This window comes from Callospermophilus lateralis, chromosome 3 (genome assembly GCF_048772815.1).
Source record: "Callospermophilus lateralis isolate mCalLat2 chromosome 3, mCalLat2.hap1, whole genome shotgun sequence".
Lineage (NCBI taxonomy): Eukaryota > Metazoa > Chordata > Mammalia > Rodentia > Sciuridae > Callospermophilus > Callospermophilus lateralis.
The window spans coordinates 118273088-118849803 of record NC_135307.1 but is presented as its reverse complement, the minus strand read 5'-3'; the positions used below and the strand labels follow the sequence as shown (position 1 = coordinate 118849803).

The 576716-nt window shown below is 41.5% G+C and overlaps 4 protein-coding genes, 1 long non-coding RNA gene, 1 other non-coding gene and 1 pseudogene across 16 annotated transcripts; 4 read left to right on the top strand and 3 right to left on the bottom strand.

Moving 5' to 3' along the window:
- Window positions 1-18042: 18042 nt before the first annotated feature.
- On the top strand, window positions 18043-18362 carry LOC143394793 (small ribosomal subunit protein eS27 pseudogene; annotated as a pseudogene).
- Window positions 18363-24914: 6552 nt separating this feature from the next.
- On the top strand, window positions 24915-66126 carry Pstpip1 (proline-serine-threonine phosphatase interacting protein 1). Of its 6 annotated transcripts, XM_076848706.1 has the most exons (16): window positions 25309-25350; window positions 50443-50475; window positions 51449-51549; window positions 51865-51939; window positions 56728-56762; window positions 56968-57074; window positions 59042-59104; window positions 59575-59673; window positions 60517-60562; window positions 61522-61601; window positions 62033-62131; window positions 63118-63214; window positions 63664-63754; window positions 64571-64626; window positions 64863-64987; window positions 65740-66126. In XM_076848706.1, exons 3-16 carry the CDS (start codon window positions 51515-51517, stop codon window positions 65869-65871), a joined length of 1140 nt encoding a protein of 379 aa, XP_076704821.1. In that variant the 5' UTR covers window positions 25309-25350; window positions 50443-50475; window positions 51449-51514; the 3' UTR covers window positions 65872-66126. The 6 variants fall into 6 exon arrangements, with proteins under 6 accessions (XP_076704818.1, XP_076704819.1, XP_076704821.1 ...); XM_076848703.2 differs by lacking the exon at window positions 50443-50475 and having other exon boundaries at window positions 24915-25350; XM_076848705.2 differs by lacking the exons at window positions 25309-25350; window positions 50443-50475 and adding an exon at window positions 34581-34708.
- A 7715-nt stretch (window positions 66127-73841) lies between these two features.
- Window positions 73842-101221, bottom strand: Tspan3 (tetraspanin 3). The gene is made up of 7 exons (XM_076851152.1): window positions 100975-101221; window positions 87754-87945; window positions 87456-87530; window positions 85632-85733; window positions 81767-81919; window positions 81387-81470; window positions 73842-74753 (listed from the first exon to the last, which is right to left on the bottom strand). Exons 1-7 carry the CDS (start codon window positions 101035-101037, stop codon window positions 74661-74663), a joined length of 762 nt encoding a protein of 253 aa, XP_076707267.1. The 5' UTR covers window positions 101038-101221; the 3' UTR covers window positions 73842-74660.
- Window positions 101222-139549: 38328 nt separating this feature from the next.
- Window positions 139550-387757, bottom strand: Peak1 (pseudopodium enriched atypical kinase 1). 5 transcript variants are annotated; one of them, XM_076851148.2, is made up of 8 exons: window positions 387549-387757; window positions 346891-346953; window positions 337347-337427; window positions 277535-277675; window positions 198780-202037; window positions 180235-180428; window positions 164244-164989; window positions 139550-146353 (listed from the first exon to the last, which is right to left on the bottom strand). In XM_076851148.2, exons 5-8 carry the CDS (start codon window positions 201920-201922, stop codon window positions 145190-145192), a joined length of 5247 nt encoding a protein of 1748 aa, XP_076707263.1. In that variant the 5' UTR covers window positions 201923-202037; window positions 277535-277675; window positions 337347-337427; window positions 346891-346953; window positions 387549-387757; the 3' UTR covers window positions 139550-145189. The 5 variants fall into 5 exon arrangements, with proteins under 5 accessions (XP_076707263.1, XP_076707264.1, XP_076707262.1 ...); XM_076851149.2 differs by lacking the exon at window positions 337347-337427 and adding an exon at window positions 221955-222040; XM_076851147.2 differs by lacking the exon at window positions 337347-337427.
- On the top strand, window positions 316616-316686 carry Trnaa-ggc (transfer RNA alanine (anticodon GGC)). The gene has a single exon. It is a non-coding gene; the product is annotated as a tRNA-Ala (tRNA).
- Window positions 387758-388223: 466 nt separating the features above from the next.
- Hmg20a (high mobility group 20A) lies at window positions 388224-468345 on the top strand. 2 transcript variants are annotated; one of them, XM_076851146.2, is made up of 10 exons: window positions 388224-388529; window positions 437929-438017; window positions 444956-445103; window positions 448212-448424; window positions 452144-452276; window positions 453625-453656; window positions 460533-460608; window positions 461315-461530; window positions 462236-462378; window positions 465952-468345. In XM_076851146.2, exons 2-9 carry the CDS (start codon window positions 437929-437931, stop codon window positions 462370-462372), a joined length of 1044 nt encoding a protein of 347 aa, XP_076707261.1. In that variant the 5' UTR covers window positions 388224-388529; the 3' UTR covers window positions 462373-462378; window positions 465952-468345. The 2 variants fall into 2 exon arrangements, with proteins under 2 accessions (XP_076707261.1, XP_076707260.1); XM_076851145.2 differs by having other exon boundaries at window positions 437925-438017.
- A 37450-nt stretch (window positions 468346-505795) lies between these two features.
- On the bottom strand, window positions 505796-510732 carry LOC143394157 (uncharacterized). Its single transcript, XR_013090668.2, has 3 exons — window positions 510571-510732; window positions 507464-507499; window positions 505796-506615 (listed from the first exon to the last, which is right to left on the bottom strand). It is a non-coding gene; the product is annotated as an uncharacterized LOC143394157 (long non-coding RNA).
- Window positions 510733-576716: the final 65984 nt, after the last annotated feature.

Sequence of the window (576716 nt, the reverse complement as noted above, 5' to 3'; positions counted from 1 at the left end):
CCTCTACCTCAGTAAGTTTCCTGTGCATGCTCCCCCACGCCCCAACGTCCCAGGGGACAAACTACAAGGAAGGCAAGACATTGTTTTCATTCCTGAGTTACATAACCAATTTCAGTGTGGAATATGATTTAAACAGACAGGAAGAAACACTGCCTTTTTATGAGAGGAACTTAAAGTGGAGATGATGGATTTAACAATTTAGCTTTGAAAGGCAAAAAATGTCTGTAGGAATTTTTTTAAAATAATCTTTTAGTTGTAGATGGACACAATATCTTTATTTTTATGTGGTGCTGAGGATCGAACCCAGGGCCTCACACATGTGAGGCTGGCTCTACCACTGGGCTACAGCCCCAGTCCCAGTCTGTAGGAATTTTTAAATGTGGCTGTTATTTTTAAAAATTATAATGTTACTCTTAAATAAACTTAAATGAACCATTTCCATTTGGGGGTAGGTGATTTCATATGGATCTGTGATAAACCAAAGAAATTCCTACCCTTTCTGCCTGCCTTCCTTCCTTCTCTCCTTTCACCCTCTTTCCCTCCTTCCTTCCTCATTTATTGAGCTCTTCATGGGTGAAACATGACAGGGCAGCCACAGCACCCACGGGCTTCAACGTGAATGGAGCCCCCGGGAGTTGGGCAAATGACAGCCCTACCCTGGGATTCAAAGAGGACCGAGACACACTTGCCCTGTAAGAGTTAGTCAAATCAGAGAGAAAACCCTGCATAAAACTACCTGTAAAGAACACTTTGAAAGTGGATCAAGGACTTGGGCACGAGGACACAGACCCTTTGTCTAACAGAAGGAAAAGCAGGCCCAAATCTCCACCATGTCGGCTTAGGACCTGGCTTCATTAACAAGACTCCTGAAGTGCAAGAAATAAAATCAAGAATCAATAAATGGGATGGATTCAAACTAAAAAGCTTCTTTACAGCAAAAGAAACAATCAAGAGTGTGAAGAGAAAGCCTACAGAATGGGAGAAAACCTTTACCACATGCAACTTAGAGCTTTAATCTCCAGGATATATAAAGAACTCAAAAACATTAACACCAAAACTCAAGCAGTAGCCCACTCGCCTGGCACGCGTGCGGCCCGGGTTTGATCCTCAGCACCACAAAGTTGTATGTGGTGCTGAGGATCAAACCCGGGCCGCACGCATGCGAAAACTAAAGTCCGCCGAAAACTAAAAAAAAAAAAAAATATTAAAAAAAATTTTAAAAAAAAGAACAAAAACAAAAACAAAAATATCCAATCAATAAATGGGCTAAGGAACTGAACAGACACTTCACAGAAAAAGAAATACAATCAATCAACAAATATAGGAAAAACTGTTCAACATCTCTAGCAGAGAAATGCAAATCAAAACTACACTGAGATTCCATTTCACTTCAGTCAGAATGGCAATGATCAAAAATACAAGCAACAATAAATGTTGGTGAGGATGTGGGAAAAGGATAAGATACACTCATACATTGTGAGTGGGACTACAAATTGGTGCAACCACTATGGAAAGTGGTATGGAGATTCCTCAGAAAACTTGGAATGGAACCATTTTTGACCCAGTCATCCCATTCCTAGGTTTATACCCAAAGAACTTAAAATCAGCATAGTACAGTGATGCAGCCACATCAATGTTTTTAGCAGCTCAATTCACAATAGCTAAACTATGCAACCAACATAGGTACCTTTCAACAGATAAATGGATAAAGAAATTGTGGTATATATACACAGTGGAATATTACTCAGCCTTAAAGAAGAATGAAATAATATTTTTTTCTGGTAATGGATGGAACTAGAGAATTCACTACTAAGCAAAATAAGTCAATTCCCAAAACCAAAGGCCATATGTTTTCTCTGATATGCAGATACAAAATCACAATAAGGCGGTAGGAAGAATAGAAGTACTTTGGATTAGATAGAGGGAGTGAATGGAGGGGAGAGGGTTTGGGGGAAGGAATGATAGTAGAATGAATCGGACATCTTTACCCTTTGTGCATATATGAGTACATGACCTGTGTAACTCTACATCGTGTACAATCAGAAGGATGAGAAGTTATTCTACTGTCATGTATAACTAATTAGAACAGATTAAAAAAAAAAAAAAACCAAACACTTTGAACTCTTAAGACGACCTCAGTGAGCCTTATTTTCCCAATAAAAAACCTTCAGTACTTATGCTATGGTTGGGTTAGTGTCCCCCAAAGGCCTGAATATTAAAGGTCTCCAGCCTGCGGCACATTGGGAGGTGGTATGATCCTTAAGAGGTGGGGCCTAGTTGGCAATCTTCCAGTCATATGAGGGCACACCTTTGAAGGGACGTGGTCACTCTGCCCCTGCTCTCTCTCTTTCGCTTTCCAGCTGCCATGAGGTGAGCAGCTTGCTCTTTCATGTGTTCCTGCCATTAAGTGGCGTGACACCAAAGGCCCAAAGCCAGGGGACCAACTGGTCATGGATTGAAACCTTCAAAACCACGAGTCAATATCCCAACCCACCTGCCATTTTTCAGTTCTGGGATTTAACCCTGGGGCATTCTACCACTGAGCTACAGCCCCAGTGCATTTTTATTTTTTATTTTGAGACAGGGTCTGGCTATGTTGCTGAGGCTGGCCTCAAACTTGTGATCTTCTTGGTCAGCCTCCTGAGTAGCTGGGATTACAGGCATGTACAGCCTCACCCACTGACCTTTCCTCTTTTAATTGGATATATCTCAGGTATTTGGAATAGTAATGGAAAACTAGCTAACATGCTTGGACTCCTCTCTTTCCCTCCATTTCCCAAGCCATGTCTCACCTCCTACAAAGCTACTCCCTGGGTCATTGCCTGCACTAATGTAATTGCCTCTTCTGACCTTCCACCCCCTTCTCTATTAACTCTTCTATGCAGGATTCCAGAGAATATAACACTTTCCTCTCTTCACTGTGTCACTCGGGGTAGAAGCCAAAGTCCTTGCAACAACTACATCCCCCTAAGTCACTCTTCTCCCTCCACACTGGACACCATTATAGTTCTTCAAACACCCCAGGCATGTCCCCACCTCAGGAGTTTCACACTAGCTGCTCCCTTTCCCAGCTGTGCTTACTCCCCAGGGAGCCGCAGCGAAATTCCTTCACATTCTTCTGCGATAAAAAGTCACTTGTGTAATGCAGACACCCTTGCCCCACTAATACTGTAACCTTCACCTGCATACTGACTCCCAATTCTTAACCCTGTGCAATTCTTTCTAAATTACTTAGCACTTTCAAATATACTACCAAATTGATTTGCAATATCTGTTCTCCTTCATCCATTTCCCTCCACTAGAAGGGCAGCCTTCTCCATTTTCTTCTTTCATGGTTTTTAAGCATCTAGAACAGTGGCTGGAACATAATAGGTGCTCTAAAAACTCTTGTTGAATGAGTGAATGAAGGAATGGTGGAAGCCTCCTGGCCTCCTCCTCCACTTTCTCACCCACCGCAGCACTTAATCACTTGTCTTCCCGTAAACTGTGAAGCCTGACCCTGGGCAAGCAGCTGGGCTTCAGAGTCTTTGTTTTACTACTGCTAAATGCGGCTGGTGGATTACTGTATTTAGCTGTGGGGATTAAGTGAATTCTTACCTTGAGAACAGTGCGTGGCCCATAGAGTCCTCAATCCATGTTAGCTGCTATTGTGATTAAGACCATCTCTCAGAATTAGGGAGCTTACTGTGTGTGGAATGAACACTTGATGGAATGGCTCCTGGCTGTTTGACTAGCAAGCCAAGGCTGGGAGGTCCAAGGGCACAGGGAGGGATAGCAGGTCAGACCCTCAACTGGGAGACTGGGTCAGGTGAGGCTGGAGCGGGAGCCGCCATCAAGCAGGGACAGAGGCTCTGCGGTGCCCCCATGAGGAAGAGTCTGAAGCTGAATCTATGGGATAGAGGAGCAGAACTGGGGAGTGGGTCTGTTTGGGGAAGGTGTGTGGAGAATGAATTATTACGAGGATCAGAAGGGAAAGAGGAGGTTGGGGATCAGTTGGGAGGATGTAGACTCATTTGGGAAGGCATAATGAACCTAGGGTAGGGTAACTTCAGTGGGAACAGATGGTGGGAACATTTTGGCAGCAGAATCATCAACAGGATTAATCTGACTTTTATCATTAAAAAGCAAACTTTGTATCAACTCTTTCAAAGCAAGCTCAGGAAGATGATCTACCTCCTTTTAATGCTCCACCAGGTAACAAAAACATGAATTATATTAATTCTTCCATACTCGTAACTTCTAAGTGGACTTTAAATTTTCTTAACAGGCTCTTCAACTTCTGATTCAATAGAGAAGTGGACTGTTTTTCTCCTGGGAGAATGTTTAGACTAGAAAAAAAAATAAGAGGAAATTCTTTCCTTGCTAGGTAATAAAAGAGAGATGAAGCAAGCATGGCCAAAATACAAGGTGAAGGAAATTCTGGAACATTCTGTCATACAAGCGTTCCCGTCAAACCTCAGCAGGCACAGCAGCAGTTTCTCTTAAAGGTTATAGTGGAAATACACACGTTCTCATTAAAGCCCATCTAAGTTCTGATAGGAGATGATGGTGGTTTGAAAACGTTGGCATTTCCAGATGGCAATAAAGCAACTTTCTAAGCAACAAAAGGGCAAGCCTTTGATAAGGCTGCAAGGCCAGATGAATTCGGCAGCTGGAGTTAAGACACCAAAGATGAAGGCTCCTTTCCTACCTATATTGGCCACCAATTGACGGCTCCCACCCCTTAAACTAAATTGCCTTCCCTCTTGATCCAGGAAATTTCACAATTGGTTGTCAGTCTTTGATGCTTAGGTGGTGTCAAATATTTTAAAACCAACAAAATTCCCCAAATTCTAACACCTCTTTGCCCCTAATGATGGCCCAGCTCCCTCCCCTGGTTCCCTGCCGGCTTCTCTTCCTTACTAGCCTGCTCCAGGAGCACCAGTCAGGTGGTTGTTCATGTTATTTTAAAATAGTTTTCATCTCTTAGAGGCCACATCTCCAGGAAATCATATTTCTTGGAATTTTGCAGGGCTGGAGATGTAGCTCAGTGGTGGAGCATGGCGTAGCACATGTGAGACTCTGGGTTTGATCCCCAGCACCACAAATAATAATGATAATAATAAAATATTTTTTGCAATTTCCCTTTTTAGGGTCCCTAGGACAGGTCTGAGGTCCATAGAAGCACACAGGTGTTTCAAATGCATAAACAGTCTCCATTCTCTGACTACTTCCACCTCTGAGATGCAATGGCTATTATTCTGTCAATTCTTTCTTATTATCAATGTCAGATCCTGAGAAGTTGCCTTTGCTCTCTGAGGTGAAATGTCAGCAGGGCCACTCTAGATGTATCTGATATTTCACTTCTACCCCAGAAAAGCCATGGTGGGAGATGCTGTGGGTGGGAGTGTTCCTTGGAAACATTTGTATTCTTTGACACCTTGCTTTCCTTGGGGGTGTTTGCCTATAGTCACTAATTCGGTAGTTCTCAAAGTGTAGTACTGAGACAAGTGACATCAGCACCAGCAACACTGGCACAGGACAAACATGCAGATTCTCAGTCCCCACCCCAGATCTCCTGAATCACAACCTGGCGGGGGAGGGGGAGCCCAGAAATCTGTTTAAACAAGTCATCCAGGTAATTCTCATACACAGGCAGGAACACCGATGTAAACATCTGCTTCGCCCGGTGTGGTCCATCAGCTCAGCCTCACCTGGAGTTCAGTCTTTTGTCTTTGCTTCCCAATTCTGCCACATGAAGTCGCCGCCTCACTGTCAGGCTGCTGTGACCCTGACTGCGGACAGCTCTGTGACAGGCAGGGAGGATGGAGGAGAGAGTGCTGCAGAAGTCTGGGGAGGAAATCTCAAACCTGATGGGGCCTGCCTGAATCCTCACACCTTTAAAAAGTGTGAGAACTTGAAACTGGGGGTGGGGGAGCAAACAAACCCAACACCATTTAAAGAACAAAACCCTGCTATTTTGAAGGAACAGCACAGCAAATTGAGGTGACAGTCATAAACCATTTTCACCTCTGACAAAGAGAATCCTTTAGAGCAGGTAATGGTGTGTTAAATATCAAAGGAGCAGACCAGGGCCCCAGGGACATTTCATATGAAGAAGAGTTGAGGCGGGAGAGGGAAAGGATGTCATGAGGAGGATGATCAGGAGTAGAACCAAGGCAGGGAACCAGGAAGAGGCATTTGTATAATCAGAGCTGCCCAACAATGGGTGGCAACTGAGAGGTAAAGGGGAGCCTCCTGGCACTGGGAGTATGGAAATCCATTCTGCCCACGACAGAAATGCCACACTGGAGGCAATTCCAGTTTTTTTTTTTTTGTTGTTGTTGTTGTTTGTTTGTTTTTTTGGTACCAGGGATTGAACTCAGGGACACTTGACCACTGAGCCACATCCCCAGTCCTATTTTGCATTTTATTTAGAGACAGGGTCTCACTGAGTTGCTTAGGGCCTCACTAAGTTGCTGAGGCTGGCTTTGAACTTGTGAACCTCCTGCCTCAGCCTCCAGAGCTGCTGGGATTACAGGCGTGCAAAAATTTAAGCAGAACTCTTTCTTCAAGTGAGATAATACACTAAAGTCCCTCAATTTATACAACAGATAAAAGAGGGGGCTCTTTGGTGATCCCTGGGATAGGGTTCCTGGAGCTCACCCATGCGGTCTCTCCCTTATCCTCAGGATACCTCTTGGGACTCTCTGAGGTGAGCACCATGGTCCCTTCCAAGGACAGCTTCTGATTCTATGGTTCTTTGATGACTTTTCAAACCAGACTCTACTTTTCTCTTCCCAGGCTTCGGAGCTGTTTTCTCTTACAACTAGCCCTGAAATTAATTACCTTTTGTATAATATATTAATATGTTCTTTTGTCCCTTATTTGGATGCAAATCCTAGGCCTTGCATCATTTCATGGTCTTCATCAACTGCAAGGTAGCCATGACTCTTCCCTGCTTAAAGCCCATTGGAGATGCTGGCCACCCTCTTTGGTTGTGATGTCACCAAGATGACACTGTTTCAGGGGAGTGAAAAACCCCTGATTCTGTGCTGGACAGCCACCTCATGCCCATCAGGCTCCTTTCCAGGAAGGCACACAGTGAGGGCTTTCCATGCTGAGGAGGGGCTGCAGAGAGCCGAGGCTGTGATTTGAGCTTTGCCAGAAAGATGTGACAGCCAGCTTTGGTGTAGTCAGGGCAAAAGCAAGCAGGCCTGAAGCCTGGGCATGGGTAGAGGGTTTGGCCATACCATGGGAAACCCATCCGGCAGGTAGCCCAAAGGCTGCCTGAGCCTGTCCTTGTGGGGTTGCAGAAGTGAAAGGCCCCAATTCCGAAGGGGCCAAAGGTGAGATGGCCCTTGGACCTGTGGTGGGGGGCATCCGGCCAGGGCTCCCCCTTCTCTGCCAACATTTGCTGGCTCTGAGTCTGTTTTTTTTTTTTTTCCAACAGAACCAGAATTTTGTCATAAAATTCTTGGGCTACTTGAGTTTCTGGATTATAAAGTCTTCTTCTTTTTTTTTTTTCTTCCCATAGTGATGATAGCTGTAAGTATCTAACAGGCAGAAAATGTGTTCCCATCAGAAGGGTAACAAGAATAGGACCACGGATGTTTCATTACAGTGCAGTGGCTTCTGTGCTTGGCAAGAGCGTGGCGGTGACCCCAAGCAGTTTTTATTTACTGAAAAGATAAGACAAGAATTCATTTATTCATAAATATTTCCTGGGCACAAACAACACGGGGGATCTTCAGTTGGCCACAACTCTGAAGGCACCTTCCATCGAGGGGAAGACGGACATATGAAAAATCCCAGTCCAGGCATCCTGCGTTGGTTCACTCAGGCTGCTACATCGTCTGCCTGGTGAAGACAAGAAGGACAAAAAGCCTTCCAAGCAGAATAGAGCATGTGCTGGTAGCAGAGTCAGGGAAGTGTGGCGCTGTCTCCTGAAAGGCGAGGGGCATGGGAGGTGCCAGGGAGAGGGCCCCAGAAGGTGGCCTGATGGGTGGGATGGGGCAGGACTTGGGAGGGCACCATCTGCTGAGCCTAGGACTGACTTACTGCAAGTAATCAGGAGCCCCCGATGGACTTTAAGCAGGGAAGAGTCATGGCTATCTTGCGTTGAGGAAGACTATGAAATGATGCAAGGCCTAGGATTTGCATCCAAATAAGGGACAAAAGAATATATTAAAACATTATATAAAAGGTAATTGATTTCAGGGCTAGTTGTAAGAGAAAACAGCTCAAATGTGTGTCAATAAACCATGGTACAACCATGCAGAAAAAGTACTAGGCAGCGCTAAAAAAAAAAAAACCCAAAACAACAACAACAACAAAAAAAACTATCTCCATATATGGCATGTTATTGGGTAAAAAAAAAAAAAAATGCGTGTAGAATATTGATCTAAGGAAAGGAAGGATACAAATCTATAAATGCATCTGCTTACGTTAAACATAGACAAGCAATGGAAGTGGTTAGGTAGGAAGGAGAGGGATTAGAGTGAAAGAGATAGAAAAAGAATCTGGGTTTATTAGAATATACCTAGTTTTGTATATTTGAGTTTGGAACCAAGAAAATATTTCATGTAAGTAACAAACAAAATTAAATTAAAAACCAATTCCTAAAATGAAAAAAGAAATAAATGAACAAAAATGTGTATCTGGCTGGTAGAGGAAGCACACAGAGGAACTGTTCTAGTCATGGTCATTTGACAGTCCAGCCCTGTTGGGATAGAACTACAGACAAAAAGAACTGCAAACACAAAATGAGCAAACAAAACCCTGAAACTGTTTCCAGCAATCACTTGACTGGTAGGAGAATAGGCGTTGGTGTTCTGAGACCGTTGTGTGTATAATGTGGGATGCAGTAAATAGAACATTATACGAAATTCTAATTCCAGAATCCCTGGTGTCTATGAGAAGTAAGATTTGTGACATGGGAGAAAAGAAATGCAGGTGGAAGAATAAAAGATTGTACAAAATCCCTGTAGCCATGAATTTGGATTAAAAGTATCAGTATGAATTTACGATGTATTTTATCTTTAATGCCAAGAAAAAAGCATTTGCCCTGCTCTGACCTCTGAAAAGACCTAAGAACAATTACTAATCTAGCAGCAATGAGCAGGATCCATATTATTGTTGAAATACCATTCTCCCCTCCCCCCCCCAAAAAAAACTAGTATTCCTTGAAAAAATGGTTCATTCCCAGGTCTAGGACAGGAAATAGACAAGACGGGCCTGGGACATTGGTCGTATCAGAAAGCAAAGAAGTTCTCCAAGACAACTAGGAGAGCATCCAAAAGACTCAGGGGTTAACTTGAAGAGGCCCGCTTTGGCCAAAGATGGGACAATATTTTGGCATCAATAAAAGTGATACTACAATGAGCTGAATATCTTTAAACTCCATGAATTCAAATCTAATGGGTCACCTCTGCAATATTCAGTGTTTTTAAAAACAGATAAAAAGAAATAGCTAATATTTATCCCACCTTTCCTTTAAGAGCAACCAAACAGCAAACAAGAAGTTTCACTTTACAGAAGTCATTCAGCTCCTAAATCAAGAAGGAATGATAGAATTGGAATGGCACCAGTTGGCAACTGGGAGGGGCATTGCTGAGAAATGTCTGCTGATATCACAAATAGAGAAAACCAGACATCACAGGTCTCTTATGAAAGTATTCTTGCCAAAAAATTCAACCAGAATCAAGATTTAAATGGCTGTTTACAGGAAATATAAGGGACAAAAGAACATATTAACAGATATCACGGGGATGTCAGTCAAATCTACACTATGGGGACCTCTATAGGATAAATTACCTAGTTTCTTAAATAAATCAATTGCAAAAAACAGATAGGGAACTGATAGTTAAATAAATATTAAGAGAGGACTGGGGATATAGCTCAGTTGGTAGAGTGCTTGTCTCGCATGTGCAAGGCCCTGGGTTCAATCCCCAGCACCACCAGAAATAAGAAGACAACGAAGAGAAATTACCACCAATTACAATGTGTGAGCTTATTTAGATGGAGATTTGAACGATCCAAACAAGGTAAAAAAAAAAAATTAAAATATTTGCAACATAAGACCATTGGAAATTCTAAAATTCACTTGATATTTGGTGAATTAAAATTATTGTTTTTAGACATTCCAGGAGTCTGGGAAGGAGGAGAAACAGCAGTACTTCTCCAAATACTCTTCAAAATCATTCTCCTTTTTCAATCTCCTCTCTGGTTAGAATAAACCTGTTATTCCAAACCCAGAGCCAAGGGAACATGAAGCTGAAAAATTATTTGGAGGGGCAAAATACATTGTGAACAGCACATCCTTACATTCTCACTGAGGTCTACCATTTCTCAGTCAAATTCTAGAATTTTCAAGCACAGTTAAAAAGAGTACTGAATTGAGGATGGTCCTGTAGCTCCATGGTAGAGCACTTGCCTCACATGTGTGAGTCACTGGATTTGAGCCTCAGCACCACATAAAGATAAATAAATAAAATTAAGATATTGTGTTCATCTACAACTTTAAAAAAGTACTGAATTATTGAAAACACCACAGAAATACCTTCCATCCATGGAAATATTCAAATGGTGCAAATTTAAAAATACTTAACCTAAGTGTGATGATGTTATACAATCACATTGGTCTATGAAGCTAGAGTCCAGATTTTAGATTAAAATGTTTTCTAAGTAGCCTAAAAAATGAGCAAAGCATTTTAAGTCTTACAAGCAGGTGCCAGGGAGTCACCAGAGGCAATAACACGATGCTAAAAGTAAGCATGCATCTATGGATGGGTGTTTAACGTGTGGAAATGGTATCGTTACAGAATCTCTTCGGGTTGCCCACTTTTTTCACTAAGCACTTTGATTTTCAGATGCATGCATGTCACTGCATGTGGTGTAGCACCTTGTTTCTATCAGTTTACTCATTCACTCCCAGCTGAGGGGTTCGGGCTGACTCTCACACGGGCCCTGAGACTCCATCTTCTGCCAATCATAGACACAGGAACAGAATTTCTGGGTCATAAGACTGATATGGAGGTTTTCGTTTGGAAACTTGCAAACAAGGAAGAGGCCAAAACTCCTTCCCTGGGACTGAAAGGAGTTTGCCCATTCTGCACATCTGCACATCTGCACATCTCAGGGTTGGGGAGCAACTACATCTTCCTCCAAGACTGAGGATGGTTCGAGTGTGGCAGGTGGAAGACAAGAGCAGGGACATCTTGGGATCAGGTTGTGCCTCCTGATTTCTGCAACTTCCCGGGCCTAGGGCATGTCTGTGGGGAGAGGCTTCACTACCTGTTGAACTGAAGCCACCACAGGAGCTCTGGCTTCTTGCACTATATAAAGCTCGGAAGTGTTCAGATTGGCTCTGGCACCAGGCTCTTCACATCCAGAGACTGGGTCTCGGGCTCTTGCTGATTTCCCAATCGCACCTCACTGGTCTCCAGGGGGCGCTGTTCCTCCAACATCTGAGGGCCTGAGCCTGAGCCCTGTGTATGCAGCTCCTAGGTGAAGGGTGCCGCTCAATGTTGGGTGCCAGGGATGAAGAAGACCTCTCAAATAAAGGCTTGGGGAGAACAAAGGAAAATTAGCTCAGGCAGAACCCCAACTGGACAACTCCTTGGGAGCATAGCTTGTCCGTCTCCTGCTCCGGTAGCGCCCACCTCCTCCCCTGGTGCACATGCAGGTCAAGAGTTACTGAGCTCTCCTGACTCCATGACAGTGACAGGCCCTGAGACTCCATCTTCTGCTTCCTCTCCTCCCTAACAAGGGACCAAGATGGACTTACAACAAGTAGACACAACCACGACTTCTGTGTATGTAAAACAAGTGGAGGATGCGTGGGCGGGGGGTTTTCTTTCCCCTGCACCTTTGTCCCACGGGCGCGGCTCTGATGGCCCACTCCTGTACATGGCCCTCTCAATCTGACTGATGAACAGCGCCTTCATCCCCGGGAAGCTCCCTGGGCAGGGCTGGCACCGTACCACTCTCCGGAGGCCTCTTTAACCCCAGTACTAACTCCTGCCTGATACCTTGTCCTTCCCCTACTCCACGGAACCGTAAACTCTTCAAGGGACAAGGCTGCTGTCTTGCTCTTTCCACAGCCCCTATGGCAAGAGTCAGTGAATGTGTCACACAAGCAGGACAAATGCAGGCACCGGGAGGAAAACGCTAACTCCTGGCTTGGGAGGCTAGGACTTAGTCCCATCTCTGACACTTCATTGCTGAGTGGTTTATGGAGAGTTGCTTGTCTGGGCCTCAGGATTCCCACCTGTAAAATGGACTGTCATTCTTGATCTTGTCCTGGCTACCTTACTGGGCTAAGGCAGGTGGAAGACTATGCAGGGTGGGTTGTTACTGTGTTGGTTTCCCACAGAGGTGAGACCACTGAGTTTCTTGGTGCCTCTTGGGTGTAAAAGTTGAGCAAAGCCTATACGTGGCCCCCTGCACAACCCCCAGAGGCCAGCCTATGGGGTTAGTCAACAGCAGAGGTGGGATGTGATGGCTAGTGACCTGGTGCATATGTGCCCATGTGTGAGGTGTGGGTGAGATACTCATGTCCCTGGGCTTCTTGCCAGTATCAAGAAAGGACAAGAGTTCTCCAGCTGGTGGCCACCTGCAGGGGGTCAGGGGGACATGGCCTCACTTGGCTGGCTTTCAGTCCCACAATCCCCAGGGTTCCACATTTCCTCTAGTGAGTCAGGGAGATGTTGGGAGGTAAGAGTTGGGATGTCCTCATCATTATGGACTATCTGAGTGGAAAGAGATAGCTGAGCCCTCTGAGAACCAGCAGCCTCATTTCCCAGAAGGAAAACAAAGACTTATCAGGAGAAGGACTTATCCAAGTTCATCTCTGCGATCTTTTTTTTTTTTTTTTTAATATCTTTTAGTTGTCAATGGACCTTTTTTTTTTTTAGAGAGAGAGAGAGAGAGAGAGAGAGAGAGAGAGAGAGAAGTTTTTAAAATATTTATTTATTTATTTATTTTTAAATTTTCGGCGGACACATCATCTTTGTTTGTATGTGGTGCTGAGGATCGAACCCGTGCTGCACGCATGCCGGGCGAGCACGCTACTGCTTGAGCCACATCCCCAGCCCCTCAATGGACCTTTATTTAATTTATTTTTATGCGGTGCTGAGAATTGAATCCAGTATCTCACACATACTAGGAAAGTACCCTACCACTGGGCCACCACCCCAGCGCCCCCATCTCTGCAGTCTTTAAGACAAAAATATGGTTTGGAGACAGAGAATTTTGAATCCCAGCTCTGTCCGTAGGAGCAAATTACATTCCGAATCCCTTAGTTTCTGAAAATGTTAATGGAGGATTCAGGTCAAATGTTTTATTGCCATGAGGATTACAGGAAATGATGCGCATAAAGCCTCCGTTCCTGAGTGGCTGGAGATGGTTCTTCAAGGCAGCCCGACTCCTCAGAAGAAATTCCCTCCATGTTGCTCAAGTGACAAAGCTGCCAAAGGCTTTGGGAGATAATGGGAGGTGGGGAGAAAGGACTAGGGTGGGAGGTGGGAGGGGGCAAGCTCTAGGATCTAAGTCAGGAGGCTCTGTTCCACCCTTTCCTCTCTCTTCTTTTAATTAACTTGCTCATTCAGTCCACAGAGCTGGATTGAGCAACCATTCAGGGCACGTTCTGTCCTGGGTGAGGTTCAGAGAGGACTAAAACCCAATAGTCAGCTGGGTGCAGGGGCACATGCCTGCAATCCTGGCAGCTCAGGAAGCTGAGGCAGGAGGATCACAAGTTCAAAGCCAGCCTCAGCAACTTAAGGAGGGTCTGTCTCTAAATAAAATATAAAAGACAGGTTGGGATGTGGCTTGGTGGTTAAGCACCCCTGTACCAAAATAAGTAAGTGAATACATAAATACAACCCAATTGCCCCCGCCTCCATGCTCACAATTCAGTGAGCAGATTTGCAAAGCAAAGGTTACCATCAGAGTGAAAATTGCGGTAGGAGCTGTGTGCATGAAGCGGGTGAGACCCTGAGGAAGTGGGCCGCTGAAGACTCATGCTTTTTTATTTTTTTAATTGCAGAGTATGTTTTTATGGCTGAGACCCACTGCATCATTCATAACCTACTATTTTTATTTGACAGTATGTCATAAACATTTGCCCCATGTTATTATAAAACTCCATAAACCTTTTCACTGGCTATAATGTGTTTTCAGTAGAGTAATGTCATAATTTAATGGGGCTTGGATATTTGGGTTCTTTTCAAGTTTTTTCTATGATAAATACTAATACTGTTATGAACATCTTTGTATTTAAAATTGTTTCCCATTTTTCTTGTTGTTTCCTAGACTTCTAGTCATGGAATTCCATACAGTTTATCAACATTTAAAAATCTCTTAATAGGCTGGGGATATGGTTCAGTGGCAGAGTGTGTGTGCCCTGTGTGTACAAGGCCCTAAGTTTGATCCCCAGCACTCCAAAAAATAAAAATAAATAAATAAAATTAAAATCTCTCAATAATCCAGCAATTATTGCCCCAGGAGCTTTCTGAGATGGTTTTCGTGTGTGCCCTGTAGTAGCTGTGGCATTGTCGATCCTTCACTTACTGATCATACAGCAGTGGCCACATCAGCTCTCTCCTGAGACCCTTCTCCCCCGGTTTGTGACACAGTGATGATACTGTCCCCATTCAACTTTGTGAGGAGCAAAGAGAGTGAATGTAAAGTACATAACTCAGTGCCTGGCACACAGTAGGAGCATAACTGTTTACAACCCCTTCTTTGGGACCAATTTAGTATGAGGACTCCCAGGTTGGGATTGTGTAAATCCATGCCCTCTGGCGATGCTGCAGGGTGAGGTCTCAGTGGTCCCACCAATCCAGTCATAAATGACTCTACAATGACTCAGCCTTGGTCCCCATGGAGCCCTAAAGACTGGAGCAGAAGGCCAAGGTCAATGAGAAGGTAAACAAAAGTCTCTGGGGGCAGACCAGAGTGGGAGAAGTGATTATCAGGTTGCGTGGGAGAAAAAGAAAGAAGAACAAGAAGGAGAGGGGAAGAGAAAGCTGGGGGATCCAAAAGGAAGGTCAAGACCAGGAGCTGAGCCAGGCACAGTGGCACACCCCTATAATCTCAGCAACTTGGGAGGCTGAGGCAGGAAGATTGCAAACTCAAGTTGAGGCTTGGCAACTTAGTGAGACCCTGTTTCAGAATAATTTTTAAAGGGTCTGGGATGTAGCTCGGTGACAGAGTACTTACTTGCTCAGCGTGTGCAAGGCCCTGGGTTCAGTTTCTAATACTACAAGGTGAATCCAGATACCAAGTGTCTGAAGGCTGGCTGGAGGGCACAAGTGGGCACTAGGAGGCTCTGACAAGCTGCCTAACACTTGGTTCTCTGACTAGCTCACTGTGCAATGTCAGGCAAGGGCCTTGCCCTTTTAAAGCATGGATCTACCCATCTGCAGAAGTGCCTGGCTGTCCCTCCATCATGGACATTGGCGGGCCTGGTAATGCCCTGGAGAAATGAATGATCCCTCCTGTCAGATCAGGCTGGGCAGGCAGCAACCAAAGGAGGCAGATTTAAAAGGGCGGCTGAACAGGCTTTATTGAGATATCACTCCCGGGCAGAACTGGATCAGACCCACAGAGGGGACAAGGGAAGGGTCTGAGGAGAAACCGCATGGAAGCTCGACTGGACTGGACTTTTATGGGGCTTACAGCAGGAAGGGAAAGGCTTGGGATAGGAAAAGGTGTCTCTAGGGTCCCTTGCCCCCTTGGAGTTGGTCAGGGGAGTTGGCTGAACTCCAGGATTGGCCAGGGGGTCCTGCTGATTGACAGGCGTTAGTCAGGAGATCTGGCTGATTGACAGGCGTTTCCGCCGGCATCTGATTGATGTTCAAAGCAGTGCTGGCTGCTTTGTTCTAAGTTGCCACTAAGTTGCCACCAAGTCGCTGCCACCGACCTAACACCTCCAATCTTATTTAAGATTAAATATCCACCTAGATAGTTTCTCTGCTGAACAAGGAGACAAATCTGCCCTGGGTTTCTTGAACAATGGGAAGACTTTTCTGGGGGAATACTGGAACAAAGTATTCAGAGGGAAGGAGCTTAATTAAAGAGAGTGACCACAGCTGGACCTAGAAGGGCATAGGTGGGGAGTGCCCAGTGGGGAGCCCCAAGACAGGCAGGGAGAGCATGGGGCGGCAGCTCACACTGTACCTTAGGAAAGATTACAGAATGGGCCTGCTTTGGCCAGTGAAGGCCCAAGTTCACACCACTGAGCTGGAGGAATAAGGCTCTGCAGGAGACCCTGAAATAGAGTTTGGAGCACATGGTGTCTATTAGGGATCCTCATCTGTGAAAGGAAGTGGGAGAAAGCAGGCTGGGGCGGGAGAAAGTCCACCTGCTCTGCAGCTCCACCAGGCCTCGGCAAATCAGCAGAAGGAGAAGAGCTCATTGGGGTGGTCCAGCACCCAGTTAATGTCTGCACCTTTATACCCCTGCCTTATTTGGTCACCAGATGTGGGCTGTTCAGGAAGGACATGAGGGCATGAGGAGGAGGCAGCTCTCTATAGCTGAGGCAAGCTTTGAAGGATGAACCGCTGAGACTGCTGACACCCTCCCCGCAGCCGGTCCTTCCTGGACCATGCACTCAGTGTCCATCATACCCGGTGCTCCACCTGCACAGAGCAGACTGTGGAAGAGAAACTAGAGTCTTCAAACCTGTGACTTGTCCAGATGCTTTGAAAAATGTGAATAGGGAAAAGAAAATCAAATACTGGGTCATTGTGTTTATAACCAAAGGAGTTCTGCTCGGGAGAGGCAGATCCTGTGAGCCTGCTGGTTCCTGATTTTCTGGCATGGCAGTTTTGAAATGTCCCGGTCGTCATAGCTCACACTTCCCCCTCCACCTGTGCTAGTTCCTGGGTCTGTTAATAGGCTCTTTTTTTTTTTTCTGGATGAAAGGGTCACATCATTCTTTAGTTCTATTTAAAGCAGAGAGAATCCTTTCTCTTCTTTCTCTATTTCTGTGTGAGTTGGCCTTGAAGTCAGGGAGAGGGAAGGCAGCCTTAAAAAGAGACACAACCTGAGTTGTCAAGGGAAGGGACCCTCTGGCTCCAGGGCCTCCAATGCCCTGCTCATGCCCCGAGCTTGAAGTCTAAACCCAGCGGGCATGATGCCTGCGTGAGCTGGCTCTGCTTCTCCCAGCCTGGCACAGAGGGGGGACTCAGTGCTTTTCAGTGAATGAATGGAAATGTTTATTATCATCATAATGACAATAGCAATAAAAGGACTCATGTTTCCTTAAACTACTGCAAACCATGAGCGCTCAAAAGGGCTCAGCATCAGCAATAACCTAAAATTTCCTGGCTTATCTGCTCATACAAAACATTGCCTGTCTCCTCAGAGTCCACTCCAGATGATTTCAGGGACACAAGAGGTAAATAAGAATGGATTAAGAGCAGAATTTCTTGACTCACCACGGAAAGTAACCAGGGATCCTTGGAGAAATGCTGATCCCTGCACTGGGGCTGGGTGATTTATAAGATGAACAGTAAACATCCTGAATCAGAAAGTTAGGATGTGCTCAGTAAGTAACGGGACCAGAGCAGGAAGAAACAGAAGACCCCGAGGGGCTCATCCTGGCCAAACCTGGGACAGTTTGTGCATGATAACCAGTGGATGGGCCAGCAGCAGCAGCATTGCCAGGTCCAAGGTGCCCCTATCACTGTGGGTTCCAACCTACTGGGACGGGACGTGGGCTAGGTGCCTTTTCATGTTGTCAAACACTGAGGCTTGATGTGTTATATACTTCTTTTTTTATTTTTTTGAAATAGGGATTAACCCAGGGGTGCTTACCCACTGAGTCACATTCCCAGCCCTTTTTTATATTTTGTTTAGAGACAGGGTCTCACTGAGTTGCTTAGGGCCTTGCTAAGTTGCTGAGGCTGGCTTTGAACCTGAGATCCTCCTGCCTCAGCCTCCCCAGCCATTGGGATTACAGGCCTGCATCTGGTTTATATACTTCTAATATAAGCTTTGAAGCATCACTTTTAAAATATGTGGACTTTCTAGCAGTGATGACCTCTCCACATGAATATGCCTCTTGCAAAAGATCTTCTTTATCCCTCTCCAGAAAAGGAGAAGAGGAAACACAAGAAGAAGCGCCTGGTGCAGAGCCCCAATTCCTATTTCATGAATGTGAAATGCCCAGGACGCTCTAATGTCACCACAGTCTTTAGCCAGGCACGAAGGGTAGTTTTGTGTGTTGGCTGCTCACTGTCCTCTGCCAGCCTATGGGAGGAAAAGCAGGGCTTACAGAAGGGTGTTCCTTTGGGAAGAAGCCCAACACTAAGAGCAACCTGAATCGAAATGAGTGGGAAAACGTCTCGATAGACAAATTTTGGATAATAAAATAAAATGAGTGAACTCATCATCCCTGTTTTCCACCTGAAGAAACTGAACCTCAGCAAGATGAGGCTGGAGCTCTTTGACCCCTAGTGTCCTCATTCCCTTTCCCCCTCCTTACCTCCAGTTCCCTGGACAGGCCCAGGACTTCCCTGTTTAGGGCCTGAGCACAGGCTGTTCTGCTGCCTGCCCTGGGGGCGCCTCCTCCTGTCTCCCCCTATCGAATTTCTGGAGCCAAGATGGAAATCAAGGTCTCTTGCTCTGAATCCCTGGTCCTCTCAGTGACAACTGGGCTGGAACATTTTCTACCTAAATTAAAATCAATCTGAAGAAAGGATGCTGAGAAACTGTTTAGAGGTTCTTTTGAAAGAGAGTTTTCCAGAGAGTGGAGGAAAGGACAAAGCAAACAGGGTGGCTGGGGGTGGTGACAAAGCAGGCAGGGGGCCTGGGAAGGTGACAAAGCAGGCTGGGTGCTGGGGTGGTGCGTGCTTTCTTCCCTGTGTCTAGGCGGTCCTTCTGTCTCCATCTGGGGCCGGTTTCTCCATCTGTGAAATGAGGCGGTAAGGCAATAGCAGGAGTTCAGGTCCAAGGGTGCAGGCCTGAACCCTAAAAACCGTGCAGACTCCCGACCCCACCTCATCAGTAGGTCTGGTTGGGACCTGGTCCTCTGGTTGGTTGGCTTGTTGTTTTGTTTACAATGTCCACCAAAAGACTGTTTGTCCAAAGGTCTTCTGCCTCTTGAGAGCCTCTCTGTGGTCTCTGCTGGCTCTTGCTGTCGCTGCAGGTCTCTGCTCTCCAACCAGAGCTGGTGACTAGGGGTGGGTGAGGCCGAGGAGGCTTGGGACTCCCTGGAGGTGTCCCTCCTCCACATCTGCTGGGCTTTGGTTCCAATCACCAATTGGCCTCTTTGAACCTCTTCGATGTCTTTCAAGAATCCCGACTTGCGTCTGGCTGCTGAAGCCTGATAGTGCTTGGAAACTCAGAGTCACACTCTTGCGGCTGCAGATGAGTAAACCTGAAAGCTTCTGGTCCACTTGGCCTGGCGGGTGAGCAGGAAGAGGCCTTTATTTTTGCAGCTGCTTAGGTGGGGAGGCAAATCAAAAAACAGAATCTGTATCACATCCTGAGGATCCAGGTCACACCCTCTACCCCCACTGGGGACAAGGACATTTCCTAGCATCAGGGGAGGAGCAGAGCCCTCACCTAAGAGCCCCACCCCACCCCCAGCATGGTCCCTGGCCTCCACACTTCCTCCTCAGTGGGGACTTCTTTCTTTCCCCTTCCTCTTCATTCTGCTTCTGCTCCACACCTCTAGTCCCACACTCTGGGGAGAAGAGACCTTACTTAGGGATGAGACTCCCAGTGTACCCACAGACCTCTCTGGGCCTCCGTTTCTCTATCTGTTGAATCAGCCATGATGCCTCACAGGCTGTTGGGAGGATTAAATGAGACCCAGGGCACAGGTAGTGCTCAGCTCAGGGCCTGACGCAGTCAGAACCCCCGGGGCTCGTACTGCTGCTGTGCAGCTCCCCTCCTGTGGGAGACGACCTGGCCTGGCTCCTTCACAGGACTTCTGTGTCCTTGTGCACGCTGCTGTGACTCCGCACAGCTGCTACTACTCCCGTCCCCAGACAGGAAGGCTGGGTTAACACTGGTAGGGGCCCTTCAGTGGGCTTGTTCCACTCTGCATCAGAGCAAATGGGGTTCACAGTGGGCGCCCCAGCACAGAGGATGCGCCTCTGGTCACCATGTGGGAACACATAGGTCTTTCTCCCAGGAACAGTGGGCCACCAAGGCCAGGTACTGAAACATCCCAGTTCAGCCCTGGGGTGGGTGGGCAACCCGAGAACCCTGGGTAGCATCATGGCAGTGTACTCAGCCGAAATCTGAGTGCCAACTGAGCCATGCCCTTCTGGCTACAGTCTGTTGGCATAGCAGATGTTACTCCTCCAGAGAGAGGTTTCCTTCCAGAAGGAGATGCCTGTGTCACCTGGCATTCCCAGAGAGAGGCAGATATTAGTAAGACAGCACATAAACAACAAAAGGGACAAAACAAATGTGCCTTGGATAAGTGGCAGTGCCATTATAAAGTGAAATTTATGGAAAGGGTCTCCTGGCTCCTTGGAGCTTTCAGACCCTTTCTCTCCAGTCCCCTTTCTTGAGAAGTCTCCACGCTCTTGCTTCTGATTCTTCCTGGATTTTAAGTGAGGATTCCAGGCCCCCAGCCCTGTCCTCCAGCCTGGCCTACCTCTAAGGGCTGTTCCTCTGAAAACATTTTCTCTGGCAGCCTTTGAGAACTTGGCAAACTTCCCCCACAGTGGTGTCTATTTGCTTTCAATCTTGTTTGAAGTTTATCCATCAGTCCATCCATCTGATGGTCAGGGAAAGTTTTCCTGAAGAGGTGACACTTGATAAGAGAGTGGAGGGATGAGGAGTATTTAGCTGGGCCAAGGCAGGGACTGGGATGGGACAGGAAGAATCTTTTAGGCAGAGGAGAGAGCATGTGCCAAGGACCTGGAGTAGAAGAGAATAAGGCAAGAGAGAGAACTGAAAGAAGGCCCAGGAAGCAGTACCAGAAGCTGAGGGAGGAGTATTATGAGTTGAAATTTTGAAGAATAGGCTGAGGCTAGGTCATGCAGGGTCTTTAGGCTATACCAAGACAGTGACTAATGAGAACAATGGGAAATCAAAGCAAGGTGCCAGGAAGAAGGTGACATGACCATATTTGGGTCTGAGGACATCACTCTGCAATGTGGAAAGCAGACAGTAAGCCGGGCTGGCTTCATAGATGTGTATCAAGAGCAGTCACACAGTGTCCTGTTGCTCAGCAGGGTGCTGCACTCAGACCTTAATGCTCTGAGATGGAAATTCTCAATGGCATTATCTTTGAATTTGTGTTTTTTAAATGCAGTCTGGCCAGACCATGAAGTGTGCTTCAAGGGCTTGGTTCAAGTGTGATCTCACCTCCCCGGGACGGGTCCTCAGCCTTTCCCTCTCCACTCCTGCCTAGCAACCACCACTATCTTCTGCCTGCAGCAGGGACCTGAGGGCAGGTGTCGGGAGATTCAGGGTCCAGAGCATCTCAGGATAGGGCATGGCAGTCCCACGGCTCTCCTCTGACCTGGGTACTTGGTGCATCCTGACCTGGCAGCTGCAACACTCTTGGGGATTGCCATCCCCTGTGAGTGGGGGAGGAAGATCCTTGGAACATGGAGATGCCTGGCTCAACTTCCCCATCAATCTTGTGGCTGGCAGAGAAACGCAGCAGTTGGTGGGTTTAATGTACCATCAAATCAAGAGGTAGAGTCAGGGGTGGGGGGGTGGTTGTTCCACAAATATTCCCATGCTCAAGGGAGTGCAGCATGAAAGAGCTAATTAAAGAAACACCCCAGATATGAACATTCCCTCATTCGTGGCTAGGACCTTTGTTTTTGTCACTTATGATGGCTCCAAAGGATGGCTGGAGTGGATCCAGGTGCCTGGCTGTGGCAATCAATCCTCAAACAACTGATTTTGCAATTTATTCTCAATCCTTGGACCTGCTACTTCTTGAATTCTTCAAACAGACGTGTTCAAATATTATGCAAAACAGGATGGGGCTCAGCCTGGGTGGGGTTCTCCCCCACAGCTTGGCCTGGGGCTCAGCTGCCGGGACCTCAAGGCAAATTGTGTTTTGAAGCAGTAGGCATGGTTGCTAAAAAGTTGTGATTTTTCAGGACTCATTCCCCTCCCTGAGGGCTGGGCCTGGGGTGGGGCGGCTGGTGAGGGAGGGGCCTCGAACCATACAGCTCCTTCATTTCTGCACCTCTCTGATGTCCCACCCATTTGCCCCCATTGACCCATCCAGGCCTCACCCCCCCCTCAGAATCATTACAATGCCCTCTTCTGGTTTCACCCTCCAAGCCACGCCCCATGGAGAGGGATCTTCTTAGAACCTCTCTTCCTATATGTCAGCCCCTCAAGGCAGAAACCAAGTCTGCCTCCCCTGGGCCCCAGTTCCAGCAGCATTTGCCGGGTGGGCTAAGGAGAAGGTTGTGGAGGTCTCTCTGATTGGCTCCCATCATCCTTTACAGCCCTGCCAAGGGATCCCGTTCCCATGGCCTTTTGGTGAAGTGTGAGCATGTGAGCACTTCTGGCCAATGAGACACCAGGGGAGGGTTCCCAGAGGGCTGGGGGTTGGGGCAGGACTTAGGAGAAAATGACACACCAGGACTGGTGTTCCTTTTCTTTCTTTGAGTCATAGACTAGAGCCACTGCCGCTCCTTGGCTCCCAAGAAGGAAGATCACCAGTGGAAGAGAAACTCCAGAGAAACCGAACTGAGGCCCTAATTGCCACACCTGGAAAACACCCCGCTCCTGAGGGTGAAATACACTTCCTTCCTCTTAGACCCTCTGATGCTTGTTCCTTGCAACCCAGAGCATCCCCAGCATGGCCCAGTGAACACAGCAGAGCACATGCCAATGCTGGATTCTCAACCCAGCAGCACTGTCAGCTCCAACAGCCTCTGTGGGCTGTTTTCCACCCATGATCGGGGTTCTGAGGGGAGAACCGTAGAAAGCAGGGGGCTGCACTCAGAACTTAATGCTCTGAGGTGGAAATTCTCAATGGCATTATCTTTGAATAAGGATGAACCCCTTTTTGATAGAGGACTGTTGGTAGAAGACAGCTGTGGAGACTAAGAGCATGTGCTTTGATATCACACAGAACTGGAACCACGCCAGCCCTCCACTTATTGGCTGTGAGACCTCACGTGAGTTGCATGAACTAATCACTAGTTTTTTCATCTGTAAAGGATGAACACAGGCTGGGTGAGGATTAAGTAAGATGGGCATGAAAGAAGCTTACCAGTGCACTTGGCACTTAGTTAATGCTCCCCAACCAAATTGGCTGTTGGGTTTACCCAGTCCTAGGAGCTGAAAAAGTGGTGGGGGCTGGGGGCTGGGGGCGGGGAGAAGACCTTTTTCTAGCAGAGAACTTCAAATGTTCCTTCCATTATTTCCCTCCTCAATTGCTCCAGTCCCACAATCAGCATGGCCACCCAGACCAGTGCCTTGACTGGACCAATGCAATTGGGAAACAAAGGCCTTGTGGTTGGCAGCCTTGAGAGTGACCTTGAGGGATGGAGAGATTTGCCCAGGGGAGGAAGATCTAGGAAGGCATGCCAGAGAGGATGCTGGTCAGAGAAAAGCAAAAGTGTGGAGGTAGGAGTGTGAAGGGCGCCTCTGGGGAAAGGGAAGAGGCCTGTTTGCAGCAGATGTTTGTGGGAGGTAATGGAAAGAACACCTGGGGAGGCAGGGAAGGGAACCAGCTGTGAAGATTTCTGCCAATGAAAGGGAGCCTTCTAGTAACCGAGGGTTTCTAGTCTGTCTCCAGAACCAGGGGCATCACACCATCTGATAGAGGAGAGGTGCAGCCTCAGCATATGGCTTTCGGGATTCAAGGTGACTTTACACCACTGGATTAGCAGCTGCAAGTAACAGAAAACCAGACAGGTTGCCATAGTGCTAAAGAGGTTTATTATTAGCTCAAGTTCAAGGAGGCTGGAGGTTAGGGCCTTCCAGGGGCAGTCCCACTGCTCTGTAATTCTCCCTGATGTGTTCCCTCTTGGGTGGCTATTCTAGAAGCGTGGGTGTGCCCCCATCTAAACCCTGGCCTGTGAAACTGGCACTTGAGAGCTTAGCTATTTCTCCTGTAGCAGCTCTCATCTATCTTACCACCCCAGTCAATTGCAAGGCAGACACTGGTGAGGGTGGTGATTTGTGGACAGTCCCTGACTCATCCTTTTCACCAGCCCACCCTAGGCTCAGGATGCCCTGCCAGCATCTTGTGCTGAGTGGGCAGGCCTGGCTCCTCAGAGCAGGGCCCCCAGCACCTGTCCCACCAAACTGGAACTTCCAGAAGTGTTCTTGCCACTGTCTCTTTTGCAATGACTAGAGGTAACAGGTGGGGGAGACTGAGTCTCAGAGCATTAGAGGGTCAATTGGAACCCCTCAAAAAAAAAAAAAAAACTGGGCCCCTACCTGGGTTTCTAAACTCCCATCTCTGTGCCCTTATAATTCTGTCTCTAATCTGGATATTTGTGTGGGAAGGGGCAGTGCCCATGGGGCCTCAGGCTGTTCTCCCTGGGCTTCCTCCCCATCCTACCTCTGTGCTTCCACAGCCACCCAGAGCACAGCGGTGTCTGCCCTAGACTGAGCTCTTGGAAGTCAGGCATGCAGGGCTGGGTGAATGGTTGCTGTGTCCTGGGACGCCCAGAGAATCTAGCTTCTTTGACCCTGGCTTGGAGAGCATCTGAGCTGGGGACAGCCCCAGGAGTTCCTGGACCCCTCCTTTGCCCACACAGTCTGGGGCTGCAGACTCCCTAAGTTTATGGCTCAGAGAATAAACTGGTCCAGGGCTGAGAAGGGGCAAGCAGAGGCAGGCAGCAGGATGGCAGGTGGCAGGCGGGGCTGCACAGGGAGCAGAGCAGCTCCACTTCCTGTGGGCTAGGGCCCTGGTGCCTGCCCTGGGGGAAGGTTGCACAAACCTTCCTGCACAGGCCTCAGACTGCCTCCCCGCCTGGCCTGTGCACAGCCCGCCTCTCCCCCTCATCCCTGCCACCCTCCGCTCACCAGGGCCGGCATCCCGGCTCCCTGCCCTGGGTCCCAGCCTGTTTCCTCCACTACTGGGGCTGGCTAGGGGCTGGGCTGGACACCGCAGCCCGCCTATCCATCACTGGGCACGGCTTCTTCCTCATTTTGCTGCCGATTCTAACCCCAAACAAAACAGGTTGAGCCCCTTTTCTGCCTTCTGCAGTTGTCTCTGGCTTGTGGCTGCCTTCTCAGTGCTGCAGACGGCGCCGGTCAGGGAGGGAGGGCCTGGGCCAGCTCTGCTGGGACTGGGACGGTGCTCCTGGCTCCTGGCCCACAGTCAACCCTGCCTGAGGCAGGAGCACAGGCTTCACAGCAGCAGACGCCTGGAGGATGATGCCCCAGCTGCAGTTTCGAGATGCCTTTTGGGTGAGTGAGGGAACAGACCTCAAGCAAGTGGAATGGGTTCAGCCGGTCTGAATTGTCCCCAGGCAGTTGATGCCGTGGTGGTTCTAACCGGGAAGTTTTCTCTTGAAAACCGGGGTGGTTTTGGTCTTAATTGTTGTGGAGATGGCCTGGGCCACTGATATTCCTTCTGAGTTGGAAGGCCAAGGGGGTCTTTAGGGGTGGGTTATTGATTTCGTGGCAAATGTCACCCCTGTGGACAGGGCATCTCCTCTGGCCCCACAGGGCTGATCCTCTCCTGGGAGAGCCCTCACCCCACAGCAGGAGCTTCCCAGGAGAGTCACATGGGTGGGGACTTGAGGAGGCCACCCTGGTGGGGCAAAGAAGAGGCCAGACAAACTCGGGTCCCCGTCCTAGCTTTGTTACTTACCGGCTGGGTGAGTCATTGTCTTTCTCTGCGCCTCTGTTTCTCCGTCCGTATAATGGAGATAAATACAAATAAACATACCAGCTGAAGGTGATCGAATGCCCTAAAGCTCCCAGCACCTTGCGGGGACACCTTCCCTCACTCAGGCCTCACCCCGTCTTCAGGGGTCTTGAGGAGGCAGCTGGGCCGGGCAGTTCCTTGCTACCTTGCTTAAATTCAGCATAACCATAAATCTAATCCTTTTGCCCATGAAATAAGGGCACCTGGCCAGTGGTGGAGGTCAAGTGCCTTGGCCCAGGCCACGTGGCTGCAAGCCCAGCTCGAACTCCGACTCCCCGCTGGTTTTTCCACTTGTCCTTCAGTCCTTCCTTTGGTCCTTAAGTTCTGGCTGTCCCCAGTGGCTTTTGGGAACAAGTTGAGACCTCTCTGGTTAGAGCTGGTGAATGTGGCTGTCCCTGAGGACACTCCCTCCAGCCCCACAGTGGACTCTTTGGCCCTTTGCTCAGCCCCAGCCACAGTCTGGCCCTCCCTGGGCCCTTTCCTGGGGCTGCAGCCAGGAGGATGAGAGCTAATGAGCCAGGCCTTCCCTCCCTTCTGGGCCAGCATGTGAGTGGCCTGCTTCCCTGCACAGAGAGCAGAGGGCCTTGCCTGGGGAGGGCACCCTGTGTCTTGCTGGGCCTCCGTTCCTCCCTTTCACAAAAGAGGGTCTAGGACCAGCCCAGAGCTGATGGAGGCCGATGTGGCTTGACCCAGGCAGATCACCAGGGTGCTTGTGGCCCAGGCTGGCAACCACAGCCCCAGGAGGTGGTCTGGGGGTGAGTCACCACATCACTGCTCTGATTTGGAGTGCAAAGTTGGGAAAGAGGTAGGACCTGGAAATCTAGGCTGCTTTGAAACCCAGGCAGGTCAGGAGACCCTGACCGTTTTACCCTCAAGGACCTCTGTCCCCATCCCAAGCCCTGGGCCCACCTTCCCTAGAGAGCTGGGGCAAGGAGCAGCCCCCGTGGCAGGGTCTGGGCGGAGGGGATGGTATGTAAGGAGCAGGGTGTGGTGGCTTCCTTGAGCGGCACCCCCCACCCCATTCCCTGCACTGTCCCACTTCTGGGCTGCTGCAGGTGTCCTGGTCTCCAGGTGCCTCCCCTCCTCTGTGGCTGCTCTCTGGGCCTGGGATGAGGAAGGTCAGAGCAGGGAGAGGGAGAGAAGTGTCCAGTGGAACCTTCACACTAAGCCAGCGCAGAGGCTCCATGTCACTGTCAGCATCACCTGCTCCCAGGTAGATTCTTATGCTTCGCTCCAGGGCTCGCCTCACCCAGCACAAAAACGACTAACGCTTACTAGCACTAAAAATGTGCCAGATGCTATTCTCAGAGTTGTGTGTCTATCCACTCAATCCCTACGACAACTAATAAAGTAGAGGTTGTTGTTTTCCCTGTTATTCAGATGAGGAAATTGAGGCATAGGGACTTCAGGACTTGCCTAACACCACACAGCAGGGATCAAACCCCAGCAGGCGGGTTGCAATGCCTGCATCTTCCGGGGTGTTTGGCTATTCCTCTGTCCACCTGGCATATCACTGGATCTCTGGGTCTCAGGGTCCACATCGAGAAAATTTCTCTTACCTCCTACAGGGGTCATATTTCAGCTGAGCATGAATACAACAGTTTTTTGAAGCTCAACTTACAGAAAAGACAAGTGTCTTTTCTTACAATGGGCATGTGAGGGACAGAGCCCGACCCACTTGGACTCTCTTCCCAGCTTTCCCTAACCCAGGCCCAAGGCTTGGCCTCTACACCCTGCAGCCTGGCAGTACAGTGAAAATGACCTGTCTTTAAATAGTGGAAGGAGAGCCAGGTGCAATGGTGCCCACCTACAATCCCAGTGATTCAGGAGGCTGAGGGAGGAGGAGCTCCAATTCAAGACCAGTCTCCACAACTTAGTGAGACCCCGTCTCAAAACACAAAATAAAAAAGACTGGGGATGTAGCTCAGTGATAGAATGCTTGCCTAGCATGCATGAGGCCCCAGATTCAACCCCTTGTTCTGCAAAAGGGAAAAAGAGGAAAAAGAAAAAAGAAATAATGAAAGAAACCCCTAAAGGAGACGGATTACTTTTGATCCTACAGTAGTTCAGTTGTCTCGAAACGTCATCGATCCAGATCACAGGCGAGAGCCAGCCCTGTTTCTGGCATTAGCTCATATAATAAGGAGGGAAGCAAAAGCGGTTGAAGGAGTTGAAGATGATGTCACTAAGAACATTCACTAAAGCTCATACAGTTTACTCATAGGAGATGCCTATGGCTTGCAGTCAGGGCCTGTGATCTCTAATTTTACTCACAGTTTGAACATGAAGGTCTTAGTCCTGGGGGGGTCTTTGAACAATAAATTAGTAGAGGTCAAAACCTGGTATACACTTGGTGATGGATAAATATTGGTGGCCCTGAGCTGTTGGGGGCAGTCTCACACATCACTAATATCTGGTAGCAAAGAAGGAAACAGAAAAATGATAAAAAGCAGATATGGTGGTTCAAAAGTGGTAGGAACATTTAGTGTGGGTATAGACCCAGTCCTGTCCCTCATTAGGCCTATATTTGCAATCTTGTAGTGTGGGCACATTGCATTTTTATATAGCTTGATTTTAGCTATGGCAGAGCATTCAGATGCAGGCTTCTGTGGGAGTGAGCCAACCCAGTAGGAGGGAAGGGATAATTTGATTTCTGCTACACACACACACACACACACACACACACACACACACACACGATAAAGAGCATCATTGCTCTGCAGGAAGTTTGTGGCTGTCAGTGAGACAAGACCAAGGCTGAGAAAACCAGGCATCCCAGCTGAGAGGCCCTTAGATCTCATATAGGTTGCCCTAGTACCGAGTCAAAAGGACAAGAAAACCTAGAGAAGGCTAAGTCTAGCCTCACCCCAACCCCAGCTAGCTGATGGCTCTGCTCCCAGTGGGCAGCTGAACTATACTGCATGAACATCTGTTTGCATCCTCATCAATATCACTGGTGAATGGGGTGCATGCTAAGTAAATATTTACAGAGTCAATGAAGAGACAGTGACTAACCCCATGGTCCACCTGCCTGCCTGAACCCATTTTCTCCTTTCTTTCATTTTGTTATAGCCTACAAATATTTTTTGAGTACGGTTCTCTGCTAGATGGTCAGAGCTGGACCCCTGAGAAGCTTCACCCTCACATCTGATCAAATGAATAAGATTTTCTTAACTTCAAGGATGTCCCAGCTCAGTGCTGGAGTTGGAGGTACCCGGCCAGGAGTGCTCTGGGAAGTATCCAAGCGGTTCCTCCCCTGCAACCTGTATGCCAACGGCCTTTGCAAAGGCATGGTTGGATGCTGTTTTAAGAGGGGAAATCTAGTTCTGGACCAGATTTGATTGAGATCCACATCCTGTTCCTTTGGGGATAATTAAAAGGAAAAGCAAGGGCTGAAGGAGACTGGGCCACATATGCTGCAGTGACCCCTCCCCTACATTTGGTGGGCATCACCCGGTAGGTAAGTGGGGAGCAGGTCCGAACTTTTTCCTTTGGCATGTGATCATATCTCTGCCTTAGGGGCTGGGCTCTAGCATCATCTGGAAACCTCTGTGCCACACTGAGGGGACCCAAGCTTCCCAAGCCCTCTGAGCAGGGAGGACACCACTGCTGAGTGGGGAGTGACTCACCAGGGACACACAGTGAACTGCAGCTGGGCCGGGCCCACCCCTTTCCTGTGGGTCCCCTCAGCTGCTAGAACTTCTTCCCCTTCCCCTTCCCAGTCCTGGGACTCTGAGGTTCCCTATTTCAGAAACTACAGAGAAGAGGACTGGGGGGCCTCACTTTGGTCTGTTCTACAGCTGCCTTCCCTGCCCCAGGACACCCTGATGGACATACCATAGCCTCAAGGCATTGGGGGAGGCCGACATTTCCTGGGCACCTGTTCTGTCCTGGGCTGTTAAAGCTACGTGTATACCTTCTAAAGAAACAAAACCAAATATAAGACCCTAAAAGGAAGCCGGATGTGGTGGTGCAGGCCTATAATCTCAGTGGCCCCAGAGGCTGAGGCAGGAGGATTGCGAGTTCAAAGCCAGCCTCAGCAAAAGTGAGGCACTAAGCAATGCAGTGGCACCTGGTCTTTAAATAAAATACAAAACAGGGCTGGAGATGTGGCTCAGTGTTCGAGTGCCACTGAGTTCAATCCCTGGTACCTACCCCTGCAAAAGACCCTAAAAGGAAAGTGAAAAAATGAAGAAAAAATAGTTTAAAAAATAAACCCATCCTTAGTGTCACCACACAGAGGCAGGTGGTAATGTGTGTGTGTGTGTGTGTGTGTGTATTTTTTACATATATATGATTTTTTGTTTGTGTTTCCATAGATTATTTTACACAAGCAGAAGTGCACTGTGTACATAATTTTGTATTCTCCCTCCTTTTATTCCTAGTATTTAAATTTTCATTTTAAATTTTGGTAAAATACACATAACATAAAATGGATCAATTGAATAAGTTGTCTCTCAGACGTACTCAATTGAAGAATTCAGCTCTGAATATTTGTTCTAAAATATACTGCATCCAAAAGTTACACTTTCATATTAGTCAACAGGAAATTGTCCTGGTACATACAGTAACAAGGAATTGAAAGCATTATTTCCAAACCCACTGCCCTCATCATGCAGCCGAACACGAAGCCAGCGCATTGCGACAAGCTCCTCGCTGGGCTCACACTTTACATTTGCTCCAGAAGGACTTGGCGTTTGCGTTGTGGGTGTCAAGAGGTGACATGTGGTGGCACACCTGTAATCCCACCTACTTGGGAGGATGAGGCTCATGAGTTCAAGGCCAGATTGGGCAACAGAGTGAGATCCCATCTCAAAAAACCAAACCAGAGGGGACATGAAGCTGAGGCTGGGGTCACAATGGGTAACCTGAGCCTGTTGGAAACCGAAGAGGGGCTGAGTATCACCACCGCAGCCCATGCATCCAAGTGAAGGGCAGAGCCAGACTGATCCGTGCATTGCAAAATAAGTAGTGCCAAAGTCTGGACAGAATGGCTACCAACCATGTCCAAATAACCAACAGCTGATTGACAGGTAGTATCTATGATACCAAAGCCCATATTTGCCTCTAAGAATTTGACTGTCAGGGCAGAGCTAAACTAATCCACAAGATTTACCATCTTAACCATTTTTAAGGGTCCAGTTCAGGAGTGTTAAGTATATTCACACTGTTGTGTGACACTCCTATATTTAGTGAATGCTTGTGGGTATGAATGCAGGTTCTTCATCTTCAACTGCACCGTGGTTAATGGCTGCACGATTCTTCAGCTTTTGGATTTGATAGACATGTTATGATTTATGTGTCTTGTTCCCTATAGTTGATCACTGAGGTTACTGCCAATTACTTTTTTATTCTGGGCAGTGTCATAAGGGGTAGATTTTTAAAATATAAAGGGTTTTCACTTGAGGATTACTTCCTGGGGTAGACTCCTAGGAGGGGAGGCATTCAGAGTGAAGGAACAGGAGTTCTCTAGTTCTGGGTGGGAACAGCTGCTTTGGAACCTCTCCTAACCCTCTGCCTGGGCAGGAGCCTTTTTATGTGGAAAGGAAGGACCAGAGTGACCTGGAAGAGGCTGGGCCTGGCCAGGAACCGAGCTTGCTCAGGTTTTGAGGGAGAACATGCTGCAGGGTAGGCCCCGCGGCCTCAAAGGCTGAGGAGGCCAGTGGCTCTTTGTGGCCAGTGGCTGAGGAGCAACAGGGGCTTGTAGGTGGTGCAGGCAGTGGGAGCAGGAGCCTCTGGCTGTCCTGCTTTGCTGCTACCAGCTGCCTTCCCCGTCTCTTTCTGGCTGTGGCTCAGTAGGAATGAGGATGGACGCTCTCCAAATGTGGGTAAGATGTGTTGTTATATGTAAAACAAAATCAACCCTCGGAACCAAATCGTGGGTCTTACAGGCAACCTGTTGAGAAAAGTGGGAGGAATCAGCACTGATCCTGGCGCAGCCTCCTCCTCACAGGCAGAATCTCTCAAGGCTACATAGGGGACTAAATAAAGTGCTTCGCTGCTGGGAGAATGAGAGAAAAGAGAGAGATGAGGGACAGGGCTGGGCGGCTGTGAGAATTTGCATGATATGTATTTATACACTGTTTGATTTTTGAGCCATGTAAATGTACTACTTGTTCAAAAAATTAAATAAAAATGGAAAAGAGGACTTGTATTTTAAGTTCCATTGAAGATGTTATCTTCTGAGTTCCAGGTTCTTAAATCATCCCCAGGGGAGCAACAGAGGTGCCTGTGTGTCTGGTGTCTGTGACATGCCAGGTACAGCAACAACCACTCCACAAGTCCAGCCCCCAAGGATGAAGTGTCAGTGTCTTCCTGTCTCGATGGCGGGTCAAGAGCCACATCAAGGTCACATGTACAGGGTAGAGCAGTGACTCCAACCTAGATCTGTCCTTGACCCTTTTCTCCTTGGTTCTAGAGATTGACTAGTTGTTCTTGGTTCAGTTATGATTCGAGTAGGATGAAAGGGAGGCCTCCTGCATGTTACCATTGGCTCCTGTGGATTTGGAAGAGGCTGATTCCTGCCCCCAATTTTCTGCAAGTAAATACGAATTAAGTGTGTCATTAGAAAGAAAGCATTTAAAAACAAAGCAATTTCTGCTTTCAAGGTCAAGAAGGTATTTTTAGGCCAAGTTCATGGTTTGGTACTTTTGCCTCTTCCACGTGCTCTGTGCACACCTTGTGGTACATGGACCCCTGGGGACCAAGTACTTGGTTCTACTGTGCCCATTTCACAGAATGTAGCCAGTCATCTGAAGGTGCTGGAAGTTGGCAGAGGTTTGTGGTCATGTCCACTCTGCTTCTGCCCGCCTGTGGCCACCTTTGGGATTCACTGGCTGCAGTGTTCTATGTTAGGAACTCCGCTCCACCTTCAATTTTTTTCTTTTCTTTCTTTTTGGTCCCTAGGATTGAACTCGGGCACCGTACCACTGAGCCACATCCCAGCCCTATTTTGTACTTAGAGACAGGGTCTCACTGAGTTGCTTAGTGCCTCACTTTTGCGGAGGCTGGCTTTGAACTTGTGATCCTCCTGCCTCAGCCTACTGAGCTGCTGGGATGACAGGCGTGTGCCATCACGCCCAACTCCACCTTTAATCTTATTGCTTGTGGAAAATAAAATGTGCATCTTTAATGACTGACTTGGTGTTCCAGGCCCCAGGAGCTTGAGCTCAGCTGGGGCAGCCCCTGGGATAGGGCAGCCCCCTGGGATGGAGCAGGAGGGCCTTGCTTGGGCTTTAGAAGGTGGGTGAGAGTTGGGGAGATGGCTGGAGAGTCGACGGCACTCCAGGTGGAAAGTCCAGCAGGGGCAGAGCTGTGGGAGGCACGGAGGGCACCATGGGCATTGTGCAAAGTGACTGGCAGGAAGGGACAGCCCCAGCTGGATTGTGAAAGGCACCTCTGACCTAAATGGTGGCAGAGACACTTTCTTCTGCCTTTTTGTACCTTTCTGGTGGCGTTTATTTCCTCTTGTGCAAAAAGGCCCGACAGCTGCAGGTTATGACCAGAATGTCCTCCCTCCTTGCTGGAGCCCGCTGATGCTGCAAACCACAGGATGACAGGAACTTGGGGTGGAAACTGAAACTGCCTTGCCTTGGTGCTGGAGGCAGTGGCACCCCTTGCCCTGCGCTGCCCACACCGGGGATCCCCTCTGTCGGCTCTGGAAGGTCCCTCCCTCAGAGGCCAAGCAGCTCCCCATCCCCCAAGTTCTGAAGGAAATGAGCTTTTTTGAAACTTCACTTGCCCCGCCCCTCACTTACTGGGTGACTTCGGAGAGAGTCATTTCCCTTTCTGAACCTCAGTTTCCTCATCCATGGGACGTTGGGGCAATAAGAACTGTGCTTACCTACGATAAGGGCTTTGCGGGCGAGGTGGCTCAGGGCCGTGCTAAGGGGTCACCTCCTGCTCACCACAGTGAGCTGGACCAGGAACCAGCTTGAGGGTCCCAGATTAATAATTGGATGTGTGCCTGCATGTTGAGCCTTGGATGTGGATCTTTCCAGAATGCCTCCTTAACCGTCCACCATCACCTATTCTATTCTACCTTGAGACAGAAATTCCTTTGGTTTCAAATAACAAGATGCTCTATTCATCTCATTTAATTCCAGTAGTAATCCTGGGAGATTGGTGTTTTTTTGTTTTGCTTTGTTTTTTAATAAGAGTGTACTTTTAAAAAATTTATTCTTAATTGATAGACAATAACATAGACTTGGACATATTACTGGGGTACCAATTCAAGTGTACATTGCTGTTCAAATTAGGCCAAACATTCATCTCCTCAAACCTCTGCTATTTTTTTTTTTTTTATAGTGAAACTTTCAAAATTCTTTCTTCTAGCTTTTTGGAACCTCGCACATTGTTATCTTTATGAGGCTCATTTTCTTAGTCCTGCTTTACAGAGGAAACTGGCTTAGGCAAGGGCCAGGGGCCAGGGACTGCCCCATACATAGGCTTTGGGGCTGGCTGGGGCCAGCTGCGGCCTTCCCAGGCCTGGGTCAGAGCCTTTTGAGTAACTGGGACAGTGGTTTACTCAGGCCTGGCACCCTGAGCAGTGCGTGACAGAAAGTAGGCGGGTGACAGCTCCTTCCATCCTATATTGGGCAACAGGAAGTAGCCACAGAGACTTGCTGCCAGTATGGAGATGGGTGGGCCTCCCAGTGGTGACCACAGGAACAGGAAACTGAGCCACTGCTGGAGAGGAAGAGAAGAGGTGGCGATGAGGCATGCTTGAGGTGTTCGAGGGACAACAGGGAGGCCTGCGTGGCTGGAGAAGCAAGCGGAGGCAGAGAGCAGGTGGAGATAGGTCAGAGGGGAGAGCCAGCCAGGTCTTCTCGACTGTAGCTCTCAAAAAGCCCAAGGCTCAGAGCAGGCTCCGGATCAACTACATCTACATTTCTGGTAGGGGGCCTGGGTATCTGGGTATTTCAAAGTTCTCCAGTGCCTCAGACATGTAACCAGGCTTGAGAACCGCTGGTGTAGGTGATTATGGTGATTCATCACTGTTGCTGACCATGAGCATATGTCTGGCTCTTCCTATTTGTGTGACTTCATTTGACTCACCAGAGAATGAATAGAGTTTGGAGGTTTTGGTTTTGGGGGAGATTATCTATCTATCTATCTATCTATCTATCAATCATCTTTTTTTTTTGGTACTGGGGATTGAACCCGGGAGTCTTAACCACTGAGCCACATCTCTAGCCCTTTTTATTTTGAGACAGGGTCTTATTAAGTTGGTTAGGGCCTCGATAAGTTGCTGAGGCTAGCTTTGAACTTGCAATCCTCCTGCTTCAGCCTCCCTCCTGGGATTACAGGAATGTTCCACTGCACCTAGTCTGGTAAATATATTTTAAACATTTTTAAGTATGCAATCCAGTGTACAGTCCAGTGGTGTTAAGAGCATTTACTATTTTCAGAACTTCTCTTCATTCTCAACAGTAAATTCCCCACACAGTCTGTGTTAGTCAGTTTTCCTTCACTGTGACATACACACACACACACACACACACACACACACACACACAAAGGCTATAAGGAAGAAAGGTTTATTATTTTGGCTTTTGGTTTCAGAGATTTCAGTCCACGGTTCCTTGGCTCTGCCACTGTGGCATGTGGTGAGGAGCTTAGGGCAGCTGGAAAGCAAAGAGAGAAAGGAGAGGCCACTGCTCAGAATGTACTTCAAGGACATACCCAGTGACCTAGCTTCCTTCCGCGTGACCAGCCCCTCTCCTAAAGATCCTACTCCTTCCCAGTGGCATTATAGACTGGAAACTAAGCTTTCAACGCATGGCCTTTGGGGACATTGAAGATCCCAAACATAACATTCCCCATTCCCCATTCCGTCTCTACTTTCTGTCTCTGTGAACCTGACTATTCTAGGTACCTCATAAAAGCATGATCATATTGTCCTTTTGTGTATGGCTTATATGATTTGTTGCAGTGTCTTCAAGGCTCATCCATGCTGCGGCATCTGTCAGAATTCCCCCCTTTTATGGCAAAATAATATTCATATATATATCTTTTTCTTTGTCTATGCATTCATCCATTCATGGATGTCTGGGCTGTGACCTCTTTGCGGCTATTGTGAAGAATGCAGCTATGAACATTGGTGTACAAGGCTCTGAATTTCTGGTTTTGGGAACGTATCTAGGAGTGGAATTGCTGGATCAGATGGTGATAACATGCTTAACTGTTCATTTACAGATGTGTTCATGTATTCATTTTTGCAGTACTAGGGATGGAACCCAGAGCCTCATGCATGCTAGGCAAGTGTTCTACCGCTGGGCCTGACACCCAGCCCCACACATTTAATTTTTTGAGTAAATACCAAACTTTTTTAGAGTAAATGTGCCATTTTACATTCCCGTCAGCAATGCAAAAGAGTTTCACTTTTTCCATATCTTTGCTAACACTTGTTAATTTCTTTCTTTTTAAAAAATCATATAGCCAACCTAGAAGGCAGGAAGTGATATCTCATTGCGGTTTGGATTTGCATTTCCCTACTAAGGATGTTGGGCATATTTTCATGTGCTTATTGGCCATTTGTTTAACTTCTTTGGATAATGGCTATTCAAGGCCTTTGCCTATTTTTTGACTGAATCACTTGTCATTTGTTGTTGAATTGTAGGAGTTCTTTATATATTTTGGATACTCATCCTTTACCAGCTATATGATTTGCAAACATTTGCTTCCATTCTGTGAATTGTCTTCACTCTCCTGATGTTGTCTTTTCATGTACAAAAGCCTCATTTTATTGAAGTCCAATTTATCTGATTTTTAATTTTGTGGCCTGTGTTTTAATATCGTATTCAAGAAATCATGACTGAACGCAATGTTGTAAAACTATTCCTTTATGTTTTCGTTTTAGAGTTATATCACTTTAGGTGTTATGTATAGGTGATTGATCCACTTTCAGTTAATTTTTGTGTGTGGTGTGAGTGCATATTCACTTTTTTTGCAAGTGCATATTCACTTTTCCCAGCACTGTTTGTTGAAAAGACTGTCTTTTGCTCATTGAATGGTCTTTTTTTCTTTCTTTTTAATTGATTTTACTTTTTAAAAATACATGACAGCAGAATGCATTACAAATCTTATTACACATATAGAGCACAATTTTTTTATATCCTTGTATATAAAGTATGTTCATGTCAGTTCAAGTTTTTATACATGTACTTTGATTATTTTTGCATTACAATTCTTATTACACATATATACCACAATTATTCATATCTGTTTGTATATAAAGTATTTTGACACCCAATTCATATCTTCATGCATGTACTTTAGATAATGATGTCTATCACATTCCACCATCCTTGCTAATCCCCTGCCCCCTCCCTTTCCCTCCCACCCCTCTGCCCTATCTAGAATTAATCTAATCCTCCCATGTTCCCCCTTCCTACCCCACTATGAGTCACCCCCTTTATATCAGAGAAAACATTCGGCATTTGGTTTTTGGGGATTGGCTAACTTCATTTAGCATTATCTTCTCTAACATCATCCATTTACCTGCAAATGCCATGATTCTGTTCTTTTATTGCTGAGCAATATTCCATGGTGTATAAATGCCACATTTTTTTTTATCCATTCATCCACTGAAGGGCATCTAGGTTGGCTCCACAGTTTAGCTATTGTGAATTGTGCTGCTATAAACATTGATGTGGCTGTGTCCCTGTAGTATGCTGTTTTTAAGTCCTTTGGGTATAGGCCGAGGAGAGGGATAGCTGGGTCAAATGGTGGTTCCATTCCCAGATTTCCAAGGAGTCTTCATTGAATGGTCTTGTCACCCTTGTCAAACATGTATTGACCATGTGTCTGAGGGTTTATTTCTGACTTTTTATTCTATTCCTTTGGTCTGCAAGCCTGTCTTTATGCTGGTACCATACTATTTTGATTACTGTAGCTTTGTACTAAGCTTAGGAATTAGAAGTGTGTCTTTGTCATGGTTTGGATCTGGAATATCCCCCAGAGGCTCAAGTGTTAAAGGCATATTCTTCAGTGCGACAACATTCAGGCATGGGGATTTGAAGAAGTGACTGGATTACAAGGGCTTTGGCCTAATCCGTGAATTAGTCACAGCTGAATGAATTTTTGGGCTGGTGGTGAAAACTTTATACGGTAGGTCTAGCTGGAGGAAGTGTGTCCTGATTGGGGGCATGCCTTTGGGGGGCTATATCTTGTCTCTGGCCCCTTTTTTTTTCTCTTTCCAGGCTACCATAAGGTGAGGAGCTTTTCTTTACCACAGCCTCTGCCATGATGTTCTGCTTTTGCCATAGGCCCAAAGAAATGGAGCCAGCTTTCCATGGACTGAACCCTCTGAAACCAAAATAAATATTTTCTTCTTTAAGTTGTTTTTCTTAGCTATTTTGTCACAGCAACACAAAACTGACTAACACGATCCTCAAACTTTTTTCTTCTCTAAGATTGTTTTGGTTATTTGGGGTCCTGAGTAGAGGTGCTTTTGTTGTTCCCATATTATAGGTGAAGAAACTGAAGCTTGGGACTTTCTGACAAACCTTCTTTACTCCCTGAACCTGGGCACACTTAGGAGTCACCCTACCTTAGAGAGGTCTCTGATGTTGTCTTTTCCTGCACAAAAGTCTCATTTTATTGAAGTCCAATTTATCTGATTTTTATTTTGTTTCCTGTGTTTTAATGTCATATTCAAGAAATCATGGCCAAACGCAGTGTTATGGAGTGGTTGACTCCTTCCTGGGATTACTGTACCTTCTGGCTTCCTGAGTAGGCTCATGACTTCCCTGAGGCCCCACCAGCTCTCACTCTTCTTTAAGGAGGATCTGGAGGGAAGACTGGCAGCCCAGGTCACTGATCATGGTGGGCCCTGCATGAAACCGATGTCCTACCTGGACTTGAGAGGACTGTGAAAATCGGGACTTCCACTCCTTTACTTTGAGGACCACAGCCTCTGAAGCAAAAAGAGGCTCCCTTCTTGGTGTCTTCTGAACATGTGTCCTTTGCCGTGGACCAGCTCTGAGCCCATGCTCCCAGGCACAGAGATACTGGACTATGGGTGGTAGGAATGCCCAGAAAGTCAGGGAGAATGGTTCAGGCCAGCAGAGGTGGGAAGCTGGGTAGGAGAATCAGCATGGAGGTGCGGACTGGTGTCCCCAGAGCTGTCACGAGTACTAAATGCTTGGCATAGGCCATGGGGCTCTGCATAGCACAGGGCAGCAGAGGGAGCAGCTGCTGTGTTGGTAGTATCTGTGAGGATTTTCACTTAGAGGCAGAATAGGGTGGAAGTTGACCCTGGAAACAAATATGTAGGACTGATGGCGGGCCCAGGGAAAGACCAGGGACGGAGCCTAGGCTTCAGGTCAGGGCAAGGGTAACCATGAGGCTGCTGGAACTTTATCCAAGTTCTCAGATAACTCCTAACCCTAGAGAAAAGGATCTTGTACACAGGGTCCAACAGTCTGTCCTTCCCACGTGGAAGCTGAGAATGAAATGTTAAATGGCGAATGGTTCCGGGGGCACAGGGCTCCTTCGGGCAGCACCAACCCCAGGGACAAAGGGGCAGCATCTTGTTCTGTTTAGAGATGTACTTTCCCACAGTGTGGTTCTACACAACATGCTGGAGCAAAGCAATTTCCCAGATCTAACGCAGAGCTCCTTCCTTGGAGGGCGCCATCTTTGCTTCCTACTTTGACTTTAGAACCCAGTGAATGCCCTGCTACACTCACTGGTGGCCCTCCGCTTTCTGAGCCTCTGGTCCTTGTCGGTAAACACTGTAGTATGAATTGGCTTCTATGATTAGAAGCCTGAGACTCAGAAATGTGCATGTTAATGGTCAAGCAAGGGCCAGGAGCCCCATGGACAACCCCCAGCCCCACAGGTGTGAGAACCCATCTAACCCCAGGATCAGAGGCATCTCAGTAAGAGTCCAGGGTTGTTCTGAGGCACAGAACCTACTGAGACTGGCAGAGAAGTCTGAGGGGCCTTCTCTGGAAGGTTCATAGGTCTGTCCCTACTTTCAGGGCAGAAGATGAGGATAGGTGTGGGGCTTCCTGCAGCTCCAAGGGCCCATCTCTGTTTCTTGAGAAAGCTCCAACTCCAGGGGAGGTTGCCAGTCCTTACTTACACCAACAGCATTCATTTATTCATTTTCTTTCGGTACTGGGGATTAAACCCAGGGGCACTTAACCACTGAGCCACATCCCCATCCTATTTTATATTTTTTTTTTTTAAGAAAGAGAGAGAGAGAGAGAACCTTTAATATTTTGTTTTTTAGTTTTCGGCGGACACAACATCTTTGTTTGTATGTGGTGCTGAGGATCGAACCCGGGCCGCATGCATGCCAGGCGAGCGCACTACCACTTGAGCCACATCCCCAGCCCCTATATTTTTTCTTTAGATATAGGATCTCACTGAGTTGCTTAGTACCTCGCGGTTACTGAGGATGGCTTTGAACTCAGAATCCTCCTGTCTCAGCCTCCTGAGTCGCTGGTTTGACAGGCGTGTACCATTGCGCCCGGCTCGTCCCCAGCCCTTTTCAGTTTTTATTTCGAGACAGGGTCTCACTAAGTTTCCTAAGTTGCTTAGGGCCTTGCTAAATTGTTGAAGCTGGCTTTGAGCTTGCGACCCTCCTGCCTCAGCCTCCTGAGAGGCTGGAATTACGGGTTGTACCACAATGTCCAGCACCCACAGCATTTCTTAGCAACAGAGCAGGGTGCCCCACAACAGACCCATAAGGGTACAATGTACACGTGTTCATGCCAGTTTACAGATGGAAAAGCTGAGGCCCACAGACTGGGAACAACTAATCCAGAGAAGTGTCACAGCAAAGATACAACCCCACTTCTACTTCTCATTTTTATTTCCTTTTTTTTTTTTTTTTTTTTTACTTTTAGTTGCTATGTACTAATATCCATGGCCACTGTTTTCCAGGAGCTCATTAGGTGTTGGTGCCCTTTGCTGGACTCTTCTGTGCATTATTTCACTTAGTCCCTGCTCTATTTTTCAGAGCAGGGAACCTGTGATCAGGAGGTTAAGTGACTCGCCCAAGATCTCCCAATCTTTGCACATAGAACTGATCAGAACCAGGGCTCAATGCCTGAGTTCTTCCCATGCCCCACTCCCCAAAGTTGGGCCAGTGCTCTCATGGGAGGTCCTTGGCGGGTGTAGATGGCATGGGAGGGGTGTTGCCTGCAAATGGGAACATGCAGGGACAATGCCTGGACCACTGGTGCCTGGATCCAGTCCCTCTGTGGTCACTCACAGGCTGCAGCCTCTGCAGCAAGGAGCCCTACGTGGGTCATCACAGGCAGGCCCTGGTGGTGGCTATCCTTCCTGTGAAGACAGCCTGGGACCCTCCTGACTTGCTCTAAGGGTCATTGTCCCCTCCAGAGGGCTCAGGGTCTGGGCAGTTCAGTTTCCTCCTTCCCTGCATTGACCACCCTGGTCCCACCGCCTCCCTCCTACACCTGCCCCACCCTTGGCCTCTGCTGGACCTAGGGAGTCCTGGACTGCCATGTCAGCCTGGCAGGGGCACTAGAGCGGCTGAGAGGGCAGGCCACTGAGCTTGTGGGGCCTCAGTTCCTTGTGTCATTCAGGGCGTGACAGTGCGGATGGCCCCAGGGCTCTCAGAGGGCTAGAGGGGATGCTGGACCAAAAGGATGGCTCTGTGCCCGGCTGAGCCCACCAGGCCCCACGGCTCCTTTCCCCTGAATTTTGACCTGCCTCTGGTCCCTCGTGCCCCCTGGGCAGGTCCACTCCCCTCAGGGCCTCCCGCTGCCTGGGTGGCACCACACCTCCAGCTCCTTGTCCCACCTCTGGGCTTTGGCACTGGTGCTGCCCGGTGTCCTCTCCCGCCCTGCCCCTTGTCTCTGGCTTTTCTGCACATTAGGAATTCATAAAGCAGGAGGAAGGGCCGGGACTGAGGCTGGGCGTGATGGAGGATTGAGCCTTGGGCAGCTGGGACCCCACAGAGGAGCCGGAAGCCCTTCCGTCCTCCCAGGGGAAGGAGCCGTTGTCAAAGAACAAAGCTGTCAAGCCAGGCCTTGGTCACCAGCCAGGTGTGCCCACAGGGCCAGAGGAACCTGTCCTCCAGGCCTTCCTCGTCCTTGTCACCCGCAGTAGCTGCCCAGCATGACTGGGATGAGACGTCAAGCTGGTGCACAGTGGTCCTCCTCAGGGCTCTTGTGGTCCTGCAGGGGGTTTCCCGAAGGCTCCCAGGCTGTCTCTGAGGGAGGCCCACGGAGGCAGGGGGCTGACTGGTCAGCTACAGGCCTGTGGCTCCCCAGCATTCTGGAGCCTGGTGTGGGTCCAGACACCTCAGGACCTGTCCTGCTGGCTGCCCAGCTGCGTAGCGGGGAGGCCCTGCAAGGCCTGGGTAGCGGCCATCAGACTAAGACTTGGTGGAAGGCCGGGGAATTCTGGAAACCCACGTCTGACCTCAGGCTCCTGTGGCCCAGCTGGCTCCAGAGTAGCTCACTGGCCCATTCATGTGCTGGGCTCTAAACAGTAAAGGTCAGCCTTGGCCCTCTTGGCCCTCTTCCTAACGCCTGGCCTGGACCATCTCAGGAAAGCTATAAGGCATCCCCCATCCACGTGCTTGTCCAGGGGCCCTCCAATGCTTGGTCAGGAGACACCTAGACACAAACCCCCTAGTTTGACACTGGAACCTAGTGTTCCTAGTCTGAGACTGGAACCCCCTCCCAGGACCCTCTGACCTGCTTATGAACCATGAGTGGTTGGCACTAGTGACACAGCTTGCCCTGTGTTCTGAATCTGGGGCCACTTGGCTCTTGGAAGGCCCTTTTTTGTACTGATCTGGGGGTGGCTTCCCAGTCTCCACCACCAGGAGATTTGACCTCTGGGGACACCAGCCACCAATGTTCCTTTTGCTCCTGGTGGCTCCACAGAGACCTGTAGGTGAGACAGCTTTCCTCCAGGACTTCGGCTTGACACCCTCTTCTTACTCACCCCTCCTCCCAGATCCTCCCAGCCAGCAACTGGCCTGCTGTGGCCACCCACTCATCCCTCCTAATCATACCTGCATGTCGGGTGCTCTGCCTTCCTCGATTTGCCAACCAATATGGAAGTGAGCACCATTCTAGGGCAGTACCTGGGGCAGGGGAAAGAGCCTGCCTGCCGCCCGTGGACGTCTCTTCCTTCAGCCTCAGTTTCCTCACCTCTACAATGGGAATAATTAGACCAACTTCAGAGGACAGTGGTCAAAAGTAGAGGGGACAAGTCTGTCTGGCTTATTTAAAGGGACTGGGAAATGAGTCATTGAATCCATAAGCAAGTGTTCTGGTCCCCTTGGGGGCACCTCAGGAACCAGCAGTCACAAAGCCACATCCTGTGGAGGGCCTCCCTTGGTGCTTATCCAGCCCTTCATTTGGCGTGCTGCTGAGCATTGCCTGTGCAGGCGCTGGCCACCAGGTCCTGCGGGAACCAGACAGAAGCGCCCTCCACTTCTTGGAGCGCGCCTTCTCCCCAGCAGCCGCTGCTCACTGCCTCACTTCTCCAACAGACCTCAGTCTGCGGGAGAAAAGCATCAGGGAAGTCTGCGGTGAAGGGGCAATGGCAGGCGCGGGCTGTCCCTGCTGGAAAGCCCTGTGAGCAGGAGGGACAAAAGCAGCCAGCGCCACGCTGCTTCTTGGCAGGGTGCAGAAATGCAGGTGGCAGCTTCTGGAGGAGAGAGGCCGTCCTCCTGCCCTGTCCTGTCTCTGCCCCCACCAGAAAAAGATAGTTTCTTAGTGCGCATGAACCTGGGAACAGCGGGTTCCCTTGTGGCACACACGAATGGTCACGTTCACCCCTCCGCCTTTCCCCACCCCCTTCATCTTTAATGTCTCCCTTCTCCTTTCATGTCATTTCCACCCCCTCCTAGATTTCACATATGATAGAAAACACGTGGTACTTGTCGTTCCTGGATCTGGCTTAGTTTGCTTAACGTGATGATCTCCAGTTCCATCCATTTTCCTGCAAATGACAGGATTTCATTCCTCTTTAGGGCTGAATAATTTTCCATCGTGTGTATATATCACATTTTCCTTATCTACTTATCCATTGGCACATAGACTTATTCCACAACTTGGCTACTAAGAGTTGTGTCAGGGGCCGTGGATATGGCTCAGTGGTTGAGCCTAGAATGCAGGAGGCCCTGGGTTCAATCCCCGGCACCACATAAAAACAAACAAATAAATTGAAGGTATTGTGTCCATCTACAACTAAAAATATATTTTAAAAATAGTTGTATCAGGATGTGTAGGTATCTCTATAGTATGCTGTCCTTAATTCCTTTGGGTTTATACCCAGGAGTCATAAAGCTGGATCATATGATAATTCTATTTTTAGTTTTTTGAGGAACCTGCATATTGATTTCCATAATGGCCACACAGATTTACATTCCAACCATTAGTGTCTCCAAGTTCCCTCTTCCCACATCCTCACAAATATTTGTTGCATTTTGTACTCTTTTTTATGGTGCTGGGAATTGAACCCAGAGCCTTGGTACATGAAAGGCAAGTACTCTACCAACTGAGCTATATCCCCAACCCCATTTTGTACTTTTTTTAAAAATATTTTTAGTTATAGATGGACTTTGTTTAGGTTTTTTTTTTTTTTTTTTTTTTTTGTGGTGCTGGGGATCAAACCCAGTGCCTCACATGTGCTAGGCAAGCGCTCTACCACAGAACCACAACCCAATCCTATTTTGTACTCTTGATAGCCATACTGACCAGGGTGAGATGGATTCTCAATGTGTTTTTTTAAAAAAATATTTTTTAGTTGTCAATGGATCTTTTATTTATTTATTTACCTGTGGTGCTGACGATGGAACCCTCGCATATGCCAGGCGAGCGCTCTACCACTGAGCCCCAGCCCCAGCCCTCAAGGTGGTTTTGATTTGCATTTCCTTGATGGCTATAGATGTTGAACATTTTTTTCACACGATCTTTGGTCATTTGTACTTATTTTAAGAAGTTTCTGCTCAGTTCATTTGCCCATTTATTGGTTGGGTTACTTGGGGGTATTTTTAGTGCTAAGTTTATAAAAGGTGATTTTTAAAAGGGGTTTTAGTTCACGAAGGACCCAAGAGCATGTTAGACACTGGACACGTTTTCAACAAGAATTCTTAGCCTTTTACAAAATAGGATCTGGACTTGGTAGGGTGTAAGCAGGAAACTTGATTTTTCTTCCACATTCCAGATCTTGCTCCTTCACCCCTTGGGCACGTGTTAGGTTTTTCCAGTCATTTCCAGACATATTCCAGGCCAGTCCAACCTAATACTGCAATCTCGTTCAATTTAAGTCTCCCAACTTGGAACAGGAAAGGAAGCCTTTGATGCAGAAGGAGGAAAGGGGCTGTTTCTTCTCTGGCTGTGTTGTCCCCACGCTGCACCGACAGCCACTTCTGATGTCCCATGGACTGGAGTCCTGTAGGCCAGCGCCAGGGACAGGACTCAGCTTTCTGATGCTGTTGTGGCTGGTGATGGTGCCCCCAAGTGGCAGGTTCCCTGAACCACCTCTTTCCTCCTGGATCCACAGCAGATCTTCCCCCACCCCCATCCCAGGACCCACTGTCCTTACCTGTGTCTGTCCACCTTCCTGGGATGCCCACCCAATGGTCCACTCCATGCAGCTGCTTCTCTCTCTCTCTCTGCAGTACTGGGGGTGGAACCCAGGGGTGCTTTACCCTTGAGCCTCATCCCATCCTTTTTTATTTTGAGACAGGGTCTCACTAAGTTGTGAGGCTGGCCTGGAACTTTCAGTCCTCCTGCCTTGGCCTCCCCAGTCTTGGGTTACAGATGTGCTGCTTTTTGAGGCTCCTTTCTCCCTGTCAGAGCTCTCCTGGACCGAGAGTTAGCAGGCAGCTCTTTACCTTCCACAGCCCCCACCTTGTCCCCAGGTAAAATTTCAGGGCTAGTTCTTGGATGTGCTGTGCACTCCTACCCCAGGCCCCCCGCTTCCCTCCACCCCAGAAGCAGCTGCTGTGCCAGACTCCCTGCTGAGTCCAGACTCCCAGGTGAGAGGCAGCCACCAGTCCCCATGGCTCCCGAGGTCTCCCCGAGGACGTACATCTGTCCCTTGCTGGAGAGTGTCCTCTTCTCTCTGTGCCCCTTCAATAGTCAGAAAGACTCACAATGGACAAGTGACTGACCAAGGCTGCCCACCTTATTCCTGACAGGTGAAAACTGTGACCGAGTCCCAGGCCTTTCCCTCCAGGGTCAGAGGCTGAGTTGTCCTCTAATATGCTTTATGTTCTAGAATTCCACACAAGGGACCTTTGAAAAAGTTTCTGCTTCCCTTTAAATGGACCTGGGAATGGGGGAAGTTGTCGAATGGTTCATTTTTTCCTGCAGGGGACTCAGCTGGGAGAAGAGTCTGCCTGGTGGTGTGAGTGGGTAGCAGGCCAGGAAGCAGGAGGCAGGACGTGGGACTAGCACTGGTCCTGTGTGACCAGCCTTGAGGTTGGGGTTTTGCAGAGAGGTGAAGTAATGGAGGCTAAGTACCTGGGCAATCTAGGTTCAAGTCCTGACTGTGACCTGCAGGTCCCTGGGCAGGTTAGGGAACCTCTCTGTGTTCCATTTTCCTCATCTGTAAACAGGAGTCGTGGTGCTGAGCCTGGTACCTGTTTGGGGGTAAGCTCAGATCCGAGTTTGCTGTTCTCACAGGGTCATATTATTTCATGTGCTTCTCAGGTCAATTCTTCGTGGTAAGAACCATTAGGCCCATTTTCACAGGGAAGGGAATTGAAGCTGAGTATGCCAGGGTCACAGAGCAGGGTTCGAACCTCGTCTGATCAACTCCTGCCAGTCTCTCAAACAAGGCCAGATGCCCCCTCTGACCTATAACATGCTCAAAGGGGGCTGGGCCCTAGAGAGGTGGGCTGACAAGGCCAGGAGGGGTCAGCCTCCTGCCCCCACCACTTTTCCGATGAAGAAACCAGGTTCCAAGGAGGGAAGTGGCTTGCTTGGGGCCTTGATCTCTGTGGCCAGCCCCTGCAGCCACCAGAGTGATTGGGGGGCTGGGGTTGTGGCTCAGTGGTCAAGCACTTGCCTAGCATGTGTGAGGTCCTGGATTTGTTTCTCAGCCCCACATATAAATACATGAATAAAATAAAGGTCTGTCAACATCTAAAAATATGTGTGTATGTGTGTGTGTGTGTGTGTGTGTGTGTGTGTGTATGTGTGTGTGTGTGTGTGTGGCCATAGGGGCAGGAAAAGGAGGAAGTGGTGGTGGATATGGAGGCTGCTTCTCTACCCAGCCACTGGGGAACACTAGGCCCAGGCAGGCTCACAGGCCTAATATGGCACACCCCAGGCCCACCCTGAGAAGGGGGCTGGGGGGCTGTTCAGGCAGCACAGGGCCTTAGCCACTGCCCCTCCAGGCTGTGTGGGAGCATGCTCCTCCCACCCTAAGCACATCCTCGGGACAGACCTTGGGAGGTGTCCTGGAGCCCAGGGTGGCCACATGACGGGATGACAAGGCCAGCGTCACATCTGGCTCTAGTGGGCCTCCCTGAGGAGCGGACTGTGGCTGCTCGTCACCTGGCACCCCTAGCCTGAGGCACGTCCCCCACCCCACCCCATGCCACATGGCTGGGTGTGGCTTCTGGCTGCCCATTGTCCCCCTGCTCCAGGCAGTGCTTCCCTGCCCCAGCCTGGCACAGAGATGGCCCATAGCCCATGGTGACTAAATTATAGTCTGAAATACAAACTTACTCTGAGGTAACTGAGTAATCGTTGTCAAAAGTTATCTTCTTAAAATAACTTGTTTCATGTTTCAAAGTGAGAAACTGTTCCTGAGCTGTCTACTGAATGACTGACATAGGGATGGGGCTTTGGGACAGGCGGACCTGGGTTCAAATCCCATATTCTGCCCTTCACCCGTGGAATGGCCTTGAGGGTGGGGGTCACATCCCTGTTACCATCTTTATGTCCCGGGTCTTTGACTTTTCAGTAAGGTGGTGGCTGGGATGGTCTCAGTATGTGGCAGATGGACTCAATCAGTGGACACTGTGTTACTGAACCAGGCCACTTTTACCCGGCGCATAGTATGATGATCACCAAGATGACAAGTTTTGCAAAAGAAAAGTTTATTCTCAGTGACTGAGCATGGCGATGGAGACACAGGTCTCAAATTCTCCTCCTCAAGGATAGGGCTTGGGGATATTCATGGGGTAAAGAAGTAGAGTGATTTTAAGGCATGGGGAAGGTGACCGGAAGAGAAGTTGTGGTATGTCACCAAACCTTATGGTTTTTCATGGGGACCTGGTTTCAGAAAATAGCAGCATCAGCCTGATATGAGGTTGGAGTTTGGGGCCTCTTGATGTTTAAAGGTCACCTCATCAGACATCTGCACAGGCCCAAGTGAAGAATTGGTGGTTTGGACAGAAATGGCTTTCAAGTTTTTGACAAGTAGCCCAGTCACCTGTAACCACTGTCAGAGGTGTTCTCTAAGCAAAGCTGGCAGGATGCTAATGACAGTGCTCAGCTGCAAGACCTCCAGAATTCATAATCTAAAAAAAAAACAAAAAACAATCAGATAACTAAGGGGGAGCAGGGGGACCCCTTGGAGAGGTACAAATGCTAAGTGCTGATTGGTGTGGGGAGGTGGCTGTGGGCTGGCCGTGTCTGCTGGGGTAGGTATCAAAGTAAGATCGCGGCCTCCCATGGGCCCCAGAGACTGGGGTCTTTTGAAGGTTTCATTCCTGAGAACGGCCCTCAGGTCCTTGAGGACCTGCTGAGCTGCACAAGTATACACTGGCACTGGAAGCCTCTCTGTGGGGAAACGCCCAGCAGATGACTGTGGCCCATCCAGCCACAATTTTGATTTCATGAAGGGCAAGGCCATGGGTAGGGCTCAGGTGACAGATGCTAAGGGTGAGCAGGAGGAAGTAAGGGGAGGTGAGAGGAGGTGAGAGGAGGTGAGAGGAGGGCGAGGAGGCCGGGGGCAGCCTCTGACTGGTGCTGGGCCTTGCACAGTGGACCTGCCAACCCAGTTTAGATAAGACTTCTCAGTTCCTTTTTCCCTCAACAGCATCCTGAGCCTTCTCTCCCAGCTCTTAGCAATGAGTCAGAGCCATCCCCTTGAGGAGGTGGCTGGGGTGGGGTGGAGGAGGAGGGTGCGGGCTGGTGGAAGGGGGCAGGGCTGGGAGGCATTGTGGCATTGTGAGTAGCCCCAGTGTGTGGGGGGGGACAGGCACTTCCTCAGAACAGCCTCACCACTTGTGACCATGGCTCACTCACGACACTCCCCCCAGCCCCTGCACTGTGCTCTGCACAGGGGCTGGATACAGTTCTCCAGCCTGGACACTGTGGGGACCTGAGCTCCTGAAGGCCAGACTTCAGGGCCCTTGCCGCCCTCCACCGCCTCCAGAATGGCCAACGTAGGTCTGCTTCGGCTTCTCTTTCCACTCTGGGAGCCTCAGTAAGGACAGAGAAGGGCCCCCCTGGACTCAGGGCCAGGTGCAGTCGGGCGGGAGCAGCAGCACAGCCCGCTCTAAGCCGGACTCCAGCTTGCCTGAGTGCTCAGTCCCCACATCTTCCCCAGGGGTAAGAGAGGCCCCCGAGAGTCCAGAAGATTCTTGTCCTAACTCTGGCCTCAGGCAAGCCTTTCCCTTCTCCAGGCTCAGTTTCCCAAGGACAGAGGGGCGCTAGAAAGATGCTTCTAAGTTCTGGGTGTCTGTGATCTTGTGACCTGAACACTGGTGTCCAGCTCGGAATGACCCCTCACAAGGAGGGCAGGAGGCCGGAGCTCCCGATTTGTTTTCTCTCCCTGCTGCCACAGGTTTCTGACTTGGGGGTCCAGAGGGAGGGCAGAAGCTGAGGGGCGGGAAGCGTGGTCTGCCGGCTTTTAGTGGTCAGGTTTATGCCCACCAAGGCCGTGGGAATGGAAGCCTGGCCTGTGTGGCTAAGTGGTGCCAGGCTGGACCCGAGGACCCGAGGGCTAACGCCGTGCCCAGGACAGGCTGCAGCACACTGGGGGACAACTTCGTCTTGGTGGGGTTCTGGTGGCAGCCAAGGCCCATACACTCAGCTTGCACCCTGTGGGCCACTGAGCCTGGGTCAGGCCCTCCACAGGAATTTCTAGGGTTGCTTATGGAGGAGGGTGAGTTTGGGGTTCTAAGTGTCTGTATCCCACAGGCCCACAGATTGACTGCTCTGAGTTGGCTGAGGTGGGCTAGGCCTAGGTGAGGCCGTTGGTGCCATCTGTCTTGAGCCCCACGTCTGATTCTTTTTAGACCTTGAAGAATGCAACATCTTCTTCCCTGGCTCATATGCCTCTTCCTGCAGGATGCTCTCCTTGATTTGACTCCACCCAGTCTTCCCCCACATACCCATAATTCGAGGAGAGGCATTGGGCAAGGGGAAGGAGTGCCAGGCTTTGTCTGCAAAACAGGTTAGGGGTGTGTGACTTGGGAGAGCCCCATAGACCTCTGAGCTCTGATGTATGAGGACGTGACATTTATTGTCAGGGAAACTAGGGCTCCTTTTCCCAGTCTCAGGATTTGGGAGGGTCTGAGGGGGCAGAAAAGCAGACAGAGGAGGTGCTGAATCTCAGGCTGCCCTGGTTTGCAGTTGCCTGGCCAAGTACCTAAGGATTGGCAGAGATTAGTGAGGGGCAGACCCCCCTGCCTCCCACCAGAATTTATCCTCTTCTTCTAGGGTCAGCCACATGTGTGAGCCAGGAGCACTGGGGTAAGCAGCCTGGTGCTGGGACCCGTTCCCTAGGCCTGGGATGCTGTAGGAACTTCTATCCTCTCATGTCCTCGCATGCTACCTCCCCACCCCAGCTTCCCATGCCAGCAGCTCAGACGGACCTAGAGTCCACACCCAAGGGCAGAGGCGGGGCAGGTTGGTCAGGACCACCAGGACTGGCTGGGCAAGTGCCAGGTGCAGGAGCAGCCCCTGCAGCCCCTCCTTGGGGATTCTCCAAGGTGATCTTCCCATAGCCCAGCTGAGAGGTGACCCAGGGCTGAGGGTATAACTCAGTGGCAGAGCACTTGCATAGTACCCACTGAGTTTGATCCCCAGCATCACAAAAAATAAAACAGAGGTGACGCAAGGTGTTCTAGGTGTGCTCTGGTTGTCCTGAAGCCACCCTCAAAACCCACCTTCCCAGACTGGTGCAAGAAGATGAGCTGAGCCCACAGAGGGACCAGCCTGCCCCTGGGTACAGAGCTGAGTCTCAAAGATTTGCCTGGGTCCCGGCCAGCGGCAGAGGCTGGGTAGCGCAGGGGTGCAGAATTTAACTCCAACTGCGTTCAGTGCCAGGTCATCACTTGGTAGCTGTCACCCCTCCGTGCCTGCTTTCTTGATTAGCTGAGTGACAGGGTATGGGGGTGGGCAGCATGAGTAGTGCCAGGCACCCCTGAGGGACTAAATTTGGGGGCTGTCATCATGGTGCTTCAGTGGTGGCCTCTCCCATCAACTGTCCCTAGGTGGCATTGAGGGGTCCCGGACTGAGAACTCTGATGTCAGGCAGGCAGCCCCTGACCACTTGGGCACCTGTCACCCCCACAGCTGTGTGGGCACCTCCTGTGTGAGGACAGGGCCTGAACCCAAGGGCTGGACTGTGATGGGGACATGGAGACAAGGGAGGGTCTCCTCCTGGGGTGTCCAGGGGTCCCTGCTGGGCTGTGCTCAGGGACCCGCCTGCCCTGCGTTCTAGTGCAGGGACTTCACGGCCCACACGGGCTACGAGGTGCTGCTGCAGCGGCTGCTGGACGGCAGGAAGATGTGCAAGGACGTGGAGGAGCTGCTGAGGCAGAGGTGAGCGGATGGCCAGGGGCGGGCAGGGCGGCCGGGGGAGGGGGCTGCTGCAGAGAGAGCGCCCTCCGCAGGAAGCCAGGCGACTCCCCTCACCCCGACCTGCCCCATGGGCGCCGCTGGCTGTCCCCCAGGGGGGCCTCTGTCCCCTCAGGTGGCCTCGTGGGCCAGCACGTACTCCCAGGAGGGGCTGTGCCTTGACTCTGCCACAGGGTCCTGCTGCCCCTGAGGCGGTTGGGTGGGCCTCCGGGTCTGCAGTGGGCACGTCCCGGGCCGCTGCTGGCAGCCCCGGGGACACAGCCCGCCGTGTCCTTGCAGGGCCCAGGCGGAGGAGCGCTACGGGAAGGAGCTGGTGCAGATCGCGCGGAAGGCGGGCGGGCAGACGGAGATCAAGTAAGAGCTGCGCTGGGCCCGCGACCCCCGCGGCCTCCGCTGGGCCTCACACAGGGGAAGCCTCCTGTGGGGGGAGCTGGGTGGCCAGGGAGGGTCTGCACTGCACGGAGCAGGCGTCGGTTGGCCCTTGTCTGGGGCCTGGTGGGCCGGGGGCCAGGTTCCGGGTGACTGAGAGCGGGGAAGGGCAGGCTGGGGCGGCGGGAGCCACCTGCCCACAGGTGCTTTCAGCCCAGTGGCCTCCATCAGAGCCCAAGGGGCAGGGCACAGGCCCATCTGCTGCCTGTCGAGCCCCCCACAGCGTTGTCTGGGCTTCAAGGACCTCGACGTGAGTGAGTCCATACCTGGTTCTGGCAGCAGCTCCTCCCACGGTGGGCCCTGCGTCTCTGTCCCACTGGCAGTGAAGGGACAGATGTGCAGCCTTCCTCCCAGGATGAAGTGGGTTCAGGGGCTCAGCACAGGCCTGAGTCAGGGGAGGTCATCTTGGAGTGTGGGGGCTGCTGCTGCCCCCTCTGGAGTCTGCTAGGAAGGCTAGCAGAGCAGGCCCAGGGCAGACAGCCCTGGACTCCAGGGTCTGAAAGCCTCTACCCCCACAGGGCCCTGAGGCAGCAGGGGCTACCACGGTAATCCCTTTCCCTGGCCTGCGATGTGCCTGGCTCTGCCCCGGGGGAGCACATGAATATGACATTCTCTAGGTCTTACAAACACATAGGGCACCCTGGAAGTTCCCGCTTCCAACCAGGAACTCAAACAAACAACAACAAAAACAAACAAACAAACAACAACAACAACAACAAAAAATGTGGGAAGGGTTAGAGAAAGATTTAAAAGTAATGTGAACCAGGGGAGGTTAATGTCCAGATCAACATGTTAGACTAGAGGATGTGCATGTGGTCCTGAGAGTGAGAACATATACACTCTAGTGGCTGCTTGGCCTTTGTGAGCTGTGTGACTATGGACAAGTCACTTAGCCTCTCTGAGTTTGTTTCTCATCTGCCCCCTCTAATGGGCTATAGTACAGATAAACAGGAGCCTGGTCAGAGGGCCTCTCTAGGGCAGGGCTGGCTGCTGGCTGCAGGCTGGGCAGAGAGGAAGGCTCTGAACAGGGTAAGAAATGAACAGGTGTCTGTTGGAACCTCTTTGTATCTCTGGGAAGGGGGCCCAGGTGGTGGCGCTGGGGGAGACAGCCAGGAGGGCGGTGCAGCCCCGGAGCTGGGGAGCACAACCCAGGGACCCTGCCTGCCCCTGGCCTCCCACACCAACGGAAAATGAGAATTTCCTGGAAGTAGCAGGGCCACTGCAGCCGTGGGACAGGAAAGGAGTCCAGGCGGGCACCCAAGGGAGCCGAGGTGGTGGATGGGTGAGGCATGCTCAGGGGGCCGTGAGTCACATGGGACTGAGTGCAGGGATGCCCCTGGCAGAGAATGAAATGCAGTGGTGAGCTGAGTGGGCCACGGGAAGAGGGAAGTCCACAGATTCTTGCCCCACTCAGTGGCCCTGGTTCCCTGCATGGTCGTGGAAGGCTGAGTATGGGACAGGGCCTGCCCTGGCTTATTTCCTGGTGACCCCAGGAGGGCCACTGCCCCTTTCTGAGACTCGGGCCCTCCCTGTGATAGGGGATGGTCACCCTGAGAGGTGCCCGAGTCTTGCCCTGCAGACCGTCAGTGACAAATTGGAGCCATCTGCTTCACTTGGGACCAAGCGGCCTGACTGTGAGCTGAGGCCTTTTCCTTTGGGACCCAGGCCCTGCCCTGGCCCAGTGCCAAGGTCCCTTGGAAAACCACTCAGGGGGCTGAGGCTGCCTTAATCCAGACAGGGAGCCTGGAGGGGGAACTGGACCAAAGCAGCTGCAAAAAAGGTAGAAACAAACCCACAAGGGCCAGAAAAAAGGTTCGCAGAGTGGGTCAGTGGCCGTGGGAGAAGCCAGCACTGCACAAGGTCACAGCAGACCAGGCCCCGGGAGCAGGGCGGAGGTGTGTGGCAGTCGGGGGGTGCCTCCTGGAGGGGAGGGCATTTCTGCCAGGGACCTATGGACAAAGGCTCAGAGGTGGAAAAGGACAGGACACTTGGGAGCCAGTGGGTGATGTGGCCAGAGCTGCACCAGCTGGCCTGCTGCAGGAAGGTGGGCAGGAAGGACAAAGGACAAGGGGTTAGTGACCCCTTCAGAAGCTCACAGCACACCAAGAGAGCAGGGAGTTGGCTTGCCCCACCTCTGCTGCCCGGAGACTTGGCGGCATCATTCCTTGACCTTGAGCAAGCAGGAGCCTCACCCAGGCCTGCAGCTCAGGCCACATCTTAGGATGATTTTTGGCAGGGACCTCTTTTGCATGTTGTTAACTCAGCCAACATCTGTGGGGTGGCAGCAAGGGAGGACACACAAAGAGGACTGGGCCGCCAGCCCCCCGGGGTCCCCACAAGCCTTCCAATGCATGTTCAAGACAGCATTAGGCTTTTGCAGGGGGCTTATCAAGACCCCTGACATCCCACGTCCAGCCCTGCAGAAGGTTGGCCTTGACTCTCCAGCCCGGCCCTCCCTTTCCTCTGCTAGGTCCTCCCTGCCTTAAAGTTCTGCCTGAAACGCCTCCTGCCCCTGAAAACTGTTGCCTCTGCCGCCTCCGCCTCCTCGCTTTCTTCCCCAGGGAGGGTGCTGTGTGCTCCCAGGAGCTGCAAGGGGCAGCAAGGCCGGGCCCGCTTCCTGTGAACCCCAGTGGTTACCCGTGAGCATGGACAGAACCCCCAAAAGGGGCACGAGCTTGAACCCTCGTGTCCTGCCTCCCCTGCCCTTGTTATAAACCTGAAGCGCTGGGGGTTTCCTGCCCCAGGAGTTGGCTTGTTTCATTCTCTTTTTTCCTCTGGGCTCACTGGGGCTGCTGGTGGACTCCATTCTCCCTGATCCTCTGGGGTGCACTGTGGCCACAGAGGTCCTCCAGCGCAGGGAGGAGAGGGGGCCTGCTCTTGTCAGCTGGGAGGCACAAAGGACCCGCCAAACTTGCCTCCTCTGACAGTGCCTCTGCCCTACCTGCCCAGCCCAGGGTGTCACAAGGTAGGTGTCGTGTGGCCACATGGCCACCAGGGGGCAGGCGAGCTGCTCCACAGAAAGGCAGGAAGAGGCTTGGTGGCCGGCTGCAGCAGGATGCGCTGGGACAGGGCCACTGCCACTGCCTCTGCGTGGCCCCAGTCAGCCTGGCCATACTCTGGCTTCAGTTCCCCTGCGTGCCTCGATTGGCTCCTTGGTGTCCTGGGGAGGAGGGTGCCACTGTGTGTTTCAGTGTCTTAGTTAAAGGAGCCTTGTTCCCAGGCCCAGCTGCAACCAGTGCCCTTGGTGACTTGGCACCACTGGCCAGGCTGGGGACACCGCAGGCAGAGGCATCCCTCACATGCTGCCCAGCATGGGCTGCTCCTCACCCTCCCTGCTGAGGGTGGGAAGGGAGTCCCCTACCTGAAGACGAAGTCCAGTATGGGGTTTTGGTAAGAGCAGGTGCTGGTAAGCTCTTAGGTAGAGCAGGTTGGGGGTCAGATCAGACAGGCCTAGGGGTCCCCAGGGCTGGCTGGGATCTGCAGATGTGTCCAGGAGGGTTGCACAATAGTGACAACCTTTGTAAAACTCCTCCATTGCTCCAGGTCCTAGGAGAGGCACTTTGTACATGTCAACTCACGTAACCCTCACAGCCTTCCTTTTGTTTTGTTATCCTCATTTTACAGAGGGGGCAAACTAAGACAGAGAGGTGAAGTAACTTGTCTAAGGTCACACAACAAATAAATTGTAGTATCTGGATTGAATCCAGGCCATCTGGCTTCAGGATCTGCTTCTAAAGCACATGGGAGTCCAGAGCAGGGAGAAGCTACTGAATGAAGGTCCTGCTGGTTTCCTGGGTGGGCTTCCTACACGGCCTCCCTCCTCCCCGGGATGGGGAATTCACCCCTCCAAGAAACCCCTGCTCCTGAGAGCTTGTGGTCTAGAGAGAGGTGTTCTCCCACAACGTTCCTGTTTCTGCCAGGGACCCTCTGCCTTGTGGTGCTCCATCACCTACAGTAGACAGGACGGGGTCCTGGGGTGGGGGCACAAGTACCTTGGCTCAGACTCAGCTGTCAATGGCTCTGGGGTGAGCCCCCAGTTGGGCTGCCAGATACAATACAGGACACTGGATTCCACCGACTTCCAGCTCCCAGGGGTGCTCTTTAGATGGGAGTGTGTCCACTCATCACCCAGGGCAGACTTATGCTTGTTGTTGAACTGAGAGTCAAGCGAGCTGAGCATCTGCTCAATCTGGCACCCCTACTGCTCGGGCCTCATCCCTGCCTCGCATACCCAGTGCCAGCCTCTCCCCTCCCTCTGGCTCTGGTGCCCACCGGTCCCCTCCCTAGAGCAGACAGCACCTGCAACTCTCCCCTCCCGCTGCCTCCTGCCCAGTACCTCCAGTCTCATCCATCTTCCTCCAGCCTTCCCACGACACTAGGAGCCAGGTGTGGACGCTCCCTCTCCTGATTCCGTCATCCTGGAGCACTGGCTACTTGGAAAGGACAGGGGTTTCAGGGAGGGAAGGACCATCCTGAACACAGCCCCTTCTTCTCTAGGAACTCAGACAAGAGCAGAGGGGGGCCCGGGTCCTCCCTGTTCTGCTGCAGTGGGAAGGTTGAATTTCCGAGAGCTTTGTCTTCCACAAATCCCAGTTTGGGGTCCAAGGAGTTGGTCCCCATCTCCCCCCAGAATAACATAGGCCCTCAGGCCAGCCGGGACTTGGGGTTCACACAGTGCCATCTTCCGGCTGACCTGGCCCTCCTGTTTTGCAGCTCCCTGAGGGCCTCCTTTGATTCCCTGAAGCAGCGTAAGTCCCACCTGTCCCTGTTCCGGGCTGCAGGGTGGCGGGATCTCTGGGAAACCCAGGTCCCTCAGAGGAGGCCGGGGCCCAGCTTTGTTTGCATCGGGGCTGCGGGGCTGGTGGAGGATCTGGGGGTGGGTGAAGGTGAGGGAGGTACGGGCTGGCCCAGGCAGGGCGAGCTGTGGTGCCTGAGGCCATCCTCTGACCCTAGAAATGGAGAATGTGGGCAGCGCACACATCCAGCTGGCCCTGACCCTGCGTGAGGAGCTGCGCAGCCTGGAGGAGTTCCGCGAGAGGCAAAAGGAGCAGAGGAAGAAGGTGAGGGGGTCACTGCGTGGGGACACGTGCCCTCCTGGTGCAGCCAGTGAGGAGCAGGGGCAGTGCTTGGGCCCTGGGATCAGTGCCTTGAAGGAGGAAGGGAGGCCAGGTAAGGCCTGAGCGGCCCCCTGAGGTTCCTGCCTGAGCTGCCTGTGCCAAGGAAGCAGGGAGCACACTGGTCTCTGTGACCACCTCACTACACCGCAGAGGGTCGGGGCAACTTGGGGCACTCAGAGCAGCCAGTCTGAGTTGAGTGGCCCCTGGACACTGGTCCTGATTGAGCCCAAGGATCAGGGTTGTTTATCCAAGAAAAAGTTGGAGCCAGTGGGAGGGGGGCGCTGCCCAAGGCCAAAGGGGCCAATAGACAGCAAGGGTGGGGTAGGGGCTTCAGGCTCAGCAGCATCCAGAGGGACTCCTCCCCAGGGGGCCATGGCTGCACCTAGACAGAGCTACCGATGGCAGGAAGGTGAGGCCTCCATGGGAGATGTACAGGTAGAGGCTGGCGGACCTGGCTGGGTGGTGGCTCCCCCGTCCACAGCTCAACTCCCACAGACTGAGCACCCTGGGAGGGCAGGCACGATGCAGGCTGGTGCTGGGAAGGGGGCTCAGGCACCCAGGGCTCCCTGCAGAGGGCGAGGCAACACAGGAAGGGTCATTATCAAGGGTCTGAGGAATGAAAATGGAAGAAAGATACCCTGAGCTGTGTAGGGGAGGAAAATGTGCCCTCCAGGCTGGGCCTGGGCGTCTGACGAAGCCGCTCCCCGCCCAGGCCTCGTCCCCCCTCGTAGGAGGGGTGCTCCCATCCACCCCCAAGGTTGGAAGTGCAGCCCAGAGGGGGCCCAGTCTCCACAGAAGGGCTGCGGCTCTGCTGGGTGGTTCTCCCGGCACATTCAGCACAGCTACCCGCCCTGCCTGCTCCTGGGCCAGTTGGGTCTCAGCCCTTCAGGAGTCTAAATTTGGCTTCCTGAGCAGACAGGGAGTTCCCAAAGCCATCCTCAGAAGCAGCCTGGCCTTGAGGTGCTGGAGCAGGTGACCTCTCTGAGCTGGGACTTGCTGCAGGCCTGCAGAGCACCTGGTGCCACAGGGAGGCCCTAGCCCAGCTCTTCTGAGCTCTCTGTGGCCAGAGGGGCTGTGACGTCTCCCAAAAGTATTTAGGACAGAGCACTGATCTCCCCAGAGCAGCCATGGCCACCGCGGGCAAGAAGTTGTGACGTAGCCTGGGAGCCTGTCTGGGCATGTGTGGGCACATGTGTGTGCCGGTGTGTTTGTGCCTGATCTTTGTGACTAGGCAACTTGCCAAGGTCTCCCAGCTGACCCGACCCTCCCCAGGCACAAACTGGCTCCAGTCTGATGCGGGGCCTTTCATCTCTAATCTCCTACCTCCTCCTGGCCTTGGTCCTGGCTGCTTCGCTAGCTCTGTCTGAACAGGAAGTCCAGGAGGCGAGCGTGGGGTACGGTGGCCATGATGTGCGTAGCCCTGAGCATGTGTAGACTGGCCTGTGGTTATGCATAGGTGAACGTGGAGTCTGTGATGTGTGCTGAGTGGTCTGTGGATATGCACAGGGAGGCCTGTGGGTGCAAGTGTGAGCAGCCAGGGGAGTGGGGCTGCTAGTCAGCACTTCCTAGTGTTCTTGTAGGGCTCCGTATGCACGTGTGTGCCAGTATGTGCTCACTGTGTGAGCAACTGGGATGTGCTCGGGGGCCTGCAAATGAAGAATGTGGGTGGGTACAAGTTCTCTGGCTAGAGTTGAGTCCCGGCTGGACTCTGCAGCCAGGCCACAGTGGCCTTGGCATTCCATTCTGAGGGTGACTGTGAAGGGGCAGCTCTGGGAGATGGAGGGCATCCCGTCAACGCCCTAGAGCCCCGAGAGGATGCTCCACCTCATCCTAGGGACAACCCCTCCTCTTGGCCTAGGGGAGCGTGCTGAGGCTGTGGCCCCCTGCTCAGAGCCTCGTGTCCCCTGCAGTACGAGGCCGTCATGGACCGTGTTCAGAAGAGCAAGCTGTCACTCTACAAGAAGGCCATGGAGGTGTGTGTGAGGCTGGGGCCTTGCCCCTGGGGGGGTTCAGGCTGAAGGCCAGAGGGGCGGTCCTGCAGTTGCTCACAGGGTAATCCACGGTCAGCTGAGGACCCCAGGAGAGCAGGGTGGAGGGATCCCTGAGCAGTGTCCAGAGGACACTGGGCAGGAAGGGGGAGAAGGGTACCCAAGAGGGCATCAGGTGAAAAGGTATAGTGTAGTGGCACAGGTCCCTTCGGGGACAAAAAGGCTGGGCCATGGGCAGGCAGGGCCACTGTCCCCAGTAAGCAGAGCCTGCAGCAATACTGCCAGCAGTCTCCTCCTCCGTCTCCATTGCCAACCCCAAGATCCCAGTCCCTGATGGGGACGTCCTGCTCTAGCCCCAGCCAGGGAAAAGGTGGGCTGGGGTCAGGGAGCCTCAATCTGGGGGACACAGAGAAGGACTGTGGGGCCCTGCAAGTCACACCTCTTCACAATCCTAGTCCAAGAGGACATACGAGCAGAAGTGTCGGGACGCAGACGATGCTGAGCAGGCCTTCGAGCGCATCAGTGCCACTGGCCACCAGAAGCAAGTAGAGAAGGTGCGTGGGGCCACTGGGGCTGTGTGGTGTCACCGGGCTGGGGCTACAGACATCCCCAGGCAAAGTCTGCATCCAGGACACACCAGCTGCCCACCCTTCTCTGACCCTAGTCTTGGCATCTATGTAATGGGTTTCCCAGAATCTCAGGTCATGGACAGACAGGTCATCTTGATCCCCTTTGCCATCTCCTGGCTGCACCCAAGGACCCATTCCTCAGAGCAGGCTCTCTGCAGCTCAGGCCCCAAGTTCACAGATGGGAAGAGCTACCCCTCAGACAATCCTTGGAGAGGGACTCCATAGTTCCCGGTCACACAGAGAAAACTGAGTTCCAGGATGGTGAGTGATTTGTCCAGATCTCAGAGCCAGGCTGCAGAGAAGGGATCCAAACCCAAGTTGTCCAGAGTTCAAGCTCTTGACTGGTCTAGCCTCTGGGTCGTGTCAGAGACACCAGGACCAAAATCACATCACCCAGATGTGCAGACGGGAGAGCTGAGGCCAGGGAGGGCAGGGTCTTGTAGGTGGTTGAGGACAGCAAGTCAAGGTCCAAAGCCTGAGTCCCCGCCTGTGGGTCCAGCAGAGGCCACATAGGGCTCTGCCTGACCTGACCTGCCTTCCCCCTGGTCTTGACTTCTGCTTTTCAGGAGTATCTTTATGGGCTGCAGGTTTCTGTTTTTAGTCATGGGAACCCTTTGACGGGGTGAGGCTGCCGGTGAAAGATGGAATTTGTCCCCAGTTCACTCCTGTCCCTAGATGGCCAGAGAAGGTGTGACAGTCACTTCTGAGTAGCCAGGGTAGTGTTGGAGCCCAAGGGCTGGGCTCATGCTGCTCTCCCTGTCTCCTCAGAGCCAGAACAAGGCCAAACAATGCAAGGACTCGGCCACCGAGGCAGGTATGTGCACCCTGGCCCCATCCTCAGGCTGGCGTGGTGACCTGGCCAATCCTCCTCACCAAACTTGTTTCTCATCTGAGGACGTGTGCTCCACCTGAGTGTGCTCCACCTGAGTGTGCTCCATGAGTCACATGGGTGCCACCCTGCACTTGTGCAGAGGCTGTTCCTGCCGCTTTGCACATTTAATCCTCACTCCACCTATGAGGTGGCTGTGGTTTGTCCCCTTTTTTAGCAGACAAGGAAACTGAAGCACAAAGAATTTAAGTAACTTGTCCAAGATCATCAGCCAGTAAATGGTGATGACTGCAAGGGAACAGAGACTGTCCGGCTCCAGAGCCTGGGACTTGCAGGGCCACGTCCCTAGGAGACAGGCCCCTCATTTCTCTCTCCTGAACGCATGCGCACACCCAGCCTGCCCTGGCCCTGGCCTCTCTATCCCCCTACTGCCCCTTGTCCCTGCTGAAAAACCTCCTAGGACAGAGCCACCTCCTCCCGCCCCAGGAAGGTGCTCTCCCTTCTGCATGGCCTCTCTAACACCTGGTAGGCCCTTGGTTGGGGGACCAGGTGACCCGAGGGATATGGGGGTGGGGGTTATGACCCAAGCCTGCGGGGTCCCCACCCCTCCAGCACCCGCCTGCCCTCTTCAAAACTGTTTCCTGGAAAGTGAGGGGGTGGGATTTGGGGAGGGCAAGCAGCTGGGACTCTGAACTTGTGTCCCTGGGGGTCCACTCCAGCACTCATAGAACAGTGGGGGAGCCGAGTCACCCTGAAAAGGGATATATGTGGGGGTGTCCCTGACAGGTGTTCAGATGAGCCCAGCAGCAGCCAGGCAGGCCCGAGGGACTGAAGGATGTGGGGGAGGGGGCTTTGTGGGAGCAAAGGTGTGGAGGAGCTCCTGTCCTGGGGACATGGGGGAGTCCAGGTCACTCAGTCTCCTTGAGGGTTGCCTGTGCTTCCAGAGCGAGTGTACAGGCAAAACATCGAGCAGCTGGAGAAGGTGCGGGGCGAGTGGGAGCAGGAGCACCGGACCACCTGTGAGGTGAGTGGCCTGGGCCTGCAGCCTGTGTCCCCCATTGCAAACGGAAGGGCACCCATCCCTGCTGTTTGAGGCTGCATGTTGGGGATAGTATTCATTCATTCACCCCCTCATCTGCTCACTCACTGGGCCCAGAGCTGGGTCTTTTCCTGGGGTGTTCACCGCCTGGCTTTGTGCCCAGGGCCCCGCTGATGGACCACATCCTGTGCGCCTCTTACTGCCCTTCCCCGGGACTTCATCCAGTGTGTGGTGGGGTCTGGAGGGAAGCTGCGGGCAGGAATCCCCGAGGCAGCTCAGCCTCCCTCAGGACTGCCACAGGGGTGGGGACCCACAGGAGGCCTTCCCAGCAGAGCTTGCCCACTGGTCAGCCTCAGCTGAGCTGAGTGGGGTCTGCCTGGCCCTGCAGCTCCTCCTCACTTCCTCCTTCTCCCCAGGCCTTCCAGCTGCAGGAATTTGACCGGCTGACCATTCTCCGCAACGCCCTGTGGGTGCACTGCAACCAGCTCTCCATGCAGTGCGTCAAGGACGATGAGGTGGGGTTTGAGGACACAGGGGTAGGGTGCGAGGAGTGGGTGAATGAATGAATACTATCCCCAACCTGTGGCCTCAAACAGCAGGGATGGGTGCCCTTCCGTTTGCAATGGGGGACATAGGCTGGAGGCCCAGGCCACTCACCTGCATGCCCAAGTCCATCTAAGCCAGTCAGCAGATACTTGGTCCTCTGTGAGCCAAGCTCTGGCCTGGAAGTCTCGGACTTCAGCCTCTGCTTCCTGCACAGCCCAGACAGGGCTGCAAGCCCCTGCTTTTGCGGTTATGCTGGCTTTTGCCATCTGCTCCCTGTCCCCATGCCCTCCAGAGTGCCTGGCTCTGCTCTTGCAGTTAGAGCACCCCCCTGCTCAGGGTGGGGAGTGTGGAGGCAGCTGGGGGTGGGGAGAGCAGGTGGACACAGTTCTTGGACGTTTGCAAAGGGTCTAGAGGACCCCATGGCTCCACTGCAGGCCTGGTGTTTGCAGAAGACCAGGTCCAGTCGCTCCTCTGCCCCACCCCTGCCCCTGTCTCCAGGAAGACCTGACTATATACCCCAGCAGAGTGCTGCCACTCTGTGAAAGGGGCCTGAGCCTCATGCTCTCTTGGGGCAGCCTGGAGGCCAACTGCTGTTCCTTGCCTGCCGAGATCAGAGCGAAGCAGGGTCCAGATCACTCTGATCTTGGCCTCCACACAGACCTTTGGGTGTTTGTTTTCTAAATGATAGGTACCCACCTGATGGCCTCTTCATGGCAGTGGAAGAAGTGTGAGCTCGACTCCCTCATCAAGAGCCAAAGCCTAGCTGCATTGCATTCTTGTGACATATCCCTTCTCAGTTTCCTCATCTATAAAATAGGGGAAATAGTGTCTGCCTCAGAGGGCAGGGTGAATTAAGTCCTTTGCCATCAGGCTCCCTGGCCAGAGTTCAGACCCACAAAGTGTGGGCACTGTGGTGAAGCCTGGCCGCACGGTCTCTGCTCTTTCCTGCCCCTAGCTCTATGAGGAAGTGCGGCTGACACTTGAGGGCTGCAGCGTGGACACCGATATCAATGGCTTCATCCAGGCCAAGAGCACAGGCACTGAGCCCCCAGGTAAGGCCCACTCCTAGGACAGCAAGGGTTTAGCCAAGGATCCCTTGAGCCAGGACAGTGCTGCGATGACTCACAGCTCCTTTGTGGGAGGAGGAGTTAAAGGAGGGGACGGTAATCTCCAGGCTGGGTCTCTGGCCTGCTGATTCCTCTGAGACAAAAGAAGACCAGAATTAAGGAGGGACCAGAGATCTTATAAGGGAGGTTAGGATGGTGAAGCTCTGTGAGTCTTCAGCCCAGCCCTTTTGGTCCCTAAATCATAGTTCAAAATATCCATGGCAATCTCAGTGGCACCAACAGTGGGGGACTCTCATGGGAGCAACATGATGAGCCAGGGCAAGAGTGGAAAAGTGGGGCCCTACTCTGGGTCTCTGAGGACAGGTTGGGGTGTCGAGCGACACAGGTTCTGCCTGCCTTTGCCATCGTGGGCCTCACAGGCTTGCTGTTTGCAGCTCCAGTGCCCTACCAGAACTACTATGACCGGGAGGTCACCCCATCATCTGGCAGCCCTGGCATACCACCGTCCTGTGGCATGATAAAGAGGTGAGGCACCAAATGGGTGTCAGTGGCTGGGATGCAGAGCAGGGGTAAGAGCAGTGGGCCAGGAGTGGGCTGGGCCTCTGTTGCCACCGGCAGCAGAGCACCCACTTTGCGTCTGGGGCTGCTCAGGTGCTGGGTGCCCTGTGGAGACACAACAGCCTCAATCCAGTCTTATGGAACCCTTGGCTCAAGGGAACCCAAGTATTAAACAATTAGTTACACCCCAATTACTCACTAGCGACTACATGCAAAGCCCTAGGCAGGCCTCATACTGGCTTCCTTGTCCCGTTGGCCACACTGTGAGCCTGGGTTGGTGCCCTAGGTGACTCTCTTCAGCAGGAGCCCAAAACCTGTGCACCTGGAGAATTCTCCTGGGTAGTGTCCTTTCCCTGGCCTAGCTGTCAGGTCCTGGTGCTATACCCCAATATACCATCTGGATCCAGTCACTATGGGGCCAAGAGGAAGTGGGCTGGCTTGGCCCAGGCTGGTGAAGATGCCAGCGTGGCATGTTTGGGTTGAACTTTGAAGGGCAGATCCTGCCACAGCAGGAAGGCCGGAGTGGAGTCCAGGGCTTGGCAGGTATGGAGACCTGAGCATTTTCTTAGAACTCTCACAGGGCCCTGCATGGAACAGGTGCTGAGATGATCTAGCACAGGGTTGTGGGAGTGTGTTGCTGGGAAGGAAGGGCCACGGTGAACACCCTTTGGGGATCCCTGGAGGCAGAGAACTCTCAGAGCTTTGCGAGTTCTTCCTTTAGTGGTGGGGCCTTAAGAATCAGACAAACGGGCCGGACTGATCCTCTTTCTTCCCTCCCCCAAGATTCTCCGGGCTGCTGCATGGAAGTCCCAAGACCACATCCCTGCAAGCTCCTGCGGGTAACTGAGGATGATGTGGGAGGTCCCCAGACACTGTGACCCCAGGGGAAAGGACTCCTATATGGCATAGCTGGGGCCACTGAGGCCCCCAAAGGGAGAAGGTATACCCTCCAACAGCAAAAGGGAGAGTCGAAAGGCAGGGCCAAGCCTAAACTCCATGCCAACGGGGCCTCCAGGGACCACAGTTCTTCTAAAGGAGCAGGGTTCAGGCCTCACTCTGATCTTGGCCTCCACAGAGACCCCGACACCTGCCCCTGAGCGGAGTGAAGTCGTCTACGCAGCCATTGCAGTGCAGGAGACCCTGGGAAACGCTGCCCCACCAGCCCAGGACTATAGGGCGCTCTATGACTACACAGCACAGGTGAGGCCCTTGCCTTCCTCCCCTGCTTAGGAGGGCACATGTGTATACCTGGGAATGTGCTGGGGTATGAACCCTTAGAACAGCATTCTCTACTTAAGAGGGCCTCAGCATACATTTGCTGAATATGGCAAATAGGTACAAGGGCTCATGTCTGCTCAAATCTGCACACATGTATACGAGTCGTCCATGCAGGCTGACAGAGCTGGGGTAGGAAATGGTTTTAGGGTCAGGGTGTGCACTCTTGAGTCAGGGCCTTGTTCTCTGCAGCATAGGTGCATATCAAGGCAAGGGTGCAGAACTGGAAACCAGAGCCGTCTCTCACAGCGAGGCAGGCCAAGTGTGGGTCGCACCCACTGAGGCCATTCAGGGACGCAGACTTCCAAAGTCTAGGCTTTGGCAAGGGCAGCCAGGAGAATGATAGGTGCTTGTATGAGGGGGCGGTGGGGATTCTCTGGGCTCAGCAGTGGTGAGCTTTGGAGTGAGTGTCCCCTTAGGTTTGGGGTAAGGCAAGCAGCTGACTCCTGATGTGCTCCAGTGGTTAGAGTAGAGTGGGAGAAGACCAGGCTGGGGTGCCTCTGGTGACAATTTGAAGAGGACAGTCCCCAAAGGGACTGCCCCAAGAGGCATGGGCATGTCTCAGGTGCAGTCCACCCTGGGAGCCTGGCTCACATTTCCTGCTGGGGCAGGGGATGCCAGACCAGAGCCCTCCCAGCAGCCCCTCCAGTCTCATGCTCATTCCATCTCTTGCCCAGAACTCCGATGAGCTGGACATGTCTGCAGGGGACATCCTGGCAGTCATCCTGGAAGGGGAGGATGGCTGGTGGACAGTGGAACGGAATGGGCAGCGTGGTTTTGTCCCTGGGTCCTACCTGGAGAAGCTCTAAGGAAGAACCAGCAGCTCCTCGCCAGGACCTGCCCTGCCAGGAGTGTCCCCTAAAACTGCCCTGGTCTTGTGGGGTCTGAATGGGCCTGCCCCTACTGGGGATTCGACGGAGATGGTGTCACATTCAAGAAGTCTTTCCAGGCTGGGGATGTGGCTCAAGCGGTAGTGCACTCACCTGGCACGTGTGAGGCACTGGGTTCGATCCTCAACACCACATAAAAATAAAAAAAATAAAGATATTGTGTCCACCTTAAAAAAAAAAAACAAAACTAAAAAATAAATTAAAAAAAAAGTCTCTCCTACAGGGAATAAAGGAATGCATTCTTTTTTTTTTTTTTTTTTGGTCTGCTGGGTCTCTTTTACTCCTGTGTCCAAATGCTCAATTCAGAGGAAAAGGAGTGAGGAGAAGAGTCTGGAGAACAGAGCTCTGCCACACCTGGACAGATCTTCAGCAGAAGTCACTGAGGGCCCCAGCCAGTCCCAGGTTCTGCTGGTCCCATCGCTGGAATGTGCCAGAGAGATAGTCACACCTTGCACAAATGGGATAATGGGGCAGGGTGGTGAGGAGCCTCAGGAGGGCTGGGAAGGGCGGACTAGGTTCCTGAGGGTAGAGAACCGGGCAACAGCAGAGCACACCCCCTGGGAGCTCACCCGGACCTGTGGCTTCCCCGCTGGCTCCTGGCATCCACCTGTCAACCAGCATACAGAGGTTTAGCTCATGTGCCAAGGAAAAGGTCAGGTGCCAGAGGCAAAAATTAGACCTTTACCAAGCTGTGCCCCAGGAAAAGGGTAAGGAGAGTGCCAGTAAAAGGGGACTACTTTGGTGTTTTAACACAAGACGCCCGTCATTATGCCCTCGTCTTCATCGCCAGGTTAAAAAGGCGGGTTAGTTATGCCTAGAGGAGGTGAAGGAGGGGATGGACTTTCTTCTTTGGAGCATGAAAGTGCCTTTAGGTCGTGGCCTCTCATCTGACTCAGGTGTGGCTACCTCGAAAGTCTCAGTGAAGTGAGAAGGCTATGGTGCTGGGCCAGGCAGAGGTGTGAGGGTTCCAGGCACCCCAGGGTGCAGGTGCAGGACCCTGGAAGCAGGCTCTGGGTCTGCTGGGTGTAACCCACTGCTGCTTTCTACCAGAGGGTGCGGGAGACAAGAGGGGAAAGGACCTTGGGCTTCTGATGTGTCGTACGTCCATCCTGAAATCATTTTCCTTCATCAAGCATATTGTGCTAGAGCGCTGAGCAAACACCACACCTGTCCCCAGCTCACACAAGCTCTGCAGATAAGGGTGTTTGAAGAGAATCAAAATCTGGAGCTTGATCTCCTCCTCCCCTGAAGAGAGCAGAGTCTGTGAATAAAGACTTACCTGACCAGGTGTGGTGGTGCACACCTGTAACCCTTGCAGCTCAGGAGGCTAAGACAGGAGGATTGCAAGTTCAAAGCCAGCCTCAGCAACTTAGCAAGACCCTGTCTCAAAAAATAAAAAGGGGAAGTGGCTCAGTGGTTAATAAGTTTCTTTGGGTTCAATCCCTGGTACCAAAATAAAGAAAGGCCTGACTGGCTTAGAAATACTGCCCAGGACACGCCTCAAGTCTTGTCAGACTCAGCCAGGTCCCAGGCCTATCAAGCAGCTCTAGAGTAATCCAACCAAGATATTCTTGTGACTCTTATATGATAATGGGGTGGGGTGGTGCTTGCTAAGATGAAGGATTGCCCTGAAAGGGCTCACTCTCCCAAAAGGGGAAGGCAGATGCTTCTGAGCCCTTATATCCAAGGCAGCCACTGAATATGGAAAGAGGGGGATTGGAGGCCAGGAGCAGGCTGTCCCAACACAAAGGATGGTAGATTGTTTGCAAAGTGGCAACTGGGCTGGAGAACAATTCTGAAAGAATGTAGGAGATAGGATGTCCTGGTAACTTATGGGATGTGAGATAGGAGCAGGAGGATTAGAAAGAGAGGACATGAATTCCAAGCTGAGCCTTAAAGATGGGCAGAAGCCTCTCCCAGGTGGAGCTGGAGTAGGAGTTGAGCAGGGACCAGAGCGAAGGCTCAGGAAAGGTGGGACAGCCAAGCTCACTGATGGACCCCAGGGCTCAGGTCATGTGTGGGCAGTGAATAGAAAGTTGGGTACAAGTGCTTTATTTATTCCCTGAAAATACCTTGCCATCTTGATTGAGCATCCCATTCCTCCACAAAGATTTTTTTAAAAACCTTTGGCCTAGATATTTATCATCATCTCTGACAGGTGCTGCAGTGTCTGTGGGCCCCAGTGGGTGATGGGTAAAGAGTGTTAGATAACAGAGCCTGTTTTCCAGTCATTTAGGCAGCCAGAGGAAAAAGACAAAAGCAACTCTGGGTCACAAGTCAGGGAATGACCCACAAATGATTCTAAGATTCATCAGCCCTGCAAGCTTTCTGCATTCTTCTGAGCACCAAGTCACAACTTTAGCTGCTGGGAATGAACGGGTCGGGGGATGGCCTTCCCAGAAGAGATAGTGCTTGATAAAGAGGGGATTGGTGTGAGAGTAATTGGGTGTATAAATAACTGCATCCTTTTCCTGACAGAGGGCCCCTCAGAGAGCATGGAGGAGGGAAAGTGGCCTCTTTAGGCAGAACAGAAGGTCTGAAGCCAGCTCCCCTCTCCTTGGGTGGTATGAAGCAAAACACAATTTCTCTGGGTCTCAGTTTTGTCGTCAATAAGATGGGTGCAATGTGTCTCTATCCAAGTCAATCTCTTCATACAGTCCAAATTAGATAATGGTCAAATGCTTATTAAAAAAAAAAGAGGTTGCCACTTTTTAAAAATTGTTTATTTTTCAGTTGTAGTTGGACACAATACCTTTATTTTGTTTATTTTTTATGTGGTGCTGAGGATCGAACCCAGGGCCTTGCACATGCTAGGTGAGCACTCTACCGCTGAGCCTTTTAACAAGGCCCACAACCTCTGAATATTGGCTATAATCAACAGCAGCTTTGGGAGTAGCAGACTCCACATCACTCAGTATGCCCTCTGGAATGGCTGTGGTGAAGTCAGTGAGTCCTTCCCAAGGGTGATGAGAAACAAAGCCTCACATGGCCAAACAACAGGTGTGCCACTGGTATCCGGCAGCTAATTTCGACTCCCTTCAGCTGAGCTACCTGAGCATAAGGGTTATCAGTTTGGCTTGATCTGGTTGAACGTGGATGTCTGCCTATTTCCCCATTTTGCCACATGAAGAGCTGCACAATCCCAGAACAGGGTCACCACAAGAAAGCAGGTCTGCCACGCTCAGCATCTTCACAGGATTATCAGGACCACGGGGATACAGATTTCAAACTATGTTCAGTACAGTGGATCTCAGCCCTGGCTGCTCAGTGGAATCAACTCGGAAGTTTTTACAAATGCTGATGTTTTGGTCCCACCTTAGACAAATGGGAACCAAATCTTTGCAGGCTGCATATAAACATTTCTAACATTCTCCTGTTGGTTTCCAATATGCAGCCAGGGTTGGGAACTTCCTGGTTAATGAGTTCTTCTGCTACAATTTTTTGGAAGTCTGAAAAACATATTCTTATGACACCACAGTGACTCACTTCAGACCCTGAGTGTTTACTATGTGCCAGATGCTGAGCATGTAAACATAAACAAGTTTCTTTTTTACCCCCATTGTAATGATCACATCTGTTTTACTTTGCTAGGTAAATTCAGGAGAGCAGGATCTGTATGAGTCAACTTCACAATAACAAGGCTCTCAACCCTGTCCAAAAGGATTCAGTGGGTAAACTTAGGTTTCTTCCGGGTCATTATATAACACTCCCAGGAGACCTCAGATATTGCAATAAAAAGCCACAAAGAACAAAAATAATTTTCAAGAATTCCAAGGATGCTGCAGACAAGACCAACACACTCAGAAAGTAAATGCTCCTACACACCACCTACAGATCACTAGGAAATTCATCAGGAAAATCATTTCACTCAACAGTAGCAGCAGCCTCCTATATCTTTTTAACAGTTTCTGTATCAAAAGGTCATGTCAGGTGATGGGCCACATGCTATCTAGCCTTGCAAAAGAACATTCTATGATGTTTGCATGACAAGATCAACTACTAACATGTTTCTTAGAATGGATTTCTCAGAATGTATTTCTGTAGTGAAGTGACATGTGACTATACAGAGGTGTTCACCACAGTGAAGCTGGAAGCAGCCTTACAATCCATCCATTGCACATTGTTTGATCATAGCATCAATATACCCATGCAGCTGGGGCTGGGGTTGTGGCTCAGTGGTAGAGCAGTCACCAGCACAGGTGAGGCCCTGGGTTCAATCCTCAGCACCCCATAAAAATAAACAAACAAAATAAAGATATGGTGTCCAACTAAAAATAAATAAATATTTTTAAAAAACATTTCCATGCAGCTACTAAAAAGGAATGAGAAATCCCGAAGTCCAACCTAGAAAGAGTACCATGCTATTTTGTGAAGAGGAAAAAAAAGGAGCCCATAGAATAAAATCCAAACAACTAAAACCAAAACCAAAACCCAACACCAAGTCTATTTCTGGATATGCAGTGAAGAGTCTGGAAAGACACACACCACTTATAAACTTACTTATCTGTGGAGACTTTGTTCTTTTTTTTTTTTAATGTTTATTTTTTAGTTTTAGGTGGACATAATATCTTTATTTTATTTTTATGTGGCACTGAGGATTGAACCCAGTGCCTCACATGTGCTAGGCAAACACTCTACCACTTGAGCCACAACCCCAGCCCAGGGACTTTGTTCTTTAGAGATGTCTGTATATTTATTTTTTAAAACACCACTTTTGTTGACAACAATTCTTTTTTAAAAGGATAGTTCTCTGTCAACTGAGTAGTAATGAGTACACCCAGAGCCAGGGACCAGGCAAACACATATTCCAGGGCTGAGTAATAAGTGGGTACAGGATGAGCCTGGAACATCTTAAACGTCAGAAATGACAAAAGGACTGCAACAAACGTGAAAACACAGGAAGGAACTGAAGGGGCTCCCACTGTCCAGGTCTGGGAGGATTTGAGGAAGCATGAGCGAGGGACTGGAAAAACATCCTTTGGCAATCATCATGGTAAAGGCTGAAGCAGGGGCTGGGATGAGGCTCAGCAGTCGAGTGAGTGCTTGATTACCAAGCATGAAACTTGAGAATCCCCAGCAAGGCACACACACACACACAAAAGAAATAGATTGCCAGCACTGTTTGCCAAACATGGGGAGAAGTCTGGTGAGGAGCAGAATATTTATATCACCTTGTAACCACGTCTCCAGAGATTGTCTATTAGTTGGAAGGGGGGAAATATAAACTATAACATGGAGAAGGTGAACAGTGCCTTGACCCAGTATACCAGGCATTACCTTATTGTGTCTTAGCTCACTTACCTTTTGTTGTCACACAGACGCTGGGACTTTGTAATCTACACTTCTCCTTTGCCACCTGGCCAACAGGAAGCACTGAAGGGATGGCGAGGCTGGAGGGAGATGGAAGACTTTTTCTTTGTTATCTCTGGTCTGGCATGGGTCCCAGCAGCATTCTCCATAGTGATGGTTCTCTGGTCCCATGGATCAGTGGTGGCACCTCCAGTGAAGAGGGCAGTTCTCTGCTCCCACAGATCAGTGGTGGCACCTCCAGTGAGGAGGGCAGTGTGTCTGTGGCAGCTGCTCCTCAGAGGTCTCAGCCTTGGGAGAACTTCTGAGTTTCTAGTTTCCCTCATCATCTTCCTTTCCCTCAGTCCTAGGGGTGGTTATAATAGTCTAGATACTTTTTGCTAGGCTATTTTCAAGCTCTTTTTGAAATTCCTTTTAGCAAATCACCTTTTACATAAACATTTATATTAAAAATTCCCTCATACTTAGACCAGGTGATCAAAATTAACATCACTGAGGAGGAAGGGGAGGGAGGCAGACCGACACCGTGGGCCTCCCAGGAGGAAGACACAGGCAGTGTTTCAGCCACTTGGAACACAAAACCTAATCTGTCTTAAAAGAAGGGAGTGTATTCTTCCAAAATGTCATTGTCACAAGAGAAAAACCTATGGAAATGCTACAGATTCAAGGAAAACAAAGAGACATATAACTAAACACAGTACCCAATCCTAGACTAGGTTCAGAACTGCAGAGGGGGAAATTCTCTCAGGGACATCATGAGGTCAACTAAATATGAATGGGAGATTATTTATCAGTGTTAAATGTCCTGAATTTAGTAACTGTATAGTGATTTTCAGAGATTATCTTTATTCTTAGGAAATTCCCACTGAACTACTAGGGTAATAGGCTACCATCTATGCAAAGAGAGAGAGCGAGCACATTTAAGAACACAAATGGGACAAAATGTCTCAAGTATATTTGGGTAAAGGGTATTTAGGCTTTATATAAACAATCCTTACTCTTGCAACTTTTCCTTGAGTTCCAAATAAAACTTAAGGAAATAGAATACAACAGTGGTTCTTAATCACAGCTACAACCTGAAATGACCGGGTTGGTCAGCAGCTTGGAACCCAAGTCCTAGTTTTCAAAAGTTCCCCAGGTTCCCACCTATAGTTGCCTGCAGTTCTCATCTGTCTGTAGGTCAACAGAAGGAAAAACACAGATGTACAGAACAGGTGAGAACACTGGCACTACAGGAGACCCTATTCTCTAAACTTCAGACATGAGTAGTTCTTTTGCCCTCTGAAGAGTAAGCACCATGGAACAGGGTCTCAAGGTCTTGATGGCAGAATACTCTCCAGACATCAAGCAGGCAATTGAATTTGTAAGGCACTGGCCAACATGGACAGATTTCCCCTCTAGTGGTTCCCAAATAAGGTAAAAAGGCTTACTTCCAGGACAACTGTGCCAGGAATTAAACACCATTTAAAGCTGGCAGGAGCTACAATGGTGTAACCGGCCCCAGAAGCACCCACCCCACTCCCATCTTTTTGGCTTTACTACCAATGTGGTTGATCTGGGTCCAACTGGCAGAATACACAGGAGGAAGCTGCTCTCTCAGCAGGTAAACAGCAGGCAATGGGCAAAGGGAGAATAGGTGAGATCTGTTTCTCAGGCAATCAAGGAATGGGCTACCTGGCTTTGTCCCAAAGCAATTTCGTAGAGTTCAGTCCTGTAGTACAAAATGAAGGCATCCAAAGTTACTTGGGACTCATGCTAGATTCCTCTCTTCCTTTCCCTTCTCTCTGTCCCACATCCAATCAATGTATATTTTGCCATTTCTTTTTCCCCTCTACTGCCTGAGTCCATCCCCTACCTCCTTCACCCACAGTACCTTACTTCACACTCTTAAACTATCTTCTGAACTATTACATCTACCTAACTATAGCCTGATCACATTCCCTTCAATCTACCCTTTAAACTGCATCCATGGGGACCATCTAGGACAGGTCTGCTTGCATTACCACCATGTGAGCCACCACTGCCTATAAGTCAAGTCTGACCTGCACAGGCTGTCTTGAAACCCCTAGAGGTGTGGGCTTTGTCCCATCTTCAAATTCTTTTCCAAGCTTTATATTTTAAGCTCTAGGAACAATGAACTACTTCCAGCTCTCTATACTCAATCACGTTTCATATCCTTATGTATCCTCCACAAATCCTATCCAGTCTCCAGGCTTGCGCATCTCCTCAGGAAGTGGCCTCTGATCTCAAGGGACCTCCCTTGGGCTTCCATTCTTTTATTACTAGCATCACTATATTATGTGAAAATTACCTGCTCCTGTACATGTCTCCCATACTAGGGCTCCAACTCATTAAGGACAAGGAAATCATCGCTGTTGTACTCCCTGTGCCTTGCACATACCAGATGCTCCACTATTTGTAGAACACATCAGACTGAAAAGCATCCGTGGTTTTTTGAATACCAAGGATTTGGCAACAGATATAATGAAAACGCATGCAAATCATGATGAACTGTAGAACACCATATTATTATACTGCTGCTCTGGAACTGAAATATCCCCAAAATAATTAAAAACTACATGTTGAGGGCTGATACAGAGTTTATTGAATTAGATTTTTCTATTTACAACTGAGATCACATCTACATACTATTCTGCTAGTCTACATGGGTACATTATCTCTAACAAGTTTAAGACTTAGGATGAATGGGCTCAATCATACAAAAACACACTCACACACTCATACTAATTGTTTTAAAACAGTAGTGCATACATTAAACTCCTCCTATAAAGCCAGCTTTGATTAAAAACCACTAGTTTCAAAGATCTGTCTCTGATTTTGAAGATGAACAAAGATACACACTGTATGATTCTAAAATCTATTTTAGCCATTTGTACAGATGCTAGCTTATCAGACTACATAGTATATGTTTTTTAAAAGGACACTGATGAGGGGCACCATCTGGTGTTAACTTTAACCAGACAGCTGGCTTCCTCCCCCTCCCCCCAAAAACCTTTGGCCAAGAGTTCTCCACTATAAAGATTGAAAGGACCTGGTGACACTACAACCATCAGTCCCATTACTGCCTGGAGGCAACAGAAGCAGGCCCACATCCTCCTTTAATTCTACCACACTATGCAACTTGTAAATGGTTCTGAAATTAGAACATTTACCACTGAACTTAAACACTTAGGGGCATGGAGAGTCAGCTGGAACAAGGGGAAAGTCATAGGTGGTTGGTAAACAGGTAGGAACATGAAAAGCCAAGCTGCTCTGTCCAACACCAGTGTATGTGTGTGCTTTAACTAGATGAACTCAGGAGGCCAACTGCAGCAGACCTGCTCAATTCACCTTCCAAATCAGAACAACAAGACTAAAAAAGCTCAGGCTTGAGTTGTCTATTATGCATAGGTTCCGCCAGTGATGAGGAGCTCATAAGCAGGATCTCTACTCCTTCTGCACAACACGATGCATGCACACAGCATGCCCAGCAGCTGTGGGAAGAAAACAATGGGGGAAAAGGCTGAAAATCCCTGTATGACAAGTATGTTCTTTATTGGCAATGGAGCTCTTTCAAATTTCAGTGATCAATCACCAAAAAAGCAATAATAGTGAAAGAAAAAATTTGTTATAAATACACTATTTTTAATTGTCTAAGAACTAAGCTTCTGCCTTATACCCAGGAACTTCGAGCTGGCCGAGAGTCAAGACTCTTTTACTGCATCCCCATTATCACATTCTAGAGTAGCACTGTCCAAAGAACTTTGTACAGTGATGGAAACATTTTTTTTAATATTTATTTTTTATTTTTTTAGGTGGACACAATATCTTTATTTTAATTTTATGTGGTGCTAAGGACTGAACCCAGTGCCCCACACATACTAGGTGAGCACTCTACCACTTGAGCCACAACCCCAGCCCAAGTGGTGGAAACCTTTTGTATGTTCTGTTAAATATGGCAGTCACTAGCCACATGTGCCTACTGAACACTTAAAATGTAGCTGGTACAAATTTTTATTTCAATTAACTTAGATCCTTGTATCAAGTGGCTTCTATACTAGACAACAAAATATCAGAGTGGAATGATCAAGACCACATGTGTTTGGGGCTGGGGTTGTGGCTCAGTGGTAGAGCGCTTGCCTAACGTGGGAGGCCCTGGGTTCAATCCTCAGCACCACATAAAAATAAATAAAGCTATTTAAAAAAAAAAAAAAAAAGGACCACACATGTTTAATGGTACCTTTTCAGGCATCTTTTTGGGAACAGGCTTTATAATAATCCACACAATTCAGTAGAATTCAGTACATGAATAGCCCTGTGGTAGAAAACCAATTCTGATGCCAAAAAACTAGTTTGGAAGTTTTCATTCCTTTCACATGTACTATTTTCAAAATCCAGGTTTGGGTCTGTGGTATTACATACACATTACTTTTTAAAGGTCATTCTTCCTTCACATTTTATTTTAATAAGTCTTAATCCTTATGTGGTAGCATATTGAAATAGTAATAAAGTTATGCCATGTTATTTTGGATAAGCAAGAGGATTAAACTGGATTAGAGAGAAAAAGACTTCTAAAATTTTTGACCCAGCTTCTTACAAAATATAAAGAGTAACCTAAGGGCTAAATAAAAGTTAATTTGCTGTTCTAACTCTTCATTGTCAACAAAAGGCCTAAGTTATTTGATTTTGAAAGGCAGCACTCTCTGTACATATGGGGGTCAATCTAATTTCAACAAAATGCACAAGGTCCATAAACAGACTATAAAAGTCTGAAGTGGAAGATTAGCTACTAATGAGACACACATATACAGAGAATAAGGATGTCCTCATTCTAAATTCTTGATAGTTTAAAGCCACACACTCTGATTATACCCTCACATTAGCCTCTATTCTGCCCATTCAGGATGTGTACTTGCTGTTCAAATCTATCAGTTCCATTACATCAATATCTGCTGAGTGCTTCTAGTACAAAGCACCTTAAAGACATTTTATAAGTGGATATTGTTGAAAGTTTACTATATATCTTAAGCCAATTCTAGACAATGTTTAGTGTCTAATTCCTAGAAAAATATATTGCTATTCATTGTATATAAAAACATTCTTAGAACAGCTATAAAATCAAACACAATTATGTTCCCAGGCAATGTTAAAATCAACAATAAAAATGTTAAACTCAGAAATTACTGATATGCTGGGGGTGGGGTAAGGGAATCTCTCTTCCCATCCCCACTTCCTCAAGTTCCTTTTAGATGGTTAATTTCTAGAGGAGTCAGCATTCTTGAAATGAAGTATGAAATAAGTTTCATTTCTTTCCTTTTATTTTAATGAAGTCAACTTGTATTGATTTAAAAACAAACTAAAAAGCATGATAAAACCCCACTCAAACTTGAGGAAGAATTTGTTTAAGAACATAAAGCTCTATACCATAACTTTTTTAAAAATATATTTTTAAATTGTAGATGGATACATTTTTAAAAAAATTTTTTTAAGTTATTGATGAATCTTTTATTTGTTTGTTTGTTTATTTATTTATTTGCAGTGCTGAGAATCGAATCCAGTACCTCACACATGCTAGGCAAGCACTCTACCACTGAGCTACTACTCCAGTCCCACCTTTATTTTATTTTTTAATTTATTCATATGCAGTGCTGAGAATCGAATCCAGTGCCTCATACATGCCAGGCGAGCACTCTACCACTGGGCCATAATCCCAGCCCCTGTAACTTCTCACCATTAAATATTATAGAACCATTTCCAAAGCTTTGCTATACCGAAATTTCATTGATTATTGAGATTTTCCAACAATAGATTTGGGAATATTTTGGCTCCAGTGTCATATCCTACAATGAAACTTTCTCTCTGATATACAAACGATCAGAACTAATCTACACCTCGCTTAAATACACCATCACCAACTGCAAGAAAATGATTACTAAATATAAACAAAAGTGCGATTAAAAAACCTGACTACCAAAGTAAAATGTTCTGTGATATTCTATGTAGTTAGTGGTATGGGAAACAGGAATTCTTATAGAAGAATTCTTTCACATCAGCAATATCCTTTTCTGAGAAAAATATGGAAATACCTATCAAACTTCATGCATATATTCCAATCTCTGAGTTTGAGAACTATAAATTTTTGCTATAGATATATGAACACATATCAAAGGATATTCACTACCGGCATTTTATAATAGCAAGACTTTTATATAAGTCCATTAGATAAAGTATACCCATAAAATGAAATACTACGCAACCATGAAATAAAGTAGATTTATATCCAAAAGATGCTATTTAAATTTTGTTTTAAATTGTAGTTGAACACAATGCCTTTATTTATTTTTATGTGGTGCTGAGATGGAACCCAGCACCTTGCATGTGTGAGGCAAGCGTTCTACCACTGAGCCACAATCTCAGCCCTAATTTTTTTTTTTTTTAAAGGAGCAAGGTACAAGCTATGATTCCATTTATATAACATTTTGAAATGATAAAATTTTAGAAATTGTGGTTGGTCTCATTACTGGATGTTAGGTTATGGGAGGAGGAAAGTGGTACAGTTATAAAAGGGTACCAGGAAGGAACCCTATGGTATTGAACCTGCTCAGTAACTTGATTGTACTGGAGGATACAGGAACCTACAGAGGTCATAAAATTGTATAGAGCTGAATACACACATGAGAAATGAGGAATCTTACTGAGTAAGACTGGTAGACTGTATCAAAACCAAAATATCCTGGTTGTAGTATTATACTATGGGTTTTGTAAAATGTTATCACTGATGGAAAATGGGCAAAACACACAAGGTTATCTTTCTATATTCTTTTTTACAACTGTATGTGAATCTTAATCTCAAAACAGAAAGCAAGGCACAAGACTGCATCCTATAAGCTATTTGCTTAAAAAATATTTATGAACTTGTATAAGTACAAACTATTTCTAGAAATCTATGTGGGAAACAGCAGTGGTTACCTCTATAGAGATGAACTCAAGAAGTCAGGTTAAAACTAAGAAGGCTTACCTTTGACCAAGTTTGTAGCATATCAAATGGGTATTTTTACTTTTAAAAAACTACCAAAATTTAAGACTGATTTCCCTCAACTGTGGTAATATATACATAATAGAATATTACTGAGTCATAAAAAGAACAAAATCCTTTCATCTATAGCAAAAATGGATGGAACTGGAGGACATAATGTTAGGTGAAATAAGCCAGGCACAGAAAAAGACAAGTACCACTTGTTCTCACTTGTATGTGGAAGTTACAAAAGTTGATCTCACGGAGGAAGAAAGCAGAAAAGTGATTGCTAGAAACAAGGAAAAGTGGGGGAGAGTAAAAAAGGATGGATACCTGATACCAAAATACAGTGAGGGTGATTCTAGTTTACAACTTATGTTTTATAAAGAACTAGAAGAGAGGAGTTCATAGGCTCCAAACACAAAGAAATGATAAACATTTGAGGGAAATGTTAATATTTTGATTGGATCTTACACACTGTATACATATACCAAATTATCAAACTGTATTCCATATATATGTACACTTCTTATGTGTCAAGTTAAAAAAAAAAAAAGATTGATTTTCCTCAACTTATAAAAAAACCATAACACTCAAATTAACTTCTCATGCTGTAAAATTTTAAAGGAAGAATGATATAGAATATTACTTTTTAAAAATATTTTTTAGTTATAGATGGACACAATATCTTTAGTTTGTTTATTTATTTTTATGTGGTGCTGAGGATTGAACCCAGTGCCTCACATGTGCGAGGCAGGCACTATTCCACTGAACCCCAGCCCAAGTCTCTAGAATATTATTTTTTTTAAAAATGTCAGAATTAAGCTACTTAATCTTAACTTCTATCCAGGGAGGTCTGACCCCAAGTGCCATTTACTTATGTATTTTACTCATTTTAATGAATAACTAACTGGTAATCAAAAAAGAGAAGGAAAGAACAGTCCCAACCTCCTTCACACTTGGCAGACAGACCAGAAAAAAGTCACATGGTTGCAAGAAATAGTCCTCTGTAAAAATATGCTCTTGATCACTCCATTTTGATCAACTGTCAGACTTCAAAGGCTGACAATTCCATTAATTATCAGGATTTATAACAATTTAGAAATTTGATCTTCTGAGAATTTTAATTCTTATATTTGTAACTGGACAGAGTATAAATGGAACCACAATTCAAGCTTTAGTTTGTCATTACCTGTGTGATGGTAATAGTAATAGATCATGTTATCCTTGCTTCCTCTAATTTTTATGGCAAAACAAAGGGGTCAAGGACTGTGGACTCTCTAAGTGCTTTTTCTTGCTGTACAATTCTATATAAAAAATTGGTGCCCAAGCATAAAAGCTGATATTTGAGTTTGTTCTGGTTTTCCAAACCCAGGATACCAACCTACACCAATTTTGAATACCAAAATATTAGAATATTTACAAGTACTCAAAAACAACCAACCAGCCTCTCTGTCTGCTCCCCCAAAACTAGAGAAAATTCTTTCAGTATTTCAAATGAATGTTTTTTTCCCCCTTAAAAAAAAAAAAAATCAAAGTTTTTGTCTGTGAAAGCTTTGAATCCCTGACTTAGAATCCCTGAGTTCAAAATAACAAACTATTACCAGGTATTACTTAAGTTAGTGTTATTTAAATATAAAACATATATGCTAGACATACTTAAATTTAGAAATGAGTTAAAATATTTGTTTCCACTGAAAAACACTTAATGAAGAAATATCTGCCTGGCTAATAAATTTAACTAGATGAGGGGTATGGATAAAGTGACATTTTTTATCCATTTTTTACATATATATTGCATATGGCACAAACATAAGCACCATATAGTTCCAAAGCTTTTTTTTCTAACAGCCTTACCAAACAGAAAATCATTAAGAATGCACAGACCAAAATTCCACTTGGGAAAAGGCACCTCCCACCTATGTCATTATTTTTATCTAAATTAATGTTTTGCATAGATAATCAAAATATCAAATATATTCTACTGATTACAATATTACTCCTATGCTGAGCCACAAAGTGAATGCTCAAAAGGCAGAGACCATAGTGAATACACAGCTAAGGTTTTTAATAAATTATTTCAGAGCTGCTGAATATAGCCAAGTAAACAATCACCCTTTTGCCATTTAAAAGATACTTTCCATTACATATACTAGCTAGCTTCTGTTCAAATACACAAAGGTAGGAAACCTAAGCTATTTGGCAATTACAATTAACTTAACAATAAAGAGATATCTACACTTTCTAAAAATATAGTCTCTGGACCCTAAAACTATTTCAAGAAATAAAAAATAGAACTCTGAGAACCAGATCTGATGTAAAGAATTTTTTTAATCCTGTTCAAATAGTTGGCTATTTTCAGTTGTAAGAATCTTCTAAGACATTCCTCTAAGGGAAACTATAAGATACACTGTATATTCTTAAGAAAACAGGAATGTTCTCTTTGTTTTTATGTGGAAGGGATAAGCATGTGGGGTTTTTTTTGGGGGGGGGGGTGGGAGCAGATAAAGTGAGAGGTGATCAAGCAATTACCAGCTACTTTGCCTAAACTATTATTTCACAGAAATTGGAAATTATGCCCCCTCAGCTATCAACAATGGAATAGCACACTTCTATATGTGCCAAGTGATACTACAAATTTCTGGATGGTTGTTAGTCTATAAAAACTAAGCCCTTGAAACTAAAACCTCAAGAATAGGAAAATAAAAACTAAAAGGAAAAATAGAATACAAAAGATTGAAATATAGCTTTCCATTTTCAAACTGAAATAAAACAATGATTTTTAAAAATTCTATGAAGTTCTATTAAATATTCCCCAGGAATACACTATAACAACTGTTTTTATCCTCAATAGATAACTCACTAATAAAGACAAGAAAATAGGGCAAAGTTCCTTTACATGTAATCCTTTGCCAACAGATCTCTGGTTTCTTTAGACCATTCTGGTCTTATGTCTAGAAATAAAAAAAGGTTGGAAACTTGTGGCTGGTACTGCAATCACTTCTAGGTTACCTACATACACAGATTCACTCTACTTAGGAATTAAAACCACATAGAGCCGACTTCAGAGAAGCAGCTAACCCTGGTAACAACTCATGTTCTCTCTGCTTACCTGAATTGCTGCAAAGGCCAGTGCTGCCCAGATAACATGCATCATGATTTCTTGTAGCTTCTTCACAACTAGAGCCTCACATCCCTGTAATATACACAGTCATTCTCATTAGGAATCTTTTTAAAAGGAGAGTTGCAGAGTCACAGATTACTACTGCTACTCACTGGCAGAAATGAAAGAAACTAAAGAGGGAAAAAAACATTACATGAATAGAGCAACTTATAAACACAAAATTAAAACAAAAGATAATACATTAAAAATGATTTACTATAAAACAAAACGATATTAAAGAAAGCAAAAAGGGGATAGAAAAGAAGTTTCAGGTAGTATAAGGCAGTAGAAAAGAGGTTTATCAGGCTGGACTCCAGTCCTGGACTCACCTCAGCATAGAGGTCGGAGGGATTGGCCAGGCTGCCATTGCAGCTACTAGCAGTCTCTCTGCAGCAGCTAAGAGGGACACTCTGGTTTTTGGTTTCTTTGAACCAATCTGTATTTTCCCAGTCTGAGTAGTTATGAATTCCACAACAGTGCAACTAGAAGAAAAGAGAATAGATAGTACTCCTTACAATACACATATACCAGGGTTGAGCTTTAAGACTTCCATGCGCTACAGAGCTTATTAAACTATTCTAGGCCATTGATGTCCAGGAGAATTTTTGCAACATGAGAAACGTTATGGCTGCATAGTCCAACATGGTTATATTAGCCACGAAGCTGAAAGCACTTAAAAATGTGGCTAGAGTGACTGAAGAACTAAAAACTATTTATTTATTTATTTTTTCATGCTGCTGGGGATCAAACCCTGGGCATTGAATATGCTAGGCAAGTGCTCTATCACTGAGCTATGTCCTCAGCCTCATGAACTCAATTTGGCATGCTAGTCACACATGGCTAGTAGCCCCAAAACCTCCACATGAAAAGCACATTATCTATAAAACGTAGTATCTAGCTAAGAAAAATTCTTCTTCTTACACGTTAAATATCTGGTTCTAAATATTATTTTCAAAAACAAAGTGTCCAAGAACAAGGTAGATCCTTCTATCTTCTAGGATCTTTTTTTTCTTTCTTTAGCATGTTGTAGTTTTCATTGTAGAGGTCTTTCACCTCTTTTGTTAAGTTTATTCCCAAGTATTTTATTTTATTTTTTTAAAAATATTTTTATTATATTTACTTATTTTTATGTGGTGCTGAGGATCGAACCTAGTGCCTCACGTGTGTGAGGCAAGCGCTCTGCCACTGAGCCACAACCCCAGGCCCCCAAGAATTTTATTTTTTGAGGCTATTGTAAATGGGGTGGTTTTCTTAGTTTCTCTTTTAGCGGATTTGTTATTGTTGTACAGAAATGCCTTTGATTTATGGGTGTTGATTTTATATCCAGCTACTTTGCTGAATTCATTTATTCTAGGAGATTTCAGGTGGAATGTTTTGGGTCTTCTAGTAATAGAATCAAATCGTCTGCAAATAGTGATAATTTGAGTTCTTCTTTTCCTATCCATATCCCTTTAATTTCTTTCTTCTGATTGCTCACCACTATATTAAGTAGAAGTGGTGACAGAGGGCATCCCTGTCTTGTTCCAGTTTTTAGAGGGAATACTTTCAATTTTTCTCCATTTAGGATGATGTTGGCCTGGGGCTTAGCATAGCCTTTACAATGTTGAGGTATGTTCCTGTTATCCCTAGATTTTCTAGTGTTTTGAACATGAAGGGATGTTGTAGTTTATCAAATGCTTTCTCAGCATCTATTGAGATGATCATATGATTTTTATCTTTGAGTGTAGAGATGTGATGAATTACATTTACTGATTTCTGTATGTTGGACCAACCTTGCATTCCTGGGATGAACCCTACTTGATTATGATGCACTATCTTTTTGATATGTTTTTGTATTTGATTTGCCAGAATTTTTGAGAATTCTGAGAATCGAGAATTTTTCAACTATATTCGTTAGAGATGTTGGTCTGAAATTTTTTTTTCTCTGATGTGTCTTTGTCTGGTTTGGGAATCAGGGTGATATTGAACTCATAAATATGTTTGGACGTGTTCCCTCTTTTTCTATTTCATAAACTAGTTTGAGAAGTATTGGTGTTAGTTCTTCTTTAAAGGACTGTGGAACTCAGTTGTATATCCATCTGGTCCTGGCATTTTCTTCGTTGGTAGGCTTCTGACGGCATCCTCTATTTCCTTGCTTGAAATTACTGTTTTTAAATTGTGTATATCATCCTGATTTAGTTTGGGCATATCATATGCCTCTAGAAAATTTGTCAATGCCTTCAATATTTTCTATTTTATTGGAGTACAAATTTTCAAAATAATTTCTAATTATCTTCTGTATTTCTGTAGTGTTCATCATAATATTTCCTTTTTCATCACAGATGTTAGTAATTTACGTTTTCTCTCTCCTTCTCTTCATTAGCATGGCTAATGATTTACCAATTTTATTTATTTTTTCAAAGAGCCAACTTTTTGTTTTGTCAATTTTTTTTAAATGTCTTTTTTTTTTTTTTTTTTTTTAAAGAGAGAGAGAGAGAGAGAAAGAGAATTTTTATTATTTATTCTTTAGTTTTCGGCGGACACAACATCTTTATTTGTATGTGGTGCTGAGGAAAGAACCCAGGCCGAACGCATGCCAGGCGAGCGCGCTACGTCTTGAGCCACATCTCCAGCCCTGTTTTGTCAATTTTTTCAATTGTTTCTTTTGTTTCAATTTCATGGATTTTAGCTGATTTTAATTATTTTCTGTCTCATACTGCTTTTGGGGTTGATTTGTTCTTCTCTTTCTAGGGCTTTGAGATGTAATGTTAGGTAATTTATTTGTTAACTTTTTCTTCTTTAAAGGAATGAACATGCAATGAACTTGCCTCTCAGAATTGCCTTCATAGTGTCCCAGAGATTTCGATATATTGTATCGGTGTATTTACCTCTGAGAATGTTTTAATCTCTTCCTTGATATCTTTTGCAACCCCTTGTTCATTCAATAGTATTAGTCTCCAGGTGTTGAAGTAGCTTTTATTTATTTTATTACTGATTTCTAATTTCATTCCATTGTGGTCTGATAGAATGCAGGGGAGTATCTCTACTATTTTAGAGAAGGATCCATGTGCTGCTTAGAAAAAAAGTGTATTCGCTCATTGATGGATAATACACCGTATATATCAGTTAAGTCTAAGTTATTGATTGTACTATTGAGTTCTATAGTTTCTTTGTTTAGCTTTGTTTGGAAGATCTATCTAGTGGTGAAAGAGGTGTAATAAAGTCACCCAGAATTATTGTGTTGTGATCTATTTGACTCTTGAACTTGAGAAGAGTTTGATGAACATAGATGCTCCACTGTTTGGGGCATATATATTTATAACTGTTTTGTCTTGTTGATGTATGGTTCCCTTAAGCAGTATGAAATGTCCATATTTATCCCTTTTGATTAACTTTGGCTTGAAGTCTACTTTATCTGATATGAGGATGGAAACCCCTGCTTGCTTACATAGATTATATGAGTAGTATATTTTATCCCAACCTTTCACCTTCAGTCTATGGGCATCTTTTTCTATGAGATGAATCTCTTGAAGGCAGCATATTGTTGGGTCTTTTTTAAAAATCCAATCTACCAGCCTATGTCTTTTGATTGGTGAGTTTAAGTCATTAACATTTAGGGTTATTATTGAGATATAATTTGTATTACTGGTTATTTTTGTTCTGAAATGTTGTGATTTAAGATAATAAAGCATAAAATATGTATAGATAAGACTGATTAAAAAGCTGATAATTTTTGAGGCAAGGTTATGGGTATTAAAATCTATTATGGGTGCAAAAATATATCTTTGTTTACATGTTAAATTACTATTTTATAGTTTTGTCTGTTATCTTTTTTTAATTTTTTTTTTTAGCTGTAGATGGACCTTAATTTTATTTATTTATACATGATACTGAGAATTGAACCCAGTGCCTCACACATACTAGGCAAGCACTCTACCACTGAGCCATAACCCCAGCCCTGTTATCTTTTCTGATCTTGTTTTCTTAAGACATACTTAGTCTTTCCATCTCCCTATGATATATACTTCTTTTCCATCATCACCTGTCTATTTTGGCAGGAGGGTGGAGGAAGTCAGATTACTAAAGAGTTTAAGATGCTGGTTAATCATGGGTGTGAAGACACAAGGCCAATTTACACAGTAGTTGCAGAAGTAGTTTAATGCTAACCCATTAGTGAGTGGTCCTCAAAAACAAATTTGCCTCAAGAAAGCTCACCTGTCTCTGTACATAATCAATAGCCCTGCTAGCAGCATCAGGATTGGTTCCATTGTAGGTTTTATAAACTTTCTGAATGCGGCGGTCAACCTCATTTTCCACCTGAATTAAAACAAAGAATTCAGTCCCTCAAAGATAATGTTAAAGGTACCATTAGTCAAGGTTTCACTAAAATACCTAAATGGCACATTTGTAAACTGTCACAGCTCTCCATAAATTTCTTGAAAGATTTTTCTCCTTCCTGCCTTCATATAGATTTTAATTGGAAGGAAAAGGTTCAAAAATATCACAGTTCATAGATTAAAAGCATTCAAAGACTGTGAAAGATGGCAAGCTAATAACTCTAACAGTCCGTTCAAGGAGAAAGTGATTGATTTTCTATAAATACATGCCTTCCTTTTTTTTAAATTTTGATGGTCCTAGGGATTGAACTCAGGACCTTATGCATGCTAGGCAAGCATTCTAGCCAAGTTATACCCCCAAATCAATGCAAAGGAGGCAAAACCAACTTTGAAGCCTCTGTAAGATATTTCTAGGACAAATACCAACATTATTTCTATTTTACTTACTCAATGTTCAGACCTGGCTGAGCCAAACGAGCATAAGTAATCAAGAAGTAAAAAAAAAAAAAAAAAAAAATTCAGTCTTCAGGAATGGTACTTTATGAAAAAGCTGCTTGCTGTCCAATGTATGTCAAAGAAGAGACGGGAAGCAAACTTCATAACTTATTGCTGACAATTACAACAGTGGCAGGTAATTGTCATTTAATAGTTTTTTGTACCAGAATTTCTTTACCCCTTTCTAAATTGTTTAGACCTATTTTGTAATTATAACTGTGATGTGAAAAGACTAGTAATTAGATTACAGGGACATGATTCATTGTGATTTTTTTTTCTTGTTACAGTTGCTTAGTACCTTCCTTAGGTATCAATGGTTTAAATATCAACTTGACATACCATGTCTTTGACTTAAAACTGTAAATGACAGTAAGAATGATTCTATTACACCATGGCTCTAAAATTATATCAAAATTAACTAAAGTAGCTTATGTAGTCTTAAGTGGTACTGTTAGTAGAAAGCAAAAACAGCAAAACAGGGGAAACAAAGGGAATGACTAAGAGAAGACAGGGGCAAGAAGGAATGCTGACAACAGCTGTCTTAAGTGTTCTAAAAGGCAAGACCCTGTGTTCTTCAGGAAGAGGGTAAAAGGTAGGACCACACTCAAAATATTTTCTATGTCCACACCCAAGGGATTCTTAAAAAGAGGCAATGAAAAATGAGATACTCAGAAAACAGAAAATGTATTACAACCCTGCCATTCAAAACACAGGGACTCTCTGGGCTAAGGAAATAGTAACAAACTTGTCAGCTGATCAACTATAATTTGTAGCTTGCTGTAAGATTTGTGTGTGTGTGTGTGTGTTGGGCCTTGAATCCAGGGGAACTCAGTACTACTGAGCTACATTCCACCCCTTTTCATATTTTGAGACAGGGTCTCGCTAAACTGCCCAAAATGGCCTTTGACCTCTCAAACTTGTGGATCCTTCTGCCTCAGCCTCCTGCACAGCTGGCATTACAGGTGTGCACCACCACTGCATCTTGCCGCATTAGGTGATAATTTAAAGAAAATTAAATGTAATAAAAAATTTATACTCTGTATATAGATATCATTATATAAAAATAATTTCTAATTAACTTTAGATATTTAAAGCATTACCTTACCTGAAATAAGGCAGAAGATGTTAATTCTGATAAAATGACTACTTTTTTGAAAAAAAAAAATTAAATTACCTTTTAAAGCATGAATCACAGCAGACAACATACCTTTGCTCTGTAAACATATCCCAAAACCACTACCACAACTTCTGTGACGAAAACCAAGAGCAGGATGATGACAAACTGTAAGGAGACATTGTCAAAAATTAAGCACAAAGTAGTTCTAAATAGTCTCTTGACAGAAAGCAATTATCAGAGACAACAGCTAGAAGTTTAAGACAAGTGCTAATTCTGTTCCAATTAGAAGAGTCAAGCTCAGTTTCAAGCTCAATTCGAGAGAGTTAACGGAGATGAAATACTCCTGCATGCTCTGATGACACATGTAGTTAGTGAAGTGTTAACTTACTGTGGCAAGTCCGCAACGACTTTCCCGGATTGTGGCACAGCAGCCAATTAGCCCAATGATGAAAAGCAGGGCTCCTACTGCTATGATCACTACAGCAGGTATGAGAGTGTACACATCTTCAAAGAAGTGGTCATAGTCGTCGTAAGTGATGAAGACATAGGCTCCCACATAGCATAAAATGCCTGCTGCCCCCTGTAGGAAACAAGGCCACAGCAATGGTCTGTAAGCCCTCCCAGTAAAATTTTTCTACTATTCCTTAGTAGGATATAATTTAATGAGAGTTCCCTTCACTCTTAAACTTATCTACTTGTAGACTTTTTTCAATGAAGCTGAAACATCTCTTATGATCCATTTTTAAAAAACATTTCTTTACTAGATAAAGATGTAAAATTTTCCAAACATCACCTAAATTTTTTTGAGAATGAGTGAGAGAGAGAGAGAGAGAGAGAGAGAGAGAGAGAGAGAATTTTTAATATTTATTTTTTTTAGTTTTCAGCGGACACAACATCTTTGTTTGTATGTGATGCTAAGGATAGAACCCGGGCTGCACGCATGCCAGGTGAGCGCGCTACCGCTTGAGCCACATCTCCAGCCCATCTAAATTTTTAACAATTGATGGTTCAGCTAGGACCAAGAATGCATGAAGCAAATAGCACTGATGACAAGTACACACATATGTGTATACCCAGCCACCCAAAGGTTTATCTGTACCTCGACTAAATGTCCAGTGGAGATAGATGAGGTGGTGGAGGTAATACACCTTTGTTCACCATAATTGCACTCCACAAATGGAAAGATTAGGCATAAATGACAGAGGTAGGATTTGAAAGCAGGCAAACTGACTCCAGAAATCTACACATCTGATCTCTCTATCCACCCTCTTGGGAAAAGAGAATACCAACCAGTAAGTACAATACCCACTTCCAATAAAACTTGCTGTTCTAAAGACTGAAATGATAAAAAGCCAGAGCACACAGTCGCTAAAGCACTTTAGAATGGTGTTTCTCAAACTTTAATGTGAATACGAATCACATGAGGACCTTATTAAACTGCAGATTCTGATTCAGGAGGTCTGGGGGTGGGCCTGCAGGTCTAGCAATTTCCCAGGTGCTGCTGCTGGGTCTAACACACTTGGAATAACAAAGTTACAGGATCCAAGGGGAAAGTGAGTGCCCAATGTGTTTTAGCTGTTACTCAGCTGCAGAGTTTTACACAAATCCCCCTCTATCACCATCAATTTTTCTATCACTGAGTACCAACTCTGTGCTGACACACCAATGTCACTTGCTTATACATGAAAGCAAATGCAGTGTCAGGCCAAGTGTTTATTCTAATAAGATCATTTGTTTAACTCTCAGAGGAACAGAATTATTTTATTATTTTTTAAAAATTAAATTATAAAATTTTAATATATAAACCATCTTCAAACTAAAAACGGCTCCCACAATTGTAGAGATACCATTCACTCCTCTGAACCTAAAATCTGTTCATTTCTTAAGTCTGTGGGACTCAGTAAGCCTGGGTATCATCAATACATTTTCTTATACTAGGCCGTTAGAATCACTGTTGCATCTGAAAAATATTCCATTTATGTAAAGTTGGGCAGGTAATCTGATGTATATATATGTTTTAAATGAGAAGAATGGAAGAAATTTTTGAAAAATTATTTGTCCTCCTCTGGCTTCCAAGGGGCCCCATTGTGGATTTTCTTCCTACTTCCCTAGCTGCTTACTTTCTCATTCTTTTCATGGACTTTTCTTTCCAGACTCTGAAATCTTAGGGAACTCCTGGATATTATCTTCTGCTGTCTTCTTCATACATTGGGGGGATGGGGAAGGTACTAGGGATCAAACCGAGAAGCACTCAGCTGCACCCCAGTCTTTTTTTTTTTTTTGAGTCAGGGTCTCACTAAGTTGCTCAGGCTGACCTTAAACTTGCTACCTCCTGCTTTAGCCTCCAGAGTGACTGGGATTACTGGCATGCACCGTGGTGTCCAGCTCTTCACTCATTCTCTAGCTCACGATGTAACCTATCATCTTGTACCTACACATTTCCATTTGGAAGTCCCATAGACAACTCACCTCAACCTGTCTCAAATCCTGTCTTCTTGCCTGTACCATTAATTTCTCCCTACATTCCTCACAGAGCAAAAGGCATCAAACACATTTTTTGTTTGAACACCTGACAGTTACCTTATACTCTGTTCTTGGCCCACCTCTATATCCCAGCAATCAAACTCCTTCAAGTTTACTCCTAACACATTACTTGAATATCTCAACTTTAACCACTGTGTATTTGTCTTAATGTGGGTCTTATCCCTGTTTACCTAAATCTTGACGACTCTCCTTCCCCATTAATAATATGTTCTTTGTATTACTACGGTTATTTTTGTTAAAATACAAACCAGATCAAGGTATAAATGTGATTAAAATAAGGATGAGGCAAATAAGTGAGATGACCTAAGTAGTCTGTCTGTTCTGGCATATATCCTTTCACTTCTTTACCTCTCCTGTTGTCTCTAGAATGCTCTCTTACTTATTAGGACGCAGCCTCAATTCACCTCTTTCTTGTGGAAGCCATTCTTGACAGTTTCAGGCTGAATTAAATGCCCTTCGTCCATTCAAGTATTGCCTTGTACACAGCTCTAACAAAGCATTTATTACAGCTGTTTCAATTATAGTTATACATGTTGCAACAAGTCTTCTGGGCACAAATTGTGTCTACCTGTCTTTAAGCCCTGTATTACCACTTATCAGCTAGAACAGCGCTTGGCACATAATAGGTATCAGTCAAAATTCACTGAGTTCACTGCATCTTATCTCTTCTTTTGAAATCACCATCCTATCTCTATAGTAAGCTTTGGTTTGTATGTGCTTTCTCTTCAGCCCAATGTTTGGTTTTAATTCACTATTTAAACATGATTTGGCAACTTCATCCAGCTTACTGAATACTAATGGCCATTACATCTGGCATACATTAGTTTATAAATGGTACTTATGGACTGTTCAAAGGTACTCAGTTCACTGACATATTTGCTCTTGTAGCATGGGATGAAGATGAGCACAGAAAGGGAAAAGAGAAGCAACAGTTCAACAGTTTGGGTACCTTTATTACAGAAGTATATGGACTCTGTAACAAATGCCCTTTTAATAAAATACTATATGTTTATGCTATACATTCACATATACACATATATACACATAACATTTTGGTGGAATAAATCAGCCCTCCTAAAAAGGAATTTATCAAACTCTACCCACTCTATTTTCACTAATCATCTATCCTTTAGATTCTTAGCTTTTCTTATTCAAAGGAAATATTTATTTCTTAAAAGGCTTAAAATTAAAATGAATTCCATTTCTGGGCTTCTAGTAAATGAAGTTTTTTTTTGTTTTGTTTTGTTTTTTGGTTTTTTTTGTTTTGAGACAAGGGTCTCTTGCTATGTTGCCCAGGTTGGTCTCAAACAATCTTCCTGCCTCAGCCTTCTGAGTAGCTGGGACTACAGGTGTGGGCCACTGCACCCGGATAGTAAACGAAGTTTTAACTTACATGAATCTGAATGAATATATATATATATATGAGAGAGAGAGAGAGAGAGATTACAATCAATATATATTGATTACATATATCCTCCAGTTTTATCCTCCATATATATTGATATGTTTTCCTAAACTGAAGGCAATCCACAAAATTACTAAGTTCCTTAATTTTCATCAAGCACAGTGAAACTTGCCATTGGAATATGGCAATATTAAAAAAAAGACTTGTTACAAGCTGAAAGATAAAATAGTTCTGTTGTCAAGTGTTAATGATTAATTTGAATCGTAGGACACTGAAGAACTGCAAGACTTATACTTAAGTGCTGCTTAGCCATGGATCAAGTGAAATGTTTCCTGTGCTGCTCCCTCTACCCAGAATGGGTCACTTGTTTGAAAATGAGACTACAAAGAGATAGGAAAAAAATTAACAACTGACAAAATCAGATTTATAACAAATGCATTGGAAGGCTAGTAGGAGGTACCATTTGTAAAGCTTTACCATTCTTGTGAAACCGACTCTAGAGCACTTTCTTTTCCCACACTGCAAACAAGTCAACATTCAATTTACATAGTAGAGATGAGAACATAACAGATTATTTTGGCAACATATAACAGGAAGCAATGTACCAGGTGCATATACCAAAATGGAAACTGTACTGATTGCTGATGAGAATCTATATATAAATGCAATAGAAGTTGAAAATAGAGGATATGTTTTCCTAAACTGAAGACAACTTCAAAATTTTCTTTTAATGATATCTGTGTATGGTTCTTGTATCTTCAGTTGTATAATATTCATGAAATATTTCTTATTTTTATAACACCAGTTATTTTGAAAATGCAGGGTAGGTGTCCCAACAGCTGAAGACTAAAACCAGCTATCAGCAATTGCCTTAAAGACATCCAACCACTTGTATGAAAAACATCCAAAAGAACAGGGGAAAAGCAATTTGTATCGTCAATGCAGGGGATGTTATAAATAATTCCTAACTACTGTGTACAAGGACTTTGTAGTCAGTCAGATTTTCAATGTAGGACTTGTGACATTAGAAAAGCGAGTAACAGGTGAGCTTGGTTAAATCCTCCTTTTGAAGGTCTGTGATGGGATTGGAATCTATCAAAGGATCTGGGCTCTGCCAACAAAAGCAGCTGCAAAGAAGAGAATGGGGGGAGGGCAATGCAATAGGAGATGAAATGTAGAACTTGGAAGCAGCTGAACTGCTTTAGTCACTGCTGAGAGAATCTGAGCCTATAAGGAGGATTTGTACAAGGACAGTATACTAAAAATATTCATGCTTTTCACAAAGAAGTGAAAAGAAATTTAAGGGAAAGGCTGCGGTCTGAAGTTATAGATGTAAAAAAAATCACTTTTTTTTTAACCTTTTAATATACCTATGCTTTAAGTCACAGTATTTTAAAACTTTAGGAGAGCCAGTGCTTTTCCATGACACCAAGCTGTTCCTCTTAAAAATAAAGCTATTGTGCTCGCTTTGGCTATTTTTATGAATTTCAAAAGTACCATACTTCATTTTATCCTTTTTCTACATATACACAAATGTAAAATCTCTTAAAGTAAGAACTTCCATTCTATATTAGACTGTTTTGATGTTTAGAGACTAGTTTTCTGGGGATTAATTCAAATCTTCTACAAAAACAAAAAACAAAAAAACAGATGAGCTGATGAAATGCTGCAAATCACAAAATTACTGAGTTCCTTAATTTTCATCAAGCACAGTGAAACTTGCCATTGGAATGTGGCAATATTAAAAAGAAATAGACTTGTTACAAGCTGAAAGATAAAATTGTTCCGTTGTCAAGTGTTATCTATATGGAAATTAAAAAATGTGAAGGTGGAAGCATATACAGAACATTTGGGTAAAGATGAAGCAAAGAAAAACAGAAGTGATTTTCTTGCAATGGTATGTAGGAGACTAGGATGATCACATTTAGAACCGGCAAAGATAAGGACAAGGTAAAGACCAGGAACCATTTGGACTTCACCTGAAAGCACAGTACCTGACAAGTTCTTGCCTGCCTGCGTGATCTGCTCCTTTGCAGGGATTTTGCCTCAAAACAATCAATTGTTAAAGCAGAAGTGATTCAAATTTGGGAGGGAAAAAAAATAGTTGAGATGAAGCAAAAACTGCTGTGTACTCTAGACTGTTATAAAAGCAGATTTTCAAGTGAGGACTCAACAAAAATCAAACATATATACACATCCTTAATTTTTAAAAATATATATTTTTTTAATGAGTATTGAATCCAGGTCACTACTGAGCTACATCCCCAGTCATTTTAAAACTTTAAATTTCACACAGGGTCTCGCAAATTTGCTGAACTTGCTATCCTCCTGCTTCAATATCCCAAGTGGCTTGGATTATAGGCATGCCACCACATGTGGCTCTCAGCTTTCTGAAATGAGTTTTCTGTATAGTCACATTAGTTTTTTTATATACCTCTCTTTTCCTCTCCAAGGAATTATCAGAAATTCTATGCAGTGCATTTACCCTCATGTTATTGTTACTCTTAAAGTATCATTTAAATCTTTTAATCTACTTTAATATTATAAAATATTAAATTAATTCAATATTGTCTAATCCAGTCTTATCTTGTTTCAACTCTGATTTAACTCTGATAAAATAACTCATGTCACTAAACACCATAACTCCTTTACTAAGTCCACTGCCTACATATCTCATTTATTCTCTTAATGACTTTTAAGAGGGGAAAAAAAAGACGATTCCAAAGACTTTTGGAAATTAAAGCTACTCTTACCAAGAGCTTCTGCAGTTATTAAAATCTTATTTTCTACTTAACAAATTGGTCATTAATAAAGCTTAGCAGTATTCAAAGACATTGTGAAGGTTATTTTGGGGGAAAATAACATATATCAGCCTCATACTGAGCATTTATACTTTTATACCTTCTAATTCCACTTCTAGAAATCATCCTTAAGTAAATAAGTCAGAAGGAATCAAAGATTTGTACATAGGTTTGTCATCAAAATATTAAAACAAAATTGTGTAATAGTTAAAAGAAAAAGTCCTAGTCAGAGGAATGCTTGCATTGTAGTTCTGAAGTATTTTATTAAGGCATAACTTCATAATGTTTATTGCAATTTAATGGAAAAACACATATATCACAAAGACATTTTATAAGCAAACCAAAATGTTAATTTGGTTGTCCTGAATGGTAGAATTATGTGGATATTGGTTTCTTAAAAAATACTTTTTAGCATCTTCCTAAATATATAGCTAACTTACATAATCAGAAAATTATCCTAAATTACGTTTGAAATTGATTTTTCCCCAAATAGATGAATTCCTAGATCTGTCCTTAATTACCAACATAAAATAGGCATCTCTTTGATTGCAAATATTTTAGGAACAATCTCTCCCAATTATCGCTTTTCTTAGGTTTGACTTTGACTTGTTTTATAGATGTTTTCTGATTATCTGACAATTCAGATTCTTTCAGTACAGTCTTTGTTTCATAAATATCACCATACACATTTTAAAAATCCTACTTTGAGTGTAAAGCTTTAATAAATCACTTCTGCCATCAACATAACTGTCATTATTACCAAGAGAGAACTCAACAAAAATCAATCATATATACACATCCTTAATTTTTTAAAATATATTTTTTAATGAGTATTGTAAGAAATATTTTAATCCTTTACGGTATTACTCTGATGATATTCCTAAGCCCATAAACCTCAATTCTACTCTGTTTTCACCTTTTCCTTATATAGTTTTTAAAAATTATTGTTTATCCAGATTAACAAGTTGTTCTATTTAATCCAATTTAAACCTATCCCATTCAGATAGCAATGAATTTGGAGATCAACCAATTGCCATAGTCAAATTATTGTTAACAGCAAGGAAACTGGCTATTTTCAGACTCATGGGGCTTCAAGGGTCATCTGAAAAGCATGGAATTAAAATATGAATTTTCTTTGAGACTCTCTGTTACCCCATTCTATTCTAAAAATTAGAGTCAGGTACTGTAGGAGCCTAGAGTGCCTAAGCTCTATAATAGTAGATTTCTGTCTATGTCTGGGTTATGTGTTTAATCAGTAGCAGCAACAATGTAAAATGCTGTATGTCAACATCTACTACTGACTCCTTTTAGATTAAAAAGAAACATATAAATGCAAATAATTTTTCTCATCTCTTGACTCTGCCAAGCCACAAAAAGAAAAGGGATGAAGAGGAGGAAGAAATGATAATATTTTTAAAGGAAGATCTGAGACTATCCATGGATATTTGGGGATGGGAGGAGGTATATCTAGAAATTATATTAATTAAGAGTCTTCTATTCCCATTAGCTGTCAGACATCAGGGATTGTGTCTTTTTACTCTCTGTATTTCTCATTAATGGGTACAGTAGATCTTCAGCAACCATTTATGAAGTGAATGATCATTAGGGTATACTCTATGAAATATTCTGCAACGTAAGATCCTAACTTGGATTGAATTTTATCGGATAAAATTCATTAAACTACCTTAAAGAATGATAAATTTCCTAGAAGGCTAATAAACATCCTGTTCCAGAGAGCTCTCCCACTGATTCCAAGTTCTAAATGATTACTCAGGGTTCACAAGGCAATTGGTCAGGAGACAGATGACTAAGAGTGTAGTAAGACTGGAAACATTAATTTTCTTTACTGTCAAAGACAAATTAAGAAATACATTTCCGGGCTGGGGTTGTGGCTCAGTGGTAGAGTGCTCACCTAGCATGCACAAGGTTTATAATAATAGGGTTTGTCATCAAAATATTATAACAAATTTGGGTTCAATCCTCAGAACCACATAAATGGAAAATACAGATATTGTGTCCACCTAAAACTAAAAAATAAATATTAAAAAAAAATACATTTCCTATATATACCATGACTTGCTTCCTGACAAAGTTAGCTTTTCTTCTACTGAACTGAAAAACAATTACTAAAAAAAATTGTTGGCTGAAGGTGTGTTCCAATGATACAATCTTTGTCAGAACAGTCATACAAAATAGGAGAAATACAGAAGACAGAAAAACAACTTCCAGGATGTAAGAATATCAGACTACCAACTTAAAAGTGTAGGAGATGCTAGAAAACAATGTATGTACAAGACTGGTGACAACACTTGGGGAAAAAAAATTTTATTATAATATTTTAAACAAAAGATGATGGCATGAGACTTCTCTTGGTAATCTGAATATCCTTGCCTTATGGCCTATAGCCTGTTCACTCAATCCTGAAACCTCCCCACCTCCTCCAATTTACCCCCCAACTGGCTCCTCCTTATATTCCAGATTAAATTTTATCTCCCAAGAGAAACCTTCTCTGCCAATTTAGAGCAGTCAATCAATCATTATCCCATTATCTCTCTTTGCATACCACATCACTATTTGCTATTTTTCTTTTTCATTTTTAATTGTCTTGCTCCACTTTAAAGTTCTATAGGAACAGGAATCTTTATTGTCTTTTTCACCATTACATCTACAACATAAGCACAAAGTAAGTGCTCAAATGTTTGTTTTATATTTGTTTAACAAAGCATTCTTCCTCAATTATATGTAGTCACAGAGGGAAGTTTGGTGAGTTATTTAAGGCAGAATAAATTTTAAAGGTTATACAGGACTTTCAAAAATGATTTGCACATATAGGGTGAACATTTCTCATGAGTAAAGGTTGATTAGTGAAGGTCCACATTCTGAAGTTGTTTCTTTCTGATGATACTGCTCCCCACTACATAGGTGTTTTGTATTACTATCATCTTTCATAATAGATGGAAACATCAGCCTAAATATTATAAATTCTACAAGCATGGAAAAGCTTTTTTTAACAGTCTGTCATGTCTATGATAAATATGTGCAAAATAAATATTATCCAACTGTTTTTTTTCTATTAGGGTAGAAAAAAAGGACTTGATTAAATACTTAAAAAATTAATTTACCAGAATAAAAACATGATATTAGAAAGCACTGATATAAACTTGTTTTAGCTGAGATTTCTTGGATTATATCACATGGCCTACCAAAATAAAAATCCTGGAAGATCTTAGTACAAAAGTGCCCATTATAGAAATAGACTAATGACTATTTGTTACACCTGTCTTCTAAATTTAGCTGTTTACTCCAAACGCTCCTAACCTCCTTTAATAAATGTTTACACGACCAGCACTGATACACTTATATTTAAAGCTATAATCCTTCCATAAAAGCAAAGATTCCTAGGTACTCAGGATGCTGAAGCAGGAGGGTTTCAAATCTGAGGCCAGTCTGAGCAATTTAGCAAGACCCTGTCTCAAAATAAAATTAAAAGGGTTGGGGGTATCTCAGTGATAGCTTGCCTAGGATATGAGAGGCACTGGGTTGAATTCATGGTATTACCAAAAAAAAAAAAAAGAGAGAGGGAGATTCAAGTTGGTATATTCTTTTAGTTGTTCAATTTCTTTCAAGCTACAAACTCTAATATTCTGGAATTTGGTGAGGAACTCTTTTTGTTAAGACAAAATTGTCAGAATTTTAGAAATGACTGTTTCCCCTTTTAGTTTGCACCTTTGCACAAGACCTTTCTTAAAAACTGTACCGTCCAAAACTATCTACACCAAATCAACATGAACAATTTTGTCAGTCAGAGCCTTAGTATTTTTGTACTTATCTACTTCATTGTACTTATCTAATATTCACTGTACTGCCAAGGGAACCAAGATACCAAACTATAAGGTTTAAGTAGCTGGGCGAGGTGATAATCCCAGTGGCTCAGGAGGCTGAAGAAGGAAGATGGTAAATTCAAAGCCAGCCTCAGAATTTAGGGAAGCCCTAAGCAACTCTGTGAGACCCATGTCTCAAAATAATGGGGGGGGGGGGGGAGTTGGATGTGGCTCAGTGGTTAAGCACTTCTGGCTTCAATCCCTGCTAGTAAATAAATATCTTTCCAAAGCCATTAAACTTAACACTTCACTACCACTGGTACCAAGGGAACCTAAACTTTTGATGTCCTCTATGGGGAATATTTATTCTTCCACTTATACAAATGGGGGGGAACTAAACAAGAATATACTTATTAGAACTGAAGAATGCATTACAAATATCCAGGAAGACCCAGTTAACATGTTTTGAATGTATTTCTTCATTCATAACATTTTTTAAATAAACAAGTTAAATTGTGTAGCTTAAATGCTGGTACAGTTTCTAAACAATGTTAAAATCAGTATATTTTAGAGAAAGTGCCTATAACATAGTCTAACAAGAGTCTTCCCTGTTCTAAATCTTTTTTTTTTAATTTTTTCAGTTGTAGGCGAACACAATACTTTTATTTTATTTGTATGTGGTGCTGAGGATAGAACCCAATACCATATATGTGTGAGGCGAATGCTCTAACACTTAGCTACTTAAATCTTTTGAAATCACACCTTGCTCTAACACAGCAGGTTCTAAAGTATGGGACAATCTGGGTTTTAATACTGACAAGCTCTATCACACCTTGGAGTAAATCTGAAAGTGCTCATCTGTAAAATAAGCATGCTAGTATTCCCTGCCAGATAATATTCCATGTAAAGTTAAGGGTAATTAGTATGTGGTAGGCACTCAAATATTAAATATTTTGACCAGTATCAGATTCCAACAGTTTGTCCATAAACTGATAATTTGTTAGGAGACACAACTAGTACCGTTCCCTCACTGGTTATGATGCACTATGCCACATTTTTTTCTTTGTATGTCTGCTTAACTTCTTTATCACAGCTCACAAAAAATCTTACTATCCTACTAACTCAAACAAAGGAAGTTCAATACTATAAACTTCTTCAGTGGAATAAATAATAGTACATATAACTTACATAATTTTCAAAGATTCATGAACAATCACTTGGAATTAACCGATATTATATTGTAACTAAAAATTTGATTAAAGGAAATGGTTCCTGTATTTCCAATGTTTTTTCACATTAACACTGCCAGTCTGAGAGCTTGAATAGTTTAGAATTTGCCTAAATACACATGCTTCAAAACCAAGGTTATGCCCATAAAATCACAAGCAACTGTAAAAAGGTACCAAGCCAAGTTTCTGCCTCTTAGTAAGTATCTTGTTATCCAACAAAGTGTTTCTCATTTGGGGAATCCCTGAAAATTAGGTTTCTTTTTTAAAAGGCCTTTAACTCAACAAACACTGCTCTAATTAGAGAAGAAGAAATCATGGAAATCCCAATGCCATGTGGGTGATTTTGAACAAGTACTATCTCCCAGTCAGGCCTCTTTTCCTCACTCTTTTCTTCCACAAATACCCCAAAAAGAAAGTGCCTTATTATCAGTAACTTTTTATGCTACTACAATTAGGATACGAAAGGTTTCATTCTTTGTTGGGGATAAAGAGTAAGGATTCTTTCCAGAACAGGTGTGCATATTGGTGGGAGGAAGTAGCTGACTGGGGACCAGTGGAGATGAAGAAAAGGACATTCAAAGCTATGGTTATGGGACTGGGGATGTGGCTCAATGGTAGAGCACTTGTCTAGCATGCAAAAAAAACTTCCAGGATTTGATCCCCAGCACTGCAAAAAAATTAAAAATAAAATAAAGCATGATTAGTGGGAATGTTCAAGTACTTTTCTGGGGACTGCAGACAGAGAAAACTGTCCAGGGCTAGTAAGTGTTTATAAGAAAGCTGAAAGGGAGGAAAGGGGATTTTGGACCACACTGAGAATTTCAATTTCAATACCAGACGAGAAACAGGCTGAACCTTATTCTACTGCTGAAGCTGTTGTGCGTTGCTTTTAAATAAAGCAATGTGATGGAAGGCAAGCTTAAAAGGATTTATCCGGGTACAAGGTCCAAGTGGACTAGTGGGTGGAGATTATTACAGAAGTGCCCGGTGAGATAAGGACCAGAACTAAGATGGGATAATTATAAATACCCCTTTCTCTGAGGGCAGGTCGAAGGAAATTCAAAGGGCACTTTTTATGAAAGTGAACTCATTGTTTTCAAAATCTTGTGACATCTGAATCATATTTAACCAAGGCTTATAACCTAAGGTTTTTCGACCCCATGACCAAAGCAAATACAAAGATTTTCATGGTCAAAGGAATATTTGACTTCTCAATTTGAACCCCCCCGATTCAAGACTCTGGGCTGGTGACCAGCCAAACAGTTCTCCATACACAAAGAGCTCCACATCAAAATTCACGGCCTGGGACTCGGTGGCGTCCCCGCATATCTGCACCCTTTGCTGGCCTGCCCCGGGACTGCCACCCTTTCTGCTGGGGGCCTGACAAAGGAAGTGGAACCTGACCCTTTGAGGAGTATCCTGTTTCGGGCCTGAGGTTTTGAAACACTCTGCAACTAGAGTCCCCCGTCCAGCAGGCTGCTCCAGAAGCTTGAGGGGGCGCTCGGCCCAGTCTCCCGACGCGGAGCCCTGGCACCAAGCCAGCAGGCCGGGGCCGCGGAGGCCGCTGGGTGGAGGCCGTGGGAAGCTCCCGAAAGCTTCCCTTCACCGCTCTCCTCGCGCGGGCCTTGGTCTGGCCGAGGAGCGACCTAGCGAAATGGCCCCGGAGACCGGGCCCTGCCCGCGCCTCGGCCGCAGCCTCGCCACGGCTCCTGTCCAGGCCCACCCCGGCCCCCGTCGGGCGCTTCCACCGAAGCCTCCCCCGCCGAGCCGCCAGCCCCGCGCCCTTCCCTGCCCGCCTGGCCCTCTCACCCAGAAGATGAGGTTGAGAAAGACCAGCACGGTCTTGGAGGAGGTGATGCCACACTGGCCCATGGTGCCGGAGGCCCGCGGAGGCCCGGCTCGGCGAGCGGGGCAGCGCTCACCGAGCGAGGGGGCAATGGCGGCGGCGCCTCCCCGCTGGGAACTGCTCGGCCTGCGCGGCTCTCCCCGCAGACCCCCGCGCCTTCGCGCAGCCCCGGCCCCAGAAAGCACCTCGCTAGTCCGCGCAGCCGCCGCAGTTCCCCAGGGGCATTCCCTGGCAACCGAGGCCCACCTCTCGAGTCCAAGGACAGTCGTCTCAGCCAATCATTCTCGCAGAAGCTGCAGCGAGGCCACGCCTCTTAAAGGAGCCGAAGCTTCAGCGCCTTTTCTTGGCCTCTGGCCGCCCTTGGATATAGATGGCTCTTTCAGGAGGTTCTGGTAGATGGAAGCCGTTCTCCTCTCATTGAGTCACGTTTACTCCACCAGCCTTATAAATGATTCCTAGCCCACGGAGCGCTGTCTTTTTAACCTAACCCAGTCTCCTCTAGGAAGGTTGGAGCCTAGCTTCTCCTACTCTACATAGAGAGTTCCTGACAGGTAATATCTAGGCAGCACTGTGTGGGAGAAGTACAGAACATCAACACAAATTGTACCAGGCGGTTGGCTGGCTCTCAGGAGAGTCACCAGAAAGAAGAAAAGACTGGTGATGGGGTTGGCAAGGAAGAGATGGGCAAGGTAACCTATCCAGGGTGGTACATTTTGGACCAAGATCAACAAATACAAAGTTTTTGTTTTTGTTTTTAAATACATTGCAGCTTTTCACACTTACTCCAGTCGTGGATAAATCAACACCGACTGAATGCTTACTGCATGCAGCCTCTGTTCATTCAACTGTCACCACAACCTTCCACGGATGGTACTATCGTTATCAGCCTCCTTTTACTGATGGGGTAATTGTGGTTGAGAAAGATTTAGAAGTTATCTGGAACCATACAGAGAATAGGTGATCTAAAATGCAGAAACTGCATTCTCAGTCACACTTGGAACTGCCCCTGTTCTCCATCTTTTCTGCCATCACAGTCCTGCTCTCTTTCCTCAATTAGACACCTGTTCATTTGTCCTTAATCATCTCACTCTCCTGCAGTCTCCCTGGCTTATGACCTTCTGCAGGCACTCAACAATACATATGCACCTAGGTGTCCTATTCACTTGCACCAAACAGAAATAGCAACAGCAGCAGCAACAGCAGTTATTTATTCACCCATGGAACTTGCTACAGGTGCCATCCCTGTGCCTCACTGTTCTAGGTGGAAGTATCACACAGTGGGCAAGACAAATTCTTGCTATCATTCTAGTAGAGGAGGCAGACAATAAACAAATAGGCCAATAGGTATATGATGTGATGGGTTGTGACAGAAAACAATTAGGAAGAAAGAAATGAGAAAGTGATAAAGGAAGAGTCACATCCCCAGCCCTATTTTTTTTTTTTTTTTTTTTTTTTTTTTTTTTTTTTTTTTAGAGACAGGGTCTCACTGAATTGCTTAGCACTTCACTTTTGCTGAGGCTGTGTTTGAACTCATGATCCTTTTGCCTCCCAAGCCATTGGGATTACAAGGGTGCACACTGGTGTCCGAGTAATGAAAGTCCTCTCTGAGGTGAGGGCATTGGAGGTGGCTGGAATGAATTGAGGAAGCAATCCAAATGATCATTTGAAGAAAGAACAGTCCAGAGACAAAAACAACCAGTGCAAAGGTCCTGAGGTAGGAACACAACCACTATATTGTAGGAAAAGGACCATCAAAGAACTTGGTATACTGGAGGTTATGGAGAGCAGAGAAGGAAATCAACAAGGCCAGATCACCAAAAGTCTACTAAGCATGTGTGATGGAGGAGAAGCCAGTAATGCCATATGATTTGTTTTGAAGTACCATTCTTGCTACACCAAACATATTCTAATTAAAAATTCAAAGAAAAGAACAACTATGACTTTCGGATGTCTCAAGTGTGATTCCCTTTGAGTATCTATATTCTTACTTTCTCTGCTTTACTCACTGCTTCTCCTCCTTCCCCCAAACAGCTCCTTTGTATTTCTTCAACCTCACTCCATCCCTTCCCATTTCCCTTAGGAGGCCTCCATCCATTCGTCATTCCTATACCTACACCTCCATCCTGTTCTCCTGTGCCTTCTTTTTGGTGGATTTCAGACACTCCCTCACATATTAAAATCACCTGGACCACACAAAGTTCATCAGGTTCTCTAGGGGTGAAATTCTGAGAATTGTTCATTTTTTTCAGAAACACCCCAGGTGGTTCTAACATGGCTTTGGGTTTGCAAAACACTATCATAAACTGATAGACCTGGTCACATTTCCCTCCTGAAATAAATAACTATTAACATGTCATTTTGCCTTCCCTCAGCCAAAGTTTCTGGAGGAATCCTCTTGTCCATGGGTCCTCTGACTTCACTGTACACACAAATCACCTGAGCATCAGTATCTTTAAAATGCAGCCCGACTGAGGTTCTGCTGGCTACCCATTCCCAGGTGACAAGGTTGCAGTGAAGAGGTTGGGCTTCTGGCCCTGACCCTTGTGCTTCCAGCTCATTTTTTTTTTCTCTCACTGCATTGTGGCCACTGAATTTTAGTGCCACCGAAATTGCTCTTGCCCATGTTACTAGTGACCTATCTGCCACCCTTTCTCTGATGCAGATTTGCTATGACTTGTCCCCACCAAAACCCATCTTGAAATTAGACTGCCATTGTGGTGGTGGTGGTAGGAGGGTCTTTAGAGGGGATTAGGTCATTAAGAGATATGAAATGCTTTTCTCTCAGGAGTGAGTTCTTGCTCTTGAGGGAGTGGATTGTTGGCAAGAGAGGCACTTGTTCTTCTGCTTCCTATGAGTTGGCACAGCGTGAGACTCTCACCAGATGGGGTCATCTGATGTTGGACTGCCCAGTCTCCAAAACCATGAGACAAAATAAACCCATTTCCTTTATAAACTACCCGGAGTTAGATATTGTTGTAGCATCAGAAATTGCTAATTAAGACACATATCCTGGTTGAGAGCACAGACCCTAACCTGAAAGCCTAGATTCAAAATGCAGCCCTAGCATTTAATAGCTGGCTGTGCTCCCTGTGCCTCAGTATTCTCATTTTAGGGAGAGGATGAGGATGTCTACATAGGCATGTTTATTGTAAGAATTAAGCAAGTTGATATTCTCAGAGCTGTCAGAAGAGGACCCGTTGCACCAAAATCAATGCTGCATACTCGGTGGTGTTTATCAACTTACAAGACATATCAGCTTTTGACGCCACTGACTTCTCCATTCACAAAACTCCTCTCAGCTTCTAGGACCCCATCCTCTGTTAGTTTTCTGCTTACCTCCCTAGTGCTCCTGGGATTCTGGGGTCTTTTAGCTTTCTCAGCCCACCTGGGCTATCTCACCCAGCACCCTTGGTCTGGGCAGAACTCTTTGAACTCAGAGCTGCTTCACAATTTCCCCTCAATTTCCTATCCCATAGTCAGCTGCCTTAGGCATTGCTTCCGGTGGGTTCATTTGCTCATCCAATGCTTATACGGGTAGTTACCTACTCCACCTGACCAAATGCCAGGCACTAGGGATATAGCAGTGAAGTGGTTAGACCTGGGTCACAGACCCAAGGAGCCTGTGATTCACAGCAGAGATTCAACACTAATTATGCAATGATTGATTTAATTACAATTGGGATAAGCAATACAAAGGAGACGTGCAGGCTTCTTTGAGAGTTTAGAGCAGGAACCATGACCTTGTGTGGGAATAACTTATGTGCTCCAGGTTTGGTGTGATCCTGTGTTCTTTAGCTCAGTGAAACCCACCCCTCCAGCTGGCTGAGATGGCATGCCTGTAATCCCAGTGGCTCTGCCCAGTGGCTCTGGAGACTGAGGCAGAAGATTGTAAGTTCAAAGCCAGCCTCAGCAACTTAGTGAGGCTCTAAGCAACTTTGTGAGACCCTGTCTCTAAATAAAGTACAAAGGGGCTAGGGATGTGGCTCAGTGGTTAAGTGCCCCTGGGTTCAATGCCCAGTAGCAAAAAAAAAAAAAAAAAAGGAAACCCATCCCTCCTTTACCCAGGCCATTTTGAGTATTGTGACCCTCCCTCCCTGTCACTGATTGCTTCTACCCACGGAGAGATTCCTCCTGGAAGATTCACCTGCTGTGGTAACTCCTGAAACTGTAAAGTCCTAGTGCACAGTGCCCAAGCAGTCTGATTTTACACCCCACTCCTGCCCCAGCAAACTTGATCCTGAAAGGAAAGAGAGCAACTGAGGAGGTGTGGCTCCTCCATCTCCCCAAACACAGGTCCATTGTGTGTCCCACTACATCTGACCATGGCACACCTGTTTGGGGGATGAGGGAATAGCAAGGCATGAGTGCCTGCTTCTACAACTCTTGGCTTAAAACTTGCCCCTATAAACTATATTAGTTTGGGAGCGGTTGTAGTACAGAGATTTGAACCCAGGACTTCATGCATGCTAGGCAAACACTATTCCACTGAGCTACCCCTCCAATGCTTCTATTTTATTTTGAGTCAGGATCTTGCTAAATTGTTGAGAATGGCCTCCAATCCTCCTGCCTCAGTCTCTCAAGTAACTGAGATTACAGGTGTGTTGTCCCACTATGCCCAACTAATAAAATATCTTTTTCAATCTATAGTGTGTGAAGTAAAATTCACTCTGATTGCTGTGTGACACAAAATGTCTTGTATCAAAAAATACAGAGGTTTGCCAGGCACGATGGTGCAGGCCTGTAATCCCAGTGGCTCGGGAGGCTGAAGCAGGAGGATTTCGAGTTCAAAGCCAGCTCAGCAATTTAGCAAGGCTCCAAGCAACTCAGTGAGACCCTGTCACTAATAAAATATTAGCTGGGGATGTGGCTCAGTGGTTGAGTGCCCCTGAGTTTAATCCCTGATACTCCCCCTCCCCCCCGAAAAAAAAACCAGAGGTTTATTCTCTTTCTCTATTTTTAAAGCAATGCCTCATCATGGCGATTAGTGTCTTTATTAGACCAGGTCTGGGACCTGATTTGGGATGCTGGGAAAAAAGTGTGTGTGTGTGTGTGTACGCATGTGTATGTAGTGCACATTTACTTTTTTTGAGCTATCTCACATCTGAACACCCTGTTTAGGAGGGTCCTTGTGTCCTCCTGGTAGAAGTTAGGGGGAAGCCCAGTGTAAGAGCCGAACATCCTTCTCCCTGCACTCAGGCAGCCAGAATAGGAGGGATGTCAGAGTCAATTGTTCTTCCTCAGAAATCTGGACCTTGAAAGGGTGACACAAAGACAGTAGGGATGTTTACAATGGGGTGTGGGCTCCAGACTAGTGACAGAATGTCTCTGTGTGCCCCTTGGCTGGGTCTTGCCACGTCTTTCTCAGCTTCCAGCCCTCTGCGGGAGGCTGCGACTACCCAACGTTCTTACAGAAAATCCTTCTCTGCTCAAGGTAGCTGCAGTCCATTTCTGCTATTTAGTTAAAAATCTTGTCTAATATGCCGATTGACATAGAAAATTAGAAAATTCCAAAAAATAGAGGGAAGAAAGAAATTCATTGCATTACACGGCGGGGGGGTGGGGACCTTAACAAATTCTTCCAGTCTTTTACGATGTATAGTTTAATGTGTATGATAATGTATAACATGTATATATAATAGCTATTATATATAGTTTGATATTATAATCATATGATTACAAAAAATACTATAAACTGATTTTATTTTTTGTTGTTGTTGCAGATGAACACACAGTATCTTTATTTTTATGTGGCACTGAGATTGAATCCAATGCCTCACACATGCAAGGCAAATGCTTTACCACTGAGCTATTGTCCCAGCCCCTGTAAACTGATTTTAAAATAGCTGCCCAATTTAAACAGTGGTATGTATTCATTATAGAAAACTTGGGACTGCAAAAGACCTACATCCCAGAGATAATGATTGTAATAATTTGGTGGATTTCCTTAAAACTCTTCAGTTTTACATAACTGAGACTAAACTGATGATCCCAAATTTTTATGGATAGTTAACTGAGAAACTTCAACAATTCCTAGAAAAGAAGATGCTATGAAGAGGGGCTAGGGGCTGGATAATATCTAGCATTTGCCTAGTACATTACTCTTTGCTAATTAAAAAGCCTTACTAGATCAAGGGCTTTAAAGATGCAAAAAGTCAGCCAGGCACACACCTGTAATCCCAGTGGCTTGGGAGGCTGAGACAGGAGGATCTCAAGTTCAAAGCTGTCCTCAGCAAAAGTGAGACACTAAGCAACTCTGTGAGACCCTGTCTCTAAATAAAATATAAAATAAGGCTGCGGAAATGGCTCAGTGGTTGAGTGGCCCTGAGTTCAATCCCCTGTGAACCCTCCCTCCAAAAGATGCAGAAAGTCATTATGCACGTTTTTTGGCTATGGAATGAGTACTGTGCTGCCCGTCACAATTCTGCTTCTCCTGACATAAATACAGAAGACTCTGTTCACCTATTTTCCTGGCACAGTGTTCCAAGCACTTTAAAAAGGCATCTCTTATTGGCAAGTGCTAAAACAACAGGCATCGTTAGTGTCATTTGTGTCATCAAACATGGCAAAGGGACCACGTGATCATAAATCATGCAGCTTGGGAAACACTGTTCCGAGAACTGGGAAAGGGATGGGACAGAGAGGAAAGGCTGACAAGCTGACTCAGTGCGCTGGCAAAGAACGTGAGTCCGGTGTCACCCTGCTCAGCTTGACTCAGGGTTCTCACCCCTCAGAGCTTCAGTGTCCTCTTCAGCAAAATGAGTAATAACATTTGCTTGTATTCAAAATGGGATGGTGATGAGACTGCTATTTGTTTCACACAGCACTGTTTAACCCGAGAGGATTCAATGAGTAAATAAAGTGCTGAGCTCTACCGCTGAGCAGCAGAAGCCAGACACGACAGAGTCCCTCGGGGCCACGGAGTCTGTCTTTCATCACATTTTTCTACTTCTGAAATTATTTTCTCATTAAAACTTTTGCTAAATTCAAACATACACTCAGAAAAGTACACAAACCATAAGTGCGTGGCTTGATAGTCACAGAGTGACACCGTGGTGAAACCACCACCCAGATCAAGAAAGGGATGGCCAGCACCCCAGAAATCTTCCCTCCGGCCCCTCTCCGTCATGAACCCCCAGCAAGAGCAAGAAGCTGCACTCTGGACACCATAGGTAAGTTTTTGCCTGTTTTTGAATTTTCGTGTAAATGAAATCTTACATGAATCATACTGACTCATACTCTTGCTTAGCTTCTTTGCCCCCACATTACAGAATTCATCCATGTTGCTGCATGTAGCTATGTGTTCATTGTTGTGAACATTCACACTCAATTGTATGATTATATCGCCATGATTCTATGGTTGGAGGACATTGGACTGCTTCCAGTTTTTAGGCTATCTAGATTGGCACTGCTCTAAATATTCTTGAATCTCCCAATCTACGAGCATGGTATATTCTTTCTTCCTTTATTTAGGTCTTCTTTCATATCTCAGTAATGCACCGTGTCGTTTTATAAATCTTTCCTTAGATTTATTCCAAGATATGTTTGCTTTTTGGATGTGTAGTAATAGTCTTGTTTTTAGAATTTTACTTTCTATTTCTTTGTATGTGGTTCTTTTAGTCAGCTTTTTCATTGCTGGGACCAAAAGATCTGACAAGAACAATTGGAAAAGTTTATTTGGGCGCTCATGGTTTCAGAGCTCTCAGTCCATAGACGGCTGACTCTATTGCTCTGGGCCCAAGGTGAGGCAGAACATCATGGCATAAGGGTATAGCAGAGGAAAGAGACTCAGGAGATTGTACCAGGAAGAGAGAGAGAGAGAGAGAGAGAGAGCGCGAGCGAGCACAAGACAGCACACTCCCCTCTCACCACCAGCAAAATATAAACCCAAGGGCATACCCCCATCAACCCACCTCCTACAACACACCCTATCTGCCTGCAGTTACCACCAAGTTAATCTCTACAAGGGGACTAATGCACTTACCAAGTTAAGACTGTCATAACCCAATCATATCACCTCTGAACTTCCTTGCATTGTCTCACACATGAGCTTTTGGGGGACACCTCATTTCTAAACCATAACAGTGGTTATAGGAATACTGTTGATATTTTTACATAGTCAGTATATCCACAGCCTTGCTGAATTTTATCGGTTCTACAGATGTAGCTGCTTTTTTTTTTCTATGAACATAATCATGTTGCCTATGCACAGTGATCACTTTCTTTCTAAAATGTTTCTTTTTCCTGCCCTATCACACTGGGGAAATCCAAGCACAAGTGAAAATTGAATGAAAGTAATGATATCAGGCCTTCTTAACTTAGTCCCAATCCCAGAGGAAAGTTTTCAGTATTTCACCACTAAGTATGGTGTTTGCTTAGGGCTCTGTAGATACCTTTATCACATGACTGAAAAAAAACTTTGTATTTCTAATTTTTTATTTTAAAATCATGAATGGGTATTGAATTTTATCAAATTTTCTTCATTTATGGAGGCAGTGTGATTTCTCTATTATGTTAGTTTGAGGAATTTATGTTGATTTTTCTAATGTTAAACTGTCTTTTATTCCTAGAATAAATCCAACTTGGCCGTGATGTATTTTCCTTTTAATAAATCAGTGCATCTAATTCACTAATATTTTCTTATATATTTTTACAGCTAAGTTCATGGGAAATATTAGCCTTCACTTTTCCTTCTTTTGAAGTTCTTGTAGGTTGGAATCAAGCATATGATGGCCACATAAAATGAGATGATGAGTGTTTCTTTTTTTCCATCACCTGGAAGAATTTTTGTAAGATTAATTAATTTCTTTCTTTGGTGTTAAGAAGAATTCACTGGTAACACTACAAAATGACCTCAGAATTTCTTTGAATGAAAAGAAATTTTAATTTAATGATAAATTAATTCCAACAATTATAGGATAATTCATATATTCTAGTGCTTTTGGTGTCAGCTTTTGGAATGTGTGTGTATGTTTTGGGGGGATACCAGGGATTGAACTCAGGGGCACTGATCCACCTCCCCAGCCTTGTTTTTAAAATTTTTTTTAAAGTTGTATATGGACACAATAACTTTTTATGTGGTGCTGAGGATTGAGCCCAGTGCTTCTCATGTGTGAGACAAGCACTTTACCACTGAGCTACAGTCCCAGCCCCCAGCTCTATTTTGTATTTTATTTAAAGACAGGGCCTCACTGAGTTGCTCTATGCCTTGCCATTGCTGAGGCTGGCTTTGAACTTGAAATCTTCCTGCCCTAGCCTCCCAAGTCGCTGGGATTACAGGCGTGTGCCACTGTGCCTGGCTCTGGTGTCAGTTTTGATAAATTATGTTTATAATGAGTTTTTCCATTTCATCTAAATTGTCAAATTTATTGGTATAAATTTTCCCACAATATCTCTTTATTTTCATTACTAGCTATAGGATACTTACAAATTTCTATTTTATTCCTCATATAGCTTTTGTGCTTCATCTCTGTTTTGGAAAGGCTTATCATTTTACTCATCGTCTCAGAATCTATGTTGGCTTTGTTGATTTTTCTCTATTTGTTTCCCAATTTCACTTATTTTTTTATTTCCTTCCTTCTATTTACTTGGGCTTAATTTGCTGTTCTTTTGCTAGCTTCTGTTCCCCCTGTTCCCATCCCTGAGGTGTCTGCTACTCTGTATCAATGGAGTTGGTGAAAACCTGGAACCCACTTGCCCATGGTTCCCAGACCCAGCTCCCTTCTCTGTTCCCAACTCTTCGCGTTACCTTGAGATCCTCCACCTTTCAGGACATTAAGTATCAGCCCCAATCTCCTCAATTTTCCCTCCTTTGGTCATTTTGAGATTGCAACCTCTCGAGATTGTGGAAAGGTGGATGCAGGGGCAGAAATTTAAGAACATTGTTCTGGTTAACTCAAAAAGCAGCACATCTGAAGCTAGCGGGCAGCTGTTCAAGTTTCTATTTGCTAGATATGTGGAGTCTCTGGATGGCAGGAGAATAAAATGTATTTCTCTCCCCCCACCCCCACCCCAGCAGTGGGCAGCTCTGTTTCCCTGTGGAAGCCCGGGCAGGTGGTGGTTATGCCTTTCGGATTGTAGTAATTGATTGTCAGTTTTGATTTTCAGAATTGTTTTGCATTTTTATTGTTTTTCTCGTGAGAAGTAAATAACAGTAGGGGCTGCTCTCCAGACACCATTTGTCCATTGAAAAATTATAGTTGTATATATTTATGGGGTAGAAAGTGACGTTATGATTTTGAATACAATATGGAATTATTAAATCACGTTAACATTCCATCCTCTCAAATATATAACATTTTTGTGATAAGAACATTTGGATTTTATTCTCTTAATGACTTTGAAATGTACAGTACTCAAGTACTGGCTATGTTCTCTGGGCTGTAAAATAGATCTAAAGAGAAAAAACTTATTCCTACATGTCCCCTTTGACCTCCCCCCTCTTCTACCTCCATCCATCCCCTGGCAACCACCATCCTACCATCTGCTTCTGTTTAGATTCCGTGTTGGGTTACCATGATAAAATCCCCAAGAAAATCAACTTAGAGGAGGGAGGATTTATTTTGGTTGATAGTTTCAGAGATTTCAGTGAAATCTGGCCGGCCATTTCCCTGTTTCTGGGCCTGTTGCGAGGCAGGACTTCATGGCAGAAGCCATGGCAGAACACAACTGTTCACTCCATGGCAGTCGGGAAGTAGAGACAGAGATGGACGGTGGGGGGACAGATAAACCCTCCCAGGGCACACCCCCGGCAACCTACTTCCTCCAAGTAGGCCTCACCTCCTAAGTTCCTACCACCTCCCAGAGCTGCTGTCCTGAGGTGAGAACCCTCGGGGTCTTATCACTCCCCAAGAGTCCCACCTCTGAACTGCTGCACTGGGAACCAAGTCGTCAACTCGCGAGCCTTTGAGGTGGTTCCAGATCCAACACGTAAGTGAGGACTTGCCATGTTTGTCTTTCTGTGTTTGACTTGCTTTGCTTATTTCATAATGTTTCCAATTCCATCCATGTTGTCACAAATAACAGAATTTCTTCTTTTTATAAGGCTTCCGTTGTGTGTATGCACTACATTTTCTCTATCCATTCTTCCACTTGTGGACACTGGGGTTGATTCCGTACCCTAGTCTCATACATGATGTTGCAGCCAACAAGGATTTCAAATCTGTTGGGTAAATACCCAGGAGTAGGATTGCTGAGTTAATATAGTGATTCTGTTTTTAGTCTTTGGAAGAACCTCTTTATTGTCTTTCATAGTGGCTGTGCCGATTTACATTCCCACCTTCAGAGTACAAGGATTCCCTTTTCTTCACATAAATAATCCTTTGTAACCAAGTTCCTGGCTGAGCCTCTGGCCATGATATTTTCAGTTCCTCAAAACTGCCATCCTGTCTTTCCTCTCCAGCCTTTGGCCTGGAAGGTCCCCTCTCATCTTCCTTATTTTGAAGGATTGCTCAGCCTTCAAGACTCAGTTCAAGCATCACCTCCAGGAAGCCCTCCTGATTTCCTCCTCAAGCGGCATTAGTCCTCTTCTCCAGGTTCCCACAGCCTCTGTGCATTCCTCACTCTCCATCTTGGCCTGTGATGCCTGTGGACACCTGTATGGAAAGGATCCTTTCTCCTGCCTCTCCTCGTGCTGTGCTCGTAAAGGTCGGGCAATGGGACAAGGAGGCTCCTTCCCGCTGGGAGCTCCCGCTGTACGTGCAGTAAGTACCCAGCCACACTGAGGCCTCCATGCCCGTGAACACGCAAGGATACCCCGTCATTCCCATGAGACCTGCGTCCCTGGCTAGCTGTGCCCTGTGTACTTTGTCCTACTTGCTTCTCATCCCTCACCCTGGGCAGGCAAATTGCTCTCTTCTACCCTCTGGGCCAACCTCGGTCCCAAACCTCCAGCCTATTGCCCTGAGGGTAGAGGAGGGTCAGGGTGAGGAACCACTGTGAAAGCTGCCCCTGCACATGTCAGAGCTGACAGAGGCCTGTTCCCATGAGTGGCAGCAGCCTGGTCTTGGCCACAGGTTCTCCTGGCTCTCTGCCTGCTGTGTGATATTATGCAGGTTACTCAACCTCTCTAGGCCTCAGTCTTCTCATATGTAAAGTGACCTGAATAATAAGTAACATGCAAGGTGGTTGTGAGAATTTAATGAGGTAACATAAGTGAAGCACTCGGTGTAATGCCTTGCACTTAATAGATGTACAAAAAAATGCTCAACAGTACTAAAAGGGGTTCAGTGTCACAAGAAAGGTGACCGATGGTCCCAAATTATTCTTGCTTATAACTTGTTCTCCACAGCACATTGGGGGGTCCTAGAGGGCAGTGATGATGGCTTGCTCTTGTGTGACTCTGTACAGGCTCAGAGTAACAGACAGAAGGCTGCAGGGAGAGTTCACTGAAGGGAGGAAGAGGAGAGGCGCTGTCCCCTGCTGAGCTGGGGAGGAAGGCAGCGCACATGTCCTCATGTAAAGCTGTGGCTGCCTTCAGGCATGTGGATCCATCGGCCACCATCTCAGCAGAACTGCCTAATTAAAGCAAAAATCTCTCTGTGAAAAGATGTCCTGGCCCTAATGGACGGTCCCATAACCTGGACAGCACATCTAAGACAGGAGAAAGCAGAGGAGGAGCAGGAGAAAAGAGAGACACTTGGAAGTTCCTTGAAAGAGGAGGGGACCCGTTGTGAAGTGTCGGGGAGATGCAGGAGCCAGGCTGTAGGTCAAGAAAAGGCCTCGAGCTGGATTCTGGAGGTGAGTTCTGGAGGTGAGTTCTGGAGGTGAGTTCTGGAGGAGGATACAACCACAAGAGCAGCAGGTGTGATTCCAGAGACAAGCCCAAGAAAGCCCCCCGATGGGCATGAATCCCCTGGTTCCTGGGGAGGGAGGGGGTGTGAGAGGACACAGCCCAGAGCCAGGGAAGCCTGAGGGTTTTAAGCCTCAGAGATAGAAGCAGGGGTAAAGGTGAAGATCTTCCCCATGGCCATTTGCTAACGATTGCTGCAGTTCTGGGGTGAAGGCAGGCTCCTTGACAGATGGTGTGTCCACGGAGGTGGGCCAGTGGACGTGGGCAGGGAAAGGGAAGCTGCCTGCTCCAGGCCCACAGCCCCCGGTGCTGTCCTGACTGGGGCCAAGGTGGTGCGGGAGGACCTCCCAGAGCAGGGGCGGCAGGGGGCCCAGCAGAGCTGGGGACAGGCAGGAATGGGGAGGTGCCGGGAGGCTGTGACAGCTCTCGCGTTTTCACAGCCACTGACTCAGTGAGTGGAGCAGTTTCTGGGCAGAGAACAAAAGGCAGTGTGATCTGAGCCGGACAGGAGACCTCTTTCTGAGCTTTGCGGGGCAGAGTGGGGCGGAGGCCGCAGGTCTAGCGGAAGGATCATGATGAGGAGGAGTTCCTTTCCCTGCCGTGGCCAAGCCCTGACTCTGACCCCAGAGCAAACCTCGCTCCTCTATGTTCTCCCCAAGCACAGAGTCTAGAGTCATCTCCTGACCTGTTCTTTCTTTCATCTTGCATGAAGTGACCCAGCCTCTGGGCTCAACTCACCCCTTGACAGGAGCCATGTGCTTCTGATGAATTGACTGGGAGCCTTTGACCTCTCCGGTTCCCCAAGAGACAGTCTTCTGCCTTAGCTGCTCCCTGCAGCTTACATGGGGTTTGCACAATGAAGGCCCTTCCCTTTCTCTGGAGTTTCAATTCTAACTCTGAGGGGGAGTAAGGCCCCTCACCTTGGATTTGGCCCTTACTGGAGCATAGGCCCAATCTCACCTCTCTCCTTCACCTTTCAGTCCTAGAAGAGTCCCCAGTTCGGCCCTGCACTCTGTGGCTCAGAGCAGGCTAGACTTCACACCTCCGGGCACGCTGTCAAGACAATGAGGAGACTTTTAGAAATTTGGAAACACTGAAATTTCCCAACAAAACCTGGCCGTAGTCTATAAAAAACTAGATTCCAAGGAGCCCAGAAAATCATGATTTAAGTGGAATTAAAAATGCATCACTCCACGATATGGAAAGATCTCCAAGATTGCTAAGTGAAAAGAGCATGCACGTCATGATGAACTCTTCCTTTGCAAAGAACACAAATATATGCCACCTTTGGGTGGGTAGGGGAGTAAGAATATTTTCATATATCTTCATCAAGAAATGCTGAAAAAGATATGCAAAGAATAAACAGAAATGGTTATCCACTGGGGACTAAGAAATAGGGTGTATGGAAGCCAGTTATGGTGACACGTGCCTATAATCCTAGCAACTCGGGAGGCTGAAGCAGGAGGATCCTGAGTTCAAAGTCAGCCTTAGAAACTTAGTGAGGCCCTAAGCAACTCAGTGAGACCGTGTCTCTAAATAAAGCATATTAAAGGGCTGGGATGTGGGTCATGGTAAAGCAGCCCTGGGTTCAATCTCTGGCACAAACAAACAGACAAACAGACAAAAAAAAAAAAACACAAATGGTTTATGGACCGCCCCCATGCTCTCCCCAAGAACATGAGAGTTTCTAATATATCTTCTTGTTTTGACTTGTGAACCATATGAATGGTTTTTAAGAATTCTACTATTCTAAATCACATGGCACAAGGACCCACCATGGTTCTCAATGTTAATGTGAAGACAGAAAAATATCAAGGACTCAGGTGCCACGAGGGCTCATGGGATTGGAAGACTACAGGACGGTTTCAGGACCGTGAGTCCCTCTGGGGGACTGGGCTCTCATCTATCCATCCACGCCTCTGCCAGGAGCTTTGTTTACACTCGCTTCTGTCTGGGCTTCTCTTGCACTGAAGACCCTTCTCTCCCCTCTTCACCAGGGGCTGAAGGGGGGAGAGCCAAAAAGAAAAAGAGTTTAGTCAGGAAGACAATACTTGGCTTGTTTAGCCAGGCTGTTGCTGGACTGGTCACTCAGAGGTCAGGCTACAATGGGGAGCCCTAACCGTGGAGGAGCAGATTGAAGGCTCTTGGGTGCCTGAAGAAGTAGAGGCGGTGGAGAGACACACTTGACAGTTGGGTCAGGAGTCTGTCCTGACTTGCTGTGGCACGTGCCTTCCATCTCAGTCTCCCATTTGTGGAGCACGGGGGTGGGGCCAGATGATACTCCGAGGCCACTTCTGTCCCTAAAGGGGGAAGAAGCAAAGTGCAGTGCAAAGAGCGTTGGGCTGTGATGTCAGAGACCTGGCTTCAAGTTCACTTCCTCCACCAGAAAATGAGGGTAACACTGCCTGCAGGTCACCCTGGAGGTGAACTAAACTCCTGAGTGTAAAAGAGCCCTGTGAACCCGTGGGTGTAGGCATGAGGGGACCACACAGGCCATGGCTCTATAAAATGCCCCCATGTCACGATGACTGGGGAAATGGCCTTGGTGTGGGACGAAGCCCCAGACTGCGACATTAGAGAGCCAGGCTCTGTCACTTGCCAACTGTGTAACCTACCAAGGGCCCTTCCTCTCTAGACTCCACTTTTCATCTGTGGGCTGGAAGGATAACATCTGCCTGACAAGGTTGTAGTACAAAATGAGAGGGTGAGTGTGCGGGTGGTCGTGTGAAAACTCAGTGTGCTTCCTGGTGAGAATTAATGGGACTGTCCCCTGGCTCCTCGGCTCCTCCTGGTTGTCCAAGCCAAAGGAGGAAATACTGAGCTGTTAATGAAGCTCACAGACAAAGGCCCTCCAGCACCCTGGGAGAGCTCCCAGCCATGTATTTACCTAGTCGTGATGATTCTGTAAAACTCACAAAAGTGAGACCACTTTCTCTTCCACTCCAACTTCTCTGTCCTGGTTTCACTTGTGTTTAATAGCCATGGGAATTTTGGGGATCTGGCTAGGGGCAAGGTGAGTTGAAGATATGCTTATTTGGCTTGGTGGGATATATTTATGTGGTTTTAGTCCCTTCTGTGTGGAGTTAAATTATTGCTAGCTGTTCTGATTTAGGAATGGCTTTCAGGAATAATGCTCCCATCCACCAATACCCACCATGCTCACCTGCCCCTTGCCATGACCTGGTGGCTCAGGCCAGAGGCCATATTAAAATATGAATGTATCAGAGTCCCACACTGGCAATTTGTGGAGAAAAAACTAGGTTTGAAATGTGCAGAGCCAGAGCTAGTCTGTGGAAAATTCTCCCACTATCAGGACATAGGACTCACCTCTCATGGGTGTCCTGTCAAAATGGAAGATCTCTCCTGAATGTACACAAGGCTGGGGGTGGTGGTGCATGCCAGTAACCCCAGCAGCTCTGGAGGCTCAGGCAGCAGGATCGCGAGTTCAAAGCCAGCCTCCGCAAAAAGTGAGATGCTAAGCAACTGAGTGAGACCCTGTCTCAAAATAGGGCTGGGGATATGGTTGAATGACCCTGAGTTCAATCCCTGGTTACCCCCCACCCTCCAAAAAAAAAAAAAAAAAAAGAATGTATGCAACAATGCATTATAGGCACATTTAAAAAAAAAATGGGATTCAGGTAAAATGAAATTCGTCAGAGTCGCAGTGACTGTAGGGCTTGAGTATTAGAACAGTCTTGCAGACAGGGAATACCTCTGTGTGTGTGAAGTTGGACCCTTTATGCATCCCAATATATGGAACCACATCTTGGTATCACTGATGCATCTTGCCCTGATGAGGTCTGGCAGTTCCGGATGAAATGGCACACGAAATTGCCACCACCACAGCGAGACAGCCTGGAGAAACAAGTGTTCTAGTGACAAAACTCCCACATGTTTTCATCAATAAGTACAGTGTATGTAACATAAGAGTAATTTTATTATACAATTATGTGGCTCAAAGCAATGTAGGAGCAATTTAGAAATGCATCTGAATTGCTCTGGTTAACGAGCGCCATCAATTCAGAGTATTTAAGATTGGTCCTTTACACAAGAAAACTTGAAACACCCTGAAACTTTACAGCTCATTTAGAAAAGAAATTTGTTAAAGGTTTTCCCCAAATTTGACAACAATCCTCAAAGTGTGACTTTACCAATAAGTCACTGTTATGGTCTGGATCTGGATGATCCCCAAAAGTTTATGTGTTGAAAGCATTGTTCCTGGTGTGGCAAGGTCCAGAGGTGAGGCTTTTAGAAAATGATCAGATCGTGAGAGCTGGAACCTCATCAGTGGATTAATCCACTTGATGGATTAATATTTGAATGGGACTACTGGGTGGTAACTATAGACAGGTGGGACATGGTTGGAGGGAGATCACTGGTGGCATGACCTTGGGGACTATATCTATCCCTGGCCACCTCCCCTCTTTCTCTCTGTTTCCTGGCTTCGATGAGCAGACTAGTTTTTCTCCACCATGCCCTTCCACCATGATGTTTCTTCAATGGAGTTGGCCAATCATGGACTGAGGCCTCTGAAACTCGTCTCTGAAACTGGACCCAAATAAACTTTTCCTCCTCTAAGTTGCTCTTATCAGGTATTTTGGTCATAGCAACTAAAAGCTAACTCATACAGTCATAACACTTAAAGAAGCTTTTCTAAACCATCATTAATAAAATAAGAAATGAGTTAACCATACATGGGAAGCAATGAATTATCTTTTTATGGAAATGGTGACACAAAAGTGCTGTCATAGAAAGAGGTGAGCAAAGGCTTGAATTTTAGCTCAGTGGTAGAGCACTTGCCTAGCACATGTGAGGCACTGGGTTTGATCCTCAGCACCAGATAAAAATGAATAAATAAAATAAGTGTATTGTGTCATCTACAACTCAAAAACTATTAAAAAAAAGAAGAGGTGACCCAAAGGTATATAGCCAGAATTAAGAGGCAAAACAAAAACAAAAACAAAACAAACAAACAAACAAACAAAAAACGGATTACAGGCTGTGATAGGCACTTGATAATGCTGACAATGGAATGAATTTGACATAACTTTCCTATGTTCATAAATGAATAAAATATCAGTAAAACTCCACATCATGCTCATCCCCAAGTAAAATACGTCAAAATATACTGTACTGTCTTGTTTATCTAAAGAGAACAAATAAAAAATATATATATAATGCTATTGGGGGGATTTTGCAATATTTATAGTATGGCAGATTTTCTTATTTGCGGATTGTTTTGATTTCTTTTCTCATCCTAAGTGTTTGTGTTGTACCTGATTTTGTATTTATGATTTTTATGACTTTCTTTACAGAAGGCTTCTGTAAAGAATCGTGCAAGCTTTGGGCCTCACAAAACTGGGGTGTGCTGCTGCCTTTGGGGTGGCTCTGACTCACAACTCTCAGAGACTCCTCTGGAGGCTGTGGCTGTGGCTCAGTGGTAGAGTGCTTGCCCAGCACATGTGAGGCCCTGGGTTTGATCCTCAGCACCACATAAAAATAAGTAAAATAAAGGTACTGTGTCCATCTACAACTAAAAGTAAAAATAAGAACAGAGCGACAACTCTGGCTCTGTTCTGCCTCTTGGGCCTCCTGAGGGTGAGACCCTGCATCCTTTGCCAGAGGGCACAGCTGGCACTGTGCACACCTGGGCCTGGTGGGGGGAAGCAGGCATCTCCTGAAAGGAATGAGCCTGGCCCTGTCACCATCCTCCACACAGACTTGCATTCAGGTTTCCCAGAGCACACCCCACTGCTCTCTCACCCCTGGCTGCTCAGCACTTTCAGAACAGGACAGTGTGGTGCTAAAGGCTGGTCTGGATCTGCTTTTATTTTACATTGAAATATGGGATTTAAAGAATTTCCTTTCAGGAGGCTAGGGATGTATGTAGCTTGGTGGCAGAGCCCCTGCCTGGCATGTGTGAGGCCCTGGGTTCAATCCCCAGCACCACCAAAATAAATAAATAAAATTCAAAAAAATTTCCTTTCAGAGTTAAAGCCAATAAATAGGAAAGCAGTTTTGTATTTGGTCACTACAATCTTTTAATGTTTTCTTGTTGATTCTCTAGAAATTTCTAGGAAGACTTCTTCCCCCTAAAGGGAAAGACATTTTGCCCAGGGAAGTTCTTTGCGTTTTCTCTGTGGTTGCTTTTGAGCGCTGTGCACTCTGCACCTGCAGACACAACGCCCCTTCTGCCAGGAGCATCTGCATGTGGCAATTTTGTTCCCTGCTCAGTTGATATTTCTTATATTCTAGATACATAGAACTTAGTTTGTGAAATTCAATATGAGCTCAACTTTTGTTACCTGTCTTTTAATAATGCAGATGCTGACAAGTCAAATAAAGGTCAGTGAATGTTCTTAAAAAAAAAAAAAAATGGACTGGGAATGTAGTCCAGTGTTAGAGCCCTTGTCTAGCATGCATGAGACCTTGGGTTTGATCCCCAGACCATCTTGACCCAGTATGTATGTAGTGCCTTCCTTCCTGTTGGCTATCCCCCCACAAACATACACACAAAAGGGAATTTCTAAGAAGAGAAGCATGTTATCAGCAAATAGCCTTTCGGTCCAGTCCTTTTTAATATTTACACTTTTGTACCAGCCAAGCCAAGAGGCTTTGTTTTGCAAACAACAGAAACCAACTCCACTTAAAGTAGCCTTAGAAGATGGTTGGGAGAGCTTCACTCCGGGTGGCCAAAGCAGTGAGAAGTCCTGACAGCTTAGCCTGCTCTCTGTGCTCACGGTGCCATGAAACAGTTGCAGCCTAATAACTGGAAATATTCCCACCTTGGTTACTCTATACTGACTGCAGGGGTTCTGGGTAAGGTCCATTCCTCTCTATTTCTGTCTCCATATTTTGCAAACAATATATGCCATTGCTGGCTAAAATGGAAAACAAGAGAAATTCATTAAAGTATATAACGATGTTCATGCACAGTAAAGAGAACATAGAGCTCCATGGCTTGGCTTGGCCAGGAGGCCTGGCCACCCTCCTCGCCATTCATTCCACATTCCCTTTGCCTTTGGCAGTCTCCTCGGCTGGCAGGGATTTTTTTTTTTTTTTAATTATTTGTTCTTTTTAGTTATACATGACAGTAAACTGTATTTTGGCATAATATACATACATGGCGTATAGCTTCCCATTCTTGTGGTTGTACATGATGTGGAGTTACACTGGACGTGTACTCATATATGAACATAGGAAAGTTATGACCGATTCATTCTACTGTCTTTCCCATTCCCATTCTACTGTCTTTCCCATTCTCTTCCCTCCATTACCCCCGTCACAATCTGTTGAACCTCCACTCCTCCCTCCCTTCCACCTATTGGGAGTCAACATCCACATATCAGAGAGAATATTCAGCCACTGGTTCTTTAGGATTGGCTTATTTCACTTAGCATGATCATCTTCACTTTCATCAATTTATCTGCAAATGCCATAATTTCGCTCTTTAGTTGAGTAATATTCCATTGTAATATATATCACATTTTCTTTTTCCATTCATCTATTGAAGGGCACCTGGGTTGATTCCATAGCTTATTGTGAATTGAGCTGCTATGAACATTGATGTGGCTACGTCACTATAGTATGCTGATTGTAAGTACTTTGGTTATGTGCTGAGGAGTGGGATAGTTAGGTCAAATGGTGTTTTCATTCCAAGTTTTCTAAGGCATCTCCATACTGGTTTCTAGAGTGGTTGCACCAATTTTCAGACCCACCAGCAATGACTGAGTGTGCCCTTTCCCCACATCCTCACCAATATTTATTGTTACTTGTATTCTTGAATATTGGCAGGGGTTCTTGACTGGTAGGTTGGCCTAAGCTACCATTCCCAAGGCATCTGAACCTAGGGGTCTTGTCCGAGTATTTGCAGTGCCTTCCTTCCTTGGGCCATTACACATAGCTGGACTAGCAGGCCAGGCAGAGGGTTCTTGGAAACCACCCTCATTTCTTTCTGCCCTGTTATAGTAGTGGCCTCTCCATTATCCTCTAAGGGTCTAACTCAGCACTGTCCAGTGGAGCTCTCTGCAGTGAGGGAAATGTTCCATATCTGTGTGGCCTAACACAGTAGCCAGTAGTAGCTTCCTGTGGGTATTGACCACAGAAATGTGGCTAGTGTGACAGAGGAACTGAACTTCTAATTCCATTTAATTTAAATTAACCCATTAAGGGCTGGGGTTGTGGTTCAGTGGTAGAGCACCTGCCTAGCACGGGGGAGGCGCTGGGTTCGATTCTTAGCACCACATAAATAATAAAATAAAGTAATTATGCCCATCTTCAACAAAATCATTTTTAAAAAACAAAAATAAATTAACCCATTAAGTTCCAAATCTTCAATTCTGTGACTATTTCCGCAACACAGGTGCATAGGATAGGTTAATATTTATTGCTCAACTAAAGTTTTTATAGGTGTCCACACCTGAGATGATGGGACAGAATGAGTTAAACAGCCACAGGGGCTGCAGCTGTGGCAGCACTGGTCCAGGTCAGCCGTTCCAGCCAACACCATGCCAGCCTTCGAACCTGCTCATCCCCTGGAACGAGAGCGCTCGACAGCAGGTTGGCTTATGAAAGTGCCATTCAGTGGAGCCACCTCTTGTCCCCTTCTTATTTTATCTACTTATTTATTTATTTTTCTGTGAACTGTGAACTCGGGGGCACTCAGCCACTGAGCCACATCCACAGCCCTATTTCATATTTTATTCAGAGACAGGGTCTCACTGAGTTGCTTAGTGCCTCACTAAATTGCTGAGGCTGGCTTTGAACTTGCAATCCTCCTGCCTCAGCTTCCGGCATTGCTAGGATTATAGGCATGTGCCACCATGCCCAATCCTAATTTGTTTTTTGGTATCGAGGATTGAACTCAGGGGCACTCAACCACTGAGCCACATCCCCAGCCCTATTTTGTATTTTATTTAGAGACAACTCACTGAGTTGCTTAGTGCCTTGCTTTCGCTGAAGATGGCTTTGAACTTGTGATCCTCCTGCCTCCGCCTCCAGAGCTGCTGGGATTACAGGCGTGCACTGCCTTTTTAAAGCTCTGCTTCCTGGGAGATGAGACCTCTAAAGCATCAGAGGAAGAGCTGTGGGAACAAAAAGTGCATTTTTTGAAAGCGGGTTATTTGATGTAAAGTGAAGGCATGGGCCGAGGGTGTGGCTCAGGGGCAGAATGCTGGCAAAATTCTCTTTCCATCTTTGTGTTCTGCACATTTTAAAATAAGATCATCAGTGCCTTGAGAGTTTGTCAGGTTTCACTTTTAAATCATTCAGGAATTCCTGTATTTGAGCAGTCTTCAATTTCTTCTGTGGTTATTGGACCACTCAAGTTTTCTACTTCCTAGTGAGTTGAATGAATAATTTACATTTCTAGAAATGTATTCATTTTATCCATGATACCTATTTTACCTAAGTTTCCAAAGTTCTCAACATTGTGTTATGTATATTATTTGCTTATCATATATTCCATTTACTCTGTCTCTGCCATTATTCATCCCTTTATCATTTCTACTGATATGCACTTATATTTTCTTGTTTTTCTTAGTCTTGGCAGAGTCTAATCACACCTACCACAAATAAATGAATGAATAGACGAAAGTCTATAGCCTCATTCTCCAAAGTAAGTTCCCTAGCAAACTAATTCCATGGGATGTTAAAATGGAGTACCAAAAAAAAAAGTGTAGTGGTTCAGTAGGTTTTGAGTTAAATCAAAGATGTCCAAGTTCTAGCAGAAATGACAGTATATGGAACAACAGAAACTCTTATACATTGCTAGGGGAAGTATATACTCAGACTTTGGAAAACAGTTTGGCAGTTTGTACACACCTACAAATGCCATTTGTAGGTATAACTGCTCAGGAAGAATGTGAAACATGTTCCCAAAAGATGAACACAAGTGTTCATAGCAAGCTTGTTCATAACCTAAATCGGGGAAACTTAAATATTTTCCAGCTGGGAAACAGATAAACTGTAATAAATGTACTATGACAATGGAATACTCTCCAATTTAAGAAAAATTATAATGATGGTACATGCCTGTAATCCCAGCAATTGGGAGGCTGAGGCAGGAAGATCACAAGTTCAAGGCCAGCCTCAGCATCTTAGGGAGGCCCTAAGCAACTTAGTGAGACCCTGTCTCAAAACAAAAAAGACAAAGGGCTGGGGATATAGTTCAGTGATAAATCGGCCCTGGATTAAGTCCCCAGTACCCTCCAAAAAATAACAATAATAAACTATTGACACATATCACAACACGAATGAATTTTCCAGATATTCTGGGAGCATAAGCCAGACATCAAGAGCACATACCATATGGGAAGCCATTTATATGAAGCTTTAGAACAGGCAAAACTATCCCATTGCTTTAGAAGTCATAATGTAGTTTCTCTAGGTGGGGTGAGTGGAAGGAGCTATGAGGGGACTTCCTGAGGTGATGAAAACGTTCTGCATCTTGATGCAGATGTGAGTTCTGAGCCTGTCATCTTTTGCCAAAATTTGTTCCACTGAACACTTTAGACCTGTAACTGCAGTGATTGTAAATTATACAGTAAAAATTACTGCAAGACTTCTGAGAGCCTTTACAAGCTAAGACGTATCCTGAATGTCAAAAAGAAGGCTGTGGGACCCAGGGTTTCCTGACCTGATTTGAGCCTGATTTGTGGGTGTGGGCAGGAGGTGTCCCCTTCCAAGGGCGTAAACTGGGAGCAATGACTGTGTGGGCAGCAGCTGCAGGACTCCTTGTTCAAACCCCAGATGACTTGGTGTACTGTCTGTTCCAAGAGACCTGGGGTGGGAGAGGCCCGTCTGCGGGCACTGCTCCAGCAGAGTCCAGGCCTGTCACCTGTTTTCCCATGCCTACTCCTCCAGCCCCTGCGGATAGACTTGAGCAGACTGTGTAGGTTGGGCTGGGAGAAGCAGCTGGGAGGGCAGGAGCTGCCCATGGATTCCAAGGCTCTCCTCTGCTCCCCTACTTGGGTCTTGAGGGATCCTGTGTGGCTGCCTTCACCCCTCACTGAATTGCAAGCAGCCTCAACCCAGTAAAGCCTGGGGACAAAGGCTAGCTGGCTCGGCCTCTCCAGGCCCTTTGCTCGGCCCTGCTGCAGATCTGGGGAGCTCCCTGGGCACTAGTAGGGCAACTGTTGGTGAGGGTTGCCTGGGAGGGTCATGGGCCATGCTGTCTGGATGGGCTTCTCGTTTTGCTTGCTCTCATCTGCTTTTCGGCTCCTAGGAAGCCCTCAAATGACTGCTGTCTCAAGGATATTCCTTTGTTGTCCAACACTGCTGAAGAGATGGTCTTATTTTTCTTTCTTCTGTCATTGTAATTGGGCACAGCAGGCAATTTATGAATAAATCAGGGTGAGCCAGTGTGTGTGAGAGAGAAAGGGAGAAAGAGCGAGGAGAGAGAGAGTGTGAAGCCTGAGCCCAGGAGAGGGGCAGGGGCTGGATGAGGGGCCCGGGGCAGGTAGGCGGCTAGGCAGGCAGTTGACAATCCTCCCCATGAAAGGTCCTTGCTGCATGCAGGAATGACATTGCCGTGTGGTGGGGCTGACAGATGCTTCGTGGGAGATTAGGAAATAAGTCTGCATCTCCCCTGGGCCCTGATACCATCAGTGGTTAAGAGGCCTGTCTGATTTCATTACAAATCTCCTGTTCCCAGGGCTTAGAGCTCAGCCTCCGGGCTCACAGGTGTGGGAGGACAGCGGGCCACAGCAAGGGCATTTTGCTTTTAATTGTGGCCATTAATCTGGCACCAACAGCTGGTCTATCCTGCAGTAGAACGGGTGGGGGTGGCAAGAAACCTATCAATTGGGGACTGGTTGATCCTGCTCTGTGCTCACCAGGAAGTGGGTGATGGAGGGGGCAGTTTGCTCCTGCTTTTCAAGATCTGCTTTGCTGGTCTCCTTGGAAGGTTCTAGTACTGCTTCTTCCCTGGATTTTATAGGAGTCTTCTGAAGCAGGCAGATAACCAGCACTCAGACCATGTAACTTTTGGTTTTCCAAGGTCAGGGTCATGGTGCTGTGTGGTGGTACCTTGTCTAGTGCCAGCTCTTGCCCCGAAGTCAGGGTATGTCCCACTGAGTAGGGCAGAGCAGAATTGCCCAGGAGCTGGGTGAGCTACTGGGACAGCACAGTGAGGGACAGGCCAGAGTGAGAAGAAGTCCCAGAGCTGGACAGGCACAGCCAGAAAGAAGGCCCACTGTAACCTCAAAATGGGGAGTGGAGCTGGGTATCAAGCGTCTATCTCTAACTACCCAATCCTCAGCATAGCTGTCTAGAGAAGGGTTCTGCCAGGCTGGGGGTAAGCCAGAGGCGGGTCAGCCCTGGGCACTCTCCAGCATCAGACAAGCACCCTGGGGCAGAGTGGGGGTAGGCACCCAGAGAAGGCACCCAGAGGCGGCACCCAGAGAACTGGTGGGGAGAAGTCCAGTGGGATGGGGAGGTGTGGGCTAGAGGAGGCCTGGAAGGATGGACAGGACACGCCAGGCTTTGGCAGGGTGGCCATGCTGATGAGGAAGGTGTGCGCCTCTGGGGTACTGACAAACCAGGGGTTTGTGGAGGGGAGAGGACCCACTGAAGAAAGGGGCTCTTCAAGCAGCGAGCTTGATTCCTAGGTGGCAGGTCCTGAGGCCAATTTCCGGGGCTAGTGGCTGTGTCCCCTGTGAGGACACTTTTCTGAGGGTGGCCCTGTGTCTTCAGAGTTTCTTGGCCTGGAGAGAGCCAGGAACAAGAGTAGGGCAGCCATCATGACAGCAGGCATCCACCGTGATGGGTCTGAAGCCCCACATGCGGCTCCTGGGACCCCACAGCAGCCTGGGAGGGGTTGATGCAGACATGATTGATTTCTGAGGCCTGGAGAGGAAAGAGGCTTGCCCAGGATGGCAGGGAGCGAGCGTGTTAGAGCAGGCAGATCTTGCTGTCCTGGGGGGCCTTTGGGACAGAAGGCAGCTGGGCTCCTCACCTCCTCCCTCTAGACAAGAGGGGCCCTGGTATGGGTGAGGATGGGGGCCCTTGACCTGGGCCCCCACTCTATGTTCAGTGCTAGGGAGGTTTTCTGATTTCTCGAGGGAGAGCCTGGACTCTTGTTACAGGTTACAAAGGATAACTGTGTGTGCAGTCAAGCCCCATTTGATGGGGAGCTCACATTTATTTGGGGTGGCCAGGGTCTGTGGGTCAGCCAGGAGAGCTCCCGCTGCCCACTTCTGAAGCTGAGCGAATTGGGGGAATCCTGGGGGCCTGCAGGCCTGGGTTTCCTCGCTGGTGAGCTGGGCAGAGGACCTTCGTCACAGGTGTGTCCTGAAGGTTCAATCTTGGCACAGGCCAAGCTCAAGTGAAGGTGTCTGTCGGATGGAAGCTACTCACTGTCGCTGCCACTGCAAGCCGGAGCGCCCCACAGCTGTGTGCAGGGAAGACAAGCCATTCAGCTGCAGAGGAGCTAAGAGCAGGCCTCCCCCTTCCCGTCCTCCTCACCTGCTGCCTCCAGAGGGCTCTCAGGGGTCTAACTTCTGGGAACCCAGGAAGTGTTGACTCTACCTCCTACATGTTTCCAGGATCTGCCCCGTTCCATCGCTGAGCTTAAGGAGGCTTCTCCATTTCTCGATGGCAACAGGCTGCGCTGAAGGGTCGGCCAGCCTTTCTTGCTGGTTCTCTTTGTCCCTTGATCTCCCCTCTGTACCCTCCTCTGCTGCTGCAGCCAGAAGGGTCCTTCCTCCAGTGCAAGCCCCAACACGCCCCCATCTGCTGAAAACCTCCCGTGGCCTGTACGCGTTCGCTAGGATGACCTTGGCTTTGTGTGAATGTTGCCTCAGTCTGGAAAATGCTTCTCCGCATTCTGTTCACCTGGGGAACTCCTATTTAACCTTCAAAACCCGGTGCAGACACACCTCCCCTCAGAAGGCTTCCCAGACTGCCCTTCGTCGGCCCACAGGTCCAAGGTAATGTGCCTGGCCCCTCATACTGCCTTCTGTATTGTGTGGGTCCCTCTGTTGTGACCTGGTTTACACAACCATCACTGTTACCGTCTGCCACCTTCTTGAGGACTGACCTTGGACTGACCTCTACCCTCACACCTAGCCCAGGGTCTTGATCCTGTCAGTGTGGGTTGACCCAACATGAATTACTAGTCAAAGACACTGCGGGGTGTAGGTGCTACTGCTCTAGAGCCATGCTGTGTGGTCTCGGGAGTGCCCATTCCCTCTCTGGGCTGCACTTCCCACATCTCTACAATGATGCCTGCCCCAGGGTGGCCAGAAAGCCTGAGAGCCTCTGCTGTCTTGCAGACTGCCTGTCTCAGGTCAGCTGAGCAGGTGGGAACCAGTGGCTTTGTCCCTAAAGCTAGCACACTTGGGAGACAAAGAGATGTTTGCGAACTTAGAATTTCTTTCTTTTCTCAAGAGAAATGGAGAAGCCTCATTAAGTTCGGGTGGGAGAACTGGGTCACGGCCGAGGAGGCCAAGCAGAAGCTCCATGTGGCTCTGTGAGTAAAGCAGTTATTAAATTTCAGACATAAGAAATAATCTCTCCCCGTTCACCTGATGAATTTATTAGATCCCATGACTAAAAGAAAGAAGTTCACACTCACCTCCTAATTAAACAGAGAAGCCAGCTAGATCCAAGGACACTCGACCCACTCAATTAATTAACATTTATTACAATCAGAAAACAATCTAATTCAATTAAAATATTTCCACAAAAGTAGTTTAATGACTTTCCCCAAAATAAAGCACATTGGACCGGAGCATTTGTTATGCCAAGGCAGTGTCCTGAGGAGCCACGCTGAGAGCACGGAGCAGGATGGGTGCTGTCCAGGCCAAGCCCCCTGCAGAGGAGGAACAGGATGCCTTGGGCCCCAGGGACCCTCTCATGAGCACCCAGGCCCAGGGCTGGAACACACAGGATTCCAATTGCAAACTCTCTTCCTCCCTTTACTCACCTTAACTGGGGATGGAGAGGATGGAGATCAACCAGGGAAGAAGGCCAGCTTGAGTTCAGGGGCCTGGTCCCGTTTCTACCTCTGATGTGCAGTGTCACCTTGGGAAGGTAGGAGGTGTTTAAAGCAAGGGCTGTTAATAGGGCTTTCTGAAATCCAGCCAGGGGGTACTTGAAAAGCTGGAGAAACTGCCATTCAAAAACTGAAGGCCGTTTTTCAAGTCTCCTGAGGTAGGGATTTGGAATCACAGGGCTTTTGTTCCATAAAAATCCCTCCAGGGGTGTTTAGTTATCAGCGCACCAAGCAAATGCCCACTCGGAGTTTGTCCTTTTGCACTAACAATATTTGAGCACTACTGTTTCCAGGCAGTCAGCGTTTGCTGGACTATGTCCTATCACCCTGACAATGACCCAGAGGAAGGAATTCCCATTAAGCCAGCATGCCTGAGGACCCCCGGTTAGCTACAGGTGGGCCTGGGTCCAAACCTGGGCAGCCTCCTGGGGCAGAGAGGCCCCTCAAGCTCAGGATAACTGGACCTGTGGAGAAGGGGCACTCTGAGTTTGGGGGCTTGGGTCATACCCCAGAGGTTCTCCTTTGTAGAAGCTAAAAAGCTCTCCACAGATCTGGCACTTTGACCTTGGAGATCTGAAATCCTTACAACCCATGGGTCCATGGGGTCAGCCCTTGCCTGGTGCCATAGCACAAGGGGGAATTAAGTCCCTTCCCATCCCACTCAGTTGTTCTGACATTGAATATACACTGTCGCAAGCACCGAGGAAAAACTTCACAAAGAGCTTTGTTTGATATGCAGGAAATGAGAAGCCAGCAATAGGCTCTTTATTAAAAAGGAACAGAATGCACAACATGCAGGATATAAAGGGCACGCTAGCGGCAGTCACCTCTGGAGGGTGACCCAGTGCATCAGTTTTTGTCTCCAGATTGTCTCCCATAAATAGACATTGCTTTTATAGCCAGAAAGAGCTATTAAAATGGTTTCTTAGCTGGGCACGGTGGCGCACGCCTATAATCCCAGTGGTTTGGGAGGCTGAGGAAGGATGATCACAAGTTCAAAGCAGCTTCAGCAACTTAGTGAGAGACCCTGTCTCAAAATTTAAAAAAATGATAATTTTATCAAAATGAATTCTACTGTCATGTATAACATCAAAGAACCAAAAAAAAAAAAAAAAATGTGGGTGGGGTGATGTGTGGCTTGGTGATTTAAGCATCCCTGGGTTCAATGCCCAGTACCAAAAAGAAAAAAAAAAAAAATGAAATAGTTTCCTAGATCTGCCATCTCAGTTTTTCATTTCTCTTATTTCTCAGAAGGTTAAACCTTCGAATCCTCCCTTGACTTGTCTCTTTTCTGTCTATTGGCGTCTTAGGCTCCTAATGATTTGTATAAGCTCTTCATAACTCAGGATTTTAACCCGTGTCTGTTTTATTTGTTGAAATAGTTTTCCTGGTTATTTACTTTTCAATTTGGTTCCTAATGTTTTCAGTGGACAAAGGTTTATCTTCAGTCAAACCTATTGATCTTTCCCTTTCAGATGGTTCCTGTTGCTTTTTAGCTTAGAAAATCCTTTCTTGACAAGAGATAAAACAGATATTGACTTGGCATTCTCTCTAGTTCTTAGCGTTTCTTTCCTTTTTTCCTTTCCTTTGTGGCATGTAACGCTTTTTTGATCTGTTTGAATTAATATTGGCTTACAGTAGGCAGAATAATTATTTTCCAAACAGCTGGCCTATATTGTAAGGAAGTCTCATCTAATAAAGCGTATATGGGTGCTTACTTATCCTCGATTCCATTTAGCTAGTATGAGTCTCAGTTTTAGGGGACCTATTCTGTTATACTGACTTGTTTATTCTTGTACCTGCATCACATTGTTTTATTAATCATAGTTTTTCCATATGCTTAAATATTCTCTCAATTTCATCAATTTCTGTGTTTCAACTGTTCATTCTTCCAGGAGACTTGAAGAACCCCTTTGTAGTTTCTCATCTTAGAAAAACATCCATTGATATTTTTGGTTCAAATTTCATTAAGATACTTGAGAAGACCATTTGAGGGTTCATCTATCCACGCATCTCCTTTTATAGCTCTCGAGAGGGTTTTGCAGTTCTTGATATTTCATTTCTTAGTCATCAGTCAGTGTGTGCCTGAAAGCTCAGAGAAGTAGAAATAAAATTTACATATGTGTTATATAATAGTATTATTTTTAGTGAGACAAGCTGTCTTTTAAGAAGTGCAATGTGGAGCTGTTCCTCCCGGTGGTCACATTGGGCCTCTCTGCTGCCAGTGTCCCACTCACCAGGCCCCCAGGCTGTCTTTCGGCTTTTGGGGGCGATGTGTGTGGGGTGAACAAGAGGCAGCTGTAGCCAGGAGTGGTGACACATGCCTGGGGATGTAGCTCCCAGGGTGGTAAGGTGGCCCTGGTTCAATCCCCAGTAATTCCCACCCACTCCAAACCAGAGGCAGCTGATTATCACATCCCATGTTTTGGAATGGTTGTGTCCTTGGCCCTGATGATCTGGAAGGGGATGATGGTAATATCTGGAGGCGAAAGTCAGCTGCAGTGGTGCTCAGTGGCCGCATGGAACCTCCCCTCCACAGAGGAGACCTTCTCTTTCGAACAAATCGAGTTGAAGATCCCATGCAAGTGGGATACAATGTTTTTAGGATAGAAGGAAGAGAGTCTTGAAAATTCATGGAAAGAAAAATGGGCAGGTAAAGTTTTTAAACAAAGGAGATAATCTGTTGAGGACCTAGGCCTCTTGGAACAAGGACAACACTGGGTATAGAAGAAAGACGTCGTGGGGAAAGTTCTAGTGGAATTGTGACAATCCTTGTGAATGACAGTCCTAGATTTAAGTATGCAGCACTTTTTTTCTTTATTAAATTTTTTTTAGTTGTAGATGGACACACAATGTCTTTATTTATTTTTATGTGGTGCTGAGGATCAAACCCAGTGCTTCACACATGCAAGGCAAGTACTTGGCCACTGAGCTATAGCCTCAGCCCATATCATATGCAGCACTTTTTTTTTTTTCTTGGTTTATTTGTGCTGATCCATCCTGAGTAAGAAGGCTGACTTGCTCTTCCTGAGAGCACGTGGTGTTTTTGTTACTGGAGTAGCTGCTGGTCCATGATCGGTGGGATGGAGAACACACGTGTTGCTGCTCGTTGGTGGCTCTGGTTCATTTCAGTTTGTGTTTCCACACCAGAATCAGGTGTGTGTGTGCACCTGAGTACACTTGAGGAGACTTCCGATTACAGAATTTTGTATGTTGTCATTATCACACTTTCACATTTTTGTACATCAGTGATTTTTTAATATTAAAAGATTGAGTATGTGGGGGCAAAGGCACACTCATACACTGATGGTGAGACTGCAAAATGGTGCAACCAATATGGAAAGCACTATGAAGATTCCTTGGAAAACTGGGAATGGAACCACCTTTTGACCCAGCTATCCCACTCCTCGGTCTATATCCAAAGGACTTAAAACAGCATACTACAGGGACTCAGCCACATCAATGTTTACTGCAGCACAATTCACAACAGCTAAACTGTGGAACCAAACTAGATGCCTTTTAGTAGATGAATGGATAAAGAAAATGTGGCATATATACACAATGGAATATTACTCAGCAATAAAAGAGAACCAAATCATGGCGTTTGCAGGTAAATGAATGAAGTTGGAAAATATAATGCTAAGTGAAGTAGCCAATCCAAAAAACTAAATGCCAAATGTTTTCTCTGATAGAAGGAGGCTGATTCGTAGTGGGGTAGGGAGGGGCAGCATGGGAGGATTAGGCAAACTGTAGATAGGGCAAAGGGGAATGAGAGAGAAGGAGGGGACAAGGGGGTAAAAAAAAGATGGTGGAATGAGATGGACATCACTACCCTAAGTACATGTATGAAAAAGACATAAATGGTGTGAATGTATTTTGTATACAAGCAGAGAGATGAAAAATTGTGCTCAACAAATGTAATATGAATTGTAATGCATTCTGCTGTCATGTATAACAAGTTAGAATAAAAACTTTTAAAAAATTATTATATGACCTATTAACAATTGCTACTATGTTTACAGCAAGAGAAATCTAATGATATCTGCTCATCATAGAATCTAGGCTTCTGGCTTTAATAAAATAAATCCATATGGATTTTTAAGTTAAGGATAATAATTTTCCCACTTTCATCAACACTCACAGCCACAGAGGACAAGGTGTATGGATGGAAAAGGTCAATGGACTCAAATTCTCTTGTTAGGTACTTCAATGTCAGAACATATCTAATGCTTAGTTGAACTGGAGGAGGAAGATCAGTCTTTTATGAAAAATATGATTCTACTGAAATGTCTTTTTAAAAAATATTTATTTTTTAGTTTTAGGTGGACACAATATCTTTATTTTACATTTATGTGGTGCTGAGGATCAAACCCAGTGCCTCGTGTATGCTAGGTGAGCGCTCTACCACTGAGCCACAACCCCAGTCCCTAAAATTTCTTAATGGTATTTTTTTCTCTTTTAAATTGACTTTATGAGTGCAAGAATAATAAATGCTTATTATAAAACTTTAAAAAAATATTTATTTTTTAGTTGTAATTGGACACAATACCTTTATTTCACTTATTTATTTTTATGTGATGCTGAGGATCAAACCCAGGGTCTTGCACATGCAAGGTGAGTGCTCTACCACTGAGCCACAACCCCAGGCCCAAAACTTTTAATAATTATAGATATTTATAATGGAGAGACTATCACCATGTAGTTTAGTATATATTTCTCCAATTTTTTGGCTGAATATCTAATATTTTTTAAATTATATGACATCAATTCAACATTTTGTAACTTAAGTTTTCAGTTAACTGTATATTTTAGACAATTTCCCTTGTAAAATGTCATGCTCTCTGTATCTGTTTCAATGATTTATAACATTCCTTCTTTGGTATACTATAGTTTGTTTAACCAATTATCTATTGACAAGTTATTTTGTTTATCAATTCTTTATGATTGTCAACATTGAATATACATGTTTGCCTTTGAGCACTTGTGCAATAAAAATGTCTAAAATGTTCACATATTTTGTAATAAACACACATTGTTCTTACATTAAAAAAAAAGTGAGATTGAGTGGAAGAAAAAATGCGACGTCCACGATGTATTGTTAAGTGAGAAAAGCGACCTGCAGAGTATGAAGCACACGGCTGTCACCATATTCGTGAGACAGTCACGGGGGTCTATTTGGTGTGTTTGCAAAAGCACAGAGCTACAAGTTGAGGGTCTTACAACCTTGATTGATCTCCCTGACAGGGTGTGTGTGTGTGGGTGGAGGGCAGATTAACCCTCCCCTCCAGAAAGGAAGGAGGAAGGAAGGAAGGAAGGAAAAAAAATTGGGGCTGCTGGCCACTGGGTTGCCTTTTGTACAGAAGTTGTTGCTGGAAGATGGAATCCAGCAGACACTGGCTGGCGTGTCTTGTTTGACAACGTTAGCCCCACCCCTTCTCTGGAGGTTGGGTGTGGCAGGTAAGTGTTCAGTGGCCTTTCCAGAGGGAATTTCCCTAAGCTGGCCAGTGCTGGTGCCCAGTGGCTGGCTGGCCTGCAGGAGCTCAGTGAAGTTGGACAGAGGGAACCATGGATCTCTGATGGGCCTGGTTGCCCCGCCTAGTCCAGCTCTCTCTTCCCATTTGTGCTCTCTGCCCATGTGGAGAAGCCTTCCTGGGTTCCATGGTCTGTCACCACAGGAGTGAATGCCCACCAGACCCAAGCCCATCCACTGGAACAAAGACAAGCTGAAGTCTTGTGAAATGGTGGGGAGCAGAATTGGCTCCCCAGGCAGCCAGGCCTAGGTTGGAATCTCAACCCTCTCACTTCCCAGCTGTGCAGCCTTGGGTCAATTCCTCACCCACTCGGAGTTTCAGTTTTCTCAGCTGTAAAAAGGGGGTCACTGGGAAGACCAAGAGATGATCAAGTGGGAGATCAAATAATCTCTCTTGGGTGGGAGAGCCCAGCCTAGAACCAGGCACAAAGGAGCAGCTGTGGCCAGTTCTTAAACTGTGAATTGGACATGGAGGAAAGCAGCTGAAGCCAGGGGCTCCCCGCGGCTCACAGAGAGGGGGGTGCACACCTATAAGCCTCAGGCCAGGAGCTGGGTCTGGGGAGCAAATTGGTGACTTCAGGTGGGTGAGGGAGCATTTCCATGGGGAGTTGCCCCAAAGCCTTCTCCCAAAAGCTTCTCAGCTGAACAGGCCCAAAGAACAGGGAGAAGAAAGACGGAGACCATGTGGAGAATCTCAAGGTGTCTCTGAGGGGGGAGGCACAGAGGCCGGCCTCTACTGTGGGCAACTGGTCGGCAGACAGCAGGACTCTGCAACTGGGTGTTCTTCACTGGGCACCTTGAAGCCACTGGCGATTTGGGGGTGACAGCAGGAGAGTGAGGGAGGATGGCTGGAGCGCTAGGTCTCTGGGAGGGAGAGTCAGACTGATGGAGGACAAACCCTACTTCCCTTACTAGTGACCTGGGCAGACAAAACCTCTCTGGCTTGTTTTCTCAGCAGTAAAATGCGCATAATTCTAGAAAATACCTCAGAGGGTTGTGGTGAGGATAAAATTAAGCAAGTGTGGTTAGCGCTCTGCAGCTACCTTCCTCAGACAAGCGCCTTCCAGGGGAGGGGTACCCCACACCCCCAGGCTCAGCACGGCCCCTCTACACCCTCTACTTGGGGTCCATTTTGACCTCCCTGTGGTTCCTCATTTAGACAGGCACCTGATGAGCCTGACCTTTGGACACACAGGTGTTCCAAGGAGGGACCCTTGCCTGCTCAGCAAGGCAGGATGAACTGGCCAGTGGTTGGCTGGAGCTCCAGAAAGCGGGCATTGCTGGGGTGGAGTCCCTTAAAGACTACCCTTTCCAGGTCACAGCTATTCCTGCAGAGGCCCCTCTTCCCTGACCAGTCAGGATTGGTACAACACCTCTCTCCTTCCTTGTCTCCTGCAGGCCTCAGATGGGCTCCACTTCCCACTTGAGACTGGCACATTTGCACAACCATTAACATGCTGAACAACCAATTTAAAAAACAAACAAACAACAACAAAAAAAAAACATGCCGATTCACTCTCCCAGAACCAGCCTAGGATGGGGCAGACAGGGCTCCTTCCACAGAGGAGGTGAGTGGAGTTCACAGAAGTCAGGACCTTTGCCCAAGATCTCTCCACACCAGGTTTCTGGTTTTGGAAGCAGGGAGGGTTTGGCTAGCCCAGTGTAGAACATGAAGGTGGGTCCTGAGAGGTCCTGCGAGGGAGGCTGGGGCCACCCCCGACGAGCCCATGTTCAGGGCTCCAGTACAAATCAGGCTTGGTAGCATCCCAGGGCTCAGAGTGGGCTTCCGGAGGGCCTTGCCTTTGTCTCCCAGGTAGATGTTTGGCCCATCAGACAGGCCTCTGGTTCTGGGAACAACAATTTATTCCATACCCTGGTCTCATTCCTCCAAATCTTTCCCCAGGCACACAGAAGTGGGCAGGAGCTTCTGTCCCTGGCTCCCATCCAGTGGGTACTCCCTCTGTCCTCCCTCCTGTCAGACTTGGGGTGTAGCTCCTGTACTCCTTGCCAACATCAGGCCCCTAGCACTTAATATGTGGAAGAACAGCAGCAGAAAAGGCCTGAGCTCCTGCGGGTCCCCATAACCTTCCCCGGAGTGCTCTTCCTGTTCTCCTCCCTCCTACTTTCCTCCTGCCTGCCTTGCCCTTGCTCTGTTGCACACAGATGGCAGAAATGGAGTGAAAGAAAGAGCAAAGCACTAGAAGTCACACACATGCAGATTCAAATCCTGACTTTTGGTTGGGCCTCATTTTCCTTATATGTAAAATAGGAAGAATGGGGCCATCACATAGGTGGCTGAATGAGGTCAGATTGTGGGAAGCACTTGCTTGGGGTTCCTTACTGTTAGCTTTCACTGTAGCTTTGGGGCTCTGGAGCAGCGCCCAGGCCAGGAGCACAGAGGTGCTTGGTTAAGGCCAGCTGTTCTGCCCTTCAGGAGACCAGAGAGCAAGAGGAGGCAGTGGAGGAAGCAGAGAGGCTCAGACCCTGGCTATGAGAGGGGAGGCCAGCTGAGTTTGATGCCTGGGGTGGGGCTCTGTCCTAAGTATCAGGTGGCATCAACAGGGCGCTGCCAAGAGGGCTGACAAGGAGTGGCCATGGAATCAGACTAGATCAAGATGGAGAGAGGCAGAGGCTGGGGCTGGGCAGGTTTCCCATGTACCCCACCTCTGTTGGAGAGTTAAGAGGCACTTGGGTGAGAGGCGGATGGAAATATGAACTGCAGGCATGAAGGTTTTCACTCTCCCCTTGATTCCAGCTGAAGCATGGACTAGTGAGTAACAGGTGGTGGTTAGGGACAGTACTTCAGAGAGCACTGCCCCTCAGGGCAGAGTCCTTCCACTCCCCTCTTGGCAGGCAAGTTCCTTCTGTAGAGGCCCCGGACACTCCTGCTAGTGGATTCCATAGAAGTCTGCCAGGCCTACCTGTATTACTATTATTATTATTATTAATTTTGCAGGAGTGGGAATTGATCCCAGGGCTTCACACACACTAAGCAAGCACTCTCCCCCTGAGCTACACCCCAGCACTCCTGCTTGGATTCCTAAACCTAGACTGGGGACCACTGCCACTCACTGGCTGCTTCTATGCAACTTCCAGAGGGCAGAGGAGCAGTCCTTGGAATGTGGGTCTGTTATCTGGGACCTCCAGGAAGTTGAGCTGTGCCCAAGCAGCCTTTTTCCTCTTAAGAGTTTGTGAATCTGAGAGAGTTGGGTCTTGGAGCCAACTCCCCACTGCTGCCCCCCGCCCTAGTATGAAATCAGTTTTTAAGTTTCAGCTGTAATTGCCTTGAACTGCTCTTAACGACAATTTGTGATCTGCCAACTGCAGTTCTTGGCTCCTAAGGCACTAATGAAGCTCCTTTACTAGTGGAGCACAGGCTTACTTGAAAGGAAGCATAATTTGATGGGCTTTGGAGAGCAGGCAAAAAGCTCCTGGAGCAGAGGGTGCACACTTAGAACCCCAGGTACTTGGGGAGCTCCCACTGCCAGTTTATTTGAGGTAGGAAAGAAATCAAGAATCTGTGTGGCCGGGTGTGGTGGTGCAGGCTTGTAATCCCAGGAGCTCCTGAAGCCAAGACACGAGGATCGATCTCAAGTTGAAGGCCAGCCTCAGCAACTTAGTGATGCCCTAAGCAACTTAGTGAGACCCTGTCTCAAAATTAAAAACAAAAAGGGCTGGGGATGTGGCTCAGTGGTAAAGTACCTCTGGGTTACATATCAAGTACCAAAAACAACAAAACAAACAATTAAAAAGAGAAAACAACAACAACAAAGCAAAAAGAATGCTTGTTGGGTTGAAAGCGGTCACTGTAGGCATGTGATGCCAAAGGCCATGCAGGTGTCAGTGTTCCATCATGAGTCAGGAGGGCGGTGGTGCTGGAGGGGAGAGGACTTCTCTTCAGGCTCTCTTCCCTTAAGACAAAGTGGTCTCACTGAAGAACAGGAGCTCAGGTTTCCTCTGGTCTGTTTTACCTCCCCTGGAGTCTGGCTAAGCCAACCCAAAACTGGTCCCACCATGCATTGGCCCACATCCTTTTAGGGCCTTGGGGTGGCCACTCATGAGGTAGCCATCCAACCTAGTGAAGACCACCCAATCTACCTCTTCAGCTCCTTACCCCAAGAAACCTGCATGTTGTGCAGGTCGTCCCCTAGGCTCTTCTCCACCAGCAGGAAGGGCCCATGTCCCCAGGCTTGTCTGGTTGGTTTTGTTGCTGACCCTTTCTCCTAGGCCCCGGGCAACACAATTTTTAGGTCCACACCAGTATGCGTTTTGCTCCTCAATAACACAAAACTTGAGCCTGGCAGTTACTCTTCTGGGATATGTCTTAAAAACAATGTCTGGAGGGGCTGGGGTTATGGCTCAATGGTAGAGCGCTTGCCTAATGTCTGTGAGATGCTGGGTTCGATCCTCAGCACCATATTAAAAAAATAAATATGTATTCCACTGCAACTAAAACAATATTGAAAAAACAAAAACAAAAACAAAACCCAATGTCTGCAAATTTCAGGGTGTTTGCTTGCCAGTGAAGATTAGCAGGAAACAGTGAGATGGAGGCGGCATCCACTATAGATTAGAACAGTGTTCTAAATTTAAAGTGTGCACACTTGCACTTTCATCCATGCTAATAATGTGACAGCTGTTGCTACCACTGCTGATGGCTGGCTCTTCCTGCTTAAGCCAGGTGGTCTCCTCTCTCTGCTCTGCAGTTTCCACCAATTAGCTTGTCTGCCTTTGTGAGGAACAGGCGTGTGACCGTGCACCTTACAGAACAGGTCAAAGGCGTGCGTGAATTCTGTAGATGATGCTGCACAGGCCCTGCCCCTGCTCATATGATCTGCACAGCTCTGTGATTTCCACTGGGAGAGTCAGCCAGATCTGGTGGTTAACCAAGCCTCTCACATGCAGCACAAACCCAGGAGGCCTACAGGTGACTGGTCAGCAGGGGGCAACCTCACACAGCAAACCTGCAGTCTTCTGAGGGCTGGGGGAAGCAGAAAGCCTCCACTTCCTCTTTGAAGCCCAGTTTTCTCAGATTGGAGAGGGACTGACTGAAGAGAAAATGCAGTCCATGTCAGAGGAGGGGAAGAAGCTCCAGAGGACAGAGGGCAACATTTCCTGTTTTAAGGACATGTGTCCATCCTGGGGGCAAGACAACAATGTGTGCAATCAAACTGTCACTAGCATGTCTGTGTGGCAGAGTTAAAAGACAAGTGCTCAAAGACTGGCTTTTAATGTATATTAAAATGAATTTATTTACACAGTAACATGATGCCACAGAGTACACAGCAAAGTACCACAGCAAACCAAAGGTCAGCGCCTGGCCAAGGGGACCTGTTATGATTAATACAACTCTAAAATATGAAAATAGGAAGATTAAGCTCTACAAAGAGTAAAAGAAACAAGATTTTCAAATATAGAGTGTGGGCAATGCCACGGAGAATTAAAGAGAGATCGGAATGAGGACCGTCATGATTCAAATCAGTGAGATGGATGACATCTTGCTTCTGCCTTCATCTCATGCCAAAATGCCCTGCATATCAACAACAGAAAATCCCAGCCCGGTGTATTCACACACAATCCTCTAGAGAACTGGTAGGGAAGGGATAACCAGGTAGTATCTGAGCAGGCTTCCTGGTGCAGTGTGGTTTCACCTTTCAGCAACACAACCCTGAAGCCACAGGGCTGGTCCAACATTCAAGTTATCCAGAGTGCGCACATGCGCTAGCACACACTAACGGCAAAGGGGATTTTCTGTACTACAATAATATTCATAGCAAAATATATAGCTCTGTAGTTCTGCTAGGTTAAAAAATTTTCTGACTTCTTTTGATTCCCTGAAACTTCCTTGATTAAAAAAATCCATGGGGGCGGGTGGGATGGGTGAGGTGAGCAGGAAGGGACTAGGAGGCTTTCAGCGCGGAAGTGTGGGAGGGCTGTTGGAATGCAGGTCTCTGCGGCCCACCTAGGCGGGCAAAGCTTCCAGCAGTGGAAGCAACATCTATTCTAATTTCAAACAGCTGCAGAGAGAGAGTGTGTAACAGCTGTATAGCACCTTGTACAGTCTGGGCACTTATAAATACTAAATGATGGTGATGCTGAATGGTAAACACCTCTGCAGGAAGGTTTATAAAAATGGTACAATATGTTAAGAAATTTCTCAAGAGTTCTTAAACCTATTGAAACTATACTCTCTTTAAACAAACAAACAACCCCCCACCCCAAACCCCTAAACGTCAGCTCTCAGCATTATATGAAGTTCCCACACTGAGGTCTGGACAACAGCCAAAGCCGTGCTACAGGGCTGAAAGAACTTCTCCCTAGATACCAGGGACTTCACTGTCTGCTCCAGGATTCTACCATCTTCATCATCATCTTCTTCTAATATACAAAATGGACTGCTTTAAAGTAGGTGCTTTTTAAACGATGGATTTATCAGCTGAATACCCTAACATGGAATGTGTGTGAATTTCCTTCCCCTGGCATCTTTCATACCTCAGCCTCCTCATTGGAGAAGCATTGGGATAAAAAAGCTTGATTTCTTTGGTATAATCTGTCTAGGATCTTGTATTGTGCCTCTTCTGACTTTCCCAGGGCATCGTTTTTGGTCCGTGTAGTCCCCACCTGCGATGTTGCTGTGAACACGGACAGCTGGACTTCAGTGCACTCTCCAGTAAGAGCAGCTCTTGGGTTTGTCTCAGCACAGAGCTTTGGGCCTTTGAGTATATGAGCTCCAACGAGGTAAATCCAATAACCAGTTTTGCAGGTAGCCATTCTGTTCACTGATTCGACTAGGCAGAATCTTCAATCCTTATCTACTAGTGAGGGGATGAAAAGCAATGCCAGTGTTGGCCCAGGGAGTCAAGTTCCTCTTGTCCCCTCTCCAAGTATGTTCGTGCTTATACATCTAAATAACTGGAAATACAGTGTGGGATCCTAAATCCATCCAAATTTCTGGGACTAGTCTGTATTTTTTTTTTCCAAATCACTGCTGATAAAGGGCAGGGGGAGAATCCAAATTGCATGTTACCGGCAAAATTAAATGTCAGGTTACTTCCCAATTCCAAAGTAGTTACAGCTCAACTTTGGAGAGCAGGGTGATAAATATTATCAAAAATATTTATGATAATGTTGGGCCCTACTATCTAGTGGGCCCCAAAGTTCTCTCATGAAAATTTTATAATATTAGAGAATTTAAAATACAATTTTTGGTAGTTCCCATAAATATCATTAACATTCCTCAGGTTGAGACTTCTTGGCTTAGAGATTTCTGTGTTCACAGATGTATTTATTGCATTTGGAAGTAGACGGGCCTAATCTGGCAATGGAGATGCTCTGACTCTAAACCCTGGTGTGTTTCTTTTCCGTCCATCAACATCAGTAGTTAGGTAGGAGGGATGTTTGTGCCCCTCCATTCACCCAGTCCACCTTCTGAGGGCAAATCCCGAAAATCACTGCTATGTCGCTGGCTTCCAGTCCTAACTCAGTCTTAGGGTTGGTGGACCTCATTTGTGATTCTCATATTGTTGATCTACAGGTCATAATTGCTCTTTTTCTCATCCTGCTGTCATTCTTCCTGATTAGCTTCTGTGTTTCACATTAGTGTGCACATATCAAAAGGACTCTCCTCCATGGGCACAGGAGGATTTCACAGTCCTCACTCTTTCTGTGGAACACCCTGGACCCTCATCCTTTCAAGACAAGGTTACCACTCCAGCAAGGCACTCTGAGATACATTCATTCTTGCTCTTGGTTGCTCTAGCCACTGGCCTCTCTCTCTAGCACCCAAATGTGTCAGAGATTGTTCATGCTCATGTGGCTTAAGGAAAAATTCCAATATGGGCTTAATTGTTCAAACTCTCAACATAAACAGAAGCATCTATACTGAAGACTTCAATAGAAAAGAAAAAGATTTCCAATCAATATTGAAGACAATAACTTGATGTTATTTGAGAAAACTTAAAGTGCTATACTAGTCACAATCCAAAAGTCATATATATATATAATATATATTATATGTTATATAATATGTAATATATTATATATATATTAAATGTGTGTGTAGTTGGTTCTACAGAGGGTAGGATTTCTTTTCAGTGGATGAATTAATTAAAAGTTACTACCACAATTAAAATGGAAATGTAAAATATTTATAATAATGTTAGAATGACTGAATTTAATTATTTCAGAAAAATATTCTGAGGACCATTTGCTGTACAGCTTACCTAGAAATGCAGTTCTTTTCTCTATTCTGTTCTGACCTATAACACCCTCTTTCCCTCCCCCTCACATTCTTTGGCCATCACCCAGAGAAAATTAATGTAGCCACCTGTCTCTGGGAAGCCTGAGGCCCTTCTCTGACTAGCTGGCATTCCTCTTTTGCCCTTCACAAACCTGGATGTAGAAATAGTACTAACTATGTGCAGTATGAAGAGGTGCTCAGTCACCAGTGCTCTAAGACCGTGGTAGTGAGGTGTCCGTGCTTGTTCTACTGTGGAATGAAAGAGAAGGCTGAACACAGTCATAACAGAGTGGTGGTGGTGGGGGAAGATACCCAGAGACGGAACAAACAGAGGGACCAGGGAACATTCTGCATTAAATATGTAACCTCATTAAATAGTCAACATTCAAATTTACATGGGCAAGGCACCAGGAGAGTGACATTGAGAAAGTATGTCTCAATTTGCAAACTGTTGAGGGGGGGGCGGGTTGCAGAAATGTGCTGGCTGACATGGCCAGTGGTCTGTGCTGCCAGTTCAGTGCATAATTAGGCAAGGAGTTATGTGCACATGGGCTATGCTAAGAAGAACCAAACACCAGCCTGCCAGGCAAGGTGCAGCCATGCCACAGGACACTGAGGGAGTGGACTGCTGGCCTGCAGCGGTATGCCCACTCCATGGCCAGTCCTAGGCAAGACTCTTCTGTGGGCCCACCAGCCTCTTTCCTGGGAGTCCTGTACTACTAGCTGGGAGGACAAGGACATCCTCATGTGGAGTCTCACATGTCATTCTCTTAAAAAAAAAGCACAATAAAATACATTCTTCTCCTTTCTTGATCCTCTTTGATACAGGTGAATCACTTGAAAGGCTATTACAAATGTTTAAAGTTTAGCAATTTCCAAGGCCACTAATATGCCATCTAAGTAATACTGCACAATCAGTCTCGGCTTTAAGAAAACTCTGTGCTGGTGGATAAGGGCCCCAGGCTTCCTTGCCACCTAGGTGCAGAGAACACTACTGTCAATCCTGCCGCACAGGCTGGCCTGTCTTCTATTTCCAGCATGTGTGCACACACACAGAAGCACACACTTGTACACACACTCATGCCGTTCGAGTGACTCTTGGGATTTCAAGGTTGAAGTAAACAAATACTCACAGTTCTGTATACAACAAGCACACACACACACACACACGCACACACACTCAGGTGAAAGGAACACTTGTCTTAGCGCAAATATGTGCTGAGGGAAGAAGGGGAAGGTTTCTGTAGATCTCGTTTCAGGTGAGGTTGCAACATAGACAATGTAATATACAGCTAAAAAATAGATACAAAGATTGCACATACATCCACGGGAGAGGAGCATGGCCGGCAGCCAGCCCAGCCGCTATCAGCCACAGCCTCAGCAGTCAGCCTTCATGTGAGCTGTCTTCCAGAGCCATGTGAGAGTTCTAGGAGCAATGTGCCACTTACACCAGAAGGAGGTCTCTCTGGTAGGGTCAGCATCTCATCAGTGGCCTTCTCCCTGTCCCCTGCCTTCTGGCTATCCAAGTAGCCAGCTTCACAGTGCCATCTAAGCAGATCTTAGAGCTAAGCTGACAGCCGTTTCATTCAGGGCTGTTGTCTACAGCATTTGGTCGACTAGTTAACACTGGCTACTGATAGAAGGAAGCTGGCCAATTACTGCTCGGGGGAAAACTCTGATCAGACACTGCCAGCCCTGGCAGCCAACGCTGACAGCTCTGACAGTAATCAAAGAATAGTACTTTAAACTCTGTTCCCTGGTGGCCCCTAGAGAATTGCACATGCAAGAAAATCATCTCCTCATGTCCTGCCAGCTATTTATAAGCTCTGAACTGTGCTCCACCCTGCTGAGGCACTGGTGACACCACCTTGGGTCAGCTCTGTAATGGGCTGCAAGTGGCTGATAAACACCAACTTCATCGACAAGTGGGGACTGAGCAGAGGTGAAGGAGAACCAGGCAGTGGCAGCAGAGGGGAGGCTATTAGAGCTGTCCTCCGTGCAGTGCACACACTTATTCATAATAGAAATGAAAATGGGTCTGTGACCTAAAGTGTAGGGATTGTTCTTTTTCTTTCTACTGTCTGCTGGAACAAAGATATAGTCCCTGGTAACCAAAACTGGACTCATGCTAAGGATGCAAGTCTGCCTGGCAAAGGCTCAGTTATTGATAACCTAAAGGAAGAAGGAGTCTGTTGTGAGATTTACGGGATGATGGCAGAGTTTGGTTACATCTGACTATTGCTAGTGAGAATAAATACTTGTTTATAGAAAGACAGGTGATCTTCAGAATTATGGAGGAGCTGGCCACAGTTCATTGAGTTCACACCACAGGAGTTGTCCCTTCAAAGAGGTGCATTTTCATTTTTTACCTGCATCTGGGGGACTACTAGGATGAAAGATGTTCCAAGGGAAGGAAACTGCATGTTTGTGCAGTTGAATTTTGCAAAGTGAAAACAGACCCCGCTTGTCACTTGATCTGGAGTTGTGATAGCCTTCTGATGGACCCATCTGTTTATGGACAGGGATGGAAGGTTTGTCTCTCTGTTTTCTTTGAACTGTATAATGGGGCAGCACAGGGGAAATCATGAAGAACACGGAAATGTAGTAAAAGCAGCATCCAGGCCACATTAACGGTGTTGCAGGATTTTCACAATACAGCTGAGGGAGTCTGTAGTGGCAAAGGCCAGATACTGAGCACAAAGCCAGTCCTCAAGGCTGATCCCTGCCTCCCTATCAAGGGCCTTCTCAGCAAACTTGATCATCAGCAGCGTTCGCTTGATGTCCAGCCAGTTTTGGAGCAGGGTGTTCCTCTGTGCTAGGCTTGGAGAGGCGGTGAATGTCTGGAAGAGATCTTCACGGGGGCCCCAGAGCAGACACTGGAGGATGCCTTTGGCGTCGGAAATGAGGATGCGCTCAGAAGGGTTGGGATTCAGGAGGCAGCTGGCCAGCTGCTGCAGGCCCCGGGAGTAGGGGGAGCGGAGAGGGATTTGAGGCAGGTCTGCGTGGGTGTACTCCCTCTCCTTCAGCTCTGGGTTCTCATCAAAGGGGTTAAGCAGGTGTAGCATCTCATAGATGAGGATGCCTGTCTGGAACTCATCACACTTTTTATACTGGGTGGCTGTTATAATCTCGGGGGCAAGGCGGGACTGGTCCCGGAGGATCTCAGGGTCCACCAGATGGCTCTTCTGCTTGGCCTGAGAGAAGTTGCTCACAATAAGCCTCATGGGACAAGATGAGGTGGGGCTGGGCTCTGCAGGTCCAAGGTTCTGGGTGGCTCCGCCAGGCTGGTGGTGGACAAGCAGCAGGTTCTCTAGGCGTAGGTCGCAGTGAGTGACATGGTAGGGCTTGAGGTGCTCAAGGCCAGAGCACAGCTGTAAGAGCAGCAGACACACTTGCCTCTCATACAAGTCAGGGCTTTTCCCATGATGGGCCAGAGAATCTCTCACAAAATCGGCCACAGTGAGATGGGGAACTTCTCTGGTGATGACCACAACATGGCTTCTCTGCTTCCTGCTTGTGACTCCCTGGCTGTCTTTCTGAGATGAATCTGTTTCAGAGCAGGCCTCTGGGTTTTTTCCATTAGTTTCTCGCTTCGCTTCTTCTTCACTGTCTTCCAATTCATCCTCTGTCTTTTCAGGGGCATCAGGATCCTCCCAGGGAAGCAGACGATTGGGGACTTCAGCAAGGAAATGCCCACAGTCCTGCTGGATGTTAAAATGAACAGCCAGACTCTGCCGGACAGCCAAGCTATGATAATACTGCTGAGATTCTTTAGCTTTGCTCTTACAGATCTGAAAAAAGCAAGCAAGCAAGATAATATGAGACCCATACTTTCACAACCAGACTTACAATGTACTGAAAAGGATTAACTTGGAAAGTTTAACTTGGTTAGGAACAAACAGTGGAGTCTTCAGAAAAGGTCTTAGAAGTTCCATGCTGAGTGACAGTAATAATGGTAGTAACACTTTCTCATGGCCGTCTACACACAAGACTGTGCTTTGCACTCTATGTACTATTTCTAGTCTTCACACTGACCCCTCAAAGTAGGCTGAGGGTCTCTTTCCTGATGCTGGGAAAATTGGATAACCACACGCAGAAAAATGAAACTAGACCCCTATTTCTCATCGGTTACAAAAATCAACTTAAGATGGATAAAAGACTTAAATGTAAGGCTTGAAACTACTAGAAGAAAACACAGGGGAAATTCTTCAGGATTTTGAAAGGGGCAACAAATATTTTGGAAAGATCCCCAAAGCATAGGCAACTAAAGCAACAACAGACAAATGGGATTATTTTAAACTAAAACACTTTCATACAGCAAAGGAAAAACAACAGTGAAGAGACAACCTACAGAATAGGAGATAATATTTGCAAATGATGTATCTGACAAGTGGCAAATATCCAGATTGTATAAGGAATGCAACAACTTAAGAGCAAAAATAAATAAAAATAAAACTTAAAAATAAACAACAAAAAACTCCACCAAGTAATCAAATTTAATAATGGGCAATCAACGTAAATAGGCATTTCTCAAAAGAAGATATATAAATGGCCAATAGGTATATGAAAAAATATTCAACATCACTAATCATTAGGGAAAGGCAAATCAAACCATAATATCACCTCACTGCAGTTAGAATGAATGACTATCAAAAAGACAAAAGATAAGTGCTGGTAAGAATATGGAAAAAAGAGAACCCAGCTGTTGCTGGGAATGTAAATGAGTACAACCATTATGGAAAACAGTATGAAGTGTCATCCAATATTTAAAAGTAGAACCATCACATAATTCAGCAATCCCATTCCAGGGTATGCATCCAATAGGTATACAGACAACTGAGATTATTTTAAATTAAAACACTTCCACACAGCAAAGGAAAAACAACAGTGAAGAGACAACCTACAGAATGGGAGAAAAATGAAATCAACAATGTTAAAGGAACATCTGTATTTCCATGTCCACTGTAGCACTATTCACAATAGCCAAGGAATGGAAACTTAAGTGTCCACCAACTGATGAATGAAAAGAAAATGTGGTGTAAATACATAAAAAAGAACAAAACTCTGTCATTTGTGACAACTTGGATGGAGCTGAGATCATCATTTAAGTGAAACAAGCCAGGCACAGAAAGACAACTGCATGATCTCACTCATATGTGGAATCTAAAAAGACTGATCTCACATAAGTTGAGAGAACAGTGGTTACCAGAAGCTAGGAAGAGTAGCGTAGAGGGAGGGAGGCATGGAGAAAAGTGGTCAAAGGGTCTTTCCATAGTGGTTTACAGCCCAGGTTTACCTACAGCCCAATGGTTTACCTACTTTCCATAGTGGTTTACAGCCCAGATTTACAAAGCAGGCCAAACATGGCTCTTAATGTAGGCCAGGATACCTTATTTCATAATCCATCATCCTTTATGTTAATTTTTTATTGATTAGGAGTGTGACATACGGTTGGCCCTGTAAGCCAGGCTCCCTTAACTTTTCAGTCACTGTCATGGTCACAACTCTGGCACTCACAGTTCATTGGCAGGGTAGGGGTAAACAGTCATGTGTCTGACCTTATCAGAACAAAACCAACTTTCAACGGTAGGATTCTGAGTTTTATACTTTCTCTAAACAGGTCTCATTTAATGCCCAATATTCAGGCAGAAGAGCTTTGAAAAAGAACTTTATCAAGTGGTTATGGATCAAGGCAGTTTTTGGATCAAAAACATCAGCCAAGAGTCCCATATACTGTAACAAGTATTTTTAGTCTCAAAGGCTAGAAAAGCAAAAAGTAAGTAAAATCACCAGCCAAATAGGTTTATCCTCATGAGATAGAGAGGCTGATTGTGGAAGACAGTCTCTCATGCCAGTGCACAGGCTATCATAGCCTGGTCAGGGGTCTCCTTATGACCCTGCTCACAGTGTATGCTATGTTCTTCCTCCTCAGCAGGACACCACCACATTTCAGATACCAAAGTCTCCCAGCAATAAGCACTCTCCATAGTGTGGACACTGCCTGTTTCTAAGAGTAATTCAGAAAGGAGCAAATTTTTTAAAAAAGGATTTTCTACTTATTTTTACTTAAAAAGAAAAATGTACATTTTCTTAGGATGATGCCGATGGGTCCCCAGTTCTGAGAAGCAGCATGCTCTGATTTCCATTCAAATAGATGTTAAAAAGAAAAGAAAGGGAAGTGAGTCTCAGGGGACAAGGGCATCTCCTTCTCATTTACTGGACTCATTATACTTAAGACTCGCTATCACTGAATAGTGCTATGGAAATAAGTATGTATGTATCTATCTACCTGATGAGTTTGAAAAATGCTTTACATGAAGCATTTCTTTCTTTCTTTTTTTTTAAAAAGCAAACTTCTGATCTTGAAATGGATGTCCCCAGGGGAGTTCAAGTTCAATCATATATCTTTCAGAAAATACTATCTTTAGAAAGCTCTCAAAGTCTTAGCACATGCAGTGTAATATATAATCCTATATATTCATCAATCACATGAATTCTTTCTATAATGTACTGTTGGCAATATTTCATGTTTATGTGTCACCAGGTATTTAAAAATTCTATACTAGCCATAATTTAGTTGTATAGGAGTTGGATCTGGCACATGGCGCCATTAACCTCTTGGCCAGTTTAAATAATTACTCAATATCACATTGCCTGCTAGACTGAAAGTTCAAGGGTTCCAACTCCTCAGTCTTTGAAAAGTCTATCAAATACCACTGAGTTAAGCTGAATGACACTGAAAGTTAAACTCCATCTATTGTGTTGTAGAAAGGACACTCATCAAGGACTTAGGTGGCCAGGGATACAGTCCTGCCACTAGCTGTGTAACCTTGGACATATTCACTTTGCTTCTCTGGGTCTCAATCTTCTTAATAAGGGAAACAATATAAAAAATACTAAAACTTACCTCACAGGGAAGTTGTGAAGATTACATAGGATCAAGTGTGTAGAATACATCTGTATACTATAAGTTGTACAAATTTAACACTTATAATGACAACTGGCAAATGTTAAAAGTGATGATATAGTTTTAAAAGACAGCAAGAGTCCTGAGAGTCACTTGCCATAGCAGGGGGGTTTGATAAAGGGCAGCCAATGAGCAACTGTTAAAGGTCAACACATCTGTGCCAGGGTCAGCCCTAATAAGTTCAAACCAGCAAATGTTCTATTCCAAGATAGGTCAACCTCAGATTAAGAGAATGAATGGTTTGATCAAGTGTATAGTTTTTATTATGCCAAATCACACTGAAAAGAACTCACGACCTGGTAATTTAACATTAGAAGCAGAGAAGATATTCCGATTGTGATATTCTAATTTTATTAGATACACACGGACACAGACACACGTTTTTATAAGGTCCTCCAGTGCTCTGGGTGTAGATAAGAACATGGATACTACAACCAGAATTTATGTTCAGCTTCACCGATCAACTTGAGATAAAGGATCAAAGTGATTTACGAAGAAGAAATGATAAATTGTTCCACCATGTTGGATGCTCTGAAGGAAAATGGTCTGCCTAGATAGCCAACCTGAGTAGGCGGCACTTCCTTATCTCTTCATTTTTACAATACACAGACAGGTTGAAGAATAATGGGTGGCTCTAGTTTAAGGGCAAAAGAAAATGGGACAAGACTGGAGTGTAAAAGAGAGGAAAATACTCGGGCTTTTAATTGGTTCATAACCACGAAACCAGTTATAACCCAAACACAGACTTATGGAGATTTCCATAATAGCATTTCACACAATGAGTATCTCATAAATCTTTATTATGGAGCCTGCAATGATGTTAATTTAGGTAGGAGAATTATATTATTCTATGCATCACATAGTAGCCATTTTTCAAATATTAATAACTTGACTCCTTTAGTTTAGCAAAAAAAAAAAAAAAAAAAAAAAAACACTCAAAATGACCTGACTTCAGATGATAAATTTCTAGTCCAAAAGTTATTTCAGAAAACAAGCCCACTCTTTCCAGAATAAATGGACAGGGTTCTTATTGCCAGTTTTTTTACTTTTCTTACCCAATATTTTCTCTACCAGGGATCAAAGTAACTTCTCTTGGCTTCTCATTTTCATTTATCTTTCTTGAAAGGAATTCACATTCTTTCCTTAGAAAGGGTAGATGGATTGAACCAGAGAAATCTCAAGAAAGAGACCACTTTCCAAACAGAATGATTTCCACAGGACTCCTAGGCTGTCTCCCCAGTTGGGTTTTTTTTTGTGGAGCGGGCGGGGGGGTAACCAGGGATTGAACTCAGGGGCATTCAACCACAGAGCCACATCCCCATCCCTATATTGTATTTTATTTAGAGACAGGTTCTCACTGAGCTGCTTAGTGCCTCACTCATTGCTGAAGCTGGCTTTGAACCTGCGATCCTCCTATCTCAGTCTCCTGAGCTGCTGGGATTACAGGCGTGTGCCACTGTGCCTGGCTTGCTCCACTTTTAAAAAAGGAATAAAATGGTCTCATATCATCATCTCCTCCTCCTCCTCCTCCTCCTTCTCCTCCTCCTCCTCCTCCTCCTCTTCCTCCTCCTCCTCCTCCTCCTCCTCCTCCTCCTCCTCCTCCTCCTCCTCCTCTTCTTCTTCTTCTTCTTCTTCTTCTTCTTCTTCTTCTTCTTCTTCTTCGTATGTGTGTGTGTGTGTATGTGTGTGTGTGTGTATGAGTTGCTGGGGAGCTGGGGCTTGAATCCAGGATCTCATGCATGCTAGGCAAGTGTTCTGCCACTAAGTTTCACCCCCCAGCTCAAGGTTCCCTTTTCTAATGGAAGAAAAATCACCTTCTATTTAACTATGTGTGGAAAAACCTACTTAAAATGCTGTGTGTTTTGGCAGATTCTGTCCCTGTCTACATTCTTTGAAAGGGAAGAAAAACACTATGAGAGCCTCAGCCACAGAGACACTAGAGGGAGCTGCAGTATCAACATCCAGGCCTCATTTACTTGTAAACCATGCATGGAAACAAAACTAGGCTCTGGTGAAGGGCAAACCTTCTTGTAAAATACACCACAGGCCTCCTTCTGGAAAAATGTTGGTTCTAAGAAGGTGATGATGGTAAATTAATGCAAAGGGTACACTGCACAAGAAGAGCATGAACAGGACAAGAAGCTCATCCTGGGCATGGTGACCTTACTGCTAGAGCCACTCCTCAGAGGAGTCAGAGGAACATCAAAAGGAACAGTTAGCAGTTGGTAGGTACATCCCTCCCCCCATGTGAATAATGTACTGTTGCAAAAATGGGGGCTCAAGGAGAAACTGGGCACTTGTTTGCATTAATAAAGATCAGTGAGGACACAGAAGAGAAAGGAGAAATACTGGTTCCTACCAAGTGAATGTTCACAAGTTCTGACTGCTCCTCAGTACTTCTACCTGTAAGGCATAGCATCCCGAAGCAATCTGATAAGATTGCCAAATACAGGGAAGGGGGCTCTTTAACTACCAATGATCATTTGTTGGGCAATGGAAAAACAAAACAGAATGAAAAACCATGTTTCCAAAATCAGAGCCAAATTAGTCTCTTCTGAGACCTTCTTAGATCCAAGTCAAAGCACATGACACACAAGCCTGATCTTAGCAGGGAAATGGAGCTTGATGATGGTTCCTTATACCCAGTCTAAAAAGTTTAATTTCAAACATGCATTTCAGTCCAGGGGATTATTTTCTATGTTGCTCATGGCAACTGTTCTGCATACCTTTGAGGCAAATTTGCCATTTTCAAGCATTTATGTTTGTAATAAGAACCTCAACTTAGCTAACTTTTTTAAAGACTCTGTAAAGCTGTGTTATAAGCAGCAGGGAAAGAAAAGACAGGATATGGTCTAATACTGCTGACCTTCCATCTCTAATTTACCCCATCATTTGCCTCAACTACTACAAAAGCTTTTCAATGGGTCTCCCTACCTCTCATGTGATTCTTCTCAAATATACCTTCCATGTGTTATCACTTGCCTATTTAAACTTCTTTCCATTATTTTCACAGGATAAAGCTCCTGGCCTCACATTCAGTCTCAGCCTTACTTCCCATCTCCTTTCCACTTGCATTTAACATTCTAAAGTATCTGCAGACAGCCCCTTACTCCTCCTCCTTCTCTTCACCTGAGAGATTCATCGGATTTTTCATTTACACTCTTCTCAGGTGTTATTTCTGTTAGAGAAAATGCTAAACCGTAGAGCCCCTTTCTGTGTTACTTCTAATCTCTATTATTACAGTTAGCACACTGTTATCTTAAGAGCAGACACTTGTATCTTTAGGTTCTAACACAGGACAAGGCACATGGTGCATGTTCAATATGCCTATACAAAATATTAAGAAAAGGATGCATCTAGTCCAGTGTGGCCATGTGGTTTATTTACTCAGAGCGGCTAGATTACATGAACAGTTTTTATGAAACAGATGGAAGTTGGCAAGGTAATAGGGCAGGGGCAATAGCAGACAATCTGAATAACAGACACTCACTCATGAACAACCTGACTATACAACTGAGTAAAACTCAATCAATGAAGGCTGTCTGCAGAGTCCAGGCTGCCCTAGAGGTTCACTGAGTTTGCACTGTACAAAAACTAAACAAAACGACATGACTCTTCATCATTCCATTCAATTTTCTCTCCTTTCCCCCAAAGAAAGCAATAATTACAAAATACAGGACTCTTCAAAATTGGTCTACATTAGCTTTTATTTTTCTATTATGGGCCCAGTGTGCCTTCAGCCTACTTCCACTTTATCAGCAGGGAACCTCATTTTCATCTCATACTGGGCATTTTACAGTACCTCAGTGAACCTTAAGAGGGATGGATATCATAGGGAATGAACTATAGAGAGATAAAAATGAGAAACACTGACGATCACGCACATTAGACCATCTGTGCTATTCTGCTGCATTATACAAAACCACAAATGCAAACAGGAGAGTGTGCAGAGTGAAAACCTTCTAAACTGATACCCAATATTTGATATTACCTCACTCTAGGAATATAGGCTGATTACCGAGTTGCATTCATTTCTTGATCTTCCTGGGAGGAGTACTGCTTTACTTGCAACTATACGGGGAAGACTCCTACAGTCAATGCTGTTGTAACTACATTCAAAAAGGATTAAATGTTGGTTATATAAAATGTGATCTGGGCTCAAATTATTCAGGATTCCATATCATGGGAAGCTGCCATAAGACCTATCAGGTAGGTCAGGTATTTTACAGCTTGAATTGCTGCAAAATGTTCACATACTCAAGAAACCCATTTTGGAGCCTAAGAAATTCAAGAAGGCAATTGTATAAAATTTTATCATTTTATTTGTGACTTGTATTCATCGAATCTTTTCACTCCCTCAGAATATGATCAAAAGAAAATCAAACTTGTATTCCTGAGCCAGTTATTTAGGCTGACAGAATGATGCCTTAGTATGTTCATACAGAAGAAACTGAGGCACAGAGCAGCTCACTAATCATCTCAGGGTCCAGAATAGGAATTCAATTAATTTGAATCAAAATTTGTAATTCCCAGTGTCCTTTTATCTCATTAATTAAAGGCATGGCTCCTTTTCCTATTAGACAATTCATTTTGATTCCAAGTTTACTGAGCACCCCAAACCTCTTCGTAATAAGCCATTTTCCAGCTGAGACTCTTTGGTACCTCTGTATGCACTGAGCCATGAAATGGAGTGGACACTAACCTAGGATGGCTATGCATATATGCAGTTGGATGCTGATCAATTGCTTTCTGTAAAGTTTCAATGTTGGGCATGTTTGTGCTGAATTATGAAAGAGGAAGTGGTTTCCCATCTAGTTTTTCCTTACCACTAAGCCAGTAATTAATTGCCTGTGTAGATAGTCTGAACTAGTTGTAAATTCTTACCAGTCAGTTATTCCTTTTAATGCTTTTTCATTTAGTGTCTTGCTTTCTCAGCATCCACCCAAATAAGATAAACAGAGACTCTGGAGTCAAAAATGCAATAAAGGATGCTGGTCTGCACAGTTCACTTCTACTTTATTACCGCTTTTAACAGATTTTGGTGTAGCCGGAAGAAAGCGAGTAGCCCCAATCTTGTAATAGGGAAGTACGTATCTTCACTGAGCTTTGTGTGCCCTATCCTTGAAAACAAAGACCTGGACTACTTTAAAATGACAAGATAGCTACTACTCCAATTTGGAACTGTTGGGGATTAAAAAACCAAAAACCAGAAAGTTATACTTTTTTACTTACATGAGACTTTTAGCATCTTCTTCAAAGTAATTTTATCTAAATTTATTATGTGGTCTCTCAAGGCAGCATTTGTTAAAAAATGATCTCATGAGAGAAGTGGGGGGAAAAAGTGTCCACCCTGCTTGCTGTCACTTATCCATCCAGGAACAACACTGAGGCACAGCAGGGTCAGTTTACTGACTACAGTGACTAATACGAAAGGTTCTACCAAGCAGTCAGGAGGCAGCCTGCCTTGAAGCTGCTGATCCTGTGCAAAAGTGCCTCTGGCCTCAGTTTCTTCTTGTGTAGAATGGTGAAGGCCCTTCTAAAGTTGACTTGTTTACTGTGGATTACGGGTTTGTCAGTGGCTAGTCAGATTTTTGAAAGGGAGAAACAAGCAAGGTAGATTTTATTTAGAGAGCAGGAAAGTTAAGTTCATGCTTAAGTTTATGTTCAGTTTTATTTAGAAAGCAGGGAAATTAAGGGCTGGAGGTCAGCCAGCATGCAGCCCACAGAGACAGTCTAATCTGCTGGGTGGTGGTTTGCCAAAGTGATGAGAGGATAAAAGAAGACATGGATGAGACAGAAACAGGAGTTGAAGGTAAAATAGTGTTTGGGAATCAATTTGGCCTTTCCTTCATGCTCCAGGCTCCATGGGAATCAATTTGGCCTTTCCTTCGTGCTCCCAGGCTCCCCATTCCCTTTTCCCTGTCTCTGCTTGGATATCCATCCTCACTATTATTGAGACAGTATTTTCTTGAGACTTACCAGAGATTGAACTCTTGACTTCTTCTGAGTCCTCTTTCTGTTCAAGTCCTCTATAACCATGGACATGGAGGCCTGTGGGACCCTGTTCTTTCCAACTGATTCTGCTTTGGGTCACTTAGATAGGTAGGGCTTTTTTTCCCACTTTATAGACTCTCCTACTACAATCTCATATATACTAAAGTTTGAACTAAATAAAGTTAGTTAGGACTAAGAAACCATATTTCTAGGCTTGCCCTCTCTTCTGAATACCATCTTCAAAGTTTTATCTGGCTATTGGGCTTCTCTCCACTTGGCTGACCCATTTCTATGCTCCATAGAGAGCTCTTCTTTCTGTATTTTTTTTTCCTGATTCATATTTTAGTTGGTGGCATCACCATTCTCTTACGGTTGTTCTACCTTGAAATTTTAGCAATGCTGTTCTCATTCCACATTCAGCATAATTCAAAGACTCCAATTCTGGTACAATCTTTTTTTTGGGGGGGCAGGGTATCGGGGATTGAACCCAGGGGCACTTTAATACTGAGCTACATCCCCAGCCCTTTTATTTTTTATTTATGGTACGGGGTTTTGAACCCAGGGGCGCTTGACTGCTGAGCCACATCCCTAGCCCTTTTTATTTTATTTTATTTATTTTTTAGTTTTCAGTGGACACAACATCTTTATTTTATTTTTATGTGGTGCTAAGGATCGAACCTAGCGCCTCGCGCATGCCAGGCGAGCGTGCTACTGCTTGAGCCACATCCCCAGCCCCCCTAGCCCTTTAAAAAAATATTTTATCCACTAATTTTCATCCATCTTTATATCTCTCTACATCACTCTGACCCTTCATTATGATCTTGTTTGAAAATCGTTTTTATCTTCCCACCAGGAGACAAAGCTCCTTGAGGGCAAGGTCTTTGACTTATTCAGGTATTTCTATAAACCCAGACAAATACCACAATATTTTTTATAGTTTATGTTTTTTGAAAGGTTAAGACATGTTTATCAAATGCCCATTATGTACATGATATTATATGCTAAGGACATAAGAATTAACAAGCCATGATCCTTATCATGGAGAAGGTCGAATGTGATAGTGGGGAGGAGAAGCATGTTCCTGAGATTGTATCATGGTAGTACTGTTGAATTGTACAACTTATTGTGACAGAACACGATAGAGAAGTCCACCAGGTACCTTGTGGGGATATAGGAAACAGCTATCAGCTATCACAGGTTACCACAACTGGATTGTTTAAGAACTGATAGAAACTTTCTAGGTACATGAGAAGAGAATGGAGGAAAAAATAACTGTTATTTACTGAATTCTTCACTTTGTGCCAAATGATGCTCTGAGCACTATATACACCATATCCACCACTATATTAACTTCTATAATTTTTTTTGTACAATGGCTCTGAGAAGAATGAAGTATTATTTTCCATTTTATAGATAAGACACTAGAATTACAAATGGCAAGTAAGCAGGCCAGAGTAACAGCTAATATATAGCTAAGCAACATATTTAAGCCCAGTTCTGTTTGACTTAAAAGACTAATTCTTGGGCTGGGTCTGTAGCTCAGTGATATAGCAGTTGCCTAGCATGTATGAGGCACTGGGTTCAATTCTCAGCACCACATGTAAATAAAATAAAGGTCCATCAACAATTTAAAACAAAACAAAAAGCCTAATTTTTAAACACTTTGTCAAAGTCCTTAGATTTTTCTATGTGGGAACCACCTGAGAGGGCTGCTCCAAACGCAGTTTCCCAGACTTCACTGCCCGTGATTCCAACTCTATAGGTACGGAAATGACACTTTTAATGAGGATCCCTCAGGTATTTCTGAAATAGGTCATCTGCAGCTCACAATGCATAAGTTCCTCATTGTATCAGACTGCCTCCCAGGAGTAGGGCAGTCCAGACAGAGGAGCCAGTGTGTGCAAAAGCCGAGGAGCATGAAATAGGAGCTATTTATAATTTATGCTAGAGGAGGTGACTATAGAGATGAGTAACTAAGGAAACCTGCACCTTCAAGAAATTCAATATCAAATGATCCAAAAATCTCTAATGCTTTTGTTTTCTTTCACTGAAATTATATCATAATTTTTTTTCTTTTTTTTTATGTGTATGTGTGTGTTGCTGGGGATTTAACCCAGGACCTTGTGAATGTTATAATTTTCAAACAAAATCAAAATCACCTATAATTACTACCACTCTAATATAGAAATTATTTGCATATTACCATTTTGTGGGTTAATTTTTTAAAGTTATGATCATATTATTTGGTGTTCTATGACATTTTACAACAAACATTTTTCATTTTATATAGTCTTCATAATTACCACTTTTAATGGATACAAACATTCCATTGGGCTGATGTGCTACAATTTATTAAATTGTTTCCTTAATATCAAATACTTAATTTGTTTCCAATTTTTGGCTGTACTGAAATCCTTGAGGCTGTTACATTTTGTAGTCTTTTCTCATAATTTTAAGAAGAAAAAATGTTTACATCTTTGAAGTAATGAGAAAGAAAATAAGTGTAGAACCTATATAAATATGCTTAGGCTAATGCCCAATATTAAAGAATAATAGTGAACTATAGAATGTGGAGCAGTAATTTTCCATTATTGTTAATAATAAGAATACATTATTATATTTTTACATGTACTTTAGCTTATAAAAGCAGTTTTACTACATAAACATGTGCATTATAACAGTCTTATTAGGTAGGTAGGACAGTCAGTTTCCACTGATGTGAAAATTCAGAGAAGTTACATAACCTGTGTTAAGAATATAGAAAGGGATTTAGAACTTGATCCTAGGTCAGATGACTCCAATGCTCTTTATTCTGTTCTTTAATGCCTTTGAGTTTAAGACCAATACAAATAACAAAGCTATTCCTGTCAAATAAAAACTAGAATAAACAGGAAAACTTTCAAATCTAGGAAAAGTCCTGAGTTAAAACCACTTCCTTTATAATGAATACAACACTTAATATGGATTGAACTGTTTTTCTCCTTGCCCTCATTCCTATATTGAAGTTCTAATCTCCAATATGACAGCATTTGGAGACAGGATCAGTAAGGAGGTAATTAAGGCTAAATAAGGTCAATGAGTGGAACCCTGATATGACAGGAATAGTGTTGGCGTAAGAAGAGACACCAGAGAGCTGCTTGCTGTCTCTGTAATGTCAGGATGCAATGAAAATGTGGCGTCTGTAAGCTAGGAAGGGAGTCCTCACCAGTAACTCATTTAGTCATAACTTTGATGATCTTGGGCTTTCCAGTCTCCAGAACATGAGGGGATACATTTGGGGTTTAAGTTATCCAGTGTACAGTACTTTTAAAAGGTAGCCTGAGCAGAATAAGACTGGGATTTTGATACTGAGAAAAATTAAAAAATGTAGAAGCAGCCTTGGTAGTGGTAAGAGCCTGGAAGAATTCTGAGATGCATGTTAAATAAAGCCTAGATAACTGTGAGCAGATAGTTGCTATAAATATGGATGTTAAAGCAATTCTGGTGAGGTCTCTGATGGAAATGAGGAACTGGAAAAAAGGTGATTGCTTTCATGAAGAGGGAAAGAACTTGGCCCAACTGTGGAACAGTGTTTTGTGAAAGACAGAACTTGTAAGAGACAAAACTGGATTTTTGGCTAAGGAGATTTCTAAGACAAGTGTTGAAGTAGTTTGATTCCTCCTGACAGCTTATAGTAAAATGGGAAAGAAGAAAGATGAATGGGAGAAGGAATTATTAAGAAAAAAAGAACCAGAACTTGAAGATGTATTATTCATTTATTTGTATGTGGTGCTGAGAATCGAACCCCGTGCCTCACATATGCTAGGCAAGCGCTCTACCACTGTGCCACAACCCCAGCTCTGAAAGCTCATTCTTTACAGAATACTAAAAGTGTGGCCAAATGACCATTTGATGTAAAGATCATGAGTGAGACTCACAGATTTAACCAGCCATTTCAGCAGAAGCCAGGAATAGGTATGGCATTATATTAGAAAAGACACTGCTAGTTTAAGCCAAGAGGAGAAAGTAGAATGGAATGAAAGAAGGCTGCCAGACTCCTTGAATTCTGTAGGATTGCACCATGGAGCTAGCTGCTTGGCTGTGAACATGTACTATTTTTCAGGGAAAGGGAAGAATGACCCAAAGGTGATAGAGACATCAGGTTGCTCTTCCCACCACAGGTCCAGTGGGCAAGGCTGTTCCCTCTTGGGCTTCAAAGGTGAGGCTGCTTCTCTAGATTTGGAGGGCCAGGATGATTGTGAGCAGCATCTCAGGGCTGGAGCCACCTTGCAGAGCCACAGGGCTGATGCTGCCACCACATTGGACCAAGAGTACAAACCAAGGAGGATTATTCTCCAGTCTTAAGGTTGAATGGAAATTGATTTGCTAGAGTTTTTGGGATCCACCACTCCTTCTTTCCATCCTCTGATTTTTCCCTTTTGGAATGCGAATGTCAACACCATGACTGGGATTTTAGAATTAATTCTGAAATAAGACTTTTGAGGTTGTTGGAATGTGTTCTGTATGTGAAAATATGTATTTGCATGAATTTGAGAGGGTAGAGGACAGAATGTGATGGACTATATTGTGTCCCCAACTCCAATTCATATGTTGAAGCTCTAAACCTCAACGTGACTGTACCTGGAGATAGGGCCTACAAAGTGGTAATTAAGGTTAAATGAGGTCCTAAGGTTAGGGCCTTGTTATGTTTTAGATATGAGGCGTCCTCCAAAAGCTCATGTGTGAGATAATGCAAGAAATTTAGAGGTAAAATGATTGGGTTATGAAAGCTATAGCCTAATCATTGCATCCAGCTCCTGATAGGTATTAGCTGGGTGGTAACTATAGGCAGGTAGGGTATAGCTGGAGGAGGTGGGTCACTGGGGTTGTGCCTTTGGGGTATATATTCTGTCCCTGAAGAGTGGAGTGCTCTCTCTCTCTCTCTCTGCTTCCTGGTGGCATGTCCCCAGCTGCTTTCCTCTGCCACTCTTCCACTATGATGTCTTGCCTTACTCCAGGCCCTAAGGAATGGAGTCAGCCATCTATGAATGGAGACTTCTGAAACCATGAACCCCAAAACAAACTTTTCTTCCTCTAATTGTTCTTGTCAGGTCTTTTAGTCACAACAGTGAAAAAAGTGACTAACATAGTCCTAGCTACAATAGAACTGGTGTCCTTAAAAGAAGAGATACAAGAGCAAGAACATTTGTTTCCTCTTGCTGTCTCCCAATCATGTGAAGACAGAGAGAAAGCGGCTATCTATAAGCCAGGAAGAGGCCTCACCCGAAACAAAATAAGTTGGAACCTTGATCTCAGACTTTTCAGCCTACAAAAATATGAGAAAATTCATTTCTTAAGCCATCCAGTTTATGGTACTGTTATGGCAGCCGGAGCAAAATAAGATAATGCACAAAATAAAGATTTCTGTACTCTGTGACTGCAGTGGATTGGTAGGGGTAGGGTAGTATCCTTTGACTTTCAGATTGCTAAATTCCAACACTGACTTCCTTTGCCAACATTTTAAGAGAGAGTCACACCTATTAGCCTATTCTAATTTCCAGTAATATGGGAAGGGATATTTTAAGAAGGTAACCAGGGGCTGGGGTTGTGGCTCAGCAGTGGAGCACTCGCCTCGCACGTGTGAGACCCTGGGTTCGATCCTCAGCACCACATAAAAATAAATAAACAAAATAAAGATATTGTGCCCATGTATAACTAAAAAAAAAAAAAACCTTAAAAAAAAAGAAGGCAATCAGGATAAACAGTTGTTTCATATGGGCTGATTGCTGGTCTCTTTTGCTTCTTATCCCTGCAAAAGAGGGTTCTCAGCATCCTCATAGTTTATTACTCTAAGACTGTACAGTAAATTGGGCACCTCTAGAAACACACAGAGGGTCTTCAAAGAGACATTTATATTCAGCATTTAGTGTAAAACATCCTTTCTCGAACCTGCCAACAACTCCCAGTATATAATCACTTGCCACCTGTTCTTTTGAGATTGCTTTTGCATCATTACAAGCAAAGAAATCAATACCAGACCATTGATTTAGGAAAGAGACAAGATTGCATGGCAATAATACATAAAGTTAGTCGAGCCCTACTTCTCAATTGTTTTGAAAGAACAGATAGTTCAGTGCCCCTTTCTGAAATAGGTACTCATTCTGCACTGGTGATCTTGTAGCAATAAAGACTCAAGCTAGATAAAGCACCATAACCCCAATTGATATAACAGCTCTTGAGTACTACACAGAATCTCAAAATGCCTTTTAGACTCAATAGTAATAAATTAACAGGAGCAAGATTCCTTCTCTGCAGTTTTCTCTATGGTTTAATTTTAAAAGTATAGGCTGGACCCCACAGGGTCACTGCTAGCACCACAAGATGGTCAATAGGTATAGATGCTGCAAGTGTGGAGAGCAGCCAACTGAGGATCTGGTCCAAATGTACGTTCTGTCTTGATAGATAGGTAAGGTCAATTGTTTACCTTATCCATTAATTTACCAAGATACCATCTGGACTTTCTAAGCCAAATTAACATGTAAAAGCCAGTTAGATGGCTTCGAACCAGTGAATAGAATCAATAAGAAGGAACTACGGGAATGGAGACTATTACCTTAATTTTACATAGAGCTTTGTGTTTTTCAAAACCTTTCACCTGCATTATCTCACTTGATCCTCAACCCCATAGGGATTATTATCATAAATATCTAAAAAAAAAAAAAAAGAGGAAATTGAGGACCAAAGACTGTTACTCTCTTGAAGTAGGGAAGAAGCTAATGGTAATGAAAGAAATGACTACTCATCAGGGACATTTTGTTCTCTTCTAACCAAACAATAGCTCCATATGATAGGTACTATTATTGACAAAGATACCAAATGGCAGAGCCAGGATCATAGGCCATGTCATGTTTATTATAGTGATAGTGACAAAACATGGCTTAGTGTTGTTACAGTGAATGTAACTGGGCAAGAATTCTTGATGTCAAGCATTCTGGACATCTTGAAGCAGTGGATTGTCTGAAAGATTGTAAGAAAGTAATAAGTGACACAATGGAAGAAGTACAGGCTATAAAGGCAAGAATATCTGTGTTTAAATTCCAGCTGTACTGGGGCTGTGGCTATAACTCAGTGGTAGAGCATTTGCTTAGTATGTGTGAAGCCCTAGGTTCGATCCTCAGCACCACATAAAAATAAAAAAAAAAATAAACTAAAGGTATAAAAAATACAATATCTTATTTATTTATTTTTTTTAAAAAAGAGCCTTTTGAAAAAGAAAAATTCGGGGTGGGGCTGTAGCTCAGTGGCAGAGCGCCTGCCTCGCATGTGTGAGGCACTGGGTTCTATCCTCAGCACCACATAAAAATAAATAAATAAAGATAAAGGGGGGAAAAAAGAGAAAAGAAAAATTCCACCACTCCTTGGTTTATACCAAAGGACTTAAAATCAGCATACTATAGTGATGCAGCCACATCAATGTTTATAGCAGCTCAATTCACAATAGCTAGACTATGAAACCAACCTAGGTGTCCCTCAATAGATGAATAGATAAAGAAAATGTGGTATATATGCTCAATGGAATATTATTCAGCTTTAAAGAAGAGTGAAATTATGGCATTTGCTAGTAAATGGTTGGAGTTGGAGAATATACTAAGCAAAATAAGCCAATCCCCACAAAACCAAAGACTAAATGTTTTCTCTAATATGTGGATGCTAATTCACAATAAGGCAGGATGGGGGTGGGGGCACCAGGGAAGAATAGCATTACCTTAGATTAGGTAGAAGAAGTGATAGGAGGGGAGGGGAGGGGATGTGGGGATAGGAAAGATAGTAGAATGAAATAGACTGTATGTATATATGTGACTGCATGACCAATATGATTCTGCAACATATACCCTCAGAAAAATGAGAAATTATATCCCATCTAGTATGATATATCAAAGAGCATAAATGCATTCTACTGTCACGTATAACTAATTATAACAAATAAAAAAATTTAAAAAATTTCCAGCTCTATTAGCTAGCTGTGTGACCTTAAGCAAGTTAGTTTACCTCTCTCAGCTCCATTTTCTTTGTGTATCAAATGGAAAAAAAGATCTTAACCTCATAAAGTTGATGTAAATATTATAAAACAAAGTTCACGAAACAGTAACAAATATCAGTTATCTTCCTCAATAAAAATGTTTCTCTGGCAAGTTGAGGAATTATAGAGCTGAGGTAGACAAAGGTCTCTTGGTAGGGAATAAAGACAGAAACATGGAGTAGAAGGCACACAGCAGACTTCATTTTTATAGGTAGCTACCTCAAGCAGTTACAGCTCAAGGACTCCTTCCTTTAGGAAGATTTCTCTGCCTTTGAGAGTCTGAGTCCTTCCAAGGTTCCCACAAAAATTCTTGTTTACCTCTAACTTAGCATGCAGTATCTCTTTACTTGTCTATTTTCTCTTCTAAATAATAAATAAGCCTCCCTGTGGGAGGGGAAAAGGAGGTACTGGGGATGAACCTGACCAAATTATATTGTTATATTGTGTGCATGTATAAATATTTAACAAATCTCACGGCTATGTATGATTATAAGGCACCAATAAAAAGTTAAAAAAAAAAAAAAAGAGCATCCTCTGTAAGACAGATGTGCAGTGACTTTTGTGGAAAAGAGGAATTAGAGGAAAGAAAGGGAAGAAGAATAGTTCCCTCCCAATAATAGTTTTGGCTAAGATTAAAATGAGATTTGTAATACTTTCTTACCTTAACTGCATAGTTACTAAGTGGATCTTTTGCATAGGAGGCAGTGTAGTAAACTGCATCACCTGCTTCACAACATGGCTTGTCACTGGTTAGTCTAAAGTCTGACCAGCTGTCCACCCCAAAACGGAGCTGGTCTTTCTGTCCAGCCATAAAGAGGTCTTCACATTTAATAGCCAGTTTCTTCAAGGCATCTGTATGAAGGCTTCGAATTTTACCCACTACTTCCTCCCGATTTTCAAGTCCTCGATAAAGTGCTTGTCTCTGTGGCTTCTGCATGCCTCGACTCTGTCTGCAAGAGGGACCACGTCGGCTGGACAGGGACTCCATGCTGTTGGAAAATCTGTCCTTAATACTGAGAGTGGTTAAGCTGGAAATGCTGTTTGCTGCGGAAGGGACAGGTCGCTCCTTGTGCAGAGGCCTCTCCAAGGAGTCATAAGACTCAATGTCCAGTCCTTTGAGTTCATAGCTGATGGAAGAACCAGCACTGCTAGCATCCCAGTTGGGGTCAATATCATAGGTGGGATTGGCCATGACACAAAGACTACTTTCCATGGATTTCTGGATGTCTTTGGAGATTGGCTCTGTATTAGCTCTTATGATCATTTTCTTTGGCAGTGGGGGTGGTGTGGGTTGGGAAGCATTTGATGCTTCTCGGTCTGTTTTCCCTCCAAAGGAAATGGCATCATCCAAAGCTCCCTTGGGCTGCCGAGGATGCTTAGGAGGTATCATGGCTGCTCTAGATTGCCCTGTGTTATTTCAAAAGAAAAAAGAAAAGAGAATAATTAAGCAAATTTTCCAGATTTGTTTCATAATTGAAACTTGAGTAGAAATGAGTGAGGTAGCCACAGGGGATGTAAGAATTATCCAATGCTTTCATTCAAAATGGAAAGCAACTGAAGAACACACACCTGAACATTGAAGGCATGAGTCTAAGACTTGGTGGGAGTAACAAGTATGAATGTCTCAACATTTCTCTGCTACAGAAACAGGGCAGTAGTTTGTGTGATGGGCTTTCTTTTCAAAAAATAATCTAGAGTTTGGGGTTGTGGCTCAGCAGTAGAGCGCTCACCTCGAATGTATGAGGCCCTGGGTTCGATCCTCAGCATCACTTAAAAATAAAATAAATAAATAAAGGTATTGTGTCCAACTACAACTAAAAAATGAATATTTAAAAAAATAATTCAGATTCTCTAGTCCTGCCCCCAAGAGTGCTATAATTCACTACTCCACAATATTAAAGAATCACAGACATTCAAAAACACTTGCATTGTGACAGAATAAAGATGATAGCATTTGTGGATCAAGAAAATACTTAGGAGCATTATTGAAAACAGAAATGAAATTAGCAATGGGACCACCAGACAGGGGCTCAAAAGATGCTATCCTGTTTTTTTTTTTTTTAAACATTGTTCCAATTTATAGTGTACGTAGTACTTACCATTATACATTGTATACATATATGTATACAACAGGTTATATGCATAGTATTTTCCAACACATGAATTTGATTGCATAAGCCTTATTATTTTATTTCACTGCAGAGATGGCTTTTGACATTGTTTAAACTGGTCTATATAAAGATTCCTATGATTGTGGTCAGGAGCAGCACAGGAGCAGTTACCTGCTATTTGAAATAGTCACAAACTTTTATGTGACTTTTTATTTTGGGGCATATACATTGTGATTTGAGAGATGCTGCTTTTGAAAATCTTTTATGAGCCCTAGTTATAGATCATCACACGGTGTTCATTCTGTTTTGTCTCTTGTGTTCACATGTTATTTATTTATTTTTCTCTTATGTGGACAACAGTTGGATCAGAGCCCACCCTAATAATCTTATCTTAACTTCATTACACCAACACTCTATTTCCAAATGAGATCATGTTTACAGGTACCAGGATTTAGGACCTAAACATAACCTTTTTTTTGTGGGGCAGGGGGCACATAATCCAATTCATATTATCTCTGCTTAATTTCCAACATAAGGATAAATCCCATGTGTGGGTTTAAAGATATCTTCAGGGCTTATTGTAAAATGTAAAGAGGACATTGTTTTTTAAAGACAGATACACCATGAAACTTCCATAAAAGCTCTTAAAAACTATAGTCATGTTATTAAAATGAGACCTGTACTCAAGATCTCAGAGTTAAAACATAATACTTTGCTATGGATTGAATTATGTATCCCCCAAAAGATATGTTGAGATTCTAATGCCTGATACATGTGAACCTAACCTTATTTAGAAAGAGAATCTTTGCCACCAGGTGTAGTGGTACACACCTGTTATCCCAGTGACTCAAGAAGCTGTGGCAGGAGGATCATAAGTTTGAGACCAGCCTTAGCAACTTAGCAAGGCTCTAAGCAACTTAATGAGACCCTGTTTCAAAAGAAAAAATAAAAAGGGCTGAAGATGTGACTCAGTGGTTAAAAACCCTGGGTTCAAAAGAAAAGGAAATAAAGTCTTTGCTAAGGTAACCATGTTAAAATAGGGCCATTAGGATGGGGTCTAATCCAATATGACTGATGTATACATAATAAGAACACCACATGTATTCAGAGAAAACAAAACAAAACAAAACAAAACAGAGAATACCGTGTGATGAGTGAGGCAGAAACTGGAGTGATGCAGCTGCCAGCAAAGGAATGCCTAGGATTGATGGCCACCATCAGATGCCAGGGTTCTACCCAGTGTCTCAGAGGGTGCACAGCCCTGCTGACAACACTTTGGTTTCAGATTATTAACCTCCATAATTGTAAGAGAATAAATTTCTGTTGTCTTAAGCAACCCATTTATGATACTTCATTATAGCAGCACTAGGAAGCTAATACATGCTTCTATTGATGATCACCAAGAGTAGAAGGCAATGGATAGTTCTACAGATGATGAAGAATAAGGGTAGTGGATTGTTTTGTTACAATCATGTCCTTGAAGAAATATCAAGGGTAAGTACTAATGTAAACTGTGATTGTAATAATAATAATAATAATATATTTCTCACACATTTGACAATTTTCAAGAATACTTAAAGAGTTTAAATAAGCTACCACAATACATGCAGCAAACCCAAGGATCTCCATTCTCTACCAATTGCATTTAGCAATATTTTTACAAGGAATAGAGTTACTTTAAATATAAATAAACAAAATATGTATATAGAGAAAACATGAGAGAAAGAATGAGAACTCAAACCTTCAGCAAATATAATACTCAATAAATATTTCATTTTAAATGATTAAAAAATATTTAGTGTGAAAAAGTAATTAAATTCTATATGTACATATAACAAGGAAAGAAAGTAAATTAATAATTTAAAACTTTTAGGCTGAAGATTTGGCTCAATAGTAGAATGCCTGCCTACCATGCAATGGTCCCTGGGTTCTACCCCAAGCACCACATAAATAATTAAGTAAACAAATAACTAAAATTAAAAATTCCCACAAAGAAAAACCCAGGACTAGATGGCTGATATATTCTATCATATATTTAAAGAGGTATTAACACCAATTCTTTGCAACCTCTTAAAAAAAACAAAACAAAACACTGCCTACCTCAAATTCTATGGGGCCAATACTACCCAGATAATCAAACCAGATAAAGACATAATGAAAAAAACTAGAGATTATAGCTCTTATGAATGCTGTTGGAAAAATCCTTACTTTATACTAGCAAACTGAATCTAGCAATGTTTTAAAAGGATCATATACCATGACAAGGTAGGATTTATTCAAGGAATGCAAGGTTGGTTAACATCTGAAAAATTAACCAATGTTCTACACAATGCTAACAGAATAATGGGAGGAAAGCCTCATGTGATCACCTTGAAAGATGCAGATATCAAGAGCTGACATCATATTTAATGACAAAAGACTGGATACTTCCCCCTAATATTAGGAATAAGGCAAGACTTCTGCTCTTACCATCTGTATTTAACATTGTACTTGAGCTTCTAACTGGGAAATTAGGAAAGAAAGAATTAAAAACATTGGATTGGAAAAATGGAAGTAAAACTGTATCTACTCACAGATCTTGAATACTGAAAGCCTAAGGAATTCACAAAACAAAATACACCAAACAAAATCTATTAGAATTAATATACCAGCTCAGGAATATTACAAAATCCAAGACTGATGTACAAAAATTAATTGCATTTCTATATACTAGCAATGAACAATCCAAAAATGAAATTAAGAAAACAATTCTATTTGCAGTATCATCAAAAAGAATACAGGTACAGTGGCACATGTCTGTAATCCCAGCAATTTGGGAGACTGAGGCAGGAGAATTGCCAGTTCAAAGCTAGCCCCAGCAACTTAGTGAGGCCCTAAGCAATTTAGCAAGAGCCGGTTGTCAAAATAAAAATATAAAAAGGGCCAGTGATGTGGCTCAGTTGTTAAGTGCTCTGGGTTCAATCCCTGGTACCAAACCAAACCAAACAAAAACACCCAGACTTTCAGAATAAGTTAACAAAACAAGACTATACACTGAAAACTATAAAACATTGTTGAAAAAAATGTAAAAAGAACTAAATAAAATTAATCATGTTATTAAAAATTAGTCACATTATTAAAATGACTAATTTTATACAGTTGATTTAAGTTCATGAACCAGAAACTTGATAACTTGATATTGTTAAGGTGGGAATACTTCCCAAATTTATCTACAGATTTAATGTAATAACTATTAGAATCTCAGCTGGGTTTCTTGCATAAATTGAGAGGCTTGTCCTAAAATTTGTGTGGAAATACAAGAGAGTTAAGAGTACCAAAAAATACCTTGAGAAAGATCAAAGTTGGAGAATTCATACTTTCTAATTTCAAAACTTATTACAAAACTATAGTGATCAAGACTATGCGGTGCTAACATAAGCACAGAAATATAGATGAGTGAAACAGATTTAAAAGGCCAGAAATAAACTCTTGTATTAATGGACAATTGATTTTTCACAAGGTTACCAAAACAATTCCATGGGGGAAAGAACAGTCTTTTCAATAAATGATCCTGGAATCCCAGGATGGCCACATGCAAAAGATTGAAATTGGACTCCTCTCTCACAGAATACACAAAATTTAAATCTAAATGTAGCAAAGATTTAAATATAAGTTTAAACAATAAAACTCTTTTATTATTATTATTTGCAGTGCTGGGGATTGAACCCAGGATCTTGTGCATGTTAGATGGACACTAGACCACAGAGCTATGTACCCAGCCCAATTAAACTCTTTAGACAAAACATAGGAATAAATCTTTGTGGCCCTGGGTTAGGCAGTGTTTTCTTAAATATGATGCCTAAAGCATAAGTGACAAAAGAAAAAAAATTGTAACAGTGAAAGTCATTAAAAATTCAAAATGTGTATTTTTAAAAGGATACCTTCAAGAAAGTGAAAAGACAATTCAAGGAACAGGAGAACTTATGTTCAAACTGTATATCTGATAAGGATTTGATCCAGAATATATAAAGTACTCTTACAAAAAGATAAATAGCCCAATTAAGAATGGTTAAAAAATTCACAGACATTGCTCCAAAGAAAATATGCAAATGGCCAATAAATGCATAGGAAGATGTTCAGTATCATACTCATTAAGTAAATGAAAAACATGATCACAATGACACCTCTTTCATCCACTAGGCTTGATATAATAAAAAATCCAGACAACCGTTGGTGAGGATATGGAAAAATTCAAAAGCTCATACATTGCTAGTAGGAATCTAAAATAGTATAGCTACTTTGGAAAACAGTCTGGTAGTGTCTCAAAAAGATAAACTGAATCAACATATGACCTAGCATTTCTACTTCTATGGATATATCTAAAATAAATGAAAATATGTCCATACAAAATTTGTATATGAATGTCTATAGCATCATTATTCACAATAATCCCAAACTGGACACAATCCTAATGTCCACTTTCTGTTGAATGAATAAACAAAATGTGGTATAACCATACCACTGAGTAGTATTCCACCATGAAGAGGAATGAAGTACTGATATAAGATAGGATGAACCTTGAAATAATTATGCTAACTGAAAGAAATCAGTCAGAAATGACTACATATTGTATGATTTCATTATAAAGCCATAGAGACAGAGACAAGGGTTACCAGAGAATGGGAGAAGGAGAAAATAGGGGAGTGACTGGTAATGGGTTTCTGTGTGGGGCAATGAAAATGTTCTGAAATTAGACAGTGGTGATAGTTATAAAATTCTAAGAATATACTACAACTCACTAAATTGTATCCTCCAAAAAGGTGAATTGTATGGCATGTAAATTACATCCCAATAAGGCAAATCAACAATTCCTTCTTAGAAACCACCATGAATTGACTTTTAATCATATCTTCCTATTCTTCCTATTCTTCTGTACCCTTAATATCATCCAGGAGGTGGGGGTGTGGCATTCACTGAACTCTTTTTCTGTGATGCAGAGGCCTCCTTCCTCTGCTAATGTGAGAAGTCAGACCATGGTTTATTTACAAGGTGATAGAAGTATGCTTTGTTACAAGTCCTCGTTTTTCAGTTGCTGATCTAGAACTTCCAGGGATAAAGTGCCATGAAGAAGGTTAGAAGCAGTAAATTACATCAGCTCAGGCCCTGATCATCCTTCCCTGAATATTGTGATAGTCTTCTATCGTCACTCTCCTGTTTTGCTTCTCTCACCTCTCTAGCTACTAGGAGATCTTTTTTTTAAATAGCAAAGCTGATCATGGCATTCCTCTGCTTAAAAAATCCTGCCCTCAAGATCAAATCCAAATCTTCAAGCACAGAAAGCAAGCCCTGCATGACCTGGCCCTGATGTACTTATTTCTCTTATAGCATTTCCTCTTGCATCCTAACTCAGCTTGTAGTTTTCCAGCACTCTTCACTACTTTATGCTTCCTTTACGCTTTGTGTCTTTGCTCATGCTGATCCTCTTCCAGGAATAGTTTCCTATTCTTCTTATTTTCTCCCTGGTGCTGGGGGAATTGAACCCAGGGCCTCATACATGGTAGGTAGGCATTCTATCACTGAGTTGCACCCCCAGCCCTCCTCTCATCTTCAAACATTTTGCTCTGGGGAGTGTTTCTTAACTCTACTCCTCCAAATTTGACTCTTCTTCCTGGGGACTTCAGACATGTCCTGTGAAGTGTTTGTTCTCTCTAAGCACTTATATCACTTGCTTTGAGTCCTTATCTGAATTCCCCACTGGGCTGTTCAACAAGGGCATGGACCGTGTCTCATTTATACAATCAGGACCAACAATTTAAGAATGGAATGGAGGGCTGGGGTTGTGGTTCAGTGGCAGAGCGCTTGCCTCAGCACCACATAAAAATAAATAAACAAAATAAAGATATTATGTCCATGTATAACTAAAAAAATATTAAAAAATAATGGAATGGAGTAAATAAATAAAAAACTAGAAACATAAACCTATTTCTGCCCATTCCAATGTGGGCCCTGGAAGAGGCTATATGGGTTGTCATTTTCTACTCATTTCTCTAAATTAGAGCAAACAAAAATAACTATAGACATGGGAAAACAGAAGATTCCAAATGTGCTTTTTTTCTTCCTTCTATTATCTCAGAACTGGCAAGAGAGATAAGGTCTGTCACATCAGCAGCTCTTTAGTGCTTATCAGTAGGGGTGGAAGAGAGCTGATTGTGCTATTTCCTACCACCTAGAGAATAAAGTTCAAACTCCTCAAGAAGTTGGTCAGGCTCTTTGTCTTATCCACCACTATTTTTTATTGACACTTCCATGTGAATCACTCATTTTCTGTTATTTTAATATGCTCCATGTTTTTTAAAAAATATTTTTGCCTTAGCAAAGGTGTCTATCTTTGGCCCACCTCAATGACTCTTTTCCACTGAAGCCTTCCATACTCTATACTTCCTGACCTCCAACTGGGAGCCATCACTTCTTCCCATGTTCTTTTAGCACTTTTTGATCTAATATAGCATTTGTTTTTTACATCCTCTCAGAACTTTGTGTGGTGTAAGGCTAGAAATGGATGCTGTACTGATGGATGGAGAGTCAACAGAACTAGTCATAATTCAAAATGCAAATGGGTAGTCAAGGTAGCAAGGAAAGAGAGAAAAGTAACATGGATTCTCTTCCCAAATTGCAGTACATGATCTCCTGGGAGCTAAGAGATTTCTACATGAGAATCAGAAACGTATGTGTTCCAAATGAAACCACAAACATTCCACACCCATTTTAGTAGACCAAGCCATTCTCCTAAGTCTAAAAGTGCTTTGTATCTTTCTTTCCTCCAAGAAAGATAGTTCTCCTGACTAAATTCCAATCATGTGGGTCAATGTTTTAAAAGTTTGGTATCTTAGCTGTTTTATTTTAAACTTTTAATCCTGTACATTCCTCTCAAACTTCTGGGACCAGACAAAAGTTCAGTTTTCAGTGGCCTGATATAACATTACATACTTCACATTTTTGTGGCATACCAGCTCTCTAAATAGAAAAAAATAGATTATGTTTTAAATCTTGTCTTGCTATATGCTAAAATAGCCCTTTAGGACAAATATGTTTGACTTGATCACACTCAAACCCTACATTCTTCTTTTCTGAGTTTCTATATTCTGCCTCTTTACTTTCCACTTAAAAATGTTTTCAGAAAGATAAAACCTTATATGAGATTTCAAAAAACAAATGATGAAAGATGGATGAAAGAATAATTTAATGACACTAATTCAAAATGGTGTTTAAAACACCTCCAGAAAGAGAATAATTGATATGGGGTTCTTATTATGTAAGGATTAGTATAATAAATACAAAAAATTTTTAAAAATCTATAAAATAAATTTTAAAGATGACTGCATGCTGAAAAACGCAATAAGTACCTCATTATAGCAATCTACAGAAAGGCAAATATGATACACCAAGAAAAATCAAAACAAATGCTTATGACCAAATAACACAATGGTCATAAAATCCTAGGGATGGAAGGCACTTAATGAAGACCTGTTTGGACAGGAATAGCCTCTGACCACAGTTAGCTCCTTATTCCAGCAAAATAAGAACAGCATGGTTTTCTGTTCAATCTTCTTGCCTCTAATCATTCCACAAGTAGCTCCCAGAAAGGATCTTTTAAAAATCCTGATTGTGCCTTTATTCAAAATTCTTCAGTGACTGCTTCCTATAGGTAAAAGATATACTATTTGTGACCCTTTCCCAGACTCCTCCAGAAGAAGCTTTCATTCAACTTTTAAATATATGGCAACTATTACAGGGACTCCTAAGAGTCCAGGCTATGTCTGTCCCTTCCAAAGATCAGGAATCCTCAAAGGCTGCACCAATATTCCCAGGATTTTGACTGGTGCTAGGGAGATGGCATTCAACAAATGTTTGCTAAATTAAAGTACTGAAATCCCAATAAATGGATTATATCTTCCTAAATTGTAATTTTAATCTTCACTTTCTTTTTTTCCCAGGACTTAAAGACAAGTACTATAGATAAGAATGGAAAAGGAAAGATCATTTTTGAACAGGGAAATATGCACCGCAGTTTATAGATACAAAAGTCATGTACTACCATTGTGTACCAGCCTTGTCAAATGAATTGGGCCTCTACTGGCTGAACCCAGCACTTGCTCTGTCATCCCCCAGCAGCAAGCATCAGAAGCTTAGGAAGAATGGTCTTAATTTATCTAGGCATTATTAGGGTGCTAGTAAACATAATCAATAATTGGCAAGCCGTGAGGGACATCAACCTCATACCAAACTAAAACAAAGCTGACCTCCAAAGATCACTTAGGAGGTAGCCTCACACAAATAGAAAGACCACTTTAAAGAATGTCAGTGGTGTAGCAGGTGAAAGACTCATGTTTGTATGGTCCCACTAGTAAAAATCTCTCCAAAAACAGAGATTATTTATTTGAGAGTAAGTTATTCATGTAATTTGAATATTGCACCTCTGCCAACTAATTCCAGGATATGGGAAACTATTTTTAAATGTGAATGCAGATAACTTAGACACATAGTCTATGATTTCTTTTAAAATAGAAATAATTGCAATTTTAGGAAGTACAACAAATGCTCAAACAAATGTTCAAAGATGTCAACCTCAGTTTTTTTTTAAACATACAGATAATCTAGAACTGTACAATTAGTTAATCTTTGGTTCAAATAATTAACTCCGTAGTGTGTGGAATAATGTCTGTTCGATAATTACTTGTTGAGTGAATGAATGGTAATATACTATTCAGAATGGTTTATAAAAAGCTGGCATTTATAATGACATTATTCTCTAATTATGACACCAAGGCCAGTAGTGTAATGACATTCTTTTAAGTATATGTGTGTGTGTGTGTGTGTGTGTGTGTGTGTATTCTGGAGACACAATGTTGTTAGGTGTTTTCTTTCAGAGTTAGAAGGGTGTGATGTTAAAGACATGCTCAAATAAGTACAATGAGAAATGTGGGTAGTTTCTTGTGGGGACATAATTCCCTAAGTAGGAAACTCACAGATTAAGTCCCTCATTAGGAAAAAAGTCAACTGATTAATGGAGCATATAAACTGTGACCTGAAATTTTCCTACATGAATTTTCCTGGGGAGTCAGATTTCCCTCATCTGGGAATCTTCAAAAAGTTAAATACAACAGTCATTTTTAGCTCATTCATTCAAACATATTCTTGGCACCTCCTATGTGTTTTAGATAATGCGCTAAGTTGTAGGGATACAGAAAGAGGAGCAAGACAAAAATCTGTCAAGTAGAGGGAGACTGGATAAATTATTTAAAAAAAACAATGTATAGAGAGTACTTAATGATGAAGTGAATGAAGGAGAGCTAAAGTCACCAACTTATTTCCAATAGAGTAGAACTCATTACATGCTCCTGATTTTAGCATGCTGATAAGGTAGGTCAGATATGCCACATAAAAACAATAAGTGATCTTTCTCCTAAACATTTTGAGATAGAAGAAACATGAGGAAATGTTGAAACTTTTGTCTTTGATAAAGACAAAAATATTCTATCATTTCTTTGGAAACTTATTTTGGATGACTGACACCCTCTAAAATCCAGTTTGGGGAGGACTAAGGTACTGCAGGTCAGAGTTTGTTCAGTGATCTCATATAACGACTACCCAGACTATAGTCATCCCTCTTTAAGAGGCAGCCTTCAAAACGAGTTGTCAAATTGCCTAAGGACCAATACGATTTTTATGTAACATGAAAGACCATCTAAGTCTTTCAAATCACTGATTTTTTTAAAGCAGTGCTGTCTGATAGAACTTTCTGGGACAGTGCAAATGAAATGTGTTTTATAGCTGCACAGTCCAAGTCCAGTACAGTAACTACTAGTCACATGTGGCTATTGGGCACTTAAATTTTGTCCGTGAGACTGAGGAACTGATTTTTATTTTTATTTTTAAAATATTTTCATGGTTGTAGAAGGACACAATACTTTTATTTATTTATTTTTATGTGGTGCTGAGGATTGAACCCAGTGCCTCATACATGTGAGGCAAGCACTCTACCATTGAAGCACAATGCCAGCCTTGGTTTAGATTTATTTTTTAATGAATTTATATTTAAATAGCCAGATGTGGCGAGCAGCTATTGTATTGGATAGTGCAGTTCTAAAACCTAATAATCAAATTATGAATAAAATAAACTCTGCTCTATTTATGTCAAGGAAAGGAAAAATGGCATTAAATTAGCTTTGGAGTACAACTCCTAAGGTCAAGACAAATTATGGTTGCCTAAGTCAGTAGCTTTCAGTGGGAATTGTTCAATCACAGCTCATGTTGCGCTACAGTGGCATAAAAAGACTGTTAAAGGTCTAATGGGAGATTCTGAAGGAGGGTCTTCAAGTCCTATTCCACTGAGTTTTTTTGTTTTGTTTTGTTTATTTGAACTTAGTTTTCAGAACTATACAAGAAATGCGGGAAGCACAAAACAAATCCAAACCATGTCCCTTTGTTTTGCTATGTCAGGTAGATATTGAGAGACTGGCTGCTATTTGTATGTTGCTGCTATTTGTCATCTCTTTTCTGGTCACCATTAGCCACTCTGGCAACCTGGAGCTTGTTCTGTGTTTCATACCTTCAGTCATCAGTTGTGTGGGCAGCCTACAATATTCTGGTTTTACATTTTTATTGTCCTATTAATTTGACACCATCTAGTAAACATTTTTAATCTCTTTCACTTCATTTTACATTTTCTGGTCAGCACATCCAACATATTTAAAGAAAAAAGGAGATTATATTTGGGGGGAGAAATAAAGAAGCTTCACAATTATTAAGAATATCTATATACCAAGTACTTTTACTATTAATCCTACAAAGCAGATGATACCATTCTTCATTTCAGATGAGGAAATTGAAGCTCAGGGATTTTAAAAGCTGGCCCACAATCATGCAGGTGGGTAGTGACACAACTATGATAGGAACTTGAATCTCTCTGACCCCTCCCAACCCACCTTTTTTCTTGCTATGTCACACTGTTTCTTAAGCCCATTTTACAGTGTAATTTTTCAGAAATAAACAGTCTTCGTTTCTTCCATATTTTTTCTAGCCATCTTCTACCTTATTAAAAAAAAAGGAGTAGAAAAGAAAGAAAGAAAGTGGCTTTTATGACACAATTCTGGAATATGTGAAAGGATTTTCAGCTATTACAATGAGAAGTTTTTGATTCCTTTCAGTTTTTAAACACATCAAAAAAAATTTTTTTTGGCTTCATGAAATGCTGTTTATTTTTCTCTTCATCTCAAGCCTGTTAATCAGGCTTTCAGACTCAATTGGTGTGGCAAAAGGTCTGCCATTGTGATGGTCCATGTGCAGAACGTGGGTGGGGACTTTCTCAGTGTTATAGTTTGAATGTGTGGTACACCCCAAAGGTCCTGTGTTAATGGAAGAATGAGCAGAGGTAAAATGACTGGATTATGAGACCTGCAACCTAATCAGTCCATCCTAGTTTGAATGAAATGGGTGGTTACTATAGGCAGGTGGGGTATGGCTGGAGGAGATGGGTCACTGGGGGTGTATCCTAGAGAGGCATCTCCGTGGTCCCTTCCTCCAAACACATACATTTTTTAAAAAGTTACTAGAGCTTTAAAATCATAAAAATGTACTCTAAAGGGGTGGTTTAAAACTGCATGCAAATGATTTGTTGAAAGTATTACAAAAGGCAAGTTCCAAATGCCATGGCTAGTACTTAGGAAAAACAACAATAAATTAAAAAACAAAAACCCCTTAGCTTGTAGAACTGAGGGAGTGAACCCTATCCATTGCCTTTTCTAAGAAGCAACTAACTATGTGTTAAAATATATAACTACTTAGGCACTTAACATTTTATGGGCATCACATAAAGTAAAACAACAGGTAGAAAGAAAACTACCTTTTTGGTAGGGTATCTATAACCTTATAATTTTGCACTCTAAGTAACCATAATTGTTTCTTTAAAAAATATTTTGTATTTTTTATTTTTGGTAAAAGGGATTGAACCCAGGGATGCTTAACCATTGAACTACATCCCCAGTCATTTTTTGTTTTTTATTTTGAGACAAGGTTTTCCTAAGTTGTGGAGGCTGGCTCTGAACTTGTGATCCTCTTGCCTCAGCCTCCCGAGCTGCTAGGATTACAGGTGTGTGCCACTGTGCCTGGCTGTTTCTTAAAATCTTAAATTTAGTGTCTGAAAGACGACTTTAAAAAAATAAACCCATCATAGCCCCTTCAGTCCTTTAGTCCTTTATGTGAATTTACTTATTAAGAGTATTTTAGGGCTGGGGCTATAGCTCAGCAGTAGAGTGCTTGCCTAGCATGTGTGAGGCCTTGGGTTTGGTCCCCAGCACCACATACAAATGAATAAATAGAACAAAGGTACTGTGAAAAAAAATTAAAAAAAAAGAGTATTATAGTCTAGTGGCTCTAACCAACGAGGTTCCAATCTTGGTTCAGTCTTTACTGGTTTTGTGACTTGAAGGTTCTATGCTTCATTATCTACTTCTGAAAGATGAGGACAATAATTCTAGGTAATTGTGAGGATTGAATGAGATAATATATATAAGGTACTGGAAATAATGCTCTATTTTTTCAACCTGTCTTTGTAATTGAAAAGACAATGAGATAAAATAATCATTTTAAACTAATTATGGTTAATGAAATTTAAATAAAGATGCTATAAAATATCTCACATTTAATAAGAAGTCTATATTTTCCTAAGAACATCATGAAAGAAGTTTTGGTATATTAAGAATATCTGGAATATAATTCCTAATATATTATGCTGAGGACATATAGTAAGAAAACAATAAAACTTTCATCTTATGTTTCATAAAATATAAAAGAATGGGAAAAGTTCAATAAGCTATTTGACTAAAATAATCTATTCAAACTGGAAAATGGTAACCAGAACAGTTGCTTGGGTAAACTGTAATATATTTCACCCTACTCTCAAATCATATAAGGTTTCTGGAACTTTATAATGGAAGTCTTTTCCTTACAGGATACGGGTTGGTATGACTGAGTTTCACAAAAGGAGATATTAGAATATTTATCCTACAATATTGGTTCAACATTTTGGCCTTCTTAAGGACTACCTTACTTCCAAGTACACCAGCTGATCTCCAAATGATTTTTCCTTCAAATAACTTGATGGAGGAAAAAGACAAAGAAGAAAAGAGATGAGAAACTTGGTAGAAGAATGCTTCAATGACATATGCCAGCTGTTTTCAAACAGGGTTTAATGATTAGTCAGTACTTCTTAAGAATCTTGCTAGTGCTCTGTATATAATAATCCATGCTACTCACCTCTCTTCTGAAAGAGCACAGTGCAATCCTTATCTTGCCCTGGGCTTTGTTTTTCAGAAGGAAGGGAATGGTGTGACACTCAAGGGAGACAGATCAGAACTCACTGGGCATTCAAGGAAGAAGAGTGAAGAGGATCAGAGAATTGCAGAATCTTTGCATTGGCAGGAACTCTGAATAATTGAGCTCAGCTCTCTTGTAGTACAGCATTCTCCTTCATAGCAACTCTGAGATTGCCCATCAGCCTCTGCCTGAATACCTTCAATGACAGGGATCTTACTTTCCTCCAGTCAGCTTGATTTAAGCCAGAAACCTTAGATACATCATACACTCTTCATATCATTCAACCTTTTATATATACATATGTACATATACATACATATATATATAATGTGTACGCACACACATATATATGTGTATGTATATGTGTGTGTATGTGTATGTATGTGTACATATATATATGTGACTGCTTAAGTATCCCTCAGGTCTGTTCATCATTCCTTTTGCAACTATCTCAGTTGAGGACTCCTTTTTTCATATCTTTCTGTGGTTCTGCAATAGTATCTCACTACCAGCTTTCCTGCTATCACAGAATACATTCACATAGAGCAGACTGCAGAGAAGATGTTTTAAAACACAAATCTAGTCATATTAGAACTCTGTTTAAAACCCTTTGATGGTTCACTATCACAAACAGCAAAACGTTAAAGGTTTTGGACAGGCATGATATTATCTAACTCTTCACCTCACATTTCAACAACACTAAATGGTTGTGGAACCCACAGGCACCCAACTATTTTGCATCTCCATGGTTTTGCTTATATAATTGCCTCTGGGTTGGAATATTTTCTTCCTTTAAATCAGTTCAAGAATTATCTCCAGGAAGGCATCTTTTGACACACTTCTCCATGTAATATAAAACATATCCTATATGTATCTCTATAATTGTATTTACCACATTATACCAAATTCATTAATAAGTTCACTTCTTTGTCCCATGTGAATGCCTCAAGGCAAGGACCATGTTAGTATCTTTAGCACATGGCACAGGATTCATGTTAGTGGGTGTACAAGACAAGCCTGGTAAATCCTAGAACTTTTTTTATTTTTTTATCAGATGTGAGTTAAAATTTATAACTCCAATGGTCCAACTTTTGCTCCATGGAGCAATAAAAATCATCTCTCCCTGAAAATAGAACATTTGTCTAGTACATAAAAAGGCAAAGTTTAAATTATGTGATTTGTACTTACCTAAGTTGCTGTATGTTGCACTACAGGGGTTCAGGTCCACAGGATCTGAAGTGTCTTCTTTTTCCTCTTCCCTTTCCAGGTCAGGGGTGGGCAGTGCTGGTGTGACTGAGATGCGGCCCCCAACATCTTGTTTGACAACAACAGTTCTTGGATCCCGTGGAGAAAATTCTTCTGTCACTTCATGGGTCACGTGACTGAAATAAATCAGACTACCTGTCAGACTGGTACTCAAAAGTTCTGTTAAGAGCTGGGGTGGGCTGGGGACATAGTTGGTAGAGTGCTTGCCCTGAATGCGCAAGGCCCTCGGTTCAATCCCCAGCACCACAAAAAAAAAAAAAAAAAAGAGCTGGGGTTGTGGCTCAGTGGTAGAGCATTTGCCTCGCATGTGTGAGGTACCAGGTTTGATCTTCAGCACCACATAAAAATTTTAAAAAGAATTGTATTTCTTCTAAAAAAAAAGTTGTTAAAATTTACATATACTTCCCATAAATGTAAATAACCAGTCCTACAGTCACAACAATGGGTCATAAGCTCCAATATACTTGTTTGAATACACCGAAAAGTGCTACATCCTATTATTTTATTTATCATGATTCATACATATTGAGAATCCAGTTTGGTAGAGAAGATATGGTAAACTCAGAGAAAACTCCATAATAACAATCAAGGAACAGAATAACTTTAAAAAAAACATCTATTTTTTAGTTGTAGTTGAACACAATACCTTTATTTTTATTTTATTCATTTATTTTTATGTGGTGCTGAGGGTCGAACCCAGGATCTTGCATGTGCGAGGTGAGCGCTCTACCACTGAGCCAAAATCCCAGCCCCAAGGAGTAGAATAATTCTTAAAGGCAGGAGGTAGCAATGGTGAGGCAGAACTTATTTGGTTAAAGAAAATTATACTGACATATGTAGTAAAACACTTAGCCTATTTACTATACTATATTTATTATCTATATGATAGTATGATAATACTATAGTAAATAACAAATACTTCATAATATTTTCTTTACTTAGGATATGGTATACACTAAAGTATTTACTCAAGTTCTTAATAAAGCACCAGGGATAAAGTTGAAATTAGACTATGCAAATAAGGAGTTGAAGCAACTGTTTTGGTAGGTAAACTGAAGCCAGGAAGGTCTTATTGTTAGGAGGATAGAAGCATTACCCTTTGCTTATATGCATGTAGCAGGAAAGGCAGACAGAAAAGAAAGTTCTGCATTCTAGATAAGCTCATTTATTAAAATGAATCTGAAGCATCTTCTGGCCACAAATCAGTATGACCAATCTTGTCTTATCATTGCTTGCTCATTTACTTATATAGCTACCTCTTCCCATTCTTCCCACTCTCCAAATGCCAGAACTGTGCCAGTTCCATTGCTATGAATACAAGAGGATCAAGCTGTCATGAAAAGCTGGTGCAGAAAACTGGTCCAGTTAAAATAGTCTCAATGGGCGGTCAATAAAATAAATTCAAAATCAGGCATCTTCAAAGGTTTCTGGGTTTCTGAAAATATATTCCTAGACTATTATACTCATTAGCTCTTATTCTTGTTTCTTTGTGAGCAAAGAGAAAGAAGGAAAAGAAACATCTTATGTATTAGTACATGTTACTTCTGTATTTTCCATTGGCAAGAGTGATGTTGACATTTATAAGTTTCTTTAAAAGAGGTACTTTGTTGACCATGTATCATCAGAACATAAATTACCTAAAGATTTAAGGGAGCAGATCTGAAGGACAAGGAGTACCTTCTTATCAATATTTCATTATGAAAATAATAATTATGCCTGAACAGAAAAATAAGCCTTGAAGTCTGCTGGATATATAACTTCAAAAGTCTTCTTTCAAAGCTGACAGAACCAGAGGTCTCTCTACACCAGCAGCAGGCAATGAACTGGAAGTTCCATTATGGAATCCAGCTCATAGGGAGAGTGGTGAGGTAGAAGCAATCACTCCACCATAGTCAAGGGTAGTCTGTGTAAAGGAGGCCTTACATGGGAAAGCATGCTGCGTCTTCTCAATGGGCTGCCTTAGGTCATGAACACAAAAAAGGGTTGGGATTGTGGCTCAGTGGTAGAGCGCTTGCCTAGCACGTGCGAGGCACTGGGTTCGATCCTCAGCACCACATAAAAAAATAAATAAATAAAGGTATTAAAAAAAAGACATTCTCAGGCATCACTTAGCATCAAGACTGTATATCATGAGTGGTTATCAGGATCTTCAGGAGAGAGTAAATGTTCTTTGCTGGGCAAGTCAATATTAAACCCATTCTAATTTCAAAGCAATAAATGTAAGTGATTTAAAAATACCAGCTCTCCTTTGAGAGGAAAAATGTTAAAGCTCCAGTGATTCTCTTCTAGTTTTAGTGTCAGCTTTAGAGATTTCCTAAAAAGCTGTTTTGGGGTTCCTAATTTTTGCAATCTTGCACTTACCATTTTTATTCTTTCCCCAACCTCCTGATTATTACTAAAAGAAAGCTCTCCTTTGGATTTGTCAAAAAGGTTGGTGAAATCTTCAGATGTCATGACTCCTTTCTCACATGTCTGTTTTCTTCCCAAGCAATAGGCTATTTGCAAGGAAGTTCAGTTATTGTGAAACTCCTGAAAGAGCAGCTGCTGTTAGCCTGTGAGGAATTCCCTGGGCCTGCTCCACATGTATGTAACACAGCTCTGTGCTCTGAAGGCCTTGGCAAAATACAAATGCTAAAAAGCATGAAATATAAAAGACTCACCCACTGTACTCACTCACACAATTCCCCATTAAAGAAAAATTTCACAGGGTCTTCTTGAATCTGTTAATCATGTTCTGAAACTTTGATGAACCAAAGAGTCCACAGTGTTCTGCAGAGCTACAAGTTGGGCAGGCTATAGGAAGAATTCTGCACCTTAACATCCACTGTACCTTGACCTTTACATTAGGGGTTTGGTCTGGGAAATGTGCCAAATTACTCTAGGGAGCTAAGCAAAGAGAAAGCTAGTTTTATTAACTCTTTGAGGATCAGGGTAACAGAGCCTACATTCTAGATGAAGATCAGTGTTTACACAAATATTTTAAATAAATGTACTGGGATATTAAGTCACCAATTAAGGTAACTGTCAACTACAAAGAACTATGCAAAAATTTGATAAAAATAAAATCATGTGATTTGCAATTGGATGGTAAAATGTTTAATCTGCATTTACAGTTACAGCAATGTCCAACTGGAGTACAAATTTTTAAAAAATGCATCATAATGATATGTCATGTCCTAATGCTTGAAGGAAGAACAGCTCTATGTACAATTAGAATAATACAGGAAAAGGGAGAGACAGGTTCTGAGAATTCATACTTAGGTATGGTAACATGTTAAGGCTATGAAATGAAAAAGCACTGAGAATAGCATCACAGAAGGTTGACTTAGTTCCCATGTATAAACACTGTAGATAGAGAAAAGAAAGTAAAGTCTTACTATTAAGTTATCATTAGGGATATTAATTTTATAAAGGAATTTAATTTTTGAACAATGACTTTGTTTTCTCTTCAGACATAAACCCAAAAAACCTAAATACTAAAATGATACTTAGCAGACACAGGCTTTATCTCTAAAAAAGTGTTACACCACAATTTCACTGGGAAATGTTAAATGTACTGGAGAAAATACCGAAAGCAGAAATGGAGAAATGGAGAACACATTTCATCCATGGGTCAGATTATAAAAAATTCTTTAAATGAAAATTATAAGAATTTCTTGTAGACTATATTTTAGCACGTCTTAAAATAATGACCAAAAGAACCATATTTATTTTCCTGGATAAGTACAATTTGATCCTCATTACTATAAAACAGATCTATTAAGTGATAAGTGGCCCACGAAGAGGAAGTTAAAGCTTTTATAGCTCTGCTATTTAAATTCAAGTTGAAGTCCTATAATGCAAGGTGGAAGGTCTGCAATCACTACAGTGTGTTGATATCTAGGTCCTTAATTTTCAGGTTGACTTAAACCCTAAATCCTAACTTAGCCTCCTCTTTGCCTGGCTCCTCAGCAATCATTCTGCTTTCATAATAAAAAACAAAATACATTTGACTGTACAGGAAGCCCTCTAAATCCCTGTGTTCCACATCTTCGAATTCAGCCAACCTCAGATTGAAAACATTAACAAAACAACATAATTTTATTTATACAGCATTTACATTGTATTAGATTATTATAAGTAATCTAGAGATGATTTAAAGTCTACAATAGGGTAAGGGGTAGGGTATATGTAAAATGCCACACTATTTTACATAAGGGACTCAAGCATCCAAGAATTTTGATATCCACGGGGGATTCTGGAACTGATTCCCAGCAGATACTGAGGGATGAATGTACTTTAAACTCTTCAACCAACTTTAATGACCAGTTTTTAATTGCAATTTGGTATGTCTGACCTGACACTTAAAAACCATGTAATAATCCCCACAAAGACAATACCTTTATTGAACATGTGGAAAGAATGTAAGGTGTTCAAAGGAAATAGTAACATTCTTACAGATTTGTCTGTTATGTAAATGAATCCCTTGGAAGGTTATATCTCATCAGTCTGCAATATTCATACATAATTCAAAGCTACAGAAGCAATCTCCTGTGGGAAGCTCACTTGGCTTACCCAGGTGGTAGGATTAATCATTGCACCATCAAATGAAATAATCCTTTTTTTTTTTCCTGGCAAATTTAAGACAGATTTTTATAAAAATTCTGTTAAATGTCTGCATGTACTTTTTAAAAAGGCAAGTCAAATTCCACGTTAGAACAGATTAAAAAGACTTTTATGCATCCAAATATTTCCACAATTTCAGTTCAACTTTATCTTCAAATTCAACCACCTTGATTGAGCTTCAGAAGGGACAAGTAAATAAAAGCAGATTTCTACACAGAATATCTGCCTCTTGGGGCAGTTTTTTTTTTTTTTTTTTTCTGGTACCCAGGGGTTCATTGAGCTACATCCCCATGTCTTTTTATTTTTTATTTTGAGAAAGGATCTTGCTAAATTGCTTAGACTGACTTTGATCTTGTGATCTTCCTGTCTCAGTCTCAGAGTGGTTGCAATTATAGTCACGTGCCACTGGGGATTACCATTTGCCAGCTCTCTTCAGCAGCTACACCTATCTATACATGCCCAAGACCATCAATAAGCAATTGTGACTTTTAAAACCTTCCATTCTCCCTAAAAATCAGACCAAAGTACATCAGAAACAAAATTTCATGATTTTGTTACTGGTCTCCTGAGCTGCATATTTCTGGGGTTGCGGAATGATGGACCTTTGTAGAAATGGGATCTACATCAATACACAAAGGGGAGAGCTCAAAGTTATCAAATCCCACATCGCCGGAAATCTACTGGAAGGGAGAAAAAAAAATAAAACCCATCTATCTCTTTTTGTCTGTCTCTCTACCTCTGGGACCCCCTGCCAATGTGACATTTCTTAATCCTATCTCAGTTTCCAGGTTATCAGCTTGGTTTTCCTAAACTTTCCAATCATTGGCATTCTCAGGTAGAAAAGTGTTGTGTCCACTGATCACTATCAAGCATCTCCAATTTTCTACTAAGCCTTCTGTAGTCTTTAAATGAAAACGTCAAACTTTTCATCCTGAACTGAGATTAACCTTTAACTGAGATCTGATGAGTTCCTGGTAATATGTCTAACATAGTCTAGAAAAACAAAGGTAGCCCTTCCTGATGTGAATGAAGTGGCTTGGTCTTCGCATGGGGATGACTGGCAGCCATGTGCAAGGTCTTTAATAGACTCTATTTTTCTAACACTGCTCAGATCCACTTTTTAAAAAAACAGACATCAATAGCAAATTTTTAAAAAGTCTTCATGGCACCAGAGTTCATGACAGTAAAGTAGATAAAAATATAGGCCACTGTAAATCACTGTCATACTTATAATACTAAGAAAAATTACAGTTTTAAAATCCCATGAAATATAAAGTCAGATAACATCTGTGCAAATTAACAGAAAAGATAAATTAATTTTAAAAAAGAGGTTGCCATTCTCAATCAGAGGGGTGTAGAAGTAGCTCCTCAGTATCCCATTTCAGCTTAGGCTCAGTCTGAAGAATGTGGTGAAATATCAATGTACATTTCTTGAAAAAGCAAAATCTTAGAAGAAAATAGCCACAGCCCTTACCAACGGGACTAATCTGGGGAGAAAAAGGAGTCCTGAACTTTTCCTATATGCCCCAAAGCACTGGAGAAGCAAGTCAGCACGCCTTTTCCCACTCTAGTTTTACCTTCCTCTATCCTTTGAGTCAGAAGCAGGGAGACGTGCAAGTATACTTACCTCTCCAAAACCATTTCAGGCTCCTTGAAGGAATGGATGTAGAAAGGGAATGGGACCTAAAATATTCAGAACATACTCCTACTCAATCCTGAACAAGTTGTGCATTTTTCCATTTAAAACACACACACACACACACACACACACACACACACACACAAACCACCTCAAGAAGTAGATGTAATTATTCTCATTTTACAGACGAGAAAGTGAGATTGAAAGAAGTTAAATAAATAGCCTAAGATCACCTGGAACTTAGATGATAGTGTAGAGATGTGACCTGATACTATCCAGTTCTAATGCCTGTTTTTTCTACAACATAGGTGTCATAAAGCAAGCTTCATACATTGTAGAGACTTAATAAATGCTTAATTATGAAGTCAAAGAAGTAAATGTCTTTGAAAAGAGTGTATCTGAGATTGAAATATGAGGTAATAATGATAATAGATGTGTTCTCCTTTGTAAAATCCCAAACCAACAAACTAAAAGTCATTATTTACATTGCAAGGCAAATTTTTTTAAAATAGAAAATGCTCCAGTTTTAAATGTTTGTAAATATTTGGCTTCCTAATAATAATCACCTCCACCACTACTCTACATTTACTGAGTGCTAGGCATTGTACTTACACATGTATCTTCTAACAATAACACCCTAAGGGAGGCTTGTTATTCCCATAATAGCGAGAGTAATATGTAAAAACTTACATAGTGCTTATTATGTGCCTGTTCTGTCATGTTTTTCAAAAGTGGTACTACAGACATTTTGGGCCAGATTATTCTTTGTTGTAGAGGGCTATACACATAGTGGGGCATTACCAGCATTTCTTGCCTTTATTCACTAGACACTGGAACCACTGGCTGTGTCCTCAGTCATGACAACCAAAAATGGCACTAGACATTGTCAAAGGTGCCCTGGGGGCAATCCTTTTCCTTTTTCTAAACTCTTTACATACATTCAGTTAAGTCTTATAACAACCTACTAGGCAGGTAATGATCTGTGTTTTACAAATGAAGAAATTATTATCTAGACTGGTTAGTCACTTGCCTTGGATAAAGCAGCAAATAGTTAGTGGAGCCAAGATGCAAATACTACAGATGAACAATGAAGTCTGACTTCTAAAGAGCTGTAGATTCTGCTTCTTAGTTTATAGATGAAGAAACCCATAAGCGGAGTTCAATTAACTCATTCAAAATGACGCAGCTAATAAGTGGCATAAGCAAGATTCAAACTCAGGTCTGGGTAACTTGAAAGTCTATATTTTAAATTATTATGACAATGGTTATCACAATTTAAGGAACCTGATAATTACCTGGGAAGCTCATTTAACATGGAGATTCTTAGCTCTCACCTCTAGGAATAGATTTAACAGCCCTGGAGCATGGCCAAGGAATACGAATTTGTCTGCCCCAGGAGCTTCTGATGTAGCTGGTCCCAGGACTACACACCAAAAAACTATTTTTCATTGCCTCCTTCTTCCACAGTGAAAAGGGCAATAAGTACAGAAGGAACAAGGTATGAAAAGTGAGCAGGAACATTTAAAGTAATGGAATATCATTCCTCAGAAGTGATATAAGCAGAAACAGGGAAATAAAATAATTTAAATAGGCTGATGGGAAATTCATAATGGGCAACAACAACAACAAAGAGGGAATAATGGAGTTAAGACTTTGGAACCATTCATAACCTTTTGATGTTTATTCTTAGAATAAGATTATACACACTCATAAAATGTTAGGAAATGAGGATTTGGCCTAGCATGACATTTGTGATTTTTGTTGTAAGTCCTGGCTGACTGAAGACCATTCTAAAAGTAAGAAACAACATCTGAGATACCAGCAGTAGGTATCCTAGCATGCAGTAATGTCTCAGTTATTCTATCAACAGAGGACAAAGGTGAGTATGAAGGACAGACCCCTGTGACTAAAAACTGCTATAAGAGGAACCATAGTGCCTATACCTTCTAACCACTCTGCCAAGGACCTTTTCCTGAAATGCCTCTTTTTCTCTGCTTTTCCTGTGTTCCACAGCATCCATAGATCTTCATGGCCACTCAGAAAGGTCTACAGGGGCCTCTCAATGGGACTACATAAATGTTTTCACCCTTTTTTCAAACCTTCCAGGACACAATCTTTCAGCATCAAGTAAGCCCATCTATTCCAAACTCAGTCTTCAAAGACTATTCCATTCTCTATTATCCATGACACTTTACTATTTGAGGGCTCTTCCTTTTTAGAACACCCACGTAGGGGACTGAGGACTATAGAAAACACCCAGTAAGGGGTGTTGGCTAAATCAAACTAGGTGGCATTTGGGAAAGCAAGCACTGGAGAAGGTCACCAAGATCTGTATCCACATTCCATTCAACAGAATTTTTGCCTGTACTACCATGGGAAAAAGGAATCAGAAGAGGTTCCAATGTGGAACAAGTGAGTGGGGCTGGGGAATTCTCTTTCCACAAGGAAGAGAGATGAACAGGACATCTTCCTAGATACAGAATGGAGCTTTAATCATGTACCAGATGCACAGAAAAGCCAGCTAGTTGATTCCTAAGGTTATTTCACCCTGTGAAAATTAGAGATGTTGGTAGAGAACTGATCAGTGTGCCATAGGTAATGTTATTTTGTTTTTTAGGTGAAACTTTTTCTGATATTATGAGATCATTGTTCTAGAGATACTACATGAGAATAAACTATTTGTCCTAAAATTAAGCTTTTAAATACCAACCGATGACTCTAATCAATACTCTATTGCAGTTATATTAAATGATCAATAACTGAGACCATGGCCTAGAGGTCTGAAGACATGCCCAGATATTAGAAACTCAAATTTAATTTCAGCTCTGCCACCAATGTTACTCTGTCCATGTCTCCCATTATTTTTCTGTAAACTGGGTATAGAGACATTTATAGGAATAGGTATTAATTAGGACATTCACACAAAGTGTTTTCAAGAGGGTGAATAATTGTGCCAGTGGTACTTGGAGACTACTTGACAGGTCAATGAATTAGTACACATCACCATGGCTCTTAGTGGTCACAGATGTGCCTTCCTATGCTCAGGATGACTTTAACAAAGGCCTGGAAGACACTAACAGACTCAATAATCCCCACCAATAGTGCAACAAAAACCACTTAGGGATCCTGACTGCCTCTGAAGTCATAATTTGGCTTTGTACCTACTTGCAGAGTGGCCCTGGGAGTATTAATGATCCTCTGTCTCTCTCAATTACCTATCTAATAGGAAGGATGCACTGTCAGATCTGTTAGGACAGCTCTGAAATACTAGGTGGGAAAGTGTAAGAATTACCCAAGTACTGCTATTTAACTTCGGATTCATTAGGGAGTGCGCATATAAAACTGACCCAAGTAGGGAATTTTCAGTTTGATTATTCAATTAGGAGACTCTAAGCAAGTCAGTTTACTTCTCTGTAGCTGTATCATCCCCCAGAGGAAAAGAAACATAAAGCTGTCTGAAGACCATACCCAACATGGCGCAAATACTCTTAACCATTCTGTATCACTCTGTAATCAGGATGAAGTAAGATAATTATCAGTTTCCTCTACAACAAGATTATTTAAAAATTCAATAGCAAAGATGTAATCTAACTCTAGGAAAAATATGTCCAACAAATGTAGGTATAATCTTTATACATGCTGATAGTCCAGAAGTTTCTTTAGAGCAAAAGAACATCTGCTCAGGAGAGCAAGTAGCCACTTGGAGGCTATTATCTGTTTCCCATTATTTTTCCTTTATGAGAAGGAGGAATTTGATCTTTAGGGGCCACATTTGTCCTAAATTTGAAGAGATGACTTTGATAGAATTCTCTTAGTAAGAAGTAGAAATAACACTATAATAAGCGGAGCATAATATTAAAACAAAACTTCCAATTGAATTTTCTAGAGAGAAAGAAAGCACATTTTACCATGGTCTAATGAGTGTTTAGATTTTTTTCCCATACTCTGTGTATATTATGTATATACACATGTGTATTATGAGACCCAGGCTCCAGTTACTTCAGTGAGTTCCAAATCTTTCTAGAGTTTGGCTGGAATGTCTATAGACTGCTAGCATAGCTGACAACCACAGACAAATCTGACATTAGAGCTTAGTCCAAGGGTCAGCAAACTTTTTCTGCAAAGGTAAACATTTTAGGCATTGTGGGATGTATGGCCTATATTGCAACTACTCTACCTTATCATTATAATGCAAAACAGTCACAAACAACATGTGAAAGATGAATGTGGTTATTTTCCAATACTTTATCATTCATAAAAACAGATATCAATTTGGATTTAGCCAACCAACTATAGTTAGCCAACTCTGGGTCTGTACCCTTGAACTCTGGAGTAAATTACAATGCTCCCAGGGCTGATTCCTGGATTACTGAGACACAGATTAGCCTTAAGTCTCTGAGAAGATCAAGAAGGCCTTGGAGGTGTAAAGGAAAGTTTATACAGTTATGCATTCCAAAGGGAGCAAAGGTATGCCAAATCCAACCTACCTGTTCAAATCAGAAACTGATTGGAATTTGGACAGAATTCCTGAGATGGTTCTGAGAATCTTAAAGGAATTTGATTTACATGGAATCCCAGAATACATGATAGTATGAGCATGATGTTCAGAGGAGGAAGAGTTAGAAAGGTCATCTGAAGACCAAGATGCCATTCAGGTGACAAATGGTATTCTCTACTTTGGTTGGAATGTTATTATCTTAATCACTAGATTAGATTTTTTTTTTCTCATCAGAAAAGAATTTTGTTTGAACTAAAATTTTAAGTATATGTATGTGTTTGGTAAAAGATTTTGCCTATTAATTGTGAAAACATTATTTCTATAAGGGTGAAACTAAGTGCCTAACCTGGGCAACTTGTGTTTCACAATATTCTAACATCCAACATCATAATTTGGACACAGAAATTATGTCTGAAAATTGAATTAATATGCAAATAAATAATTGTAATTACTGGAAGAAGGAAAGAAAAGAATGAAATGAAGAAGTAGTTTTGAAAATTATGAAAATGTGGATAAATCCAAAATAATATAAAGGATTATGTGACAGTGACAGGATGAGGGAGTTATTTTTAGATTGGACGGTCAGTGAATAATTTTCTGAGGAGGTGACATTTAAATTGAAGGCTGAATGACAAGGAACCAACCATTCAAAGATCTGAAGGAAACATTCCAAACAAAGAGAACAGCTTATAAAAATGGCCTAAAGAATGGTTATATTTGGCATGTCTGAGGAACAGAAAGCAAGCTAGTATTTTGAGAAATTCATGAGCAAGGAAGGAGCAGATAAGTTAAACTGGTAGGTAGACATCCTATTATATAGAGACTTCTTTCACAGTGGTGAAACAATGGGATTTGCTCAGTGGATATTCTAAAGAGATAAGGGGGCAAGAGATTAGGCAAAGGGATTAGGAAAATACTTTAGTAAACCAGGTAAAAGATGAAGCATGAACCAGGGTGATAGAAGCAGAGATGGAGAGAAGTAGACAGATGTGGGATATATTTTGGACATCCAATAAACAGGGCTTGATATTTTGGATGTTGGGAAGATGGGAAGAAAAGAATCAAGGATAACTCTTGATTTTCTAGCATGAGCAAAAGGATGGATCATGGGTCATTTGCCAAGAAGGGAAGACAGGATGGAACAGAGATGTAGAGAAGGATTAAGCTCTGTTTTAGACATGTTTCATTTGAAATGCTCATTTTAAGTACAGATATCAAGTGATAAGTTTCACATTTAAGTTGCAAAGAAGAGAATGAGGATGGAAATTTAAATTTAGGAGTCAAAATGTATAAGTATTTAAACTTTTGATACTCTATGGTGCTTAGCTAGAGGTTAGCCATTAAGATTTAAAGAACCCTTTTTAGTATATGGTTATGATTTTTTTTTGAAAAAGCTTATCTTTTAGAGCTACATACTGAAATATTTGCAAATGAAACAATGTCTGGAATTCACTTAAAAAAATGGGGAAAGTGGTTGGGGTACAGATAAAACAAGATTGCCCATAAATTGGTAAGTATTAAAGTATGATTCTTTTGTAAATGGTACTTTATATTCATCTATCTACTTTCGTAAATGTTTGAAATTTTCTATCACAAAATGTTTACAATAAACATAAAGTGATCCATTTTAAGATGATATGTATCAAAAGGTAACCTTATAACATTGATTCCAAGGTCAACACTATATAAAAGGCATATATAAGGCATTCAGAAGGAAAAGATGCCAGAATAACTGGAGGTTCATGAGCAAGAAGGTAAGATTAAACAGGCAGATGTCACATCTGTAGGGGTCTTCTACGGTGTGGAGGTATGACTGGATTTATACTTCAGAAAGAGCACGTGATGGTTTTCAGAATTGATCGTAGAGGGCAATACATTGAACAAGGATAATCTTAAATTCTGGTTCCTAAAGCATAATTTTGTAAAGAAGCCAACCCCTATTGCTAGATATTGTGCTAGATGCTTTATGGAAGTCAAGTTAAGTCAGCTACTCAGGGGTAAACTCAGAATTTAAATCTCTGACTCTAGTGCTTGCATTTTTTCCTACTGTGCAATATTATCCCCCATGTTATGGACACCAAAGAGTTGTAGAGATGGGAGGAAGGCATCATTCTAAAAATGATAGTTGAGAAATTCTCAGTTGGTCATAGACCAGAGTAACCATCAGATTAACTTCCCTTGATGCAAACTAGCTTGATAGAAATGATGCGTAAAGGGGAAAAAAAACAGAAACAAAGAAATGATGCATAAGGATATGTTCCTGAACCAAAAATTGAACAAAGGGACCCCACCCTCTAGTTTAGTACTACTGCTAAAAAAGAGTTTATTTAAAAAAAAAAAAGTACTTTCCTACCTAAAAACTGTTTCCTCCACAAAATCTAAAAGATAAAGGCCTAACATTTCAACATATCATGCAGGGCTCTAGACAGCCTGTCCTAGCAGTTATTAAACTTTTTGGTTTCAGGGTGCAAAGCTCTTAAAAATAAAGAACCATAAGTGCTAGTTTTTATGGGTTGTACCTATTGACGTTAATGAGAAATATAAATTGAGGAAATTTACAAAGTTAATTCATTAAAAAAAAAAAAAAAAAACAAAACCTTACTGGGACTGGGGATATAGCTCAGTCAGTAGAGTGCTTACCTTGCATGCACAAGGCTCTGGGTTCAATCCCCAGAATCACAGAAACAAAACTAAAACAAAACAAAACAAAATTAAAAAACCCTTTAAAACATGTTCAGATTTCTTTAACATCTGTGACTTAATAGAAGAAAGCCAAATTCTCATATTTGCTTCTGCATTTAATCTGCGATGATATATTGCTTCAATTAAAGAATATGCAAAAAAAAATAGGTGGGAAACGAGGAGTATTTTTAATATCCTTTTAGATAACTGTGGATATTCTTTGCTACTGCACCTGAGCTTGATGAGTGGTAATTTCTTAAAGGTTAGTTGCCATGTAGATCTGAAACCATATCAATGAACTTTTTGTATTTAGTTACATTAAAATCCACTGGCCTCGCTTTGCAGTCTGAATGGATCCTTACTCATGTATAATTTTGTATTATTATGTAGGGGGTCATTTGGAAATTATAGTTTACTGAGTTATGCATATCCTCCAAATATGGACACATGACATTAAATAATATTTTATATTAAATAATATTTAAAATAATTTTGCTAATTCCACCAAAAATTTTATGGGAAAAATACTCAAGTATTAGGAAGCTGTCATGGTCACAGTGTCAAATATAAGTTTTAAAAAGTTTTCATTTTTGTTTGAAAGTCTGAATATTATTATTGGCAACAAATATAGTCAGTTGTTTTCCTGGAAAGTAATAGGCTCACTATGTTCACTTTTAAGAAAATATCTGCCAGGACTCATTTGAATAATGAGTTGATCTGCTAGTTATTCCTTCAAGGTGGTCTATGAAAGAGAGTGCTAGTTAAGCTTCCTAACTCAACCTTTGCAATGACAACTATTTCACAAGTGATTTTTGTGTGTATGCAGCTGAAGTACTCTATATCTACTTCCTGTTTAATCATGAAGAATTTTAAAAAGATACTCAAAGGTTGAGATTTAATAAAATTTACTACTTCATCAAGGGCATTCTTAAATGAAACTCTTTTTTCCCCCTTCAACTCCTAATACAGTATCATGTGATGGCTTTGATTTATGCTAAGGTATAAGTCATTTTACCTACAACTGTTTTTGTACTATCAGTGCAAAGGTCAGCACAATGAAAAAGCAAAGGTCTTAATATTTGGGTTAATTAGCTTTTTGTCACTGTGACAAAATAACCTGAGATAATCTACTTACAAGGAGGAAAGGTTTCTTTTGGTCAGAAGTTTTCAGGCCATGGTCACTTGGCACCACTGCCTTTGGGCCTGTAGTGAGGGAGTACATTATGGCAGGTAGTAGGTAGCAAAGGAAACTTCTAACATGGTGGCCAGGAAGCAAAGAGAGAGGGGGGGGGGAGAGAGGGAGAAGGGTGCTGGGTCCTAATATTCCCTCCAAGGACACACCTTCAGTGACCTAACTTCCTTCTACTGGGCCCCACTTCCTGAGGTTTCCACCATCTCCCAACAGGACAACAGGCTGATAACTCAGCCTTTAACAAAATGGGCCTTTCAGTGACATTCAAGACCCCAACTTTGGCAGTATTATTATGAAATAGAGAATTTTGTATGGTCATTGTTTGACCTTACATGGACAATACTTTCAGAATCACTGGACTATTTTTTAAATGTTTTTTTTGATAAATAATAATTATATATACTTATAGATTGCAATGTTATATATATATATTTGCATTGTAGAAAGATTAAGCAAAACTGATTAGTATATCCATCACCTCATCATCTTATTCTTTTGTGGTGAAAAGGTTTAAAATAAATTCTTTCAGCAATTTTGAAGTATATATTACATTAACTATGGTTATCAAGTTGTGCAATATATCACTGAAACCTTGTACCCTCCTCCTTTTCCACCGTTCCCCAACCCCACACTGGCTCTCCTTTCATGAGTTTAGCTTGTTTTTGATCTTCTACATTATCCATTATGCTTTTCTAGTCACATGTTCTGTTTCTGTTTGCATTCTCATTGCTGTGACTTTGCATATACTGTTCCTTGTGCCTGTAATATCTTTCCCAACCAGCTGGCAAAATCCTATTTCAAATTCTTTTCTAAGAAGTCTGTTCTAAGCTGATTTAATCCCTTTGTATTATACCACTCTGTACATTTAACATTTCTTGCACAGAGGGCAGAGGAGCTGCTACTCTTAAAGCATCCAACATGTGCCAGACCTTGTGTTAAGCCTATTGTATGTGTTCTCATGAAATCTTCAAATTAATTCTATGTGCTAGATATCATCATAACCCTGTTTAGTGAAGGACCAGATAGATAGTTGAGGCTAAAGTCAAACCCAAATCCATTATTTCAGCAGTGTCATTTCCCCTATTTGTTCCAGGCACATACTCAATTTATATTTTTTGAACAGTCTAATAAATGAAATTAGAAATAATCTAATTCTTAATAAAAGGCTCTATGAAGTTTTTCATCTTTCAGAGGCTGGGGCTGGCCTTCAGCACAGTAGTTTTTCATTCTTCATTCCTTATGACAGTTTAGATTTGGAATCTTCATTTACTTATAGAAAAACCATATTTTCATTTCTTTCAGCAGTGTGTTCCCAGCCGTGGGATGGTAATTTAATGATCACATTGCCATCAAGCCAGAAACACAAATGTTGACATTTGATTGTAATGTTTTTCCTCTCAAAGTTGCTTCAAGTAAATACCAATGGCATATCCAAGCAAATGAGGTAATTATTTAAAAAGCAAATGATGTATGTTTTTCAATATGCATATCATGTATTAAGCTTTTCATAATGTTAAAAATAGCCTATTGAATACTTTTTTTTCTTCTTACTCTGGACATAATGAAATGAGAAATTTTCAGTGTGCCCCTAAGAACAGCTTAATATTTCAATCATGGCTTCACTTAAGACTACAGCAATGTTATCTTTAGATTGGTGGGGATACCAGTGGTAATAAAATGTGGCCCAAGGAAAGCAGCATCAGCCTTACCCAGGAACCTGTGGAAGTACAAAGTATCAGGACTCACTCCAGACCTCTGCCTCAGAAACTCTGGGGGTGGGGGCTCAGCAATCTGTCTCAGCCCTCCGGATTAATTATGGAACATGGTCAAATTTGAGCATCAAGAGGCAACTCAATTGTGCCATTTGGATCCATTATGTGAAGTATAAACAGCTGATAAATTTTGGAAGACATGACTGGTCAGTATATAACACAATCAGTGAAAACATAAGCTGTATAGTAAGGGGTCTGCCATGCCCAGAGTCTGGGCTGCCTTTAAGCCCACATATAGTGGAATGCAGACCAAGGAGAGATCACATCCTCACAAGAGAGGCCAATGTTCTATCATTCCTTGTTCTATCATTCCTCCCAAGGTGTGAACACATCCACAACAGCAGCACTTAATTAGCAGTAAAGCTGTTTATTGATCTGCAAGACCTATCTACCATTCCCCCCTAGGTAACTCTAACCAACTGCTTTTAAATTGCTTCTTTTCTAAACAAAACAGTAATCTGCAATACATGAATTTTATTGCTACTGGCTTAAAACATTCTATCACTAAGTATGTAAAAATTGAATACGATTTTCCACTAGTGATGACAAAATTATTCTTTTCAGGAATATACTACCACTATTCTAGTTACTTTGTTATTACATGGATTTAAGGAAAACAGAAACTTGCTACCATTTTGATAACTATTTGAAGGTATGTAAAAGGCTATTTTTAATGAAGAATACATATAAACACCCGAGCATTTTGTTAGGAAAAGTAAAGACATTAACTGTTCACTTCATTTTTATTTATGCTTTTCTAAAGAAAAACTGGTAAGAGAATTTGCCCCAATAATCAGAGGTTCACGTCTTTGCTAGAGAGAAGGTCGGGTCACGTAGAGAAAGTTTACTGTCTGTCTCTATGTAAGTAGGGAGAAGGACTCAGAAGAATGAAATACTCAGGGCATATCCCTATTTGTCAAAAACCTTGAATAAACCTCCTTTTTTATTGGCAGTTAATTAATTTTGTTTCTAATACAAATGAGAAAGAAAAACCTCCTGAATATAAATGTTTATGTGAATGATCACAAGCCCAAACAGGAAAATTTTGTTTGGTTTTGTGCATGTGTGTGGTGGTGGTGGTGTGCTGACAATGGAACCCAGGACTTCATGAAAGCTAGGCGATCACTCTACCACTGATCTATATCCTCAGCCCTTTATTTGATCTTGTGTTCATTAATAATGCAACGCTTTAGAAAGGATATAATCTTGAGAGTGACATAGATCAGGGTTTGAATTTCAGCTCTGACAAGTACTAGCTTTGCAACTCTGGCCAGTTCTTAACTTCTCTGATTTTTAGTTTCCTTATATGAAGAACCAGTTACAGGGTTCTTATAGAATCCTTATGGAATTTTATAAGAATTTGAGAAAAATATTTGGGATATGTCACACATAGAGTAGGAGATCAATGACAAATTATTAAGGTAATAAAATAAATTAGTGCCTAGAGATCTCATGAGCATACAATCTGCCTAGCTGAATTGAGGATCATACCATAAGGATCTCAACCTCGATAACCTACTCATGTTTCTCCTCCAAGTTAAATATCTATAAACTGCTCGTCCCTGTTGCCCATTTTTCCAAAACACTTGAAAGGAGGACAGAAAGAGGCAGCAATAAAAAACCCAAAGATTCCCTTAAAATAAAGTAATATGTATAGAGATAATGCCTTGGTGAAAGCCAAACTGAACTGCATATGCAGTTTTATTCCATTTACAGTGAGGGAAAGAGCATTCATTTGACTCTGTTTCTTCCTCACACCATCACAGCAATTCAGAACGATTTATTCTTTATTTCTGTTATGGTGCTGTGGGTTTGTTCTTTTCTGTTAAAGTCCCTCTGTATTCACTAGAATGCAGCAGGCTATTTTAGTTAGAGATCCAGGGCCATAAACCTTATTCAGTGCAATAAGATCACTTCAATAATATTCTAATCTTGGAATGCAGTTATAAAGATGCATGATGGCCTCAGAGTGCTACTTACAAACAAGAATGGCTCTTATGCAATCTTAAAAAATAAAAAACTTAACATCTGAAAATGTGTTAAAAAATTTCCCATATTCTGCCAGTCTATTTTACATACCTGTGAACTTTCTCAGGAATCTGTGATGGAGAAGAATGACTACTCTTCTTCTTTTCTGAGTCCCGCAGTAATGCATCCTCTGTTTTACCCTTTTCGGTGATTGCTGCCTGGTCAGCTCTGGCCTTACTCTGATCCACATTGAGCTGGTCCTGGGCAGGGTCACATCTATACATGAAGACAATGGCTGGCTTCTCACTGGACTCTCCTTTTGCCTCTGTGAACCAGTGATGGCGCTGAACTGGAGGAGGAGGCAGCATGTGGATGACTGTGCCATCCAGGCCCACCAGTTTCCCTTTCTCTCGTTCTTTCTCTTTGTCATCTTCCTCATCTGTTTTCCTACGGCGGAAGAAGCTTTTAAATGAGATCCAGCGTTTAGGCTTTGCATCAGCTGCCCGCCTGCTGCCTTCAGAGTGCAAAACTGATTCAGCTTCCGTTGATCTGGTGGGGCTGGTTGGTTTGGCCCAGTTGGTAAAATGCCTCTGTAAAAGGTTACTTGCATGGTAAGGGGAAGAAGTAGAGCGAGGAGGGGGAAAGGGAGGGGGTGGCTCACTTTGGGGGTTGCTCACTAATTTGGAAGGAGGGGAGGCAACTGGCTTTGAGAATGGGTCTTTCTGTACTTTATTGGTAGGACTTTCTGCGGTTGAAGGTGCTTCAGCCTCTCCACTAAGTTGAGATGTGAAGAGTGACTTGGGTCGGACTGGTGTACCCTTAGGTGGACTCTTCACAGCATCAGCATCTGGAGGAATGGCGTAAAGCTCTTCCACACTGCAAGCCTTAGGGCCAGACTGAGGTGTTTCTGGAGGAGACTGGGGGGGCTGGATAGCAGCCACAATCTGAGAAAGCACTATGCTTGCTTTCTCCCTGCTGCTGACACTGTTGTCCACCAGTTGAGGCTCCTGTGTGCCTTCTGTTTTGGCCACAGGCTCTTGAGTGGTTCTCTGGATTTTTGCTGGGGAGCTGTGACTGGAACTATAACTTCTCTGTGGGGAAGACTGACCTCTGTTGAGACAGTTGTTAAACTCCTGAACCTTCTGAGCCACGGAGCCCCTTTTACGCTCTGTGCTGTTTGAAAACCCTTTGGCTTGGGGACATTCAGTGGGTTTGCTAGTGGCATCAGACACTTTGTTTTCACTTTCTATTTCTTCATAAGTATGGCTTATTACACTTGTGGTTTTTTCCTTCACTGAGAGTTCTCCACTTGTTCCCAAAAAACTTTTGTAGATGGCTAGATTGTCATATGCATTTGGATTAATAACAATGGGAACTTTAATTGCATTTTTGGAACTCCGAGCATACGTTGGCTCATCATGAATGATAATTGGAAAAGGTGGCATACCAGCATTGTTGTAACTATTAAATTTTATTTCAGACAAATTAGGTGACTTAACAGGGATGGTTTTAGAGGAAATGTTTGTAGCTGTGGGTGAAGTAGGTGCGGATTTGTGACAATTTTTCCTTGGCAGGAAATTTGGTCCAGTTCCACCAGTAATTAATTCCACTTTAGGGATCTTTTGTCGTGGACTGGTGCTGGAAGTCCACACTTCCTGGTATCGGATTGCACTGGATTTTTGGAAATGGGCATTTATCTGTCCTGGTGTCAATGCAGGTGAAGATACTGGGGAGTTTGGAGTAGAAGATGAGATTTTTGTCTTGGGGCTATTAACAGGGCCCTCAAGGTGCTCACTGGCCATGGCTGCTGACACATCCACGACAGTATATGGCTTGCACAATGGCTGTTCCAGATTTACAACTCGGTAGGGCTTTGCTTGCTCCTCTACAGGGACGAGGTTTATGGTTACTGCTTGTCCAGCAATATCTGTAGAGGCTTTACTTTCTTGCTTCTCAGTTTGCACAGCAATCTTGCCATCCTTCTCTTCTAATCGGAGAGCAAGGACTGCTTTGTGTGTCTCTGGAACTTTAACAGAGCTTTTGGAAGCTTGTAATGATTCCTTCTCCAGATTATTACCAGGAAGGCTTTCATTATTGGGTTCAATTTCCTTCATGTCCTTAGACTCTCCTGGATTATTAGGAGATATCCCCCCATTACAAATCTTCTGGGATAAACTACTGGCTGTCTCAGAATGTGATTCTTCTGTTAAAGAAGAATCTGGTGATGTGGAGTCAGATGACACCATGCTCTGAATGCTTCTTTGTCCATAGGAGACCACAGAATTGTCCTCATAACCATTCAGGATTTCATCATAACTGTCATCATAGTCTACAGCACAGATTCTCTGGAGTGACTTATTTCGTAAGGGGATGGTATTCCATTTTTTGTCCACAAAGAATCGAACAGGAGACAAAGTGTTTGCTCTAAAGTTAGCAAAGCGAGGTTGACCCCTCATGCGAATCTCCATGGCCAGTAGCTCTTCATCGCTCTCATCCCAGCTCTCATGTTCTTCTTCCAAGTTACTGAAAAGTACATCTTCCTCACTCTCCTCACCACTAGAGAACTCTGGGTAGCAGAACCGTCCCCCTTCGTTACTGATTACTTCTGTGCTCCCACTCAAACTAACATGTTTGCTCTGAGTATCCTTGATGCCACCAATCATGCAACTTGGAGGAAGCTTTCTTTCCAATGATCGTTTGTAGCAATCATTTATTCTTCCTAAGAATGTTTCTTTGGAGTTTGTTTCATTTCCTCTTATCTGAGGGTTGGTGTCCAAACCTGCTATCTCTTTTAACACTTCCGTTAGCCCATTATTGTTATTTGATATCTTCTTTGCACTATCATTGTTGCCATAAGGCTTAGGAACATGGCTAAATCCTTCAATATCATCTTCATTATTATTGTTAAGTGGTTTCTGACTCAAGGCAGTCCTGTTTCGGTTCCACCCTACAATGACAGGTTTGTTCTCACAGTGTTCTTGGATGCTAAGCTCAGCACATACACTTTGCCCATCTGCCACCATCATAGTGGGCTTCACAGCTATAGTGGGTTTTTTAGCTACAGGAGGCCGGAAATTTCCGGTGTTCCTGACACGGTGGTTATTACTGTGATTGGCATTAGTTTTCACATTGCCATGGGTGGTGGATGCCTTCTCAGAGTCTGGAGGGAGTCGGTGTAAGCTTTTAGGTTTAAAGCAATTCTTGCATTCACCAGGCTTCCAAACGTGTTCAGTGAAGGTGTTACAAGCAGACATTTTTAAAAATAGAACTTCACAGACAATGCTTTTCTTTCAGTGCATGGCAAAACTTTCATCTGTTAGTTTTCACCTCCCCTATGTTATTACAGCAGCTCTTCTAAGTATGATCAATCTGTGGGGGGAAAAGGAAAAAATAATCTGAATGAAAAAGGCACTATAAGGCTTAACATTATGAATGACTTGAAAAAACTGGCTCCTTCTTAAACTTTTCCTTAAATTAAAAGATTAAGAGATGAGCTAATGTGGAAGCTTCATAATATCCCTTTAGCCAATCAGCAACTTAGAAAGTGAGCCTCTTAATTAGAACTATGCACTCTTTTTGGCTTGCTATCTCTGTGGCAATGATATGACCTTCCTCTCTTGGAAATTGTGTGTGTTTGTGTGTGTTATGTGTGTGTATTTGCATTGCTAGAGATCCAACCCGTGGCCTTGAATTTGCTAGGCCAAGTGGTCTACCAAATAGCTACATCTGCAACCACCTGGAAAATGACTTTGATATTGCTCATTCTGTTATCAACCAATCTCTCAAATATTTATTAGTTATTTATGAGTTCCTCTTATTCCAACACCCCTTGAAATTTTAGTTATTTCACAGACTCTTTGAATTCAAAGAATTCAAAATGAATCCTCCTCTGGCTACCCCATTTCTCAACTCCAAGTAACTTCTCTCCTCTACACAGTCCTCCTCCACATTCCAAGCCACCTCTCACCCTTTCTTTATCTTATATTACAGCTAATGTCATCACCATCCACCTAGACAGCTAAATGTCAACCTTCTGATCATCTTTGACATCTCTCCTCCTCCTACCAACTCCAATCCTTACTAAACTCCCTAAGTTAGTTGTATCAATTTTATCTTGTAATTTTTATTTTATTACATTTCATTGCAACCCATTCTTGCCATTATCGCATACTACTAGTAGTTCAGATACTCACTCTCTTTTGCCTGGATAAATGTGATAGGCTATTGACTAATCTCCATGATGTGTAGTCTCATTCACTCTAATATAGCCTCTGTTTCCTTTGCTACTTAAAATGTGGGTTTCAGGTAAGCAATACCAGCCTCACCTGGGAATTTGTTAGAAATGTGGTTACCTTAGACCCAACCCCAGATCTAATGAATCAGAATTTGCATTAAAATAATCTCAGATGATTCCATTTTACACTACTATCAGATTTAACTTTCTAAAATCTTACTACAATCATCATATTAACCAGTTTAAAAACTATTCTGTGAACCAATCTTATCTAACTTTCTAAAATGCTACTACAATCATCATATTAACCAGCTTAAAAACTATTCTGTGAACCAATTTTACCAAATGCATTGGCTCTTAAATGTCAGTGTGCATCCTGGGTGGTGCTAGCTCACTTAGGCAATCACGATAGATCTACTCAAGTCAATCTTTGGGGAAAAATCCAGGATTCTGAAATTTTAACAAGTTCTCCGGGTAATTTTAAGTGCAGTGAAGTGTTAGAACCTCTGAGTTACAGGATACAATGCAAGCCCCTTACCTTTCAAGATGCGGTCCCTGCCTCCCTTCTACCTGTGACTTGAAAATCAACTTATCATCTTATATTCTCAATTTCACCTGGTCTACTCATTTCTCTTTGGATTATTAAAGTCTTTTAGATATGCTTTTATGAACAAGTGCTTTCATTTTTAGTTGTTTCCCCATTAGTTTTTGAGCTCTGTAGGTCTAGCATAATGAATAAACACTAGTGATTAAATGTACTGTTTTTTTAGGTTTAGAACAATGAATCTTGTGGCTCTCTTTTGTTTTAGGCTCACAGCTGCTGTTATGGATTAGATAAAGTGTGTCCCATAAATTCATGTGTGAGACAATGCAAGAAAGTTTAGAGGTGAAATGTTTGGGTTATGAAAGTTTTAACCTATTCAGTGCATTAATACACTTGAATGGATTAACTGGGTGGTAACTGTAGGCAGGTAGGTTGTGGCTGGAGGAGGTGTGTCACTGGTGGCATGCCTTTGGGGTATATATTTTGTTCTTGGTGAGTAAACTCTATTTCCTGGTGGCCATGTCCTGAGCTGCTTTCTTTCACCACACAATTCTGCCATGTTGTTCTGCTTCCATCTCAGGCGCCATGGAATGAAGTCGGCCATCTATGGACTGAGACCTCTAAACTGTGAGTCCCAAATAAACTTTTCCTTCTCTAAATTATTCTTGTCAGATCGCTGAAAAAACTGACTAAAATAGCTGTAGACCTTTTCACAGAATACCACTACTATTCTGTTTTTCTACTTTGACTATTATAATAAAGTTGGTAATAGGCCTATAAAAACTATTTTAATAAACAGAAAGTTTAACTTCATCTGTGTATAATGACAGTGACAGGCTCCTTAGTTTGGTCAGAAAGCCATTTTTTTTGTGTGTGTGTGTGTGTGTGCCAAGTTTCAGTATGTTTCTAAGGAATGAAAATATGTTTTTTAAAGCTAATATTACAAAGCAAAGTCCCTTATAATCAATAATTATAAAGCATTCTGTCTTAGTAGAATTACAGACTTAAGGGGCAAAAGAAGTCCACACAGAAAGCCCAATGACCCAGTAAGATGAAAATACATTCTTCAATTTTTTTATTCGAACACATTTATTTACTCTTTTAGACATTCTAAAAATTATACCCCTTAGTAAATTAAATAAACAAACACAAAATCATTTCCTCCTAATCTGAGACCTGAACATTGTGAATGAGGGGGAGTAGCAAAAAGTTTGGCTAAACAAATAGAGAAGGGGCCAAGAGGTTTTAATCTTTAAAAGTTTTTAGCCTTTTAAGATTAAAGAATTTATCCTAAGAGCAGTGAGAAATCAATAACTAAAAGACAGCTCTGACCAAAACCATGAAATCCTTGAGTATAAATCTAACAAATATGTGTAAAATCTAAAACCCATATGGGAAAAACTATGAAACACTGATAAAAGAATCAAAGTGGACCTAAATGGAGAGATTTACTAAGTTCTTTAGATAGTGTTAAGATGTCAATTCTCCTCAGATTGGTTTTCAGAGGCAACATAATTCCAATCAAAATCAGAGCAACATTTCTGGTAGAAGACAATAAGCTAAAAATATATGGAAAGAAAGGTAAAAGAACTAGATTAGTTAAAACAATTTAGAAAAATAACAAGTTGGTAAACTCACACTATTTGATTTTAAGTCTTTGGATAAAATTATAGTAATCCTGACAGTGTGGTATTAGTGGAAGGATAGAAATTTGGGTGGGGAATAGGGAGGGATGAGGGGGTAATTATAGCCCATAGGCCAAAACTAGTTTGCCCTGGTTTTTGTGCCCTATGCTAAGAATGCTTCGATATTTTTAAATAGTTTAGAAAAAAAATCAAAAGAATAATATTTTATGACCAGTGGAAATTATATGAAATTCAAATTTCAGTGCTCACAAATAAAGCTCTATTAGAACATAATTACACTCATGTGTTTACGTATTGTCTCTGGCTGTTGTGCTACAATGGAGAATTGAACAGTTATGACAGTGACTGATTTGCAGTGCTGTTGCTACTCCACAAACTGCAGGGTTTCCACTGGTACCCATACAACTTATGGAAAAAGACATTTTTCAAAGCTAAAATATGAAATATTTCACTATAGATATGTACCAATAGATGAATATTTTAAAATCAATTTGGACAAGAGGAAACCCTAACTTTGAACCCTACTTAAGCAAAATGTTATTTATTTCACTCAAAAGAATCCCATTCTTCTTATCAGATTAGAATACTTCATTGTATTTTTTAATTTCATAGAGAATTGGTAGAAATTTGTATTCTCTTGTTACACAAGTACCTAGATAATATCTTTCACTGTGCCTTTTGGCCTACAAAATCTAAAATATTTATTATCTGGTCCTTTGCAGAAAAAGTTTGCTGCTGACCCCTAACATAGATCAGAAAAGAATAGAGTTCAGACATAGACCTACATAAGTATAGTCAACAAATTTTTGACAAAAGAGAAAAAGACAGTCTTTTTAACAAATGTAGTTGAATATTTAGATACTTACAGACAACAAAGTGAACCTTGATCTACACCTCACATCACACACAAAATTTAACTCCAAAAGAATAACAGACCTAAGTATAAAATATAAAGCTATAAAACTTACAAGAAAATGAAGGAGAAAATCATTGCAATCTTAAGTTAGGCAGAGTTTGAAGATACAACACATAAGTATGAAAGAACAAACCAATAATTTGAACTTCAAAATAAATGCTTGCTCTGCCAAAGACATCAACAGGAGAATGAAGACAGGCCACAGATGAGAAATTTTTTGTAAAATAAATTTTATTTGACAAAGGACTTGGTATCTAGAATATACAATGAATTTTAAAAACTCAACAAAAAAATCCTACCCAATAAAAACCTGTTAAAAGATTTGAGCACTTTACCAATAATGATGTACATATAAATAAATATATGAAAGATCTAAGAATCCTTAGTCACATGGAAATGCAAATCAAAACTACAATGAGCTACCACTATGCATTTATTGGAATGATTAAAATAAAATTAAAACAAAAGTAAAAACTGGGGGCTGGGGTTGTGGCTCAGTGGTAGAGCGCTTGTCTAGCATGTGCGAAGCCCTGGGTTCGATCCTCAGTACCACATAAAAGTAAATAAAAAATAAAATAAGGGTGTTGTGTCCAGCTACAACTAAAAAATAAATATATAAAAAAAATAAAAACTGACTCAGGCTAGTCAAAACATGCAACAATTGGAACTCTTCTACTGTATATTGCCAATGGGGATTCAAATGGTTCAAGGACTTTGAAAACAGTTTGGCAGTTTCTTAAAAGGTTAAACATAAACTTGTCTTGGAACCTAGCAATCCTATTCCTAGATATTTACCCAAGATAAATGGAAACTTCTGTTTACACTGAAACTGGTAGACAAAAACTGGAAACAATTTAAACATTGTATGGTGGTAGTCATATAACTGCACCCATTGACAAAACATATAGAATTATACAATAAAAAGTGAATTTTATTATATGTAAATTAATCTTCAGCAAAGCTAATTTAAAAAAAAAAACACTTTTACTGTAGGATAGAAAATGGACTTTGGAGAACGGGATGGATGGCAGGAGACTGTTGAAAGGGCTGATTTGGGCAAATAAAGTTTTGATGAGGATCTGGATTAGGGTATGGCATCAGGGAAGCCACAGAAAGGTGGATGAAGGAGTGAATGGATTTTGGAGCACATAAGTGTTGAAGTTTTGAGTTTATTCCAGTGATGTATGGGACTGTTTGCTAAGACAGAGAGCAATGGAGGATGTATGATTTTGAGGAAAGGGTCACACTTTGGAGCCTGCAGAGAATAAAACAGACAGGTGAATTCAGGAGTCCTGGAACATAGAAGAGAATTTTGTGGTTCTTGTCTATTTGAGAATTACTAGTAGAGAAATACCTAGGCCAAAAAAGAAGACTGATAAGGATCTGGAAATGTGTGTGAACCAGAAAGAAGAGGATAATTCCCTGCAAAACAGAAAAGTAACATTCAAGGTGTGAAGAGACGAAGCCAGAGGAGGAAATGTCATTAAGAGGGGGAAAAGGCAATTATTTCAATTGCTACTGAGAGGTAATGGAAAACAAAGACTTACAAGTCCCATTGGACATGGCAACATGAACTCATCAGTGACCTGAGGATGAACTGTACTTTCTGGTGCAGTGGTGGGATGGAGACCTGACTGCAGTGAGCTGAAGAGTGAGGTAACAGAGCAATGGTGGATAACTTTTTCGAATATTTAGGTGGAAAGCTGAAGAAAGAAAGAGCTGGGAGTATGGGGGTCCAGAAAGGATTTTCTCATTTTAAGATGGGAGAAACCAGATACTGTTGAATAATACTGGGGAAAGACATAGGAGATGGCTGAGGCTGACAAGACAGGAAAAAGAGGGGATAACACAAACCTCAGAACCCTAGCTCAATCCTTTTGTTTTATGGAAAGAGACCCAAAGTTCTGAAGAGAAAGTGACTTTCCTAAGTTCACACAGTGAATCAGAGATCTAGAACTGGGATATAAGGCTATAGCTACTTACAATACGTTTTGTTTTCAGATTATTTTTTCTTTTGTTAGATAGTTTTTTCTTATGTTATATGCTTACTGTGGAAATTAAAAAATACATAAACAAACCACATGTAATTCTATTACTCAGACATAACTTCTACTAGTAGTTTGAATCATTCCTATCAGTCATTAATAATTTTTTAAAAATATTGCCTGTATGGATTTAACACTATATGGCACTGAAGACAATATCTTGTTAATCAAGATAAACCTGCCCCTGATAAGAGAGGGCTAAGTTTTTTCTGTGAAGTAGTATATTTGTTTTCCCAAGAAATATGAAATATTAAAAATAATTCCTCACTTTGAGTATAAGTTAATTCAGTCAAAAGAATACTGTTGAGTTGACTAGCAGTGATCACATTATCAATAGAATTGCTAAATGAGATTTGCCAAGAACACAATTAACTTATGTCAGAGCTGTGTGAATTAGAAACTCATGTTGGAGTTGACATCCCTTTACAAGTTCTGTGTACATCTCATTCATGCTGCATGAAACCAAGAGATGAAACAAACCCCTTTAGCAAGCACCAGATGGAGCTGCTGTCTAAGCCACAAAGCCTGAACTTTAAGGGTTTCATTTTGCATGCTAATTATATTTGGAGACAAAGATATGCACTTGAAAACACTATCAAAACTATTTTAACTTATAACAGGCTTTTAGCAAGAGACGCTATACCCAATACAGGTTAGTCAAAAGAGCAATCCTCGGGCTTGCAGCCACTGTGGAATGACATCAGTGGCTATCAATAATAACTAGCAGCTTTTGCTGCTCAAAACTGACACTCTCCAAAGGGAAAACTCTAGTTACCAAAGTTATGCTTGTGAAATAAAAAAATGTCTCCTGAGGCACTTAAACAAGAAAATGTAACAGTCTGTGCTGGTGTCCTCCATTTATTTGACAGAACAGGTCTGATGTGGAGCACCCAAATGGAATGTTTGATAAGAAAAGCTCATTTGCTTCCATATTCTTTATAATCTTAAAGCAAATCCTCCAGATGAAATGGTCTAAGGAAGAGTTTAATGGCTAAAGCGCCCCTAGAAGCTAGCCAGGTCTCCATGATCTAAAATCCTATTTCATATTTGACAGTTTTCAGGACTAAAGCCCTTGAGGCTATAGATAAAGCTGTTCAAGAGTAGCCTATTTCACTTCAAGTTGTGACAACCTTTTAAGAACCTATTACTGTGTTTTACTCTGTCTGCTGCTATACAATGATAATAATTAGTTTGCTTCTAGTCCAACAGTTTCCGGCAGATTTGATATGAGACAACCAAATCGACACTGGATTTTGATCATGAAATAAACTGGCCAGCAGAAAGCTGGAGCTCCTCAAGCCAGAATTACAATTCCTGGCAGTGAAAAGGGGGTGTGCGGGTGGTCTATTAAACACCACAAAGACAGCATTCCCTGCAGGCACCCAAGGAGAACCTGTTAATAATAAAGGAGGACAGGGAATGGACTGCTAAGCTCCTTCTCCAATCCTGTAACTCCCAAAGTCCAATCTCTCTCTCCATAAAATCTGTCACATTACCACAGAAGCAGAGTCAAGGATCCTCACTGCTGTGCATGGGCTTTTAAGGACACTCATTGAGAAACTATCCCCCATATGTCATCCAACACATTAGTTCATCTCCAGGATGTTAGGGTAACATTTATAAGCCAAAGTTCTGATTAGGCTTTTGTAATGGAATGTGTGGGTCATTTATGTAAAAAAAAAAAAAAAAAAAAAGCAAAGGAAAATGTGACAATCCTCACGTCATTGTTCCCAACCTTTCCTTCTGTCACAGTGAAAAATGCTGACCTGACACCTCGACCAGTTGCCAAACCCTTCAGTATATGACTAAAAGGGTGGAGAGAGGAAGTGAAAGCAGAGCTGCAGGAAGAGGTTTTGCAGGAGATAAAATGCAGCTTTAATTTGGTACACAAATTCCATGGGTAGAAGGAAATGTCTTAATTTGAGATCTGACCAGGAAAAAAAAAATTACAATTCCTTGCTATCCTAAGACCAGACAAGATCTTAAGACATGACATTCTCTTGTCTAAAGAAACAAAAGAAAGACCTGCTTAATTTTGAAAACTTTAAAGCTCTTTTAAAAGGCTGAAGCCCATCCAATTCCAACTGCTCCAACCACAAGAGTTTTCTATAACAATTTACTGTTCCTGTCACATGGTAGTCACCTCGGGGTAAGAATTGTGCAATAGCAAAGGCACCATGGCACAGCAGTGCTGCTTAGTTCCCAGCTAATTTTCTGAGTTAAACTCTTTGATGCACCAGTTAAACAGTAAAAATACTACTCATTATTATTATACAGTTCGTAATAACTAGTTATAAGGTTATAAACTCAAAAATGTTCCCTAAACCCACCTCAGACCCCTACTTAAGGAGGTAAACATCAGAGAAAAGTTTAAAATGTTTTCTAATAACCAAGAATTCCATAGTTATTCACAGTTTTATTTTGTTTACAATGTTTTTCTCTTTTGGGAATGTGTTTCTTCTAATGCTGTTCCAGTTGGCAAAACTGTTTATCCTTCACAATCCAGTTCAAATTTTACCTCTGTGATAAAAGTTTTCCAGATTCCCTAAATACCTTTATTATAAGATCACCCTGCATTATAATTATGTAAGTTCTTAGAAGGCAGAGTGATATCTTTTTTATCCTTTTATTTCTTGGGCTGTTTGAAACATATTGGATACTAAATAAGCACTTGCTGAAAAATAATAATTCTAGTAAGTACTAGGCACTATTTGAAACAATTTATTCATAAAACCCTTAGTTTTATGAATAATATATATATATTATTTAAAATAATATATATATATTATTTTAAGTCTTACTTTACAGATGAAGAAACTGGGACTTGCTAAGGTCACTCAACTAGTAAATGACAGTCAGGATGACATTAATAGTAAAGCTCAGCTTTCCCTGTCATTTGAAGTCTTCTTTAGATATAAGCATGGCAGTCCCCAGAAGATGGTTCACTCAGTACGACCAGCACTGCTCACCAGAGTGTAATTCTACTATGAATGAAGAAAGTGTTAAAATGAGGAACAGCTTTCAATCAGGCAGTTCCACATGCTTAACTGCAGAACAAGCCAGGGGCAAACCAATATATTCACACTAGTCATGCTTTTTGTGCTTCAGAGTATTGAGGAAGTGAATAGTGTGGGGCAAATTAAGCACCAACTTTCATGCAATCCAACCTGAATCAAGCCACCATGACTTGGAGGGGCCACTGAAGTAAGTGGTTGAGAGGGCACAGTGAGATGCTGCTGGAAGTCATCTTGTGTTCCTCCTCTCCATGGCCCCCAACCTCAGAAGAAAGTTGTCAAGTGAGGAAAACTGGACTGAAGGCTACATTAAGGAGTCAGAGCTGATTGAGATGTAAATAAGGTCAGTGTAAGATTCAAATGGAAGAAAAGCGGGAGAAGAAAACTGGGAAGGAAAGAGAAATACAAAATAGTTGATGGTTCTGAGAAAAAAATTCCACTTGAATGTTTATAGCAATAAAGTCAAAGAGAAAAATTTCACTGTAAATCTCTGCATTTTCGGGTATTTCAGTGGGGTATTTCAGTGTGATTTGTACCTATGATAGGAGGTATTCTTTTTCCAATTAGCTACAGAAAAGAGTAAACAACAGTACTGTAAAACATTTATAATCTAGATTTTAAAAGGGAGAAAGTACTTCTAAATTAACGAATGTCTGAATTATACAATACTTTGAAGAAATTAGATTTATTTCTTCAAGGAAATGCCATAACCAACTTTCCTGGTAGAGGTATTTGGAGGACCTGTTCTAATAAATAGGTAAGAATTATTTTTATATTGGTTATAAATACATAATGGTTTTAAAATACATTAAAAGAGTATTTCTCAAACTGGAATCGAGAATATATTTTCACGGGCTTAAGAGTTCTCCAAAAGACCTTAATATTAAGCTGAAAGTAAAGTCTATATCTAAAATAAATTAATACAAGCATATGCTGGATCACTGGAAAGGTTACTTATTACCTAAGCATAGTAATATGATTTCCAGGTCCACATATACATTTATCTTTCTAGTCTAAGCTGGCATCAAGCACACTACTTTAACTATAAGGGATAGTGAGAAAAGAAAGAGGCTGACTTTATACGTAAACGATTCAGTCCCTCCAAGTGAAGACCCATATGATATCATGATGGAATCTCAGTGTACTGTACCAATCTTGGATTGTCAATGTCCTACAAAGAAATATGGCTTAAGAAGAAAGTCAATAGTAATGAAAGATGCAAAGTAAACTGTGGGGTGGCAGGCAGCTCCATATGCACATTGGGAGCAGCAATTTAGTTTTGGTAAAATATCATCTACCATGTTATATTACTGTAAATTTGCATTTCATTCATTTTACAGGGTTTTGGTTTTTTTTTGGTACTTAACTTTTATAATTGTTTAGATTTAGAAGTAAATGAAAAATATAAATATAAGGAATTCATATTTAATTTTACATTTGAATTTACATAAAATTAATGTATGTCAATACTAAGAAACCACAGTTGTTATTTTTTCTAATTAAAATAAAGGTATAAATTACTGAAGTTTGAAAAGTAGTGTTTAAAAACAATATTTTCTTATGTACGGGAAACATTTCTCTTGTGATCTTATTTACATTATTAATTTTCTAAGCATCCGTTGAACGAGTAAAATAATTATTTTACAGAGCTGTTATGAAAATAAATTCAGATAAAATGTATGAAATGCTTAACTCAGAGGCTGATTCAGAGAAAGCAGCTAATAAACAACAATTCTCTACACTGTTATTAAATTTCTATATCCTGTGGAGGACAGGAAGGGGAGTGATCTCTTCCAATCCATGCTATACATATCCATACCTCATCTTATATATATTAGTTGTTGATGGACCTTTATTTTATTCATTTAGTTATATGTGGTGCTAAGAATCGAACCCAGTTCCTCACACATGCACTCTACCACTGAGCCACAACCCCAGTCCCTCCTTACCCCATCTTGAATACCAATTGGGAATTTGGGAAGCTATTTTCTATTGGAAACACAGTTGACCATGCTGGTTAGGCTTTAGTGATATGGATGGTTTGATTTAAAGTGTCAGCTAGCTTGCAAACCTATTTACTATATGTTTCTACAGGGAAAATTGTACGCCAAGTTCTGAGCAACTGCCTTGCAAAGAAACTTTAGTATCCTATCTTGGACTTGTAATAGATGATATCAGGAGGGAGCTGCTGAGCAACAGGGTAATGTAATCCAACTGTGCTTTAAGAATTCAGGTGGAAATGGAAAGGATACACTGAGAGGAGGGAAGATGAGAATGTGGTTGGTTCCACAATTACAATACTAAACCAGACAAGGCCCAGAACTAAAGCAGTGGTAATAGGAATTAATTAACAGGCAGGGATTGATTTGAAAGGCCAAATGGATAAGGTTTATCAATCAGAGGGACACTGGGGAAGGACTGAAGATGACCCTGGGCATTTCTCTAGGTGAAAATCCAGGATGATTTTTCCAGAATCACACTGAAGCGTGCACAACCAAGTAAAGTAGCACCAACTGCACCAAGTTAACTATAGAGAATAATGGGAAAACAACAACAACTGATATCTGAATGGAAATAGCAAATATATTCTAAAACCAACTATGTATTAAAGATTCTTTTCCTTTAGACATATCAGTATCTTTAATCACTATCCTCTCATATAAACTTGACTTTCAACTTTGAGTGTAAATGGTTTGGTCAGATCCATATAAAAGACACAGAATGCTGACGTGGCTGGGGGAGAAAATGAAACAGGTAAAGTGACAATCTTCTATAGCTTTATTTTATTACAGAATAAAGACAGAAAAATAAATCTTGGGTTAAGAAATGGAAGTGATGGGACTAGTGATAGAGCACGAAGGATGGAAACTGTGGTCAAAGGATTCAAACACTTGAGATGGAAATGAACATGCCAACAGGTTTTCAGCCCTTTTTTGAGGGTGGTCTCAAGGAAGCAGCAGACGCTTGGACTGTGGGGAGTTAGTGGATATTAATATAAAAATAGACCACAATCTGATAGAGGAAAAGTTTAATTATCCCCAATTAAAGTATGTTAGGTCTTCATTTTCATTGGTGAAAATAGCTTCCCGTGTCTACATCACTGGTTTATATGACTAAGGACAGCCAAGGATTCTCAGAATGGAAAGTGACAGCTGGGATGCCAGCCATTCCTAAAAATACTGCCCTGGGCTCCTGGTCCTTGTGGCCAGTATAAGTGGCAATTCCATTCTATTGCAACAATCCACCAACAAGGACGCTCAGAGGCACAAGTGAATAACACTCAAGGCCATTACTAACCACATTTGTAAGTTTATGTACACTGCATATATAAGTTACTCAAACAGTCTAGGCTTTATGGTCCTATCTTCTTTTTTTTTCTCTTACTTATTTAGTTTTATTTATTTTTTTTAATTATTAGTTGTCCAAAACATTACAAAGCTCTTGACATATCATATTTCATACATTTGATTCAAGCAGATTATGAACTCCCATTTTTGCCTTATCTTTTTTTAAAATGAATAACTTAACTCTTCATATTATAAAAGCAAGCATTAAATAAAGATTTATAATACACAAACCCCCAAATCTTAGTATGTACCCTTTCTGGATCTTTTTCTGATATCCAGGTCAAGTGCTCCATACACAGATGTGTTTAGCTTAGTGCATGTGCTGTCTGGTAACATGAGCATCTATAAAGTCTTTCCAAAATTTGCAATCTACTTTAAACATTATATAAATGCAAATCTGGGTTGAAATACCATTTTGAATTAAATAAATTTAACAATGGAATAGATGAAATTGTAATGAGAGTCCTTTAATATCAAAAAATTAAAAATATTTCTAATATTAAGAAACAATTATTCTGTATGGAAACAGTTATCCAGCAAGATCACCTATTCAGGACACAGCTAAAAATTACATCAAGTAGGAAAGCACCTCTCTAGTTTCACTTATAGACTCTTACTCTTGTTTTACGCATAAATTTAATCAACTCAAGTTAGTTTTATTCCTGTTGTTCATACAGAACAAAGGTGAAAGCTCTACTTAAAATATGATAAGTTATAGTTCTCTCTCATGCCTTATTTGTACACCCCTATCCACTTTACTATGAACCCACAGAGAAAATAATATTGAGTGGAGTTACATGTGTTGGACTGCTTTTTCAAAAAGGTACCCAAATGTCCTTTCCATGATTACCCTTTTAAAAAGACTTTCTAACCATTCTCTTCTGTGGTCTTGCATATTCCCAAATATGCAAGGGTGGAGTAACTTTCAGGGTTACTTCTTGCTCCTTTCTTCTGAAGCTTTCAGACTTCTAGCTGCCTGCTAGACTTCTCCAAACAGAACTAATTATTTTTCCTCAAAATACATTCAACTTTCTCCTGGGTGCTGTAACATGAATGGTATTACAATGGTAGGCATTCAGGCTTGGTCAACTTTGACTCCTCTTGGTCTTTCTCATACTATGTCCATTCAATTTCCAGGTCCTATCTTCCTAATCTATCCTTCCTCTTTGACCTTTCAAACCAAATTTGAATTCTGGATTTCATTTTTGTTTAAAATATAGAGTGAATGAATTGTTATCTCCCAATTCCTCTAAAACAGAGCTCATTACTACTTTGCTCTTTATAAATCCATTAGTAGTTCTCAGTTGCCTATATAATATATTTGAACATCTTAGAATAAAATGTAATGCTCTTTGTGATTTGATACTGCCTTTCCATTTTTTTTAAAGCATCATCTCTTACATGTTCACTTATATAATTATTGTTCAAAATTCTATAGTTACAGGGCTGGTGGTGTAGCTCAGTGATAGTGTGCTTGCCTATTACGTGCAAGACCCTGGTTTCAATTCCCAGTACGACATACATACATAAAATCTATAGATCTTTTGCTACTCCAGTCAAATGTTAGTGTCTCTGTGAAGTCTCACATCCACCTCTTAGAATTAACTGCCTCTTTCCTCAAAATCCTATCACATGGCATTTATGGCTATTTGTACATTCCCTCCTTTTACTAGTCTTAGCTCCTCAAAGGCAGGACACATTTCTCATTCAGTATTGGCACTATATATTTCTTGAACAGATGAATAAATGATGCTTTGCTATCTTGTTTCATAGGCCAAAATAACTTAGAAGGAGACAGCAGCATTCAGACAAGAAGTGGCAAGTGACAAGTGACTCCCTGAAAGCAAAGGGGGAGAAAGACGACGACAAAAATCAAAGAACTCAAAAAGCATTTCATGTGGGAAAAACAGCCCTATATCCTTTAAGGGCATCATGGTATTCAAGAATAGCAACGTGTTTGATGTTGACACTAATTATAATAGCAAGATATCAACAAAATGTTAAATTACATTCTGTGTCCTGTATTTAGCAAGGGATGAAAACAACAAAAGTATGACATGTATTTTGGAAGTCTTTCCATAAAAATGGTTGTATTACTTAAAAACTATAAAATAAATATCCATTAGGTATTTAGAAAAAAGTAGACAGAAGGAGGATAAAACATCCTAAATTCAAGTCTGCATTAAAAAAAAATCAGGTTACATAAGCACCAAATGGTTATTTAATTGAAAATATTTTTTAAATATCTATATCTTTATTTTACACTTATATGGTGCAGAGGATCGAACCCAGTGCCTCGTGCATGCTAGGTGAGCGCTCTACCCCTGAGCCACAACCCCAGCCCCTAAAAATATTTTAATGCTTAAACATTTCAAGCCCCAAGTTATCCAGGAAATTTGGCCAACTAGAACTCATTCTCTTGAAAAACAGAGAGCGCTAAGATTTTACTCTTATCATTACATAATGTTATTCACCCAACTCTCTGGTCTTAATCTGTGACTGGAAAATAGTGGGTTGGGAGGAGATAAGGAAATGGGGAATAACAAAAAAGAATATAAAAAAATAGAGGGTGAGACTTAAAAAAATGGGGACTCACAATCAAAAGGTAAGAGGACAATCAAGAAAAGTAAGAGGGAAAATAGATAAACAGAGAAAGCCTAGTATGTGAACAGGCACATTCAGAGAAAGGACAGCTCTTCCTTCATTTTCCCTTTCTTGACTTCCTTTGTTATAATTGACTTCAGGGTGATGTGTGTACCCTTAGATGCATACTGAATTCCAATGAAGTCCTCCCACAAGTATACTTTATACCAACACAATCCAGTTAAAAGGATTTTAATTGGTGTGCACTATTCCCTGCAATTTCAACATTTTAAAAATGAATAGTCTCACTAAGTACCAGATGGTGACATGTACTAATTAATCAGGACTATTCAATGAATGAGCATATTAAAATGAATGCACCTATTAGATATGTGTTACTGACGCTCCATCCTGAGGAAGCCTCCCCTCAAACGTGTGTCCGTGGAAAGTGCAGATTTACTGTGCCGTACTCACAAGTGTCTCTCGCAATTATTTGCAACAGCAATACCATCGTTCTTATGTCTCCCTCTGGATCACTCGATATTTCATGCTAAACAGCCATAAGCTCTGCTATCCTCTATAATCTATTTAACCTTCGTAAGCAAGAGTCAGTTAAATATTGGGACTATAGTTTCTCTTCTAAAGAGAAGATCTTATAAACTCATCAAGGTTATTTGTTAAAGGGACAATAGGTGAGGAACAGATCAAATGGGGCCCTTGATCTGACTTCCTTCCTCAGCAATTTGTCTGTCAGGCAGTGAAAGCCTGAGCACTGCTAACTGAAGGAATAAAATAGTGCAAATGGGATCCTGCATGACAGGTTGCCAGGCTCTGATTTTCCTCAAATATTATTAGCATTGGAGAAAAAGGTATAACGTGTTGGTAGTTCTCAAAATATTACTAGTCAGTCATTTTGAAAGAAAAAGAAATCCTAGAAGTCATTTGTTTTCTCAGCTTCTCATACTCTTCTATTTTATATTATCTTGGATCACCACAATTTTGAACACATTCTAATAGTAGAAAACTACCCAAGTCTTGGTAGATTAATAGGAAACAATGATTTCTAATTTGTTGAAAGCACTGAAAATCGAGTGGTTGATTCAGTAGGGAGGCCATCAAGGCACAGACAAAACATGGAGAGCAGGGAAGGAAGGAGTGTCATGAGACAGCCATGTTATCTGGTACATGGCAAGCAGTGACGTATGTTGGTTTTCTCCTCCGGATAATAACAAATGGTAGTGAAATTTTCTATTTGCTTTTTCAAAAACCAACTCGAAGGGAAATCTAACAAGATAAGACTGAACATGATTACCTTTGGAGAATTTTCAGATTATGATAGAAAATGTGTTTTGGCAGCATACCTTTAAAATTTTAGACAATATACTTTACCCTCTAAAATAAGCCTAGAGGACAGAATTCTGAGAAATCTGTGCTCATGTATGATGTATGGCAATGGTTATTGCTTAAAATGAGAGTATTATCCAAAGAATCTTTAGGGGAAGGTAAACCAATAACAGAAACATCAAAATTTGTAGTTACAGACCAGAAAACCCTCTCTAGTGGCAAAGGAGATTTTTAAAAATTACTTTCCCTGGGCTCTAGCCTAAAAATGAGAGGTAGAATTTATGTACTATTCAAAAACAACTTAGATAATCTGGACATAATTAAAAGTTCAAAATAACTGAACAATTTCATCAAGAGGTTTCTGTGCAATGGTTGAATAATCTTTTAAAAATTTCTATTAGGGTTTGATATTTTGGGGTAGACTTCTATTATTTTTAAAAATTTGGTTCTATCCCCCTCCCTAAATAAAAAAAAATATTTTGGGGTAGAGTATTCAGCATATGAGTAGGTTTTAATAAGAGTTATATGTTCTGAGATAGCATAAAACCCCAAAAGACAAGATATCAAAACTAACCATAATGAGACCCTGGGTCCCAGCCCCAGAACCACAAAAGAAAACAACAGGGAAAAAAAAAAAAAAAAACTAACATAATTCTTAGCCCAAACACTTAAAAAGAATCCATCTGGGAAACTTAGAACCCTGACTAGCTGAGGGCAAAACGATGATTTATAACAACATAAGTAGACTAAGACAACTTTCAAACTACTCTGAAAAAATAATCTGTTGCTTATTTTTGAAAAGCACCATTGATCAATACCCCACACATTTAGACAAAAAAACCCAGAAAACACGATGCTTCTTGAACGCAGAGGTTGTGAACAGCTTAACGTGAATAGCTACATGAAAAAGAGCACAACACCCACTCTTAGATTATAGCAGCTCTAACCAGAAGACTGCATTAATATTAAAGCTTAGCCTGATTTGGAACAATATCAGAGTCAAAAATAAATACCAAATTTGACAAAAAGCAGATGAATTAGATGCACAAAGGGAACCAGTGTGGTCTAAGTATGACGTCTAGCAGTTAGAGCTAGGGATTCTACTTCTGCTTCTGTATTTAAGATACAATTCAGAATTAGTCATTTATGCCTTTGGCTAAATGTCAGGCTACTTCTAAGGTGCCTAAAATCCCTTGGAAGGGGGCCATGAATATATTAATATAAAACCAGATTCCGAATTAGCTTTTCCCTGATGATACACCAAAAAAATGATGAAAAGACAATATTTAGAATATGCTACATTTCATGCAGTACTTTCAACATTACAAAGAGCCTTGACTGATCAAAGGAAGGCAGAACTGATCATTTCTTTCAGGAAAAAAAAAAAGAGAGAGATGATGTATGGAAATGGGGAAGTGGTGGTGCTAAAACATGAAAGGTTTATCAATTTATACAATAAAATTTGGGGTTAATATATAGATCTTATGAAAGACAGTGATGAAATCTCTGTTTAAGAAGTTGTTTCCTGAAATCAGTAACAATAATCTTGAGTTGCTTGAATTAAACTTGTTATATTTACTGTTAGATATGGTAAATCTGAGAAGAAATACTAAATGTTTGTTAGCATCAACATAATTGTTAACAACAAAAGCTCATGTCACAATATAGGTATAGAGAGGAAATTTAATTTGATTTTTGAGGGTTGGGGACAAGGAAAAATACCAACATTTATTGACACAGTGTCACTGTGCCAAAAACTAAATATGTTACCCCATCTCATCCTTCTAACCACCCTACAGTGGAGTTAATATGAGAACCCAGGCCTGTCTGACTCCAAACCTTATGCTTCACACAATAATGGCATTTGTCAAATATGTTACTTCAAAGGTAAGTTGTAGGATTCTATTTGTAATAACTGTCTAAAGTTGGTCAAAAGGAAAAGTACAAAAAGAAAAGAAATTGAACCATTTCAGTACAAAGAAGGACATGAAACATATTAGACCCTACTGAAGCTCTTTCAAGCATGAAACAATCACCTGTTAACATTTAAGTTTCTATTGAGAATAAATTCAGTGTTACTATTTGTCTCTAAGTGTCTGACCAGAAGTCAGAAATGAGCAGATTCTTAAAATAAATGAATAAAGAAAAATCTTTCAGATGCTGAATGTGGTTTTCAAATTGTGAGGTGACTTTCAAATTATAAAAAAATGAAGCTACAATGTCAAATTCACGGTTATATAAAACTTGCTGTTTTTTAGTGGAGGGATTCTTAAACTTTAATATGCTTACAAAGTACCTGTGCATACTGTAAACATGTAGATTCTGTTTCAGTAGGTCTGAGGCCACAGATTGTACTTTGAGTAGAATTTTTTAAAATATACACAACAGTCATTTGTAAAAAGTTTTATTTTTCCTTTCTAATTGGGATGCTTTTTCTTTTTCTTGCTATAGATTTCCCAGTGCAATGTTGAATAGAAGTGATCTTTGCTTTGTTCCTGATCTTAGAAGAGAACCATTTGGTCTTTCTCCATCAAATATCTAACATTAATTTTTGATTTTTCATAAATGTCCTTATTTATTAAGTTGTGGGAATTAACTTCTAGTTTCAGATTTTCATATGAATGATGTATAATTAATGCATACTCATCAACATGATCATATGGATTTTCTTTTTATTTTGTTAAAATGATGAATTATACTAAGTTAATTTTGAATATTAAACTCATGGTATTTCTGGCATAAATCGCATTTGATCATGATAGTCCATTGTCCTTTTATATGTTCTATAAAATTGACCTACTATTTGGTTAAAGATTTTTGTTTCTAAGTTCTTCAATGAGATTGGTCTTAGTTTTCTCACTGCATTGTCTCGTCTTGGTATTAGAATAAAATTGGTCTCATAAAATGAAAATAAATTTAAAAATAAAATAAAATATACACAACAGCAACCACTCTGGAAAGCAGAGGACATTCCTCAGAAAATCTGGAATGGAACCACTAGTTGACCCAGTTATACTATTCCTTAGTATATACCCAAAGGAATTAAAATCAGCTACTACAGTGACACAGCCAGATCAATGTTTATAGCAACTCAGTATACAATAGCTAAGCTATGGTACCAACCTAGGTGCCCTTCAATAGATGAATGGATAAAGAAAATGTGATACACACACACACACACACACACACACACACTGGACTATTACTCAGCCATAAAGAAGAATGAAGTTAGGGCATTTGCAGATAAATGAATAGAATTGGAGCAATCCAAAAAGCCGGAAGGCAGATGCTAACACACACTAAGGAAGGGGAGTAGGAATAGAAGTTCACTGGATTAGATAAAGGCAAATGAAGGGAATGGAGAGGAGATGGCATAGGAAAGACAGTAGAATGAATCCGACATAATTTCACTATCCTTGTATTTGAATACACGCCCAGGGTAACTTTGCATTATGTACAATCACAAGAATTAGATCCTAATTAGAATATGTCAAAATATACTCTACTGTCACGTATATCTAAAAAGAACAAATAAAAAAATAAAATATACAGAACACATGGGGATGAAGGAAAGCTGGGAAACAGTAGCTATGAAAATTAAGAAATCACCAACCTCCCCTCCTCTTTTATTGGTGCTTGGGATATAGAGCACCACTTGCTTGCCGAGCTTGAATGTGGTGATGGGTTTGATCTCTAGCACTGGAAAAAAAAATCACTTATATTATTCCTTAGACATGTACCTAACACAGAATATAAGGGTTAAGTTTTATTCTTGTATTATAGAGCATAATCTATGGAATTAACAGGAACAAAATCAGAAGAACAAATGCAATTCTGAAGAACGAAATTGGAGAACTGACGTTAATCAGACATCAAGTTACTGTAAGATGGTAAAACAGTGCAGTATTGGCAAAACAACTGACAAACAGATCAATGGAAGACAATAGGGTCCAGAAATAGATTCATACAAATATAGTCAATTGATCTTTGACAAAGGGGCAAAGGTTATACAATGGAGAGAGTGCGCTCTATTCAATAATTATATTCACATTATAAACAAGAAACAAAAACCCCTCTAAACATAAACCTTAAAATCTTCAAAAAAATCAACACAAAATGAGTCAAAACCCCAAATGTACAGTGCAAATGTTACATCTAGAAGTTAACGCAGAAGAAAATCTACTTAACCTTGGATTTGGTGATGATTTATTAGATATGACACTAGAATAATCCATAAAAGAAAGAACTGATAGACTGAACTTCATTAAAGTTAAAAACTCCTGCTCAATGAAAGATACCGTGAGGAAAATTAGAATGTAAGCCACATATTGGTAGAAAATACTTACAAAGACTTATGTGATAAAGGACTATTATCCAAAATTTACAAAGAACTCTTAACTCTTAACACCAGAAAGCAATCAATTTAAAAATAAGCAAAAGATCTGGAGCAAAGGATAAAGAAGATGTACTGATGGCAAATAAGCATATGAAAAGATCTACATCATGTGTCATTAGGGTATTACAAATTAAAACAGTAAGTTAGCATTATACACCTATTAGAATGGCTAAAATCCAACACACTGACAAAGCCAAATGCTAAGCAAGGACGTGAAGCAACAGAAACTCTCATTCATCGCTGTTGCAAATGCAAAATGGTACAGTCACTTTGAAAGGCAGTTTATTAAAAAAAAATGAAACAATCTCTTAACATAAAATCCATCAATACTTGGTTTTGCCCATAGGAACTGAAAACATATGCCTAAGCAAAAGCTGCACACAAATGTTAATAGTAACTTTATTTATAATTGCCAAAATTTAAAGCAACTAAGATGTCCTTCAAAAGGTAAATGGATAAATAAACTGTGCTACAGTCATTGTCTCAGTCCATTTTCTATTGTTATAGCAGAACACCTAAGACTGGATAATTTAAAAAGGAAAGAGGTTTACTCAGCTTGAAGTTCTGGAGACAGGGAAGATTAGGACTGGGTGGCTGTGTTTGGTGAGAACTTCAAGCTATGTCATAACATGACAGACATAATGTGTGGCAGGAATGTGTGCAAGTGATAAGCAGGTACATATAGAGGAGAGGGATGGCACAAAGGAGCCAATCCACTTTATAACAATGTACTCTCACAAAACACTAATCTGAGCCAGGCACGATGTGGTACTAACTTGGGATACTGAGGCAGGAGGATTGCAAATTTGAGGCCAACCTCAGTAACTTAGTGGGGCCTTAAGCAATTTACTGAAATAAAATAGATAAATATATAAGGGCTGGGGATGTAGCTCAGTGGGAGAGAGACCCTGGATTCAATTCCCATTACCAAAAAACACAAAACAATCTGTTCTCTTGAGTTTGCTTTTTATAGATCCAACCTCTCAACACTACATTGACAACCAAATTTCAAAATGAATTTGGGTGGCGACAAACCCTATTCAAACCATAGCACCCATACAATGGGAATATTATTCATTGATAAAAAATTAAGTAATTAAGCAAAGAAAAGACATGGAATAACATTAAATGTACCTTATTAAGTGGAAGAAGCCTATCTGAAAGGACTATAGCTTGTGTGATTGAAACTACATGACATTCTAAAAATGCAAAATGGGGCTGGGGACGTGGCTCAAGCGGTAGAGCGCTCGCCTGGCATGCGTGCGGCCCAGGTTCGATCCTCAGCACCACATACAAAACATAGATGTTGTGTCTGCCGAAAAAATAACTAAAAAAATAAATATTAAATATTTTCTCTCCCTCCCTCCCTCCCTCCCTCCCTCCCTCCCTCTCTCTCTCTCTCTCTCTCTCTCTCTCTCTCTCTTTTAAAAAAATAAATAAAAAAAAAATAAAAATGCAAAATGATGGAGATAGTAGAAAGATCAGTGAGGGGACTAAAAAGGCAGAGCATAGGGCAATTTTAGAGCACGGAAAATATTCAGTATGATACTATTATAGCGAATACATGTCATTGTACATTTGTCAAAACCCATAGAATGTATAATAGAAAGACTGAGCTCTAATGTAAACTGTAGATTTCAGGTGATAACATGTCAATGTTGGTTCACTGGCAAAAAAACAAATGTTCCACATTAGTGTGGAGTGTTTGATAGTGGGGGAGGTTGTTTGTTTGGGGATGGGGTTAGGAGGTATATAGGAAAATTTGTACCTTCAATTTTACAGTGAATCGAAAACTGCTCTAAGAAATAAAGTCTGTGATTACAAAAATCAAAAGCACCCATTTATATGATGCTTATAGAAAAGGCTTACTGGTTAGCATGAAAAATTCTCATGGCTAAATTAGTAAAATAATTTGGGTCTATACAAAAAAGCACTTACATCTTTTGAATTTAGAAATTTTAAATGAGATTTTATTTCTAAATGGTTACTGAATGAGTGATTGACTAGGCAAAGGGGAGTCCTTTCTTCAACAATAGGGATACATAACAGGGATTCCCTGGGTAGTGGTATGGCTGTTAAAAGGGAACTTGCAGGGTTGATGGAGGGTTCCTAACAAAGAGGACTGTGTTTTCCATTTCCACTTGCGTTTTCAATTCTCCTTTTAGGACTCTCACATTGTTCCTCCTCAGCTCCAGGCTCAGTGTAGGCCTGGGACTAGGTTGAGCTAAAAATGGATCTATGCTCTTCTGATATAAGGTAGAAGGCTCTAAGTGTGCCTTTTCTCCCTGAGACTTTAATCAGAGTTGGGGAAAAAAATCCAATGTCAAACTCTTCTCTCCTTCTGGTCAACTGCTTTCATATACTGTGTTTCAATATGCTCACTTTAATATATTATATTGAAATATGTTGCCTTTTAACAAATGATGAAATGAGTGATTGAAGGTATTGAATTCAGGCTTGACTCACTAAAAAGTTCCACCAACTCTGTTAAATCGTGCTGCTTCTAAACTCTTTGGTAACCATCACATGCCTTTTTTGGTCTGATCGCAGAACATCCCATTCCACTCTGTACTTGGCTAGAGCTACCATTAGTTCTTTTTAGTTAAGATGCTTATATTAACTTTAGTAACTGTGATTTTTAGGCAATGTAGTTTAGGAAAAAATACTGTCCTTCACCACCAGGCAAAGCTAGGAAAATAATAAACCAATAAAATCCTCCTATTTGAAATAAAACAAAAAAAATATGATGAATTCTAAAACAATCTAATATGTGAAAACACCTGGTTTTGGGTAAATAGAAACATCTGACTATGAAGAACTAATTGGTGAAAAACTAAACAAATGGCCTTAGCAAAAGCGAGAAGTCATAAGCAATTGATAAATAATTGTACAAGTCTTTTATTGCCCTTAGTATGACTTTGTATAGCAGCTTTAAAACATACGTTATCTAAAGGGTTTGTTTTACTATTTATTCATTTTGAAGGACTATTTTCTTTCTATAGCTACCCTTTCTGACTATAAGAAAAGAGTTAAAGGTCTATAGACCAACAAGTAAATTTACAGTATAGATTCAGCTACTTACTGGCATAATGGAAAGGCAGGAAGTAAGTGTTGAGAAACTATAAAAGAAAAAGAAATTGAAAGTAGATCTAAAAAAATATCTGGTCTAAGATAACCCTTTTATGTATTTTTCATAGAAAATTAAAAAATTGGGTTTTAAAAAAATATTTATTTTTTAGTTGTAGTTGGACACAATACCTTTATTTCACTTATTTATTTTTATATGGTGCTGAGGATTGAACCCAGGGTCTAGCACATGTGAGGCGAGCGCTCTACTGCTGAGAGCCACAACCCCAGCTCCTAAAAATTGTTTGATGCATAAGATAGAATATATCTATATAAGCCCAAAATTTCCACAAACATTACACTATTGAGTTAAAACACTAGCAACAAGAGATTTTCAAAGTACTTGATTAAAGTTAAGACAGTGCATCCATTTTATCCTGAGCTTATTTCTTTATCCTTCAAGAAGAGATGTCTTTTATACCAGAAACTATCAAGCAAGCTAACAGATGGCAAGGGCATTGAATCAAGTTTAATTTGGGTTGAATTCAAGTTTGATTATCTGGAGACATGAAGGCAATATACCTATATTAGCATCAAATGCCTAATACTGATAAAAATGTTATGGAAGTATGATCTGGTATAAAGTTTTCTGGGACTTAAAAGATCCCCTTAGGCTAAACAGTTACAAAACTCTGGCAAAGTCACAGATTCTTTCTGCCTTAGGATCCTTTATCTGTACAATGGGATGACAATAACTAGTTCTTTCTTTAAGATGCTGAGAGGACAAAAATGGAATGTTAATTTTTTTTGTGTGTGTGTGTGTGTGTGGTGCTGGGTATTGAATCCAGGGCCTTGTACATTCGAGGCAAGCACTCTACCAACTGAGCTATGTCCCTATCCCCAATTTTTTTATTTTACTGGATGTGGTAGGCAGAATAATGATCCCCAAAGATGTCCACACCCTAAATCCCCAAACCTGTAAAATTATTATCTTGATTCTATCTTGAAATAAACCCCAACATTTCAGATTTCTGACCTTCAGAACTGTGAGATAATAATCTATGTTGTTTTAAACTATTAATCTGTGACAATTTTTTTTAGCAGCAACAGGAAATTAATACACTGGATTCAATCTCAGTTTTGATATTCTGCCTAATCCCCAGTACCACAATGTGTCATTGAGCCAATTATTTATCTCTCTGAATTTCAGTTTCCACCTATCATATGGGAATTAACAATAATAACAATCTCTGTTATAGGGATCATATAGCATAACCGAGTGCTACTGAGTAAATGATTAAAAAAACAGGACAAAAGGAATATTATGGTTTAATGTATCATAGAATATTAAAAATGGGTGAAATTCTGTGCAGTGTAGGTTCTAGGGCTCCACTAAGATATCATGGAGGTGAGTTCAATTTTGGCTAGATAATGTTGATTTAATAACAAAATTACTTAGCATGCAAATGTCAAGCAAAATAATGACTTACTATTGCTATAATCATTATTCAATAAAAACTACTGAAACATGTTTGAACATAATTCATACTGAAAACTGATTTTTAAAAATAATGTAAAGCTATGCTTCTTTCTCTAGAGTTTACACTAAACATTTATTCATTTTTATATATTTAGTTCCTCATTCTAAGCAGGATTATATTTTTTATAAGACATGTTTTTCTTATGACCAATGAATGGGAAAAACTAATAATTATTAGGTATGGAATTAAAATATATAACCATTGAATCTTGGCTTATTTTTGCAGAGCCTTGAATATGCTAGACAAGTACTCTACCACTGAATTATAATCCCAGTCCTGAATTTTTAAAATAAATGTATGAAAAAAGATTTCTCATTTCAATTTTTACAGATAAAGAAATAAACGTCTGAGAAGACAAAATATTCTCTCCAAGATTACATCATTAGAGTTATTGGGTGGCAGAGCTGACACTTCAGCTCTGGTTTTTCAGGCTCCAAGATTCTTTTCATTATTTTTCCTATTTTATAATGTCTTCAAATGCAATGACCTCTTTGTATATTTAGCACAGATACTTGCTGTCCTCAGTAAACCCTATACTTGTATGTAGATCAAACGTAAGCAACAAACCAGGGCAAGGCTATCTCAAAAATCCTGTGAAGCAGGGTATGGTAGTGTATGGCTATAATGGGAGTCTGAGGCAGGAGGAATACAAGTTGAAAGCCAGGCTGAACAATTTACCCAAACCTGACTCCAAAAATAAAATTATTTTGCCTATCCAAGGACAAGGTAGATCTTTCCATCTTCTAAGGTCTAATTTAATTTCTTTCTTTAGCATTCTGTAGCTTTCATTGTAGAGGTCTTTCACCTCTTTTTTTAAGTTTATTCCTAAGTATTTTATATTATTTTTTTTAAGGTTATTGTAAATGGGGTGGTTTTCCTCGTTTCCCTTTCAGAGGATTTGTCACTGATATACAGAAATGCCTTTAATTTATGGGTGTTGATTTCATATCTTGTGACTTTGATGAATTCATTTACTAGTTCTAGAAGTTTTCTGGTGGAATTGTTTTGGTCTTCTAGGTATAGAATCATATCGTTGGCAAATAGTGCTAATTTAAGTTCTTCTTTTCCTATCCATATCCTTTTAATTTCTTTCATCTGTCTAATTGCTTTGGCCAGTGTTTCAACAACTATGTTAAATAGAAGTGGTGAAAGGTCATCCCTGTCTTGCTCGAGTTTTTAGAGGGAATACTTTTAATTTTTCTCCATTTAGAATGATGTTGGCCTGGGGCTTAGCATTGCTGGTGGGACTGAAAATTGGTACAGTCAATATGGAAAGCAGTTTGCAGAATTCTTGGAAAACTGGAAATGGAACCACCTTTTGACCCAGCTATCCCACTCCTCGGTCAATACTCAAAGGACTTAAAACAGCATACTACAGAGACACAGCCACATCAATGATTATAGCAGCACAATTCACAATAGCTAAACTATGGAACCAATCTAGATGCCCTTTAGTAGATGAATGGATAAAGAAAATGTGGTATATATACACAATGGAATATTATGCTGCATTAAAAGAGAATAAAATCATGGCATTTGTAGGTAAATGGATGGAGTTAGAGAATATAATGCTAAGTGAAGTTAGCCAATCCAAAAAAACCAAATGCTGAATGTCTTCTCTGACATAAGGATGCTGACATATAATGGGGTGGAGAGGCATGGGAGAATCAGATGAACTCTAGATAGAGCAAAGGGGTAGGAGGGGAAGGAAGAGGGCATGGGAGTAGAAAAGATGGTGGAATGAGATAGACATCATTACCCTAAGTACATGTATAAAGACACGAATGGTGTGACTATAATTTGTGTATAACCAGAGATATGAAAAATTGTGCTCTATATGTGTAATGTGAATTGTAATGCATTCTGTTGTCATATATATTACAAATTAGAATTAAAAATTAAAAACAAAATAAAAGAAAATTTAAAAAAAGAAATTCTTGGGCTGGGGATGTGGCTCAAGTGGTAGCGTGCTCGCCTAGCATGCATGAGGCACTGGGTTCGATTCTCAGCACCACATAAAAAAATAAAATAAAAATATTGTGTCCACCTAAAATTAAAAAATAAATATTAAAAAAAGAAATTCTATGGAACATTAATCTTGTGAGATGGCCCATGTAATAAAGGTTTCCACATCAATTAAAAAAAAAAGAATTAACAAGGCACATTTGTTTAAAACAGACAAGCATGATATAGGAGTGTGTCTATTTCTGGGCACCCTTTTCTTTCTATTGGATCTATTTGTCTCTCTTAGTAGGGCACTTTTGATTACTATAGCCTTACAAATCAAGTGGTTTAAGTCCTCTATGTTGCCATTTTTCAAAGTTGTTTTGGATTTTCTAATCCTTTGGTATTTTAATACAAATTTTAGGATCTGCTTATCAATTAGACATTGATTTGAGAACTTTCTTCTTCTATAATACATTATCATACATATAAAACTACTCATTTCTCTCCAGGTACAACTTTTGCTGCATCCTACAAATCTCAATAATATTATCAGTTTAAGATATTTTACAATTCTCTTTTAATTTCTTCTGGTCCAATGATAATTTACAGGTATTTTTTTTTATTATCTTGTTGACTTAATTTCATTGTGGTCATAAAATAAATGCTATATGGTTCCAACCTTTTAAAATCTAAGGTTATATTGGGGGGGTGGGCAAACTATAGCACATTCTGCTAAATGTACCATGTGTACTTGAATGTGTGTTCTGCCATTATTTGTTGTAATATTCTATGAATATCAAGGCTAGGTCATTGGAAATGTTATTAGGATTATCTATGTATCTGTTGGATTGACAAAAGGATGGTGTTAAAATCAACTATGAACATTTTTTCATATATTTGTTGATCAAATGTATATCTTCTTCTGAGAAGTATCTGTTCAGCTCCTTAGCCCACTTATTGATTGGTTTGTTTGTTTCTTTGGTGTTAAGTTTTTTGAGTTCTTTATATATCCTGGAGATTAGTGTTCTATCTAACGTGTGTGGCAAAAATTTGCTCCAAAAATGTAGGCTCTCTGTTCACCTCATTGATTGTTTCTTTTGCTGAGAAGAAGCTTTTTAGTTTGAGTCCATCCCATTTATTAATTCTTGATTTTATTTCTTGCACTTTAGGAGTCCTCTTAAGGAAGTCGGGGCTTAATCTGACATAATGAAGATTTGGGACTACTTTTTCCTCTATTAGGTGAAGGGTCTCTGGACTAATTCCTAGGTCCTTGATCCACTGAGTTTTGTGCATGGTGAGAGACAGGGGTTTATTTTCATTTTGCTGCATATGGATTTCCAGTTCTCCCAGCACCATTTGTTGAAGAGGCTATCTTTTCTCCACTTTATGATTTTGGCGCCTTTGACTAGTATGATGTAACTGTATTTATGTGGGTTTGTCTCTATGTCTTCTATTCTGTACCACTGGTTTACATGTCTATTTTGGTGCCAACACCATGCTGTTTTTGTTACTATGGTTTTGTAGTATAATTAAGGTCTGGAATTGTGATGCCTCCTGTTTCACTTTTCTTGCTAAGGATTGATTTGGCTATTCTGGGTCTCTTATTTTTCCAAATGAATTTCATGATTGCTTTTTCTATTTCTATAAGAAATGATGTTGGGATTTTAATTGGAATCACATTGAATCTGTATAGCTCTTTGGGTAGTATGGCCATTTTGACAATATTAATTTTGTCTATCCAAGAGCATGGGTCTTCTTTAATTTCTTCCTTTAGTGTTCTGTAGTTTTCATTGTAGAGATCTTTCACCTCTAGTAATTAGAGAAATGCAAATCAAAACTACTCTAAGATTTCACCTCACGCCAGTCAGAATGGCAATTATCAAGAATACAGATAACAATAAATGTTGATGAGGATGTGGGGGAAAAGGCACACTCATAGATTGCTAGTGGGACTGCAAATTGGTGCAACCTATATTGAAATCAGTATAGAGACTCCTTAGAAAACTTGGAATGGAACTACCATTTGACCCAGTTATCCCACTCCTTGGTCTGTATCCAAAGAACTTAAAATCAGCATTCTATAGTAATGCAGCCACATCAATGTTCACAGCAGCTCAATTCACAATAGCTAAGCTGTGGAAGCAACCTAGAAGTCTTTCAGTAGATGAATGAATAAAAAAAACTGTGTTATATATACACAATGGAATATTACTCAGCATTAAAAGAGAATAAAATCATGGCATTTGTAGATAACTGGATGAAGTTGGAGAATATCATGCTAAGTGAAGTAAGCCAATCCCTCCAAACCAAAGGCTGAATGTTCTCTCTGATAAGCGGATGCTGATTCATAATGGGGATGGAGAAAGCGTGGGAAGAATGGAAGATACTTTGGGCAAAGGGTAGGGAGGGTAGGGAGGATGCATGGGGGCAGGAAAGATGGAGGAATGAGATGGACATCATTACCCTAGGTACATGTATGACTGCACATATGGTGTGATGCTACATCATGTAAAACCATAGAAACGTAAAGTTATGCTGCAGTTGTGTACAATGAATCAAAAATGCATTATGCTATCATAGATACCTAATTAAAATAACAAAATTAATTTAAAAATAAAATAAAATAAACTATGATTAAAAAACTGTTTTGCCCTTTAATTCTGTCAATTTTTACTTTGTGTATTTGAAGCACAAATATTAAACACACATTATGTTTGTTATATGTTCCTGTTGAATTTCTGTTTAATTTTCCTGTTAGATTTCTATAATATTTTGCATTTTTAAAATGATAATTACCTGATTCCAAAACCAGACAAAGACACATCAAGGAAAGAAAACTTCAGACCAATATCTCTAATGAAATAGATGCAAAAATTCTCAGTAAAATTCTGGAAAATCAAATACAAAAACATATCAAAAAAGGCATTGTTTCTTGATTTATTAAATAAGACTTATAAAGAAGTTTTAAACGGTGAAAAAAAAATGATAATTACCCCAGGGATTGATGGATATAAATACATATATATGTGTATATATACACTAAATATTAACTATATATATAGTTAATGATGGACTATTTCACATAAAATAAAGGCTTATAATTTCTTTGGCCCATATGCCTCCCTCTTCATACACACAGCATAAACCCTACAAGATAATGTTGTAATTTTGGTTTTAAGTGGTTATAGTCTATCAAGAAATTAAAAGAAAAAAGGTTAAAAGAGGAAAATTTTAAAAAGCCCTTGACTTCTACTCAGACAGCATTTCTGATGTTCTGCATTCTTCACTAAAGATTCATGTTCCCATCTAGAATTATTTATCTTCAGTCTGGGAAGCTTCCTTTAGCATTTCTTGTGGAGAAGGTCAATGGTAGCAAATTTTCTTTATTTTATATAAAAATATGCTGTGCTGGGGATATAGCTCAGTTGGTAGAGTGCTTGCTTTGTGTGCATAAGGCCCTGGGTTTAATCCCAGCACCACAATAAATAAATAAATAAATAGATAGATAGATAGATAGATAGATAGATAAATATCTTTATTTTGCTTCCATTCTTGAACAATACTTTCTCCAGGCCAAGAGGTCTAGGTGGATAGTTTTTCTTTCAACACTTTGAAGATGCTGTTCTTGTCTTTTCAGTCTTTCATGGTTTCTGAGGTGAAATCAAACATCAGCATATCCTTTGCATGTAACATGTCAGTTTTCTCTTTTTGTTATTCTGACCATGAGATGGCTTGGCAAGGGCTTTCTTGTATTTATTTGGCTTGATTTAGTTTAGCATTTTGTGTTTGCAAACTGTTGTCTTTTATCAGATTTGGGGAATTTTCAACCATTAGTTCCTCAGATATTCTTGCTCCATTCTTTCCTTCCTCTTTTTTTGGCATTCCAATTACAGGTCAATTTGACCATTAAATATCTTCTAACAGATCCTGAGGGTGTGCTCGTTCCCCTACACCTCCAATCTTTTTTCTTTTTGTTTTTAATTTGGAAATTAATATTGATCCTTTTGAGATCACTTATTCCTTCCTCTGTTGCACAATTCAACTATTAATTTCATCCAGTGAATTTTTCATTCCAGAAATAGTATTTTTCAGTTCTAGAATGTTCATTTGGTTTTTTAATGTTTCTACTTCCCTGCTAAGAATTCATTTTTCTATTGGGATTTTCATGCATGGAAAACATGTCTTTTTTTACTTCACTGACAGCATCTATATTAGTTATGTTCAAACACTTGTTTGTTAAGCCCAACATTTGGTTCATCTTGGCGTTGAAATCAATTGATCATCTTTCAACTGAAAATGTGTTCCATTTTCTTGATTCTTTGTGTATCAAGTAATTTTGGATTGTACCCTGAATTGTGGAGATTCGTGATTTTGTTATTTTTCTCTAGTGGGTAGTGTTTTCTTGTTTCAGTAGATGATTTTCTTGACTAAGATCTGAGTACAAACATATTTCTGATGCAGCAGATGTTTTTATTCAGGCTGGTCTGAGTTTATTCTGAGCATGTATGTTTAAGAATCAGTCAGTGATATAGGTAGACAAAAATCTAAGGATCTTCCAGCTGGCTCTTTCTTTTGTAAGCCACATTTGTAATTTTCCAGTTTCTCTTTTCTGGTTCAATAGACCAGAAAGGCTACATATTTTTCCAGGTGTGGCCCATTGCCACTCATTTAACAATGCACAGACTGCATTAAGTCTATGGCTCTGAGTGTGGGGTGGTAAGAAGAGAGGAGTTGAGGACATCCTAGGCTAGTTAAGGAAAGCACTGAAGGTAAGAAATCATGCTTTAGCATTATTTCCCATCTCACTGCATCTCACTGTTCATGATTTCTAGCATTATTTCTCATTGGCATCTCACTGTAGGGTTAAATAATGTAAAGTGTTAAATGCCAGCTGGTTCTAGAAATATAGTCAATTAAATATATATTTTAAGCAGAAGATAATATAATCATATCTATATTTTAGATTAAGATTAATCTATGAGCACTATATAAAATGAACTGCAATATAAAGAATAACTGGAGGTAGGGAGATTAATAAGGAGGCTGTTCCAGAAGTGCAGGTGGGAAGGTAATGGGGTCTTAACTAGGTTAGTGGCAGAGGGAATAGAAAGGAAGGAATGGAACTAATTCAGCAAATGACTGATTGATGATCTTGAAATTCTTCAACAATCTGAATTATCACAAAAATATTAAACTTTACTATTATTAGGCAGGAAGTATACACACTATTTAATAGTGAGAACTTATAAAAATAAATCAATGTAATACTACTTCTTTGAGACTGGTTTGTTTGGTAAGTGACAATTACAGATTGTGGCTTTAAGGGCTCTAATATCAAATACCTTAAAATAAGTGCTCTTTAATCATGCTACACCTATATAGGCAGGAATTTAAAACCAACCTTATTTACCAAACCTATTTGGGTGTAAAGGTGCCATTAATGCAGACCTAATTATAGGGCTCTTCGTGCTACATTCTCAGCAGCACTCTTACACAGTAAGGGGTCTGGACTGTGAAGACCAGAAAAGGACTAAACTCTGTTTGGTTGAGATACTAAAGAAGTGAAAATGACTTTCAAGCTATCATTACCACAGAGAAAAACAATATATAATACTTAAAAAGTGCTCACTATCTTCAAAGTACTTTACTCTCATTAACTAATTAAGACTCTTAATTCAATGGTTCTACTATAATTTTAAACTACCCTAATTTTACATACTAAAATTCATTTATTAATAGGCAATTCTTTTATATTTCCAACTGTTAAATAATATAAAATATATTAATAATATAATCAGAGGTTAGCATTTAAGCATGACAAGAGCAAAATGTAATTGGATTTTTGATTTTCAAAGGAGGGTGGGGATCCTAAGTTCAACTACGAGCAAGGCCAGAGAGAAAAAAATAAAGGTTGGTGATGGGTAGGAAGAGATGGCCATGATTAACTAGCAAGATAAATGGGCAAAAGAATGGTTCTTCAGCGAAAAGACTGGCAATAGAAATTCTTCATGAGAAATTTGGTAAAAAGATTATGGAGATTTTGGTAAAATTGTTAGGTTTTAAAAGATACAATTAATAAAAAAGTACTATGAAAGAAACGAATGGTGTGACTCTACTTGTGTACAATCAGAGATGTGAAGAATTGTGCTCTATATGTGTAATATGAATTATAATGCACTCCACTGTCATATATAACAAATTAAAATTAAAAAATAAAGAAAAAAATTATTAAAAAAGTACTATGAGGTAACATTTAATTGGTTTAAAATAACAACTTTTACTTAGATGCTTCAAGGAAGCATAACAAACTTAATGCCATTAAAAAGCTACAATCCTATTGCTTATTACTGAGACAGAAATTTGGGAAAATGGGGCTGGGGATGTGGCTCAAGCGGTAGCGCGCTCGCCTGGCGTGCGTGCGGCCCGGGTTCGATCCTCAGCACCACATACAAACAAACATGTTGTGTCCGCCGATAACTAAAAAATAAATATTAAAAATTCTTTCTCTCTCTCTCTCCCTCTCTCTTTAAAAAAAAAGAAAAGAAAATTTAAAAAAAAAAAGAAATTTGGGAAAATGGAAAACAAAAATCAATCTGTAAAGGAGAAATGTCACTATTGGAATGCAGAATGGGTAACTCCTGGACTCCTGAGCCATGAGCTGGGCAAGGAAGCCTAAGAGGTAGAAAGAGACCATTATCCCCATGAAGCTAGGGGCTAACATTTGATTGGACCAAGACCCTCTGGCTTGATCATCAAATTGACCATCTGACCAGCAGAGACACTGATGTAAGCTGAAAGCTTCATGCCTGACAAGACTCCCTACTGAGGAAACATGATTTTGCTTAATACTTCCTAATTCTGAGGGAAGTCCAGCCTCTTGGGTCATACATATTCTACCTAATCAAGTAAGCTAATAAGGATTCTGACCTTAAGCCCTGGACGTATATTTCACTCTGGAGATAGCCTATATTCTGCTCTGAGAATGCACATCTTCACCACTCACTTTTTAATAAAGCTCTTCCTTTTGCTAAAACCTGATGTATTCTTAAATTCTTTTCTGTGATGTATCAAGGGTGTGGAGGTCTCTCTGCCTCTAGAGAGAACTTGAACCCCTGTAATAAAGACATTATCATCTAGAACATGGATTAAGGAAGATAAACCTTTTATTAATGCATGGCTAGAACTAACAGGTATTTTTTCCTAAACATCTTAGCAAAAATAATTTTTATTTTACCAATATTCTACCTTACAAAAATTCATAGAATTCAAAATTAAAACAATAATGAGAAACCAATTAATCATCTGTCAAATTGTTCTAAAATGGGAAAAATAGTCTATACTTCACTATTGGTTAGACAGTATTCTACACATTCTAAGGAAAGTACAAACAATGTGTGATTATTTTCGAGAATGGTAAGGCAATATATGTGAAACTATTCCTAAAACATAAATGAAACAAAATAAAAGCAAACAAAGCACGTTAAAAATTTACATGTCTTTTGATCTTGCAATTAATTTCTAAGAATTTATCTTAAAGAAAAGCAATGATTAATCTGTATGCACAGTAAGTTTCTACTGATGTTCCAACAGTATTAACTTATGATAGGTAAAATAGAGATGATCTAAACGTCTCACAATAGGGAACTTAAGATAGTATACAATGACAGTTACTAAAATGATTACATAAATTAAAAATGTTCACTAGGCACAGTGGCATACTCCTGTTCACTAGGCACAGTGGCATACTCCTGTAATCTCAGAGAATCAGGAGGCCAAGGCAGGAGGATTATAAATTCAGGCCAGCCTCAGTCTTTAAAAATTTAGAAATAGGGCTGGGGATGTGGCTCACGTGGTGGCACACTCGCCTGGCATGCGTGCGGCCCGGGTTCGATCCTCAGCACCACATACAAAGATGTTGTGTCTGCCAATAACTAAAAAATAAATATTAAACTTCTCTCTCTCTCTCTCTCTCACTCACTCTCTCTTTAAAAAAAAAATTTAGAAATACATAAAAGTGCTGAGGATGTAGCTTGGTGGTTGAGCACCCCAAATTCAATCTCTAGTATTTAAAAATTCATAAAATATTACTAGGTTTAAAATGAAGATAAAAACTACCTATAGAATAATTTGATTTTACTAAAAATACACACAAACCTAATTTTTAAAGAATTAAAGACTAATAACAAAATGGAAATGTCTATTTTCCAAATTTTCTACCATAAGCATATATTTCATTCAATATTTATTGTTATATAATCAGAGAAAATAACAACAAGTTACTAAAAACAGTTGCATAAGTCATTTACCCACATGCAATGTACTCTAGATATTCTAGACCTGGTGGTCATACATAAACCTTCTGCTCTGTCATTGCCATTCTGAATGAGCTTGGTAAAGATCATTCTGAACATCGATCACATGGTCAGTCACTTGGGAAGGATTATACCAAATTGTTACGAGTTTGGGGACCCAAATGACTGTCCCGTTAAAGACTGATATTAAAGTAAGACTATGTGTGTCCTAGGCAAGATTTGTTCTCTAGAGGTGAGAGGGTAGTGCATTAACCAGGTTTTATATTAAATGTCTTCATCATTTGTGAGCAGCCAGATGGTTGGTAATATGTGTAGGATATTTTGAAACATAGACTGGCTGATTTCAATTAGCTTTAAAGTGAGACAAATGATAGTGAGGATCTGCACTGCTAAGCCCAGGGGTACTGAGAGAATATTTTCTTACAGATGAATACCTCATCAGCTAGAGTTCTCATTGATATAATATAGCTAATAGGTTATCCTGGAACACATGTGCTATTGGAAAGACTCTCTGTTATATAGCGTCTAACTGAGCAAACATTTTAAGCCCACTATAAGAAAACTATCTAATGCAAGGGTGAAAAGAAAATTAAAAAAACATAATAGTCTCTATACTTGCATTTCAGAATGTATTAGGAAGTTTTGTGAAGGATGCTGGCAGCAAATAAAAATACTTCTATGATAACTTGTAGTAGTTTGAGGCCAAATCAAAGGCTCTGTCTGAAAAGATTAGTAACTGAACAACTGTTGTCTTTCATAGGCTTACATGTAATGCCAATTTTATGTCATGTTCCTCAAGGTACCAGCTGTGTTGTTCCTGATGATTCTCCTCTATACTAAAGTACTCAGGAAAAATATACAGCAACAATGCCCCTATTTGACCTAAAAAATTCAGGTGAGTTAGGATAAAATGGAATTAATTTCCTTTTTAAAAAAATAAAGCTGAGAATCTAAAATTTAATCTCTTCTGAATCACTAGGGTTTTAATGGACATTCAGAAAGATGATGTGACTCTCAGTCTTCCAAAGTAATCACATGGACATATGTGTGTGTGCCTGTGTGTATACATACATACACACACACACACACACACACACACACGCACGCACATATATTTGAAAAACAAAATAAGGCAAAAACATAAAGGGCTGGGGATATAGCTCAGTTGGAAGAGTGCTTGCCTTGCACGCACAAGGCCCTGGGATCAATCCTCAGCACCATCAAAAACATAACAAACAGTAAAATCAAAACATAATCTTTAATTTTCTTTCACAGAAAACAATTCACAATTTTTTTCTCTGTTAACTATATTGCTAATGAAATGCCTCATATAGCAAAAATTAAATAATTTTTAACGCTTCTTCATTCCATTCACTGGCAACAATACTTAACTACTGTTAAATTCCTATCATACTATAGGGAATCTGTATACTACACCAGGTGTTTAATATAAATGGTTGCTAATCACTAATTATTCCAACAATCTTAGCATTTTACTAAGAAAATTTTCATTTTATTTTTATTTTAGACTAAGAAATTGAAGATCAAAGAAATTAAGTAACTTTCCCAAGGTCACACAATCCAGGTCTTACTGTAAAACCCATGTTTCAGAGTTAACCCTAGTTAAATGGGAAAATCTCTGTTAATCAACAGGTCTTTGTTGCAAAGAGAAGCAACAACAGGCTCCTCTGGGGCATACCACTATAGCCCTAAAACAAAGAATGGAGTTCCCACTATGTCTTCCAGGGGGAATTTTCTTTGCCAAAGAAAGAATAAGCACTATGAAACAGCTTAAAGTGGCAAAATAAACAGTACACAGAGATAATCTTATAGGCAAAGAAGTCAAACAGAGTAAGGAAACAGCTACTACAAGTAACAAGAACAACCATTTAGATTTGCTACTCAAAATATGACACACTACAGGCTCCATGGTAGCTTAGTAGTAGAGCGCTTGCCTAGCATGAGTGAGGCACTGGGTTCAATCCTCAGCACCACATGAAAATAAATAAATCAAATAAAGGTGTTGTGTCCTTCTACAACTAAAAATAAATAAATGAATAATTAATTATAACTCAATTAACCAAAAGCATCAGTAACACTGTAAGCTTGTTAGAACTATAGTGTCTTGCTGGTCATGAAGGCACTTGCTTGTAATCCCACCATCTTGTGAGGCTGAGGCCAGAGGATCACAAGTTCAAGGCTTGCCTCAGCAATTTATAGAGACCAGGTCTCTAAAAAAAGGTGGGGAGGGGGCTGAGGGTGTAGCTCAGTGGTAGAGTACCCCCAAGTTTAATCCTTACTATTGCAAAAAAAAGAAAAATGAATGCAGGGTCTCAGGCCCCACTTTAGAATCACGAATCAGTCTGGTTTAATAAGTACATGGAAGTTTGAAAATATCTCCCTCCCTCCCTCCCTCCCTCCCTCTCTCTCTCTCTCATTTTTTCTTTTTTTGATGTTGAAGATTAAGCCCAGGGCCTTGCATATGCTAAACACTCTACCACTGAGTTACATACCCAAGTCCAATAATAATGAAGCTAATAATGACTAAATGATTGCCAAAACTGTTATAAAGAAGTAGAAATTAGCTACAGCCAACAAAGCTTCCAGAAACAAAATACTTTTATGCATTTTCATCATTTGATTAATACTGTAAGTTGTTATAATAACTTTTACTTTTGTAGCAAACTTTGAAGTAGTTATTCCATTCTTTCAATCCAACCTGGAAAGGACCTGGTTTGACCTCCTGCCTTTCACTACCTCATTTTTAGCTTCTAAATTAGTATCAACAGAAAAACAGCAGCACATGCCTTGACAGAAATTTGCTTTAGAAATTAGAGCCAAGATATGTTCCACGGGGATGAAGTGCATTTATAAGCAAGGTTTTCCTTATGATTTAACTTTCAAAGCAAGCAACCTGGATACCACTTCACAAAACACATTTTGTTTGTTTTGTTTTTGAGCAGTGGTCTTTAATACTTGGCTAACAGAAGGGAATTATGAATTCTTGTGTCAAGACAAAAGATCTTGTGAAAGTAACTTCTTTTATATTGGGAATCAATACTCAAATAAGAATAGCAAGAAGAGTAGTAATGTATTTGCTCATAGAGACAATGCTTATTTAAATGTTAAGTAAATAATATTACTACTATCCAGTTATATGAACTAAAATAAAACTATTGACATATTCCTCTCTTCACTGAAAATAGTAGCTCTGCTAGATACTTAAAAAATAATCTGTTGTCCATAAATGTTGGTGATGATGTGGGGAACAAAGTGCACTCATACATTGCTGGTGGGACTACATATTGGTGCAAGCAGTATGGAAATTCTTCAGAAAACTTGGAATGGAACCACCATTTGACCCAGCTATCCCATTCCTTGGTTTATATCCAAAGGACTTAAAAAAGTCAGCATATTACAGTGACACAGCCACATCAATGTTCATAGCAGCTCAATTCACAATCGCTAAGCTATGGTACCAACCTAGGTGCCCTTCAACAAATGAATGGATAAACAAAATGTAGTATATATACACAATGGAATATTACTCAGCCTTTAAGAAGAATGAAATTATGGTATTTGCTGGTAAATGGATGAAACTGGAGCAGTCATGGTAAGTGAAATAAGCCAATTCCAAAGAACCACAGGCTGGATGTTTTCTCTGATATGTGGGTGCTAATAAGCAAGCGAGGGTGGGGGGAGTGGGCTGCAGGGAAAAACAGAGGTACTTTGGATTAGACAGAGGGAAAGTAAAGGGAGGGGTACAGGGGTAGGGTAGGGATGATAGTAGAATGAATTGGACATTATTGCCCTATGTGCATATATTATTACACAACCAGTGGAACTCTATATCATGTATAACCAGAAGAATGAGAAGTTATACTCCATCTATTTATGATGTGTTAAAATGCATCCTATTGTCATGTATAACTAATGAGAACAAATTAAAAATAACAGCAACAAAAAAGATCTGACAATGTGTGTGTTTATTTATTTTTAGGGTACTGGGGTAGGGCAATCTACCACTAAGTTATTTCCACAGCCCTATTTTTATTTTGAGACAGTGACTCACTAAATTGCGAGACTGGATTTGAACTTGTGTTCCTCCTGCTTCAGACTCCCACCTGGCTATAGAATGTATTAATTTTTAAAAAAATATTTGTTTAGTTGTTGATGGGCCTTTATTTTATTTGCTTATTTATATGTGGTGCTGGGAATTGAATGCAGTGCCTCACACGTAAGAGGCAGGTGAGCTACAACTCCAGCCCTTCAATGTATTAATTTTAAAGGAAAACTATAGTTTCATTTCAGAGATTACTTGGTTTTACTTATTTGTTTACATTGGTTAGATTTATCAAATACTCATGGGATAACAATGAAGACTATTTCTGAGTTAAAGTTCATTTCTTTGGGTATTTCTTAAGGGAATTCTCACGAACCAATTTTAAGTCATTTTCTTATTTTATCATTGATATTAAGTTAAAATAGATCAAGAGATTGTGATACTTTCTGGTTTCTAATTTCAGACTCTTCTCCAATTGATGAACATCCTTATACTCCACTACAAAAAGGACTGAAAAAAGATTGGTTCAGCCTGTTAACATAATGCAGGAAAAGGATCAGTGGTATAATTCAATGTTCAAATTATAATAACATTTTCTTAATTGCCTATTTTTTTTTACTGGTATGTTGTTCTTTTGTATAATGGTGCCTTCCTTCTGTGCTTTCTTTTCTTTCTCCAATATGACTGTTGAGCTTGATTTATCTCTGACTTATCAGATGGGTAAAGTCTGCCTAATTGAGTAAGCTCTAAAAAATTGCTGTTTTAAGAAGGGTCAATTAGTTCTAAACAAAGGCATCCATTCAGTAAGCAACTCCTATGGAGATATTTCCTACAGGGATAAGCCAGTATTTCATGATGTGCTCTAGTGTACAAAGGGGCAAAGGAAGCTGTAAGTGAGTGCACACATTATCAGCTGGAGTCCCCAGAGTTTATAACTTCTGACAGCACTTATAGAAGACTTTCACTGAGCTGCTATACCAGCATTTTCTAAATTTTTTGCTGAATGATGCCATTTGTAGGAAGAAGGGTGTTTTAAAACATCCAATCCATCATGAAATTTGGATGATTTTGTTTTTCATAGTGATTTTTTTCCTTTGGTCTTGATCTCTTTCCATTTCCATAGTTTCACCTTTCACGTCTAGATTGCTCTGGCAGACTCCCAGCTGGTATCTTTGTGACTAGACTTTCATACTCCATCCATATGCAGTCATTAAAATAATGCTCCTCATGTAATTTTCAAACCAGGATTAGACAGGCAGTCAGCATAGATAGGTAAATCAAGTCAGATCAGATCAAGGAGGCCAATTTTGAGTGAATCCTTTGGAGACTGACCCTGAAGGATTGAAATGTTAATTCCTAAAGCCCTTCCACCACCCTTATCAAGAACCTGCCCTTGCTCCAACTTGTTGCCAAGGTAACCAGTCCCAGGAATTGTCCCTCCCTAAAGGGGTTATAAGGTTGTTTAAATTAGTGTGTCCAGGGCTGGTCCATCCTGCCTTTCCTTCTTCAGCCCACCTGTGTCCCACCTTTTTTTTTTTTTTTCTTTTTTTAGTTGTAGTTGGACACAATATCTCTATTTTATTTATTTATTTTTATGTGGTGCTGAGGATGGAACCTAGGGCCTCACACATGTTAGGCAAGCGCTCTACTGCTGAGCCACAACCCCCAGCCCTCTTTCCCACCTTCTAGCCATTCCACTGAGCACTTCCTAGGCCTAGTCACATACACAGGAAGGAGAAAGATAAGGGGAAAAGGTCAAGAGAACAAAGGAAGCCTAGGACATATAAAAGGGGCAGAATACCTCGCTGCTAGGGATACCTGGAAACCAGCTATGGTCCCCTTCTCCCTCCCAGGAGAAGTCTATGTTACCCCTTTTTCAATAAGCCCTGCTTTATATGGTGGCCTCGGTGTGCTTCTCTAATGTTCAAACTTCAACATGTGGAGAAGCAGAACTAGTCACCAATAACAGGTGATATCAGTACCCTATTATTCAGTATATTGAACCCAAATTTCTTAAGCTTTTGAGTCGCAAAATTTTCTATGCTTCAAGTCAATGATTATTTTTATTTTATAGATGAGAAAACAGAAACACTTGAATTAAGTTTCCCAGGATCACAGAGTTAGAGCTCTCCAGCATCACACAACACTGCTCCTGTTAGTGTGTGGCTATTACCTTGCAATTGCATTGTATTATCTCCAGATTATTTCCCACCTACATTATTCTAAGACACTTTTTGTTTGTATGTTAACGTGGAGCCTGATATAATAGACACTTTAAGTCACTTACTGATATTATACTAGAATGGTTATGCAGATAAACCACAATGCCAAAATTCCAACTTCTTCTTCTTCTTCTTTTTTTTTTTTTTTAGAGAGAGAGAGAGAGAGAATTTTTTTTTAATATTTATTTTTTAGTTTTCGACGGACACAACATCTTTGTTTGTATGTGGTGCTGAGGATCGAACCCGGGCAGCATGCATGCCAGGCGAGCGCGCTACCACTTGAGCCACATCCCCAGCCCCCAAAATTCCAACTTCTTATGGCCAAAAGATCTCTTAAGTTATAGGCCACTAAAACTGTTTTCATCTAGTTGTATACTTGTCTATTGTAGTTGCTGCTAAAAAACAGTTGTGGCATTAAATTTTCCTAGAAAGTCTTCTGACCCACGATTATGCAATGCTGCAATCTGAGTGGAGACAAAAATATATGTAAATGCAGGTTAAGTATCTCTTATCTAAAATACTTGAGACCAGAAGAATTTGTATTTCAGATTGTTTTGGATTTTAAAATATCTATATATACATGTTGAGGTAACTTGGGGATGCAACCCAAATTTAAACACAAATTCATTTATGCTTCATATATTTATATTGTATAGCATGAAGATAATTTTATTATATACCATATTTTAAATAATTTTATACAGGAAACAAAGTTTCAAGGTATAGAATTTTCCTTTTGTGGTATCTTGTCAATGTTCAAAATGTTTTAAATTTTGGAGCATTGCAGATTTTGGATCTGGGATGCTCAAACTCTGTGTGTGTGTGTGTGTGTGTGTGTGTGTGTGTGTGTGTGTATAATTTACATAAATGGCAATCCTAGAAATAACAGAAATAGGAGGTCTACATCAAGCATGATGTTATATATAATCTCTAGTACTTGCAATGTTTACATTTAATACATGCACACTATACTCTGTGATGAAACACAACAAAGTAAATAAACAAAGCTTCTTCAATAAGAAGATAATGTGAATGACCATTTCATAAGAGAATGCAGCCATCCATGGCCTTGATAAATGCTAGGCAAGGTTCATGTAAATTAAATACTTGTGTCTACCATTATGCTTTAAGTATTCAAAATCAATCTTTTTTTTTTTTTTTTTTGTGGGGTGGATTGGGGGGATTGAACCCAGAGGCACTTGACCACTGAGCCACGTCCCCAGCTCTATTCTGTATTTTATTTAGAGACAGGGTCTCACTAAGTTGATTAGAGCCTCACTTTTGCTGGGGCTGGCTTTGAACTAGCCATCCTCCTGCCTCAGTCTCCAGAGCCACCAGAATTACAGGAGTGAATCACCACACCCAGTTTGCATTCAAATTCTTGCTCTACCATGTGTAGCAAAGTTCTCAACTTTGTGTGCCTCGGTCTCCTCATCTGTAAAATGGGCATAATCCCAGTAACTACTTCAGAGGGCTTTTTATGAGGTATAAATACATACAAGGTGCTAAGATTAGTGCCTGACAAATAGTAAGTGCCCAACAAATGTTGACTGCTGCCCTCCTCCATTTTCATTGTCTTTATTATCACTTATGGGTAGTATCTTTTCTGGTCCTGGAAAACAGGGGGCTAGATCACAAATGGAGGGGAATATCCCAGCTTCCATCTTTTTCTCAGACATGAAGATTCCTGGGTTATTAGGTTCCATAGTTTTTGCAGGGGTTGGAATGAGGGTCATGTGTTACCTGATGAAGGGTACGACATTTGCTAATATAGACATATAAGCCCAGAGTAGGGACCATGGTTAGGCAAATCTCATGAGGAGGAGGACACTTGGTCTTGATTGAGGGAAGAGATTTCAAAAGATGAGGGTTTTCAGAAAGGGAACGAGGATGTGGATGTAGATGGGCCAGCAATGGGGTGAGTGAGGGACGAGAGCAGAGATAAGAGGGAGAAGAGGGAGGGAACATCAGGGTTCCAGACCCAGGAGCCCAGGCTTTCTTCAATAATGGTAATTCACCACAAGAGTTCAAGATAGGGGCGACTTCATCATAATTTGGAAATAAAATGCAGACAGTGTGTGAGTTGGAGAAAAAGAGGTTGGGGCTGGAGACCAGGCAGGAATGGGTGCAAGGGTCCAGGTGAAGAGCAGATCTGGGCCAGATCAGTCAGAGGGAGATTCGGAAATCACGATGGAAGAAGGCAGGTGAGACTTGGTAGCTTTGCGGGGGACTTGTGGGGATGGGTGGAAGGTAAGAGAAGGCTCTGGGGGGTGACTTGAGATTTGGAACCCAGGTGATTGAAATGCAGACTGCGCCGCCCTCCAGGGGGACAAATTTTGCAGGCAGGTGGGAATGCAGGTCTGGTGGTAGGAGTGGTGTCTGACTAGAGCTGTCCGCTCGGCGGGAGCGGGAGAAGATGGGCACTAGGTGTGCTGCTTGTTTTGGAGAGAGCCTGGGGACCATGGGATCTGCCCCTCACTACTTCTCTCCTGGGTATCCAGAGCCCAGCTGACTCCTGTCAGCTTAGAGAGCCCTGGGGTAGAAGAGGGTCCTCTGGCTTTAAACAGAATGAGGCCTTGGATTCAGGCATTTATGAACTCCAGTATGTCTGAGTCTGGCTGTCCACTGGTTGATTCTTTATCAGGACATGATCTTGGTTGCATAGCTTGGATTTTGGGACTTATTCACAAGTGATTCTAGGGGCAGAGAGTTGCTAGGGGAGCACTGGGTATCTATTTCAAGGCTTTGGGAATACTTCTATTCCTTCCTTCATGGGTCTTAGTTTTTCCTTCTTTTGAATGGGTGCAAATGTGCCCAATTAACTGACTGGTCATTAGCAATGACCAAGGTATATTTTTTAAGGGGTGGGGGGGGTACCGGGGATTGAACTCAGGGGCATTCAACCACTGGGCCAGCCCTATTTTGTATTTTATTAGAGACAGGGTCTCACTGAGTTGCTTAGCACTTCGCCATTGCTGAGGCTGGCTTTGAACTTGTGATATTCCTCCTCAGTCTCCCAAGCTGCTGGGATTGCTGGCATGAGCCACCGTGCCCAGCTTAATCAATCTTTAAGAAAAAAGAAACTAATACTTTCATTTCAATTCTGTCAAGTTTGTAGCAACTGAAAATAAAAGGATACGTGGGTAATGTTATATAGTCAGGAAAGACCATTACTAGGAAATAGAACAGTAGCTCTTTTCTTCTCCTTTTCTCTCGTGGCTTTTTTTTTTTTTTTTTCATTATATTGCTAGTTAAATAGTCTGAAGACATTTCAAGTAAAACAAAATGAAACCTGTCTTTGATCTGAGATGTTTAAAAAGAAATCTGAAACATTATCATTTAGAAATCCAGACACTGACCACATAAGCATATTATGATGGATAATTAGGCATTCATATCTTCTTTCATTGACAAAAACCCATTGTTCTATGGTTTAGCAACTAGCAGGTTTTGTCCCAAGTTCGTTTTTAAAATAAGACAAAGAAGGAGCTGGGATTGTGGCTCAGCAGTAGAGCGTTCACCTAGCACATTCAAGGCAATGGGTTTGATTCTCAGCACCACATAAAAATAAATAAATAAAATAAATGTATTGTACCCAACTACAACTAAAATTTGTATATATATATGCATATATATGTGTACACACACACACACACACACACACACACACATATATATATATATATATATATATAGAGAGAGAGAGAGTTAAAAATAAATAAAGGTATCTTGAGGAAGTTCTACATAAACATTCTTTTGGATGTAGAAAAAGGATCCCGGAGAAACACTTCATTTTTCATAAGTCAAGATGAAAACTGAAGAAGCCTTCATTCTACTGGAATAACAATAGCTGCCACTTAGTAAATGAAAAGTGCTTCTCATATCCTATCTCCTTTAATCCCTCCACTAGTTTATAAAATATTGCCAACCCTATTTATATCAAGGAAAATGAAGCTCAGAGAGATTAAGTAATTTGACGTGCACCCTTGTCTTAGGTCTGGATCATACACCTAGACTGTGGCAGATCTGAACTCTGGACCCAGATATATTTAACCTCAGAGTCTATATTTCAATTTTACCACACTGCAGTAGTTCTCAACTTTTAGTGCTTCTCACAGTCATCTGGGATCTTTTTCAAAATACAGACACATGGACTACATCCTCATAAATCATAAATAAAGCAGCAGGTCTGAGATAAAGTTGAAACATTTTCATTTTTAAGAAGTAGTTCAGGTGTTTCTAATGTACACCAAAAGGGGAGAATGTGTTTTTGTTTTTTGTAGTACTGGGAATTGAACCCAGGGTCTGGCTCATGCTAGGCAGATTCTCTACCTCTGAACTACATCCTCAGCCTGAGAACATGTAATTATTACTAGACTGGATAAAGAAAAACAGGACAATCTAGAAGGAATTTCTTTGTCATTTTGTAATATAGCCATGCGTGGCTTAATGACAGGGCTGTACTATAAGAAATGTGTTGTTAGGTGCACAGAGTGTACTTCCACAAACTGAGAAGGTTGGGATATCACTAGGCAATATAATCTTATGGGACCATTGCCATATATGCAGTCTGTCACTATTAGAACATCATTATGTTCTAAAAAAACTGTGCTTGTTTTTCAACAAATTTCTTTCTAACTAAAGATTTTGCAGGCATCCATTAAATCTTCCCATTTTCCATCAGTATGAAATCCCTAAGCACATAAAAGGGTTGGGGTAGTAAAAGTGATTAAAAAAAAAAACAAAACACATAGACTGTGGAAGAAACATCAAAAATAGACAAATTACAGGTAGAAGAAGAAGAGAAATATTGCTCTAATATAGCACATATTTTGTATTAGAGAAAAGTAAAATTATAGAAATAAGTATAAAACATAATTTAATGAGTTCTAGGCTTAATATTCAGAATCTTATTATTTGTAGAAATGAGACTTAAACACTTTGAGATATAATCATTTCCAAAATATTTTATGGTATTTTTCTGTAAAGAATAAATAAAGAAAAAATATCTTAGTTTAATGGTTTTTCTAGTAAATATATTTTTCTTTTGATGAAGAAAATAAGCTAATACTCTATATACATTATTATTTTACCCATTCCATCAATATATGTTGGGCACTTACAACATACAAGGCATTGTACTTTTACCAGTTACATTACACTATCACATTCCTCATGTTGTAGCATTTCTGATCTTGTGTTTCTTACAGGGTTCACAAAAATATAGAGTGGTTATCAGGCTATTTTATAGAAGTTATTACAGACCTGAGTTCACAATGTTAGATAATCTATTTTAGCCTGGAATTTGTCCAGAGCATCTGATATATCATCTCTTAAGAAAGTCTAACTGGCATAGGTCCTAATAGGTGGCCTGATCCAAACTCCTCATCATACGGATGAAGACACTGAGGTGCAGAGAGAGAGAACAAATGGATTAAAATACCTCACATCTGCCCCTAGAACTTGTGCTCTTTCACAATCTAACACCAACCCTTAGAGGATGAACAGGTCTTGGGAGGACTCCATTAATGGCATTTGTGTGCTCTTGACATTTTGTCTTCCCCCAGAAAAAATTTAAAAATTGCATTTTGATTGCTTTGGTATGAAGACACATATGTTAATGTCACATATTAAAGCGTTTTGTTCAACACTAAATGATATTTTTTCTGTAAAATTCTAAAGGGTTTAAAGAAATATTTAAAAAGACATTAAAACATTTTTATGTGTCCCTGAAAGCCAATGAAGAACCTAGGCCCCAAAGGAAAGGTTAGTCCTGGTTCCGGGTCCTTCGTTTGTGAGTCTGAACAGTTGTACTCCCCCTCTTGGCAACCTGGGTCTGCCTCAGGACTACACACGAGGCTTCTCTATGATTTAGGATACGACTCTGGTCTTGGAAAGCACAGCCTTTTATTATCAAGTTACTCCAAAGATTCTCATTCTAGCAGCCCTTCAGAATCTACTTCCTCATTCTGAAACAGGAAGAATCTTAGAAAATCATTCCACGAGAGTCTAGAGTATTTAACAAAGCTCAGTTGCCAAGCAGCTGAAAAAGAAAACAATCTCCAGGGTCCCAAATAAGATATACCTACACAGACATCTTTACTCTAAGAATACATTTAAGAATTTTCTGGAATGTTTGTGGTGTGAAAAGACCATCCATTCATAAAACAAAAGGAAATGTAACTCTGTTAAATGAGTGGAGATATGGCATAAAAGAATGTCAAATCACCTCGTACATCTACCTATTTAAAGAAAACTGCCATTTAAAAATGGAATTTATCATTCTCACAGCCCCCATTTTGATTGGTTTTACTTTAGGATCCCCATGCAAGAGGCTCAATGCAAAATTCTATTCTCTCCAATAACTCATCATTATCACTCTGTCATTACCTGTTTTCTTACTTCTGACCATTTTTGTCACACGACCTTTTTTACTTTAGCTGTTTCTGATCTTTAAGTGCAACATACTATTTTGTGCCAGGAATAACCTAGTATACACAAAGACTATTAAAATAATATATTGCTCTTGAGTACTTTCAACTAAGGGAGAGGAGAATATAAAATATATCCACATTTAAAGGACACATTGTAAGTACCATTATGGGGTACTTATCATGGGTGAAGAAGGTGTCTGCAAAAATGCCATGTAGGCGGCAGCATTTGAAAGGACTCTTTACTGAGGAAAGATTATTCAGATCTGGAAAGAAGCTGGAAGGGAAAACTGGAAAGAAACTGGAAGAGAAACAGCACAGGAAAGATAGAAACAAAGTGTATAATATAGTTATAAAACAGCCAGCAGCAAAATTTTGTTTATGGCATACAATACTAGTATAAAATGAAAAGCAAATTTAGGAGCACAATATAAACACCTAAAAAGACTAAGGTCTGGTACTTCATTATGTACTTTGTTTGTATTCTAAGTCCAGCCCAGGATTGCTCATATATAACATTTAGAAATCGTTTTAAACTCCCCAGAAAAAGCATCAAAAATATACACAATAATCCCAAGGTACTTATTCAAAAGTATCTAATCGTTACTGTAAATCTACAATGATATAAGCTACTTGAAAAAAAATCCCCACCAAAGTCATTATAAAACAGCTATGATTAATTGAGAATAGATTTTTGGGGAAAACATTCTACCCCTTCTTATAATATAAATTGAAAAACTGCAATAGGCCCCACTAATTTCATGACTTTTTTTTTTTCAATGAAGCTTAGAAATGAACTGTGTGAAAATCTACATATAAGTAAGTTCCAATGAAAAAGAATCTCAAATGGTTTAGTCTACTCAGTCCACTTTTCATCAAGTTTTCCAAGAAAAGTACAGAACTAATTCAATGCAGGGAACTACAATGGCTTCCCAAAGCAAAGGAGGCAGCTAAAATTAAAGACAAAGTTCAACTGAGAACATGCTTCAAGTATAAAATTAGGTATAACAGGGGAAGTTGAAGATGACATCTTTAGTTTGATAAACTGCCCAAATTAAGCTGAAAAAAATAAAAAAATTTTCTTTCACTAGAACATTTTTTACAGTACAACTTTCACACTTACATAAATAGTCAAATTAGGGCTGGGATTGTGGCTCAGTGGTAGAGTGCTTGCCTAGCAACGTGTGAGGTACTAGGTTCGATCCTCAGCACCACACAAAAATAAATAAATAAATAATATAAAGATATTGTGTCTGTCTACAACAACCAAAAAAAAAAAAAAAGTAAAAAAAATAGTCAAATTGAAATATATAGTATAGATTAAAAAATGTCAGGAATAAATGGATTGTTAGATATTTGAGCAATATAATTGTGAAAAATTGTAATGCATGCAAGTGTAATACAAGAGTTGTACATTTCATGTTTTAAAAGCTAACCTTATAATATAATAACTGGTATATCCATTTCCTTTGTTTATTAATCCTATTCACTACTAAAGTCTTGATGATCAATAGTTTGCCACATACTCATATAAATTTATTTTCTTATATGCACTTCTCACTGTGTTTAAACAGACATGTGAACTTTGAATGAAAACAGATATTAGCCCACATGTGTCAGTTTCACCTGGTATGCTTGCTTAGAATATGATTCCTTCTTCAACAATTCTTGGATCCCAGCAAGATATAAAATCATTACCCTTATCTTTTTAATCATTATTCTTTTAAAAAGATTTTTTTTTTTTAGTTGTCAATGGACCTGTATTTTATTTATTTATATGTGGTGCTGAGAATTGAACCCAGTGCCTCACACATGCTAGGCAAGCGATCTGCCACTGAGCTATAACTCCAGCCCCCAATCATTATTCTTACCCTTCCTCTTTACCTAGACTAAATTCCACAAATAATTATTTTTCTTTTTTCAGACACTCTCTTGCTCCTTCTTTCCTCTGCTTGTAAAACAACAACTTAACCATCAGCTTACCCCAAGTCTGCTTCTGAGCAAATGAATAGTGCCACGGAGAAACCACACAACTGTGCTAACTGTGCTCATTTAAAATCTATTGCCACAAATCTCAAATAGGGACTTAACAATGTCAAGAGTCAAATAATTTCTTTCTATATATTTACTTTGCCATTTTAAGATAACAATTTCATGAATTTACTTGTCTTCTCCATTCAACATCCCTTCCCCAGATGACTTAACTACTGATAACCTTGCCTCATACTTTAGTGGGAAAATAAATCCATTTAGATGAATTTTATCTCATCTTCCCAGAAATTTTAACAACCTAACAATCTACTCTCACACACTTCTATCTTCTCTAGCTTTACAATGGAAGAAATGTTCACTGTTCCTCAATTCTTCTGTTATAGTTTGAACCTTAAATGTCTCCCAAAAGCCATGTGCTTAAGGCTTGGTCACCAGCCTGTGGTGCTATTGGGTGATAGTGGAACCTTTAAGAAGTGGGCCCAGCTGGAGGAAGTTTGGTCACTTAGGAGCAAGCCCTTGAAGGGTAAATTAACATCCAGGCCCCATTCTCTTTCTATTTGCTTTCCAGGCACCATAAGATTAGCAGCTTTACTTTACCATGAACTCCCCACTGTGATGTACTTGTTTGCCACAGGCCCAAAGCCAGCTGATCATTGACTGAAACCTCTAAAACTATGAGCCAAAATAACCTTTAAATTGTTTATATATGGTATTTTGTCACCACAACAGAAAGTTGACTAACACAATTTCTGGCCAAGATTCTATTTACTTGTGACTTCTCAAGGACTGTTCCTGCAATACCTCTTTTCTGTTCAGCATCACCAATTTCTAGGTTTTGGATAATTCCCACTGGCATATGAAAGCACCATAATCTCCAAATGCAGTGGTACCTAGAGGGGAACTCATGTTCCCCTCTAGGTACCACTGCATTTGGTACCACTGCATTTGTACAGTTACCTTCCAGAGCAAAATTACTTTAAAAGATTCCCTTTCATTTCTCTCCATCCATTTTCTTCTCAACCCACTCCATCCTGGAATTTTTTTCTATCATTTTGCTGAAACTCTGCGAGTTAAGGTCACTAAGGACTACATTTTCCCCAAAGCCAGTCTGTCCTTCCTGGAATACTTTCTTCTCTGGCTACATCACTGTAGCTACCATCACTGGCTACCTCCTTCTCATTATTTCACGGGCTTCTTGAATACTAGATTTCTCAATGTTGAAGCGACCATGAACATTCCTTGGCCTTTTCCCTTCTTCCTTTTCCCTTCTCTCTCCTAAGTGATTTTGTCCAGTCCCATGGCTTTGGACACAATCAAATTTATATGCTTCTTCCTCTCAAATTTTATCTCTAGACCACTACCATAGTGGGAGATTTTTATACCTTTTCTTGAGAAAGTTACAGAACAAAGTAACAAAGTAGGGAAAACATACATACATATGTATATGTATATACATTTCAATATAGCAATTAATAAACTTGATTTAATATATAGACCTAATATTCATATAATAAGTACAATACTATAAATATAATTTAAAAATAAGTAAAATTAATTTTGCAGAATTGAACAGAAAAAAAAAGTTAACAGTTTCAAAAGAGTAAAAACCTTTTAAGAGAGTGCCATCAGAAGAGATTACTAATCCTAAAATATTTCTGTAAGGTAAATTGAAAGGGTTATAAAAATTATTAAAGTTTAAATTTTCTCTAACATTCTAAAAAATGAATTAAAAATGATAATTTTCCTTTAGTAAATTTCAACGACATTCCCACAGCTTTTGATATGTGGAGCCCTTGATATCACTTATTTCTAAAATGTTGATTAATTCCCATTTTTATCTTATTTCTAGAAATTAGAAGGGCTTTTAATTTTTTAAATTTCCAGTTTTACCTTTTGTGGTTTGTGAACATGACTGTATAATTTTCTTTTTAAATGTGTTTAGATGTTATTAACATCTGATAAAATTTGTGACTATCTCCTATATGTTTGAAATAAATGTTTGTCTCTGTACATCTATTAAATCAAGCATGTTAATTGCTCTATTCAAACGTATATATTTATACATATAATTTGAGCAGGTACTAAACTCTAGGTTCAAAATTATTTTTCCTAATAATTTTGAAGATACTATTCCACTGTCTTTTTGCTCCCAGTACTATTGTGAAAAATATAATTATCAATATTAATTATAGGACTACCACTCTTTCTTTTCTATTTTCAATGTCTCAACTTAACCCTTTTTGCTTCCTAGTTATTCTTTTTGAACTGTTCACTTCCAAAACCCCTAAATTCTTTTTCAAGGAATACAGTGTCATTTTGCATGTCTTTGAGGACAGTAACTATATTTATTCTAAAATCCTGATCTACTTTCTTTATTAAGTCTGATCCTGGGTGTTAGTTTTTCCATTTGTATAGTTTGATATCCTCCTTCATATCAGTTTTCTTCAATAGTTTGTGATTATGGGTTGTGGGTTTATTTTTGTTTAGACCTCAGAAATATCTTATTAGTCTATGAGTGATGTATGTAAGCAGAGCAGCATTAGATGGTGGGGAGCAAATTGTGCCACTGGGTAGTTCCTGTCCTTTTTGCACCTTAGAAAGAAAGAAAAAATAATGGGAGGGAGAGGTAGATTCACACATCTGCTTGTCCAGCAGGCTAAACATGAAATACCTCTTTAGTCACTCACAGCTTTTATAACATTCTACTTCTAGGCATATTTTATAGTTCTCATCTACATTCCAATTCCTTTTTCTGGGGTTATTCATGAGTTTTGGCCCATTTTGCTTTTTGTTTCCTACCACAGTTATGTTTCATACTATATATTCTTTGGAGGAGGAAAGGAAGATTATTTTGGGGAATGTGTAGTAAAGGGAGTTGCATATCAGAGTTTCAAACAGATATGCTTTGGCAAAGAGAAATGGATAATATTGTTTATACTTGTAAAGGAAAATGTGAGCTTTTACTATACTATTCTTACTAATGAAGTGTGATCTCATAATAGTAAGCATGGGATTTTTATTCAGTTCTAACAGTAGATGCATATTACCGATTTGAGAAACTGCTTAAACATAAAAGTCTAACCCCAGAAATTTTATTCTAATTGGAGTAAGGTAAGTAACACTAGCACAGTAGAAAACCTGCAAGTTTGGGGATCAGATAAATTTGAGTTAAAATCACCACTCACTAAGCTCTGTTACCTTAGAGAAGAATCTTAGTTTCTTGGTTTTTTGAGCCTTAATTTCTTCAGTTGGAATTAGATTTATAAGATTGTTATGAAGACTAGAGAGAATGTAAGAAGAGAGACTAGCAGCTGGTAAGGCAAATACTTTAATATAAAGTTAGTTTTTCTAAAGTCACATGTAAGTAAGCAGATAAATAATATGGTATTAAAAAAGGACATCAAGTGAAACAGAACATCCCTTCATATGCTAAAATCTTATAATGACTAAAATTTAATTCCAAATTATGGGAACTGTCATTACCAGCTATTCCAAACTGACTGTGACTGAGATTTATGGAATTTTTCTGTCACATTTTACTATACCTCCTGGGATTTTTTTTCCATTCTTATTTCGATACATTTGACAAAGACCAATCTATAGGCTATCATAAGAATTCTGAATCATTCTTTAATACATCATTTCAAAATCAGAAAGTGAAAACAACAGCAATGTGATTACATGTTTGTTTGTATTCATTTGAATATTTCGTGAGAAACAGACCAGCACTTTTTAAGTTGCAGGAGATGAGTAGAATAACTAGAAAGCTGAGGATCTCCGGAACTAAAGAAATTTCAGTGTCTCCCATGCATGAAATAATCCAATCCTAATTACAGCCAGCTGGATACAGCTTCATTTCCAGGGATACTTTACAACATTAGCAAAACACAGTGATACCCATTTGCTGACAAGTAAATGTCCAGATCTTTATTGTTTATATCATTCAGAATAATCAGTAGGCTACTTGGCAAAATACAGCTTCTTGATAAGTAGTTACCAACCAAATTCTTTTAAAAGTTTTAACTAATTTCCAAATACAACCCTATTACTTTAGCGTTTCAACACTAGGAAAAAAATGTTCTCCAACACTTAAGTGAGCCAGGTGTAATGGCACATGCCCATAATCCCAGCGACTAGGGAGGCTGAGGCAGGAGGATGGCAACTTGGAGGCCAGCCTCAGCAACTCAGCAAGACCCTGTCTCCAAATAAAAAATAAAAGAGATGGGGGCTGTAATTCAGTGGTAAAATGCCCCTGGATCTAATCTAGTACCAAAAAATGAATAAACAAAAATACCATTTAAATGCTTATAAATTACTACTAATCATATACATTACATAAAAGGACTTCATTTTTTCAAACCTTTATTATAAAAGTAAATCCATAGCAGTAATAATAATAAAACTGACAAGAATAACTTACCGGCCTAAACTAAACAATCACTGAGGGCCTTGACTCCATCTGAATTCAATATACACTTACATAAAAAATGATCTAACACTGACTTTCAATGTAAAAGAACCCCTCAAAAACAAATTCTGTGGCCAATAAGCACACAGAAAAGTGTCTGATGTCATTAGTCATTAGTGACATGCAAGTGAAAATCCCAATTAGATATCGCTTCGCATCAACTATGATGGGCTAAAATGATAAAATATACAATATCAAACAATAGAAAGGATATGGAGTAACTCCAATAGCTTAAGGGTGTCTATGAAATGCATAATTCCCAGCTACAATACCCATAATGAAAGACTAAAACTTCCTCTATAAGATCAGGAATGAGATAAGGACTCTCACTTCTATGCCCTATGCTAGCCCTATGCTGGGGATGTGGCTCAAGCGGTAATGCGCTCGCCTGGCATGCGCGGGGCGCTGGGTTCGATCCTCAGCACCACATACAAATAAAATAGAGATGTTGTGTCCACCGAAAACTAAAAAATAAATATTAAAAAAATTCTCTCTCAAAAAAAATTTTTTTAAAAAGAAATATTAGAGTCAATAAAGAATTGAACAAAGTTTCAAGATATAAGATCAACATATAAAAATCAGTTAACTGTCTATATACTATCAATAAGCAACCTGAAAAGGAAATAAAGAAAACAATTCCATTTACACTAGGACCAAAAAGAATAAAATACTTTGGAATAAATTTAATGAAGGAGATGCAAGCTTGTACACTAAAAACTACAAAAAAAAAAAAAAAAAAAAAAAAAAAAAAAAAAAAGCTTATGTACAGCCAAAGAAAAATCAGAGACAACTCACAGAATGGGAAAAAAGTTGTAACCTATACAGCTGAGAGAGGGTTAATATCCAGAAAATGTAAGAAACTCCAAAAACTCAATAGCATGAAACCAAATACCCCAGCTAAAATATCAGCAATGAATCTAAACAGACATTTCTTAAAAGAAGACATACAGGGGCTAGTATGAAAAAATGCTTGACATTACTAAGAATGAGGGAAATATAAATTAAAACCACAAGGAGATATCATCTCACTCCAGTAAAATGGATATTATTGAAAAGACAAAAGATAACAAGTGCTGAAGAAAAGGGAACCCTGGCACCCTGGTAGTGAGAATGTAAACTGGTATAGCCATTACTGAAAAGAGTATGAAAAGATTCCTCAAAAATTAAAAACAGAACCACCACATAATCCAGCCATTCCTCCCCAGGTATATATCCAAAGGATATGAAATCAGCATGTTGGAGACATTTGGACTCCAACATTTACTGCAGCACTTTTCACAATAGCCAAGTGTCCTTGTGATGAATGGAAAAGGAAATTGTGGTATAAATATATACAGTGGAATACTATTTGGCCTTAAAAAATAAAATCCTGCCATTTGCCAGAGGATCAATGAAACTGGAAATCATTATATTAAATGAAATAAGTCAGGTAGAAAGACAAATCCTACATGATCTCACTTATATGTGGAATCTAAAAAGTTGATCTTGTAGATGTTTAGAATAGGGAGGCCAGGGAGAGTAGGTGCACACATGAAAGAGCTGGAGCTTACCTTCACACCATATAGGAAGATTAACTAAACGTGGATCAAAGTCCCAAATGTAACTAACACAATAAAACTTTTAGAAGAAAACATAGGGGAAAGCTTCATGACCTTGAGTGTGGCAATGACATGTTTAGATATGATATCAAAAGAGAGCACCATGGGCTGGGGCTGTAGTTCAGTGGTAGAGCGCCTGCCTTACACGTGTGAGGCACTGGGTTCCATCCTCAGCACCACATAAAAGTAAAGACATTGTGTCCATCTACAACTAAAAATAAATAAATAAATAAATAAAAAAGGAGAGCAGCACAACAAAATCTATATGCTGGAGTCCACTAAATTAAAATTTTGATGCTTAAAAGACACTATCAAGAAAGTGAAAAGACAACAGAATAGAAAGTATTTGCAATTATGTACCCAATTAATATCTAGAATATATATTCAATTTAATGACAAACATAAGAAAGAAAATAATAAGACCACAGGCAGAAACAACAACAAAGTACAAAACAGAAAAACAAACAAAAAACCTAAAGACAATTCTTTAAAAAGATTGATTAGGGCTGGGGTTGTAGCTCTGTGGTAGAGCGCTTGCCTAGCACATATGAGGCACTGGGTTCAATCCTCAGCACTACATAAAAAAATAAATAAAGTTTAAAAAAAGATTGATAATATACACTGAGACTGATAAGAAAAAGACATAAATTACCAATGTACAAACAAAAGCGAGATACAGCTACAGACCTCAAAGACACTTGGAAAAAAATAAAAAGAGAACACTAGGAACAACTGTACAAACTTAAATTTGACAAACTGGATAAAAGTTCAAGTCATTAAAACTGTTAATTACCAAAATTCACCCAAGGTAGACTAGATAGCCTAAATAGCACTATAGCTATGAAAGAAATAGAGTTTTTTAATATTTATTTTTTAGTTTTAAGTGGACACAACAATTTTATTTTACATTAATGTGGTGCTGAGGATCGAACTCAGTGCCTCAAGCATGGGATGAATTCAAATTAAAAAGTTTTTTCTCAACAAGAGAAATAATATGTGAGGTGAATAGGGAGCCTACATCCTGGGAATACATTTTTACCCCTCACACATCAGATAGAGCTCTAATCTCTAGAATACATAAAGAACTCAAAAAGTTAAACAACAAAAAATCAAATAACCCAATCAACAAATGGGCCAAGGACCTGAACAGACACTTCTCAGAAGAGGATATACAATCAATCAACAAATACATGAAAAAATTCTCACCATCTCTAGCAATCAGAGAAATGCAAATTAAAACTACTCTAAGATACCATCTCACTCCAGTAAGAATGGCAGCTATTATGAAGTCAAACAACAACAAGTGCTGGCGAGGATACAGGGAAAAAGGTACACTCATACATTGCTGGTGGGACTGCAAATTGGTGCAGCCAATTTGGAAAGCAGTATGGAGATTCCTTGGAAAGCTAGGAATGGAACCACCATTTGACCCAGCTATTCCCCTTCTCGGATTATACCCCAAAAACCTAAAAACAGCATACTACAGGGACACAGCCACATTAATGTTTATAGCAGTACAATTCACAACAGCTAGACTGTGGAACCAACCTAGATGCCCTTCAATGGAGGAATGGATAAAAAAAAATGTGGCATTTATACACAATGGAATATTACTCAGCACTAAAAAATAACAAGATCATGGCATTTGCAGGGAAATGGATGGCATTAGAGCAGATTATGCTAAGTGAAGTTAGCCAATCCCTAAAAAACAAAGGCCGAATGTCTTCTCTGATATAAGGGGGATGAATCAAAATGGGGTAGGGAGGAAGAGCACGAGAAGATTACCACTAAATAGGGAAGAGAGGTGGGAGGGAAAGGGAGGGAGAAGGGGAATTGCACGGAAGATGGAAGGAGACCCTCATCATTATACAGAATACATGTATGACTATGTGAGGGAAAAAAAGAAGAAGTGTGTCACATTAGATTTGGTAGAGAGAAATGATGGGAGGGGAGAGGAGCGGTAGGGGGATAGGAAGGACAGCAGAATAAAATAGACATTATATTGCTGTATGTATATACGTGACTGTATGACCAATGTGATTCTGCAACCTGTACACTCAGAAAAATGAGAAATTATACCCCATCTGATTCAAATGTATGATATGTCAAGATCATTGTACTGTCATGTGTAACTAATTAAAACAAACAAACAAAAAAGAGCATCTAGGAAAAGCCATTCTCATTAGCCAGGGTCTGACTTTATTTTCCTAATAAACAGAACTTTGGTTAGACAAAAAAAAAAAAAAAAAGATCTAAATAATGATAAGTTTATATGAGGAAGCAAAAGATCCAAAACAACTAATATAATATTGAAGGAGAAGAATAAAGTTGCAGCACTGACAGTATCAGTCTGTGAGACTTTTAAAACTACAGTGATCAAGACTGCGTGGGACTAGCCAAAAAAACAAAAACAAAAACCAACAGAACAGAATTGGCAACCCAGAAAAAGACCCACAAATATAGTAAACTGATCTTTAGGAAAGGAGCAAGAGGAGTATAATAAAGAAAATATATTATTTTCAACAAATGATGCTGGAATAATTGTATATCCACATGCAGAAGATTGAATCTAGAGAGAGACACATTTAGATACTTCACAAAAATTAAGTCAAAATGAGTCAGATCTACATGTAAAATGCAAAACTATAAAACATATAAAAGGTAACATTGCAGAAAGTCTACTTAACTTTGGATTTGAATGATAACTTATTAGATTATGACACCAAAAATGATTCATTAAAGAAGGTACTAATAAATTGGTTTTCATTAAAAATGAAAAACTCCTGTTTAGCAAAACATACTGTTAAGAGAATGAGAACTTAAACACAGAATGGTAGAAAATATCTGAAAAAGACATATCCAGAATATACAATGAACTCTTAACAATAAAACATCCTGATTAAAAAGTGGATCAAAGACCCTAATATATAGCTCACCAAAGATAATACAAAAGTAAGAATTATTTGAAAGATGCTCTGTATCAGATGTCATCAGAGAAGTGCAAAATAAAACAGTAAGATACCACTACACATTTATTAGAATGGCCAAAGTTCTTAACACTAAAAAGACCGAACACTGGCAAGGATGTACATAAACAAAAACTTTCATTCATTACTGGTGGGAATGCAAAACGGTATAGTCATGTTGAAAGGCAGTTCGGTAGATTCTTAAAAACAGAAATATATTCGTATCATATGACCCAGCAATCATGCTCCTTGATATTTACCCAAAAAAGTTGAAAACTTATGTCCAGGGACTGGAGGGGTAGCTCAGTGGTAAAGCACTTGCCTAACATGCATGAGAGCCTTGGACACGATACCTTTATATATTTATTTGAGAGAGAGAGAGAGAGAGAGAGAGAGAGAGAGAGAGAATGAATATGAATATTAATCTTTTTTGTAGATGGACACAACACAATACCTTTATTCTAATCTGATGCTGAGGATCCAACCCAGGGCCTTGCATGTGCTAGGCAAGTGCTCTACCACTGAGCCACAACCCCAGCCCCTGCATTAGAGCCTTGGTACTGCATAAAAACCCCTAGTACTATTTTCCAATATATGTTTTTGGCTCCTTTGTCTTGTATGAGATGAATGTATTTATGTGTGTTTGACTCTGTGGCTTCTATTCTGTACCATTGGTTTAGATGTCTATTTGGTACCAATACCACACTGTTTTTGTTATTTTTGTTCTGTACTATAGTTTAGGGTCTGGTATTGTGAGGTCTCCTGCTTTACTCTTCTTCCTAAGGAAGCTTTGGCTATTCTGGTTCTCTTTATTTTTCCAAATGAATTTCATGATTGCTTTTTCTAATTCTATGAAGAATACCACTGAAATTTTAATAGAAATTGCATTAAAACTGTATAACAGTTTTGGTAGTACAACCATTTTGACAATATTAATTCTTCCTATCCAAAAGCATGACAGATTTTCAATCTTCTAAGGTCTTCTTCAGTTTCTTCCTTTAGTGTTCTGTAGTTTTAATTATAGTGATCTTTCACTTCTTTTGTTAGATTTATTCCCATTTTCTTGAGGCTACTGTGAATGGGGTAGTTTTCCTGATTTCAGTTTCAGAGGATTCATCACTGATGTATAGAAATGCATTTGATTTATGGATGTTGACTTTATATCCTGCTACTTTGCTGAATTCATTTATTAGTTCTAGGAGTTTTCTGGTGGAACTTTTGGATCTCCTAAATATAGAATCATGTGGATAGCAAATAGTGATAAATGTTTGAGTTCTTCTTTTTCTATTTGTATCCCTTTAATCTCTTTTGTCTAATTGCTCTAGCTAGAGTTTTCAGGACTATGTTAAGTAGAAGTGGTAAAGGAGGGAACCCTTGTCTTGTTCCAGTTTTTAGAGGGAATACTTTCAATTTTTTTCCATTTAGAATGATGTTGGGGGGCTGGGACTATGGCTCAGCGGTAGTGCACTTGCCTGGCATGTGTGAGGTACTGGGTTCGATTCTCAGCACCACATATGAATAAATTTTAAAAAATAATAAAGGTTTATAAACAACTAAAAAAAAATGATGTTGGCCTTAAGCTTAGCATAGATAGCTTTTACAATGTTGAGGTGTATTCCTACCATCCCTAGTTTTGCTGGTGTTTTGAACATGAAGAGGTGCAAATGGTGCTGAGAATACTGGAAATATATATGTAGCAACATGAAATTAAACCTCTACCTCTCACCCTGCACAAAAATCAATTAAAAGTGAATCAGACTTAGGCACTAGAACAGAGAACCTGCACCTAATAGAAGAAAAAGTGGGACCAAATTTCTACCACGTTGGCTTAGGAACTGACTTCCTTAACCAGACTCCTAAAGCACAAGAAGTAAAATCAAGAATCAATAAATGGGATGGACTCAAACTAAAAAGCTTCTTCTCAGCAAAGGAAACAATCAATAATGTGAAGAGGGAACCTACAGAGTGGGAGAAAATCTTTACCACATGTGCCTCAGATAGAGCATTAATCTCCAGGATATATAAAGAACTCAAAAAACTTAACACCAAAGAACTCAAAAAACTTAACACCAAAAAACCAAATAACCCAATCAATAAATGGGTTAAATACATTTCGTAGAAGAAATACAATCAATCAACAAACATGAAAAAATGTTCATCATTTCTAGCAATTAGAGAAATGCAAATCAAAACTACTCTAAGATTTCATCTCACTCCAGTCAGAATGGCAATTAGCAAGAATGCAAGCATGGGCTAGGGTTGTGGCTCAGCGGTAGAGCACTCACCTAGCAAATGAGAGACCCTGGGTTCGATCCTCAACACCACATAAAAATAAAATAAAGATATTGTGTCTATCTACAACTAAAAAATAAACAATTAAAAAAAGAAGAAGAATGCAAACAACAGCTGGGCACAGTGGTATACACCTGTAATCCCAGTGGCTCCGGAGGCTGAGGCATGAGGAGTTCAAAGCCAGAGTTCAAAGCCAGCCTCAGCAAAAGTGAGGCACTAAGCAATTCAGTGAGACCCTATCTCACTGATAAGAAAATACAAATCGGGCTGGGGATGTGACTCAGTGGTCAGTGGTTGAGTGCCCCTGAGTTTAATCTCTGATACTAAAAAAAAAAAAAAAAAAAAAAAAAAAAGAGAGAGAGAGAGAGAGAATACTAGTGGCTATTAGGGTTGGCAAGGATGTGGGGGAAAATGTTCATTCGTCCATTGCTGGAAGGACTGCAAATTGGTACACCACTTGACCCAGTTATCCCACTCCTTGGTCTATACCCAAAGGACTTAAAATCAGGATATACAGTGATACATTCACACCAATGTTTATAGGAGCTCAATTCACAAGAGCTAAACTATGGTATCAACCTAAATGCCCTTCAACAGATGAATGGATAAAGAAAATGTGGTACATGTGCACAATGGAATATTACTCAGCCTTAAATAAGAATGAAATTATGGCATTTGTAGGTAAATGGATGGAGCTGGAGAACATCATGCTAAGCAAAATAAGCCAAACCCAAAAAACCAAAGGCTGGATGTTTTCTCTAGTAAGCAGATGCTAATCCATTTTGGGTGGTGGGGTGGGTGGGGAAAAATGAAGGAACTTTGGATTGTGCAGAGGGGATGAGGGGATAGGAAGGAGAGTGGAATGAGATAGACATTATTACCCTATACATGTATGATTACACTACTGGTGTGACTCTACACCATGTTCAGTCAGAGGAAGGAAAAGTTGTGCTCCATTTGTGTTCAATGTGTCAAAATTAATTCTACTGTGCCCATTTATTACAATGTGTCAAAATGCATTCTACTATTGTGTATAACTAATTAAAACTAATAAAAAATCCCCCAGTACTGCATAAAACAAAAACAAACAAAAACCAAAAAACTGATGTACACACAAAAAATCTGCCATGAATATTTATAGTAATTTTATTTATAACTGCCAAAACATGGAAGCATCTATAGATGTCTCTTAATAGGTTAATGGATCAACTATAGTACATCCAAGTAATGGAATATTATTTAGCACTTTAAAAAAACCAACAATAGTTATCAAGCCATGAAAAGATGTGTAGAATACTTAAATGCACATTATGCAAGTGAAGGAAGCCAACCTGCAAAGGCCACATATTACATGATTCCAAATATAAGACATTCTGGAGAAGTTTAAACTATGGAAATAGTAAAAATATCAGTGATTTCCAGGGATTGAAGGGAAGGGGAGATTGAAGGGTAGAGAACAGAGGGCAAAAAATACTCTAAATGATAGTATATTGGTGAATTCTTTTTGGGGGGGTACCAGGGATTGAACCCAGGGGTGCTTCATCACTGAGCCACGTCCCCAGCACTCCCCTCTTTTGAAATAGGGTCTCACTAAGTTGCTTAGGCTAGCAATCCTCCTGCCTCATACTCTTGAGCTGCTGAAATTACAGGCCCGGCTGGATACTTCTTATACACTTGTCCAAACCCACAGAATATTCTTCATCAAGAGAAAATCCCTCATGTAAAGTATAAACTTTGAATAATTATAAGGTGTCATTAGGATCATCAATTATAACAAGTGTACTAATCTAGCAGAGATGTTGATAATGATGGAGGCTATGCATGGGTGGGGACAGGGAGTATATGGGAAATCTCTATACTTTACTTTTAACTTTGCAGTGAACTTAAAACTACTCTAAAAATAAATAAATATTTGCACTAAAATAATTTTAAAAACAGCCAAACCAAATAATCTCTCTCTCTTTCAACCCCCACCACATGTAATCTCTAGGACTAGATGGTTTCATTGGCAAATTCTATCAAATATTTAAAAAAGTAATTACACTAATTCTGGATAATCTATTCAAGAACTCAAACAAGCTATATTTTCACAGTATTTTATGAGATATGCTTTACCCTGATGCCCAAACCAGGTAGGTGAACATAAAATATCAATTAACCAAAACTATCGACCAATATCCCTTGATCAAAAACACAAAAATCCCCTGAGATTTTCTAGTAATATATAAAAAGAATAATGTATACAACCAAGTGGAGTTCACCTCAGGAATATAAGTTCAATATTAATATTAATATTAATTTAATATTAATCTATTAACATCAAAAGAAGAAAATCCACATGATTACATCAATTGATACAGAAAATTTACTTCACAATCCAACACTCATCTTAATAAAAATGCTGAGTAAACTTAGAAGGGAAATACTTCCACATGATTCAAGGACCTCTACAAGAGAAGATCTATAGGAAGCATCATATTTAATTGTGAAAGACTGACTGCCTTTCTCCAAAGGAGGCAGCAAGGTAGGGAGGCCTATACTCATATTTCCTATTCTGCATATCCCAAATGTTTTAGAAAATGTACAAAATGAAGAAAAAGAAATAAAAGACATACAGATTAGAAGGGAAGAAATGAAACTGTGCCATTCGCATCTGGTGTGCTTATGCACACAGGAAATCCCAAAGAATCTACAAAATAATTTTAAAAAAACTTTCGGAAAATTTGAGTGTTTGAAGATTGTAGGATACAAGGTCAACAAACAAAAATCAACTGCATCTCTATATACAGGCAATATGTTAATGAAAACTGAAAATTTAAAAATATCTTGCAGATTATCTCAAAAAAGAACCAAAGAAAACTCCTGTATAAATCTAAGAAAACAGATACAGGAGCTATATGCTGAGAAATATGAAACACTAATTTAAAAAAAAAAATCAGGCCTAAGTAAATGGAGAAACATAGTGTTCTTTGTTTAGAAGACCCAACATAGCAATGATGTCAATTGTTCTCAAACTGGTCTACAGATTTAATATAATTCCAATCAAATCTCTGCTTTTTTCTACTGGACAACATCACAAATATTTTCCTATATCAGTAAATATTCTTCTATAACGCTGTTTTAAATGGTTATATACTCTTTCATTTTCTGTATTTACCCTAAGATTGTTTATCCATTCCTCTAAGCTATTTCCAATATTTCTCTATTATAAACAGGGTTTAGTGAACATTCTCTACAATCTTTGCATATATCTTTATTTCCTTAAGATAAATTCTTGGAAGTTTAATTTAGGATTAAAAAGTGTACACATTTTAATTTTTTTTTAATATTGTCAAAAATTAGAAAAATCCTTACCTTTCAGTTCTGACTTAAAATTGATCTCCTCTAAAAAGTCTTAGCCTTTTCCTACTGTTCAATGTGTATAGCTATTTGGTCTCATTAAATTACTGTTACATTTATTGGACTATAAGCAATTACTGCCTTAATAAAACATTATGCCTGTAGGCTATCTCTTCACTAAGTGCTCGTCTTTATGGAAATCTAAGAGAAGAGAAAATACATGGGGTGATAAACTGATGAGCTAGGAAATGGCTAACAATGTGGGCATGAATGGATAAGGTATTGGAGTTAAGTAGATAACAGCCAGTTTTCCACAAAAGAAGCCTATTCTAATTGTTTTTAGAGTCTTCTATTGTTCTACTTAGTGCCTCCATTAAAAGGCAGTAGCAGTGTGCATGGCTTGTATTTTCTATACTATTTTTGGAATTAGTTACTGATAAAAGTGCAAGCTCTGAATATTTTTGTCAAATTATCCAAATCCTCAAAACTCATGTATGTCCTCTCAAGATTTCTATCATGCCTCACTTATAAAGTAAGAAACTGAAGGCAACTGAAGTTTTCTAACAGAAATTTAGTAACAATTCAGAAACATGTTCTATTGTGTCTTATTCCATTTGAGAGATGAAACACATGTTAAATAAGAAGAAACTATCAAACTATGAATTTTTTGCATTTGATATCACTTACAAAGAATTAGTACCAATTATGTCTAACACTGTGAGTATATTTCAATTAAGAAAAATTACTAAGTTTTGTTAATGATGTAAGTCACAGGACAGCCCAGCAGTGGGCACTGTGAATATATTGCCATTTATTTTTAGGAATTATTTGCTGAGAGTTGCTTTCCTAATTTTATTTCTATGACTCAAGTATCTGATTTTAAATCAAAGTAGCTCATGTATTGCTAGATTCCTGCAAGCATTAAGCAAATTCACTAAAGCAGGAACATATTTTACATAACCATATGTGTCAGAATAAATTTAGGCCAAGAAAGAGAATAAATGCAAACCATATCTTATTTATATTTGACAAATACTGAGATATAAGCTTCTGTTTTGAATGACTACATGTTGTTTCCATGGCAACTGCATAAACATTTTCCTCATAACACACAGTCATCTTCATTCTTTACATCCCATTATTTCATTCTTTCCACTTTCAGGGGAAAGCCTCATTTATTCCCTAGGAGGAAAAAAATCGATCAATGATTTTCTTAATCAGTGGCATTTGAAGAGTAGGTGGCATAGTTCTTTTTATGGAAAAGCAATTTCCACCAATGCTCTTGCTATATGATAGAAGCCTGGGGCAGAACAAGAGCACTTGCTTTAAGAAAAGTATAACACATTGCAATGGACAATCCTTCAAAGAGAGATGAGAATGTGCAATTAGAAACCCACTAGAGGTGGGTGCACAGGGTATGATGGAGTTTTCTTTATGGGGGGGGGGGAAATCTTTCATTCCTACAGTTTTGGAACTTTTTGAAAAAAAATCTTTGGCTGATTTGTGTGATAGGGATTGTACAGAATGGCTAAAACAAGGGCAAGAGAAAGACATTACTCATTTTAGGATAGATCAAATAACAGCAAAAAGGAAGGGTAAAAAGAAACCACATCAGGTTCCTTTGCTTTGTCTATTCTTTGAGTCTGAGATAAACAACAAAGATTCAAGCTGCAGCAGATGGAAGAGATCTCTTATTGGATTTTAGCTATCAAATTAACAACAATTTTTCAGTTTTCAAAAGGGCAGTGTATCAATTCACATTATTTACTGCTCAGAATACTCCAGCTCACATGTGTGAGGCACTAGGCTCAATCCTCAGTACCACATAAAATAAAATAAAGAGATTGTGTCCAACTACAACTAAAAAAAAAAAAAGAAAGAAAAGAAAAGAAAAGACTAAAGATTCCATAAAAACAAAACAAAACCTTACTGGAATTAATAAATTATTTCAACAAAGTTGAAATTTTGAGTTATATTTCAGGATATAAAGTTAACACACATATGAGTTACATTTCTATATACTAATAACTGCAGTGGAAAAGTAATTTCATTTATAATAGCATAAAAAGAATAAGATACGTAATAATTGAAAACTTAAAATACTGCTGAGAGAAATTAAAGACATATATAAGTAGAGGTATATTCCGTGTTCATGGGTTTAAAGACCTATTTTTAAGATGTCAGTGCTACCTTAAAGTGATTTATAGATTCAGTGCAATCTCTCTCAAAATCCTACTGATTTTTTTTGTAGAATTAGGAAAAGTTATTCTAATATTTGTATGAAATCTCAAGAGATCCTAATTGCCAAAACAATCTTGGTAAAGAATAATAACATTGGAAGAGTTATACTGATTTTAAAATGTACTACAAAGATACAGTAATCAGGGGCTGGGGTTGTAGCCAGTGGTTGAGTGCTTGCCTCACATGTATGAGGCACTGGGTTTGGTTCCTTAGCACCACATACAAAAATAAATAAATAAAGATAAAGATTTTTTTTTTTTTAAAAGATACAATAATCAAGACAGTGTGTTATTGGTATAAAGCCAAACCAATGAAATATAATAGTGGTCACAAAATAAACCCTCACACATATGGTGAAATGATTTTTGAAAGGGTACTAATATCATTCAAAGGGGAAAGAATATTCTTTTCAACAAATTGTAGAGGGAAAACTGGATTTCTCATGCAAAGAACAAAGTTGGACCTTTAACCTAATACCATAAACAGAGATTAATTGAAAATGGATCAAAGACCTAAACGTAAGACTTTCAACTATAAACTCTTACATGAGTATTTAGGACAAAAGCTTCATGACATTGGATTTGGCAATGATTTCTTGGCTATGACAGCAAAGATATAAGCACCATAAGAAATAGACAAATTGGATTTCATGAAAAATTTTTGAAATTTGTGTATAAAAAGACACTATCAACAAAGTAAAAAGGAAACCCACAGGATGTGACTCAGTGGTAAAGTACACTGTGGGTTCAATCTCCAGTGTCAATAAATAAATAAATAAACAAACCCATAAAATGAGAGAAAAATATTTGTAAATCATATATGTAATAAGAAATTAATATATCAAATATACCAAATATATAAGGAACTTGTAAAACTCAACAGAAAAGCAGACACCTATTTCAAAAATGGGAAGATAGTTGAATAAATGTTTTTCCAAAGATATACAGATATAAGACCCCAAATAGATGATCACTTCATTAGGAAAATGCAGATCAAAACTATACTGGGATACCACCTGACACCCATTAGGATGACTACTACCAATAAAACAGAAAATTAAACTAGTTTTGATGAGGATATGAGGAAATTGGAACCCTTGTGCACTATTGGTGGGAATGTAAAATGAAAGCACTGCTGTGAAAAACAATAAGGAAGTTCTTCAGAAAATGAATAGAATTACTATGTGGCTGGCCTAGCAGTTTCACCTCTGGGTAGGCTCTCAAAGAAATATTTGTACATTTATGTTCATAGCAGCATTATTCACAATAGCTAACTTGTAGAAGCAACCTAAGTGTCCATTGATAGATGTATGAATAAGCAAAATGTGGTATATAAATATGATGAAGTACTGTTCAGCCTGAGAAAGGAAGGAAACTCTGACATATCCTATAATATGGATGAACTTCAAGGACATTTTTCTCATTGAAATAAATGAGACACAAAAAGACAAATACTGTATGATTCCAATAATGTGGCATACTTAAAATAGTGAAAATCATAGGACTCATAAAGTAGAATGGTGGTTGCCAGGGGCTGGAGGAAAGGGGAAATGGGAGTATTAAAGGATTAGCAAGTCAGTTTTACAAGATGAGAGTTCTAGTGATGGATGATGGTAATGATTGTACAGCATAATAAATACATGTATTCCCACTGAACTGTAAACCTAAAAATAGTTAAGATGGTAAATATAGTGTGAGTTTTACTTCAGTCTTTCAAAACTTGGGGAAAATGTGTGTGTGTGTGTGTGTGTGTGTGTGTGTGTGTGTGTTTAATTGAGGATAATTGGGGAGAGGATATTTTTAAGATGTCAATAGTAGTTTTAACTGAGTAGTGAGTCTTTGGTCAATTTTACATTCTTTATGCTGTTAAGGAATTTTTAAAGGTATTGCAGTCAGCTTGTATTAAAATCAGAAAATAAATGTTATTTTTATTTCAAAAGCAATCTATGTACTTATAGATATTGATAGTATATCTCCACTACTGACTAGAGAATATCACCTACTTATAGATATTGATCAATAGATATATAAAGATATATAAACCCCATAGAAATAATTGTTTTCCAGCAAGTCTTAAAAATGTATTTGAAAACTAAAGAATAATGGAATCACATTCTTCCAAAATACAATGTAAATTTAACAACAGTGGCTATAGATATAGATATCTATATATCTATAGATATAGATATAGATATGGCTATAGATATAGATATAGTGATCTATAGATATTATCTATATTATTGATCTATAGATATACTTATAGATATTGATCAATATCTATAAGTAGGTGATATTCTCTAGTCAGTAGTGGAGATATACTCTTTTTTTTTTTTTTAAAGAGAGAATGAGAGAGAGAGAGGGAGAGAGAGAGAGAGAATTTTTTTTAATATTTATTTTTTAGTTCTCGGCGGACACAACATCTTTGTTTGTATGTGGTGCTGAGGATCGAACCCGGGCCGCACGCATGCCAGGCGAGTGCGCTACCGCTTGAGCCACATCCCCAGCCCGGAGATATACTCTTGTGCTGGGATTTTGTTCTTACTAACTATTGTGCCACTGTTGCTCTACCAATGAGCTACAGCCCCAGCCCATGAATCTTTAGTGTTTTCTTTTCTTTTTCTTTTTTTTTTTTTTTTTATCTTTAGTGTTTTCTACATGTAAGATTATATTATCTGTAGAGAAATTTTACTTTTTCAGTTCTAATTTAGATGCCTTTATTTCTATTTCTTGCCTTACTGTTAAATTCCATTTGTGTATATTCTAAAGCTATTTTTTATGGTTATCATACGATTACATTTAACATCCTAAAATTATGGCACTCTAATTTGAATTTATACCATCTTAACTTCAATAACACATGAAACTTCTGCTCCTTGACAGCTTAGGTCCCACCTTCCTTGATTGTCAACACTATAAAATCATATCTTTATAAACTATGTACCCCAACCCATAAACTAATAATTCTTCTAAATAAATTAGTCTCTTAAATTATTTAGAATGCAAAATGTGGAGAACAAAAGTTGTAATATTAGCCTTCAGATTAATGTTTTAAAATGTACTGATCTATTAAATCATACAGAAAACAGAAAGTAGAGTTACAGACCACTGTTATAACACCAGCATTTAAAATTCTCAATACATTTGTTGAGTTCTTTATTTCTTCATATGCCCCACACCTTTTCTTTCTTTCTTTTTTTTTTGTACTGGGGATTGAATCCAGGGGTGCTTCACCACTGAGTTACATCCACAAGTCCTTTTTATTTTGACACAAGGTCTCACTACATTGCTCAGGCTGGCCTCAAGGCCTCAAACTTATGATCCTTCTGCCTCAGCCTACTGAGTCACTGGAATATGACTATGTCACCACACCCAGTTTGAAAGAGACTTTGTACTTGGACTTTAGTGCAATGTTGTAACAGTTCACTCTTGGACTCCTGGGAATAGAGTGAATAAACTTTTCACTATGAGAATGGAGGTCATGGGCAGAATGCTATGGTTTGAATTAGTGTCCCCCAAAGGTCTATATGTAAAAGTTTGATCCCACAGTGGCAGTACTGGAAAGTCCTGTGAACCTTTTAAGTGGTAGAACCTAGTGGGAGGTACTTAAGTTACTATGAGAATGTCCTCAAAGAGGACTATAGATCCGGGTCTCTCTCTGCTTCCCGTCTCAAAATGTGACTGCAATTGTTATATGCATGTATAACTATTTAATAATGAATCACACTGTTATGTAAAGTTATACCAATTAAAAATATGGAAAAAAGGAAGGAAAAAAAAGATGTGACTGCTCACCCTGACACTCACTCCCACCATTGATGTGCTTCCTGATCTTGGACTTGAATCTCCAGAACAATGAGCAAAAATAAACCTCTCTTGAGTTAATGAGTACCCTTTGTCAAGTATTTGAAATTAGTCAATTTGGAAAACTGACTAATACAATTGGTCTCTCTGGAAACCCCCTTTTCCAAGTTTTGCTTTTTAATTGTAGACGATCTTTATGGCAAATAACAGTCTGAAGTGTAAATGTCAGATCCTGCTAAGCCTGAACCTTTCCCAGGACATACATGGTTACTTTCTAACTTTCTGCACTTAATGCACTTGATTTACATGTGTTAGTGTTTAATGTTTGGATCACAAAGGGGAAAGAGGGAGAAATAAAAGGGAGAAAAAAGTCTATGGGTCCTTTACCTCAAAGTCCTTCAGCCGGAGGTAAAGATAGGGGACTTGAAACAATGGGAAGAGGTTCCTGCGCTTCTTTTTCTAGACCTCTGTTATGAGACCATTGTTAGGTGATTAGATTCTTGATATGTAGAGCAGAGGGTTACTTTGGCCCACTCTGGAAGCTGTGTGTAAGCTGCTCGGGGAACACATGCCTGGTTACCTGCCACTGGGCTGGGGGGTTGGTGGAGGGTGGATAGCTGCTACTGTCACAAGAGCTGAAACTGGCCAAAATCACCCATAATTTACCTTCCAAGGTTCTCCCTGAAAGTTGTAAGCCTTTAATATGCTTGAGAGTTCCAAAATAGTTACTTAGATTTTGCTAGTACAATTATTGCCTACACTTGAGTCAGATTCCTGGTTCTTTCTACTCTGCCATCTTCTCAGAACCACCCTTAACAGGTTTTTTGTTTGTTTGTTTGTTTGTTTGTTTTTGCAAAACAAAAGTTTTAATTTTCATGAAGCCTAGCTTACTTTTTTCTTTTTACAGTGCTATGGTTTAGATCTTAAATGTTCTCCAAAGACCCATGTGTTAAAGGCTTAGTTCTCAGCTTGGCATTATTGGAAGGCAGTCAAAACTTTAAGAAGTAGGATCTAGTGGGAAATCTTAAGTCATTGGAGGTGTGCCCAATAAGAGGACTGTGTGATTTAGGTACCTCCTCTTCTTCTCTGTCTTTTGCTTCCAGGTCCCACTGAAGTGAGCAGCTTGCTTCATCACATTACTTCCCATCGTGACTTATTGCCTTGACAGGCCTAAAAGCAACAGGGCCAAGTGACCACAGACGGAAATCTCCCAAACTTGTGAGCCAACATAAAACTTCCCTCTTTTTCATTTGATTATCTCTGGTATTTTGTTATATTAATGGAAAGCTGACTAACACTTATAGATTGTGCTTTTGTATTATATCTAATTATTCTTCACCAAGACCAAGGTCCTAAAGACTTTTTCTTGGTTTCTTCTAAAGTTCTATACTTTTACATTTTCCATATAATTCTACAATCCATTTTAAGTTAATTTGTATATAAGGTATGAAACTTACCTTGAGGGTTTTTTGTTTGCCTAATAGTATTTGATTTTTTCTGAACCATTTGTTGAATAGATAGCCTCCTCTGAATTGCCTTTACACATTTGTAAAACCAAATCAGCTGCTTATATTTTTGTGGGTCTATTTCTGGGTTATCTATTCTGATCCATTAATTTATATGTCTGTTCCACTGACAATACCAATCTTTATTACTAAGACTGCATGATGTCCTATAAGTAGGTAAAGTGATTCTATGTTCTTCTACTCTTTCAAAATTAGTGATTTGAAATCTCTTGCCATCTATATACATTTTAGATTATATATGTATCATCGTAAGTATATAAATATAATAAATATATATATATCACTGATATATTTATCTACAAAAAGTCTTGCTGGGAGTTAAGGAATTGAGTTAAACTGATATATCAAGATATACTTTTACTATGTTGAATCTTGGTGGAGTTTTTACTATATTTAGTTTTCTACAATTAATAGAATAATAAGTACCTATTTGAAAGGGATTATACATAAATTGAACAGAAAACTTAAACCATTAGGATTAACTCGTCTCTGAATTCACTACCATTTTAGTTTTTAATGGTAGTATAGCCTTCTGAAATTGAAAAGCACTGAAAATCTTTTGAGGAATAAAGAGAAAGGAGAAAGGTAAATAAGATTTCAAGGGAAGACAGATGAGTTTAAAGCTCCGTTTTGATTTTTTTTCCCTCCACTCATATCCTATTCTTCTCTTATTTCCTGTGTCTTTATCTCAAGTAAAATGTGGGGACTACCATTTTCATCTTCAAGTAATTCAACTTTATATAGTGGTGGATTAAGTTATCTTTTTAAGCAGCCAAATTAAAGTTCCATGACTATATCTTTCCTTTTATATAATACAATAGCTAATACATTAAGAACATAAAACAATCAAATTATTGATGAAACAAAATTGATGCTGCAGAAGAAACATACATCTTGAGGGAGCATAATTTTATAGTTACAACAAGGATATTGCTAAGAAAAATACCTTCTCCTTATTTGCCACTAAATAAAGAAGAAATAATTTCAACAGGTTCTGTTTTAAGTCTTCATAAACAACAAAAAATTCCTGCTTAAGAGCTTAGGCTTTGCAGTCAGACAGATCTAGCTCCACCTCTAACTTAAGCAATTACTTAGCTTCTTTGAGAATGAGTTCCCTCGTATGTTAAATGGATTTTTTAAAATAATAAGACCTATGTCAAACAGAATTGTGAGACATAAGGATAATGCAAATGCAATAAAATGAATGTTTACGCCCCACCCTCCAATACCTCTGTTGATAATGTGTTGGTATTTGGGAGTGAAGTTTTTGGTAGGTTGTTTGGTCACAGAGATAAATGCTTCATTAATGGAATTGGGGCCTTTATTAAAGAAACCCCAGAAACCTCATTTGCCCTTTCTGCCATGTGAGGACATGGAAAAAAGACTCCATTTATGAGTCAGGAAGCAGGCTATCACCAACACTAACTCCAACAATGCCTTGATCTTGGACTTGCAAGGCTCCAGAACTGTGAGAAATAAACTTCTGTAGTTTGTAAGCCATCCAACTTAAAGTATTTTTATTATAGCCGCCCAAACAGACTAAGGCAGCATATTAAAAGCTAATCTCAGTGCTTGGCATATGGTTATTACCATTCAATACAGATTAATTACCATTATTTTAAATTCAACTTTGTTTGAGAAAATTGCACATAGGCTTCCCCCCATAAGTACAGTTTTCCTACATTAAGGTATTGTAAAGAATGCTTTAAAAGCTCTATAAAACTTTATGAGTTTAAGCTTCCAGAGAGATATCAAATTGTTCAGAGTGGTCTTTTTGCCTGCAAAAACATGCTCACATTCACAAGGGCCATAGATTACAGCTAATGAAATGAATTTAAATAAAATTAGGTGTTTGACTCAACCTTAGTGTTACCTAGCTAAAATGTCATCCTTTAAATTTTAACTTCTTCACATTGGCCATGATAGCATATGCAATTGAAAATATAAGTTTCTAGTTGTGCAAGTTAGAAATTCTGTGAATTGCACAATTAAAATCTCATTCCATACCCTCTTTTAAATTTTTTTTCCTGGTTCCAGGGATTGAATTCAGGGGCACTCAACCACTGAGTCATATCTCCAGCCCTATTTGTGTATTTTATTTAGAGACAAAATTTCACTGAGTTGCTCAGCGCTTTGCTATTGCTGAGGTTGACTTTGAACTAGTGATCTTCCTATCTCAGGCTCCCAAGCCACTGGGATTATAAAGTGTGTGCCACCATGCTATTCCCTCTTCAAAGGCAAGGATTTGGGATTCTGGAGACACTCAGCTTAAATGGGGCCAGAAAAATAATATGTAAATATACAAGTATTCTATGTACCTCATGGATCTGTTACATCTGTTACAGGTAGGAAAATCAACATAGTTCTTTTTTGGGATTTTGTAAATTTGTAAATAATTGCTTTTCACTGTACTTGAAATTTAACAGTCTATGCAATTTATTAGAAGAAAATCTTTTCAAATTTCTCTCTCCTTTTCCTATTCTTGATCATTACGCCTTTTGTAATTCAATTCCAACAGGCCAATTTTTTTTTCTTTTTTAAGGTAGAAAGGAGAAAATAAAGATGAAATAAAAATAAGATGTCAGATATGAAAGGAGAAAAATGAAACCATGTGCCAACATAGGAAAACTAAAAACAACATGAAATAAACTCAGAAAAGATCAAATAACTTTTTTTAAATATGTAAAAATAACTACTACTTATATTGTTTGGTTTATTTCTACAAAAGGAAAAACATTTGATGAAAAATGGACTTACAAATGTACTAATATATATTAATTCCCAGGTAAGTTTAAGTGAAACTGGGAGAAAAACAAATCTTTTGAACAAACATTAAGGACCAAAATAAAGCCTGATAATATTAAGTTATAAAACAGTCAGTTTTATCCACTGTTTGGCATTTGTAAAACAAACATTTAAACTTAAAAAGAAATCCTTTCAAGTCATCTAAAGTTCTTAGTAGAAACATAACATGATAGAAGAATTATGGTTACCATTTAAATTTGAAGAACTTCATCCATTCTGATGACTTTAGCAGCTAGTATTACATTCCTTCAAAATTTCAAAGTGCTTGTGATCTTTCCAAGATGATTGTCCTTTCTTTCTTGCCTCTCATTACTTAACTTATATTCTTACTGCAAGAGAAAAAAAGTTTTATTTATATACACACATATACACACACACATATACATATATATATATATACTTATATGCCTTATATATATAAGACATATAAGTAAGCAAGACTCAAATTCATGCTGCAACCAAATATAAGAATTGTACACTAAAAATAAGGAAATAGGTTAATAGAGGATATCAAACTAAAATATTAAGAAAGTTGGAAAAGCTGCATTTATATTAGGTAAGGTAGAGACAAAGCAAAGAATATTATCAGACAGAATAAAAGACATGTGGTAATAACCAGGAGATTAATTCATTCTGAAGATGGAACAATTCTAAATACGTATGGATACAACATCATATGTACAAAAAACATGAAGCAAAAACTGATAGAAATGATGGGAGAAACAGACACAATTACAGTTGGAGATATTGACATTCTTCTCTCAGTAACTGAAAGAACAGATATACCAAAAGTGCAGATAAATAAGATCTGAGCTGTTGAATTGAGATTTATACAGCACTCCGATCCACAGTGGCAAAATACAAATTTTTTCAATGCCCATGAAACATTGTTCAAGACAAACAATCTACTGAATCAGGAATGAGTCTTTACAAATTAAAAGAATTGGAACTATATACAGTGATTCTTCTTTCACAATGGAATTAGATATTGAAAAGTTCCCGATTAAGAAATCAAGCAATATACTTCTAAAATAATGTACAGATAAACATTATTTTAAAAAGCAACATACCAAATTTGTAGGATGATGTTAAAAAGGTGCTTTGAGAACATTTAGAGTTTTCTGTTTTTATTAGGGAATAAAGGGCCTAAAAGTAATTATCTAAGCTTCTAGCATACAAAGCTGGGAGAGGGGAGTAAATTAAGCCAAAACAAGAGAAAGTAACAAAATAACAAAGAAGAGAAATCAATAAAATAGACACTGAAAAATAGAGAAAAATCAATGAAAGCAAGAACTGGTTTTTGAAAAAACATTAATAAAACTGATAAATTTCTAGCTAGACTGAATAAGGGAAGATAGATATCAACAACACACGGGCTAAAAGGAGAGACAGGAAATAGTAGTGATGCTAGCAATCCAGATATATACCACAGAGTAGCTGCAAACTGCTTTCCTCAAGTGAAAAGGGAATAAGTCTCAATTTCATAAAGAAAAGGGGAAAAAAGTCATTTACTGAGGTTGCTACAATCTACAATAAGAACAAAATATGATATATACTCAAGTTTAGTACTTTCCACAGTTTTAGGCATCCACTAGGGGTCCTGGAAAGTATCTCTGTGGATAGGGTTGAAGAGGGGGCAATACTATAAAGAGAGAGGTAGCTTGCCAGTGAGATGTCACAGGCCTGTAATACCAGTTACTTGGAAGGCTAAGGCAAGAGGATCATAAGTTTGAAGCTAACCTCAGGAACTTTGTGAGACCCTGTCTCAAAATAAAAGACAAAAAGGTCTAGGGATATAGCTCAGTAGTAGAGCATCCCTAGTTTTAATTCCCAGCAACATATGAGATAATATTACAGTGCAGAATAATTCTGTAACATAATTACAGGATTGGTTACATGGATCTAATATAATAAAATACCAAAGAACTATATACTCTCTTTACATCAATATCAGTTTCCTGGTTTTGATATTGTTCTATAGCTACATAAACCATAAACAATAAAAGAAATTGAGTGAATGAATTTCCTTGAAGTATGCTTGCTACTTCCCTTGAATTTATAATTATCTTAAAATAAAAAGTTTAAGAAGTAAGTTAACTTTGTGAATTCTTTAGGAACATTCTATCAGGTCTCTATGCTATCTGTAAGTTTTTTCATTTTTTCTAAAAAGAATTTTAATGTTTTTATTCATAATAGCTAAAATCTGTAAACAAGAAGTCAAACTAAATAGACTATATATTATGATTCCAACTGTATGACATTCTGGAGAAGGCAAAAAGATGGAAACAGTAAAAAAGACCAGCGGATTACCAGAAATTGAAGAGAGAAGGAAAGAATAGGCAGAACACAGGATGTTTAGGACAGTGAACATATTCTATATGATACTCTAATGATACATACATACCATTATGCATTTGTCCAAACCCACCAGGACTAAATCCTAATGTAAACTATGGACTTTGGGAGATAGTAATGTCTCGATGTAGCTTTATCAATTGTAACAAATATACCACTCTGGTGGGGGATGTTAATAATGGGGGAAGCTATATACTTGTAAGGACAGGGATATCTCTGTACCTTTCTCTTAATTTTGTTGTGCTCTTTAAAAAAAAACCTTTCAAACAAACTAGCAATAAACTGGTACACTAACCAGTAAATAATAAAATTGTGATACAATGAAATGCTACTCACCAATTAAAATAATGGATCAATGCTACACAAAAAATGGATGAATCTCAAAAATGTTCACTTGAGAGAAGTTACACTCTATATTCAAAAGAGTACATACTAAATACTGCCACTTATGCAATATTCTGGAGTAGGTAAAATCTTAGTGATGGCATACAGATCAGTAGTTAGCTAGGGGTGAGGTTTAGGAAGAGGTTTTTAACCTGAAGGTTTTAAAGCCTGAAGGAGTTTTCTGGGGCAATGGGACTATTTGTCTCTTGTTTGGGGTGGTAGTTACATGAATCTGTGCATGCATTAGTTTGCAGAACTATTACTACTACTACTACTACTGCTACTACTACTACTACTACTACTACTACTACTACTACTACTTATTATTATTACTACTACTACTACTACTACTACTACTACTACTACTATTACTACTACAACTACCACAACTACTATTACTACTACCACTTCTTCTTCTTCATCTTCTTCTTACTACTAATACTACTACTTTACTACTACTACTTCTTTGGTACTGTATTACTTTAGTACTGGGGATTGAACCCAGAGGTAAGCCATATCTCCAGCCCTTTTTATTTTTTATCTGAGACAGGGTCTTTAGTAAGTTGCTGAGTCTGCCCTTCAACTTGCAATCTTCCTCCCACAGCCTCTTGAGTCACTGGGATTACAGGCATGGTCACCAAACTTGGCTAACAAACTTATTTTTAAAGAGTCAACTTTTCTAGATGTAAATTTAAAATATTAATAGCAATAATAAAAATCATTTTCATCACAATTCTTTTAAGTTTTAACTTCAATTAATTATTTAAAAAAAGTGAAGAATTTTAGTCTTACTTTTGTCACTGTCTATATCATGCCAAATAATTAATTTTTCTTTTAAAGAGAGAGAGAATTTTAATATTTATTTATTTTTTAGATTTCGGCAGACAAAATATCTTTGTTTGTAGTGGTGCTGAGGATAGAACCTGGGCCACACGCATGCCAGGCGAGCGTGCTACCGCTTGAACCACATCCCCAGCCCAGTAAATTAACTTTTCACCCTTGATTTCTCTTTGTGAAATGAAAGGGGATTATCAAATGATTTCTGAAGGCTCTTCTTATTCTAAAATCTATTTATCTTCCACATGTCTGTTGAATTTTTATCTCAAAAATAAACAATACATTTCTATACACTCAAGTGGGTTTTATAAACTTGGCTGCAGGCAGTAAGACTGGCTTCCAATAGTCTCTGTCACTGGTTTTATGTCATTTCTTTAAGGGCTCTGAACAGCTGACCTTACTAACTTTGAATAGGTGATATTTAGAAAGCATTCTCTCCTCTTTGAAATAATCAAAGCTCACACTGTAGAGAGTGTATGGTTTTTTCTACTCCCTTTATAATATCAGATTTTCTCTATAGTTTGCTATTTTTTAAAAAAGTCTGTGAAACAGCATTCCTGCTAACAAAATGATGGAGGTGATTATTAATTTTATAAGACATGAGATATTTACATTACTGGAGATGAGAAAGTAAGTCATTTTTACTAAATTCACTCAATACAATCAAATTGGACAATCTAAAGTCCGTAATTCTTTTGCAATCTTTCACTATTCCTACAGAAGATTTGCAGATTAACAACATTTTGAACTATCAAATCTTACATGAAAATGTTCTGGTTATATGTAAAAACAAGCAGTGCTAGTAAGACTGTTCACACCATTTTACGGGCAAATTCATTACATTTTAAAAAAAAGAAATTAATTGCCTTTGTATTTTGTTGTTGTTTGTTTTTATTTTTTTTGGAGATAGATTTAAGGATTGAAGCAAATAATTATTTCAATAATATTCTCAATGTCATCCATCAGGATAATTTTTGAATACTTGCAAAATTTATCCAGTCTTCTCACTTCAAAAAATAAGAAAAATAAAGGTGACATACACACACATATATGTATACATGTGCTAACAAAATATTTAATTAATATTTTGAAAATTTATACTTGTTTGACACTATTTTCTTTGACAGATTTAATAAATGGGTCAAATTCTAATGTACTTATCTTAAAAATGTAAGCCACAGATCCTATAATTTTCCTTTAATGTCACATTTCTATTTTTGAAAATATGAATCAACTTATTTTATTCTTTCAAATATAATACCAAGATACAGAATGCATTAAATCATTTCATTGTTAAGTAGTGGTACATTTGAAAGAGGAAAAATAATCAAGATTTCCCTATAACTCCATCTCCATGTTAAATTTTAACTTTTTCATGAAGGAAGCTGTAAATCAAATAAATTTATTTCATTTCCTGGGTGTTTAGATCATACAAAAACATGCACACACCTATATACACAGAAGTCAACATTCCATATTTCCTTTATTCTCAACCTGAAATTTATTGAACCTAACATCAAAAAGGATCTGATAGCTCCTCAAACGTCCACACATCTTACTAGGCATTGAAATCACTTTTAGAAGGTACGCTAGCACAGAAACCATATTACATACAGAGAAATAAACCCATAACAATACTAAATCAGTCAATATACAGGTAAAGCCCTGTTTAATGCTAGCAGGTTTGCCAATGAGATGAAAACAAAAGTTGAATATTTCAGCAATTTCTTTATAGAAATGAGTAGTTAAAGAAATTAAAAGACTTTATGTGTTAAAATCATGCCTTCTGAATCACAGGGTACACACATGGCACACATGTCCCAAGGGAATGTTTTAATATTAATGAGACATCAGCCTACAAACCTGGCTAGCTTGCAGCTGACTCTAATGAAGAATTCTTTAATACCCAAGCCAAACAAGAAAAACACAAAATACAGAAAAAAGTCCAGTCATCTTTAAAAGCTCTAAGCTGTCTGCTAAAGGTTACAACTTTATTAAGATCCCTAAATCACAGCTGGCCACTGAGAAGCTAACAGTAGTTCTTAAAACTGGCTACAGAATCTGGGGAAGCAAAACATAATCATATTTACAAGAGATTTAATATAATGAACTGTTTAAACTGTTACAAAATAAAAACTAAAAACTAACTGCTGTGTAGTGGCCTTTTCATTTTTTACTTTAAAGCACCATAAAGCAATGGCTGAAAAGTAAAACCCTTGTACATATTTTGAGGTCAAATGAAAAGCTGAGAACTTATAACAGCTCTATACAAGTCTGCAAAAATAATTTTCCTGAATTCTAAGGATCTGTGATGGCATGAGAATAGGAGTAGGAAGGGAGACTGGGCTCTGTAGGATAGAGCATGTGGAAAGTTGGGCAAAAGAATCTCAAAAATGATTCTTAAGAAAAATGTACTTCAGGAAGGACATAATACATTTTTCTTCTCCATTTTAAGTCAAATCTTATAATGTTGCTTTCAAATTTTTTTCTACAACTCTATCCTGTTTCCCTTATTTGATTAGAACCATTTTGGAAAACCTCCTTTCATTTTTTAGTTCTATAGAATATTTTTAGCTTATCATCTTAAAAAAACTTAATACAGAATAAAAGTAGATATTCTTTCAATGATCATTTTTTTTGTATTTGCAGAGAAATCACCATAATACCACATAATCTAGTAAATCAATTATTTTTAAAGGAAAGAAAACCTGGGTATCAAAACTGTAAAAGAAAAACTGCTTATGTCCACATACCAATTTTAAGATAATTTTCTTTCTAATTGAAAAAAAATATTATTTACAGAAAGTTAGCAAGGTTAAGTAACTTGTTCTGCCCAGTAAGATCAAGGGCATAGAAACAAATACTGTTTCTAAGTAATATCTCTACAATTGGAGTAGAAATATAAGGAAAATTCACATCAATAAAGGCAATGAAACAATTTTGTGTGAAGTTTAATTTCTCATACTTATTTATTCATTTGTATTTTTTTGCTTCCTTTTGAATTAACTGTTTTAAGTTCTCCTTAGCTCAACTATAATTTATAAATATCTCATTATAAAGTATGATCTCCTTGAATATTTTGCTAAGGCTAAAGCAACCCAAATAGTACACTACTGATTAATACAAGGATATTAAAAGTCAATTATGGGCCAGGAGCCATGGTATATGCCTGTAATTCCAGCGGCTCAGGAGGTTGAGGCAGGAGGATTGCGAATTCAAAGCCCTCCTCTGCAAAAGTGAGGCACTAAGCAACTCATTGAGACCCTGTCTCTAAATAAAATACAAAACAGGGCTGGGGTTATGGCTTGGTGGTCAAGTGCCCCTAAGTTCAACCCCTGTGCCCTGCCCCGCAAAAAAAAAAAAAAAAAGTCAATTATGGGCTGGGGAGGTGGGTTCACTTGCCTAGCACTTATGAGGGATTGGTTTGATCCTCAACACCACATTAAATAAATAAAATAAAGTTATTAAAAAGAAGTCAATTATGCTTATTCGTAATCCAGGAATAAATGAAAACAAACATTAAATTAACACATAGACCCTAGTTTCTGCCCTTTCTTTACATGTTTGTTTCTGCTATTTCTTCTGGTGTAGTCATTACAACTTTCACAGAAAATGTTTATTTCTCCTACTTAGATTTCTTTTATGAAGCACTGTACTCTCCATTTTCTCACACAATAGAACTACATCACAAAGGTGTGATTGGTCCTTTAAAACAAGAAAACTTGGTAAACTTTAGTTTGAGGGTTACAGATTCACTCAATTAGGTCCTACAATGGGACCCTGAGCCAATTCAATTTGGTCATTTGGACAATGAAAATGATACTATTTAACCTACCAGACAGTGGTGAGGCTTTGTAAAAGATTAATAAATGTAAGAAACCTTTGAAATGTTTAAAGTACTATACAAACATGATGATCTCACTTCCTTCATACAGAAGCGTTCAATTAAGACATCTCTATAGATATATCTCTAAAAATTATTTGAGATTTATATTTGAAGTATATAAAATGATAGGTGTGTACTTTTTGAGTATGTAACAATAAATCCCACTAATATGTACAATCATAGTACACCAATAAAAAATGGAAAAAAGAAAAAAATTAAAATACGATAGATTAATAATTGTTAAGAGATTAAAGGAACAATTAACCTTCTCAGTTACAAAATGTGTACGAATGCAAGGTAAGAGACCTGTAGGGCACACAGATCAGCGAGGAAGCAGGGAGACAAAAGGACTTAGACCTGATTCCCACACCTCAAAGTCCTTTCTCTCATCTGTTGCTATGTCTGTCACACTATTTTGTGAATTTTAAATCTCTCTTCATAGGATCATGTAGCTTTAATGACTGGTTATATTGGAAAGCTTATTAAGAAAAAGTATGTAACTATTTTGGTGAGGTGATTCAACTACTAATTGTCAAATTAAGAATGTTTACAAATGATCAATCCCCAGTACCACACATACACACACACACAAAAAAAAAAAAAAAAAAGCTAGAATGTTTACAAATGACACTAACAGCCAAGCATGCTCAGACTGAACAGTTCCACTATTTGTTTGGTTTGTGTGATATGAAATTTTAAGTTAATAGGCATGATGGAAACCCTATAAAATCTTTCTCAAAAAGGACTTTTAATTCTCCTTTTGTTACTAACAAGCTATGTGATCTTGGGCAATTCACTCACTTCTCTATTTTAAAGATGAAGGATAGCAACAAGTACATCACCTGGCTATTGTGAATTAAATGGACTTACCTCAGTTAAGGCTTTAACGATAGTGTCTGGCACATAATAGGTGCTTATAAATGTTAGTTCCTTTCTCTTCTTCTAAACTTTAGGAGAATAGTGAATGCTTTTCCCTCTTTTTAGTTTCTTAGAAAGTTTCCTTAACAGAAATACATATAAGTAATCAGTAGTTGTAAAATAAACTAAACCTAAATAAAACAAAGGACTTTAATATATAACTAGAAAATAAATGTGGTTTTGACTCAACGTATCTGAGACTGAATCCCAGTTGGACTGTTTACAAGCTTTTTATTTTATTTTATTATAGATGGACACAAAACCTTCATTTTATATAATTATCTTTTTATATAGTGCTAGGGATCAAACCCAGTGCCTCACATGTGCTAGGGAAGCATTCTACCACTGAACCACAACTCCAGTCTCTTGTCTTCAAGCTTTTGAACTTAAAGCTTCTCATCTTAAAATGAGAATATTATTTAGATTTTTCATCATTCTGTCTTTCAAATTCACAGTTGCAGTGCAAATACTTTGAAATGGCATGTATTCTTTCTCTTCCATACCACTACGGCAAGATTCAAAATGAGAAGATTTGCTACTAGTATAACTCAGGCAATTGATAGAAAGGGATTCAAGTGTAAAATAAACAATGTTATTATGGGAAGAAAATATACAAACCTAGTTTAACTGGCTCCAATTCTAGGCATTATGTCCTTGCTTTCTTTTCTTTCTTTATGAATGAACCTCAAATATTCTTTTCCTGTAGAAATATGCAAAGTGGGGAATATATATAGTGAAGGCCACTGAATCACTCTTAAAGCTGAGCATTTTTAATTCATCATAAGATAGAATCAGACTTTTATTCTATTTAATAGATTTTGTTTTTAATCAATAAAATAACCAATACGTGTTTTCGTTGGTTAACAGAAAACACTATAGGTTTAAGTAGCCAAAAAGTAACCATTTCCTTTAATAACAAATAAATTTGTTCTTTACTTCAAAAAATTACTTTCAGGGCTATAAATGCAGTTCAGTGGTACTGTGCTTGCCTACCATGTGCCAGGTCCTGGGTTAATCTCCAGTGCCACAAACATATTTTAAAGAATAACAAAATCGAGCTGGGGTTGTAGCTCAGTGGTACAGCACTTGCCTAGCATGCATGAGGCACTAGGTTCAAACCTCAGCACCTAATAATAATAATAATAATAATAATAATAATAATACTATAATAAAGGCATTGTGTCCATCTACCACTAAAAAATTTTTTTAAAAAAAGAATAACAATACAACAATACCTCTGTTAAAGATGACTTAACTATCCAGGGATTGCATGAAGTGCTGTAATAAATTAGTATTTATTAATTTATGGACCCATGTCTCTCAACATTTTGGATGGAGAGTGGTGAATTATATCAAACTATAGGAATCAAAAAAAATCTGAATTGCATCCCCAGAAAAATGCAGTACAAGCATCATGGTTTTCATTTAATATTAATGGAATCATGAAACCTAGTCATGTACCCTGTGGATCTCTAAAACCTGTTAGTAACCTGTGTTGTTTAGTTTTTTAAAATGTATGAACTTAAAAGGATTTTAGAGACAAGCAATTTAGGAATCATGTATTACAAACTGCTGATAGAAAAATAAAGAAAGAGTGACCCAGAAAGATGAAAACAATTTAATCCAAAAGAGACTGACCATATAGAATTCAGTATAATTCAGTGCTTTGGAGTCAGAGTAATTTTTACAATAGAACCAGAATATTAGACTTTAAAATGTTTTATTTTGGTTTGGATTTTTTTTTATTTTTGCACTGTCTAAATAAATGGTTAAGAGAATGAATTAACCACCATCAGTGGTTAAGAGAATGAATTTTGGGGTTACACAGATGTGGGGAAAAGTTGATCAAGTCAATCTTTCTTATCCTCAAGTTCTTCAAATACAAATGAAAACAATAAAACCTATACATGCAAGATTATTTTAAGAATAAAATGAGATAGCATTAATAAAGTATTTAACACACTGCCTAGTGCATAGTAAGTGCTCAAGAAATTATATGAATAAAAAATAATTCTAATTGAGTTATGGAATTAAGGAAATTGAAATAAAATCTCTAAATGAAATGTTTTCTGGCTAAACAAAATAAATGCCAAACTTAGGCACTTATTGCATATCTATTTCTTAAAATTATTCAATCATATTATCAAGATATTATTAATCATATAAAAAGGATAAAGTTGGTTCTCCTTTGACAAGTAATTAGTTAAAGACACAGAGCTTTTTCTTCTCAGTTCCTTCTTAGGTTCCTCTTTTTCCTTTTCTTTTTAGGGTTCAGTGTTTTGCCTACTTCATATTCAACCCACATAGTCTGTGCTCCCATCAGGACTGGAAGAACCCTCAAATGCATAACCCCAATCCTGACCCTTCACATGAGCCTTAGACCCTATATCCACTTGTTTGGCAGATGTTTCTATTTGAAGAAACCATAGGCAAAAACTGAGCTGCTCACATTTATTACTCTTAACTAGCAGCACTGCAGCCACTTGCCCACGCAAGTCCAAACTTTGACAATCATCTCACATTTTGCCAATCATCTTCAATATGTATTGCCTTCTATTTTAACACTTTGCCAGTCTACTTCCTCAACTCTATCTCTATTAAGAGTATCCAAACCTGGTTATTATCTCTCAATACAACCAAACCAGCAATTTAACTCATCTTCTCATCTATTATAGTTTGGATCTAGAATGTCCACCAGAGGCTCTGTATTGAAGGCATGTTCCCCAATGCACTAGCGTTCAGAGGTGGGGCCTAGGGAAGGTGAGTAGATCATGAGGGCTCTAACCTCATCAGTGGATTACTTCACTGAAGGATTCATAATTATTGGGAGGTGGTGGAAAGTGTAGGAGGCAGGGCCCACTTGAAGGATTTAGGGATTCCCCTTTGAAAGGAATATTTTCTTACCAGTCTCTTCCTCTCTTTTTGCTTCCCAGTGGCCATGAGGTAAGCAGTTCTGCTATAACATGCCCTCTCTTACCATGATGCTCTTGCCTCACCCAGATCCACAGCAATGGAGCCAGCCAACCTACAAGTGAACCTCTGAAATTGTGAGCCAAAATAAATCTTTATTCCTTTAAGTTTATTTTCTCAGGTATTTTGTCACAGTGATGAAAGCTGACTAAGGTGGCTAACACACCTTCACTACTCTTATCCTACCTCAAATTTATTTACTATACTGCTTCCAGAATGACTGGCTTAAACATGAAAATTCTGCTGTATCAAGTGTCAAACCCTCATATGTCAAAACCTTCAAAGGCAACCTATCACTTACAGAATAAAGTCCAAGTTCATTTATAGAATAAATGTCCAAGAATGAGTTTGTAACTCTCTCTTCAGTTTCATTTTCTATCTCCCACTTCATCATACCACAGTCATTTTTAACTGTCAGTCTTCTATATTCTCAAGCTGTTCCCTTTGCTAATATATTCTTATACTCCTTCCACGTATGGGAAACTCTTAGTTGCTCTTTAAGCTTCAGGTCCAGGATCACTTCCTCTGGAAATCCTGACCAAAGTATATCCTCTACCTCACTAAGTTCACACATCATTGCAACAAACACTCAGGAGACATTTGTTAATCTGAATAAATATGAAACTAAATAAACTAGTGACAAATCAGCATATGATTTATACATATAAAGCCAGTGAGAAGGGAAACTAGAGGGTGTTCAGTGCATTTCACTGGAGAAAAAGTCTTGGTCTGGGGTACCCAAGGGGTAATTATTCACAGATTGTTGAAGAGAGGAAATAGAATTAAACAGAAATGGAAATGAACACATTCAGAGGAAGCTAAGGAGACATATATGGCAAGGCTTGGAGGGATAGTAAACAGCAAATACAAACTCAAATATGTTGCTATCCTTATGAAGAGACTTAGAACCACAACCAATATTTCACCATAGACCTTCAAAGAATTTTCTCTGAAACTATATAGTACAATTACCAATTAGAGAATACCCTGCATACACCTCCATTTGAAATATATTAATTTAGAGACATATTTTCATCTTTTAGTCAATCTTCTGCATTCTTATAGGCTCAAGAAGGTGTTCTACTTAATTTGCACTTACTAGAGAACAGATTCAGGTAGGTCAAGGGTTGGTCAATCTTACAAAACAATCATTTTACAAAATTAGGGTGCTCCAAATCAGCAGGGAAAAATAAAAATATAGTAAGCAAAGACTGGGTATGTAGCTCGGAGGGATGGAGGAAGGGAGGGAGAGAGGGAGAGAGGGAGAGAGGGAGAGAGGGAGAGAGGGGGGGAGAGAGAGAGAGAGAGAGAGACAGACAGACAGACAGACAGACAATATATATATATATATATGAATGAAGAGAGAGAGCACTTAATGTTTAATTTACAAAGAACTTCAACTGCAAATATTTTGCTATCTGAATGCAGTATAATTAAAGAGTATCAGTCCTTAAACTTAAATAAACTAGCAACTGTACAGAATAATAATAGATCTATGGTTTACTTCCATATGAAGAGTGAAGATTGAGGCTATTTTTTACCAAAAAGAAAGAGAGGAAACAAATGCTGTTATAAACACTTTTAATGGCATAAAATCTGAAACTTGCTGTAAAAGCAGAAAGCATACACCATAAATAATACCTTAATTAGAAGGTCACAGAATCAAAGAGGACCAAGTCAGAAGGATATGCCAGATAAATAAATTGGCCACTTGAAATTGAAGCACCTCTAAATGTAGACTTGTATCATTTTTATTTTAAACATTTAGCTGTATAGCTATATAATACCCACAGTACATCTTCTATACCAAGAAAAAAGGTATTGGAAAACAAACAATCCTAACAAGCACAGAATCACTTTGGAGTAGAAAAGTCATTGCATGAGGTTTTGTGTCTTCTTGTCCTCTACTCTGTAAATGCCAAATCTTTGCTTTCAGGTTTGAAGAAAGTAAAACGTGAGTAAGTTGAATATTAATTTTCATCATAACATAGATGATATGTCAGAAGGTATGGGTAATTCTCATTCTCACACAATATCTGTCATTTTAAAACACTTCAAATGATATGAACCAATATTTGTAAATGAGAGATTAAAAAATGCTTTTAAGCTGCTGCATTCAAGCAAATTGACAGATATGAATGCATACATGCTAGTCTTCAATTATGAAATCTCCTCACACATAAATAATACCATTATAAAAAATTTTCTCTAAGAGAAAAGGGCCTGATAATATTGCAAGCTTGCTAAAGAGAATAACCATCAAGCATAAAGAAACTGACAGTCCACCAGTATAAGCTGACAACCATGTTATGCTCGAGTGTGCTGTAGATGATCATTTAGATGCTATCAGTCAATGTAACCTATGGTTTCTTTAGTACTCTATTTATGAAAAACCCTCCAACTTGGGGAATATGGAATCATCTGTCTGATCTAAAATAGCAATTGTTTTCATCTTGTATGCATTGATTTTCTACTGAGTTATATATTTCTTGTGATCATGATCTCAATATAATTAGAACTAATGCTTACAATCTACAAATATAAGGATTATTGATTTAAAAAAGTAGTAGGTTTTATATACAGTCAATTCTCTTTATTTGTGGTAGTTAAGTTCTATTACATTGCCACAAACAGGCTGGGTCTGTAGCTAAGTGGTAGAGCACTTGCTTTGCAGGTGTGAGAGCCTGGATTTGATCCTTAGCACCACATAAAAACAAATAAGTAAATAAACAAAGATATTTTAAAATTTGCCACAAACATGGAATTAGTGATGGAGCCACTGCCTTTGGGAAAGGGGAAATAGAGGACTAGATTCCTTTAAGTCTCTGATCACAACATCATCATCAACTGATCATGTAACCTTATTGTATGAGTATTTCTGGTTAAAGGCATTATATTTAATATACTGCTGATGCATTAACATTGAATTCACAGCCAAGAGTTTATGTCAGGACTGAGCAAAACTTATGTAATATACATATTTCCTCAATAAAATATTTCATAGTCTTCTTGCACTTAGGAACATTACACAGCACTTCAGCACAATACTTGGAGGCAATTTTATATAGCAAAGTCACTAATATAAAGCACAAAATAATGACATGACATCAAGAAAACAAAACATGAAAATTAAGAAGACTATAAAAAAGACACTTGTTTATAGTATGAGATCTCAAGCAGAGGCTAAGTTCAAACTCAAATGAGGATCTTCCATGTTGGTGACTCAAATTTTCTGATTCTTTTGTGTATGTCTGTGAATAACCACAATTTATTTCCCTTTCCCAAGTTATAACCAAGTGTCCTTCTACCACTTGTACCACTGGCACAGTTTATCATCTTTCCCTCTCCACCCAATATTCCAAAATCACAGGCTACATTATCATTAGTTTTTTCTTTCTAAAACCCCAAATTAACCACACTCCTCACTTCCTGATATCCATATTTTAGCTTCAAATGTCTTGGTATGGTATACATGCGCATTCATGATTTGGCATCAAGCCACCTCTGTATGCTCATCTACAAACACTTGTCCCTGATAAACTGTATTCTAGACATAGTATTCTATTTTCCATTTCTGGGATATTCCATGCTTTTAAAGAGCCTTTTACCATGTTAGTCCTTCTACTAGGAATGCTCTTTTTTTTTTCCCCCTAATCTTTACTTGCCCTTAAAACTTCTGCAGGTGTTACCTCCTCTGTGTAGCTTTCCTCATAGCCTCCATCACAGACCAACTTAGTCCCTCTCTTTCCTGTGCTTCCTCAGTACTTTCACACAATTCTGTTATAGAGTTACCTAAATTTAATTATGATTACTAAGAGATAAAGTACAACAATGTACTTCTTTCATTTTAGATTGACTAAGTGCTGATTATTATTATTATAGCTGGGTGATATGGGTTCATTATATCATTGTATACTCTAGGGTATACTGTTTCCATTACAAAAAGTACAAAAAGAAAATAAAGCAAGACAGACTACAATGAACTGAAAATCAGATTTATAGGTGGCAAAAATAAATAGGGCATTACATTTTTCCCCATACAAGATAACAAGAGGTAGTCTAAAATTTGGTACAAAGGCTCAAGAGGGTCACCAAGTCCAAGGCTCTTTCTTTTTGCTTATCCAAGTGTGTTGATTTGGTAGGGGCTGCTTGCCATAGATGCAGGCATTACCTCTATCTTCAGAGCAGAACAAAGGACAGTAGCAGTTACACAGTTACCCTCTTAAAAGGATAAAGATATAGCCTTTTAACAATGCCTTCTGCAAACTTGGCTTATATCACAATGTTCACATCTCTTGAGCAAGCCAATATTATCTTGATGACCTCATGGCCTTGAGGCTCAGATGGTTTTTGTTCTTTAGCAACCAATATAGTACCCACACATAGAGGTACTTTGTGTCTACTGAATGTATAAGTTTCATAAAGGAAACTGTAGTAATAATATAAAAACTCTATTTTCCTAATTTTATTTTTTCCTTACATTATCATGAAATATGATACATGATTATTGCTTTCTCTGTACAGTACCAAACAGGACACTACCAAGGAATCAGAAGGTCTGATTTTTTTGTCTAAGCAAAACACTCAATATCTTGCTGAATCTGTTTACCTAAAAGACAATGGTTGTTTTTTCCAAGGTTGTTCTGAGAATAAAGGAAACACAAACAATATGAATACTTATTGAAATGTATAAAATATTATAAACATGATGGCCCTAGTAAGTCCTACAACAAAGTCTACAATCTTATGTATGTATAGAGCATCTGGCACACAAAATAATATGAATTAATAATTAACCATTATTGTACTGGGGCTGTAGCTCAGTGGTAGAGCAGTTGCCTTGCACATGTGAGACACTGGGTTCAATTCTCAGTGCCACATAAAAGTAAATAAAGATATTGTGTCCATCTACAACTAAAAAAAATTATCAAAAAAGAAACCACAAAACACTGTCAATACCTCCTACAATGCTGGACATTAATTCATGGTTAAATGAGGTTTTGGTCTTGATCTTTATTCTTACATTGCTATCAGAAACTAATTATACCTTATACTTACACTTCACTTAAAAATGCCTTATAAATAAAGCAGATGTCTTGTGGCATTTATAGGATACACACAATTTTAAAAAATATTTTAGTCATTTATGGACTTTATTTATTCATTTATTTATATGTGGTGCTGAGAATCAAACCCAGTGCCTCACACATGTTAGGCAAGCACGCTACCACTGAGCCACAGCCTGGATATACACAATTTGAAAGCAGGATATGAAAAACTAAATCGGTTAATACTGAGCAGTGATGTCAAGTTCCAATTTATTAATTAATAATCACTACTGGGCTGGTGTTGTAGCTCAGTGGTAGAGCACTTGCCTACCATGTGTGAGGCCCTCAGTTTGATTCTCAGAACCACATATAAATAAATCAAAATAAAGGTCCATCAACAAATAAAAAATATTAAAAATAATTACTACAAATGAATTAACAGTACTAAAGTAAGCCAAGATCCTAATGTATTTCTAAGTGAAATCAAATGATAAACCAAACAATAAGAGCATTCAACATTAGTTTTCCTCTGACTTTACAACACTTGAACCTACAGAATAATCCTTAGGGTGATCTTATGGCTCATATGCACAGACCACACTGGTAGTCAGAACTATTTCTAGAAATGAAACCTCAATGGTCTGTTCAACAAATACTAACTAAGCTGTATATTTCTTGATCTAAAAGAGCATTATATTAAAATAAGCATGGTATGTATGACATGAAAAAGTAACTAATACTAAGGAAGAAAAAAATGACAGTTCTAAATCAATAAAATCTCTATAGAATATTACAATGAGAACTGATGCACCTTTACTTTTCCTGGAGACAACAGATGCTTTCAAGAAGAATGATCCTGTGTCAAGTCCATTAATTAACTGTCATTTCTCAGACATTCAACAACCTTAACCTTATTATTAAAGACTCACCATATTCTGATTCATTTAAGCAGAAACCATTCCACATGCAAAACACTGCCTCAAGACTGTAAGCTGGTAAATTTGAGCACATAAAGGCATCATGAGGCCATAAACACAACTGAAAGAGGATCAGACTTATCTTACAGTTGTAGCTACAAGAAGGACATCAATTCCAACAAGAGGTAAAAAGTGTCAGCATGGTAAGAATGAGTTTATGTTTTGCAGCAATAGCTATTCAGTTTCAATCACAGAGATTTTTGTTTTTAAGCAGGAGTAAGAGAATGTTTCTCTTCCTGTTCTATCTGTATTCACAGCTTTATCAGCTAAAACTTATAATGAAAATTTCTCCTACAAAGACAATTTGAGGTACCTGAAATAAGCAGTAAATTACTTGTCAATGGTCGAAATTCATATAAATTAAAAGTCGTGACACATTTTTCATATTTAATTTTACTTATGGAAAAAGTATATTAACTTAAAGCCATAACTTTTCAAACATTTTTATTTTCTCTCATTAAAAACTAAGAAGAGGGGCTAGGAATATAGCTCAGTGGTAGAGTGCTTGTCTATCAGACATGAGGCCCTGAGATGTTTCCTATATAAACATACAAAATCTGAGAGAAGGAAGCAACTTCAGAAGCTGAGGCAGGAGGATGGCAAGTTCCAGACTACCCTCAAAGTCAGCAACTCTGACTCAAAATAAAAATGTAAAAGGGCTGGGGATACAGCTCAATGGTAAATCACCCCGGGTTCAATCCCTAGTACTACATACACACTGTTATAGTTTGGATGTGGTGTCCCCAAAAGCTCACGTGTGAGACAATGCAAGAAGGTTCAGAGGAGAAATGATTGGGTTGTTAAGAGTCTTCAAATTAATCCCCTGATGGGATTAACTGAGTGGTGACTGAAGTGGAGGGGTATGGCTGGAGGAGGTAGGAACTGAGGAGTGACTTTGGGTATATATTTGTATCAGGTGAGTGGAGTCTTTTTCTCTCTGCTTTCTTATTATGTGAGAGGCTTCCCTCTGCCACACTCTTCCACCATGATGTGCAGTCTCACCTCAAGCCTTGAAGAATGGTGCCAGCCTTCTATGGACTAAGACCTCTGAAACCAACAGCCCTCAAATAAACTTTTCCTCCTCTACAATTGTGCTGATCAGGTCCTTTAGTCACAGCAACGAAATGCTGACTAACACACACACACACACACACACACACACACAATTGTGCTGATCAGGTCCTTTAGTCACAGCAGCAAAATGCTGACTAACACACACACACACACACACACACACACACACACACGAACATACAAGGAGGGGGAACAAGAGAGCAAGCTAAAACCAGTGATCCACTGGAGAATGAGTTAAGAATGCCATGCTTTCTAAGTACATGAATTATCCTTCTTATGTAAAGATTTGAAATGGTAGAGAGCGAGTTTAACCTGCAACAGATTATTATTAATTTTGATAGCTGTTGGAGGACCTCGTGTTCAAAGGGTTGAATTTTTTCTTCTTAAAATTGAAAATATTAGAAAAACATTATAAAGAAGGAAGGGACACACTCTCATACACACACACATGCACAGACTTTGAACCCAAATACTGCAGCATAGAGAATATCCCAGGAGATCAATCACTGTCATATTATAACATCAAAGATCAAAATTCCAGCTTAGTCTAAAATGACCAAAATTGAACTTAATCAGAAGTAATCAGCTGTAAAAAATGAAGATCTGAAAGGTCCATACTATTCCACTGTCATTCCCTGTTAGGATAGCAAATTAAATTTAGAAGATGATTTGTATTTGCTAAAATTAAGTCTCAAGATACACACAGAATGTGAAATGCTCCCTGGAGCAGCTTACTTGATGGATACTATAGGAAAGTATGACTGCCTTTCACAGAAAAGTGCATATGCTTCACAGCAGCTACTTAAAACCAATATTTTCACTGCTTCTAGTAGTTAAGAGGAGTAAAATATTTCAATTTCAAGTTTACTCTAAAGCTGGAAAAAAAAGTGTATTTTCTTATAAACTTGTGTTAGCAATACAGCCAAGGATGTGTTACTACACCTGTGACTGCTTCTTCCCTCAAGCATGTGACACTTGAGCTGACATAACAGCTCTGCCTTGTCAATAGTGCTGGTCAAGCAGGTGAAAATATTTCTCACAGGGGATTTTCTTAGCACAGTAAAATGTTATATGACTCTTTAAGTTCTGTAGCCACATGAAATCTGAGCAGAGAAATGGGGAAAAAAATCTACTAGGTTTTTACCTCAAAAGGACCAATGATACTGCTTTACTAACTACAAAATGCACTGGGTTCTAAAAATTCAAGCTTTTTAAGTTGTAACCTGATAATGATTTTTGGTTCAGATATTTTAAAAAATCTTATAGTTGTTGATTTACTAAGAAACAGCCCATGATTTCTCATCTACACCTTTAAAATAAAAACAATATTTATGACAAATTACAGATTTTTTGAAGTGTTGAACACAAATTATTTTTAATCACAAGCCTGAATGTTACAAAATAATTAATCAGGCAATAGAGCTAAAAATCACAAAGAATCCCTAGCAGAAAATGAAGCAGAGGAGTACTTGCTGCTTCTTCTTGTTTGGGCACTTGAATGATCAAACTCTGAAGATAAAGGAGTTTTTCCCCTGGAAAATGAAAAACTTTTTTGTCATTTTTTTTTCACATTTTATTTTTTTTTCTAGACAATTTTAATATTTATTTATTTTTAGTTATCGGCGGACACAACATCTTTGTTTGTATGTGGTGCTGAGGATCGAACCCGGGCCGCACGCATGCCAGGCGAGCGCGCTACCGCCTGAGCCACATCCCCAGCCCTTTTTTTTCACATTTTACACTGAATTATTTTGCTATATTTCAGTTCCTATAAGAAAGTATTACACGACTTGAAGCAACTGTCATTTCCTGTAACCAAGATACTCGTGCACCTGGTTTGGGAGACTGCAGAAAGATTCTATGTCTTACAAGTTCAGATGTACCAGTCTTCTCACAATGTTTGCTGGGGTGAGTTTGGGGAGGTTAGTTTGAGTTAAAAGAAAATTGATTGAAGGGGAGGAATTCTGCTATAAATAGGCAGAATTTTGCATTTTTCTAGCAGCCTTAGAAATTTAACAATATAAAAAAAATCTCTGAGCTGGTAAAAGATTTCTCCTATGAACCAAAAATGTAAACTAGGCAATATATCATGTCAATCATTCTCACTCTGCAATCAGTCACTTACAGCATAGTGGATACAGTAAGAGTTTTTCAAATGGCGCCAGATTTTAAGAGTCCCTTTTAAAATAGCAGAGATCACTGCAACTACATTGTATGCTATTTTTTTTAAGAGAGAGAGAGAAGAGAGAGAGAGATAATTTTTTAATATTTATTTTTCAGTTTTCGGTGGACACAACATCTTTATTTTATTTTATTTTATTTTAATTTTTATGTGGTGCTGAGGATCAAATGCCAGGCAAGTGTGTCATCCCTTAAGCCACATCCCCAGCCCAATGCTACTTTTTTTTAATTGTGAGAATGAAAAAGGAAATCAATCATGCTATTTAAAGATTAGGTTAGGTTCCCTCCCCCCTATGTAATTTCAATGTAGGATTAATGTGAGTATACTCCTTTTCTATCACATCCCAAACTTTCCACTGAGTAGCGAATGTGAACTGAATAACATAGGCAAGACAGTTAATTTTCTTTCAATGAGAAATTAATGTCCATTTTTTTATTATTTGATATTTATTTCATGACAAATATTTATTGAATCTGTGTTCTAGGTACTTTATTTATTTTTTAGACAGAGAGGAGGAGAGAGAGGGGGAGTGGGGAGAGAGAGAAAGAGAGAGAGAGAGAGAATATATTTTAATATTTATTTTTCAGTTTTCGGTGTACACAACATCTTTATTTTATTTTATGTGGTGCTGAGGATCGAACCCAACACCCCTCGCATGCCAGGCAACCATGTTACCGCTTGAGCCACATCTCCAGCCCTGTTCTAGGTACTTTAATTGATTCTTCAATCATCCAAAGAACAAAAGGACCATATTTTTTTTAATCTTAAGGCATTGTTCATCACATGATTTTAAAGTGATAGTTTTATTTTTATTGTTATGTTTTAGGATTTCCACTTTTAATGAAAATTCAGCCATTTAAAAATGGCTGAATGTATGAACAGTATGACAATACTGTTTGTATTTGTCAGAGATGCTATCCATCTTTAATTTTATCTGAACAATCCCTCTAAAATCTGGAACAAGACAGGGATGCCCTCTCTGACCACTTCTATTCAATATAGTTCTCGAAACACTGGCCAGAGCAATTAGACAGACGAAAGAAATTAAAAAAAAATAGGAAAAGAAGAACTTAAATTATCACTATTTGCGGATGATATGATCCTATACCTAGAAGACACAAAAGGGTCTACAAAGAAACTACTAGAGCTAATAAATGAATTCAGCAAAGTGGCTGGATATAAAATCAACACGCATAAATCAAAGGCATTCCTGTATATCAGCGACAAATCTTCTGAACTGGAAATGAGGACATCTACCCCATTCACAATATCCTCAAAAAAAATAAAATACTTGGGAATCAACCTAACAAAAGAGGTGAAAGATTTATACAATGAAAACTACAGAACCCTAAAGAGAGAAATAGAAGAAGATCTCAGAAGATGGAAAAATATACCCTGTTCATGGATAGGCAGAACTAACATCATCAAAATGGCAATATTACCAAAAGTTCTCTATAGGTTCAATGCAATGCCAATCAAAATCCCAACGGCATTTCTTGTAGAAATAGATAAAGCAATCATGAAATTCATATGGAAAAATAAAAGACCCAGAATAGCAAAAGCAATTCTAAGCAGGAAGTGTGAATCAGGAGGTGTAGCGATACCAGATTTCAAACTGTACTACAAAGCAATAGTAACAAAAACAGCATGGTACTGGTACCAAAACAGGCGGGTGGACCAATGGTATAGAATAGAGGACACAGAAACCAATCCACAAAATTACAACTATCTTATATTCGATAAAGGGGCTAAAAGCATGCAATGGAGGAAGGATAGCATCTTCAACAAATGGTGCTGGGAAAACTGGAAATCCATATGCAATAAAATGAAACTGAATCCCCTCCTCTCGCCATGCACAAAAGTTAACTCAAAATGGATCAAGGACCTTGATATCAAATCAGAGACTATGCGTCTGATAGATGAAAAGGTTGGCTCCGATCTACATATTGTGGGGTCGGGCTCCAAATTCCTTAATAGGACACCCATAGCACAAGAGTTAAAAACAAGAATCAACAAATGGGACTTACTTAAACTAAAAAGTTTTTTCTCAGCAAGAGAAACAATAAGAGAGGTAAATAGGGAGCCTACATCATGGGAACAAATTTTTACTCCTCACACTTCAGCTAGAGCCCTAATATCCAGAGTATACAAAGAACTCAAAAAATTAAACAATAAGAAAACAAATAACCCAATCAACAAATGGGCCAAAAACCTGAACAGACACTTCTCAGAGGAGGACATACAATCAATCAACAAGTACATGAAAAAATGCTCACCATCTCTAGCAGTCAGAGAAATGCAAATCAAAACCACCCTAAGATACCATCTCACTCCAGTAAGATTGGCAGCCATTATGAAGTCGAACAATAACAAGTGCTGGCGAGGATGTGGGGAAAAGGGTACTCTTATACATTGCTGGTGGGACTGCAAAATGGTGAGGCCAATATGGAAAGCAGTATGGAGATTCCTGGGAAAGCTGGGAATGGAACCACCATTTGACCCAGCTATTGCCCTTCTCGGACTATTCCCTGAAGACCTCAAAAGAGCGTACTACAGGGATACTGCCACATCGATGTTCATAGCAGCACAATTCACAATAGCTAGACTGTGGAACCAACCCCGATGCCCCTCAATAGATGAATGGATAAAAAAAATGTGGCATTTATACACAATGGAGTACTACGCAGCACTAAGAAATGACAAAATCATGGAATTTGCAGGGAAATGGATGGCACTAGAGCAGATTATGCTAAGTGAAGCTAGCCAATCCCTAAAAAACAAATGCCAAATGTCTTCTTTGATATAATGAGAGCAACCAAGAACAGAGCAGGGAGGAAGAGCAGGAGGAAAAGATTAACATTAAGCAGAGTCATGAAGTGGGAGGGAAAGGGAGAGAAAAGGGAAATTGCTTGGAAATGGAAGGAGACCCTCATTGTTATACAAAATTACATATAAGAGTTTGTGAGGGGAATGGGAAAAAAATAAGGAGAGAAATGAATTACAGTAGATGGGGTAGAGAGAGAAGATGGGAGGGGAGGGGAGGGGGGATAGTAGAGGATAGGAAAGGTAGCAGAATACAACAGTTACTATTATGGTATTATGTAAAAATGTGGATGTGTAACCGATGTGATTCTGAAATCTTTGTAATGTTTTGAATAACCAATAAAAAAATAAAAAAATAAAAAAATAAATTTTATCTGAACAAAACTAATATGTAGCAGAATATATTCATGGTTTAATAGTGATTAAGAGAGTCATTTTCAGCAGTTTTTCTAGTATGAAGGAAAAAAACAATAATATCACAGTACTTTATGTCAAGTCACAGTAAACAATCTGCCTTCTGATTATACTTTTAAAAATTATATTTATTATTAGTGAAAAATGTCCTATGTCTTCTGTTCAGCATCCTTAATTCCAACTTTGAGAAGACCCATGACTGTTCTTAATCACATCACTTACCTAGATTTTTGATTGCCAGATGGAATATAACAGATTAAATGGTCCTTTACAAATTATCCTGAAACACCAAATTCAAACTGTGTAAAGAGTCTACTTGCCTTGATACATGAAGGATCATAGCTTAGGGTAGGAAATTTTTATACTTGAACTTTTTCTTATAAATTATATGTATATATAAAATTTCCTATAAAATATTATGTCATATTGGGGGGGGGGAGACCAGGGATTTAATCCAGAGTCATTTTCAGCAGAGGCATCTAACGGAGACATATCCCCAGCCCTTTTAATTTTTTATTCTGAAATAGGTCTCGCTAAATTGCTTAAAGCCTTGCTAAATTGTGGATGCTGACCTTTGAACCGGCAATTCTCCTGCCTCAGCCTCCCAAGTCACTGGGATTACAGGTGTACAACACTACACTCGGCTCATAATTTTCTTCATTACTGCCATCTTCTCTTCAGTAAACAAAATCAAATGCCTTCTATACCTCAAAAAAATTGCCCCTTCCACATCTTTCCCTGGTGTTAGCAGGGTCTACTGGAAGTTAAACTTCTACCCTACTGAGCAGCACCTCAGCACAACAACAGGGTACAAGGTGGTGGTAGGTGGTATCTCACTTCCCTTTCTCCTCTATCCTGCCCCTCACCATGCCAGTGTGACCTGACAGAGATCTAAACTTCTATTTCCCCACCCTTGGCAATGTAGCAGGCCAACAAAAACAGTAACTACCAAAACTTACACAATACAAAATTTCCAAAATTATGAAATTTTTTTCTTACAAAAATTTATCCCACAATCTCTTTCTCCTAGAATTGATTTTTTTATTGTCTTACTGTTTCCCTTTAATGTCTCAAATTTTCCTCAAGTTCTAGGGATCTTCCTCTTTTTATCCTAATAACAATGGCTTTAATTAAAAACTTTCAAAATAATTTTAAACTTACAAAAAAGTTTTTAAGAGTATGAAGATTTCATACAAAAGTATGAAGAATTTTTTAAAATCCTGAACCACTGGAGAGTCTTAGGTTTGTAATTTTTCCAGTAAAGACAGTCTCCCAAATAACCAAGACATAACTATTGAAATCAACAAATTAACAATACATTAGTGTCCTATAATCTATACGCCCTATATCAGTTTCACCATTATCCCACTAATGTCTTCTGTAGCAAAAGGATCTGGTCAAGCATCATGGGTTGCATTTGTCATACAGACAGTTCTTAAAATTTCCCTTGACTTTCATAATCTTAAGGTTTCAAGCTAAGTAACTTCAACTTGGAATTCTCTAACGTTTCTTCAAGATTAGATTTTGGTTATGCATCTTCAGGCAGAAGTATCAGAAATGACAGTATGTTCCTCTTACTGCATCCTTTTACAAATAATACATGATTGCCTTTTGTTTCGCTACTACTAACAATAGCTCTCACCACCTGGTTTGGATGCTATCTGTCAGGTTCTCTCCGTAAAATTCTTTATTCTCCTTTCATAATTGATATATTGTGAAGAGATAACTTAAGACTTTGCAAACATCTTGTTCCTCAAACACTTACCAATTAATTTTAGCATCTACTCAAATTTCAAGGATAAGTTGATTGCACTACAATGGTTTCCAATAATTTTTCTAATTCCCTTATTCCTTTTCTTCTCCCCACCAATTTATTATATCACTATGGACTCAAAGGCTCCTATTTTATTCAAGGAGCTATAATTTGACAATGTAACTATTTAATTTGATGCTCAAACTGTTCAACAATTGGCCAGTGATTGCCCCTTTAAGGAGGTTTCTGTGTTCTTTAGATATAAGTCCTTCCTTCTTTGAGCTCTCCCTTGCTTCCAGGTACAGGAAGACATGTCCAGCACTTCTTGTCTTATTCTTTCCCTACCCCAGTCCTGAAATCAGCCATATTTCCAAGGAACTCTAGCACAGATACCTACTTTCCGCCCCCTCCTCACAACTTTTAGAATTATCCAAGGAGGTAAGAGAGTACTTAAAAAACCCAAAAGGCTATTTTGTTAAAGTTAAGAATGGATTGCTTACAATGATATTATTCATTTGCATTGATTTGGTTTTTTTAATGAATGGCAAGGCTGACTATAGGCTTTTTTTTTCCCCCTGGGGGAGAGGGTGTACTGGGGATTGAACCCAGGGGCACTTATCCACTGAGCCACATCCCTAGCCCTTTAATTTTTGAGACAGCATCTTGCTAAATTGCTTAGGGAGTCACTAAATTGCTGAGACTGGCTTTGAACTTGGGATCCTCCAGCCTCAGCCTCCCGAGCCACTGGGATTAGGCATGCACCACCTCAACCAGCCAAGCTCATTTTAAGAGAGAAGTACCATTAATAAGTAAACTTTGCCTAGCACACAATTATCAAAGTAAGGAAATCCTCCCTTTCTTGGGGTAAAATATTCTGGGTTTATTTTGTTCCTAGGAAAAGTGCCTTTTCCTTTTTAAAAAATATTCTTTATTTTAGATGTATAGACAATCATAAAGATAGTAAAGGGATTGGGTCCCACACCCAGTTTCCCCAACATAAACACATTATTACTAACTAAAATCTCTGATTTAAATATTTTTATATTTAAATAGTTTCTCCCTAATGTCTTTTTTCTGTTTCAGGATCCTAGCCAGGACATCACATTACATTTGGTAATTACATTTAGTCTCCTTAGGCTAGTCTTGATTGTGATGGTTTCTCAGACCTTTCTTGTTTTTTGATAACTCTATTAGTTTCCTGTGGCTACTATTAACAAATCACTAAAGATTTAATGATTCATAAACAAAAAGTCATTCTCATACAGTTGAAGAGGACACCAAATTCCAAAATAAAGTTAACAGCAAAACTGCAAACCCTCAGAATTCTCCAGGGGACAATCACTCCTTGACTCTTCTAGCTCCTGATAGTTACAGGCCTCCCTTGACTTGAGGCTGCCTCATTCTAATCTCTTCCTGTCTTCATGTGACCTTCTCCTCTGTGTATCTTCTGTTCTATGCCTTATATGAACACTTCCCATTGGATCTGGAGCTTATTAGATAATTCAGAGTGATTGCACCTCAAAATCCTCAACTATCTGCAAAGACTCTTTTCCAAGTACAGTCTACTAAAAGGCTCTGGAGGTTAGGATGTGTACATATCTTTGGAGGGAATAGTGTTGTCATTCAACCCACTATGATGACCTTGACAGTTATGAGAATTATTGGTCAGATATTTTGTAAAACTGTTATTTAATTGGTTTTGCATTAGGCTGGGATATGTTCTAGAAAGGAAAATTACACAAATGAAGTGCTATTTTCATCATATCAAAGGTACTTAATTTACCACTATTGGTGTTGATCTTGATAACCTGGCTGGAGATAGTGTATCAGGTTTCTCCATTGTAATGTTACCCTTTCTGTACTGTTTTATTTGGAGAAAAGTAAATGTAAACTGCTTGACTAAGGAAAGAGGAATTATGCCCCACTCCTTGAGGGTGGAGAAGTTTTCTCCACTGGAGATTTGCCTATTCCCCCCCAAGGTCAACATCAATCATTTGTTTTACAGTATGGACTTGGAAACATTTACACTTTGAGTTTTAGCTCAATACTACTTTATTTTGTTTCTCAAATTGTTCCAGCCTTGATCATTGCAGATCTTTTGGTTAATTCCTTTATTCCTTGACACATTCCAATCAATATGTTACAGCAACTGTGGGGAAGGGTTCTAAGTTTCTGGAACTAGGAGATGCTCCAAGTTCATCTTGAATATTTCCTGTCCGAAAGAGCCATGGAGAATATTAAGCCATTCTTAATATTGGTTAAAAGTATGGGAAACCAAGCACTAAGTATGGTCATTTATATTAGGGTTTCATTGCTTCTTGCCCTCTTAGCTGACAGGAGATTAAAATATATATACTAACTTGTATTATATAAACATTTCTATATGTCATCATCTATATCTATATAGTAAGCTAAACATGAGTTCCTACTGTCTTCAACTCTCTTCAACTCTAATTCATTACTATATGGATCATTTTAGTCTCTTTTCCTTACTTACCTCTAACTACCCACTATAACCGTAAGAAACCTAGTTTCCATCAACTGCCATCCACTTCCATAATGGTTCAATTCCACTATTCATATAATAGTTTCAGAATTCTTGACCCATTCCCTGTCTCCCATGGGTTACAACTTTATCAAGTATAGTGCTTATATATAGTTCTCTCTGACATTCAATCTTACAAATTTTACCCATTTCTAAAGTTACAGCATCTCATTCCTACACCCCATTCAGTGAGTTTGTTTCATGTGAAACAAACTCACATTTTGTATTACATTTAAATTCTTTTGCCACATTTGGCATTATATTCTGGAATTCCTGACCTCCTAAATAAGTTTTTTAAATCTATACACATGAAGTTCCACTTTCTGCTATAAAGTTCCAATGGTTTTGACAAAGGCTTAATGTCTTATATTTATCATTACAGGCTCATACTCACCACTCTAAGAAGCATGTTGTTTTGTTTCTGTAATCTTCCCCCCAACTACCTGCTCCATTGAACCCTTGGAAGCCACTGATCTTTTTACCAACTCTCTAATTTTGCCTTTCCCAGAATGTCATATTATTGGATTCATACAGCCTTTTCAGACTAGCTCCTTTAACTCAGAAATACACATTTAAGAGTTACCCAAGTCTTTTTAAGACTTAATAGCTCATTTCTTCTTAGCACCAAATAATATTCCATTGCATTGATATACTAGTTTATCTATTAACCTACCATAGTTTATCCATTAACCTACTAGGATATCTTGGATGTGTCTAAGTTTGGGGCAATTATGAATAAAGTTGCTATAAACATTTGTGTGAAGGTTTTGTGGAGGCAGAAGTTTTCAAACTAGTTGAATAATTGCCTAAGAGCAAGACTGCTAGTGTGTATGGCAATACTATGTTTAGTTTGGGAAGAATCTATCAAAACTATTTTCCAAGGTGTCTGGGCCATTTTGTACTCATGCCAACATGGAATGAGAGATCCTATTGCTCCATATCCTCAATATAATGTGGTGTTGTCAGTGTTTTGGATTTTAGCCAATCTAAGAAGTGGTTACTGGTAGCTCATTGTTGTTTTAGTTTGCAATTCCTTAATGACATATTATATTGAATATCTTATATGCTTACTTGACACCTTTATATCTTCTCTGAAGCAGCAGTTTCTTCAGATCTTTCACTCATTTAAAAAAAAAATTGAGGGGCTGGGGATATAGGTCAGTTGGTAGAGTGCTTGCCTTGCATGCACAAGGCCCTGGATTCACTCCCTAGCAACCCTCCCAAAAAAGAAAGAAAAAGAAAAATATAGTCATAAATGGACAACATGCCTTTATTTTATTTTTAAGTGGTGCTAAGGATTGAACCCAGTTCCTCACAGATGCTAGGTAAGTGCTCTGCCACTTAGCTACAGCCCCAAACCTCTTTCACCCATTTTTAAACTGGGTTTTCTTATTGTAGTCTTAAGATCTTTGTATTACTTTTCATTTTCTTAACCTGTCCTTCACAGAGCAGTTGTTTTAATTATAACGAAAAGCCCTAACTTAATCAATTTCTTTTCCTTGCATAAATGTATTTTAAAATTCATCACCAAATCTAAGAACATACAGATTTTCTGTTTTCTTCAATAAGTTTCATAATTTTGCATTTCACATTAATGTCTATTATCCTTTTTTAGTGAATTATTGTATAAACTGTAAAAATCTAAGTTCACTAAGTTTTGTATATAGATATCCAATTGTTCCAACACTATTGAAAAGACTATCTTTCTCTCTTCTCTTTTATTAAAAATCAATTGACTAGGGCTGAGGTTGTAGTTCAGTGGGAGAGCACTTGCCTACCACATGTGAGGCACTGGGTTTAATTCTCAGCACCACATGAAAATAAATAAATGAAATAAAGGTACTGTGTCCCTCTGCAACTAAAAATATTTTTTAAAATATCAATTGATTATACTTGTGTAGATTTATTTTGGTCTTTCTATTCTGTTCTACTAATCTATAAATTATTCTTTCACTAGCATCACAGTGTCTTGATTACTGTGGCCATATAGTAAGTTTGAAGTCAGGTACTCTAACTTTGTCCATTTTCTTCAGAATTATACTGGCTATACTAGGTCTTTTGTAGTCCATAGAAACTTTAGAATCAGTTTGTTAACATCTATAAAATAACTTGCTGAGATTTTGAATAATTCTGTATTTAATTTACAGACCAAACTAATGAGAATTAACATGGTCTTCCAAACCATGAACACAGTATCTCCCTACATTTATTTTGATCTTCTTTGATTTTTGTTTTATCAGTGTTTTGTTGTCTTCCACCTATAGATTCTGTAAATATTTTATTAGATTTCCACCTAAATATTTCTTTTTGGGGGGTACTACTGTAATAATACTTTCGGAGATTACAAAGTTTGAGAACAACTGTCACATACAAATTACCTCATTTATTTGGACTTAAGAGTTTTTTTTATATGGTTTCCTTGTGTACAGTGTGTGAAATTCTTTGCCCACTACTATAAAGCAAAAAGATAAAATGATAATATATGGGAAAACTGTATGTAAATTAGAAATCACCAAGTAAACACATAAGGAACATTAAATCCATTATCTTCCACATAAAGGTGAAGAAACTAAATTCTTGAAAAGTTATGTTGCTTAACAAAATTTTATTAGGGGTATGGAACAATTGAGAGTACACATAGCAGAGTAGAATGATATTAAATACACAAAACTGGCCAGAGGGGAAGGCCCCCAAAGAGGGTTAGGAAGGAACTCAGAAACAGAGGTTGGACTGAATTCCACATGTAATGAAGAGTCATTAAAGTTCCTGACCAGGACAAAGTAAGAAATAACTACTATAGAGTTTTCTGGAAATAGATACGACAGAGCAGAATAAATAGAGCATGGGTAGGGTACAGGAAGAACTGTGTAACAGGGCACTGGCAGAAATTTTAGAACAAGAAAGGAACGTGGAAATAATCTAACCTTATGCTCTCATTCTACATTCACTGTTGGTTAAAAGATTAGTACAAATGGCACTACCCACTTTGCTCTCCTTATAATGGCAGTTAACATGCATATTGCTGCTCAGACATTTTTCTTTTTGGTCTGAGTTTAAAGAGCAACAGAAGGAATCAATAAGACCTCTTAAATATTTCAAGCCTAAACTCTCTTGGACTTAACTAAGGGAATTCTGAGGACACCTTTTGTTCTTTCATTTTTATATCATCTGCATTGCTTTTCAGACATTATCAAGTTTATCTGCATGCACTGTATAGCCTCTGTGAGGTAACTAGAAGAAGACTGACAGTAGACACAGAATACTTTTCTATACAATTAGAAATTGAAGTGCATTTCTGGATTCAGGGAAGGGGGGAAACCAGAGATTTAAAATCCCAAGAAATGCTTTTGTGATAGAATTTGGCATTTTGAATGGCTTAATCATTACTTTTATAGACTAGCTGAAGGTTATTTTGTCTTTCTGGCATTTTCTTACATCTCAGCTGTTTTCCTCTGTCATCAAGGGCTCAGTTTCAAGGTTGAAATACATTATGATAATTAGAGTCAACCAAATTCCAAACTCTCTACAACTTTATGCTTTCCCATCAATTCCACTTCAGTTAAAAGGCCAGTTAAAGAAAGAATGTAAGAATAAATCTGAGCTTACAAATTCTATTGCCACCATTACCTCGCACATATGGTTTTTTATTAAATTTGGTGTCCTCATACTATATTATACATTATAAAGGTGACATATACATGAATATCTTCAGAAATTAAATGACTTTGCTTTATAAAGCTGAACTTTCTGAAGTAAAGGTTCCACATGGACTACCTAAATAAATTATTGTCCATACTCTATTTTGGATACTTCTATAACTACATATTTACTTAATCACGTCCCTCCCACAGCCAATGAAGAAAAATAACAAGTGGAAATATAAATTATTAAACCACTACTCCCCTTCATGTCTTTTTCAACTAGGCATCCAGAACAGACATCATGATTAATAGCCAAGCTACACACCAGGTCTGACGCTTATAGCATCTGACATTAAGCATCTGACATGGCCCATCTGGGCCTTAGCTGTTTCCTAAGCAAATGAGGGAACTGAACCTCATGATCAATAAAGTGTCTTAAGTAAGCATCAACAATCCAAACTTTTTAACTTTGGATGCTGATATTTTTTCATAGGACATAGAATCCTTTTGAAAATATTACCAAAATAAAGGTAATACAGAACCACAGTAGAGGTCATGAAGGAAACAGTAATGTTAGCAATCTGTAGATACAAACATGTGCTAGTATCATAAAAAACCTACCCTTAGATTCTTGCAAACCAGCTTCCCTTTACCTTGATTTAGATGACATGACATTTTATCTGAAATACCGTTCCTGCTAACTACTTCTAAGTTCCCACTGTGTACAATTTCATCTTGATCAAAGCATTTCAACCATACTATGAACTCTTTTTTCCATACTGGTCCTTGTCAGCTGGATCACAGAGTTGTCAATTGTATTGTGCATTTTAGCTTTTGTATGCCCTTCCCTATCCCAACAGAAGAGGGACAATTTAGAAAGGATCTGGCAAAATACTGGAAAAAGGGAAATTTGCTCTCTAATTCTGTTCTTATTAAATAAGGCTGCACTATTTCATTTATAAATCCTGAGGGCGAATACTAGATCTTCTTCTTTGGTTACCTCCTTCATAATACTTATTAGCATTAGGAATATGCTAGCTCATTAATAAATGTTGAATATAAAATAAATAAAAAGCTGAAATTTTAAGAATTAACATGGCACAGTTTAACTTGTCAAGTATGCTAACCAATATTTAGCAGAATAAATATGAAATGGCTATTTTAATGTAAACTTTCATTTGATAAACAGTTTGAAGCACTGGAGAGCACAGGCATAATAAGCAAACCTTGCGACTTAATCTTTCTCAGCCTCCATGTCCTCATTTGTAAAATTGAAACCAGGTGAGTTTACATGATGGCTATAAAGATCAAAGCTAATGTATGGGAAGCATCTACTGGTCCAGGCTCACAGTAGGTGCTCAATAAATATAGACCAATACTATGCTACTTGCTCACAGGTATAACTTCAGACTTTTTAGAGATAAAGCCTTTCATCTTTGCTTCATTTTCAGTGTACTACTCATTTGTATTTAAGTCCCATCAGATCACATTCCAGTTAATAAATTTTAGTTATGTATGCTTCTCCCAAATATCAGCTTCACTTTAAGTTCTATTAGGAGGAAAACCTTCCATACTGTAACTGTAGAAAAATCAGTTTTCATATTTCATTACTTTTCTGAAGTCCTAGAACAGTAATAACATTTATGACACTGAGCACTGAAGTTTACGAAGCAGTAAATAGCATCTGTGGTGATTAAGCATCTCTGTTTCACTTCAGATACTCTGGTACCATTGGCATTACCCCTTAATTAAATACTTAATTATGTTACAGGTGGCCTGCACTTTTCAACAAAGGTTACAATGCGGATGATAATGCAGGGGGACTAAAAAGCCGGGTCAACAAAATCACATCACACAAAAGTTCTATATTTTAAAAGAAAACATCAAAGCACACACAAAAAAAATCCAGTAAAAGCTGTCCCTTGGAAAGATATCAATTCTAATTGAAATGTATGAATTTCAAAAGCAGATTAAAACCACAAATATCAAGTAAAATGAGAAGAATATTCCCTTTCCAATTTGTGCTGGAAATTAAAATAATTAGTTATAAAGTCATTTTCATTTGCTATCAGCATGTTAGCAACTGAATAGCAAAAGAGCAGAATGGCACCAGTTTATATTATTACCAAAGGTGCTCTCATTCATCTCAGAGTAAGAAAAAAGAAAAGTTAAAGGAAAAACCTTAAAAACCCTTGACAAATTATCCTTAAGGTTTTATAGTTCATAAAATCTAACTGTCACCACTACTTTTGACTCTCCTAATTCAAGTAGCAAGAGGTAGGATCTGTACTTCTACACAGATAGGAAGAATGACAAAAAGGCTGCCACAAGTTATTCAGAATAGAAAGTGTGTTTTCCAGCAAAAAGAAAAGTCCACTTTTTTACAGTTAAACAATAACAATTCTCATGTGGAGGGTGACAAAATATTGAATATGCTATATTTATGAAATGAGCAGCTAATCAATGATAGTAATGGTAACTGAAAGATAGTAATATACAAATGGTGTAATAAAGTGAAGGAAGTGCCATAGAGCAAATAAATCATCACCCATATTAGTTTCTATCATCCCACTGCCCTCTTTCTCCGCTCCCTATTTGATACACACATACACATACACACACACACACACACAACACACACAACACACACACAACACACACACACACACACACACACGGATAAATAGCTTTTTCTGATCTATGAGGTAAATTCCAAATAGCATCTAGTAGGTTCCTTCAACTAATTTATCTTGTATATTTTTGATTTGCCATAAAAACCTATTAACTTGCTTTACATAACCTCATTGTTATTACTTATACTAATAGGGAAGGGGACATAGTGGTAAATAATCCAAAACATTCTAAAAAACTCAACATTTTATATATTCATATATGATGACAAAAGAACTTCAGGCCATGATACAGAGGAACAAGGTCTATTCTTCCTGGAGAGGGCGTAGGGTGGTTGTCTTCACACATGTCAGCTATCATTCCACAAACAGTGCTGAGAACAGCAGCCAGTGCGTGAAAACTATAGGTTTCAGTTCACTGTATAGAAAACAATCTCATATATATGGGCAGTAGAGAACACTCAGAAATCAAGTGACATTGAATAGATATAACTGGACTAAAACTAAATGAATCTAAAGTCTCTTTAAAACCACTGAGTCTATGATTTTGTAATACATGTTTCAACTTGTAACAAAATTTGGTGTTTTTCAAGAGTTGACGAAATTACATAAAGCACTAAAGGGAAGATTTGGGTCTAAGGATCCCTGAGTTACTCCTTTTACAAATTGCTTATGTTCCTTGTTTGGTCATAGCACACATTTAAGCAGAGCTTACATTATTCAGAACTTTTCTGAACAAAGCAATAACTGCTTTTCCTTGGGGGTTTTTACCAAAACATTAAAAACAGAATGAAGAAACACGGACTACAAGAATGAGAGAGAAATGGTTTGGACTGTAAAGAGATTTTAAGACAAGGAATCTAGAACACTGATAAGAGCATATTTAAGGAGCTGACCATGAAGTCCCAAAGAGACAGTGATCCAATAGGATGAGTGAAACAAGCAGCTTTATATGAATAAAGAAAGGTAGATGCAACTATATGCTCTTCAATTTGCTCAAGCTCACAAGTTTATGCAAAAAACAGAGTGAGGATCAAATATAAATTAATAGATAAGTGAAAAGAAGTCTTGTAGAGTAAAAGAAGGAGAATGGGAGAGGGACCACAGGAGAGAAAAGGGAAATAGAAAGAGGGGGTCATGAGCTGAAATCAATTTCTAGGCATCTATGAGTTCTGTCAGGATAAACCAAATTACTATGTATACAAATTACCACTTATACAGCTCAACAACAATGACAAAAAAAAAACCCCAGGGGCCATGCACGATGGCGCATGCCAGTAATCCTAGCAGGTCCAGAGGCTGAGGCAGGACTATGAGTTAAAGCCAGCCTAAGCAACAGCAAGGGGCTAAGCAACTCAATTAGACCTTGTTTCTAAATAAAAATACAAAACAGGACTGGGGGTGTGGCTCAGTGGTTGAGTGCCCCTGAGTTCAATCCCTGGTACCCCGCCCGCCCACAAAATCAAAACAAAACAGGTGAGAAAAACTTAATATAAAAAAGGAATCTGACCTAGACCTGGGTTGGGGATATCCTGAGGAAATGTTGGAAGCTGAAGGATGAAATTTAAATGATGAATGTTTCAGACAGGAATAACATGTGAAAAGGCCCTGGGATGAGATGAAGTGTGATATAATGAAGAACTAAAAGAAAGCAAATGAAGTTCAAGAAGTAGGTAAGCAAGAGCAGACCTAATGCAAAACATTATAGGCCATGTTAGGTTTTGGTTTATAGCCCAATATCCTTAAGAAACCAGAGGACCATTTTTTAAACATAAGGCTATAATGATCAGATCCAGTGTTTGAAAAAATGGCTTGATACTATATAAAGAATAAATTTCATGTGACACATGTACACAATGGAATATTATTTAGTCATAAAAAGAATGAAATCCTATCATTTTCAGCAACATGGATGGAATCAGAGGACATTATGTTAAGTGAAATAACCCACACATAGAAAAATACCATGTGATCTCATTCATATGTGGATCCTAAAAAAGTTGATTTCATAGAAACAGAGAGTAGGATAACAGTCTCTAGAACTTAGGAAAAGTAGCGGAAAGGAAGGATTGAGGGCTGTCTGGTAGTGAGTACCAATAAACAAACAGGAGAAATAAGCTCTAATGTTCTCCAGCACAGCAGGGTGATTACAGTTCACAACAACTTATATATTTTATAAAGAACTAGAAAAGTTTGAAGTGTCCCAACATAAATAAATGATTTGGAATAAGGGTGGAACTAGGAAATCAAACCCAGGACCTCCCCTATGCTATGTAAGTGCTTGACCATTGAACTACATCCCCAACTTTTATTCTGAGGCAGAGTTTTGCTGAACTGCCCAGGCTGGCCTCAAATTTGAGATCCTCCTGCTCAGACTCCCAAGTACCTAAGAAGACAGGCACATGCTAAGAAATTACAAATATTGAAGAATTGGGAAATGATAATTACTGATTTGCTCAATACACACTGTATACATGTATAGTTATCACACTGTATCCCACAAATATGTACAATTATGTGTCAATTAAAATTTAAAATATTTAAATATTTTGTAAGTTATCAAAGTAGGGGCAGAGAGATTGAAATAGGCTGTTATGATGGTAACCTAAAACACCAAGTGGGGGTAGCAGAGATTAAAAAGTACAAGAATTCAAGAGGTATTCCCAGTAGGATAACTGCCAGAGCTATGTGATAAGAAGATGAATACAGGGCTCTTCAGAGAGATAGGCTGAGAATTCAGGAAAGTCTTCTGAAGACCAACTCTGACTCTTAAAGAACTAAAGGGTATTGAAAACAGTAAGAATTTCAGGCTTAAAGGAATGTTCTGAGATAAATGAGGACCAAGAAAACCAAAGACAGAATTGTTAAATGTTTGGAATGAAGTCAGGGTGTGTGTGGTGGGAGTGGCTTTAGTGTAAGAACATTACCATGAGAAGGAGCTGGGTGAAGAGGCAGGGTCAGATCCTAAAGGGCTTTCAAGAGAGAGAAAGAAATTGAATTTACACTACAGAGTTAATACATAAATTTACAGGAAAGAAACAGGACTTTAAATCTGACTTCTAGAAAGAATCTTCAGCCAATAGTGTGAAGAGGGTTGAATATTGGGGGTCAGGAGACAAGGTGTGAAAAGGTGTAGAATCTATATGAGAGAAATTTATGAGGGTGGGTCAAAACTCATAAATTGAGTGGAGGAGCAAGGGAAAGAAAGAAAATAGGGCAAAAAGTATTTATAAGGATGGAAAATGGCATGAAAACCAAGTGGATGCAAAGAAGTCAGAGAAAAGGAAAAATTTAGGGCTATCTTCAAGTATCTGTCTGGAACTAATCATACTGTGAAATCTTTTGTTGATACAGGATACAAGAGAAATGAAGTGACATATCAGATAACTATAACCAAATAAATGACAATTTTTACATTATATTTTAGATTATAGTTACATAATTATTTGGTTCCATACGTCACAATTAAACCTGGGTTCAGAGGGAACAAGAATTATATCAGTAAGGTTTATTTTTTCATGCTGCATTTTATAGAACCTTACAGCAGGTTCTCAACAAATATTTTGTAAAGAAATGAACAATAATTCTGCCAACCAAGTTGGTATCTCAATTAGCTAAGGCAGAGTACTGGGCTACAATTACAGAAAAGTCTGGTAACAATAGTTTAAACACAGTTTACTTTAATCCAGACAACAAGTCTGGAGTTGGGCAGACCAGGGATGGTTCAAGTGCAGGTCAGAAATGACATCACTGAAAAACTCAAGCTAAACCTCCAGGCATCATCCTGGCAGGAAGAAGCCTGTAGGGCCCAAAGATATCCTCCTTGGCTTTTTTTTTTTCCTTTTCAGTACTAGAGTTTGAAATGGGGGAGGGGGAGGAGATGGAACTTTACCACTCAGCTACACCCCAGCCTTTTTGTGGGGGCAACCAGGGATTGAACCTAGGGGCACTCAATCACTGAGCTATATCCTCAGTCCTTCTAGTATTTTATTTAGAGACAAGGTCTCACTGAGTTCCTTAGGGCCTCGATAAGTTGTTGAGGCTGGCTTTGAACTTTTGATCCTTCTGCCTCAGCCTCCCAAGCCACTGGAATTACAGGCGTGCGCCACTGTGCCCAGCTCCTTCTGACTTTTGATTATGGAAAGAAAGCTCTTCAGTAGACTTGTACTTAGATTTTCCTGGGTGGCATGCATCACAAGGACAACCCTGGCTGAAAGATGTCTAAAGGAGAAAAATGAGCAGGAACTAGGTAGTTAAAAATGGATATTAAATTACTCAGCATACATTTGACGTGGCAGAATTTATATTTGGTTTAACAGAAGTCTTTTAAAAGATGATGATGATGAAGAAGCAATGCCAGAATTGTAAGAAAAAAATAACACCAGATCTTGATTTCTAACATCATTTTAGAATAAAAGGAAGCAGGACTCTTTGATAAAATGGTTCATTATTGGGTTATGGTGGAAAATAAATATGCCTAGAGGATCTTGCAGTGACAGAAAATAAGGAAATGCTTAAAAGCAAGTATGTGTACACACACAAACACACACACACACACACACACACACAAAATCAGAAAACCTTGTTGATGGGGTATGTCAAAGGGGTACAGGAAGCAAATAAAAGACCACTCAATGGCCAAAACTAGAACAATTTGAACAATAAAATGAAGTAATATTGGATTAAAACTCAAAGTATAAAATAAATCTCCATGAATTCATACCAAAAGTGACATCATGTATAAGTAATTCATTAAGTAAATAAATGGAGAAGAACATATAAATATCCTCTGCAGAATTCCTCATACCAATTTACTTTCTCAAGGAAGGGGCTGAGTGTAGTTCAGTGGTAGAGTGTGTGCTTGGCATGCACAAGACCCTGGGTTCAATCCCCAGCACAAAATTCCAAAAGACATATCCTACAAACATATTTTACTAGCACTGCTTAAAATTACCAAGGACATAAAAAAAAAAAAATCTAGAAATTGTCCAAGAGGAACGTAAGGAAATCTGAAAACTAAATCTAATGAGGCATCCTGGATGGGAGACTGAAATAGAAAAAGATATAGGTAAAAACTAAGGCAATCTGAATCTACTATGGACTTGAACTAATAATAATGTATCAATATTGATTTATTAATTGCAATAAATGTACCATACTTTGTCAGATGTTACTAACAGGGAAAGGTGGTGTGTGTGTTGGGCAGAGGGGGCGATAAGTCTCCATATCACCTTAGTTTTTTGTAAATTTAAAACTGCTTTTAAAAAATCTGTTTTGAAAAAATTCAAGAGCTACTTGTAACACTATCACAGTATTAGCAATGTAAGGTATATTTGATCTATTTTGTTTTCCACCATGAGCATGTGCAGTCAAACATCCAACAGGTTATTTTTTTTCCTATTTATTTTAGTTAAAGGATAAGTACTTGCTCATTCTAGATAGACTAGAAAATACAAATTTTCACTGTAGATAGATTAGAAAAATACAAAAACTCGTATAATACTACCAGCCACAAATAATGATTATCATTTTGATCTGCAGCCTTCCAGCCATGTATGTACATATCTATTCATCTGTATACAACTCCTTAATCATCCGTTTCCTCATTCACACAGACAAGCTTAGATTTGACCTCAAAGGTAACTTTTTCTGGGAAATCTTTCCTGCTTCCAAGTTAAGTCTTTTGTCCAGGTTAAGTCCTTCTGACAAGCCACTTGCATAGCTCCCCACAGCACTCTTTCCTAGTGTTGATCACATTTGTAATCAATTCAAAAATTAATCATTATGAATGTCTGTCCACTAAAACATAAGCATCATGTACTATTCATTGAAGGTTCCTCAAATGGTGCCTTAAACACAGCAGGTTTCAATGAATGGCAAATGAACACATATGCAGTAAGGTAAATATATTGCTACTAAAACAATATGCATAGCTATAGGAAATGTTTATGATATCTCAGTGAAGAAGCAAATGCAAAACAATGTATATAGCAGATTCCTAATTTTTGTTTCAATAATTAGCAGCAATAATTGTACATACAAAAACAAATAAAACATACAAAACGCCAGTTCATAGTAATTAATTCTGGGTGAAGGGGTTCATAGGCTTTCTTTTTCTAGTAAATGTATTTGCCATGTTTCAATTTTTCATAAGTATGCATTATTTTTAAAAATAAAAACAAGGATAAAATATGTATTTACTAAAGAAAAGTTGAAAAATAAAAACAATTTCTTTTTTTAAAATCTCTTATTGTCAACTTCATTACACCAGATACAACCACAATTAACAATTCAGCATGTTTTCCTTTTAATTTGTAACTTACATATTTATTTTCAACATGGCATAGAAATTTATATTTTGACTTTTACATCTCATTTCAATCTTACAATCACCCTCAGACACACAACCCTTGGCCACAGAAGAAGTGGTACAAAGAGACTGAATAATGAGTGCATGGTCACAGAATTGGTCAGAGGCAGGCAGAAAAATGGCATTTCCCGACTTCTACACTCACTTCTCATTAGCCCTAACAGTTCAGCAACAAGTTATCAAAGCTAAGGTGTCATATGTACCATGTAACAAGTGAATTCAAGTTAAATAGTTCTATAACTTTAATCACTTTAGAATATTTAAAATTTTCATAGTTAAACAAATATTCATAGTGGCCTTAAGAAAGAAATATATCAGTAATGATTTTTTTAAAAAGCATAACTATTGATAAGGTGAAGGATTCTGAGAGAGCTCAAGGGAACTACAGTGGGTGAAAGAAGAAGTTCAAAGGTAATATATTATGTGGTTTCATTCATAGTGCATTCTCAAAATGACAAATATTTCAGAAATGGAGATCAGATTAGTAGCTGCCAGGGATAGTGATGGGGAAGAAAATTAAGGATTACTATAAAAGAGTACCATGAGAGAGATCTTTGTGGGTATGGAATAGTTCTGCATCTATGATAGTTCTATGCTGGAATTAGAAAATCTACAGATGTAGAACTATACACATGGGGTAGTTGGTATTGCAGGTTTAAAAATAGTGAAACCTGAATAAGCTTTGTGGATTATATCAATGTTGATTTCACAATCTTGTTATTATTAATACAAAATAGTGTTGTACAATGTTACCACTGATAGAAAATGATGGTAGTACTGATGGGAACTAGCATTTTGGCATTCCTGTGAAAATTTATTTTTAAAATGAGCAAGAAAGACAGGATTAAAAAAAACATTAAAATCTCATAATTTACCCTTACCAAAACCCCCTTATATTGGGGTTTCAATCAGACTAATTACTGGATGTAGAGGGTTAGGGTTAGTATATAGTATAGGAAATAATGTGTACAGTAAAGGAGAGAATTCCTAGAGGAGCTGTCCAACCACAGAGTGGAGTCTCAGAGAGGCATTGAACCCCCCAATAGAGATCTCTGAACAGAAAAGATGATTTTCTTAAAAAGGATATCAAACTCATGAGTTTACAAAATGGACTAAATACTTGTTTTATAGCCCTTTATGAATTTAGCAAATACATGGCATAAACAACCCAAATTCAAAAGAAAAGCTTTGCCAAGGTTTGATCTAAAACAAAGAAGATTAATGATCTAATAGGTTCTAGAGAAGACTGCCTCCAGCTGCAACAGCAATCATAATCATAACAGCAATCATAATATGGTATAAGACCATGAAATCTAATAGCGACTCTAATCTAAGGAACTACTCGTACTTCATCACTCCTAATAAATGCAGATTTACCTTCTAAACTTGTTCATTGAGTGGGAGAGGACCATGCTGGGGCCCCAAACCCAGGCCTCACACATACCAGGCAACTGCTTAACCATAAGCTGCACCCCTAACCCCTCTACAATTCTTACAGAAAAAGTGGACAGGTAAATTTCTGGCAAATGAAAGGTAAAGAATAATTTGCATACCCCAGCAACCCTCATAAAACTCAAGGCTTTGAATCTTCTGAGTGATTTACAAGCACCCTGAGTTTCAAAAAGAACAAAACTGTTGAAGAAAATATTTATATAAGGAAAAATATGTGTATATTAACTAATTAGGATCATTGTTTCTGAGGTAACCAAAGAGTTAATCACTGATTTTGAAGTTTTCTAAATAAAAGAAAGTAAAGGAAAAGAAAACTGGTTGTAATCGCCACACAGGAAACTTTTGTTGGATATACAGAGGACTCAAGGAGCAGCTCATGATACTAATGGGAAAGTGCACTTTAGCTAATAGACAGACCTAGAGCATAGAAATGGAAGATACCTTGCAATACTTCACTTTTTAAGATGTTTTAGGGAATAAGAAAATATATTATCATCCACTTCATTTCCCAACATATATAAAATAAAAATACTGGACATGGACCTTTGTTTGTAATACTATGCATCATCAATTCCTCTCAAATAGTTATTTCTAACCCAGAAGGCTGTCTGTCTATTATAGCCTTCCTATTCCAAATTTACAGATGCACTCCATCAGAGCAGGGCAAACTGGTTGCCATGTCTGGCAGTATTACTATGAACAATCCTTTACTCTTTCTTTATTCACTGTCTTCATTAGCAAAAGGGAAGCTGTTCCCAGGAGAAAATATTGTTAAAGGGTCAAATACAAAGCAGGGCCAACATGCGTTTTTATTATAAACACAAAAATGTCTTTACATTTGATTTTTCTCTTGGTAATCATCACTGAAATTATTAATATATGATGTAAAATTTAAAAAAAAAAGAGCTTGTGAAATATTCTTCTAAGTGGGACTGGCGGCCATCCTTAGTCATTTATGAATTTCACCTCATGATCCTAGTTTCTTTTTTTGTTTCCCTAGTATCACTGACAACAAGAGAAATCCTGATCTTGTCTAACCTTATTCCCTCATGCTACCAAGAGAAATCAATTGGTACAGAATTCAATAATAAAATGTCTACCCCCACTACAGTATAATTGTTTATATATACAGCCATTTTATCCACTGACCTCTTCAGAAATAAAGCACTCTATCTCAATCATTTTATATCACTAATGTTGATCATGAGGCTTGCACATAGTAAGCACTAGGGAAATATTACAAAAACATTTAATAATCCCTGCAAAATTTTCTACAGAGGAACAGAATTTTTTATTAGAATTTTTTCTAAGTTTTTCTAGAAAATATAAAATAGAATATCGATATCAACAATTTATGCTTTGCCTCTACAGTTCATTGGTTTTCATACCTCAAGAGTTTCATACTACCTTACTAGTCCAGGTAGTTGAAGCTCTTATTTTTTATAATGAAGTTTAGGACTTTAGAGGCAAACAAAGAGATCCTCAAGGATAGGTATTATGCCTTATTTATCTCTGCATTTCGAATGCCTGGTTATAATATATGAACTCAATAAAACTTTGCTGAATAAATGCATTATTGAATTGATACACATTGTATTTTCATACTATTTTTCCTAGTGGCCAAAAAATAATTTTCAGTATTGTATCCATAATCCATGTAAAAAGATTCTGAAATATTTGTCCTACTAGTGTTTGTATGATAATTTGATATGGAGCCATAAGGTATCAAATTGAATTCAGTTCCTGAGTCCCACATAGAGCAAAATTTGAAAATAGTATTTGAAAAAAAAAAGAATAAAAAAACTAGCTAGTATATATTCTCTGAAAACCCTTCCCTTAGGGTGACCATGGCAAATGGTGGACCTGAGCTGCCAAGCACTTTTATTTAAGGAGGGTAAATGAACAGTGATAGGGGTACTAAAAAGTCAGAAGTAGTTAATCTCCTTGTAAAGTCCACATTGTCTTGGCAAATTAATGTTCCCAAGAGGAACTACTACATTTCTATTTTGAAACTGATTTTAAGAAGGTGTTTGTGAAGTCTTTGGATTTATTTTCCCTCAATAATATATGTAAATCAAATTTTCTCAGCTTATAAATTGAATGATGATTTATCTTACTAGAATCTGAAAATCCAGCTGTGTCCTATTCACTGTTTTTTAATGCCTTTCCCACACAGTGACTAAGATTCTTGGGACATGAACTTAGTTTATCCTAAAATATAATCAACATAAATTTTAGTTAAGTTATATGACATTAGATTAGCTTGGAAGAATGAACTAAGAAAAAAAAAAAAAAAGAACAGCCACAAATATAAGGTAACAGTGTGAATGTAATGAGAGAACTGATACAATTTGTAATTTAAAAATAAACTATAACCATAGACTAATCTAATTTTGTTTTGTTTTGTTTACCAGGGATTGAATCCAGTAATGGCACTTAATCATTGAGCCACATCCCCAACCCTTTTTATGTTTCATTTTGAGATAGGGTCTCACTAAGTTGCTTAGGGACTCTTAAATTGTTGAGGCTGGCTTTCAATTTGTAATCCTTATGCCTGGGGCTCCTGAGCTGCTGGGATTACAAGCATGTGTCACTATATCCAACTGACTAAGTTCTGCACTTTAGAAATCTAACACTATATAATTTCAATTTGTTTACTAAACATTCTAAATTGTAAGAGAAATCTGCCTTCAAAATATTCTATACAGACCTTAGGCAATATCCCATTTTTAAGCCATGTTAGCCATGTACCTTGAACACTTAACATCTGCCTCCTGCTTACACACACACACACACACACACACACACACACACAGAGAGAGAGAGAGAGAGAGAGAGAGAGAGAGAGAGAGATTCATCTTTGGATTTTAAAGTATGACACAATGAACTCCAACATTTGCGGTTTATTATTTTTGATAAAGGAGACCCTCAAAAACATCCATAACCAACACTTTCAAATTACTCTCCTATGATGACAAACCATAATATTTTGGGTCTTGATAATCTTTTAAACAGAAGAGTAAACATCGAAATATTAAATCAGGAGAAATTTTAAAAAGCACAAAAATCTCCAATAGAAACAAAAATGCTCGAATAATTTTAAAACAAATTTTTGCCTTCTTCCTAAGAATGAACATCTACATTTTCTACTATCATTAATGAAGTGCAGGGTCCCTTTTTCTTGTTTCAATTGCATTTCCATCTCATGACAGAATTCACTGAATAGGAGGAATATTTCCTTATCACAGAAAGTTTCTACTTTGTAATCTCTAAGAGGGAAAAAAAAAAAAAAATCATTCTTGGCTCCTGGATCCAGCAATGTTGAAAAGACAACTCCCTAAGATGTTAAGATGATTCTGAAACTGCCAGTCTCTCATTTTCACCCAACAGAGAATGAGAATCTATATTTTTAATATTATTATATGTAGGAAATAGCATGACATGTGAAATATATAAAAAAAATTGCTGATGGCAAATGAGTTCATACTATAGGCAGACAGAAGAAAAGCTATTTCATATACTAAATTTCAAAAATCTTTAGAAATTAAGTTTAGAAAGTAAATTAATCCCAATTGGAATCACTATTATTCCTTCAAGCAAACATTCAACAATAACCTATATCCAAGAATATTTATCAGAAAAATAATTTGAATATTATTTAAATATAAAGTCTTGGAATACCAAAAAAAAATCCAAGCATTTCTTCTATGTAACTAACAATGTCACTGGACAAACTGTACTACAAAAAAAAAATCAATGCAGATTTTAGAAATGAAAAAATAACTATTCTTAAACTATTACCAGTATGTATTATAATACAGTAATATGTTAACAATTATAAAATCAAATATTTAGATGTTAGGTAAACTTGGTCTCTGTACTCACCAGTCTGATTCTAAATGAAGTAAATCATCATTGGGGCAAAGGTATACACATCTAAACTGAAAACAGTCAGTTAAAGAAATAATCCAATGAATCATTGTAAATTCTTATGCCAATAAAATAAAAACCCAAATTGGTTCTAATGTATTCTAAACATTGTCTATATTTCCTTATTATCTATATTTTATATAAATAAAGAACACATAATTATGAAACATTTATTTTTATAACATTAATGTGACACTGGCCAGTATTAAGCATTAGTGGAATACTAAACAAATTATTTTTATAATAAAGTACACTAAGACCAAAACTAAATATTCCTATTTAACAGAAAAGAAAATCTAGGTTTGGATTGTTCTTGAATTCTTTTATGTGAACCCTGAATGACTAAAACACTATACCAAAAGAAAAATCAAAATCCATACAAATGATAGATTTTTCTTTTGATATAATCAGAACTCAAAAACTATTTAAGATAAAAACACAGTATTAACAAAAGCCAAAGATAAAATAATTAAAAATTAAGTAAAGTACTAACACTTTGACAATTTAAGAATTAATTAAATTAATTAAAATTAAATTAATGAAGCACATTATGGAATAAGAAAGGGAAACACACACCTTAATCACAGTGCCCTTAAAACAGCAATAGTTCACACTGATTTCAAAGATGCTTCAACATCAAAAACAACAGCACAATTCCCTCACAGGTTCTTTACAACCACTACTCTGCAGTCCCAAAGGAGATGACTCTATAATGGAACCTTTACTTTCCAGTAACATGGCAAAAGATCACTTTACAATATACCATGTGGACTTTAATCCACTGATTGGCCCATTAATACACACCAATTTTTAAAACACTTTCCTACACAATGCTCAATTTCCTCTTCAATGGAAAAAAAAGTATATCTACCTTATATAATTATAAGGAATAAAGACAAAGTATGCACAGGGATCCTGCAGGATTTCTGGCACAATTACAAATTATGAATATACTATAAAGTTGTAAAATAACATCTTTAAAAAGAATGAAAGAAACAAGACCTCAACTGAGGATCTTACATCATGCAAACTAAATCTGGTAATGTGACATCAAAGTTCCCTTTACAAAAATTACCTTAAAACTGTAACAAAATCACCAAAGGTTCTATTCAGTGAGACAAATTTAAAATGTAAAATAAGGGAAACTAGATGAAGTAATATTCACTGGCTGCCTGCCACACATTAGGCATAATACTAGAGGCACATTACAAGAAATCTATGATGTAGGTGATCTTAGTGCTAAGGAAACTGAAGCTCTCTGACAGCTCTTCAGTGGCAGTGCTGGGATCCAACTCTGGCCTGTGTAGTACCAAAGATGATTTTCTTTCCACAGTGTCACACACAATTTATAGAAAAGTAATGAGGAAATTTGGAAAGCATAAATATTAGACAAGTGCTCTTTTTTGAAACAAAGGACTTATTTTCATTTAAACGTTCAAGGAGCAACAATAAAAACACTAGCTCTGGATCAATGATTGGAAAACTGAACTGAAAATCTTACACGCCAATTAGACAAAGATTTTTTTTAAAATCAAACACAGTAAAATATTCATTCACCACACAAGTTGCTTAGGAGGCACAGAAAGATACAGAAGGTGTATAAACTTTGAGTCTACAAAAACAGTTCATGCATTAGATTTCTTTAGAATCCTAAATGTAAGATTAGATATTTCTCTATTTTCATGAAAAAAAAGTCACATTTATTTTTCAATAATGGACTGAAAATACATCCAACAGGCCATGAAGTAATTTTGCTGCTTATAGAAGAAGTACTACTACAAATTGGTAATTTACATGAAAAGCATGATTTGGAGCCCAAATGAAAAGCAAAATAAAAATTAATCTTGGCCAATGCACACCACAAATCACCTTGAAAGGTTCTCCTCAGAGTAAAAAGCCAGACTCTCCACTTTCTAGCTAATGATAGAGATATAAACACTTCCAAACAAAGCAAGGGTTATTATTCTTGACTAAAAGACTATTCAAGTTATGTTTCCAGATAATGATGGGTTTTGTTGTTTAGGAACCAATCAATTCCCGATTGTCTTTTGCCAGGTCTGAATTCAGCCTGACTTTTCCTCCCACCCCTACTCTGCCAATTAGCACATTTTGGACCACTGCACTTCTCACCTAAGATAGGGTAAGTTGGTTTACAAGTGTTTTAATATTTGATATTACCAAGAAAATCAGAAACAATAGTACATTCTAATGATTCATACAAATGATTTTCAGGGAATCAACAATATAACTCTTATTCATTAGCAAGAAGGACCTGGATGTGAATCAAATATATCAATGTCAAATGTACCAAATATATCAATGATATAAAAAAAGATTTGTACAGTTTACTTTAAACAAAGATGGTAGAGAAAATGCTGAATACAGTCCTCCTTAGTTTGAAAAAAAAAAGTATAATTTCCTTCCTCAATTTCATTTGTCAGTTAACTACACTGTGGTTCTAACCTAAGGGCTGGGTTGATTAACCCTGTGAATCAAGAAGTTGAAATGTTATATCTCTCTCTCTCTCTCTCTCTCTCACACACACACACACACACACGAAATAATTCTTAAATTTTTAAGTGTATCGAATAGTTTGAAATAAGGAAAATATAGTAAAACTACAAGTTACTTTTAATTTTTTAGTTTTAAAGTAATAATTATAGAACATTTGAAAAATACTGGCCTGCATAAAAAAAAAGACAAATCACCAGCAATCATACAAAAGAGAGATAACTACCAGAATGTTGATAACTACTAACAAGTTAATGTAATATTCCTCAACTAAAGATTTGTTGTAGGAGGTGCAAATCCAGAATCAAACCATTTCTGCTCATTGGTCCAAGCTATCATCATCTTATTATAACAGCCTGCTATCTCTATGCTGCTTCCATTCCTGCTCCTCTCCAGTCTATTGTATCCCAAAGAGCCAAAACAGTCTTTTAAAATGTCATATTTCATTATTTTCCTCAACATCTTACAATGGCTTCTCATTTCATCAGAAAGTAAAGGCCAAAGTGCTTATCATGGCCAGCAAGTCTCTCCAGGTTAAGCCCCCAACTTCTGCTTAGCTTCCCCTATTTCTCACACACACACTCTGCTTAATCTGTACGAGCTAAACTGACATCCACGCTCCTGCTGGAACACAGTTCCCTCCACCAGGAATACACTTCCCCAGAGATCAACATTGCTTTCTTCCTCCCCAGCTTCTTTTAAGTCTCTAATCAAATATCCTTTTTCAGAGACTTCTCTAATCAACCTTTTATAAAGTACTAATCTTCCCATCTACCCTCACTTGGTACACTTTAGCACTCTTGCTCTGTTATACTTTTTCTCCACAGCACTTACCAGCAATTGACAAACTATTTGCTTATTGTTATATCTGTACCAAGGACAACATAAACTCTGGAATGTAAGTTCTGCAGAGAAAGAAAATGATCTATTTTGTTTTTCCCTACTCAGTACTTTATCTCTAGGTCCTACAACAATGCCTGATGTGGAGGCTAAGTATTCCTATGTGAATAGCTGATTGACTACATGAGTAATTAAGATTAGAGTGTATTTAAAATTTAATCTCAGCTTTTAACATTTACTATTATTTGGTAAAGCATTCCTAATTGTTAGCATTCTATTTTAGATATACACTATAGTATAGTCAATCTATTTTCTACTTTGAATATTTAGGTGTTTCTAAATATATGACTAAATATACAATTATCATAAGTATCTTTATATACACTTCTATATATTTAAATGTCTTTTTTTCTGATAGTACTGGGAATTAAGTTCAGGGTCATTCTTCCACTAAGTTACATTTCCCACCTCTTTTTATTTTTTATTTTGAGACAGGATTTCCCTAAGTTGCTGAGGATGGCCTCAAACTTGCAATTTTCCTCCTCAGCCTTCCAAAACACTGGGATTACAGGCAGGACCTATTAGCTAAAAGACTTTCTTGCACAGCTCTGATAATTTTTCTATGATATTCTTTTAAACTTATTCTATATCTATTTCAGACAAATTTTATTAAATTCCCCTATTCTATCACACCTCTGAATCAAGAAAGGTTAATTAGAATTTTCACTTAAATTGTATTAAATTCACAGTCAGGAAAAATCCATATAATAATGGATCTTCCTTTTCAGAAACATGTTTGATCTTTCTAATCAAGTATTTTTATGTTCTGCTACAAAATTAAGTTTTTAAAAAATTAATTCCTGCAGTTCATTTCTTTCAAAATACTTAGGGTTTTATTTTCCATTATAGTATCTAATTATGTATTGTTTGAATATTGAAAAAGTACTGATTTTAGTATACTTAGATTTCTACTCAAGTATCTTTATGTTCTGCTACAAAATTAAAAGTTTTTAAAAAATTAATTCCTGCAGTTCATTTCTTTCAAAATACTTAGGTTTTTTTCCATTATAGTATCTAATTATGAATTGCTTGAATACTGAAAAAGTACTGATTTTAGTATACTTAGATTGTAACCAACTACATAACTTCATATTAGTTCAAACAGGTTTCAAGATAATTTCCATAAGATTTTTAAGTAAATGTACCACTGAGAATAATTATAATTCTGTCTTCTCTCTTGTCAGGGCTGTCCCCCACCATGCAGTCTCTCTGATCCTGACTATCCTTTATTCCAAGAAGGCATCCTCCCTCCTTGCCAGCTTTCTACTTTGTTGTGCCTGCTTACCCTTGTTTCTCATACAAAGGTATGTGGACCATACATAACGATTTATTCAGCATCTCTTCCCATGATCCAGGTAGTGTGCTCTTACATGGGGGAGGTTATGGGTTGACTCTCTGTCTATGCCTCTGACAATTCATTTCTTTTCATACTGTCTCTAGCAGAAATGCCTTCAATTTTGAAAAGTCCAGTAGGAAATGTTTTCATGTTTCTCTTTGTATTAATTTTGGGTCAGCAATGTTTTCTTCTGTTGTTTCTTTGACCAATGCATATGCTCTACTTCTTTCTGATATTCCTATTTGACATCATATCTCCTAACCTACCTTCCTTTTGTCTTCCTTTATCATTTTCATTTCCCCCATCTTTTCCCTTTATAATTAGGAAAAGATTTCCTAAGTTCATATTTCTGCAGTTTTCTAATTTTCTGCACACATAGATTTTAGTTTTGCAACCATGTTTTCCATGCATTCACAATCCTAACATATCGCTCCCTATTCATTACTGACATCCAGCTTTTACAGCTTTAATGATGGAATCTTTTATTTTTTTTAGTTGTAGATGGACACAATACCCCTATATTGGTTTTTTTATGTGGTGCTGAGGATCAAACCCAGTGCCCCACACATGCTGGGTGAGCACTCTACCACTAGCCACAAACCCAGCCCCTAATGATGGAATCTTTTTGACAACAAAACCTTAACAGATTGCCAGCTTAAATCCAGTAACCTGGAGTGTTTGAGGCGAGAATGTTGTGAAGTGGGAACTTGGTGACTAAACCATTTGTATGAACAGGCTTCTTCTCGGGAGGTACTATGAGCAAACTCTGGATTATGAACACTTTTCACAAAATACCAATACTTCTGGTCAGAGAAGCAAGAGAGAAGTTTAAGTATTATGCCTTGTACAATCACCCTCCCAAATAAGGACTCTTAGAAAGGTTCTCACAAGGGTTGTCACCCAATTACTTCTTTCATTGTAGGCACACAATAAGTGAAGATAGGAACATAAGAGAGAAAAAGACAACAAAATAGCCAGTGAAGAGGTCACTCTAGCCCTTAGGTTGCCAGTAGTAAGAGGCATGATTATATTCTACATTATAGTTTGGGAAGCAGATAAGGGAGCAAAAGAAGTCCAAATAAATTAAATTGGGTAAGATAATACAGTCATAAGAGCTCCATTTTAAAAGAATCTTCTAGGTATGCTAAAAAAAAATAATGTAGCTTATTTTTAAAGAAGCCAAGAATGATATGTCATTTATTTCAGGAAAACTTCAGTGAATATTAATTTTAAAAATAAGGAAGAATAATCATTAAGATCATAATCATAAAGTGACTACCTGACCAAGTGAGAATGTGATGACTTGTTTAAAATTAATAGATCTGTAGCATCATCCTGAGATTAATATAAGAACATCATCCTGGTAGATAAAGATCCTGAATATAAAATCCCAAACAGAAGATAAAATGCAGATTAAATATAGTTTTGCACAGAGGTTCAACACCAGCTCAATTTTTAATTTATATTCTTGCCTTATATACCATATTACAAGACCTTTACCATAGATAGACTGATACTTGTGAAAGAAATGACATCTTAAAACCATGACATCATGCAAAAAGTGAATTCTAGAAAACTTAGTAGGAAAAATGTCATTTCTCAGTACCCCTTTTATGATAGCACAGTTGTGAAAACAGTCTCACTAGGAGGAGTAGGGAGAGAAAATCTGGAACATCACTTCATCCTTGAGCGTGACAGGGAAGAAACCACTCTAGTATTTCATGCAACAAAGCTGAGCAGGAAGGGTCAGAACTTAAAAATCAATTCCCTTGGTATATTAGTCTGTTTTCATTAAATTACAACTGAATCTGCCAATGATGCTTTAAAATATAATAAATTTTCCCAGGTATTAAATGAAAAATATTCTGGATAGGAAACACCATTACATAATTTTCTGGAACCTATAATAAATGATCTTGGGAGAAGGGAGAGGTCATTATTTTTCAAATGTTTAAAACAGTAGAAATTCAAGGTTTTTTGAGTGTTTGTTTTGCTTTGTTGTTGTTTTGCTACTAGACTCAAACTATACACCAAAGGATATAAACTGAGCAATGATAATCAAATCAGCAGGGACAATTGAGCATTCACAATTAACACAGAAGACAATGAAGGAGTCCTCTCTAAAGACTGCAATCCTGTATGATACAGATTTAATTTAGGCCACAGAAAATTCTGCAAAGATCTGACAGCTTCTGCTTTTCCCAGATGAACCTTCATGCATTCATCAGCATAAATAATTAGGTTCAACCTTCTCTATCCCAAGCAAAATTAAGTCAATTTCATCACACTAGGAAACAACAGCTTTACCCCATCCAAATCATGCAGATCAGCTGATTCAACCTATAAATATGCTCTTTCAGAAACTGATGCCTGTAATGAAAAAAATCTATAACCTGAAAAGGTATGCTCTCCAACTAGTAGCATACTTTAATTAAGTGTTTCTAGCTTCTGTTGAGTATCCTTAAAAGGGTAGGTATAAAACACTACAAAAAATAAACTAATCTCAATTGTTGTGCATCTAAAAAATTCCTACCAAAAAGAAATTCCTAAAACAAAAACTAACTCTTCAGAATCAATTTAGTCAGCCTCTAAAAAAAAATCACCCCACAATAAAATCATCAGATCAGAACTAAATCATAGTAGATTCCAGAAGACAACAGAATTTCTATCTATGCTAAATTAAGAAACCTAAATATAAAATTAATACTTAGTTAAGATTAGGCAGCTTTAAAATATATATATTCTTTTCTTATAATAAAAAAAATCCTCTAAATCTCAAAAATAATGCTGACCTGAGTATGTTGGCACACACCTGTAATCCCAGCAGCTCAGGAGGCTGAGGCAGAAAGATGGAAAGTTAAAAGCAAGCCTCAGCAACAGCGAGGCACTAGGCAACTCAGTGAGACTATCTCTAAATACAATACAAAATAGGGCTGGGATGTGGCTCAGTGGTCGAGTGCCCCTGAGTTCAATCCCTGGTACCCAAAAAAGAAAAAAATAATAATAATGCTGACTTTTAAAATAAGCAAGTTGCAAAAATATAGATAATACAATCCCCAACTTATGATGGTCTGACTTACAATTTTTCAATTTTATGGTAGGGAAAAGGTGATATATGTTCAATAGAAACTGAATTTAGAATTTTGATAACTTCACAGATTATCAATATATAGTATGATACTACTCTCTGATGACTCTGAGCAGTGACAGTGAACCACAGCTCCCAGTCAGAATAGGATTACCAGGGTAAACAACCAATACTCTACAATGTACTGTGTAGCCAGCATCTTTTAGACATTGTATTTTCACATCCATGATCTGTCTGTGTGTCTGAAATAGTAAACACTATTTATAAAATAGGCTTTGTGTTATGCCCAACTATAGGCCAATGTAAATCTTCTGAACATGTTAAGGTAAGATTAATTATTTGTATATTCTGGATAACAATTCCTTATCAGATATATAATTTGCAAATATCTTCTCCCATTTTATAAATTGCCTTTTAATTTCACTGATGATGACCTTTGATTAACAAAAGTTTTTAATTTTGATTAAGTCCCACATATTCATTTTGTCTTTTACTGCCTGTGCTTTGGGTGTCATATCCAAGAAATAACCGCCAAACCTTATGTCATGAGATTGGTTTTTACCTATATATTCTTCTAAGAGTTTTATAGTTTACCTTTTACATTTGGTCTTCAATTCATGTTGAAGTAATATTTACATATGGTATAAGGTAAGGGTCCAATTTTACTTTTTTGCTTAAGGATATCCAGTTTTCCCAGAGTCATTTGTTGAAAATAAACTGTCCTTTTCCCACTGAATGATTTTACCACCCTTTTTGAAAAACATTTGACCATACATGAAAAGGCTTATTCCTGGGTTCTTCTATTCCACTGGTCTATAAATTTGTCTACGTGGATTACCATAGCTTTGTCATAAATTGGGAGTCGCCCTGGCTCCAAAGACTAACTTCCCCATCCCCCGAGAAGAGCCATCCAATGGTGAGCCCTGCTGGCTCACGTGATCCTTACCCACCAATCAGAAAGCACCCCATGCCAACTGTCGAGAACCATTCAACCATTAAACTGTCATAACTGTCAAATCACCCCCAGCTCTATAAATATGCAGAGCTGTTCCTCAATAAACAGGCATTTTCTCCAATGACGAACCTTGTTCATTCTTTCAAGTTTTGAAATAAGGAAGTGTGAGACTTCCAACTTTATCTTTTTTCAAGATTTTTTTGGCTATTAGGGATCCCCTGAGATTCCTATATGAATTTTAGGATAAATCTTTCTGCTTCTACAAAAAAGTCATTGGGATTTTGAAAGGGATGAAATTTATAAATTGCTTTGCGTAGTATCTTAACAACGTTATGTTTTTCAATCAGTAAATATGTGTTTCCACTTATTTATATCTTATTTAATTTTTTTGAACTGCTCATTGTTATTATATAGAAATTTTTGAGGGCTGATTTTGTATCCATGAACTTTGCTGAATTTATTAGTTCCAATAATTTTTTTGGTGTGATCTTTAATAGAGTTTTCTACATATAAGATCATCTCATCTGCAAACAGATACTTTAACTTTTTCCTTTCTAATTTGGATAACTTTTTTTCTTTTTCTGATTGCTCTGGCTAGGACTTCCAATACTATGTTAAACAGAAGTAGCAAGAATGGGTATTCTTGCTTTGTTCTTGAGGTTAGAGGAAAAGCTTACAGTTTTTCACATTGAGTATAAGGTCAGCTGTGGGCTTTTCATAAATGGCCTTTATAATATTAAGGTAGTTCTCCTCTGTTTCTAGTTTGTTGACTTTTTTATCATAAAAGGGTGTTAAATCTTGTAAAAAAAAATTTTTTAATCAACTGAGATGATTAAGTGATTTTTATTCTTCATTAGACAACCTGATAGCTTTTTAAGGCACATCTCATTCCTTCAAAAAGTTAATACCCTCATTTTGCATAGAGCTTCTCTTAATTTTTGTAACAAAATGCTTAAAGCAGAATTTAGTGACACAAATTCTTTGAGTTTCATGAAAGGCCAGGGGTTCTAAAGAAGGGGTTCTAATTAGAAGGCAACTTTCAAAGGAAACACATTTCACAACTAGCTCAGACTGGGAATCACATCAAATAAGACTTCCAAAAAGGATCAAGAAAGACCAATATCATTAAGGCATATCAATATACAACACAGAACTGACAGAGTATTAATATAAAACTCATTTAAATCCATTTTCAAAAGTCTTTGTGTATACACTGATTATGGCACATAACCATGGTTAAGCTCATGTTGAAAAGAATCCATACTGAATGAATTAACAACTGGAAGAATGAAAAGAAATCAAGTAGCAGTTATTCAAAAATGTTTCTCCCATTCCATAAAGTGAATTAAAGAAGCAAGGACTCAAGGACAATCACATAAACCAAAGTTCTGAGGGCCAAAATTATATTTTATTCGATTGCCACTTTCCTCAACAATAATGATAATTAAGTTATTAAATCTACTCTTCCAGCATAATAAAGTCATTTCAATACAACTAAAAGTGCCACCATTTCCATGTTATCTCTTCTGAAAATAAACATTGCTGCCTTGACTCAAATTCAAATTGCAGCAGCAGGTCATTACCCTGCTCTGTTCTGTTGACACACTCTTAACTCATTTTATAAACCTAGAATTTGTTTTTGTTCTAGAGAAAAATGCTTATGAGAAGGCAATTTCATTTTCCTAGATAGACAGTGACGGTCCCTTGGGGGAGAGGTCAACTCAAGCAGGACTGCAACAGCTGTTAGGAGCCAGCTTTCCTACCTGTTAATTGCTTCTATGACTAGTCTGTACCAGCTCTGGCACCTACCTGGCAAGCAGTAGATAGACTGAAATAATCATACCTCAAGAGTTTGAGATTACAAGGGTTTCCCCTTCCTCCAAAAGAATCCTACTAGGGCACAGGACAGGTAAAAAAAATGTTTTTAAATACATAAATGTTAGTTGCAAAAACATTAATTATACCTTCCTAACTTACAACAAAAAAGGCAGGGGGTGAATAGAAAGAGAAATAAGGAAAAGAAACAAAAGAATTTTTTTTAATTATAAGTAGCCAATAGAAAATTTTTTCATTTGTTTGGTTACTCAACAAATATTTAACAGAATGCCTACTATGGCAAACACTATTCCAAGTTCTGGGGATTCAGCAGTAAACAAGACAGATTGTCACTTTTCCCCATTGGAGGAGATGAATGAGAAATAAATATCAATTAGTGATTATGTGCTAAGAAGAAGACAAAACAGTCATGTAATTAAGAGGGTTGAGAAATCACTAATCTCTAATGAATTGTCAAAGAAATCTCTTTGAGAGGGGGCATTTATGCTGACACTTTAATATTATAGAGAAATAGTATCTAGCATGATTCAGGATGCTGAGGCAGGAGGATGACAAGTTCAAAGCCAGCTTGGGCAACTCAGCAAGACCCAGTCTCAAATAAATAAATAAATAAATAAATGGGGAATGAGGAGGTAGTTCAGTGGTAGAGTGCCTCTGGGTTCAATTGCCAGTACCATGAAGAAAGAGGAAAAGAAAAAGGAAGACGAGGAGGAGGAGGAGGAAGGGGAGAAAGAGGAAAAAGAAGAATCTAGCAAACCAGCAGGCTGGGTGGAGACTATTCCCCACAAAGGGACAAGTAGTAGAAGACCCTATAGCCACAATAAACTTGATATATTCACAGAAAAGGCCAATGTAGTTGCAGTTTTGTGCACTCCAGTGTTTTCAAGAAGGGCAACAAATGAGATCTCAAAGTGCCACAGCCATTTCAAAGTCATCACTGGGGGGAAAAAATTAAACTATGACCAATGATCATTCATGGGATTAAAAGGAAATGAACAAGTAATGAAACTTGTCTAAAAGGAAACTTTCAAAAGACAAAAAGAGAAACATGAGTTTTAAAAAATGGCACCAATACAGAAGTTTTTAAATCAGAAAGGATCAGCATCAGAGTCCTGCCTAAATCAGTACTGTCAATGACACCAAAAGCAATGGTGTTCTAAGTAAGGTCAATATCTAGGGCTGGCATGCCTGGACAAGGGGGTGTCTGAAGTTTTCAATAGGAAATAGTAAAGCAAAGCAGTCATAAGTGAACTCTAGACAAAAATGAATATTTCTGGATCTGTTTGTCTTAATCCTTACTTGACCTACATATTTCAGATAGTCCAGAGATATTTCAAAAAGCAAAGGGAAAACAACAGAGAACAAAAGTTTTCTTTAACTGAGGTACATGGCAATATGTCTTTACTTCAGCCACATGCTTTTCAAAAAAAGAATCTTGGCACCAGAAACCTGAATTGGAATCCTACCTCTAGCAGTAATCAACTGTGCAACTCCCTTAGTCTCAGTTTTCCTTATCAGTAAAATGAGGCTAATATTACCAGCCCTTACAAAATTGATAGTAATTACCAAATGAAATAAAATAGGTGAGGATTAATGGATAATAATAACAAGGGGAATGAAGGTAAGCAGATGAAAGAAAAAAGTAAAAATAATAATGTTCATAATTTTAAGAGCTGAACTCAATGTAAATGGTACTTACCTATAAATAAAAGCTCAGGAAATGAAGTCACCAGCCTAGAGTTAAAAAGCTGGCAGAAAAAGGACTAAAATCTTGCTTAATATCTACATGTAGAATACCTATAAATCACTTTGATATATAAAATCCAATTGATCTTCACAATAAAATACTTCATTTGACTCATAAGAAAACCTAAGACGCTAACACTAGCCAGTCTAACTAAAACAATGACTAAAATCTATGACAATACTATATCTCTTAAGACAGAGATTGAAAGCCTTTCTTACTCATAATTTGATTAATATTTTAAAAAGGATGCCTTAGCAAGTTATTCCTTTCTTTAGTTAATAATTTTTCAGTCACAGGCTGGGGATGTGGCTCAAGAGGTAGCACGCTTGCCTGGCATGCGCGGGGCGTTGGGTTCGATCCTCAGCACCACACAAAAATAAAATAAAGATGTTGTGTCCACCAAAACTAAAAAATAAATATAATAATAATATAATAATAATAATAATTTTTCAGTCACATATAAAGATATATTAGCTTAACATAAAAATGTTCATAGTAAAAGTAAATTCAGTTCCCCAAAACAAGTTTTTTAACATAGTTCCCAAATTAAAATTTCAATTAATGTTGGCTTAGAATAAGATAGCAAAAATTATTTTTATTCTGTTTGTATGCAGGTTATTTTATGATAGGACACCTGAGTTACTGAGTTGCTAGATGTTTTATCATAATCAAGTAATCCATTATTTCTACCATTAATGATTCTCATATTCACATACTTAACAATCAGTTCTTTAAATTGTTCTTTTTTTTTTCATTTTAATGCTAACCCTTCTGCAATTATGTCAATCAGTTCTTCCTACTTAAGTCAAGATGATTCACTTTCAAATAAAAATTATGTTACAAATATTGCATTATTATGCAGCTGAAGGGACAGGTAGGCTGGGAAACTGAGTTAATGGATTCAGATGGAGATGAGCCAACTGAACAATAAAGCATTTGAATAATAGTCACATTTATAAGACATGACATGTATTTGAATGAATCAAGAAAATATACATTAATTAATATTTGTGTGCAAAATTGCAGAGTTAAGAAAGAGTACCTGGGATAATAACAACAGAGTTCAAAAAACAGATATGAATGAAAAAGTAAGCAGTGGTCAGAACAAGGCACAAAGAACCTTTAAAAGGTCATGTGAAGAAGTTTGAACTTAAATTAAATCTCTATGAAAATTGTGAAGCACAGAAAGGTTTTGAGCAGGAGTTTTAGAGAAATCTTTCCAGCCATACAACAAAAGAATAGACTTGAAAGAATAAAGTTGGGGACAATTAAGTCTAGAGGACCCATTAAAAGATTATTAAAATCGATACTATTCTTAGTTCGGGTGATAAGATTTGGTCCTCCTGTGGCCACACCTCTCCCCAAGTGGTAAACAGTACAAAGGGCCAATAGGAAATGCCTCACTGCACCTCACCTCTAGGAACTGCTTTCCACCTACCTGGAAACCCAGGACTTCCTGCTCAAAAGACCCTGAGCCCACTCCCAGGACAGCTTCTCAGGCAGGCATGATATAATTAAGCTGAAAGAAAAGATAAAAATAGCTGCTAATAGGAGATGGGGGCCGTGGAGAGAGATTAGACATTTAACCACAATTTAAAATAATATATTTTATTTAAAAACTTTTAAATATAGACATAATTTAAGAATTAACAATTTCATGCCAGGCGCAGTGCTGCAGGCATGTAATCCCAGCAGCTCAGGAGCCTGAGGCAGGAGGATCACAAGATCAGAGCCAGCCTCAGCAAAAGCAAGGTGCTAAGCAACTCAGTGAGACCCTGTCTCTAAATAAAATACAAAATAGAGCTGGGGATGTGGCTCAGTGACCTAGTGCCTTTGAGGTCAATCCCTGGTATACACCCCCTAAAAAAAGAATTAAAAATTTCATATCATATATGTGCTTAATTATTATTTGTATCTAGAAACTTAAGGTCATTTATGATATATAGTAGTGACCTGAAGTTTAAAATTTTTTAACATTTCAAGAAGATATGAAGCAATTCTTCGACAGATACAAAGTAGTTTCATTATATGAGACTTAGCAAAGTGATACATTAGATAGTCAAAGCAATTTGAAGTTAGATTTTCCAGATGTTAATAACAGCTTGAGTTAAACACAAATTAGATCACTTAGTACAGGATCTGTGTGTAAACTAAAGGCAGTTATTTATTATTAAAAAAAAAAAAAAGTGACTGTATAGTACTGCTCTTCTCATTAGCATACACAGATGCCCTCACATTAAACAGACAGTGAGCAAAACACTGTAGCAAGCATCTGTTGGCTAATGACAAAGAAAACTATGAACCCTTTGAGGCCAATTCCGTCCAGTTGTAAGTGTGAAAGCAACAAAAACAGGTAGTGCTTTTCAATATCAACCAAATAGGGCTGGAGTTGTAGCTCAATGGTAGAACACTTGCCTCCTAAGTGTGAGGCCCTAGGTTCAATCCTAGCACCACATAAAAACAAAAAGGAATTGAGTCCATATACAACTTAAAAAAAAAAAAAAAATCAACCCAAATAACTAGGAAAAAGAAACTCTGATGCTTTTACATTTTTTGTGTGGCAATAGCATTCCAAGTATTACTCATGTATACTAAAAAGACACTTAAGAAAAGCTAAATCTAAAAAGGCAGAAGTCAAAATATATAAATACATTTTATTTTCATTCCACTGTTCTTTGTATCAATACTCATGGGAAGGAAAATGATTGGTCTAAGAAAGGTATTAAAAACAAAAAACTACAAACTAGGAAAAGCTTGTCTTCTGCATCCAATCACCCAACCACTTACATTATATTATTTTTTGGTCCCCATTTCGTTACCTTTTCCCACCCCCCAATTCCCTTTCCAACAGTTTCATATTGTCCAGCACTCTGCTTCAATGTTATCGGAGATTTGTCCTGGTCTCCCTTGCTCCTGTGTTGAAATGTGTTATGCCTACATTTTTCTCAGAGTGCCACATGGTGTAATAAATGAACAGCACTCACAAACATCCTTCCATTATTCCTTTCCTCTGGCCTTGCCTCCTGTCCAAGGTTAATGCTTCCACCTAACCTCCAGACTAGACTCTCTCCTGCCTTCTCAGAAATATCAAATACCCTTTACCTTTCCTATATCTTCAAATTTCCTCATTAGTATCTTTCCCTATCTAAAACAAACAAACAAACAAAAAACAATTAAACCCTTATCTTAAAAGGAAAATAAATGCTCTTATGTTGAACTTACCCTATGGTGGCCTCTCTGATAGGCTCTGCCTTCTCACCCTCCTTCCCCCCACACACACAAATATATTTCCCAGTCCACAGCAATATGACTTTTGTAAACACAATTACATTAACATAAAGGTTTTTAATCTACAGGTCATTGCATTTTTTTTTATTTGTAAATGGACACAATACCTTTATTTTATTTACTTGTTTTTATGTGGTGCTCAGGATTTAACCCAGTGCCTCATACATACAAGGCAAACGCTCTACCAACTGAGCTACAGCCCCAGCCCTGAGACCATTGGATTTGTGGATAGAATTTAGGAGAAAAACTTTGATGGGAAAATAAATTATTTTCTCCAACCTCTAATTTACTATAGTTATATCATATGCCACTATAACTTGTATATTATGTTAAATAAGCATATACACTTGATCATAATTAGCTTAATAACAATATTTTAATATAATGGGTTCCTTTGTAATCCTGTACATTTTATTTTATCCATCTGTCACAGACTATTTTTCAAAGATGCTGCAAAAATATCTTCCATCCCACATAATCTTCTATAATGTGAATTTACCACTCCTCCATAAACATGTGGAGTCTAAGTCCCCTTCTCCTTGCATCCAGGTTGGCATTTACTTGCTCACGACAAGAGATGGTGATGGAAGTGACACTGAGTGACTTCCAAGACTAAGTCAGGAGAAGCCATGCAGGTTCTGGTACTAGATTTGAGGTGGCTTGTTACACTGCAACAATTGCCAGAATAGAATATAATACCTAAAACTGGGGTATGACATAACAAAAACTTAAAACATGTGACCCTAGTTTCAAGACTGAATTGTGATACAAGCTGGAAGGGCCTGAAGGATCTCACCAGCAAAAGCCCAGTAAGCCTTGAGGAGGCTACTGGAAAGGCCTTAAGAGCAAGTAAAATGTCATCTCAGAAGGTGGAAAAAGACCCTTGTTATGAAATGGCAAAAAACTTAGCAAAACCACTGCCTATGGTAAGACAGAAAACAGAAAATGTTGAAAATGAATTGTTACTTCTAACTAAGGTAATTTCTAAGCAGAATGTCCAAAGTGTCAACTGGTTTCTTTTATATGTAAAGCAAAAGGGGCAAATGGAGATGAGCTAAAGAATAAAGTACTTGTTTTCAAGCAGAATTTAGAGAAAATAAAAAAGAGCCAGCAACTGGTGGGTTCAAAAATAAACTATTTCTCATCTACAGTCTCTCCCAGCAGAGAATGCTCAGTAAGGAAAGGTCTGAGGACAAAGATCAAATACAGGATGCAAAATGGAAAGTCTGGTCTGAAGGTAGAGATGAAGCCAAGGCTGCTGCCGTAAAATCCTTTGCTGACAGTTTCTCTTGTGGTTTCTTCTTCCTGATCTTTTTCCCAGTGCCCTTTTCTACATATGTCCACTAAATCTAGATGTCCCCAGAGATTTTTGTCCTCAATCTTGATTCAAGTCTTTCTTCAACCACTCCTGAAATTCTATTAAGCTCAATATCTCTCCCTTCCTTCCTCGCTCTAACTCTCCCGCCTCCCTCCAAGACTACAGACAGATCTATGCATCTCCACTTGACTATGTCAGAGAAAACTCAAACTAAACATTTCAAAATCCTGTCTTCCTCCCTACAAGTTCCTTCTATACCTAAACATGAGCTGGAAATAAATAGCCCCACTATCCACTCAAATGCCCAACCTGGGAATCATCCTTGATTCCTGCCCCTCTTTCCTCCCTTCACCACAGCAAGATCTTATCAATGGTCAATTTCTATAGATTCTACCACAATCTGTACTCTCTAGAGTCTAGTCTTCTTCAAGTTATATCCTGTCTGGACTACATAGTCTTCTAAATGATCTCTCCATTGCAAAATATCTTTTGTGTGTGTGTGTGTGTGTGTGTGTGTGTGTGTGTGTGTGGCATTGAGAATTGAACCCAAGGATGCTCTACCACTGAGCTATATTCATAGCCCACTCCCCTTTTCTTGAAACAGGGTCTCACTAAGTTGCCCAGGCTGACCTCAAACTTGTGATCCTCCTGTCTTAGCTTCCCAAGTAGCTGAGTTTAGAACCACACCCAGCTTCCAAAATATCTTCAATTCTACTCTAAAAACCATCCTAAAATAAATTAATAGCCACTTTAATCCTATTTAAAATCATTCAATAACTCTATAAAAACCCTTTAATAGAGGGGTGTGGTAGCTACTAAGGAGGTTAAGGCAGGAGGACCACTAAGTTCAAGGCCAGCCTGGGCAACTTAGTGATAGCCTGCCTCAAATAAAACTAAAAGGACTGGGGAGTGATAATGGCCAAAATATATTGTTATGTATTGTTTGTACTGCTATGTTAACAACAAATCCCATCATAATGAAAACTGTGGAAAAAGGGAAAAAAGTGGCTGCAAATGTAACTCAGTAGTAGAGTTGAGTTCAAATTGAAGCATCATCAAAATAACAAAATAAAAAACCCTTTGACAGCTGGTTGTGGTGCTCCTGTAGTCTAGACTATTCAGGAGACTGAGGCCCTCCCAGACTATTGTCCCTGGAAAAAGTACATAAGAAAGAAGAGAGAACTATGAGATATTACTGGGGCATCTAGGATCCATGTTGATATGCTATATGTGAGATGGTGGTTCTGGCCTGAGGCAAGAGGCAGCCCAGCAACACTATGGTGGAACAAACCAGAAGAACTGCAGAAGTTCTGTTTAGCTTCTCTTGTGACTCAGCACCCGTGTGCATACAACTTGGACCCATCTATATACTACCCAAATGTCTGGTCTTTTTGAACCTTCAAGAAAATTAGGAGCTGAGTAAAACAGCTGGCTATATGCTAATCTTTCCTGACTGCTGCTTTGCATCCCTCTCTCCTCCAACACAAACCCCAGGATTTTTGCAACCATAATCTGAGGTGCCTCCTCATAAAGCAGATTTTTCCTTAAAAGAAAGTTTTAAAAGTGGCCTAGGGTAATACTGTGTGGGGTAAGGCATTTTGATGTATGCTCTCTGAAGCCTGGGCTCTCTAATTCTTATTCCTGACTCTCTGCACAAGCAGTATCTAATAAAGAAAACTTCAAATACCAAAGAATAAATGTAAAACAATACATATTAGTCTGCTTGGGCTATCATAACAAAATACCATAGCCCATGAAGCTTAAACAACAGAAATATATTTTCCTACATTTCTGGAGGCAAAACGTCCAAGATAAGGTGACGGCATGATCAGGTTTTAGTGAAGGCTCTCTTTCTGGCTTGCAGATGGCCACCTTCACACTGTGGCCAAACATGACAGGGAAAGAAGGAAAGCAAACTTCCTGGTGTCTCTTCATATAAGAGGGTGAATCCCATTGGACCAGACCCCATCTTCATGATCTCCTCTAACACAAGTTGTCTTCTGAATGCCCCATCCCCAAATATTATCATAGAGAGTTAGGGCTTAAACATGTGAACTTTCAGAGACTCAAACATTCCGTCCATAACATCTCCCCACCCTGTGTGTGTATGTGTGTGTGTGTGTGTGTGTGTGTGTGTGTGTGTGTGTGTTTACTTACAAAAGCACAGGCAAATTCAAGGCAGAATTTGGGCCTTCTCCAGAGCAAAAGATGTAGGTTTTTTGTTTGTTTTTTTAAGTAAAATTTGGGTCAGGCACAGCAGCACACACCAATAGCCCCTATTACTCAGGAGGCTGAGACTGATCATTTAAGCTCAAGAGTTCAAATACAGCCTCCCAGTGAGACCCCATCTCAAAACAAAAATTAAACTAAATACTAATATCATACCACATGAAAAATTCAATATCAGATAGAGTAAGGTCCTTAGTGTCAAAACAACTTTAAAAGCTTAATGGTTAAAAGAGTTATCTTTTGACCTTGGAGTTAAAAAGGCCAAAAGAGTAAAGAAATGGGGCTGGGGCCCGCCTCGCATGTGAGAGGCACGGGGTTCGATCCTCAGCACCACATAAAAATAAATAAAGATTTGGGCTGGGGATGTGGCTCAAGCGGCAGCGCGCTCGCCTGACATGCTTGCGGCCCGGGTTCGATCCTCAGCACCACGTACAAACAAAGATGTTGTGTCCGCCAAGAATTAAAAAATAAATATTAAAAAAAAAAAAGAGTAAAGAAACATTTCTTGGATCTGGGGTTGTGGCTCAGTGGTACAGCTCTTGCCTAGCATGTGTGAGGCACTGGGGTCTCTCAGCATCACATATAAATAAATAAAGGACGGTCCATTAACAACTAAAAATAAATAAATAATAAATAATGCTTAAAAAAGAAACATTTCTTAAGATAAGTTTGACTATATTAAAATGTTCTAATTCATACAATCTATACTGAATTATTATTAAAAACATATAACGCATTAACATACACACAAAAAAAAACATGGAAAGTTGCATAAAAGACAAGAGGCATTTCACACACAACACATGTACTGAACCAATAAATACATGAGGGGCTGGGTTGTGACTCAGAGGTACAGTGCTCACTTAGCATGCATGAGGCACTGGGTTTGCTTCTCATCACCATATAAAATGTAAAGTACAGATACTGTGTCTACCTATAACTAAAAATACATACATAAAATTAAAAAAATAAATACATGAAAAAGGTTCAATACCACTAGGGATCAGGGAAGTTTAAAGCAAGACCACACTTTACAGGAAAAAATAGTAAAAACCTTTGAAGTGAACTTAAAAAGAAAAAAGACTAGTGAATGTTCTTCCTAGCTCAAGCATCCACTATTTCCATCTTTCAAACTTTCAATTCTATAAGTTAAAGAACACTAGTTATAATGCAAATTATTCTTATCTACGGAAAGCAAATTACTTGTGTCCAATGGGACAAAATTGGTAATTGTCCAGTAGAGAAGTTCATTTTGTACTTATTTGAAAATTTTATTTCACCATTCATTTATTGCATGTAAATGAGTAGCTCTTTAGAACTTCCTTCGAAATGGTTTTAACATCTTACCAGTTTCCTCAGTAATTAATGAGTTAAATAAAATAGTTGACAAGTGTTCATTTCTATACATAAGAGAATCATGATCATAATGTCTTCTAAAAATTATCCTTAACACCACACTTAGAATTCAACATTATCTTTATATGTGAGGGGGGAAAAGACACCTTTCAGCAATAAAAGAATCTTCAATCTGAGGATATCACCAGGCTTCACAGTGAAAAACTGAGAACTTATCCCCTAAAATCAGGAACAAGCCAAGATGTCTGCCCTCACCACTTCTACTCAATATTGTACTGACACAAGACTCATACACAGAATCTATAAAACATACTTCTAAGCAAGTAAACAACCCAATTGAAAAAGTAACAAAAGGAGAACAGTAGTTCCCTTTGGTAAGGAGAAAAAAATGTTAAGGAGTCTAGGGGAACTTAAGAGGTAATAAAATGTTCTAAAGCTTTACAGGGAAGTGGATTAAATGAGTATAAGCATTTGTCAAAAGTCACTGACTCATATATTTAAGATTTGCATTTTATTATAAATTGGAAATTACACATCATTTTTTTTAGTCTGTCTTAAAAGATCACTATAGATATTACTTTTATCATTCAATTAGCAAAATTAAAAAGTCTGAAAAATATCACATATTGGAGGAATTGTAAAATGACAGGATTTCTTATACATTGAAGCTATGAGGGTAAAATGGTACAACTCCTGGAAATAAGTTTTCTCTCTTTAAGATTAACATTACTACCCTATGACCCAGGAATTACATTCATAGGTACATATACCCAATGGAATCTCTTTCACATGTACTGCAAGAGTCATATAGAGGAACGTTTCTTGTGGCACTGTTGAAAATAGGAAACACCTGAAAACAGGGTTATCACCTCAGGAAAAAATTAAGCCCAATATGTCCACACAAAAAAAAACATACAAATATACATTCATAGCATACTTTCATAAATTGCCAAAAAATGAAAGCAAATCAATGTCCACTAACTAATGAATGAAATATGGCCTGTATGTATTAAGTCCGGCTCCTGGCCATAAAAATACTTATGCATGGTTTTTTCAGCCCAATCATAAACAATTACAATTTAAAGGCTTCACAAGGATAGCAGGGTTCTCCCCACCAGACTTGACACAGCCAGTGTGTAGCAACATATAAAGACTCAGGCCCCAGCTCACCATGTTCTTAATTTTATCATTTCAGCATTCCTAGCCCAGGTGACTTCATCCAGAAAGCTCTTCATGGCCTTTGAAGAGGCTAGGAAATATTGAAGATACTTTTCCCTAGGCTGACTCTGGACTTGTCCACTCATAACCATTTCACCTTTCCCCTGGATCCATAAACTGCAAAAACCTTTTGTTGAAGGCTTCCTCAGCAGTGAGACCACCTCAACCTCAGGGAGCCTACACTTTCTCAGAGTTAATCTCTTACTTATCCTAATGCAGTAAATGATTAAAGACTTGACTATTACTTTCATTTTGGCCCTTTTCTTAAAATTGACTACCCAGACAGACACCTAGAAGCTCAGCTCTTTACCAGTTCAACTCCAGTCACAGAAAATGGAATATTACTCAGTAAGAAAAAGTAATGAAGTCCTGATAAATGCTACAACATGGGTGAACCTTGAAAACGTTTTGCTATGTGAAAGATATAAGTCACAAAAGACCCATAAATTGTACAACTTCACTTACATGAACTGTCTAGAAGAGGTAGACCTATAGAGACAGTAAGTAGATTAGTAGCTGACAGAGGCTGGGGGTTGGGGGTGATGAGTAGAGACTACTAATAGTATTTTTAAGAATGATGAAAATATTCCAAAATTAGATTGTGGTATTGGTTGCACAACTCTGAAATACAATAAAAACCACTGAATGGTACACTTTAAATGGGTGATTTTACGGTATGTAAATTATTTTTCAGTAAAGGTGTCACAGGAATTGAACAATCATGCCTAGGGCAGTAGTGGGATGGAAAATTGTAAAAAATTATAATGTTCCATAAAAGAGTTTATAAATTACCTTTAAGCCAGGTAGAGATACTGAATGATTCTGAATACTAAACTGCTATGCTGACATTTATCTTTTAGGAAAAAAATACCCTGCTGACAATGACAAGAATAGTTTAGAGAACAGCTGGACTCAGGTGGAAAGACCAAAAGAGAAACTTAAAATGGCCCATTTAAATTTTTTTAAAATGAAGAATTTCAAAAATTAAAAAACTGAAGAGGACTCGAGTTAAAGACAGGTAGGAAAAGGGAACAGGGCTAATAACCTTACCTTTATAGCTGAATGCTATTTATAGAAGCTTTCTGTGGAAGGGAAACTTTCTATAGAAATTAACTATTAACATACTAATGGATATATCTTTATTACATAGGCCCCACAAATAGAGGGAATTATAGAAATAATCAAGACAAGAAGGTGGAGAAAACTCCTACCAACTGGCCTATTAAAGCAGTTCCCAGTTTTAATCTATGATTAACTAATCAAGGATTTGTCTTCAAGACTATCAGATCATAATGCCAATATCTTTCTCAAGTATGTCAGAGAACATCAGTGTAACTCCATTTTTTTAGTATAAAAACAATGGAAAAATACACTAAAAAGTATTTTATTGCTAGAATCAGTTTTGTTTATTTCAGTCAAATGTCATACAAACAAAAAGTAAAAGCATGCTATATATGTAGTATTATTATAAATAAGGAAAAGACATTTGGTGTTGTCTTAAATTTTTCAGAAACACAGCTTTCTTATTATAAAATATATTTTAAAAGGCGAATGTATTCATAAAATATCTCACCTTAGGTTTTTAGAGAAACCACAAAGAAATGTCTACAGCATCAGCTCCAGTTTAGGCAGATACCTGAATTGAAGAGGGGGAGAAAAATCAGACATGGTCAATACAACTAAATCTGAGTGGATAATTTAATTCTTTCAATAGGAGAATACTAACTTGATTGTTTACTCACAAATTTTTGTGTTCAAGTTTTCTTTAGAAATCTTTAGAATATTGAGAATTAACAACTTCTGCTAGACTTAAATAATCAATCAAAACATACTGTGTGCGAGGCCAACCTTACAGTGACTGAGTTACACTCCCCGGCTATGTGCTGAGGCTCTCAGTCACAGAAATGTGGCACCCTTCTTGGGTCCAAGGTTTTGGTGCATGGGTGTGTCTTGTTACAGCCCCATGGGTAAAGCTATGTTCACCTGTTTCTTTGTAATATAACCCCTTACCCTGTTTAGGATAGAATCTTCCATGGAAGTGCCTTGTGTGTGTCCCCTTCTCTTACTGTGCCCTTGGGTGTGGCCTACCCAGGTGTCAGTCAACCTACTGATGTCCACTGACATCATGAAGATAGACTCAGCCCCCTGAAACCTGACTCCTTGCCTCATTTAAATAGCTTCTCTTCAATAAAAGGGGTCAGCACATGCTCTCTCTTTCTGTGGACCCTTAAGGTCAGAGGAGCCATCACAGGGATCCCAAAGAAAAAGGTACTTGTGTCTCTTTTGTGGTTATTTTGTGCAGCCCAGTTAGCCCAGTTTAACTGGAGTGACCCCTGAGCCTTTTAGTCACGAGAACAGAAACCCGGCAATACAGTATATTAAAGGAGAAAAAAAATTAACTTCTTTTACCAGTTCAATCCTTTAACAAAATATTTTCTAAAAGTGTGCACTCCCTATAATATTACCACCCTGAATGCCCATTCCCACAAAAAAATATAAAATTTAAAAATCTGGAAATGTAAAAGTAAACCAATAGCACATGTTTATAAAGCCTAAGTAAAAGGGAAACTTAGAGAAACATTTTTCATATTGTTTCTCTATGTTAGCAAAAAGAAAATCAAATTAAAATGATCTGTCATTTCATCAATGTAAATGAAGTTATTTTAAAAATAAGATGTCATTGGGCTAGGGATGTGGCTCAAGCGGTAGCGCGCTCGCCTGGCATGCGTGCAGCCCGGGTTCGATCCTCAGCACCACATACAAACAAAGATGTTGTGTCCGCTGAAAACTAAAAAATAAATATTAAAAAACTTCTCTCATTCTCTCTCTCTCTCTCTCTCTCTCTCTCTCCTCTCTCACTCTCTCTTTAAAAAAAAAAAAGATGTCATTAATACATTTCAGTTTTTCTCTTCATCGGACTCATGACAGGATTGTACTTCACTGCCTTCTTTCAAGTTAGGTATAGCTAAATACTTGCTTTAATTACTGAAATGTGTGTGTAGATATGAGAGATTTCTAGATATAAACTTCAAGAACCAATACACACCTGGAAGACCTACCCACTGCTACAGGGATTATGTATGCAGTGATGAGGTTGGAATTTCCGATGTGGCTGGTTAAACAAACGGCTCTGAAGAAGTGAGACTCCTGATGATACACGTTAGACATACAGCATAAACAAGAAAGAAGCTTTATTGTATTAAGCCACAGAGCTTCTCAAGATTGTCTGTTACTACAACATAATCTAGTCTATACTGGCAGCTATAAACGATAATGTAATACGATACTATAATATATACTATTATAACAATGCAATAAAAGAGGCATCTTTGCACACTACTCATGATAGCACAAACTGTTAAAATTTTTCTGAAAAGCAATTTTGCAATATGCAACAAGAACCTTAAAAAATTCCAGTTCTACAGGGACTTGATGGTGCATGCCATTAATCCCAGCTACTCAGAAGGCCAAGGCAGAAGGATCCCAAATTAAAGGCCAGCCTAGGCAATTTAGCAAGACCCTGTCTGAAAATAAATAAAAAGGTTTGGGCGGGGGGATGTAGCTTAGTAGAGAGAGAAGGATGCCTCTGCACTTGGATGTGTTTCCCCCAAGGTTCAGCTTGTGTCTGTAACCAGTGAATGTATAAGCACTGCCAATCACCTGCAAAGCACATCTATTTGTTTATACTCTTTATACCAACAACTGACAGGCAAGTTGTGACTATTTATAAGACCTGTTTGCATTGGTGATTATTTGTTTACCTAATCTTCCTGAAAATAAGCTTAAAATTTTCAGTGTTTAATAGTGAATACATATCACGTATTTTGAATGTACTACAAATGTGAGAATGTGTTTATAATGATGATATGCATTGATCATTCACTTAAAAATTTTGTGAGTTTGGAGTATTTGTTTACTTAAAGGATTAAAGTTTTTACAACTGTAAAACTCCAAGAAATTATAGAAAAATAAATGAAATGCAGAATGCAATAAGTAGGACAATAAGAGCATTAAACAAAGAGAGAAGCAAGAAGTATTAGATTAACCAAATAGAAATATAGATACACATAATCAATGAGGAAGGACACAATATGGGAAAAGACTAGTTTCAGCAGTTGAGTATGGCAATTCAAGATTGGGAACATGTGTATATCTATGTGTGTGGTATTTATTTGTATATGTATTGTGCGTATATATAAGAGTGTATATGTTTTCCTGTATGTAAAAGTGTATGTGTGTACAAATGTGAATGTGCATTTACAATTGTGCATATTTGGGGTTAGTTTTGAAGTTAGTGTGTATCGGGGACTCCTGTATTACTCCTGTATATTTTTCTTCTCCTGATAGAAAAATCTGGCATACCTACTTGATTACAGAGAATATATTTAAAGCAAAAACAAGACAACATATAGGAGAATCTAACCCAAAAACACAATTAAACCAATGAGCACTGAGATTAAATCACTCTGTTTATATAATATGCTGTTTTCTCAAGTCTGATATTTGAACTTTACTATATTAAAAAAGAAACAAATTGTTCATAATTTATAACAGAATACAAATAAAGTATGTTATTTATAAAAACCTCATGTGTTAATGAGTACACAGCTAGTAAAGAGGAGTAAAATAGTGTCAGACATCAGAAAGTTTCCAAAGCATTTAGAAATGAAAGACAACCTGAAATGCAAAACTATCAAGATTGTAGGAAAGAGAATGAAGAATTCTCGATAACTATTAGCTTCTTCTTTTATTTTTTATTTGTCCTTTTTAGTTATATAAGACAGTAGAATTATTTTGACATATATACATGGAGTACAATTTCCCATTTTTGTGGTTGCATATGATATGGGGTTACATGATCATGTATTGATATTTGAACATAGGAAATTATGCCAATTCATTCTACTGTCTTTCCCATTCCCATTCCCCCTCCCTCCCTTCCACTTACTACCCCCACTCCAATCCAGTGAACCTCCACTCCCCACAACATTGTGAGTCAGCATCCGCATATCAAACTATTAGCTTCTTGACCCTTAGAAAATATAACCTGTGAGCAGACAATGAAAATACAGACAGATGGAAAAATGCCATCACCAAGCCAGACTTGGTGTCTAAATTCTAGAAATTTTAAGTTCAGAAATAAGCACCCCAGTCAACTAAATAAGAAGTTGAACTACATTCTGGAGACCAAATCCAGTCCATGGATAGTTTTGTCTGGCTCTAGAGCTAAGAATGCTTTTTCATTTATAAAAGGTTATAAACAAATAAATAAGAATATGCAACAGAGGAATTCTGTGGCCACAAAACTTCAAATACTTACTATCTATTTGGTCCTTTACAAAAAGTTTGCTGACCTCTAATTAAATAATTCATAAATAGATGAAACGGGTTTTAATGATGGCTCAATTCTGCAGATTTAAAAGCATACCATGGCATCATAGTATATTAGAACTGGCACTTTACATCCCATCGTGATATTGGCTCTGTTCTCCCTTAGGGAGTAATATAACAATAAAAGGGGGGTAGAGTAGGACAAGCATTCTCTCCTTCAATTCTCCATTAAGCCCTTCCTACACACAACTAAAGTGTGCTGGCCAGGCACAGTAGTGCAGGCCTATAATCCCAGTGAATCAGATCAGTTGAGGGAAGTTGCAGCAATTTAGTAAGGCCCTAAGCAACTTAGCAAAACGCTGTCTCAATAAAAAAATTTAAAAAGGGTTAGAGATGTAGCTCAGTGGTAAAGCCCCCCTGGGCTCAATCCTAGTATCAAAACAAACAAACAAAAAAGAAAGTCATTTTCTACTTTCACAACTTTGTCACTATTTCACTCATATTCTTCAAGCTAAAAGGATCTATTTAGCATCTTGTTCTTTTTATCATAAGAACTGTGGTTTATACAGTTTCCCTCCTTAGGAAAAGAATTCCCTTCTTCACCTATCCAAATTCTTACCATCCTTCATGGTTCAACTCAACATCCACGATAACTTCAAGAAATTTATAATCCAGGGGCATGCCTGTAATCTCTGCAACTCAGGGGACATGAGGCAGGAGGATCGCAAGTTCAAAGCCCACCCTCAGCAATTTAACAAAACCCTGTCTCAAAATAAAAGGACTGGAGCTGGGGTTATGGCTCAGCAGTAGAGCGCTTGCCTAGCAAGTGCAAGGCCCTGGGTTCAATCCTTAGCACCACGTAAAAATAAATAAAATATAGGTACTGTGTCCAACTACAACTAAAAAATAAATACTTAAAAAATAAAAAATAAAAGAACTAAAGGATGTCTCTCAGTAGTAAAGCCCCTGGGTTCAATTCCTAGTACCAAGGGAGAAAAAGAGAAAAGAAGGGGGCAGGGAGGGAAAATTATAATACAATAGAAATTATAATTTTAAGTACACACACAAAAAAAAAGTTAAAAAAAATCCTCGAAGTTGTAACAAACAAAATTATAAAAATTCCAAGAGTCTCCTCTGGAGAAAATGTTTAGGAATGGCTTTGGGAAGTCTTTGAGTAAGAAGTTAAAGGACAGAGTGGGCTCAGGAGGCTGAGGCAGGAGGATTGCGAGTTCAAAGCCAGCCTCAGCCTCAGCAATGGCGAAGCTCTAAGCAACTCAGTGAGACTCTATCTCTAAATAAAATATAAAATAGGGCTGGGGATGTGGCTCAGTGGTTGAGTGCCCCTGAGTTCAATCCCTGGCCTTCCCCCTCGACACCACCTCCCAAAAAAGAAGTTAAAGAGAAGAAAACGAGGATTCAGGCAGTTGAAATGAAATGATCAAGGGTACTAAAAAAAGAATTTGTTATGACATGGATTCTCAGTGCCTTTTTGTTTCCCTAGATTGGTTCACTCATGTGATATAATGACATACAAAATGCCTTTAATTTCTTTTTTTTTTCTTTTTTCTTTCTTTTTGGATGCTGGGGATTGAACCTAGGGCTTCCATGCATTCTACCACTGAGTTACATTCCCAGCCCCAGAATACCTTAATTCCTAAGCTCCTTTGACCACTCATAATATAAAACCCAAAGATTTAATATGCTAATTAGGTAATCGATATTCAAAGCAAATGGTGTATTCCTGCTTAAATTTTCAGATAGCCTTGAATATAAAAACAATATACCCACAAAAACCAAATATAAATTTTGTGCACTTCGGATTGAATTTTGTTATTTTGATAACATTAAGCACACCAAATGGTCTAAAAGTTTTCACATGCTGATTATTTTGGTTTCCTTTTTGCTGAGTTCTTTTATTCCACAGAGAACAATGGTTGATATTTTGTTCCTCCAAATCTAGGGTCTAACAGATGCTATCTAAAAAACTGACGAGGGCTGGGGTTGTGGCTCAGGGTAGAGCGCTCGCCTAATATGTGTGAGGCCCTGAGTTCGATCCTCAGCACCACATAAAAATAAACAAAATAAAGGTATTGTGTACAACTAAAAAATGAATATTAAAAAATAAAAATAAAAAATTGAAAAGTTGGGCTGGGGATGTGGCTCAAGTGGTAGCGCGCTCGCCTGGCATGCGTGCGGCCCGGGTTCGATCCTCAGCACCACATACAAACAAAGATGTTGTGTCCGCCAAAAACTAAGAAAAACAAACACTAAAATTCTCTCTCCCTCTCTCTCTGTCTCTCTCTCTCTTAAAAAAAAAAAACTGAAAAATTCCATCTAAAATATATCTTTTTAATTATCCAGAGCAATAGGAAGAAGTAACCTTAATTGAAAATTATAAAATGAGGTCATCAAAAAAACGTGAACCATTACTATTTCAAAACCATTTGAAACAACCTGTTAACAAGTATCTCAAAACTTTACTATTGCTTTTAACACCCTCCCACCAAAACACACACAGACCTAGTCAAGTTTACTAAATATAACTTAAAGCGGAAAAAAACCCACACAGTTTGATACCAAGAAAAATGCTACTTGTTCACCTAATTCCTAGCACAAAGTGGGTGCCTTCAAATCATTCATTGAATTGAAAAGTCATAAAGGAAATGTTTGCTCTGCTCTCCATATGACTCTCATGTATTTCAAAGGTGTGAGTCATCAATTCTGGCAATAAAATCAGAATTTATACACTATAAATGCTTGACATGTTTCAAGAGCTCTCCAAAATGAAAAGAGATATCCATAGATGTGTTCCCTGATTCTATAAGTAGGAATAGTATAAGAAGATACATTGTTTCACTGTTGTCAGTTTGCTATATTTAGATGCCTTTGAATTGAATTATTCAAGCATGTACAAATACAACCTTGAAAGGGTCCACATACTTGCTCCTGACAGTCTGGAAACAAAAGCTGCTATTCAGATAAAACATGACCGGCAACCAGAAACTGACAGGCCAGTAATTTACTGCATTTTCTGCACATTTGAATTTGTAGGCCTCCATAGCCATTAAGCAAAATTAGTTTCATGATGTCAGCCAAAACACCCCATGGCAATAGTTTTATGTCATTAAAAAAACTACCATCCTCAATCTGTTTGAATCTGTGTTTGCTCATTAGAAGACTCTCAGTGAATCAGAAAAGAGATTTTAATTGCATTCTTGCTCTATCAATGTTTAGTATAGCCCTAAACTATAACAAATTCCTATCCTCTCTCCTTCTTTTCTCATGTCTAAAATAATTTAGATAGAGGTGAAGAAACTAAGTATCAGACAATCCAGCAATTTTCTATCCAAAATGGAACAATTTTAAGAGGATAAATATGGTCTTAATATATATATTCATTCAACCTAAAAAGCAAGTGTCAAAAAAAGACATCTTCATCTTGTATTGCTCCTACTTATTAATCTCTGAATCTACTATGCACTCTCATGCCTATGTCTTTGCAAATGCTGTTTTCTCCTCTGCTTATTTAGCAGCTCCTCAAATCTGCCTGGCAAATTTCCACTCATTATGTAAGTCTTACCTAGTTTACAAAAAAAGACTCAAGCAATTCTTGACCTATGTGCTTTTTTACATACATACTTACATTAAGTCCTTTTTTTTTCCTGGAAGTCTTGGCTTTTATTTGTTTTTATTCTACTTGGTTATGTATGACAGAAGAATGCATTACAATTCATATTACACATATAGAGCACAATTTTTCATATCTCTGTACACAAAGTGTAATCACACCATTCGTGTCTTCCTTCATACATGTACTTAGGGTAATGATGTCTATCTCATTCTACCATCTTTCTTATCCCAATGCCCCCTCCCTTTCCCTCCCTCCCCTTTGCTCTATCTAGAGTTCATCTAATCCTCCCATGCTCCCCGGCAACCCCATTATGAATCAGCCTCCTTATATCAGAGAAAACATTCAGCATTCAGTTTTAGGGGATTGGCTAACTTCACTTAGCATTATATTCTCCAACTCCATCCATTTACCTCCAAATGCCATAATTTTATTCTCTTTTAATGCTAAATAGTATTCCATTGTGTATATATGCCACATTTTCATTATCTATTCATCAACTGAAGGGCATCTAGGTTGGTTCCACAGTTTAGCTATTGTGAATTGTGCTGCTATAAACATTGATGTGACTGTGTCTCTGTAGTATGCTATTTTTAAGTCCTTTGAATATTGACAGAGGAGTGGGATAGCTAGGTCAAAAGGTGGTTCCATTCCCAGTTTTCCAAGGAATCTCCATACTGCTTTCCATATTGACTGCACCAATGCACTATAACTACCTTTTAAAGAGACCTGTAAGCTCTCTTCAGTACATGACTTAACACCTCTTAGCAGAGGTAACATTCAGAGGGTCTATATCAGCACATACTGAAAGCTATACTGAAGGCGCTGGCTGGGGCTGGGGCTCAGTGGAAGGACACCTGTCATGCACGTATGAGGCCCTGGGTTCAATCCTCAGCATCACATAAAAATAAATAAAGATATTGTGTCCATCTACAACTAAAAAAATGTTAAAAAAAAAAAAAAAAAAAGCTGTACTGAAGTACTGAAATACTTTTGTAATGTAGTCTGGTTAACTGTAAATGCCTCAAATGCCACCATCCCTAAGGTAGCTGCTGATAGTCCAATCTCCCACCAACACCATAACCCAGCAACAGGAAAGCATGACCCACAGTAAAGAATAGAGGATCCTTTAAGACATTAAATCCATTGGTATAGCCATCTTTACTAGTTGGTACCTGTGTCGTATTGACTGGTAAATTATTACTCTAGCTTCTTTGTATCCAAAGTACAGGACAATACTTAATTTAGAGTAGACTTTGAGCTCTTTGTCAAGATAACTGAAGACATACCCTTATCAATGGCCCAAAGTCAATGTCAAATTATCCCAACAATCAGATTGACGAGAAAAATTCAGGTCTTCAAGTACTAAAGAAGAAAAATAGTCAATTCTACCTATTTTCTGTTTGCCTTCAGCCTCCGATACACTAAATACTTAATCTAGTAATGTGGACAAAATTCTTCAACATAGAGTATATGATCCAAGTATTTTTTTTGTTTGTTTTGTCTTTAAACAGTTTAAAAAGAAACTTCCTGTGGCCGGCTCAGCGATAGACACCAGTAATCTCAGCAAATCAGGAGCCTAAGACAGGAGGATTGCAAGTTCAAGGTAAGCCAAAACAACTTAAGGAGACCCTGTCCCAAGATAAAAAATAAAAAGGGCTGGGGATGTAGCTCAGTGGTAAAGCACCCCTGGGTTCCATGCCCAACAGAAAATTGTTCCTATGAAATCAGTCTCCATAACAATACCACAGTGATCACTGAACTCTAATCAGTGCCTTGGTCAGGAAGACAGGTATCACTGAGGATGAACACAAGGGATTAATTCAAATGGAGAGGAAAAGGCAATAATAAGAAAAGTCAGTTAATTATAAATGGCATGTCTAATTACAGATTTTGCTAGGGGCTTCAGTTACTTCTAATTAGTTTCACTTGGTATATTAATTATAAATAGAACTCCATTATAAAGTTTTCTAATCACAGGAATATATTGAGTGAATAAAATCAGAGTTTAAGTTATTGAATATTTGATAATAGATGATAATTATTTTGAAAGTCAGAAATAAAATATATATCATATTAAAATCAAGTTGTTTAAAACATCAGAGAAGGGGATAACAGAATCATTTAAAAAGATAAAAGGGAACAAAAGTGTGTAGCTGAAAGAAAGATAAATATGTAGTCTTAAAAACAAGAATCTTAAAATTATAAAAGGTGATATAATAATGTTTAGGCTTTTTACTTTCCAGGAAAAACTGTCTTTCAGTCATACTGTAGAAAGTTTCATACAGCCATAAAACTAACACTTAACTAAAATGTTTAAAATAATAACGGAAGAGGAAAATAGCAGCAACAGAAGCTTATTCAATTTCAACACTGTCCCTTTAATCCAACAGTAATCTTCAGTAAAATAATGCTGTACTTACATACTATGCTAATACAAAATTATAGACAGTGACAAAAATACCAAACAAGAAGCATTATATATTTGTTTACAACAAATTAAGGAGAACCATCTTGATTGGAATAAAACTTTTAAAGTTTAATCTTAATTTGACATAATCATGTACAAAATATTTGACTATAAGTATATGAATTTAAACAAAAAAATGTATACAAAGAATATGTAAGAATAACTGAAGTTCTCATTTACTCACTGCCTAAATACTCTCACAGACAAAATATAAGATACTTTACCCTGATTGTTAATATTCACAACCACCTTAGAGACAGATATTAAGTATCATCCTTATCTTAATGACGATGAAATGATGCTAACAATAACCTTGCCAAGGTCAACTAGTAAGTAGCAGAGTAAAAATTCAAACTTACTATTAACTATTCACAGGCCCTGTGCTGGCCCCTCTGTCCCAATGAGGGATAAGATGATCTCAACAGAAGTAAAGCAAGCCAATTTAGCACTGAAGTTCCATGGTGTATTAGCTGTTCTCCATGGGTGAAGTTAAGGCTATGGATGTGACCATCTGAATATCTAAGGAAAACAATGTAACTTAGTAATTATATTTTTGACCCTGATGTGGAATATCAAAGATGCTGTTAGTTAGCTTAAAGACTGTCACAAAACTCTATCTTCATTAAACTCACTTTGATCTAAATGACGAAATTACTAAAGAAGTAGAACTCAGGACAAATTATAAAAATAAAAGAGTTTGACTATAAGAATTGAAAAATAACCATCCTCCAACTTTCGTGCACCCATTTAACAAACTAAGCAAAAAAGAAAATTTACTGGCATCTTGAATGTCTTCCAAATAAATGAGCACAATAAATTGGTATGTAAGGGCTGGAGATGTGGCTCAAGCGGTAGCGCGCTCACCTGGCATGTGTGCGGCCCGGGCTCGATCCTCAGCACCACATACAGACAAAAATGTTGTGTCCGCCAAATACTAAAAAATAAATGTTAAAATTCTCTCTCCCTCTCTCTCCTTTCTCTCACTATTTCTTTAAAAAAAAATTGGTATGTAAAAAAATCACAACATACCTAATAAATGTTTGATGAAAAAATTAACAGCCTAGCAAAATTAAGATGAAAAGTGAAATAGGGAAGAAAGGAAAAACTAATGGAAGAGTTATCTTCTCTCCAAGATCTTTCTCACATAAATATACACTGGTTGAGTATCCCTGACCTGAAAAAGCCAAAATCTGAAATGCTCTAAAATCCAAGCTTTTTAAGAGTCATTGTGATGATATCCCCAAATGGAAAATTCTACACCTGATCTCTTGTGACAAATTAGTCAAAATAAAAGTGCATAAAATTACCATCAGGCTTTGTATACAAGGGGTATGTAAAAGAATTTGTGTTTAGACTTGGGTCCCATCCCCAAGATATCTCATTAAGTGTATGCAAATATTTCAAAACCTGAAAAAAATCCCAAACCCAAAATAATTCTGAACCCAAACTTCTCAGATAAGAGATACCCCACCTGTAGTACTTGCTCTTGACATTCTTTGCCAAAAACAAACAGCCCTTCTGAATACACCTCCCCTGGGCAAAATCTCCTTCTCATTGCTTCCAAAGAAACCACTTCTTTCCTAAGTGAGAGTCTTAATCAAAAATGACATCCTGGGCTGGGGTTGTGGCTCAGCAGTAGAGCGCTCGCCTAGCATGTGCAAGACACTGGGTTTGATCCTCAGCGCCACATAAAAATAAATAAATAAAAATTAAAATAAAGGTATTGTGTCCAACTACAACAACAACAACAACAAAAATTCATTAAAAAAAATGACATCCTCTGGGCTGGGGCTGTAGCTCAGTGGTAGAGCACCTGCCTCACACTTGTGAGGCACTGGGTTCGATCCTCAGCACCACATAAAATAAATAAAGATACTGTGTCCATCTACACTTAAAAAAAAAATCTACATTTAAAAAAACTGACATCTTCTGTTATCCTGAAAAGACTCTTTCTACAAATATTTTCAATCCTTCTATATCTAAGCATTTGCAAAGAATTTTGCTTTGTTTTGGAGTGCTGGAAATTGAACCCAGGTCCTTGTTCATGCTAAACAAGTGCTTTACAACTAAGCTACATGCCAGCCCCAAGAATTTTTTTTTAAAGGTCTTGTTACATGAGTTATTTTCTCCCTTTTTATTAAAAAAAAAAAAAATGCCTCCCAAAACCATTATTTCCACTTCGCTTTGTGAATACCTGGAATAACCTTCCACATATTCACCTGATTCCAAAAAATAACCTTTCAACCCAACTCTTTTTACTAGAACTCATAAAACTTGGTGAGTTTGGACGTTTAGACTACACATAGGGGCTAGGGATGTAGCTCGGTGATAGAGTGCCTAACATGTACAAGTACCTGGGTTCAACTTGGGCACTACACCTAGCCTATAATTTGAATATGCTATTATTTTAGGTATGAGTTTAAAAAGAAAAACCTGCCTGCCTGCCATTTTTCCTAAAACTATAAACTTATGAGGAAAGCACTGACTGATTCCATAGCAACACTATGTATAACCCATAAAAATTAAGCAAGCAAATAATTTGTAAATATCATTTAATTTGTGAAAAAGCCAGCCACATAACAATTTTATAAAGTATCTCATTTCTTTAACAAACTTTAAAAAATTATTAATAATAGTTAGTTATCTTTCTTTGGCAGATATGGACAATGTAAGGCATTAGCAAAGGTTAAGTGAAATGGTCCACAGAAATTCTTTTCTTACAGAGTAAGGAATTCAGTAGTCCAGCTGCCAGGAATCTTGCAATTTCAAGCTATTCTTTACACTATCAAATCACATTTAATTAGTTTGTTATTTGTTAAAGTTATTGGAAAATAACACAATCTTTCCCTTTGCTGACACTAATGCACTTCTAACTTTACTGGGCACTAAAAGCTTATAATAACATTTTATGTCTTAGTAGTATGTGGGCTGCCAATACTATTGCATACTTACTTGTGAAATAAATAAATCCTTTTAATAATTTCATTGCCAATTCTGCCTGGCCCCAGAAAATAAATATGCCAAAAACTCAGGTGGAAAGCAAATAAATTAAGATACATATGAAATTTATTTAAATGATTCTGAAAACCCAGTCTGGGTCAAACTACAAAAAGACCTTCAATCTCTGCTACCAAGAAGAATTCTGTTGATTCATTCACATACTATTCATAGAAAAGAGGTAATCAGTGTGTCTTTAGTCAAGCAGAAACATGTTTGCTGAGATGGACTGTTAAAGTCAAAGGATTTTGCTTTCCCCACCTCATCTTTTCCTTGATCTTGCTCAGCTGAGACTGTCTTTAATTGGTTTGTTTTTAAGAATTCTGTTGGCTTAAATAGAACTTGCCTAAAAACACTGCAGTCCTCTCCAGTGGGATTACAGTTATATTGGTAATGAATTAATTCTGTTGAGTTAGGTTACAAGAAAGGAGAAAAAAGGCAACCTAAAATAATGCTGAAAACCTGAAGAGATACAAACATTTCTCCAATGAAATAAAAATAGTGATATCGTGTATTTAAAAATGGAAACTTGGGGATAGGGTTGTGGCTCAGCAGTAGAGCGCCTGCCTAGCACGTGCAAGGACCTGGGTCTGATCCTTAGCACCACATATAAACAAATAAAATAAATAAATAAATAAAGGTATTGGTTCCAACTACAACTAAAAAATAAATTTTAAAAAAAATGGAAGCTCAAGAATTTGGGGGTGTCCACAAATGTTTCCATAAGAAGTACAATTTTCTAGCAGTACTTTGGAGAGGTCCCTGAATTAACATTCTCCACAAAACTAAAAGTTGTAAGAGAATATAAGTCACTTCAGAAGCCCTCCATGAAAATTAAAATGCAAAAAGCTTTAAATATTAAGGAGAAATTAAAGAAACTATCTAGAAATAGTTGTGTATAACTTAACAAAAATAACACTTATCAAACATGCTCCTACTTACAATTCTGCACCCTCTGGGGAAAATGACTATGAAGGGAAGCCATATTCAAATTGGACATACTAGGTTAAGATTCCCTACATCCACCATAGGCAGGTGGGGTTTACTGGGCATGTTGTAAGAGTGTGTCCAGAGTCATGAACTGTTCACTGCCAAAGCATCAACTCATCAACATTAGACCACACCAAGAAACCCTTGAGAGGGTTGATTGGATCTAGAACCTTCTTAACCAGGTTTTAATCAGTTTGGAAAGGGGGCAGAAGCTCTTATAAAAGGAACTTTTACACTTAGCACAGAAACTAAGAGATAACAAAACTAAATGCTATTTCATTTCAATGGTATCTATTTCAACCAATCCTATATAGATCCATGAATTAATTTTATCTTATCCAAAATACTACTTTGCAATCCTTAATTAGTATAACCACTATTTACACCCTTTACCCCCAGCCCTGCTCTTTTCTAGTTCTAAAAACCAGGCCTTTCTTCCTTACAATTACTTAGTTACCTTTACTGCATTTCCTGTCTTGGTTTAAAAACAGAAAACAAAAAAACTCAGCTTTTTTTTTTTCTTTTTTGGTCTTGTTTTCTAGTTCCACTTTGTTATATTCTTTAACAATATTAACTTTTCAATAATATTTTCATCCCCCTTTACACACACACACACACACACACACACAGCCAAGTACATAATAGCTTGGGAACTAGTATTAGTCAATAGCATAGTAGCCTTTGCCACAGGCTGGGAAAGCTCATAGGTCTGATTGACGGTTAGGTCATGCCATTTGTGGACCTGAAAATCTGCCAGACAATTAGAATCACCACCTCAGCAAAAAGCAACTCTCTGAACACTGAATGGTGATGCTGACTGGTGCAATGTTGGGAGATAAGACACAAGTGATTTTGAAAGCAAGATCCCTTTTTTTTCTCTCCTGGTTTATACACATATAGTCCTCCGTCATACAGATAAAATAAATTATTAAGTAACTTTTTTTTTTTCCTCAAAGACAGGAATCCCCATACTAGTCCAAGTGGCAGATAATGTGTTGCCAGAAACCTTGGTACACTACTTTCACCAAGCTCTAACTACCTAATTACACAATCTTTTACAAAGGACTTCCTTAGATAATCTCAAAGTAAATATTTGCCAAATTAAAAAGGAAGTTTTTTAAACAATACAAGTTAATAATATGATTTGCCTTACTGGTCAGATTAAATTACCAAGTGCATCCCAAGCCTCCTGTCTTCCCCTATTCACAGAGAATATCTCTGACGTTTTTTAGAACTCAGAAAGCAGAATGCTACTGTGGATTTTTAAATAAGGAAGCCACATGACTATATCTATATCTATCTCTCTATCTCTATCTCTCTCTCTCTATCTCTCTCTCTATATATATATATAAATGTATGTATATATATATACATATATATTTTTAAGAATATTGATAATATCACAAAACAATCTAGTACTACAGTTGGAGACAATGGAAGCAAGGTGACCAAGTCAACCTGATATCATGATTAGTCCATAAGAATAAGGCAGTGGCTTTAAGAATAGTAAAGATGAGCTGAATCTGACATAACCAACAAACTTTACCTTTTCTATTACAAATTGAGTTTATCCTGGAAATAGATGGACAAAAGTATAGTAATTATTTTTCTAATTTGCCTGATGGCAGAAAAGAGGGCTTAAATGTCCACCTGTGAGGTATAGGTTCATCTTTTCTCCACCCAGGTTATAGAATGCCTGAAATTCAACCACCAGGAAAATCATCCTTTTCAATTAGAACACTCTCCTGGCATTTTCTCCCAACATGCCCTAGGAGGAGCAATTTTAGAAGTACTCATTTAGCTATTATTGCTGCTTTGATGGCAATTGGCTTGCTTGCTTGTCTTCTCTGGGCACCCCTGCATCCTGTCCCCCACCTTGATAAAAAGGGCCAGGGGAAAAACAAAGGTCTAAGAACCTAATTTTATCTGATCTGGAAGACAGACTAAATGAGATTAGATGCTAAAAGTAGTTAAAGAAACAAAAATCAGTTGAAAGTTTTATACTCCTAATGTCAGAGCTTTAAGATAACCTTTATATGTTCTTTGCCTTGTATATATTTTCAAAATTCTTATATAATTAAAAAAAACACAGAGAAGTTTGTTTACTTAGTGATCAAAAATGGCTAACAGACACACTAGTAAATCAAAGAAGATACAACCCAAGCTTCCTTCAAGATCTCCCTGCCACTATTAGGGCAAAGTTCTAACTCTATAGCCTTGGAATATAAGGTCCTCAGTATCTGAAACCCAACAATCCTTTCTAGCTTCATCCTTTACCACACCACTTTTCACTTCCTCCTTCAACAGCTATTCCTACTGAATGTCTACATATCCCCAATATCCAACACCATCTCATACCCCCAGCCTTCCAGTTCACTACATTTTTCTTCACAGACTACTCTTCTTTACCTGCCTGGTAGATTTAGCTCAAGTTCTTCTCTTGGAAATATCTAACATCCTTCCTCTGAGATCCTGAAACATATCCTTTCCTAACCCATACCAAGCTTAACTAAGGCTCCCTCCTTTATACAAAACTCTATCAAACTTCTCAGAGGGTGTTGTCAATTCCAAAACTAATGAGTATCAGTCACTTTATAGGCATCAAAATTATCATTGGTTCCCAGTTCTATACTCTTCCTATATAGCACATTTGTTTTTCTCTTTTATTTTACCTAAGACCTCCAAGTATTCTTCCTATTAACTTGACAGTTTAAAGCACATTTGGAATGTGGCTATTAGCTTCTTAAAAGTGAATCCAACTGATATTAAATAAACAGGAAGTTTTTCCCATATAGAACTCTGAGTTCATCTGACCCCTAAAATGAACATTTATGAATATTCATAATTCTGCTGAAAAAAATTTTTTAAAAACTTAAAATTTTCATTTTATCTATTTGAAAAATATATCCATATGTCAACTTCTGAATGATCAAAAAGTTGAAATGTGAAATCAGTTTATATTATTCTAAATAGAGAATGATATTCACATTATAATAGAGAACATCTGCCTTGAGAAAAAACAATCACAGAATGGTCAATTCCATTTTCCATGAATCTTTTTAGGTAAGATAATTGTTAAAGAATATGTAAAAATCTGATAATCATATTTTTCAGAACCCTGTTCAAAACTCTTCTACAAGAGATCACATTGGGAGTTGAATGATGTCCTCATATCAGTAGTGTGAAAAACAAAAGGCAGCTTTGAGCAAAACAATATCCAGTCAGCTACAGCCCCAAAATAGTTACAACCCCATATACAACAGTTTTTATAATAATTAATAGGTTAGGGGAAACTATCAGCATATAAATGCAATCTAAGCATATAAACACAATCTAAGATAAAATTCTTTTTTGCCTTTTGTTTGTTTTTAACTTCTTTTGCTTTTTAAATGATTTGGAGCAATCTATTTTCTCTCTCTCTCTCTCTCTCTCTCATACTATGGAGTGAACCCAGAGGTGCTTAGCCACTGAGCCACATTCTCAGTCCTTTTTTTAATTGTTTATTTTGAGACAAGGTCTGCCTAAATTGCTTAGAGCCTCACTAAGTTGCTGAGGCTGGCCTTGAACTTGGAATCGTCCTGCCTTGGCCTCCTGAGTTGCTGGGGTTATAGGCATACACCACCACACTCAGCCTAATCTTTTCTCTTTATTAAGCTCAAAATTTTATTAAGTGAAAATTAACTACTTTAAAACATTTTCTAAGTCACTTGGTACACCTTAACTCAGATACTTCAGCTCTAAAATTAAACTATTTATTCATGGAAACATACTTAGAATTAAACGTTATAAAATACAGATAGCAAATAAAAACACAAATCAACTTGAATCAAAAGGTAAAATTTTAACAAAATGATGACATCAATAATAAAAATGTTAGTAAACTCAATACTAATTGTAATTCAATGAAATTCCCCTTCTTGAGGGAGGGTATGAAATGTAGAAAATAAATAAGGTATTCTAAATATCAGAATAAACAAAAACAATACCTAAGAAGATTTAAAATTCAATGCAAAAAAACAACTCAGAACATATTATATTTTTATCCTTTACCTTCACTCTTTCCCTGCTGCTAGACACCTGTTTTACATGTTCTCATGCTGAAGAAATAGCAACAATGCCATTTTCCTTCCAAATGCAACCAGGTTTTGGCAAACTTAAAGCAGTATGTCAGTTAAAAATAGAAATGCAACCCAAAATGTGATTTGGCAAGTAGCTACTTAAGTATTAAGCAGTTCCTCCCTTGAATGGTACTGTATTTTCCATTTATCATTTTTAAATATATGAAATAAGCTAAAAATCCACACATGCAGCTTCCAAATGAACAATACATTATGCAAAACCTTTTAAACATACACCAAGGACAAAATTTTGCCATTTTAGAAACAATTCCTATGAGAGTGGACCTTAATGGTTGTGATATTTCAAACCACTGCTTTTATTTTCATATAAACATTATTCCTTTAACCACTGTCTTCACTGTTCATCTAGAATAGTGATAGTGCTGCTGAAGTTCTCAAAGATTCTTGTATGTAATTACCTTTTTAATATTTATATTACTTGGATCTCATGAATAAAATAGCTTCGTGAATTACTAAACAAAGTAGAGTTGACTCAGCCATTCAGGCGAAGCAAAAATCTTCTGGGACTCAAAATGTAATATGTCTACACCCAGCACCACCCTACTGTTACTCAGCAATAAGTATGGTATTGTCATAAAGAGACTGAGTAATTACAGAAACCTATTTGTGTACCATTGTTTCTGCCAAAAGACTTTCAAGTGGGAAAAAAAATGGCTGGAGGTGGTTAAAACAACACTTTAAAGTTTTATTAAAAAACAAAAACAAACTGATACTATATCTTCAATCACATTTTTTCACTGCAAAACCATCAGCCAAGGACTAGATTTCAGATTAAAATATTATATACTTAAGATACTGAATAAATACTCAGGATATAAAGGGAGTAATATGGATGTCCAAGTTGTTACTATCAGTGCAATTATTATGTGTTACAATTTTCTCTCTCCAAAGTTAAGAACATAGATCTAGCAAAGGAGTCTTTTCCTTCAAATACAGCCCAAACACTCGTTCTCTTCATGAGGATTATTATGGAACTACTTTCATAGGATTATTATGACAATTAAAGAATATATTTTAGGAGGGTCTGACCCCTGGACTGTAAAAATAACTAACAATAGTACCTAAACACATACAAAACGATAGGCCAGACATATATTCTTCAGAAAACCTAGTCGGTTGGTATTACTATTATAACTTGCCCAAGGTCACAAAACTAGCAGTGGCAGAGCCAGATGTAGACCCAGGTAGTACAGCTCCAGCGTGTATGCTCTCAACGGTTGTATCTGCTTATTATTAGAATGAGCATCAGAGATAGTCTTAAGAATGGCTTTGTGTAAAACAAAATGTTCAGCCTTCAACATTTGCATTTTAGTAGGTTTTTAGTTTAGAAATGACTCTGCTCTATTGTTAAAGTGCTATTGGAAGCATGAAGCTGATAATACTATGGTTGTAAGTTCTATACCTGTTTAGGTCACCTAGCTTCAAACAGAAGGAAAAAATTTCCCTAGATCACAGAACATTTTAACAGGTTTCTTCTGCCCACACCCATCAAAAAAGAGACGAGGCAAGAGAAGAAAAACAGTTATGAAACAAAATAGCTGAGAAGGGATTTGGGTGGCATCACAGAATCAGTTTCCAAGCTAGAAGGGTCCTTGGTCTTCCTCTCTTATTTTACAAAGTGAAAAATGAAGCCAAGAGAGAAGTGTAGCTTTCTCCATGCCCCAAGGCTAGTCATCTATCATGTCAAACCAGGTGCAAGAGGACCTTTCCACCACATACCACTCAGTCTAGATTTCTACTGAACTACAAACTCAACACCTCATTTACTGACCATCTCAAATGAGAAGATATGCACGCACAGGTTGATGCACAACAGAAATATATGGGCAATCAGCAGATGGAGAGAGCCTCTTATCAAAGCTCCTCTTTAAAGAATGTATTTGAACAACGTATAGTAAACTTGTTAAATCTGAACAAAATGCAGACACAAGTTTAGAAACATTCCTAATGCTCTCCTGAAGTGTTTCTGTGTTCTCAACACAGATAAACCTCTATCAGAAATTACTCCATGGTGTTACATTTTACAAGATATTTGACACTATAACAAACCTGCCCCTTAAGTTACATTAATGATTTATAAAACTTCCTCTTCCCTCTTCCTGAAACACACACACACACACACGTTTATAAAATAGTGAGTTATCAAAGGCTTTACCACCTTCTCAGAAGATGGGTTTTCAATTAGCTTGCACCTAAAATAATTTTGTAGGGTAGGAATCCTCTGAAAGTAGGTTACAAATATGTATCTTCAGACATATCTTACCTTTTGTTTAAGGCAAAACAGATGGATTTGTTGTTCAAATTCAAAACAATCACATATGGAAAGTGATTTTATTACCTATTAACAGCTGATGTTTTCAAATCCTCTTATGCCAACCCTGACTAATGTGTATGATATCTTCATTTAGAAGATCTGCACTATGGCTCTCGTAGGGACTAAATTCCCCACTGAAACATCTAGCAGCAAAGCTAAGATTAAAAAGGTAAATTAAACAGAAATGAAAAATGTCTTACACAGAAAAATGTCTTACAAAAAATTTCTTAGGAAGGCTTACAAGAATTCCCCCAAAACAAGCAATAATAATTATCTTTTCCTCCATGGAAAAAAGGAAAATACAATAGTAGTAATGAAAAAAAAGAAGCAAATAATATATTCCAAAGGAAGAACAATCAGACTTGGCTAGATTATGAAAGAGTCAACAAATCAAAAATTATTTCAGGGTTAGAGACATAGCTCAGTGATAGACTGCTTACCTCCCATGTGAGAGGCCCTGAATTAGATCCCCAGTACTGTCAAGGGAAAAAAAGATCTCAACGTTTTGGTTCCTGGGCAACCAAGGGGATGATGGCCTTCCTGAAAAGCCCAGAAATTAGAGGAGAGCTGGTAGAGAAGGGACATGAGGCCAGTTTTATCCGGTTGAAGTGAGTGTTAGCAAGTAGGTATATTTTAATAGTACCTTAAGTATATGCAGCTGAATCATAGGTAAATTGAAAGTGCAGGATTTGTGCCTCTTGTTGGGATTTAAACATATGAAATGTTAAATTACCAACGTGGGCTTCTAAAATAAAAACTAAAGCTTCAGAGTAACAGATAAGACATGCTAACATACAACTCATGAAAATCATATCTTAACACTTCCTTAGAAAGTTGAAATAATTACTCAGTGTTTACCTCCTTGCCCCTTGTTTGAACATTCCAAAAAAAAAAATGGAAGCCTCACACTGGGATCACATTTCTAGAAAGATATAATTTAATACTATGGCAACAAACTCCAGGATGCTTATCTGAATATTCTCTCTGCATCACAGATACTTGCAATTAGCCTTCTTTGAACTATATCTACATTAAACCACCACTTAGCACATATATCCTTAACACCTCATCTTGATTATTGTTTTCTGTTAAATATACATAACATTTCTATTTTTACATTTCTCTTTCCACTGCTAATATCCTCTTAATCCTCTTTTCTAGATATAGTTTCAGTATAAATTTCTGAGTCTCCAAATTAACACAGTTCACACCCCAGGGGTGGGGGTGAGTCAACAGACAGATCTTCTGTGAATGTTTTCAATATCAAAGGTGTTGAATGGTGTTTTTTGCTGCTTCCATCCTTGTATAATTGGTCCACTCTTGTCAATTTAACCTTCTTCACACTTTCTTTTGCCTATTACTTTTATTTAATAATATAAAAAGTTTTTATATATAATATAATAAGTCTAAAAAACTTATAAGTTTTTTAGAAAAAAAATTGGGGCCTAATTTTTTGTGTGATGCTAAGTCCAAACCCAGGTTTTCATACATGCTAGACAAGCACTGCACCACTGAGCTACACTTACAGCTCATGATTAAACTTTTAAATTTTAAGGCAAAAGCCATGAAGTAAATTGCTAAATAGCTGTGCAACATTAGGCATGTTATTTAACCTTTCTGAGGCTCAGCTTCCTTATTTTAAAATGGAAGATAATACCACTCAATCATGCAGGTTTGTTTTTCAAATTAAAGGAAAGGAAATATAACAAATCTATGATAACTTGTAAACAGTACTTGATAACTAATGGTTATACATGAAAATTTCTATGCTATTATGCTAGCAAGAGCACTAAAGGTACTTCCTAATTTTGTCATCAATCTATATAAAGTATAAATTACATTCCAACCTTACTGGAGGAGTCCTTAAGAAGAGTGTGGAATGGAAACCCGGCAAACAACATTTGGGAAGAGAGGAGCTGAAATACAAGGCCAGGAAAGCCAAATCTCAATGTTTACTATGTTCTGGAATTCCTGTATACCCTAGAAGGTTAGTAGAATCTTGACTGCAATAGGAAGGCAATTTTGACTACAATATATTTCAAGCAGGAAACTGCAGCATGACTCACAGTTCCAATGAGGGCTAGTGTAGTTTGTATTTCATCACTGACTTGAAACAGGATAACAATTTTGATGATGATGATGATGATGAAAGGAATATTACTTTATAATACTTGAGACTTATTATATGCAGACACCATGGTGTTTTGTATTCATTATTAATCCTAACAACTACAAAGGAAGTGGATTCCTTTATCCAATTTGACAAATGAAAAAACTGAAGCTTGTCAGATCTAGGATTCAAACCCTCATAATAGTGAAGATTTCAAATATCCAATAACACAGCAACAAGTTATGTGCTGACAGTAAGATACCTAATATTTCAGCAGGCAGAGCTATTTGGGTATCTGTGTGGGAAGTGCAGCATCATATTCACTCAACTATATAAGCAAAAGCAGGAAGGAGGTAGAAGAAAGGGTTACATCTCATAGTTGCAATTTTAGAATTTTCAATTAAAAATCATAATACTACCAAGTTGAGTATGGCCTGCTTAGGAAATAATTAGAGCTCTCCAGAGCAAAAGTTCACCACCTGTTTTCCACCTGACACATGGTGATGGATGGGAGAATCAGAAGCTGATGCTATGTGCCATATTATCCTCAACATATATCCATGGTCACAGGTAAGCCTGTATGGAATTCCCAGAGTACTGGCTTCCCTTCTGTATCTCCTTATCTTTCTCAGGAAAGCATATTAAAATGGAAATGAAAAAACGAGGTATGAAATTTTTATCAATTAAGTAAATATTACTGAACAATATTACTGTGCACTAAGCATGTTCTAAACCCTTTGCCTACATTAATCCAAAAATAATACTATTAATAATGTACTATTTTATTTCCATTTTACAGATGAGGAAACTTAAAAACAAGTAGTTTGCTGAAGACTACACATAAGGAAAATCTCTAGATTTTCTCTGGGATGTGACCCAGTAGAGTGGTACGCTGGGATTTCCAGCAACTTCTTGCAAGGTGCCACAACCACAAAGGCAAGAACTTTTGCCTCTGTAGGATAAGCTCAAAAGGCTTCCTGGGACTGTGTCTGCTCTACCCAACAGCATTTCAGATTAATGTCACAGGGATCTTGGATCCCCTAATCTCCTGCTGGCTCAGAAGACTTCATTTACGGTGTCTCTCCTTAACTCAGGGTAAGCTTAGCAGTAGTAATCATCTTAGTAACCCTTGTAAGTGATACTGGTAATGAGGCAGACACAGAATCAACATAGTTTTATATCAAAATAAGAATATAATCCCTTGCTCTAAAACGAGATTTGTGCATTAAAGATTCACAAAATCTTCTGGGCAAGGTTGTTCCCATATCATTCGTTCAATAATCTTTACAACTCTGTTATGTATCAGGCACTATTCTAAGAGCTGGAATGATTTTAGATATTTTAAACTCAGGATTGAGCGCAGGCGTGCTTTACCACTGAGCCACATTCCCACTCCTTTTTATATTGAGATAGGGTCTCACTAAATTGCTGAGGGTCTTGCAAAGCTGCTGAGGCTGGCCTCAAACTTGGGATCATCCTGTCTCAGCCTCCCTGTTAATGAAATAAGAGGCATGTACCACCATGCTCAACTTCCAGAAATTTTTAATTCTAAAAGGAGTAGGTCAGAAGAAAAGTCTTATATTGTCAAAACTCATAAGCCTCTGGAACTAGGTTGGACAACTAGCTTTCATATATATTTTATAACTCATTTACAATAAATTTGTTTAAAAGATAAACAGTTCACAAAAATATTCTCAAACTACTGTCTCCAAAATAATCAATCATATTTATGAACAACTCTTTTTTCCTTCCTTGGACAGAATGACTATACACAACATTTCCACTCTTCCTAAAAGTTCAATAGACTAGCAATTCAACTAGTGGCTCAACATTAGCACTAAAACTTAAGAAAATATTCTTTTCTCTCAATATTTCCCTGGAAATGATGTCAAGGGACCAGACACCATGACAGTCAATCTTTGATAGGAATATGTACATAATATGACTGTTAAGGGTATGAGAAGTTCTAATGTAACTAAAGTCACATTCCCTTTCTGCCTTTTTCTTTAAAAATTCAATGCAAAAGTTGTAGCTCATGGCTCAAATAAATTTCCAAATTTAAGAACATGTCTTATGCATGAAATATAATTAGTTATGATTTGGTATATACTAAAGATGCCAGTTTTATTTTCTTAGGGAGGTTTTGCTGATTTGTATTAGAATTTTAAAAGCTTACTAATATACACTATTTAGAACTAGATTAGGAGCAACTTACTTTAACCAACTATTATTAGTATTTTCTTTGCTAAAGATGAGTAGACACAGGATACAAAAGCAGCAGAATTAAAGAAAAAGGAAGAGATCTCAATCCTCTTTCCCTTGTGCTTGAGCCCAATGATAAACAGTGAAATTCGCAATGGGATCAAAACAAGCAAAATATTTTCAGTAATACTAACCACCAGGAAGCAAAGAAGACCAAAGAAGGTAGAAATCAACAAGTTTAAGTTATCTCTTCTCTTCCTTCAAATGAAGCCAGTCATTCCATTCCATCAACAATTTATTGGTTTTTCATTTGGTCAAGCGGTCTACATTGTCACTGCATATAGCTTTTTTTAGTAATATATGCTATCTTTCCTCATACTGACACTTTTAGTATTTACTGTTGAGAAAAAGACAAAGTGTACCTGTATGAATATATAACAACAATCCCATCAGTATGTACAACCATAATGCACCAAAAAAAAAAAAATGTTGGGAAAAATAGAAAAAGACAAAAAATATCAAGATTAGTCTGGTTATTTTTCTGTCACAAATACTGAAAAATATTAAAAGGTCTGGGATGAAGGTAGAAGGGGAAATGTTATAAAAACAGAAAATTGTGCCAACTACTCCCAGAGTATATGGTTTAGTTTATGTAGTCCTGGTACACTAAAAACATATGACTCTTCCCTTAAGTTCCTCATTTATTCCCAGGAAACAATAAAGCATAGTTGCACACAGCACCGTCTATTTTATATGAGGCTTACTTACTTTATTCAGGTTATTTTATAAAAGCAAACCACTTTATATTAAAAGAAAGAAAGAAAACCTAGCAAATAGGAAATATCTGAATTTTCAATTGCTACAGATGATTCAGTGAGTGGGCAGTTACAGAAATTCATAGCTGATGCTAGAAAAAGCTAATGTTTTCATGAAGATCACTTTGAAATGCTGTTCTGGGTGAACATTATTTGCTCTTGCATTATGATTTTGTTTTACTTTCACTGTAAAGTGCTGCATACCTTGCAGAGAAAAAGATGGACCTTCTCTAATCATTATAGAAATAAGAAAGCCATTCTTTTATTTGGGTTCTTTTCTGATTATTAATTTCTGATTATTAAAATGATATTCTGGTAATTAAAATATTGCTTTTGCCTACACCATTTTGTCTCTCAAATACTGTTGTTTTTTAAAATGATAAAAGATTGAGTACAATAAAAGCAATCAAGTCTATCTCCCAAAATCAACAAAAAAGATTTTAACCGTTTATAAACAGAAGCAGAGCCATTCACCAAAAGGATTTTAACTGTTTACTCTAAACAGAGGTAGAAATATTGAAGTGTTACACTGGGTTCAGTGGCAAATGCCTTTAATCCCAGTAACTCAGGAGGCTGAGAAGGAAGATCTCAAGTTTGAGGCCAGCCTTAGAAACTTGGCAAAGCCCTAAGCAATTTAGTAAGACATTGTCTCAAAATAAAAATAAAAAGGGCTGGGGGTGTGACTCAGTGCTTATATGCCCCAGGGTTTAACTCCTAGTACCATAAATAAAAAAATGTTTTATTTATTTACAGCCAAGATCTGATGAACAAAATACTAATGGTAAGTAAAAATACAACTATGATAGACAATCCTATTTATTGATTACATGGATAAATAATTATCAAACAGTTCTGAAAATAATTATCAAACAGTTCTTATATTTCAGTAAACAATTTAAACAAGAAATAGTACAAACTAAGTACAAAAAACATAATAATAGCTTTCACTGGTTACTCTTTTAGTTTAGAAAATTCTTGGGTTTTTTTTAATTTTTTTTTTTTTAGTTGTAGATGGCACATACCTTTATTTTATTTATTCATTTTATGTGATGCTGAGGATCGAACCCAGTGCCTCACAAGTTCGAGGCAAGCACTCTGCCACTGAGCCACAACCCCAGCCCTAGTTTAGAAAATTCTTTTACACAGTCAGCTTTTTTAATTCAGTATTTATGTGGTTTCCATATGTCAGGCCTTATATTAAGTCCTGGGGACATGAAGATGAGTAAAACACATCCTTTTAGTTTCCATTCATCTCATTTCATAATCAAAACCATATTAAGAAAAAAGTATGATTATCTCCATCTTACAGAACAACAACAACAAAAATTAGAGATGTTAAGGAAATTATTTCACATGACCACAAACTAAATTAAAAGCCAAGCTTGTTCAATAATCTTCTATTATAATATAAATATTCAGTTTACATCACTAACCTTAGAGATTTTTATGATAATGCCACAAATTTCTTAGTATATCTTGTGTGTGGGGAGGGTGTATTACTCCATAAAGATATTCTCTCCAAAGAAAGATAACATTTATTTGTCCTCAGGTCTTAAACCACAAGGCATATTTGTTAACTCTTAGATTTCTAAAATAGAATTGATCTTACTGACTATTCTGAGAACTATTACAAGTAGTATATCCAGTAGGCCTGTAGACAATTACAAATTTAACACTATTGTGTGTGACATGAAGGTCTATAAATACAGTAATATGCAATATTATTAAGATGAAGGTCTATAATCTCAGGAGACAAAAAAGAGTGCTCAGTATCCATAGGGCAACTTTGCTGTTTTCTTTTCACATAAACCTTCATAGTACCTGCAAAATATTTTATTGCATCCTTCAGTAGAAATCATATGTTCTAGAACTGTGCTAATAGTAACTACCTGTGGCTACTTAGCACTTAAAATGTAGCTAGTATGAACTAAGATGTGCTATAATTAGAAAATATACATGAGATTTTGAAGACTTAGCAAAAAATAAAGAATGCAAAACATTTTGATAATTGTTCATATTGATCACTTTACAACGATAACATTTTGTGTTTGATGGATTAAATAAAATGTATAATGAAAATTACCTTGGCCTATTTTTTCTTATTAAAATGTAGCTACTAGAAAACTTAAGCTATATATGTGGCTTGCATTATTCTATGAAATAGCCCTAGAGATTAAAGGTTCTTTGAAACTATCAATGCATCTGAGAGTGATCATGGAGCATGGAAGGAGGATTTCTTTTAATGGTACAGGGAAAGCACATGCTATATTGTTAGAAAAGGCAGCTTTTATCAGAGTATTGAAAAGTAGGAGATATTTCAAACATGCTTATCAAATGTAGTTTAGTAATATGAAAAAAGAGGAATACCAACTCTAAATGAAGAGCATCTCCTACAATGAGCATGAATCTGCTATCTCTTCAGCCACTCAAACTTCTGCATGTCTCTCACAATGTGACCAGCTTACTGCACTGATTATAACTGGCAGATAAACTACGTCCCTACTATATTTAGAATAATATCAATTAGATATTTTGAAATGTATGTACACACATAGAAAAAGAATAAAGAAAACCAAAAAAAAAAAAAACAAGTATTAGCACTAGTTACCTCTGAATGTTAGAAGGACATATATGTTCATTTTAACTTATATATACTTCTACTATAAAAGTTAACTTATTCCTATCATAAAATATTGTTAAAGATGTGTAGTATAACATATAATGTCAAACTACACTTCAGATCTTTTAGCTAAAAAGAATAGAGAAATTGGAGGTAAGTCATTGTGTACAGCAGGACTCAGTATCCTAGTCAGACAGCAAGTCCATAAAAACCCAGACCAGGCAGACCTATAGGAGATAAGAGAAGATTAGCATTCGCTCATTTGTAAAGCCCTGTAGTTGCCATTTATAAACGACAAAACACATCTTTTCCCAGATGACAAGATTTTTGGCTAGACATCTGGAATGCAAAACTGACAAGAGAACTGCAAGTTGCATTTATAATAGGCTTCATGTTTTATTTGTATATATTCAATAAAAAATGTGAAATAAAATTAAAGAACTCAAAAGTTCAATTCCCCAAATTAGAAATTATTGTATGTATGGTTTATTTCCATGCTGCTGCTGGTGAGATTACATAGTCCCAAATGCTCATTCCACAAGCTGCATTTGTATGGAAAGAGAAACAATTTAAATTTGCTCTTACACTGCAGAGAAAAAAAAAATGTGATCAAACTACAGGTTTCTCCTCTTCCCCTCTCCTCAGTGTTAGAGTATATGAACTTCCTCACTGAATCTGGAAAGCAATGGATCTTTCAATTTCAGAATCAATGGTTGAATTGGGCTGGGGCTGTAGCTCAGCAACAGAGCGCTTGCCTAGCATGCATGAGACACTGGGTTTGATCCCCAGCATCACATAAAAACAAACAAAATAAAGCCATTCTGTCCATCTACACCTACAAAAATAAATAAATAAATAAGGAATCAATGGTTGAATTAATATCTGGTAGTTTACTTGGAATATTTAATTGTGAGATTTAGCACTATATATGTGGTAAGTCCCCAAAAGGCAAATGATAAAATACAGTCTAGGGATACTGAAGAAAAAATAATTTTTCAAGTCAAGGAGAAAAGTGAAATTAGAAAAATACTTTCTACTGCTTCTTCAATACCTTAAATCTTCACACAAACTCCCACAATTACACCTACTGCATATCCTTGAATCTTCACACAAACTCCCACAATTACACCTACTGCATATCCAAATAAAGTCCAAAAATACTGTTACACACCTGTGAACAAGGCAGTTTCACCATTTGAAATATTCAATTCACTATTTCAAGCATTTAAGAATTATATCATGACCACTTCCCTTATAATAAGAAAAGTAACCAACTCTACTTTGAAAATTAAGAGGGGAGTCCTAACTGAACAATGTAAATAAAGTACTCCTGTCGAAAGTGTAAATAATACTAGAAAACCATAAATTTTCACTTATTTTTAAATGTAATATTTCTACAATACTTTATATATCACACTGGGGAGTGATACTGGCCAAATTACATTGTTATATTGTGCACATGTACAAATATGCAACAACAAATCCCATTATGTACAAGTATAATGCATCAATTTTAAAAATGTGAAAAGAAAAACCCACAATGCTTCAGGAGTCATTCTAAGCACTTCTCAAATATTATCTCATTAAAAATGCTGAGATAAGTACTTACATTATCCCCATTTTACAGATAAGAAAACTGAGGTTAAAAGAAAGACAATAATTTTCCCAACATTATACAGCTTGTAAGTGACAGATATGAGATTCAACCCCAGAAAATCTGGGTCCAAAAGCCATGCTCTTAACCACAATGCTATACTTACTCTCAGAAAGTAATATGCTCATGAGAGCTCTTAGTGAAACATTTAATAAAAATCTTCTAAAAACTGGCTGGGGGTGTAGTTCAGTGGTATAGTGCTTGCCTAGCATAAATAAGGCCATGGGTCCAATCTTTAGCACTTTAAGAAAGAAAGAAACAGAGAAGAGAGAAGAGAGAAATCTGCTAAAGAAATAAAAGGAAAAAATGAAGACAAGATAGTCCCAATACATGATTTTTAAGTATACTGGAATACTTCCTATCAGTGTTTTTTTCTTGCTCACAAGGGATTTCTTTTCCTTTAATTAACATTCAACATATATAGTTCCTAGGAAATCAGAAACTGTAAAGGTACTAGTCTCTCAGGACTTTTAAATTAATTTAACACTAGTATATGTTTATGTGCCTGATATTCTAATTTTACCTTACAAATTATATAGTAGATGTAAGTATTACACCCATTTTACAAATGAGGAAACTGAAGCATAGTTTTAAAACTAACTTAAGGTCACACAGGTAGTAAATAGTTGAGCGGGGATTCAAATCCAGGCAGTTTGACGCTTGAAATTAGATTTTTTTTTTAAGTTGTTAATGGACCTTTATTTTATTCATTTAGCAGTGCTGAGAATTGAACCTAGTGCCTCATACATGCAAAGCAAGTGATCTACCACTAAGCCACAACCCCAAACCCTGAAATTAGAATTATTGACTACTCCTGGAGGGTAAGTTTATGAACTACTCAAAAGTAGTATTATTTAGCTTAGCCTAAGATAGACATGTTACCATACAGATGTGTTTTATTTAGTCTTAACTTAGACAACTAAAGTTTTTAGTATCTTATGCTTTCTTGAACAAGCAAAATAAATCTTCATGTCCTATTTTATAAGGGTCAAGTATCTTAAGTGATTCCTTCACTCAGCAAACATTTGAGTATCTACTATGTGACAGAGACCTTGCTAACAAGACATAATCTTTGCACTCAACACAAAGACTTGTCCCATTCAGCATATAAATGCACAGGTTTCTCACAACTAATAAATTCAACACACTGGGACATAAGCATAGATAACAGCTTTGCCAACCATTCAGTGGTAGAACTGAAAAATTGAATACTGTGATTATCTGACCCCTATCCTACAAAGTAGATAAACCCCTTATTTTTCTTACAGTTTCTGAAGAGTATCTGACACCTAAGTAATTACTAGATAGGTGTTATTTGCCTGCCTCATGCTATACTACCTCTTAGAAGCTGGCAAAGAAAGCCTACCCATTCTTAGTACAAAGGACTTGAAATCTAAATGTTTTACTAAAACCTAGGTTTACTAGGTTACATGTTTAAATTACTTTAAAATTTTTTAAAATGATATTTGGGGTTGAACTTTAATAACTAAATGATAAATGTAATGTCTGAAAGGTATACTGTAAAAGAAGTAAATTTTTTAATTAAAAAAATAAGTACAAAAATTCATAGACAATGGGTGGTAAGGTCACTAGTACTAGATATTACATGGCAACATCTGATTGTATCCTGTCTTAAATCAAATCCTATTGGTTGTGAAAAGGTGGCAGAAAACCAAAAGGTAAAATGTCAAGTACAACAGAAACATACTATTTAGTTCACCAAGTACCCTAATTGATAACCAGGCATAATTATCAACCCAAGACCTTAAAATAAAAGGGGTAAGAAGAGAAGCAAAGCCAAAGTATGGAGGAACTTTCCTGGTTGGTAATTACTAGTGTGTACATGAAACCCCGACATGTTTCTTGGCTGACATATGCATTTGTCAGTGTTTAAATTTTGCTGGCACATGGCTGAGCTCATCTTTTTTTTTTTTTTTTTAATTCTTTAGTTGTCAATAGACCTTTATTTTATTCATTTATATGTGCTGCTGAGAATCAAACCCAGGGCCTCACACATGCTAAGCAAGTGCTGAGCAACAACAACAAAAACAACAACTGAGCAACAAGCCCAGTCCCTGAGCTCATCATTTCTTATGTCTGTGTCTTCTAGCAAGCTTCACTAGTACTTTATATCTGTATCATTATCTGGTATTTTCTCTTCTACCACTATTCTTTTTAACTCTATAATTTGCCCATGCTAGATTTTAAATTTGTAGAGGAAAGGAGCAAACATAGCTTAGTATCTTGCAAATAATAAGCACTGAATAAGTATTGACTAATGATGAATATGAAACCCACCCTACAACTCTATCCAGTTTTTATCACTATGCACAATTGCTCTTCATCTCTCTGACTAGAATGACCCATGGGTCAGTTCTTTTTTTTTTTTTTCCTTCAGTACCGGGGATTGAAACTAAGAGTACTTAACCACCGAGTCATATCCCCAGCCCTTTTTATTTTAAGACAGGGTCTCCCTAAGTTGCTTAGGCCCTCACTCAGTTACTGAGGCTGGCCTTTGGGATCCTCCTGCCTCAACCTCCTGAGTTACTGGGATTATAAGCGTGCCCATGGTCAGTTCTTAAATCTTTTCTCTTAGCTACACTCACCCTCAGGTAACATGCACGCTGACAACTCCCAAATGTATCCAGCCTAGACCATTCTCTTTATGTGCATATATTCAACTGCTGATTTGACATCTCTATAGCTTGTCTATTAGGTATCTCAAAACTTTATCACTCTGGAACAGAACTCTTGAATTCTCTCAGAAAACTGCTCTATCCTGAACCAATGTCAACTCCATCCTTCCAGTTGCTTAAACCAAAAAAAAAAAAAAAAAAAGAAGAAGAAGAAAAAAAAGAAGAAGAAGAAGTCATGAGGCAATCCTGAACTCCTATCTTTTAATATTCATACCAGTCTATCAGCAAACCTACCTGGATCAAAAAATACCTAGTTAGAGTCAAAGATATCACCATGAATTCATGTTTATTTTCATATACAGAAATAAACAGATGTGTTCTGTGTGTACATGCATGTATGTGTGTGTATAATTTGTTGTTGTTTTTCTCTGTAGCTCTGTTCACTGAGAAAGCCTAGAAGCAGTGATACTGCAGTAGCAATGACCATTCTTAGCATCATAAAGTAGCTTCAAAATATCATTCTCCAATAAAAAGAATCAGAGCTCCTTGAAGAAATAACTAATTCTAGGACTGGGGAAAGAACAACAGATGAGCTGAAGTATCTAGCAGTGCCAGAGAGTAAAGAAGTATGTACCTACCTAAATAAAGAATAAGAGCATATCAAAAGAACACAGAAGTCAACCTAAGAGCTTCCATTGGCCAAAGTCAAAGTAAATTGGGCAACAAACAAATAATGATAGCCAGGTGGAGTGGCGCACACTTATAATCCCAATAACTCAGCAGACTGAGGCAGGAGGTTCACAAGTTCAAAGCTAGCCTCAAATTTAGTGAGACCTTAAGCAACGTGGTGAGACCTTCTCTCAAAAAACATAAAAAGGACTGGGAATGTGACTTAGTGGTTAAGTGCCCTTGGGTTAAATCCCTGGTACCAAATAAATAAATAATGTATAAATTTATAACCCTAAGAACAAAACAAGTATCCATGAATTTGAACTGACAGAAATGACTAGACACATAAAGAACAAACCTTCCTTACAGAAGAATTCCAATTAATAAATTTAGAATGAATAAGAGAAATTTTAAAAATAAGTTTAAAATACCATAGCAATAACTACTGCAAGCAAGATATACTGATGAATGCTACAATTAGTGGGCAGAAATAGGACACCAGCAAAAGTCTCAAGTATCTCTCCCCAAACATTTACCAGCTACTGTGGAAGTTTTAACATATGTCCACAAATTCTTTGATACTCCTCCCTCTAGAAAATAAAGTTTAATGCCCCTCCCCTTGAATGTAGGCTAGACTTGGTAAATTGCTTCTCATGACCAGAGTATGTAAAGGAAAAATAGTAATTTTTACAGAGGAGAAACTACTTTAACAAAGTGCTGATGTTATTTGATAGCATGTGCCTCTCATATGATGTGATAAGAAGTGCACTGCAGCTCTGTCGTCATCTTCCCCAAAATCTATAACCCTGGTGTAATGAGAAAGCATCATACAAACCTAAATTGAAGAATATCTGCAAAATACCTAATCATACTCTTAAAAAAAACAACAAAAAAACAGACCCGCCAAACATAATAGCACATGCCTCGAAACCCAGACTTTGGGAGGCCGAAGCAGGAGGATTGCAAATTCCAGGACAGACATGACAATTTAACAAGATCCTCTTTCAAAATTGAAAAAAAAAAAAAAAAAGGCCAGTAATGTGGCTCATCATAGAATGCCTCTGGATTCAATCTCTATTAAAAAAAAAAAAATGGAGGAGGGGGAGAAGGAGGGAGAGAGGAAGAGAAGGAAGGGGAGGAAGAAGAGGAAAAAGGAAGAAGAGAAAGAAAGAGAAGGAGGATAAGAAAGAATGAAGAAAGAGGGGGAAGAGGAAGAGGATGAGAAGTAGGAGAAGGGCAACAGTGTGGCATCACACTGAAAGAGAAAAGATATCCTGGTTTAGGTAATGGAATGGGAAAGGGAACATGAGTAAAAAACCTAGTGAAATACAATTAAAAAGTCCGAATTTTGCTTGAAGAATTGTTCTTAGCATAATAAATTTGCTGTGATTACAGATGTCAACATTAAAGGAAACAGGGATTCAATCTCTATTACAAAAAAAAAAAAAAAAAAAAAATGGAGAAGGGGGAGGGTGAAAGGTATACGGCAGTAGTTCCTGAGAGCAATTTTGCCTCCCCAATGTCTGAATATAGTTCTAACTGTCACAACTGGGGAGATGACACTGGCATCTAGTGAAAAGAATCCAGGAATGCTGCTTAAGTCCTATAATACATGGACAAGCCCCAAAACAAAGGATTATCTGATCCAAAATTTCAATAGTGTTGAGCCTGAGAAACACTGATATAGGTATTATGGATTGAACCTAGGATCTCGTGTGCCAGGCAAGTGCTCTTCCACTTAGGCGCTGCCACACCACTGCTTTTTTTTTTTTTTTTTTTTTTGAAACAGGGTTCTCACTAAGCAACACAGACTAGTCTCAGACTTGTAATCCTTATGCCTCAGCCTCCCAAGTAACCAGAATTGCAGGCATATACCACTGTGCCCAGCTCAAAAACAAAGTTTTTAAAAGCATAAATCTAATCATCTCATTCCTCTGCTCAAAACCCTGTAATGGTTCCCATCTCACAAAGTAAAAACTCAAGTCCTTGCAATGGCCAACAGGCATTATGCAATCTGGATCCCGTTATTTTTCAGACCTTATCTTGTTCTACTCTTCTCCTATTCATACCAGTCCAGGCACACTGACCTCCTAAAACTGGGGATGCAGCGAGCATGCTCCTGCTTCAGGGCCTATGCAAAAGGTTGCTTCTACGTAGTGTGATCCCTTATCTCCTTCAAGTTTTTGCTCTCTTCAAGTCCTTCCCAGACATCATCCTTATAAATACACATACTCCTTGGCATTCCTGTCCCCCTTTGCTTGCTTCATTTTTCTCTACAACACTATCACCTTCTCATATCCTATAAGAGTAACATATGTTTGTCTCTTTGGTTCACTATTGTAACCTCTGAAAGTAGAACAACACCTGGCACATACTTGATATTCAACAAACATTTGTTAAATTGATGTACCTCAGAAATTATAAATTATATGTCAGTATCTTCTTACTACTTGTCATCGTTACTATATTTCTATTTTATCTTACTTGAGAAGGCTATGATTTGGAGAAAAAAGATAGGCTTTGGATCCTGGTTTCATCACTTGATACTGTGTGTGTGTGTATGTGTGTGTGTGTGCACGCACGCGCACATGATGTTATTTAACCTCTCTAATCCATAGTTTCTCCATCTAAAAAGGAATGACAAAGGGGAGAATATAAGGATAACAGTACACTGCAAAGTTAGCATTAGGATTAGAAATAAGGTATTCAAGGGTATAATATATAACAGGTATTCCATAAGTAGGAGCTATTATTATTATTCCTCCTCACTAGCTCTTCAGTTTCACACTGGCCTCCAGTCTTTCATATCCTTCATTTTCTTCCAATCAGATCACCCTTTCTAGCTATTCTGCTCATGACCCAATTGGATTCCAGTTCTTTCATTAGAGTCAGAATCCTAAATATTATTAATTCTCTCTCAGGTATCTCTACCAAACAGACATCTGCAAAGCACTGTATACCAGCCTGGGGTCTGGAATTAACCATCAAAGTTTGAAACCCAGAGATTCAATTCACAAACAAGGACAGTAACAATATAGAATTCTTGTTAGTATTAAATAGCTTCTTCAGATATAGTTCTTCAAAGCTTCTTCAGTTTTCTAGTCATGTGTCTATCTGCCTTTCCACTCCCCACCCAAAACTCACTGCTTCCTGAAAAGTAAGATTACCTCCCACTCAAGGTCAATTTCTCTACCCATGCCCTAGATCTCATCCCCTCCTACTGCTTCCAAATCACTGCCATCAATCACTACCCACCCCTCCTCCCTCCCTCTCTCTCTCTCTCTCTCTCTCTCTCTCTCTCTCTCACACACACACACACACACACACACACACTCTCACACACACACACACACACACACACACACACATATATAATTCTCATTCATTTTCTCCCAGGTGTGCACTGTCTCTCTCTTGCTCTCTTCCTCCCTCCTTCCTTCAATTTCTCCTCTCCTTTGGTTCCTTGCAGCTATGTGCAAGCATGCCCAAGATGCTCTTACTTTAAATTTAAAAAGAAACAAAATGAATAAATCAAACTTCCCTAAAGCCCCCGCATCTCCCTCTCTTCTTACACTTCCCTTTGGAGTCCTTTGTTGAAAACACTGTATCCCTCTCAATTAGCTACACTTTCAGCTGTCATTCACTCTTCAACCTCCTCAATGCCATTACAATGTAGCTAGCTGCTCCAGCTGAAGTTACATTAAGACATCTTAATCTCCAAGTCTCAGAGACTTTATTCAGTCTTTATCTTACTTGTCCTTTTCAGAGGAGGATAGAGTGTTGACCAGTATTAGTCCTTGAAATATTCTCCTCCCTCAGCTTCTGACAAATCCCTGTTTCCTTTTTTCATCTTTGGTCTGTCTGGCATAGATGGTTAGCTTCTTTTCAGTTGCTGGTCCCATCTACCTAGCAGTTCACAACATAATTGTGGGAATCATCTGAAATCTTCTCTTTCTCAATTCTATAATCTGATTAATCATCCTATCTCATCGATAATACTTCCTGAATCTCTCATCTATCCCCCCCACGCCGGACACACATCCCTCATCATCTCTCAGCTTTCTAACTGGACTTCTAGTTTTGCCCCTCTCTAATCTAGCTTTCACTTCTATGCCAAAATGACAAGTGTAAAACACAAATCTTATTGTTTCACAGCATGACTTTTCTTTTTCTTCTTCCTTTTCTTTCTTTCTTTCCTTTTTTTTTTTTTAACTAAATCCTCAGAGCCTTCAAGGTGAAGTTAAAATACTCAAACCTGATTCCCAAACAGTGATTTGGCATATTACTTCATTTGCCCCATTCTAAAGGTGTACTTTTCACATGAATACATGAATATAGCTAATACAAACTGAAATGTGTTGTAAGTATAAAACACAAACCAGATTCTGAAGATGTAGTATGAAAAAGGAAATGCCAAATATGTCTTTATCACTGTTCCATTTTGATTATATGTTGAAATTACAATGTTTTGATATATCAAGTTAAATTATATTGTAAAAATTCATTTTAATTTTACCTTTTAAAATATGGTTACTAGGGGCGGGGTTGTGGCTCAGTGGTACAGCACTTGCCTAGCATGCATGAGGCACTGGGTTCGATCCCCAGCACCACATAAAAATAAAAACAAATAAAATAAAGGTATTGTGTCCATCTAAAACTAAAATAATAATAATAATAATAATAATGATAAAATATGGTTACTAGAAATTTTAAGATTATACATGTGACATATTTGTGGCTTATATTTCAAAAATGGCAACACTGGTGTACAATGTACTTTCCCTCTTTCTGAACCTAATTAATTTATACATTATTCAAAATCGGCTCAGATAACCCTCTAAATTTCAGGACATCCTCTGACCACCAAGAATCCAAGTCTGTCAGCTACTCTCCTCCATGCTTCTATTCGTGAGAACCTATATAAAACACACCAAAATGTAATTATTGGTTATCAGCTATCTTCTCCTCCCAAACTCTGAGCTCCTTGCAAAATAAATAAATAAATAAATAACACTGTACGGATATTCGGGTTCTACCACCATGCCTTGAACTTAAAAGGCACTCAAACATTTGTCAGAAAATGAGAACTACATATTCCTAACCTGGGAGTTAACAGAATTTCTGGTTCTCCAAGGAAAACCAAGCAGCAGGGAAGAAGTCTAAACTTACCAGGAGATCTAGTAATGAAAGGACTGGGGCATGGGGTGTAAGAAGTAGTAATCCTACTAAAGAAATCAGCAAATGACAAAGCTCATCACACACACCTGCCTCTTACAGTGAAACTAGGAATTTGCAACAGTGATATAGAGCCTTGAACCCACAGACAGCATGCCAGGGGCCACAGTTTGATTCCTAAATTGTTTAGCAACCCATCCAACAAAAGACTATGATTTGGCAGGTTTCAACACAAACAGCTAGAGCCCAACACCTGTTCCATTTAAACAGCACATCATTACAGTTAAAAACAACAAATCTCTCTCATGAAGCAAATGCTAATCTCATGATGCTTCACCATGGAGCAATTTAGAAGAGTTATATTATATGAAATGTGCCAAAGCATGAATTTATGGCTGATGCTTATTTGGCAAATATGGTTGGCACTGCCAAATGTTGAAAAGCATGTATGCAAATAAGCAAATAAAAGTTTTTAAGCTCTTAGACTTAAATATTTACATTACCATAAATGTACAAAGATAAATGTTTATATGACTACACATATAATGCATTTCAGGAACACACTTTTTAATGTGATTGTTAGGAAACAGTTATGAAGTGGTATTATTTCTTTATGGGCCTCAGGCTAGGCTCTTAAAAATGAATTCTGACAGAATGTTAATGGGGTACAAACATCATCCTGGAAATTTCTCTGCACTATCACTGGGCAAAATGAATAGTAATAGTATCATAATAGTTCAAAGCAATCTTATCTTTTCCTTTCACCAAAACACTTCTCTTCCAACCCTGGAAACCAGCCAAACATAAATGTCAGCCCCTAAATGGGGAGTTGGGAGGAGGAAGACCATGCATCAAAAAGCTTTAAAGAAAATAATCTGACATTTCTCCCCCACCATTTTATAGTCATGTTAATCTCCAAAACAAAGACATGATAAAATATTTTCTCCTCTTCCCCTTTGACATCTATGGGAAGGGGATGTTTGTTTTTTCACATAGTTTGTGAATTGGTCATAGCCCAAACTAACTAGCAATGGTATGAGTTCTCTTTCCATTATTAACTGTTAATCTCTGTGCTGAAGCTATTAACTTCCATCTTTGAAGCCAAAAGAAAATGTACCATACCTGCCGTTATAGTTTACTAAATGAGCCACCAAAGAGAAGAATTGCCAAGCACTCTGGCAAGTAATTAGGGTAGTCAGTGAAGTGAGCAATCTAGAAATGCTCTGAGATTAAAGTAGAAGCCATCATGAAATGAGTATCCAAGATTGCTCTTGGAAAGTTTTACCCTTGTGGATAATTGACATTTTTTTCACTTTTGCACTGCAGAGAGCTATACCTATTACTACATCACTTCGTTTATGGGGTGTGGGGGGGGAGAAGAATGCTGTGGCTGAACAAAAATCTGTAGGTAGGCCCCAAAACAGAATCCTCAAAGCAATACCAATTCAGGTGAAAAGCTGTTCACGTACATCACCCAACGACCTAAAAATAGACTTTTATGTAAGCCTCCGAGTATTTAATTCAACATACAATCTTGCCACATTCAATAAAGGCAGAAGAAAAATCTATTCAGTTTTCTATAGTAAGGCCAATAAAGATGAAATCATAGTTTTCCTCTAACTCATCACTGTCCTTTCAACGCCAGTCTTCCAATAACTCCATTCCACAGCTCTGCTTCCTAAACTTGGTTCTCCCAAAACAAGGATTGCAGAAGTAACATTTAAAGGGAGGGAGCCTCTCTCTCCTGTTGCTGTCAGCAGTCTTTAATCAAAGGAGGCAAAGAAGGAAAAAATAAAATCAAGCACTCGGACCGATGGTACACAGGATAGGGAAAGGGAAACAGGATGGACGCGGTTCAGACAGCAAGTCCTCCTTGAAGGAGAAAAGTTGCATGAACCAATGAGTCGAAGGGCAAAGAAGAAACAAACTGAACCCTCTCTCAGCAAGTCTTCGTGAAAGGGGCTCACCAGCTACAGCGTGAAGTGAGCAGACAGAAAGCCACCAGGTCCTGACGCTGCTGGCGAGGCTAAGCCGGATCCTCCCGGGTTTAGGAGCGGGATGATGGTGTAGACTTCGCAGGAGCGAGAGAAGCTTCCTGCTCCAGCCTCACCGAGTCCACCTCCTCCAGGCTTCACTTTCCCCGGCAGCTTCCCAGCCGCGCCCGGGGGCGTCCGTCACCAGGTCCCAACTTTCCCTCCTCTGGGGGGCGCCGCGCTACCGGGGCCGCCGCCGCCACAGCTAAGAGAGGGGGCTGGGACGGCGGGGGGCGCGAGGGGGCGCGCGGCGCCGGCGGGGCGCGGGGGTGGCCGGGTCTTGAGAGCCCGCGCCCGGCAGGACGCACCGGCCTCCGGAGCCCCCACGGCGCCGCCCTGCCTGCATTCCCCCAGATCAGCACCCTCACCCCGCAGCGACCCCGACCCCACCAACCCGAGCGTGAGGAGAAGGAAACCGAGGGGACGCGGGCAGCCCTGCCCCCGTTACCTGAGGGTCGCACACGCCGCTGCGGTGACCACCATTGCCGCCTGTCCCGTCCCCTTCCTGGTGATCGCGGCCGTCGCCTCCGAGCAACTGACACTGACTAAGAACAACTAACTAACTACTCGCCGCCGCCGAGTCCACCGCGCGCTCCCGGCCGCTTGCCGCCCGACCAGCCCACCAGCCTGCCAGCTCCTCCCAGCCCCGCGCGCCACCCCGCCGCGCGCACCCTTGCCCGCTGCGCTCCTCGAGGAGCGAGCACGCGCACGCGCACGCGCACGCGGGTCCAACTCGCTCCCAATTCCCTCCTCAGTCTCGTGGGAGGAGTCGCCTCGAGGCCCTGCCCCTCTGCGTTCCAACCTCCCAGGGCGAGACGTACCGGGCGCCTGATTGGCTGAGGAAGGTGTGGCCAAAGAAAGAAGGCAGGACAACTGGGACCTTGAGACGCGTGACAGGAAATTTGGGTTCAATTAAATGGTAAAGAAAAAGGGCAACGAAGTTTTAACCCACTGGGGTGTCGGATCCCCCTAGGTCACCAAGTCGTCTAATAGAGACCATGTGATTTCAAGGACTCCAGTACACAGTAATTACCAGTTTAATTCCCACTACCTATTAATAAAAAAACTTCATATCCCATGAAGCTCCGCGAGTCTCACCTTACGTAATTACGTAGGCTATCGCCGCACTGGGACAAAATAATCCCTTCATTTTTCTGAAGGTATCGGGAATAATATTTCACTTTTCTCCTTACCGGAACAATTTTAAATGTTACCACGTTAGGAGACGTTACCTATAAGGCAGTTTTTAAGCGATTAGGTAAAGAGAAATAAAGGATGACAAAATAAAGTGCTGCGGAGGAATTTCTGTCAAGCTGTGAAACGACGGAGTGCGAAGAGTGAAGGCGATTGAGAGGGGCTGAGGGAATTGTCCTCTGTGCAAGGGACTTTCATTAGGCCCCAGGCCCCTGCCTGCCCCTATCATCAGCAGGTCAGTAAGCAAGGCGAGCTTGGGGGTGGCCACAGTCGAGATGTCCTTCGCCCCTTGACGATCATCCCGCTTTTGCTGCTGTTATTGGTTTGTCTTGTTTTGAGGTTAACAGAATGGGGGCGCCTTACTTCCGGTTGGGGGAGGGGAGGAATGCTGTCATGGGGGAGGGGGAACATAACACTTCCTGTAAGAGTAGGATGGTGGTTTAGGGGTGTCCAACCCACTTCCCGTGCTGGTGAGGGCCTGGAAAGGTGGTGCTTGGTATTATTTGCAGAGATGTTATTTTAGAGCTTTGGGATTGTGTGTTATGTCAAAGTTAGGTTATTACACCAAGTTGTGCTGATCATCAGCCTCCAGGCAGAATTTTTGTGTTTGGTTTCCACTTGTAAGATGGAAAATTACCTCCCCAACAAAAGTTTCTTCAAAGAATTCGAAACTCCTTGTTAAAATTCTGTTACCCGATGAACATACTCTTTTGTGTGACTCATGCATTGCCCACCCCTGCTTCTCTACTCAAGTTCAACCTTGACTGAGTGAGATACAGTGTTCTCTGCCATAACCATGCAACAGAAACTCCGTATATATTCCTTGAAGGAGGTTTACCAAAGAACTGAATATCTCACAGTATGGGACATTTTCATTTTAGCAGGGGGGAAGTATACTGAAGTACTCAAATTTGATGTTACTTAAATTGACATAATTGGTATCTTTCGTTCTTAGACCTGTTGATTTGGGGCTACAGGTTTTGCCCTGTGCCTGGGAACAACTTCCTCAGCCTTAAAAATTCTATGAGCCAGTGTGATGACTCTCCTGAAATCCCAAGGACTCAGGAAGCTGAGGCAGAAGGATCATCACAAGTTCAAAGCCAGCCTCAACAACTTAGTGAGGCCCTAAATAACTTGGTGAGACCCTGTCTCCAAATAAAATATTAAAAGGACTGGGGATGTGGCTCAGTGTCCCTGGGTTCAATCCCCAGTACAAAAAAAAAAAAAAAAAAACTATGTAGTTTAAATGTAGCTGCTGTGAAAGTTGTATTTTAGTACAGTTTTCCCTTTGTAATTTAAAAAAAATTGGCACTGATTTAAGAAATGATACCTGTTCTTTGCAATTTTAAAGCATGTTGAAATGGTCATGACCTCAGCTTACATTTTAAGTAGGAAGAAAATGGCTCACAAAAGATAAAAGATGAATAAGAAAAAACTATTTGCCAATATTCTCTATTGTGTATAATAAACTATATAGGAGGTAGTAATGAACACTCAACAATTTTGATTCCTTGACTTCTCTTGTCAAGTACCAATACTTGATGTATGTACTGGAAGGTACCAGTCTTTTTGGAGCTTGCTTTGTGAAATCACAGCACTTCATTGGTATTTTAGGACATCTGTGAAGAAAACCTAGAACTGTAATGCCTTTCAAGAATTTTTAAAATAATAAGGCAAATGTGTTTTTTTTCCTTTGGGATTGTTACACAGTAACCACAAATATTGCAATTATTTGAATTCTAGTTCTTTTAAAAAACTACTTGGTTTGGAGTTGGTTAGAAAATGTTTTAAATTAAATGTGAAAATTAAAATATTTTAACCCACAGACTTTTTTTTTAAAGTCAGTTTGATAGGCTCAGAATATCAGGTATAGTAAGTAGCACACACCTTTAATCCCAGCTACTTGGGATGCTCTGAAAGGAAGATTACAGGTTTGAGACCAGCCTGATCAATTTAGGCAGATGCCATCTCAAAGGGAAGTGGAGTGCTGGAGATGTAATAGCTTAGTATTAGAACACCCTTGGGTTTAATCCCCGGTACCACAAAAAAATTAATTAAACTAAAAATAGTAAAGGATAGGGTTTTAGCTCATTGATTGAGCACTTGCTTAGCATAGGAGGCCCTGAGTTCAATTCCCAGCCCTGCCAAAAATATATATATATATATATGGCTTTGTTTTTTAAAAATAGATCTGAAAGGACTATTGTGGTATTGTGGCTTAGTGGTACAGCACTTGCCTAGCACTCGTGAGGCACTGGGTTCGATCCTCAGCATCATGTAAAAATGAAATAAAGATATTGTGTGTCCACCTACCAATAAAAAATAAATATTTTTTAAAAATAGGTCTGAAGGGCTGGGGTTGTGGCTCAATGATAGAGCGCTAGTCTTGCATGTGTGAGGCACTGGGCTCAATCCTCAGCACCACATAAAGATAAAGAAATAAAGGTAATGTGTCCATATAATTTAAAAACTTAAAAAAAAAATACATCTGAGGCCCTAAAATCAAGTATCTTTTGAAAGACCACACAATTGCTGCAGTGATTGAAAAGGCAAGGCAAAATAATGTCTGTTATTACTAAAAGATGGTTAGAGGTGTGGAGACTGCCCCTAGTATGTATTGATTCATTAGAAATCATTCACTGTCTTCTATATTAGTGTAATATAGAAGAAAACATAGTCACCCTGACAAATTAAACTATAATAATCAGAATTGTTGAAGTGTGGAAAGATTGTAGAACTAAATGAAAAAGAGAAAATGATGTTAAAATATTGATTGAGATGCTTTAGTACTGCCTTTTGTAAATGTCTTTGGAAAGCAAAGGAGTTTATTAAATTGGTTCTCGTGATTTTCCATGGAAGAAATGCAGTAGAATAGAAAGAAGAAAAATTGCTGCAGCTGAAAGACTTGAGTGGCTTGAAGTACTGAATGTTAAGAAGAAAGCAATATATAAAGTACATATCTGGAAGAAGATGTTTTGTGATAAGTGACAGTTACTCATGGGTTCTTCAAAGAAGAAATATTAGAAAAGCTTGTGAAAAATAGGGAAAGTCTATGGAACCCGTTTGTATTCTTTTTACAAAGGTGTTTCTGTGAAGAGGCTTGCTGTCTTCCAAAGGTGTGTTGTTGTTTCTTACTGTCCTTTGCAGCATTTTCATCGCACCTTCCCTTAGAAACATAGTGACAAATCAGAGAAATAAAGATTTTTGGAAGTATACTCTGTTATTTCTTTGAGTTAATGAATTAGAGATTTTCATTCTGTGACTTCTCATCTATAATAAAGAAATTATTGATATTTTTTAGGGCACTTAGATTAGATAACCATTGTCTTTTCCAAAGGCAGTCATTGGATACACTGTTGAGAGCAGTTAGAAGTCTTAAAACTCTAGATTCCATCTCACTGAAATTTGAGTATCTGCAGAGAACTTATACATAATACAAAAGTGTCTTCTCATTGTTCTGTCTGCCTACTCCGGAAAATCACACTAATATTTTACATCTTACTGCTTTCTCACTTGATGTTTTGGTAACAATTAGTTTTTTGTTTGGGCCATGGAGTTGAGAGAGTTAAAGGGAGTTTAACATTAACAACCTTAATGTTTCTCCCTACCCCCACCCCTGTGCCCCACTAGGAATTGAACCCAGAGGCATTTTACCGCTATGCTACAACCCCAGTTCTTTTTATTTTTTATTTCAGCCAGGGTCTTGCTAAGTTTGGCCTCAAACTTATATTCCTCCTCCCTCGGGTGTGCACCACCTCACTCAGCATTAAATGGTTTTTAAACTTATTTCTCTGCCCCCTTTATTTCAAGGATTTCAAGGGTATGCAAATGAGAATTCCCATCCATGACTTTTCATTATTTCAACAAAAATTGAGTGCCTACTGTGTGCCAGTCACTGTTACTGGGACTTAAATACAATATTACAGACAAATATTCATATTCTTTTGGAGTTTGTTTCCTAATAGTTTACAAGTTAAAACTAGAATTTTGTTCCCTCACTATTCCTAAATGAGATCTATTTTGAAATCATTGTTCATCTTTGATCAAGATGCCGCTGTTACAGCTCAGTGGTAGAACGCTTGCGTAGCACGTCTGAGGCCCTGGGTTCGTTTCTCAGCATCGCATATAAATAAATAAAATAAAGGCTCATTGACAACTGGAAAAATAATAAAAGGAAAAAAGAATTTTTAAAAAATGCAGCTGTGGCCTAGCATGGTGGTGCACACCTGTAATCCCAGCAGCTCAGGAGCCTGAGGCAGGAGGATCGTAAGTTCAAAGCCAGCCTCAGGAAAAGCAAGGCGCTAAGCAACTCAGTGAGACCCTGTCTCTAAATAAAATACAAAATAGGGCTGGGGATGTGGCTCAGTGGTCGAGTGCCCCTGAGTTCAATCCCTGGTACCCAAAAGAAAAAAGTGCATCTATGAATTTGATTTTTGATCTCAGTCTCTAAGTCATTTTAAACCCAGCTTGGAATATTTCAGCCCAATTTTTCCCCGGACCATATAAACTCCTGGGTTAAGGATTCAGCCCTTTCACTGACACATGCATTATGATTCTAGCTTCCCTTGTACTACTTAGGAGTGAACAGTGGGGAGAAGGGGAATCAGGCAGGCCTAGATTCAAAACTGGTTTTTACATTTTACTAGCATGGTAACTTTAAGCAATTTACTTAATCTCCCTGGGCCTCAGTTTACCTAAATTTAAATGGGGGGTGGTAAAACAAAGATACGTAAATCACCTGGTTCAATTCAAATGCTAGGAAGTTAATAAATGCTATTATTTTACCCTTACTTTGGCTATTCTTGCTATTGGGATTTGCCCACTCTTCTGATGGGTTTTTTGGGGGTGTTTTTGTTTGTTTGTTTTCCTCCTCCTTTTGCAGTATTAGGGATTAAATCCAGGGCCTTGAGCATGCTAGGTAAGCACTTTTATCACTGAGCTACCTCCCCAGGCCCTTCCCCCATGTCTTTGAAGCCTTATTTATTCCAAAAACATGAAATACATTGTTAGGCTCATTGAGAGTCTGGATTGTCCTTCTATCAGCTCTGGGTTCTCCTTCTATCAGCATGTTCACCTAGTTGTCAAGATTTTGTTTGTTTCTTGTGGGAAGAAGAAAGCACTAATTTCCAATGATTAGTTTAGAAAATACACATAATAGAAAGGTTTCAAGAAAAAAGCCATCACTAAAATAATTTGAATTGTTACAGGAAGACTTTCAACTCATTTTCTTAAATCTGTTTAAATACAAGCCCTTTTATACTCTGACCATATCTTTATTTACCTTCTAAACATTGCAAATTGGATGATCTCTGGAAAAAAAAAAAATGCTGTACTATGCTCAGTCTATCTATCTTTGCTCGTATTATCCTCTGCCTGAAATACTTCTTTTTTCTGGAAAACCCCATCTATCAAAATGCCACATTTGAAGCTCTTTCTCAAGTATCATCTTCAAGAAATATTTTCTGATATTGGGCCTCTTTCCACTCTGACAAAGCTCATATTCCATCCTTCGATCCTCTAGAGCATTTTGTACCTTTCTTACTGTATTTAATATCCAGTGTTCCTGTTGTTTATTTTTGTTGTTGTTATTGTTATATGTAGATATTATTTCTTCCCATATAAGTTGCAGACTATCTTATTCTTCTCTGGATCTGCTGTCATTCCTGGCACAATTCCATTCACAACATAGGCATTCAGCAAATATTTGTGGAGTTGAACTCGAACTTGGGATGATGAAGCTAATAAAGAACTTATGTCCCACCACATTTATGTTCAGGATCGAGCACAATGTCCAGCCTAAAATAGACACTCAAATACCTGGAGAATAAGAGTGACCAAGTCCTCCTTCTCTCCTTTGTGAACATTCTAAGGTGTTAATGTTGGTATTCATCTATTCAACACCTGCTCTGTGATCAGAACTACAACAGCTGATCCTTGTCTTCAGTTTATTTGAAATAAGAGTTTTAACTAACATGTAAACTTTGAAGAGTCAGATGTTTGAGTAAGGGTGGGATGGGGAGATCGGTATGGAGTTGTTTGTATTCTGAGAGACATCCCCAGCTATCTACCTCAGAAATCAAATAAATTTTTTCTTATTTTTTGTTGTTGTTGTTGTTGTAGATGGACACAATACCTTTATTTTATTTATTTATTTTTTTTATGTGGGGCTGAGGATCAAACCCAGTGCCTCACACATGCCAGACGAGCATTATACCACTGAGCCACAACCCTAGCCCCCCAAATAGATTTTGATATCAAGTATTTGGATATTTGTATTTTCATTCCTAGTTATATATCTAAGAGAATTGAACATGTTCACAACAAAAACCTGTATGCATATGTTTGTAGCAGCATTTTTCAGAAGAGGCAAAGAAAATTCAAACTCACATATCCATCAGTTGATGAATGAATAAACAAAAGGTAATATGGCTAGTCACTGGAATATTATTCAGTGATAAAAAGAAATAAAATAGTGATGATGCTATATTAACATGGATGAAGCTCAAAAACATTACAGTGAAAGAAAATGGACACAATGAATTGCTTTATGTATGGTCCCATTTATATATGTCTAGAATAAGCAGATCCATACAGGCACAGGGAATGACTGCTAAGTGGATAGGAGGTTCCTTCCAGAGGTTAAAATTATTCTGGAATTACATAGCAGTGATGGTTGCACAAACTTGAATACTGGTAATCTAAAAACCCATGTACTATACACAGATATTAAATTTTTCTAAAAAACAAACTTTAGTGAAGAATTTTGATGGGACTGGAAGGAAGCAGAGATGTGAAAGCAAGGGAGTGATAATTCTTTCTCATCTTCTAGAGGGAAGTAGAAATGGTTAAGTATAGGGCTAGAGGCATATTAAAGATGGAAGTGAAGATAGCTTACAACTATCCTTTGTCTGAAGGAAGCAGGCAGTAAGGTGAATGGTTAGACTATGAGGGTGTTAACACCACTGAACAAGGACATCTTCCTATCCTTCCTCCCTCTCCTCCCTTCCTTTCTTCCTTCCGTGAGATCTCAGGATATTGCCCCACCCTGAACTCCCAATCCTCCTACCTCAGGCTCTTGTGTAGGTGGACTTAACTGGCTCACTTTCTTCTTCAATAGGTCAAGGATGTGGAATAAAGGCTGTTGAGTTTCTGTATAAAGGTCAAGTGAGTTCAGAGGGTGAAATTATCATAAGATATACTAGAGAAGATGGGAGAACAGAGATACTAGGCAAAGATATTCTGATTCTAAAACCATCCCCAGATGATTGAAATAGATAAATCTTAATGGAAAAGAACCAAGAGCAGTGATTTGGAAAAGTTAGCATAAATAAAATATTCATTTGAAGAAATACTTAAGTGCCTTTTATGTGCCAGGCACTATTAAATAAAACTATAACACTTTTCCTTTTTTGAATTATGTTCTTAGGATAGTCATGAGTAGGACTATTGGTTCAAAGGTCTGGGCATATTATAGTTCTCAATACTAGATATACCTATATAATATAAATATACCTATGAAATATAAATAAATATAATAGGTATAATAAATATACCTATATAATAATAAAAATACCTTTTTTTTCCTAAAAGGTTGTTCAGATTTTTTATGACACCAACAACAATATGTTGTTTTCACCACAACTTTACAGCAACATTTTTTGAGTAACTGAATAGGCATAAAATCATTTTTAACTTTGGTACCTGTTTTTAACATGTGTTTCCATACAATAACCTGCATCTGTGGGAACATGAATGAATGCAAAGCCTTTATATTTGCTTCCCCCAACTAGAATGACTTTTCAAAATGTATAGATTTATGAAAACCTTAGAAATCAAACCATCCCCTAATTTTAATCTTCTCAGTGGTACTTTCCTTATTTTCTAAATGACATTCACATTTGAATCACATTTAACTGTAATTACAATTCCCTTTTGGTTAGTAATATGCTAGGGGCTTCCATGTGTTATCTTTTTTTTTTTTTCCTTCCAGTGCTAGGGATTGAACCCAGAACTTCATGCATACCAGGCAAGCCCTCTACCTCTGAGCCACACCCCCAGCCCCCCACATGTTATCTTAAATCTAATAATTTGGCATTCTGCATATAAGAAAATTGAAGCTTAGAGAAATTAAGTCACTTGCCTAAAGTTGCAAGTGAAATATTTGATATGCAGATCCTTTGAGGCCATTGATGACTCTCTTAATTTATGATCCTTCAGTATCACAACTAAATTTACTGAGGGATAATGGAAAATGGAAAAACAATCTAGAATAGAACTTGGACAAATAAACTCTAGACATATCTACTTATATAATGGAGTATTTAACAGAGATGGTTCTTGGTTTTTGTTTGTTTGTTTGTTTTTTAATATTTTTAAGTTGTTGATAGATCTTTATTTTATTTATTTGTTTATATGTGGTACTGAGAATCAGACCCAGTGCCACACACATGCTAAGCAAGTGCTCTACCATTGAGCCACAAACCCAGCCTGGTTCTTGGTTTTTATTGATTGGTTTTATTTTCACTGGGAGGCTCTAGTGCATGGAGAGGAAGATCTTGGTAGAGTTAAGCCCACGTTTTTGAGGCTTTCTCTATTTTTCCCTGATAATCAGGTATACTGCCCCAAGGTCTATAATGAGAGCAAAGGGGAAAGAGGAAGGAAAGAAGTGGTGAAAAAGCAACTTTTATTGAGTATAAAGAGTGATATTTCTCTTTTGTTTTTGTTTTTGTTTTTGGTTACCAGGGATTGAACTCAGGGTCACTCAACCACTGAGCCACATCCTCAGCCCTATTTTGTATTTTTTTTATTTTTATTTTTTTTAGTTGAAGGTGGACACAATATCTTTATTTTATTTTTATGTGAAGATCAAACCCAGTGCCTCACAGTTGCTAGACAAGCGCTCTACCACTGAGCTACAACCCCAGTCCTCTATTTTGTATTTTATTTAGAGACAGGGTCTCACTGAGTTGCTTAGCACCTCGCCATTGCTGGGGCTGGCTTTGAACTTGAGATCCTCTTACCTCAACCTCCTGAACCACTGGATTACAGGTGTGCATCCCCGCACCTGGCTAAGAGTGATATTTCTGACTGTAGAATGGGCAGATAAATGGCTTGGTACTAAGTGTCACAAAGTAATAAAATAGTAACTTCAGATCTAATATGATAACAATATGATAAAGTATCATGCCACATAACATTTCAATCACTAAGGACTGCATTTACAATGGTACGTACCATATAGCATAGGAGTATAGTTAGCCTTACATCTGTGTTGATGAAAGTACACAGTATGATGTTTGTACAGTGATGAAACACCCGATGACACATTTCTCAGAATGGATCCTGTCATTCAGCAATGCACATCTATATCACAAGCTAGATATTGAAAGCATATGGAATGTGATAGCAAGAGAAGAGATTCCTTAATTCAAGTATTACCTTCTTCAAACACAAATTTAATATCAGAAATATAAAACAAAAGATGTCATGTTCTAATTATGACTTTAGATTAAAATATAATCCCAATTTATAGATAAAGCAATCAGAGCCCAAATACGTGACTGAATGAGCACTAGAACATAGGCCTCATCCTTCCTAATACATTTTACTAAATGGATTGAACTAAATGAAAACAATAACTATCATAGAAACACTTTGCTTGAAAGATAATGATGTAGACTTGTGTATATTTGAGCATCTGAATGTTCAGTAAACCCAGTTCTCTTCTTCCATCCCTTCCCCTTTAAATGGAACTAATACTCCTTCACAAAAAAATAGTATCCTCCTACTCCATATTTTTCTTTCCCATCTCCACACAGCCTTCATTCCTTTACTCTGTAGCTTTACTTTCTGTGATCTTGACATATATCTTTCATTTTTGTTGCTGGTAGTATCCCAATTACTGCAGCTAATTTGGGAAACAATATAGCTGATGAGTGAACAGTAATAAAATGTTCATATTCTTGAGCCAGTAATTCTACTTACAGGACTTTATTCTGGGGAAATACTTCAAGTAAGGAAGTTGGCTAAAGACAATGTTAATATCACTGACATCTACACTAAAAACTTGAAACCTTCTAAATAACCAATGATGGGACAATGGTTAAGTACATTATTACCAGTCTATTCAGTGAGCTATTAGACGTTCATTTTCACCATTGATTCCTTTAAAATGCATCAAAGATGTTATAAGAATGTTTTTGCAAAAGTAAAGAAATAAGTTAAAAAAAGAGGATGATTTAGAGGAATTAGAAAATATGGATTATTTGTATTTGCTGTATAACATGGCATTCACTGAGCACTTATTGGTGTCAGGAACAATACTAAAAGTATTATAGAAACAGTATTGAGTAGTTTTTTATCTTTTACTGATTTTATTTGTTTTATAAAAACACGACAGCACTGGAAAGCATTACAATTCTTATTACACATATAGAGCACAATTTTTCATATCTCTGTATATAAGTATGTTCACGCCAGTTTATGCCTTTATACATGTACTTTGGGTTTTTTTGCATTACAATCTTAATACACATATATACCACAATTTTTCATATCTCTGTGCACAAAGTATGTTGACACCCAATTTGTGTCTTCATACATGTACTTTGTATAATGATGTCCATCATATTCCACCATCCTTGCTAATCCCCTGCCCTCTCTCTTTCCTTCCCACCCCTCTTCCCTATCTAGAATTAATCTAATCCTTCCATGCTCTCCCTCCCTACCCCACTATGAGTCAGCCTCCTCATATCAGAGAAAACATTTGGCATTTGTTTGGGGGGGATTGGCTAACTTTATTTAGCATTATCTTCTCCAGTGCCATCCATTTACCTGCAAATGCCATGATTTTGTTCTTTTTTAATGCTGAGTAATATTCCATTGTGTATATATGCCACATTTTTTAATCCATTCATCCACTGAAGGACATCTAGGTTGTTTCCACAATTTAGCTATTGTGAATTGTGCTGCTATAAACATTTGTGGCTGTGTCCCTGTAGTATGCTATGCTGTTTTTAAGTCCTTTGGGTATAGTCCAAGAAGAGGAATAGCTGGGTCAAATGATGATTCCATTCCCAGATTTCCAAGGAATCTCCATACTGCTTTCCAAATTAGTTGCACCAATTTGCAGTCCTACCAGCAATATATGAGTGTGCCTTTTTCCCCACATCCTTACCAACACTTGTTGTTTGTCTTCATAATAGCCGCCATTCTGACTGGAGTAAGATGATATCTTAGAGTAGTTTTGATTTGCATTTCTCTGATTGCTAGAGATGATGAGCATTTTTTCATATATTTGTTGATTGATTGTATACTAAAAGTGTTATAGAAACAGTATTGAATAGTTATTAAGAAATAATTTCTGGGCAGGGTGGTGCATGCCTATAATCCAAATTATAGGCTGAGTCAGGAGAATCATGAGCTTCAGCAATTTAGTCCCTAAGCAGTTCAGCAAGATCCTGTCTCTAAATAAGATATTAAAAATGGCTGGGATGTGGCTCAATGGTTAAGCACCCCTGGGTTCAATCCCCAGTACCAAAAAAAGAGAAAGAATGCTGTAGTCAGGCACAGTAGCTCACAGCTATCATCTGAGTGACTTAGGAAGCTGAGACAGGGGGATCCTAAATTCTCATGAGGCCATCCTTAGCAATTTAGCAAGACCCTCAGCAACATAGTGAAAACCTGTCTCAAAAAAATAAAATATTTCTTTTTTAAATAAAAAATGGACTAAGGGGGCTGGGGTCATGGCTCAGTGGTAGAGCACTTGCCTACCATGTGTGAGTCTCTGGGTTTGATCCTCAGCACCACTTAAAAATAAACAAAATAAAGATATTTTAAAATATTTCAAATATTTTATAAAAAATGAACCAAGGATGTAGCTCAGTGGTTAAAAAAAAAAAAAAAAAAAAAGCCTTGGGTTCTATCCCCAGAACAAATAAATAATAATGATAATTATTATCATAATGTTCTACAGACACATTCTAACTTCATTACTTACTAGTATGATTTTGAAAATGAAATAGGGAATAATAACTATATCTACATTAAATTTTTAAATCTGTGTAAAGGGTCTAGCACATGGTAAGCCCTCATTAATTGCTTTTTGTTATCAGGCATCTTATAGACATCTCTGTTAATCTTCACATTCTCTCAGGAACGTTACTAGATAATCTTATTTTTCACTTTACACAGAAAAAAACTGAAACTCAGAATACTTAAATACCTGTGTTAAATAACTTGTCAAATTTAGAGGGTTTCTGCTAGAAGCAGAAAAGCCATTAGTCTCGTGGACATGGGTAGAAAAAAATTGATATTTAGTGTTTCCCCAGGTAGCAGGGACTTATAGGCCAAGATCCTGGAAAAAGACAGCATTAAGAAACCATTTTTCTGGGCTGGGGATGTGGCTCAAGCGGTAGCACGCTTGCCTGGCATGCATTCGGCCCAGGTTCAATCCTCAGCACCACATACAAACAAAGATGTTGTGTCCGCCAAAAACTAAAAAATAAATATTAAAAAATTCTCTCTCTCTCTCTCTCTCTTTTTAAAAAAAAAGAAACCATTTTTCTTAGGTGGGTACAGTGACACACACCTGTAATCCCAACTGTCTGGAAGCTGAGATGGAATTATAAATTTGAGGCCTGCCCGTACAATTTAGTGAGACCCTTTCTAAAAATAAAATAAGGGCTGGGGCTGGGGCTCAGTGGTAGAGAACTTGCCTAGCATGTGTGCGGCACTGGGTTCGGTTCTCAGCACTGCATATAAGTAAATGAGTAAAATAAAGGTCTATCAACAACTAAAATATAAAAGATAAATAAAATAAAAATTTTAAAAAGGTTCTGCTACTGGGTTCAGTACCCAGTACCACCAAAAAAAAAAAAAAAGAAAGAAAGAAAGAAAGACCAAAAAAATGTTGTTTTGTAACGTATGATTTCTTTTTCTAAACTTTTTTCCTTTCAAGGTATTTTCTTCACAGAGTCTATAATATAATAAAATTAATTTGCATGCTATAAACCAGTAATCTTAAATAATTGGCTGTAGCAGCAATATAAAATTTGTTAGATCCAGAGAGAAATGATGAAAAAAATCTAGCATACATGTAATTGGAGGAGAGCAGAAATTACGAAATGCATACATTTATAATTGATAATGAAAATACAGCATCTCAAACAATGTATGAATTAGTTAAAGCTATTCTTTCTAGGACATTTACAGCCTTAAATGAGTATGTTAGAAAAGAAAAAAGTAAAAAAAAATAGTGATCTAATATATTTCTCAGATTTGGAAAAGAACAAGCAAATTAAACCCAAAGTAAGTAAGGAAGTAATAAAAAGTAGAAATCGGTGACATAGAAAACAAATGTATGAAATATTTTTAAAAACCAAAAATTGGTTATTTGAAAACATTTATAAAATGTGTATTCTTTTTTATTTGTTTTTTCTTTAGATATCTGTGACAGTAGGATGTATTTTGACATACATACATGGAGTATAGTTTCCCATTCTTGTGGTTGTACATGCTGTGGAGTTTCACTGGTCCTATTCTCATATATGAACATAGGAAAGTTATGTTTGATTCATTCTACTGTCCTTCCTATGCCCATTTCCCCCTTCCCTTCATTCCCCAGTGAACTTCTTTTCTTCCCTCTCCACTCCCCTTATTGTATGTTAGCATCCCCATATCAGAGAGAACATTTGGCCTTTGAATTTGGGGAATTGGCTTATTTCACTTAGCATGATATTCTCAAGTTCCATCCATTTATTGGCACATACCTTAATTTCTTCTATTTATTTATTTATTTGTTTATTTTTGCATTACAGTTCTAAATACACCATTGTAATTTCTTCTTTATGGCTGAGTAATATTCCATTGTGTAAATATACCAAAATTTCTTTATTCATTCATGCTCAGTGGTAGAATATGAATGAATAAAGAAATAGTGGTATACATAGGATATACTCAGTGGTAGAATGCCTTCCAGAGTACCCTTCTGTTGAAGCGTACTTACATTGATTCCATAGGTTAGCTATTGTGAATTGATCTGCTATAAACACTGATGTGGCTGCACCACTGTAGTATACTGATTTTAAATCCTTTAGGTATAAACCAAGGAATGGGATAACTGGGTCAAGTGGTGATTCCATTCCAAGTTTTCTGAGGAATCTCCATATTGCTTTTCATAGTTGTTGCACCAGTTTGGTTGCAACTCTACCACTGAGTTATACCCCCAGTCCTTTTTTTAAATTTTATTTTGAGAAGGAGTCTCACTAAGTCGCTGAGACTGGCTTCAGACTTAAAATCCTCCTGCCTCAGCCCCCAAAGTCACTGGGATTATTGGCCTGCACCCCTGTACCTGGCTAGGATACTGTTTTTACATGTTATATAAAGTGAATCCATTATTTAAATTTTTATCTATAAAGAAAACCAGGCATGTGTGACTTCACAGGTGAGTGAACTCAAAGTTTTCTGTAGGATATAACTTGTTTTATGCAATCAGCAAAGCATTAATGCTGAAACCTGAATGTTGATGTATTGAGAGAAGATATTTAGAGGCCATCTCTTTTTGAACCTAAGTATATTGCCTGGGAATGTAAAAATATAAAATAATCTGCAGACAAATTATTAAAATTAATTGATGAATTTAACTTGTTATAGTGTCATTATATAAAGTAAATTATAAACCTACATATAAGCAACAAAAACAGTAGAAAATAAAATTTATAAGCCAAGTTTTACATCCCAGCCCTATAATAGAATTCTTTGAAGTCAAACTTAAAGACTGAGGATATTCTCAGTGGTAGAATGCCTCCCAAGCTTGCATGAAGTCCTGGGCTCACTTGCCAAGAAGAACTAACAGACTGATTCTATAATTCACATGAACATGTAAAGGACTGAGAAAGGTCAAGACAGTCTTGGAAAAAGAACAAAGTTGAAGTACTTTCATTATCAAATAATAGAATGCATTATAAAGATATCATAGTTATACGGTGTTATTGGCACAAGGAGACACAGGTCTTGAAACACAATAGAGAGTAAGGAATTGTGTGTGTGTGTGTGTGTGTGTGTGTGTGTGTGTTGTGTGCACATGCGCTTGTGTGTGTAATTATTTGATTTGAAACAGTAGTATGCAGTACGGTAGGGGCAGGATGAATTTTTCAATAAATGGTGCTGGGTCACTGGGTTGGTATGAATCTTGACCTCTGCCTTACAACATATATAAAAATTAGTTCCAGTTGGATCACAGATCTAAATGTGAAAGATAAAATAAATATTTAGGGAGAAACTGGGAAACATCTTCATGGTCTTAGATAATCAATCTCAAAAATAACAAAATACTTGAATAGGCATTTCACAAGAGAAACTATCCAAAGGCTTACAGTGATCATATTTGTATAAAGGCAAATTAAAACCATAATGAGATACCATTACATACCCACTAAAGTAGCTAAAATTAAAAAGATGGGTAATATCAAGTATTGATGATGTGGCACAGCTGAAAGTCATGCTCCTGGCAAGTGTGTAAAACTGTTTCAGCCATTGTAGACATCTGTTTGGCTATTAGTTTTAGGGTACAGATATCTGCTAACCTACTATTCCTGGGTTTACCACCACATAGAATCTCTACAGAATAAACAAAAGTTCACAGTGGCATTATTGTAAATTTTTTGGGGGGGCTGGGGATATGGTTCAAGCTGTAGCGCGCTTGCCTGGCATGCGCGGGGCACTGGGTTTTGACCTCAGCACCACATAAAAATTAAAAGAAGATGTTGTGTCCGCCAAAAACTAAAACATTTTTATTTTTTAAAAATTTTATTTATTTATTTATTTATTTATTTATTTATTTATTTTTGGTGGTAATGAGATTAAACATGGGGCCTTGGGCATGCTAGGCAAGCACTCTACCACCAAGCTATATCTCCAGCAGTCTTTGTTTTATTTTGAGACAGGATCTCACTAAGTTGCCCAGGCTGGCCTTGAATTTTTGGTCCTCTTGCCTCAGCCTCCCAAATAACTGGGATCACAGTCTTGGGCTATCACACCTAGGAGCATTACTCTTAACCCACTTGTCCACCAAAGTAGAATGAGTTAACAAATACTTCCTTTAACATCACTGATGACCATGAAGTATAATATTGAACAAAAAAAGCCAGGTATGAATAAAGTACATACTATTCAAATAAAGTTCAAAATAAGCAAAACAAATCTATAGTGTTAGATGTCATAGTGGTTACTTTTAGAAGATAATGAATGGAAGGGGACAAAAGGTAAGCGACTTGTAGTTTATGGTACATAAACTACAAGGTTTCTGTTTATTCTTGTGCAGCTATATATGATACAAATATGTATGTTTTGCGAAAAGTCCTCCAACTATATTAGTAATTTTGTTTTATATTTAAGTTTACTTAAACTTCATGTTCTACAGAAAACTTTTAAGACTCTTATTTCTCTGTATATCCCCTACACATAAACCAGGTAGGTGGTAGGGTGTTCCCTCACCACTTCAACAAAAGAGCTCCTGCTAGATCACTAAACTTCTATGTTGTCAACAAACATGAGCACCTTTCACATTCTTATTTAATTTCTCAGCAACATTTAAGTGTATCTTTTCTTCTCCTGCCCCGTCCCCTGCCTCCAATCATACTCTTTTGACACCCCTCACTCCTGGTTCTCTGCCTACCTCTGTTCATGTCTTCTGGGTCACCTTTGCACTCATCTCTATTCATCTTCTCATGGTCAAGTCCCTTGGGACACAACCCTAACTCTTTTCTTAATTTAAGTTCTTAATTCTCCCCCTAGGTTATTCCTTACATTTTTTTGTTCTTATTAGTTATACATGATAATGGAACATATTTTGACATTATACACATATGGAGTATGACTTCTCATTCTTCTAGTTGTACATGTAGAATTACATTGGTCATGTAATCATATATGCACATAGGATAATGTCTGATTCATTTTACTGTCTTTCCTATTCCCATTTCCCATCCCTTCCCTTCATTCCTCTTTGTCTAATCCAAAGTACCTCTCTTCTTCCCTAACTTCACCCCCCCATTGTGAATTAGCATTCACAATCTGAAAACATTCAGTCTTTGGTTCTTTGGGATTGGCTTATTTCACTTAGCATGATATTCTCCAGTTCCATCCATTTACCAGCAAACACCATAATTTCATTCTTCTTTATGGCTAAGTAATATTCCACTTGGTGTATATGCTACATTTTCTTTATGCATTCATCTGTTGAAGGGCACCTAGGTTGATTCCATAGTTTAGTTATTGTGTTTAGCTATAAACATTGATGTGGCTGAGTCACTATTCTATGCCGATTTTAAGTCCTTTGAGTATATGCCGAAAAGTTGTATAACTGGTCAAATGGTGGCTCCATTTCAAGTTTTCTGAGGAATCTCCATTGGTTTACATGTCTGTTTGGTGCCAATACCATGCCATTTTTGTTATTATAGCTCTATAGTATAATTTAAGGTCTCGTATTGTGATGCCTCCTGCTTCACTTTTTTTGCTGAGGATTGCTTTGACTATTCAGACTAGTTGCACCAATTTGCAGTCCCACCAGCAGTGTATGAGTGTGCCTTTTCCCCCACATCCTCACCAACATTTATTGTTGCTTGTATTCCTGATTATTACCATTCTGACTGGATTGAGATGAAATCTCAGTGTAGTTTTAATTTGCATTTCTCCAATTGCTAGAGATGGTGAACATTTTTTCATCTATCGATCGTGTTTCTTCTGTGAACTGCGTGTTCAGTTCCTTAGACCTTTTACTGATGGGGTTATTTGTGGGTTTTTTGTTTTTGTTTTAAGTGTTTTGAGTTCTTTGTATATCCTGGAGATTTAACACTCTGAGGTGCAGGTGGCAAAGATTTTCTCCCATTCTGTAGACATTCTTGTTTTTTTGTTTTTTGCAGTGAAGCTTTTTAGTTTGATTCCACCCAGTGTTGATTAGTGATTTTACTTTTTGCGCTTTATGCTTTATGAGTCTTTTTGAGGAAGTTGGTTTCTAAGCCAACATGATGTAGATTTGGGCCTACTTTTTTTCTAGCAAGCACAGGGTCTCTGTTCTAATTCCTAGGTCCTTGATCCACTTTGAATTGAGTTTTGTGCAGGGTGAGAGATAAGAGTTTAATTTCATTTTGCTACATATGGACTTCCAGTTTTCCCAGTACCATTTGTTGAAGAGGGTACTTTTTCTCCAATATATGTTTGGCACCCTTTCTAGTATGAGATAACTATATTTATGTGTGTTTGTCTCTGTGTCTTCGATTCTGTACCATTGGTTTACATGTCTGTTTGGTGCCAATACCATGCCATTTTTGTTATTATAGCTCCGTAGTATAATTTAAGGTCTGGTATTGTGATGCCTCCTGATTCACTTTTCTTGCTGAGAATTGCTTTGGCTATTCTGGGTTTCTTATTTTTCCAAATGAATTTCGTGATTGCTTTTCTTATTTCTATGAAGAATGTCATTGGGATTTTAATAGGAATTGCATCAAATCCGTATAGTGCTTTTGGTAGTATCACCGTTTTGACAGTGTTAATTCTGCCTATCCAAGAGCATGGGAGATCGTTCCATCTTCTAAGGTCTTCTTCAATTTCTTTCTTTTTTAAAAAATATATAATTTTTTAGTTGCAGTTGAACACAGTACCTTTATTCTTTTTAATTTTTATGTGGTGCCTAGGATCGAACCCAGTGCCTCAGGCATGCCAGGCAAACACTCTACCACTGAGCCACAGCCCTAGCCCTTCAATTTCTTTCTTTAGTGTTCTGTAGTTTTCATTGTAGAGTTCTTTCACCTCTTTTGTTATATTGATTCCCAAATATTTTATTTTTGAGGCTATTGTGAATGGGGTAGTTTTCCTAATTTCTCTTTTATATCACTGGTGTATAGGAACACGATTGATTTATGGATGTTAATTTTATATCCTGCTACTTTGCTGAATACATTTATAAGTTCTAGAAATTTTCTGCTGGAATTTTTTTGGGGGGTCTTCTAAATATAGAATCATGTCATCAGCAAATAGGGATAATTTAAGTTCTTCTTTTCCTATTTGTATCCCTTTAATTTCTCTTGCTAGAGTTTCAAGGACCATGTTGAATAAAAGTGATAAAAGAGGGCTTCCATGTCTTGTTCCAGTTTTTAGAGGAAACGCTTTCAGTTTTTTTCCATTTAGAATGATGTTGGCCTTGGGTTTAGCATAGACAGCTTTTACAATGTTAAGATATGTTCCTACTAACCTGTTTTTCTAGTGTTATGAAATGAATCGATGCTGTATTGTGTCAAATGCTCTTTCTGCATCTATGAGATGATCCTATAATTTCTTGTCTTTAAATCTGTTGATGTGATAAATTACATTTATTGATTTCTGTATGTTGAGCCAAACTTGCATCTCTGGAATGTACCCCACTTGATCATAGTGCACTATCTTTTTAATATTTTTCATATGTTTGCCAGAAGTTTATTGAAAGTTTTTGCATCTCTGTTCATCAGGGATATTGGTCTGAAGTTTTCTTTCCTTGATGTGTCTTTGTCTGGTTTTGGTATCAGGGTGATACAAGCTTCATAGAATGAGTTTGGGAGGGTTTCTTCCTTTTCTATTTTATGGAATAATTTGAGGAGTATTGGTGTTAATTCTTCTTTGAGGGTCTTTTAGAACTCAGCTGAGAATCAGTCTGGTCCTGGACTTTTCTTAGTTGGTAGGCTTTGATGTGTGCGTTACATATATTTCAAATACCACCTGCCATACTTTGCTGAAAACTCCTAAAGTCCTGTCTCTATCCGAGGCTTCTTTTCTGACCACCTGTATTTAGCTTCCAACTTGTTACTTTATCTTTAAAAAGTCATTTTAAAATGACTTAAAACATATACTAAACCCTTAGGGGTTTTGTCCCTCCTAATTTCCCAATTTCCTGGGGTGTGCACCTGTAGTCCCAAACACTTGGGAGATTGAGGTGGGAGGATCACTTGAGCTTGGGAGTTCCTCTCTAGCTTGGGCAACATAGCAAGATGCCATCTCAGATAAGGAATTAAAATGTCTCTGGATCTTTCTTGAGACCTCTTACTAATATCTTTTAAACATAGAAAGATTCGTTGATTTATTGATCCCGACCACAGAAAGATTTATTGATTCTATCTCCTAAATATATTAAGTCCATTCTCTTTGCTACATCTTTATTCTGCCCTAAACCACCTTCATGCTATGGTGAGCTATTGCTCTAGCTTCCCAGCTGGTTTTTCTACTGAAGTCTTACCCATTCTTACACATCCATTTGTTACAGAAAAGTCAGAATAATTCTTTAAAAAGCATAAGTATTACATACTGCCTGCCCTTCCTTGAAATTCCTCAAAGATTTCTATTTGGGGGAAATCCAGACTGTAACCTAGGTCCACATCTGCAGGACTTGGTTCCTGACTCTGGTTGCTGCTCTACTCTCCTCTGGTTTTTGTCCAGCCTGCTCCCTCCAGAGCACCTAATTCCTCCCTCTTCAGGGCCTGATAAGCTTGTTTCTCTGCATGGAATGCATCTACTGAACATTAAGCTCAGTTTACATGACTCTTCAGGGAGGCCCCAGTCTAAATGACATTTCCCACTGTAAGGATAGCTTTCTTTTCCTTCATAGAGTTTTTCACAGTTTTAAAGTTTGTGTATTAGTATACTGACTTAATGTCTCTCCCCTCAAATTGTAATTTTCATGAGGGCAGAGACTGTTGACTGTTGTATTGCTGGTGTCTCAGTGGTGTATCTGGTATAGAGAAAATACGTGATGAATGAGAAAATATATATACCACCGTTAGTAAACTATAGATTGGGAACTGTTTCATAGGTGTGTCCTGTACCCTGAGCATGGAGGGATTGCTTATTTCCTTTGATTTGTTCCTTTTCAAAATTGCTCTCTGAAAAAGGCCCTAGGTAATCATTGTAATTCCTGGAGACAGTTTTTGATGATTAGCCAACTTTCCAGTGCTCAGCTAAACTGTGGTGTGGGCAGATTTTAAGCCCCCACAGAGGAATACACTTGCCTACATTTCTTAGATTGAAACTCTTGAAAACTACAAGCAGAGAGTTCTCAGTGGTATGTTGGCTAAGTGATTTTTCTTTTTTTCTAAATCCAGTTTAAAAAAAAAAAAATTAGGGCCCTTCAAAATAAAGGCGGTCTAATTGAATTGGCTCACTATTGAGAATGACAGTATTATTTGTGTAAATATTATTAGCTATTTTAAACATAAAAAGCCATGTTGTCATAATTAGTATATAACATGTCTTTTAATGAGAATAAGGCATAAAAAACCACATATTTTATATGCTAATGTCTTTTGTCTATGTTTTATAAGATACAATTATGATTTGATATTACAAGATATTTTGCTTTTTCAGCTGGACCCAGTAGTACACCTATAATCCCAGCAACTTGGGAGGCTGAGGCAGGTGGATCACCAGTTTGAAGGCCAACCTTAGCAATTTAGGGAGACCCTTAGTGAGATCCTGTCTCAAAATAAAAACAAGAGCTGGGCATAGTGGCACCACCTGTAATCCCAGATATTCAGGAGACTGAGGCAGGAGGATCGAAAGTTCAAGGTCAGCCTCAGCAATTTAGCAAGGCCATAAGCAATTTAGTGTGACCCTGTCTCAAAATGAGAAATTAAAAGGGATGGGAATATAGCTCAGTAACTCTGGGTTCAATCCCCAGCATCAAAAATATTTTAAGAAATAAAGAAGACTGGGAGTCAAGCATGGTGGCACATATCTATAATCCTAGTAACTTGGGAAGCTGAGGCAGAAGAATTACAAATTTGACTCAAAGTGCAAAATTTAAAAAGGATTGAGGATATAGTTCAATGGGTTCAATCCCCACTACCAATAAATAAATAAATGGATAAATAAATAAAAAATAGATAAATAAAATTGAAAAAAGGAACTGGGGCTGTGGCTCAGAGTTTTTAATTTAAATTTTTTAAAGCTGATATCAGGAAAATGAGATGATTAATTGTATGTGCAATAGAAAATTATAAGTCCAGTAGTTTGAAACAGCTTTTAGGCTACTAACATTTTGCAAACCCCATGAAAAAAACGCCGGTTCAGTACCAGTTTTAGACCAGGTAAGTTTCATTTCAAGAGGAAATGTTTTAGAAATTTAGTGTATTTCTTAAAACAATTAATGTACAGCAAATGAGGTGGTATTGTTTATTTCTAACGTCTGGATACTCAAAAACTTATTGTAAGTTGAAAAAACATGATGAATATTTGTATGCATATTATCAGATTCAAGGTCATGGTGGGGAAGGGGTAGAATAAGAAAAATGAAAATTTTGAAAACTTAGAAAAGGCCAACTTTCTAACTTTAATATTATCTACTCTACCTTTAGCAAGATTGTTATTCTGAGTGAAATGATTTTTAAAACTTCATCTATTTGTTGATATTTGCAATTTTACCAGAGATTTATAACTATTCTTGGGTCAATAAAACCTGAAGCTCATATAAGATTTTATAAATGTTTGCTGCAGGGTATGACTAAATAAGTTTTGGAATTTCATAATCTTCTGGTAGCTGCCAAGGGCTCTTTTGATTTTTAAAATATAGATTACCAACTCTATAAGTTTGTGAAAGAATATGAGGAATATTAAAGTTATTTCCATAATAGTATTATATAAATATGGTACATTTGGGTTGTAGGGAGACTAAGGGAAATGTAAATACAGAAAACTCTGCCATATTTAAAAACAGTTTCACCAGGCACAGTGGTACATGCCCATAATCCCAGCAACTCAGGAGGCTGAGACAGGAGGATTGCAAGTTTGGGGCCAGCTTCAGCAACTTAACAAGACCCTGTCTCAAAATATTACAAGGGCTGGGCATGTAGGTGAGTGTTAGAACACCCCTGGTTTCAATTCCCAGTATTAAAAAAATAGTCTTTTCAAGCTAATTGCCAATTTAGGAACTATATTAAATAAATGTAGTACAACAGTTTTTGTGTTTATTTCTAAGAAGGGGAAAGGGCAGCTTTATTTTGCCAGTAATAGTGTCAGCAGCTAGCCATCTATTGCTGGATTTCTTCTTCCTAGTGTTTAATTAAAATCTTTCACTAACAATACATGATACTGAGGATAATGTGCAGAGAAAGACTTGGGTCAACTTCATCTTTCTAGCTTTCAGCCTTTATTTAATATGTGTCCTATTTATTTTAACCATTTTGTCTAGCAGCACCATCGCTAGCCAAGATTTTATATAAAAATATATTTTATAGCCTATCTATACCTATGTCCACATCAGTAAAGTTGTATTTCCTTCTGTATGTAAAGAGTTCAGTGTTTTGCCGGGTGCAATGCCTATAATCCCAGCAGCTCAGAAGGCTGATGCAGAAGGATTGCCAAGTTCAAAGCCAATGTTAGCAGCTTAGTGGGGCCCTAAGGACTTAGTGAGACCCTGTCTGAAAATAAAAAATAAAATGGCTGGAAATGTGGCTCAGTGATCAAACAACTGTTGGTTCAATCCCTGGTACCAAAAAAAAAAGAGTTTAATGTTTACCAAAATAAGTAAAACCTTATCACGATATAAATTGCAACTCAGTTTTTGATTGTAACATAATTATCTGTCATGTAAGGAAATGAATCTGATGCATAGGATTGGAACTGAACTCTGTTTACGTCCCACCCTAGAGAGCAGCCCTGAAGGTGAATATTGCACTGCCAGAGAGCTAGGTGGAAGACTAGAGGGGAATTGGTATAATTCCATCCTTGTTATTTAAAAACAGCAAATGTCTAACGAATGGTGAAATAACAGTCACTTTATATCGAGGATAATATACTGTTAATTAAGAGTTGATCATGATCCAATAGGATGCTTGAGTTCAAAGATGTGAAATTCACAATATTATTTTTCAAATAGAGTAAGTGGATTTGTAATTAAATAGAATATTACTTTATGAACTATTTTAGAAATCAGTGAGTATAATGTAATGATTTTGAGAGCTTTTCGTCTTTCCACACACTTAGATTGTTAATTTAAATTTTTTTTTTCAAACTGTTGTCTCTTATAGACAGGGAACATCTGTGTTTAACCTGCTGTATGCAGCTCTTAGCTGGGCTTCATGTTTGCTGCCTATATAGTTAAAAATTATTCATAATAAAGATAAAATGTAGCTGCTGCTCCAAAGGTACTGTGTTATAACCTATAATAGTCTTTCTCTATACTCTGTTCTCTTTGTCTTTCAAGTGAATTACATCACCTAAAACTTATAACCCACTTTACTACAGTAGCACTGACATGTTTTGAGAGTCAGTGGAAGGAAGATTGAAGCATAACTAGCATCATGGGATCTCAATTGGTTTTACAGCTTTCATACCTTTCTTGGTAATGCATGTATAATAGTACTGAGTGGTGTAAGCTTTCAAGAGGTCTTAGAATTGATTGTAACAAATGTATTGCAGGAAAGAAGATAGATACTGTAATTAAGAGGTTATGAGAAAGACCAAAAATAACTCTAACTGATAACCTGCTAATTTGAAGACTGAAACATGTATTTAATATGATTCTATGGAAGGTAATGTTCCTATTTTGAAATTTTAGAGTAAAACTCCATTATAAGTATTTATGTAAATTGAGCCATAAATCTAATGATAGTCATTTATTCCATCTCTGTTCTTAATATCTGGGTTATTTCCTGGACATAAGCTAGTTGATTTATTTTATTGTTCTTTTGTTAAAGAGAAGTGGCGGTCAGGGCTGCATTTTATTATTATATTCATATCAGTCTTATTAGCATGTCAGCTGAATCTTACTTCCCAAAGGGGTAAGTTTGTATAATGTTTCATTTGAGAACAAATAAAGGGTATGAAAGATGTGAATGTAGCATGAGAAGATTTAATTATTTTTACTATATTGCTTTAAACTTTTCATGTTGTTTCATTTAAACATGTCAAGATTCCTTTTGTCCTGATCCCAAAACTAGTTTAAAGTAGTCATTCACTATTATGAGACCATGTTTGATCATTTATTTGAATGATAAAATGCTATCCTTCTTGTAAAACATTCAAAATTTAAGCATTCAAAATAAGAATAAATTTGTTTTTCTTTTAAACAGAGAACTTTAAAAAGAAAAAAGTAAAATTTACATGAAGGTAGTGGATAACCTCTGGAATGATTTTAAACAAGGAATATTATCCATAGTTATCATTGTAGTTTAGAATGATTACTGTGCAACTGGGTGGAAACACTTCAGGCAGGAAGGACAGTAGGAGGCTGTTAATCAGGGTTAAAAAAAAATACTTTAACTGTGACAGTAATAATGAGAACATAGAAGAGGAAGAGAACCAAATGGGCGTGGTAAGGGATTGAGTATGATGGGAAGGATGGGGGAAGTGTTGGAAATCAGGACTCTCTCGGGGGTTTAGCCTGAGTGGATAGGGTAGAGTAACCTCAGCTGACCTAGAGAACATGGGAAACGGAACAGATTTTGAAGAAAAGAATATGAATTCGGTGTTTTTATGTGTGAAGTGTGGATTGCCTGTGACACTCCAAGGGGGATAATTATTTTAGTCCTTTGAAATATAGGCCAAGAATTCAAAAGAGATGGGTTTAGATGTCATCAGTATAAATGGTTATCAAACATTGGGACTGAAAGAGCTCACTAGGAGATCAGAGAAAGAGGAGGGCAAAGCCTGAAGGAATGGCTAAAGGAATAGAGGGGAAAGAAGAGCATGGTGTACAGGAAACAGCAGGTGAAGCACTTGAAGAAGAGTCCTTTACAGCTTCAGATGTCAATTAGAAACCAGACAGTAAAGATTTTAAAAATGTCTATTGAGGCCAGATGTGGTTGTGCATGCCTGTAATCCCAGTGACTTGGAAAGCTGAAGCAGAAGGATTGCAAGTTCAAGGACAGCCTCAGCAATTTAGCAATGCCACTAAGCCACTTGGGTGATCCCTGTCTCAAAATAAAAATTAAAAGGGCTAGGGATGAGCTCAGTGGTAAAGCCCCTAGGTTCAATTCCCAGCACCAAAATTTAAAAAAAAATTTTAAATTTTTTAAAGTATTGATTAAAATTAGCATTTTAGAGATTACTGATATCTATGAACAACCCCAAGAGTGAATTAGAGATAGAAGCCAGAGTACGTAAGTCTCAGATTGAGTAGCAGTGGGTGACTGGAGTAACTTTTCAAGTAGCTTGGTTGCCAGTATAAGGAATAAGTAAGTGAATGGGCAATTACTGGAATTCTGGAAGATAGAAATTACTGGAGGGTTTTATTTTTACTGTTTGTTTTTGTTCCATTTTAGAACCAGAGCTTATTTACATCTGAAAGAATAAGGAACAATCATTGTTGCAAGACATTAAAATGATAGCAAAGTCCTTGAAGAAACTAAAAGGTCAGTTAGAGCATGGTGGCTTCTGTGGAGAAGACAGCTGTGTACATAAGAAACCACATCACAAAGTGACTAAGATTTCTGATACTAGAGTTGAAGTGTGGAGTAATAAATGAATGAAAGGACCAGTAGCTCTGAGGGAATTGAGAAAAGTATTAAGGTTTGATGTCAGGTGCTTAATAAATTTAGTAGGATATCCTCCCACATTTCAATTTTAGGTTTGTAAATCAGTAGATCATTGAGCAGTATAATCTTTCAGTTCAGTATTGCTAATAATTCAACTCTTTTTCTTCTTTTTTTTTTTTATTAGAGCATTATAGTTCTACATAGTAGTAGGGTACATTTTGACAAAATCATACATGCAAAAAATTTCATTTCAGTCCCCATTGCCCCTCTTTACCTCCCCCTTCCTATTCTTCCGCTACTGATTTTCCTTTCATTCATTTATCTATTTATTTTTTTAATATTTTTTTAGTTGTCAATAGACCTTTATTTTATTCATTTATTTATATGCAGTGTTTAGAATCGAACCCAGTGCCTCACACATGCTAGGCAAGTGCTCTACCTCTGAGCCTCAACCCCATTCTATTTTTTTTAATATTTTTTTTTAGTTGTCAATAAATCATTCTTTCTCACTTTCTTTCTTTATTTATATGCAGTGCTGAGGATTGAACCCAGGGCCTCACACATGCCAGGCAAGCACTCTACCACTGAGCCACGAGTTCAGCCCCCAGCCTATTTATTTTTTATTGATACTTTCTATGTATAAAGAAATTCCCTTTGGTGTACTTATAGATGCATATAGTATGATTTTGTTAAATTTATTCCATATTTCCTCCCCTTTCCCATCCTTCCTCCCTCCCTCTGATTCTTCTATTCCACTAATCTTCCCCTGTATCTTTATGATATCTGACCCCTGCCCCAAACTCCTTTTTTCCCATATTTTACTCCAGCCTTCACATATGATCAACCCTTGATTTTCTGAGTCTGGTGATGATTCAGCTCTTAAGTTGAATTCCCTTGTTCAGTCTTCATTGCCCTCAGGTAATTTTTTGGTCCATAGTTGTATGCCAGCTCCTTGGAACCATCAGTTTCATGGCACCTTTTCTCTTGGAGAACTTAGGCATACAAAAATTTCTCTCTTAGCTTACAATAAAGCACTACCAAAAGCAAATGTTTCTTCTCATTCTTAGTGTATATTCTTCCTCAAAACTTTGTCACAGTTATAAAATGAATATATTTTACATTTGGAATCAAGATTTACATCATATAATTCATGTTGCCAATAATCTTGAGTTAATTTAGACACATTTATCGTTTTAGTCTAATAAAGAAAAAAGCAGTAAGATTATGAGGTTGTAGCAGCTTTGGGCTCTCATGAAATGATAGTATGGGCAAACTGTTAGGATTTGGCTTTCTAAACGGAAGGCCCAAATGCTACTAGAACACACATCTTTAGTATGAAACTCTAATTCTGCTTTTATATTTAACTATTAAACTTTGACTCCATAGAGACTTTTGAATGCCTTACAATACACAATTCCATGAATTCTTTATTTGGCAGCTTGAGATTAGGGAAATGCTTGTTTGCTCATGAAGTCCATTATGATTCATTCTTTAGGCTTAACCAGTGCTTCCATGTGTTCACCCTAATTCCCTATGTTGCAGTCAAAATAATTACCGCTGACTTAATTTACTTTTTAATCTAAGAGATACACTTCCTATTTTCCCAGTCTACGCATTTAATGGAAATAAGCATTCTCCAAATCCAAATGAGCTAGTTCTCCTTTTTGGAAAACTCTCATATTCCAGCATGTTAAGCCCCGAGAGATCTCTCTTCTTTTTTTTTTTTTTTTTTTTTTTTAAAGAGTGAGGGGGAGAGAGAGAGAGAATTTTAATATTTATTTTTTAGTTATTGGCAGACACAACATCTTTGTTTTGTATGTGGTGCTGAGGATCGAACCCGGGCCGCACGCATGCTAGGCGAGCGTGCTACCGCTTCAGCCACATCCCTAGCCCGAGATCTCTCTTCTTGCTCTTATAAGCATACACATGTGACCAGCTGTGTACTGTAAATATTGATACATCTTTAAAATTCCTATTTTGAGTATAATTCTACAAGCTAGTAACCTACTCGAGTTGAAGCATAACTTTAGACTACTTTGGTTGAAAGAGTAAAATTCAGGCTGGGCGTGGTGGTGCACACCTCTAATCCCAGAGGCTCAGAAGACTGAGGCAGGAAGACTTCGAGTTCAAAGCCAGCCTCAGCAACCTAGCAAGGCTCTAAGCAACTCAACATGACCTTGTCTCTAAATAATATACAAACAGGGGCTGGGATGTGGCTCAGTGGTTAAGTGCCCATGGGTTAAATCACTGGTACAAAAAAAAAAAAAAAAAAAAAAAAGTCAAGTTCAGAGGTGTAGAGAACAAGGCAAATGAAATAAACGTGTACTTAATAAAAATATAGAATTCTGGGATTTTAGGAGCTGAAAAGGGATCTCAGCTGTTATTAGGTATATAGATAGCCATGATATTAAATATGAAATTTATTAACTGTGAAGGTACCAGTGAGGATGGGATGGGGTATTGCTCTGGTAATAAACTGATAATAAACCACAAAGTTTCAGTAACTTTTCTTTTTCCTTCTCCTCTTGCTCCTCCTCCATCATCATCATCATCATCATCATAATTATTAACATACTGCTTATCCAGAATGGGTCAATAGTGGATATAGGGGCTTTGGTATTTTGTTCACTTAGGCAACCAGGCTGACATAAACTCCATCGTAATACATACTTGCATGATCATTGTACTAGGGAAATGGCAGTTGCTTAAGGGCTCAGATTTTTCTAACCAGAAGAATCATATATCGTTTACATTCATTGATCATGTGAGTTACATAGTCCTTTCCTAAGTTCAGAGGCAGTAAGGAAGTAGAGTTCTACTATCTACCTGAAAGGAGAACTAAAAATATTTGTCAACAGCCATAATGACTATCACAGTAAACATGGGCAAGTAAGTTACTTAACCATTCTGTGGATCAGTTTGTTCACCATAAAATAGCCACTATAGTAGTATGTACCTAATATGGTGGTTGTGAGCATTAAATGGAATAATATATGTAAAACTCTTATATAAGCTTGGTACTTAGAAAAGAATAAACGTGTACTCCGATTGCAGCTATCATTATTGTTAATAGGTTTTTACTGTGTTGTACACTATCCACTTCATTTATAGGGATTACCTCTTGAAACAACTTGTAGAGTTGAAGTGCTTTTTTTTTTTTCTCTTTACTAAATTTTGAGTGAATCTGTTGTAGAAAACTGCAGTGACGCTTTTTTCCTCAGAGTTCACATTGCTTAATCTTGATTGAATTAATCAATTTTGTCTTTTAAATATCCTAATGTTACTAAACACCCAGAACCAAGTTAGATATTTGGAGAAACTTTATAGCAAGAATAAATGACTTCCAGGCTAGGGTTGTAGCTCGGAGGTAGAATACTTGCCTAGCACTTGTGAGACACTGAGTGCAGTGCTCAGCATAAAAATAAATAAGGGGTGTGGCTCGTGGTGGAGCACTTGCCTTGCATATGTGAAGCACTGGGTTCAATTCTCAGCACCACATGTAAATAAATAAAGATATTGTGTTCATCTACAACCAAAAAAAAATTATAAGTAAGTAAAATAAAGGTGGTGTGTCCATCTACAAGTAAAATATATATATTAATTTTTAAAAAAAGAATAAATGACTCCAGAGAAGGTGCTTGTGTAAAAAAGCATTGTAATGATGGACTTAACAGTAACATAACTTTCCTTTTTCATGTAAAGCAACTTGGAGTCAAATTTCTGAAGGCAAAGAGATGAGACAGTGGAACTAGTGATGAATTAATTGTATTGCACTAGAGAGTTATCTGAAGTTATTCTAGTAAAAACTAAAACAATGATTTTTTATTTAAAAAAGTATTACTTTTTCTAACAGTTACATAAAAATTTATATTTGTCAACCTCAGGTATATTGTAATTTTCAAAATTAAACATTGTAAAGAAATGCCAAACTCATTGTCATAGTCTGTTCTCCCATAATTAAATGGGATTTTTCTATGATAATTTTAGTGTATTTTTATGTAATTTTATCTAGAAAGTTAACAGGATATAAATTGACTTAACCATATATTTCTAGCCAAGAATAGGAATTTCTTGTTCTGTTGTAGCACTTTTTCAAACCCTCAGTAACAAAACTTTTTTATCAGTTGCCTGTCAGAAGGTGAACTTAACCTGTCATTTCCTAACCTCCTGTAATTTAACACATTAATTTTTGTGTTAAAACAAATACTGCTTTATGAAATTGAATGCGAATTTAAGTGAGTTTTTAATAGAAAATATGACTGTACCTTCATACTTTTCCTGCTAGATGTGCTTACTTCTCTGCCCTGTAGAGCTAATTCTGTAGAGAGGAGAAAAGACACAAACTAGAAATTCATCACTAAAGCTTTCAAGAATAAGCTAAAAACTATTACATAGGTGTTTTTTCTGGAAAGGGAGATCTAGATAACAAAAACTGATCTCCATGTGTAATCATATTTTTAAAAAAGAAATGTATTTCTTTATTGTATATGAAATTAAGATTTAATTTCAAAAAGTCTGTGATTCTCTAGCCTGGCCAAGTGGTGCATGCCAGCTCCTTGGGAAACAGAAGCAGGAAGATTGAAAGTTCAAGGCCAACCTCAGCAACTTAGTAAATTATTTTTTTAAAGGACTGGAGATATAACTCAGTGGTTGAGTCCTCCTGGGTTCAACCCCCAGTACTACAAATAAATAAATGATAAAAATAAAAGAATAAAACGTCTACGGTTCTTGATGGTACTTTCCACTTTGTTTAAAGTAACATAACTATATTACTGAAAGTTGGGAAGCTAAATGAAATACTAGAAAGTAAATAGTCATAATTCTTCCATCCTAACATGCCTACTCTGAACATTTTGGTGTTTTTCCTTCCAATTTTTTTTCTTATGTATTCATTCTTTTAATATACTTATAATCTGTGTAATATGTTCTCTCATAAATACTTCACTGGAAATTTTGTGCCAGTTAACAAAGTCACTTTTGTTTTTGTTTGCAGAATATGTAAGGAATTAAATTTGATCCTCAAATGCCATTTTGAGGTAAATAGAGTAGATATTAGTCACATTTTGCATATGAGGGTTGGGAAAGCAGAAAATCCTAGAAAGTCTCTAGTTGGTCCGTAGTAGACTTCTTTTCATGACGAACGTACTTGCTAACACAGGCAAGTGGGTACATTTAGTTTGGAAATAAGTGCAGAACAAGTCCTCTGCAATTTTTTCCCCCTCAGTTACTGGGTATTGAACCCAAGGGCACTTGACCTCTGAACTATATCCCCAAACCTTTATTTTGAGTCAGAGTCTTATTGACAATTCGCTAAGACTGGCGATCCTCCTGCCTCAGCTTCCTGAGTGGCTAGAATTATAGGTGTCTGCCATTGCACCTGGTTCTTTCTGCAAATTCTTATTCCCTGAGACCTAGTCCTGCCTATTGGACCAAGAGGAACCTTTGAACAGCAGTAGGCAACTCTGAAAATACAGATTTCGGTAAATACACAAAACATCAAGAATCTTTTTTTTAATAATTTTATTTTGTTTATTTAATTTGTTTACATGGTGCTGAGAATTGAACCCAGTGCTTCACACATGTTAGGCAAGCGCTCTACCACTGAGCCACAACCCCAGCCCCAAGAATCTTGAAGTGATTTAATTAGTCTGGTTACTCTTCTGTGAGTTACAATTAAAATGGTTTTAAACTTTTTGTTGTTTGACCTAGAAATGAGAGAAACAAAATCAGAAGTTTATACATTAGAGAGGTTACTACATCCAACCACTTGTTCTCATTAAGGTAGTGAGCTCTGTGTGATAGTTGAAGCCTTATGTTGAATCTGTTATTAGAGGAGACATGTTCCTAGGAAACTGGTCTTCAAGAGTTTTAAATATGTCAAGTTCGAATTTTATGATTATTTGGTAGCTTTCTGAAGTCCCAAGGATTATCAACTTTAGAATTCAGAAGCAAGGGCTGGGGATGTGGCTCAAGCGGTAGCGCGCTCACCTGGCATGCGCGCAGCCCTGGGTTCGATCCTCAGCACCACACACAAATAAAAAAAATAAAGATGCTGTGTCGGCCGAAAACTAAACAATAAATATTTTAAAAATTCTCTCTCTCTCTCTCTCTCCCTCTCTCTCTCTCAAAAAAAAAAAAAAAAAAAAAAGAATTCAGAAGCAAAATACAGTTCTTAGTTTTTAAAATTTTTTAAGTTTAAATTGTTAAGCACATTCCAGTTGTGCCTATTTTTTCGTTAGGAAAACTCTAAATTTCATTATATTGTTCACAGTAGTGATGACAACTAACTGCTGTGCCTCCCTGTAATGAAAGTTTTCTTTTTGTCTTCAGCTTCTAGCTGAGGAAATTTCTCTTAACATCCAGTATTCTTTTTTTCTTTTAAAGAGAATTAATTAATTTATTTATTTATTTATGTATTTATTTTTTTTTTTTTAGAGAGAGAGAGAATTTCAATATTTTATTTTTTAGTTATTGGTGGACACAACATCTTTGTTTGTATGTGGTGCTGAGGATCGAACCCGGGCCGCACGCATGCCAGGCGAGCGTGCTACTGCTTGAGCCACATCCCCAGCCCTTAAAGAGAATTTAATTTGTAAATCAGCTGGTGGAAATTAAGAACACTTTGATATGACTCATTTTCTTTTATTAAAGTATAGTAGTTATTTATTTACTTATTTGTGATATTGTGGAGTGTTCTACCTCTGAGCTACATCCCCCAGCTCTTTTTACTTCTTATTTTGAGACAGATTTTTGCTAAGATACACAGGCTGGACTCAAACTTGTGATCCTCCTGCCTCAACCTCTCAAGTCACTGGGATTATAGGCGTATACCACTGGGCCCATCTTATTACAGTATAGTTTTTATAAATGTTCTTTGTTTTTCCTCTTCAAACATGTCATTTTTTAAAATATTTATTTATGTATCTTTAGTTTTAGATGGACACATTATTTTGTGTTTTTTTTTTTTGTGGTGCTGAGGATCGAACCTAGTGCCTCATTCATGCTAGGCAAGCTGAGCCACAACCCCAGCCCAAACATGTCATTCTTTACTTGCAGTCTTCATTGGCTCTTGAGAAGGTAAAGATTTAGGATTTACTGGCCTATAAAAGAAAAGAATATTATTTCCTCCTTCTCAGTGTTGTTTCACAGCTGCAGATTTGAGCTAGAGAAAGCAATGTAAAAAAATGTAAGAAGATAGAGGGGCAATATGCCTTGTGCCAATAAGGACCCGGCCTTAGAATTGTTAACTGTTAACTATTTTTTATTTTTTACCTCTGGATATTAGGACCTCTGTTGCTTCTTTTTTTTTTTTTTTTTTTTTTTTGGTACTGGAGATTGAACTCAGGAACATTCAACAACTGAGCCACATCCCCAGACCTATTTTGTATTTTATTTAGAGACAGAGTCTTATTGAGCTGCTTAGCACTTCACCATTGCTGAGGCTGGCTTTGAACTCACCATCCTTCTGTCTCAGCCTCCTGAGCCATTGGGATTACAGGCGTGCACCACCACACCTGGCTTGTTGTTTCTTTCTGATATATTGCCTTCTTCGGACTCCATCCTTGAATCATGCCTACCTGGGAGCTACATGCCTTGGCATGAGGCTGGATTTCCAAACACTTAAGTACCCTGAGCTAAGTGTTCCTTCTCAGGTGTTTACTCAGCTGTTGTTTTCTGCTTCCCTCAGTTCTGTAGTGCATCTGTGAATTTATTATGATAATTAGAAATTATCTTAGCTGTTTACCTCACTCATTCATCTATCTCTCATCCCTATTTTTCTCATGTACTTAAATAAGTAAACATATACCTAACTATACATCAGCCATTATCACCTTTCCATGTTGATTTTAGCTGTTTGTCCATCTGTTTCTGACTAGATTATGAACTATAAAAGGACAAGGGTTTCTTATTGTAGCTGTTTTTAAATCTCTATCTTTGATACCTAACACAGTGGCATTTAATAAACTCTGAAAGTCATTGTTTTTCAGATTTTTTAAAACTTGTGTCCCCTCTTGATAAAAAATTATTCATGAACCCTCTATGAGAATCACCAAGAAGACAGCGGAAAACATATATCTTCACCAAACAAGAACATTAACTTTTTTTTTTTTTTTTTTTTTTGGTATTGGGAATTTACCACTGAGCTACATCCCCAACCATTTTCCTTTTTAATTTTGAGACAGCGTCCCACTAAATTGGCGAGGCTAGCCTAGAACCTGCAGTCCTACCTCAACCTCCTGAGTAGCTGGGATTACAGGCATGTGCCATTGTGCCCAGCAAGAATATGAACTTTTGGAGCTGTGGTTGTGGTTCAATGGTGGAGCACTCGCCTAGCACACATATGAGGCACCAGGTTCGATCCCCAGCACCACATAAAGATAATAAGATAAAGGTATTGTGTCCATCTACAACTAAAAAATAGAAAAAAGAACATGAGTTTTTTATACTTTGTATGTTAATATAAGCTTGGTTCCTTTTTCCAAATATAAAATTGAATGTCATTGAAAATGCCTTTTCATATATCATATGACCTCCTAGAGGGAATATGCTTATACTGGTTTCCTCTTATACACACCCATCTTTATACTGCTTCATACTACTCCAATGTCCCAGGAAATTGGGAAAGTACTCTATGCTAGGAAATAATGCCAAGTTTTATTGGATTACTTTAACTCTTAGTTCTGGTGCTGGATCAGTTGTCTTACTTGGGTATTAATCTCCTTGTTTACTAAGAATGAAAGCAGTGCTTAGATAGTCTGTGCAGGGACCAACAGGCACCATGAAACAACCAGATAAATGAACTATGACCCCAAAAGACACACCCTACTTGTAACAACAAATTTTACTTTGGCAAAAGAAAGTGTTTTTTATTTTCCCTATGTTATCACAGTGACTTACATAAAACTGATACAAAATACTGTTTGTTTCTAGATACTTTTGTTTGTGGAGTTTTATTCTTCACAGCACATTTCATTTTCTAATAATAACACGTCTCTATCAGGGGTTCATTGAGGCGGGAGAAAGGCATATACAGTGATCCAGCTGTCTGGAATGAAATCTAACTCTGCTTCCCCCTAGCCCTGGCCACAGTAGAGGAGATGGAACCCAGGACACTTTACCACTGAGCCTACATTCTTGCCTTTATTTATTTATTTATTTGAGACAAGGTCTTCCAAAATTGCCCAGGCTTGTAATCCTCTTGCTTCAACCTCCCAAATAGTACGATTATTGGTGTGTGCCACCACATGCAGCTTGCAGGTTTGTTTGTTTGTTTGTTGTGATGCTGGAGATTGAACCCAGGGCCTTGTGCATACAAGACAAGCCCCCTACCAACTGAGCTATATCCCTAGCCTATTGCAGTTTCTTTTGATGATCTAGTAATCCTGTGATTTTTAAGAAAATGTGATTCAAAAGTTTTTAAAACTTCAAAAACATCATACAAAGATAGAAGATTTATGTTGTTTCTAACTCTGTCCTCTTCCTGCTTGTTTTTTGAGAATAATAATGTCTCCCAACCAAAGAGATTGTAAAGAAAAGCGAAAAGCTACAACTTGACACAAAGCACAATCTTGATTACATTGTGAAGGTGATTTTTAAAAAAATGTTACTGAAATGTAAAGTCTTTAGGCATTTGCATTAGGTGGAGGCTGAATTTTTAATTATGTCTTTTATGGGCAAAAAAAATTCACTACATTTAGCTTCAAAAAGATTACAAGTAGTATGTTTTCAGTAGAACCCAACCTTTATTATCACTAATCAGGTAATAAGAAAGCAGCTAAATACATTTGAAGGCCTCATTTAACTTTTTTTTTTTTTTTTTTTAATGGTACCAAGGAGGGCTGGGGATGTGGCTCAAGTGGTAGCGTGCTCGCCTGGCATGCATGCAGCCCGGGTTCAATCCTCAGCACCACATACAAACAAAGATGTTGTGTCCGCCGAGAACTAAAAAATAAAAAAAAAATATTAAAGATTCAAAAAAACAGAAACAAATCTTAATGGTACCAAGGATTGAACTCAGGAGCATACAACCACTGAGCCACATCCCCAGCCCCATTTTGTATTTTATTTAGAAACAGGGTCTCTGAGTTGCTTAGCGCCTCCCTTTTGCTGAGTCTGGCTTTGAACTCACAATTCTCCTGCCTCAGCTTTCAGAGCTGCTGTGATTACAGGCATGCGCCACTGCACCCAGCTCATTTAACAGATTTTATTCCTTAATTTTGTTCAGTTACTTTAAACTTAGAAATTGACTTTCCCTTCAAAATGTCAAGAATCTGACCACTTCTCACCACCTCCACTATGACCACCCTGGTCTGAGCTATTATTCACTTTCAGCTGGATCATTGCTGAAACTTCCCACATGATCTCCACACTTTTACCCTTATCCCTCTCCACCTCTCAGTCTATTCTCAAAAGAACAACTGCAGTAATCCTATAAAAATGTTAGATCCCTGGTTGAGGTTGTGACTCACTGGTCAAGTGCTCATCTAGCATGTGCGAGGCCCTGGGTTCAATCCTCAGCACCACATATAAACAAACAAAATAAAGGTCTTGTGTCCAACTGCAACATTTAAAAAATAGATTTTTTTTTAAATGTTAGATCTCATGCTTCATCTACTCAAAACTTCCTAGTAGCTTCTTATCTCAGGGAAAATGCTAAAATCCTTTCCAAAACCTACAGAGCCTTCCATAGTCTATACCCCAGTTAACTCTTAGACTAGCTCAATCCAACCACATTTGCCAGCTCTTTGAATCACACCAAGCACAGTCCTTGGTATTAGTTGTCTGCATCCCACTTGCTAGACTGCTGTCTCCCCACATCTAGACATGTTTCCCTCTTGAATCTCCTTTAACTCTTTCCCCAAAAGATGACTTTGTTGAAGCTTTTCTTGACCTCTGTATATAAAATTACAGACACTTCCTTCCCTTGAACTCTTCCTATCCTTTTTTCCCTGCTGTAGTTTTTTCTTAGTACTTGTCACTATGTATTATTATTATTCATTTTACTTGTTGTTTTTATATGTCTGTCCCTGTGAACTTGTGACCCCTATGAGGGCAGGGATTTTTCCTGTTTTAATCACTGATGTATCCTCAGTGCCTAGAAAATGCCTAGAATGATAGAGACACAATAAATATTTGTTGAATGAATGAATCAGTTTCCCTATAGTTCCTAGGCTATCCTACCAACATTTTGAAAAAAATCAGTAATAGTTATAGTTCTAGGAGCCTGAGCTCTAAACTCTATATTTTCTGCCCACTCCACCTAGCCCCCAGCCAAACACACCTCCTTATGCCCATCTCTTAAATCCTTAGTTCAAGAGCCTTATTATAGTAACTGTCTCCCTTTTTCCCATCCCTTCCCCAAAAAGTAAATACTTACTCCCAGAATACCTCTCATCTTTTTCCCTCTTATCTCCTATATAAAACCCTGTAGTGAAAAAGTTATTAACTGAATTTCACTTAACTGAACTCCAGTTAACTGCCTGGTGGGATTAGCCAGTGTTCTCATTCCCACTGTAAAACATATTGACGAGGGCCCACAGCCTGCTGAATGTTCTTAGCTAAATGTTCACAGCTGGTAGACACGCTCTAGCAAGCTTTGTGCTTTCACTTCCTCCACTTAAATCTGTATGCATATTGAAGTCAGTTGTATTTATGCCCAAACCTATTTATACCAGTTTAATGTTAAAATAGATTAAATAATTATAGTCTATTAAATACATAACACAGTGTGTTTTTAGAATGGACTGTATTTTTTTTTTAAAGCATCTTTAGGTTCACAGGGAGGTGGGGGCCAGATACAGAAGTCCCAGATATCCCCTCTCTCCACACAAAGCACAGCCTCCCCAGCTATCAACAAAATGTACCAGAATGGTACATTTGTTCAAATCAGTGAGCCCACATGGACACAGTATCACCATACTATATTTTAGGGTTCCCTTTGGTATTTTACATTTTATTGGTTTTAACAAACATAATGACATATGTCCTCCATTGTATTATCCTTCCAGATAGTTCTTCTGTCCTAAAAATCTTCTGTGCTCCACCTACTCATCCTCCCCACACTAAACCCTGACAATCACTAGTCATTTTGCTCTCTGTATATCAGGATGTCAGATAGGTAGATTCATATAATATATATAGCCTTTTCAGATTGGCTTCCTTCATTTAATAATATGCATTTTAAGTTTCATCCATGTCTTTTCATGACTTGATTGTTCATGTATTTTATTATCACTGAATAATTCTATTGTGTGGCTGTTCCATGGTTTATTCACTCCCTATTGAAGGACATCTTGGTTGTATACAAATCTTGGCAATTATGAATAAAATCACTATAAACATCCATGTACAGGTTTTTATGTAACTTAAGTTTTCAGTTTGTTTGGATAAACACCAAAGAGTACAATTACTGAATCATATGATAAGGCTATGGTTAGTTTTCTAAGAACTACTAAACTGCATATTTTATAGTGACTGTTCCCATTAGCAAAGAAGGTGAGTGAGTTACTGTTGCTCCAAGTTTCGGTTTGAATATGAGATATTCCTCAAAAGCTCCTCTTTTAATGCAGGAATGTTCAGAGATGGAAGATTAGATTATGAGAGCTGTGACCTAATCATGGATTTATTCATTGATGGGTTAATAATTTAAATGGAGCAACCGGGTGGTAACACAGGTAGGTGGGGCATGGCTTCGGGAAGAGGTCAGCTGGGGCATGCCTTTAAGGGTTATGTGTTTCCCTTGCCCTTTGCTCTTCTTGCTTCTATAGTGAGCTGAGCAACCTTCTTCCACCTTGCCCTCTACCATTGTGTTTGGCCTCACTAGGGCCCAGAGCAATGGAGTTGGCCAGTCATGGACTGAAACCTCTGAAACCATGAGCCCAAGATAAACTTCCTCCACTAAGTTGTTCTTGTCAGGTATCTTGGTCACAATAATACAAAGCTAACTAACACACTGTGTATCTTTGCCAGCATTTGGGATTGAAGTGTTTTGGATTTGGGCATTTCTAATAGGTTTGTAGTAGTAGCTAATTTTGTTTTAATTAGCAAGTACTTATTAATGTCTATTAAACATCATTTTATATGCTTATTTTCTATCTTCATATCTTCTTTGATGGTCTGTTTATTCAGGTCTTTGATCCATTTTTTAAATTGGCCCTTTATCAGATGTGTCTTTTGCAAATATTTTCTCCCAATAATGTGACTTATTTTCTCATCCTCTTGATTTTTTTTTTTTTTTTTTTAGAATACAAGTTTTTGTCTGAAGTTAGTATAGTTACTTCCACTTTCTTTTCATTGGTATTAGTGTGGTATATCTTTGTATACCCTTTTACTTTTGTGTATGTCTTTATACTTAAAGTGGTTTTCTTTTTAGATAACATGGAGTTGGGACTTGGTTTTTTATGCACTTTGACAATCTCTTTATTTTAATTGATTATTTAGACCATTGATACTTAAGGTGATGATTGGTATAGTTGGATTAATATCTGCCTTATTTGTTGCAATTTTGTATTATTTCTCTTATTCTTTGTTCATATTTTTATCTTTCATACTTTTTCTGCCTTTTGTGGGTTTGTTTTTTTTTTTTCCTTACTTTCTTTTCCTTTTTTGTGGTACTAGGGATTGAATCCAGGAGCTCACTACCATAACTTACCTATATCCTCAGTCCTATTTTTTTTCTCCCTTTTAGTTGTAAAAAGACCTTTATTTTATTTGTTTATTTTTTATATGGTGCTGAGGATCAAACCCACTGCCTCACACATGTAGGCAAGCGCTCTACCACTAAGCCACAATCCCATCCACTCTCAGCCCTTTTTTATTTCTTATTTTGAGACCAGGTCTTGCTGAGTTGCTGAAGCTGGAATCAGGCTTGGGACCCTCCTGCCTCGGCCTCCCCAGTAGCTAGAATTACAGGCATATGACATTGCACCTGGCTTTCCTTTTGTGCAATTTATATTCCATTTACTCTCCCTTCTTACTATATCAGTTATACTTCCTTTTTTACTGTTTTAGTGGTTTCGCTTGAGTTTGCAATATACACTTACACCTAATCCAAATCCTCTTTCCCATAACAGTATACCACATCACAGGAAATGCAGATACATCATAATAACAAAATATTCATAACAAATACTCCTTCCTTGTGTTGTAACTGACATTCATTTCACTTATGAGCAGTACATATACACACATTCAAATACATTTTTCTATTATTATTGTTTTGAACAAACTTATCTACTAGATTAATAAAGAATAAGAATTATTAATTTTACCTTTTTGTTCATTCTCTGATGTTATTTTCTTACATATGCCTTGAGATTCTGAATTATATCATTTTGCTTTTCTTTGAAGAACTTATTTTGACCCTGCTTGTAAGTCAAAGCGATTGATAATAAATTGCCTGATTTTTTTTTTATCTGATAAAAGTATTTCTTCTTCATTTTTGAAAGGTAATTTTGCAGGGTGCAGAATTTCAGTTTTTATTTTTCCCTCACATTTGAAATATTTCACAGTCCTGATTTTTTGTTTTGTTATTGTTGTTTGTTTTTGTTGTGTGTTTTTTTGTTTGTTTGTTTTGTATTTTAAATATTCAGTAGAAACTATAATGTTCATTATAAGAACTGACTTCATTTTTAAGACAGTCCCAGTCCTTACAAGTAATAAAGAAGAAAACCTAAAATAAATATTGTAACACTTCTAAAAGACATTTCTCCATGCCTGATGATTTACTATAAAAGCAAACCCATACTTTCCCCATCAGTCTTTCTACATCAAGGGCAATCAGAAATTTGTACAACATGAATATTTGCTTCTGAAACAAAATTACAAATTAAGTGATAACAAGAATACACAAATCAACTGGACCCTAAACAAATTTCTAATGAATTCTTTCCCCTTTCCCCCAATCACCTAGAGCTTCTTTCTCCAGCCTCTTTCTGCTTCTTTTCCTTTTTTTGCTTGGCCATGAATTCTGTGTTTTGCTTATGACGTGTACTCTTGCAGTGATTTGTCATTGCTTTTTCACCTGGGTGGAAGGAGGAACAAATTGGATAGAAGAATCCCGCCTTCACTACAAGAAAATCTGAATCTTCTGGGATATCAAGTGCTACTGATTTGCCTAAAGAGGAGTCCTCAGTCTTCCACAGCCATGTTTTGACTTGCCATCTCACCTACCAATGACTGCATCTTCATTTGCCTGTCAAAATGCCCTTCAAAATCATTCTTCATTTCTATTACAGTGTTTTTTTTTCTCTAGCACTTCTTTTATTCTTTATAGAATTTCCACTTACCTCCTTACATTGTCCATATATTCCTGCATATTGTTTACTTTTTTCACTAAATCCCTAGAATAAGAGTTGTTCAAGTGACTCCGTTGTTTTTTGTTTTGCAATGCTGGCAATCAACCTAGGACCTTACACAGCTAAGTAAGTGCTCTGCCACTGAGCTACACCCTGATTGTTTCTTTGTGTTTGGGGAAGGAGAAGAGTTCAACTACTGGAAGTACATTGTACTTGAGAGCAGGTTTCATGTGGACAATATATTACTTGTATTTAATTCCCAAGTTCTACAACAGTGCTTGGCATTTTGTTGATGTTCAATAATTATTTGAGTGAATGAATAAGCAGGCAAGGTTTTCCTTTGTTTAATAGGTGAGAGCTTGAAGTCACTTAAGTAAATTTTGATCAAAAATGATAAAAAAAAATGCTTAGATATAGCTGGGCATGGTGGTGCATGCCTGTAATTCCAAAAATTCAGGTGGCTGAGGCAAAAGGATCACAAGTTCAAAACCAGCCTCAGCAATTTAGCAAGACCCTGTCTCAAAATAAAAAATAAAAAGGGTTGGGGTTGTGGCTCAGTAGTTAAACACTATTTCTGGGTTCTTTCCCTGGTACCAAAAAGAAAAAACAGGGAGGTAGAGAAATGCTTAGACATGGGTGTCTAGCATAAATGGAAACTTGAAATTTCCAGTACAGAATTTATACTAATCAACCATGTTCATTATAGTTGACATAAGGATTAACTTCATTTTTAAGACAGTCCCAGTCCTTACAAGTAATAAAGAAGAAAACCTATAGAGAACACACTTAGAAAATACACTAAGGGGCTGCTGGGCACTGCGACACCTTCCTGTAATCCCAACAACTTTGGAAAATGAAACAGCAGGATCACAAGTTCAAGGCTTGGTTCAGCAATTTATGGAGACCCTCCCTCAAAATTAAAAAGGGTTGGGGATGTAGCCAAATGGTAAAGTGCCCCTGGATTCAATCTCCAGTACAAAAGAAAGAAAGATACACTAAGGGTCCTCAAAATTCAGAGATATCCCGATAAAAGTTGCATAGTAAGGGCTGGGATTATAGCTTAGTGGTAGAGCAGTTGCCTCCAACGTGTGAAGCATGGGTTTGATCCTCAGCACCACATAAAAATAAAAAACAAATATATTGTGTCCATCAACAACTAAAAATATTTTTTTAAAGTCGCATAGTGAATAAAACTGGCCATCTGCCAGGACACCTCCCTGAGCAATAATAAATAATAATTGAGTAACTGAGGAGCTTCCTTCATTTGAGGGATAAAGAACTTTTAAGTAAAGTCTTTCCATATTGTGCATCAAATATATATTTAACATATAACGATGATATGTTCAAAACTAGGCTAAGGGGAATTTAAAGGTAAACAAGGCTCTGCCTCTGACAGTGAGTCAGATGTTTTGATGGGGATTCAGAACAGGATTCTCTAGGAGTGCATAAAAGGCTTATCTAATTCATTCTTGATTGATCCAAGAAAACATACTGAAAGGAAGCTCATCTAAGGTGAGACATGGAAGACGAGTCAGTAATTAGCCAGGACAGAAGGAATTGGGATACTAAAGTATTTCAAATGGCAGACACCAAATAGCAACTGTGAGGTGTGGAAGTGAGAGAATGCGGTATCTTTTTAAGTAGATAGCAATTTAGGTTTGTCAAGACAGTTTAATGAGGAAAAAATCATCTTTCAACAAATGATGATAGAACAACCTAGTTATTTACATGCAAAAGAATGAAAATAGACTCCTGTTGTACATCATATATGAAAATTGATTCAAAGTAGATCAAAGACATAAAAATTAGAGCTAAAATTATAAAACTCTTGAGGTTGGGGTTGTGGTTCAGCAGTAGAACGCTGCGCCTAGCATGTGTGAGGTCCTGGGTTCAATCCTCAGCACTATATAAAAATAAATAACCAAAATAAATGTTTTAAAAAATTATAAAACTCTTAGAGGAATACATAGGATTAAATCTTCATAGCCATGCATTAAGCAGTGCTTTTTGGTTTTTTTGTTTTGTTTTTTTGTTTTGTTTTTTTTTTAGTATTTTTTTAGTTGTAGATGAACAGAATACCTTCATTTTATTTATCCATTTCTGTGTGGTGCTGAAGCTCAAACCCAATACCTCACACGTGCTAAGAAAGTGCTCTATCACTGAGCCACAACCCTGGCCCCTGTTTTTGTTTTTGAGGGACTGGGCATTGAACCCAGGGTCACTGTACTACTGAGCTACATCCCTGGTCCTTTTTTATTTTTATTTTGAAACAGGGATTTAAAATTAAAAGCCTTTATGCTTCATAAGACACTATGAAGAAAGTAAAAAGATAGCCCAGAAAAGGAGAGAAAGTATTTGCAAATGATATATCTGTTAATGGTCTAATGTCAGCCCAAATGGTCTAGTGTTAGTCAACAAATATACAATTAACTCAATATAAAACTGGGTAAAGTGTTTGAGTGGACAGTTCTCCAAAGAAGATACACTATACAAATGGCCGATATGCTTATGAAAAGATGCTCAACAACATTGCCCATTAGAGAAATACAAACCCAAATCACAATGAGATCCCACTTTACATGTAGTAGGATGGCTGTAATCAAATGTGGTGAAGATATGAAGAAATTGGAATCACAATACATTGCTAGTAGGAATGTAAAATGGTACAGGTGTTCTGGAAAACAGTTCAACTGTTCCTCAGAATATTAAAATGAATTTACTATATGTTCCAGCAACTCTACTCCTTGGTATATACCCAAGAGAAATGAAAACATATCCATATAAAAATTTACACGTGGATGTTCACAAGCAGCAGTGTTCACAGTAGCCCAAAAAGTAGAAACAACCCAAGTCTATCAACTGATGAATGGGTAAACAAAATGTTTTATAGCCATACAATGGATATTATTCAGCTATAAAAAGGAATGAAATACTGACACATTGCTAACCTTGAAATCTGTATGCTAAATGAAAGTAGCTGGACAAAAAAAAAGGCCACATATTGTTTGATTTCATTTACTGCACATGAAATGTCTAGAACAGGTAAAAACATAAAGGCAGAGAATAGATTAGTAGTTGTGCAGGGTTAGAAAGAGACTGGAAACTGCTGGTGAGTATTGGGTTTCTTCCTTGGGGTGATAGAGATATTCGAAAACTATAGTTGTGATTGTACAATCTTATAAATATAATAAAAATAAGTAAACCAGATACTTGACAATTGTAAATTTTATGATAGTCATTCATTGATATCCCTAGGGAATTAAGTACAGGACCCCACTCCCATACCAAAATCTGGAAATGCTCAAGTGCCTTTTATAAAATGGTATGGTATTGCCTGTAACCTAAACACCTCCTCCCATATACTCTAAATCATCTCTATATTACTTATAATACTTAGTACAGTATAAATGTTATGTAGATAGTTACACTGTATTGTTTAGGGTCTAATGACAATGAAAGAAGTTTGTACATGTTAAGTACAGAGGCAGTTTTTTTACAAATATTTTCAATCTGCAGTTGATTGAATCTGCACTTGTGGAGCCAACTATAGATGTGGAGGATGGACTGTGCCATTTGGTGTAATTTGGAATGGGGAATATAAAAAGATGAGGCTGGATCAGGTGTGGTGGTGCATGCCTGTAATCCCAGTGGCTCAAGAGGCTGAGGCAAGAGGATCAAGAGTTCAAAGCCAGCCTCAGCAAAAGGGAGGCGCTAAGCAACTCAATGAGACCCTGTCTCTAAATAAAATTCATAATGGGGCTGGGGATGTGTCTCAGTGGTCAAGTACCCCTGAGTTCAATCCCCAGTACCAAAAAAAAAAGAAAGAAAGAAAAAAGAAAAGATGAGGCTAGGTTGGGGACTTTTAAGTGAATTATGTTTGAACTGGGTTGTAACATTGACAGCGATGAAGTGGAAGTTAGGAAATATCCTAAGAATATGTAGAAAGATTGCTGAGAAGACTGAAGGCCTAGCTGTAGTTAGATACTATAAATTTATATTAGCACCTTTTATTTGGTCACTTTCATTCTCCATCTTAAGCCAAAATTTCATGTTGTTTTACACCTGGGTATACAGAAAAAGAGCAAGGCAAGGGTAAGAGTGTTGGCAAGCCAGGTCCAGTGGAATGTGCCTCTAATCCCCACTGCTCAGGTGGTTGAGGCAGGAGGATTTTAAATTCAAGACCACATTAGGCAACTTAATGAGACCTTGTCTCAAGAAAAAATAAAAATGAAAAGAGCTGGGATATAGTTCAGTGATAGAGTGCTCCTGTATTAAGTCCCCAGTACCACCAAAAAAAAGTGTTGGCAAAAGAACGTTTGAAACGTAGCCATGAAATCCCAGCTGAACAGAGAAAAGAAAATCAAGGGTCAGTGAGGAGAAGGTCATTTGTAATAGGAGAAATTAAGAGAGCTGAAATGATAGAAATGGTCCAGGATTTTTTAATTTGAGGTTGAGCCAAATGACCTGATTTTTAAAGGATTTAGGGCTTTTGCCCATAAGGAGTGAAGTATGGTAAATGAGAAGGGCAAAATTCTTCCTCTCAACTCTTGTATGACTGGGGAGGGGTTTTTTAGGGAAGAATCATAAGGCATCTCCATGAGAGGATCTATTGAAGTGGAGAGGAAAGGGAGGAGAGGGCGTGAGAAGAGCCAGCTCCAGAAAACAGAAGTACAAATCATGCTCCCAGCACTGTCAAACACATTTGGAGTGACATGGTCTCGTTGGTGAGATCAGACTGACAAGAAGAGCTTCTGAAACAATTTTAGTTGAGGAAAATTCCTCAAACTCCACATAATTTTCTTTGTTCTGGCCCCAAATATCAAAGCAATATTCTAATTATGATTTGGCTCCCCAGAGAAAGAATGTGTTCATCGTCAATAATTAAGCTTGGTAGAATTCTCACTATAATTTTTGTAATCATTATTAAAACATATTTTTATTATACATCTCTCTTTTTTTGAGTAATCAGTATTCTAGGGAATCTTTGGTTTTCCAAGTTGATTCAGAGTATAAGCTCCTGAGTTATACTGTTTTTGAAGCTTCACTGGTAAGTTCGCTCTGCAAGGAAACATCTGCATGATAGACCTACTATGTAAACCGCAGTGGAGAAGCAGACTTGCACATTGTTTTGCCTTTGTACAGATTTATCTTCTTTCCTCTTTCGGAGCGGCATTCATTGCATTTCTTAAATGCTTTGCTTAGGATTTCAAAGTTCAGTTTGACCTCTGTACTGGGACATTATCAGGCCCAGATGCTGCACTTGAATGGCTTTTGGCATTCAATGGCTTGATAGCCATGATTCAGTTTGAATCACCCCCTCACGGACCAAATGAAAGCACATTCTTGCAGGATCTGTGCCATATTCTTGGGAATCATTTTATTTTCCAACTTATTAGACTAGTTCAGAGGCCTTTGGGTTTCACTGGACTTTTCTTCATTTCCTTCTTTTGTTGTTCTTGGCCCCCTCACCTTCCACCCACTTTATTACTCATTTCTTAAGGGTCTGACTACTCAGAAACACTGAGAAAATATCTGAAGCCATATGGGTTGAGTAAAACAAACTTAAGAGAGAGGGGCAGGAGAAAGAAATATGTGTTCTCTGAACTTCCTTTGTTTATATGATCTGTTTATATGTTGTTAAGGTTAAGGTTGTGTTGTCCAGCTGCCTCTCCACATTTTAAAAATGACTGAAGATATCTGGGGAACATTCTTAAAAGGGTCATGTTGGCATAGTGAATGAAAAGACACTTTATTTGTCTCCCACCAGATAGTATGTCTAGTTGGAGATGTGGGAGCAATGCCAAGAGCTTCAAATGCAGAATCTTGAGGTTCTTGAAAAGCCAGGGACTTCCAGGGACACTTTTAGAAGAAACCAGTGAACGGAACCCTTTTAAGATTTGGGGGTCTGTACCTGGCTCTTCAAATGATTGCCCACTACAATTAGGCTCTGTGATATCAAATTAATAGTTTTTTGTTTGTTTGTTTGTTTTTAAGGCATAGAGATTTATGTAGGAAGATAGATGGATATTCAAGAAGAGTGCAGGAATTGATAGTTTGTTTTGGTAAAATGAACATTGGCACTTGGGTAAGATAACGTTAGCAGCTCTGAAAGCCTGAGCTCTCATCTGTCTTATAAATTATTAATTAAAATTCGAGTACATTAGAGTCGGAATCATTCTAAAAAACACATAGAACAGAATTCTGTGGTGGTGTCAGAGCTATTCTGCTTATAAACACCCCCTGCACATGGCTTCAATGCCCTGTTCTGTGACTGAATGGGAAGTTCCTCTCTGCCTTCCAGGTTTTACCCACTGTAATAGGTATGATATATACTGAGATGCTTTTTTGTCACATTAAACTGGTAAGCTATTTATGGAGCAGTCTGTTAAATAATAAATTTAGAAGTGAAAATGAATAAGAAAAAGAAGTAAAACATCAGTATTAGCATTTGAGAGATAAACCACTCAACTGGAAATTGTTGAGAACATGGTATTGTTGTTGTCTGCATTTTCTTAGTATTTCCCAGAGCCAGAGGAAGCCTAGGTCAGCTGTGGTTGCTGTGCTTTCCTTTAATTGCTGTTTCACTAGGTCTCCCGAACAGCAGCACCTGAAAGAACTGCTGAGGGAGCTCCTAAATGAATTCTTATAATTTGCTTCTCAATTCTACCAGTTGATGGAGGCCCTTTCTTTCTTGAGTGGTTTGCAGTTCCACTTAAGGGGTTGATGTTTGGGTCACTATTGAATGTTTTGTTTGAATATCACTTTCATGATGAATGGGAAGCTGCTGCTTTTAGCTTTGTTGGGTGAAGTCCTTGGTGGTGAGCCTTGAAAGGAAAAAAAAAAAATTCTTTGTAGTGATATGCTAAATGAAATTACTGTCTTTGTCACTTTGTCCTTTTATCCTTTCTGTCTGATAACCTCAGGTTCTTGTGATTTATTTGTTTTCTTCAATTAAGCTTAGCTGTTTCCTATACCCAGGTGCATTCTATTTCTGCTGATGGTTATGATAGTGAAGTGGAACATATTTTTGACCTGGAAGTGTGGTTTCTTTGGCTCAGAACCACATCAGTATGCCTTCCATCCTCCACTTCCTTTGCATTATTTCCTTTTGGAATGCTCCATTTGTCACCATTTAATCTAAGCATGATTCATGTGGGACTGAGAACTGGTAATACTGTAATGACAATACTTTTCTTTATATGATAATACTCAAAGCACTTACTATCTTAGCCTTTTCTCTTATGAAGCACTTTCAGTTTAATCCCTCTCAACAACCCTGTAGGCTAAGTCAGCAATTTTATCTGTGTCTAAGATGGTGAAATTGGAGCTCAAAAGAGGTTAAATACCTTGCTCAGTGTTACAGTGCTTTTGAGTTACTCTGCTTAACAGTTTCTACAGGAAATGAAGAGTATTTTTGAAGATACCCTGAATGAATAAAAAGAAATTTTCCAAACCAAGTCCCAATTGTTAAAATCAAACTTATTTTTAGTCTGGTCAGTTGATAAGACCAGAGTTAAAATAAGTTCCTAACCATGGAGTTTAAATTGATGTGTCCACGTCAGGAAAATGAATATCTAGGTCCGTGTCTGTTCTGCAACTGATGTGGTAAAGTTAAGCCTGGCTCTTAAATTAGTAGAATTTGAACTGGGGGACCAGGGCTGTAGCTCAGTGGCAGAGCGCTTGCCTAGCACACGTGAGGCACTAGGTTCGATCCTCAGCACCACATAAAAATAAAATAAATGAATTGTGTCCAACTACAGCTAAAAATATATATTTAAAAAAAAAAACTTGAACTGGAAGTAATTAAGCCATTAATTATTTTTTGATTCTTTCTTTCAGGAAGATGGAAAGCTTGATGACTAGTTCCACCCTGCCACCCCTTTTTGCAGATGAAGATGGCTCCAAGGAGAGTAATGATCTGGCTACAACTGGGTGAGCAGCCGCTTTGGGACATTGGGCCTCTGTGTAGACTTTAATACAAAGCTTCTGACAAAGTATGAGATGCTAAAGAGGCAGTTTTGTATAATAAGATTAGAAGGTGCATTTGTTGTGTTTTTCAAATAGAGCGAGACCCATTGTAAACTTGCTTTCATGTGTCTTTCTTAGAACTCTGGTTCCTATGAACTGATAACAGCAATATATAGACTGACTATGACTACTGTTAAGAAAATTACATAGTCACCATTAAGGAAACACCTGCCACAGAGCTAGCTCTAAAAAACAAATTCATTTTGTGTCCAAATTGCTGCAGTTATTAAAATTATTTTTTCTCAGAGGTCAGCTTTTTAAATGTTTTGGTTTTCTTGTTTGTTTGTTGTCGTGCTGGGCATTGAACGTGGAGCCTCATGCATGCTGGACAGCGCTATATCACTACCTTACAGCCCCAGCCCTTACTGTGGTTCTTTATTCAAGATCTTAGGAGCTTTAGCTGACTTGTGCCCTTTTTGTCCCTACCTGCCATCCCATCTGTGGGATCTTTGGACAAATAAATAAAAGAATATAGAAAAGAATTAATAGGAGCAGTTCATCTCTTCTCTTAAAAAGTCTCTGTTTCACTTGAATTTGATCTTTTCTAGATATTTAGAAGTTATTTGCCAAGGAGAAAATATAACTAATAGATTTAAGTGCTGGTTAATTCCTAAGATAAATTATTTTAATATTCTTTAGAACACTTTTAAAAATAGACTACACTCTGTAATTGTTTCTTTCCCTCATGTTCATTTCTCACCTCATTAATATCTGCCTTCTGACCTCGCTTCTCATATGAAACTGTTCTCCAAAACTTTTCTGAAGGCAGCATAGTTACTAAAACCTTCGATAAAGGTTTTTCAGAGTGCCAGTCACATACCTGCAAATGGAGGATTACAAGTTCAGCAACCTACTGAGACCCTGTCTCAAAAGAAAGAATAAAAAAGACTGGGGATGGAGCTCAGTGGTAAAACACCCTGGGTTCAATCCCCATTACCAAAAGGAAAAAAAAAAAAAAAAAAAGATTTTCATAGTATCCATGTGGCAATATTCCAGGTATTATATCTAAAGCAGTGATCAAAACAGACAAAAAATCCTAGCTAACCTCTTAGAGCTTAAATTCTAATGGGGATGTCAAACGCTAAACAGGATGAATAAGTAAATACATGCTACATTGATAAGAACTTTGGATTAAGAAATAAAGTGGTGAAGAGAGATCAGAAGGGTTTGGGGGTATAGTTTTAGACACACTGGTCAAAAAACATAATGAGGTCTGAGACTGTGGCTCAGTGGTAGACCACTTGTCTGGCATGCGTGAGACACTGGGTTCAATCCTCAGCACCACATAAAAATAAAATAAAGGTATTGTGTTCATCCACAACTAAAAAAAAATACATAAAAAAATTTAATGAGAAAGTGACTTGAATAATGATGTGAAATAACGTAATGACAGAAAATAATGTAACTAGCATGCAGTTGGCTAGGGAAGATTTTTCTAGAGGGAGCAGTTGGTGCAAAAGCCTTGAGATAAGGATGTTTCTGCCTTGTAGATCTCCAGGAGGCCAGTGTGGCTAGAGTGGAGTGTACCAGGGAGAGGTGCTGTAAGGGACTACATAGGTGCTTCTTTAATGTACACATGAATTACCTAGAGATCTTATCAAAGTGCAGATTCTGATTTAGAAAGCCTGAGTTACGCCAAAAAAATAGCTGTTGTTGTTGTTGTTTTAATATTTTTAGCTGTAGATGAATACAATATTTTTATCTTTTCATTTTTTTATTTTTATGTGATGCTGAGGATGGAACTCAGTGCCTCACACACATGAGGTAAGCGCTCTGCCACTGAGCCACAACCCCAGCCCCAGAGTACACTTCTTATAAGCTCCTAGGTAATGCCAGAGCTGCTAATATGAGGCCCATGCTTTAAGGAACGAGGGTCTAGATTAAGTAGGATTTCAGATGGGCAGAATAAACACTTTAATTTTTACTCTGAGTGAGATGGCAAAACATGAAGGGTTTTGAGCAGAGTAATGTGATCTGGCTAATTTCCAATAGGATCCCTCTGACTGTTGTATTGAGAATAGTGAAAGGAGCAGTGGGGCTGGACCAAGGAGACTAGTTAGGAGGCTCTTGAAATCAATTCAGGTGAAGATCACTCGTGATTTTGACAAGATTATTTTTGGTGGGAGATTGGGGGCATACTCATTAGAGTGTGTTTTAAAAACATTGGGAATGGGGGTGATGAGAAGTAGAAAATTCTAGACGTATTTTTTATAAGTTATACTCCATATATGTATACCTTTATTTTATTTATTTATTTTCATGCTGAGGATTGAACCCAGTGCCTCACATGTGCTAGGTGAGCACTGTACCACTGAGCCACAACTCAGCCCATCTCTATGTATTTTTGAAGACCAGCCAAACAGGATTTACCTGAAAAACCAGATGAGCAATGTGAGGAGGGAGAAAACGCAAAAGCAATTTCAGTGTTTTGGCCTAACCAACAGGAGGGATGGAATTGCCATTAATTTAGATGAGTAAACTGAACAGGTAGTGAAGAAGTATAGAAGCTCGGTTTTGGGAATATTAAATTTGAAGTGCTTATTAGATAACTAGCTGGGCACAATGATGCATGCCTGTGATCCCAGCAACTCAGAAGACTGAGGCAAAAAGATCACAAGTTTGAGGCCAGCTTGGGCATCTTCATGAGACCCTGCCTCAAAATAAAAATCCCAGTGAGTTCAGGAGGCTGAGGCAGGAGGATCACAAGTTCAAAGCCAACCTTAGCAATTTAGCAAGGCCCTAGGCAACTTAATGAGGTCCTTTCCCAAAATAAAAATATAAAAACAAGCTGGAGATAAGGTTTTGTGCTTAAGTACCCTTGATTCAGTCCCCAGTACAAAAAAAGAAAAGAAAAAACCACAGAGATGTCAAATAGGAAGTTTTTTGTTTTTGTTTTCAAACAGGAAGTTTGATTAATACCAGGTTCTGAAGTTAGGAGACGTTTAAGCCAGAAAGACAAACTTAGGATCATCAGCATATAGCTAATATTTAAAACCTTGAGACTAGATGAGGTCACCCAAAAAATGAGCACTCAGCAGTTAGGAAAGAGAAAAAAATCTTGAAAACCTGAGCCCTGGGAGACTCCAGCATTTAGAAGTCAGGCAGAAAAGTAAGAGTTAGTGAAGGCCAAAGTGAGTAGTTGTAGAGGTAGCAAAAAAAAACAGAGGCAAGTGGGGGCCTGAAAAACAAGTAAAATGAGTAAAAAGGGAGGGGAAGAGATCTAGTGTGTCAGATACTTCTGGTAGGTTGGATAAGGTGAGGTCTGAAAAATGACTTTGGATTTAGCGTGGTCATTGGTGACCTACACAAGAGTTACAAGTTCTTATCTCCCTTGGAATGGATTTAAGAGAATGGAAGAGAGTGGAGGAGGTAGAAACAGGTCTTTCCAGGAGTTCTGCCGCACAGAAAAGGAGAAAAGGAAGGCCTTTAGAGGTAATGCAGAGAAAGTATTTCTGTTTTGTTTCATTTTGCTTTATTTTAAGATAAAAGTAATAATATCACGCTTGTCTACTGATTAGGCTGTTCCTATAGAGAAGAAAGAATTGATGATGCCAGAGAGTACAGAATTGCCAAAAATGCTGTCCCTGGTTAGACAGGAGAATATGAGATCAAGGGCCTAAACAGAAGGTTGTTTGTTGGCTATCACTAACACGGGTAATTCATTCATGGTAAGAAAGGCTTTGGACATCTTTGACCACTCCCTTCTGATTCCTGTCCACTTCAGTCAGGGTAACTCCTTCCCAAACCTTATTGTCATATTTTACTAAAAGAAGAATGTACAAAATATAATAGCTTGAAAATTGATGTCATAGTTGAAATGAAAATGACAGTGAAAGAACAAGTTGCCTGAGACATCCAAAATGATTGAAATGTTTGGAAAATAATGCCACCGAGATCAAACTGGATCTCTGGTGGCACTTCATTTCAGAGAACATGATTGGCATTGGTTTCACAGATTCTTTTACATATTCTTTTTTAAAAGGACCTCAAAAATCCAGGAACCTCCTGCCTTAAATCATCTACTGTGTTTCCTAGAAGGGTCAGGAAAGTGATTTCTTTCATTTTCAATTAAGACTGCATCTGCTTTTGTTCATTTCTGTGTCCACTCTAATCTGGTATTTATTCCAATTCCACTAAAACTTACTCCCTAAAATTGCCAGAGACCTTTAAATCTTCAAATGTAGCAGAATCTTTTTAGCTTATCCTATTTGACATCTGCAGCTTTTTACTTGGTTAACATCTTTTCTTCTTAAAAGTCTTCCTTCCTTGTCTTCTGCAATCATGTTCTCATTCTCTTTTAATACCCTCTGCAATCTCCTTTCTCAGCTTTTTTTAGTCTTTTTTTCCATATTTTTATTGATGCGTTATAATTATACATAATAGTGAGATTCACTGTTACCTATTCATATGCACACAAATAGCAACATTTTTGGTAAATATCATACCTTTCCCAGCTTTTCTAACCCCTCTAACATCTAGCACTGCCTGTTATTTCTGTGGGCAAAGGCCTCTCTCTCCATTCCACCCCTTAGCTTTCTCTCCTGCCTCCATCTCTTACTTCATCTGTTACACACCGTCCTGCTACATCTTCCTTTCTTTTGATGCACCCTGTTCTTTCGGCCTGGGATGATGTTCTTTACCTAATGAATACCTATTCATCTTTTAAGATCTCTTTGGTGAAATCCTTCTTAACACCTCCTCCTAAAATTCATCATACCCACTACTGTGCCTCTGTGACATTTTTTACAAACCTCTGTTTTGGTACTTGTAGTTTTTGCTTACAACAACCCTATGGAATATACATTCTTTCAGAATAATAACTGAATATTACTCTATTGCCCTTCTTTTTTTAAATTTTATTTGTTCTTTTTAGGTATACATGACAGTATAATGTGTTTGGCATAACATACATACATGGAGTATAACTTATTCTAATTAGGATCCTATTCTTGTGGTTGTACATGCTATAGAGTTACCCTGGTCTTGTATTCAAATACAAGTTTAGGAAAGTCATGTTCGATTAATTCTACTAACCTTCCTGTTCCTTTTCCCATTCCCTTCCCTTCATTCCCCTTTGTCTAACCAATGGACTTCTATTCTTCCCTTCCCACCTTTCCTTGTTGTGGGTTAGCATCCACATATCAGAGAGAACATTTGACCTTTGTTTTTTGGGGATTAGCTTATTTCGCTTAGCATGATATTCTCAAGTTCCATCCATTTACCAGCAAATTCCATAATTTCATTCTTCTTTATGGATGAGTCATACTCCTTTGTGTATATATACCACAGTTTCTTTATTTATTTGTTCTAACTTGTTATACATGACAGAAGAATGCATTTCTATTCATAATACACAAAGGGAGCACAATTTTTTATTTCTCTGGTGAACACAATATAGAGTCACACCATTTGTGTCTTCATACACGTACCTAGGGTAATGATGTCCATCTCATTCCACCATCTTTCTGGCTCCCATACGTTTTCCCTTCCCCTCCCTCTTCTTTGCCCAATCCAAAGTTCCTCCATTCTTCCCAGGCCCACTCTGATAATGGATGAGAGATAGGAATTTAATTTTATTCTACTACAGCACCATTTGTTGAAGACACTATATTTTCTTCAATGTATGTTTATGGTGCCTTTGTCTAGTATAAGATAATTGTATTTTTGTGGGTATGTGTCTTTGTCTTCATGTCTTTTTGTGCCAATACCATGCTGTTTTTGTTACTGTCCCTCTGTAGTATAGTTTAAGGTCTGGTGTTGTGATACTTCCTGCATCACTTTTCTTGTTAAGGATTGCTTTGGCTATTCTGTCTGTTGCCCTTCTTCCTGCCCCTCTGAACCTTCCTAAGTCTTCCCCTCAAAATAAATTAATAAGCAGGAAGCTGAGGCAGTAGGGTTCCAAGTTTAAGGCTAGCCTGGACAACTTAGCAAGATCCTGTCTTGAAAAAAGCAGGGTGGGGATGTAGCTCAGTGGTAAAGGGCCTCTGGGTGGGGACACAGAGGACTCCCTAGCACATGTTGCCCACTTTTTCTTTCATTCCTTTACCACATATGATAGAATAAATCAGTCTTCACCATCATTTATACCTTCTTTGTCCACTTCTCATAAGGATGAAACTTGGTTTGATAACTCATCTGGAATAGATTAGTAGGAACAAAAATGTATGTCTACCTGATTCATTTATATTTATACTTGAACTAGGGATGTGTTCAGTGGTAGAGCACTTGCCTGGTATATATAAGACCCTGAAGAATTCAGTCTTCATTACCTCAAAACAAAACATTTATACTTGATTTTAGTGAACTTAACATTTTTCTTGGATGTTCTGTTTATTAACAAATACTATAATCCAAGAAGAAATAGTCTATGTTATGTACCATAGAGTTATTTCTTATGCCTTTTCAGAAATCTCTCTTTTGCGATGGGGGCAAACTGCCTCCACAACTCCCAAGTCTATTCATCTTACCCTTGATTAGTTTCCCCTTCATGTCAGAGATACATGAAAGGTAGTATATAAAATTCAGACTCTGTTGCAGCCTCAGAGCTAAAACAAGTATATATAGAGAGGAGGAGTTATTTTTTGGAGGTGATAGATTGTATCTGGTTTAGTAGGAGTCTTTGTGGAGCAGTCACGATTCAGTCAAACACTAAATAAAACATTTTTTCAAATGTTCTGTAACTTCTATGGAGACATTGTTTACATTTACAAAGATTGTAGTGGAGGATTGAATTCAAGTACTGGCATGTGCTTTGCTGGCAGGAAAATTTATCTTGAGCCTTGGTAAATAAAAGTTTTTGATGCTGTTGAGCCTGAACTTTTGCACTTCTGCCTGTTATTCAGATTAACACACCCAGAGGTTCCTTATGGCAGTGGAGCTACATCATCCACCAATAATCCAGAATTTGTAGAGGATCTGTCCCAAGGTCAGTTGCTTCAGAATGAGTCTTCAAATGCTGCAGATGGCAATGAACAGAGGCATGAAGATGAGGTAAGCTGAGGTCTCCTGTCACTGTCCTCTGAAACTTCTAAAGAAGCAGTCAGCAAAGAAGGTGTTGATTGAGGTGTTCATCATCTGGCTTCTTACCTTCTTGAGATGATACCTGCAGAATTTTCTATTGTATATTTCTTGTTTCAGAACCATATTATTGACTTTAATGACAGACTGTTTTTTTCCCCTTACTTAAGAAATTATAGCTGGGTGTAGCTGTGTATGCTCAGCAGCTTGGGAGGTTAAGGCAGGAGGATTGTGAGTTCAAAACCAGCCTCAGCAACTTAGCAAGGCCCTAAGCAACTTATTAGCAAGACCTTTTCTTAAAATTAAATATTTAAAAAAAGGCTGGGGATGTGGCTCAGTGATTGAGTACCCTTGGATTCAATCTCCAATACCAAAAAAGAAAAAAAGAAAGTAAGAAATTATAGCTACTTCATATTAGACTACTCAACAAATGCTTATTGGGGTTTGGGATGTATCTAAGTAGTAGAGTGCTTGTCTAGCATGTGCAAGGCTTTGGGGTCAGTCCCCATTACCACAAACAAACAAAATCAACAAATACTTCTTGGATGAGTGAATTACTTAATTAAATAAGTAATTAATGAAAAGGCTACATGCCCTTGTCCAGGACCCCTCTGCTCACCAAGTGCTGCATCATGGAGCCATATGTTCCCAGATATTTTTATATCATCACTAACTTCACCCTCCCATATGAACCGCCTTTTTCTGTTTTCACATGAAGGTTCCATATGGGCTTGGACTTTCCGTGTGCCTTACAAATGACTGATTACATTGTGTAGGAGGTTTTTTTGTTGTGTTTTTATTGCTGTATTGCCCAGGCTGATCTCAAATTCCTGAGCTCAAGGATCCTCCTGCCTCAGCCTCTTGAGTTCTGAGACTACAGATACATGTCACTGCACCAAGCTACATTGTTTTAAAGTACTCTTCTTTTTTTTAAGCTGGGAAAGAGTACCATCATTGATTTTTGTCTATATTATTACTTTAAAAGAGCTGATTTTTTTCATCTATTCTGTTGGCATTTTTTTTTTCCTTGCATTACTGGGATTGAGCCCAGGGGTATTCTACCTCTGAGCTACATCCCCAGCCCTTTTCATTTTTTTTATTTTAAGACAGGGTCTGACTTAGTTGCCCATACTTGCCTTGAACTTGTGATCCTCCTTCCTCAACCTCTGGAGTAGCTGAAATTACAGGCATACGATATCATACCCAGCTAACTTTGGCATTCTTTTTTTATTTTAATATTTTTTAATTGTTAATAGACCTTTATTTTATTCATTTATTTATATGCTATGCCGAGAATCAAACCCAGTGCCTCATACATGCTAGGCAAATGCTCTACCACTGAGCCAAAACCCCAGCTCTGACTTTTGGCATTCTTAAAGGTTATAATGAGTTCTTAAACAACTTTAAAATCGTAGCAGCTTTAGTTTTCTATTTATGCATGTGCATATGTATGTGTGTGTAATATTGGGGATTGAGCCCAAGGCCTTGGTCATGTTGAGCACATGCTTTACAAATGAGCTACATGTCCAGCCCTCTTAGCTTTAATGCTACCAGGTTTATTTTAAATAAATAAATAATACCAAAAGACATTTTCCAAATTGGGAATTATTGAACCACATTTATATATTTGGAGGAGTACAATACTATAATTAATTAATACTTAGATTTTTTTGTCCCTTTTTGTTTATCTTTCTCTTCTTGAAATAAAAAAATTCTTATATCTACCAGGGTTGTGGTAGATAGCTTGCCTAGCAAGTGTGAGGCACTGGGTTTAATCCCCAGCACCACATAAAAACAAATAAAATAAAAGTATTGCAGTGGGCTGGGGTTGTGGCTCAGTGGTAGAGCACTTGCCTTGCACATGTGAGGCACTGGGTTCGATCCTCAGTACCACATAAAAATAAATAAATAAAGATATTATGTCCATCTACAACTTAAAAAATAAAAAAATAAAAGTATTGCAGCTAAATTATATATAAAATCTTGTATCTATAAAACATTATTAACTGATAGGTCCTGTGTATGTTAAATTATGAAGCAAAAAACTGCATGTACCTTAATTCTCATTTAAAAGGCCAAGTAAAAATGCCCATGGTAAAACATCAGTAATACTGCAATCCCTTTTTTTTTTTTTCTTTTTCAAAGGTGATTTAGTATCCGAGTTAACTAAAAATTCAATATATAAAGACCTCTGGCTTCATAAAATATACATCTTAAGGACCAAATCATCAAGTTAAAGAACAGACTTCATTTTAGGGTATATTATACATATTGAAATTTTTCAAGACCTAGATATTAATTTAAAAATCTAATGCTCTTTGCGGTGGAAAAGAAACCTTTTGAATAGTATCAGTGGAAAACAACTGCATGAATTATTATTAATCCCTGTGTACAGCTTGTCTCTCCTTTTGCCCTTTGCATATAACAGCATTTTATTCTGATCTGGGACATTGTTTGTCTCTCTGGCACAGTGCTGTATATGCTACTGTGAATATTCCCCTGTAGCTGGGTACCGCGGTACATGGCTATAATCCCAGTAACTTGGAAGAACTAAGGCAGGAGAATGCAAATTCTAGGCCAGCCTGGGAAATTTAGTGAGACCTTGTCTTAAAATTAAAGAATTTTTAAAAAGGCTAGGAATGTAGTTCATTGATAAAGCACCTTGGATTCAATCCCCAGTACTGAAGGGGAACAGGAATATTCTCTTGTCAGAACTCAGGACTTGTTAAGTATACATGAAGACCAAAACTAGCAAGATCATGGCACCCATTATTCTCATCTTTTGGAATTAGAACAAAAATAGACCTTTATTGTGATGTTTGTATTGTGGTCCCTCAAAAGGTCTGCAAGTGAGCCATCTGGAATCCCTTCTTATTTAATCAACATTACAGTCATTTGTCCTGAGACACATCTGGAAAGCTTTAAATACCCGGAGCCTTATTCACAGAAAACTGCAACTCTTGTCCTATTTTCTTTGTTTGTGTTTGTTGTTATTGTTATTGTTATTGTTGGGTTGTTTGGGGTGATCGTTGTTGTTTGGTCTTTGGTTTGTTTTGTTTTGTTTTTTTCTTTGTTTTATAGCAAAGAAGTAAACGAGGAGGTTGGTCCAAAGGGAGAAAGAGGAAGAAACCTCTTCGAGACAGCAATGCACCCAAATCCCCCCTTACAGGATATGTTCGGTTCATGAATGAGCGTCGAGAACAGCTTCGAGCAAAGAGACCAGAGGTCCCATTTCCAGAAATCACAAGGATGTTAGGGAATGAATGGAGTAAACTCCCTCCTGAGGAAAAACAGGTAATTGTTCTTACTCCTGATCCTTTGCTTGCACTTGATTATATCTCAAAAATAACTTCTGTCAGAAGAACAAAGAGGATTAGACAATTGATTTTTCAGTGTTGTCACAGCACCTAGGAGACCACAATAACAGGGTCTCTTTATAACTCTTTTCTCCAGCACAGAGATTTTTAAACTACAACAAGGATTGTTACAGGGATATGAGCAGAAAGAACTCTGGGACTCCCATTAACCAAAGTAGTTCCACTTATATTTGATTTATTTGCAGAGAGTTCATATAAGATTATTTTGAAAAGAGGTTCAATATTGAGAAATTAAGAAATCTATCAATGTAATTTATTCAACTGAGTTAAATGAAAAGTTATGAATTAAATGAGAAAAAAATCATTTTATAAAATTATGCAATTCACATAAGAATTTTGTTTAGGAAAAAGATTTTACTGCTTAAGTAAATTTAACCAGTATCCCAGCAAATGTAGTCTACTATGGAAAATAAAGCAAGAGCTACTTGAATTCTCTGTTCTCTAAGACAGAAACTAATCATTGCCAAATTGAAACAAATCCATTTGTTAAAGAGATTGGAGGGGAATTAAGGACAAGATAGCCATGAGCTGGGTGAAGTGTCACTAAAGCAGAGTAATGATAGTGATTGTAGAATTGACTTTGGGTTAAAAGTTCCCACCCTTCCCAGAATCTGAAAGATCTATATTTCTTTTATGTCTTAAACTCTTTTATGACTTGCACACTTTAAAATGAATTTCATATAGATTAAAACCAAATTAAAAAATTAATTGAATTCAGAAATTTTCTGAGATCGATTAAGTTGCAACTTGAAGCTCTGTATTTATGATAGAAAGCAGTTTATATCAGCCATTGATTTGGCTTTACAAAATAATGGGACCATGGGCTGAATATGCTTGGTTGTTTTCTTCTTTTTTCTTTTTCTTTATTTCAAAATTAATGCATGCTCATTGTTTAAATTTTTTCAGATAATACAGAAGCATTTAAACAAAAAACAAAAGTAAGAGTTATCTCTGGGGATAACCTACTTGTGTAGGACAAGGGTTTTGTGTTTGTTTAGTTTCGTTTAATTAACTTTTTCATTTGAAAATAATTTCAAGTGCACAGAAAGTTATAAGCATAAAAACAGTACAGATCACATCCAAATACCCTTCATGGAGCTTCACCTATTAGTAACACAGTTTATCCTACTTATTCATTTGCATACAGACACATGCTTGCACATACCCAGTCTCTCTCTCTCTTGCTCATTTTTTTCTGAATCATTTGAAGGTAAGCTACATACATTGTGTCCCTCTATCCCTGATTAGCTCAGTGTGTATTTCCTAAGGATAGAGACAGTCTCTTACATAACTATAGTATAGTTACCAACTTCATAATTTTATAGTAAAACAGCACTTAATCTACATCCATATGTCGAGGTTACATTGTTCTTTATAAGTTTCCTCTCCAGTACAGGTTCTGGTCTAAGGTTCAGTTTTATCTTTAACCAGATCTCCTTAGCTTCCTTTAAAAGGAGTTATTTCCACAAACTTGCTTTGTCTTTTATAAATTTGATATTTTTTAAGAATATAATCCTTCTGTCTTCCCACACCACCAGCTCCTTCTGTTTTGTTGTTTTTACTTTTAACAGAACATTCCTCATTTTGTGTTTGTCTGATGTTTCTTTGTGGTTAGATTGCAGCTGTGCCTTCTTGGTCAGCATACTGCATAGGTAGTGTTGTACCCTTGGATAGAAGATAGAAGCACACAGTATCCTTTTGTTCCTCATTAGTAATATTAATTTTGTTTACCTGGGAAATTTTAAAATTCTCTCTTATGATTAAGTAGTCTACAAGAGACATTTTTTTCTTTAAATATTTTTTATTTGTAGTCGGACACAATAACTTTATTTGATTTATCTATGTTATGTGGTGCTGAGGATCAAACCCAGCACCTTGTACATGCTGGGCAAGCGCTCTACCACTGAGCCACAACCAGGAGACATTTAAGAACATGTAAACTGCCTCTACCACATCATAATTTCCCCTGGATCTAGCATCCATTGATGGTTTTTGCCTAATCTATTCTTTATCATTATAGTTGCAAAATGATAATTTTTTAGCTTTAGCACTCCCTCATATTTAGGAGTTGGATTTCAGTTTTCTAATCTAAGCAAGAGCCCTTCTCCTCCCCCCCTCCTTTTTTTTTTTAATCTGGTTATTATTGGTCATAATACTTAAGTTGTATTATATCTTTTTTAAAATATTTATTTTTAGTTGTAATTGAACACAATACTTTTATTTTATTTATTTATATGTGGTGATGAGGTTCGAACCCAAGGCCTCACACATGCTAGGCGAGTGCTCTACCGCTGAGACACAACCCTAGCCCATGTGTTATATCTTTTATTAATGCTATGAATTTCTTTTCTTCTAATGGTTTATAACTTTTTACTGTACTTAATTATTTTTGTGTTTAAATTGTCCTAGATTTGGCCAGTTGAATATCTTCTTCATCTAACGCTTAGGTGGAATAAAGTTTGGGGTTTTGTTTTGGTGCTCAACCACTGAGCCTCATCCCCAGACCTTTTTTAATATTTTATTTAGAGACAGGGTCTTGCTGAATTGCTAGGGCCTCACTAAATTGCCAAGGTTGGCTTTGAACTCATGATCCTCCTACCTCAGCCTCCCAAGCCATTTGGATTACAGGTATGCGCCACTGCGCTCAGCTTGTTTGGGTTTTTAGTGGGGGAAGTTTGGGGGGAGTTTGATAGTGGGTTTGAGCTCAGGAGTGCTTGACCGCTGAGTCACATCCCCAGCCCTTTTTATTTTTTATTTTAAGACAAGGTCTCACTAAGTTTCTGAGGTTGGCTTCTCACTCATGATCCTCCTGCCTCAGCCTCCATAGTTGCTGGGATGACAGACATGTGTCACTGTGTCCAGCCTGTGTAACAAGGTTTTTAACATAATTTCTCTCATTCTGACTTGAGTTCACTTAGAAGCAATATCTTTATACTTTCTTATACCTATTTTGATGAATGAAGAGGACAAAGGCATTAAAAATATAGTCCTAGTAAGTCAATGAACTTTGTTTAAATAATTAATAGCATAAAACAATCAAAGCATGTAGATACAGGCTCTTTCAAAGTAGTTCATTTTTAGGCACATAGGATGAGGTCATTCTTTTTATGTTCTTTGTTTCTGGCTTTAGTGCTCTACTCTTGTAGCTCTTAAAAAGTCAATTGATGTATGAGATCATTCCCTCAAAATGAGTTGGGGATAGAGAAACAAAGTAATATTCCTTTCCCTCCCCTGGGAAGGCTAAGTGTGCCTGTGTGGATTCTAGAGGCCATGTGGAGTTCTTTCTGTGAGGTTAGAGGAATAACTGTAATCATTTGTGAATTTTTTATGAGTGTGATCTCAATAGAACTTATCTTCGTTAAACTAGAAAAGGTAATAAATGTTCTAGAAAGTGAGAATCGCTCATTTCTTTTTATAATTGAGATTGTATTCTATTTCTTGATTCTCCCCCCCTTTTTTTTTTGTTTTTTTTTTTTTTTTTAATTAATTTTTATTGTTGGTTGTTCACCCTTAAACCATCTTTTCTGAATACTCTTTTCTATATTATAATTGTCCTGTTTTCTTCAAAGTTATTATTGATATTTTACCTAAATAATCTCTCAGTTCCTTAAATTTAACTCCACATTTCTTTCCTAGCGCTACCTTGATGAAGCAGACAGAGATAAGGAGCGTTACATGAAGGAACTGGAGCAATATCAGAAGACAGAAGCCTACAAGGTCTTCAGTAGAAAAACTCAGGACCGTCAGAAAGGCAAATCTCACAGGCAAGGTATCAGTACCAGAACCAAGTTCATTTGCAGTTGGTCCTGCATGGCATGATGTCATAAAACCAAATGTAAAGAGTGACAAATAGGGCTGGGATTGTGGCTCAGCAGTAGAGCGCTTGTCTAACACGTGCAAGGCCTTGGGTTCAATCCTCAGCACCACATAAATATAAATAAATAAATAAAGGTATTGTGTCCATCTACTTCTAAAAAATAAATATTTTTTAAAAGTGACAAATATAAAGGATATTTCTATTATTTCTTTTTTATCCTATATTAACTAACAAGTATTATCTTTGAATTTTATTAAAATCACTTTGCTCTCATTTAGAAATTTCTATCAAATTTCCATATCTGGCATCAACAATTTGGCTTGTGCACCAAGACCAATATTAATGTCTGCCCTTCTTTTCCTAATTCTCATTTTAGGTATTTTTCTGTCTCTAAATAAGTCTGTCTACTAAACTATATAGCTGACTTGCTCTGACACTTCTAAACCTTTCATTTCTAAACCTTTCATGTGCCATCTCTTCCAGCCTTCAGTGATCCTATTCATTTATTCATTCATTCATTTTTTTCATGTCTGCATGCATGCATTCAGAAAATATTTATTGAAGCCATGTGTGGTGGTGTACTCCTGTAATCCCAGTAACTTGGGAGGCTGAGACAGTAGGATCTCAAGTTTGAGTCCAGCCTCAGCAACTTAGTGAGCCTTTGTCTCAAGATGAAATGGAAAAAGTGCTGTGGATATAGCTCAGTGGTAGAGCACCTCTGGGTTCAATCCCTAGTATTGGGGGAAAAAAAAAATTGTTAAGCACCTTCTATTAAACACTAGGCTCTCTTCTAGCTGTTAATAATGAAGTAGTGAATAAAATGGACAAAATCCCCGATTTCATGGTTATTTATTCTCTGTTAAAATTGTTCATCACACCCTTATAAGTATTGCTTCAAGTTCCCCTTCTTCAGGAAACGCTGCCAAAGAAGCACCACCCACAACTAGTCTGTCATGCCTCAGCCATTGCATCTTCTCCATGTTCAGGCATTTTGCTTGCCAAAACCATAGTGTTATACAAACAGCCTTTGGTATGTGTTTCCTGCCTACCCTCCCACCTAATTCTCTCCAAGCATAAGAACTGTATCTGTTGTTCTCTTATGCTTGTGTGCTCTTTAAGTGTTGGGTTCTCTTTAATCTTTGTTGACTGACCTATTAATAAAGCCACGAAGGAAAATACTGTATGTTGTGAGAGTACATATACAGGTAGGTTTTTGTAGTTTGGCACAGTTATATGCCTGGGTTTTGTTACTATTTTCGTTTTTTGACTTAAAAGTTTTCCTTTTCTTTCATATTTTTAGATGCAGCTCGACAGGCCACTCATGATCATGAGGTAAATAGCCTTCTGTCTATATATCATGCATATATTTATAATAATGTTGTTCTTTGAAATGCTTTTTGGATTTTTTTTTTTTTTAAATCAATAGCAGGGTGTTTCCTATCCCAGGATTCACATTGGGTTAGTTGCTTTAGTGCAGAGGTTCTTAATATATGGCAGACACTTAGGTTTTGAGTCTGCCTTTGAACTACACCCACTAGTCCCAATTCATTCCTGTGGTCTGAGAATTTTATTGACTTTAAATGCCAAAGATGGGTGGAATTCAGAGTGAGATATAGAAATGAGTACCAGATGAAGGGTCTGAACTGATCATAGTTTATCATCACAAAATATCATAATCTCACTCTCAGGATGTAGTTTAGGTAATCCAGCATTTGGTTAAGATGAACTTTTTTTTTTTTTTTTTTTTTTTTTGGTACAAACGATTGAACCCGGGATGCTCAACCACTGAGCCACATCCCTAGCCCTTTTTTATATTTTATTTCGAGATAGGGTCTCTGAGTTGCTTAGGGCCACACGAAATTGCTGAGGATGGCTTTGAACTCATAATCCTCCTGCCTCAGCCTCCTGAGACACTGGAATTACAGGCATGTGCAACCATGCCCAGCTGAGATGAACTATTTAACTACAATGTCGATGGAACACAACTGACAGTAGCTCAATTTCTATACTTTCTTTCCTGTTCCCTCATCTCATTCATACTGTTTTTATGAAAGGTCTCTTTCTTTTCATTCAATTCAACCTCATCCATAGAATTCAGGCCTATGTTCCTCTGAGTGTACAAGATTTAAGCCTGTGTGTGATGACCATGCTGTGTATATGCTTTAAATATATATGGCTATAAGAAAATAAAATCCATGGTAATTTCATGCTTTAAAATGTTCAGTGACTCCTTGTTGCTTTCCAGATCACATTCGTACTCCACATTCAGGGTTTTCTGTAATTAAGTTCCAACTTCTAGATACTTAATCTCCATTTCCTACTCACTGTCCTCTAGGCGCCCTGCCCTGCTCTGCCTCAGGCCTGTGCTCTTCTTATTTCAATGATGAGAATACTTTCCCTCCCTCACACAGTTCTTCACCTCCCCACTCACCCCCTCTTTTTCTATGAGACAGGCTTCTAGTCATCTTTCAAACCCCTAGTTTGCTTCCATTTCCTCCCACTTTCTTTAACCCCCACTGCTCTCAGTATGTCTCTTATGCTCTGGCTGCTCTGACCTGGTGTTTAGGCTCTTACTTCTGTTATTCACAGTGGAGGATCAGGATCTCTCTGAGGGTAGAATTCTCTGAGGTCTAGTTTCTGACTTTGTATCCAGCTCTGTACCACGTAACATGAAGCCCTGGCATGGAGCCTGTCCAAATATACTTACTGATTTTTACATAAGAACTCAAAGTTTACTTGAAATAACAATGGGAATTTGAAAAAGATTTTTCTTGTACTCTTTTATAGTTTTTTGTTTGTTTGTTTGTTTTGTTTTGTTTTGTTTTTTTGGGTACTTTGAATTGAACCCAAAGACACTTTATCACTGAGGCACATCCTCAGCCTTTTTTATTTTTGAGTCATGGTCTCACTAAATCTTTTAGGGCTTCACTAAATTGTTGAGCCTGGCCTTGAACTTGTAATCCTACTGCATCAGCCGCCTTAGTTACTGGGATTATAGCTGTGTGTCTCTACATCCTGCTTATATACTCTTTTACAGATATTTTGATGTTTAATAAATTAAGAAAATTATTTCTTCAAATTAAAAACTTATTTATCTTGGGACTGGGGTTGTGGCTCAGTGGTAGAACACTTGCCTAGCATGTGTGAGGTACTCAGTTCAATTCTCAGCACCACATATAAGTAAATAAATAAAATAAGGGTCCATCAAAAACTAAAAAATACATATTAAAAAAAAAACTTATTTATCTTGACGTTGTAGTTCTTGTACCTAATTTGATCTTGGTAACCTTCAAAGCATGCAGAAAAGATTCAGATTCACAAAACAAATAGAAATATTACTATTCATGAATTATAAAGTAGGAAACATTGTAAATATTAGCATTTTACTCTTCACATAAATCCTACTTGAATAGTTATATATAAGATCTCTGTGCTCTAATTTATGTGAAGTGTTATGAATATTTTTGCTTGAAAAAGTTTGTATGTAGGGGCTGGGGATGTGGCTCAAGCGGTAGCGCGCTCACCTGGTATGCGGGCGGCCTGGGTTCGATCCTCAGCACCACATACATAACAAAGATGTTGTGTCCTCCGATAACTAAAAAATAAATATTAAAAAAAAAGTTTGTATGTATACTTTGTATTTTAACTGATGATAAGAAAAATTTTGCAACATTATTCAATTATCAGCACTTGTATAATTAGTATTTATTTCTCTCTTCCTTCATTTGTATGTCCACTCACCAGTGTCATGAAATATCCTTTCTCCTTTTTTCCCTTACTATGTTGCATCTCTGTCCTTAATGGTTACAAAAGAGAATTTGGACAGTAATGTGAAACAATAGGTCTCACATTTTCTAATCAGTCACTAACTCATTCCATCAGCCTGGGGTTTTCCTGGCCAAATTGTATGTGCCATTTTTGTCTTCAGTAATGTTGATAGGCACAGTCAAAAAAAATGTAGTAAATTCAATCCCTTGGAGAAACTGCTGCTGATGATTTGAGAAGTAAAGTTTTTTATTAAAATACATTGTATGATACGAATGTTTCTGATTTCTATGATTTATGTGATTTTTTTTTCCCTATTTGAGGATTAGATACTTATTAAAGTAAAGTTTAAAAAGAAAGAAAAGGTAGGTAGGGGGAGAACCAGCAGTAGGTTATATATGCCTGTCTATTGCAGTGCCCATATCAGGATAATGGTCTCAGCCAGGCAAGGTGGCGCATGCTCATAATCCCAGCTGCTAGAGAGGCTGAGGCAGGAGTATCACAGTTCAAGGCCAGCCTGGGCAACTTAAAGAGACCCTGTCTCAAAATAAACTAAAAATAAAAGCTGTAGGGATATAGATCAGTATTAGAACAGTTGCCTAGTATCTGCAAGGCCATGAGTTTAATTCTCATTACCAGAAAAAGGGATAAGCATCTCATAGGTTTTTGACCCAATTAATGTTCCCCACTTGATCAGTTTTATTTTTCAATTGAATAATATATTTCTTAAAGCGGGTAATTTTTGATTGATTTGAGTGTAAAAGAACTGGTTTGAAATTTTTAAAACTGTTTTAAACATAAATGTCCTCTGTGTTTAAAAGTTTTTAAAAATAATTTTTAAAAATTACTTGTAAGATGTTACAAGTCACTTGTGTGTGTGTGTGTGTGTGTGTGTGTGTGTGTGTCTGTGTGTGTCTGTGTGTATGTATTGAACTCAGAGCCTTATGCATGCAAGGCAAGTGTTCTACCACTGCACTCCACCCCTAGCTCCTTTCTCATTTTATTTTAGGACAGAATTTGGCTAAGTTGCCTAGGCTAGCCTTGAACTTGCAGTCCTCCTACCTCAGTCTCCCAAGTAACTGGGATTAGAGGTGTGTGCCACCACACCCAGCTTCTTCCATATTACTTCTTAGTGTGGCAGAAGTTTAGAAAAATGAGAAAGCACTATGGATAAAAAGCAGCCACAAAGGTCCCATTGAAAAGAAAAATGGAATTAGTCATAAAGGTAACCATAGATTGGGGAATGGGAGATGTTTTGAGCAGAGTTATAAGTTCATAAAAGAGAAAATGTCTTGTAAAGTGCCTACAACATAGATTCTGAATAAATACACATTTACCTTATCTTATGAGGAGCAAAATGAGAAATAGAATAGTCTTCAGGCTCATCTTTGAATGATAAGACCTCAGAGATACTCTCAACTGACCAGTACATTTTAGCTGTGAGAGAAGTGGCTTGCCTAAGATAGGAAAGAACTTACCAAGAATGACTTACTGAACTAAATTAGAGGCAGAGGTATGGCTGAAACCCAGGCCTTCTATGTAACAGTCTATCACTCTTGGCAGCACATGCCATGCTACACAGAAAAATATGGTGTTGAAAGTAAAAATGGGCCTGGTTGCCTGAGGTGTTGGCAAAATTTGTTGCTAGTGAAGACAAATTATTTGGTTTATGTATAATAAAGAAACTTATTGTCTGTCTTTTTTTCTTTTTTCTTTTCATTACTAAGGATTGAACCCAGGGCTAGATATGCTAGGCAAGTGCTTTACCACTGAGCCACATCCCCAGCCCTTTTTATTTTATTTTGAGACAGGGCTCACTCACCAGGCTAGCCTTGAACTTGTGCTCCTCCTGCCTCTGCCTCCTGAGCAGAGGCACCACTGAGCAAACATGTACCACTACATTTGGCCAACCTTTTGTATTTCTAAACGGAACTTGGATCTTCAGATGTTGTTACCTAGCCAGGTACTAGAGAATGCATATAAGAACTAAAGTCAGAATGATCTGAAAGTCATTCTGCATAGCAGTGGGGCACTTCAGCCTGGTACACAATATTAAAAGTGTTCCCAAAGTAAAGGGCACTTGAGAGAAGCATATCAGACTCTGAAATTCTGGCCCTGAGCCTAGATTACAGCAAAATAGGTTCAGTTCAAAAGGGCCTCTGTTCTCTTACCCTCCACTCAATATATAGAATGAAAACTGAATTGAAGATATTCATGCTTCTGTCAAATCAAAAGTCAACCCACTAGACCCACGAGTCAACTAGCATTACCCTCAAGAATGTGACTGCATCTCATGTGAAAACTAAGATAGAAACAATAATTTTGTTTCTCCTTTAATTTATGAGAAATGACAAAATGACACTCAGCCTGAACAAATTAGACCCTTTCAATGAGGAGGTAATCAAATCCTTATGATTTTAATCCCTTGAGCGATCCTTGGAGCTGCTTAAGTATATCCAAGCCCCCAGGAGGATCCTCTCCATGCCGAGTAATGCACTCAGTAATGGAAGAGTGCTGATGGTTTTTATTACCACTCTTCCGTTAAGTAGAATTTCTCTGTTGCATTCAGACACTGAACAGTTTCATTTAATTGCTTTAATGTTTCTGATTTTGCACTCTAAGAATCTGTACCAAGGGGCAGTGTGATAATGCACCTATGTGGTGCTGTCCTTTGCCCTTACATCATTAGCTTGGCTTGGATTGCTCTAGCAAAGAACAGAACAGAACTACCAGTCTGAGGGAGTTGAGACCTTCGAGAGGGATCTTTGTACTGTGAAAATGGGAGCCAGGCACCCACACTTACCCCTCTGACTGGCAACCACTGAAAAAATTGATCTCATATATGGATGTGCAGTTAAATAGGAGACTGAAAAAGGTAGGATGATTAAAGTCATAACACTTATCCTGAGTCACTTGTGGACTTGTGCTTGATGTTACACCTATGCATGTTGGGATTGTGTGTCCAAAATTTTCTGCCTTCCTGCAGCAACCCAGTAAGAGTTAAAGTGTTAAGTAATCCAGCAGAATGGAGAGAAAGCCACTGGGAAATGTGTCTAAGATCACTTCTGGAACCAGCCTTTCTTGTCCATACGTTAGTTCTTATTGAAATCCACTAGGAACTGGCTTGAGGTAGAGCTTTACAAGTTGAAACTTGGGGCTTTCAAGGATAATTTGTTATTTTTAGATTACTCTGGGAAACTTTTGTTTCTTTCATTAGAAAGAAAAAAGGGTAAAATTAAGTTCCCTGAAATGTTTCTCAAGTAAATACATAGTTCAGCATATTTCCATCTTAAATATCTACCTTGACCTCCTGCCACTGCCAGGCAGGCCATGCCTCTCACCCCGCTTCCTAAGCAGACACCACTGTGAAACCAGAGCCTGGCTGTTGGGATTCCCTCAGAGGCTCCTAATTGCTTGGGCACAAAGTGTCTTGGAGTTCAAACACAAAAGCTAGTGGTATAAGAGAAAAGATACATTCAGTCTCTAGCTTTAAACCTGTTTATATAGGACCATTTCTAAGTATTGTTTACTGGTTTTCATGTTATAAAGTTTTGGAGTCTTCAGTTTCACTAATAATTTCATCAGTACTTGTTCCCTGCTGTTCCCTTTATCATTCTTAATGTTGTACAAGATTTTGAACACTATTCCAAGACACTTAAGACTTATATTCATTATACTTTGAACTTTAAATTCTTTGCAGGAATATCAGCCAAACCATCTTGAAATATTGACTTTATATTCTAAGCGTCATTGTTGAATATATTTTGTGTGGTTTTGTGAGACTTTTAATGGTTTATTGGTGAATTAATGTTAGACTTTGTTATTCTTTTGTATCCCACACAATTCTTAACTCTCATTTGTAGAGCCTGATTATTTCTGACTTCTTGGTTTTCTTCATTTGTTTTTCCTGTGTCTGAAGAAAGGCTACAAGAGCCTCAAAGATAGACTATCCCACTGGAAGTACATAGAAGTACCAGTGGAGTACCATTATTATTGCTTGTGGCTTGGAAGATCTCTGTTCAGAATTCTTGCTGTCCACTCTGCAAATTTGGATTGCACAGTCCTGTCTCAGCATTTTAGATGCATAACCAAGAGACAGGACTGAAAAACACCTTTTCTCAATCCCTGCCTCAGCCACTCTCACAACTATATACAGTTGACTATTCAAAACCCAAATGGCTTCTAAATTCTCTTATTAGAGAAATACATGTAGTTCGTTTTAGGGTTTCTCATTGCATAGCACCTGAGAGAACTGAGTACTTAACCAGCTTGAGCTCTGTAAGTTTGATTCTAATGAAAAGATGAATGCATTTCCCTTACAGGCTCATCTGGACTAATTCCCTTTCACCCTATTTCTTTAAGGAAGACATGATCATTGTGCCTCAGGCACTATTATTTAATTTAGCTTCTGTTTAAGAATTAACTTTTGTTCTTGATTCACAGAAAGAAACAGAGGTAAAGGAACGGTCTGTTTTTGACATTCCTATATTTACAGAGGAATTCCTGAACCACAGCAAAGGTGATTACTGCAGTGTTTTTTGTGTCCCTCGGGTTTGACAGGGGTTTTAGTTCTCAGGAGGAGTTCATTGCTCAAAATCAGTGATGGTGGTAGCTCTCCTTAGGACTAGTCTGGAAGAATAACTGTTCTTCTTTCTCCCCACAGTAGAGGTAGTTACTCAAAGACCAGTGAAAGAGAGCTGGGTCAGTGTTGTCAAAGCTTCTTTGGTCTCTGGATCCAAAGAAATTAATGTAAATCACAAATGCAGTTGCTTTTAGATGTGTAGCCTGCACCAGTGAAAGCTTAGTTGGGAGTCCAAAATATAAAGTAAGTGATTGCAAAGCTGATCCCATTGCAGTACAGATGGGTACCCACAGCTGTGCTCTCCCAGGATCCCCCTGTGAAGCCCCTCAGGTTTCTCATTGCACAATTTTAAAAAGCCAAATCGAACAAACAAACAAACAAACAAACAAAAATTTCAAGGAATTGCCACTGTTTGTTGCAGTCTTATGTACAGAATGTACAGCTTTAAGAATTAAAATAGCTCTGGGGAACCAGGCGTTTCAGTGCTGAATTGCTATCTGGAGCGCTGTAATGAGAATAGGGAGATGAGATGGGGGTAGCTAATGAGAGACAGCTAAGCAGAACTTCTTTATAAAGAGTCATTGGGACTCCTCGGAGACTCCTTCTTGTGCTGCATGTGTTCTGGTGTGGGGGGTGTCCTCAGCTCGGGAGGCAGAGCTCCGCCAGCTTCGTAAATCCAACATGGAGTTTGAGGAGAGGAATGCAGCCCTGCAAAAACACGTGGAGAGTATGCGCACAGCGGTGGAGAAGCTGGAGGTGGATGTGATCCAGGAGAGGAGCCGCAACACAGTCCTGCAGCAGCACCTGGAGACCCTGCGGCAGGTTTTGACCAGCAGCTTTGCCAGCATGCCCTTACCTGGTAATTGCACCCTACCTGAGCACTTCTAGAGCCGGGTTGGGAGGTTGCTCTTTATGTTTGTATTTGTGTGGGGAGATTGAAATCTCCCCCAAAGCGAAAATCAATAAAATAAGATATTTTCCCTCCTCAGGATTTTCTGTGAGTTATGTAATAGAATGTCAGCATTGGCTAAAAGCATCCAAAATTTCAGGTTCTCTGATCATTTAAATTTTTGTTTTGTTTTGTTTTAATATAAACTATTTTTCTTTCTGTTAAACTTAAATTGATATTCAAAACATGGAAGCAGTAGTAAATGTTGAAGAGAGCACTTTCTCTTAGGTATATTTGCTTGCCTTGTAGGGGTGTGTGTGTGTGTGTGTGTGTGTGTGTGTAAAATGGGAAGGAAGAAGAAACAAGCACTAGTATTTTTTATATACTCTTTCATTTTGAGGAAAGTCACAACAGAAAGTTAATGGAGTCTCTTTTTGTTATATACAGCTGAGTACTCATACATACTGTAGTATATAGCCCGTCTGTTCATTTAGAGTATGTGGATTTACTTCATTTCTTTGAAATCTAAAAGTCTCACCTATAGAATTAAAATCTGCCTGTGGAGCAGGCCACATTAGAGTCACAATTTCTTTTTCTGTGGAGTCCCTTAAATGTTTTGTAGCTGAACTGAATTGGAAAGATTTTCTTATTCTTTCTCTTCTTGTCTCACTTCAGGAAGTGGAGAGACACCAACAGTGGACACCATTGACTCATACATGAACAGACTGCACAGTATTATCTTAGCTAATCCCCAGGACAATGAAAACTTCATAGCCACAGTTCGAGAAGTTGTGAACAGGCTCGATCGTTAGGGACTGGTGAGTGCTCGCTGATAATACTCATATGCCAGCACATCATCAAAAATAAGATGTCATCAGACTTTATTGGTGCTACTAAAACTGTAGAATTATATTGAATGAATGAGGTAGAAACTTGATTTAGGTTCCTGTTGCATGGTTGCTAAAAGTATTTCTAAATGATATTAGAACATTAATTCGAAACAGTTTTTTCTCATGCATGCCTCAGAATAATTTAAGGAAAAAACATGACTTTATGATTGGACTTCAGTTCTGGGTATACAACTTATTCTTTCTTGGGTGTTTTTGTTTTGTTTTGTTTTGGCTTTTTTTGCTTGTTTTTTTAACAGTACTAGAATCTGAACCCAGGGGCATGGCACTTTACCACGAGCCACATCCCCAGCCCTTTAAATTCTTTATTTTGAAACAGTGTCTTGCTAAATTGCTGAGGCTGCTTTGAACTTGGGATCCTCCTGCCATTTATTCTTAGGTATTAGTTTCTAAAGGATCTTGAAGACTGGTGAGAAACTTAGAAGAAATCATTCCCAAAATAGCTCTCAGAACAAAATAAATATTACTTAATTGTTAATCTTTCTTCTCACTGAAAAATATTAATGACAATTTGTAAGTAGTCAGTGAGAAACTGTATTATATGAGCCTACATATGTAAAAAGCATTCTCATTCACCACTCATTAACTCATTATGTTAAATGCTGATGTGAACTAACTGTACAGTGAAATGTGAATGCCTTGATTTTAAAAGATTGAAAAAATTGTACTCAATAAGCAAAAAGAGACAAGAGAGAAAATAAGCTTTTAAAAAATATATTCAACAAATGCATGTTGCATCTTTTAAAGGAGAAAATAACTATGTTCTCAGAACAAACTCACCTGAGCAAACTTTTTGGTAATAATGGTAAGTCGTCATAACTTGTGTTAAATGAAATTAGTACTTATTCATTCAAATTCCTAGAGAGAGTTTCCCTTTTAGTGTGCCATCCCTAAAATTGTCAGCCCTAGGTCTATTGACAAAATTGTTCCATGCCTATGGACATATAAAAAATGTGGAAATCTAAGGATTGGACCATACAGCAAGATGGCCAAAAATGAAAACAAGTCAGGGCCAGGATGCTCCTTAGAAGCATCATGGGTTTGAATCTTTATTTGTCCTGCAGGAATAGGGGCACCCTCATATACATAATTTACATTCTAGCTTTGTTTGGATTTTGAGCAATATGTATAAGAACAAATAAAACCCATGATTCTTTATCTAATGAGGCAACATCTGCCAGCAGAGACAAAGGTAGAAGTCTTTATCCTTCTTGGTCATGCCCTTGGATGGCAGTTGTGCAAGACAATTCATTATTATTTTAGCTTGCACCAGGCTCATATGGGGAAAGGATTACCATCCTTCTAGTGAGTAGCCAGATGGAACGGACTGTACTTCTAAGAGACTGTTGGACTCCCTGTAGAATAAAGAAGTGGCATTACTGCTGCTGCTTATGAAAGAAACAGCTTGTAAATCTAGGCCTGGGATTTTCAGGAGCTCATCATCCTTCTCATTTTCACACAGTGTTTTCAATTAGCACTCTTGTAAGCTTGAAAAGAGAGAGCTGAGAGAAACAGCATGAGAGATTGTGAAAGAAAATAGTAATTGATAACATGGTGTCTCCTCACCTAGGTAGAGGACAATGAATGCAAGAATGAAGCCAAGAGTGGTTTTCCATTTTGACCATTTTACCATTCAGATTCTCCTAACACTCTATCCATCTTAAGAATATAGCTAGAGTACAAGTTCTCTGAAGTGTCTTTGAAAACTGTAGATTATTACCATTGTCCTTGATTTTAATGTACAATTTTTTAAAAATACATTATTTTGCAGTATTGGGGATTGAATCCAGCACTTCACATATGCTAGGCAAGCACTCTATTTTGAGACAAGGTCTCACTTAAGTTGCTGAGGCTAGCCTCCAAGTTGCGATCCTCCTAACTCAGACTCTGAGGTAGCTAGGATTACAGGCAGATGTGCCAACATGCCTGGTGACATACAAATATTTTGTCCTTGAAAAATTACCTGAAAATGTAAACTGTTATATTTACTACAGATTCTTAAAATCTAACAATGCAAACATAACTAATAGATATTTCCCCACACCCCCCAAACTGTCAAATGAAACAATTATAAAGAGTGTGATTAATACTAGCTTGGCTTCATTATACAAATATGTACAGACAGCTAGGCCTGATGTCCCCAGCACTCATGGTGCAATTAATTACTCTGACATGAGCTTGGCAAAGGTTTCATTCCACTGTCGGGAACCATTGAGTGAAGCAAAGCTAATGGTCTGCAAGTTTTAGAGGAGCCTATCAGAGCTGGAAGGACCTTTAGAAATCCAGCACTTTATATATAAAGAAACTGAATCCCAAAGAGATGAGATGACATGCCTGAAACTACTGGGTAGAAAAGCACAAAAACCAGGACAAGAACACAGACATCTCAAGTCTTCTCATTCAGTGGGGCTTCTAAAACATTGCTATAATAAGGAGGCACTGTTGGAGTAGGGCAAAAGTACTAAAAATTCTTACAGTAGATCATTAAAAAAAAGTATTACACTCCATCAATTATGATGTAATAAAATTCTGACCAGCCCATTTAAAAAATATTTTTGTAGGTATATAATGAAAGAATTTCCTCAGCTTTCACCTTTCTTAGGGCTCACTGGTACCCAGTCACCAGTGGAAACAGGAGGAAGTCATGGGTGATTTTAAGTTGAGAGATGACCGCTTTACATAAACTCTAAATCTGTTTTGCAAGCCAAGTGCAGTAGCACACGCCTGTAATACCAGTGGCTGGGGAGGCTGAGGCAGGAGGATCAAGAGTTCAAAACCAGCCTCAGCAAAAGCAAGATGCTAAGCAACACAGTGAGACACTGTCTCTAAATAAAAATACAAAATAGGGCTAGGGATGAGCCTCAGTGGTTGAGTGCCCCTGAGTTCAATCCCCAGTACAAAACAAAAAATTAAAAAACTGTGTGTTGCTCAATTGATATATATTTGACTGAGGATTGACCCCCCAAAAAAATCTTTCATATATTATTACATTTTTATCAATATAAAAATATTTATTCATTATATGTGCACAACATATTCCTACACAAGCAGATATCCTCAAGTTTATACTGAGGAAAATTGGTTTTGACTGGACTAAAGTGGGGTCCTAATTCCCCTTATCAGTCCTGATAGTTATTTTTCTGTGTTCAGCTGCTCATTTGCTACCTCCCATTGTTGTTGAACTGGAGCAGGACCATGCTTCTCATTGAAATGTTGACAGAAACATCTCAATGAGGATGTCTGCTTGCAGCTTTACTAGCTCTTTCTTTTCTGTTTGTTCCCCCCCCCCCCATGGTGCTGGGGATTGAACCCAGGGCCTTATGCATGCAAGGAAAATACTCTACCAACTAAGCTATATCTCCAGTCCCTAGCTCTTTAATTTACATACTCCTTAACCCTTATGAAAATAAAATAGAGCGTTCTTTAAATCCATTAACCGTCACCCCTTCTGATCTGTCTTTCCTTTTTGGTATCCCCCCACAGTATATAGGTTTTAGAGCTCCCAACTTGTTCTTGTAAGCATTTTTACTTGTGCGGAATGAGAAGCCATCCATGGATTTTTGAACTGAGTTGGAGCAGAAAGGACTGCAGATCCCTTTCCTTGGGAAAGAATTGTCAGTGAGTGAAATACCTTCACCCCAGGAAGCTGCGTGAGGGAGCAGCAAAAGGCACATGTGTGTGAACTTCCTGTGGAATCACCCTCCAGTGATGCTTTGAAAGTGTGCAGCCACTCTCCCAAGTCTTCAGCTCCCTATCATTTCCATTTCTGCTAAAGCAGCTCTGCATATATTCTGCTGACTAGGTGACCCTGAAGCTGACATCTTCTGCAGCAGAAGGAAGACTGCCTATTGCTGCCATTCTGATTGGACCCTTTTATCAGTGGAGCTCCAGTTTTCTTACCTAGCTGTCACTTTTTTTAATGCCTTTGGGGGTGATTTTTGCTTCCCTTCACCCCCACCAAGCTGTACATCTCCATTTTCTGACCTCTGGGCCTCACTGCTCAGCGGGGCTCTGAAGGAGACTTTCTCTCATTGGATGGGCCCAGTCTTCTCCCATCATTGCCCTGCTGTGACTCCAAAGAAAGGAGCTTCTTGTTGACAGTGCCCTGTGGAGCCAGGCTGTGTTTCCTGCCCCACATGGTGCTCCGTGGGTGCCCGCCCTCAGCAGGCTCTGCGACTGCAGCCCTGAAGGAGAATGGCTCTTCTCCTCCTGCCGCCTGCTGCTCTCTGAGCATTGCTCCTGCACAGACGCCGAGTCCCAGCCTCAGCAAGGCTCTTCTGTCCAGTCTGTTGGCAGTGTCTTGTGGAGCTTTTTTGCGGAGGAAAAGGTCATTGGTAAACACAAAGGAAAGGAGTAGTTCTCATTTGGTATTGAAAGAATGCCCAAAGTTGATCCTCAGTGAAAACGGAGGGAATCCCTGCTATTTTAGGTAATCAGATCCTTGGATGTAGATAGGTAGGAGGGGCTTTGGGAATAGTCTCTTGTGCTGATTGAATGGGTACGGAGGAGTTCTCATGCCCTTTGTCTTCCTTCAGTAGCCATTAACTGCCAAATCTAGGTGGAAAAGTCAGCCTTCCCTTCTTCCCTCTACTTAGTAAGGGATTTTTGTTTTTTAACGGCAGAAGTGAAGAGGGTTCAGATTCTCTCCTCAGGGTCTTTTTTTTCTTTGTTTCTTTCTTTTCTTTATGCTCTAGAGCACAAGGCCAAGGTGGCAGCTGAGATCTTTGGAACCAAAGCAGAGCATGCTGAGCCCATTGTCTAGGCACCCCACCACCAAAGGCAGGTGGATGGACGCGTGGCCCCTCTCACAACATGCTGACAAGCCAAGGTGCAAGCCAGAAACCCCGTCGTGTCTCGTAGCTGCACCATCTTGTCCTCTCAGCCCTGTGTTCTCCCTCTTTGTTCTTTCTTAGTCCAAAGGAAAACAACAGCAAAAACAATAACAAAAATCTTCTTTTTAAAATTTCTTATGTGGACACACATCAAATTTCCATGCACTGAAGCCCACACACCATCGCGTGACAATTTTTTAGAATAAGACCCCTTTCTTATCTATTGCTATAAAACCAGCCAAGTCTCCTGCCTCTCTGTATTTTCCACCGTCCCTGCTCTCATCTGCTGTTTTTGCCACTTCTCTTAGATTCCTTGCCTGCTACATCTAAGCCAGAACTCATTGTCCATGGCAGAAGGTTGTCCAAACTGGTTCAGGAAGTTTGTGTCTGCCGCCTGCCAAATGCTTTCTGTCCTTTTTTCCTTCCTCATAGTGTTGCTGTTTCTCCTTCCTGTGAAGTTTTGTGCAGCTTCAGTAGTACTGTTTTTATGACCATGAAAGGCTGTAACTTAGTCCAGGGGTCATCCCTGACCCTAGCTGGACACCTCACAGTTACCAGACATGTACATGAGCTCACCAGAGCCCGAAGTACCCAGTCATTGGTGCAGACGCCGCAGCTTGCTTCCCAAATGAGGGCTCTCCCAGGAGCCCCGCACCCAATAGGTGTGACTGGGACTCAGCTGCCACAGAACCTCTCCTCTGCACTCACCAAGCAGGTGGAGGGGAGGTTACACCCTGGCGTAAGACCTAAGTCATGTTCCCTAATAAATCTGAAGAGGTTACTGCACTTTCATGTTCTTCTCAAGAAATAAGCTGTTGCCTATCAGTGTTTCCAATTAACTTCCTTCCTTTTATTAAAACACAAGCAGCAGCTGGGGAAAGGGAGAAAAGATTGTTTTCTTTCTGACAAAATTTTAGAAAAAAATATTGTGTACATGTGTTTTGAACTGTTGAAATGCCAAGTTTTCTGTACAAGTGTTTTTGTAATTAAACTTTTAGATTTTGTTTTTTAAGAAGTTGATATGCTTGCTTGACATTTGTCTCATTAAAACTTTTCTATGTCGAATCCACCTGATCCAGTTTTACTTGCATTATAATGAAAAAAGAAGACCTGCCTCTGCTTTTTCCTCTTAGAGCCTTTGTCAACCCTACATTCATCACAACTGTTAGGCTTTGAAAACAGTAACACATTCATTTTACTAATTGCTTATTCAAAATGTGTCTTCACCTGTTTGAGATTTCAGTTCTTTGAATGTATGTTATAACAATGCAATGAGTTCTAATTCATTTTAATGTGGCAGTAGCATTCTGGAGGCGACTTGAAGGAGCCTTTTAAGTCAGTGACTCTGAAGTCCCCTTGAGGAGATCTTTTGACAGAAAGGGTAAGTTGTGCTTAAATGCTTGGTTTTTTGTTTTTTTATTTTTTTTTTTTTTAAATAACCGCTACTTAGCCATTCAAAATATTTTTAAAAGATGTTTGTCACCTATTTCTACCACACTTTTACAATCTTCAGGGGAAGGCAACCTGGCTTCCAGGGCCTACTGTTCTCCAGGTAGCCAGTCATCTGGCATTGAGCAAGTCTCTCTTTTGTTTCAACTCCATCTTGCCCCAGAACACATGCCCCAGCTCTCCTCCAGTTTTGTTGGAGGGATAGAATTAGGCAACAGAAGTCACCACGCTTCAGAAGATTGGAAGTGTTTTTTATGTGATGCCAAGAATGATCGGCATATCAGAGTTATGATTTCGGTTCAACCACATTTAACAAAACCCCAAATAAGCATTAGCTTAAATAAGAAGCAGATCTGTCTCAGAGAAATGTCCACACCAGTCCAAGACTAGTGTGGAGGCTCCCATTGGCACTATAACATGGTTTTTCTCAAGGTCACCTCATGGTCCAAAATAGCCCCTTGGCCAGTAGCCATCACTTTGAAATTCCTGGCAGCAGGAAGACAAGGCAAGGACAAAACGGGCAGGCCTAGATTAGTTCCAGGACTCTTTCCTAGAAATCATAATCAACACTTTCACTTAATTTGGCCAAAACTCAGTCACATGACTGTGGCTAGCTATAGGGGAGACTGAAAAATGTCATCCTTGTGTGGACATTACTGTTAATATATAGTAATACACAAGTTTTAGTAAGGGAGCAGGTGGAAATGAATATACTTTTGCAACTCGTTTGATTCCATTAAGCCCAGCCCCACCATATTAGTTAACAGAATGTATTACCTTTCCTTTGCCTCTTTTCCATCTGAAAATGACCACTTCCTTGTTTTCTGGATGTTGAAAAAGAAACCCAAAAAACTAGCTTGGGGGCCTGAGTTGGCATTTCCTGTTCCTACCTTAGCTCCTCCCCTACCGGTCAACAGCTGGCAGCCAGGCTTGTTTGGTAAAAGTCAACACAAACAGGTGGTAATACTTCCTCCAGTTGTTTGTGCCCTTTTTCTAACTGTTCTGCAACTGCTGGATTAAAACAACACCAGGATAATCTTTCCCTAAGGTGGGGATATTGAGAGATTGTTTGGCAGTAAAGTTCATAGCTACTTCCTGCTCTCTGAAAGAATTTCCTGCCTTGCAATTGAGAGTTCCAAGATGGGCTTTTTCTTTGTTTTATTTATTTACCTTTGACACGTAGCCTGCGCTCAGATACATACTTTACAATATCTGTAGATATAAACACTGGCTCATACACTAGCTCATAAAAGGGGTGGGGACTGAGTCAGGAAAGATCCAGCGAAAATGTTAATGTCTATTCATTCAACTGGAATAGGAATATGTGCCTTCAGAGAGAAACTTTCACCAGAGATAGAAATGTATGGTCTCTAAGCCTAGCAAAACGCAGAAAGAATGAGCTACTAGAGTATAGGCATAGCACTGAAAAATTAAGATCAGGCAATGCCAATTTTCTAGACAGGACTTTTGTAATCACCAGCACACTAGGTCAGTGGGAAGGTCCAGTGGATACAAGGCTAGGGGTTCCCTTGTTTGTATCTGCAACAATCCCACCAACACTGAAGAGCCAGAACTAAACAGTTGCACTATTTGGACTATAAAAAGTTTGTAAAACATGGTTTCTGATAGTCCAATAGGAAAAATAGAAAGTACATAAATAGTTCTTAAACTGAGTCCTCCTCCATCCACACCCCTCCCATTTACTGGGGATTGAACCCAGAGGTACTTTACACTGAGCTATACCTCTAGTGTTTGTTTTGTTTTGGTTTTGATTTTTTATTTTATTTTATTTTGAGGCAGGGTCTCACTAAGTTGCCCAGGCTGACCTCAGCCTGGAACTTGAGCTTCTCCTGCCTCAACCTCCCAAATCACTGGGATTACATATATGGGCCACCTCATCCAGGTTTTTTTGTTTTGTTTTGTTTTTGTTTTTGGTACTGGGATTAGAGTAAACCCAGGAGTGCTTAACCATTGGGCCACATCTCTAGATTTTTTTTTTTTTTTTTTTTTTTTTTTTGAGACAGAGACAGGGTCTTACCAAGTTGCTTTGTCTCTAAATTACTAAGGCTGGCCCTGAACTCAGGATCCTCCTGCCTCAGCCTCTTGAGTGGCTAAGATCATAAGTGCACACCACCACACCTGGCTGCCCAGCTATTCTTGCTTGTATTAAGAGTTTTAATAAAGGTTTTTTTGTGTGGTTAGTTTTTTTGAATTGTGTGTGTGTGTGTGTTGCATACCAGGGATCAAACCCAGGGCCATGACTATGCTAGACAAGTGTACTAACCCTGAGCTATGTTCCCATCAGGTAAAAAAAATTTAAGGAGTGAAAGAATTGCTTGTATCTTGCCTGACACGAGAGGGTTTATCTATAAGTTCAAAAGGGAATAGATCAGAGTCTTGGGGGATTAGTAACTTAACTAATAAATACTTTTTCTGCAACATAAGCAAAATTTATATTGTGGAGATGGGGATATTGAGAGATTGTTTGGCAGTAAAGTTCATAGCTACTTCCTGCTCAACCCAGGACCTGGCACATGCTAGGCAAATATTCTAGCACCTACCCCAACTGCAGAGTTCTTAGGTGGTTAAATCAGTGAATCCATGGAAAATACATAAGAGTAGAAAACACATAAATATAAATTTACAGTTTATGCAAGACTCAGGAATAAAAGAAACAATTAGACACACCCTATAGGTGAAGCACTCTGTTCTGCTTTTTATACAAATTATGTCATTTAATTCCTACAACTTTATAGAGTAGGACTACTATACCCCACTTTGAGTAAAGATTCAGGGATGATAAGTAACGTACACAGTTACACAATTAGAAACAGGTAGAGAAGGATTCAGCCCCAGATTATTCTATTCCACGCCACTGTAATTGCACTGTCTTGGAGGTGTCTGGTGAGTTTGGTAGGAGTTGACAGCAACAGCCTAGTGTGCTGGCTTTGAGAGCTGGAATTAGATGTATTCATTCAACAATATGTGTTGAACTTCTCTGTGTGTCAGGAACTGTTCTAGGTCCAGGGAGCTTGTATCCTGCTGGGGGAAAAGAGAGGGTTAAAAAATGACTTAACATACTCACTTCAGCCACTTACCAAGATGGAATGATACAAACTAGGGTCAAGGAAAGGCGTTTTTGAAAAAGTATCTTTCAAGGCTGAGACAGGAGGACCGTTGAGTTCAAAGCCGGTGTCAGCAAAAGCGAGGTGCTAAGCAACTCAGTGAGGCTTGTTTCTAAAATACAAAACAGGGCTGGGGATGGGGCTCAGTGGGCAAGTGCCCCTCAGTTGTTCAATCCCCCGTACCAAAAAAGAAAAAGTATCTTTCAAAGAAGGACCAGGTCGATTGGACAAAGCCAGTAAGTGAGAGGCCAAAGGAACAGGAAGCCACAGTCCCAAGACAGGAAATAGCTCTGGAATTCCAAGGAAAAGGAAAGATTTGGAGAGGCTAGAGCCTAGTGCGCGGGAGGAAACGCAACTTGGAGCTTCAAGATGCGCAAATTGCGTGGAGCCCTTTAAGATGGCAAAGAGCCTGAAGTTTCCTGTAAGTGTGATGTGCAGAGGGCTCTACACCATGACAAGATCGGATTTGTAGTTTTAAAGGATCCCTTGCTGCGGGGAGGCAAGAGAAGAATTGGGAGACTGGTCAGAAGGTTGGTGCAGAAACCCAGTAGGAAGTGGCAGCAGCTTAGCCTAGAGCAGTGGCAGTGGGGGTAGAGAAGAGGAGCTGGATTCAGGGTATGTTTTGGAAGTACAATGGACAGAAGTTGCTAAAGGACTGGATGTAGAGAACAAAAGAAAAGGAATTTGGAATATTCCAGCTGATAATGAATTCCACTGTTATATATAATTATAATGCACTAACAAAAATGTTTTGTTTTGTTTTGGGTACTGGGGATTGAACTCAGGGGCACTCAACCACTGAGGCACATCCCCAGCCCTATTTTGTATTGTATTTAGAGACAGAGTCTCACTGAGTTGCTTAGCCCCTCCCATTGTTGAGGCTAGCTTTGATTCTCCTGTCTCAGCCTTCTAAGCCACTAGGATTACAGGCTTGCACCACTGTGTCCCACCCAATGAAAATATTAAAAAAAAAAAAAAAAAAAGATTCCTGCTGGGGCTGTAGCTCAGTGGTAGAGCACTTGCCTGGCATGTATAAGGCCCTGGGTTCAATCCCCAACACCACAAGAAACTGGGGGGAGAAAAAAAAAAAAAAACGGCTCCTGCTTTGGGGCTTGAGCAGCTGGGTAGTGGCTAGAGGTGCCACTGCTTAAGATAGCAGATACTTAAGGACAAAATATGGAGAACAGATCAAGAATTCCATTTTGGACTGGCTAAATTTGAGATTCCACCAGAGGATTAGCCCCTGGGGAACACACTTCAATCTCTCTGCTATCAGTTCAAAAAAATTCCTTTCAGCTCTTAAGTCCCATGGTTCCAGGAGATTCTAACTTGAGGTCAGTATTTGCTAACATTCCTTCCATGATCAGCGCCTGCGCACACGCATAGACCCAGTTACTCAAGCTGCTCATTGAACTATGAAATTAAAGAACAGTCTCCTTTTTAATTTTGCAAGCTCCTTAGGAAAAGGAGTTTTTTAGCCCTGCATCTGCATTTGTTTAAGAGTGGCAAAAAGCAGCTGAATGTTGTAGGATATAAAAATCATACCATAACCTGATGACTCGAAAATCCTGGGATAAGTAATGGAAAGTGTCTGCTTAGAGGAGACTGGCTGCAAATATATTTGGCATCATTCAAAGAAGGGTAATGTGAGAAGACATCAGTGATACAGCCAAGAGGTTTCTCATCTCAGCAAACGGGCTGCTGCTAAGGGGCTTTTGCCTTCTTCAAGGCAGCTGAGGCCAGACAGCAGAATGCGAGATGAAAACATTCCATTTTTCTTGGGGGCTGGTGAATTCTTTAAGCGAACTTATATTTATCAAAAGAAGTTCCTGTTCCTAAGGACAGACTGATGGGTCATTTTGAATTTTACTCATCCCTCAGGAGAATATTTTAGATATATTCATTCATTCAGGCATTTCCATGTATTTGCTACCTTTGAGGTATAAATTTGAGGAAGTCCCTCTCCTCAGTGAGCTCACAATATAACAAAAAATAGATACAAAATCTAATTGTAATTGAGTCTGATAAGCAGTCAAACAGCTGTGAGCAAAATGTTCTGGAGAACAGAGGGAAAAAATCAGTGGTTGTGTTTGGCAGAGGTCAAAAGAAGGCTTTAGCAGGATAACATTTTGAGCTGGGCCCTAGAACAAGAATAGTTCTTTAAAAGAAGCTAGAAATAGACCTGGAAATATGAATGCATTGTTGGTGTACTCTCAATAATTGTGACTGGGACACAGGTTATATCCAAGGGATGGATTAAAAATAAAGGTAGTGGGGTGTTTTTCTTTTTTCTTTTCTTTTCTTTCTTTCTTTTTTTTTTTTTTTTTTTTTTTGTGTGTGTGTGTGTATGTGTGTGTTTTATTTTTATTTATTTATTTATTTAGTAGTTGTAGATGGACAGAATGCCTTTATTTTATATGTTTACTTTTATGTGGTGCTGAGGATAGAGCCCAGTGCCTCACACATGCTAAGCAAGCACCCTGCTGCTAAGATACAGCCCTAGCCCATCAGTGAGGTGTTTTGAAAAAGGATTGTAAAGGAGCCTTGAATGCCATGCTGAAGGATTTAGCTTTTATTTTGTAGTCACCAAGGCTGGTTTTACAAGACAGTACATGAGATTAAAAAAAAAAAAAAAAAATAGACTAGAGGTTCTTAATATTTTTTCTGCCATGAACACCTTTGGTAATCTAGTGAGGCCTGTGGGTCCTTCTAAGAAGTTTTTTGTTTTGGTTTGATTTGGGTTTTTTGCAGTAGTAAGGATTGAATCCAGGGTCTCACATATGCTAGGCAAGTGCACTATCACTGGGCCACATCCCCAGCCCACAATAGTGTTTTTGGTTTTGTTTTGTTGTTTTTTTTTTTAACATTTTTTAGCTGTAGATGGACACAATACCTTTACTTATTTATTTTTATGTGGTGCTGATAGAACCCCGTGCCTCACCAGTGCTAGGCAATTGCTCTACTACTGAGCCACAACCCCAGCCCCCTCCCACAATGTTTTTAAGTACTTAAAACACAAATAAAGTTACAAAGCAAGTCCACTATGTTGAAATATAGTTACCAAAAGTAATAAAAATGCAGTATAGCCAGGTGCAGTGACTCACACCTATAATCTCAGTGATTTGAGGCAAGATGATTGCAAGTTCAAGGCCAGACTCAGCAATTTAGCAAGACCCTAGGCAACTTCATGAGACCTCATCTCAAGATAAAACATAAAAAGGGGTGGGGAATGTGGCTCAGTAGTAAAGTACCCCTGGGTTCAATCTCCAGTACCAAAAAAAAAAAAAGAAAGTGTTATATAGACATATTTGTGCTTCTTTAAAAAAAACATTAAATAACATAATCTAGACAAAACTCTAATTATGATCATAATTTTAACATACTAATGATCATAAGTGATATTTCAACATCTGCTATAATGTGGTATGAAAATACCTGTGATTCTATTAATGGCAAAGCCCAAAATTCCCACTGATACTATTGGGATTTGTTGGCAACATTTATCATCAAAGGAAATGCAACTTTTCAGGTCCAGGTTTATGAAAATCAAGATGTAACTTTTCTATCCATGCTTGTGGTCCCCAGGGTCAGTGCTCTTGATTTGAAGGCAGGGAGGAGACACTGGATAGGAGATTGATAAAATAGGACAATAGCTGGGCATGGTCGTGCATGTCTGTAATCCCATCAGCCTGGGAGGCTGAGTCAGGAAGATCACCAGTTCAAAGCCAGCCTCAGCAAGGGTGAGGTGCTAAGCAACTCAGTGAGACACTGTCTCTATATAAAATACAAAAAAGTGCTGGGGGTGTGGCTCAGTGGTCAAATACCCCTGAGTTCAATCCCCTGTGCCAGAAAAAAAAAAAGAAGAAGACCTGTGGCGGGAACAGAGCAGAGTTTGTCTTGGTCCCTCCTGGCCTGGATGGAAATCCCTCTACAGGGACCTGTGGTAACATCCAGCCGAAGCAGTAAGCCATCATTAAACCTTCAGGCAACTCTCCTCAGGCACAGCCTGGTGTCCTGAATTTGTACAGCTGCTATTGACCTCCCTCTTTGGCAGGCATGGGGAACACAACAAAGCAGACATGGCCATACTGTCATGGCGCTTACTCTCTAGTGGAAGAAAAGGGTCCAACAAACGGAAGCGGACATCATATATACCTGGGCTGCAGGCAGGAAAGCAGTGGTGCTGTTCAAGGCGCATGTTGGCTGGAGATAGGGAGACCTCTGAGGAAGCCACGCTCAGAGGGGGGTCAGGGAAAGAAAGTGAAGGTCAGCTTTCCTCAGTGCTTTAGAGGAGCTGAAAGGAAAACAGGGGAGCTAGAACAGAGAGAGATGGGCGAAAAGTGGGGAGAGGTGGGTAGGCCTAAGACTGCAAGGTCATCCCATCCTCAGGATTTGGGATGTTCTGAGTACAGGGGGAAACTGTTGACGCTTTCAAGGAGGGAAGTGATATAATCCAATTTATAGCTTTAAAAAATTCTTCCGGGCCGGGGATGTAGCTCAAGTGGTAGAGCATTTGCCCAGCATGTGTGAGGTCCTGAGTTCCAGGCCCAACACCACAAAAAAATAAAAAATAAAAACATTCTTCCAGCTACTCTGCAAAGAGCAGATGGTAGGGAGCAGACATGGAAATAGGGAGGTAGTGGTGCTGTGGCTGTGTCCCGCTAGAGGTGGCACTGGCCTGGACTGAGGCTGCAGTGGTGAAGGAGAAAGGGGGTGGGGTGGGGGTAAAGCCCCCTTGGAAGAATGAACAGGATAAAGAAGGGGGGGTGGGGAGGCTGCAGGTGGGAGGGAGGGAGAGAGCAACTGTGGAGGAACTTTGAGGCCTGGAAGGGGCAGACAGGGTAGGAGTGACCCAAATCAGAGATCACTGTGGTAGGCAGGCTCATTTGAGATGCAGGGGTGTATGAGTAAGTATTTTTATTGACAATCTGACAATTGAGAACTTAATAGGTCTAGACGTAGGATGACATTTACCAAAAATTCCAAAGAAGGTTTTTTTTTTTGTTTCCTAACATGGCTTTTGCAGGCAGTCAGACTCCATCAACTTTTATCAATAGTTCACTGTCTTATCCTTTGCTTTACTGCCAACCTCGACAGTTCGTCCTGCCCTTGATACCAGAACCACATCTAGACGAGGTGCAACTTTTCTCTCGGTTTAAATCAGATGGCATCTCTACAGTTGTTCAGAGCATTTACTAACATAGGTTTCCTGCCTGGAATTCTGCAGGGGGGAAGCTTTGCATCTGTAAAGATGCTAGACATTCCTTCCAGTGAAGCAATCCCTGTTTATCTTGGCTGATTTCATAATAAATGTGACTGAGATACTTACTGGTCGTCTCTTAGAACTGGATGAGAATACAGGACAGACCAAGTGCATTGCAGCAACTAAAACATGCTAACAACATAGAGGAAAGGGTAGAGATTACAGAAAATTATAAATTGTGATCATGCACAAGGAGGGGTTTCACTGCAGCTTGAAAACTTGACCTGCAGCTAAACAGGGCCAAGATTAATCATGACTTGATCTTATACATAAGCTGAAAGATCTTTTCTAAAGATCATGTCCATTAAGGCAGTAAAGACATTTTTTGCAGGATATGCCATAATGAGCTCCAGGCATTTAATGAGAGACAAGTGCTATTGTTGAAAGCGTAACCTTCTGATCTGATCTGAAACTGAAGTGGACATGCTTGCTCTGCAAAACCAGGCCCCAGTTGTGTCCGCCAGTTGACAAGGAGGCTCATGTTTTTAGATGCTCTGTTGCAGTCAAACATCAAACCTTCTGGGAGAGGTTTTTGTTTTGTGATTAGGTAAGGATTTTACATGTAAGGAGCAAGCAGCCAGCCCCACGCTGCAGGACCAATAGCTTCCAAAGATAGAAAAGTAAAATACAGCATCAAGTAACAAACAAACAAGGGAACTTGATGGCGTGCCCCCAAAGCTTCTGGAGGAACCTGAGGCATTCAGAGGCAAGGAGCTCTCAGCTTCCACCTCTCAGAATGGTGGCTTCAGGTGAGGGTAATCGCCTGGCGAGGAAATATCACCAGCATGAAAAAAGTGTCATGTTGATCAACCTACTTTCTTTTAGCCTTCGGATGTCTCTCCCACATTCAAGGATTTGTGTGATGTCCTCTCAGCTCTTACTTTGATATGTGGAAAGGCTTGGGTACAGTCCTGGCCCTCCTCCCCTCTCTGCAGCCCTCACTAACAGAGGCTGCTGACCTGCCAACAGGATGCTGCCTCACGTCCTGAATCTTACCACCAACTCCTGCCTTGGTTGCTGCACCAACTTCCTCTTGCAATCCCAAGGGTCAGAGCATTGGAGGGGCAGGGCAGGAACAGAGCATGGTCACCCAGGCAGAAATCTTTTGGAATGCCTGAGCCTCAGCTTGTTGGCCATGGGTCTGCCTTTCTGATTAGGAGGAGGGGACCTCTGTCTCTCTCCAAATGTCCCTGTCTTAAACCCATGCAGTACAAAACAAGCCAGTTCATTGTGTTCTTGGATATAAATATTGATTCTGGGTGATGTTAACATTCTGTTCATAAAAGAATGTAACATATTTCTCCCACACCATATTAGACTGATGTGTTGTTTGGCCAAGGGAAGTACAGATTGCTGGCTTCTGCAGGGAAATGTGGACATTTAAATGCATGCAGCTTTTGGAAGTCTAGGGAGCAGTCTCAGAATAGCAACCAGGGCCTTTGCCTGGCTCCAGCTCCGTGCTCCTCTGTCCAGTTTCTCCCTTCCCCCATCTCCATGTGCGTGTTGCTTTGGCATTTCTAATCACTTGTAATTTAGGAAGATGCTTTCTTGGAATTATATCTTTGTTTGTTGAGGAAATGTGGGGCATTTGCTTTCTTCAGGAGGCCCCAGAAGGTCAGAACCAAACATTTTAGTTTTCTTCCCCTGGGGAAAAGATCTGGGAGGTCTCCTTCTCCTGTTTTTCTCCCCTCTCCACGTGGGAGGGGAGGGCAAAGGCTTCAGAGCAGAGGTGGTCCCTCCAAGCATTCCACCCAGGCCCGACCAAGTCCAAGACTCAGATGTGCTGACTGCCTTGGCAAGGCAAGTTCCCCACATTCCACAAGTGCTCTTGAGGGGGAAATCTAACTCAGGAGAAAGTGGAGCTCTTGATGGGTATGCATGCTCTCTCGCATGCCAACGCATCGCACAGACAGATCCCCAGCCGGTATTTCAGTATTTCTCTAAGGGAGTGGTAGAGCTCCTTTCCAGATGTGGCAGAAAAGCCTGGGACAGTGCTGTCAGGAGAGCCAGCGCCCTCTGCTGTCCTGGCCAGGAAGCTCCTCAGCAGTAGGAAAGAACCCCAGGGGTTCTGGAAAGCCAGGAGCTCTGTTAAAATCCACAGCCAACCCAGCCTGCAAGGAGGAGGCCTGAGCTTCTTGCTGTTCACACCGTGAGCTTGCACAGGACTGGTTCCCCTCCATCTAGCTGGCTCTTGATGTTCTGTGGCTGTGAACGAGCCAGAAATGATGAGGATTTACATTAAAACCCCAAACTTCCGTAGAATCTGCTGGGCCAGGGTCCAAGAAGGTGGGGAGCAGTGGCGCTGTCTCCTCCCCAGGAACCCGCCAGTGGGCTTGGGCAAGGTGAGACAATGGGGGCAGCTTGCCCAAGAAGAGCAACCCCACACTCAGGGTTGACAAGGCAGCCCCGCACCACGCCCTGGCCTGGAAGGCAGTTTCTAGAGGCCTGGCTGCTCCGAGGCTTCCAGCTGAGTGGAAGCTGCAGCTGCTCCCATTCAGGCATGCTGGCATCTCCCAGGGGCCTCAAGAGCTGGCACAACCCAGACATTGGCTCAGCTTACAAGCTAAGACCCAGCTGCCACCCTCTCTGCCCTGCTGACTGCCAAGAAGGCAGCTCCACAGCAGTCGGGCTGGGCTTGCTGCTGCAGGAGTGCGTGTGTGTGTGTGTGTGTGTGTGTGTGTGTGTGTGTCTGTCTTCACCAGAAGCGGGTGCATGCTGGTGAAAGGCCAGGTTGGGGGGTGAGGGGGGCAGCGAACCCATTCTTCCACAACCTTTCAGTTTTGCAAGAAAACAAAGCATAAAACAATCCATTTTGTGTTTGGGGAAGGTTTCCGTTCTATTTATTTATTTCTTTTTGGTAAACCGATCTCCTCTCTGCTGGGAGATGAGAAAGCCCAATCCACCCAACAGCCCTTTAACAACAATGCCCTTCTCTCTCTGGGACCAATTTCCAGACTGCAGAGCAGTCCTGACAAGGTCAACAGGCTGGAGCTGTGAGCGGAAGATCTTTATCTAGGTGGGAAATAGGAAAATCATTTGACTGATAAAAGGAAATACAATAAATAGCATCTAAATTCCTGGCTGCGATCCCCGGAGCCCCTCCTCTGCCGGAGAAAGTGCAGGGGCAGGAATACTTGTGCTGCTCCAGCATGTTTAAAAATAGCACACGCGGCACACGGCCCCTTCTTACCTTCCAGAAAGACTTCATTACCGGATCCTCCAGCCCCAGCCTGCAGAGCCGCTGCTGGCGCTTTCTTCCCCCTGCGCTGGGTTTTTCTTTTTTGGAAGCGCGAGGCAGCGCGGGTGTGATACATTTTACTCACCGACCAGCTCCCGCTCAGCTCGTTTCAATCTAGGCACGTCTGGCGTGAACGGTGAAAGTCCATTGTATTTAATGGGGTGTTAACTCTGTTTATTCTAGGGGACTGGTGCCGTAATTTTACACTCTGCAAAACTAGCAACTTGAAACTCAAGTGCTGTACCTCTCCCCCGCAGCCCACCCCCGAGGTCCGCAGTCCCCAGACCCCTCTGGCTCTGCCAGCAGCGTTCCTCTAGCTCAGGCAGCCAAAGGAGGCCTGTGTGTGGTGGCAACTGGGAATTCTGGGGTGCACCCAGCTTTCTGGGCCTGTTAGCATTGGTGTGGCCTGGGGCAGATCTTTTAGAAGCTTATTGTTCTCATTATTAAATGGAGATTCTAATCCGCCTCACTACCTAGAAATGCTGTTGACACATGACAATCTTGTGATGGAGAAACACCCCACTGGAGTCTGTAAGACACTCATCCTCTGATTCCCAACTGGGCCACTTCTGCATCACCTCAGAAGCCATTAAACCTCCCACAATCCGTCTGTCCACCAGAGACTCACGGATTTGAGCTACTCTGTAAAGGCCACTAATGAGACTGGGTCTTCATGGCACTTTTGTGATCTTCTATCTCCTTGATTTCAGCTACTCTTTTAGGGGGGGGTGGGGCACTACTGGGGATTGAACCCAGGAACACTTTGCTACTAAACTATATCCCCGGTTCTTTTTATTTTGAGACAGGGTTTCACTAAGTTGCTTAGGGCCTTGCTAAATTGCTGAGGCTGACCTCGAACTTGTGATCCTACTGCCTCAGCCTCCCGAGTCCCTGAGATTACAGGCCTGTGCCACTGTACCCAGCTTCACCTTTCTTAATTGGTGTTCTACCCTAAGGGCCTGACCCTACAAGGTGCTGAATACATAAACAACTAGATGGTCTCTTTGAACTCTAGATCTTCGAGACTCAACCAAAAGAAGGAAAATACATGCTGTTCAGTCCCTGGTACCAAAAAAAAAAAAAACCATACATGTAGTAAATTATACCGTCTCTGTGAACAGTGTCTTCCATTATTCCCATCTGATCTAAACACCTGATTCTTTGGGACCTTGAGGACCTTCCTGCATCCCTACTGCTCAAACATCAACTGGACCCACGTGATCTTCCTCTGGAGCTAGCTTTGCTTCCTGCACGGAGATGTCCCAGATCTAAACCCCGCCCAGCCCCTCCTTCTCTGGAGTTCCTGATCTCTATTTCCAGCTTCCTCAGGTCTTCACCATCTGGTGTCCTGCAGAATCCTCAACTTAATTCATTTTAAATTAAATACATATTCTCCCCAAGCCCATATCTTCTCCAGTATCCACCAGCTTAGTAAGAACTTCACTGCAGTTGGGTATGGTGGCGCACACCTGCAATCCCAGCTACTCAGGAGACTGAGGCAGGAGGATCAGAAGTCCAAGCTCAACCTCGGCAACTTAGTGAGAACCTGTCTCAAAGTAAAAAGAGCTGGGGATTTAGCTCAGTTGTAAAATGCCCCTGGGTTCAATCCTCAGTCCTGCCTTTACTTCTATTATCTCATTTAAGCCCTGGGAAATTTCTATAGGATAAGAATTGTCCCATTTTGTGGATGAAACTGAGACTTAGCTAGGTTTAAAGACCAAAGGTTATGTGGCAAACATACCTTTCAGAATTGAGATTTGAACTCAGCTCTGTCTTATATTGCAAAACCCATGTTCAAAGTCTTTAAAGTAGTAAGTTCAGTACTGGACACATATCAAGGTTATTTTCTTTATAGCCCCGCCCAATCTTAAACTTTACCCTCTTTAACAAGGTACAGAGGCCTATTCCAACATGGGTGGCTTATCTCCCCAAATGCATCTCCTTTCACTCCTGTGGCCCATCTCCAGCACCACCAATCAGGCCACATCTGGCCACTCACTGTTTCCCAATCTTTCCCTTTTCTTTCATATCTTTGTCTTTGCAATCCTCTTTCCCATGGGTGGCAAGACTTTTTTGGTCCCTTTTCCGTCCTTGTCTGCAAGCACCAGGTCAGACAGCACCTACCCTGTGATACTTCTCTTGATCCCCAAAACCAGAATCCATGGCTCCAACCTCCCTTTGCCAACACCCCTTGTTATTTTATTTGTGCCTATTTTGTGCTGATTGTATTGGAGCATGGCTATCCGGGCCTTTCTCTGTGCTGTCCCTGTATCCTGGGAGCCTGGCAACATGCCTGGGATCCAGCAGGCACGCAGTAGAAGTTTGTTTAGTTCAATCCTTCATCCCTCCCTATGATGAATGCTTACTTCAACCATCTTGCAAAGGTTAGATGTCTCTGAATTGCTGCTGACGACGTCTGTTCTCTCTGACTTCTATACCCACGTCCCCATTGAAGCTGCTCTTGGCAAAGTCACCAGAGTCCTCTTATGTTACTAGGCCTCCCAGCCCTCTCTTGCCCTAACCCTCCTACTCTCAGCAACATGGAGCACAGCTGCCCCCCTTCTTCTGTGAGCCTCTTCTGGCTCCACAGCCTATTGTATTCTCTGCCTCTTGACCTCTTTCCATCCTGCATGTGACTTTCGGAAATGAAGTGCCTCAGGCTTGTCCTGGGCACCTTTCTCCTGAATGACCAGCCTGTTCCCTACAGTTTAAAACACTGCCTCCACCTTCAGCTCTCAGCTCTAGATTCAAATATTTAATGACCTGCTTGACTTAGATGCTACTTAGGTTTCAGGCTTAAAAGCCTAACAATTGACTGTCTCCACTTTGCCCCTTTCCTCTCTCGGTCCTTCCCTTTAGCAAAAGACACAATCCTGATCATGGGTCCTCTTCCTGGGAACTTGGCAGCCACTGACTTGGAAGAAGAAGAAAGTGTCCTGGCAGAGAGACGCAATCCAGGAATGTCCAAATATCGTAGATTCCAGCGTCTGACTTGGGCTTGGAAAAAGAACAGATTCTTTAAGCTAATATTTGATGCTCAGCAGGTTTGGAGGTTTGGCCCAAGCCCATCTCATCAGCCCCAGCTTTCATCTCAGCCCTAGATCAGAAATGGACAGACTGGTCCAAATCTGGCTCATGGTATATTTTTATACAGCCCATAAGAAAAGACTGTTTCTTATATGTTTTAATAATTGAAAACATACCAAAAGAAGAATAATATGTTGTGACACATGAAAATGATACATGCTGGGCACAGTGGCAAACGCGCGTAACCCCAGCTACCCGGGAGGCTGAGCCAGAAGGATCGCAAGTTCCAGGCCAGATTGGGGCGGGTAAGTTCAGTGGGAAAGTACCCCTGGGTTCAATCCCCAGGCAACACACCAAAAAAAAAAAAAAAAAAAAAAAACTACGATGAAATTCACATTTCCGTTTCTATAAAATAAAGTTGTGGAATGTGGAAATAAACACATAAAAATGTTAGCTGTAGTTATATCTAGGTGGCAAAGTTAAGGGTAATTTATATCTTTGAAAAAATTTTTTTCTTTTAAATATTTATTTATTTTGTTTTAGTTGTACACAATATGTTTACTTTGTTTATTTATTTTTATGTGGTGGTGAGGATGGAACCCAGGGCCTCGCATGCTAGGTGAGTGCCCTACTGCTGAGCCACAACCATAGCCCCCTAATTTATATCTTTTATCTTTGCATTTTATGTATTTTGTATATTTTCTGCATTGAACGTGCTACTCTTATTATAAGAAAAAAAAACCCAATAAACTTTAAAGTTGAAAAAAAAAATAAATAAATAAATAAAATAAAGTTGTATGGAACAAAACCACACTTGTTTGTTTACTAATAACCCACCTGTGCTTTCATGCTGCAAGGGCAGAGCTGAGTAGTTGAGCCCAGAACTTACAACCTTCAGAGCCAAAAATATTGATTCTTTAGCTTTCTATTAAAAAAAAAAAAAAAAAAAACTTTACCAAACCCTGCTCTAAGCCAGCTCCCTGTCCCCTAAACATACCTTACAAACTTCCAGTTTTAAACAAATTGATCTCTGTTCCTCTGTCTGTCTGAATTCTACTCACTTTCAGGCCTTACCAACCCAGCATCTTCTAGAATCTTCCCCCCCTGCTCCATCCAATGGTTTCTCCTCCTTAATAATAACCAATGGTGGTGACTTAACCACCCAGGGCCTTTTCTGAGGCATAGGTCATATGTCCTGTCCCGATTGGGAGCAACATGAGGAGAAGGATGGTGGTTGTATCCCGGGCCCAGGGAAGGCCTACATCATGAACACTTAGAAAGTAGATGTCAATAAACTCTTTCTGAATGGGCTCCTCTTTTCTGCCATTTCCCCTATTTAAGTCTGAGAGCTGTCTCCCTACTGTATTCACTTAGGTACTCTCTCAGTTTCCCCCAGCTGGGCACCATGAGGTGCTACGAAGACAAGGCATGGAGATTTCGAGGGCAGCTTTAGGAGAATGCCCAGGCTCCTGGGGGACAGTGAGGTGGAACAGGCCCCAGGCTCTGGTGCCAGCTCAGACACTGGCATCGGTTTGGCTATTGCACCTGTCCTTCCTCCATTTCATCATCTGTAAAATTGTCAAGTGAAAACTGGATATCTGCTTGAGCAGAGGAGCCCCCTGAAATCCTCCTCAGCTCCAAAATCTAAGGATTGTGTTTTCCTCAGGGCAATGAAAATCTCCAAGCTCACCTCCCAGGAGAAACAGCCTTGTGAACCCCAACCGGCCCCCCTTCAACAGCAGCCTCTCAAGAGGCCCTCTTACGCCTGTTCCTTACTTAAGCAGCCCAGCAACCCTGGAGGACTGGCATTATTATCTCCATTTGGCAGATAGGAAAATGAGACTCAAAGAGGGGAAGCGACTTGCCCAAGCAGGGACAGCGTGTCACGGGACTCCAGAGGTGTCATATCAGTCTGTGTGAGATGCTCCCTAGGACCATAATATAGCCATGATTCTCAGATTTTGATGTTTGACTCACTGGAGATCTTGTTAAAAACAGATTTTGATTCAGTCGCCCTGGGGTAGGGCCAGGATTCTGTATTTCTAACAAGCTCCTATATAATGTGGATGCTGATGATCTCTGGACCCCATTTTGCTTGTCAGGGAGTGTACAACTTGTGCAGCTGTATACAGCAGCTCTGCCAAGCACACAGCTCAAATGTAGCAGAAGTGAGGTCAAATGTCAGGTCTTTGAACTCAAAGTCCAGTGCCCTCAATACTGAACCAAGACTTCACGAAAATCACTTCCTCTCTGGGAATGTGGGTGTCTGGGAATCTAGAAGAAGCTTGAAAAGGAGAAACTAAGGTCTGTCCTGCTGGCCTCAGCAGAGGTCCTTTGGAACACACATAAGCAGATGTCTGCATAGGTTTGAGGCCCTGAGGGAACCAGAGGGAGCCGAGGGACCGCACACCTAGCCTAGTGGCAACCTAGGGCTGGAGAAATGAGGCAAGACAGCTGGGCTCCTGGTCTGCAGCTCCCGGTGGCTAATGAGCAGGGTGTTCTTCCCTGCAGGTGCTGGGAAGAGGGATGAGGCTGGCAAAGAGAGAGAGAGTTGAAGCTGCAGCCTGGGAGGCCTTAATTCCTGGATCCTCCTGCCACAGCTGAGCTGGCTCCGGGCCCGTTTCTGTTTGCTTGGAACAGTCTGACATTTTGCAAGGAACTCTTTGCACCCGGGTACGCCTTCTGGCCTCTCCAGGGTAATTGCCCAAGAGGCACAGGTGCTCCTTGCTGGGGCCAGAGTCACAGTTGGGGAAATCAGCATGACATAGTGTACTGTGGACGCTTTGTACACTATAGAGTGTTGTCCAAATGCCAGGGTCGTGGGGCGGAAGGTGGGTGGGCAGTGAGGTGCAGCTCTGGAAGGACACTAGAGGGGCAAGAAAGGCTTTTGTTGGAGAGTCTGGAAGGTCTTGGGGCAGCAGGGAACCAGGCATTACAAACTAACAGAAGGGGAAGGGAAAATGGTAAATTTGCCAGGGGGGACTTGGACTTACACACCGGCCCTGCCACTCGACAGCTGCAGACAAGTTTCCTGTGTCTCCTGTGAGAGGCAATGAAGCAACAGGGGCCAGGACATCTCTGCTGGGTGCTGTGGGGTTGAAGTGTACTGGGGCGCCCGACGCGGTGTGTGTGAGTCGACCCTCTGAGGCTTGCAGACAGCTGAGCCCTGACTGGTCCTGGAGGCCAGGACTGGCCTTCACCAGCTGCCTTCCTCTCCCGGGGCCTTGTTTCTCAGGTGAACAGTGAAGAGGGGTGCCCTTCCCATCCTGGCTGTGCTCCAGATGGCTGCAGGGTCTGGCCAGCAAAGCCCAAGTAGGGATGTCCACTCCGAGAGTCCACCCTCATTGACAAGGCTGAAGCAGGAAGAACCTTCCAGGGCCAAGGTGAAGTGCTGCTGGGGAGAAGGTTCCTGGAGCCAGTGACTGCCCAGAAGCACCTTCCCCTGGACATCTCCTGCGGTTCACAGGCTGTCAGGGTGGCTCAGTCACCAGATGCCCAGTTAGATGGAGCAAGAGACGCCCAAGGTCATGTCTGGGCAGTATGGTAAACCCAGGGGGCTCGATCCCAGGGCTGTGCTTCACCCCTCCTGTTCCCATGTCTCACATCTCCCTCTCTTTTCCTTTTCCTTTCTTTCTCCCCACCCCAACCCAGTGCAGTGCTGGGGAATCACACCCAGGGTCTCCCATGCGTGCCAGGCCAGCACTCTACCACTGAGCTAAATCCCCAGCCCACCACTCTCTTTTTGAGCAGATCATATAGTTGCTATTTCCAAATACAATATTCCAGGGCAGCCTCTCAGGAGCTGGGAGCAGGGTCTTGTCATCAAAGTCTGCAGGATCAAGTAAACCTCCTTGGTTTCTCCCATGTGGGGTCCTGTCTCCAACCTAGCATTGATAGAGTTAGAAAAAAAAATATATATATATTAATATAAGACACCAAGTTAAATTTGAATTTCCGATAAACAAGCAAATAATATTTTAGTATAAGTACATACTGTACAATTTTTACACACGCTACGCTGAAGTCATTTGTAGGCCCAGCACAGTGGTGCATGCCTGGAATCCCAGCTACAGGAGGCTGAGGCAGGAGGATCAAAAGTTTGAAGCCAGTTTCAGTAACTTAGTGAGGCCCTAAACAATTTAGCCAAGATCCTGTCTCAATATAAAGTCGAAGGACAGAGGGTGAAGCTCAGCGGAAAAGCACCCCAGATGCAATCCCTGTCACCATGTAAACAAATATATAAAAAGTTACTTGTTGCTCATCTGAGCTGTGACTTTACTGTGTTTTATCTGGCAACCCTACTCACTCCCCACCGGCTCCGACCTAACTCCTCTTTGGGAAGAGCTGGAGAAGAGCAGAGAGGGCCACAGGCCCCACCTTTGGGTGGTGGAGTCTTTAATGAGCAGCCCCTGATGACTCTGCCTCCACTCTGGCCTCCTTGCAGCTGATGCTGACTGGTGGTGGAGGCTGAGTCGTGGCCTCCCCTGACTCCCTCTGCAGCAGCCCGTTCTGTGTTCAGTGGCCGCAGCATCGCAGCCCCACTTTCTGATCTCTGCAGGGCCCAGTGCTGGGAGCATTCGCTGCTCTCCAGGTCTGTGCTATTCATTACTGATACTCAGCCACTTTGCCTTTGTTGGCAAGCGCCTAAAGCATAGTTTATTCTTCCCTAGCTCCAAGTGGGGGTGCAGGAAAGGAAGCCACAGATTCCAGAAGAAAGGGCTCCCACCTGCCCGTCAGGTTTTCACACCTGTGGGGTGGGGGCAATCCCACCCCTGCCCCCCAGCACTGCAGAGGAGAGCAAGGCCAGCAAAGCCAGTGATGGCTAATTGTAAGTATTCCCTGGAGGGGATGCAGGCTGCCCAGCTGTTTGGTTCAACTTTATCTCTGGGTGTACCTGGGAGGGTTTCTGGATGAGGTTAATGCTTGCGTCATGAGCTCAGTAAACCAGGTGGCCCTGCTCAGGGTGGGTGGGCCTGGTCCAACCAGTTGAGGGCCTGAACAGGCTCCAGGGTCAAGCAGGAGAACGCTCTCTCTCCAGCCGACTGTCCTCCACCTGGGATATTGGTCTCTTTTCCTCAGACTTAGGCTGGCACTTATACCCTCAGCTCTCCTGCTCTGGACTTTTTGACCTTTTAAATCTGTGAGCCAATTCTTTATAATAAATATCTGTGCATTTATGATCTCCTACTGGTCCTGTTTCCTGGAGAACCCTGACTAATATAAGCCCCTTCCGTTCTCCTCCCCACCCGCTTTCCACTGTAAGAAACCCACATGGGCCCACACACCCCAGCACCTTCCAGAAGCCAGAGCTCTCTCACATGCCTCCTCTCACTGTGCCTGGTCCCAGGGCTGGCTTCCCCTGTAGCAGATTGAGTCACTTATGAGGAAGCTAAAGGGACAAGTCAGCAAAAGCAAAGGGAAGTGGAGGCCAGGCTTGGTGGCACAAGCCTGTGATCCCAGTGGCTTGGCTCAGGAAGCTGAGACAGGAGGATTGCAAATTCAAAGCCAGCCTTAGCAATGGTATGGCCCTAAGCAACTCAGTGAGACCCTGTCTCTAAATAAAATACAAAATGGGGCTGGGGACGTGGCTCAGTGGTTGAGTGCCCTTGAGTTCAAACCCCGGTACCAAAAAAGAAAACAAAAAGGGGCAGGGGAGGTAGGACAAGGAAGCAAAAATAAAGAAGCCAAGCAAGGCTGTGGCATCGAACAAACTCACACATGGGGTGGCTTTGGCCTAATACACCAGGAGCCCAGGGACAGTTAACAATTGTCCCAGTCAGGGGCAAGAGGACTGGGGTACTTACACCTCTTTACTCCCCACCATCGGAGATAAATGTCCAGGCACTTCCCGTGCTGGGGGTGCAGACAGTGGATCTGGCAGCCGGGCTGTCCAACAGAGAGGGGCAGGTACCAGGGAAGGGCTACCGGGAGTGAAGGGGTGAGGGTGGGGGAAAGGCCTGGGGAAATAAAGAAGGGACACAGGGGGACATGCTGGATGTAGGTCAGGAGGCTTTGCCTTTGGGTGGCCCACCCCAAGCGCACCTCTGAGTCTGTTTCCCTCCCCAGAAAGGGTGGCGCACAGGTCTGTAATCCCAGCAGCTCCGGAAGCTGAGGCAGGAGTTCAAAGCCAGCCTCGGCAACTTAGTGAGGCCCTAAGCAACTCAGGGAGACCCTGCCTGTAAATAAAATATTAAAAAAATATATAAAGGCCTGGGGATGTGGCTCAGTGGCTAAGCACCCTTGGGTTCAATCTCTGGTACCAAAAAAAAAGGTTCCCTAGGAAAGTGAGTAATGCACAGCACTCCTGCCCCGCCCTGCCAGTCCCCAGTCCCAAGCTATTTTTGTCTTACTCCAGTAACAATAAGCCATTGTAAACACTTCCTGACTAATCCCCCCAGTGAGGCCAGGAGGGGAGGAGCAGCTCCAAGGACTGAGAGGCCAGTGGGGTTCCCTCACACAGCACCATGGAAAGCTAGGCAGTCTGTCACCCGCTGCGCACCAGATCTCCCGTGAGGCCCTTGCCTGCCTGACTTCATTTCCCCTCATGCCCAGCCCTGTGCCCTGTGTCCCCACGAAATGGCTACTGTGAGCCCATGTATTCAGAAACCTCAGGCCCAGAAGTCTAAGTGGCTGATTCAGTGTTGGTGGCTGGTGGTGTCCTATTTCAAGTGAGGCCTGCCAAACCCCACCACTGGGGGTCTTTCTGCACCTCTGAGACCTTGTACCCAGGAGTCCCCACTGGATTCCATAAGAGGTGGTGACACTGAGACAGGGATGAATGAGCCAGGAAGAAAGGCCCCCGCCCTGGGGGCCCAAGAGACCAGGCTCAGCCATTTGTCCCGTATGCAAATCAAAGAGAAGAGCAGGGCAAAGGGTGGGAGAGGAGCTTGAATCAGCTCAGTCATAGCAGGAGGAGGAGATGTTGGGGTACAGTGTTAAAGAGCTGTCTTCCAAGTGACTGATAGAAACTTTGAGGTTTTTTGTTTTTTGTTTTTTAAAAAAAACAAAGGCAAGGGTTGGAGCTTTTGTGGCGGGGGCTTTGCATGCTAGCAGTGTGAGTGATCCTGGTCTGGTTGCTCCTTATCTCAGGACTGTGAAGCTCCAGGAGGGTCATCATCGCTTGAGGGCCAATTCGGGTCCCAACGTGAGCAGATTGCTGTAGCAGGGCAGCCTCCATTCTGTCCTGGTGATGGGGGGGACATCTCATCCTGGATGGTCCCTTCTGTGAGGCTTGCCCATTGCTTGAGGGTAGTCTTGGTTCCTTGTCATAAAGATGTTATCAACCAAGCCGGTTCCTGGAATCCAAGGTAACCGCAAAACAAAGTGGCTCAGAAGGAAAAAACTTAAAATGCAAACGGAGTTAGAGAGGAATGAGATGGCGCTGGCTAGGTCCGTGCCTGGATCTTCCTTCAACTGGTCAGGCTGAGTAAGTGTTCTGGCAGCAGCCGTGCAGGGCACACCCGCAAGAGAAGCTCCGGAGAAACTTCTGTGATCAGCGTCATAATGGAAAAACACAGAACCTTGCAGGACTTCCTCCCCTTCGCCTGGGTTTCGGGACTGGCTCTATATTTGGATTTGCCCGTGGTACGTGAACCTTCTTCTCGTCCAGGCTGAGGACCACTAAAGTAAGGTCTTCATTGTCCTTGCCCAGCGCTGGCTCACAGGGGGACCTCAGGGAGTAGCTGCTGCCTCTGGTCAGTGAAGACACACTCGGAACCTTCTATCTGCAGGATCTGCAGGGCCCTGTGCAAGATGAGAGGGTGCTGCCCTTTCACCTTCCTCCCTGCTCCTGGACATGATCACGAGAACAGATGCACTTGGTAAAGTGCACAGGGCTGTGCTTGTCGGCTTGACGAAGTCCAGATCCTTGTCAGGACAACCAGGAGCCGAGGAGCAGCAATGGTGCTCAGTGGTCACCTCCACTTCTGAGCGTGACAGTAATCAGTTCCAGCTTCCCAGGGTAGGAATCACCCTGAGAGTCCCCAGCACCCAACCCAGGCACACATGGCAGCCACTCAGAAAATGTTGGTCAACCCATTTAACCCATTGTGAACTGGATTGACTTCAGTCACCACAGAGCCACAGGGCCTGCCTGGGGCTTGGGCTTTTTTTTGGTCACTAGGAATTGAACCTAGCACTTTACCACTGATGACATCCACAGCCTTTTTTATTTTTTATTTTTGAGACAGGTTTTTTTTTTTTTTTCAGAGTGGAAAATAGAAGTTTAAAATATTAAAGGACAGCAGCAAAAAAGACTTCTCTGGGAGGAAGAAGGGGTCCCAAGAGGTGGAATCCGTGGAAGGCAGTTGTCTCCCCTTTTTATACCTGAGGTCTTCATTTAGCTTTCCCCAAGACAGGGTTTTACTCTGTTGCTGAGGCTGACCTCAAACTTAAGATCCTCCTGCCTCAGACTCCCAAGTCACTGGGGATTACAGGCATGGGCCACCACGCCCAGTTGCCCTCATGTTTTTTCTAAGAGAGGTGTTGGTGTGGGGTCCCTGACTGGCTTCCATTTGGCTTCTTCTCATCTTGTTTCTTTGTTGAGTGCACATCTCACACCTGCTCCTCCCCTACACCTCGTTCCCATGCTCCCCCTTCTGGCCTGAAGCCCCAGGAACTCTCTTCTCACAGAGGCACATGGGTTCTCCCCAGGGTTCTCTCTGGAAGGATGCAATTTCACCGGCTCCCCTTCCTGTCCGACACCCACCACCTCTCCATGGTCCACACAGGGAAAAGAACATGGTGGCTCCTTCACCTCCCAAATGGGGACCTCAAGTAAACAATTCCCCTCCGTTAGCCTCAGTTTCCCTTTCTATAAACTAGGAGGATGGATTGTTGGGATTATTAGAACATAATTCATACTAGCGGCCTCATAAATAAAGTTTATTATCTCTTTGCCTTAAACAATCTCATCCCTCCCTTCTTTTCTTCTATTTGTCCTACTAATGCTGATTAGGCTTGATTTATTTCGGAGACAGGTAGAAAGATTGCCCTTCAGAGCTCTAGAAGGGTTGGGCACTTTGGCGCATGCGTATAACCCAGCAACCCTGGAGACTGAGGCAGGAGGATTATAAATTGGAGGCCAGTCTGAGCAACTTAATGAGACCCTGTCTCAAAATAAAAAATAAAAAGGGTTGGGATGTGGCTTAGTGGTAGAGTATCCCTAGGTTCAATCCCCAGTAACAACAACAACAACAAAAAGTTCTAGAAAGGGAAATAAAAAAGTAAGCAGAATTACTTGCTCCAAGGAGAGAGGACAGTCCTCAGCCTAGCTCTGAAGTCTCCTGAGGAGTGGAAACCTGAGTCTCCAGGTGAGGATGGTTGGTGGAGTGGGGAGCTGTCTGGGTTAGCTAGGAAAGCTTAGTTTTAGGAGCTCTTCCAAAGTCCTGTTGCCTAGTTTTGTACTCATAATTTTGTTTTAAAGAATGTGTCAGTCAATTTCCTGCTGTTGTGATAAATCAACTTAGAGGAGAAAATTTTTATTTTGGCTCATGGTTTTGGGGGTTCAGTCCGCGACCACCTAGACCAGTGGTGTTTTACTTTCTGGGGAGGCAGTCCATAATGGTGGAAGCATGTGGTGGAGGAAAACTGCTCATCTCATGATGGCTGGAAGCAAGGAAAGAGAGAAAGGAGCCAGGGACAAAATATATTCTTCAAGGGCACACTCCCAGTAACCTATTTCCCCAACTAGCCCTCACTTCTGCAAGTTTCGCCATCTCCCAAAGAGCCTGTGAAGCTCTAACTCCATTGATGGATTACTCCATTGCCAGGGCCCTCCTGAGCCCATCACCCCTCAAAGTGCCCTCTGGACATGGCTGCCTTGGGGACCAAGCCTTTAGCACATGAGCATTCAGAGGACATTTCAGATTCAAACCACAATAAAAACTACACAAAGTTCCTGAGCTTTGGGCCTCTCAAACCCAAGAGCACCCCAGAAGCCTTCTGGAAAGCCTGCCTGCGTGTCAGGAAGATTTCTCCAAGGATTCTCCAATATCCTCCCTTCTCTGTCCATCACAGTGGTCAGCCTCAGACAAGCCAAGGCATCTCTCAGTGTCCTGGGCACCTGCCTTCTGCCATGGGCACAGCTGTGTAACCACAGGTGACCTATAAGTTCACTGAGGATCAGGGTCCTTCCAAATGCCCTCCCCACCAAAGACCCTGCTCATGGCAGGCCTTGGTGACGCTCATGCCCAAGAACTCCTGGGCCGTGAGGGAGGCTGGGCTGAGTCGGCCTGGCTACCCAGAAATGATCAAAACCTAAGCCAGGGCCTCTTGGGTACAGAGAGGCTCCTCTCCCTCCCAGGTGTCCTTGGTGGTAGAGAGGGGGCTGGATATCACAGTAGCCAGAAAACCCTTTCATAATCCAGTGGCCGGGATAAAAGGGAAACCTCAAAAACTATTTGGACTTATAAAGTGTAGCTTAAATGCACTGGGAGTCAGGAGGCTGTACTTAGCTAAGAGCATCTGCATCAATTATGAATCTCCTCCAATTTGCAGCCTGACTTCCTAGGGTAGGCCCATCTGGGTCCCACTAGCAAGCTGAGAGAGACTGAGGCCCCAGCATCTTGCAAGGTCCTACCAGGTCCACAGTCGCTGGACAGGGTTCAAATGCTGGATGGATCCAGGGCAGCATGGCCACTTCCTGCCACTCCCAGTAGCTCCAGCAGTAGCTCCTCCTTGGAGGTGCAGAGCCTGCGTGGGCCAGCTCCTGGTGGCCTGGTGGGCGTCCCTGGGCAATAGACAAATTGTGGAAGCAACTCAAGTGTTCCATCAAGGATGGATGAATGGATAAGCAAAATATGGTATAGACATACGATACAATGCCAGGTGCCCTGAAAAGGAAAGAAATTCTAACACATGCTACAACATGGATGAACTTATGCAAAGTGAAATAAGATGGTCACAAAGGGACAAGCATTGTGTGATCCCACTTATATGACAAACCTAGAGTAGTCAGATTCACAGACATAGAAAATAGTGTGAGGCTCACCAGGACCTGGGGAGAGGGGAGAGAGAATCCTTGTTGAACGGACACAGAGTTGTCAAGTTTTCAAGATGAAGCGTTCTGGAGCTAAATGGTGGTGGTGTCTACAGTACAGTGTCAATGTCCTTAACGCCACTGAACTACTGGGCACTAACCTGATTAGGATGGTAAATTTTATGTTATGTGTATTTTATGACTTTAAAAACTAAAAATTTAAAACTAAGAAAAAGACACAAGAGCCAATCTGAATGGGGCTCCCAGTGATCAAATCTGGGACTATTTGAGCATCAAAATAAATAATGATTTATGAGTCAATATCCTTCCAAGTAAGTGAATAAACAGAAGTAAAAGCTCTTACTTAGAGAACAACGTGAACTAATAAATGTGAACAGAATAATGGAATTAGAGAAATCCGATTTTTGCAATTGTCATAGAAATATCTGATTCAGGCAAAAATCATTAATGGCTGCTCAGGCTTGTTAGGTGAGAGCTGGATGAGGCACAGGATACTGAGACACAGCCTCAAACTCTCTCCTTGCAAGATATTTATTAATTACTTATAAATTAAAGAGTACAATATGCTCAATTATCAGCAGTAGTGACACCTGGTATACCCCATCTAAACCGAAGGACAAGAGTGAGTATCACCGGTGGTGGGGAAAATTCACACGTATAACCTGATAGGATGCAATGAGGACCCAGAGTCACTCCCTTACGCTCCTGCCCCAGCGTGTAGGATCAGATAAACCCACATGGAGGGGAATTCTACAGAATAATCAGCCTGTAAGCTTTACAAGGGTCAAGTCTTGAAAGTAAAGATCCATGGATGGTTCTGGACTAAAGGCAGCTGAAAAGACTGAACAGGTGATCAGGAACTGGATCTTTTCTTCTCTTTCTCCTTTTCTCCCCTCTTCCTCTTTTCCTTCTTTCTCTTCTCTCTTCTCTCTCTCTCTCTCTCTCTCGCTTGTGGTACTGGGGATTGAACCCAGGAGTGTTCTACCACTGAGCTACATCTCCAGCCCTTGATTTTTCATTCTGAGACAGGGTCTCACTAAATTGCTGAGGCTGACCTTGAATTTGCCATCCTCCTGCCTCAGCCTCCAGAGTCACTGGGATTACAGGCATGCAGCACCATGCCTGACTTTCTGACCCTTCGGATATAAAGGACATTATGGTGAAACTGGAATGGTGTGTGTGGATTAGATGTTAGTAACATAGTGTCCTGATTTCGTTGGTTGTAATGTGTGGTTTTGTGGGATAGTGTCGCTGCTTTTTTACCCTCAAGTGGTTCAGATAAAAACAACTCCCTCTCTCTGGCATAGTGGCACACACCTGAAGCCCAGAGGCTAAAGCAGGAGGATCACAAGTTAGAGGCCAGCCTGGGCAACTCAGTGAGACCCTGTCTCAAAACAAAAAATAAAAAGGGTTGGGGAGGTAGCTTAGTGGTATTTGCCTAGAAGGTGTGAATTCCTGGGCTCAATCCTTGGTGCCATAAAAAAAATAATAAAAATAACTCTGTCTCCTTCTATCAATACCTTTCTCCTGTGACCCACTCCTGGAGACATATCCAATAGGAATAAGTGCTAATGTCCACCAAAAGTCATGGAGAGGGGCTGGGGATGTGGCTCAAGCGGTAGCGCGCTCGCCTGGTGTGCGTGTGGCCTGGGTTCAATCCTCAGCACCACATACAAACAAAGATGTTGTGTCCACTGATAACTAAAAAATAAGTATTAAAATTCTCTCTCTCTCTCTCTCTCTCTCTCTCTCTCTCTCTCTCTCTCTCTCTCCTCTCACTCTTTTAAAAAAAAAAAAAAAAAAGTCATGGAGAAGAATACTTATAGCAACTTTACTTGTCATGGTCTCCTGTATCAGTCTGCTCAGGGACCTCCACAGAATGCCACAGACAGTGGCTTAGACAGCAGACTTCACGTTCTCACAGCTCTGGAGGCCAGAAGTCCAAGGTCAAGGTGGTGGCCAGATTGGTTTCTAATGAGGCCTCTTTTCCTGCTGGGACATGGCCAGCTTCTCACGTGTCCTCGCATGCCCCTACTCTGTCTGCTCACACTCTTGTGCCTTTTCCTCTTCTTATAAGGGCACCAGAGCTATTGGGATAGGACCCCACTCCCAGGACCTCATTTCACCTTCATTGCCCCCTTAAAGGCCCTGTCTTCAAACACAGTCAGATGGGGGTTAAAGCTTCCTTCTAGCCAGGTGCAGTGGTGCACACCTGGAATCCCAGCCCTCGGGAGGCTGAGGCAGGAGGACCGCAGTTCAAAGCCAGCCCCAGCAACTTACTGAGGCCCTAAGTAACTCAGTCCCTGTCTCTAAAAATAAAATCCAAAAAAAGGGCTGGGAATGTGGTTCAGTGGTTAAGTGCTCCTGGGTTCAATCCTCAGTACAAAAAAAAAAAAAAAAGGAAAGAAAAAGAAAACTAACTAAATTCTACAAATTGTGAGGGGACACAATTCAGTCCATAATATTACTCAAATTCCCACCAACAGTAGGCAGCAATGAGACTGAACAAATCATTAATATATGCAACCCTGTGGATTAATTTTAAAGACGTAATCTCAAGTGAAAAAAAAAACTGAACACAAAAGAACATACACTGTGTGGTTTCATTTATACGTGGGTCAGGAAAAGGACAAACGTGTAGTAAAACTTATGGTGCAGTGGATTTAAGGAATAAAGGCTGGGCATGGCCAGAAGGAAAAATAAAGCAGACCCAAAGGTCTGGTGGGTTCTCCGTCTCAGTCTGAGTATTGGTGACAGGGAGGTTTATGTTTGTGAGATCAATCAAGCTGCACACGGGAGATGGGTCAGCCTGCTGTGTAAAAGTCACAGCACCTGTTTACAAAAGCCAAGAGGCGTGGAAGGCAGAGCTAAATGAACTGATGAAAGGTCGGAGTGCAGGGGCTGGAGAGAGGATCAGGGGAGGTGAGGAGGCTGGGGAGGGAGGCTGACCTGGTCCCAGGGCCTTGTAAGGAGTTTTGATTTTTTTCCTTGTAAGGAATTTGGATTTTTCCTCCGCTAAATATGGAAAGTCATCGAAGGGGTCAAAGCAGGAAGTGACATAATCACATTGCATTTTACAGAGGGTTCCACAAGTCAGAGGGGCAGGGATGGAGGCAGACAGACCAGGAATGAGGCTGCGGTGTGCTAGCCTGCGATTACGTGGCTCGGCCCAGCGTGGTGGTGGTGGTGGTGGAGTGCAGTGGGCAGATGTGCAGAATCCACAGGCTGGTGGTGAATTGTAGGTCTGGGAGGCAGGAGTCCCAGAGACCCCAGGTCTTGCCTTGGATGAGCCGGGCACTGTGATGAATTCTCTGGGACTGGGATCCTGGTGGGGGAGGAGTTTGGGGGACAGCAGAGGAGGTAGTAGGAAGAAAGCGCTTGGAGAAAGCAAAGAGAACTGGCTGTAACTAGGGGCCAGGAAGGCACCCCAAAGACGGGGGTAACCAGTGAGTGCGAGAGTCAGGGAGACTGTGTCAGAATGCAACCAGGCAGCTGCTCACCAAAGCTGGCTTAGAAAGAAGGACCAGCAGTACAGGCCTCCCAAGTGCACAAGAGAAGGTGGAAATGGAGATTTTGACCTGGAATCTGTTAATTTTTAAAAAAATATTGTTAAATTGAAGTATACATACAAAAGAAGGCATGTGCCAGGCGTGGTGGTGCATGCCTGTAATCTCAGCAGCTTGGGAGGCTGAAGCAAGAGGACCAAGAGTTCAAAGCCAGCCTCGATAACTTAGTGAGCACTTAGCAACTCAGGGAGACCCTGTCTCTAAATAAAATATAAATGAAGGCTGGCGTGTGGCTTAGTGGTTAAGTGCCCCTGGGTTCAATCCCTTGTTTAAAAAAAAAAAAAAAGGCATACGTTCTAAGTGAACAGCTTCCAAAATGGTCAGGAAGTGAACCCCCTCCTGACTTACTCTGGAAGTCTGCTGATTTCCAGAACTCTGTAACTGCCACAGGCCAGGCAGGATGGGTCTGCATTTCCCAGGGCCACCGTTTGAGAAACCTGAGGCAGAGGTTGGAGAAGAAACTTGGCTAGCTTTGGGGTCAGGGTTGTGGGTGAGGCAGGAAGAGCTGGTGAGGAGAGGGCAGTGGTGGAGCCCTGAGGAACACCAGCTCTGGGTAACAGGTGTCGGGGAGCAGAGGTGCTTACAGAGGTCCTGGGAGAATTTGTCAGCAGCCTTCGTGAGGTCCTAGAGTGTGTTTGTTTGTTTGTTTTTTCAAACCCAGGGTCTTGTACATGCTACACAAGTGCCCTACCACTCAGCTACATCCCCAGCCATTTTTGTTTTATTTTGAGATGAGTTCTCACTGATTTTCCCAGACTGGCCTTGAACTTGAGATCCTCCTGCCTCAGTCTTTCAAGCCGATGGGATTGCAGGTGTGCACCACCATGCCGGCTTCTGGGGTACTTTGAAAAGTACCTGCAATCCTGCAGCTTCTGTCTGGAAACTCCAGAAGGGACCCACAGGGGCAGTTCCACGGGGGAGGTATTGGGAGCCTTAGGGTCACAGGAGAGTGCTGGGCCCCCTATAGGCCATCCTGTCCTGGAGACACTTCACACACACACAGCCTGGGGCAACAGGAAAGGTGCAGGCGTGCTGTTCAGACTCACTCGCTGTTTGAACAAATCAGTGTGCACAAACCTTAGTCTCTTCCCCTACAAAATGAAAATGATACCTCCCTCACAGAGTCGTCACAAACAGAAAACAAATCAGTGCACGTAGAACACTTAGTGTGGTGTCCAACACCGCAGATGCTAAACACTACCCGCTTCTGGCCCATCCCTACGCCTGCCCCAATACCCAACTAGCCCCTCGCCTCGGAGTTTCAGGTCTCCCTGTGAGGATCTTGGACCAAGGTTTGAGCTGCACACGGAGTTCTCACTTTGGGAAGGTCTCTTGGATGGGAATAGTCTTTGGATCCCTAAGGAAGGGAGTTCAAATGGTGGAAGCCAGGTGGGGAGACTCTGGGCCTGGGCCTTCCCAGGTGAGCACCTGGGATCAGTCTGGATAATTGTGCTCTTGTACCCACCCTCTCATGAGCCCCAGGGGCCAACACCCATCAGTTACTTCCAGGCCCTTGTGTGATCTACTCCCACCAGCCCTCATCCATTCATTCCAGGAGCATGCAGAGCTGCCCATCTCCCTGTCTACACCCGGGCTGCTACCTGGGACAGGGGGGCGTCTTTCCTACTCTCCACTGTCCCACATCACCCTCAGCCCTTCTCATTAGGTCCACCGGTGCCTCTTCCAGAACACACTTCATATTAATTTTTGCCTGTGTCTTACCTTCCACGCGGGTGCTGGGCACCTGGGTCATCCCGAGGACATCCTCTCTGCAGTCCCTCACTGCAGAGTATCCAGGCACCTGTTGGTGACACCAGGGTTGTTTTCAATTTGGGGTTATTCAGAATGAGGTGGCTTGTGGTTGACAAGTCCGAGTGGTCCTGTTCTCGTGCCCCTACCTGCCTCCCCTAGAGACGCCAGCTCTGCCCTTGGCCTCCGCACCCACACACGGGTGGACACAGAGCCATGAGCTTTTGTGGGTGCCAGCAAAGCGTCCTGACTCTGGTTCCACCACTACCTGCCTCTTCTTCTGAGGGGACCCTGGCTCCCACTGCTCTGACATTTTTTTGGAGGGAAATTTCCCCCATCTTTCTTCTGGCCAGGAGGGGCCCTGGGTAGCCTCTGGAAATCAAGTGAAGGGAATGCAGAGAAATGCCCCCCACCCCTGTTCTATCATATTCTGAGTGGTGCCCTCTCTCTCTCTCTCTCTCTCTCTCTCTCCCCCTCGGTGTCCTCCTTAGCAGTCATAGCGTCCTCCCTGGATCAGTGACATCAAATCAACATGGGAACCTGGCAGCCCAGACCTGCCTGTCCCAGGCAGCAGTTTATCTGGGAGGGGGCAGGGCGGACCACGAAGTCTCCATACCTCTGGATCTCAGGGGTTCCTGAAGCTTCGGGGTGGGGTAGCTGGGGACATGTGTGCGGGCTGAGTGAGCTGGGGGCTCACTCTGTGCAGTGAGGGGGGTGTGGGTCCTTGGGGGAGCAGGCCTCCCTGGGTGAGTGGGATAAGCCAATTGTCGCCCCAACCTCCTTCCCTGGAGGAGGGATTCTGTGGGCTTTGTGTAAAGGGATTAAGGCTTTAGCCTGCTCAGCAGAGAGAAGGGCTCTCCACTAGAGTCCTGTGGCAGTGTGGTCTTGTGTCCGTGGGTCCGTGTGTTATGTGTCCATGTGGGCTGCTGTAGGCCTGGATTCCTGGGCCTGTGCCCTTGGAGCCAAGGGGTGCTGCAGGTTATGGGGAGGGGCGGTGGGCAGGAGGAGATGCCATGTTGTCAGCCCCAGCCGCAGTGGTGGTGGGTGGGGGGAGATCCCACAGCCCACGGAACATCAGTCCACGCTGTCCAGGCTCAGACAGGTGCGTGATCTCAGAGAAGGCGCATCTTGCAACCACACAGCAAGTCAACAGCAGAGAGGAGGCTAGGCCCTGCTCCTGGCCGTGGAGTTTTCCAAGGGAACCTGGCAAGTGGCAGGGGTCCATCCTGTCCACATGCTGCGGTGTCTTTTTCTTCTGTCTCTGAACCCCAAAGGGTCCTGCTGAGGGGGAGCCTGAGGTGAAACCCCTCCCGGTAGCCTTTTTAGAAGGGAACTTGTGTCGTTGATGTCCACAGAGGATCTTTTGCTACAGGAGAAGCAGGATGATTTTACAGACCTTCGGGGGAGCGGCCTGGAGAGAAGCAGGATGATTTTACAGACCTTCGGGGGAGTGGCCTGGATTGAGGGATGGGGTGGCCTGGATCTGTTCTTGGGGGCATGTGTCCAAGCCCTGTACCCAGAGAGAGCAGGGGTAGAAGGCATGGGTGCCATGGAGCCCCGCCGTGGGGATTCGAGTTGTGGGGGAACATGGTGCCATGAGAGAGAGGCCTTCACTCCTCTTCTCCGAGTACAGCATGTGGGTGCGGACGACAAGGAACCCACTTCAGGGAGAGTAGAAATAAGGACCTGCCAGGCGCGGTGAATCCCGGTGGCTTGGGAGGCAGAGTCAGGAGGATCGCGAGTTCAAAGGCAGCCTCAGCAAAAGTGAGGCACTAGGCAACTCAGTGAGACCCTGTCTCTAAATAAAATACAAAATAGGGCTGGGGTGTGGCTCAGTGGTTGAAGTGCCCCTGAGTCAAATCCCTGGTACCCTCCCACCCCTCAAAAAAGAAAAAGAAACCAGCCTCTTTGGGCAGAGGACATCATGGATGCCAGAGGAAGAGAGGGACCTGTCCTGCAGGTCTGCGTGTCCCTGGTCCCCCACCACACTTGCTTCCTCCCCGCCTGCCAGAAGGCTGCCGCTGGGGTCCTGGGGAAAGCATGGGGTGGGGAGGGAGAAGAGGGCCAGGAACGACTGGCCCATGCCATGGTGCCCCACTCCAGCTTGGCCTGCACTTGCTGCGGCTGCCTGGGCCTCATCAAGGCCCTGGGCTCAGAACCCGAAGCCAGCTGGCCTTGCTGTCCAGCTCTGGCTTGGAGAAGCCTCCCTCCCCTAGCTGTGAGACAGTATGTGGAGGGGAGGGGAGGTCTCCTGTTAGACCTGGTCTCCCTTCCCAGCTCTTGTCCCTGAGCCTGCTTGCTGCCTTGGGCGTGTTTGAGGGTCAGATTCTCAGCACTTGGAAAGGACTTAGAAAGCAGCTGACGCCCTGTGGGCACGTCAAGGTGGGAACCCTGAGGCCCAGGGGACAGGGCAAACCTGCGGGAGGACAAGACCAGAACAAGATGGCCCCACCTCCTGGTGCCCAGGCGGCCATCCCCCGCCTCCTGGCTCTTCTTAGCGGGAAGCAGAGCATTTTCTCAGGTCTGAGCAGCAGTGCAGGGAGCGCTGGCTGGTCCCCTGGGCCTCGGGCCTGTCCAGACAGGCTCGGCAGGAATCTGCTCTGGTCAGAGCTGCCTTCCCCAGGGCTGCCCCAGGCTGGGCCCAGGGCCTCGAGGTCCTGGGGACATGTTTACTTTCTGCCTGGCTTCTACACGCATTGTGGTTTCCCCTTGGAGGGCTGCAGTGGGAACAGCAGGGGCTGCTCTGGGGGCTGGGCCATCCTGTGGGAAAGTCTGGGCTGTGCGGCAGGAAGTTTGGAATTCAGCAGCCCAGGTCCTGGGATTCCCACGCTGTGGGCCACGGCTCAGCTCTGGCTTCCCCAGCTACCTGGAGTGAGTGGGTGGCCAGGTCCTCCAGAGCATGAGCCAGAGGAACCGTCTAGTTCTGATGCCTAACCTCCTACCTCACAGATGTGGAAACTAAGAGAGGGACAGGGACTTGTCCAGGGCCCCCTCCTGGCTCATGGCAGGGTAGGCCTGGAATAAGGCCACCTGGTTCCCAGCTCAGGGCTCTGTCAATGGGTCTGGAATCCCCTCATCCCCAGGGGCCTTGCTGGGGTGGGTGGACTCCGGGGACACCCTCAGCCCTGTGTTTCCCATGACTTCTCGGAGCTGGGGCAGGGAGTGTGTGCTGGAAGGGGCCTGGCCTTCTCCACTGCACCCTGGCCACAGCCCAGGCTCTGGGCAGAAGAGAAGTTGGGAAGGGGCCGCCCACTGCTCTTGCTCTCCCTAGGGTCCCCTTGGTGGCTGGGCTGCCCCATAACACTTCTCCCAGCGTAGGCTCTGCTGTGCCCAAGTCTGGAGCCAGAATTCAGACGTGAACTCCAGTTCCCCACCTACCAGCTGAGCAAGCTAGGAAGGCCATGCTGCTCCCTGGGCCTGGGTTTCCTAGTTGCAGAGGATCATGGAAGTAGAACCACTGTGTGAGCTGCCAGGCCTCAGCACACGGTGGCCATCCACCCACCCCAGCAGCCCCTGGAAAGAGACAGAAGAGCCGTCTTGCCCACAGGGGCCTGCTGCCACTCAGGGCTGTGGCAGGGCCCAGGGGAACAGTGAAGGTGCTGAGCTCTCCCTGGACTTAACCACTGAGCCACATTCCCAGCCTTTTTTTTTTTTTTTGGTGACAGGGTCTCACTAGGTTGCTTACAGCCTCACTAAATTGCTGAGGCTGGCTTTGAACCTGTAATCCTTCTGCCTCAGCCTCAGGAGCCGCTGTGATTGCAGGCCATCTTGTCCCGTCTAGGGAGTGTTGGGTGGGGCTGCCTGACCAGTGGCCCATGTGTAAGGTCCACGCTGTTCCCTGCTGTTCCCGCCACTTGGCTGCCCTGCTCTGGGTTGGGGAGCTGGTGATGGGGCCCTCTCCCGGGGAGTCGCCCTTGCTTCTTATTAATCTGCAGGACAAAGGAAGCAGAGCTGTCCTGCTGAGGAGCCGGGGAGAGGGAGCCGGGATGGAGCGAAGTCGTTTATCTTCCCAGCTTGTCTGCTCCGGGGACTGTTTTGGCGAGTGACGAGGAAGGAGAAGCCAATTTGCAGCTTCTTGGAGGAGAAGGTCTCTGCTGCTGCTGTCTGGCACGGCTCTGCCCCTCGTCCCCTCTGGCCACCTGCCTCTTTAATCCATTTAACGCCTCTTCGTGGTTTTTTATTTTTTTTTCAATCTGTCTCCTCAGCTCAGGCCCCCAGGGCTTCCTTGACAGGAGAGAGAAAGGCTTCTCTTGGTCCCAGACTCAGCAGCCCCCGGGCAGTTCCCTGGAAGGGGACGGCTTCAAGGTCAAGCTGCTGCTGGCTGACCTTGAAGCCCTCCCTCCCCCCACAGGCCTCCACTCTTGAGCTCGCTGAGCTCCATCACATTTAAAAGCTGTTAAAAGCGCCCGTCTGGTCGGCTGCCTCCTCCGATCAATGGGTGGGAGAGCAGGCTGACTCAGTTCAGGAACAAGGCCCTGCACTGCAAGGGAGGGGTAGGGGTCTGCCCTGGGGGTCCAGGCCCGGGGGCTGCCTGGCAACTTCCCACCCCTGGGCTGGCAGCGGAAGGAAGGCAGAAGAGGACAGGGACGGTGTAATCTGCGCCTTAGGTTTCTGAATGACTCCCTCTTCAGTTGTGCATGATCAGTTCGCGCAGCAGAGGTCACACCTACCCTGGCCAGGCACTAAGTGCTTTAGGTAGGTGAACTCACTGCATCTCCACAGCAACCCTGGGACAGAGGGTTATTATCAACCCCATGTTGCGGATGGGGAAATGAGATACAGAGAAGTTAAGTTACTTACCCAAGGCAACACAGCTGGTAAGCAGCAGGGCCTTGATGGGAACCCTGGAATTCTGGCTCCAGAACTCCCTGCAGTGTCGGGGCCTGGCTGGGCTCCTCCCTGTGAAGGGACAAAGCTGTGGTCTTTTGGTGACATCTTCACAGAAAAAATACAATCGTTCTGATGTGACATACATAAGAACTAGAACACAGGAACGTCAAGACCTCGGTCCTAGAACTCGGTGGCAGGGGCTGTCCTTTCACCTGCCCACTCCACCCAAATCAGGGCTGCCTCTGGGCTGCAGGAGGCAGCCGCCTTGGGGCTGGGCACAGAAAGCGTCTCCTGACTGGGGATTGCCAGGGCTTGGGCCTTGAATTGCTGTGTGGCCAGAGACAAGTCCTCCCTGGGCCTGAGTTTCCTCCAGAGAGGGGCCTGGGGCAGGGCAGGGCCGGGCCTGGGGGCTGGTTAGGGCTGGGCTCTGGGCCTTTATTAAATCCCACACAAACCTAGCTGCAGGCTTCGTGGAGGTGGCTTTGGAGGTCTCCCCAGGCCATTGTCTGCCTGCTAATGGGTTTTAGCTCCCCTGGGGCCTGGCGGCTTCAAAACCCGCAGAGACTTGCAGCCAGAGAGCTCCCAGTCGGGAAGGCTCTGGCCTCCCTGACCTTCCTCCTCCATTCCACTGCCTGGTGAGCTGGGGGAAAGGGCAGCCTGGGGTGGGGAGGTGTGGAGAAGGGAAGAGGGCTAGGTGCCCCACCCCCACCCCAATCTCACCGGGTCCCAGCTGTGGAGCTGTGAGGACCCGAAAATGCCATCATTTGAGAGACCTTCAGATTCACCCAAGGAGGCCCACTTTTCCAATGGCAATTGTTACGCCATAGCCTTCATACATGATTCCCGTGGCCCTTCCCACCTCACGGCCTCCCACAACCCTGGCTCACTCTACTATAGTCACTCAGACCTCCCCGCTGTCCTCAAGCCCAGGAAGCACAGGGCCCACCATCACCCCAGGGCCTCTGCACTGGTGACCCTGTGCTCTCCCTAGGTCCAGGCTCCTTCAAGTCTCTGCTCAGCTTTCACCGCTCCCAGAGGCCTGCCCTGAACACTCCACTTTAAACTGCCTCCCCTGGCCCACCCCCCATCCTCAGGAGCCTGCTTTGTTGTGTCCACAGATTTATCCCCCTCTGACACTTTGTGACAAATTTATTTGTGTTGTTTTCTCTTCCTCATCCACTAGGAGAGCAGGGACTTTGGTTTGCTTGGCTCCATTGAATCTTTCCCCAGCACTACACACTGCTCAGTAAGTACCTATAGGAGAGATAGGTGGAGGGGTCCAGCACTTCCCAAAGCACAAGAATAGAAACTTTGTTTATGGACCAAGGAAGGGAGTGTTGGAAGATAGAGATTAGAGCCTTGTCTCTGTTCTGTCCTTCAGTGTGGCTTATAGGAAGTCCCCAGCTCTCAGAGCCTTGACTTGCCAGCGCCGCTCCCCCTCACAGGACTGCAGAAGGCGGTTTCTGGGAAAGGGCTGGGCAGGTGCCGCCCACAGGGCCCACCTGCTGCTCTCTGCCCCATCCTGCCCACACCTGCTGGCTGTGACGTCCATGCTCATTGGACCTTCCTGAGCCTCTTTCTCCATCTCTGAAATGGGCAACAAAGCAGACTCAGCCCCTCAAGCAGGTGACACCCGGGGCCTGGTGAGCCTTCTGCAAAGGTTCGCCAGGTTCCCACATTGTTGGGTCAACAGGAAGGAACCACCTTCACCCCTCCTCCCGGAGGAAGCAGGACAGAGTTCACCCAGTCGCGGAGGACAGCAGAGCTGGCAGGGATCTTGGAGGCCAGCAGGGTGGACGCTGGCTCCAGAGAGAGATGGGAGCCGGTCCAAGGGTGATTGTCCCCAGTCGCCCTTCACCGAGCACCAGCAGTGCATCTGGCATTGGGGGCACAATTCCCTGTGCCCCAGGAAGCTTCCCATCCTGCCCTTGGTCTCTCTGAAGGTCCAACAGAGGCGCTTTCAGGTGTGCCGCACCCCCTCCTGCACCTTCTCCCCAGCAGGTATGGGGGGCAGACACTGGGTAGAGGCCTGTGTTCCTGGTTCTCCCCGACTTTAGGGCCTGGAAACCCTGGAAGAAGAGGATGAAATCAATGGAAGAAAAGCACCTGTCCACATCGGGAGGCTGGAAATACCACCCCCCAGGAACCGGTGATGTGGTCCTGGTCTGGTGGTGCCACGGGCTGGGGCTGGCCTTGAGCTCTGTTGCTTGAACCATCCTGCTGCACGATCAGATCTCACCACCAGATCCCGGGTGAAACCAGGTACTCACTGCCCTGACCTTGTCCATGGGACACTCGATTCAGCTCCTTGGACTTTCACAATTGGGTTGGAGGAGGTTGGGGCAGGTACAGATGGTGAACGCTGTCTCCCACAGAGTCACTGGGAAAGACCCAGGTTAGCAAGATTGGGAGGACAGTTTAAGAATGTCCACAGTTCGGCACAGTGGCTCACCGACCCTAATCCCAGGGACTTGGGAGGTTGAGACAGGAGGATGTCAAGTTTGAGCCAAAACTCAGCAACTCAGAGGAGCCCTCAGCAACGTAGTGAGACTCTGTCTCAAAATTAGAAAAGAAAAAAAAAAAAAAAGGCTGGGAAAGTGCCTCAGAGATAAAGTGCCCCACCCCCAGGGTCAGATCCCCATTGCCAAAGAGACAGAGAGAGTGAAAGGTGTACTCTGCAGCACATGGTGACACACCTTAATCCCAGCTTCTTGGGTGGCTGAGGCCAGAGGATTGCAAGTTTAAGGCCAGTCTCAGAAACTTAGGGAGACTCTCAACAACATAGTGAGACTCTAAAAAATGGCTAGTGATGTAGCTCAATGGCAAAGCACCCCTGGGTTCATTTTTCAGTATGGCCAAAAATTTAAAAAAAAAAAAAAAATGATCTGGGGATATAGCTCAGTGACAGAGCACTTACCTAGCATGTGTGAGGCCCTGGGTTTACTCCTCAGCACTAAAAGAAAACAAAAAACAAAGGATGGATTCTCCAGCTCTGGTTCATGGGACAGTCCCAAAAGAAAGGCAGGGAAAGGATTATTCACCTATTTCACAGATGAGGAAACTGAGGCTCAGAGAGGTCCTGGAACACACAAAGCAAGGAAGTGAAAACTAGGGTTTATCTACTCTGCTTGCATCAACATAGTTCCCTATGTTGATCTAATGGATGGAAAACCCTCAACTCTTTGAACCAATCAGTGGCTGTCTACCCAATCCTAGGTCAGATGACCTGGAGACGCAGACCCGTGGGGAGATGATATGGCATCCGCTGGAAGCATCCAGGGAGGTCAAATCAATCATGATAACAAAGGAGTAATCGGTGACATTTTTGGAACACTCAAGGGAAGCCAGCATATTGCCAAACAATATTTGTGAATTACCTCCATTAAGCTCTCATATTTGGGGGTATAAGCATTATTTTTGCTGCTTCTTGGTACTTATAAGTGTATACCTGGGGATCAGCATCACCCCCACACACCCTTGTGGAACCCAGTGGACACTTTTGGGGGCTGCTGAATGGCTCAAGAGGGCCTCTATGTTTTTTAGAGATCAGACCATTTTAGAGAGCGGCTCATGAGGGCAGGATCACTCTCAGGTGTTGTTCTAGCTGAGGTGCTACCTGCCACCTCCGGGACATTGTGCCTAACCCAGGCAAGCACCACAGAGACTCTGCTGAAGTTTCCCAGGCAGGCTGTGTAGACAGGTTGTAGACAGGCATTCCCTCTGGAATGTTGTTCTAGAATTATGTTCCCTGCGCTCGCGTGCTCTCTCCCTCTCTCTCCCTCTCTCTCTCTCTCTCTCTCTCTCTGGGCCTCACTTTCCCTAACCTCTTATCATCCCATCTCTGATGTCCTTGAACCTGTGATCTCACTCAATCTCCTATTCCGGATGCTAACGTGGAATCAAAGAGATCTTTATGGGAGCAAAGAAAGACTTGATAGAAGGGTGCTGGGGGCGAGGGGGGTTGGCCAGTGTGAAATGAGGCAAATACCAGGGCTGGGGCACAGCCCATGTCAAATCCATGAAGGTGGGAACAAAAGGAAATGAGGGAAGAGGGACTTGCGTTCCAGCCACGTCGCCCAGCCTCAGTTTCCCTGTTGTGCATGGAGAGGGTTGGCTCTTCAGTCATTTGCAGAATTGTCACCCCAGGCTGGCAGCCGGAGGAGGAGAGAGTGTGGCCCCTCCTTTCCCCGCCCCGATGTTCACGATTGGTGTCACCTCCTTTCTCCTTCCCTTCCCGTTCCCCTCCGGTTCCGCCTCCCCCTCCCACTCCTTCACAGCCCCCAGCGTGCTGTGCAGTTATTAGTTTAGGTTCATTTAGAATCGGCTTAGCAACCCCACACCCCTGGAACCTGGAAGCTTAAAGCACAAGATGTCTGGCAAATGGAAATTCAATTGCTTTAATATAGAGACTATTTTGCTGCCGACGAACGGGAGCCTCTTATTAAGAATCTGATGGAATTTCTAAACAGGGAGAGAGGCCCCGAGGAGGGGGCATCGCCCATCGCACACCAACATTGCTCTTGACATATTTATGGCTCCAATAAAATCTCCCATCTGGTATATTTTAAAATAAAATTGAAAATTTATCACTTTCCCGAGTCGGTTTGTCGTTCTCCCCAGGAGGAGATAGCCAGCCTGAGATTACAGGCAGCAGCGGTGGCGGGCGAGCCGCAGAAGGCACAGAGGTTAGGCCGGGCTCTGATTTAAATTTCAATACCTTCCCCATTACAGCTGTCTGGGCTGGGAAAATTACTAGGGGGAAGCAGGCCAGGTGCACCTCCTGCTTCTCTGGGCGCCCACTTGCCTCTTTCTCCCAGGGTCTACAGACTGGGCTTGTTTTCTCCCTATTTTGCAAGGTCTGGATGAATGGTGGAGATGTGGGAGGAAGCTCCCTCCCCTGGGAGGACAGTGCTTCAGGCCTGAGGATCAGCATCACCCCCCACACCCTTATGGAGCCCAGCGGACACATTTTGGGGCTGCTGGATGGTTCAAGAGGGCCTCTGTGTTTATTGGAGGTCAGAGCCCAAGATCAGGGCTTAGATTGGTAGGAGGGAAAAATAAAAGTTCCCTCTCTCAACAGCATCAGGGTTCAGTCTAAACTCAGGTCAGAACTTAAACTCAGGCCAGGATCAAGACTCAGGGATCAAGTTTCATTCTGGGCACAAAAACAGGACCCAGGGCTGGGGTGTAGCTGGGTTGGTAGAGTGCTGGCCTCCACAGGGCCCTGGGTTCAATCCCCAGCACCACACACACACACACACACAAAAAAAAAAAAAAAAAAAAGGACACAGATTTCATCATCAGACAAGTCAATTCCAAGCCTCGGTTTCTTCTTTAGTTAAAAGTAAAGATAGGTATTGCCCTGCCTGCTTCAAAGGGCTATTTAGAGGAATAAATTAAAATAAGAAGACCTTTCATTTTATATCATTTTACAATTTCTAAACTGCTAGCACATATTTTATCTAATTTGGTCCTTGCCATATCACTATTTAAAGGCAAGAACAGTGACTCAGAGAGGCTAAGATGCATATCTAAACCAGGTACAGTGGCCCACACCTGTAATCCCAGCCACTCAAGAGGATCACAAGTTCTAAGCCAGCCTCAGCAACTTAGTGAGGTTCCAAGCTACTTAGTGAGACCCTGTCTCAAAATAAAAAGGGCCGGGGATGTAGCTCAGTGGTCACGACTGCACATCTGGCTTCGGTCCCCACTCGGTACGGTACTAGGGGTGGGGGAGAGCAGCTTATCCAAGGCCACACAGTCTGTAAATAGGGTCTGAGTCCAGCCCTTCCTGATTCCAACCAGTTCTATATAGAACAACATAAAGAAGCAGTGACCCAGGCTGCCCTTATCTACCTAGTCCTCACTCTCCACTTTTTCCTCTTCCACCTAAAAGACTAGATTTTCGTTTCCCAGCTTCCCATACAGCCAGGTGGCCAAGGAGATGTGGACAAAGGAACTGGAGAGGATTTCTGGGAAAGTTCCGTAATAGAGAGGCAGAGAGCACAGGATCTTCCCACTCACCCGCTTCTTGCTTCTTGCCTGGAATGCAGACAGGATGGAACCATTTTGGACCTGAGGTGGCCTGAGCTAGACAGCAACGCTGAGATGAGTTCTAAAGAAAGGAAGAGTTTGGGATATTGGTGCCATGGTGGAGCCACCCTGGGCTGATGACCTCCAGATATGCTTAAGTTGCTGTGGTTGGATCCCTCCTACCAGCAGGCAAGAAGTAATTTCTGAGAGAGCCAAAGGTCATCCTAAAAAAGAATACGGTCACTTAAGCTTGGGAAATGCCAGGTTAAGCAGAGTTCTTCTTGCAGAACTCCCCAAATGCTTTAGCTTTTAAATGCTAACCAGTTTTGGAAACTACCACGTAGGGGACATACTAGAGCACGCTTCCCAAGTTTGATTGGCATGGAAACTTTTCCCAAGGCCCACTGTGTATACGTGAGAGAGCGCGTGTATGACTTGGGTCTGGGTGCTGGGAGACCACTTCCTGATGTCTGGCAGGGGCTGGAAAGCGCGTTTCCAACATTCTCATTATTAAAACAAATGAAGAGGGACTGGGATTGCAGCTCAGTGGTAAAGCGCTCACCTCGTATGTGGAAGGCACTGGGTTCGAGCCTCAGCACTACATAAAAATAAAATGAAGGTAGTCTGTCCATCGACAACTAAAAAAATATATATATAAAAAAAAAGAAATGAAGACACTGGCTCCTTTCTTTGGGTGCTCGTGAGCGTCAGCTGGCATGCATGATCAAAGGGAGGCTGGGCCAGGAAGAGGAGGGCTAATGTGGGGACCAAGTCAGGGGAGCTGTTTGGGGAAAGAGGGTCTCCTCTCTCTGCCCTCTCCCCAGCCTATCCCCTCAGTTTTCTGGAAGCTTCAGGCTAAGTCATACACCTGGCACCCTGGTTCTGCCTCTGCGCAGGGGCCTGCTCTCAGTCCGCTGTGGGGTCCCACTGCAAGCTGCAAGGTCTTGACGCGTCCATTCGATGCCATTTTAAGGACTCAACACAATGACAGTCATCCAGGTGACTGCTGACAGGGTGCGCAATGACTGTGACCCTGTGGGTGAGCCGTGGACGGCCTTGCCAGGGGGTGATCCCATTACTTCTTAAATAAGAGGACCATAGCCGAGGGCAGCCAGTCACCAGTCCATACCAGGGGGAATCAAGGAGCCCCTGGTACGGCAGCCTGGTGGAGGACAGGCAGGTGGGGTGCAGGGGGTGGGGGGACATGATATCCAGAACCCCAGACTGAGGACGGGGGCTTGAGGGCCCTCTGCCCTGTTCTGTTGTGGCGAGTCCAGTCCATTCCCCAGACCTCGGTCTCCCTGACTGTGCAATGGGAATGACATCAGGCCTCTGAGAACTTGTCCAGAGCGGGAACTCCAGGGTTCTGCTTGGTAAGGACATTGTAGGGGATTAAGGTCAGGACAGAAAGACAACTAGCTCTCTCCTGCCAGAAACTCCTTGAGGGCAAGATCCAGGCCTTCTTCCCCTTTCCAGCCCCAGAAGCTCACCCTTCTGGCAGGACTGTCCCAGATTGGGGGTGGTGGATAACCATGTCCCAGCAGAAATGGGGGAGCCAGGGCAGGAGAGGAGGGGGAGGAGATGTGTGGGGAAAAACAAGCCTGAGACCTCATCTGAAGGACACTCGCTATCAAAACCTGAGCAAGAACATCAAAAAACAAGAAATGATCTGGGCGCCGAGGTGCACGCCTGTAATCCCAGTGGTTTGGGAGGCTGAGGCAGGAGAATCGCAAGTTCAAAGCCAGCCTCAGCAATTTAGCAAGACCCAGTCTCAAAATGGAAAAAAAAAAAAAAGGTTGGGGATGTGACCCCATGGCTAAGTGGCCTGAGTTCAACCCCCGTACCAAAAAAATTAAATAATAATAATAATAATAATAATAATAATAATAATAATAAAAGGGCAAATTTCCCTCGTACTTGCAAAGGCTACTTTATGGACCATGGAGTGGAGTGGGCAGGTGGTCCACGGCAGAGGATTGGAAGCATCTCTTTGTAAATTCCCTGGAGATTCATCTGCAATGCAGATGAAGCATCTTAGAAACAAGAATGAAACAGGGTTTGATGTTCATAAAGGCCAATTCAGAGGCGCGCTTCCTGTTCAGCCCAGGGCGCCAGCGTGTGTGTGAGACAACTGGCCCCAGCAGGGTAGGGGCCTGCACGGGTAAGCTCGCGGACATGTGTGTATGAATACATGGTTACTCGGATCTTCAGCAGAACCATTTTGGATTTGGTCCTCATGGGAAGTCCAATTCATGCCTAGATCTAGGTTCAAAATATTCAGTCACCTTGTGTAGCTATTGAACACTCACTAAGAGCCTGGAGTTGTTGACACTGGGAGGAATAGGAGGTGGCCCCTAGGCCAGGTGCAGTGGCACATGCCTGGAATCCCAGTGACTGGGGAGACAGAGGCAGGAGGTTTGCAAGTTCAAGACCAGCCTCAGCAATTTAGCAAGGCTCTAAGCTACTTGATGAGACCTCATCTCAAAATAAAAAATAAAATGGGCTGGGGATATTGCTCAGTGGTTAAGTGCCCCTGGGTTTATGCCCAGGGCCCAACAAGAAAAAAGAAAGCAAAAAGAAAGAGAGATGACCCCTAGAAGAATTCAGGCCAGTGAATAAACACGGTAAATAAACACCTTAAAGACCACAGCACCCTGGGAACATAGAAAAGAGGCATCTGGCCAGGCGTGGAGGGTCAGGCAGGGCTTCCAGGAAGAGATGGACGTTGGAGCTGCACTACCTGAAACAGTGACCACATGTGGCCATTTACATTTAAATTAATTGAAAAAAAAAAATTGCAAGTCAGTTCTTCAGCCACACTGGCCACATTTCAAGCAGGCTGTGGCTACCATATCCTTTGTGAGAGACAGGACATGGACATCTCCATTGTCACAGAAAAGTCTAGGGACAGTGCTAAGAAGGTGAACAGACTTTCTGTGGGCAAGGGCCCCAGAGAAGTGGTCCTTTCCAGGGAGCAGCTTAGGAAGGCTCTGAAAGAGAGGCAGCCTGCTCCGGGGACCGGAGCCCTGAGCACAGGTTTGGGGGGGGGGGACAGTGATAAATGAAGCCAGACAGGAGGGAAGAGCTCAAATGGCAGCCAGAGCCTCTGCATGTGTTGGCAGGAGCTGGGGTTTTGTGCTGAACGCGGGAGTCTTGGAAGGGTTTCAGGAGAGAGGCAAGGTCAGGCTTCCAGGTGAGGCAGAGCTCGGGAATGGCTGGGAGGAGAGCCGCAGGGAGGCGGCAGCCCGGAGCCCAGGGAGAGCAGAGGCAGGGTGAGCCCAGAGGACCTGGAGTGGGTTGGCTGGGTGCTGGAGAGAGGGCCTCTGGCCTGAGTGCTAGGGTGACCAGAGCTGCCCCAGAGGAGGAGGAGAGTGAAGGGGGGTGAGACAGGCCGGTGGAAGAGGAGATGTGTGAGTGAGTGAGTCCTCTGGGAGTGTTGGGCTGGAACTACTGACTGCACGGTCACCAGCAAGTAGGTGGGTCACCAGCAAGTAGGTGGGGTACAAGTCTCCAGAGAGTAATCCAGAGGTTGCTGGGGCCCTGGGAAGCACAGATGAGGTAGTGGCCCAGAGAGAAGAAGCTGGGGAAGGCAGTGTCCCAAGGAAGGGCGGGGAGCCAGGGGTTCCTTGGGAGGCATCACGCATGGGGTTGAGGTTCGTTCCTTGGTCCCTGGGTGTGGAAGCTGTAGCTCTGCATCTGGGCAGGGATCCTGCAGGAGACAGGGCAGTGTCGGGCAGGAGGGCACAGGGCTCAGGGAAGGCGGTGGGCAGGGCTTTCATCATAGCAATGACAGGCAACAGGGAAGCTTGTGTTTTCCAAAAAGGGACACAGCAGTCTCTTGCCCCACAGGCTCTCCTGCAGTGTGGTCTGGGCCCTGCTCCTGGAGGTGGGTCTGGATGGGCCGTGACTGCTTTGGCCATTAGACTTTGGCAGAGATGACACTCTAGGAATTCTGAGGTTGGGTCATAAGATGAAATGCGGTTTCTACCCCATCGAGACACGCTTGCAGCCCTAAGCCAACATGTAAGGTGTCCTATCAAACTGACCACCATGCCCTGAGGAGGCCACCTCAAGCATGGGTGGTGTGCACGTGGTTCTGGTTGGCAGCCCTGGCCTGGCTCCCACCCACACCAGCATCAACCGCCAGGTCTGAATGAGCCAGCCTCTGGATACTTTTTGTTGTTACTTGGATTGAACCCAGGGGTGCTTAACCACTGGGCCACCTGCCCAGACCTTTTTATATTGTATTTAGAGACTGGGTCTTGCTAGGTTGCTTAGGGCCTCACTAAGTTGCTGAGGCTGATTTCAACTGGAAATCCAGTTGAGGCTGGATCCTCCTGCCTCAGCCTCCGGAGCAGTTGGGATTTCGGGCATGCACCACTGCGCCGGGCTTTCTGGATGGTTCTTCACTCCAGACACTGAGCCCCACCACCAACACTGTGCAGCAGGCTCTTTGTGTCCAATTGTCTGGCCTCTAGAATCCATGAGTATAGTGGAATGGTCACTGATTTAGGCCAGTACATTTGGGGTGGGGCTGCACTTCTCACAGTATGATAATAGTAGCTGGAACGGGCAGGAAGCAAGCAGGCCAGCTGTGGGCATGTGTCAGGGACAAGGACATGACAGGATATGGGGTGGGGACTCAAATGTTGGGATGGGGAGGGATGACTGCCTGGCTGACTGTTAGGCTGAGGAAGCTGAGTCAATTGAGCAGTGGTGGATGCTTTGAAAGGGGGGATGGAGTTGGGGATTTGGGGAGTTTGGTGAGGGGGGTTTCAACCTTGGAGTTTGGGTCTGGGGGTTACCCCCACCCCAGGGCAACCTCAGGGAGGTCTTGGTGGGAGCAACTTCAAGAGGTGAGGAGGACTTTGGAGTTTTCTGTTTAGTTCCCAGAACTCTCTAAGCCTCAGTTTTGCTGATCTGGAAAATGGGAGCACAGATCCGTCCTGGTACAGAGTAAATGCAAGGTGAATGGAACTGCCCTTCCTTTTATCATTTTTTTCTCCTTTATTTTTATCATCTTGACCAGGGACCCTCACATGTGTATAGACTTAACTGTTGATACATATATCCAAGGACAAGGTTATTTTACTACTTTATAGACACAGAAAATGATCTCAAAGGGGCTGGGAGTGATCCAAACCCCAGAGGACCCCAGTCTTTTCAGCTTGTATTTTTTTTCTGCAACTGCCTGTTCTTCCCGGGATCCAGGCAGGAAGGTGGGGAGTGCAGGCTGGTGATGCAGCAGGGCCCTGGGGGGCCTGGGTGTGACCACCGGTGCTGGATTAAGCATTCCTCCCCAGCCCTGCCCCAGCCCCAGCCTCCCATCTGCTTGAACTCTGGAGTCCCAGACAAATCGTAGCCCTGAGAGCGGCTGTGGGAAGCTTACAAATGTGGCTGGCCAGCCCTCCACCCCTTCTCCCACTCTTAATGCCTGCCTCTGGGCCCTGGGGTCAGCACCGCCACCGCAGAACGCCTGCCAGGCTCCACAAACATGTTGGCCTCCAGGGGTCCTGGCTGCCTGGCACCCCCACCCCAAGCCCTCAGAGCCCTGGTCTGTAGATCTGTAGTCTGGACCCCAGCTCCCGTCCGTCCTCCCGACGCCCTGCTCAGCATCTGGTTCCTCCTCGGAATGCAATGCCGTTGCCCCTAGCAACCGAGCTCCTGGCCTGAGCAGGATCCTCCTCCCCCTCCTCTTCTTCCTCCTTCTGCTTCCCTTTTGCCATCCTTCCTTCCCCCCCTCAATCTGGAGGATCAGAAGGCTCCCCACAAACTCTGTGCCAGCTGGGCCACCCACCCAAGCTCCCTGGCCTTTCTGGGTGCTCCTCAGTGACTGACCGTCTTGTTCTCTTTCCTGCCCAGCGGATCCAGTCCTGCAGGCCCAAGGGATGACCCAGGAAGACTCTGAAGCAGGCTCTCGGGGGGTCCCAGGGACAGAGCCAGTGACGACAGAGAAGAGAGGGCACTCAACAGCCACAGGGAACTTCTCCCCGTGACAGCTGTTTGAGGGGTGAGCTCCCCAGAGCTGGAGGCATACAAGAAGAGTCCTCAGTGCTGTTCTGGCACAGGGCAGAGAGGACTGGCTGCCCTGACCCAGCCAGTCTTGAAAAGGAGGGCTGTGAGGGTCGGCCGATGGCTGGCCTGGCGGTCCCTCTCATCCTCAGGACCCTCTCCCCACCTCCGCCAGCCCAGACTTTCCTCACCTGGGCCCAGGAAGGAGGACAGCTGCAACACTCTTAGGTTCAACTTCTGGACTCCTCAGCTCAAGTTCATGGCCACCCTCCAAGCCTGTCCCTTCTCCCGTTCCAGTCTCCTGCCATGGCCTGTGGTCCCCCATGCCCGATTCCTACCTCCTTGGCCTCCTTGCCCTCTTCTCTGTGCCTCCTCCTGTCGGAAATGCTCTTCTCTGCCTTTTGTTGTGGTTCAGCTGAGAGGCCCCCTCCTCCAGGAAGCCTGCCCTGATTGCCCAGTGTGTGTTCCTCTGCTGGGCTCCCTGGCTCCTGCCTGAACTGTCTTGCAGCTCTCCCAGCCCACTCAGTGGTCACCATCTGTTTACAAGGTTTCCTCCTGATGCATCAGAAGGTCCTTAGGTCAGAAATTCTGTGCTTACAAAATAATGAGAAGATCCGTAGAGCAATAGTCTGCCTCTCCATGAGCCTCAGTTTTCCCATCTGGAATGTGAGGGGATGGGCTAGTGGTTTGGGGGATCCTTTTGTCTGGTGAGGATGACAAAGTTCGGGCAGTTGGACGTGGCAGAGGACAGCTGGGTCACCTTTGTCCTCCTCCTGCCACAACGTCCCCTCTTTAAGTCTCAGGCCTGAGCCATGGCAACCTGGCATAAGGGCTGAGCACGGGTCATGAGGTCTGGGGAGGTCCTGACCCTCTCTGAGGCCTCAATGTTCATCTGCTAAATGGGGACAGCAATTGTTGTCTGCCTATCGGCTGGAGTCGGCCTCAGAGGTGGTGCCAGAGGAGACTTCCCATCAGGAGCAGCTGAGCCTTTTCCAAAGGACACAGCTCGGGCTCAGCCGCCGCCCTCTTCTGGACAGCCCAGCCCTTGGGCTCAGGGGTCCCTGGGGTTCTGCTGCCCTCCAGTGGCCGGAGGCCCCTGGGCACTTGGAACCAGTGAACTGTCTAATTCCGCGGGCATCCAACACGACCCAGGACTGACAGAGAAGGTGGCCGGGTCTTAGCAAGTTATCAGTAGCGCCTGGAACGTTCTGTTCCAGGTCCCTAAGGCTTCCAAGTCTAGGGCAGGGCCTGTCATCTTGCAGGATCCAAGCTTGGAGAGAGAATTGTTCCTGTACCTGCAGACCTGCCCCCTGGGGACGCCTATGTGGCCAGCCCCTCCCACCAGTCCCTCTGGGTGGGTGCTGGCCTAGAATGCCCCTGAGAGAGGTGCTCCCCATGCCCGCCCAGGTGCCATTCCAGAATTGGGGCCAGTGTTGGGGGCTAGGCGGGGTGCTGTAACCCCACCTTCCTTGGTGAATCAAATACTTAAAATAATGGCCACTGTCATGATTGATGGACAGAGCATAGCTAATTACCCTGGAGATTAAAATGACTGTTTCTGTTTAAAAAGGCTGCAAATGAGTTAATTATTTCCTTTGCTCACCTCTCTAACCTCGTTACACTTCTAAATGAATAGCAATATTGATCTTGGAGCTGATTTTGGTGTTACGCTGCCCGAGCGGCTTTAATTAGGGTTGGAAAACGCCGCGGTGCCTCCTCCTTCTGACCGAGGAAATTAGCCCTGGGTTTTACTTACATTTCACAGCCGTGTCCTCGTGTCCTCCACACAAGACAGCAGGGCCAGGACGTGGCGCAGCCTCGCTCCTGCTCTGGGCTCCGGCCCTGCCCTGGCTCCCGAGAAGCGGCGGACCCCGCCTCTCACCTCTCAGAGAAGTGGCAGGAAGGCCCTGGGGGCAGCTGGTTTACCTTCATCCGGTCACAAATGGGGGCTCAGAGGCTTCAATATGACAGGGCAGAGCCCCGCATCGCTTGGCAAGGTGGGGGCAGGTCTGGGACCTGGAACTGTCGCGGATTCCCAGCTCTGGACCTTGATGGCACCCTGGCTGAATGAACAGTGCCTCCCTGTTAGAGCCTGCCCCGCTCCTCACAGCCTAAGGAGCCTCCGTCCTCCACCCCTCCTGCTCCCTCCTGCCTCCCCCTTCCTCCTGAGGCCCGGGAAGCGAAGGCTACCAACCCAAAGATGGGGAACAGGGGAGCAGGAGCTGGGAGGCCTGCATCCCTGCCCTGGAACTGGCTGGCTATGGATGACCTTGAGCTGGTTTGGTTGACCTTGAGCTAGTCTGGACTGCCTCTGGACCTCTCTCCTCTGAACTTGACCATCTATTTTATGTCCCGCCCTCCCACCTCCCCCAGCACTAGTCTCAAAGGGCAAGTGTTGGGAGCCAGGTGTGGAGAGGTAGGGTGGGGACAGTGGTCCAGGTGTGGAACAGCACCCAGGCTGAGGGCGCTTGGGCCTTGACCTCTGCTCCCCTCTGCTCTGCCATGGCCAGTCTTGTCCCAGTTCTGATTTTTGAAAGAGTTGTTTGCCTTCACTGCCCGTCTCTGATTTCCTACCCTCTCCTTTGTTCCTGAGATCACTGGCCTCACTGAGGTCACCAGCAACTTCCAAGTTGCCAAACCCAGTGAGGGAGCGAACTGGCCTCTACTCTTCTCTTGTTTTCCTGCAGCTTCCATGATATGCACTGGCTGCTGGTTTTCCCTTCATGTCTTACTTTCCTTTGCAGGTGTCTCCCCTCACTCCCTTAAGAATCTAAGTGTTGGAGCCTGCGTGGTGGCACATGCCTGTGATCCCAGCGACTGAAGCAGGAGGCTGAAGCAGGAGGATCACAAGTTCAAAGCCAGCCTCAGCAATTTACCAAGGTCCTAAGCAACTCAGCAAGACCCTGTCTCTAAGTAAGATATTAAAAAAGGGCTGGGGAAGTGGCTCAGTGATTAAGCATCCCTGGGTTCAATCCTTGGTACCAACAAAACAAAACAAAACAAAACAAAAAGAGTCTAAGGGTTGGGCTTTGACCCCTCTGTCTTCACATGGCCTCCACTCTGCTGGAGAGCCCCCTCCCTCATGGTTGCAAAGCACAGGAGCCCAGAGAGCTGCTCAGTCTTCTTCCCTGAGCTCCATGTAGGTCCAGTTGGGAAGTGACATGGCCAGATTGACACTAGAACACCCACTCTGGTTGCAGTTGGGAGTGTGACGGACAGGGCAATGGAGGAGACAGGGGCTGCAAGGTGGCAGCTTAAATCTCAGTGAGAAAACATTCAGGTCGATTTCCCAAGGAGGTCCAGGCCAGTGCCCACCAAGTACCTTTGGCTGATCCTGATGACATCAGGGAGGACCAGGCTTTCAGGGAGTGTGCATCATGTAGGGTTGACGGTGAGGTGTCTCCAGGGTCTTTCAGGAGAAAGGGGGGCCTGAGGAAGGCAGATGATTGGTCCACATTGCCACAGCCAGCTGGTGGCCCTGCTCTCAGGACCTGGGTCAGAAGTGCTGCAAGGATCGCGGCAGCACCTTCACACTCAGCCAAGATGTGCTTCTGGTCAAGCACATATGGAGCTGGGTGCGGTGGCACACACGTGTGTAATCCTGGAGGCTTGGGAGGCTGAGGCAGGAGGTTCGCAGGTTCAAAGCCAGCCTCCGCAACTTAGGCTGGGGATGTGGCTCAGTGGTTAAACACCCCTGGGCTCAATCCCTGGTACAAAAAGAACAAACCAAACCAAAACAAAAACACCTTTCAGATAACCAGGAGGATGTGGGAGAGAGGAAATTATGGCATTCAAACTCAACAATTTGTACTTGTCTGCCTGGAAAAATCTGAGTCAGGCCACATGCCTGCTTGTCAAATAGGAAAAGAAGGAGATTGAGGATCAGACTCGGAACTAAATCCCAACCTTGGTAACAGATTGAGTTTTGAGCTGGTTTACACACTAAGCCTAGTCCTGGTCACATACTGAGCCCTGACCCTGGTCACACTCTGAGCCCTGGTCCTGGGTACATATTGAGCCCTGGTCCTGGCCACAGGCCATGGGAGAAGGTTTTCCTGGGCTCTGCAGCTAGAGGTTCTGAGGTAAGGCCTTCTTGTTCCCATTCCCCTTTCTCCTCCTTGGAGTGTCCCGAGTGAGTGACTGAGCCAGGTGAGGTGTTGCTATTGCTTTGCTCAGGGATGCATACGTGGCTGACCCTGTGTGAAGACCCCAGGGAGTCCTGCATTCAGGCTGTAGGGAATCAGTACAGAATAACGACAATTAATTGATGTCTACTTTGTACTAGGTCATGGGGCAAGCTTTACATTCCTGCTCCCGGGGGGCACTTGTCTGTGGAGAGACTGTAGAGGGACGATCCTAACGCATGCTTCGTGTATAGTGTTGGGGGAAAGTAGGTGAGATGGACTCATGGAGGGGATGATGGATGTTTGTGATGAATAACATTTATTGAGTGCTTACTGTGTACCAAGCCCTACTCCAGGGACTTTACATATATTAAGTCATTTCACCCTCACAAGAGAATGACATGTTGCCGGACACGGTGGCACATGCCTGTAATCCCAGCGGCTCAGGAGGCTGAGGCAGGAGGACTGCAAATTCAAAGGCAGCCTCAGCAAGGGAAAGGTGCTAAGCAACTCAGTGAGACCCGGTCTGTAAATAAAATACAAAATAGGGCTGGGGATGAGGCTCAACGGTTGAGTGCCCCTGAGTTTGATCCCTGGTAACAAAAAAAATAGAGAGAATGATGTGTTATAACCTATTATCATCCACACCAAAGAGAGACTTCTGAGGCTCAGGAACAGTTGGAGTGGAGAGGCCTGAGGCTTTTTTGAGGCCTGATCTTTTCTGTGAGCAGAGCTATGACTGAGCCCCAGGGACCTAGGGGCCAGGGGTGCTGCCTGGCTAAGGGGGCCCAGGCCCGGGAATGGGCGAGGGCCTTGAAGGCCAGACTGAGGCACCCTGCTCATGACCACTGTCCCTCTGAGCCACGCAGGACCCCTGCAAGGAAGAGCAGAGCAAGGAGCACCACCTGCCGTCCCTAGCCCAGCTCTAAACACCAGGAATAAAGAGCGAGTCCACGGTGCAGCCGGCCCTGCCGTGAGGACGTGCCCAGTGTGTGCCTGTCCTGTGTGAGGCGAGGCTGCCTGCCTCCTCAGGGGCCACTGGCAGGGAGGGACAGCCACAGCCCCAAGGCGGAGGGCAGGGGCAGCAGAGGGGGTGCGGGGGATGCTGCTTCAGGGGTGGCCACGGCTTCCTCAGGCTCCAGGTGGGCTCAGGCAGATGCGGCCTGTGGGGCCAGGAACTGCCGTCCCCTCAGCACTGCGCCCTGGCCTCGGGGGCCTGCCTGGGCTGGGAGGACCCTGGCAACCTCCACCCCAGACTAGGGAGGAGAGACGGATAGGAGGCTCCAGGCGGGCGCTGGGGCGTGGGCGCCTGTTCCTCACTGCACCTCCTGCCCCCCGCTTGCCTCCCCCGCACAATTAGCCGCTCTTGTCTCTAATTGATTCCTTTGGTACTCACAGGACAATTAGAATTTAAATTGCCTTTTACAAAGGTCACAAAAACATGATCAAAGAGGAATCTATTAGAGGGGCTGGGGCGGCCCCTCCTCCCCAGCCTCCCAGAGCTGCGGGGGTGGAGGCCGCGCCTTGAGGAGCCATCGCCACCTATGGGGGCCCTTCTGTGACCCCAAAGTCTTCCCCAAGGCTTCCCGGTCCCCCGCTATGTGAAGGGCCAGGGAAGGGCAAAGACAAACTCCTCCTGCCCGGGGCTTTGAGGCCTCCTTTCTGCTCCCCCCCACCCCTGGCTCCCATCACCCCCTCTTTAGCCTGAACACTGCTGGTCCCAACGATGTGGTTCCAGCTATGCTTCAGATCACCAGCCCCTTAAGTCATCGTCGTTTTCTTCTTCTTCTTTTGGTATCAGGGGTTGTACCCAGGGGCGCTTGACCACTGAGCCACATCCCAGCCCTTTTTTTTTTTTTTTTTTTTTTTTTAGAGACAGGGTCTCTCTAGGTTGCTTACAGTCTCACTAAGTTGCTGAGGCTGGCCTTGAACCTGTGATCCTCCAGCCTCAGCCTCCCCAGCTGCTGGGATTACAGGCGTGAACTACCACGCCTGGCCCCTTAAGTATACTCCTTGTCCCGTCCAGACTCCACTGGCCTCATCTGTGAAATGGGCCAATACGTTTTGCTCCCTCAGTGGGCGGCTCCTCATGAAGAATGCCTGACTTCCCTCCAACCCCCAGGTCCTTGCTCCTCTGCACCCACAGATTTTTCTTCCTTTACCAGGAAGCCATCTCTGGTGCTCACCCTCTGGGTCCTCCAGCCCCGACTCTGGCCCAGCTCCCCCTGCTGTTCCCAGGTCCAGGAGAGAGACCACCGGCTCCTTCCCTGGCTCCTTAGCAGACTGCCCAGGGCTGGGCATGCAGGGTCAGGGGTTCCAGGCGTGATCCAACTGGCAGGTGGCTAGCTGGCTCTGAGAGATCCCAGGTCCTACCCCTCTGTCAGGAGAGGCAGGTGTCCATGCAGCAGGCAAGACCCGCTGGCCTGGGCCTCCGGCCTGAGGAGAAGGCTCTGGGCCTTCACTCCGCCCACTTCGCTGACTCTGGTCTTAGTCTTTGGGTCAACTGGGACTGTGGCCTGCAGGACCTGGGCGGGGTGGGCTTGGCGCCATCAGCAGGCCTCTTTTGAGTCAGCCCAGGCATTCAGGCCAGCGGGCCTGACCCAGCTGCTGGACTTGGGAGAGGAAAGACAATAAGAGGCCACGGGGGGGGGGCGAGGGTGGCCTTTCTGGAGGCCTCCAGGACCTGGGCCAGAACCTGGAGCAGCCCCAGTCTACCCAGTTTCTGCCCCTAGAAAGCAGTGCAGTGCCCATCCTGCCAGACGTGTCACAGGACGGAAGGGGATGAGGCTCGGCTGCTTTCACCTGCTCTCGGTGGCCCTCCACTGGGAAGGAGCCCCAGTGATTCCACCAAACTTCAGTGTTCCTGAGCACCTATGATGAGTCAGCCTCTGGGTCAGATGCTGTAGGTTCTCACCTCACAGAATTCTTCCATCCGTCCTATATGTCACCATTTCAAAAATGGAAAAATGGGCTCAGAGAGGCTGAGCATCTTGCCCAAGGTCCCACAGCAAGGGATGTGGATTCAAGCCCAGTCTTGCCTGGTTCTGAATAGAAGCCCTGAGTGGACTAGTCCTATGACTCCTGGTGGTTGTAAGGGGCACAGCAGGTGGTAGGAAGTCATTCACTCTATGGGCAGGGGAGGCCTTGGAGAGTTCCTGTGATTTTTAGGAGACCTGAGTAAAGTGTCAGTACTCCCCCTCACTCTGCTTTGGCCCCAAGGTCAGGAGACATCATCATTCCTCATTTAGAAGCAGGCCTGGAGCCCTGGGGCAGGGAGGATTACTCAGGTAATCCAGCCTGATTACCAGCCCTGGCAGAACTTCATCTGGATACGGAAGGAGGCAGCTCTGGGACCCAGGCCCGCGGTGCAGTCAATGGACGTCCTGCCCCCTGACCTGGTGTGAGCAGGGTCTGCCGCAGCCTCCAGAGGAGGTCCATAAGGAATGAGAGGCAGGACAGGGCAGGAGGCTGGCCCACTCTCTCAAAAGGAGAGAGAGAGGAAGCCCCAGCACATCCCACGTAGAAGCCTGGCAGAGGCACATTAGTGTCCCCATGCCCTGTCAGCATCGAGGACATGCTTACCAGTGGTGCGGAGGCCGGGGGCCTGGGAAGGGTGGAAGGGCTGCTCTCAGCTGGACACCCTCAGGGGCAGGGCTCCGTGCTGGGACGGGTTCTGGCTATGGCTGGGTGGGACCGGGCCTTCAGCCAGTGCCTGAGGAACGAGATGGTCTCTCCGGGGCCATAAATCCCACAGGCCCAGGCGAGTAGGCCACAAAGCTGTTGTGACAGCAGTGGTTTAAATTAAGTGCCCTTGCGGAGCCAGGAGGGGCTGGTTTCCTGAACCGGGATTTATGGCCTCCCGGCCCATTCACTGTCCAGCCAGGCGGGGCCTCCCCAGCACCTGCCTGTGAGGGAGGCCCCTTCTCAGCCCCAGGAGCGCCTAGTCTTGAGGGAGACCCACTAAGGCTGCCAAGCCTGGGTTGCAGGGACTGGGGGCCTCCAGGGTGGAACCCCCGAGGCTCACTGATGCCTGCCTTGGTCCTCAGAAGAGCCCAAGGCCCATGGAGGACATGAGATCATCCGGGGTCTATTCTGGTCCCCAAAAGATGCACCCACATTCCTCTGTTGAGGATTCTGCTGAGGCCTGTAGCCTCCAAGGCTCTGACTGGCCTGGGCACAGCCCTGCGCATTGTCCCCATCCCCTACCATAGTCCCTTACCTGCTCCCAAGCTGCTTGGGTCAGGTGAGGTCCTTTTGGTCTGTCTCTTGGACCTTCTTTCTCTCCTGGGGCCCAGAGCAGGCAGCAAGGAACTGGTTCTGCCTCACCTCGTGCTCGCGCATGCATATCTACGTGCAACGTGTGCTGTGTGCTCTGTGACGGTGCCAGCATTTCAGGCCTATTCAGGGGAAGACACTGTGTGGAGCATTTCATCAGCCGAATCCTCTGCCCTGGATGATGTCAGATATTTACTTGGAACAAATAGAACATCGGCAATAATAACAAAAGATTGATGCACAAACTATAAGACGCATAAAACCTGGAGTCCCCCAAGGCATCCTTGACCAACCTGCTCTTTAAAATGGTTTGACCTTCGACCTCTAGACACCCTTCCCCCAGAGATTTCAACTAAGGAGGGTCCAGGAGGGCAATGCCCTCAGCCTGCCCCTGAACCTGGGTCCTCAATAGATCTAAGCCCAACCCAGAAAGCAGGAGCTGCTGCCTCCCTGGGACTCACAGCTGGGACCCTCCTAAGTCACGTTAACCAATGGGAAAAGTGAATTGTGGGTGCGTAGTGACCACTACTCAAATAATAAAGTCCTGCGGATATAAAGATGTCCTTGAGCAGGAGCATCGGTAGCTCCAGAGTACCACCCATCTGAGGGTGGGCAAAGTGGGCCTTACCTGCAGGGCAGCCTCCGGGCCCAGACAGGGCCTGGCCTGTGCCCTTCAGGAGCAGTGCCCCCTGGGCCGCGCCCTGCTTGGCTCTCAGTTTGAGGCTGCAAGTTCTCTCACAGATGGTCTTGTGGAGGTCAAGGCTATCGGCAGGCCAGGAGGGGCTCCTGCCACAGCACAAGGCCTCAGGCTGGCTCCAGGTCCCTTTGGGCTCAAGCCCAGGACCCCTTCCAGGCCCGTCTCCCTCCGTTCCTCGTTGTGCCTGGTCCAGGGCTCGCTGTTGTCACTGGCACCTGCACATTCCCAGTCCTCGCCTTTGTTCTGGTCAGTGTCTCCTCCAGGAGGAAGTGGCCGCCATCACCATTTCCCTGATCCTCTTCATCCACCAAGACCAGTAGCAGACGGGGTTGTGTCCTGCTGCTTCTCTCTGGAAGGGGCCTGGCCCTCACCCAGCTAGAAGAGGAACCCTGGGTGTCCCCTTCAGCAGGAAGAGGCTGGCCTAGGAAGAGCAGACACAAAAGGCCCGTCCTGCTGTGTTGGATCCTTGATGGCCCCATCTATAAAATGGGTGAGCAGTCTGCTCATCTCCCTGCTTCTTACCGTCCCTGTCCACTGCAGTCCTCAGATTTAAAAGGGAGGAGTCAGCATGGGAGGCTGTGGCTGCGCCTGCTTGATGCATGTGGCTGGGCTCTGAGCCGAGGGACGTGGCTGAGTCAGGAAAGTTAGGAGCACAGTGGAGGAGGAGTGGAGGGTTCTCTCTGCATTAGGACCTCGATGGTGAGGGGTTTGTGGACAAAGGGAAGGAGGTGTGAGCTGTGCCTGGGGTGGGCAGGCCAAGGTTGTGTGAGTGGTAAGTGTGTGGCATGCAAATACGAGTGTGCAATATGTGCCCAGGTGTGCTTGTGTCTATGACCAGGTGTGTCTAACAAGTGTGCACATACATATGAGGTGTGTACATGCCAACAAGCTTGTGTGAATTGTCCAGTCCTGTGCAGGCATGTGCAGGGGTGTGCAGGGGTGTGCGAGAGACTTCTGTATCCTTGTGCCTGTAAACACCAATGCTCTTTGTCTGGCACTTTTTTTTCGTACCAGGGATTGAACCCAGGGGAGTTTAACCGCGGAGCCACATCCCCAGCCATTTTTTGTATTTGATTTAGAAACAGGTCTCCCTGAGCTGCTTAGAGTCTGGCTAAATTGCTGAGGCTGGCTTTGAACTCTCCGTTTTCCTGCCTCAGACTCCGGAGCTGCTGGGATTACAGGTGTGAGCCACCTCACCCAGCTGCCTGACATTCTTGACCCTGGACTTGTCCCCTGGGTCCCTACAGCCTACAGTCAGTATAGACATGTTCAGAAAGAGACTTCACACTGTCCCCGACCTGGGCCACTTTTCTCTTGGGAGAGCAGCTTGTCTCCTCCCATCATCCTGCCTAGTCGGGTCCTGCTGAGACTCTGGGTGCACCACCTCCCTCCCTCTGGATGCCCACATCTCTCAATGAAGCCTGAAATCTCCAGAGCATAGGCTACTGGGGCGGCCTCCATCCCTTCACATCTGTCCCCATCCCAGTCCCCACACAACCCTGGTCCCACTGCTCAGAGAGACTGGGGAGAGAGGCTCAGGGAGTGACTGACACCCACCAGGGAGGTCTCCCATCCGCTAACTCAGAGTGGAGCAGGTCCCAGGCACGTCTTGGGGAGGCCAGGCCTGTCCTCCCTGGGCCCCCTGCCCTTCAAGGAACCGCCTGTCTCCTCCCGCCCCTCTGCTAGCAATGCGCACGGCCTGCTGGGGGAGAGAGGATGATGGGAGTCAGGCGGAAGGCCAGCTCACCCTCCCCATCTTGTCCTGCTGCCCTGGCAGGCCAGCCACCCCCTCTGGGGACGAGCATGGGCCTGGACTGAGGAGCAGGGTAGCCGCAGCTCTCTTGGGTTCTGCTCCATCCTGCTCCCAGCTCCCAGGGCTCCTCTGGGCTCCTCTGGGCTCCAGAGTTCCTCTCCCCACCTGCTTCTCCAGGCTCTGTGACTTCCTCAGGGCCCAGCAGCCATAGCTCACTCACTGGAGCTGGCCCTGGCCTGCTCTGCCAGGGACACAACAAGGAAGCAAAGGAGTCCTAGTGGAGGGGCAGGGGGACCTCAGGCCCTGACCTGAGGTTGGGGAACAGAGAGACACTTATGTGCACACACACGGATGGCACACAGGCAGACGATGGGACAATGGGTCTTGAGGGGTCTCGGGCAGGGGCAGAGTGAGTCCCCAGGGAGTGGGAACCCAAGGACAGAACCCCTGGACCCCCATCCAGATCAAGGGCAGGCAGGGGGTGCGCTTCCTGGCCAAGCTGGTTCAAGGGACCAGGGCCACAGAGAGAGCAGAGCTGGGCAGAGGCACAGAGGAGACGCAGGGAGGAGGCTCAGAGGACAGCAGAGCAGCAGCCCTCGGGCAGCGGCAAGGGGTGGAGGGGCTGCTGCTGGCCTGGCCAAGTTGGCTGAGCTGGACATCAAAGCCCAGAGTGTGTTCCCAGGATGCTGGTCTCCCTCCCACAGAGAGACAGATGTCCCTTTGATGGTGAGAAGAAAGGATGTTGTACAGCGAGGGTAGGAGGGGCAGGGGAGATGGACTCTGCTCTCGTTCTGTGGCCACCCTCAGAAGGAGAAAGCCCATCACCGATGTCACGTCCTGTACCTCCCATGGGCTGTGAAACCAGACTCACGTCTGGGCTCTTCATCTGCAAAGGGGAATGGGCAGCTGCACTGGGATCAGGTCCAGACAGGGGTCAACGGCTGGCCACTTCCCAGTACCCAGAAGCCAGCAGGGCCACTGTGTACTGGGGGTGACAGGTCTGGCCAAAGTGCGACAGCTGTGTTCTGAAGGAGATAGAGCAGAGCAGGCCCCATGCCCGCTGGCCACCTCTCACCACCGCCCCGCGTCACCTGGGCTGGGAGCCTCACTGTGTCTTGGGAGCACGCGTGCTATGTGCGGGGCCTGTCCCCAACCCCAGCAAGAGATGGCGTGCTCCCCTTGCGGCCCCGGGCTTCTCCGGACCCACTTCCCCTCCCGGCTCCCCAACTTCCCCGCCTGGCTTGCCCATGTTCCACCTCTAGGTGTTCAGGTGACTTTGTAAGAATTGGCAAAAGTGCCCCTTCCCCAGTCCTGTTCCTGTCATTTGCTAGAGACTGTGGCGATGAACACAGAGCGGGCAGTGCCTCTGGAGCTGCGAGGTGAGGGCCAGGACCCTCTCCTTGCCCCTCCTCTCTGGGGCCCATGTTCTTGGGCAAAGCCCTCTCTAGTCACCCTGTGCAGGAGGCCCCCACAGCACCCACTGCAGCAACCAGCTCTTGGTGAGGGCAGTGTGGCCTGGGTGTCCTGCTTAAGGACACCCCTGTTTGAGGGTGGGGGCACCTTCTAGGAGAGGCCTGGGCTTCCTCCAGTGGGGAGGTCAGCCCCCTCCACTCTGCTGCCATTCCCTGGAGAGGGCGCACTTGGGGGACCCAGCCAAGTCTCCAGCAGTACCTGCGGTGCTCTGCAGTGCCGGAGACAGTGAGTTAGGGTGGCTGCAGAGGAGGATTTTGTCCCCATGGGAAGAGAAATGTCCTGGCCAGTCACTTAGCTAGAGAAAAGGGTGTGGCCTGTGGCCCTAGTTCTAGGACCAGGAGGTGTGGGTCTAGGTCCAGTTGTAGTTCCAGGGCCCCAAAAGCCACAGGTTTCTTCATCCAGGCTCCCTGGAAAGGACCTTTGTCCAGAGCGGGTGCCTCATTCCCTCCTCCCACACCCCCTGCAAGGCCTGGTCTCCTGTAGCCCCCGCAGCCCCCCACTCCCCTGCCCTAGTGCCACGGTTCTGCTGTGGAGGTCTGTGGATCCCGAGCTGCTCACCTCTGCAGTGCTTTGGGGCATGCTCCTGGGACTCCCATCTTGTCACCTTCAGCTCCTCCAAGGCTCTGCTGGGCCTCTCCCCCATGCGTCCTCAATCAAAGCTGTTCCAAAGACCCCTGCTGGCCTCCTCTTCATAGCAACAGAAGCTTGCTGAGGGCAGCACCCATACCTGCTCACAAGCAGGGGCCAGGCCACGTGGGGCCCCTACTCCATGTCCAGAGAATATCCACGCCACCTTCCATCAGGAATCTGGTGGGAAAACCCAGTCCCCCTTCCCCGTGGGACTTGACCCTGACCCCTTTGGGAAAGAAAGTGGGAAATGAAATGGAGGCGCAGGAGGTGGAATATTAGAGACATGGGAAGATAAATTTGGGGCCCTGTAGGGTGACACCCCAACGGTCCCTGCTGACGTGGAAAAAATAAAAGTTGCCTGCTTGTTTCTTGGCCCTTTCTTTCTGAACAATTGGACGTTTTATTCCCACCATCAAACTCTCCGTTCTCTGCTAATAGCAGAATAAAAAAAAAAATATCCCTCATAGTATGTGAGTGAGAGGTTAAGCCGGGAGCCCAGGAGAGGGAGGAAGGAGAGGAAGAAAAAGGTTATTACGAACGTGTCAGCCTTGTTTACGGCCCTTTATCAGCGAGGGAGAGGCGGAGGGAGAGGCACCGTCAGCGCGCGTTTTAAAACGCTGCCAGCTTGGCTGGGGAGCGTAAATAATTTTTATTTTCAGCTGCATTTAGATATTTTAAAATATACACCCGCCAGTCATCGTGGGGAGCCAGCCGAGCCTGCCAGGGTGAAGCAGGCTGGGGGCTGCCTGCCTTTCTGCCCTTTTGATGGGAACACATTTGACAATCAGGGCTTTCAAAGCAGCGTTTTCTGATAGCGCCTCTCTCCCAAGGAGCGCAGGGAGATAGGAGCCCAGCTCCAGGCTGCGGAACTCCCTGGCTGGCTGGCCGGGGGCTCATCTGATGGGCAGGACTGGGGAAGCAGCCTAGGTGCCCCATAAGGCCAGCAAGGGCACCACCACCATGGGCCCGTGCACCATCTCCATACCGCTGGCACCATGTCTCAATTGTGGGCTTGGGACCATAGCCTCAGGCTCCCTCTGGTTTTGTTCCTGTTGCTGTTCACTGGTCAGTATTTTTTTGGGTGGAGGGTACCGGGGATTGAACTCAGGGGCACTTGACCGCTGAGCCACACCCCCAGCCCTATTTTGTATTTTATTTAGAGACAGGGACTCACTGAGTTACTTAGCACCTGGCCATTCCTGAGGCTGACTTTGAACTCGTGACCCTCCAGCCTCAGTCTCCCAAACCACTGGGATTACTGGCATGCACCACTGCACCTGACTCACTGGTCAATATTTATTGAGAATCTACTATGGGCCAGGATCTTAAGGGTTCAAGATAAGGGAACTTAGGTCATCTCACTAATCCTTCAATCTCTCCTCCAGTGCTTCCCAAGATCAATCCTTCCATTGCATTCTGGGGCTGAAATGGGCTGTCCTAAGGCAGAGCAGTGCACACAGAGGCAAATCATGCCTGTGAGATCTTAGCAAGATTCTCCCAAGGGCTGAGATTCCATTTATTCTTCTGCAAAATGAGGATAATAATCACACTAAGTCCATATGATTGTGAGGATAAAATGAGATGGATGAGCATAAAGACACTGCTATCTGGTGCACAGAGTTATTCTAAAAGTGTCTCTTGTCATTTGCTGTATACCCCAATGGAACTAAATGTTCCAGTGTGTCCAGCAAGGAGGCCAGGATCCAGGAGAGGCTACTAGAAAAACCCAGCTCTGTCTTCTGAGAACTCATGGAAAGGCAGGACTGAGGGGATGTATGTGGAGCAGGTGTAGCTCATGGACGCAGGCTCTAAGAGAAGAGCCCCCTGACGGAGAAGGAAGATGTGGAGGGGGTGGGAGGAGGCTGGCCTGGATGGAGACGGCCTGGTGACCTCCCCAGGTTGGTTCCCAAACCAGCTCAAGAAGCATGTCAACCTCACGACAGTTGCATACTAGGCATATGAACAGCACATCACCTGTCCCCTGTGTCTTAGGGCTTCTATCTCTGGTGCTCACTGAATGTTATCTCAGACTGATAGACATGTGGGGCACTTTGCCATGCCCTATCTGTCCTCTAGACGTTGGCAGACAGTGAGCAAAAGCGGGCTCAGAGAGACAAAGAAGGATAGATCCAAACTCCCAGGTCAGCCACTTTGCTGGCGATGGGACAGCAAGCCCTGAGCCCTTCCAATAAGCTCCCTCTTCTGGCTAGAGCCAAGGGTGACTGGAAGGACAGGAGTTACCAGGCCAAAGGGTGACTAGAGGCTTGGTCCTGGGCAGAGCCAGATCCAGGACTATGTTAGGCCCTGCATGGAGTCTGTGGACCAAGAACAAGCCAGGAGATCAAGGCACACAGGAGGCAGAGAGAGGCAGAGAGATAGGAGGGTGAGGAGCAGACAGGGGTTCAGTACCCACCTTCCCCTCTTGTCAGTCCTTCAGTCAATGCTTCATGTCACAAATATCCGAGCTGCCTGCTCTGAGCCTGGCACTTAAGGTCTTCACAGCCTGCCCTAAGGGGGAGACAGATGAATAAAGAGAGGAAAAACCAGCAGATGAAGTGGTGGTTCAAGGGTGGAGAGAAGAGGTGGGCATCAGAGAAAGGGGCACAGAGCAGGGAGACTTGAGTGGGCACAGACAGTTTCCAAGCAGTCTAGGTGGGGAGGACATTTCCTGTAGGGGTGCAGCAGGAATAGAGCTTGAAAGCATGTGACCACGTGGATCACTGGAAGAAGTATAGGGAATTGTGTAAGGCTGGATGGTTAGAATATTGATCTGAGGGATATTGATCAATGTTACTTAAAGCAAGAGTTCCTCTAGTCAGATATACTTGGGAAACTTTGGACTAAATAATCAAGAGCATGAGGAATAAGATCAACATGCAAAAGATGAATTGTGTTTCTATACACTGGCATTGAACAATACAATTAAGAAAAAAATTCCATTTATAATGGCTTCAAAAAGAACAAAATCCTTAGGAATAAATGTAAGCTTTCCCTGGAAACTACAAAACATTCTAAAAGAAATTAAAGAAGATTGAAATAAACAGAAAGACATCCCATATTCATGGATTGGGAGACAACACTTAATAATTTAAGCATGTGATACTCCTTCAATTGATTTACAGATTCAATACAATCTCTAGCAAAATCTCAGATGGCCTTTTGAAGAAACTAATAAGATGAGCCTAAAATTTTTATGAAAATGTCAGGGACTGCTGGAAGGAATGCAAAATGGTATAGCCACTTTGGAAGATGGTTTGGTTTTCTTAAAAAGTAAATGTACTCTTACCGTACTATCTAGCCCTAGGGCTCCTGGCCACTTATCCAAATGAATTGGAAATTTGTGTTCATACAAAAACCTATGTGTGGATGTTTATAGTTGCTTTTTCCATAAATGCCAAAACTTGTAGATAACTAAGATACCTTTCTTTTTTCTTTTTTTTTAAGACAGAGAGAGAGAGAGAGAGAGAGAGAGAGAGAGAGAGAGAGAGAGAGAGAGTTTTTTAATATTTATTTTTTAGTTTTTGGTAGACACAACATCTTTATTTTTATGTGGTGCTGAGGATCGAACCCAGCGCCTCGCGCATGCCAGGCGAGCGTGCTACGCTTGAGCCACATCCCCAGCCCCGCTAAGATACTTTTCAATAGGGCAATGGATATAAACTGTAGTACACCCAGACATATTTCTCAGTACTAAAAAGAAGTGAGGGGCTGGGGATATTGTTCAGTTGGTAGAGTGCTTGTCTCACATTCACAAGGCTGGGTTCAATCCCCAGCACCAAAAAAAAAAAAAGAGAGCGAGCGATGAAGTCATGAGAAGATATGGAGGAACATTAAATCCTTTTTACTAAGTAGAAAATGCCAGTCTGAAAAGGCTGTGTAAAATGATTCCAACTACATAACATTATTCTGATAAAGGCAAAACTATACAGTCAGAGCTTGACAGGAGTTATGGGGAAGGAGAGATGCAACACTGAGGATTTTTAGGGCATTGAAAATATTCCATATGATACTATGATGATCATTTGTCAAAACTCACAGAAGGAACAATAAATACCAAGAGCGAGACCTTAATGTGAACTATGGACTTTGGATGATAACGATGTGTCAATGTAGGTTCACGGATTGTAACAAATGTACCAGCCGGGCTGGGATGTTGATGGTAGGGGAGGTTGTATGTGTGTGTAGGGATTCTCTGGGAACTCTGGGCTTCTGCCCAATTTTACTATGAACTTAAAACTGCTCTAAGTAATAAAGTCCATTTAAGGGACCCAGAGTGGTCAAAATAATCTTGAAAAACAACAAAGTTGGCAGGCTCCTACTTCTGGATTTCAAAACCTACTACAAAGCTACAGTAATCAAGACAATGTAGTACTGGCATGAAGACAGACATGGATCAATGGAATAGAAATGAGAATTCAAAAATAAACCTTCTCATTTATGGTCAATTGATTTTCAAAAGGAGAGCCAAGACAACTCAATGGGGGAAAGAAAAGTCTTTTTGATACATGAGACTGGGACATCTGGACAGCCACATGCAAAAGAATGATGCTGGACGCCTTCCTCAGGACTACAGAGAAATGACCTCCACAGGAACAAAGACCTGAACAAAAGGCCTGAGGCTGGGAAAGACCAGGCTCTTGGGGGCCGAGGCAGGAGAGAGTTGAACTAGGAGTCGGGCTCTCTGGGTCTTCTTCAATGATCATCATCGTTTTTTCTTTCCTGAACTTCTGAGGCTGGTTGGCAAGTGTCTGGAACAGATCCTGGAAGGACTCTCCGTGAGATAGGAAGGCTCTGCAAAGATTCTTCCATCCCTCCTCCAATTTGTTTGGAAAGTCAGTCGATGTGAACACTGATGCAAACTTTTGAGGGACGATTTTGAAGTCAATAACACCCTTCTTCAAAAATGCAAGAGCTGTGGCATCCCAGGTAGTGCCCCTTTGGCCCTTGTAGAGATGCCAGCCTGATAGCAGGGAGAGAAGTAGGTACAAAAGTGTTCATTTCAGGATTGTAGGTCACAGCCTCGTTGGCAGATGAGTGGCCCCAATTCACCACATCTCCCAAGGCATTTTGCAGCTTAGTCCATCAAGAGGTGGCATCAGGCTGGGCATGGTGGTGCACACCTGTAATCCCAGCAATTTGGGAGGCTGAGGCAGGAGGAAGGCAAGTTCAAGGCCAGACTCAGCGACTTATCGAAGCCCTAAGCAACTTAAGGAGACCCAGTCTCAAAATAAAAAGAACTGGGGATGTGGCTCAGTAGTTAAGCGTCTCTGTACCAAAAAATCAAAAATTAAAAGAAAGGAATGAGTTTCTCCACCCCTCAACTCTGGACTGGTGTCCTAGTTGCTCTGGCCAGTGAGTGGCCAGTGAGAGGTGGAACAAATAATCAAGTACCAGCTTCAAGTGTAGACTGAGTCTTTTTATGCTTCCACTTGCTCTCTGGGAAACCTGCTACCACCACGTGGACAAGCATTGAGTCATCCCAGGCCAGGCCATCAGAGACCATCAGCCCCCCGCCAGGCCTCCAGCTGACCACAGACCTGAGAGCCCACCTGGGAATCCGCCCTGCCTGCAGCTGTCCAGCCAAATTGCAGACTGTGAGCAGAATAAATACCTGTTTAAAGATGCGAAGCTTTGGGGCTTGTCAGGGACCATTATTTATGGTTCCAAAAAAACTGCTGCAGCCCCAAACTGGAGGTAGCCCAGATGTGCGTCGATGCGGCCTCGGAGGTTTCAGTGGTGGGACGGCGGTGACGGGGAACACCCCCACGGCCATTAAAAAACGAGATCGATCTGTACGCACTGACCTGGAAGATGTCCACAATATATTGGTGAGGGAAAAAGAAAGTGGCTGATCGATTTGTATGCCATGACCCCATTTTGTTTTTTAAAAAAGTCTGTGTGTAAGAATATATAGAAGATACCCCTTGGCAAAAATTGGCAGCAGTACACAGCAAATTATTCTCAGGGGCTGCCTCTAGGGGAGAAAAGAGGCTGTTTGATGGGTTTTGCTCTTATAATTTTTCGGAAAAATGAAGATTACTTGGAAAAAAAAAATTGGTGTTTTCTGTGACTGTATTTGCTGAAACTGAGACAACTGCCCCCACGCGGATTCTTGAGCTTTTCTCCTCGGCCCTGGCTCCCTGGCTCTGCCTCTCCTCCTGGCCCAAGGCCACCCCCTCTTGCTTGAAAGGCCAGCACCCTGAACTGTCTCCCCACATATCCCTGCAGTGGCTCTGTCACCACTGCACAGCGCTTTAGGTATTGACCTTCAAAATGAAAGCAGAAAGAACCTTAGGGAATCAAGTCCCGCCTCTTCATGGTACAGATATAGGGAAACTGAGGTCCAGAGGGGACAGGGAGGGACATATCAGAGGATCTGTGAGGCTGCAGCTGACCAGAGGGAGGCCCATCCACCTCAGAAGCCCAAGGCAGGCCCCACCCCGCCCAGCCCTCCACTGCCCTGTTTCCCTTCAGGGCCAAGCTTTGTCCTTCTTGAGAAATGAAGGAGGGGAGGACAGGGAGAGTGGAGAGCCAGAACCCAGAGGAGGAGGGAGAGGGTAGAGTGGGCATCAGTGCCAGCCTCAGCCCAGAGCCTCCGGCAGTCGCAGATAATAAGCAAGAATAATAGAGGAAAGAGAGCAAAATGTCACACACGCTCCGGTGCCATTAGCCACCAGAGAAGGGAAATATCATATAATTAGGCCGGGCCTTTGTTTGCCTTTGTGGAGGGGGATGAAGGGCTGGTTGTGGGGCGGGACTGGGCCTCTGGGATTGGGCCTGCTTACTGGGACAGAGATGAGAGGGGACCTCAGGGCTGGGCTCTGAGACCCTGGGGCCTGGCGCTCGGCCTGAGGTGACTGGGGGGGAAACAGGGAAGGGCTGGGACTCATCCCCTTGGAGCCCAGGACCCCGAGCTCGGCCTCTGCTAACTGCCTTTGCCGTTGTTTGTTTGCGTCCCCTCGTCCCCTCGTTATTACCCAAGTCACAGAAACGCCCGGTAATGGCTGTAAAATTACACACTCGCAGCTAATTCCGGGACGACTCTTGGCATAGGAGCCACATTTTAAGGAGAAATAAACAAGGCCTGAAATAAAAGGCGGCAGGAATACAAATCCGCAGCAGCGAGGAGGACTCCCCGGCTCGCGCCCCTATCCGCTCTCCATCCAGGCGCACAGCCGCCCAGACGGAGCCCAGAGCAGGCCTCCCCGCCCTCGGGGTGACCCCGCTGCCCGGGGCTGCCAGAGGGGCTCTTCCCGCCGCCCTGCCCCTCCAACCCGGAGCCAGGAGAGGCTGGGCCAGCGTCCTTGTCTTGGGAGGCCTCCCTGTGCTGATTCCCTTTCTCTGTGGAGCGTCCACATGCTCCTCTCTCCAGCTGAGGGCCCTCTACCTGCCAGCTCAGCGTCATTCATTCATTTCTTTTTCTCTTTGTTGTTGTTGTTGTATGGGGATGGGACCCAGGGCTTTGGGCTTGCTAGGCAAGCACTCTACCACTGAGCTATATCCCCAGCCCTTTTAATCTTTTATTTTGGACAGGATCTCACTGTATTGCCCAGGCTGGGCTCCAGCTCATGTTCCTCCTCTCTCAGCCTCCTGAGTGGCTGGGACTACAGCCAGGTGTCACCATATCCAACTCATTCATTCATTTCTTGAGCGATTACTTGGTGCCAGGCACTGTGTTCCAATGGTCAAAATGAAGACATTGGTTCTTTCTCAGGACTAATATCTGGTACAAGAGACAGATATTAGAAAAGTAAATATAAGATAAATATGTAGTAAGTTAGGAGAAGGGCTCTAGAAGGAAAAGAGCAACATAGAATGGAAAAGAAAAGAGGGGACATCAGATTGGGGGTTTAAGAAAGATCTCCTGGGGGAGAGGAAGGCCTTTCTGAGTCAGGTCCAAGGTGTGAGCTTGCTGGTGCAGAGCAGGGGGCATTCCAAGTGGAGGGTATTCCTGAGGCAGGCAGGCAGGGGAGCTTCGTGGTGTAGTATGAACTGGCCTGGAGAGACTCCCAGGTGCTGTAGACCACCTTGGAAGTGGGAAAGGATGATGAGAGCCAAAGGAAGGGGCAGGGGTGGAGTTAGAGCTCACTTATGCTTTTGAGAGATCTCCCTGCTTGGCTGGAGGAGCTTAGAGGAGTGGGAGCGGGTGGGAGCAGTAGGGGAGGCTGCAGCGTCCTGGAGGGAGACAGCGGCTTGGGAGAGGAGAGTAGCAATGTGGACAGGGGAAACGGGAGGATTGAGAGAGCTCTGGAAGGAAGACAGGATTTGGATCTTGGGATGAGCTAGAACTAGTCAAAGAAGCAATGGACAGATGTATTTCTAAGGTGGGTGTGACTATAGGAGGGGCAGGTTTGGGAGGTGTGTCTGAGGCACCCAGGGCTTTTGAGGTCACAAGAATAGACACAGTTGTCTAGAGAGAAAGTGTGTGGACAAGTGGGACTCCCAGCTCAGACCTTCTGTGGCCAAATGCCCCTCTGTACCATTGCTAAAAAAATAAGAATATAAGTTCCAAGCACAGCTGGTTGAGAGGCTGAACAAGGAATGTCAAGTGTCAGTCCCTTTCCATCCCTGGGTAGATATGCTGCTGCAGCTGCTGCCATTGTCCCTTGATTTTTATCTTATTTTATTTTTTGATACCAGGGGCACTTAACCACTGAACCACACCCAGCCCCTTTAAAAATATTTTATTTAGAAGCAGGGTCTCGTTGAGTTGCTTAGGGCCTTGTTGGGTTGCTGAGCTTGGCTTTGAACTTGTGATCCTGGGGTCTGCTCAACATCAAGACTCTGTGTGGCCCGGGAGGTTTTTGTGTGGGTGGGGGCATCCCCCCTGCAACTGGGCACCCAGGGGGACCCATGGAGCCCACCGCAGAGATGGAGAGCTGAAGGTCGATGTGGCAGAAGCAGGAGAGGGGCAGAGAAAGAGGGTGGTGGGCTGGGAGCACAGGGAAGGGGGCCATGGAGTTGGACCAGGGCACAAAGGGGCCCTCATATATCTTCCAGGCAGGACTGGGCCGCAGGAACTAATTAGCACAGTACAGTGTCCTGATGGGTCCTGACGCTGGGCCGCTGGTCACACCACAAAGCAGGGGAGCGTGGACTGGATCCTTTGCTAGAGTCAGGGATGCCAGATCTTCTTCGTCCTTTGCTCTCCTCTTAAAAACCTGGGCAAGGGCTGAGCTGGGAAGCGGGAGGCCTGGGCTTGCCAGAGCCCACTCTGCCTGGGCTGGGCTCCCTGTCTGAAGACTCAGGGACCCTGGGAGGGGCTGAGCCCCCTCCAGCCTCAAGCTCCTCTGTGCCTCTTGTCCCTCTGTGGATGTTGGAGGACATGTTTTTCCCATTCCTGTGCATATCTGGACCATATAAGACATAGCAAACATGCATGCACATGTGTGTTCCACACAGGTTTGCACACGAGCGGGCACGTGCATATAAGGTACAGGCACCAGGGCCTGGGTGCAGCATACCTCTGTCCTCATGCTCCTCCTGCTGGACTGCAGTCACTGGCCGAGCCTCAGACTGGAGACCTCAGACTGAAGCCCAGCTACCCTGGAAGAGGCAGAGGCTCTGCTTGTTGTCATCAGCAGGTCCCTGGGAGCTGCCACACACGGCAGTGATGAGAAGCTGGGCTATGGTGGGGCAGAGGCCCAAGGGCCCCAGGACCTGCCGAGCAGAAGCTGCTGGTGCTTTGGAGCAGGCGCCCAGGCTGGCCGGAGACTGCTGAGAGCGCCGTGTTCTTCACTAGCACCTTGCTAGGGCTAAGGACCCTGGACAGAGTCTGATTCCAGCCTCCTGGCCTCTTGGCAGAGCTCTGGCCGGGGTGCTGCAGGCCAGCAACCTCCTCATCGCCAAAGATACCCAGGAGAGGGAGAGCTTGGGTCCACTGTGGAATGAAGTTTGGTTTAGACCCCCCAAATGCATCTGGGGCCCAGCCCAGCCCTGCTACTGACATGCCCTTTGAGGCTGGACAAGTCCCTCCTCTCAGTTTATTCACCCATAAAATGGAGGGGCCTTGGACCAGTGGCCCTTGAGGACCTGTCACTTCTTCAATCTGCCACAGAGACTGAGGCAAGCAACCCTTGCCACCCAAGACCATCCGAGGGGCATGGTGAGGGCATGGGCAAGAAATGCAGGGGCACCGCGGCAGGAAGCCACCCTAGAATGCTGTTGTCCCTGGTGCACGTGGATGACCTATCTTTGGTCCACATCTTCAGTGGGTCAGGCTTGTCCCCCACACCTTCACTCATCTGAACTTGGCCTCCCAGAACTCACAGGTCTGCAGGGAGACATACATCAATAATCACAAGCCAAAAGCTGGTACAAAATTTGGTGTGGACAACTGGGTCGCCTCTGCCCTCAGCTGATTGCCCCCATACAGGGCCCAAGTGTACTAATTTTCCTACTGTGTTTAAAACCAGATGGGAAAGGTGGTGGCCTTAGGAGCAGTTATAAATTTTATTTATTATTTTGAAAAGGGCATATATTTACATGTGTCAAAAGTCTAAAAAGATAACCTAGTATAGAATGAGAAGTCTCTCTGGTCTCCGCATCCTGCCCCAGCCCCGATACTGCAAGCCCTTGTGAGTCCTTGCAGGGTTGCTTTTGCTGTCAGAAGCAAAGACAAACACAGACAGCTTCTGAATGGATTACTGAATGACCCGGGGCTCTCGTGGTGTGGCGGTGAGTGCCCCGCCTTTCCCAGGGCTGCAGCCATCATAGGACGATAATCAATCAGATACTTTCCAGTATTTATGAAACACAGGTGGACTTTCTCAGTCTGGAGTTGTATCCTCATGGGATTTGGTCTTACTAGCCAGAAGGTCAGTATTTACCCTAGGCCACCCCTGAGATGCACATACTCCCAACGTGCCCCTGGCCCTGGCACTGGCTGCTGCTGTCAGTTTCTTGCTGGTGGCTCTCAACTTTTCTGCTGGCCAGGAAGGGGCTGGGGTTGTGGCTCAGAGGTAGGGTGCTCTCCTCGCACATGTGAGGCACTGGGTTCCATCTTCAGCACCACATAAAATGAAATAAAGATATTGTGTCCACCTACAACTAAAAAATAAATATTAAAAAAAAAAAAAAAAAAGCTGGCTGGAAGGACAGAGAGAAGTCAAACCTCAGGGCGAGGTTGAGATCTTGGGGCCAGGCAGAAATTCCACACAGACCCACTCTGGGGCCTTGGGCCAGTCTGAATCATGGTCACCCTCCCTGAACCTCAGATCTGCTAATTGAAAAGTCCAGCCAATCACAGAGCTCCATTACTGCTTGTCGCCCAAGGGGAACCTTCAAGGCTTTCCATCTGGGGCTCCAAAGGGCTAGTTCTGCCCTTCCTCTCCTCTCTGCTGCCACATGCCCAGACCCAGGGCAGGCCTTGGACTCAGGCTCCTTCCTCAGAATATTGCAAATTCACGGCTGTTACTCGGAGAAGACGCTGTTTCCCTGACATCTAGGGGGGCTGTGGCCTGAGAGCCTGGGTGCCTGGGCCTCCTCCCAACTTGTCCCTGGCACATGGTTGTTACTGGGGCCCAAGGGAGCAGCTGTTATGCAGTTGATGAGATTCGAGCCTGACCAGAGGTGAGGGATGGCCACAGAGGACAGCTGATGGACGGTTGTGAAAACCAAGCTGACGGTTCCACAACCCCGAGGTCAGCATCAGGGCAGCTGGGAGCACTAATAAGCTTGGCTGTGATGGGGTGAGCCAGGGGGCTGCTGGGAGAAGCCAGGCAGGGTGGCCCCAGCACCAGGGGAACTGTGCTCTGGGCCCTTCTTGCTCTGCCCAGTCTTTGGAAGTGTCTGTGGTGTGTGTGTGTGTGTGTGTGTGTGTGTGTGTGTGTGAGAGAGAGAGAGACAGAGAGAGAGAGAGAGAGAGAGAGAGAGAGAGAGAGAGAGAGAGAGATCTCATGATCTTAAAAACATTCTCACATGGATTCAAGTAATCCATGAGTACATTTTCACCTCCCAAACCCCAACAATATGCCAGCAGACCATACAGGACGCCTCCTTCCTTCCCGTCACCAACAGTTTGATATATATCTTGCACAATCTTCCACAGATTATGCTAACATACAAAATACCCTCGTGGGCACAACTGGTGGGTTTTTTTTTCTTTTTTCTCTTTTAGTATAGGGGATTGAACCCAGGGGCACTCAACCACTGAGCCACATCCCCAGCCTTTTTTAAAAATATAGTTTATTTAGGGACAGGGTCTCACTAAATTGCTTAGGACCTCAATAAATTGCTGACTTTGGCTTTGAACTTGTGATCCTCCTGCCTCAGCCTCCTGAGCCACTGGGATCACAGATATGCACCATTTAATAACATAAATAGGATCCTATTTGACTCTTTCTTTTCTTTTCTTTTTTCTTTTTTTTTTTTTCAGTGTTGTAGCTTGAACCCGGGCCCTTGCTTGTGCTAGGCAAGCTACATCCTGAGGCTCAGGATTCTACTTGATATATCTTGTTCTGGAATTTGTGTTTCTCATAAGTTGAGGGGATCTTTCTGTGTTGTATGTAGACATGTATTCTTTTTTAAAATATTTTTTAGTTGTAGTTGCACACAATGCCTTTATTTTATCTACTTATTTCCATGTGGTGCTGAGGATTGAACCCAGGGCCTCGCACATGCTAGGAAAGCACTCTACTGCTGGGCCACAACCCCAGCCCTAGATATGTTTTCTTTAAAAACGAATCTTCTTCTTCTTCTTTTTTTTTTTTTTTTTAACATATTGCTTTAACATATTTCTTACAAAAGGTGAGTCCTTGGTCCTTTCCAAGGGTTGTGTCCGGGTTTTCGCTATTACGAACAGGTCCTGGAAACATCCTTGATGAAGGGAGACTCCCAACATGGACAGCACAGCTCTGCTCTGTGGTCCTCTTGTCTATATGGAAGTAATAAGAAATTCCAACCCAGAGGGCAGTGCCGAGGATGCCAGTGTTTCCAAGGGTGGCTGGCACAAAGCAAATGTTCAGAGAAGATGGGCCGTTTTGGTTCTATGTCCATCATTGTGGCTGAAGGATGGGGATAATATGCAAAGGAAGGGTGGGTGGTCCAGGGGGCTGCCCAGGCGTGGGGCTCAGAGCACCAGGGCTAGAATTAGCTCGGAGGGGGTGCCACCTCTCTGAGCACAGAGGGGCCCAGCTTGGACGTTACCCTTCGTGGTGACCCAGGCTCCCGTGCACACACTTAGGGGCAGAATTTGGTAGCTTTTAGTCCCAAGCTGTAGCATGACTGACCCCACCCTGAAGGCCCAGGGCACAAGTGGTAGAATTCTAGATACAGGGACGGGTTTGACAGCCATCCCCAGGGCCTGGGTTGGGGTAGGAAGTTTGTGGATAGCTATCTGGACCCTACAGAAGGCCAGCTGCCCTGGGAGGTGATGGGTGGTTGTCTCAGAACGAGTCAACTAACAGATCCTCAAGGGACAGGGTGGGTCCCTCAAGAGGTCTGTGCCTCTACTTCCTCATCTGTTCAGTGGGAAGGGATAGCTGGCCAGACGGCCAGAAAGGCCCAGCTGTCGGTGGCCATCTCTGAGCTGGCCACCCAGGACAGAAGCCAGAGGGCCTGACATGGCGGGGAGCCTCCCAGAGGTCAAGTGAGCAGGAGGTGGAAATAGGGCAGACCCCGTTCCTCCCTTCTGGCTACCCAAGAAGGCAACAGCTCCTCCACTCCCCAGATGCGGCTGAGGCTGACTGATGAGAAGGCTCCAGAGCCAGGCTGTCAGCAAGTGCCCCTGCCACCTTTGTGTGGCTAATTTGCATAATATTTGCACAAATCTGCATAATTTAGGAAGCAGTCAGAGCTCCTCCTGGGCAGTCCAATTCTCTCTGATTTTATGAGCTTTGAAGTAGCCCTTTCTTCTCCTGCCCGCTCCCCCTCCTGCTTCCCTTTTCTGCGTGTCCGGCCTGTCAGATCCTGTTGCTGTGCCCACCTTCCTGGGGCTGGAGGATGGGTCTCGACGGTTGGTTCTTGGGTCCCTGGAGAAAGCCTCGCTGCAGCTGTCGAGTGGAGTTGCCGGTGAGCCTGACACTGGTCCCAGCCCAACCCTCTGAACGGCCTTCACAAAGGAGGGGCGGGGGCCCTGAGCAGGCTCCACGATAATTCAAGAGTGGGTCAGGCCCAGGTGACCAAATCCTCCTTCCTGACAGAGCACAAGGAGGTGAGGTGTGTCTGGGTTGCTAGGAGGCTTTGCCCTTGATGGTTGGGACGGTGCCCCTGAGGCTTGAGAAGACAGGGCACAGACTATGATTGACTGCAGCTGTCCCCAAGGGAGCTGGCTCATGGAATACTCTGTCCATGCAGGACTCTGTCCCTGCCCTCTCAACATTTTTATTATTCTTGGGTTAGTTAAGACTCTTCCAGGTCTGAGTGAGACTGACTCAACTTCAAATGGCTTCAGCAAACGAGAAAAAGAGGCTGGGGGTGGAGTTCAGTAGAGCATGTGCTTAGCATGTGCAAAACCCTGGGTTTGATCCCCTGCAACATCCAAAGAAAAAAGAACAAAAGAGAGGGTACTGTCTAATGCAACTGAGATCTATGGACTTCAGGCACAACTGGATCTAGAGCTCAAGGGCTATCATGAGGTCACTGTCTGTTCTGCTCTCCTTGGGGATAGCTTAATCTGGTTCACCCTCTGTGGTGGTGCCTGGAAGCTCCAGCATTATATCCTACTTGTACAAGTCCAGAAGAACCAGAGCTCCTTCCCGCAGCCCCAGCTTAAAGACCAGAATGTAGTCTTGTGGGTTCATTTTGGGTCATGTTGACCAGGCCCAGGTCACATGTCCACCCTGAGACAAAGACAGAGTTAGCCCCACTACCAGAATTGAGAAGGTGGAGATTTCTTGGGGGAAATCAAGAAACTTTCTCAGAGGACAGGGAAGGGGGTGGAGGCCTCTGGCAAAAGGGGCTTCCTTCTGATCCTGGGGGGAAGGCTTGGGCAGGACTGGAAGCCAGCCCATAGGTACCTGGGCACTACGTGGGGTGTGATACCATAAACCCCCTTCACTGCAGAGCCTTGAGTCACCTGAACTCTGAGAAACAAAGATGAAGAGCAGAAAGGACCGCGGGGTCTACCTGGGAGACTGTCACTGAACTCTGAAAGGAGGGAGCAGGAAGGGCCCTGAATTTCCTTCCTATGAATGCCGAGCAAGGCCTGGCCCTTTAAAGCTAGGGAATTGCAGATTAAAATAAAAAAAAAAAAAGCCCCCATTTTAACCCAATCCCACCACCGATGGTCCAGCCTCCAGCCCGCCCACCCCAGGCTGGAACTACTGAGTCTGCCCTCCGCCTCTGCCCAGGACAGCTCAGCACTTTCCCTGCTCTCTCAGGTCCTTGCCTGTCCAGCCGGCATGGAGGCTGTGGCCGCCCGCAGCTCCTGCTCCTGCCCACACTGGTGCTGCCCGGCTGGCGCAGAGCCTGCCGGTTCTGTCTGGGGGCTGGCACCGTGGGCTCTCCCTCTCCTGTGGACTCTGTCCCAGGGAAAGGCCAACACGTACCAAGTGCTCTGACCACCAGGCGTGGGCCTCAGTGCTTCATCATCAATTCCCAACCACTCCACAGGAGGGTAGGGTGATCGTTGTCTGCTGCCTCCCTGTGGTTTACAAACCAGAAGCCTGAGAACCAGACAGCCTAAGCAACTCCCTCAAGGCGGTGCCACTAGCAGACAGCAGAGGAATTTGAAACCCACACCCTTGAATCTTTACATTATACTGTGCCTCTTCCTCTCTGTGCCTCAGTCCCACCATCTGTACAATGGGCAGAGGAGCAACTGTGCTCCCTGCTGCCAGAAGTATGGGAGGAACAAACAAGATTGTAAAAGACAGGCCTTGAGCAAATGTCCTCTAAGTCCTTCCTCACTACCAGGAAGGAGCAGGGGAAACCAGGAGCCTGCAGCCCCCAAAGACCTGGGTGCACAGAATGTGTCAAGGAAGATGGAGGAGGAGGGAGAGACAGGGCCCTTTGCTGAGTGGAGGAGGTGGGTGGAGGGCAGCTGCTCAGGCTGGACATCATCATCACTGGTGGGGGGCGGTTAGCAGGAAGGGGAGAAAGGAAGGAGGGAGGTGGAGCAGAGGCAGGGAGGTCAGAAGAAACAGGGCATGCATCTTTCAGAGCAGGGACCATCTGGACAGGGAAAGGGGACAACTACCTCACCTCCTGTGCCCACCAGTAGCTCCAGGACCACTCACCATGGTCCCCTGCAGGGCTGGTTTCACAGAGGGGGAAATAGGTTCAGAGAAGCAAAGCATGCTGGTCCCACCAGCTTGGGGAGTTCACACAGGGTGGAGCTGGGCTCTGCTCCTGCCCTCTGCCCATTCCCCCTGTGCCTGGGGATACACAGAGGCCCCGATTTTGCACTTTATCCCAGACCTTGGGCATCGATCCCTCCTTTGGGGGCCTCCCAGGCTCCCAGGGAAGAAAAGAAGTCCACGTAGGGTCACCCCAGCCTGACACGGACAAGTGTTCTCTCCTACAGCCTTCCTGGAAGGGAAGAGCCAAGCCCAGATTCTGGAACTTTCTACCCATGATGGCTGTCTTCAAAATGAAAAGCAGCTTTAATGGTGGCTTTTCTGGTAGGCCACTGACCAGAGGTGTGCCTGTGTGTGTGGCTGTCCACTTCACTGTGCAGGGTGCCCCTCTCTGTGCCTCTTCCTGCCTCAGGTTCTCCCTGGATATAGGTCAGACATAGGGTCTAACCCTCACAGAGACAGCTGATATTCCCTTGTGGGTGACCAGCGCAGATGCCCAGGGCAAGAGGTGGGGAGAGGGAGCACAGGCCCCAGTTTGGATCAGGGAGCTGGCCTCCCGGAGTCTGTATCACAGCTGGGGCCACAGGAGGCTCATTTTTGATCTGGCTCAAGCAGCCACTTGGGTCTCCCCAGGAAGCCACTAATCCCATCTTACATTGGTCTCCTAGGGGGCAGCTTCCTGAGGATCTGAGCCGCCCTCTCAAGAGATATTTGGGGCGCTCCACCCCATGGTTCTGGTCTCAGTCCCTGGGCTGGAGTGTGGATTTCCTTCCAAGTCCTCGGTTCTGCACATGTCAGCTCGCAGGGCCCATTGACGGTTACCCAGCAACGCGGCAAATATTTGGGCCAGCCAGACCGGTCTGTGCCCCCATTCCTTGAATTAGTGAGACCCTAGAAGGCATGCAACCTCATGGGCTTTGCCTATTTTTAAAAAATATCTGGGCACTTCATAAAAATAACTCCCCTTGGCAGAATCCTTCCTACTGGCCACTTGTCCAGGGCTTTCTATTTGGGAACATGGATGAGGCAGAGAGGGGCTGGCAGAGCTGAGGGCAGAGGGTAGGGTGAGAAGGCAGCACAGACCAGTGACAAGAGGAAGCCAGGACTTCAGGACAAGAAGGCCCAGATTTCACCCGCTCCTCTACCTCTGGCAGATGAGTCTGAGTGGAGCCCCAAATGCTCAGATGTGCATGCCCAAGCCCGGCCCATCTTCTCCCCTCCCTTCGGATCTGCCTGCCCCCAGGTTCTGCCCTCTGTCTCAGTTCCCAGATGACAGCATCCTCCTGAGCCACCCCAGCTAGAACCTGGCTCCTGCCTCTCGGCTCAGGAAGTAGTTCCAATGTCCTTGCTCTGCACTCCTGTTCTTGCTCCACTCTTGAACCCCATCTCTGTGCAGATGCCTCAGTGGGTCTCATGGTGTCTCCAATCCAACCCAACCTCCATGTTGGAACCACAGAACCCACTCTGAAATGGAAATGGGATCCCCTATAAGTTCCTGCAGGCTCCCGGAACCCCTGCAAGCAGGGACCATGGCCCGCTCAGCTCCCCAGCCCCTCTCCCCGTCCCCTACCAATCCTGTTGCTCTGGGCATTTCTAATCCACACTCCCCAGGTCTCCGGAGCCTTGTCAGGTCATTCCCCGGGTGTCACCACTCTCTCCCTTCCCCATCTGCCCCACCTTCCCCACATTGGCCTAGCCTTTCCTGGTACCTTCTTGGATCTTGGGGCTGGGCAAGCTCTCAGCATTCCTGACCCGATGCCTGTCACCACCCCCAAACCCAACACCGAGCATCCCCGTTCTCTTTACTGATATGTCTCACCCCTTCCTGCCACTCCCACCCTCTGGCCCTAGTCTGCACACCACTGCATGAGGAGCTCCTCCGGGCAGGGACCTGGGGCAGCCCCTGCTGGCCCCCTGTGAATTAGAGACGTCCTTCCTAGGGGTGACCACCGGGTGGAGCCGGTGGTGTCCCTCCCAGGGGCCCGGGTCTCTGGTCCCTCTGTCCCTGCAGGTCATGGCTCTGCAGCAGGTTTCTGCTCTCCCCTCGGCGGTGGGTGCTGTCTGCGGGTCTGCCAGGGGTGCCACAACAGGTCTCGGCACAGCGGGCTCCCAGGCCCTCTCTACCCTCTGCCACTTTGGCCCCCTTTGCAGACGCTCCTTCCCCAGGGATTGCACTGATTTTATTCCTGCTATTGTTGAGAGGGTACAAACAAAAAACCTGGGTGGAATTGACAGGCTGGGGTGTCCAGGGTGGGGGGCCTGGTGAGAAGAGGCAGGAGGCCAGGACGGGAGGGGCGCCTCATGCTGCACTGAGGCCTGGGCCTCCACGGCCTCAGCCTACCCCATTTCTCACCTGCTGCAGTAGCAGCGGCCTCTGCCAGTAACTCTGGTCTGTCCATCTTGTCATGCAGGGTGCAAGTACCTGGCTCACTGGGACAGAGAAAGGGATACACTCCCTCTTACTCAAGCATCTGACGGGGAGAAGGATAACCCTACAGTGGCTCATGGCAGATTTGGAGGAAAGGCCAAAGTCTTCACAGTGGCTTATGTAGTCATTGATTTCGTCGCATCCTCTCTCTGACCTTGGGTTATACACTCCTGCCCTGCGACCCTACTTCCCTCACTCTGCACCCACCCTGGCCTCTTTGATGTTCTTTCTATACATCAGACATGTTCCTACCCCAGGCCTTTGCTGTTCCCTGACCTCAGATTCTCTGGGCTTGGGATCACAGCCTCACCCATCCCCTCCCTTTTGGGGGTACTGGGGACTGAACCCACAGGCACTAAATCACCAAGCCATATCCCCAGTCCTTCATTATGTTTTATAGAGAGACAGGGTTTCACTGAGTTTCTGAGGTTGGCTTTGAACTCTCCATCCTCCTGCCTCAGCCTCCCCAGCTGCTAGGATTCCAGGTATGTGCTACTGTGCCCAGTGAGCCTCACCCCTTTGCATCTGTACTCAAGGGCCACCAAAGCAAGGCCTTCCCTGTCCACTTGTCTAAATCGCAATCTTTCCCCAGCTCCCCCAATTACCTGCCTAAAATTTCCCCATAGAACCTGTCTCCCCCTAAAGTGCAATTTGTCTTTCTATTTCATTTGGTGCTGGTGTCTCTCCAGGATGTAAGCCTCCTGAGGTCAGGCGCTCTTCCTGCTGGATCCCTAAAGCCTGGCTGAGAGTAGGTAGAATGAGTGATATCTTGCAGAGTCAACAAAACAAGGAACAGATTACAATAGTAACCAGGAAAATAGCAGCTGCCATGGACAGACACACACTGAAGCCATTTCCTTTAAAGTCATTTATCATTTCCTGAAATCCTCTCAACATTCCCACGCCTCATCTGTTAAGGTAACTGAGGTGTAAGAGGTCAAATGACTTTCTCAAGGTCACTCAGCCAGTTGGGGACTGAGCCAGGCTAGCTGTACTGCAAGCCCCTGACCAGAATATGGTCACAATGGCAGGAAGAGGCTCTGCCTATGCTCGTCACCATCTGGAGGCTCACTTGGTCTTGGCCCTGGGACACCAGTGCACTTGCAGACTTTGGCATTTTGGATCAGCACTGGACCAGAGCCCTGGGAAGGCCAGGGGTATGTGAATGTCTGTCCACCCTCTGTCCCTGCAGCCCGTGGTCCACTCCTGTCTTCTTTCCCCAGCAAGGCCCTTTAGTGGACCAGGGCCATCTGATGTCCTCCTACATTAGTGTCCCCACTTGCAGCCACCTGAGAGTTGGGCTTCATGGCACAACTTTCACCCCCTCCTGCTGGGCCTGCCTGCCATGGATCATGTCAGAAACTGCATGAATTATTTTCTGACTGAAATTCTTTCTGAGTCTACTTGTCACTCCCTCTTCTCATGGTAGCTCCCCGGCCCTTCATTTCACGCTATCCTCTGCCATCACCTCCTCCAGCAGGGCCCTCGGGGAACGTTGTATATAAAATTATTTTGTAAAATCCAATAAAAATTTTAATCAGGTCAACATCATTGCAGGAAAAGGAAATGATGGATCTTCCCTGATGCGGAAAAAATGTGGAAAAGAAAAAAAAAGTCCACCAATCCACACATCCGTGCACTCGTGTACACCCACATCCATGTGTGCGTGCACCCCTCTTGGTACACTCGGGTGCCCTGCACTTGCACACACACATGTCTGTTCATGGGGTTTGCCTACATGATGGGACAAATCCCTGCTACACTTGAGGCTTCAAGTTTTGCCATCTCTTCAATGCGCCTTGATTGCTGGCCTCAAATCCCTACCAGTTTGGAGACTCCATAGTCTGGAGCCTGCTGGCCCCTCACCAGAGGAAGGGCGGCTTTCACCTGCTGCTGAAAGACGTCATCTCAGAGAACAGAGAATGGAGCCTAAAGTTCCAGGCCCCCTCTGTAGGTCCACCCCTAACATTTGTGAGGTCTGGGTAATGGTACAAATGGAGGTTCCCTACAACATGACTAGATACTGAAGGTTATAAATCAGCCCAACAAACTGTTTAACGAGACATGTTCTAAGGGCTGGGGATGTAGCTGAGTGGGACAGTGCTTGTCTAGCACGTGCAAGGCCCTGGGCTCAATCCTCAGCACCAGGGGCTCAGTCACTTCTCGGGGGTTTGGCTGGGGAGGAGGCAAAGCCTCTCATTCTAACCCAAGGAAGCTGAAGAGGGAGAAGTTGTGAATTGTGGAACGATTTCTTGCTTCCCGTGATCACTGGGGTGCTGGGGCCCCTCCCCTAGGCAGTTTCCAGCAAGGGGCTTTCCACCAGCTCTGTGACAAGGTGGGCTGGGGCCTGCCAGGGCCACCTTTTTTCAAGTTTTAGGAATTTGGGGGAGGTGGCTCCAGGTGTGCAGGATCTGGAAGATAGGCTGAGGGCATGGGGAGGGGCTCCCCAAGGTCCTTGGGGTCCCTGGGTGGGGATGTCTGCCTCCAGGTGAGACAGGGGAGAGAGGCCTGTCACCTATGGGACAGCCCTGCATAGAGTTAGCCACAACCCCAACCCAACCTGACTCATTTTAATAGATCAGTCAGGCTGCTCTGGGGACAGAGACAGGGGCCAAAGCAGGGAGACCATCAGGAGGCTTTGCAATAGCTGTCATGAGAGATGATGGTGGTTTGTTTGGATAAGTAAACAGGTGATAGATGATGAACGGCAGGGGAGATTTTTTTTTTTTGTGTGTGTGTGTGTGTGTGTATGTGTGCGCGCGCCAAGGATTGAACCCAGGGTACCTAACCACTGAGTCTCATCCCCAGCCCTTTTTTTTTTTTTAAAAGAGAGAGTGAGAGAGGAGAGAGAGAGAGAGAGAGAGAGAGAGAGAGAGAGAGAGAGAATTTTTTAATATTTATTTATTTTTTTAGTTATTGGTGGACACAACATCTTTGTTTGAATGTGGTGCTGAGAATCGAACCAGGGCCGCACGCATGCCAGGTGAGCGCGCTACCATTTGAGCCACTTCCCCAGCCCCCCCAGCCCTTTTTCAAAAAAATTTTTGAGACAGGGTCTCGCTGAGTTGCTTAGGGCCTCATTAAGTTGCTGAGGTAACCTGGCAGAGGAATCAGCAAGTGCTTTGAAATTTCGATCCTCCTGCCTCAGCCTCCAGAGTTTCTGGGATTACAGGCATGGGCCACCATGCCTGGCTAGGGAGGTGATTTTGTGTTACAAAATAATACACCATTCTGTTATTAAATGTCACATGGTTAGAAAACTTTTTTTGTTTGTTCTTTTTTGCTTGTTTTTTTTTTTTCTTTAATAAGATGTGGCTTAAGAGGGTATTTTCTTAATATTTATTTTTTAATTGTAGTGGGACACAATATCTCTCTTAATTTATTTTTATGTGGCGCTGAGTATCGAACCCAGGGCCTCACACATGCTAGGTGAGCGCTCTACCGTTGAGCCACAACCCCAGCCCCTTTTTTTTGCTTATTGTAGAACGTTATTCTGGTTTTAATTTATTTCAAGCATCTTGGAAACATCAGGAAAGTTCCCACCACACCCCCTCCCATTCCTGCCAACCAGCTGCTTCTGCTTGCGGTCTCCAGCCAAGGCTTCCCGTGGACCCCAACTCCTTCTCTGCCGCCGTGGTTCCCACACCTGTGCGGCTCGTGCAAATGCACCTCTTGCAAGAAGAGTGGCTGCTCCTGCCGCCCCGGGGGCCGTGCCAACCGTGCCCAGGGCTGCATCTGCCAAAGGGCCGTAGACAGGTGCAGCTGCTGCCCCTGAGTGGGGGAGCCCCGCTTCCACATGTGCATAGAACAACATGAAGAAACCTGGATTTCCCCCCCCCAACACTTCCTACATTGCTTTTTCTATAAAATGTGTGGCTGGGAATAAGAGTTGTTGACTTAAAAAAAAAGTCTCTCATTAGTGCTGAGGTGACTTCACCTCCTCTCACCCTCGCACAGCTCCTCCCCTGCACTGGGGACAACTGCTTTCAAAGTCAAGGACTCGGGCTCCTCTGCCTAGTTAGTGTTTTGGAACTGGTTTTTGTTTTTATCATCCACACTGCATTTGGCTTCACATTTACTTTCTTCTTCTCATTTTCCACCCAGTACTGGGGATTGAACCCAGGGCCTCCTGCAGGCTAGGCAAGCCCTCTACCGCTGGGCCACACCCCAGCCCTGAATCTACCTCCTATTTGAGACTGAGTTTTCTCAAGGTACTGACAGAAAGATGTCTTTCTTTTATTTATTTTAAAATGTTCTACATAGCTGGGCGCCATGGTGCACGCCTGTAATCCCAGCAGCTGGGGAGGCTGAGACAGGAGGATCGCAAGTTCAAAGCCACCCTCAGCAACAGCAAGGCACTGAGCAACTCAGTGAGACCCTGTCTCTAAATAAAATACAAAATAGGGCTGGGGATGTGGCTCAGTGGTCGAGTGCCCCTGAGTTTAATCCCTGGTATCAAAATCAAAAATACAAAAAATGGGCTGAGGTTGTGGCTCAGTGGTTAAGCACTCCTGGGTTCAATCTCTAGTAAAAAAAAGTTCTACCTAAATTAATTGATTTAAAGAATAATACAGGGGGCTGGGGCTGGGGCTGGGGCTCAGCGGTGGAGCGCTCACCTAGCACGTACAAGGCCCTGGATTTGATTCTTAGCACCACATATAAGTAAATAAATAAAATAAAGGTATATTTAAAAAAGAGAAAAATACAGATAGTATGATGGATTGGCAAAAACCATAAGGTGGACGCTGAATGACCAAGGGGTTGGGGGATTTCTGAACTAAATCATAGAGCTTGTTTTTAGCTGTACTTCCCCTCCTACCCCCAGACACTGCCATGCAAAGGCCCTGCGGCTCTCAGTGATGCTTTGTACTTCACAGTGTCTCCCAGATTTCTGCTGGTCCTTGAATCCCCAAATCATCTCCAATGACCAACCCTGAATAATAAGAATAATACAGGGGGCTGGGGCTGGGGCTCCCCTCCTGTTGGCTCCACTAAGGGAAGTTAATGGTAGCTGAAATGTGGGCTGAGGCTTGGGATAAAACCTAGGAAATGAAGTGCCAGGAGCACAGGGCTGGCTCAGGAAGCAGGGCTCCACCTCCTGCTGCCCCTTTGTAAGGGGGAGGGGGAAGAGAGCCTTGGCAAAGGCTCCTCCAGCAGAGAGTCCTGATAGTGGGGGGGGGAGGCTGGGGGCTACTAATCACCATGACTGTCAGGGCCCAGAGCCAGCCTCCCCTGCTCTCCTGCCCCCAGGGAGCTGGACCTTGGGAGTCGGACTGTAGTCACATTTTCTTAGCCTTCTCTTCAATCTTAACTTGCCCTTTCTCCGATGCAGCCGGTAGGTAGATCACCCCTGAAGGTTGGTGACTGGAAGGAAGGGAGGTCAGAAGGGAGCAGCCTGAAGGAACATCCCCAGGAAGGGATTGTTTTGGCCCCAGAGTAGCTGTCTATGGCTCTAATCAAGAAGGATGGGTCTGGCCATCCCTCTCCCAACCAGGCCCGCCTCGTGCGGGGCTGGTCATTTGGTGCAGGTCATTGTCACAGCGCAGACCCTATTGCCCACCTGTGTATTCTAGGTGCTTTGTTCACTAGGGTCCCAATCTAGCACCCAAATACTCATGTGCTTGCCCTGGATCCCTGCAGATTTGGGTTCAGAGAGAGGAACTGAGCAATTCTATGCTGCAGATTCTGGGTGTCTCCACGAATCTCACCCTTCTGAAACATTCACGCAGGACGCAGGGATGTTTCAGCCACTCTGGAATTTTGGCCAGAGAAGATCAAAGTGGCCTGGCCAGACTGCCGTTGCCTGCCCTCTGTTGCTGTCCTGGCTATTTTCCATGGACCAGGCCCCAGCCTCCCTCATGGTGAAGGTCCCAGGGTGGTGTTCAGACTCTGGTCCTGATCCCTGACCAATCGATCCCATCTGAGATGTCCTCATCCCCAAAGGACCAGGAGGAAAAAGCCCTGCAGTTCCTCCGCGGCCCTTGCTCAGCACTGGGGCCTCCCCGTCTCCTGCTCCAGGCCTCCCCTCGGGCCCTTCTCTGGCTGTGGAAGTCCCTCCAGGCCTCCCCTTCCAGCCAGGACCCTTTCTGGCCCTGGATGTGCCATCAGCTCACTACATTAGTTGGGGTGGGTGAGCGGAACAGACTGGGCCTTGTGTTATCGCATCAGCTTGGGTTCCCGGGGCTGGCCTGGCCCGGCCGTTGGTCCCAGTCTTTGTCTAGGCTGTCCTGGGCCTCAGTAGCCCCACCTCCCCAGGCCCTCCCAGTGCCTCCAAGGGGCCTCCCCTGCGGTAGGGACCTGGACCTCCTCTGTTGGTTATTGAATCCCAGGTGGCTGCCTGGAATGCTTCTTGTCAAGATTTGTCAGTCAGCAAGTAGGGGACACTGTCCCTTCATGGCCCTGGAATGTGACCTAGGAGGCAGAGTTAGCAGAGACCATGGCAGGTCCAAAGCTACTCTGCCTGCTGGGCCTCACCACCCTGCTCTTGAACAGCTGAGCCCAGCTTCTCCTCAGGGACAGTTGGGGACATCCTGTCAATCTTTTGGGGTGTTCTTGAGCAGCCCTTCTGGGGTATCCGAGATGGCCAGGAGAGTTTCCAGGAACCTTCCTGCCCTAGGGAATTGGGCTGCAGGGAGGATCTAAGACCAAAGGCCAGAGGCTGGGTGGTGGGGTTGGGGGCATTGGAGGGGGCACCCAGCAAGCCTGGAGTGAAGGAAGTGTGGGAGCTGGAGGCCAAGCAGTAGCTGTGTCTTCCCAGAACACCCAGGTCACCAGAACCCAGGGCTTAGATGCAAAATGTGCCTTGAGGCCATGCAGAGGGACTGGGACTCGGGAGCTGGGTGGGGATGTGCTTGGCACACACATGGCCCTGGGTTTGATTCCCAGCACCAAAAAAGAAAAAGGAAATATGCCCAAGAACACCCCTTCTGGTGGAAAATCCTGGGATGGCCCTGGGTTGGAGCAAGAGACTTCAGGCAAAGTGGGCCGTGGGGGAAGGGAAGGTGAGAGCAGCCCCTCTGGGCAACGTGGGTAGGAGCGCTTCAAGGGACCGATGCTCTCAGATGCTTGGTTCCAGGTAGCTTTGCAATACACACTGGAAGAAGAACCCAAGATGCGAGGATAATTGTTCTCCTTCTCCTTCTTCATCCCCTTCCCCTTCCCCTTCTTCTCCTCCTCTTCCTCTTCCTTCTTTTGTTGGTACCCACTATTGAACCCTGGGGTGCTTAACCATTGAGCCACATCCTACGTCCTTTTTATATTTTATTTTGAGACAGGGCCTCACTAAGTCGCTGAGGCTGGCTTTGAACTTGTGATCCTCCTGCCTCAGCCTCCTGGCCATTGGGATTACAGGTGTGTGCCACCAACACCTGGCCTGCAAGGATAATTCCAAAGAGTGAGAGACTCCAAGAATCTGAGGTGAGAAGTTTCCCAACTCTTGAGGCCCCACTGCCCGTCCCTTGCTGGTGTGTGGCTGGATGGGGCCGGTCTTCCCTGGATGTGGGGAGTTGCCATAGACGTTTGTAGAGTTGGCTTTGAGCTTCTGGTATGTCTGAAGGTGAAGCACTGATTTATTTGGAAACACAGCTTTTACTTTCTGAAGAGACAGCGCCATTTTTCTTCTTCACTGCCTGGGGCCAGCCTGTTGGAGAACTGGACACAGGCCGGATCTTGCTGAGGGAGAGTGTGGCCCAGCATGTTTGTCAGACCACTCAATCCCGAGCAGCGCTCCCTCCTGCCAAGGGGGCCAGCCCAGGAGGCCAGAGATGGGGCCAGACCTGGGGAGACACCCACTCTCTGTTCACCTGGGTCCAGGGCTCTTCTACCCTCTTGGAGACAAGGCTCCCCCTAGGCTTGGCTCTCTCTTCTTCTTCTCCCCAAAGGCCCCAGGTCTCAGAGTTGAGCGGCTGGGGGTAGGGGAGGTAAGAGGGTAGGGGACAGGTGGGGCTTCCCCCTACCTGGTAATGCTCTCCTTATCTTCCTAACTCCCAGGCCTGATTCCCATGGTCTGTCTCCTCTCCTGCCCCGATCTAGGAACCCTCAAAGGCGGGAACACACCTGTCACCTTTCATTCCTCCCTAAGGTTTTTCTCCCCTGGTCACCTGAGTTAGTGAGTTTAGAATGGCCCCAGAGCAGGTGTCCCATCCCCTTTCTGTCCAATGTAGGAGGCCCATGGGGCCACGGGGAACTTAAAATGTGGCTGGTCTGGATTGAGCTGTGCTGAGAAGGTAAGTGTACCTTGACCTCAGGGGTCCAGAACAATCCAAGAATGTAAGACATCTCATGAATAATTCTTAATATTAATTACACACTGAAATGATTGTATTTTGGGTGCATTGGGCTAAATAAAATTTATTTTAAAATTGATTTAATCTTTTTAAAATGAGGTGACGTCAAAGTTTAAATTCCATGTGCCTCGCCTGTGCAGCTCATTAGAGGTCTTTATATTGGCTTGGGTGGGTCGAAGGCAGGGCTTTAGACGGCTCTGAACACAGAGGGAACTTGGGACCCTTGGGTGCTGACATTGAACCCCAGAGTTTCCACGTCTTTTCCGAGAGCAAGTTCTGGGGTTGTAGAGGACCCGATGGCAGGGCTAGGATCTGCCCAAGTGCAGAGGAGAGGGCTTCCCCTGCTCCTGGAGGTGCAGAGCCTGTGCCCGCCAACCAAGCCCTGAGCAGGGAGGTCCCACCACGCAGGGGTCCCAGTGCTTAAGGGCTCCGGAGCAAGCTCTGCTCAGGGTGCCAGTCCTGTCTCCACCAACAGAAAACTGGTGCCACAGGAGAGGCAGGGCCTCAGCTTCCTCATGCAGTAAATAATAGCTCCAAGGGATAGTTGTGAGGATTAAATGGGTGACTACGTGTGAAAGAATCCGAATTCTGTACGGCACCCAGGAAGTGGTTGGACTCACAGCCAGTGTTTCCAGTGCCTTTGCTGGATCACTCAGGGGAGGAGGGCACAGATGGGGCAGGCAGGCTTGAGTCCCAGTTCTGCCATGGCCCTGCTCTTCTCAGTGTCACCCCCATCTGGTCCCATGAGGGTTACCAGGACCCCACTGGCCCAGGGCAGGCTCCAGTGAGATTGTCCTTCCTCCCGAGGTGCTTGTCATTACCCCTAGAAAGCTGTGCAGAAGACTGGAGTCCCACACTGGTCTGGCCGGCCAGGGAAGGTGACCTTGAGCCCTGTGGGGTGGGGGTGGGCCAGGCTGGTAAGGGGCTAAATAGCTGCAGGACCCAGGAGCCTGTGCTCAGCCAGACCCTCAGAAAGCCTGGTCTTAGCCCTGTTGGAAATTCTTAAGCTGGGATTTTGGTTTAATTACATATTGATTAAATGGAACAAAGGCGCGGGGGCTCCGGGGAGCGGGCTCTGTGAGCGCCTGATGGAATTTCAATCCTGCTCTTTCCCTGCCTCCCACTCTCTCACAGCCTGGAGCTTCCCCTGCCAAGGAGCCCAGCTCCTCAGCTCCTCGTGGCATCTCTAGCCCTGCCTGGAAGAGGGGACAGCAGGTGACCCTTGGCCACAAAGCGCTGGGTTTTCTTCCCTGCATCAGCCCCCAGCACTCACCTGTCTATTATCCCAAACTCCAGTCAGGTCTGAAGAGCACCCGTGACAGAGCCAAGGTCATGGCCAAGGTTAAAGGCAGATCTGGGCCTTGAATCTGAGTCTTTGACAGGATCTCTTCCTGTGCCCTCCAACCCAGAGAGCTGTGCTCTCTGGGAGGTGTAGGGTGGCTTGGGGACCTGACTCTGTCCAGGTTCTCTGGGACTCCGTATGCAGAAGTCCCTGAAGACGCCCTATTCAGCCAGTATTTCAGCTCTGCACAGGTTCTGTTCGAGGCACTGGGGAGTGAGTCTGCTGTGCTCGCTGACCTCCATGGAACCCTCAACCTGCCTGGAGAACCAGGCCTCGTCTTCCTGAGCAGATGACCGCTGGCCTGAAGCTCAGAGAAAGAGAAGGGAGCCCGGCAAAGCCAGGGTTGGGCAGAGAAGGGAAGGCACGCCCAGGAGAGGGGACAGCACCAGTCGCAGAAGACTGGAGACAAAGGGAGGCGCTTGGGTGGAACCAAGGAGGCCAGATGGAGGAATGAGGCAGGTGGCAGTGGTCGAGCTGAGGCAGGAGCAGGACCTCTCACAAGAGGCCTGTGGTTGTCACAATGGGGCTTCGCAGGCTCCTCCTGTTTTCTCCCAGCAATGCCGTTTGGGCAGTTGACTGCAGACAGGGAACCGATTTGCTAATTGGTTTCATTCCCTAACTCGTGACTGGTTCAGAAAGGGCTCAAATGGTCCAGTTCAAACCAATGAAAGGCTGAGATGAAGAAGGACATCTTTGAACTGCTAAACCTACAGCTCTAAGAACTATTTCTGAAAATCATGTTTTATAATCCATTTCATTTCATTTCTTTTTTTTTAATTTAAATTTTTTAACTACACGAAAGTTCAAACATTACAATTCTTATTACACACATAGGGCACAATTTTTCATATCTCTGTATATAAAGTATGTTCATGCCAATTTATACCTTTATACATATACTTTGTTGGTTTTTTTTTTTTTGCATTACAATTCTTAATACACATATATACCACAATTTTTGTATCTTTGTTTGTATATAAAGTAGGTTGTCACCCAATTCGTGTCTTCAAACATGAACTTTGAATAATGATGTCCATCACATTCCACCATCCTTGCTAATCTCCTGCCCCCTCCCTTTCCCTCCCACCCCTCTTCCCTATCTAGAATTCCCATTTCATTTCTTTCTTTCTTTTTCTTAGGCCATTTTTTGAAAATTGGTGCATTATAATTATACAAGATAGTGAGATTCATTATGCCATTTTCGCACATGCACATAACGTAGTTTGCTCCCCCACTACCTTCCTTTTCCTCCCCTCCACCTCCCCCCATGTACTCGTTCTACTCTACTGATCTCCCTTATGCTATTATTATTATTATTTTAATTAGTGCATTATCATTATACGTATATAAGCAGGATTCATTGCAGTAAATTTGTACACAGATATAGCATAATTTGGTAGATTTTGTTCCCGAGTGTTTTCCCATGCTCATTAATTTCTTCATGGAATAAACTAATACTAGTTGGATATTTTGTTACTTCCAGCTCAAAGCAGCCCAACCAATGCATCCACTTAGGCCACGGTAAGGACTTTGAACTTCACCTTAAGAGCAGAGTGGAGTCACAGAAGAATTTGAGCATGAAAACATTTTCTTTCTAAAACTATCACTCCAACAATATGAATGTACTTGATACCACAGAACTGTAGACCTAAAAATGATTAGTATGAATTCTGCTGTCATATATAATAAATTAGAACAAATAAATAAATTAATTAAGAAAAATTAAAAAATAAAAATAGTAAGTTTTATGTTGTGTGTATCTTATCACAATAAAAAAAAACGGAGCTGGGCACAGTGACTCATGACTGTAATCCCAGTGGCTCAGGAGGCTGAGGCAGGAGGATAGTGAGTTCAAAGCCAGCCTCAGCAACTTAGTGAGGCCCTAAGGAAGTCAGTGAGACCCTGTCTCTAAATAAAATATAAAAAAGGGCTGAGGATGTGGCTCAGGGATTAAAAAAAAAAATGGAGACAAACATATTGCTCTGAGTGCAAAGTCAAGGAGAAGGAGGGGTGAAATGAGATACCAGCTGGTGGAACAGTCTATCTAGGGAGGCAGTAAGTTCTGCATCAGGGAAGTGACTAAAGAGTGCTACCTACCATCTGTCAAGGGTCTGGGAAGGCATCCCACGCCATGGGCAGAGGTTGGGCATAATGGCGCCTCTCAATTCCTACCCACTACCTGTGCTGCCAACCACTTCCCTGCTTCCCTGGGTGTTAGCAGATCCTTGGCCTCAGAGTGGCCCAGGAGTCAAAGGGAAGCAGCACTTCCTTCTCTGCCGTTTTCCTCCACAACACTTATCACCTTCAAATATCGGCATCGTTTACTTATTTATCTTGTTTATTGCCCATCTCTCCCACTCAGACTGTGCTGTTCAATATGGTGGCCAGGAGCCACAGGTAGCTGTTTGATCACATAAATGTGCCTTGTCTGAAGAGCCAAGTGCCATAACTATAAAACATTTTAAAAACTGTACAGAAAGAATGTAAAAGAAGCCAGGCGTGGTGGCACACACCTGAGAAACAGGCTTGGGAGACTGAGGTAGGAGGGTCATGAATTCAAAGCCAGACTCAGAGACTTAGTGGGGCCCTAAGCAATCCTTTCTCTACATAAAATACAAAATAGGGCTGGGGATGTGGCTCAGTGGTCGAATGCCCCTGAGTTCAATCCCTGGTACATCCCCCCCAACCAAAAATGTAAACAAATTAATTAATTTGAAAATACTGATCACATGTTGACACGATGATATTACGGATATATTGGCTTAGATAAGCTGTCTTACTAAAATCAGTGTCATATTACTCTTACTTTTTCAATGTGGCTACTGGAAAGTTAAAGCTCACTATGTGGCTTTCACTCATTTTCTGCTGGAGAGTATTTTGCCAGATCAGAGGTTGCCAAACTATGGCCCATGGGCCAAATCCAGCCAGCCACCTGTTTCTGGGTAGCCTACGAACTAAGAATAGTTATTACATTCTTAAAGGATCACAAGAAAAAACAAACAAAGTATGCAACAGAGCCTCTGTGTAGACCACAAAGCCTGAAATATTCACTCTCTGACCTTTTACAGAAAACATTTGCTACATTTACTGCTGTACTGGGCTGCAAAATCGACCAAGGCAGGAACTTTCATTAGTTTTGTTTGTCACTGTGTCCCCAGTGCCACTGCTGGGCACACAGTAGGTGTTTAATAAATAATGAATGAATGCATGGCCAGACCTTACCTGGCTGCTTTTTGTTTCTGCCCTGAAAAACTGCCTTCCAGAGGTCCTGGCTGCTCCCCAGGGTAGAGCTAGCCTGTACCTGCGCCAGGCACTCCACAGCCAGGCCAGATGCGGGGCTGGACCCCGGGGCTGGGGCAGGGCAGCAACAACACACTCAGGGCAGCGTGCTGTCTCCTCTCCGCCTTTCAGAGGCCAAAGTCGTCACCACTGTCCATTCCTGCTGCCAAGAGCCCTAGGGTGGGGTGGGGAGGGCGCATGGGAGTTCGCCCACCCTCTAAACCAGGGCAGTCCAGAGGGCTCTGAACTGAGAGGGAATCAGCCTCGGCCCAGGCTGTTTTATCCTTCGGGGTCCAGTTCTTTTTCAAGGACATGGAAGGCAAGGCTATTCTAAGGCCACAAAGCCTGGCCCGGCGGTGCTTGGTCCTGCCTGTTCTGGGCAGGGCGCTGAGGCTTCAGTGGATTAGAAACCAGGACTTGGCCATCATGATCTGTTTTAAAAAGTAGGCCTCGTGTTTGGGGACCTTAATGCTAAGCTTTTATATCCCTTGCAGCAACATTCCTTCTGACCCTCTCCACCTTCCAGCATGTGCAGGGGGGTGATTTTGGTGACACTGCCTTGCCTAGACTCAGCCCAGAAAGAAAAAAGAGAGATGTGTCCCCTTATTGGGCATCAGAGATAACGGTGCAAAAGCCCAAGAGATCCTCAAGCCAAGGGGGTGCTGTCGCTGGCTCAGGGGAGCAGACCCACTTGGGTGGGAGGCAGGATGGGTTGATGGGAGGGACCAGCTTTGCCAGCAGACCCACTCCCTAGGGAGGAACCACTTAATCTTTCTGGACCTCAGTTTCCTCCTCTGTGGAGTATCTAATGGTGAGGGCGGTTGTGAGGGTCAGAAGCAGTGGCTGAGCAGAGTGGCTGGTGCATAAAAGGGCCTCCGTAAATGGCCACCGAATTGATTATTCAGGAAACAATTCCCTCACCAGGGGCCAGAGAAGGAAGAGGTCTAGGCAGCTCCTATTGGCTCAGTGTGGCCAAGAAATTCCCTCCCTTGGCTTGGAGAGACCCAGTGAGGTGTATCTTGGAGCTGGGGGTGTGTTACTGAGAGAAGGAGAGAGAGTAAGAGAGAGAGGGAGAGAGGGAGAGGGGGAGAAAGTGAAACAGGGTGGGGGGAGAGAGAGAGAGACATGCACGCTGTTCTCCTGCCTAAAAACCTCCTCCTCATCCTCCCTCTGGACTCAGACCTCCTTCACGGTGGCAGCAAGAGATCCCCAGCTTTGGTGACCTCCTTCTGTCCTCCCCACACAAGCTGCAATTACAGAAGAAAAGTCTGTAAAAATTAAGTGATTCTGAAGGGGCTGAGCAAAGACCTGGAGCGTGTGGGGAGGAGAGAGGAAGGACTGTGCCCTTGCTTCTTGGCCCTTCTTTTTATTGTCTTTCTCTTGCTTTCTGGCCCTTTGGGGTCAAGGTGTTGGAAGAAACACCTGAAACTACCCCTCCTGCTTCTGCTCCACCTCTCCCAGAAGTCCCCATTATATGGAAAGCCCTGGGTGAGACAGATCTGCCGACCCCTGTGCCTGAGGCCCCTTCTCTTCCTCTTAACATGCTGAGAAACAGGAAAGGAGGGACCGCCCTCCTGGGTGGTTCCTGCAGGTGACACCAGAGAAGGAGAGCACCTTGCTCAGCTCAGGAAGACTTCAGAGAAAGCTCCCTGGTCCAGGGTGTGGAAGTGTTCTCAGGAATGTAGTGGGCTGGGGCAGGGCGAGCCTCTGGTCAGGGGAAAGCACATGTGAGGGCTGGAGATGCCACTGTTTCAAACATGGACACCTGAATCGGGACCTGTGAGGGGGTGGGGAAGGAGCTGGGCCAGGAGGCCTCCAGTGCCAACCTCAGGGGCATGGGAGTCTCGACAGTAAGTGACAGGAAGCCTTCTGAGGAGGGAACATTTGTGCCCCAGTTTACAGGCAAAGGGATGGCGGAGGCTCGGGGTGCTGGAGACCTTGACCAAGTTCCCCAGACTGAGGGCTGGGCCCGGAGGGCAAGCGCTGGCCTCAGCCTGCCTCTGATAACAGCGTTAATGACTCTAATTCACTTTAGTCCATTAATGACTCTTTTATTGAGCAGAAGCAGGCGCCGGGAGTGCATGGGTGTGAGCCACCGTGCAGGCGCCTCAGAGCTGTGCCCCAGAGAAGATGGCCATCTGAGCCTCCCTGGACAGTGATCTGGGAGACCAGGGTATTGTCCCTGTCCCTGTCACCATCTGGGCTACAGAGCCCTAAGACACCCCTCCAAGCTAATGAAGTCTTCATTTAGGGGGTGGATGGCGGGCACTGTAGTTGCCTGGACCTAGCCTCAGTCCTTCTTGGGGTACTGATGTGGTGGGCAACTGGAAAGCAGGACCAGCCCAGTTGAACAAGTGTCTCTTCCCATGTGGCAGAAAGTGCGGGAGTGGCCAGAGGAGGAAAGGGATCCCCCCTGCATCTGGCTGCCTACCCCCACCCTTGTCTTTGATCCCACAGTCTGGCATGGGGGTCGGGGACAGTATGAGTGGGCTGCCGGGAGGAAAGAGGCTAAGCCATAATGCTCGCTGTTCCAGAAACACTTGTAGTAAAAATTGTTAGAAAAAGAGGTTTTATTCAAAGCCAGCTTTAAGGAAGATGGAAGCAACTTAATTCTTTCAAAGTCCCATTTCGGAAATCTCTGAAAATTAGCAGAACTTTGAAAGAAGAGTCAGGGAACTGACAAGAGGCAGGAAATGTCTGTGTGTGGACTTAGCCCGGCTGCGGCAGGCTGGCCTGAGTGGACAGTCTCCGTTTCTTCTGGCGCCTGTCAGGGTGGGGGTTGCAGCCCTTCAACTTCCTTCATTATGTCCCATTATGTCATCATGGCCCAAAGCAATCTTACAGGTTTTTGCTACCTTCTTCCTGGGGCCAGTGTCTGCATCTTCTTAATTTGGTGGTAGTGGTGGAAATCCCAAAGTGAGAGGTGAGGCCTTGGCCAAGAGCACCAGCCAACAATGAGGGTCTTAGAGCACAGGAGGATCCCTAGGTTGTGGAGGGGCTAGCTGGAAATTACTGCCTAACTCGGCCTAGAGTAGAAATAAACCATGCATATGCATGAGGCCTCATGACTATGCATGAGAGGAAGAAGCCTAAATGCTCCAAGGGCTTGGGACAAGGTAGGGATCTCCTGCCCCCATCCCTGCAGCCCTAATGGCTTCTGTGGCTGGTAGTTGTTGAAGGAGCAGAAGAAGGTCACTGCCCTGCAGCAGGCCTCAGTTTTCCCATCTGCACAGTGGTGACAAATTTCTGCTTACATTGCCTCCTAGAGATGTGCAGAAGGCCAAAGCCTGGCGACAGCCATCACTAAATTGGATTTCTCTGAAAACACAACAAGGGGACTCAGAGGCAGGGATTGCCCAGAATCTTTAGTCAGGGTCCCAAAGAAGCAATACTACAATGTGAACCCCATTTCACAACGCTAAAACTGCAGCCCAGATAGGAAGAAAGACTTGACAGAGGTCACACTGGTAGGTTCTAGGGCCTGTGGCTGACTTTAGGACCCTGGACGGGACTGCTTTTCCTCAGCCTGGGCGCCATGTTGCTCCCGTCACTTCACCAGGGCTTTCTGAGCCATTTGTTTTTATGTCTGTACGTCGGGTGGCCTGCGAGCAGGGCTGGCGTCCGCCTGTGAGTATAAAACTGACAAGAGGCGCTGGCAGAGTGTGGAAACTGTCAGCAGAGCAGCCGCCTGTGAAATTAACATGATATCGAAAGCGTCAATGTTTATTTACTGGAAATATCTGGACAGGATGCAAAGCAGGCCTGCAGCTGGCGCCTGAGGGTGAGGGTCACCCTGCTGTCCCTCCTCTGCAGCCACTAGGTCCTGATGGCAGAACCAACTGACCCCCATCTGAGACACCCCGCCCCTTGTCTTCTTGACTTGCTGAGGAACCAGGTCTCATGGAGAAAGTGAGGCTTCTGTGACAGTTATCCAAAAGTAATCCCTGTCATTGTCCCAGAGTTCCAATGATGGTGTCCAGGATCTAGTGATCAGGGAGGTCCTTGCTGAGGCCTGTCCTCTCTGGACATCTCCAGAGAAGTCGAAACTCCTGTTGTGTTGGTCATCTGTCCCTCTCCCCGGCCAGGAAGGGTTGGCTGGTTCTCCATGGCAGCCCTCCCCCAGGCTCAACTGATTGGGTCAGGTTGAGGTCACCCAACTCAAACTTAGCCAATCAGAATGTGTCTCATGGGATTTGAAATCAGGGCACAAAGATTAGGTTAGCTGCAGGGAACTGAAGTAAAAGGTGTGCTGCCTCCAGGCAGGGGCTGCCATTTTGGGGTGGTGAAGTTCAGCCAAGGGGAAGCTTGGTTGATAGGGACAGGGAGGAGGTGGAGCTAACGTGCAGAGGGGACTAGAAATGAGAGCCTTCCAGCTCCAGGTAGAGAGAGATACACACAGGTGTTTTTCAGCTTGGAGAGGAAGGATGGCAGTTGATTCTACAATTGTGCTTCTTAAAACTTCTCTGTAACCTTACAAAGGCCACTTTGTTTGAAAGAGGCAGAATTTTCCCTGAAAATGGCCCTAAGACAGACTGACATGCAGAGTAAGATGACAAGAAATAAACTCAAAAATGTGGGATTAGTTGGAAAGGAACAAGGGGCAGGGACTGGTCCATGGTATGTGGTAACAAAGCTGCGAATTCTGTTGTGCTCCATGGTTATTGGGACCCAGAACTTGGGCCCAAGGAGAGCCAGGCTCAGGGGACCACAGAGAAAGACAGAAACAAGGATTTAGTTTTTGGTTTTGTTTTGCTTTGTTTTTTGATTTTTAGTTGAGGATGGCCACAATAGCTTTATTTTATTTATTTATTTTTATGTGGTGCCAAGGATCAAACCCAGGGCCTCACATGTGCGAGGCAAGCACTCCGCCACTGAGCCACAACCCCAGTCCGAGGACCCGTTTCTTGCCAGGACACTCTCCTCACCTGCCTCTGCTCTTCCCAGCATCCTCTGTGAACTGAAATCATGGCTCTTGGTAGCCCAGAGACTCACCTTTTCCAGAACGAACTCAAGAAAAATCTACGTTGGCACTCCCCGGCTCCAAATTCAAGTATCCCAGGAAAGGACTGTGTTTGGTCCACTCGCAGCAGCGAGAATATGTAGGTGTGACGGGCCCAGCTTGGGTCAGCTGTCCTTCTCTAGAGCAGGCCGTGTCCAGGGCAGTGGGTTCTATAAGAAGACAGTGGTTTCTACTCAGCCTATATGGCTAGGGGTGAGGGAGGAGGAACCCACACAAACAGGGGCTCTCTGAGCAGACCGAGCTATGGAAGGCTACTGTTTTTCAAGCGTGGGGATCTGAGGAGGGGTTGAGAAACTAATGTGACTCCATTTTTAAAAATAAATAAATGACAGCAGTTTCTACCTCAAGGCCTAAGGAAGGGGGCATGACCCTTGTCCTTGGAAAAACACACAGAGCACTCCTAAGCACATACCCACCCTGCTGAGTTGTCTGTAAATAACAGGAGAGGTCTGTGGCACCAGGAGTCCCCTGACTCAGTTAGGATAGATGAGGACCCGTAGCAACCTCCCTCCAATCAGCACGAGACAGGGAAAATACCTGGGATGCCAGATGACCCCCAAGTAGTCTATGGCGGTTGATAACATGTTGGGAAACCATGTAGTTCAGCACGTACACCCCTCGTGGCCTAAACCAATCAGTTCAAAGGAATCCCCCTCTTGTACTAACCAATCATCCCTACCCAACTCGTTCCCGCCATTGAATGTGCTAATCAATGTTAAGAGTTGTTGTTTGATTTTCCCGTGGTATGGAATGATTTGCTGTGTGATGTTGTGACGCATAGAGTATCCCCCCAAAACCTATTAAATCTCACTGAACAAAGGACCGGGACTCACTCCCTGGGACCGCGGTGTCGGGAACAGTTGTGAGTCCAGGCTTGAGCGTGCAATAAAGACTCTTGTGTGATTGCATCAGATTCGGCTCCTGGAGGTCTATTGGGGTCCCACGAATCTGGCATAATAGGGTCAGCCCAGTTTTCACCATCTACCTCTCTCAGGAGAAGCACAGGGGACTGGTTGGTCTCTGCTGATGACAACTGTGTAGGGCTGGGCTGAAAACTTACCCTCCTCCGCCTTTGCAGTCTGGAGCTTTCCAGTCCCTGGGCCTGGTTTCCCTTCACAATTGCCAAGCTGATGTGCTGTTGCCGAAAGTCTCCTCTTTCCTACATTCTGACCCGGGAATCTGGATTTTGGCTGTAGTCTCTCCTGGGATTGTTTGGGAAACACTGGTTTAGGCCCTGGAGGGTGAACCTCTCACTTGGCTGGAAATGAGACCAAAGTAGAGGAAAGGATGGCACCTGCAGGGTAGATTCATTCACCAGGAAGTCATTACAGCAGTGTTCTGTACCTTGGCTGTGCATTAGAGATACCCAGAGAACTCCCCAACCCTCTCACCTTGCCCCAGCAGCACCCGGAAGTGGTGGGAGCAGAGCCTCTGCAAACGGGAGCTAGCCAGCGCAGCTTAAAATTCATGTTCCCCTGGTGACTTGGATGTGTAGCCAGGCTTGACAACCACTAGCCTGAGGAAAACCATCATTTTGACTCCACCTACACTCCAGCTTCAACACCTTGCCCCTCCCAAAGTCTGGAAGAGTGGCTCTTCCTGCCCTCTAGTCCTGCCCTTGCAGATTGGATCAAGGACACCTGACCTAATCCTGGCTCATCACAATTTCTCTTGGGAATTGGAGTTGACTAGGTAGGCTGTGAGCTCCTGTGGGGGGGGATGGAGGCTGTCATTTTAAGGTAACTGGGTTCAGTCAGGCACCCCTTGATTGACAGTTAAGGGAGCCACTCCGGCAGAAAGGGACAGGTGATCCAAGCTATTGTGCAACCAGAAGCTGAATCAGGAGAAAAGAGAAGCCGTACATGGTGGTACACATCTGTAATCCCAGCAGCTTGGGAGGCTGAGGCAGGAGGATTCGATGCCAACCTCAGCAATTTAGTGAGGCTTCAAGCAATTTAGCGAGACGCTGTCTCAAAATTTAAAAATAAAATAAAAAGGGCTGGGGATGTGGCTCAGTGGTAAAGCACTACTGGGTTCAATCCTGAGCACCAATAAAAGAAAAAGAAAGAAAGAAAGAAGAAGAAAGTGAAGAAGTGCATCCCCGTCCTCCACTCCCTAAGGCTCAGGCTGGCCTGGGCTTCCCTGAGCCTCCGTCCTACAGGAACCACCTTGTTAGAGGACATCAGTAAAAGGGCTGCTTTCCTTGCAGCCAAATAGTTTTAAATACAGACAGCCCTGAAAGACAACACTTAGCTCAGCCCTGAGTCCCGCTCCATTCTCTGGAAGGTCCAGGGAAGGACAGCAACTGGCACCAGCCAGGTCCTTTCCATGAGCATTGTGTCCAAGTTTCCCAACAACCCTGTAAGGGGGGAATGATTATCCTCTTTTTTTTTTTTTTTTTGCAGAGCCGTGCAGTAATGTGCCCCAGGGCGCCTGGCTGATTAGTGTGGAGCAGAGGCATAAACCAGGGTGCGCCAAATCACTTCCAACCGATCTCACCGGAAGCCAATTATGCAAAGCAGGGCAGAGTGGAGGGCCTGCTGCGGTGAGGGAATGGGGGCTGCTGCTAGTTTGCCCCCACCCCTGCCCCCAGTAGAGACAGGGCTTGAGGATGGGGCTGACCATTTGAGGATAACTCTCTTGGACCTGGCCCTGGGAGAGAAGCTGCTGGAGAGACAGGGCCCAGGGTCCACACACAGGGCCTGCCGGACAGCTGCCATCACTCCCGGGTCGTCATCATCGTAGCTACTGTGTGGGCTACAGAGCAATCCACAGAGACTGCTCCTGCCCTGCCCTCTGTGACTTCTCATCACATCTGGTGCTCATATCGCTCATCCTAATTTTTAAATGTTACTTGAGTGAATCGGTGGCTGGGGTCTGTTTTCCTCACCACACACTAGGCTCCCTAAGGGTAGGAACTTTGCTTATCTCGTTCCTCCTAATGTTCTTGTGCACATTCCAATGACGGGTGAGAGTAAGTGCTCAGTGTGGGAGGAAAGGAATGTTCCAAAACAAAAATATATACCCCATTTTATAGACTGGGAAAGTGAAATCCAGGGAGGAGAAATGGATCAGGGTCACACAGGGAGTAACAGCTGAGCTGGGCCAGAACCTGACCCAGAGTCTGGGGGTGGAGGAAGCCCCAAGAGACCAAGTGGCGGTGAGATTCAGGAGGGATGTAGGCGTACATCATCCTGACAGATTGAATGTGGGATGAGAGAGGCCGTGAAGGCCCTGAGTAAAGCGCTTTTCCACAGTCAAGACCCCTCTGACCAGGAACAAGCTGCCCTTCTGGAGCTAGTGAATGAGCAGTGACAGCTGTCCTCAAGATTGAGAGCTGTGGCCCTTCCAGAGTGGGCAGCAGATGGGCCATGAGCTGGAGAACATGAATGGCCCGCAGGGCCTTAATACAAGGCTTGCTAGAAATTATGCTGAATTTCAAGGTTGAGACAGAGAAAGAGAGGGACAAAGAAAGAGAGCTTGTCCATCCCGTAGGAAAAAGACAATTACAACTGGCTGTCACCATGGGCTCTTAATTTCCACTTTGATGGGACAGATCTCCCTTTTGGATAGGGCACCTAGTCTTGGAATGGGTCAGGACGCATGGCAGGGACAAACCCTCCTTGCCAGCCCCTGTGAGTCCCAGGGTCCAGGGACCCATGATTGTTCTGAAAGGCCAAGGACAGGAAGCTGTGTAGGGAATCCATAAGAACAATGACACGAGGAGCAGACATTTATTGGCCACTTATTCTGTGCCAATGCCTGTTCTAAGGAACTCGCAGGCATGACCTAATCTGTTCCTCACAAGCCACATGGGCAGCTTGCCCAACATCACACACTGGTAGGTGGCAGAGCCAGGATTTGGACCCAGCTCAGCTGGCCCCAGCCTCCACGCTTTTGAACCCCTACACTCTGCCTGACTTCATGGAATGTTATGTTTCAATGTGATTCAAAACCTCAGGGTCTGGTTTTGCCTGTGGCCATCTTGGTGAGTCCTGACACAGGGGATTGATTGATTTAGAATGGGGGAGAGGGGGCCCTATACCATGAGCTGAAGACTACCAGAAAAATAAGTGGTGTGTGTGTGTGTGTGTGTGTGTGTGTGGAGAGAGAGAGAGAGAGAGAGAGAGAGAGAGAGAGAGAGAGAGAATGTCCAGTGGGGGGAGGAAGGAGGGCTGGGAACATCCCAGGCAGAGTTTGGAGGAACAGCGGTGGGGCCTGGAGAATTTTGGAGCAGCTTGGGCATTTGAGGAAGAGAAAACGAGGTCAGTGCATTCTCTTCAGAATTCTCTAGAGAGAAGACATCCCGAATCATCCAGGCTCTCTGGAGTCTTTGGGCCAAGTTCCCTGGCAGACCTGGTGCTGCCAGCCTCACATGGAGCCTCTGGCCAGGATGCTCACCTGTCCCCAGTCCGTCCAGAGGAACCAGTGTGGCTGGGACTTACCTCAGTCTCAATATCTAGCCTCTTAGACCCTCCGCCACTCCTGCCCTCAGCCTACCCCTGCCTTCTAACTCTAAGAAGGAGGGCTCAGGGCAGAGGGGTCCGGTGAGGCAGGGTCTCCATGGCCACGCCCCTGCCTGGTCCCTCTAGGCCTTTTCCTAGCAGCGCAGGCTGGTCGCCTAGGAGACACAGCCAGGCGCGCTCTCATTGGCTGGCAAGGGCAAGGCGGGTGGGAGCGCGGTTCCAGGATGCTGCTCCCGTGCATGCATGTGTGCGTGTGTTCGTGGTCTCGTGTGTGTGCAGGGTGACTGAACACAGGGCACAGGGGCCAGACTGGCTGCACTGTGGTCCCAGGAAGGGATGAAGATGCGCTGCGGATGTCTGGGAAACCCCCAATGGTTGGAGCTGGGGAGCTCGGTTGGGGTATACCTCATCCAGGATCCTCTAGGCAGTGCGCCTGTCGGTATCTCTGTGTGAGTGCCGGACAGGGACTGCTTCGTGGGACTGTACATTAGTGTGAATGTACAGGGTGGGAATGTTGAGTGTGTGGGGGGGTTACAATGTGACATATTATCTGGTGTACACCAGTGGCATTTGCTATATGGGTACCTGAAAAGTTCCTGTGTGGCTACAAACTGCAGCATGTGTGTGAGGCTAGACAAATACATGCACATGTGTACTTGCTGGAGTAGAGGTGTGTGTGTGTGTGTGTGTGTGTGTGTGTGTGTGTGCGAGAGAGAGAGAGAGAGAGAGAGAGAGAGAGAGAGAGAGAGAAGACGTGTGAAAACTCACTCTAAAGAAGGAGCACTCACCTAGCACGTGAGAAACGCTGGGTTCAATTCTTAGCACCACTTTAAAAAAAAAAAACAATAATAAAAGTATTGTGTCCAACTACAACTAAAAAAAATTTTTTAAAGGCACTTTGGCTTCTGCCTCCTCTGTTTCCACAACTCAAAGATTTCGTCCTTGATTTCTGAGATATGCTCCTCTCATGCCCAAGAACCCACCATAGCTCCCCCCTGCTCAGATGCTGCTCTATAGCACAACCTGCCTCAACTTCCTCAGCCACCTGCCCTCTCCTCCATAGGAGTACCAGGGGACAGTGAGGGAGGGTCCTGTCTCCAGAACAGGGGAGGTTTCAGACACAAAGATGATGTGTTCAAAGCAAAGTTTCTTTTTCCTGAGCCAGCAGAACTAGAGCGGAGGGTCTGGGGGACCTTTGGAAAGCTGGCACCTGTCTCTGATCCGAAGTCCACTCTCTACATGAATGTTTTCCGAGCTCACCTCTTCTTGTGGGATATCGGGCTCCACAGGTGCAGGCGCTTACCAGGTGTGTCCCCTCATCCACCCCAGCCCTAGTATGTTTGGAAGTTTCCTTTGATGGGGGCAGTAGGCAGGTCAGCAGGGGGCGGGGGACTCCGGGGCCCAGGAACCCATCCTGGGTTCTCCTGGCCTCTTCAGGTCTCATCCTCGCCCCAAAACAATCTCCCCCTTTACTCTGCACTCCTAGAAGTCCCTTCTGCCTCTGGGTGACTGCAGGGGCCATCAACCTTGAGGGAGAAATGGAACAGCTGTCCCTCTGGCTCTTAGCCAGTCAGGTGCCAGCCCACGGTCAGGCTGCCGGGCTCTGTGCTCTGGCTGCAGGGCCTTCCACTGGTCCCTGTCCCCCAGTTGGTGGCTCCACCTGGACTCACCATGGGCCAGAGGATCTTGGCTGCTCCTTTTGGGCCACCTTGCCAGGTTGTGCCCTTGGAGCTCATCTGGTCCAACTCCAGCTGTTCAGAAAGGGACAGTAAGGCCTAGGGGCAGGGACTCACCCCAGGTGGCAGATGAGAGGAAGGCTGCCCAAGAAGGACATGGGAAGACTCTAGGAAGGTCACCACTAGAAGCATCCATGTGCTTGGACAGCAAGGCCTCAGGGGACTTTGGTTGTCATAGCTCTAGACCGAGTAGCACCTGAGGCAGGTTGGGGGGGTGAGCGGAGGTGCTGGGTGACCAGGGCCGGGGCTCCATTTCTGGTGATTGATGGTTGTGGCTGGTGTGAGCACCGACAGGGAGATTGATGGCCCAGGCACAGGGCCAGGCTGTAAAAGTCCTTCTGCAGAAGAGACCGTGACCGTCTCACTTCGGCAGCAGTGTGATGGGGACATCACTGAGGTCTGGGGTGAACTCTGTAGCTGGAAGGGAGGGGGGACCCCGACAGTGTAGGCTTCTCTCTGACCCTTGGGAAGGTCAGTCCAGAGGTGCTCAAGGACTGGCGTCAGGTCACCCAATAATGCCTTTCCGCCTCTCAGTGCTGAGCTGTGGACAGGGCCGGAGACATGGACGCCCCCACTCAGCACTGGGCACTGCTGAGGGGCAGCTGCACACCCCTCCCACCCTGAGTGTTCCCTGTGTCCTTGGCAAGTCCCAAGCTAGGCTCTGGGGCTGGCAGGCAATGGAAAGAACGAGGCTTTACTGTGCTGGCCTCTCTCCTCTTTACAACGCCATATTATTTTTAACGAGCTAGGTAAGTCTGTGAGTCAGAGCAAAGTCAGAGCCTCCAGCTGCCCCCTCCTCTGGGACTGGGTGCCTCCCCCATCCCCTGTCTGGCCTTGTGTTTCCCATGGGAAGGTTGTCTGGGTGGTGTGGCGCTTGCCTCCTTATGGTCACCTCTCAGTTTGACTAAATTAGAGTGGGGCTATTTTGTGACCTTGGACCTGTCACTTCTCAGCTCTTTATTTTGAGACAGGGCCTCGCTCAGTTGCTTAGGGCCTTGCTAAATTACTGACACTGGCTTTGAACTTGTGATTCTCCTGACCCAGCCTCTGGAGCCGCTGGGGTTACAGGCGTGCGCCACCGCACCCAGCACATTTTGTGTCTTCTGTGTCACACCTTAGCTGTGCAACTTTGGGACTGGCTCAGTCTCTGAGACTCATTCTTGTCATCATCAAAATAGGGGGACAGTCACGCTGCTCACTGCCCTTGGGCTGAGCTCTGGGTGCAGCACACTGAGAGACGCGGATCAGGGCAGGGCATGCCTGACCTCTGTACCGTCTTCAGCTTCCCCTTCCTCTCTGTTCCTCCCCAACATTCTGGTGTGAGGTTGGGGTGTGAAGGAGCTGGGAGAGGGGAGAGGCTGGGACTGAGCACTGGGGCATCCCTGACTCTCTGTGTCCCTCCCCACCAAAGCTCTACCCTAGTCTTCTCAGCCAGTACCACTGTCGCCTGGCATGATGTCAGGGCCAAAATGGTGGGCGCAGGCTAATAGATTTCCCAGGAGGCTGTGGTTCCTTGGCAACTCCCTTGGGCAGGCAGAGGTCTGAGCTCCTGGGGACGACTCTGTTCCCTAGGTCTGTGCTCACGGACACTGTGAGCCCTAGTTTCTCAGCAGGTACTGGGACTGCCAGGCCCTCTGATCAGGCTGCTTGTTGTCACCTGGTGTATTAGGCTCTGATCTTAGGGCCCCACAGAGACAGATGTCGGGTGGACTGGGAATCCCGAGGGGAAGTTGACTGACAGCTTTGAACGCGCCCCCCATGCCCCAGGTGCTCACCCACCCTGCCTCGGCATATTCTCCACCACCGTCTCCTCCCTTTCCACAGAGAGGCCACAGGAGGCAGCTGGCTGCGCCTGGCTCACAGAGGAGAAGTTCGAATTGGGAGTTGTTCAGAGGTCCTGGTGCAGCACCTACCTGGAGGTGGGACTCAGAAGACACTTCTCCTTCCAAGCCTTCGTGTTTCTGTCTGAAAGGGAGCACATCGGAACCTCTTCAAGGTGGGATTCCATAAGAGAATGTTGGGACAGCGACTGGCCTGGTGCCTGGCACAAGCCTTTGATAAGCACTAGCTGTTGGGATTATTGCACTTCTTACCCCCTGAACCCGTGTCCCACTTCTGCCCACCGTGGAGAGGATATTGGATGGGGGGAGCAAAGTCGGGTTCAAGTCCTGGCTCTTCACTTACCGGTTGCAGATTCTTGGGCCAGTCGCCATCCTTGACCCCCTGCTCCCAGGCAAACTGTAGAGGTCTGTGCAGCCATGACTGGTTCCTCAAAGGAAAAAGGGAGGAACTGTAGAGGGTCACCTCCAAAGGTAGTTGCAAGGACCCTTGTGCCTGCGTGCCATGTGACTGTGTAGCTCCTCCCATCAAGAGCTGGGGTCCGTCTTCCCTCCCACTAAATCTGGGGAGCCTGTGACTTGCCTTGGCCAATCGACTGCAGCCAGGCGATGCTGCAGGATGTCCTGGAAGCTTCCCTTTTCGCCATGGTGGAGCTGAGCCACCAGGAAGTGTCTAGCTCGTCTGGAGAGACCATGTGGAAAGAGAGAAGCCAGCTGTCCTGCAGCCCTTGCAGCCTCCCCCGCTGAGGCGACAGACATATCAGAAGCTACCTTGGATCTTTCAGTCCCTGTCAACACCATGCAGAACAGAGATGAGCTGCCGTCCTCACCAAGCTCTGCCTACGTTGCAGACTAGGAACATAAATAAATGGTTAGGATTTTAAGTCGTTAAGTTTGGGGGTGACTGTTGTGCGGAAATAGATAACTGATGCAGTCCCTTAGATCCTCCTGTACCATCTCAAACTTGGCTTGCACAAGGTTGAGCTCCTTGGCAACCTCTGATTGGACAAGGGGATGGATAGCTGACTGTGAGGCAGCCAATCTATTGGCTGGTAAGTGACCAATCACATTTTTCCTCTGGAGAGTATGAATGAGATCAGAGACTCTAGCAAGCCCGACCAGGAAGGAGGAGGGACCAGGAGACTCTCAATGGGAACTGGGGGTGGGGGCAACTTTCAGCTTTGTGCAGGCTGTTATGTCACCAGAGGACACCAAATTGGGGAGAGAAGCAGGAAAGGCAATAGTCACTGGGTTCTGTGAGGCTCCAATAAGTCCTTTAGCTCCAGCTGGTCCATGCTGTCTCTGCTTCTTGTAACACATGAACTCCAAAGCTCATGGTCCCTTGGCCAGCTGGCCACAGAACGTCTGCAGGACCAGTTAGAGGTCTACACTGCTCCTCTGACCCCTTTTTCCTCATCCTTTGTGACACCCCCTAACCTCCATCCTGCAACATACAGATTGAAGCCTTGTCCTCCAGGGCCCCAGGTCTGGCCACTCTCTCTGTGCTGGACAGACAGGGGTGATGGCCCAGAGTCTGCTCCCATTCTCCCCACACAGCCCTAAAGCCTTCAGTGGCAAAGCAGAGGGGATGACCAGGTTCAGGTCTACACCAACCCCATTTGGGGTCCCAGCTCTTGAGACTCCATTGGTTCTGCACATAGCCCCTTCCACCCTCAGTCCTTGAGTTCAGTCACCACTCCCTTACTTGTCACATTAATAAAAGTGGTCACTAGTGTACCCCAAGCAGGTGCCTGTGTAGGTAGGCACTTTACAACACTAATTTCTGACACCTTGTAAACAGTGTTCTTAACCCTGTTCTTCACACAGGACTCAGTGGTGATGATGGGATTTGAACCAAGGTCTGCCTGACTCTAGAGCAGGTACCATCTGCCACTCTGCTCTGTGACTCTAGGCAGGCTACTTCCCATCTCTAGGCCCAATAGTCTGACTTGTGAGGGGTAAACCAGGGAGAGGTCTGGGGTTTGCTGATCCTTCCAGCATTTACCCTCCTGGGTGTTTGCTGTGGCCAGGGCCACTTGCTTGACAAAGGCAGGTTCTCACTTTTGTCACCCTTCCTCTCTAAGGTGTGCCTGTCTTTTGGAGGAGCAGGCCTGGGGGTTGCTCTCATCTTGCTTTCCTGGAAAGAGGGCTGGACCCTCAGGATTCAGAATCTGCATTTTCCCTAGTAGTTTCTGCCAATCTCACCCCCTTGGCCCCAGGCTGAAAGGTGAGCTGTGTGGCAGGTTCCACACCTCCACCTGGACTGAGCAGAGCGGGGGAGCTGTCAGGACTGTGGGGGGATGTGGGGGACAAGGACACTTTGCCCTCCAAACCACTCTGACTTCAGGTTCCTAGACATGCATGTGCCAGGGGAGAGGGTATCTGCTCCTCCTGTTTCCCCTGGAGAAAAGCCATGGAGAAAGTGGCCTGTCTAGTTTGGCTTCCCAGATGTTCCCCCTTCAACCTGGCAGGGCTCTTACAAGTACTGGGGTCCACCACCCTCTTCGATGGAGGAAGCCAGCAGGGAGCTGCTCTAGGCTG

Bases quoted from the DNA above. Each gene is read 5' to 3' on its own strand.
- Tspan3 (XM_076851152.1), bottom strand. From the start codon at position 101,037: ATGGGCCAGTGTGGCATCACCTCCTCCAAGACCGTGCTGGTCTTTCTC. The intron at 87,946-100,974 runs GTGAGAGGGCCA...TGTTTCCTACAG, and splicing joins TTCTCAACCTCATCTTCTGG to GGGGCAGCAGGCATTTTATG. The intron at 87,531-87,753 runs GTAAGTTAACAC...GTCTCCTTACAG, and splicing joins GTCGTTGCGGACTTGCCACA to TTTGTCATCATCCTGCTCTT.
- Pstpip1 (XM_076848703.2), top strand. From the start codon at position 25,315: ATGATGCCCCAGCTGCAGTTTCGAGATGCCTTTTGG. The intron at 59,674-60,516 runs GTGCGTGGGGCC...CTGTCTCCTCAG, and splicing joins ACCAGAAGCAAGTAGAGAAG to AGCCAGAACAAGGCCAAACA. The intron at 61,602-62,032 runs GTGAGTGGCCTG...CCTTCTCCCCAG, and splicing joins AGCACCGGACCACCTGTGAG to GCCTTCCAGCTGCAGGAATT.
- Hmg20a (XM_076851146.2), top strand. From the start codon at position 437,929: ATGGAAAGCTTGATGACTAGTTCCACCCTGCCACCCCTTTTTGCAGAT. The intron at 445,104-448,211 runs GTAAGCTGAGGT...TTTGTTTTATAG, and splicing joins AACAGAGGCATGAAGATGAG to CAAAGAAGTAAACGAGGAGG. The intron at 453,657-460,532 runs GTAAATAGCCTT...CTTGATTCACAG, and splicing joins AGGCCACTCATGATCATGAG to AAAGAAACAGAGGTAAAGGA.
- Peak1 (XM_076851148.2), bottom strand. From the start codon at position 201,922: ATGTCTGCTTGTAACACCTTCACTGAACACGTTTGGAAGCCTGGTGAA. The intron at 164,990-180,234 runs GTAAGTACAAAT...GAAATAACACAG, and splicing joins TGCAACATACAGCAACTTAG to GGCAATCTAGAGCAGCCATG. The intron at 146,354-164,243 runs GTAAGAAAGTAT...TGCTTTTTTCAG, and splicing joins TTAGTAACTATGCAGTTAAG to ATCTGTAAGAGCAAAGCTAA.